Raw genomic sequence first — 576716 nt, 5'->3', positions numbered from 1 at the left:
ATAATGGACCGGGGGTAAAAGAATGTTAAGTCGACTACGTCGATACCCGTTCCAACCGTGGGTTGTCCTTGGGAGCATATCAGATGGGCAACCCTGGCATCTTGGAAATTTACCACCACGCAATCCCCTTCAAGAGATTTTTTCCCGTTTCCAATCCATCCCACCCTGCGTACACCAAGAATTATACCATCCACTCCCGGAGGCAAGGGCCTGTTGGCTTTCAGCCAGTGGATGACCTTATTCTTAAGTGCCTGATGGTTTTCCTGCTGGGTACTCCTGATAGGGGGGACTTTGGTGAGGATAGCAACATACGGGTGGCACTCAGGGGGGAGGTTAACTGGGGGACACTTTCGTCTGATATTCTGAGGAAAACCTGAAGGAGGAGGGTTTATAGGTGGGACAGGAATGGGTATAGCCTTAGGAGTTGATGCTATGCCGCCAGTTGTAACAGGTGAAGCGGCCCCAGGTTGCGAAGTTAGGCCCGTCCCTCCCTTCTGATGTTGCCTTAGGCCTTGAATAGGCGCCGAGGTTGTTACTACTGGGGGAGGGATAGCATGCACTTGGGCAGCATGGGTGGAGACATTCGGCCTTGTCTGCCTAGGGCCATCCTGAGGGGCAACCGAGGTGGTATTCCCAGAGACTGGCCGCTTGGGCGGCTGCAGCAGCTGTTCTCCTAAAGGGGGTCTAACTGGAACCTCTATCCTAGTGTTCTTATCTATCCTGTCTGTCTTATCCTCACTGAGCTTTGGCTGAAGTTTGAACAGGGTTTTCAGGGAAAAAAAATTATCCCTGGTTGCCTGTTCAAAGCAGTCAAGCCTATCCCCCAATCTCTTGACTTGGTCAGTAAGTGGTACCAAAAGAGACCTGACCAGCTTCTCGATCGACTCCAGAGAGGGACCCACATTGGCTAGGTCAGGCGCTGATGGGACCAGCAGGGAAGGTAATACTGTGTCAGCTACAATTGGAGCGGTAATGGGAATCCCTGAAGATACAGGTCCTACGGCGCCCGGGGGGGAAAGACCCCTCTGGGGCGGGTACCTGGCGTGCTTAGTAAGCGAGGGTGGACAGCCCTTTCGGATGTTAATTGCCCTTTTCCCCTTCTTTTTGTTAAGCCCCTGGGTAGATCGAATCTTAGGCGGAGGTTGTGGGTCAAGAGCAGGAGCATCAGAGCAATGTTGGGGCTGGATGCCAGTTGGACATGCTATGGAAGACTCGGTGCAGGGCTCTATAAGCACGGCACAAGGGCTGGTGGAGTGATTACAAGTCTGCGAGCTTTCTGCCCCATCTATACCACCCTCTAATGGCGCAATGTAAGAATCCCCAGGTAGATCCCCAGGCAAGAGTGCAGGGGAAATGGAGTTTTGTGCGGACAACACTATTGCTGGAGATGGGCTTTTGGAAGGAGGAAAGTCAAAAGAAAGGCGCCGTTCTGATATGGCGAGTTCATTGTCGATGACAGCCGCCACCCTAGTGAGGAATTTGTCCATAGAGCCGAACATAGTGCCCCCAGGGGCACTTTCACCGCCACCCCTCAAGGACTTACCGGAACGTGTTGACATGCTGGGTTCCGGCCCCACAGTAAAGCACCACGACCTGAGACCTGTGCGGTGGGTGTAAGGGGGGTGGCCCTGCCCTGCCTCCTCCTGCCCCGGACGGCCACAGACGGCCCGCCCTCTGCCCGGGCTCCGCCCGGCGTCGCCCGCGCGCGTCCCGCGACGCGGAGGTCAAGGCTCCGCTTTGTAGCGCCTCCGGGCGCGAAGACAGCGGGGACAGGAAGTCAGCGCAAAGCCCACTGGGAGCTGTAGTCTCCAGCCGCTCCTGGATGTTGTTTGCGGCGAGACCTACAGCGTTGGCAACCCAGGGGCAGAGGCAGAGTGCTGGCGTCTGTGCAGGTAGGCTGTGCGGCTTGAAAAGACCCCCGCTCCACCGAGGTCAAGGCTCCGCTTTGTAGCGCCTCCGGGCGCGAAGACAGCGGGGACAGGAAGTCAGCGCAAAGCCCACTGGGAGCTGTAGTCTCCAGCCGCTCCTGGATGTTGTTTGCGGCGAGACCTACAGCGTTGGCAACCCAGGGGCAGAGGCAGAGTGCTGGCGTCTGTGCAGGTAGGCTGTGCGGATTATTATATTAATATGCGACTTGTAGATTGGCGAGAAGAGGGACTAATTAGTCCTGAAGAATGCAGATACCTCATGGTGTCTGAGCCCACATTTCCATGTATTTACATACTACCTAAAATACATAAGGGCGGCGTTTTTCCACCGGGCCGCCCTATCATTTCAGGGGTTAATTCTCCGACTGAACGCCTCTCGGAATATGTCGACACCTTCATTCAACCTTTTGTACAGAATCTCCCGTCCTATATCAAGGACACACAGGATATTTTAGCTAAATTTGAAGAACTGACATGGGCTGAAAACATGATCTTCGTGACATTAGATGTCACGAGTCTTTACACTTGTATCAGAAAAGAATTTGGCATCAGAGCATTGGAGTTCTATCTTGGACAAAGGGCAGCAGGTTACATGGATCACAATGAGGTTCTCTTGGAGATGACTAATATCATTCTCTCCAAGAACTTCTTTTTGCATGATTCCATGTGGTACCAACAAATCCAGGGCACGGCAATGGGCTCCAGGTTTGCTCCAGCCTATGCCGGCCTCTTTATGGGGTGGTATGAGCGGGAGCATGCCTGGAGTCGCCATGCAGCAGAATGGTCAGAGCATGTTATTTTCTGGGGCAGGTACATTGATGACGTGATTATGTTATGGAATGGACCTGTCCCAGCGCTACTGACTTATTTTGAATATCTGAACAATAATCCCTACAATGTCAAGTTCACTATGGAGTATAGTGCTAGTGAAATAAATTTTCTGGACATTACATTCTTTGTGGAGAACAATAAGGTTAACAGTAAAACCTATAGGAAGGCCACTAGCTGTAATAGCACACTGCACTTTACGAGTGCGCACCCTCGACATATTGTGAATAACATCCCCTATGGGGAAATGGTCAGGATGCGCCGAAACTGCAGTACTCCCGATGCATTCTCAGAAAATATCAAGGAAACAACTAATCGATTTCAGAATAGGGGATATCCCCCACAAGTACTAAACAAGGCTTTGAAAAGAATCAACAATGTCCCTAGAGAGTCTACCTTAACTTCATCTAAAAAAAGTAAGGACAATTTTCCTGGTGTTGCACTCATCACCCCCTACACAGAAGAGAGCACAAGAATCTATAACACCTTGCGCAAACATTGGCATTTGCTTACCTCCATACCTAGCCTACAGGGGATCATACCAGATAAACCTAAGATCACTTACAAACGGAGTCCCAATTTAAGAAACATCCTCTGTCCTAGCTATATCACCCGAGAAAAAGGTGTGGATTGGCTCAGTAGTAAGCTAACAGGCTTTTATACTTGTAGAGGTTGCAATATGTGTGGCCTTGGTAAGGATAAAACAAAAGACTTCTGTTTCAATACCTCACATAGGCATAAAATCAATCATTACATCAATTGCAATACTCCCTACGTAGTGTACGTTTTGGGATGTCCATGTAATCAAATTTATGTGGGCAGCACAAAGAGGGCACTCAAAATCAGAGTACAGGAACATGTCAGGGCACATAGGAATGGTGACTTCAAATATGCAATGACACATCATATGCTAGAAAAACATCTACGCAGTGATACTATCTGGTTTATGGGTATAGATCATATCCCTATCAACCCCAGGGGAGGGGATAGACTATTAGCATTACGCAAGAAGGAAGCAATGTGGATATGTAGATTGAGGACACTGGAATTTGGCCACAATTTTGACAATGAATTACATCATTTTCTATCATAAGTTGACCACTTGCTCTGACTAGAAGTGCCTGCAACACTCACCTTCTTTGAAGTTGTTGCACTGTTATAATTACTGCCCATATGATGGTAAGGCTCTCTTCGGGATGTATGAAGTTCCATTGCTGGATTTTCTGTGTTACGAACTATTACCAGCAATGGGGCAATTTTGTAACACCTCAAATGTACAATACTGTTGCATTATACGCTATGGATATTATGAGAATGTGTTTCATGATAATTCATAGCAATATATGTTTGGATATTACTCTCTTCTTATTATTGTCCTTTACACTACCTTCATGTTGCAACCAGTTGATGTTTGAGTCCGGTTGTTTTGACATTGCGCTCTGTCTCTTTCTATGTGTACCCCAGATTTTATTTCCTTATTTTGTAGAGTTAGTTTTATGCACCCTGATAGTTTGATTCTCCCAGACAGCTCATATTTCTCACACCATATTCTTCATTCTTGAAAGTACAGGTGAGTTACTATTAAACACACCTTATTGTTTTTTGTTAGATCCTTCCTTCGGGTTATATAGCTCTGGCCTAATCAATTATATCATTTATCTAAGAGCACATGTGAATAATCATTCAATACCCCCACTGGCTTCTGATAAATTATTTCAAGTAGGATACCTGTGCTAAATAAAGACTGATTTCGTCTGGCTAACACGGCTTCTTTTATAAAAAATCTTGTTGGATATGTATACAGTTTATTAGAATTTTTAACAAGGGTGTATTTTGATACTCTTTTTATTGTATTGTGGATACTATCCCGATTTGTTACTGTGGAATTATAATTTAAGTTCCTTATTCCATGCTATATCAACACATGTAGACCTTTCAAACATGGCCGACACGTTTTCAATGTATGTCCCCACAACTATGACCTTCTTAGTACCACAGGGAACCGTCGGGCTGCCTTCTTACTTTATGAATAGTCCTCAGTAGATGCACCCTGTTCGTCGCAGTCTGCGTTAGGTTGTACTTGGCACATGAGTTACCTGATAGATTCCGAGGCATGATTCACTGCTTCGAAATGGCCGCTATCGAGGGTATGGACCTAGACCTTTCCATCATGGCCGCCACTGTCTTTAACGTTCGTGTATGCTTTATAGGCGTTTACACGTATAGCGCCGTTCCCGTAATCTTAGTTAATATTTCGAAATACAATGTATACATTGGGTGTATATTCAATTTATTCTTTCTGGTTCTATTAGGCTCCGGACATTCATACAGCTCATATCAATGTTCCCTTGAAGCTTTTGCGGTATGTTTACACCGCTCAAAGATGGCCGCCCTTTATTGGACATCTTGTGACTGATTTAACACGGCGGTCATCGGAGATATTCTAGCGGACCACCTTATATGCACAATGAACGGGCGGCTACACTGTTTTTCGTTCTTTAGGATGTTATTCAGATAGCAAAATATAGGAATTCCGATCTTGAATTAGTTTCTCCCATTAATATTACCATTAGACTAGTAGTTCCTTACTAGTTCAAAATGGCGGCCGTGTTATGCCGATATTCTTCAGTCTTTTTCCGCACAGGTGATTCCCATCACCTTATCGAGGCAGGTATATATACCAGTGCTGTTATGGCGGGTTACCATCAGGCGTTATACACACTGAGGGGACCTTTCGTTTGGGCGGCTATTTCCCGCTTTCTTTTTCTTCTCCGAGGTAAGTGCATGTTTAAATCGTTTTCCTTTATATATCTTTGCTCTTCTTCTTCTTCTAGTTTTTTCCTTCCATACTATTGGTTAAGGATAAGTTAAATTTTGGTTCAGGGCTCATTGTGCCTTGGGGGTCTATCCTCTTTCTTTCTTTTCTTCCTTAATTTGGGTAGCATGCTTTCCAGCATAGAGTAATGGTTGGGCTACCACTTTGGTACTAGTTCTTACCTGATGGATAGCGGGCAGCTAATAAAAATCCCCATTCATCATGAACATCTGGGACTGTTTGGTTACACTTTGAATACATTTGGTCTTGGGTGCATGTAGTTGAATGTTGATTATACAATAGATAGCCTGTTGCCATATCCTTCTTCTTCTCATTGGATGTGCTTGGATATTTTAGAACTACGGAGGTGGAACCACGAATATACTTCTTTTGATGGCAGGATATCCGCTACAAGGGGCACTTGGTCATCCATAGGTACATTTTTGTTATTTGACGTTACCTTCTAGTGTCACTTTAATGTCATACAATAGGACTAATATTAAAAAGGTCTCTGTTTTTTCTTTTCTCAGATTATAGTGCACATCGAATATTTGGTGCACCGGATATTTATTTACGTGTGAAGAATTGAATGTTTAATCATTTTATCCTCTAGACTTGGATACTATATTTATAGGCAAGTTGGGCATACATCCCTCTTCACCTTTTTTGTGTTACCTCACTTGGGTCAAGTTTATCAATCCTAGATTAAATCACATATTGGTGCACGGACCATTTTTTATCCAGAAATTGAATCCTCATAGGACTCCACCTATCAGACTATCTTGATCAAAAACCAGAATATTATGTAACAAGCCTCTTCAATTTTTATCTTTTATCATAGTATTTGGTACCAAGATCCCGTGTATACATGATCCTTCATGATTGAACCATCTCTTGAACATCCATATGGATACTGACCATTTTGTAAGTGGCATATCATCCCTGTTGATGTTGATTCATTTTCATGGATTTCTCTGGGACGATAGAATAGTTTATACGCTTGTTCGGTTCTTTCCCCTCTTGATCCCCAGTTCCCCTATTTTTCCGTGTCTGATGTTCGCATATGTGGTTTTCTCACCAGATTCAGATTCTTTATTAATATTCATCCTTTTTATTGATTTTGGTTTCAGTATTGGAAACAGGGATTGACAGAGCGGTCTGCCACACAGCTGGTTCCGACATCACTTTCTGGTTTTGACATCATATTCTGGACATTGAATTTTCTATTGGTAGGTGCATTTCTCCGTCCTTGGACCCCATAGATTTGGGGTACCTATAGGCACCTTTGTTATTAGATTTTGCATTTTCTTTTTAAATATGAAGAGAGGTTTATGTCTTATCCATAAACAAATTGCACATCATATATTGTTAATGTATATTCTTACCCTCAAAACTAAGAGTTCCCAATGGATGTATTTTCTCCTTTTTTTTTTAAATAACAAAAACACAAAAACAATTTTTGTTTATACAATGTTAACTTGGGGTATCGATTACTGGCTAGACGCCAGGAATGCAGCAATGCAAAGGCACTTGTCTGAAAAGTACAGATTTACTGTATAGTGTAGATTCACTTTGTTTTAATGTATGGGACCATTGTATACTCGGCTGGGTGCTGCAATGTACCATCTTTTAATTGTATGTGTATTTTTCTTGTCTTTTTGTAAACACAGCCCTGAAGAAGTCCCGGCTGGGACGAAACGCGTCGGCTGTTCTATTATCACTTTGTTGAAAAATAAATCATCTTAAACAAAACGGACTTGCTGAACATTTATATTTACTAAGTGACTATTGAAAAACTGTTTGTTTTATGGTGCACCTGTGCTTTTGATTAAAGCAAGTTTCACTTACATAAGGAACAGCTGCTGAGGTTTGCCTCAGGCATATAGATAACAGTAAGGTGCCAATTCCTCATGCATAAAACCAGGAAAGCATTGAACGCAACCGTGTATGCTTCCCTCACAAACATAACCTGTATGAGGGGGTCACAATGGGTGGAGCGCCTTCACCCTCAGAATTGGCAGCAGCATGGGCTGCAGATCAGCAAGCTGCCTTCAGTCACACCCTGCAAGTGCAGCATAGGCACTAGCAAGTTGTCTACGCCTTTATACAGAAAACAGGCACCAAATTGGCATCAGTAGTGCAAGCTCCTCCCTGCCCCAACAGGTTTGAAAGCCACAAGGGCGTAACACAGGCCCGCGCATTGCGGGGGGGGGCGCGATCCATGGCCCCCTCCGCACAACCAGCAGGCACTTCACATTGTGCTGGCTTACATTACGCCCACCGTAGATACTTCTCTGCGGCCTCTTTTACAAATTAAATGGTGCGCGGCTCGCACGTCTCCGAGTCTGTGTGGTCCTCACCCTTTTAAGGTGAGACTGACTGGTAATCGTCATGCGCATCGCGCAAGTAAAACCGTCATGGACATTGGGCAATTAAAAGTGTGCGTGAGGAGGTGAGGTATCCCCAAGACTACTGAGAGGTACTGTGCCATAATTTAATTATTGCTAGCCCCTGGCTAGCCTTGCCCTGTCTTCTGCCACCCGTTCGTGCCTGCCACTGAATCTGCAGGCCAGGCATCAGGTGAGTGTCGGAGGAGTGAGGAACCTCAGAGGGTGGGGTGGGATGCACCATGGGGATCGAAACGTAATATAGGTCTCGAAGCAGCCCTGTGTTCCAGCCTCTAGGGGGCCCATCAGCGCTGTAGCACACACATAGACAGCACTTCACTTCTCTCTGAATTGGTTGCACCAGTGAGTTGCCTCATAGCAGTCCTTCCTCACATTAAATGGTGCATGTGGTGGGTGCATGTGACCCGAGATCCCAAGCCCAGCAGCAAGGGGGTTGAAGTTGATTGTCTGGAGGCCAGAGACAATTTGCATATTTTTATTTGCATATTTACATACCTTTGTAAACTAGTTACCGAGGCTTCGTTTTTTTCTGGTTCCAGTAACCCCTGAGCCCCACTCTGCCTTTTCCTTACATTTGAAATTCACAGTTACTGCTGTAGTGTGAGAATGCATTTCATGTAAAGGAATATAAAGTAGGGTTGCCAAAAGAAAAAGGCCAGCAATTTGTTGTTTAAAGAGCCTGGAAAGACCTCGTGTTGACACTAAATAGTGTTATAAATCAAAAAGTATGTATTCATTTGTAATGTGTGTTTTCTGTCTTTATTCCCTTTAATTATCAGTCCTGGATCATTCAGGCAGCCCTAGAACACAACTAAAAGTGCTTTCTATTTATATTTGCTGTTCGAACTATGCACAGATAAGTGCTGGAAATACTGCTTTAGGTGACTGATTATTTTTGTACCATCTGGGACATCAAAATAATGAGGTGGCAACCCTAATCATAACACTGGAAGTATGTTGCAGGATCGGAGGTGCGTGGCTTGGCCGGCTGCATGATGGCCGCACTAAGTGGGTTCTGCCGGCCAAGCTAAACATCCAACAACATCCTGTATGCTGACAGCACCACAAACCTGTTTTCCTGACAAAGCACCGCCTGAGGAGTCCATCAGTGTCCATCAGCGACCCGCGGTGTTCGAGTTCTGAGGCTCGTCTGCTGAGCTGGGCCTAATCCCCTGAGGTGGGCCCTGCCCGCCTCCCTGATGCCTGCATCCCGGCTGGCCGCCTGCGGGACCTTCACTGCTGTGAGGACGTCGGTGTGCTCCCCGATTCCTGCCCCGGTGAGTGCCGCTGCAGCTGTGGGGGCTCGTTGCGAGGTTGGGAGTCCGTGTGCGATTCTGCCCGGCCCTTCCATGGTTGCATCACCGCATTGCTCCTCGGCTGCTGCGCTTCCTAGCGGCCGCTGGAGCCCGGGCCTGGGGTTGGGCGCGGTGGGCCCCCGCACATCCCCGCCGCAGTCTGTTGAGCGCTGCTGGGAACTACCAGGAGGAGCTGTGGGGGGCGCCAGGCGAGTGACTGCGCCCCGGCCGTCTCCCTCATCGGCCTGATGTGACCAGGCGTCGCCGCTCCTCGGCTTCAGAACTAGGCCGCACATCCTTCTCCACTTCAGCTCCGGATCGCGGGCCCCGGCGGCAGCCAATGTACGCATTGCACTTTGCACTGCTAGCACGTGATGATGATCTGAAGGCGATTATGTTGGACGTTAAATCTACGGTCACTGGAATCGCAGCCCAATTTTCCGCATATCTGGATTCGGTCTAGGCCCGGTTGGAATCCCACGACAACCGCCTCCTTCACACGGAGTACCGGATCTCGGACGTGTAGGATGCAGCCACTCGAGATCATCAGAAATTGCTGCAGATGGACAAAATACTGGATGTCATTCGTAACAAAAATGACAATTTGGAGGCGCGCTCCCGCCAAAGCAACCTCAGCATCACGGGCGTGCCAGAATCTAACAATATTTCGCATATGGAGGACTTCGTTGAACAGCTTGTCTAGGAATTGTTTGGGGACATTCTCTCTACAGTCCTCATTGTTGAGCGCGCTCACCGCTCTTTTGGTCCACGTCCAGGTCCTGGTCTTCCTCTATGTCCCATTATTGCTAAAATCTTAAACTTCAGAAATCGAGACGCGATCCTACGAACTGCACACGACAAGGGCAAAATCACCCATCAGAGTAACTCGCTCTCTTTTTATCCGGATTTTACAATGGCAGTACAGGCCCCTCGCCATGAATTTCTCCCAGCGAAGCAAATTCTCCAAAAACACAATGTTGTTTACTCACTGGCCTACCCAGCATAGCTGAGAGTCCGACAGGGCGCTAAGACACTCATGTTTCCTAATCCCAGAGATGCCCTTGCATGTGCCAAGAAACTTGATAACTCCTTTCGTAAATCACCCCCCGGCTCTCAGCTAGCTGCATCTGACCACCTCAGTGACAATGACTGATTTTGTTGCGCCTCTTTGGTGAATGTTTCCCTGTTTGCTGTCGGCTACATCCATAGCTTGGCCACCCTGCTTCACTGCGGGGGTGTACGCTGAGCCCTGCCATGCCATCAGAGGATGAGTACCTTCCTTATTTTTGCTTTCCTTCTTCCTAGTTGTGGTTTTCTGGGGTGGGTAGGGGTGGTATCTCAGCCTGATTGGGGGGGTTGGAGTGGGTGTGGAGGTGGTGGGTCCTCGGGTACTGTTTATTGGTTTGCTAAGGGGGGGGGGGGGTTTGTCAGGTGGGGGTTCTGTTGGGACACTGTCGCCTGCACTCAATTGGTTTTTCATTTTCCAGATCCTGGTTTCCAGATCATTGATTGTGCGGTAATCGGGTGGGTTCGGGGTGGTGGGTTTGTCCATAACTTTTAGATGATCTTGTTGTTATTTTCTTGTACTTATTTTAAGCTATCAAATAGATTGCATCACTGTATCGCTAACCATACTTACCGCAGTGAGTTTGTGCACTACTCCCTCCTCTTCCCGATTAGCACTGCCTCTCCCACCCTCTTGCGCTCATTGTGCCTTGGCAGCTACCCCTATGACTTGACCTTCTGGTGCTGCAGGCTGACTGATTGTTCCATTCTCATTTATTGGCGTTCGCCCTGCTCCCCATTTGGTCTGCTCCTTATCGCCATAGTGCTCCCTCTGGCTTCCACCGCTGCCTGGCCTCCTGCTGTGCGTTCCTTTCCACTTAACTACAGTACGACATGACCGATACCGTTTGCTGGACTTGGAACATCCGTGGTCTTAATGACCACCGGAAAGCCAGGCTCATCCACTCACATTTGCAACGGCACAAGGTAGACATTTGCCTCTTGCTGGAGACCCACTTGTTGCCAGGGACCTCCTCCAGACTGCAATCGCATTACTGAGGTTAATCGCATTCTTAATTTTATTCCTCTTACTCTCTGGGGTGTCCATTTTGATATGTAGGGGGCTCCTCTGGCAAACTATTCAGGGTCTTACTGACCCCGGCGGACAGTATGTGATACTGCATGGCTCCCTATTGTCACAGCCCATGGCTCCCTATTGTCACAGCCCATGATAATTGCTGCAGTGTACGGCCCCAACTCGGATGTTCCCGATCTCTTCCCTCATATCTGGCACCTAATCTCTTCCCTGGGCCCAGCGGCCAAATCAATGGGGTTGTGATTTCAATGTTGCCCTTTCTGCTGTCTTGGACCGCTCTGGCCCCCATTCCTTTCACCCCTGTGCCACGTCCCTCCTTCAGTCTATACTCGCGGACAATTCGCTATATGATGTCTGGCGTCACATGTGGCCCGATGCCCGTGATGGCACTTGCGTCACTGGAGCTAGGGGCTGCTGGTCCGGCATTGATTTATGGATCGCCTCACCGGATGTTGTCACTTGGCTCACCTCCGCCACTCATATCGCAGTCCAAATCTGTCTCAGTCTTCCTCAGTCCCCACAGCACGCTTTAACCTGGCGGCTCCCTCCGAACGCCCTCTGTGATTCCGTCTTCTGTGAAGTGATCCAAACGGCGATTACCAACTATTTCGATCTTAATGTCGGTTCTGTGTATTTTGCGCCCATCCTGTGGGAAGGCTTCAAAACAGTAATACTAGGCGAGTGTATCTCCAAGCAAGCCAGAGTCCTTCAGTCCATCCGCTCCGCATTGGCTAAGCTGGAGTCCGAAATTAAGGCTTTGGATGCCGCTCAGGCGGCCCACCCCGGGCCTGGGACTCTCGCACATTTACGGGAAAGGCACACTGAATTTGCTAAAGAGGCTGGTAGGGATCTCGCTTTCCCTAGTAGAGAGGCCCGTGCTTGTCGCTTCGGTGAGGGGGATCAGCCGGGAAAGACCTTGGCCAACCTACTGCGCCTCCCTTGTGCTGCGTTGTATGTCGTGGCTCTCCAAGATGGTGGTCCCCCTAAAACCACATACCCCTGACGAAATCAAGACTCGTTTTATGGACTAATATTCACAACTTTACACCACCGGCTCCCCTCCCTCGCGTGAGGCCTTTAAACAATATTTTCATACCGTTGAGTTAGTTTGTCTGGAAGACTATTATTGTAAATATTTGGATGTGCCCTTTACTAAGGAAGAGATTCTCACTGCCATAAATAGTCTACCTAGTGACAAGCCCCCGGTCTCGATGGCCTTCCCGCCTCCTTTTAGAAGACTTTCGCCACGCTCCTGGAGCCACACATTGCTGCCATGTATAACGATTCCTTTGACAATGGCCTCTTCCCGCAATCTCTCTGCGAGGCGATAACGCTACTCCTTAAGCCAGACAAACCAGATGACTGCCGCGATTCCTACCCCCCTCTCTTATTAATATTGACAATAAGATTTTTGCTAAGTTACTTGCCTCCTGCCTTCTTTCCCTCATGCACCTCATTGCTCTCCCCGATCAGTCTGGTTTCATACCTTGCCGGGCCACCTCGCACAACCTCAGGACTAACTTCTCGGTCCTTCATCAAATTAATCCCAGCCTCCCCGCTGTGGCCCGCTACTAGATGCCACCAAGGAGTTCCATACACTGGAATGGCCTTACTTATTTTTTCTGTTACCTAGTCTTGAATTTAGTAATATCTTTGTGCGCAAGATATCTCTCCTCTCCACTCGCCCCTCTGCCTGACTTCGTATCAATGGTCAGATATCAGATCCCATTTCCATTGAGCGTGGCACTCAGCAGGGATGCCTGCTATCCCCCATGCTATTTGCCATCGCAATGGAACCTCTTGCGGCCAGACTCCGGCAACACTATGTTGAAACCTGAGTCGGGTCGGGGACAATCGATATTTGCCCGGCGGTATTGCCTCTGTGACCCTCTAGTTATTTAATCAATGAAGAGGCAGGCGCTGGAGACTGGAAAGCAGGAAACAAGGTTTTTATTCTCTCCGGAGGAGAACACAACGAAACGGACAGAAGGTATCGTTCTGAGGTGCTCTAACTTACGTTTGAGGCCTGGCCCCTTATATACAGTGTTTGTGGTTTTTATTACAGTTTACATACATATGACAAAGCTTTGATATACGGAAAGACATTCCCGGAATCCCCCTTTGGGCCCGTTCCCACACATATCTACAGTAGAAGTCCCCACCCTGGTCACAGCAGGTGATGACTATCGCGCAGCTGGATATTCCGCCGATTCATGGAATGTGGGGGTCGATCGGATCTCATGGGGAGGGAGCTTTGATCAACCCGGGGATCCTTTGATGGGGGAAGCTTTCTATTGTACGGGGAGGGGCATGGAATGGTATCGGCAGAGCTGGGTGTCGGCCTGGGAACGGGGAAGACAAACGGGCACACGGGGAAAAAGGGGGTTTGCATCTAAGGGCCGGAGATCATGAAAGGGAAGAAGGGAGGTGTCGCGCTGGGAACAGGATGAGGGCCCGGGGCAGAGCAGCGCCGAAGAGGGGTTTATGATTCAAGGCAGGTGCAAGCAGGGGGGGTGGTCAGCGTGCAGGCTTTAGTGAAGGCGAGGGGCTATGTCAGGGGCCAGCGGCATGCAAAGGGTTCGTTTTGATCGAGGCATCTTAAAATGGCGGGTGCGCACGACAAAAGTGTGGCATCAGGGGAAGAGGCAAGATGGCGCAGATAATGTTCACCAAAACGTACTAATTTTCAACAGTCCTCCCTTTAACATATTCAAGACATCTTGCTGGTTCATTTTCTACTCGGTTCTATTGTGGTGGGCATGAGAAAGAAAACGGTAGGAACCCTAGATAAAAAGAGTTGTAAACAATACATTTTAACATTTCTAGTTTTTAGGAGGTGGACCTATTTGATAAACTTTGATCAATTTGTTTAGCAGGAAAGTCATAGGGATGCAATACAAAAACGATTCTGTAGCGAGAGCAGCAAGTACATTTCATAACGTGGACTGGCAGGTTATTACATATATCAGATTCGGATTGGAGCATGATCAATACAATGGCGGCTGGGAGAGAAATGAAGCCTAGCAGAAACGGCGATTGAGGATGTCAAATGTTCGAAGTTTCTTGGTTGCCTTTCGTTGGCGCTGTGGCGCACCGGCGGTGGAGCTACAAGTCCGGCTCTATTCTAAGTTCTGCGTTGCAGGGCACGACCCTTTCCTCGCGTTTCTGGTCGGAAAGGTCCCTTTCGCCCTGTGTCCTTTGAGGTGATTGTCAGAAAGTTCAGATGGAAGAAGAGCGTACAAAACAGTCCATAGGGTAGGTCGGAGGAAAAAGGGGGATGGAGCAAGGCCAAATTAGGAACAAACTAGGGGAACGAGAGACTTCAGATAGGCGGGCGTGTGACCGAATTCAGAGAGCGGGGACTTGTCGGCCAACACTGGACATCGAGCAGGGGCATCAGGTCGGCCCTTTCTTCTCATGTTGTCGAAAACAGTGCCTCGTCCTGCAGCTCTTTTCTGTCGTGGTCTCGCCTTGGCTAATGTCGCAGGTGTTCCTTAGTCTGCAGTCAGGCCTCGTGCTCCCACATCCGGTCCTTCTCTCCTCCAACAGCAGTGCCCTTAAACAAGTTTGAAAAGACAGTCTTTAGAGAATTTGCAGATGAAGATAATCAAAAAGTCTATTTCTCTCCCAGCTCCAGGCAAAGAATGAAAATGCCCGTTATATTAGTGTTCACAACTGGCATATGAATGACCGGTGACGGGCCTGTTGGATTTACTATGACTTTCCTTCACAATTATTTATTACAGTCACGACAGTTCATCTGATGGTGGCTCACCTTCGTGAGACGAACCTGGCAAAGATATGCCGTTCTCTAGAGTTTTATATTTACAAAGGGTACTGTGAGTTGTCAACATGGTACTACACAGGCATTTTGCTGAGAGACGAACATGGCTAAACATTTCTTTTCTATCGATGCATCCAGCTTTTCAACTACTACGGGGTTCGTTTCGATGATTTCTTTACCTTGGACTAGTCTGTTAACCTTGTAAAACATCATTCTGGATCCTACGTAACCTTTTTCAGCCCGATTACTTAATTAGAAAGAACAGGGGTTTTATGGGAGACAACCAGGGACATAGGAAACTTGTGGTAAGGGCATAAATCGACCCATCTCTCACAACCGGAAATGAGGGGTAGTTTCACAACTCCAGTTTTTGGGCGTCTGATACAGGGGATGTAACAGGGGTGATCATTTTTCCTGCTTGGGTATTGCGACAATTCGGGGTGGGGAGGGTCGCGTATTCTGCGGTCCTAACTTATACCATAGGAGCCGTTGACATGTAGTTCCCTTATTACGGGCCAGATTAGGGAACCTCTGTCGTTTTACCTGTCCTTTCCCTTACGGCCCAACCTCGGTTCATTGACTTCTAGCGGAAAAGGAGAGGTAATGACGCGGTCTCGGGGTGATTGTATTAAAGACAAGTTTTTGTGCAAATACTGACGGTATTTGAAGCCAATTAGGTGGTGCGCTAGGGGTGGCAGTCTGCCAATTTCGGGGCTAATCGCTCGGAAGAGTGGGAGTGCAAAAATAGAGGGAGAGAGCGAGAGAGAGAGAGAGAGAGAGAGAGAGGGAGAGAGAGAGAGAGAGAGAGAGAGAGAGAGAGAGAGAGAGAGAGAGAGAGAGAGAGAGAGAGAGAGAGAGAGAGAGAGAGAGAGAGAGAGAGGGGGTGCAACGGCAGGCTAAATAGTACACGTGCAACAGAGAGGGTGGCCGTGTATTCAAGAAAGGCTATTTAGTGCGTTACACAGTAAAGGACATTCACGGGTCTGCATTAGAATCTTGTCATCATGCAGTTTGAGCATTAGACAGGGTAGAGGGGACGCGCCTTGAGAAAAGGAGAGAAGAAAGGAGGTACCATTTTGTCGCACTTTCTCGCACTCTCGGTCCTTCGACCAGTTGGGTCAGCGCCTCGGTCACACACACACATTCTCTCAGTTTCGCATCATACGTGACATGGGTTCATTCGTCCGGTCTGGTTTAAGGGTGATCCCTTTTTATCAGGTCATACTAATTTTATTGGTATGTTCGATACGTGAGTAGTTAGTAGGCGTGCTTAGGCACCACCTTGCAGCGCTAGTCTGCTTCGTATATTAGATACGGCCAGGCTTCAGGTCTTCGCCACACCTCGGCTGTAATCTCTGATGTAACCTGCAGAGGGAGGGAAAAAAAAGGGGGGGGTGGGGGAGACAGCATTCGCGCATATTCAGATACACGGATTCATAAGTCCTTTACTTACCTCTTACTCGTCTTTCCTCCTCGGGGCAGGGTCCCGGGGGTATGGTTTCTGGGGTCGGGAGGGGAGAGGGGCAGTGTGCCCTTATAGGTCGTGTACGGGGAAAACGTAAAAAGGAAACCAGAGGTGCCTAGTGCGAGGTATCTAGTCAAAAGATGTATCTCACTATCGGGATCCTTAAACCTCCTTCAACGCTGTGGCGTTCTAAGGTTCTTCGGTTCTTGGGTCAGCTCCGTTCCCTAATACCTTGGAACGTCGTACTTTATAACATTTACATCATTTCATTTCACCCTTCTTTTGCATTCCCTCTTTTACACCGTTCGTTTTACCCATCCTTGGGAGTCAAGGTCTTCCTCCACGCGAGAGTTCATGAGTCAGTCGCGTACTTTGAAGGCAGAGTGTCGTGTTGTCGATCCGATCCGTCCTCCAGGGCTGGGCAACCATCTTCTTTCAACCTTAAAGAGAGAGCAGAGTAGGGTGCACAGAAAAGAACTTTCCCACCGATCCCACATTTTTAAAATAAAGCATGCAATACCCGTCCATAGTTTCAAAAAAACTTTATTTTGCAAAATCATTTCAGCACGTGGATTATGGGGGTGTGGTCGTATTTGGCCGGTCGTGGCAATGGCTAAAGTGCGTACAGTGGGGGGGGTGTCGTTTGCAGCAATAAGAACATCGGAAAGTTTTATTCATTCATTTGTAAGAAACTAAAACGTCTATTAATTGGCTGGGGGTTCGGGGGCATTTATTTTCATAATTTAGAAGCATAATCATAATAGTTGCAATCAGATTTCCTATATGTATACCGTATGTGTGCGTCATAGATGAGGTTATACATCAGCTATAAAAAAATATAATACATTGTACATTTGTAATCAACATTTTTAACGGGATCCTTTTACAATGTTCGTCGAGCGAGCTCTCCTTGTCCTTTCTAGCCAAGTGTACGAAGGATCATATAAGTCTTAGAACATCAAGTTTGTATTAGTGCGAAGGAACACCACGAGGTGTTCGTAAGTTCCGATTGATACCAGCGCCATCTTGGGCGGGGCCGGCTCAGTCCGGAAGCAGCATCAGGGGGAAATGTTTCCCATTACTGGCAGTTGGACCAGAGTCCTTTTCGGTAGTTCTAGAATTCATGCTAACAGAGGGAGTGGCAATGTCACGTTTATTTCGTTGGCGATCAAGGCAGCCGTCCCTTACCGGAAACCTGCAGAGGCCGAAGGTTCCGCCGGGGACTTTTGTAGGGTCTCCAAGGCTGCGGAGATGCTGTCGGAGATGGGGGCTCGTGCCCCTGTGGGCAAATGTCCGAGTTATATTGCTGGTCAAAGTTACTCTAGTGGCCGGGGCCCGCCTTCCAGCGGACCCAGACGCCATTTTGAGGCCCTACAGGGGCCACTCTCGTCGAGTTTGCAAGAGCGGAAGAGATCCTTCGGAGTGAAAGGAAGAGGTCCCTGTTGTGTGAAAGCGGGACGTTCAGCTGGGGTGCAGCTGTGATGCCCCCACCTGGGGGGGGCGAGGGAGACTCGTTCGCGCCGTCTCCTTCTCCCGGTGCACTCCATGCTGTTCTTTTTCATCGCCCCGCATGAAGGTCTCTCCACATCCGGTGTTCCCCAAGTCTTGTGCTCAGTGCTGTGGGAGTATGGCCACCTGTGGCGCGCATTCGGCGCGGCACGAGTATCAGTGCAGTCATTGCAGGTTCGGTGTTCCCAAAATATGGCCACCATTGCACGTTCGGTGCTGCGCAAGTACTGGGGTGCCACCATGGTGTGTTCGGTGCTGTGGAAGTATTGGCACCATCGCCTGACTGGGGGTGTTCGGCGTCGGGCCGGGGGCTGGGAGACCTCCTATCGGTGGAGGTGGGAGAGGCTCGTCCGCGTCGCCTCTCCCTCCCAGCCCAACTTGGACAAATTGTTGTGGAGGTACGTGCAGGACATCCCGCCGTCCAGAGCTGCTGCGGCTGTTACGGAAGGGAAAAGGAAGAGGTGCCTCGTTCTTCTCTGGACATGTGGCGGGACTACTTAAGTCTATCCAGGCCCGTTGCGGCTGGCTGAGGAGACATGTGGCGGGACTACCTACAACTGCCCAGGCTGCTGGCTCCTGCCTCTCCTCCGGCTCCCCCATACGTTAAGATTTCCTGACCAAGAGTTGGCAGCGGGGCCCGCCTTATATGGGTTGTCGCTGGTTGGGCGTAGCCGTAACCCTGCCCTACCTTGGAAGGTTCCAGAATGGGGGGGGTGAATGTTCTGTTTGACTTTCATTTTCTACAGTTTTACCGTTATTATTCCTTGTTTGTTGTGCTAAATTAAAAGTTCAAGTTCATCAATGGTCTACGGATTTTGTTTTGCCATTTCTTTCTTTCCAGGTTGCTTTTATGTTAAGTTTCTGCTAACAGAGGTCGAGTAACACGGAAACACGTGTAGAGGGATGACGCAGATTCGTACATTACATACACACAAACTCAGACGGGGGACAGTACAAGTATGACATACAAAGACCCAAGACGAATATAAAACAGTTATTGGTCATGATTATCTCTTTCCGTCTGTGAATTTTAAAGCGAGGCTGGGTTCCTGTCTTGACGTTGCCCGACCTAGGAGAACTTGAGCATGCCGCTGAAATTGTCCTGGCGAAATCTGTGCCATCGGGCATAATCAAACGTGGTGGTTCTATCTGGTCTGCCTATGTAAGTCGGGTTCTTCTTTGTCTCGCGCTTTTTCTCGTACTGCCGGTCTGTCGTTCCTGTCGGCCCTTTGCCTTTACTCACGCTCAGTAGAGTCGGGCATTGGGCTTTCCAGTGTCCGACATATCTACAAAAAGCGCATTGGTCTGGCCCTAAGTCTGGTCGTCTTTTGCATAGTGTCGGGGGATAAGTTGTGGGTAGCGGTGTCCTGGGGTTGTCCTGTCGGTATATTTCTCTACTTGGTTTGTCCTCGTCTTTTCTCTGTCGTTGCATAGCCTCTCTGCGCCGCATACCGAGACTGTCGAGCATAATAGGCGTTGTCTTATTATTTCGAAGGGCTATTTCTAACGTTTCTATTTTATCAAGGTCAAAGGATCCTGCCAGTGGCCACTGTTTGTCTTGACTTTCTTTGGTATACCTGTGCCACAATTTATTATAGGCTATGGTAACTAATCCATAGTTTATGAACATGTCCTTATTAGGGGTGCCTTCTAGTGGAGCTATATGGTCCACCTCTAATACACGGTCCGGGCTGAACCAATTATCAATCAATGGGGAGAAGACAGACATGACGGCTCGTAACGAGGGACTAATAAGTCAGCAGTGCCTATCTTATCACTAGGTGCAAAGACTAGACAGAATATTCCTATTCTACGTTGTTTGCAGGCAGTGAATACCTCATGAACAAAAATAAAAAAGAGTAACCAAGAACGCGGAACAATCAAGCAATTAATAAATAAATAAATAGGATAGAAAAAGGACAATGGGGAGAGTAAGTAGGGCGCAAAAGTCTGCGTCCTCTACCCTTTCACTAACCGCAAAGAGGAAGCTGTTGTTTCCGGTTTGCAGACAGAGAATCTCCAGAAGACAATCTGTGAACAGTAGTTCGGGGTTAAAGAACCCAGTTAATCAGTGAGGGAGTGGGGAGTCTCCTCAAAAACCGTTGAGAAATAATAGAGTCAGTGGGGGAGAAAGATAGGCGCGACGGTTACGTTACCTATCCTTCACCGTTTGCAAAAGAGAAGGAGCCTACTGTTTCTCCGTGTGCAGACAGTGAATCTCCAATTAGGTCAAACAAAGAGTAATACTAGTATTTTATAAATAATCAAGCAATCAAACAATCAAGCAATCATTTCGCAACTTGTCGTGATTACACGACCTTACCCGGACCATGTGGACAGTTTCTCGTCTTCCGAATCCAGCGCCCGTTCGTCCTCTTTTTCTCGTATTTCTCACGGCACTCCTAATGGTTCCCAGTCAGGACCGTAGATCACTCGAGAGAGGTCTGTTCGGAACTAGTGAAGTTCGGATGATCGGCTGCCAGACGAGGGTCTATTGGGCAAGAGCTCTCCCGATCGTTGCAGTCGTTCACTCTGTCGTCGGGACCTCTCCCACTGGATCCACGAGTCGCTGATGGGCCCCACGCTTGGGACGCCAATTGTTGAAACCTGAGTCGGGTCGGGGACAATCGATATTTGCCCGGCGGTATTGCCTCTGTGACCCTCTAGTTATTTAATCAATGAAGAGGCAGGCGCTGGAGACTGGAAAGCAGGAAACAAGGTTTTTATTCTCTCCGGAGGAGAACACAACGAAACGGACAGAAGGTATCGTTCTGAGGTGCTCTAACTTACGTTTGAGGCCTGGCCCCTTATATACAGTGTTTGTGGTTTTTATTACAGTTTACATACATATGACAAAGCTTTGATATACGGAAAGACATTCCCGGAATCCCCCTTTGGGCCCGTTCCCACACATATCTACAGTAGAAGTCCCCACCCTGGTCACAGCAGGTGATGACTATCGCGCAGCTGGATATTCCGCCGATTCATGGAATGTGGGGGTCGATCGGATCTCATGGGGAGGGGGCTTTGATCAACCCGGGGATCCTTTGATGGGGGAAGCTTTCTATTGTACGGGGAGGGGCAAGGAATGGTATCGGCAGAGCTGGGTGTCGGCCTGGGAACGGGGAAGACAAACGGGCACACGGGGAAAAAGGGGGTTTGCATCTAAGGGCCGGAGATCATGAAAGGGAAGAAGGGAGGTGTCGCGCTGGGAACAGGATGAGGGCCCGGGGCAGAGCAGCGCCGAAGAGGGGTTTATGATTCAAGGCAGGTGCAAGCAGGGGGGGGTGGTCAGCGTGCAGGCTTTAGTGAAGGCGAGGGGCTATGTCAGGGGCCAGCGGCATGCAAAGGGTTCGTTTTGATCGGGGCATCTTAAAATGTCGGGTGCGCACGACAAAAGTGTGGCATCAGGGGAAGAGGCAAGATGGCGCAGATAATGTTCACCAAAACGTACTAATTTTCAACAACTACACTCAGAAGGGCATAGGTTTTTCAGCCCGCTCCCTCCTGGTCTCCATGTATGCTGATGACATTACAATGTATGTCCGCCACCCCTCTCGTTCGAGAGATAATATGATTTGGTGGACTGTCCGGCATACAGGTGAATTGGAGCAAGTCAGTGCTGTTCCCTCTTACTGATGCAACCACAACATTCATGCCGGATTTCCCCTTTGTTTGGGCCTCGGGCCCCACGCGCTATCTCGGTATCTGGCTGAGTAGGGACCAAGATGACCTCTGGAGGGCCAACTTTGGGCGAGCGGTGGACTGCTAGAGTCTAAAATACCTCATTGGAACAGGCTCCCACTGTCCTTGGTTGGCCGTATAGCCATTGCCAAGAGGGTGGTCCCCCCCGAAATTCCTCAATCTTTTTTTAAATATCCCCATTCTTCTCACTGCCCATTTTTTTCGTAAACTTCGTTCCTTGATTATTTCGCTCATCTGGGCCGGCAAACAGCCCAGGATCACGTACGACGTCCTCACTCTCCCCATGGTGGCGGGCGGTATGGGCGCTCCCAATTTTAAGCTTCATGCCTTAAGTGCCCAGGCCAGTTTTTTACACTTCTGTATTCACCCCTCTCCTTATCAGCCACATGTGGCGGTTGAGGCCGACATCGCCAAACCCTGGCCGTTGACCACCGCTCTGTTTGCCCGGCGAGTCGCCCGCGTGCTGAGGTAGACAAGGCCGAGATCCTGCGCTGGGCCTGGTCCGGAATGCGCCGTCTCTCCAATGTTCCAACGTTATCGGCTAACGCCATGCCGATTATACGCCATCCTGCCTTCCCTCCTCTCCAGCCAACCGGTATGTCTAAACACGCTACCTGCTTGGTGGTGACGACGTTGGTGGATCTTTATCCCGACGACATGTTCTACTCTCTCCCTCCTTCCTCTGGTCCAATGGAGACATTGCTTTTTTTATCAGCTGCAAGCTATTTGCAAGGAGTTGCATTCAACTTTATTTATACATCCCCCACCTCTTGTAAGTTGGTGACTAAATCATATGCCCTCGGGGCGAGGACTTGGGCATTGATATTGCTCAGGCGTACTGGCTTTACTGCTGCAACTAGACTAAGAAACGTTCACCTAATTATTGGCTTTGTTTTATACATTTTAAATATCTGCATAGGCTATACCGTACTCCTGTTCAGCTTCATAAACTGGGACTCATACCTAACGATAGGTGCATGCGCTGCACTGCCCCTGCTGCGGATTTTACTCATCTAGCCTGGTTGTGCTCTAAGGTGTCGGATTCTGGCTGGAGGTATGCGCTGTCATCTCTGAGATTATCTCTGCACTGGTACAGCCGGACCCGCCGTTGTGCCTGCTGGGTTTTGTCAAATTTTGCCCGGACTCCTCCCGACGCCTGATCGCAATGCTGCTCACCCTAGCTAGGCGTAGGGTGGCCATGTGCTGGGGTCGCAGACTGGAGCGTCAACTCTCTTATTGGCTTGAAGACGCTTCAAGATGTCAGACCTTGTTATCCGAATTCTGGGACCTACTGCCTGCGCAATCCCATCCAATAGACATATGGGGCCCCCTAGTGACATACCTTCACTCCTGACCTCATCAGGGCCATGCTGCCTTAAAAGAAAAATGAAAATCAAGGTAAAAAACACACTTACCTTTATTGCGGCATCCCCGGGCTGTCCTCCTCCGCCTCGCCGCGGTCCCTCCTGCAGAATCCCCTACGTCAGACGTACGTCATGGTAGGACTGCGCATGTGCGCACAGTCCTACCCACAACGGACATCAGATGTAGGGGTTTCAGTTTGCAGAAGAGACCACAGTGAGGAGGAGAAGGACTGCCCTGAGACGCCGCGATAATGGAAAGTATGTGTAATTACCTTAATTTTAATTTAAAAATATTTATTGGGGGGGGGTGGAAGCACGTAGCTGAGCGGAGTTTTTGCCCAACTCCGTGGAGATTCGCATAGATCCACTACACCAGCTCCACCTGGGCTTAGCTATAGTGAGATGAGGTGCATTGTTGGTGAATGGTGGTGAGGGAATTAATGGAGGAGGAAATGGGGAAGGGGGTGCCAAAACAGACTGTTGCACCATGTGCGACCAGTAGTAGTGCCAGCCCTGGTTGGGAGTTGTTGTCCCCTCTGGTCTAGTTGAGCCCCTGGTTTCAATCTCCCAGCCAACTCAGGACTTTCGTGCTCGCTTCTCTGATTTGTTATCTGAATCTTAGGTTGGGGATGGCCACGGAGGAAGCAAGGGGCAAAGCCAATCTGTGAATGGGTACAGGTGTGCCACCCTCAGTGCCACACCCATTTGATCTCCATAGTATAGATATGTCTATCTCTGGACATTATATGGTACTTCCTGCATTTTGAACCATGAGTGAAAGCTCACGAAGTTGAATATTGAATTAGATTTTTTTAAGCACACTGCTATGCTAATACAGATTTGTCAACCATGTTGAAAATAACAAGTTGCTCGAGACCAAAATGTATATTTTTGGGTGACAACAGTGTGTATAATGTGAGGGCACATAAGTCTCTTACTCCTTTAGTATTGGTGGTAATTATTCACTAAATTTGCTCATATCCATTTTTGAAGATCAGGGATTCATCTTCACAATAACCTCTCTGTGGAAAAAAGGATGTCTCCGTAACTCTACATAACCAACCCTTTAATACAGTTTGCTTTAATCCCTTCTAACATTCTATTACATTCATCGGCAAAGTGATCGGAATCTTACTTTTCCCTTTAACAACTAACCACGTTGTGAACATCCTAAAACACTTCAATATAGACTTTCTCAGACGGAGAACTGTTATATGGGAATGGAGTGTATTGGAAAAAACATGTGTGCACATATTTTAAAAGCAAGCTCACAACTAGCTACTATTTGTTTGAAATCATTTGCCGCTTGAGCAGATTTGGATGCTTCTAACTAAAATGTACATGCCTTTGCTTTTCCAAGTTGCAAACCAACACGAGGGGCTGAAAGACATATTTTCAAATGATTTAGGTGTGCTGGTTTTGGTGCCCCTTTGCCTGCAGGACTGTCTCTGGCCACCATGTTACTTCCATTTACATGCCCACCATTTCGTGATGGGCTGCTATCTTCCCTCACACTTCCTCTCATGCGCAGTAAATTCTCAGCTGTTGTTCCATGCCAGGGCCCAGGCCTGATTGTTAGTGCTCTGCCACGTATCAGAGCCATGTCCATGAGATCACCTCTAGCCAGGGCCTCCTTTACCTTCCCCAGGTCACAATTGCTGCCTCTTAAGCTGCCATTACTGGATGGGAGATTGTGCTCCCATTAAAGGCAGATGCCATCCAGAGACGTTTTAAGGCATAGGCAAAGTGGGCTTGGGCACCTTCTTGCACAAAAAAAAGGGGCATTGTTTGACTGGACGGGTTTGATGTTTATGCTGCTAAATTGTTTTTGCTTTACCAGGCACTTTATATAATATGTATGCCTTCTTGCACAAACAAAAGGGGACTACGTTTTACTAAATAGGTTTGATTTAGGTATGCTGCTGCTTGCTGTACTTGTTATTGTTTTACCAGTCACTTTGAAATATTTGCACCTTTGAGCACAAACCAAAAGGGCATTAGTTGACTAATGAGGTTTGATTTGTGTATGTTACCTGCTGTACTTGTTACTGTTGTGCAAGTCACTTTGAAATATTTGAGCCTTCAAAAAGGGAATTAGTCTAAACTGGTTTGGGTATTGTATGGTGCTGTAGTTGTTATTGTTTACCAGTTGCTTTGAAATATATGTGCCTTTATGCACACACCAAACGGGAATTGTTTGACTAACCTAGCATCATTTTTGCATACTGCTGGACTTGTTTTTATCATGCACTTTGAAAGTATTTTCATCTTGATGCAGGGAAAGTTGGAATGTTTTACAAAACATGCTTGATTTTTGTATATTGCTGGACTGGTGATTGCTTCATTATGCACTTTGGAAGCATTTGCACTTTTCTTTTGCTTTACCAACTACAGTTTGTATAGATTCTGTCATTAGTTACTTGCTGATATGGTTTGTTTTTATTCTATATGTGGTGTTATTTATGGTGTTGCACTTGTCTGTAATATGTGTGCCTTAAATCTTGTATCTCGCATTCTTCACACTACAGAAATTATAAATTCAGACAAATATCTGCATCAATGTTCTGAAGCATACAAACAGTTTTCATCTTCAGCCTCGTTTGCCTGCCTGTTTTGTAATGCTAACTAATAAAGACATGATGGTAGAAATTGAAATAGCTAGCTCAGGTCACTGTATTATCATTCACAACCCTTGCAAGTGTATGGCATGCAGATAATACACCAGTCTATTTCTCTTGACTTTCGCAGGATTCTGAGTTATATATTGTGTACTTCTCATGTATATTGTCAGTTGAGTTTGTATGGAATTGCAGGTTTTGGCTTGTCTTTAAAAGTTATTGTCCATTAATGTCAAGTCTAGTTCAGACCCTTCCTAGTTGTTCTTTGTTCTTCAGCCACAGGCAGTTCCTGAGACAATAAGATCGCTCCTTGCCATTGTTGTGATTGCTGCCTCAGTAAAATTAATCTGCTTTTGACAGGATTATTACAAATGACGTAGCTTATATGTTAAGAGTGTTTCCCACTTTCTCATTAGAACTTTGAGTCAAGACACTATAGAGGTATTTCATTAAATGTTGGAGGTTTCAAATCCAAATATACCAGATTTTTGGGTGGTGGGGAAAAGTGGTGGGTGTTGGGCCGGGCCCCTGTGGGGAGGGGGCTCCTCCATGTGCTTTGCAGGGGGGCCCCCTCAAGTTTTGTTACGCCACTGAGTACAGGAGCAAGAACCTGCAGTTGTCCCACCTACCATTGCCTACCCTTCTCACCTGTATACCCTCCCAGCAAACTCCGTAGAAGCACCAAAGAATATGGAAACAATATAGTTCTAATGGATGATGTCCATTTAAGAAGAATGCCAGTGGGCCTAAAGCCAAAGGAGGTAATATGATAGCTGCAAACCGAGGGCCCAATCCATAAAGATAAATTGAGACAAAAGTCTAATTTTATGACTAGTGGTACTCACAAAGGGCATTTACGAGTAGTAAAGATAGAAGTTTGTCTCAGTTAAGCTTAAGTTTTGGTCTTAAGTTTAACTGAGATCAAAAAGTTCAACTTAAGACCAAAAGTTAAGTTTAACTGCGACAAACTGAGACAAAAGTCTAATTTTACTGCTAGTAAATGCCCTTTGTGAACACCGAAAGTCACAAAGTTTCCTGCTAATAAATGCCCTTTGTGAATACCGAAAGTCGTAAAGTTAGACTTTCGTCTCAGCTTACCTTTGTGAATCGGGCCCCATAATGGTATCTCAAACAGAACTACTTCTATATATCATCCTGAAGGTAATGGTACATCTTTATCTCTAGAAAGCTACAGAACTGAAGTTTGAGCAAAGTCGGATTCCTCATCCATTTTCAAACAAATATTTCATGATGAAATATTACGAAAACACAAGCAGGCAGAGGGAACAACTAAAGGCAGCGCACATGCACGTGCTGCAGCCCAACTCTTTACACAAAGGCAGATCTCCAGTATGATAATGGCAGCATTTAACCTGTTTCAGAAGCTCCCTGATATATTAAATAAAGAGACAGAGCATATTCTGGAGTTTATTTAATCTTCTCATGCCTTTTGAGAGGGCACAGCCCACTGTCCGAGCTGCCAGCCGCACAATGCCACAACATCCCAAAGCATCATAAGAGAACTCATGGAACGTCAGCATGTGCTGCCTAACTGCAGACTCCACACTTCTTCCCCATTACAGTGACAACAGAAATACTACAACACTGCATAATATAGGTTCATAACATACAATAAAATAAACGTCCGCTCAAGTATTTACACACAAAAAACAACACAAATGATGCTTAAGATAAGTTCAAATATATAGTGCATCATTCGCAAATATATTCTTGCATTTTATTTTGGATAGTTATGTACCTGCCAAATCTGCTTTTTCCCATATGGTATCGCCTGTGAAGGAGTTGCAGAAATGGTGTTTCTACTACTGACATACCCACTCGCACTGTTTGTGTCGCTATAATCAAACCATGCACATTGCGAATAAATGCATATTTTAGCACTTGCACTTAATTAACGACCAGCATATTTCTTATAGATGCTACGCTAGAGTACATATAGTCTCAACAATTTATTTATGCCTGTGGGTGAGTATACTCCGATTATTTATGAATTGCAATGTGCTTATAACAATTTAGTATTTTACATTTTGGGCATTGCACAACTCATTTGACACTGATATTATCAATTACACATTTTTCTTAAACATGTACAAATTGTATATACATATATTACATATATCTATTTTCTTTTTTATCCTTCCTGTCATCCTGATTTTTAATATACTATATATTGCAATTGTTTCTATTGTACTTTGATGGTTTTACAACCGAATAAAAGGGCTCATTATGATGGCATAATGACCGCCACCGCCAGGCCGACGGTGGCGATCGTTACGCCATCGCAATGAGAATTACCCACCACCATATTAGGATGGCGGTGGGTATCCCGGCAGGCACAAAGTCCATCCGCCTCTTCTCCGCCAGTGGCAATCGTTACGATTGCCTGCCGGGCGGAGCTTGACCACTAATATGGTGCAGGCACTGTTCGCCATATTAGGATGTGGATGATGTATAGGTCTTTCCATGGCTGGCGGGGATTGGCTTTGGAGGTCCCGTTGCGGGCCCCCTCTGGGGGAGAGGGTGCAATGGGGGTACCCATGGTACCAGTTCCCTGTACCAAGTGGCAGGCACTGCGTGGTGCCTGTCACTTGGTGCAGGGAAATGCTGTGCATGCTCTTTTACCATTGTGGGCGGTGCTGCAGCCAGCAGCACCGTCCGCAATGGTAAAAGGTCTGGATGTGCCTGTCAGTATGGCCGTGTATCCTAATTGGGCTAGTGGGACAGCCGCACGTCAGGCAGGCTGTCCCATCGCCGTTATGATGGCGGGCAGACTGATGTGCGCCCTCCATCATAATGAGCCCCAAAATTTTGACTGACTTCCCCACTCAACTCCACATTCCTGTTATCCACTTCTCCATAAGCCGTTCCTGCCATTTCCACCTTCAACTTCTAACCGATCGAAATTCGTTTCCCGTGATCTAAAGACTTTCCGACTTTGTACAAGGACAGGTGACTAGCATGCCGCACTTTACCATCACTTAATAACGCGTTTAAAGTAACATTGCATACAATTTGCATTACAATCAATGGTGCAGAAAACTTGTGAAACCCTTTTGATATATTTTCAAATTTTTTCATTCTCACTGAATCTCCCATTTGAATTTCCACTTTCCTCACACCATTGTGTATCGATTTAATTCTGTATGAATTTCCCGATTCATTCCCTTATATAGGTACAATTCACATTGCCCTTATATAGGCATAGAAATCCAGTCCTTATTTAGGCATAATCCATGCTACCCAAATACAGGCATGGCTACTTACATCCGTTCATCCATGTCACGACTTCCTGGAAAACCAGACTCTTAAGCCTTTAGGACTTCCCCTTGCTTGGATAATAATTTCTCCAAGAACTCATTTATTAAGCATTAACATCTATCCCTTAGGGGTTCATTCATGACGTTCATGTGCCCAACTTTTACGTCAATACTGGCATTCCTAAATCCCTTCAAGGTAAAAATATACCTTCACTTGCTATGGCAAGGCACGGTCGGCTACCTACTTGCATGACGTGGCTCGCCACAGCAAGTCCCGAAGGAATTCATCTGCAAACTGACGCACTGACCAGACGCTGTCATCCTCCCTGCCAAGAATCCAGCTCCAGTGTTTCTGACTCCCCTTGCGGGGTGTTGGAGAATCCAGTCCTGGGAAAGAGACACCAACCTCTCTCATTCTAAGGTATGGAGCTGATTAGAACCTAGAGAAACCTTTGACAATTCTTGCAAAGCGAAACTAAGCTAAACTTATTCTAAAACAGCACCTACTTCTCCCCTCGTACTAGACTTAGGTTAGGTACACTTGAGTAGGATTATTTTGGAAGCACCAGTTGAGTATTTTAGCCTGTGTTATTTATGTATGTATTTTTATATATGTCATAGCTACAGATCATGCTATTACAGTATTATTTCATATTACTGTTTACGCTGTACTCATTATACTTCGCATTCTGTCTTACGATTGTAGCAGTTCATATCTCTTACATGAGAAATAAGACTGTTCAAGAAACCCCTTTTTTATTGAAACGCCCCGTCTATCTATTTCTCTGCAACTCTGTAGAAACGAAGCATGCACGATTGACTGAGTGAAATAGTTATCTTAGTTTCCACGACTCTGAAGATATTGTTCCGAGTTTAAGGGAAACAAAGTTGTCATGTTTATGCGGTTGTCAGAGACTAATCCCTTCTTGTTCATTCAAGAAAGTTTAGCCTGACCTCTGAGTTAGCTGGCACTCGCACAATTAAGTTTAATGTACTCGATAGAGACATACTGACCTCAGTCCTATGTCAAAACTATAGTGTATATTATTCCAATGCGCAGAGCCTATTAGGGATATAGGAACTACACTACATGGCGCCCAATGGTTTGGTAAGACACTAATTTAACGCTAGATACTGAAGTAACTCAGTCGTGCTTTTCTCAGAAGCCCCTTTACTCATAATACTCCAATAGATGTCTGGAGTGGGTAAGGGATAAATATCCGCCATAGCCGAGTAGGACGAAAAATCCTTTGTATTAGCTTTTTGGTTTGTTCAACATTGAAGGATACAGTGTTCCAAAATATTGTACACCTTATCTTTGTTCCCTTGAAACTTGCTCTGCAACTTTCATTAAAATGGATGACGAGGTTAACACCGGAACCGGTGGAGCTGCAGCTGACCGAGCCGAAATAGCTTTAAACTACACAGGTTTCGGAGGAGCCACGCGCCGGTCGAAGATGGCCGCGTGAGAGCTCAGCTCCGTCGACCCCTTCCTCCAGCTTTAATATCCTGACATTAATCCTGGCATCCCACCCTACTGCCTGATCGCGGATTCAAAGCGACGCTCTTCACTGTGCTCCCGGGCCCTCTGCGAAGTCGGGGGCCGAAGATACGCCGACCGGCGGCTGGTGACCTGCAAGCTGCCCGAGCTGGGGGCTCGAGTGTGCGCTGTACCCGGCGCGGAAGTTGTGAACACCGGGCCGAAAAACGGAAATTGCCGATCCAGCCCCGGAACTGGTTTGCTGGCGGCCGGCGGCTCCAAGAAGTGAAGCAGACGACCGGAGGAGGACTGGGACTCACCAGTGGGACCCCCTGCCTTGCATCGGAGGCCTGGCCTGCTCGACCATGCGGGACACTGGGGGAGGATACGCAACTTCGCGTTCTGCGCGAAACAGGAGGGCTGCGTCGGGGGTGCCCTGGACCGGACACTGGAGGTAGAGTGAGACCTTGATTAGCGGTGGAGACAGAATTCCCACTGCAGCCTCGGCACACCGCGGGCCTGTCGGGTCGGCCCCCCGGGGTCGGAGGGGTCAGGCTGTGCTGTCCCACCCACGAAGGGGGCCCGTACTGCTATCAAGTCGGACTGTGCAGGTGTGGAATGTGGAGGGCCCCGAACATGCCGAGGTGGATACTGGGGGTCGGCTGGCAGCGGCCGCTGTGCCTAGACATCGAGGAGAGACTGTTGGGGCGCTCGGGCGGCGGGGCCCGGTGATAGATCCCTCCCGTTGAGGCTGGTCCCTGGAGTGACGGTGGGATGGTGGCACCCCTGCTGTGGCGAGGCATCCTACGGGGTGATGATTGCAGAGGAGCAAGCATATGCCCTTAACGTTACTGTGCAAGTGGACATTGCTCATGTGCCCCCGCACACTGCGTCTTAGACATTGTTGGCAGGAGGCCGCGTGCGCCTGTCGGCGTCAAGACGACCGTTGTGAGGCTCTCAGGGTGTGTGGGCCTGAGTGTATTACCGACTCAGCCCTACACATCGCTGACCATTGAAAGGGAACCCTGGTGAGTCCTTTAGTTCAGGGTTGCTGGTCATATGTTTGGTGGGCGTGCCATCACCCTGTAGAGAAACCTTCATTGGGGCCTGAGACACTGGAGAAACTGCCCGCATCCCTACCCGGTGACTGTGGTGTGTGGACGCTTGCTGGCCTTGTATACCTGGGTTTCGGCGGGGCTACTTCTGGGCCTGTTGCCGCCACTGCTCGCGCGGTGGGCCCTGTGACCCCTGAGACTCCAAGTGTATTAGTGGGATCCGTGTGTTGGAGCGGCAAGTGGCTGAGGGCCCGATGGCGACCAGACCTGAGACGGATAAGCACCTGCCCATGTCCTCCAAGGGGTGGAAACAAATCCACAAACAAATTAGACCGCTACACGATGCCCAATGCTTCCCCTACAGATTTGAAACAGGCTCAATCAGCAGGGGGGGGCTCTCTGTTCTCTTCCGTAGAACCAACGCTCACCGACGTTATGGCAGCCATCAATGGGGTCCAGTCATCTCTGGGACAGAAAATGGAGATATTGGACAATAAATTGGACTCTGTCACTATAGATGTTAATTTGATACGGGCAGACCAAACGAAGGCGAATGAAGTTAAATTGCTCGATATTAAGACTGCTAGCCTAATCGACGATATGGCATTGCTGCAGTAGGAGGTGCGTGATCTCAAGACCTCTCGGGATCTGACGAATCGGAAGGTCGACGAATACGAGGGGAGGGCCAGGTGTAATAACATACGCATCCTCGGAGTGCCTGAGAAATCAGAGGGACCAGCCCCGGACCTGTTCATTAAAGATATTATCCTCAATCACCTAAAGCTCAAGGGACTGGGAAACTTCTTTACCATCGAGCGCGCACATCGGGTGCCAGGGGGGCGGCCCAGGCCAGGGCCCACCGACCGATGATTGCGAGGGTGCTGAACTTCCGAGACAGGGATGCGATCCTGCAGGCGGCTCGCACAGGGGCCCCCTTGCGGTATGAGAACACCATGCCTTCCTTTTTCCCCGACTTCACCCAGATGGTGCAGAAACAACAGTCGAGTTTTCTCCCAGTGAAGAAGAAACTTAGGGACTAAAGTATGCCATGATGTTCCCGGCTCGCCCACAGGTGGAAATCGAAGCGAGGGCCTGGTTTTTCAACAACCCAGAGGTTGCTTCGGACTGGTTAGACAGCAGACACTCGGACGGACCAGGGGGGTGAGACTGCGGCAGAGGAGGCGGACTGCAGGAGCAGAAATAAAAGAGGTCATAAGAACTTTCATACTGTTTTGATCTGTCAGGTAGTGGGGTAGATCCGCAGCCAGTTTTCTTGCCAGATTCTGTTGACTATAAGACCGTTGTGGGTGGTCCCGGGATCCGGGGAGGTGTTCTTGGGGCTGAGGGGGGGTGGGGCGCTGGCCTTCCTCCTGATTACTACCTTCAGTTAGTTCGTAGGTTAAATGTTGGACGACAGGCACACTGCTAGTTGGGGATGGGTGTTGGCCATGTGCAGGGGTACAGGGAAGGGGGGCGGGGTTTGGGGTCTATGGGGTTTTTTGGTCTTGAGATTTTATTGTCTATAGGATCGTTTGCAATGTGTTTTTCTCTTTTTTTCTTTTTTCACATCAGGGGACAATGCTGTGACTGCACTGCTTCCATACCAGTTCAATGTCAAATGTTAGACGGGGATCGAGGATAAATGTGCTTAGTTGGAATGTGAACGGCCTTGGGGACAAAATTAAGAGGGGAATGGTCAGTCAGTTGGTCAGACGCCCTCCCCAGGCGTAGTGCTGTTACAGGAGCCACATCTCATTGGCAATCGTTGTATGGCCCTACACTGAGGGGGTTATAAATTGGCAGCACACGTGGGAATTACCATGGGGTTGAGACGGGTTGGTGTCTTGGTGAAAAAATCTTTTCCCTTAACAATTTAGGCCACATGGTCTGATCAGCGAGGTCGGTACATTGGCATATCGGGGCAGTGGGAGGGGATGACGGTCACCTTCGTTTCCATCTATGTCCAGCCCAGCCTCCAATCCGACACTCTCCGCGACCTGGGTTCTATCTTCCTGACTTTACCATTGTGCCTCCTTGTGATGGGGGGGGGACTTTAATGCGGTGGTGGACGGGGAGGTAGACCGGCACCCAGCCCGAGCTCTGAGACCGGCGCAGAGGTGGCTTCCCTATTTCTTAGAAACATCGGGGCTAGTGGACGGTTGGAGGGTACCCAATCCGAGTGAGGTGCATTACACGCATGTGTCCGCCGCACACCATAGCCTGTCTAGGATAGACTACGTGCTGGTGCCAGCTGCTCAGGCGAATGTGGTTCGGGAGGCTCGACACCTGGGGAGGGGCATCTCAGACCACTCTCCAGTTTGGCTCCGGATGGAGTTCGACAAGTTTGATGTAGGTAGGGTTACCCCTATTAGCGCATGGCACCTGAGGGACCCCACCACTAGAAAGAAATTGTTATGGTCTCTGACAGGTACTTCCAGGAGAATGCGGGCACAGTGGACTCTGCTCAGATTCTGTGGGAGGCTTATAAAACCGTCATTCGGGGGAGGCTTTATCCTTGGTTGCGGGGAATAAAAAGGAACGGCAGGCGGAAATGGAGAGGGCGGAGGAGGAAGTGACGAGGTTGGAATCGGAGGTATCTACGGCAGTGACCCCGGAGGGGCTACACGGCTAAAATTACGACAGGATGAGTATAAGGTTCTTGCTAGGGACAAGGCTAGAGCGCAGAATGATGAGACTCAGAGTAGGGTGAAAGAACACGGAGAAAAAGCCGGAAAACTGATAGCGTGGCTTGAAAAGGGAGAGTGGGCATCGCGGCTTGTTTCAGAACTACAGGGGGAGAATTCCAGTACACTTACAGACCCACAGGCCGTAGCAGATAGGTTCGCGGAATACTATAGTGGGGTATATACCTCGGCTCGGGTGTATACGGAGGCGGATAACAGCGAAACAATAAGACATCCAAATGCCCACGCTATCAGACGACAACCGGGAGTATTTGGAATCCCCACTCACGGATGGCGAGGTGGCGAAGGCCATCATGTGAGTAAACTCCGGGAAAGCCACGTGGCCCAAACGGAATCCCTATAGAACTGTATAAACTGAGGACCAACAAGCTTGCTCCATTTCTTCGCTCCATGTTTACAGAATGCAGAGAGGAGGGACAGCTCCCGTATAACCAGCGGGTGGCAAACATAGTGGTCATCCATAAAGCGGGTAAGCCCAAGACGCTTTGTTCGCCGTACAGACCGATCTCGTTGCTGAACACTGAGCCTAAAGTGCTGGCGAAGCTGCTGGTGACGAGACTGGCTAAAGTCATCACCACCTTGATACACCCGGATCAGTCCGGCTTCATGCCGCATCGGAATACGGCTCTTAATTTGCATCAGTTACATGGGGTGCTGAGCAGGACCCCGACGGTCCAGGAACCAGCGGTACTGGGATCTTTGGATGCCACCATGGCGTTTGATAGGGTTGAGTGGCCATACCTATTTGCAGTACTGGGAAGCTGGGTTTTGGTCCAGAGTTTGTGAATTGGGTACGCCTCCTGTATGCGCAGCACTTGGCCAGAGTTGTAGTGAACAATCGGAAGTCCTCTGACTTTCTCCTTGGCAAGTATGTCCCCGCTCCTATTTGCCTTGGCCTTAGAGCCCTTGGTGGCGTGAGTATGGTGGGACCGTGAGATCCGCGGCCTACGATGGACGTTGGAATGGGAAGATAAAATTTCATTATACACTGACGATATCCTGCTTTACCTTACCAACCCAAGGGGATCGCTTATGTGTTTCCTAGACATGCTTGCCATTTTTGGGAGGTACTCTGGCTTTGCTATAAACTGGTCAAAGTCCATGCTTTTCATTCTTAGGGGCAACCCACTGGTTGTACCGCAGACCTGCCCGATACAAATTGAGCCGATAGGGTTTAGGTACCTCGGCATTTATGTTACACTTGACTCGAAACTACTATATGCCTATAATCTTGGCCCCCCTCTGACTCGATTTAAAGGGGATGTGTCACGCTGGAAGGCGCTTCCGCTCTCCCTTCTGGGTAGGGTGGTGCTTTTTAAGTTGATGGCCCTTCCCCAGTTTTTATATGCACTCCAGAACACAATGGACTCTGTACCCGCATCCTACTTCAGGGAGGTAGAGGCCCTCCGGAGGCAGCTTCTTTGGGACGGTAAGCCCTGCATAGTGTTCTCTAAACTCACTCTCCCCTGGTAAGACGGGGGATAGGACTGCCGGACTTACGAAAATACTACTGGGCCTCCCAGCTGGCAGGGGTGAATCATGCTATAAACGGGCCCCCTAGGGACCCGGGGTATGCTATGGACCGCTGGCAGGTACCAGGCGGCGACTTCACTTGAGCGCTTTATGCTAGACCTTGTCGGTTTCCCCTTGCAGGACTAACGGCACATGCCGTTCAGGTGTGGCACACGGCAAATAGACACCTCAAGTGGGAGGGAAGGCTCACACTTGCCACCCCGTTGTGATGCTCGGAGAAGTTGGGGAGCCTATGGAAGTCTAAGGGGTTTGACAAGTGGGACCTCATTGGGATTACACAGATCAAAGATATTTGGGGGAAAGACACAGTCCACACATTCAGTTCACTTAAGCAACAGTACCCCCTTCACGACGGCGAACACTACCGTTACCTTCCGATTAGACATGCCCACCTTGCAAACATCCCCAAGGACACGTTAATTCCCGACGACTCCCCTCTCAAAGACCGAGTGCTGGAGGGCCACCTCCCTGAGAAGACCATTTCATTAATATACAAGAAGCTTATTAACCATATGGAGGACCCGCTGGTTCTTCTAAGAACGCACTGGATTGAGGATTGGATAGAGTTGGATGATGAGGACTGGCGGGAGGCGGTCTCCTCTCCACGGGTGGTAGTGATACAGATGAGGCTTAGGTTAGTACAACTAAAGATTCTCCATAGGTTGTAGGTTACAGGGCCCTGTCTGGTCTGTATGGGTCGCTCAGAGGGTGGGGAATGTAGGAGGAGGTGTGGGGAGCTTGGAACGTTCATGCATATATTGTGGCACTGTACTGGGGTGCAGGCATACTGGGAGAAGATCCATGATCTGCTATAAGATGTCCTGGGGGTGGAGATGCAGCCGGAGGCACGCAGGTGCATCTTGAACGTTTGGGAACCGACGGATCTGAATGCATATAGGAAGCAATGGGTAACGTTGGCATGCATGATAGCTAAGCGTAATATTGCCCAGTTATGGGGAGCCAGCCAGCCGCCCAAGTCGAGAAGTGGGAGGAGGACCTGGATTAGTGCATGTTCAGGGAGAGGTCGGTATACGTGGCTAGGGGGTGTCCTGATAAATGGGGGAAGGTCTGGGTGGCTTGGAATCATTACTCAGAGATGTTTGTGTGCCCACAATGTGTCCAGAGGAAGTGTAGGGGCATGTGTCCCCTTGATCCATTACCTACATTTTGTATCTATTATTTTGAATGTATGGAAATGTATTTACGGAACTTGCAAGAGCTGCTAATGTCACCTGATGTTTTTCTTTGTCGTTTAGTTAATAAAAAGATTTTTTTTTAAAACAACAAAAAACTATACAGGTTTCCAAGGAACCGACAAGAATGCTCTAATCATCCCTCTAAATTTAAGGAGAGCCATCACTCTTAAACTTATAAAACATGGCCTAACATCAAGAGATGGTAGGGCAGTTTTTGTGATAGAGGCACATGAATATCACCAGACAGAGGTATTCTATTCATGGATAGTATTCCCAGAATCAAATCTAGTAACACATATGTTTCACTTCTACAAAGAAGATGATCCTCCAGAGAAATATATCCCTTTCGAGGATATTGAAATTCCACTCACATACCAAGAGCATGAGCTCTGGTTTAAAGGCGCCCTAAAACATTTAAATCACATTACCAGGCTCGGTCCACTAGGTAGACCAGGAGCAACATGGTTAGCCTTAGCCGGCTACACACCTGACCCTGACATTGAATCAATGTCAGACGAGCAATTACTTAGTAATATACAAAGTTTTATAGAATTATACAGTTAAAACCACAACTGTCTGAAAGTCCTGCAAAGGCCTTTACTAAGAATACTCCTACATCTTCTAAAAAGAAGTGGGAGAATAGCAAACAAACTTCCAAAGACAAGCGTTCTCATTCCCAAGGGTAGGTCTCCTCAAAAGGAGCCCTCTGAAAGGAGGTATAACCTCAGGAATAGGGATAATTTGAGAAAACCTGACCGGTATCAAGATACTGATACACATTCCTCTCGTACCTTTCAGATATCGTTACAGACATCCGAAAGAAGAGGACGGTCAGAGAACAAGGAAGAACGCGTGAAGTCCAAAGACGATCAACACATTCAGAAAAGTAAACCAAAACCTCAATTCACCAAAAAGAAGGTAGCAGGTCTAAAAAGCAGACATGCCGAGGATCTTAAGGACACAACTCAAGAACAGAGAATGGGCTCAGACAATGTTGGACAGCGCAGCAGAAGTAACAATAGCTTGCCAGAACATGAAGGGACATCTGGAGACAGTGGACTTGAATGAAGACATTGAAGTTGAAACTGCAGACACCAGGGTTAGTTCTCCACATAGGTTATATGAAATAACACTCCGGATGGAGGGAGACATACCAAGAAAAGGGAAAGCACTCTTTTGGGAGTGTCTTTCAAAAGGCTATGGTATACGTCTAGCAGAACAAGACTGGCCACCAGAATTTGTCAGAGAGTGCCCACATGGCGAAGTCATCATTATGCCAGCCTTCTCTAACTATATTCCAGTACACTTAAAATATACTTATGCCAGGAAATGGGCACTCTACATTATATAAAAATCATATAGGATGGGATGAGGACTCACCTCACCACAAAATCCAATTAAAAAATCAACCAACTGCACAAAGGCAGTACCCAGTTAAGCAAGAAGCTACAAAACAGGTCGTGGAGATTTTATATCAACTTGGGGTGATAGAAACATGCACCTCATCAATGAACAATTCTTTGCTTCCTGTATCCAAACAAGACAATACATATCGTCTAGTTTTGGATTACAGACATCGAAACTCTTGTTGCAAAACATTTGCAGTGCAAAATGCACACAGTACAGCATTAATGAATAACATTGTGCGTAAAAAATATAAAACCACATTAGACATATCAAATGGTTTCTTTTGTCAAAATATTGCACCAGAAAGCAGATATTTGACTACTTTCTCAATCATGGGGACACAGCGTCACTTCTGTCATCTCCCTCAAGGATTTAAGAATAGTCCTGGTTTATTCTCAGCAAGAGTAACATAGCTACTACAAACTTATTATGACAAGGAATTGTCATATGTCGATGATATTTATCTGACAGACGATGACCTGGACAGGCACTTGAACAGACTGAACACCATTATACTGGGCTTCGCCTCTGAAGGGTACAAACTAAATTTTAAGAAATCAAGAATCGCCCATCTCAATGTCCTTTTTCTAGGATATGAACTATCAAGTGAAGGCAAAAGCCTGGCAGCCAACTTTTTAGGAAAATGTGCGCTGCTCCAACCTTCAAAAGTGCGGAAGAATTTACAATCGATTCTAGGTTTCCTGAATTTTGGATGAACTTGCATTCTAAACTACGCAGAAAGGGTTAAACCTTTCTACGAATTAATCAAACCTGATTTTAAACGTATTCATTGGAAAAAAGAACAAACAGAAATTTGGCGTTCACTCCAAACAGACATGTTAGCAACTAAACATTTACAAACACGTGTAAACGTACGCAACTTAGTGATCCGAATCATTCAGGGTCAATGCGGATTCACCTATTTAACTTGTATTGAAGGTGAAAAAGTACCAATTGCATACAAATCACATTTTTACACACAAGCAGAAATGAAATTCACCTCCACAGAAAATGCAATACTAACAAGAATGTCCTCTGCCTACTGAAATTCTGCCTCCAGACCAGTATCAATGTATAATTTATACTGACGGATCTGCACAACCCGCTACGGGGGTAAGCAGGCTTACAGTGCAGCATGCGCAATCGTTAAAGGTCGTTTGTGAGATGGCAAATTCAGACCTATGGTCACAAAAACGCAATCTGTAGGAGATTGTACAGCTCAGCGAGCTGAACTACAAGCATTCAAAATGGCCCTTGAAAATATGGATTGCGAATTCCCCACACTCATAGTGTGCGATTCGTTCTATTGTGCACAATCATATAATGAATATTTACAGAATTGGCTTCAAAACGGTTTCAAAGATGCAAAAGGTGGCACAATCAAGCATAAAACGCTTTGGGAACAAATAGTTCAGTTGCAAGACAAACTACAAAACCCTCATGTGATACACAAGCTGAGTCATCAACGTGATGGCGTTCACGTAGAAGGGAATTCATTGGCTGATAAAGCCACGAAGGGGGCTGTGCAATCTGCTTCCGTAGCTTCAATTACTCATTCAAAAACAAAAATAGACAGTGAAATAATACTGGCTGTCAATGCTACAAGCAAAGGCAGCGGTGCAGTGTTACATAAAGGGTTTCCACTCCAATACTCATATATAATTGATACAAACACTGTTCTGTTTGCTCGAATCCCTGGAGTGGTGGACAGGGTAATTCCAAACATGGAACATAGATTAGGACTAATCCTAGCAGCATATGAAGGGCTCGCCTCTGCTCATGCAGGTGTTTCAGCCACAGTAACGTTATTAAAACAAAGATACTGGTGGCCCGGCATTAGGAAACAGACCAGAAACTATGTTTTATATTGTGAAATATGCCAGAAGATGAAAGTCTCAACTGTGAAATGTCCTGCGCTGACGCCCCTGTTAATTTCAGATAAACCATTAGCTTGCGTTTACCTGAACCACTGCGGTCCCTTACAAAGGGATGGTAACTATAAGTATATTATGCTAGCACTGGATTTGTGTTCTAGGTTCCTTTGGATGTGGCCTGAGCGCTCGGCTGATGCTCGAACTGTTATAAAAGATTTGCGAGTCTTTATCGGCACATACGCAATAGCCACGCTACATTCTGACCAGGGTCCTGTGTTTAGCTCTTGAGCTTACAAAGAGGCCATGGTCAGTTTGGGCTTTGCATTGCGGTACTCTAGTCCATTCCATCCTGAGGGAAATACGGGTGTGGAAAGAAAAAATCGGGACATAAAGCGGTCTATAACAGCTAACGTATTAGGTTCGGGTGACGGGTGGGTCAAACATCTAATAAGTGTCCAACGTAGTCTTAACAACTTGCCAAGAAGTTCTCTGGGGGTTATCACTCCACATGAGGTCCTGTTTGGGACAAGAATGAGGGTCTCGGACCTTGATTGTCACACATCAGTGGTGGAATATAAGAAATTTGATATCAAAGATCCTTTTACTGTTTTACAGGACTTAAATGAACTAAGAACGAAACAAAGCAACATGTTCCTGAAGCCAACCACCACTGGGAAAAAAACAACCGTCCCAGCAAGGCCTGTCTGGATCCCAAAGCTTGGTGATCTAGTCAGAGAAAAGATCGTGGACAAGAAGGAATTTGGGCCTTCTTACAGACAACCAGTACCTGTCCTAGCAATCCACGGAACAAGAACAGTGATACTACTGCCCCTTGCTGGAAAAAAGAAGAACAGGTTTGTGTGCATCGACCTGATCAAACCACACTATGTGGCTGATACTAAACAATAGACCAAGTGGTCTGCGAAGGGGGGCAGACGCGCTCCTCTAGCTGCAATCCAAGAGGTTCAAACTGAGCTACTCATCACCATTGAGGAATCTGCAGTAAGAAGAGAAGAACTAAGCAAAAAAGCTATAGAACTCGTTCCTCTTGAGACCCAAGTAACAGTTCGTCCTGAAGCACCTGTCTACAATTAAATAACAAGTGATTAAGTGGTTCCAGCGATTTCAACAAATCCGGATGCAATTCCAACCATTGACAGAACTGCCTCGGGCTATTTCATTAACTTTGATACTTTTTCTGAGGACCCCAGCGAACCTGAAACGGCACCAGCCAACAGAACATTCATTGAACAAGCAATATACTTTTTTCATCAACTGGAAAGAACTTATCTGGTTTCACCATGGATTGAATTATGGATTGTGTTGGGAATATTTTTTCTTCTACTTTGGTTAACTCTAGTAATAACTCTGGGTATGCTGATAAAAGGAAGATATGTCAAAATGGACACAGGAAGTAAGAAAGTCAACTTACTCCTCAAACCACACAAAGCATCCCATCGTGAACAAAGAGACTTCTCAGCAGTGAACATCACAGCCGTTCCTATACCCGATGGTATAGCTTGGAACAAAACAGAATATGATATTTTTGCCCAGTCGGAGCTGTTGAGGATTCCACACTTCTTTAAGATTTCATTAAGTGACTTTATTACCTCTAGTAACTTTTCTGATGATTTGGACTTTGAGACTGTTAATAATATGATGTCTGATCTAGAGATGTAATCGGACTATGAACAAATGTATTGCTATAATCACTATGGTCATCATTTCTTGCACAGATCTTCAATGCCTAGAAATGTATATATGTATAACCAATGGGAACATTGTCCTACACCTCCAAAGGGTAGCTCAAAGACTTTTGCTATGAAGTTTCCATATTTTCCAAGGTTCAATGTATCCAATGCAGAAACATTTTACTTTAAAAATGTGAACAGAACAGTAATGAAAATTATGTTGACTAATACAAAACAGATTTATTCTGCAGCAACAAAAACTGTCTGAGGTTCAAAAGATTGGCAAGTGCATGGGGTAGAAGCTTCGTTTAGAGCCTGGATCATCCCTGAGCAAATTATGTCTTTGAATGACGCTATCTAACAAACGTCTTGCCTTGGATTAGCCAAGATAAAGGACATGAACAAACTGTCCATACCTACACCTACACCTGAGAGTAATAACACTTCAGAGGGGGAGGTCGACGTAAATACTATTTTTCATCACAACAGTTCAGATCCAGATAGGATCAAATGGTTGCTCTGGCCCATAGACACAAATAACTGTCACAATCGATTCCTGAACAAAACTCAAGGTTTCAAAGTCAATGGGCCAGACCCAAGATATGTTCAAAGACAGCATCCTGGGGTAATAACAACATACAGTGTAGGGAAGCTATGCCTTGATTGGCTAAAGAAAGCTACACTACAGGATGTAAAGCAACACTTATCTTTACTTAAAAATGGCGCAGACCTGTGGGCATTCTTGTTAGGACCAAGAAAACCGCGTCAAAAACGTTTCATATATGCCAGTATATGTGCTGCATATAACGAAATATGGAAGATTATGCAAGCAGAGACTGCAGAACGAATACGAGAAATTGATTGTATTAATTTAGAGAAATCTCTCTGTAGTTGACAATGGGTTAGCGACTCTGTCGTCCAGGATATATTCATTGGACAGCATTGTGTCTTCTGCCATAAATATCATGGAACAAGACTTGGTCATGTTGCAACATGGTCAGTCTCAGCTACGTTCTATCATGCTATTAGGTTGGACGCTCCAAAACTTGTGTTCAGGCTATGTGCCTTGGCGTTTAATCAATACTACGTCACTGTTTTCAGAATTCAATCTCACTGATAAACAGATCAAATTGGCACAAAGGGGAGCAGACTATACAGTGCTGAGCATTGAAAAACTGGAAAGATTACCATTTACAGTGGCAGAAATGGATAATACATGGAACAATCACTCTGCCTGTTACAATTTTCCATTTTCAGTATTGCCTAAAACACATACCAGCAGGCAAATATGAAAGGTTGGGTAAAGAATACATCAAGACATCCTGGGATTTACCATACACACACAGATGTTGGAGTAGGGGACGTGAAGTGTTTCTTAGCGGTTCAAACCGTGAAAACGCACTAAGCGGTTCTCTCCTTTGCCAGGGTATTAATTTACACGGAGCCTACGATGGTTCCTCTAACAACTTATCCTGTCACTTGCAAAGTTCACCAGCTGCAGTGATTGATCCAATTTTTGGACAACTTTCAAATGGAAGTTACCTCATGTTGAACGATCACAGCTGCTGTGGCACGTTGCCAGGTATTCCATGTCTAGTAACAGTGTCAGCCAGGGTCACTAGCTATATGCAAGTATTGTTTCCATACACCAAGACAGTCAGGGAGTCACCACTTTGGCCTTCACTGAAAATCTCTTCTATACAAATTGATACTCTAAGCAAAATGAAAGCCATTCTTTTGCAAAAAACTGTGCCACTGACCTCGGCCAAAGAAACCTATGATCCACAAATTGCAAGGACTTCTGCCGAGATACATGCCCTTTTGAATACAAACTGCCCTATCGTATCTTAATCATGTCTGATACAAGCAGGATTGTACATGTATTTAAGACCGTGTTTTCCGGACTGTTAGCACCTTTTCAAGCAGTCCTCAGAATAATTCCAAACTTTGTGCACTCTGTGTTTGGCGGACTGCCCCTCCTTTTGGGACTCGTTGCAGGGATAATATTTTTGCTCCTACTGCTGTGATATGGCAAGCCAAATCACCAGCAACACCCAGTTCTCCATGGAGACAACTCTACTGGCGATGAAGTGTCGTGAGTGCATTGTCCAATTTCTGGGGTTACCTCGTCTACGAGAATTAAGATTGCATCTTACCTGTTCTACTCTGCCTGTTATGCGGTGAAGAATGCGTGCTAGACATCTGTCTAACACTCCCATCAGTCATGCCAACGGATGTTTCTACTTTGCTGGACCCCGTAACGGCCCATGATCTGTGTTGTACCCAGCGGCTACCAATTCTGATGATGGCATCCATTGAGATCTCATAGACGCAAATTGCTTCTGCTGAGGTACGAGAAACGACAAGTGCGCAGGTTACATCCGGTACGAACATTGCTGATGCGACCAATGCTGAAGATGATAGCTCACATCTATGAGCCGGTTAATCTTCTAAACGAGGTAATCCAACTTGCACCTACAATGGTAGATGACTTTTTGTCTACAGACATAGAAGATTTAATGTTTTCTCCAAGCCCTAACACTGACTTTTGATTTTGGCACACAGTGTTCTGAGAAAGTTTGAATTTGAAAACAAGGCACTAACTCTGAAACTTTTTCCTATGAATATTTTTTTTTCCAAATTTGTATTTTTCATTTTTTTGGCACAAGTAATCTGCTTATAGTATAACTATTCATAGAGAACAAGAATTCTTTGAACACTTCCAGAGACAACATATGACCTTGTCCATGAACAAACAATTTTATGTAATTTGGCATGAAATGGTTTCGGCCCTTTTTTCTTCTGTATTTACGAGCCATTTCATAAATGTATATTTTCATGACTCATTAATTTAGCATTCAAATGTGAATATATGCTTAGAATGGAACGTTGCTTTAATATGTACAGCACCAATGCATTGTTTTAGGCTTACTACCAGTTCTAATTAAGCATGGGCGAAATATGCAAAATCGCTGTCCGCGATATCGTGCGAAAGCGAATTCGCTATCCGCATAATTCGTGCGAAATTGCGAATTTTGGTTTTTTGCGTGTTCGCTGGTTTTTATGCGTGTTCGCGGGGCTTTGTGCATGTTCGCGAGCCGCTAGCACGGCAAAGTTACCCATGCGGTCGTGTATGGGCACAGCACCCTCTGGTTCACCACTGCCACTCTCTGGTTCACCACTGTCACTCTCTGGTTCACCACTGTCACCTTCTGGTTCACCCCTGTCACCCTCTGGTTCACCACTGCCACCCTCTGGTTAATCACTGCCAACCTCTGGTTGATCACAGCACCCTCTGGTTCACCACTGACACCCTCTGGTTCACCCCTGCCACCCTCAGGTTCAGCACTCACCACTGCCACCCTCTGGTTCATCACTACCACCCTCTGGTTTGCCACTGCCACCCTCTGGATCATCACTTTCCCCCTCTGGTTCATCACTGCCACCCTCTGGTTGATCACAGCACCCTCTGGTTCACCAGTGCCACCCTCTGGTTCATCACTGCCACCCTCTGGTTCACCACTGCCACCCTCTGGTTCATCGCACCCTCTGGTTCACCCCTGTCAACCTCTGGTTCATCACTGTCACCCTCTGGTTTGCCACTGCCACCCTCTGGATCATCACTGTCCCCCTCTGGTTCATCACTGCCACCCTCTGGTTCATCACTGCCACCCTCTGGTTCATCACAGCACCCTCTGGTTCACCCCTGCCACCCTCAGGTTCAGCACTCACCACTGCCACCCTCTGGTTCATCACTGTCACCCTCTGGTTTGCCACTGCCACCCTCTGGATCTTCACTGTCCCCCTCTGGTTCATCACTGCCACCCTCTGGTTCATCACAGCACCCTCTAGTTCACTAGTGCCACCCTCTGGTTTATCACTGCCACCCTCTGGTTCACCACTGCCACCCTCCGGTTCATCACTGCCACCCTCTGGTTTGCCACTGCCACCCTCTGGATCATCACTGCCACCCTCTGGTTCATCACTGCCACCCTCTGGTTCATCACAGCACCCTCTGGTTCACCACTGACACCCTCTGGTTCACCCTTGCACCCTCAGGTTCAGCACTCACCACTGCCACCCTCTGGTTCATCACTGCCACCCTCTGGTTTGCCACTGCCACCCTCTGGATCATCACTGTCCCCATCTGGTTCATCACTGCCACCCACTGGTTCATCACAGCACCCTCTAGTTCACTAGTGCCACCCTCTGGTTCATCACTGCCACCCTCTGGTTCACCACTGCCACCCTCTGGTTCATCACTGCCACCCTCTGGTTAATCGCACCCTCTGGTACACCCCTGTCACCCTCTGGTTCATCACTGCCACCCTCTGGTTCATCACAGCACCCTCTGGTTCAGCACTCACCACTGCCACCCTCTGGTTCATCACTGCCACCCTCTGGTTTGCCACTGCCACCCTCTGGATCATCACTGTCCCCCTCTGGTTCATCACTGCCACCCTCTGGTTCATCACAGCACCCTCTGGTTCACCAGTGCCACCCTCTTGCTCATCACTGCCACCCTCTGGTTCACCACTGCCACCCTCTTGTTCATCACTGCCACCCTCTGGTTCACCCCTGTCACCCTCTGGTTCATCACTGCCACCCTCTGGTTTGCCACTGCCACCCTCTGGATCATCACTGTCCCCCTCTGGTTCATCACTGCCACCCTCTGGTTCACCACTGTCACCCTCTGGTTCATCACTGCCACCCTCTGGTTTGCCACTGCCACCCTCTGGATCATCACTGTCCCCCTCTGGTCCATCACTGCCACCCTCTGGTTGATCACAGGAGCCTCTGGTTCATCACTGCCACCCTCTGGTTCATCACTGCCACTCTCTGTTTCACCACTGCCACTCTCTGGTTCACCACTGTCACTCTCTGGTTCACCACTGTCACCTTCTGGTTCACCTCTGTCACCCTCTGGTTCACCGCTGCCACCCTCTGGTTCATCACTGCCAACCTCTGGTTCATCACAGCACCCTCTGGTTCACCACTGACACCCTCTGGTTCACCCCTGCCACCCTCAGGTTCAGCACTCACCACTGCCACCCTCTGGTTCATCACTATCACCCTCTGGTTTGCCACTGCCACCCTCTGGATCATCACTTTCCCCCTCTGGTTCATCACTGCCACCCTCTGGTTGATCACAGCACCCTCTGGTTCACCAGTGCCACCCTCTGGTTCATCACTGCCACCCTCTGGTTCACCACTGCCACCCTCTGGTTCATCGCACCCTCTGGTTCACCCCTGTCACCCTCTGGTTCATCACTGTCACCCTCTGGTTTGCCACTGCCACCCTCTGGATCATCACTGTCCCCCTCTGGTTCATCACTGCCACCCTCTGGTTCATCACTGCCACCCTCTGGTTCATCACTGCCACCCTCTGGTTCATCACAGCACCCTCTGGTTCAACCCAGCCACCCCCAGGTTCAGCACTCACCGCTGCCACCCTCTGGTTCATCACTGTCACCCTCTGGTTTGCCACTGCCACCCTCTGGATCATCACTGTCCCCCTCTGGTTCATCACTGCCACCCTCTGGTTCATCACTGCCACCCTCTGGTTCATCACAGCACCCGCTGGTTCACCCCTGCCACCCTCAGGTTCAGCACTCACCACTGCCACCCTCTGGTTCATCACTGCCACCCTCTGGTTCATCACTGCCACCCTCTGGTTTGCCACTGACACCCTCTGGAGCATCACTGCCACCCTCTGGTTCATCACTGCCACCCTCTGGTTCATCACAGCACCCTCTGGTTCACCACTGCCACCCTCAGGTTCAGCACTCACCACTGCCACCCTCTGGTTCATCACTGCCATGGTTCATCACTGCCACCCTCTGGTTTGCCACTGTCCCCCTCTGGTTCATCACTGCCACCCTCTGGTTCATCACTGCCACCCTCTGGTTCATCACAGCACCCTCTGGTTCACCCTTGCCACCCTCAGGTTCAGCACTCACCACTGCCACCCTCTGGTTCATCACTGCCACCCTCTGGTTTGCCACTGCCACCCTCTGGATCATCACTGTCCCCATATGATTCATCACTGCCACCCTCTGGTTCATCACAGCACCCTCTAGTTCACTAGTGCCACCCTCTGGTTCATCACTGCCACCCTCTGGTTCACCACTGCCACCCTCTGGTTCATCACTGCCACCCTCTGGTTCAGCGCACCCTCTGGTACACCCCTGTCACCCTCTGGTTCATCACTGCCACCCTCTGGTTCATCACAGCACCCTCTGGTTCAGCACTCACCACTGCCACCCTCTGGTTCATCACTGCCACCCTCTGGTTTGCCACTGCCACCCTCTGGATCATCACTGTCCCCCTCTGGTTCATCACTGCCACCCTCTGGTTCATCACAGCACCCTCTGGTTCACCAGTGCCACCCTCTTGTTCATCACTGCCACCCTCTGGTTCACCAGTGCCACCTTCTTGTTCATCACTGCCACCCTCTGGTTCACCACTGCCACCCTCTTGTTCATCACTGCCACCCTCTGGTTCATCGCACCCTCTGGTTTACCCCTGTCACCCTCTGGTTCATCACTGCCACCCTCTGGTTTGCCACTGCCACCCTCTGGATCATCACTGTCCCCCTCTGGTTCATCACTGCCACCTTCTGGTTCACCACTGTCACCCTCTGGTTCATCACTGCCACTCTCTGGTTTGCCACTGCCACCCTCTGGATCATCACTGTCCCCCTCTGGTTCATCACTGCCACCCTCTGGTTGATCACAGCAGCCTCTGGTTCATCACTGCCACCCTCTGGTTCATCACTGCCACCCTCTGTTTCACCACTGCCACCCTCTGGTTCATCACTGCCACCCTCTGGTTCATCACTGCCACCCTCTGGTTTGCCACTACCACCCTCTGGATGATCATCACTGTACCCCTCTGGTTCATCACTGCCACCCTCTGGTTCATCACAGCACCCTCTGGTTCACCACTGACACCCTCTGGTTCACCCTTGCCACCCTCAGGTTCAGCACTCACCACTGCCACCCTCTGGTTTGCCACTGCCACCCTCTGGATCATCACTGTCCCCATCTGGTTCATCACTGCCACCCTCTGGTTCATCACAGCACCCTCTAGTTCACCAGTGCCACCCTCTGGTTCATCACTGCCACCCTCTGGTTCACCACTGCCACCCTCTGGTTCATCACTGCCACCCTCTGGTTCATCGCACCCTCTGGTTCACCCTTGTCACCCTCTGGTTCATCACTGCCACCCTCTGGTTCATCACAGCACCCTCTGGTTCACCACTGACACCCTCTGGTTCACCCCTGCCACCGTCAGGTTCAGCACTCACCACTGCCACCCTCTGGTTCACCACTGCCACCCTCTGGATCATCACTGTCCCCCTCTGGTTAATCACTGCCACCCTCTGGTTCCTCACAGCACCCTCTGGTTCACCAGTGCCACCCTCTGGTTCACCACTGCCACCCTCTGGTTCATCACTGCCACCCTCTGGTTCATCGCACCCTCTGGTTCACCCCTGCCACCCTCTTGTTCATCACTGCCACCCTCTGGTTCATCACTGCCACCCTCTGGTTCATCACTGCCACCCTCTGGTTCATCACTGCCACCCTCTGGTTCATTAGTGCCACCCTCTGGTTCGCCACTGCCACCCTCAGGATCATCAAAGCCACCCTCTGGTTCATCACTGCTACCCTGTGGTTCATCTCAGCACCCTGTGGTTCACCACTGCCACCCTCTGGTTCATCACAGCACCCTCTGGTTCACCACTGTCACCCTCTGATTCACCACTGTCACCCTCTGGTTCACCACTACCACCCTCTGGTTCATCACTGTCCCTCTCTGGTTCATCACTGCCACCCTCTGGTTCATCACAGCACCCTCTGGTTCACCAGTGCCACCCTCTGGTTCATCACAGCACCCTCTGGTTCACCCCTGCTGCCACCCTCTGGTTCAGCACTCACCACTGCCACCCTCTGGTTCATCACAGCACCCTATGGTTCACCAGTGCCACCCTCTGGTTCATCATAGCACCCTCTGGTTCACCCCCTGCTGCCACCCTCTAGTTCATCACAACACCCTCTGGTTCACCACTGCCACCCTCTGGATCATCACTGTCCCCCTCTGGTTCGTCACTGCCACCCTCTGGTTCATCACATCACCCTCTGGTTCACCAGTGCCACCCTCTGGATCACCACTACCACCCTCTTGAATGAATGAATGAATGAATGAATGAATGAATGAATGAATGAATGAATGAATGAAAAATAAATTTATAGAGCGCATGATCACCAGCGGCTTCTTGGCGCTTAGGGACTGACTAGCAGAGAGCAATGCAGGAGAGGGTTTAATCAAACGCCTGTACAATGCTCTTGTTCACCACTGTAGATTATGGGGGGAAAGCACACCTGCCCAGCCTCAACTGAGATGAATTAATTTGGGGCTGGTTAATGTGTCACTGAATTTGTGCTTCAAGTCTGGCACCTGCTTCCTTAAGTGCTTCCTGTTGCAGTTATTTTTTTTACAGGAGCATTGTGCCATACTTGTAACTATTCTCTGGCCCTGCTTTGAGGGTCAGAGCAGGGTCAGAGAATAGTTGCAAGTAGGCAACTGAACTCTGGAGGGGCCCCTCAGGAAGCTCTACAGGGAATGGTTACAAATTAGCTTGAACTTTTGCACCTGCTAAGTGCTTTCAGTTTTCCAAAATTCGTTTTTCTGCCATTTCGCGAGATTCGCGGGGCGCGAATTCGTGCAAAATCGAACTTGCAATCCGCAAATTCGTGCGAATTTGCTGATTTCTTTTTTTTTGCGTGTTCGTGCGTTTTTTTGCTTATTCGCGGACCGCTTGCAGCGCACCGACCCCGAGGTTGCCCATGCGGTCGTGTATGGGCGCGGCCATCTTGTTTGCGTGACGTGTTTCCGTTTCCGGGCGCTAGTTGCATGCTCGCGTCGTATGCGGCGCGCGATTATGTGTTCGTGGGCGTTTTTGCGTGCTCGCGGGGGAAATATCGCACGAACTTACCCACGTGGTCCTCTATGGGCGCGGCCATCTTGTTTTTCATTCACTGCTATGGTTTTGGGCATGCTACCTTTCTATCCATCCTACATCTTTGTAATCCTATGTTTTTCTGAACTTTTTAGGTTGAGGGACCTATAAGCTGCGAAGCAGCTTCCGGTCCGGAGATTTAATGTTACTTAGTAGGGCTTCAGAACCCGCCTCCCTGCTCTGTCTCTCCACAATTGGCTGGCTTCCTAAACGGAGGCCAGCCATTGGAGGAGAGAGCCGTCCCTCCAAAGAAGCCCCGTCTTTTTCGGATTTGGGGGCGTAAGTTTTGCTGTTCTTTAGACAGTGACGTCGTCTGTCACTCAGCACAGCAAAATACGCCCCCGAATCCGAAAAATTTCGGAAGCTTATGGCCGCCATTTTTCTGCTCAGTAAGATGAGGTAGGTCGCCTGCTCCCGCTGTTCGTAGCTCCCGCCCCCTCCCGCTGTTCGTGGCTCCCGCTGTCCCCCCTCCCGCCCCCTCCCGCTGTTCGTGGCTCCCGCTGTCCCCCCTCCCGCCCAGCCCGCCCCCTCCCGCTGTTCGTGGCTCCCGCTGTCCCCCCTCCCGCACCCTCCCGCTGTTCGTGGCTCCCGCTGTCCTCCCTCCCGCCCCCCTCCCGCTGTTTGTGGCTCCCGCTGTCCCCCCTCCCGCTGTTTGTGGGTCCCGCTGTCCTCCCTTCCGCCCCCTCCCGCTGTCCGTGTCCTCTGTAGCTCTGGCTGCCTCGTGAGTTGCACTGTGGGGGCGGCGGCAGCAGCTGAAGGGGGAGGCTGAGACCCACACGAAGCACTCCAGGCCGGGGCTCAGGGACCGAAGCAAGCATGGACCACTACGACACTCAGACCAACGACTACATGCACCCGGAGGACGACCGGGACCTCCTGCTGGACCCCGCCTGGGAGAAGCAGCAGCGGAAGGTGAGCTCAGGTGGGGGCTGCGGTGTGTGGGGCCGGGGAGTGCACTCACAGATGGCCTCGCAGACCTCCGCCTTTCATCATTGCGCCTCTCGGGTAGGAGTGGGTCTGTTTTCCACGCTGGCTGCGGGGGAGAGCGCTGCTAATGCAGAGAAAGTATTTCCTTTTCTGCCCCTTCCTCGTCCCCCGCAGGTCGGTGTGGCAAGAGCAGCAGTGAATGAGTCAATCGCCGCTTCCTTTTCGCTGGTTGTGTGCTCTGGACAGCGTGTGGATTTTTTATTTTTGTTTACATCCACCCGGAGGACGACTGGGACCGGGACCTCCTGCTGGACCCCGCCTGGGAGAAGCAGCAGCAGAAGGTGAGCTCAGGTGGGGGCTGCGGTGTGTGGGGCCGGGGAGTGCACTCGGCCACTGATCTTAATCTGTAATAGCTCAGGGTTGCCGACAGCATATTGCCACCCCTATTATAGAAGCTCTGTAAAGTTAGCAAATAACCCCTTTAAATAGTTCACCAAGCGTTGTCAACCCAAAGGTATGTAAAAGTTTCTTTATAACGTTGTCCTTTGTGTGAGTGAATAAAGGGTTGTCTGCGATAGGCAGTAAGGGAGAATAAAACATCAAAATTAAACTTTGCATTAACAAATTACCATACCTATGTAACATTTCTATTCGATTAGGTAAATATTATCACAAGAGCCATAAAAAAAGGAAAAGCGTATTCAGACAGCTCAAGCTCCAACTGTGAGAAAATATCTATTCGATGACGAGGGAAGGTGGTAGGTGGGATGTGAATGGTCATTTTTGCTTCATTTATCATTTAAATTGCTGAAAATTCCAGGCAACGTTATCGTCCTGCAAATATCTTGTATTCTTGGTACATAACTCAACCTAATAGTCTTTTTTGTCACCTCTGAAAGGTTGAAAGGCTGCGCCATACCTCAAGATTACCAAGTTTCACATGTATTGTATCAACGGCTAGCAAAACCCTGCCTGCTGCCTGCCCTCGTCACAGAATGCATTGGCCCATTTAAATGCTGCTTTAATATGAGGAATGGTCGATAAAAGGGATCCAGTTAAAAGGTGTTTCTTGCACACATTATGAAGAGGGCCGCTGTGCAGCTGAAAGTGATAGAATCTTAGAAGGTGCTGTGAAGGGACTGCGACCTGGGAGAGGAACAATACTATATGCTGGCCCCTACTCCGCAAAATGGAGATATGCATGAACAGTCACACAGACTGGCCTAGGGAATGGGTTAGCCCTGCTGGTCACGTGGTCCAGAAAAATACGAGAAAAATCACACATATGTTGAAAATACACAGATCCAGAGTCCAGAACAGAGGCATCCTGAGTCAAATAGAAAAATAAATAGAACAAACAGATCGATAGGCTGATGGCCAGAACCAGAGATGCAGAAAGATAGATGGAAATACAATGGAGTGAGGCTAGGTGGAATAGAGAGGACAGATTGATGGAGAAGCAGCAACATCAGCTACACAAAAGAACAGACAAAGCCAGAATATGAGATAAACACGGATGCAGTGATCCACATAGATAACAGACCGCGAGAGACTCGGAGAACAACAGTCAGACAGACAGACAGACAGGTAGAGACAGATGGGCGAGTTTCTTACACCAGTAAGAAACGTGTAAATTCAGCCAGTCCTACACCTTCATTTTATGCACAGTTTGAAAACCTCAACTGAAATTATTTTGAGGAAAAGGTCTGCGCACAATAAACACTTGATAGGTCAATTTAAAGTTTACAGCCTTTACCGGATTATGCATCAGCAATCATGCATCACTACCTCAATCATCCCTCTCCATCACTACCTCAGTCTTTCACTACCTCACTCTCTCGGTCTCTCACTACCTCACTCTCTATCTACCTCACGCTCTCTCACTACCTCACTCTCTCTCTATCTCACTACCTCACTCTCTCTCTGCTAATGCAATAGGTCTCGCATATGCAAGCAATTAAGCTATTGCCAATATAAATGACAATGCCATTTATTTAGGGATACAAAAAAAAAAATAATGAGCAATGCCAGTAGCTCTACCTATAATATTGCCGAGACCATTGCATTGTAAATGCTTGTTTTGTTTTTTTTTTGCTTATTATCTCTCTTTTCAATTTCCTACATCTATATTTTGTGTTTTTTTTTAACTTTTTGTTACTTTATTACCTACTTTATTTCTTTCGCTCTCTCTCTTATTTTTTTTCACACCTATTCTTCTTTCCTTCTTCTTGTGCCCAGGACCATGGCTAAGGGAGGCGACAAGGGCAAGGGGAAGGGCCCAGCACCCCGTACCCGGCTCCCTTGCAGGCGTTTGAGGGGGGAGGAAGTCCAGGCCATGGAGATCTTCTCTGCGGTGGAGGTGGCCGCCTTGATGGTTTTTGTCCAAGTCCACCTCCCTAAGACCGTGGCAGCAGGTGGGCGGATTGCTTCCGGTTACGGCCTCCAGGAGCGTTGCCAGCTGTGGGAGAAGGTGTGCCGGCGCATGTATAAGGAGTCTGGGGTCCGGTGCACCTACCAGCAAGTGACGCACCGGTGGAGTGACATCTTGGACCGGGAGCATGACATGCTCGACCTGCTCGGTGTGGAGATACCTGGCCTTGGTAAGTAGCTTTTTAATAACTACTTTTTTTCCTTCTGCTCTGTTATATTGCTAATCTATTTTTTTCCTGAAGAGTACGAATGCTGCTGATTCGATTACATTGCAGGTAAATTAATGTTTAAATAGCTTCTGTCATTCCAGGTGCTCGCCTGGTTATTGGCGTTGCTACTATGCTTACTTGTTTGCAACTTTTTTGTCATTTGAGAGCATTACTGCGTAATGCTAGAGACAGTAGACTCAAGTCTTGTCCTTCTTTGTACTCCTGCTGCTGCCACTTTGAAGAGATAGTGGTTAATTGATACGTTGAGTATATTATTTATTACTTGTTATAGGACCTTTGTTAGTGGTCTGCAATCCTGATGACGGACTGTGTCTGTCACGCGACGTCTCATGCTGCTGAGTGATGGCAGTCGTAGTAGAACCTTTTTGTTGTTGATGTAGTTAGTGAATTACATAACTTTCCTAGACGGTCTGCGAATCCTGCAATACTGTACTACTATCCTCCTAGTTGACCAGGTCAGATGCAATTGATGTTAATTTGTTTCCCCGACATAATTTTAGATTGAGTACAAAGAAATCAAATATTTCCCAAAAAACAATCATCCATGTTGTGTTTATTTATTTCATGATCACCAGGACCTCCCAGGAGCAAGGGCAAGGCGCCGGCGGCGACAGAGACTCCGGTGGCAGAAGGTGGAGAGGCTCAGTCCCTTGCAGGCTCTTCTGCTGACCCCAGTAAGTTGTTCTATTGTTATATTAATACTTATACTTCCCTAACTTTTACAGCTCCTGTTCATTACAAACTGGTTCCTAATAATTCTATGTTTTGCAAAATAGTCTTTGATCTTCTTCTAATGTAGACTACTTTCTACATTCTTATCCTGCCTCTACCATCACTCTCTGTGCTACTACTATTTACAATTATGAGCCGGTCTGTGTAGGTAGCTAAGCTTGCCCATTCGGCAAACGGTGTGAAACAAAACTCTGATACAGCAATAGCATTAGGCACTGAGTGCAGTCCTCTGGGTTGCCCTTGCTGTCTATTCCAGTCTTCTTAATGTAAGTGCTTTGACAATTTCCAACAACTAAATGTCATTGTTTACACCAAGTAAAAGGAAGCAGTTGCCTTTTTGATTTGAGAGGAGCTCATCCCATACCGCTAGTGTTTCAGGGACTATTCTGCACACAAAAAAGTATGGACAAGATAAATAGGACATTGTTGATGATAGGTGCAGTTTGACTTTCGACATACCTCAGTCCTAACAGAAGTTGAACCCCCAATCCCCTGACCGACTATCTAGAATGTCTGACCAATGATTTTACGACCCAGAAGAACAGAAGAAGACTACCTCCGAGTCCCGGCCTATCTGAGTCACTGAAACATGACTGCCAAGTGCAGTAGTTCAAACCTTTCCGCTCACTCACTCGTAAACAAAAACCACACAGTGTTTGTACGTTTTAAAGTTTTATTTTCAATTAAGAAATTAAAACATTATTTCTTTATTTTTAATAGCGTAGTATTCTGATGGATGAAGATGACGTTAAAGTTTAAACAACATTCCCATGAATGAAATTAGTATGACTCAAACTTAATAATAGTTAACAGACACATGAAATTATTAGAATAACTGTGCGGGAGCCCCCACCTTCTTTAAAGTACTTAAGTACTGCTGGTGATGACTCAGTAGTAGTTGGTGAATCGTCTGGCAGAAGGGCAATGGAATCTTCTTTCTGTAATGAGAAAAATGGTGCACGTTAAGCAAGCATTCATCAGTTGTCATAAAAAGAAGTGTAGCATTTAATGGAATAAGCATATAAAAGGTTAACACCCTCCCCAAAACCGTTACTTTTTTTGAATCCCAGTAATAAAAAATGTGTTATGTAACATTTTCTTCCATTACGAGACAAAATAGGGGGTTGTGTATGGCATCTGAAAATATAACATGTTTTTCCTAGACGTCACAACATCTGATGCGGCACAGATGACCACCAGTGCCGGAGCCAGCAGTGCAGAGGGGTCCACTCTGGATGCTGCGGCTCCAACAGGAGGAGCTGGGGGGGAAGACTCAGCAGCGGCAGACGGTGGTAAGTTATTATACTCCTTACTTATTGAATTTTTTTTTAGTAGGCTCGCAAAGGAGTGTATGATGTACTGTACAGTAGTACACAGTACACTAGTATAAGTACACTGTACTGTCAAGAACATTTACTAATTTAGAACTACTTTTTGGGCTATCACTGAGAAGACAGTCAACCTTGACTTTTAATAGCATTAGCGGCGGTACTTCTCTGGTAACCAATGGCCCCCTCTATTTCACTTCAACTCAGCTGGCAAATTTTTATTGTGAAGCCAAGTCATATCAGATGTAGTTTAGGGATGTGAAGAACAAAAAGTTAAAGAAGGGGGAAACGAAGGACGAGCGAGTCTTAATATTTATGACTGTAAACAATGGTTTTGTTGAATGCAATTCAACATAAGAAAGAAGACGACGGTTTCCAAAATATAATGAAAAGGGTGTTAGTTGGTTGTTGACAAAAATAAATGTTGGTACATTTGAGACATTAATAAGAATCATAGACGTACTTTGGAAGCCTGGATGTTATCTTCTTTATCCTCCTCGTCGATAGCAGAGGTGTATGATGTAGTAGAGCAGACGCTGAGTGGATGAAGTATGGCCAGTGGCAGTGCCACCCCTATAGAAAAGTAAGACATTCCTATCCCCACCTGCATGTACTGCTTAAAGTACTGCGAGTCTGCATCATTATGGCCTGTGTCTGTATTTCTTGGGTGAAAGTTGAGTGAGCTGCCATTATGGCGGCTACCACAAGTTCACGTACCAGTAATTTCTTTTGCAAAACAAGAGAAAAAAAGTAAAAAAGGCATTTTTTTAGTACTCTCTGACTATGTATGTAGTAGTGAGTACACCTGTAGTGCTGCTAGTGGAATTCCTGAAACTCACAGTGTCACAGGCTTACAAAGACGGCGGAAAGATACATGCCAAAATGTTATACTGTGTTTGCTACTTGCTGGTGTTACTGAGTGTCAACCTTCCGTTGAATTATTTTGACTTTATGTTAAAGACTATTGGCTACAGTACTTTTCTTTCTTTCTTCATAGATGCTACTCCCAAAAAGCTCACCCGTAAGGAGATGGCTGTCCGGGCCAGGGCCCGTAAGCTGGAGGCTATTTGTGGCAAGTATCGGCGGTTGTGGGCTCGGGAGCATGAGGAGACCTCAACATCTACATCCTCCTCCCCTGCCCCCGGGTCCACCAGCCAGAAGCCTCCAGCCAAACGGAGCCGTGGCCCGACAGCCTCCCGCCGCCGCCGCACAGCAGCAACAACCTCAGCACCCCCCCCCCCCAGATCCTGGATCGTTCGTGTGCGCCGACTACGCAAAAGAGTGGACTACCTGGAGCGGTTGGCCGAAAAACATCAGCGCCAGCTCCGGGACCACCGCAAAGAGCAGCGGGACATGAAGCAACAGCTTTCCAAACTACGCCACCGGAGGAAGTGACTGTCCCTTGCCCCTTTTTTAAAGACTGTTGGGGGTGGGAATTGGGTGTTTGGGAAAGGGGACTTTTGGACTTTTGGACATTGGTTGGGGTTAGGCAGGGGGGTGAGTTGGGTTAATTTATTTCATTTTTTGACTACCTCAATATATTTCTTAATAATTATTTTTCATACCAAAACATAGTATAGGCGTTCATATTATTTTGTGTGGGGGTGGGCGGTGGTTACTGGACGTTTGGTTTCTTCCAACTTACCAGCATGAATGAAACATCTAGTCCTGAAATGTACCAAAGTGCCAGTAACCGAGTTAGTGAATTCAGTAGCCCTACTAGTACTTTACTAGTAGTACTGGCAATCTCTGCTCTCCTCCCAGTCTTAGCCCATTATTCTACCTCTCCAAAATGCATATCTTACCTCTGATTCGTGTTTGAGAATCGGGGTAGCCCCAGGGCTGGCTGCATTGCAAATGGTGATTAAGGTTGGTTGTTGACTTGAATCCTCGACGGATGCAATATCATTGTTGTGCTGGTAGCAGTAGTGGTACACACTTGCATTATCACCATATGAAAAAAAGAGGAAATTAAACATTGAGTGGCCTGAGCGTAGCATTAGAAACAGTACAATAGATAGTACGGCACAGAACAGTGCCCTAAATTGTAGCCTAAGCAGTGCCAACGTAAGGTAAGCATTAAGCATTAGATTGTTCACGTCGTGTAGGAGGAGGATGTTCTTATCAATCCACGATGGCGCACATGAACTTTTGGTTGCTTTGACCTTATCCTCCCCAGCAAGTGTGTGGAATTTATTGTTGTTGTCAGTCACACCTCAATGAAATACCACACAGCCCGGGGGAAGAGGGTTAGGGTTTGAAAATTGGATGGGAATGGGGTTTTTTGGGAAAGTTTGGTAGAGAGGAAAAAAAACACAGCATGGACAGTCAAACAACAAATGAAGAGAAACAAATCTTTGGATTTGAAGATATTGATAAATCTTTAAAGGGACATAAAGGAAGTGCACTACTGCATGCCAGAAGTTGTTTACTCAATGGATGGTTAGCTTACTGAAAAGTAGTACTACTACTTACTGCAACTTACTAGTAACTACGAAGAAACAAGTTGACAGTACAGGGCTGCAGTCATTACGCAATTTCACTTGCCTCTCTGCCCTCAGAGAATAAACACTTAGAACATTAAATTAGTGTTAAACATAGCAAAGACGTATCAAATAGCTGGAGGGATGAATTTGAAGCAGAGATCAAACAAACGCACAGAGTCACACTTGTAGAAGTAAGTTCAAGTTCACAAGAATATCATTTAAAAGATAAGGAGAATTTTGGATACTGTTACTGTTTTTTGTAGTTGTCCCGTTGAATTTGTGAAGTTGATGCATCCAGCCATTCCTCTTATTCGCGTTACTCCTTCATTCCATCGGATGCTCCGTCGATCAATCTTGGTGACCAGACACACTGACTGTCCACTGCCTATCTGATGCGGATTTGCGGATCGCTAATTGTAAGCCTGAGTAGTACATCGATGGCACAGGGTAAAAGCCTGCCTGTAATTGATGATGGAAAAACACAACAGTAAGTGTTAACCACATCGCTGCGTGCAAGATTCCCCTCCTGTGCTGGACCACAATTAAAACGGGTGTGGTCATGACGAGCTCAGCTCGTCATGAGCACACGAGCACCGTGCCTCATGACGAGCTGAGCTCGTCATGAGCATGGAAGGGGTTAAAGACACCTCGGAGAAAAAAATATATAAGGCACGCTGTGTAGTGCAAAAATTATACTGTCACTTTCAGAGATGACAATCCCCAAAATCTAGAACACCCCACATTACCCTCCCAAAAACGTGCAGAATACTGCTGCTACCTCGCAGAGGCCTAATTTCAAATCGTGCCCAAACACACTCTGAAAGTATGCCCAAAACCCCCCTTTCCCAACATGGATTTTCTCCAAACCAATTGCAATCAAAATTAGACATTCCAACAAGTGTTCCAAGACCCCACCCAGTCGTAAAAATCTAGAACCCCCGCCCAAACACATGCAATACAATACTGCTAACCCTAACGAGCCCTAAGTTAAGAATAGTGGCAAAAGCTTTCTTTAACTAGGCCAAATCCCCCCTTTCCCACCGTGGATTTTCTTCAAACCACTTGCAACCAAAATTACACATTCCCACGAGTGCTCTAAGACCCCAGAATCCAGTTGCAAAAATCTAGAACACCCTCAAACACATGCAATACTGCTGCTAACCCTAACGAGCCCTAAGTTAAAAAAAGTGCCAAAACGCTTTTCAGCATGGATTTTCTCCAAACCACTTTTATCCTGTATTAGACCTTCCCAGCAATGCCCCAAGACCCGCCAACCCACCCGCAAAAAAGCAGAACACCCCCAAACAGACAAAAGGCAAAAATGGAAAATCTCATATTTTGAATATTTTCGGCCTTCTTTCAATTCTGTCCAAATGCGCTGTGCAGCTAAGCCATAACTCCCGTTTTCCACCATGGATTTCTTGAAAAACAAATGCAATCAAAATTAGACTGTGCCAGCAGTGCTCCCAGACCCCAAAACCCACCCCCAAACACCAGGAACCCCCCCAAACAGCACCCCAAAGACCAGCAAGTGAGCAAAAACGCAAAAACGTTTTCACCCCTGAACACTTTTATCCGGTATTAGACATTCCCAGCAATGCCCCCAGACCCGTCAATCCAGGCGGAAACAAGTAGAAGACCCCCAAACAGCCAAAAAGCAAAAATACAAAAATGGGAACTAAGAAATTTTCAGGCAAATTTCCAAAATCACTACGCGCGCGCTCTGCAGCTAGGCCCTAACTCCCCTTTGCCACCATGTATTTGCTTCAAACCTCTTGCAATCAAAAGTATCCATACCGAAGAGGGGTGCAGGGAGACGCCAGCACCAGTCCGCATCCAGGGCGTCCCACAGTCAGCCGCTCCGCATTTGTCACACTGCTCACCCGGCACTCGGCGGGGAATGGGCCGCTGCCTCGGAAGTCCAAAATGGCGGGCGCCGCTCAGGATACGCTGCCCGCTCGCTCCAGAGATCGCCCCCAAGGCACCGCTCACAGGAATCAGCTGTTGGGCACTCAGCCACGGCGTGTCCACCCCTCAATGGCGCTTAGGGGAGCGGGTAGATGTCGCCCCGCGACAGCCGCACTGCTCTCCCGGCAATCAGCGAGCCGCCGCCGCAGGGCTCCAAAATGGCGGGCTCTGCTCGCGCTGTGCTGTCCGCCCGCACTGTTTATGACTGAGTTAACGATGAAATGAGCTTTTAACCACTTCCATGCTAATGACAAGGTCAGCTCGTCATGCAGTACACTGGGGCTGTGCTTATGACGAGCTGACCTTGTCATGAACAATGCATATCTGGAGATTTCAGCACCCAGCGGGAATTGCCTTAGCAGGCAAGGTGTTAAGGATAGTTGGGAAGTTTTCTAAAAGGAATTTTTGTTTTGTTTTTTGTCATAAACAGTCTTCAAAGAAAAAGAATAATCCAGCCCTGATGAGAGTTCGGTAATTCATAAACCCAGAACTCGAAACGCGTCAGCTATGTGGGATTTAAGTCCTTGATAAGTCTTTGAACACTTAGAGCATTAGAATTATTCATTCTCTAAGTTTAAAAAGTTTCTTCAGTTGTTTAAGTAATTTTTCACAACTTGATGAGATCAATTTTGTATATATCAACTGTTTTGTGACATACTAATTGTTGTGTAATGTATATATGTATTGAACTTCATTGTGTGTTTAAATGTATTGCAAGTATATGTGTAGTCTTATGCATAATATGACACAATTGATTTGTTGTTGGACTGTCTTTGTATTAATGTGATATTTTGTTTAGTAGATGATGTGTTCTTTTTGTGATTAAAAACACAATCCTTTAAAAAAAAAATGATTTAAAATAAAAAGGCAAAATTCATTGCCAAGATAAACATATTAATTTTTGTTTATCTTATTTCTTATCAGAAATACGATTCAAATAAATTGAGGTCAGGGTAAATTTTTCTAGTTTTTTGATATTGAGGCCCTACCTACCCTCTATCCCTCAGGGCCAAACCCCTTTTGCTCGTAAAATACAGTACATGGACAAAGCACTGGGAGGAGCCTGCTGGACAGGAACAGGAAGTTGGAGACTCTGGGGCACTTCCTTCCTCCCATCCCACCCCAAAAAATGGACTCCTGCACCAAAAAGTGCAGCCAAATGTCAATCTGAGGAGTTATTCTGATCAAAATCATCATTTTCACAAGGTTATGCTTCCTGCGGTGGATTTCTTGTGCAGAATTGCAATTTTTGCAATTTCGGGAACGCGAACTGTTCAAACCTCCCGCCGGAAGTCAGCTGCGCGCCGTCGCGGGCATTTATGACGTGCACGCGTTGTCAAACTCTCGCCGTGCAAGATGGCAAGCCGCGATGACGTAATTGCGTTCGAAAAACTCTCGCGCAATCACGCAGCAAGATCGAAAATGGCGCAGCACACGCAAAACCGGGAGAAAAACAACTCGGCAGGCTCAGAGTCAACGCCGCGCGCGCGATACTGTATTTTTCAAGCACGACCAAGCAAAATAATTCGTAGCTTGCGAATTTGCGGATTATTGGGCAATTTCGCGCGATTCGCGGATCGCGAAATTGTCAAAAATCCGCAAATTCGCCCGCGAAACGGATTTTACGCCCACGCTTAGTTCTAATGCATTTCTTAATGTGTTTTGGACATGTTTTTAGCACTTCATGTATAGATATATTTTAGATATGTTAACATGTTTAGAACTTAGTAACGTCGTACATAAGAAAGTGGAGTGGGTGTTGTGTACCGATTTAAATTACGTAGGAATTTCCCGATTCATGCCCTTATATATGTACAAATCACATTGCCCTTATATAGGCATAGAAATCCAGTCCTTATTTAGGCATAATCCTTGCCACCCAAATACAGGCATGGCTACTTACATCCATTCATCTACGTCACAACGAGTTCCTGACTCTTAAGCCTTTAAGACTTCCCCTTGCTTGGATATTGATTTCTCCAAGAACTCATTTATTATGCATGAACATCTATTCCTTAGCAGTGGTGTAACAAAACTTGTGGGGGCCCGCTGCAACATACATGAAGGAGCCCCCCACCGGGCTCAATCTGGAGCTCTCAGGCCAGGGTACTGTGCTGAGAAGGGAGCTGCAGGGGCCTATGTCATGCCACTGGGATGTTGGGTTGAACGAATAGCTTGTGATGCTCCTACACTGGGGGACTGATCCTCAAGTGATAAGAGGAGGGGGCAGGTTCTGGCCAAAATAAGAATTATGATGAAAGCAGTGCTTTGTTTTAGGCGGTGGGGAAAAATTTGCTGCACGCAGCCGCTCTGTAATGGGCGATCACTAACTTCTTTTGCCATTTATATCCTAGCTGGCAAAAAGGTAACAGAATTTGACTGCAATGTTTGAAAAGGTCTTGTGTTTAAATAAGTCAAGACATATTGAAACATTGCCATTTTAATAGAATAATTGTGACATATCTGAGGAGGCCCAATGAATTTTATTTCTTTACTGGGGTGGGGTGGGGTGCAGGATTAAAAAGTTTGAAGACCGCTATCCTACAGTGTATTGGCTGGGCGAGCTCTTGCTCGCCCTGCAAGCATACGCTTGGCCTGTTATGAAATAGCAGTGGGAGTGGTGGTTGTTCATTTCGTGGTACAGATTCCCTTTTGGATGTTGTTTACAAACTAGCCCAGGGTGTGTCTGGAGCGGTGCCATTAAAGTAAATGATCAGGGACGCGGCTGGTCTATAGCGACAATGAAAGATCGGTGTGTCACTTATCTCTGCAACTGCTGTTGGCCATTGGGATAGGCAGGCTGGGGCTTACGGAAGGTGCAACCAGGTTGTAGCATGTTGTTGTTTTTATTACTATTGCTTTTTTCAGACCTGCATGAGTCCAGTCTTCACTCATTTTATCTACGTGGACCCAAGAGAGAAGCAAGGGCGTTTACTGTCAGCCATATTGTGTACTGGCAGGAGATTGAGGAATTGAAGAAAAGAAACCTGCAGCAGGATTTTACCAATGGCCCACAAAAGCAAGCAAGTCGGCTCCCCTTGAATCAAGCATTTTGCTTTGCTGGCCCTCCCTACCACGATCCCTGTCCTGCCAGCCTCCAACAGCAGTGCCAGACTGAGCCGCCCGCACTGCCACTGCAGCCAGCACAGACTATAGAGGAACACTCCTTCTGAGCTCACCCAGTGTAGCTACACCACATCTCGAATCTGCCCCTCTCCCCCTCATATTATCATGCAAATTAAAGTAAGTTTTATTACGTTTATTGTGTGAAATAATTTGTTCCTGATATAAAGGAGTCTGCAGGGCTTGACTAAAGGAAGGTTTTGAACTTACATGTTATTTTCAGAACTGTCCGAGCTCGAAAAGGACAGTTCTGCACTCAACTTTTCAAGACCCTAAAAATTCCAACACAAACAAGGCCTACTGTGTATACGTGGGCAAGCCACTGTGATGTCTCTAAGTGGGTACAGCGGTTGTCCCGATCATTTTACATTGATCTACCAGGTTCGAATCCAGGCCTCAACTAAGCATTCTGTTTTTCCTGGAAAATATCCCTTTGTTCTGCGAGTGTTAAGCACGCATATGTCATTGGGCAAGGTTTGCACAATATAAAACTGCAGAAAATGTAGATTCCATCTGTCACCTATGCTATAATCTCATTCTCCAAGAATTAAGGGCAAAGCATTAATTAACTTTTGAAGTCAGATAATATACTTGAATTGTACAGTGTGAAACAGAAAAATCTGGGATGAATCCCGGCTTCCCTGCTTCACAAAATGTTGTGATCCTAGGCAAATACTTTTTCATGGAGCCTCCTTTTAGTTCTTTATCACACACGAGAAGCACTTTGAAATACTCCCCTACAATGTTTCCCCAACTATAATAAGAGTCTAGTCCAACAAATGGGTATGCTTCACCTCTGACTTGCTTTTAAGTGTACTGAGCGCTCAGACCCGATTACTGTGCTGAGGGGGCCCCCTGCAGCTGGGCCCTGGGTCATGCGGGGGCCTGTGTTACGCCCCTGGCTGTATCGCCGACAGAGCCCAGCAAGACAACTCCACAAAATAAGCTATTGTATTTCCAAACCAGAGATTAGGAAGCACAGGACAGAAACCACCACCAGGGCAGCCTTCTCAGGTATGCACCAAGGATATCGACCAACACACCCACTGGCATCACACCCCTCCTTACTCTCCTTGAATTCAGAAAAAAATTAAGACAAATCACTTTGCAGAACATATCACCCTCCTCTTGGGTCCCCACTTTCTCTCAAACCAAAAGGAACCCTTTTATATTGGTAGCACTATTTAACACAGAAAGAAAAGAGAGTATTACAGAGGACCAAAAACACGGACAGAAAATGGGGAGATGCTGATATACACAATGTAGCGTGAGAAAGTATGTGGAGAATCTTTTAAAGAATATGCACTTTAATTAAGATGCAGATGACGTTGATATCAGACTGCAGATCTATGTGGGGGGTGTAGAAATGCACTTTAATGCAAGGAGACCCTACTGGCTCACAGTTTCCCTTTAACGCACGATGAGGATGGACTTCTATGCTGACTAAACTTTATCAATTACTTGAGAAAAGATTTCCATAAAGAGTCTGCACTTGAACATGAACAAAGGCCAGACTAAAAGACTTATTTTAATTTATTGCAGTTACTTAAAACCATTTGCAATGTATCACACTTTAAAAGAACAAGGGATAACTCCATTCTTTCTATAAGAAGACATAAAACAGTATAAAAGTTGAAAAGAATCATTGAGTCTAAAAGGGTCTGATCACCGCGGTGTAACTTCTCTTTTGCTTAACGGGAGTCTTTTTGTAAAGTTGCCAGATTCATCCGCTTTCTCCAGTTTAGAGCGAACTTCCTGCATGTATCTCCTGATTCTGGCAAGATCCGTTGTTGCTGTACAGGCGAATAACGCTGTAACTGCTTCTTTTGTCGTTCGCACGCCTTTGCGTAACCATATAGGTTTTAGTAGCTCCCGCCGGGATTGTAGGAAGCCTGTGCAACAGCACATCAAATGTAGCAGTGATTCCGTTTTAAAGTCACATATTCTACATTGAATTTTGTTTTCCAAGGTTTTCCAACCCGGATTTAGCTCTTTTTTTGGGAGTGATACCAATCTAGCCCACTGGATATTTTTTAGGGCTTTTCTCCTGAGTGCTTGATTAAGATAGGGCTGGATTTTGTGTTCCTTATATGTTGCTATCACTCCTGATTGACATCTTCCTTTTCCCAAATTTGTTAAGTCGCTTTCTCTTGACAATTGATAACAATGTTTGTTAATTGCCTTTTTAACAATTGGATAAGTTATGCCTTTCTGGCACCAGTTTTGTATTGCCAGGCCCAAAACTTGTACGGCTTCCTTCAGATAGGCCTGCCATGGGATAGATGGACCATCGTAAATGGGTTTCAGCCTGCACTTCAAGCTCCCTTCTGGCGCTCTAAGAACAGAAAAGTAGTATTTTGCATACCCTCCTAGGCATTCTTTGCTCTGGTGCACCAGGCCAAATTCTAAGCGAATCCCGCTGTTACGTGTGTATTTCGGTAGTTTAAAAACACGTTTGTATGCACGACAATGTGCTTTATCCATCATTAGGCTCATTTTCCCTGGGAAGACCTGATGGGCATATCCCGCCACTGCCCTTATTTTTGCTTGTAGTACCTTTCTGATTGGAGTGGTAGTGGGGCTCTGCATTTTCTCTTGTAATTTGCACAAGGCATAAATTGTTGATTCCACCTTGGATTCCATTTTATGTAAGTGCATGTTAGCTTTTCCTGTGTCGCTCAACCAACACCCAAGATAGTTGTAAAACTTTGAGACTGTTATTACTTCCTTTCCCACTTGCCATCTTAGGAGTGTTTTTCTTTTGCAATTCCTAAAGATCACAACTTTGGTCTTTTCTGCGTTTATCTTTAGTTCGTTTTTTAGATTGTAGTTGTTTAGAGCATTAAGGGCCTTTTGTAAGCCCATTTTCGTGGGGTGCATCACCACAAGGTCATCCGCATATTGTAGGATATGAATTTTGCTGCCCCCAATTTTTGGGACTGATAGGTTTGCGCTTTGTATCGTCTTGCCCAGGTCTGCTGTATATAGATTAAAAAGGGCTGGGGCGAGTACACATCCCTGTTTTAAGCCCCGATTTTTAACGCACTTTGTTGTTGTGATGTTATTTACCAATTTAACTCTAATCCAAGTATTACTATAAAGAGATATAATAGCATTAAGGAGGTCAGAAGGAATTTGCCAGTTGCGCAATTTAGACCAAAGCTTATTGCGAGGTACTCCATCAAATGCAGCTGAATAATCTATGAAGCACGCATAGACTGTTTTTTTCCCCTACAGTTAGCTTGCTGACCCAAATAGGATATTGCCATAATGTTGTCAATCGTCGAACAGCCTTTGCTGAACCCTGTTTGATAGAAAGGGAGGATATCATTTTCTTCGACCCATCTATTTAATTCTGTCAGCAGGGTATTTGTATAGGCTTTCCCTTCGATGTCCAAAAGGGCTATTAATCTATAATTTTTTGGATCTGTGTTATCGCCTTTCTTGAACATGGGTTGTAGGATTGACCCGTGCCATGTGTCTGGCACCTTGCCATATATTCTGCATTCGGCGAATAGTCCAGATAGGACTCTACCCCAATACTTTGGATCCTCCTTGAACATCGCAGCCGGGAGACCATTGGGTCCTGGTGCCCCATCTTTCCTCATCTTTTTTATCACTTTTCCACAGCCCTTACTTCCTGATCTTTAAGCATGGCTATGTCTGTGGAGTTTAAGTATTCTGTGTTGTTTTGAGTGCTCTCAGTGTGCTCTGTGGCGCTTACATGTTTAGTGCAATCTTCCTTGTTCATGTATGTTGCCTCTACGTGTCTTACCCATGCATCAGTGTGAACAGCATTACTCCGGACTACCTTGTTGTTGTCCAGCTTTGCTATATATTGCCAGAGTTGTCGTTGTTTATGAGGTTTTGATAATTCATGGATTTTAATCCACTCTTCTTCAAGCCTAGTTTGTTTGATTGTCCAGAGCAATTGTTTCTGTTCTTTGTGCATTTTGCTGTACTGGTCCCATGTATTTTTCGAGCCAGCGATCTTATGTGCTCTTTTTGCCCCTCTTAGATTACGAGTAATGACCTCCAATTGACTGTTGTTATCCGTAGGTTTTGAGGTCTTTTTCTCATTAGAGTTGGGCTCACCTGCCTTCAGACATGTTTTCAAGTTGTTTGTCCACTTTGTCCAATTTTCCCTGTTTGGCCCGGCACCAGGGTTGTTGCCTGTTTGCTCTTCTTTTTCTTTCCAATATTTCAGAGCTGTCACCTGATGCGAGTTTTATTCGCCTCACCAGGGCGTGTTCTTTGGCGCCATTGGATTGGGAGACCGTTGTAAATCGTTCCCGTTCTTCTGTAGTGACATTAAGTTCTAATAGGAGTAATGCATGATCGCTTGTGTCATCCGTTTTTATTTTGAAATCTGTAATTTTGGAAGCTACCTGATAGCATAGGAAAATATAGTCGATTGTGGAGCTGTTCTTAAATGTAGCTAGAACATGAACAAAGGCTTCTAAACGTATTGCACTTTAACACTGGTTAAAGCTGCACATGTCTAAGACTGCACTTTCAAACGACTTATGGCTGTTTTTCAGACTACGTTCTGTAAAATTGCAGAAGCTTGTACAGACTACGATCCAGTCGTGCTGGAAAAATCTACAGAGTGGGTGTGCTGCCATCAGTGTTACGTCTCTGAAGTCAATGATACTGTGAAAAAGCCAAGCGCCACACAAAAAAACAAGTATTACTAATGAGCCATAGCCATTCAACAGTAGAGTGGGAAGGGTGTGGTATGTTGTCGCTGGTGCATTTTAAAGCACAATGTCACAAATATATTATTAAAATTTATGGATGGCACATTTTCCATTGAAACGGCCACAAAATTCCCACTGGTATGCAGTCTTCCACACAAACAAAGGATAATGGGTGGGTTTAAGCAAATATCTATCACTATCCAAATAACTAACGTATCCACCACTTAAATTACTTTCATATTTCCTTATACTAATTCAGCAGTAATTCTTTATGCGTTCCAGAGTAGCATGCTACTCGCCAAAAAGCGGATTGACGCATAGTATGGGGTAGTAAACGCTATATAAATGCAATTATAATTTGCACATTAAGTATTTGAGTGGCTTAAATCTCAATGAAATATTTGTTTCCATCACACTTCCAAATTCCGAACAAATGTACTCCATTTGTGCTTTACTGCTGAAACATTTTGAAATATTTGTACATGTTCATTTACATAAATTGTATTATTGTTTTTAGAAAAATCTGATATCCTACAGACTTTCCTTTCACACCACCTGTTGCCCAGCAACATCTGTCAGATGGTTCACATTATAAAAGCATCTAATGTTGCCAGTCAGAGAAAGAAAATTGAATACTGACGTCCGTAATAAAAGTGTAACAAACTATTTTTGCTGGTAAACAGACAGAGTACGATTTGTGACATTCTGCAACACTCGGCAGCTAATGACTTCAATGAGGCGCCAATGGTAGACCCTAGATTCTTAAGAAACTGCTAAACAACACACAGCAGAAAAAACTTCTACTGGGAAATGTGTAAAATCGGGTTTCCCACAGGCCGGATCATTTCTCAAACGCAAAACCCCACAGACCAATCCTGCCTAGGCTGGGACGCAGACTCACCTGACCCGAGTGCTGTGCCTGGCCTGGTCTGGTCTGGTCTGAAGCTTTAGGTAGGTGCGGGCGGCCGGGCAGCAGCAGACAAGAGAAGGCACTGGCAGGGCAACTGAGCAAGGCTAGTCAGGCAGCGCCCAGGGCTGGTAATAATGTATATTATGGCCGGTGACGGACCTCGGACGGACCTTCACAGCATAGCGTGGCGGCTGGGTCTGACCTGGGATCAGGTCTTGGCTCACGCGCACTTTTAATTGCGTGCTCTGCATTACCAGTATTCAAGTACATTGGTCATGACACCAGACCCTGTCTCACCCTGAAAACCAAGCAGGGGCGTCGCAGAGACAGCTGCGCGCCACGTGCACCCACTAACCATTTAGCCTCAAAGGCCCGGCCGGGCCAGCGCACCATTAATTATTAAAGAGGCTCGCCCGGGGCCCACTTGTGCGCACTACAGAACACTTCAGTTGCGTACCAATGAATTATTAAGAAGAAGAGCGGAGCCTCTGAGGCCTAGCCGGGGCCCAGGCGTGCCTGCTGTGTGTGGTGTGCTGCTGTGCACTATTTAATTTATTGAGGCCGGCCGGGTGTGCAGTGCGCACTATTAAAATTATGATAAATAAAGTGAGTGAGGGGGCCCCTGGAGCGCGGGCCCGGACTGATGGAGAAACCTTTGGTAATTCTTGGCAAAACTAAACTAAACTAAACTTATTCTAAAACAGCACCTACTTCTCCCCTCATACTAGACAGGTTAGGTACACTTGGGTAGGATTATTTTAGAAGCACCAGTTGAGTATTTTAGCCTGTGTTATTTATGTATGTATTTTTATATATGTCATAGCTACAGATCATGCTATTACAGTATTGTTTCATATTACTGTTTACGCTGTACGCATTATACTTTGGATTCTGTCTTACGATTGTAGCAGTTCATATATCTTGCATGAGATATAAGACTGTACAATAAAACCCTTTTGTATTAAAACGCCCGTCTATCTATTTCTCTGCAACTCTATAGAAACGAAGCATGCACGATTGACTGAGTGGAATAGTTATCTATTGTTTCCACGACTCTGAAGATATTGTTCCGATTCTAAGGGAAACAAAGTTGTCATATTTATGCGGTTGTCAGAAACTAATCCCTTCTTGTTCATTCGAGAACGTTTCTAGTGACCTCTGAGTTAGCTGGCACACACACAATTAAGTTTAATGTACTCAATAGAGACATACTGACCACAGTCCTATGTCAAAACTATAGTGTATATTATTCCAATGCGCAGAGCCTATTAGGGATATAGGAACTACACAACAATGCACCTTATCATATCTAGGTTTGTACTCCGTCTGTGGACAAATTATCCTTCCTTTAATATCGTCTGGAGACCAACACACCACCCTGGCCTTGCAAATTCACCCAATGCTGTCCTTGGTTAAAGAGGTCCTACCTCTCATCAATACAAATAGACTGTGTCCAGTACTTTCACTCAATGCTATCCTTTATGCTCAGAACATTTTCTTGATTTTCTTTTCCCAATTCAAACTATTGCTTTTCGCCAATTCAATGAGTCATTTGATGACCCTATTAAAGCGCTCCACGCTACCATTACCTTTGAGATGATATATAGAAGTAGTTCTGTGTTTGATGCCATTTCTGTTTACGAATTGATGGAAGACATCGGCTAAGAACTACCTACCATTATAACTTACTGTTTTAGGTAGCCCTCCACCCTAAAAGACTTCCTACATAAACTTTAAAACACTTAAGGCATCAACCCAAAGCACAATTTTCACTTCAGGCGACATAAAAAAAGAATGAATATGACTCATTATATCGAATACCAATACCACGCGTGCCATTACAACGCGGGTATTACTACGCAATGTCAATGACATACCATTACATCGCAAACTTTTGCCACAACTATACCTGTACCACTCATGCCATTACAAAGCAAAGGCATGCGTGGTAAAGGTAAACTCATGGTAAAAGTTTGAAAGGTAATTGACTCTACCCTGCCCTAAACCCTAATGTAGTACCCCTGCACGACCCTCCCCAACCCTCAGATCCTCCCCAGCCCTCAGCCCTACATTTACACTACCCTGCACATCCCCCTGACACTACCCGAAACCCTAAAACACTACCCCCAGCATGGCCCTCCCCCACCCCCAGTCCGGTCCCTGCACTCGAACACTACCCTTCACGACCCCCAGACACTACCCTAAACCCTAAAACACTACCCTACACTACACAAACGCAGCAACAGTACCCTAAACCCTAAAATACTACCCTCAGCAGGACCCTCCCCCGCCCCCATTCCGGTCCCTACTCTCAAACACTACCCTGCATGACCACCCGTCACTACCCTAAACCCTAAAACACTACCCTACACTACACAAACGCAGCAACAGTACCCTAAACCCTAAAACACTACCCCCAGCAGGACCCTTCCCTGCCCCCATTCCGGTCCCTACACTCATACACTACCCTGCATGACCACCCGTCACTACCCTAAACCCTAAAACACCACCCTACACTTAGGCTGTCCAGAAATCGTTTAAAACCCTGCACATCCCCCTGACACTTCCCTAAACCCTAAAACACTAACCTACACTGCACAAACACCACAACACTACCCTAAACCCTAAAATACTACCCCCAGCATGACCCTCCCCCGCCTCCAGTCCGGTCCCTGCACTCGAACACTACCCTTCACGACCCCCCGGCACTACCCTATAACACTACCCTACACTACACAAACGCAGCAACAGTACCCTAAACCCTAAAACACTACCCCCAGCAGGACCCTCCCCCGCCCCCATTCCGGTCCCTGCATTCAAACACTACCCTGCATGCCCACCCGTCACTACCCTAAACCCTAAAACACCACCCTACAGTAAGGCTGTCCAGAAATCATTTAAAACCGAAAGTGCCCGACAGTACCCTACCGGATGAAAATCAGCTGACCCGGTTTAAACCGAGTGTCACTGATTTTCATAGTTGTTGCACCACTTGGCCACTTGATGGAGCTAAAGCATTACAAGCCAAACTGCAAAATGATGTGCCTTCCTCAGTTAAAGGTCAGGAGAACTAGCTTCCTCTCAACAGTGACTTAATTATATTTATGGCATAATATACCGGGGCTCCTACGGCTCAAAATCCCTCAATGCGTAATACTTACCTAAAACAGAGAGATATTATTTGGGACAAACGCAAGGCGTGCTAATGCAGTGAAATGGAAACTTTGCAAGCCAACCGACAACCCACATGGAATATATTATTCCAGGAATAAGGCGGCCATTTACAGTTTGTTCTCTGCAGCCTTCAGATTTTATCAGCAGTGGCCTGCCTGGGCTGGCAGTGTTTAAAATCCCATTGTTCAACACCATGTTCCCTAAGTGGCCGCAATTAGTAATAGAAACTGTGGTGCAGAATCTAAACGCAAATTCAAGTGCTGACCTATTCCCGAAAAATGGCCCGGTTACTTAAACGCACGCTGCTAACACCTGTGTGTGACATGCATATCAGAGGGTGGAATTCCGGCGGCCTTTCATCGTTCTGAGGTCGTCAAGTTGAATACCATTACAGTGGGCAATATGGACACGAGTTAATTACAGGAATGTATTCATTACAGAATTTACAACAAAACTAAAGAAAACATGCCACACTACTACTTTCTATGTTGCTGTACAGGGCCAAACTGTAAGCAATGATGGAATATCGCAGTTGTGGCTTACTGGCACTGTCCTATTAATGTAATTCCCGGCTATAGCACTAACAGAAAAGATGTAATATTAAACAGCATACCAGGGGAAAAGCAGTGGGCAAATAAGAAAGTATAAATGAAATGACAAATAATCACAAATATTAAGTGCTTGCGGGGAAATATTACATGATGAGCCAAAGCAGAATTACAGTTTGAAAAGCAAAATCTCAAATTCCAATTCAATAATTAAAAATGCAAAAACAAAATGGGAAAATGAAACCGGGAGCTAGAAAAGAAAGAGTATATTGAAAGGTATACGTTATTTAAGAATAAGAAAGAACAAATAAAGCAAATGTGCAATTTAAAAAACAATAAAGAAAATAAAAAAGCACAACCGTAAATAAAAAAGCAAAGTGTGTACAGTAACTACAAAAAGACGACAGAAGGTGCATAGGTAGGAAATTAAAAGACGTTTAATAGTCAAACAAAATTGATCCATGTTCACTAGGCAAAGAGGTACGCAGTGATACACTCTTTGGCAATTCTTTTTGAGTGTGATAAGAACAGCTCTCATGGGAAGCCAATGGATCTCTCGCTACACATGCTCCCCTAACTCAATACCTGGTATTAGCACTCTCAATTAGAGGTAAGAGGTGGAATGAAGGCCGGCATCCCTTGTATCCACACTGCCATTGGCCTGCCTGTGGTGGCCTGGCGCGGAGGTGCCAGGGGAAAACACTGCTTCTGGGCCGATCCGGCACATGGGGCACCAAAGGACCAGAGCAACACCAGGCCCCCTGCCTGGCTCACGTGGGGGGAGAGGAGCTGTTGTGGTCTGCCGTCTGTCTTACTGCGGTACTGAGTACTTCACAGGTCTTTAAAAAGACCATTTACTTAACAAGGCTTTGCTGTTCATTCACCCCTTTTAGAGCCCCTGCAGCTACACTCTGTGCTGATTTTTACTCTGTCGGGCTCTGTCTGTGAGAGAGTGCTTGGTGGTAAGAGTGAGAGGATGGTGGAGCTGGGCCCGTTGATAAAAGGGGTGTCTCTTTTACTAGGAATTCATCCTTATCAGTTGTAGTTCTAACTTTCATATCTGTTTCTTTAACACATTACGTGGGAACGGCGGCATAATTACACATCACTGGGAGTTTAATCATCTAAGAGGTATTTCCACATTATATTTGAGAACTACCTTTGCCTACATTCCTGACTGTGTTAACATTTCTTTAGAAATGCTGAAGATTGTACAGATTACAGGAAGCCACAGTGCAAAAAACAACACATCTCCTAGGAGATGGAGCACATCTAAATAATTGCAGAAAAAACAGGTGTTGTCTTAATGGTATTGTTGTGAACGCCCCAATCAAGCAGCTTAAGCGGGGGCTGCCACTGAGACTGGTGTACTTCTGAACTGAGTCACAATAACACTTTAATTATTCACATGGAGGCCTCTCCCGTCCACATAGAAAGGCTAAGTAATGACAAGGAATACCATGGGAGCGGGGTGTGGGTCGTTGACTGACCTGTAGAGCAAAGGAGGAAATAGAGAGAGAGATATGATGGATTGATGAATATGTGAGACAACCCAGAGCGAGGGGGAAACTGAAAAAATTTGCATGAGAGAAATGTAAGAAAGGATGATAGACAAAGATGGCTATTAATAGTAAAGAAAGAACTGGAGGAAAGATAAGGGATGGACAGTGAAAAAAAATTGAAAGTTAAGGGGAGGGTGTTGGGGTGGCTTCAGTGTACTGGAGAGGTTGTCAGAAGCAGGATAGGAAATGCCGGCTAATTACACTAGGTGCTCCAAGGACTTCTGTTCCTCGACTCGAACGTGTCTGGCTTGGGACGGGTCTCCTCTGACTTCTCCAGGGTAGAGCACCTCTCTTGAAGTCACTCAAGCCTTGGTGGACAGGTCTCAGGTGCACCAAAATTACTCCGGAATCCATAGGAACATTTGTGGAAGCAGTTCCATAACTCATAGTCCTTTGAGAAGTGAGTGTTGTTTTGTATATAATTTTTAACAGGCTCCTACGCGCCCCAGCCTTTCAGGCTTACAGGACGCCTCCATTCAGGGCAATGCCATTTAATATTTGTAAAATTTGGGAGACTAGGTGGTGGGGGTAGTTTATGCAGGTAGACCCATTGTTTTATGTTACCCCACTGGCCTATCACACCCTGGGGAAGGAGCTGGTGTTCTAACCATTCAAGATCCCATGCATATCCATGTCTCCCCGGAAATAACCGTATTTGCATGCTTCCTGTCAGTAGTGGAAGTGAGGCTTAGAAATACTCCCAGATAATCAGAAGGTGGTTCACTTTATCAAAAACGGCCTTCAAATATTTGGGGAATGTGTACTTTGTTGCACTTTGCCACAGTCTCAACAAGCAGAGAGCGTGAAAACGACGAAATGTTCCTTGTTTTTCTTCAGCTGTCTGTTCCTTCTTTCCCTTCACAGAGTAGAAGAGAGCCTTGTTTCCCTTTCAGACTGGGGCAGCCGAAAGTGGACATTAACATGGCAGGAACGGTTATTTTTTGACACTAATTATAGCTACTGATTTGGTGAAATTAAAAAAGCTTGGGGATGTAGTTACCAATAAATCCTCCCTACTTTAACCTCTGGAACTAGTCATCATATACACCTGTTGTACCTATTTGCAACTACCGTAACAATGTCACTCAGGAATTTCTTTTTGCGTGTACAGTTTCACATCACTACCACACATTGCGTTCTGCCCCCACTCATCCTAGCTCTAACCCTTCCTCTCTAGATACCTTTCTGCATGCCTACTATCTTTTTGAACAGGCCCACATGCTAGGCTCTATTGGAGCCTGCTCCTAACAAAAGCTACTCACCTGATGTGAAAAAAGTACACTCTCTTGCATACTTAGATTTTTACAGGACAACATGACTGCTGTATTGGACATAATCAAACAACTAGAGTTTGAAAACACCCTTGTCTACCAAGTGTTCAGCATAATTGGTTTAGATGTAAAACATCTCCTCGAGAGTAGGCTAGGCGACACTTTTAGTGACTTTGGCACTGCAGCATCTTCCCTGTTAGAGTGCTTGCCAGTTGGTAAGCAAAGTAGTGTTGAGGACCAATTCAGGAAATTTTATTTTACAATGCATGAGTAATGGATAACAATGATGCATAGAAATGTCCCTTCACCAATCATGGCATTTGAAGTCAATGAAGTCTCACTGTGGTGCTCTTCCGTAAAGGGGAATTTTCTCCAGACTTTGAAAAGTACAGCTTCATTTTTGACCGCTTTAATACCTCTGAGGGCATAGGCACCCAGTTCAACGTATAGAAGTAGAACCTGTCACAGAGAATGTCAACTTTCAGGTGCACCAGTATTGGCATGGAAAGCTACTTCAGTGGCCAGAGTTGGCAAATTGTGTACTGACTAGTTTGACGTTGCCAGTCTCAAGTGCCAATGTCGAGAGGGCCTTTTCACAAATAAAAGTTTACATGAGAAGGAAAGAGAGAGCGCGAATGACCAAAAACTCACTGAAGAAATATTGTATGGTGTACTTCAATAAGTTCCACATGTAAAATTAATTTGGACCTCATATACACTATACGTACACTGTCTATATACCATGCATCAATGAAGAAAGCAAGCAATAATAACAGCAAAGTGTTCCATAAACACCAGTAAAACACTTTTTCAGTTGTTTTTTATGGCGCGAAAATGAGTAACCACTGAAAAGCACTGTTTTTTTGAGGTACTGAAATCACTGGAAAACAATGAAAAAATACCACCGTTAGTTACCAAAAATAAAAACTGAAAACAGGAAAGCCTACCTACACTACATGAACACCACAACACTACCCTAAACCCTAAAACACTACCCCCAGCATGACTCTCCGCCGCCCCCAGTCCGGTACTACACTGAAACACTACCCTGCACGACCGCCGACATTACCCTCAACCCTAAAACACTACCCCCAGCACGATCCTCCCCTGCCCCCAGTCCAGTCCCAACACTGAAACACTACCCCCAGCACAACCCTCCTCCTAACCCCAATCCCACTTATCTCTCTCTCTCCTCGAGGTTCCTCTCTCCCGGTTCCAGCGTCGTCTGAGGGGCGGTGCACGTCGTTGTGAGGAAACGGAAGAGCCTCAGTTTCCTCACAACGATGTGCATAGCCATTCCATCGCATGCATTGTAAAAGCGCACGCGATGTAATGGTATGCGTAGTAATGGTTAAGCGTTGTTACATTGCATGCGTTGTAACGCATGCAATGTAATGACTTGCGGTGAAACAGCAGCATTGTAATGGCTGTTCACCAAAAATAATCATACATCACCAGGGTAAACTTGACATCACCTCCACTATTTTAAAGAGGCACAATGACATCACTTCCAACTCTTTCCCAAGGCATGTGAGGAGATTCAATAGTGTACAAAGGTGGCCTAAGGTTGACTTGAGTCTTATCTAAGCCTGGGCAGAGTTCGCAGAGGTCCGAAAGCGGCGAAGTGCGTTAGGGTCATAGGGTTAACCTTTTTTTTCACTGCTGGTTGTTTGTCCTACGCTGCAAAGTCATCGCGAACGGCACCATGCACAGCACAAGAAGGAGCTGCTTTTTAAAAGTGAGCGGTGGTGAGCATACGCGACCACTCGCATTGAGAAATCTCAACTCCTGTGTTGAGAAATCTCCCCGGGAGGTTGCTTTTCATCACTGATGATCGCCAACTAGACGTTTACAAGCGCAGGTGAGAAAAAATCTCACCCGGAGGGGTATTTTCCCAGCTCAAACTCGCCAACTTGTCCTTGACAAGCGTGAACGAGGAAAAAAAGTCAACGGAACGCAAACATTCCAAACACTCACACACAACCCTTTCTACTACCTTATCTAAACCAAGCCACCATTATGATTTCCTAACTCTGCGTTTGGTTTTTACTATTCTCAGATGCCCCCCGTGACACTAGCTCACAACCATACTCTGTAATGATATTGGGAGAACAAGTTTTTTTCTCAACTGTCTATTCTCCACAGATAATTCATTCCTTACCTCTCAAAAATAATATATACTGCAAGGTCCAAAACTGTGCCATTTTCCTGTCTCCTTTATTTATACCTTGCAACACTCCACCTTCCAGGGCAGCAACACAACACTCATCCCGTTCTAAACTCAACTGTTCCTTGTTGAGAAGAGGCCTTCTACTTAAAAAATCTGGCACCAGATCCGTAACTCCTGGTACATATTGTACATCATAGCTGTTTTCCAAAAAGTTGTAAAGACAGTCAGGCAGGCCTGGCAAAGCATTTATCAATCCTTGGGTAGTAAAGGCTTTTGTTAGTAGTTTGTGATCACAACATACTAACATTTGCCCTACATAAGCTGTTGGAAATTGTTCAAACCCCATACACACACAAATGCCTCTCTTTCAATAACCGAGTACTCCATGGGGTTAAAAGCATGGGAGGCAAATACTATATCCACGTAATCACTTTTCTCATCTAGTTGGGATAAAATGACACCTAACCCTTTACCACTGACATTGTCGTTATTACACTTTTGCACTTAGGATCAAATCCTTGTTATGATGGTCGTTTGTGTATGTCTATTTTGATGACATTCGAGTGTCTATTCAAATGTATAAACTATTCTTCAATAATTTATGAATGTGATAAATTTTTCCTGAACAGGTATTCGCAAACTTGGAACAGGGTTCTGCTAGACCAAGAAAGGCACGCTGATCGACTTCGTTCTGAGGTACTGCAGCTAAACTAATGGATCCTACAAAATCCTTCTTTGCTAAAATGCTTAGTAACTTATTTCATGCCCCCAAACTTGCATTTGGCATATTCTGCCCCCAACCCATTCTTCTTAAGGATTTTCAGCTCTTCAACTAATGTCTGTCTTGTCTTCCTCCATAATCAAAATGTCGTCCTTGCAAATATGTTACCTGTTTGACATCTCCAAATTGCATATACATAAGTTTCTGGAACAGGGCTTTTTCTGATGCTACATCAAATGCTACCCTGACAAATTGGAATCACCCAACAGGTGTTATACAACATGTCAAATGTATAGTGTCAAGGCCTATGCTGCCACGAAATCTATATCAATCTGATGCGAAGCAAGGCCCACCTATACACTTAAATATCCTTATTCAAATTCCTTAAGTTAACACAAAATCTTACCATGCTGTTGGCCTTGCGATCTACTACTAAGGTAGTCAACCACTCGGAGGACTCCACTTCCTCAATAATACTGCTTCTGAGGCAGTGCAGCTAAACTAATGGCTCCTACAAAATCCTTCTTTGCTAAAATGATTAGTAGCTTATTTCATGCCCCCAAACTTGTATTTGGCATATTCTGCCGTCAACCCATTTTTCTTAAGGATTTTCAACGCTTCAACTAATGTCTGTCTTGTCTTCCCCCATAATCAAAATGTCATCCTGGAAAATATGTTACCTGTTTGACATCTCTAAATTGCATATACATAAGTGTCTGGAACAGGGCTTCTTCTGATGCTATATCAAATGCTACCCTGACAAACTGGAATCACCCAACAGGTGTTATAAAAGTTGTCAAATGTTTACTGTCAAGGCCTATGCTGCCACGAAAGGGACACCTATACACTTAAATATCCTTATTCAAATTACTTAAGTTAACACAAAATCTTACCATGCTGTTGGCCTTGTGATCTACTACCAAGGTAGTCAACCACTCGGAGGATTCCACTCCCTCAACAATACTGCTTCCTTAAGTTTCTCCAATTCTGCTACAACTATATCTTTAAAGCCTAAAGAATATTCCTCACTTTATGCACACAAGGCTGTGCTGATTCCTTCAGAATTATTCTGTGCCTGAAGCCATTTAATAGTCCTATTTTCCCAGAGAAGACACTCAGAAATCATTTGACAATGGTATCTGTCTCTTGTTGTTCTAGTGGTTCAGAATTTACTAATAAAACAGGTTCCGGGCTGGGATCTTACAACATCCGCAGGCCTCCTTAATCCCACCATCTAAGTACCGATGGTCCCTTTTTGGCAACATACAACCTACACCTTGCTCTCCTGGCTCTCTTTAAATGAAACTCTTTAAATTATAATTGAAGTTCTCTGAATCCTAATAGTTCTACTGGTTCTTCTTTAAAACTTTGTAGTCTGTAGTGTCTTGTGAGTTAGGGATGACGGGACCCTTTTGGTTCCTGATGGACTCCGTAGAACAGTGGTGAAGTGCTTGGGTTGAAGAACATAGAAACTTTCTCAGGGGTCTCACTGATACTTGGTCCTTTCAAACCAATAACGAAGAAATTGGCACAGAAGCTGAAATATAAAAAGAATGCATTTATTCACCTCAGATGAGGAAGACTACGTCACACAGAAGCCTTAGCAACTGAATGAGGCAGTCTAAGGAGTACAGAAAACTGGGGCCTTATATATGCTTAGGGTTACAGCATAAGACCAAGGGGCAGTCCTGACACATGTAAGCATGCAAAATGCCTAATATGGGCATACAAGATCTGCTTGCTCAACAAAGTGGGAGGGGAGTTACTTCTACATACAGCAGCAAAATTAACCTGACAGTTGTAAAGGAAGAGCAGGTGCATTCTACTAGCTAGGCCCTTCTGAGCATGTGCAAGGCTCTGAAGAGGGAAACTGAAACAACGACACAACTGCCAGTACTGGACTAACTTAATTCCTATTTACCAAAGATCTGTTATGAACAAAACATATCCGTCTGTTGTAACTTACGTCACTAGTTATTTTTAGTCATTTTTTCACTAGTCAAAATATTTTTCATTTTGTTTCGAACCCCCTATCGCGGGGTTCTCCTCAGGACCAACAAGACTTCTTATAAATCCTGTGAATGATGTCTCGTGGGACGGGTGTGGATTTTTTTCAAATTATCTTATAAGCATAGTGCGTTTGCTTGGGGTGCCCGGTCTTGGCGTTGTGATCGCTTAGCCGGGCTTGATGCTTAAAAAGGCGTGTCCTTCATTCGGCAACCAGATTCCAAACCTCCTTGTCGAGTACACTGTGTCTTTCTCTTGCAGCGTCTCTGGCACGATCAATGCAGCGAATTGACGATCCTTCCAACAAGCCCTTCTGTCTGAATCATGAAGAGGGAAACAGCATATGGCGAGCACATGGCTAACTAAAATGACTGCCAAAATACTATTTAACAGATAGTCCTTTTAGCATGAGTTAAAGATATTCCTATGATCCAGAAGGAACACAGAAAATATTTGCACATTAATTTCCATAAATTTATCAATATCCTAATTTATTGCTAGGTGGGCATTCTCCATTCTAAACATTTCATTAAGCGGGTATATGTAAGGTATAAGCAGGAATACAAAGGGAACAAAGCATCGGGTCATAATTAACATACAGATAGCAGGAGAAAGTAATGACCACTATTACAAACAGAATTATCATTTTTCTAGTCCTAAGCAAATCATAAAACCGTCTAGTAAAAACATTTTCAGGGCTACTTGTCCATTTTCCATTTATGAGGGCTAGAACATCAATTATATTTGGAACCAGGAGGACCACACAGGGCCATAATAATTAGGACAAAGAGCTGCAAAGGGCTGCTCCTCCTCAAAATGGGACATCCAAAGGGGTACATTATTGACAAAAAGAACACGTCCTTGGGGAAATTGAAGCAGCTGTACAACCAAGCCAGAGGGGAGTCTTCTCCCTGTGTCCGTTTGAGCCTCACAGGCGGGCTCTTGTTGTTTCCACGGTGGAGCTGCACAACTCGCAACTCTAGAATCACAGCCCAGTTTTAAGCGAAAAAAATCTCTTCTTTCAGGATAGGGCAGTCACCCACCAGGGCAAATGCTCTTAGCGATCCAGTCTAGTGTCTCAGGCAGTGCACCAGTTTTCTTCACTTCAATCTAACAGGCACCAGAGACACAGCACCTGTACCCTGAACTCAAGTCCTTCCCTAACTACTGTATTGCTCTGCTGGCGCACTGCTCATTCGTTGGGGCCACACATTGCATCCAGTGTACCCAGGTATCTCTTGACCAACAAACAAAGGAGCAAACTTGTATTCACTTTGGGACCAGGATTCAGAGGCCTGATGCTAGGATCTCTGAAGCAACCCTTGTTTCAAAAGGGGTCGCCTCAAGCAAAGCCACCTCGCCATTCTGGTTGATCTGTGACTCTCAGCTGGGCATCAAACTTGATTCACAATTTCTCCTTTCTGGTTTGTGACCCCGTCTTTCGCCCAAGACAGTGGCAGGGGTACACACTTCATTCCAGGGCTTCCGCTTTCACTGAGGTCCTAGTTGCCAGCAATGCCTGTGCTGGTTACCTTCACCTTGGCTTCAAGCTGGACTGGTGCTGACGCTGACTCCCCAAGCTGAAACTGATGTCAGGGCCCCTCTGGCAATGGTTGTAAGGCAGCAAATATCTATTGGTGGACAGAACAAAAGGTCTTTAGACAAGGCACAGAAACAGTCTATCAACAGAGAGGATGCTCTCAGAATACTTCCTAGTCTTGGGACGCCCCATATATTAGCAAGGCACCCAAGAACACTTTCATCTATCTATGAGAGAGTAAAAGAAACAACATCCTGGATCTATTGGCAAGTATAAAGGGAACTCTTTGGTGAACTGACAAGAGTAATACATCACCCAATCCCAAGCAGCCAAGGAAGTCTGTTCATTTTCTAAATTGTGAGGAAAAGAGAAAAACAACACAGACATACCCTAAATCCTTACATTGGTGTATTCCTGTGTACTAATCTGAAAACCCTCAAAAAAAGGAAATGTTCTACACTTTTGCTCATAAACTTTACATTAGTTGTATAGGACTGCAGACACTTTTAAAATTATTTCTTCTTAATAAAAGCACCTACATTGTACGCTTAGGACCATGCTCTCATGTTATAGGAGCAACAGGAAAATCTAAAACTGCTAATTTAACAGGGTTTCTTATCTATAAAACAACATTTCCTTCAAAACATTTTTTTCTAAGGATCACATGGGCATCTTCCCTGTGTTCTACTTTTCATGATCCAAACTATGCAACATCAGCTCTAATAAGGACTGTCTGTTTGTTTACACAGACTAGCTAATAAAAAACTAGCAATGCCCTTGCAAAACTATGTAGCATGAGAATAACATACAATAATGGTGTTATCACCTAAGAATCGAAATTTGCCTAGCTTAGTAACGGTAAGTTTCAATTCTATTAAGGACACGGAGGCGAGGATTATGCTTTTCCTTCTTCGCTGTTTATTACAAATACAAAACACAGCAGCCCAGAAAAGCACTGAAATTAGAAAAAATGACCGAATAGACTCCAACACGGAGATCTAGTAACATGTAGTAATCAAAACAAGGAAAAAACTACATTTCCCATCAAGTCCGTGAGTAACCACAACAATAGTCCTTTCACAGTGTCCACCGCACGAAGATAGGGCGTCTCTCTTGTGTTCCCTTCCTCTTTCTTCGCGCGAGTCACGCCGACACATCAACGGTCCTGCTTCGAATCTTCATTACCTAGTGGAGTAAACAACACACCAGCGTAAGCGTTTGTAAAGCCACTAGGACGGGTAGCAAACAACAACAATGGCAAGTACCCACAAAAAATGCAGTAATACCAGACATACCAAGAATAATAAAGTGTTTACTTACAGCCATACGGGTGGGATCTCCTCCGAAGGACCGGGAGGGATAATCCTCGCCTCCGTGTCCTTAATAGAATTGAAACTTACCGTTACTAAGCTAGGCAAATTTCGATTCTATGTCAGGACCGGAGGCTTCAGATTATGCTTGTTCAAAGCTTACTGAGCACCAAATGCGCAACATCCACCACTGGTTTAAAATAAAACCGTTTAAAGGTGGAATCTGAGGACCAATCTGCAGCTCGCATCAAATCCTCCAAACGCGCACCCAGCGAGAAAGCCTTCGAGGCCATGGCCCCCCTGGCCGAATGAGCGCCAAACATCTTAGTGTCAATGCCAGCTTCCTGCAACACCCACCGCACCCATCTGGCTATGGTGGGGGAAGAGACCGCCTTGTGTGGCTTACGCAGGGCTATAAGCAACTGTCTCTCGCCCGGAGGGCGAAGCTCAAGGGTGACATCCTCGTATGTCTTAAGGCAATGAACCACGCAGAGTTTGGGTACCTCCTCGAATGCTGGGTAAGAAATCGACCGCGTCGCAGACTTTGTACGACGACCCACAGTAAAAGTCACCCCTTCCGGTGAAAAAATCCTAGCAGAAACGTCAAGAGCCCTGACATCCGAAACTCTACGGCACGATACCAAGCATAGGAGCATAGCCAATTTTGCGGATAACTCCTTCAGGGAAAGATACCTGTTATGTTGCCAGGAAAGAAAAAGATTCAGAACCACATTCACATCCCATAGAACCGAATAGCGTGGCTCCGGGGGCAGGGACAGCCTCACTCCCCGCAGGAGTCTACAAACAAGAGGATGCTCCCCCACAGGAGCCCCGTCCACCGGCTCGTGAGCCGCTGAAATCGCTGACCTGATCGCATTAATGGTGCGGTATGCTAAACCTTCCACCGCCAGGTCTGCCAAGAAATTCAAGATGGGAACAACTCCTGCGACCAAGGGATCCAGGTTTCGTCGAAGACACCAACGAACCCACCTGGTCCAAGCGGAGCGGTACCTCTTTGCAGTACTCCCGGCCCAGGCCTTGGACAACAGGTTGTGAGCCGAGTCCGAAAGGCCCGGGAGCGACCAGCGTCTCCGGAAAGCCGCCATGCCATGAGGCGGAGAGAGTCTCGCAGCACGAGGTGGTGAGGCTCCCCGTTCGGATTGAGAAGGAGATGAGGGAGACGGGGGAGTAGGATTGGAGAATCCCAGGAAAGTTCCAGAAGAACCGGAAACCAGACTTGAGACCTCCAAAACGGGGTCACCAAGATCACCTCTGCCTTCTGGCGGCGGAGTTGGGCCGCCGTGCGCAGAACCATCGAGAAGGGGGGAAACGCATACGGCTTCCCCCGACTCCAATCCTGGAGGAACGCATCTGTGGCTTCCGCCAGCGGATCCGGCCTCCAACTGTAAAAGCGATGTAACTGGAAATCCAGACGGGACGCAAACAGGTCCACCGAGAGTGGACCCCACAGGTTGTTCAACCATTGGAACACCGCGGTGTCCAACTTCCACAGACTGGAATCTCGCAGATACCTCGAGTGCCAGTCCGCAACTTGATTGTCCCGGCCCGGAAGGTATTCCGCCGTCACCGAGACCCGATGGGATAGACAATAGTCCCAAAACTCCGTTGCTAGGTCCGCCAGAGCTCGGGACCGAGGACCGCCCAGATGGTTCACATAACGAACCGCTGATACATTGTCCATCCGCAGAAGGACACACGATTTCGCCATGTCCTTGGTCCAACAGCGGATTGCGAAGGAGCCCGCCAGCAGCTCCAAGCAATTGATGTGGAGACCTTGTTCCTCGGAAGACCAGACGCCGCCTGTAGAAAAATCTCCACAGCGGGCGCCCCAACCGGACCTGCTGGCGTCCGATTCGATGACTAGATCCGGAACGGAGCCGAAAATCGCCCGGCCGTTCCATGCTTCCATATGGGAGAGCCACCAGGCCATCTCTCCTTTTACTTCCCGTGAGAGCGGGACCAGCTGGTCGTAGGACAGACCCTTCCTGAGATGGTGCGCCTTGAGGCGTTGAAGGGCACGATAATGCAGGGGCCCCGGGAAGATTGCCTGGATGGAGGAGGAGAGAAGTCCTACCACTCTGGCAATCTGCCGCAGGGAGGTGTGAGACTTCGAAATCGTTTGCTTCAGTACATGCCGTATTTTGGCCATCTTCCGCGAGGGAAGGCTGAGCGAGGCCTGTACTGAGTTCACTACGAAACCTAAGAAGGTCATCGTCTGTGAAGGTGAAAGAACCGACTTGTCCTCGTTGATGACGAACCCCAGACCTTGCAACAAGGAAATTGTGCGATTGAGCTGGAGAAGCAGTTTGCTTGGACACTGGTCCATCAGCAGGATGTCGTCCAAATAGACCACCATCCGGATCCCCTGACATCGCAGGGTTTCTATCGCCGGATGTAGCAACTTGGTGAAGCACCAAGGAGCCGACGAAAGCCCGAATGGAAGGGCGGTGAATTCGTAGACTTTGTCCCTCCAGAGAAACTGAAGGAACCGTCGATGGGGAGGATGGATGGGTACGACTAGATACGCATCCTTGAGGTCCAACCGGACCATCCAGTCGTCCGGGAGTAGAACGTCCCGGAGCAGATGGATTCCCTCCATCTTGAAATGGTGGTAAACTAGCCACCCGTTGAAATCCCTGAGGTTGATCACGGGTCTCTGTCCCCCGTCCGTCTTTTCCACTAGGAAAACGTTGCTGAGGAAGCCGAAGGGATGGCGTACTGCATGGCAGATGGCTCCCTTGCGTAATAAGGCCGAGATTTCCTCGTCGATCAAGGTGGCATCCGCCTGTGAAAACACAATGGGGTGTGGCGCCCTCAGCTGACAAGGCTGATCGTAGAACTCTATGTGGAATCCCTGCACCGTCTGCAGCACCCATGCATCCGAAGTAATCGCCGCCCAAGCGTTCAGAAAACCCGCCAGGCGACCCCCAATGCGCACCTGACTCGCAGGTATTACACTCACCATGGGAACTGTTGCCACCGGCGTCGTTCCGGAAACCACCTCCGCGCCCCTTGAAGCGCTGGCCTCTCGTCGGGTAAAAGTTGGTGTAGTTCGCCGACGTGTTGTACTGGCCTCTGCCGGAGCCTTGCCCTCTGTTGGGTAAACTTTGGCCTCCACGGCCGGTCGCGTGGCCCCTACCGCGACCGGCCCCTCGGGAAAAACGCTGGTGAAACACCCTCTTGATGTTGGACTGGGCCCTATCTAGGGAGGTAAACGTATTGACGAACTTGCCCAGCTCCTTGATAAAAGGGTCCCCAAACAAGCCGCCCTGCGCCACCGCGCCCGCCTCCGAAGAGGCCAGATCCCCTAACTTGGGGTCAAGTTTAATCAGTAGGGATCGGCGACGCTCCGTCGAGAGGGCGCAGTTGGCGTTCCCCAGGAAGATGACCACCCTCTGCGCCCAACTCGAGAGCACGTCTGGGGAAATGGGATTGCCAGAAACCTTGGCCTCCTCGGCCATATCCAGTATCTTGGTAATGGGACCTATGGCGTCAAGCAGCTTATCCTGACAGGAACGCCAGGAACGGTCAATCCCCTTATGGGGGTCTTTGACAAATTTCGCCATGAATGTGGCCATCTTGCCATCCAATTCAGGTGTCATGGCGACCTTCCCTTCCAGGGTAGGGCGGGGACACTCGCCCCTCAGACAACTCCGTGCCTCCTTCTCGAGTGGTTTGCGTAGGCGCGCCGCCACAAACTTCGCGACCTTGTCCCCAGGCACCCAAGCGGCCGATCGCGGATGAACAATCTCATCCGGATCCAGCATGCCCGAGCTATCCTGTGGTAACTCCGCCGCAGAGCCGGACGGCCGCCACGATCTCACCGACTCGTCGTCGTCGTCGTCCGTATCCACCGGAGAGAGCCCTCCCGGGGAGGAAGGGGCTGTCGCAGTCTGGCCCGAAGGACCCGGAGCCGGGGCCGGCGCAGGGGTAGGATCTATCGCCTTTGCCAGAAAAGCATCCCGCAGGCGCTCAAAGGCCCCCCTATCCACCCCCTGAGGGGCCCCAGCAGCCTCCCTGCAAGCCTTCTTAGGAGCAGGGGGTGTCCCCTCCGAGGACGCAGAATTGCCTCCAGGGGGCCCCAAGGGCGCTTGACCTAGCTTTGCGCATTCCTCTACAATGCGCGCCGAGAGCCTGTCCTCCATGGGACCTACTATCTCCTGCACGCACCTATAAATGGAGCTGTCGACAGCTCCATAGAAATCATCATCATTAAGATATTGGTGGGACTCTTCCTCTCCACGTAGTACCCGTCAGCCATGACCACCAACCCTGGTCTCGCAAGGATAGGCACAAATGGTGATAGGCAAGGGTTAGGAGTTCGTGGGCAACACAGTACCCGGGTATGGGGCAGCCAGAGGCTAACAGATGAGGTGGCTGGGGACCAGACCTATCGAGGCAGCACCCGCCTCCAAGCGCGCCGACCCTCACAAGGACCGGGTCGATGCCGCCCCCCCTGCGCGCTTACAGCAAGGCTCTTCAGAGCGGGCCCCTAACTAGGGATGTAGCGTGTCAACGCAGTGAAAACCGCTATGGTGCCGTTGAGATACAGCCCGCAGGCGTACAAAGCGGTAACCCGCCTTACAGACCCCGTCCGGGGCGTCAGAAATGCTATTGTGGGACAATACAGCCCGAAAAACGGGCGTCCGGGTGAGGCGGCAAAGGCGAGGCTCCGGCGCAGCTCCTTCTCCTCAGCGCGGCCCCCTTCCGTGAGAGGAACCGCGCGGAGGAGAACGAGACGCGAGGGCTCCCCCTAGCGGCCGAATCAGGGCCGCGAACCAGACGGGGACATCGCGTGAGGGGCGAAAGCGTCCCCGCGATGATAACAGGGGCTCTGTAGGGAAAAAAGCTGCACAATAAAACAACAGAGTCCCCCAAACAGCCACGCAAGCGTGGAACAGCAAAAAGAAACCCAAAGCATACAATTTAACCCTCAACCCAGTAAACCAGGCAAGAGAAAAGAGCAAGGGACTTAACTGGCTGCGAAGCAGCGAAGAAAGAGGAAGGGAACACAAGAGAGACGCCCTATCTTCGTGCGGTGGACACTGTGAAAGGACTATTGTTGTGGTTACTCACGGACTTGATGGGAAATGTAGTTTTTTCCTTGTTTTGATTACTACATGTTACTAGATCTCCGTGTTGGAGTCTATTCGGTCATTTTTTCTAATTTCAGTGCTTTTCTGGGCTGCTGTGTTTTGTATTTGTAATAAACAGCGAAGAAGGAAAAGCATAATCTGAAGCCTCCGGTCCTGACATAGAATTGTAGAACAAAAACTACCCACATCTAGTTCCTCTTAAATCAAAATAAGGGAACAACAATCTAGACTACTGATCCTGTCATAATTTCATCAAACAGGATGGTCAGTAACATAACATATATTCTTATTCATTTTTATTAATGTTAACAATGTTTAAAACAGTATTACTGAATAGCCAATTAAATGTCTCATTGCTATTTCACAGACAACTTAGACAGGCTAAAAAAAGAATTGAGAAAAAGAGAGAGCAACATACATTTTACCTAGCCTTAATTTGTAGAGGAGATAGCCTCCTTCCCCCTTTTTGACAGTAGGAAACCTGAAACAGGTTTCTCTTCTGTCAACACTATCAACCCCTATTTGTAGCAATTGGGCATAAACAAAGTCATATGAGGTACATAGCACTTTTGAGAGAGCTATAAAAAAAAACATGAATACCCAAACCTCAATCCTTTTAGCAAATGTACAAGTGAAACATGAGGGCGAATGAATTCAAACTAAATTTCATTGCCTCAGCTTTTTCAATCCTCAGACTAAAAGCATTAGTGCTGTATATATATAGCAAAACGTTCTGTTAATCAAAAGTTCACATATACCATTATATAGTTTTCTATCATATGAGTACAGAAAGTGCTTGCTTTTGCAAACAAAAAAATAAAACTTCTCCTTCTCTCCCCTGTCGTCCTTCAAAAAGTTTCAGAGGTCAAAATGTCAAAGCAGACCTTGCTCTGGAAGCCTTGCCAGGCTCCTAAATATAGAACTGACTTTTAACACTTCCCGGCTGTCCTATTTTGTGTGCAATGGTTTCCATGTGGCTTGCCCAATTCAAAGACACCCCTTTTTGTCAGTTTAATAACTTCTGCTGGTTTTATAATTTTTTCAATTATAAGCAGTGTGCAATATACTTGTCTAACCATATAAAAGTCAGCTATTTGTATTATACCTAAATGTATGCATTTACTGAAGCATAAGGCATTTTAAAAGCTGCTCTGAATTGCAGAATTTGTTTTTAATTAAGTGAATTTTCCCCAATTTTGACTTTGATATTTGGGGCACTTAAAATGAATATCCTATTTTTTTTTTTGCATAATAGTCATCCTCAGAATGTTCTCTACAAATTCCAGAGATTTGACATCAGAAATATCATATATACCCTTATAAAAATGAGTTTTTCAGCCTGTGATATTTCATACGCAAATTTCCTCATCATGCGGTACAACACAACTTAAATTTAATGTTGATGCTAGGAGGTCACAGTATGAGTATTAAGCTTTATAAATATTAAAAAAACAAATTTAAAAGCACTTATTTTTTTAATAATCTTTTCATACTTTTGTTTTCTAATACAACCAATCATTTTTGATAATTCCACATATGAAAAGCAAGCTGCATCCCTTGCCTATCATATTTAGATACATTCATTCATAAGCCTAAGCACAAAAGCCTAACTTGAAACATGAAACATTTTACGCCACTTTTTAAAAGGACAATTATTTAACATCAGAACCACAAATATGCTTATAAAAAAGGCTTTAAAAAAGGAAATCCTTACTTTAAATATTTTCCTGTTATCCAAATTAATGAACCTGATTTTTGTAACTTTTTAAAACAGCAGTCTGAAATGCAGGGTTTTACACCATGTTTCCACTTAGCTGAGCCAACAGCCCTGTCTCTCCGTGGCCTACAATCAAAACAACAGCTGCTGCTCAGAGGCAGTTAAAACACAGCTGTTGGAAAGCTTTTTTTAGTGTTGAAATGTAAGCACGGTGACAGTCTATTTAAAACTAAGGCATTTTAATGCATGTGCTTTAATATGTGTTTTAGTTCAGCAAAAATGGACTCAGATGATGTGTTTGCCTGTTTATATCTAACACAATGTATCTAAGGAAAATGTTGTAACATTTTATAATTGTTTATTTATTCAAAACACAAAATTTCGTTTTTGAGGCCTATTTTATTCCTATTCAATGTGAATTCTAATTTTATCTTTTAAGCATTGGCAGTTTGTACATGTGCATAGTTTGATAGTAACATGCAGTTATTTAGCATATCATATGGTTCATTTCTGGATTTTTATTTAATTTTTATTTAATATAAATTAAATGACTTTTTGCATAACAGACTGATGACAGCAAGAGAACACAAACAAACACATTGAGCTCATTCCAGACATATACAGAAGGGGTCATACACTCAGAACACATGATACAGCGCTCTTAAGGCTAGCAATCCTTACACAAAGAGCGTAATCGCTATTTACTCAAAGAAGTATCACTAATGGGAAAACCACAAACCACATAGACATTTAAACACATGATTAACCCACAGATCAACACTTAGGACAGAAACAAAGGACAGCCCACAGACTGTACTTAAACCAAACCATTTGTAAATACTAGTTGTAAGTCATATTTACAAGAAGAGCTTCTTAATAGTATTCCAAAAGACTGCAAAAAACATCCCAACAGATTGTTTTATTTTCAAGTAGCCAAAATACACTCAATTCACTAGCTTTGGCTGGCACAACACCCAAAAAATCGCTCTGCATATCGCCATTTATAAAAGTGCGCAGAAAAGGATAATTGTTTGTATTATTGTCATATTTTAATTCCATGGGGATACAGAATCACCAAGGAAGAAATATGTTTTTTATACCTAAACCTATTTAGGTATTCCCTCAGGGGAGCCGGCTCATTCACTTCACATCTCACTATGGTACCTCCAAAAAGCAACACATTCTTTGATGTGTGCTTGAAACAGGCATGCCAAAAATATTGCAACATATGCAAATATTATAATCAAAGTAGCACTTACTGTACTCTTGTACTATGTGCCGTTCAAATCAATTCAAAACAGAGAAAAGTCTCCTCATTACCTCCTACATAAATTGCAATTTATATATTACATACATACAAAAACAAATATTGGCCAATCATACACATCAAAAGCCACAGTAAGTGGTACTAAACTACCTTACCAATCCAAGGCATCAAAAACCAACAGCAAGTGCCGCAGAACGACTCTTACCAATCAAATGGTGTCCAAATTCTAACTGCCAAGTTCTGAATGACTTAACGGTTGTATTTTTGTTTTAGAATACTCACGCCAAAAAGGTTCTCAGTCAGGAGTGGTAAACATCATGTGGAGAATCAAAATCAGGAAGATCAGAAATATACTGGGCTGCAGAGACAGAGAATCCCCAGAATCTCTGTGCACAGAGTACCTCCTTAGTAGAGTCCTGTCCTGTCCCCCTCAGTAGATTTCTGTCTCCTGACAAGATCACTCCCTTAGATAGCCACTTCTCTGATGAGGTCCAGGTTGGAGTGCCATTTGAAGAACATAGAAACCTTCTCAGGGGTCTTACTGATACTTGGTCCTTTCAACCCAACAAAGAAGATATTGGCACAGAAGCTGAAATATAAAAAGATTGCATTTATTCACCTCAGATGTGGAAGACTATGTTACACAAAAGCCTTAGCAACTGAATGAGGCAGTCTAAGGAGTACAGAAAACTGGGGCCTTATATATGCTTAGGGTTACATAGTTAGCATAAGACCAAGGGGCAGTCCTGACACATGTAAGCATGCATAATGCCTAATATGGGCATACAAGATCTGCTTGCTCAACAAAGTGGGAGGAGAGTTACTTCTCCATACAGCAGCAAAAATAGCCTGACAGTTGTAAAGGAAGAGCAGGTGCATTCTACTAGCTAGGCCCTTCTGAGCATGTGCAAGGCTCTGAAGAGGGAAACAGCACATGGCAAGCACATGGCTAACTAAAATGGCTGCCAAAATACAAAATGGCTTTCAGCTCATGCTAACCAATCCCTGCAATATTTAACAGGGTGTGGGTGATAACATTCCTGATGTAGAATATCCCGTTAACGGTTACACGCTGAGGAACAAAGACGTGTAATGCCAAGCTCCATGTGTGGGATGATCATTTACATATATACTTGCTGGGGAGGATAGTACAACTGGCGACGAGATAGGGGATTACATAAACCCACCACCCGAAGAACTGTAAGTGTTCTTCCGGAGAGTTTGTCTAGCAAACAACTCGTGAATTCCATGTGTGTCTCCGTCGAAGTCAATATTGATGGTTGGCGTATGTGGAGTCAAAGCACCACTCCAGCCAGTATAAGGCATGTGAAGATGGGGAAGACCTTATAAAAAGTTTGTTTGTCGTCGGCAAGAAATTTGCTGGTAAAGTCGAGACACGAGATACTGCACCACATCCTCATTCATACAGTATGACAATGCTAAAGACAGCGACAACCAAGTAAAGGGAAGCGCTAAAGGGAGTGATAGTCATGTCCAAGGAAGTGGTAAAAGCAGAAACATTTCTGACGCAAAGAAACGCTAAAGGCAGTAGAAACCAGATGCAATGGAATGAGGTGAGAGGGGTGAAGATCCTGTGCAAGAAACAAAACTGCTATTCACCTCCACCAAAGAAGAAGATAGTGCCTCACAACCTGAGAGTGGGCGCGATGACCCAAATGTTAGCAGATGGCTAGTGCTTGACAAAGGAGCTGGTCCAAGTAGGCAGCATATGCTGCTGGTGTGGGCTCTGCTCCCTACCGCAGAAAGTTCCACCGGTTATGATCCTGCTGCATTCCTAAAACCACTGCCTCACTTCGTGTGGCGGGGTATCAAGAACAGAAGGTAGACCAGATTGTTTTAACAAGGGTTTTATTTTTCCCAATACCCTTCTCTGTCTACTGGTCAGTCTTTCCTTGGCGAAGGTTGCGGAATCCGTCTTGTCTCCGGGGGTGGAAGCCTCAGGGAAGGGTATACCAAGCTCTGCGTCTCTTTCTGACAGCTGGTTCCCAGGGTCGGTTGGTCCGGGACGAAAGCCACAACCCAAAATAAAAGGAAATAAAGAAAAGAAATCAGGATACTCGTCCTATGTTCTGGTTCCTAAACCAGGGACCGGGGGGGGGTGAGGAAAAGATACAGCTCCCGTACACTACGTGACAACACACGACGGAAGCGAGGGTCGGTGCTCGAGTGCTTGTGAGGTGAAGAACAGGTAGTATTTACAAAAGGGGGGGATATATACAAGGAGCAACAAGTGGTGGTGAGGAATTGGTGTTTTACGAGGTCGGGTGACTTTTCCTCCCTACCCAGCCCGCCACTTTGCTCCATACCTCTTCCAGCCACGCTCCTCCACCGGGAACGTGGCAGGGCGCCTCATGGGGTCGTTGGCCTTCTGGCGTCTCTGCTCCGCTCTCTCGCTCCTTTCTTCTCTCCTCGCCGTCTGTATCTTGCTCCACGCTCTGGTCTCTCGCTCTTGCTCTCGCTCTCCACTCCAACACCTCCTCCTCACGGGAAACGCCGTCCGTCTCCTTCCGGGAATTCCCTTCTTTTGTCGGTCCGTGCATGGTGACGTCATTTGCGGGAGGAGTCTCGTTTTGTACGAAACTTCAATTAAAGAGATCCGCACTTGGTTCTTCGTCGACGTTGCAGTAAGCTTGTTTTTGTGGAAGCCTTGTGTCCTGCTGAAAGGGGACAAGAGGGGGTAAGCCCGGTGTTGCTGCCCACCATTCTCGCGCGTCTTCTACTTCTTCAGGATGCCGTCCCACCCCGACACACTTCGATACTGCCAAAAAGTAGAATATTGGCAAAAGATGGACTGCCTGCATTGAATCCGATGATTTCATAGATGCCCTGGAAGAAGCAAATGACAAAAAGAACATTAAATATCTAAAGAATTTGGCAGGTGAAGGAGTAAAAGAAGTAACAAAGGAAATACCACACGGTGATAAAGTGATGTACTGTCAGATCAAAGAGCCACTAAACACAAAGTTTAATCTAATGCCAAATGTCGACTACGAAAGGTATATTTTCAGTCATGAAAGGCAGAACTGTGGTAAAATGGTAGATCAGTTTGTGGAAAGACTTGATTCACTCATCAAACATTGTAAATTCAATGAGTTCAATGATGAAGAGATTATGCGTCTAGGAGTAATAGGTGGTTGTCTCTCTGATTCCTTCAGATGCTGAATCCTAATCCTGAAATAGACATTTAGATTGGAGCGAGTACTCATGGCTGCTAGAGAGGAAGGAAGAAAGAGCTGACTGACAAGCAGCTAACATGGAGGCTGGAACGGTCCAAAATGAATCCGTGCAGAGTGTGAAAAGTAAGCCGAAACACAAGGCCATGTAGCAATATCTCCAAAGAAAAAGAAGTTGTGTTTTCAATGTGTATTTTCCTTTCCACATGAAAGTAAATGTCTCACTATTGAAAAGCTATGCAAAGGCTGTGGGAAAGAGAAACATTTTGTAAAGGTTTGCAAAGCAAGGGAAAGATCAAGTGTGTCATGTCGAGAAAACAAAAAGGATGCCAGAGTGTTCCAGAGATGAGTCTGAACACACCCACAAGGCTAAGTGGCAACATCAGTTGAGGCAAGTAGAAACTGAAAGATGTCATTTGTCATCCAAGTCCTCATCTAAAGGTTTGTAACTGTCATTGTCAAACGACAGTGAGGAAAATGAGTGTGTGATGTTAATGTCAACCACTGGACAATGTGCGCTTGTAGGATAGCCTCTTGTAGGCAAGAGTACCAGTCGAAGCGAGATCTACAAGTGAAAGTGTGAAATTCATATGGACACTGTCCCAAAATCACACTAGAGGTGAATGGGTGCTCCATACCTTTTATCATAGACAAGTTGATAAACACTATGCCAGCGGACATGTACAATGAACTGTCTCCAGTGCCCTGTTTAACCGCGGGAATAAAAGGTCCCTGCGACAGAGTTGCTACTTGATTTTACAAACCTTTAGTTTCAAATTTAATAGTAGCAGGGGTAAGATAGGTGCACCGGCTGGCAAAAGCAGGCAGTTTGTAGTCCCAGGTCAGGGCAACATGCCTCCTTCATGACTAGTATATCTTCTGGCTTGCCTAAGGACCTTTATCCGCCCTATATTATATCTCCTGCATCCAAAGTAAATAACCCTGTGTCGAACAACATAGTGAACCTATCTCTAGCTCAAGCACATGTACCTAAGCCGTTGATAATGGCTTTGCTCCTCACTTTACTCAAAAAACTATCTGCAGATCCCGGCTTATTTAAATTTAGACCTACATTTCTTCTTCCTTATTCAGCTAAGATACTGGAAAAATCTGTAAATTGTCATCTCGATGAATATCTTGAAAACAATATCATTATAGATCCCTCACAGTCACAGTCACAGTGCACAGGACACAGTCACTGCTACTAACAGTCACTGATGGCATGCTCTTGGATATTAGAGAGGAGACTTTATCCACCCCGCCCATCCCTTGACTTCCCATTTTCAGATGTGTGCTGTCAATTAAAATATTTGGTGCCTCACTGTCCATGCAAAATTGTAGGTAGTCCTACTTCTTTATCATTGGCATCTCCCAGTCATTGACTTTAAATATCTGATCCCATTTATCATTGTTGTGTAATATTCAATTGCTATTCATGTTTGCAATTCCTTTCTAATGTAGTTTACATGTTACTTCAAGTTATTTCTTGAGACATTGTTATGAGCTCATGTACAACTATCCTGAAATTCAGATTGGAACTAGAATGGTTTGTTGTGGTCCAGACTTGGGTGTCGGCAGTGGCGTGTTACAATACAATACAAAGGCATTTGTACAGCGCACAGCTGCTCCTGAAGGAGCATCCCGACCTAACAGCAGTGCTGCCCTAAAGAAACGGAAGGGAGCCTTTTCTAAAGATCTTTTTGCCTTGTTGGCAGGTGGTAGAAAATGTTCCAAAATTAAATGCTTTGCATGTACACCTACAATAATTTGCAAAATGCAAATGTATTTAGGGTGTGATATTCACATTAGAGTAACCATATTAAACGTAGGCCTCAATTTAAAATGGTGGATGTGCAGTTGCCAGCTTTCTTTCTTTTTTTTTGTTTAATAAAGCTTTATTAAAGTGAAATACAAATGTAGAGAATTATCTATTACTTAGAATGGAAACCCAGGTTATGAAATATAATTTTAACAAGGAAGGCAGAAATAAATAATACTTAAATACAAAAGAAGAAATTGTACCATAAACTTATTGAGATAATATCACATACTGCACTTATAATATCATATTTTTGTGTATTTTGTATTTTAAGACAAAAGGAAAGAAGAAGGAAGAAAACAGAAGACAATAGAAAAGAGTAGAAAAGAATATGTACTACATATCTGTACATGTATCACATAATACATCTTGTATCATATAATAACTTATTACATATAGTAACTTCATGTCGTATAGCAACGTATCTCATACAATAACAATGGCAAATAACTATATATGATATTAAATAATAGTACCAAAAAAAATTATGGGCGCTGGAAACCTTGGCAAGATTAGGCTTTTTGTTGAAGTAACCAATAAGCGGAGACCAAAAGAGGTCTTTATTTATCATTTGTAATGTAGATGTAGCTGATGCTGTATCAAGCTTATGATGGGAACAAAGAAGATTCCACCAACTAGTAACATTGATATTCTTTGCATTTTTCCAATTTGTTGTAATGACTTGAAAAGCAATAGCGAGTGACAGATCCAGAGATTTTCCTAATTTAGAGAGTACTGGCCAGGAGCGTGAAGAACTTCCCAGAAAAACACGGTTGATATCAAAGGGGAAATCAATAGAACAAATAGTGGAAATAGTTTTACAACCTGCAACCAAAAAGCAGCGGTTGGTGGGCAGTGAAAAAACATATGTAAATATGTGCCAGGAAGGGTTTTACAAGATTAACACATATTCGAATAATTTGGGTTATATTTTTGCAAAGAAAGTGGGCTACTATATAGCCTATTATAAAAGTAATAAAGGGGTTTTGTAGTGCTAGCATTAGGCAAAGTGTGGTGTATTTTTCCCCCAAATGAAACCCCAAATCCTTAAAGATAAAGAATGTTGAAGATCAGATTCCCACAATGCCTTAATTTTAGACTTGGGACGGGAAGGGGTAATGTTATGCAAATATTTATAAATGTATATGAAGCTTTAAGTGATGACGAGAGTACAATTGGAACAGGAGATGAGGAACTTATATGAGATTGTGAGTGTGGAGATGGCTTGCAAAAGCGCATCTTTGATAGACTCATATTTTATGGCATTCATAGAAGGATTTCGAAAAAAGTAAGAGGAGTCATATCACACAACAATTGTTTTATTTGAATTATACCCTTCAGAACCCAGTGTTTCTAACAAATAGGTTGATTCAAAATTTTGAAAGATTTATTATGCCATATAGAGGATTGCAGAAATTCTTGTACTGGGGATAAGTGCCTTGTGAGAATACGAGAAGATACCAAACTAGAATATTTAATAGGTGGAGCAGAAAAGGTTCGAGGAGAATTCGGAAAAAAAAGATAAAGCATAAAAAGGAAAAGGTGACACAAATGAGTCCTCCAATCTACGCCAAATACTGTAAGGTGAAGAATCAGTGTCCCTCATACATGGTAGAACCTGTTTTAAAACAAAGGCATTATGGTATTGCTGAAAATTTGGAAAACGTACGTCCCAACTCTTTGGTTTTACAGAGAGATGCTAAAGAGATGCACGCTTTATTACCATTCCATAAAAACATAGTAATAGATTTATTTCACAACTAAAAGAATGTTAAAGGTAATTTGATAGGCAACATGGGCAGGTAAAAATAAATGACAGTTAAAAACATCATCTTTATAGTGGCCAACCCTCCCCACCAAGACAAATGCAATGGGGACCATTTCTCCATCATTTGAAGGATCTAATGATGCATATCCTCGACGTTTATCTGAATTGTCTTTGCCATGGAAGTAGAATATTTAATTGCCAAACACTTGATGACGTGGAGACCATTTAAGGAGAGTGCCATCAAACATATCTCTCAGACAATACTTATTAAGAGGGAGAGGTTCCGATTTTTAAAAGTTCCATTTATATCCAGAAAAACTAGAATACAATGATAAAAGATCGGTAGAGGCCGGGATTGATGTTTCTGGTTCAGAAACATAAAGGATCCCATCATCTGCGTATCCTGAGAACTTAATTTCAGTAGCTTTGTGTCAAAAGTCACGAAATGACGATTAATTTCATAATGTGTGCAAACAGGGTTCTACGGATAAAATAAAAAGCAAAGGGGATCTCTTTCTGGTACCCCGTAAAAGGGGAAAATATGAAGACTGGGAACCATTTAAAAAAAAAAAAAAACAGACGTCATCGGGGAGGAATATAATATAGCTATATACTTGAGAAAGGTTAGACTAAAACCATGTAATTTTAGAGCCCACATCATAAACTTCCAATTGAAACGATCAAAAGCCTTTTCGGCATCCAAAGGTAAGGCAGCCATAGGTATATTGGCAGAAGAAGCCATATATCGAATATACAGGAACAATCTAGAATTGTCAGTCCTGTGTCTACCCTTGACAAATCCAGTCTGCTCAAATCCAACCATATCGGAAATTAGAGGAGAAATCCTAATTGAATAAATCTTGGCGAAAAGCTTGCAATCTAAATAGGTATATAATAGGCACATAAGGATGGGTCTTTATCCTTTTTTGGGTTTTGGGATCAAACAGATCATAGCCTCCATAGTACTGTGAGAGAAAAGACTGATATAAAGTAAGTAAGTGCGGAAGTAAAAGTTGTGAAAAACAGTAGTAGAATTCAACATAAAAGGCGTCCAAACACGGTGCTTTATCTTTGGGTAGAAAAGGGGGTGGTGATGGACGGAGCATCTGAACCAATCAAACACTCACACCCAGTCAATAGATCTGGGTTTAATCCATCACCGTTCTTTAGCCCACTCTGCCACCCCAGTTCAGACATGGCCATATGCAAATCAGCCACTGGATTCATGCAAGCCGGGCTGAAGACAGCTGAAATGCCAGAAACCGGTCCTCGGAAGCTTGTTTCCGGTCCAGGGAAGGCATGGCTTGGCAGTTTGGGCTGGACTGTTCCCATGAGGCACAGGGTCAGACTGATTTGCATATGCCCATGTCTGAACTGGGGTGGTAGAGTGGGCTAAAGAACGGTGATGGATTAAACCCAAATCTGTTGACTGGGTGTGAGTGTTTGATTGGTTCAGATGCTCCGTCCATCACCACCCCCTTTTGTACCACTTAAATTTGGGTAGAGCATTAAGAGCAGATTTTAGTTCAAATATTGAATTAGCCTCCTCTAGAAAAGAAAGATCCTGCATCTGTTGCTCTCTTGGTGGGAGAGAGTGAAAATAGGTATTATTATTATTATTATTATTTATACATTTATAGAGCGCAAAACAGCTACCCACAAAGGGTTTCCCGGCGCATTCATGAGATGGTACTTTGATGCTGCAGTACAATTGTTGCTTAGATGTTAAAGAGCCAGGTCTTTAAGGCTTTCCTAAAGCTCATATAATTAGCCTCATTTTTGGCTGTGATAGGCATAGAGTTCCACAATGTGGGTCCCAAAAAGGAGAAGGATTTTCCACCCATGCGTGACAGTTTAACTTTGGGAGTCACAAAGTTCTTCACTGTGGCAGATCGCAGAGCATGCGAAGGGCAGTATGGGTGAACCAAAGCTTGGAGGTATTTGGGGGCTTTTTTGTGACAATTTTGTGCATGATGCAAAGTGATTTAAACTTAATGCGATTTTCAATTTTTAGCCAATGAAGATCTCGGATGTACTTGGAAGTAGGAGTAGTACTGGGGATTTTACATACCAACCTAACTGCTGCATTTTAGACTGTCTGTAGTCTAAGAATCGTGGCTTTCTTTGCCCCAAGATATAATACATTTCCATAATCAAGCCTAGAAGTAATCAAGGCATTGATTACAGTCTTCTTGGTTGATTCTGGCAGCATCCAACAGATCTTCTTTAGCCATTTTAAAATAGCAAAACATGTAGCAGACGTTTTAACTGCTTGTTGATGCATAGTCAGAGAGTCATCAATGATGATGCCCAAATTGCGTGCCTGTATCACTGGAACCGGAAGCAGGCCCATTTCTGGTGGCCAATGTTGAGGGCCCCATAGTTCCTTGTTCTTTCCCAAGACCATCACTTCGGTTTTCTCACCGTTTAATTTGAGAAAATGTTCTTGCATCCATCCTGCAATTTTCATCAGCCCATATTTAAGTGTGGGAGGGTTGTCATTATTTCCTGAGGAAAGTGAAAAAAGCAGCTGAGAGTCGTCAGCATAAGAGGGATCTAGTGCCTCATCAGCGGGGAAGTGGTCAGGTGTATAAAGATTTGTATAAAAATCGTAAAGCACTTAAAAATGTCATTGTTTTTAAAATGAGCAAACCTGTTTTCATCCATAATCTTAACTATTTTAAACTTTTGAGATTTAACTTTCAGATAGTTGGCAAGTAATTTGCCCACCTTATTGCGTCCACCATAAAACTTGGAATTAATTTTGAACAGCATACTGGCAGCCTCCTCATTTGACCTTTTATTAAACTTGTATTTAGTGTTCATTAAACATTGTAACACAGTATCATTCTTGGTAGTGAAAAAATCATGTTCCAATTGCTTAATGGACTGAAGCAGAAATGAGGATGCTTTATTAGCCTTTTTCTTTTTAGTCAAGACGAAATTAATTATATGACCTCGGGCAGAAGCTTTGCAAGCATCCCAAACAACATAAAATGGAATATCCGATGTGATGTTATGCAAAAAATATTCTTGTAAAAAACATTCAAAATTCTGTACAAAATCTTTATCCTTCAATAGGCTATTATTGAAGCGCTTTCTGTTGGGCTCCGGAATCTCGGGTAATAAATCCAAATCTATTAAAACCGGTGCATGATCTGAAATTAATATTGACCCAATTTCAGCATATGTAAGTGTAGCAACTACAGGGGGTGAAAGAAATAAATTAATCAATTCTGGATTGGGATTTATGTGTTGTGAAAAAAAGGTATATTCCAAAGTGTCCGGAGAGTACAATCTCCAAGCATCAACTAATCTTCTAGAGTGCATAAAACGTGTAAATGTTTTTTTTTAGGAACATACTTAACATGAGACTTTCTATCTAGAAAAGAGTCAACAATTCCATTAAGGTCACCACCAACTATTACATTTGCATTTGAACAGGAGTGTAAAACAACTGACATTTGTTCCCAGAATTGTACATCTATACCTGTGGGACCATACATATTCAGTTTAGAAATGGGTGTGTGATGAATGGTGACATGAAGTAGAACCCATCGACCCTACACATCTCTTTCCTCTTTCTCAATTACCAAGGAAAGTGACTTGGGAACCAGAATAATAACCCAATGTTTATGGTCAAGGGCTGGAGAACAGAAAATGTGGCCAACCAAATTTCTGCTCAATGAGTTTACATCTTTGTTGAGTATGTGCATTTCCAGCAATAGAGCAATATTACATTTAAGCCAAGCTAAATGGGTCAGAACTTGCTGTTTTTTATAGGATTACGCAAGCCCTTGACATTCCAAGAAATACCCATAAAGGAGTTTACCATTGTAGTCCTTTAACATATATACTAAACCAATATATCTAGAGAAGAAAACCAGAGCAACAAACCTTCTGAATACATATAACACATGAAATGATCTAACCATGATAATCAATGAAGAACTGTGATACATAATGAGACCAAAGAAAAGTATAAAGAAAAAGATACAAGAAAGAAAAGAAAAAGAGGAAAAAAATGAAAACAAGGAAAGAAACAGTAACTAGGATAGAGACAGTGAAGATGACAAAAAGCCAAGGAGCTTTAGTCATGAGGAAAGTAAAACACATCCAGTGTGAAAAGAATATGATGAAGGGATGGAGAAGCGCAAAAGCAAAGATGGACCCCAGGCAAAAATATATTTGGATTGAATAGCAACAACGTCGGAGACAATCATTATAATTGAAAAGAAAACAGAGAACATGAAGAGAAATGAGCTCATTTCAACAAATCATGTGACTAAGATTAATAAGACAACAAGACAAATAAATCAACAAAAGAAGTGCATAATACAGAAATAATCAATAAAAACAACTTACCAAACAATAGGATAATATAGAAACAGTAGGTGTAGAAAGGGAGGAATTCGGGAGACAACTCATCAAAGGAGGGAGTCCAGAGTAGACAACAGACAACTGCAAAGAGGAATAAATAAATAGCAAGCTTAAAAACCTAGACCAATGAGCTAAAAACAACAATCATAAAAAAACACCATTATAAGTTGAACATGCTACCATTAGTAACAGCATATTTAAAGTTTTGCTGAAAGAACTGTATATCCAGTATATTTTAGCTGACAAGAATTGAGTACTATGCCATAAGTGGCATGTCAGCTAACATTAAACTGTCACTATGAGAGCGGCAAATAAACATTAAAGTTTGGTTTCCACAGCTTTCCTGTTGCCATTTTACCCTGGGAGCCACATGTACATCAGCGCGACACGGCACATAAGCTGGCATTGACGCGCTCTGAAGCGTACAAAATGGCGGCCACAGCCACTGATTCTGAAGCACTCGACGTGGGGGAGCAACAACCAGGTAAATGGCTTAAAAGTAGCGAACAAAAAGAAAAATACCTTCTCTCCCAGCGTTCGCGCACCAGTTCAACTATGGCATAAGCATTTTCAGGGGACGCCGCCACCCGTACCAAAGAAAGGTCTCCGACGCCAAGTGGAGCTTCGATGTCCTGCTATCTTAAGAGCAATTCAGCCTCACCCCCCACCGCCCCCCCACCCCACCCCCGCCATCTTTCTTTCTTGACGTTTCTTTTCCTTCTTCTCATAACAGGAGGAAAGCTGTACAAGACAATGTTAATTGAATGTATCTTTTGCTTTAATTCTCTTGTGAATGTTTATCTTTTTTTATTCCGTAACCAAGATATTCAACTGAATCCAAAATAAATGTAACATTTATCATGACCAACCGTCATATTATATTCTATTACATCTTTTTCGTAGATCAAAAATGTCAGCTTGTACCCCTATACATTACTGTGAATTTGTTTTTGAAAACCTTCACTGTGGTCCAGGCCAAAAGGTAAGAACAAATAATATATGCTACAAACGGTGTGATGAAAGTTCTTAATTGATGATTTTTAGGTTGTGCCTGAGACAGTGCATGCACTGCCACTTGTGAGACATGTTGTTAGCTTAGGTTCAGAGCCTCCCCATTGCTTACCATCAGTTGGCATCATGTACCACTCTCATTTGCATGCACCAATCCCTCCCTCCTCAACCAACCACCCACCCACCCGCCATAACCTAAGCAGTAATAGAGTAGCTATTTTAAAACACAACACATCAATTCCACACACATATCAACCAAATAGCCCCAAGACCTCATCAGTCACTCTTGGGTTTTGTAGTCAACAGTATATTGCATTCTGGAATCTTCCAAGACTAACCTTGCAATGTTATAAGCATACCACAAACCCCAGAATGCAACATGGTGGTGGTTATAATTCCTCGACTGGCAGGATGTCTTAGACGAGACTGTACAGCTATGCACAGTAATAGTCAGAAAAAATAGTCAGTAATAGTCAGGAAACATTTACAGACTTGAAGCACACCCCTTGAGTATCCTGAGTATGCCACAAAGTACCTATGGGGACACCTATTCCTGACCACTGCACTGCACATGTGTTGCACCAGACACACCTTTTGCAGTAAGAGTATGTCTATGCGGTGTCTGGTTGCGGAAGCTAGTATGTGAAGTGTTTTTCTCACGTCTTTGACTCCCCTCATGTTCCAAGCCATTAGAGTATGTCTATGCAGTGTCTGGTTGTGTAAGCTAGTACTTTAAGTGTTTTTCTCGCATCATTGAGTCCCCTCACATTCCAAGCCATCAGTGTAATGCTCTTGCACATAGTCGCATGGCATGCTTGTTAGGACTGAGTGGCAATCTTTGTCTCCTTCCATATCGGTTTGGCTATATAAAAGACTAAATGACAAATGTTCTTTATTTTCATCGCTCGCCCACTCATGCTGATCCCTAACTGTCCAGTAAATATCTATTCTTCCCCCCATACCCCACAAGAAATTCTTACTCAACTACGGATCCTCCCTCCCATACATGCATATTAACAAGCTATACTGCTTTGGTGTCAGCCTGAGAGGCAATACTTGGTGCCAAGTGCCTCCTCTCCTATAATCTAGTCCCCTTACTAAACTGTGCGTCTGCACATGGCTGCAGCCCGCTGGGGGCAGTTGGGCATCAACAGCCAAGTTGGCAATGGAGGGCTATTGTATATCCCGGGAAGAGCATTAATCGAGAGTTATCCTTTAGCAGTAGAGCCGCTTGACACTCTGCCCTCAAGACGCATCCCAATCTTAGTATGGAGGATCCGGACTACTTATGGGTGCATCGGAGTGATAGAGATCGCAGGTCACCCGGCCAATAATGTTCACCATACACGTGCCAGGCCCATATTTTTCCAATTTATCATATACATTAATCGGGTGACCTAACAACTCTACTACCAGTAACCCTGGTTCCTTCCTATTTATATCTATTGTACCCGACTTACCAATCCACCGTTACGGGTACCTATGACCATAATGGATCAGGGAGCTAGCTGCAAAAGAAAAGCAGGCAAAATACAAATATCGACTTTATTTCTCTTTATATTCATCAAATAACCACAGACTACTGGGAAGTTTTAGAAGTTTATCTTAGAAATCAGTTTCTGAGTGTATACATTTTACAAACGAGAAGGCAATCTATAATCAGAATAATGAAGAACACATAACCATATAAAGAAAAACTAAGGCAACCATTTATGAGTCTATAAGAAAATTATAACAATTCGATCTACTAAATAGATTTTAGAAAATGGATCACGAACTAGACTTTTACTGTTTAGAAAATACTGCAAGGTACAGTTTGGAAATCCTATACATCTATAGGAGGGGAAAAATGGAACCCGCTATAGTTCTAGCATCATTACGTCAAAATCAGATTGCAGGAGAAAATTATATACCACATTTATGATTCATAAACAGTATGGAGAGAATGTGTTCTAAAAAGTAGGGAAACATAGGAACATGCTAAGGAAAAATATACTGTGTGATTTTTATAGTAGGTTGCGGAAAGCATGGAAAATTAACGTATGCAAACAAATGTCTTTATTAAAGCAAAGACAGGAAAATAGAAGTTGCAGTATAGAGTTTTCGCACTATATTTACCTAGAAAGGTGTGCAGACCAACCCTGGCCACGGATCAGTCAAGGACAGGAAATACCCCAAGGAAGGACAGTCATCTGTGGGACAGCAGGTGCAGATTGGACACCCCAGGACAGGACAGGAAAACCAGATTAGGATCAGGACAGGACCACCAAGGCACGACCAGCACCCGCAGTTCGGAAGCAACACCTGCGCTCCACCCTCTCTGCAGCTATCAGTCAGAACCCCGATTGGGTTAGCGAACTCCCCAGCAAAGTGCTCCGCCAGCACTTAAGGTTTAGTAAAACCTTAGAGTCTATGGTTAAATTCGGACAGAGTGCTCCGCAGCGCTCTGTATTCAGTCACCTATTGAGTGCGTTGGGTCAGTGACAGGTCAGCTATTCAGACAAGTCGGACAATTTCTCTAGCTAAACCTAGGCTAGTTATACTGTTTTCGGGTCAGTGTACCACCCCCCAAATGTTGCAAGTGTCAGAATCCCCAATTTCGATTGGTTCCCAAGTAGGATAGGTCAACACACCAATCAGAACAAACTTCTACAAGCCTAAATTACCATTTTCTGAGACCGCCTAGCAGGTTTGGGGTTCTCACGATAGAAATAACAGAATACAATAAGGATTAACAATTGTATTGAGTTAGGAACGATTCAGCTCCATCTTGCTGGGTCAGAGGTTGTGTTCACAGGAGCCTCTTGACTAGGCTGCCAGCTGGCTGAGTTCCACTGCTCAAGGTTGACTTCTCCCTAGCTGTGCGACATGCGCAGTAGGGACCTTCAACATGGTTCACGTCTCACTCAAAACCCCCAATATCGCGGTACATGAAAAGTAAGCGAAAACAAATTAAAACATAGAAATAAATGAATTCACCATATACCATGAAGAGCTACTTTATACTTCTCAAATCAGAAAAATATACTATTGCATTATAGTTAGTGCAACAGACAATAACACAAGAGCATCTGCACGAGCTTCACCTCATTATAACATGGACAGCCATTTTTAGATGCAAGCACGCATGCGCACATTTTCCCACCAGAACTGCAACTACGTCACGTCACGTGAGTGTGACTAACGCATGCGCAGAAGCAAACCCTCAAGCGGCGGCCATTTTAGGGACACGAGTTATTCGTATTAGTAAACACATAGGCAAGCATCACTAAGATACATGCATATCCAAATAAAAGGAAATTAGTAAAACGTACAGATTAAATTATAGTATTATAATGTGATTTGAGGTTCTTGATTTAAGCAAGTCACGTAATATGCGAAAACTTGCTTCATCAATCCCCTCTTTGATGATATTTACTATCATCACAAACTAATGGAACCAGATGCCAACTTCTCTCACACTTTGTGCATTTCAATCTCTTCCAACAGACGATTCAATTTCTCTTTCACATCTTTGTTAGGGTGAGAATTGTTCACCCTTTTGTAAATTTGATTATTCAAGTCTTCCAATTCAAGTTCATCCACACTCCGTTTCACACCTCTCTTATTCACAGCGTATTTCTTTGTGTGTTTGCGGCATTTGCAACAGACAAATATGAGAAATATGATGAAACCTATCACTCCAATTAGCATCAGTACCTTAAACAATAAACCTTTACCTAAATTAGCAAACCAATGACCTACAGCGGAGAGACCATCAGTAAGTCTCTTCCAGGCACTATCAACCTCCAGTGGTTTAAGTTCCTTTTCCAAATTAGTAATGTTCTTTACGTACTTTTTGATTTGTACACTTTTGTCCGGTATGTAAGTGCAACAATGTTGCGCTTTCAACATCCGGCAGACTCCGCCCTCTTTTGCTAATAAGGTGTCAAGCGCAAGTCTGTTCTGCAAAACCATTGATCTGATCGCAACCATTTCGGTATTGACCAGCAGGAATCCATGAGCTGTGTCAGTAGACAACACATCCACTATTGTGGACAATTTGCAAATTCTGTGTGTGTTCAGAACCACTCCCACTCCAGGTATCAGTGCACTAAAATACTACCCATTATTTCACCTACGCTTTCTCTTTTACTACGCACTAAGCCATTAGTGTTTTCATTGCTTCCAGCAATTTCCTTCACATGGTATATTTTCGGGAAGACAATGCCAAAGTAGCAGCTTCCATACCAGTGATTCGGCAATTTGAAATAAGCCTTGTTTCCACATATATAATAAATTCCGGGAAACACAGGTTCTGACCCATTTTTGAAACCCCAACCTCCAATTACCTTGTAATTATGCTCACATTGACTGTAACCAATGAAAATGTTATTATAATAACTAGTCTTCTCGCGGTGAAGACAGAGTTTCCCTTTTCTTTCGAAATCCAGCAACAAAGCAGGACCACTCCCACCATTTGAGGTGCTTTCCATGTTTTCAGCCCATTTAGGAGTTCTTTGTCTTTTATCATTTGCCTTTCTTTGGAAACTCTCCCTTCTTTTCTCTGCCATGTTTAAAAACATTTTTTCTTGTTCATGTAATGAACAGGTCAAGTTATCTCTGTGTGCTTCATTTAAGTCTATGGTACCTATAGTCAGAAAATATTCTCCTATATAACGTGTAACGTTACTTTTAGTATGTACAGGATTCAGATTTCCACGTATTGGAAGCTCAGAAAATATCACATCAGAGTTAGAGTAGTAGTACTGTAACGGTCCTCTTTTATAAAACAAGCTAGCTAAAATGCTACAGGAAATTCCATAGGTCAAAGGTAGGTGATGATAAGTCACGCCTTCAGCTACAGAAGTAGGTAGCTTCATGCAGACATAGCAGTCTTCTATTTTCATAGTTTCTACATAGTGCACTAAAAGATTAGCGAATACATTTAACTGTGTTTGGTTTTTAACTCCATGATAGTGTAGTCCTTCCTCATCTGATGCTTCTAAGTCTCGTTTTGTTTGTCTGAGTGCTTTTTCACGTCTTTCTACACTTGGTGTTGTCAGTTATTCAGTGTCAGTGGTCACAGTCTGTGTAGGGTCAATATTACTATTTTTGCTCACCATATAAGGAATGAAAACTGTTAGTCCTATCCAAATTATTAACACTATAGCTATACTACATATACATACTTTGCAGCATGTTTTGCAACAACTGCGTCTAGGCCTTCCATTCACATTTGAATCAGACATTTTCGTTCAGAAGAAGATTTTTCAACCCCTCTTTGTAACTTTGCACAGGTAGCTTACCCTGCGCAACTTCAGGTTGGTTCGTCTTCTTCGGCAGAAAAATCAGCTGTCTGTTCTTCGTCACTTTCGTCAGTTATATCAAGATCCTCAAACTCTTCCAAGATTAAATATGTCCATTCAGGATCTTGGTATTTTTCGTTCAGTCTTTTTATTCGGTCACTCCTCCTTTGTGAACTTTCTCCAACTTGCTCTGCAATACGAGGACTTTTCCTTCTTTCTACAAGTTTCTCCTCTACTGTTTTTATTCTCAGTCTCAGTCTCTTAATATATCTTGGTTCGATATGTTTCTTTTTCTTGAGTCTTTTAGTTGGCACTGTGATTTGGCTGTCTTCTAATGCTCTTTTATTTTCGTTTGTTTGTGGCACTTCTGCTTTTGTTTCTTCCCTTCCTGTCTGACTAGTTCCAGGTCTTATTTCTATTTCTTCTGCCTGGTTACTAAGCTGGCCTTGTTCAGTTGTATTCTGATTTTGACTTTCGAGCGTCTCTGTTTCTGTGTCCTGAACACGTTCTTCTAGTTCTACCTGATCCTGTTCAAGCCCTTCGATCCCTTGATTTTCTTCTGCTTGAACCTTTTCACTATTTCTTGTCTGTCCCTTTTCAATTTCAGGGGTTTGTGGAGGTGTGTCAATCACTTGCTCTGTCCCTGTCTGACCTTCTTCTTCCTCAGACTTGACGTGAATCTCAATAATCTGAGGATCTTCGCCTGTGCCTATCTCTTCCTCTCTATCCCATTCTCTATCTGCATAGGTTTGACTTCTTGTTCTGATTGGGTCATTAGTCTGGTCGATTATGGGTATCCAATCATCTTGACTGGTGATCGGTTGTTAGTCATCAGCTACTTCAGGACCAACGTCTGCAGACCCCTCAGCTGGACAACCTTCAGCGTCAGTTTTCTCGTCTGGAATCACCTTCTGTGTATGGCTGGCATGGATCCACTTTGGAACGCCGGCACACTTCACCGCTGTCGTGGTCACCAGTATTACTTGGTGTTGTTTTCCCCACCTCGGTGCAAGGCAACTCGAACGAGTATGTTTCTTGAGTATAACCCAGTCGCCAGGAACCAATTTGTGGACTGGAGTTGTTGGATTGGCGACGGCGTCTTCCCCAATCTGGCGAGAGATAGAACGCACTTGGTCACCCAGTTGCTTGCAGTACTCAAGTACCAAATCATCAGAAATGTTTATCAGTTTATGTCCTGGTACCCATGCTTGTCTCATCACTCTTCCCATCAGGATTTCATGAGGGCTCAGGCCTGTTTTTCGGTCTGGAATACTTCTGAGTCCCATCAGAACAAGAGGTAAATCATTTATCCAGTTCATGCCCGTAGAGTCACACATTTTTCCTAACCTTGATTTTATAGTGCCATTTATTTGTTCCACCACTCCAGAAGCCTCTGGACGATATGCACAGTGCAGTTTTTGTGTGATCTTAAATGCTTTACAGAGCTGATCGATTACCTCATTCTGAAAATGTTTTCCTCTATCTGATTCAATTGTGACTGGAACCAAGTCAAGTGGAAGGAGAGGAGGTGGTCATGCTGGCCGAAATTCAGGATATTTGAGCAGGAATTACAATTGAAGCCACATCGCTGCGGGGAACTTACCTGCCGGACGCCTTCCTGCTCCTGGGGCCCTGACGCTGTAGGTCTCGCCGCTGCCGCGTTTCCACTCCTCGCGGCTGGTGGCGGCTGTAGACTACAGCTCCCAGAGGGCAGTGCGACCACTTCCGGCCACTTCCTGCCGCTGCGCGCCCGGAGGCACTACTTAAACTGGACGCTCCCTCCGCGTCGCGGGACGCGCGCGGGCGTCGCCGGGCTGAGCCCGGGCAGAGGGCGGGCCGTCTGTGGCCGTCCGGGGACGACCAGGGTCGGGACGGGCCACCCCCCTTATTTCTACTTGTGAGTACATTCAAGTGGTATAGAGCGATTTTATTTTCATTTTTACTTATTCATCATTGACTGTCTCCTGATTCACCACCCACCATGTCCATTCAATCCACCCTACCGGACAACTATCTGTTGAAGGTAGTTAACAGAATCAATACGGACAGGAGGAAATCCTTAGGGAAAAGTACTCTGCAAGACTCCCCATTGGTCGCACCACTGGATCTTAACAATGTGGATACTAGTATACCCAGTGATAACATTACAGTGATTGAGGTGGATAACACAGTAGACCCTATTGAGGCAGCCACCAATGCGACTACTGTGGAAGATGATTTGGGTGACACTTGTGAGGGTACCCCTCAACAATCATTGAGGGCCATAAGATTAATGAGAGCCTGTAGGAAAACGGCTCCTAAAAGGGGAAACCATCACTCTGGCAGAAAACACAAAAAGGACTTAACTCACAAGAATAATACAGAGGAAATAGGGACACTAATCAAAGAAAGCTGTGTCTCGATGGACCCAGATCAACTAGACATATTGATAGACACTATTGATAACAAATTTAAAAGGATAATTGAGCCATTGCTTGTAAAAATTGAGGGTTTGTGTGGTGAAGTTCTAAGATTAAGGGACGCGGTTGACCAGCACTCTGTCATCATGGATAAAACCGTGTCAACGATTAAAGAGATAACACCTCCAATCTTAGTATCAACACAGGAAAGGGCCACACCACGAAACATAAATAGTCCCCCTGCTAATGTTACCATTGGGAAGCAACTCCCCAAAGAACGACCTGTAGCGACACCCACTGTGAATCAGGATAAGGGTATTCCATCTCAGCAGCAGCAGAAAGCAGGAACATCTAGTGATGGACAGGTTAATTCGAACCAAGCTGTAAGATCAACTTCAACTTCAAAAGGGGAGAAGAATGGTTTAGCACCAGCTGTGACAATCCCTGCAGTTGTTACAGGGGGAACAAATAGGGGTTCAGTAAGAACAAACAAACGCCCAGTAGACCTTCCACCTGAATGCGTACCATTTGTTGTAGTTCTAACTAATGCCCCTCCCATCACACAGGCCCCTTATACACAGGAGTCAGCGGATTCATTAAAAAATAAAGCTGTCTCTTGGTTAAGTCGACACTGTGGTTATCCAGTCGGATACTCTGACCAGATTATCTCTATCAGAAGAGTCAACTGGATAGGGAACACCAGAAAAATCTGTGGGGGTGACTGCGTGATTATTAACTTTAAACATCCGCAACACGTTGCGACGGTTCTACTTAGAGCGGCCTCAATCACGCAGTCAGAGACAGAGGTCGTTGCAAGGCCATTGGGATTTTTCTACAACCATTTAAATAGGTTGCAATCAGCAAATAGTTGGGAGGGGCCCCCGAATAACATTAATTCTAACTCTATTGCTAATAGATCAGGGCCAAATACTTTTTGTTTTAGTCCCCAGGATGGCCCATCTGTTATGCCCATGCATATGCATATGCCGAACCCTGTTTATGGTGGAAATAGATTTATAACATATGCGTCTAATTCCCCATCAACATGCAATAGTGTCATGTCACCAGTTAATGGGATGTTTTACCAAGTCCCAACACAGAATAGGTTTCAGTCACTGAGTTTCCTGGATCAAAATGATTGACTTAAGAGTAACTTAGTCCCAGAGATGGATGATACTGGTGTGTCTCATTTTTCTGTAATTGATATGATTAACACTGTAAATATGAATTGTTTGCCTAAAGGGGGTGCAGAGGAGCATTTACAGTTTATCATAGAGCCTTTTAATGTAAATGAAAACGTGTCCGAAATTTTCGATGAAATGCCTAATGTTAGCCAAGAAAGGGCCAAGGCAACATTTTATATTGCTAGCTGGAACATTGCAGGTTTGAGGGCCAAAGAAGAAGTGTTGGGTTGGAAAGATTTTATTGGTTTATTTGATATTATCTGTTTACAGGAAACATGGTGTAGAGAATATAAGGGGAGTGATGGCTTTGTTTCCTATGAACTTCCCGCATTGGCCTCACTTCATGGCAGATCTAGAGGAGGTCTGCTAGTTTTGATTTCAGTGAAGTTACCTGTAGTAGTAAAAAAGTATGTAAAAGTGGGGGCCTATTCTCAAATCCTCTGGCTCGCACAAGACGCAGGTAGAAATATTTTGTTGATTAATTTTTATAACAATATATTTGATGCTACCAGGCACACAGTTATAAATGAATTACACAAAGCAGTATGTAATCTGGTAGAAAATTTTAATGGTGTTTTTAAATTTATTTTTGTGGGGGATTTTAATGTTTCAACTTGCCCCCTATCATCCCAGAATCTATGTGGTGTCTATAATCATTCAGGGGATGAAGAAGTTCATTTTCCTCACCATTTGTATGGGGAAACCCTGAATAACTTTTTGATTGATTATGACATAGAAATCATGGAAAATAAAAAGAATGACCAGGAAGAAAGTATTCCAACTTTCAAAGGGAGGGGGGCTAATACGGTAATAGAATTTATTGGATGTCGACCAACCTAATTCCCATGTGCGCCGAGGTCAAGGTGGTTGATATAATGTTGAGCGACCATAATTGTCTTACCACTGAAGTTAAAATTTGGAAACCTACCACCACTCCTAACGGGGGTTCAATTGTAAATATTGAACCACATAGAACTAATGGAGTAAGGTTGAGGTGGAAGGGAGAAAAAGCGAACGAAATATCTAATTCTATCATCTCTTGTTGTTTGATGGAAATTTCGGCTATTCTCGAACAGGGGGAGACAATTGCTGCCAGTATCGACCACTTTGATAGTATTAATCTAATTATTAGCAAGAAGTTTACTAAAGGTGTCGGGCACTCGGATAGACAAAATAGGGGCTGGTTTGACCACGCATGTTCCAATGCCCGGAGAGATCTGAAAATAGCGTTAGCAGCCAAACCTAGAGATAAGGTTTTAGTGATCCAATTAAGGCAGGATTTTAAGTTGGTCCTTAAGCGCAGAAAGGTTGAGCTACAGCAGGAAGCTTGGGACAATTTAAGCCAAGCAGCAAAACAGAGGAACTGTAACCTGTTCTGGTCTACGGTAAATAGTCCATTCCTCAAGGACGAGGTGGCCCCAGTGCTCACCTCTAATGTGAGCATGGAGTCATGGATCGTACATTTTTCAACTATATTTGATTCTGACAACAGTTTAGCCTCACAAAGTAAAGGATGGCCTATAGTTGCGCTAAATATCACAGTAGAGGAAGTTATGGTCAGCATAAGTGCTAGTAAGGTATGCACAAGGGGGTATACCCATGTATAGTCACTGGGACCTGGGTTGTAAGTATGCTAGAAGGAAGGGGTCCCAGTGTATCAAGGGAACTAATTAAACAATTGAAACACAATTATTCAAAAGACAAATGTTTTCAGATCCGCACGGTTTAATTCACAGTGGGATATAGTATCATATACAAATAGTAGAATGCAATAAACTGTATTAACGTCATACAGTGCCCCAAGGTGGGAGAAGGAACGTGATCGTGAGGATAACGTGAAGTGAAGGGATTAGGTGACAGTAAAATCAGTTGTTTAAGCATATATACGTGACACCAATGCGGTGGCAACAACTTGTATATCACATAATAATAACTTGTTCAAACACAGGCATACTACACCAGGTACAGCATATATACAATATTGGTGTGTAGTTGCCACAATAAAAAACAAACAGTCGACGTTTCGACCCTCTTGAGGTTGCAGGATCGTTTTAACCTTGCTGTGGGGTCTTCATCAGGACCAGGGGGGTGGGGGCAAAGGACCTAATGGGGGTACAATAATTCCAGATTAGAGGGTAGTAATCAACCTCTGAATTTACACATAGGTAGAGACACAATTATGCTTGGGTCGAGACAAAAAATTACCGAGTTATGTCATTAGTTGAGAAATAATGATTACACATGCAGTTAAACCGGATGCATAAATGGGCCTGGAGATGGGGAACAGTGCGAGCCGCTACACAAGCATTTACCGACAGTAGCACCCCAAATGAGACGATCCAACATGTCTTAAGGACATGTATGTATGTACCCATGCAGTTAAACGGACTTAGTAATTGTGAAACAATGTGCGCCGCTACAAAGGCATTAGCAGACAGCGATGCCACAGGATTGAATGCAAAGGAGTTGGTTTGAGACAGTCAGACATGTCATAAGGACCTGTATGTATGGACGACGGTCGGCGTAAATCACTAACGTTTGGATTCAGCCACAGGGAATATGGCAAGGGGCAATGTGCATTATAGTGGCCTACTGTAGATGCCACGCGTGTTGGAGCTGTCGGGTTAATTTAACTGGGAACATAGTCTATATTTTAAACAGAGGAGAATAGCTAATGGCTGGACACAGCCCTCTCCAAAACGCTTACCGCAAGTCAGCGTGTTACTTGGCTCACAGGCGGCGGATCAAATGGTTTAAAAACAAGTAGATGAATCCCGCATCTGGAAAAAGAGCGAGCAATATAGTAATCATCACTAAACTAGGGTCCGACATCGGCTGGTTGGGAGAGCCAATGCAGCCACATTGCAAATACAGCCAACTGGTGAATAATTACATTAAAGGTGGAAAGACCGGGCAGCTTACCAGTTAGCGGCGGTACACAAGTTGTCAATGAACGGAAAAGTACAGTCGTCAATTGCAGGCTTAATGCTCTACGGGATGGGTCTGTGGGATATAAAAATATAATAAACTAAATTAAATAATTAAGGCCGGTACCAGCTATCAGGGAGGAGCAGCGGGGCGGCTAGGCGGAAAGCGTCCCACGCGTAAATTAAATCGGGCGGCTTACCGATTTGGGCGGTAACTGAATATGTCAGTGATCGGTAATATCCAAAGTCGGCGATTTCAGGCTGATTAGTATGCGAGATGAGTCTGTGGGATATAAAAAGGGAAGAATGATAAATCATACTGGTATCAGAGGGGAACGGGAGCGGGCTTTCAGTGAAAAGTGACTTACTCGGTAAATTGTTCTCTGTGGCTCCGTGAGCGAGATGCGGTGCGAATGCCGCGTTTCCTGGTTAGATATGGGAGTCATGGAAACAGGTCATGTGGTGGCAGCTGGGGAGAGTAGAGCTAGTAAGAAGACTAACCGGTCAGGCACGTTCGCGGTGACATAGGGCTAGAAGGCAGATGTTATCGAATGGTCAACATTGTAACAGATTACAAAATGAGAGGAAGAAAACCAATTGTAATTAATCAATTGCAGAGTATGCATATACACATATAAACGAAAGCTCAACATTTGACGTTATAACAGGAGGGCAACACGTAAATATCTTCAACGTCTAGTGTGAAGTAACCTCGTGACAGTTGCTGTAATAAACGGAGCGTACCTCTCAGACATGAGGGTAAAGGCTCTGTTTGTACGTGAACAGATGTTGCATTTGATCAGCAATAAATGTCAATAAAATGGCTAAAGCGTGGACACAACATGGAAGGTAGAGCAAAACAGATAGCTTGTAGGAGGGAATCAGATTAATTAGGGTAATGTGGCCAATTGGGAGAATGAACTATCGGATTCATTAAGGCCAGTTTCAATGGAGTTGAAAAAGTACATCCACTTTATTTCTCGTATGTTGAGAATGTTAGAAATGTTGCCTCCACGTGGTCCCAGTGTAACTTTTTCAATGACCAGCCATCGTAGGCTTTCAGGTGGGTGGTTGCTCAATTTGAAGTGTTCCACCAGTGGTGCCCCTTCAACCTCACAACGAATGCGACTCATGTGTTGCAGTATGCGTACCTTAATTTTCTGTTGGGTCTGCCCAATGTAGATCTTCTGGCATGGACATAGAATGGCATAAATGACGTTGCTGGAGTTGCAATTGCTGAAGCATTTCAATTTCACAGTTAGATGAAGATAAGTGAAGTCTTTGGTCTGTATCGTCAAATCACAGGCCTTGCAGTGGCCGCATTTGGAGTGACCTATTACAGGTGGTAAGTTCCACAGAGTGTTGATCGTGGGCTGACTTTCAGGGGATAGGAATGAATTTACGACATGATCCCTGATGCATTTGGCTTTCTTGAATGCATGAAGTGGAGTAAGGGGTTGTTTAATGTCATCGGAAACCAAATGCCAGTGTTTGTTGATAATTTTTTTGATGCTGTTGCTCTTGGTGCTGAACGTCGTGACACAGACAATGCGGTTTTCTTGCTGTTCCATTCTGTTTTTGGGTACAAGTAGTTCCTCTCGGGGGTAGAACCAAGCCCGTTTGCGAGCCTTTTTAATCAAACGTCTAGGATAGCCACGGCTTAGTAGACGGTTGGATAGATCCTGAGACTCAGAGAAATAGTCATCCTTGGTGGAGCAGTTGCGGCGTATCCTGAGGAATTGCCCGAAGGGCAGGTTATCCCTAAGGGCACGTGGATGATGGCTGGTGTAGGCCAATAAGGAGTTCCTCTCAGCTTGTTTACGAAACAATTTGGTGCAGAGTCTACCAGATTCATGATATATTGTGACATCCAAAAAGTCGATAGAGTTGCTGTCTGATGAGATGGTGAATTTGACATGCTGGGATTGCTCATTGAGCCATGTGAAGAAAATGTTCAATTGGTCTTGGTTACCATTCCATATCAACAGGATGTCGTCGATATACCTTACCCAAAGGCCGACTTGGTCTCTGAATGGGTTATGTTGGCTGAGAACCGTGTCCGCTTCGAATGCTGCCATATATAGTATAGCTACGTCAGGTGCAAATGGAGCCCCCATCGCCACTCCAGAGGTTTGCAGGTAGAAGTTGGTATCAAATAGAAAAAAAATTCGGGTCATCGCGATTTTGAGTAGGGCTACAATGAACTCAGATGGCACTTGAACAGGTGCTGGACGTGTCTGAAGGCAGCGGTCAATGGCCGTCAAGGCTTCCTCTTGGGGGATGCAGGTATAGAGGGAGACGACGTCACAGGTGGCTAGTATTTGCTGAGATGGATCATATGGTATACCTTCAGTTATATTGATGGTGTGCATCGTATCTCTGAGGTAGGATGGAGTGGCCTCTGCTAGTGGTTTAATGAAAAAGTCAATATACTTTCCCAATGGTTCCAAGATGGATCCGCAACCTGACACGATGGGCCGACCCGGTGGATTAGTCATGCTTTTGTGGAGTTTGGGTAGGGTATAAATGGTTGCCAGGCGTGGGTGTTTATTGTTGAGAAAAAGGAATTCATTCTCCGACAGGAAACCAAGATCCAATCCCTCTTGTGTAATCTCTAGGATCTCAGTAGCAATGGATCTGGTAGGGTCCGATCTTAGTACTTGGTAACAACTGGTGTCTTGTAATTGGCGTAGAATTTCAGTTTTATACGCAGATTGATCCTGGATCACAATCGCCCCGCCCTTGTCGGCCGGCTTGATGACGACTTGGGTATTCTTAGCCAGTGTCTGTAGTGCAGTTCTCTGGGATCTGCTGATGTTGTATCGAACAAAGGTTTTGTCTTGTAGGGCCCGTTGTACATCACGCCAGACCACCGTTTCATAGGCTAGGATTTGGTTGGACATCGTGCTGGCATAAGGGACAAATGTGGAAGGCGGTCGTAGGCCTGTTACAGATGTTTTTGACTGTGTGTCGGAGTTGCGAAAAAAGTACTTTAATCGGATTTTCCGAAAGAATTTGATTAGTTCCGTTCTTACCAAGAAGTGGTCAGGGTTGTATGTAGGGACATATGATAGTCCCTTACTGAGTACTTGAACTTCTGTGTCACTGAGTTGTTGCTTCGAGATATTGACAATGGGATTCAATATTCCTTCCGGCTCGAATGGGTCTACCAACGGTACGTCTTGTTGCGAGTTGTCCTCTCGCCGTGAGGTTCTGGTTGAAATTGAACTTGTTTGGACGGTTGTCCTTGGCCTCCACTCCAGTTGGTTTGTTGCTGCTGGGAGCCACGTTGGTTCTGACCTCGGGCCATGAATTGCCTCTTCCTCGTGGGGGTCGCCAAGATCCACGGCCTTGTCCTAAAAAAGGAGGGAATAACTGAGGAGGATAATTGTAGTCAAAATACGGGTATTGGTGACTTGGGCCTGCAGAGTCCGGCTCTCCCTCAGCCTACGATGGCTGGTCATTGAAAAAGTTACACTGGGACCACGTGGAGGCAACATTTCTAACATTCTCAACATACGAGAAATAAAGTGGATGTACTTTTTCAACTCCATTGAAACTGGCCTTAATGAATCCGATAGTTCATTCTCCCAATTGGCCACATTACCCTAATTAATCTGATTCCCTCCTACAAGCTATCTGTTTTGCTCTACCTTCCATGTTGTGTCCACGCTTTAGCCATTTTATTGACATTTATTGCTGATCAAATGCAACATCTGTTCACGTACAAACAGAGCCTTTACCCTCATGTCTGAGAGGTACGCTCCGTTTATTACAGCAACTGTCACGAGGTTACTTCACACTAGACGTTGAAGATATTTACGTGTTGCCCTCCTGTTATAACGTCAAATGTTGAGCTTTCGTTTATATGTGTATATGCATACTCTGCAATTGATTAATTACAATTGGTTTTCTTCCTCTCATTTTGTAATCTGTTACAATGTTGACCATTCGATAACATCTGCCTTCTAGCCCTATGTCACCGCGAACGTGCCTGACCGGTTAGTCTTCTTACTAGCTCTACTCTCCCCAGCTGCCACCACATGACCTGTTTCCATGACTCCCATATCTAACCAGGAAACGCGGCATTCGCACCGCATCTCGCTCACGGAGCCACAGAGAACAATTTACCGAGTAAGTCACTTTTCACTGAAAGCCCGCTCCCGTTCCCCTCTGATACCAGTATGATTTATCATTCTTCCCTTTTTATATCCCACAGACTCATCTCGCATACTAATCAGCCTGAAATCGCCGACTTTGGATATTACCGATCACTGACATATTCAGTTACCGCCCAAATCGGTAAGCCGCCCGATTTAATTTACGCGTGGGACGCTTTCCGCCTAGCCGCCCCGCTGCTCCTCCCTGATAGCTGGTACCGGCCTTAATTATTTAATTTAGTTTATTATATTTTTATATCCCACAGACCCATCCCGTAGAGCATTAAGCCTGCAATTGACGACTGTACTTTTCCGTTCATTGACAACTTGTGTACCGCCGCTAACTGGTAAGCTGCCCGGTCTTTCCACCTTTAATGTAATTATTCACCAGTTGGCTGTATTTGCAATGTGGCTGCATTGGCTCTCCCAACCAGCCGATGTCGGACCCTAGTTTAGTGATGATTACTATATTGCTCGCTCTTTTTCCAGATGCGGGATTCATCTACTTGTTTTTAAACCATTTGATCCGCCGCCTGTGAGCCAAGTAACACGCTGACTTGCGGTAAGCGTTTTGGAGAGGGCTGTGTCCAGCCATTAGCTATTCTCCTCTGTTTAAAATATAGACTATGTTCCCAGTTAAATTAACCCGACAGCTCCAACACGCGTGGCATCTACAGTAGGCCACTATAATGCACATTGCCCCTTGCCATATTCCCTGTGGCTGAATCCAAACGTTAGTGATTTACGCCGACCGTCGTCCATACATACAGGTCCTTATGACATGTCTGACTGTCTCAAACCAACTCCTTTGCATTCAATCCTGTGGCATCGCTGTCTGCTAATGCCTTTGTAGCGGCGCACATTGTTTCACAATTACTAAGTCCGTTTAACTGCATGGGTACATACATACATGTCCTTAAGACATGTTGGATCGTCTCATTTGGGGTGCTACTGTCGGTAAATGCTTGTGTAGCGGCTCGCACTGTTCCCCATCTCCAGGCCCATTTATGCATCCGGTTTAACTGCATGTGTAATCATTATTTCTCAACTAATGACATAACTCGGTCATTTTTTGTCTCGACCCAAGCATAATTGTGTCTCTACCTATGTGTAAATTCAGAGGTTGATTACTACCCTCTAATCTGGAATTATTGTACCCCCATTAGGTCCTTTGCCCCCACCCCCCTGGTCCTGATGAAGACCCCACAGCAAGGTTAAAACGATCCTGCAACCTCAAGAGGGTCGAAACGTCGACTGTTTGTTTTTTATTGTGGCAACTACACACCAATATTGTATATATGCTGTACCTGGTGTAGTATGCCTGTGTTTGAACAAGTTATTATTATGTGATATACAAGTTGTTGCCACCGCATTGGTGTCACGTATATATGCTTAAACAACTGATTTTACTGTCACCTAATCCCTTCACTTCACGTTATCCTCACGATCACGTTCCTTCTCCCACCTTGGGGCACTGTATGACGTTAATACAGTTTATTGCATTCTACTATTTGTATATGATACTATATCCCACTGTGAATTAAACCGTGCGGATCTGAAAACATTTGTCTTTTGAATAATTGTGTTTCAATTGTTTAATTAGTTCCCTTGATACACTGGGACCCCTTCCTTCTAGCATAAGTGCTAGTAAGGGAGGGAAGGCCCAAGGACCCGATGGGGTACCTATAGATGTATATAAGACCGCCCCGGAGATCTGGGGCCCCCTACTAGCTAAGATCTTTAATGCAGCTGTCTGCTCAAAAATACCATCTACTTGGGCAGAATCAATCATAATCCCCATCTATAAGAAGGGAGATCGGAGTGAAGCAAAAAACTACCGACCAATATCCCTACTGGACTCATCAGTAAAAGTAATGAGTCGTGTTCTATTAGCCAGATTAGAGGAATGGGCAGAGACGAATGAGATTTTAACCAATAGTCAGTTTGGGTTCAGAAAAGGACGTGGTACTATCGAGCAGTGCTTAAATTTGGAACTTTTGGTCGGGAAATACACACAGGCAAAAAAAGGGTCATTGTATTTATGCTTTGCCGACCTAAGCAGTGCTTTTGACATGGTAGATCACACCTTATTGTGGGCTAAATTGCTCGATATGGGTGCCCCGGGCTGTATAGTTTATTTTTTAGCTCGCCTGTATGAAAAACTCAGTACTAGTGTCCGGTATGGGGCGAATGGGGAATGCACAAGCAAGTTTAGGATCGGGAGGGGAATCAGGCAGGGGTGTGTTTTAGCACCCCTACTTTTTACCCTCTTCATTAATGAAGTGGACTCGATCCTGCAAACAGTCACGGCAGACGCCCCTAGAGTTAAAAATCTCAACATCCCTGTGTTACTCTATGCGGACGACGCCGTGCTACTGTCCAGGACTCCCCTGGGTCTCCAACGGTTGATGGACAAGTTTGTCCAGTTCATCAATAACAGAAAACTGGTGATAAATAGGTCAAAAACCTATGTGATGGAATGTTCAGGCCAAGCTAAGATAAAAACGAAGGTTAACTCTTGTTACTTTATTGAGGGTGAACAGGTTTCAAAAGTAGACAATTTCTGCTATTTGGGGATTAATTTTGCAAAAAATGGTAGCTGGAATACTGAACACAAAGTGGTTAAAACAAAGATGATTAGAAGTGCAAATGGGGTTTTTGTATTCGCTAAGAAACTGGGAAATAGACGCATAGCTGACATGCTAAAAATTTACCAATCAAAATGTCTATCTGCGGCCCTTTACGGGGCGGGAATTTGGGGGGTGACTTCTGCCAGGTGCCTACAGGTAGAGGAGAACAATTTTTTAAAAAGGCTCCTGTGTCTACCCAAATCTACTTCCAATATCCTGGTTCATAAAGAAACAGGGTCCCACTTTCTGAATGATTTAATCATGCTAAGACCCCTATTATTGTGGCGATCTGTTTGGTTGAATGAAGGCACCTCTCTGAACAGAGCTATCATTGAGAATTGTCTCACTTTGGACCAGCACCAGAAGATTCCCTGGATTCAATATATTAATGACAATTTTCAAAAGGTTTTCGGATACAATGTGATCAATGATCGGCAGTGTGCATCTGATAATTCCAAATCAAATATGAAAATTATGTTTTTGAATTTCTGTATTGAGAGGCGTGTGCAGGAAGAATCTAATCTCTCTACCTGCAAGTTGTACAATGGCTTGAACGAGTTTATTGGATCTCATCCTTATTTGACACAGGTGACCAGAGCTTCACATCAGTATGTACTTACTAGAATGAGGATGGGAATTGTACATCACCTGGTTGCATGTCCAAACATAAAATTACGTCCTTCGGGACCATGTGCCTGTGATAACAAGTCAGAACAGAGCACTACGCACTTTCTTTTTTCATGCCATTTGTATAGTGAATTGCGGAAATTCTATTTAAAGCCCATCCTAAAAAGATTTGGTGTAAGAACAATTATAGAATCTATGAAACTGCTTTTTAATATGCATCACCCGGACATTTGCTTTTTTACGGCCACTTTCCTACTCAAGGCAATTGGTGTTAGGAAACGTATGTGTTTTATTAATGAATTTTAATTTATTTATTCCAACCTGCACTGGATAATTATAATATCATGTATATATGTGTTTTTCTTTGTTTTTCTTTTTTAATGAAATGTTTGTTTTCATAACTGTATGTGCTTTTATGGACATGTATTTTATTGTTCCGAATAAAGCTTTATGAAATGAATGAAATGAATGACTGGAACCCCGAACCTAGGTATTAATTCTCGCAGTAGAAATTTGGCTACGGTTAGGGCGTCATTCTTTTTGGCAGGGTAGGCTTCCACCCATTTTGAAAACAGGCAGACAATGACAAGGACATATCTCTTTCCCTCACAGCGAGGCATGGTGATGAAATCAGCCTGTATTCTTATAAAGGGACCCCCTGATTTCCCAATTTTTCCAAATTCAACTACGGTTCTTTTCCCAGCATTGAATTGCTGACGTTAAGCACCTCTGGCAGAGCGACTCTGCTACCTTCCTGAACTTCGGATTGTACCATGTTTGTTGGAAAACCAGAACCATGGCGTCCCTACCAGTGTGTGAATCTCCATGTATCAGTCTGGCCATAGAAGCAAGCAGATGTCTAGGCAACACAGGCATACCATTTGGGCCCACAATGACACCATCCTCACTTCTCGGTCGACAACCAAGTTTCTTCCATTTCTCTTTCTCTTTTGCTGGCACCGCATGCTGCCAATCTCTCAACTCTTCCCGGGTAGGCACCTCTTCAAACACCGCAGCTGTTTCCATGTCCCCCCAGTTTAATATTTACAGACATGCGATTTCTGGCACAATGCTGAGCCACTTCATCCGCAAATCGGTTTCCCAAAGTTATAGGGTCAATGCCAGATTTATGAGCAGCACATTTGACCACTGCCAATTCTTTTGGTAATTGAATTGCTTCCAGTAAATCTTGTACAACTTTTCCATTTCTGATGGGAGTACCTGAAGAAGTCAGAAACTCCCTCTGTAGCCACAATTGGCCGAAGTCATGCACAACCCCATAACAGTACTGACTGTCAGTATATACTGTTATTCTTTTGTTTTTCCCAATTTTACAGGCTCTTATCAATGCAATCAATTTGGCTACTTGTGCAGACTTTACTCCAAATAAACAGGAAGCTTCTTTAATTTCATTTATAGAGACTACAGCATAAGCAGCACTTAGGCCTACAAGTTCGTGTCTCATACATGAGCCATCCACGAACAGTTCCTCATCTTCCACAGGCAAAGGCATTTCCTTAATGTCTGGGCGGGGTTTAGTACTGAATTCTGTCAGATCTATGCAGTCATGCTCGTCCTCTCCCTCGGCTTCCATCATCATTGAGTCAGGGAGCAGGGTAGCTGGGTTCAGGATATTACACCGAGTAATGACTACATTCGCAGCACCCACGAGAATCCTCTCGTATTTAGTCAGTCGACTAGGGGTGAGATACTGGGTCTTAGTTCTGGTCAATAAAATTACAACTGCATGGGGAACATACACAGTTACAGGATGTCCCATGACAATAGATTCACTCTGTTCTAGACTCGTGCAAGTTGCAGCTACTGCTTTCAGACATCCGGGTAATCCAGCAGCCACTGGATCCAAAGTGGCAGAAAAATATGCCACTGGACGTCTAGTCAACCCATGCTCCTGAGTTAGGACTGACAGTGCACAATTATCTCGTGTGTCACAAAATAGTGCAAATTCTTTAGAATAGTCAGGCATCCCTAAAGCAGGTGCTGTACACAGACATTCTCGTAATTTAGTGAATGCTGTTATGCCCTCATCATCCCATTCCACTGGGTCTTTTGCTCCTTTCTTTGTCATTTTTATCAAAGGTTTTGCCAGGACTGCAAATCCCACAATCCATTGCCTGCAGTAACCTACCACTCCAAGGAACATTCTGATTTCTTTCTGAGTACGGGGTAACTGCATGTTCCGAATTATTCTGACTCTCTCAGAAGTGACTTTTCTGATGCCTTTTTCTATTTGGTGCCACAGATATTTCACTGACTTTGTACAGAACTGCAATTTGTCTGGGGACACTTTATGTCCTTTTTCACCTAGGTGATTCAGTAAAGCAATGGTGTCAACAACACAATCTCTATGACTTTTAGACGCCACCAAAAGGTCATCTATATATTGCACCAAAACAGATTTTCCTGGTAACACTAAAGATTCAAGGCACTTTTTTAGAATCTGATTAAAGATAGAGGGACATTCGGTGTACCCTTGAGGGACCCGATTCCAAACGTACACGTGACTGTCGAAAGCAAATGAGAAAAGAAATTTGCTGTCTGGATGCAATGGAATCGAAAAGAATGCATGACATAGGTCTATCACGGTGAACCACTCAGCATCCCAGGGAATCTGATACAGAATCACTGCTGGGTTTGGAACAATAGGACAACAAGGAACCACTATTTTGTTTACCTTTCTCAGGTCCTGCACTACCCGGTACTTGCCACTAGGTTTCTTGATTCCAATTATGGGCGAGTTACACGGACTACTCATCACTTCTTGTATGATGTTTGCTTCTAGCAGTCTTTTTATTTCAATGGCAACTCCTGCTCTCACTTCTGCACTCATTTTGTATGGCCTGGTATTGGGATAAACTGCATTTTCTTTCATGGCTATTTGTATTGGGTCTACATTTGCCATTAATCCTACATCCTTTCCTGTAAAGTCCCATACTTCTGGTTTCACTGTCTTTTGGAGTTCTTCAGGTAAGTCCTGTATAGTCATTTGTTTAATTTCTGAGTCTGGTCTAATTAACATTAATTTGTATATGCCATCCTCGTCTGGGGTTTGAATTTCGACGCCTTTTGGTGTGCAAAAGATGGTGCAGTTCATTTTGCACAACAAATCACGTCCCAGTAAGTTTACTGGACTGGTATCACAAACTACAAATCTATGCATTTCTTTGAAATTCCCTATAGTGATCTCCATGGGCTCAGTAACTGGGGTACTAATCAATTGATTAGATACACCCACTACTTGGATTGCTTCTCCCGAGAGGGGTAGGTTTGGAACGTCCGCTGTTCTCACAGTAGAACGGGTAGCACCAGTGTCCAATAGAAAGGTGACATCATTTCCATCAACCTTTCCTTCAATGTATGGCCCTGACTGGTCTACCGGCAAGGAGGCGCCAAGAACACACTCCTTGTCCTCCCCTCTCAGGCCCCGTCAGTATTGGTCGTCACAGAAAAAAGTATCATTCAACAAAAACTGCGAAGTTGCTGCATTTCTATTCTCATTGCCTCCCCAGATCTCTATGTCATCACCCTGTGGTGATTTTCCTTTATAATTTGGTTTTGGCGCTCGGGGCAATTGACTTGCTTTTACCTGATGCTGAGTCTTTCTTGGTTTTTCATTCTGCGTCTGTGGAGTTAAATCAGGGGTTTGGGTATTATCATGCTGTAAATATGGACACTCGTCTCTCCAGTGCCCCATTTCTCCGCACTGGTGGCAGGGAAATTTCTTTTTAGCTTCCTCTCTGCTCATTTTTACCTTAGGCTTCCCCCCACCCCCAGGGCCTTGATTTTGGGCATTCTTATTCATTTTATTCATTTGCTTTTCCTGTTGTTCTGCTAGCTTCACTTGTGCCCACATGACCTTTTCCTTTAGTGCCTTTCGCTTATCTGCCATCTCGTCCTCACAGTACTTTGCGTACCGTAAGACCTCATCCATTTTCTTAGACTGCCAACAAATCTTATTGTCTTTGATCCACTGGCAAATTTCGGGTCTTAAACCGTTTACAAACCTGTAAATGAAGTGGGTCATATCCTTCATCTCGATGTTATCTATACCACTGTAAGTTTTGAACACCTGTAACAGTCTTTCATAAAAGGAGTGCACAGACTCATCCCTTTCCTGCGTGGTTCTATCTATTTTGGTCCAATCAGTTTCCTTCGCAGGCACCTTCTTTTTCAGATGTAACATGACCTGGTCATATTTTCTCATTACCTCATCAGAGGGAGCACCTGTTACAGGGTCCCTATCATACTCTTTGTTGGGCCAATCAATGGCAACCTTGCATTCGGTCCATAAATCCACAGGAACCACAATGTCGAAAAACCCATCCAGGTCTTTCCACAAGCACTTTTACAAACCTTTCCACCTGCCTGTACCAGTCCACAGGCTTTTCTCGTAATTTTGGAAAGTCATTGGTAAAGGACACAATATCCTGTCTGGACCATGGAACGTGCACGTACTTTCCACCTGGCACTTCACGCATAGGGTATAACTGCTCAGGTTTGTCAGCTTCCTTTAGAACGAACTCAGAAGACGTCTGTTTAGATCTGGCCTCATCTTTCTTCTTTGCCCATCTGGCTTTCCACTTTTCTACATCTTCCCATTTTTGCAACACAGTCAATAATTCTTTAACCTGCGCCCTTTTCCCTGACACATTCATATTTTCCAGATCCTTGTCTGAAAAATCAGCTCTATAGGGTTTCTGCAGTGGCTTTGATTTTGAAATATCGATTCCCATACTAGCTGCAGTGTCTGTTAATTTTTCATGGAGCACTCTGGTGTTTCGGGTAAAACTCTTGCAGATGAACAGCAACTCTTCTTCAGAATAGGTATTTAATCTGTCTAAGCCTACATTTCCTGCCATTAGCTCTTCCATTTCTATTCTTAGCTTGAAAATATCTAAAGGTTTCGACTGAGGAGTTTGTTTTTCTAACTCTCGACTCCATCTTTCAATTTCTTCAGGAGTCACCAATGTGACACTCTTGGTACCCGAAGTCGATTCCATTTGAATCTCCCTCGTGTTGAAAGGATTATGTCTTTTTTGTAACCTTTTTCCTGCACCCCTAATGGGCAGATCCATTAGTGAGACCTCGGACTCACATTCACTGGTCTGGTCATCCACAATTAAGGGTTCCGGTCTTGGCTGTGCTACAACTGGAGTAATAACTGGAGTCTTCGGACTTCCCTGTCTATCCCCATACAGCGGAACCACTGGTCCAATGGTTACCGGGATTGTCAAGGCTTCAGGACTTGTATTTAACTGAGAGATTTTCTGAATTATTTCGGCTCTCTGCTTAGCTAGAGCCTCTCGTTCCCTGTCCTCCAGTATCCTGTCTAAAGAATTGTCATGTAATACCTGCGGGGTCAAAGTTGGGGCATAACTCGGGGCAGTGGGATGTGTCTCACTTGGTCCTTCCCCGTAATTAGGTTTTGGGAACAAACTTCCTGTGCCTAGGGATCTTGGTTCCTCCTCAGACGGAGGTCTTGAGAACGGAATTCCTGACGTTGAAGGCCTTGCCTCGCCTTCGTAGGGAAGTCTAGAGCAAAAGTCTCTTTCTCTTGTATATCTTGACTCCCCACTAAATGGTGTTCTTTGACAGATATCTCTAGCACCTAGAGGTCCCAAACCCTCATTATACGGAGGTATTTGACAACCCTCTCCTACACTTACTGCTCTGACCTCTTCCCGGGGAGGAGGTCTCCGAGAATTATCCCCTTCACTAGAGGGTCTGTGTCCTTCATTATAAGGAGGCGGACTTCTCATAAACATGTCATCTAATAATTCATCATCCGACTCCCCAATGGGCACCCAATGTTTGCATTTTTCTGTTCTCTTCTCTCCTGCAGGAGGACCACCCATTGACATCATTGGAAACAGCCCTTCTACGATCATATTCTGTCTCCACTGTTTCATCTTTTTGTCTCTGGTCTCTTGCTTTAATTTCGGATAAAATTTTGTTAACCCTTTATCCATTCGGGGCTTGTCCCTCTCAAAAGCTTCGATCTCCCATTCCTCTAAAGCTTCGTACTGCGTTAATCTAGGTCTGGGATGTAAGTCATTCATTCGGGTTCTCAAATTAAATAGAATCCTGCCATTGAATGTACCTTCTAACGGAAAAGCCAAAATTCCGTAGTCCTTGGTGTATTCCGCCCAGTTTTCCAACCATACACACGAGTGGTACCCTTTATCAAACATCATGAAAGATGCGGGAGTATTAGGTGGCGGAATGACAACACCTTCTCTGGTTTTAATCGGCTTGTCCTTTTTAAAATAATTCTTAACTTTGTTTACAAGGGATAGTTTTCTCTTATTTCCGTACATAATGTCGGTTTTATGCCCTTTCCACTGATCGTTCTCAAACCCTAAATGTCGTGGATCAGGTCTAGTATGCGGTCTATACGAGTGCCACATACGATTTCTGCTAGTGACTCTGTTTACAAATCACTTCCAATCCAAGTGCGTTTTTTATTTTTGTGCAACCAATGAAGTGCACGGTTTCAAATAATGTCAACCAATGGGTGCGCGGCCTTTCGCGAGACAGGTTCTCACGCTTCGGCACTCACCCCTCCTTTACAATTCCAGCTCCGCTACACACCTGCTGCGTCTACCAATCCCAGCGCGGCACAGAGTGACGTCAGAGCAGCCCCGCAACTGACTCCCTCCCTCACAAGGTAACGGAAACTTAATTTCTCTCTAAAAGTGCAAGTGCTTTGTTATTTTACAAACGAATACACATTCGCCACGGTACCCAAGTGTCTAGACAGCAAAGATTTGTTTCACTGCAAGTAAACTACTTGCATTTACTTTTCACTCACTACGGATAGATCTCTTCTGCCTACCCTTCACTCAAGCATTAGGAACCTGCTACTTCTTTGACTCATCCACTTCTTTCCGGGTTATATATAGAGCCTAAAGTTTCACCAGCGAACCCCTTTGCTATCACCCAAGCTCCGACGAACCTGCTACTCCTTCCGATGTGACCCTTACTAGGTTTTTCTCACAATAGAAGTTTTGCCAGCGATCTCGTCGCTATCATTTATTCAAACATACATTCAGAAAAAAAAAACCTACTTAGTGCTTCCAGTTCTGCCTAACCTGCACTAACTTTCCTTAGGCCAGTGACCTCAACGCGAAGTGGATTCTCTTCACCACTCGCTATTCAATTCCCCGGGGATTCCCAACAAACATATAAACACTTTACTAACGAGTGGATTAATACATATATCAGTACAATAATGAGAAAAACAATTTAAAACATTTCATAATTTTTCAAAGCAAACATTTCACGTGATTGATCAGGCCACAGAAATTGTTTACCCTTGTAGCAGCAAGAATATTAGCAGCATCCAACCTATCTGGCTTAACTAGTCCTACCTAACTTTAACTAGTCCCTAACCATAACTCTGCTACCAGAAAATTACTGATAGAGATCGCAGGTCACCCGGCCAATAATTTTCACCATAGACGTGCCAGGCCCATATTTTTCCAATTTATCATATACATTAATCGGGTGACCTAACAACTCTACTACCAGTAACCCTGGTTCCTTCCTATTTATTTCTATTGTACCCGACTTACCAATCCACCGTTACGGGTACCTATGACCACAATGGATCAGGGAGCTAGCTGCAAAAGAAAAGCCGGCAAAATACAAATACCGACTTTATTTCTCTTTATATTCATCAAATAACCACAGACTACTGGGAAGTTTTAGAAGTTTATCCTAGAAATCAGTTTCTGAGTGTATACATTTTACAAACGAGAAGGCAATCTATAATCAGAATAATGAAGAACACATAACCATATAAAGAAAAACTAAGGCAACCATTTATGAGTCTATAAGAAAATTATAACAATTCGATCTACTAAATAGATTTTAGAAAATGGATCACGAACTAGACTTTTACTGTTTAGAAAATACTGCAAGGTACAGTTTGGAAATCCTATACATCTATAGGAGGGGAAAAATGGAACACGCTATAGTTCTAGCATCATTACGTCAAAATCAGATTGCAGGAGAAAATTATATACCACATTTATGATTCATAAACAGTATGGAGAGAATGTGTTCTAAAAGGTAGGGAAACATAGGAACATGCTAAGGAAAAATATACTGTGTGATTTTTATAGTAGGTTGCGGAAAGCATGGAAAATTAACGTATGCAAAGAAATGTCTTTATTAAAGCAAAGACAGGAAAATAGAAGTTTTCGCACTATATTTACCTAGAAAGGTGTGCAGACCAACCCTGGCCACGGATCAGTCAAGGACAGGAAATACTCCAAGGAAGGACAGTCATCTATGGGACAGCAGGTGCAGATTGGACACCCCAGGACAGGACAGGAAAACCAGATTAGGATCAGGACAGGACCACCAAGGCACGACCAGCACCCGCAGTTCGGAAGCAATGCCTGCGCTCCACCCTCTCTGCAGCTATCAGTAAGAACCCCGATTGGGTTAGCGAACTCCCCAGCAAAGTGCTCCGCCAGCACTTAAGGTTTAGTAAAACCTTAGAGTCTATGGTTAAATTCGGACAGAGTGCTCCGCAGCGCTCTGTATTCAGTCACCTATTGAGTGCGTTGGGTCAGTGACAGGTCAGCTATTCAGACAAGTCAGACAATTTCTCTAGCTAAACCTAGGCTAGTTATACTGTTTTCGGGTCAGTGTACCACCCCCCAAATGTTGCAAGTGCCAGAATCCCCAATTTCGATTGGTTCCCAAGTAGGATAGGTCAACACACCAATCAGAACAAACTTCTACAAGCCTAAATTACCATTTTCTGAGACCGCCTAGCAGGTTTGGGGTTCTCACGATAGAAATAACAGAATACAATAAGGAATAACAATTGTATCGAGTTAGGAACGATTCAGCTCCATCTTGCTGGGTCAGAGGTTGTGTTCACAGGAGCCTCTTGACTAGGCTGCCAGCTGGAGTTCCACTGCTCAAGGTTGACTTCTCCCTAGCTGCGCGACATGCGCAGTAGGGACCTTCAAGATGGTTCACGTCTCACTCAAAACCCCCAATATCGCGGTACATGAAAAGTAAGCGAAAACAAATTAAAACATAGAAATAAATGAGTTCACCATATACCATGAAGAGCTACTTTATACTTCTCAAATCAGAAAAATATACTATTGCATTATAGTTAGTGCAACAGACAATAACACGAGAGCATCTGCACGAGCTTCACCTCATTAGAACACGGACAGCCATTTTTAGATGCAAGCACGCATGCGCACATTTTCCCACCAGAACTGCAACTACGTCACGTCACGTGAGTGTGACTAACGCATGCTCAGAAGCAAACCCTCAAGCGGCGGCCATTTTAGGGACACGAGTTATTCGTATTAGTAAACACATAGGCAAGCATCACTAAGATACATGCATATCCAAATAAAAGGAAATTAGTAAAACGTACAGATTAAATTATAGGATTATAATGTGATTCGAGGTTCTTGATTTAAGCAAGTCGCGTAATATGCGAAAACTTGCTTCATCAGGAGCACCAGGAGGGGGACGGTGGAACAGCACCAGGTGAGTCCTCTCAATTATAAAAAATGCAGAGAGGGTTGCCACCGGCGTGAATTGCCGGATCTGGGCTTCAAGGAAAGTTACAGCATCTGAACCCTCTGCACCCTTGGACATGCCAACTATCCAGACATTATTGCAGTGGGAGCGCACCTCAGCAGCTTCAGCTATATGTTTCGGGATCTGGATTCTCTCCTTAAGGGTTTGGAGCTGTAGGTAAATTCTTTTGGAGCGGGTTGTAGATTGACGAATGTTTTTTCTCTTTGGGAGATTCTGTCCGCCAGTTTACAATGGCCATCCCGGAGGAGGTTAATGCCTATGGTTATAGCATCAATTTTGATTGTAGAAGCGTTTTCGAGGTTTGATTTGCTATCAGAATTTGATTTAGTTTATTGTGTTCTGGAGGTGGGCTCATGTGAGGAATTGGGATTGTGGCGCGCCGGGGTACCAGAATTGGTCTGTCTGGTGTGGCCCATAATCAGGTAAAGAGGGTGAATTATTAGGCGCGAGCCCACAGTGAGAACGTAAGAGGGTATCAGAGTGGCACTCAGGGAATGCCTCAGGTCAGCTTCAGATCTGCTTGCCAGAACCTATCAGATGGTCTTGGGGGGCAGCATGAGCAGTCAGAGCCAAGAGGTGGACCTCAACTGAACTAAACAGTTCAGAGCATGTAGGAGGCCAATCCAGTAATGATCATGGGTGCTAAGGCAGTTGTGCACCCGCTTGCTCTCCCAGATGGCCAGTAAGGAGGTGAAGAAGCCCAAGCAGTCTGAGCTAGCTCTGGGATAACAGGTGCAACCATTCTGGGGCTCATATAACTCTATTGATGGTGGGGAGCACTTAAATTCAAAATGAAAAAGCAGGGTAGGAGATGTGGGGCATCTATATGGGTGGAATTCTCAGGAAGTAGCACTCAGTTCATCGGCTCCCCTCCCATCTTATGACTGCTGTGGCAAGTCTCTGAAGAGGGTAGTCAGTGGTAGTTGATCTTGATAGGTGCCTCAGGGCCAAGGCGCAGTAATCGGGAGAAGCCCCATTCCCTGGCTTGGTGGAGCCTTTGATGGAGCAAGGTTTCATATGAAAGAGACTTGCTCGTACGTAATCCTATCATATAACATGTAATACTGTAACCAACATGTTCGTAAATACTATTGTTGCATTACAAATCTTATACAGAATCTAGGGGAAGCTTGCCTATGTGTATTACTAACCATTAACTCGAGAGACTTAAAACGAATGGCGAAAACGCTGGAATTTTCTACTCATGCGTCTACTGCATCTACGTAGTATGACGTCCTTTGCTTTTGGTGGGAAACTTTGCAGGTGTGCAATAGCTATTACAATGGCCGCTTGAAACTCACAAGTTAATGCACAAGCTATGCTTAAACTAAACCTCTCACGTTTTATTAACTTGCTAATGCGAAAGATTAAATAAATTAATGGGATTAGTGTAGAAATAAGTAGTATACAGTGAATTCATTTATTTTTGTATTCTAACATGTCTTTCTCTGACTTTTTTAATAGTTCGTATTTGGGCCTGGAGGGTGACTGAAATCCCTAGCCCACCTGACTTGTGCTCAAGTGCATCCAAACCTGTCCGGAATCAATTGAAACTCAGCCAAAGTTGCTCTAGCAAGAAGCACTTGGGAACCTCACCTCTTGACCCGAAGAGGGGAAGGAAAGAAGTCAAAATTTGTATACAATGTATTGATCCTAATGTGAAATGCGGGTGGGAATAAAGCTTGGGAAAGTAAATTAAGGGGCGGGAACATTGAAGAATGAACTAAAGAAAAAGCATTACATTAGTATGGTGTGATGACCTCTTCCCATCTCCTTGCCCAATAGGAAGTAGGGGGTTTCACGATATTGAAACATTGCGGGTGGTACATACACATAGACTAGTATACCTAAGGTAGGCTTAGTCAGTTAGATGTCACAGACTCTGTCACAGACCCATCACCGACGCAGAGGATGGCTGATGCCAAAGAGGTCAGAGACGCTGTCCGAGCACTCTGATAGAAGACTCGAGAGAGAGAGAGAAAAGAGATGGAGATACTGCCAGAGAAGAATCCGATCATCTAGAATGGGAACGCCACAGAAAATTGAGGAGGCACATTCGAGGAAGGGGAAAAATCGAAGAGAGTAGTGCCAGAGAGGGGTGCGACGCTGGTGTTGCATCTAGAAGAGGTCACCTATCCTGTCCTGAACCTGTCCAGATCCTTTTTGGCTCCTGACTATCCATGGGGTCCTTGTCCAGCTCCTTGGCCAGGGGTTGGTCCTCACACCAATTTTGGTATATATAAGTTTGTGTAGTATGTCCTTGTACTGCTCTCTGTTTCCTCCCTTTCTAGGTACTGTCATCATGAGATTTTAACCAAGGCTTATTTTTTGTCCTATTATTGATTATTTTCTTCAAGAAATTGGTGTATGACATGTATTGGTATTTGACTCACAAAATTATTGATTAGATAAAACTTTTAAAACTCTCTCGAGTCTTTAGTTATTTGAAGAAAAGGTTTAATGTCATTTCTACCTATTCTACTAACAACCAGATCCACTGATCAGACGAAATCAAGATCCAAGGTGATAGGGTCGGTAAGAATTGGTAAAGGTAAATTCATCACGCAGGAATATCAATATTGATTGCAGCGGTAAATTACTGTCTTATGTGTGAATGTTTATGGGCCCAGGTGAGTATGGTAGTTTGTGAGTAACCCAAGCGGGTAAACCCGCTGCATCACCTTCTAGTGCCACAGGTCTTCAAGTTTCTACAGGCCCGGAGGGAGGAGCAGTGCAATCTCCTGACTGGAAGGCCAGGCCTCCAGGCAGATAACAAATGGCCCGCATAATGTCCTCCATGAGGGGGGGCGGGGAGACTGCCTAGGGACGTTCTCTTGCACTCCAGAAATCACCACTGAGGCGCAGTGAACGCCACAGAGGGCCCCTGCTCACCGCTGCACCCAGAAGGGGGGGCACAACCGCCCGCAGCGATCTGCGCCTGCTTCTCTGGTCTGATGGGAGCTTTGGGAAGAGTGGCTTGTGTGACTCACGTTCCTCCCGGGGGGGTCAGCGAGCCAGCGGGAGCTCGCCGAAGAGATGAGGAATCGAGGGGAACAAGTACATGCCCACAGAAGAGTACGGCATCCCAATGGGAGGCGGAACCCCCATTAATGTTAGTTCCAGAGGCCAGAGAAAGAATGCAGCCTATGTTGCTCAAGGGTCCTGGATCCTCCGGAGGCGTGGGAGTGGAAGATCCTTTCCCAAACAGGTCATAATGTCCGTTTTTGCAGTATTACCTTTTATAAGGTTATTCCATATCCACGTGTTTATGACGCAAAAGCAGTCATCAAGTTTTGAATTGAAGTGGTCTTCTGGCTATATATTTTTTTGAAGATTTGGGTGTCATCTACATAGTTGTAACGGTAAATGGTTTGTTAAGGGGATTAGGTAGATGTTGAATAATAGAGGGGATATATTGGACCCCTGTGGGACGCAACAGAGTTGTGTGTGAGGAGCTGATGTAAAAGGTGGTGGACAAATAACACTTTGTCTTTGAGATGATAAGTAATCCATGTTACAGCATTTTACGGACTACAGGATAATGGAATCTTTGTAGTAGCATGTGGTGGTTGACAGTGTCAAATGCAGTTGCTAAATCCAGAAGCAACAAGGCAGCTACTCCATTCATCGCAGCTTTGAGTATCAGATCACCTCCAATGGATATGATGGCTCACTCCATGCCTCTGCCTTGGCGTAGGCCAGACTGTTGGTCTGAAAATAATCATCATCTTCTGTAAAGTTTGAGTTAAGTAAACACTACTCTCAATTTGTATTCCTAAGAACTGTCCATTTGATATGATCCTGTAGTTTTCTGGATCGGTTGGGTTGAACTATTTCTTTTTAAGGAGAGAGATAATGTAGGAGGTTTTAAGCATAGGTGGGAATGAACCTAGCACCACTGACTTGTTGAGTAGGCTTCCGGCTCACTCCCTTTGCCAAGTTGTTTGAAGAATATGTTTAAAATGTTTTGTCTGTGCTGGATCTGAAGGTGATCCTGATGGTCTGGCTGCTATGAAAATATTGAGGAAATCTTTTTGTGGCAGGGTATTGAAAGTATGCATTAATGGATGATTAGTGTTGTCTCTTTCTATTGGTGGTTAGCTCGTATTTTTTGTGGTCTTGTCTACATTCTCCTTAATGTAATGTTCAATCTTTTTTTAGATCTATTCATTGGCGATTTTATCACAAACGTCTTGTGATAGTGGTGTTTTTGTGTTTTGGAACTCTGGATAGTGGAATTCTGTTAAGTATGTCCACAGACAGAGGTGCTAGATAATTCAGTTACAGGAGCAGATGTCTGTGTTCATGATTTTTTTTAGGTGATAAGGTGATTCAACTAATGAGTGGTAGCTAGCCCAGGAAGTCTGCTTAAACAATCTTGTTAAATAATTGAATTGTTTTGTTATAAGAAGGGAGATGTTGCATCCTGAAATGTGTAATAGGTATTCGTGTTTGTAATAACTTTCTGATGTGGTTTACATTTTATGTCGAGGTATATCTCAAGACATGAGGTTGTGTACAATTACTCTGACACTCTCATTGGAATCTGAAGTTTGTTTTGGTTCAGACCTGAATGTTGGTGGTTGCTCGTTATGTAGGCTCAATCATTTCATTGCACATAAAGATTTATAAATGCTTGAACCCAAAATGCTAGAGTCTACTGGAAGAAAAAGATATGTAGACGATACAATGGAATGTGAAATAGGGCAATCCCATTAAATTTAATGAAGAACAAACAATTTCATAGCTGCCAAGTTCCCAGATACAGGCTTAACTAGTTAGGCCAGTTCTGTTTTTTTTATTCTACAGATGCCAGAATTCTAAAAAGAAGAAAAACGACCGGAGTATCTAATTACGCATGGACCTGGGTAACATAGCAGCTATGCATTTTTGAAGGTTAATGCAGGTTTGCTAAGAGAGGTAGACCATGGAGACATGCTGCTTATTAGATATGGCCTACGCAGCACGCATGAACTGCGTTGGAGACCTTTAGCCGTCGTTCAGCTCTTTTTCGAAGCACATACTCGTGCTTGTGGTGGCATACACCGCGCAGAAGTGCGCAGGGGCGCGCCACAAGCACGAGTATGTGCTTCAAAAAAGAGCAGACTGCTCTCCCCAGCGCGCTCGCGTGCACATCACTCGCGGGTGCACCCATCTGCCTCTCTCTCCCGCTGCAGCCTGCATGCCTTTTTTTTCTAAACCTTCAGCGTGAGGCGCGCGCGCTTGTTTCAACATGTATGCAATACTATTTTTCACTTCCATTCTTAGCGATGTTGAAGATGTTCTATAGTGAGGTGCAGATACACTTGTCCCAGTGGCACAATAATATTCAGTGCTTGTTGCAATTTTGTCAGTCTGCAACTTTTTGTACAGGTTTTCACTCTACTTAAGAATATCGTTTATGGTTATTGGCCGTAGTCGGCACACAACATGGAAGCTATGTTCAATTGCTACATTTTCCCACCCATCCACCTGGGGTATTGCACCGAATCATTGCATATCTTTGTTACATTCTAGTTAAGCGTGAGATGTTGACACGTATTTGTTTCTATTTCTCACGATGTACAGTGGTTTGCATATGTTTGTGTGTTTACAAAAACCTTTCCTCTGATTTACTAGCTTCCTTATTGTATCCCCCTTTTTTCTGCTGTTCACCCCTTGTTTGCTTTGCTTCACCCGTATGAACCACATCCTCCTAATATGGTGCCTGCATTTGCCATTTGACATTATGCATTGAACTTTTAGTCCGTCATCCACGACGGTACTACATTATCGCGTCTTGCTCATAACCGTCGCGCACACACTGCCGCCGTTTAGTCCGAGCCATTATCCGCGTTTCAGTAAGTAAATCTACTAACATCTTCTGTTATTTCCGTAAACACGCTGCACGGCACGTTTGCAAAATGCATGTAACCAGTATTTCATGTCGCATTTTGATATGTTAGGCATATATGTACCTACATTTGCATTCATCTGTGATCACAGAGTATTCACATGGGGGCCATACACAGGCGGACACACGCCGTGAGGGCAACGGCCAGCTTCAACTTACCTGTCCCTGCGAGTGGGTTGCCACAGCTCCAGTCCAGCGCCGCGTGGGCAGCGGCAGCAGCCTCTTCCTCTCGCCAGACCGGGAGCAGGTATTAGCGGGAAAACTACACATCCCAGCTGCCCCGGGGCCCGGCGCTCCATCGGTGAAGCGAGCACTGCGCCCGGAGGCGCTACAAAGCAGCAGCCCCGCTGAGTGTGCTTTGGGGGCCAGACACAGGCGGACACACGCCGTGAGGGCAACGGCCAGCTTCAACTTACCTGTCCCTGCGAGTGGGTTGCCACAGCTCCAGTCCAGCGCCGCGTGGGCGGCGGCAGCAGCCTCTTCCTCTCGCCAGACCGGGAGCGGGTATTAGCGGGAAAACTACACATCCCAGCTGCCCCGGGGCCCGGCGCTCCATCGGTGAAGCGAGCCCTGCGCCCGGAGGCGCTACAAAGCAGCAGCCCCGCTGAGTGTGTTTTGGGGGCCAGACACAGGCGGACACACGCCGTGAGGGCAATGGCCAGCTTCAACTTACCTGTCCCTGCGAGTGGGTTGCCACAGCTCCAGTCCAGCGCCGCGTGGGCAGCGGCAGCAGCCTCTTCCTCTCGCCAGACCGGGACCGGGTGTTAGCGGGAAAACTACACATCCCAGCTGCCCCGGGGCCCGGCGCTCCATCGGTGATGCGAGCACTGCGCCCGGAGGCGCTACAAAGCAGCAGCCCCGCTGAGTGTGCTTTGGGGGCCAGACACAGGCGGACACACGCCGTGAGGGCAACGGCCAGCTTCAACTTACCTGTCCCTGCGAGTGGGTTGCCACAGCTCCAGTCCAGCGCCGCGTGGGCAGCGGCAGCAGCCTCTTCCTCTCGCCAGACTGGGACCGGGTGTTAGCGGGAAAACTACACATCCCAGCTGCCCCGGTGCCCGGCGCTCCATCGGTGACGCGAGCACTACGCCCGGAGGCGCTATAAAGCAGCAGCGCCACTGAGTGTGCTTTGGGGGCCAGACACAGGCGGACACACGCCGTGAGGGCAACCGCCAGCTTCAACTTACCTGTCCCTGCGAGTGGGTTGCCACAGCTCCAGTCCAGCGCCGCGTGGGCAGCGGCAGCAGCCTCTTCCTCTCACCAGACCGGGACCGGGTGTTAGCGGGAAAACTACACATCCCAGCTGTCCCGGGGCCCGGCGCTCCATCGATGATGCGAACACTGCGCCCGGAGGTGCTACAAAGCAGCAGGCCCTCCAACTGCCCCGCGGGACACGCGCGGGCGGCGCCGGGCTGAGCCCGTGCAGAGGGCGGGCTGTCTGTGGCCATCAGAGGCTGACCGAGGCTGGGCTGGGCCACGGACTTTGGATTTTCCTGCCCCCACATACTTCAAAACCTGTGAGACTCTGCATGCTATGTATTGTGTATTACCACATGTGCATTCTTAGTCGTAGTAATTTCAAGCAGAGCTCGCTTTTGCAATAGTTACGGTGCTTTTAAAAATATTGTTCCGTAATTGTCATCCTGAAATACTACATTGTCCAAACTCAGATCAGCTAAAACCCCTCTTGCGATGAGTACAATGGACAACTACTTGGTCAAAGTAGTAAGTAAAATCAACAAAGAAAGGCGCCTCTCATTAAACCGGATAAGCCCTCCGGCTTCACCTACAAGCCTGCATGTCCTCCCAGACACTCCTACCCTAGATCATAGTTGCACTGAAGGCCCCCAAATAATTACTGGTAATGAAACACCTGTACCCCCCGAGCAGAGCCTGGTAGAGCTGGATAACCCCCTGGACATTTCATTACAACCTTCCCCGACATCTTCGCCGGTATCCTCCCCGGTACGAAGAGCAGTAAGGCCCTCAGGAAGTTACCTGCTAAGCGGGGGAATAGGAAATCCAAAAAAGCTGGGACTACACCTATAAGCACAGGGGGAGTAAATGAGACCTCAACTCAGGCTGAGATGACTAACTTGAACTCTGACCAAATTGTGCTGCTGGCCAGTATTATTGAATCTAAATTAGAACTTATGATCAAACCTCTTGTGGCAAAATTGGATGAGGTAACAAAAGAAGTAACTAGACTGGGCGGCCTTTTGAATTCTCATTTAACCTTGACCAAAGCAAATAAGAGTATAAAGGTCGGCAATAATGTAAACAAGGATGCCGCTGCCCCCTGTAGTGGGGGAATAGGATCACACATACTGTACAAACTGTACTAGCCACTCAACCACCCCCTGTTCCAGCTACTCAACCACCCCCTTACGACTCCTAGCAACCAACTCACTATAGCAGGGGGAAACAACGAGGGGAGGAGCGAAGCAAAGAGAAGATCCTCAGTCAATCTTCCCCCAGATTGCGCTCCATACATAGTTGTACTTACAAATGTAATGTGGACTCCCTTCTTACTGAGTCTCGGCCTGAAACCCACGACTCCTTGAAAAATAAATCACTATCATGGCTGAATAGGAATTGTGGGTTCCCACTTGCTTTCTCAAATGATATAATATCTACCCGTAGAGTTGGTTGGATAGGAAATTCTAGGAAAAATAGCAGGGGGGATTGTATTATTGTTAATTTTAAGTATCCGCAGCATGTTCCCACAGTCCTACTTAGAGCGGCTTCCCTATCAGTTGCCGATAACATTGTATGTGCACGCCCTCTTGGTTTCTTCTACAATCATCTTAATAACACCATATACTCACATACTGACCAGCCCAAGCCATTTTCATCCCTACCTAGGCGTGGTTTTGTTACTCCGCCTCCTCAATTTGGAAATCAACCTCCAAATAGTCTGTTTGAAAAGCTTTATTGAATTAAATAAAACAATGTAAAACATCAGTACAACAGCATAAATAAAGAGCAGCAGGAAACAAAATAATTATGGAGAATAATGTGCCATCATAACAAGAAAAGCCCCAAAGGGGGAAAACACTATACAAATGAAAAAATGCTTTTATAACTTTTCATTTTGTGGGGGGAAGAAAGAGAGAGAGAGGGAAAGAAGAAGGAAAAAAAGGGGGAGGGAAGGGGAACAGCATAAAAAAATAAATGGTAAACAGAGTAAAGAGGTAAAAGATAGTATAAGTACATAATATTAGTAATAACAGTAATACTAATAATAACATTAACAGGTGATCATGAGGCACTTTTAGATAAAAAGTCTGTTAAAGGGGACCAAAGTAAATCACGTTTAATCAACATTGGAATGGAAGAGGCGCATGCACGGTCTAATCTGTGATGATGGCAGAGTAAATTCCACCAGGCATTATAAACCACATTTTTGGTATCTTTCCAGATAGTTGTTATGATTTGAAAAGCGATAGCAATACAAAGATCAATAAATTTACGAATATGAAGCGGGACATCTCAAACTGGGGCCAAACCACCCAGAAATACAGAAGAAAGAAGAAAAGGAACATTAGTGGATAAAATCTTGTTAAGTGTAGACCAGATGCGGGACCACATAAGTTGGACCTAAGGACAAAGAAAGAACATGTGAACCAAATTACCAGAAGTACATGAACAAGACCAACACGTCTTAGCATCTAACAATTTAAATTTAAACAAGTCACAGGGAGTATAAAATAATCTATTATAAAAAAAGTAAAGGGTTTGTGTGGTACTAGCGGACCGAGAGGTGGAATGAAGTTTGGACCAAATAGAGTCCCAGGTAAGTGAGGGAAAAGTTTGATTAAGGTCCGATTCCCAGATAAGTTCGAGGTTAGTTTTAGGCCTATCAGTAGGTGAGGGAGAAAGTAATCTATAAATAGCAGAGGCCTTGAGGGGAGCCTGAAAGTTTGGTGGAGAGGCAAGGAGGGGAGGTGAAGAGGGTGAAGGGATGTGTTGCAAGATAATAGCGGATAGTTTAGGTAGAAGTTCGTGAAAATTTGCGCAGTATTTGTTAGAGATACCAAAGCAGTCACGAAGTGCTGAAAAGGTTAATAAGGAATTGTTAGAAATGAGTTATCTATAAGTGAGAATTCCTTTGTCGATCCATTCCTTCCAAAAGAGCGCCCGATTGCGTAGTTTAAGAGATTTATTATACCAAAGTGGGGTATTCAAATGAAGAGTAGATGGGACAGAGAATGAGCGAAAAAGGGCAAGTGTTAAAGCTTTGGAGTGTTTAAAAATAGGTTAAAGCAGCTTAGGAGGTGGTTGAGTGAGATTGGAGGCAAGAAGAAAGGAGAAGGGGTGAAGTTGAGCCAATTCCAGAGAGCTCCAAGCCGTAGTAGGAGGAGATGAGGTTTCGAGAAGGAAAGGCCAAATTTGCTTGAGAGAAAAAGCAGAGTGAAAGCGTGAGATGTTGGGGAAGTTAACACCACCAAGATGTTTAGGTTGTTGAAGACGGAGAAGAGAGACTCTAGCCTTACGCTTATTCCACAGGAATTTGGAAAAAAGACTATTGATAGACTTGAAAAAGAAATTGGGGAGAGAGATAGGAAGCATGGAATGACAGAAGTTCACGATAGGAAGGAGCATCATTTTAATAGTGGAAAGACGAACCCACCAGTAAAGAAAAAGAGGGGACCAACGTTCTATAAGAGAAGAGAGCTTTTTGAGTATATCGGAATGATTAATTCTGATAGTTTCTCTAATGGTGTTAGCATATAAGACACCAAGGCATTTAATAGAGCCAGAATTCCATTGGAAACCGGAGCCATGAAACATGTGAGGAAGGCAAAATTTATTGAGGGGAAGGACTTCTGTTTTATCAATATTTAATTTATAACCAGAAACTAAGGAGTAATCATGTAGTAAAGAAAAGAAAGCAGGAAGAGCAACAGCAGGGTTGGAAATGTAAAGCAGAATATCGTCAGCGTAAGCAGTAAACTTAATCTCCACATCTTTATCAAGAAAGCCAGAATAGGAAGGGGATTGACGAATTTTCTCAAGGAAAGGTTCGAGAGCCAAAATAAAGAGGAGGGGGGAGAGTGGACAGCCTTGTCTGGTACCTCTATGAAGGGGAAAATAATCAGATTGCATACCATTAATCCATATAGAAGTAGAAGGAGCAGAATAAAGCAAATGAACTAATTTAAGAAAAGTGGGACTGAAACCGTGCTAGCGCAGGGCACCAAACATAAAATCCCAGTTGACCCGGTCAAATGCCTTCTCGGCGTCTAGAGTAATGGCCGCCAAAGGACTATCCATTTTAGCAGAGAGATGAATGATATTGAGAAGGGTCCTAGAATTGTCTGTAATGGATCTTCCCTTAACAAAGCCGGATTGATGAATGTTGACCAAATCGGGGATGGTGGAATTAATCCGTAGAGCCAGAAGTTTCGCATATAATTTACAATCAGTATTAATTAGGGAGATGGGTCGATAGTTTTTACACAGGGAAGGGCCCTTATCTTTTTTGGGGAGAAGAACAAGCATAGCTTACGTGAAAGAGCCTTTGGAAGTACCAGAGGAGAGAAAGTGGTTAATTAGCTGGAGCAAATGAGGAATCAGTACAGATTTAAATTGTAGAAAGAAACTAACAGTAAAGCCGTCAGGGCCAGGTGTCTTATCTTTGGGGAGAAGAGAGAGGGCAGCAAGAATTTCTTTTTCTGAAATCGGGGCATCAAGAGAAGAGAAGAGAAATCCACCAAAGGAGTAGGAGGTTTAGGGACAGAAATAAAGAAAGAATCTAATTGCTCTACTGAAGGGGAAGACTCAGGGGTATAAAGAGAAGAATAAAATTGAACAAAGCAATCCAGAATTTTGGCATCAGAAGTTTGGGACGAGCCTTGTGAATCTTTAATCAAGACTATTTTAGCTTTCTGTTTCTTAATTTTGAGGTAATTTGCCAGAGCCCTACCAGCTTTATTGTGACCACCATATATCTTCGCATTAAATTGAAGAAGCTGATTGGAGGCCGATTCCCAAGAATGTTTATTAAATTGCATTTTAGCATTATTGAGAGAGGATAAAGAATCCGGAGAGTTGGAAGTGTAATAAAGATGCTCAAGTTCTTTGATGCGTGTTAGATAGGAAGAAGCCTGGAAAAGCGCTTTCCTTTTTTTACGTGACACAAAATCAATAATACAACCCCGAGCAGTGGCCTTAAAAGCATCCCAGAGAAAATGAAAGTCAGAGGAAGAGTGTGAGTTAGTAGTGAAAAAGTCATCCATGAAGTGAGTGAAATGTTCAATGAAAGTGGGATCAAGTAAAAGGGAGTTGTTAAAGCGCCATCTGCGGGCCTGAGGCAAGGGAGAGGGGTAGTCCATATCTAAAATAACCGGGGCATGATCTGAGATGAGGATAGAGCCTATTTCTGAGTTGGTCATAAATTGGAAAGCATGGTGGGAGAGAAAAATATAATCAATACGGGAGAGGGAATTATGCACAGGAGAAAAAAGGAAAATTCCAGAGAGTCGGGTGGGACAACCGCCATGAGTCTATAAGGCCTCTGGAGGAGATGGATCTATGGAAGGACTTTTGCATTTTATTGGGAATGTAACGAGCTTGTGATTTGCGGTCCAAAAAGGGGTCCATCAATTGATTACAATCCCCCCCAACAATCAAATCTTCATTAGCATTAGAAGAGAGAAGGGAGGAGAAATCATTCCAAAAGGAAGAATCAATGCCATTCGGACCATAGACATTACAAAGAGAGAGATGAACATCATTAACAGTACAATCAAGGAGCAACCATCTACCATTAGTATCAACAGTTTCATTTAGAATTTGAACAGACAATGCTTTATAAAATAAAATAACAAAACCATTTTTGTGATTAATAGCAGGAGAGCAGAAAACATCCCCAACCCATTGTCTACGTAACAACGATAACTCCTGTGTAGAAAGATGTGTTTCTTGTAAAAAGGCAATTTGACATTTTAAACGAGCAAGATGAGATAAAACACATTGTTTCTTGATAGGGTTGTGAAGACCCTTAACATTCCAGGAAATGAGTCGAAAACCTTTCATAGGAGGAGATTAAGGGAAAAGGAGAAAGAGAGAGTAATACAGGTAAAAAGAGAGAATATATAGAGAGATTGGCAAGGAGAGATGGGGACAAGCCAAATATAGTAAAAAGAGGAACGATGGAAATAGTAAAGAAACCCAAGTAGAGAGAGCGAAATAAAAAGGAGCAATGTAATCATGGCAAGGTGAGATGAGAAGAAGTGAAGATATATAAATGGAGGAGAAAAAGAAGAAATGATTAATACCTCAGTGCCAAAAGGAAGGTGGAAAGAAGAGCACGAGTAAGGTAGGTAGAGTAGAAAAAACCGAAAAAGGCAAAGAAGGAAGGGGAATGAGAAGAAAGTAAAGCAAGAGGGAGAAAAGAGGGAGCCTAAAGCAACCCAAAAGAAGACAGCGAAAAGGAGGACAGCAAAAAGAACCAAGGTGGTTCTAGCCATACAGAACATGTAACAGAAAAAAAAAACAATGAGGTGAGAGCGGGAGCAGCAATAAAAGACGACCAATAAAAAAGAGTACGTCGAAAACACAGTCCAAGGAACAACAGAGAAAAAACCAGAGGAGAGAGGAAAAAATGCAAGGAGAACCTGGGACCGAGCACGACAAAGAACAAATGAAGGAGACTTACCAAACGGATATGCAGGAAAAAACAGCATACTGGGATGACGGAGACGAAATAAAACAATACAATGCAGAGGAAGACTTTCGAAACATCAGGTAACGCACCTAAGAAGTAATAGAAACAAAAAAGTGGGGTGATGTGAGGAGAAACAACAGATCATAACAGACAATTAAAGAAACACAGAGAGGAAACAAACAAATAAATAAAATATATAAAAAAAATTAAGAGCTGCTTTGTTCCATGGAGTCATCTCTGTGGGAGTGGATGAATCTGCGGAGATCAGCCGGGTCTTCGAAAGTGTAGGACCGTTCCTTGTATGTTACCTTGAAAAAGCAAGGATGAATCAAACCGTATCCAGCGTTCATGGTTCGAAGCGTAGGCCGCAGATCCAGGAATTCTTTACGACGCGCTGCAGTCTATTTGGAGACATCCTGAGAGAAAAAAAGTTTATGGCCGGACCATAACAGTTGCCTGTGTTGTTTGGCTGAGTGAAGAATAGTCATGAGGTCGGAGTAGAGGAGAAAGTAGGCGATGATACCACGGGGTTTCGATGAAGTGGAAGACGTTTTGGGACCAAGACGGTGCGCTCGTTGAATGTTGACATCCACATGTTTCGGCAGCCAAGTAGCGGTAAAACTTGTGTCTTTAGGAATAAGATGATGTCCGACCCTTCAGACTTTTCCGGAACACCATAAATACGAAGGTTGTTGCGTCTATTACGATTTTCCAAATCCTCAGACGTCTTCTTGAGGACCTGAATCTCCTTGGTGAGGGTATCCACTTTGGCAACAACATCTTGTGCGTCACTGATTTTCTGCTCAACTTCAGTAACTCGTTTATCAAGGTTGGACCACTTATCATCCAGTCTTTGCAATGTAGCAGTGGTGTCCGCAATAAAAGGGCGGATTAATTTGAGTTCCTCCATTAAATCCTCATGGGTAACGGGAAGAGGAGATTTGGAGGGAGACGGTGGGTCCTTCTTGAGGCGTTTGCCCACAGGAACAGAGTCTTTACGTGAAGCGGAAGCAACATTAGAGGCCTTAGAAACATGTCTGTGCTCCATGATGTGAAAGGCTGAGACAGGATCAGCGTGAAGAAAAAAAAAAAAGAAAAAGAAAAAGAGCGAAGGAACGTGATGAAAGGCTGATAAGTCTCTGAAGAAACACACAGAAACTATGAAAAATGGAGACCACAGTCAAGAAAAGTCGAACTGGATGTCAACAGAGTGCAAAAATGAAGAAATGATGCGTGCGGAGGAGGCAGGAAAGCAACAGCGAACAGCCAAATCGAAGGTTGAGGAGAGAAAAAACGGAGGCAAAGGTCCAGCGATCAAATGAGAAGCAAAAATGACTCAAAGCGCCATATTAAATGTCAAATAACCGTGGAAGCGCTACAAAGTTGAAGAAGCACAGCCAGGAGACAAGAAGCATCAAGAAGATACAAAAATAGAGCCATTGGAGAAAAATTATCGAGAAACAATGAAGAGAAAAAAACAAAATGGCGGCCGTTTCCGAGGAGAAAGCATTTATGCAAATTCTAGCCTCAAAAAACATATAAGGCGTACAAGGCGAAACATACCCATGTGTGGAGGGGCAGTTCTGACGCACAAAATAGCCGTTTTCGGCAGGAAACGCTGCCCAGAAGCGGTCCCTTCGTGTGGAAAGCGCCGCCGAAATAGCGGAGCTCAGGGGGGAGCGGCCATCTTGTTTGCCGCGTCGCGCGCCCTCTCACCGCCTAATAGTCTGGACCCATACTGTTACAGGTTGTCCAGGCCATATAACCAATTTGACCAACCCCTCCCACTGGTCAATCGATACACCCCTCTAGCATCTCTGGAGGAAAACGATTGACAGTCAATTGATTCGAGGACTGATGTACAGCCACTATACCCTAATTCTAGGATTATGACATGGAACATTGCTGGCATTAAGGCTAAAGCAGGGAATGACACCTGGATTAACTCACTAAAAACCTACGACATTATAGCGTTTCAAGAGACCTGGGACCAGACAAACAGTTTTTCCCTGGATGGGTATAGACATTTTTGTATTCCAGCAATTAGCAGTGTGGCAGGTAGAGCTAAGGGAGGCCTATTAAGTTTATTTAAACTTGACTTAAAGGGCACATTAACTCAGTGTAATTCAGGATGCCAGAACTGTTTAATTGTTGAACTATCCCCTCCTGATACCCCCAAGATTTTATTTATTAACTCTTATAATTCATGCGCCTATGAGTGCACCGGTCTTAATCTGGACCTACTGGAGAAATTTCTGTCAGTCTATAGTACTAATGTGAATACTTTTGAAATAATATTTTTAGGGGACTTTAACATCCATCCCTGTAACCTACCGTGTGCCAGTATTGAAGAAGAAGGCCCCCCCATATTCTTCATCTATGCATTTTGAACATTCTAAACGGGGGGAAGCCCTTGAAAACTTTCTGGCGAGATGGAACCTTTACGAGTATGGCTGCGGGGAAGGTGGTTCTAGGTCCCCTACATTTAAAGGTACAGACGATGGCACTATCATTGACTATATTTTTATGTCTTCTTTTATGTTATGTAAAATTTTAAGGTATAAGACTGAGGTTTCGGTCTTCAGTGACCACAATCCGGTGTTAATAGAGATAAAGTCCGTTGACCTATTATCCCTGAAAACTGTGACTCACAAGGGTGGTCTAAATGTGGTTGTAAAAGACCAAGGACGTAGGCTAAAATGGTCAAACATAGTCCCTGAAACTTTTTTGCAGGAAGTACTGGATAAGGTCGAGGACGATGTGGCCATATGCCTAGAGAAGCAGGCTCAAAACACACATGTGGTCACTGCCTTTGATAACATCTGTAGACAAATTAACCAAAGTTTACTTGCTGGCCCTAGACAGAAGAGAGATTATGGTAAAAGATGGTTTAATAAGAGATGTTCTAGGGCACATGGAGTTTTACTTAAGGCTTTGAAGGCTGCCCCTAAAGATCAAGCTCAAATAGCCAGCTTAAGGTCTGCCTATAAGAAAGCTATTCTAGAAAGGAAAAATGAGCTGAAAGAAGAGGCCTGGTCACAATTACTTGCTCCTGAGACCCTAAGAAATAGTGGGCAGTTCTGGAAAATTGTAAACCAACCGTTATTCTCAGGTGAGGAGAATACCTCCCTTGAGTCTAATATCCCAGATGAGGGCTGGATAACTCATTTTGGGAAAATATATTCTACCCCAGGCCCCGAAAATCAAATGGTTAATACCCTTTTTAGATCTGAAGGGCCCCATGTGATTTTTGAGGACATAGAGGTAGAAAGAGCAATTAAACTGACCCTAAAAAATAAAGCTCCAGGCCCGACGGGGTCCCCGCAGATGTTTTTAAATGTGCGCCAAAATTCTGGTCTAAGATTTTGTTTAGTGCTTTTAACGCTCTAAACCAAAACAACATACCTGTCTCCTGGAAGAAATCCATAATGATCCCAGTTTTTAAGAAGGGAGACAGGCAGGACCCCTCTTGTTATAGGCCTATTTCTTTAATAGATTCCTCGGTCAAAATTATGGGACGGGTTATCTTGCACAAACTAACAGATTGGGTCAACAACAGAGGGGTCCTGTCCAACTTGCAATATGGGTTTAGAACGAAAAGGAGCACATTAGACCAATGCCTTAATTTGCAACTGTTACTGGACAAATATACCAAGGCCAAGGAGGGGTCAATGTATCTGGAATTCATGGACCTCTCATCGGCATTTGACCTTGTAAACCGGACAAAGTTATGGAAAATTTTACTTAACATGGGTCTTGATCGGGCCTTAGTTAACCTTTTGGCGGACTTACATTCTGGCCTACTGGCTTCCGTCAGGGTTACTGCTGAGGGGCGCTGCACCAGCCATTTTAACTCGGAAAGGGGGGTCAGGCAAGGGTGCATCCTGGCCTCCCTTCTTTTTACGGTATACATCAATGCCCTAGAACCTGCACTAAAGGAGGCTACTCTCGACATACAGCGTATAGGGGAACTTGGTATTCCAGTTCTCCTCTACGCGGATGACGCTGTCCTTCTCTCACGGACATGGGTTGGACTACAACGGCTGTTAGATGTCTTTGGGAACTTTATGGGATCCCTGGATCTTAAAATAAATGTAAAGAAGTCCCAAATCATGATTATGGGGAGGTGCTCTAGGAAGAAGCAATCTAAAACTTTCTTTTGCTGCAAAGAAGAACTCTGCAGAGTGCCCACATTCCCTTACCTGGGGATTACTTTTGATGAGAGAGGGAATTGGGGACCGCAGCTTAAAAATAGAAACATCTCCTTTGCAAGAACTACTTCTGCACTCCAGGGCTTCACAAAAAAACTCGGGGCAAGGCCAATAGTAGCACTAATAAAGATTTATAAAGCGAAATTCCTCGGAGTAGCCACATACGGTAGTTCAATATGGGGCTACAGTGCCCCAGATTGTCTACAGGTGACCGAAAATAAATTGATGAGAACTGTCCTATCAGTGCCACAGTCCACCCCCTCATATACCATTCATTCTGAACTGGGGGCAGGCTTCATTTCTGACATGATAAGAATGGCTCCTTTAATATGCTGGATGAAGTCCTGGTTAAACCAGGAAATCTCCTTGAACCACATTATCATGAAAGATTGTCTCCTACTAGATAATTACGGTAAGATTCAGTGGCTGACATACATCAAAAACAGTCTTTTTAAACTAGGGAGACCGGAGCTTTTCTCCTCACCAGAGTCAATAAGACCGAAGGACATCGCACTAATCAAGGTAGCAATGGCACAATTGTTGTCTCTGGAGAGAGAGGAACTTGAACTTAAAGAACTCATTGTAAGGGCCAATCTCATTATAACCAGCTCACCTGGACCTGAAATCTACCTTAATGTGGTTAACCGTCCCTACCATAGGTTTCTTTTAACTCGCTTTCGTTTTAATTTGATCCACCTGAATTTAGGTCAGTTTCCCAATTGGAGTACCCCTGAAAATGCAACGCCGTGTTCCTGTGACAACTTCTCCACTCAGAACACAATGCACTTTCTGATATTCTGTGGTCACTACACGGATTTAAGGATGAAATTTCTGGTCCCAATACTCAAGGAGGCTGGGTTCCTGCAGGTCAAGCCTGCTCTCTTGTACTTGCAATTATTACAGACCCCGAGGACCATTTTCCACGTTGCCAGTTTTCTAGTGGGTGCTGTTAGGATTGGGAATAGGAAAATTATTAATTGTACCTAAATGAATTTGGTCGTAAATCTGTATGACGTTTGTATTGTTAAAACTGATAGTGAGGGTAATCAAATTGGTTAATGTTTTTATTCTATTTATTGTGCTTTTATCTTACGAAACTTTTATTTTATAAAAATGTGTGTGAAATTTTTAACTGGTTTAATATTTTGCTCTTACTGTGTATAAATAATGTATTTAATGTATGCTCTGTATAGTACCATTGTCTTTTTATGATATTGATTTATCGAAATAAAGTATTCTGACTGACTGACTGACACATGATGTATGCATCAGCATAGCTGCCAAGGTTTCAGATTGCCATGTGTGACATTTAAAAAATTTGAGTGAAATTATGAGTGACATTTTAATGACTATGAGTGACACTTTCTCGCGAGAAAAAATCATGCAATTAAGGCGAGGGAAACTTATAAATATCCGAAATTACAGCCAACTGAGCAACAAGAAACTCCAAGAACTTCTTGAAACTGTTGCAGAGCACCGGCAAAGGAAGGAGACTAATCCTATTGTTCCCTCCTGTAACCGTCGTGGATGATCATGAAGCGCAGGCTGAACCGAAAGCAACCGGGCTGGCCACCTGTTGTTGTGCTGGTAGGGGCTGGTGACATCACTGGGGCTCAGCTCTGCCTCTCCTCAGCTTGCCTTGTAATGATCACGAGGCAGCCGGGCCATTGCTTAGCAACAAGATGGGGACCCCTGGCCTGGGCCTCGAGTCTGAGTCTCATGTTGTGGCAGGTCTCTCGGACCGTCCAGGCCCCAACTCAACAGGATGTGTGAGCAGAGTGGAGCCACACTGAAGTCAACAACACAGGTCTCTGTCGGTGTGACTCAGTGTGTTTCGGGCAGGCCACTTCACAAATCAGAAAAAAAGACACTGTGACGAACACTGAGAGTGTAAATGTCCATGCACTGACCCGACTTCGGACTTGATAATACCCACTATTCACAGCCCTAGATGACACTCAGAGCAGCTGCTGTGATAACACGTGCTGCAGTGGTATTGTATCATACTGACAACCATGTACAGCTCTGCTGATTTACCTCTGTCCTGACCTGACTGACACCCATGAACAGCTTTGCCAATCTACCTCTGTCCTAACCTGAAGCCTCCTTCAGTGCTGTACCGTACTGAAACCCACGTGCAGCTCTGCCAATATACCTCAGCCCTAACCTGAAGCTTTCTGCGTTTCTGTACCATACTGACACCCATGTACAGCTCTGCTGATCTACCTCTGTCCTGACCTGACTGACACCCATGAACAGCTTTGCCAATCTACCTCTGCCCTGATCTGAAGCCTCCTACAGTGCTGTACCGTACTGAGAGTAATTCGCCGCTCTGTTGATCTACCTCTGTCCTAACCTGAAGCCTCCTTCAGTGCTGTACCGTACTGAAACCCACGTGCAGCTCTGCCAATCTACCTCAGCCCTAACCTGAAGCTTTCTGCGTTGCTGTACCATACTGACACCCATGTACAGCTATGCTGATCTACCTCTGTCCTGACCTGACTGACACCCATGAACAGCTTTGCCAATCTACCTCTGTCCTGATCTGATGCCTCCTGCAGTGCTGTACCGTACTGACACCCACGCACAGCTCTACCGATCTACCTTTAGCCTATTCTGAAGCCTCCTCCTTCATCCTGTACTGACACCCATTTTCAACTCTAACAATCTGCCTCTGTCATAACCTGAAACTTCCTGCAGTGCTGTACCGTACTAAAACCGAAGTACAGCTCTGCCAATCTACCTCTGTCCTAACCTAAAACCTCCAGCAGTGTTGTACTGACACCCATGTACAGCTCTGCCAATGTAAACTGCGTCCTGGCCTGACTGACACCCATGTACAGCTCCGACATCTACCTCTGCACTAACCTGAAGCCCCCTGCGGTTTTGTACTGTACTGACACTCATGCACAGCTCTGCCAGTCTACCCTTATCCTGAAGCCTCTTGCAGTTCTGTACTGAACTCACACCCGTGTACAGTCTGCCTCTGTACTCCAAGCCCAACTCAATGTTCATCCGTTCGGTTCGAACCTACCGCCAGTGCCCCTAATTTAGGTCAGACTAAAACAGGGCCAGCAGGCTCTCTGACTCCGGAAGGATGATCAGACAGAGCAGCCCTGCAGATCGATGCTTTTTATTATGTGAAATTATTGTTTCACTGCATCATGTCATGTTAGTAAAGGTCACGGTGGTGCTACGGCCAGGCAAGTAGAATACCTGACGCAGTGCTCTTCGTAGAAGGTCCAAGGGGATGGGCTGTAATAATGCTGAAGGCTCAGTGCTTACCTCTCTGCGTAGGTACTGCTGTGTGACAGTGAGTGTCTCACCTTCTGGCTGGCCTACCGGTACCCAATTTCTTTGAAAACTACTGTTCCTACTACATTCGCAGCCTAGGCTTTCTGCATTTATTTTTAAATAAACGCATGTCACGGGAGGTAAGCGGCTACATAGAAGTTAACAAACAGCTCTGAGCTCTTGCTGCTGAGTGGCACTTTTCTCTTAACATGGTTGTTACCTCCTACATTTTGTTTGCTGTCACACTTGCACCAGACAGTTCCACCATTGCCTACGACGTAACGTTACGTTTGTTCTTGTGTTTGAGTGTCTGCCATTTATTGCACTATTATAGGCTCTAGTCTACTTGTTACTAACTTTGCACGCTTTTATAACTTACTTGCACGCATCGCATCATCATGCCACTTTCCTGTAATGCAGCGTTTGTGCTATCTCGTTTGCTCACGATTGTCCCTTATGCCTCATGTAACACGTGTGCTTAAGCTTTTTGTGTAATTAATTTGCCTCATAACTAGTTTCTCCTCAGTACTACAGAGTTGTTGTCTCTGTTGTTGAAGCGCTCTCTGACACCCGGGGTAAGTTCTCTGTGTGACGCAGCGCTGCAAAGTGCATAACATAAAAAATAAATAAAACAGTGACAGTCAGTGACTGACACACTTACTAAGTGACTTGCTCAGCTGCTGCCGTGCCCACCCAGCCACGATGTGGTTCAACACTGGCCACTCTGACAAGTCTGCCTGCCAGCTGTGCCTGCTGCTTCATCCCGACGGACACTGTCACTCCTCGGCCGCGGCCCCCGTCACCCCCGAGCCCGGGCAACGCTCCGCAGTCCTCGGACCTCGGGCCCGGCTGATGCGTTTCATCAAATATGAATTTGTGTCGTGTGGTGGTCAGAACTTACTGGAAACCTCAACTGGGCAGCACTTTGGTGGGTAAATAAAGTATTTCTTCTTCATCCCAGAAATTATTTCGAAGCACTTTTTTGTACCTTTTTTCATCTGAGGCTGAGCCACCATAGGAGCAGCATCAGCACACAGAGTTGTCACTAAAAGTGGCAATTTCAACGACAAAACATGAATTCCTGTCTAATGCTCATCTGTGATCCAGGCACAGGATTTCAGAAATATGCATACTCCGATATCCGTCACCCCCGAGCACGGGCCACGCTCCACAGTCCTCCGACCTCGGGCCTGGGCGCAGCTTGGCCAGAGCAGCAGTGAGTCTGTCGCCGCCGCCGGGGCGCTCTGCTGACCTGAGGAGCTCAGCTGCCAGAGGTGGGCCTGAGGCAAGTTGCGAGCTGCAGTGTCAAAGCGCTGCGGGGCGCCGCGCACGGCCATGATGGCACTCAGAGAGACATGAGCGTCTCGTGCCGCGCAGCCTGCACTTGCGCTAATCGGCACATCCGGATTAATCCCGGCCCCCTGGTGTGGTGATTGACAGCTGAGTATTACGACTCAGAGGGCAGCCCGGCCCCCATGCAGCAGACTAGGACAGAGTCTGAGTAGCCGCGCCGGCGCCGCCTGCACCATTTGTTTGCGCATACAGTTTCCGGGCAACATGAACTTAGTGGACAGCACAGGCAGCTGCTGGCAGAGAGACTAGATACATTGTAGCGCGCCGCTGAGCGCTGCAGCACAGTCTCTCAGTTAACTCAGTAAAATAGTGGCAGTATCACCTCGACCCGCTTGCTCGCCTGAGCCTGAGATCTGTGCTTATGTTGTGCCTAATATATACGCTCTGAAATTGTTATTTTAAAATATTATTGCCTGCAACACGAAATACTTTTAAATCATGTATTTGAAACCTAATTGACTGCATACACTCGCACACACTAGCTGAACGCTTATATTGTGTTACCAGCCTCATTGCAGGTCGCTACCTTGCGCTTCCTCCAGTGCCCTGATTCAGAAAGGGTGGGAGGACACCACTTCCTGTTGGCCACCGCTTAGCGGTTAGCGCTCTAGCGGTTGAGTTGCTCGGGGCTATTTAGCCCTCGCCTCCTTCCGTACGCGCAGCGGGAGCGCGCAGCGGAGCCGAAGAGTAGCCAAAGAGTGGCCCGTCTGCGCCCGTCCGCGACTGTACGGGGCTAGGGGCCACTTACTCTGCCCTTTTCAATATGGAACATTCAAAAGGCTCCCGGATCAGGTACACCACTCAAACATTATTAGATCTACAACCTCAGGGGGTACAGAGTTGTGTCCGCGATTATTGGCCATGTCCAGAGGGGCCCTTTTCCTGTGCTACATGTAGGTTTCAGGCAACACCAACAACTATTATCGCCGGGTGCATTAGGGAAAACATACCAGTGGCCAAAGGCTGGAAAAGCTTTCTCCTCAACATTCGATCATTGCCGAAACACCACTCCGAGATATGGGACCTTATCAATAGTCTCACACCAGAGGTTTGCTTCCTAACGGAAACATGGTTAAAGCCACACACCACCCCGTCTATCACTCTGGGGATCCCGATGGGATATAAAATCTTAAGACAGGACCGTCCTGATAAAATTGGTGGTGGAATCGCCATTATACATAAGAAAATCTTAAAATATCTGTAATAGAGCAGATCAGTCAATCTTCAATGGAAGTTATGATTTTTAAAATCAAGATAGGACCTAAGGAACACTGGAAAGGTGCCCTGGTGTACCGCCCCCCTGGACCCAATGCTGGCTTTACTCTGTCCTTAACAGAACTGCTAGCACAACACATGAAAGCCAGAGAGAACTTCATTTTACTTGGAGACTTTAATTTTCATGTAGATATCCTGGAACAATAAAACAACATCCATCGTTGTTGTGTTTTTTTGTATAGGACTTCCTGGTTTCAATTAACATGACCAAATGTATGTCCGCTTCACTAATGTTTTTAATGGAGTTAGAACTACCCCTCTATTAAAATAATTTTCTGATCTTGGGAGTAGTCCACACTCCTTTTAGATTCACTTTTTCAAGCACCTGTGGTTACCATATCACTTTTCTATGCTAGAACCCAATGAAGACAACTGGCATCCGACTTCTAGTTGGTGCCTGAGGGTTCTTTTTTATCACCCTTAACTGCACTACTTTCTGTTTCCTTTTCGCCTACTTATTCCTCCTTTTGTTGAGGTGGCAGAAATGACTTTACTGCTCTTAGTTTTTCATTTATGTTTATGTCGCTCTTTTGTTGGTTTTCATTGATATCCTGGAACACTCTGAAACAAAGACTCTATTGGTCGATCTTGCCCTCTTAGGTCTTAACCTACAGAATAGTGGACCCACTCAAAGAGGTGGCCATACTCTGGATTTAATTTTCGCTAACTTTTCTACGTTACATTGCCACCCCCATAAACTTGTAAACTGGTCAGACCATAGCATGTTAGAATGTTCTTTCATGGGCTTGGACTGACCTAATAAACCTCCTATTGCCCTGACTATCAAGCGACGATCTTGGCATAAGATTACTTCGGATGCATTCGAGAAAGTCTGGAAAGAGCCAGTAATATTAGACTCAGATGATGCGGAGTCAGCTCTGTCCAAACTCAATGCCGCCCTCTCTGATACAATTAACCTTCTGGCCCCACAAAAAATAACTAAACATCCCCCGGTGGTCAAGAGAGAGATATGATATACCGATTCGCTAAAATTAGAAAAACAAGGGTGTAGGAAATTGGAAAAACTCTGGAGAAAAACTCACACCAGCGACAGTAAGGCAAACTACCTAAAGGCCATGTCCATCTACTATAAAAACATCAAGAAAGCAAGAAAGAATAGTCTTACATCACAATTAGCTGAAGCTGGCAACTCTACTAGAGAGCTGTATAAAATCTTGCAGACTTTTACAAAACCATTGGCATGTGAAAGTCCAGATGAATTTTCCCAAATTCTGTGTAATAATATCTCCCTATTTTTTTAGGACAAAATTGAAACCATTTACAAGAAAATTACTTCAGCTAAATGCCCTAAGGACACTGAGGCCCCCCAGTATAATCCACTTTGAGACACAAGGGGACACCCTACTTGCTTTTCCTGAAGCCAGCCATAGGGATCACTAATAAATAATATGAAAACGGGTTCTCCCCTAGATCTGATCCCAGCCAAACTGACTGCCACACTGAGCAAGACACTTTGTCCAATGATTCTTAAGATTCTGAACCTCTCCTTTAAAGAGGGGCAACTTCCTCAACAATGGAAGGAGGCAGTTGTGAATCCCATACGGAAAAATTCGGCACTGCCATGGACAGAACTTTCCAACCTCCGTCCCATCTCCTTGCTGCCTTTCCTGAGCAAGCTGGCCGAGAAGCATGTAAACATCCATGTTTCCAGTTTCATAGAGGCGACAGGGGGTCTGGACCCTTCACAATCTGGGTTCAGGCCCAACTACAGCACTGAATCTGCACTCCTCTCCGTGACCGATAACATCAAGATGTCACAGGATAGAGGAGGGTCGATGATTCTGGTGCTGTTAGACCTGTCTGCCGCCTTTGATACTGTGTCTCATGACATTCTTCTTGGCCGTTTGCAGAAGATGGGTATTGGAGGTGTGGCACTGTCCTGGCTAGAGAGCTTCCTCTCCGGCCGCTCACAATCTGTCAGCTTGGGCCCCTATCGCTCCACCTCTAGGTTGCTCACTAAAGGGGTGCCACAGGGCTCATGCCTAAGCCCCACATTATTTAATGTGTACGTGGCCCCCCTTGCTGAGATTGTGAGAGAGTATGGGTTCACACCGGTGTCATACGCCGATGACACCCAACTCCTCTTCCCTTTCCACTCTCTTACTTCTGGCGTTAAGAACAACTTTGCCGAGGGCATTTTGAGCAGTGTCCAACTGGATGGCTTCCAACTGCCTCCAGTGCAATGTCGGGAAGACCGAGGTAATGCTTTTTGGGAAAGCCAGTATACTCTGGTCTCCCGACTGGTGGCCCTTAGATCTAGGACCTGTACCCTGCCCAAAGCCGTCAGTCAAAAACCTGGGAGTGAAGCTCGACCAGAATCTAACCCTAAAGGAGCATGCAAATTTTATTACAGGAGCATGTTTTCGTACAATTGGTCTGTTGAGGCGAGTCTTCCCTCTTCTACCTGACATCTACAGAAAGACCCTAGTACAGGCTTTGGTTTTAAGCCGGTTAGATTACTGCAACGGCCTTTTAATATCAGCTAATGAGGATGCATTGAACCGATTGCAGGTGGTCCAAAACACGGCGGCTAGATTAATTCTTAATGCCCCCTTAAGAACTCCGTCTAAACCCCTCCTGAGGGAGCTCCATTGGCTACCAATACGGCAACATATTAAATTTAAAATTTGTTGTACAGTGCATAAATGCCTCTTTGGAGATGGCCCCAAATATCTTGCTCAAAAATTTCATTTATACAAACCGGATCGTCTTCTACGATCAAGCAACCAACTTCTACCGGAAACTCCATTCATTAAGAAGACCAGATATCATTTATAGGACCGACTCTGTGGAACAAACTTCCTATCAGTCTTAGACAAATCACCAACCACCTCTCCTTTAGGAAAACCTTAAAAACACTTCTGTTTCAAGAAATATAATTCCTCTATAGCTTTCCCGCAGAAGCACTGAAGTCTGTTATCCACGGCGAACAAAACGCGGAGATACCCCTTACGAGGTCGAGTCCTGCGCGATACAAGAAATTAAATAAATAAATAACTGTTTAGGCACTCGGGCAGCTGGCAGCACCTCTCTCAGAACACTGAGAGCCCGGGCACAGGAGCGCCGCTGGCGAGCCTGGCACAAGTCGAAATGCGTGACAATGCATTTCAGTGCGGTGATGCGGATCACCGCACTGAAATGCGTGAGCGTCACACCTGTTGCGTGACGCTTGGCAGGACTGCATCAGTAAACAAGCATTGGCATAGCCAAAAGGTCTTGCCTTTGGGACTTTATAAGTATTTAACTATGCAGCACAAGATCCTTGGTGCAACATCAACTGTTGCATGGCTAAACACTTATAATGTCCCAAAGGCGAGACATATTGGCTATGCCAATGCTTGTTAAGAATGTGAAAATCATAGAGAGGACTCCATGCTAACATTTTAGAAGAGGAAAAAGAGTGATTCTAATAAAATAATCGGGAGAATGTATTTCCCCGAATGACTACTATTTAAATAGAGGCAATTTCAGACGGGAGACGGCCAAAATTAAGCCATTTGTTTTACTTAAACAAGCATTTGCAATGCAATAGGTCTCGCATTTACTCGAGTTTGAGCTATTGACATTGCAAATGACAATGCCTTTTATTTTACTTTTCGTTTTTAAAATGTAAATAAAAGGCATTGTCCTTTGCAATGTCAATAGCTCAGACTCGCATAAATGCGAGACCTATTGCATTGCAAATGCTTATGTTGAGAAGGGAGAGGAATGGAGCGTTGGGCTTCACGAGAAAAGTGGAGCGGGAAATAAATAAATAAAGTGAGCGGGATGCCTAAAGCGTGCGCCGCGCATATTAAAGTAAAGTAAAAAGTGGAGGGGGAAATAAATAAATACAAGCCGATCACCTTGCAGACCGCAGATGTTATCGGCAAGCCTGTTCCGTTCTGTTTCCATTGCATCTAACATTGAAACCACAACCAGAAGGAGGTGTGCTCGCGAGAGGCTGCGGAGCACGCGCACACGTTCCAGCCAGCGACGGAGGCGTGGCGCGCACCGCCTCCCTGTGCCGTGTCGCGCACCATGGATCTCGTCCCCTTTTGCTATTCCCAGTGTGCGGGGGGCCTGTTTCTTACGCTGGGGGCCTGCAACCGCAGCTCTCAGCGATGTTGGCGGAGGCTGGCGGGGATGCGCCCCCGGTCTGGGGGAAGCTGCCGGTTTTGCTGCCACTCTCGCTCCTTCCCAGGTCAAACAGGATTACTTTAGAAGCCATCCTAGAGTCATTCGATGGTCATCCAACTACATTAGAAGTCATTTTCACACCATCAGACATCATCAAGCTCTTGAAGTCATCAGCAAAGCTGAGAAGCTAAGCCTGATGATTTGCGGATGACTTGAAAATGAGTACCCGATGACTTTAATAGGTGTCATTATTCGTAATGATTTAAGGATGACTTGAAAATCAGTATCTGATGACTTCAGAAGGTGTCGTTTTTCCTGATGATTTAAGGGTGACTTGAAAATGACTATCCGATAACTTTACGAGATGAGATGTTCCTGATGACTTTGGGATGAATTGAAAATAAGTATCTGATTACTTCAAAGGTATTATTGTGTTTTCTATTAGATGTTTTTGCTTCTGGTGATTTTAACAGGAATTGCTTGTCTATTTACAGAGCCTGTCCACCCCTTTTTTTTCAGTTTTCCTAGAAAAATACAAACTGTTGGATGATTGCCAGATTAATTGCGGATAAACGCAAAACGACGTCTACGTTTTCTATTATACACAACTGAGCATACAATGTGCTTTACCAAACTGTGCATAAGTCATAGGTTATTTTTTAACACATTTTTTTATGTTTGTCACTTTCTCTTTGTACAAAACATGTAAAATAAGTATCCACTGTAAAAGGATCAATGCCTAACATTAATAAAGATGAACATTGGCCATTGTATGCATAGTCAATGTAGTTAAGGGACAATGAAGTATGAAAATTTGTCGCAGGATAGACTAAATAACGTAACAGAAATAAATGCTGCACATTATGCAATCACTGGAGGCATATTATGCAGCCAAATCTTTATTTATCCATGTGATATTTATTGATTTGCACCGCAAAATAATACACAAGATGACAGAAACAAGCATTCATCAAACAAATAAACAAATTATTAAATATTTCAATGAATTCACAAACAAATGCAAATTTTTTTTACTTTTAATGGGAAGGTTGAAGCTTTTCTAAACTCAATTGAGACCAGCCATTAGGCATACTATATTGTATTTGATGTACTTGCACTGCTTCACAAAATCAATGTGAGGATACCAAATGAATTATTTGCTGCACATTTATAAAAATGTTTTGATATTTCAGTTGTACATTTTGCTTCTATATTGATATGCACTTTATTATTTGGCCAACAATTCTGTGTTTTATGAGCAGTCTAGGACTCCTGCGTAGGTGTTGCGGACCCCTAGGTGTCCTTGGAGCACAGGTTAAGAATGCTTATCAAGATGATTTCTAATCAAATGTGCTATAAAAAGAGACGTGCATTTAGGAGAATTTTCTATCATGATTTGCCTTAATCTATTTCAAATCGATTTGGCATTTCACTTACAAATGATTCATTTTCTACCTGAATGTAAAAACAGGCACATTTTATCATTGATAGCCTGATAGCTGTGATGTTGTTATCTACTACTACCAGACGAACTGGTTCCCTGATGTCATAGTATTCACACTTAAGTGGAACCATGAGAGCTAGGTTAACAGACACGTCTGCCTGCTTACACTGAATAAATCTAGTGACTCTGCCATAAGCAAACACTCCAACCTTTCACCCAACATGCAGTCTTACTCTTTTCTATCCTTCTGTCTGTCCGCCTCTGCAGTGGCCGCCCACCCTGCTCCTTTGATGCCCCCTTTCTCTATGACCCTGAAGTCCCCCTTCCCTCCTTCCTTCATTGCACGTCTTCCTTTCCGTGGTACTGTCTCTCCCTCACCTGTCATTGTATCTGTCGCTCTGTCCTGGTTCAACACATTGATTTGTCCACATGTACCAAGACAAATTAAAAGCTGTCTTCAAAAAGCAATGGAATCTGCATATTATTATTTCGTGAGCCGAATAGAAATAGGGTTTTTTTTGGGCATGAAATACTCATTTCAACGAAACTGTTCATGAATGCTTCTTAAACAAAGTTAATAGTTTTGTCGATGCAAATTTTAGTCAGCCTAATTGCCCTACTTAACTCTGCCTGTCCCGCACCCGATATTAAAATATATTTTAACTTCTTGACTGTCTTGGCCTCATTGACCCTGGAACAGAAAATTTGGCATTAAAGGCAGTGGAGTTCATAGCATTACGGTCCAACATTATTATTGCATGCATGTCTACTAACACTGTGGAGTAACTGGCGTTAACATGGTTTCTGCTATTCAGGGGCGTTTTCACAGGTCCCTGCAGCAGAAGGGGGCCCAATATTTCTGGGGCCCCCAATCCTTCAGGTGTTTACATTCAGCCCAAGGTCCATGAATATCTGCGAGACATGGGAGACACATGGGGCAAGTTAGAAGCAGAAGGGTATGCAGTTCCTAGCAAACACTTTAGGTAGACATGCAATTGGTGTGTAGTAGGTCACACATTAAGGGCAGGAGGAAATTTTGAAAAAAAGACCCTCACAGCTCGGTGGCTGTCAAGGGCGCCGATCGGGTATTGCAGCGCTGACCCGATTAGGAGCAGAACCGATGATGAAGTAAGACACCCCACTGTTGGGGGGGGGGGAGGGTGAAGGTCTCTTTTCCGAAAGGAGGAAATTTCCTCCTGCCCTTAGTGTGTGACCTACTACACACTAATTGCAAGTCTACCTACAGTGTTCGCTAGGAACTGCATACCCTTCTGCTTCTAATTACTTCTGGGCATGTATGCTGGACCTGGATAAATATTGCCCATAGTCCTACTTTTTGTTAAATAGACACATGGGATACTCATCACATTCTGCAAGAGGGCATCACTTTGCGTTACGCCACTTAGTTTACTCCAGCTGTTAAATTGTGTTAATTACCAGGAGATGTAATGTTATTAACATTACAGCTCCCGTAAATTACACAACACTTATAAAGCATCAGCATCGTTCTAATGAAGGATAAAAATTTCAGCATCATTCAGCACCACCACAGCATCCCTCAGCACTGCCACAGCATCGCTCAGCACCACCACAGGATCACTCAGCACCACCACAGAATCACTCAGCACTACCACAGCATGACTCAGCACCACCACAGCATGACTCAGCACCACCACAGCATGACTCAGCACCACCGCAGCATGACTCAGCACCACCACAGCATGACTCAGCGCCACCACAGCATGACTCAGCGCCACCACAGCATCACTCAGCGCCACCACAGCATCACTCAGCGCCACCACAGCATCACTCAGGGATACCACAGCATCACTCAGCACCCCCACAGCATCACTCAGCACCCCCACAGCATCACTCGGTGCCCCCACAGCATCACTCGGTGCCACCACAGCATCACTCAGCGCCACCACAGCATCACTCAGCGCCACCACAGCATCACTCAGCGCCACCACAGCATCACTCAGCATCGCCTGTGCACTAGTACACCACCACATCATTATCACTCAGCAAGACCGGAGTATTATTCAGCATCACCTCAGCATCGTCTCCGCACCAGTCACCAGCACCTCAGCACCACCTCAGGCTGCTCTCGGAATCTGGCATCTGTTGATTCTCCCCTTGCGTCTGTCCGCTGCTAGTTTTATAATACAGGCACTAGTTCCCAACCTGCACCCTCGGATTGGTTATGCCCCCTCAAAAAAAGCTTTAACAAAGAACCATTGGAATAGGTAGAAACAAGTTGCCAGCATTGCAAGAACAAAAGAAAACGGAGGATTTTTTTTTATTGTAAATACTTCTTTTAATATGGTTGTTCAGTTGTGCATAATGCCTTCTTGGTCATATATAAAGTAACAAAAATGCTTCCGACACTTTTTTATTAAAACTTTTCAGCATGCTGCACAGCAGCCACACTTCTCTACAGCACAGCTTATAGACCTTGGCGAAGTCAATAGCTCTGGCTAAACACTTATAAGGCCCCTAAGGCGGGACCTATTGGCTATGCCAGTGCTTGTTTAACCGCATGCGTGCGGGCGGAATTCCGCTCGCACGCTGAGATTTTTAAAACCGCACTTTACATGACGAGCTGGGCTCGTCATGAGCGTGCGAGGAGGCTACCTCATGACGAGCCCAGCTCGTCATGAGCGTGGAAGGGGTTAAGGTGTGCCCAGAGCAATTCAGGAAAATGTGCCTCATATATAATGCAGCACCAGTTGTAAAACATATTTGGAATGGAGATAATAAAAGAGGCATCCCTTTATTACATGAAGTCTATAAAGATAGGTAGGCTTGTTTTAGGCTTGGTGCAATATTTTCTTTTTTATGCAAATTATTGTACACTAGTTGAAGAATACATTGTTAGGAATATGTTGTTCCTGTGCTTTCATTCATGGCAAGTATCATTTGTTGGTGAATAATAGTTTATTTAGAGATGCTAAATCTTCTCTTCCTAAATAAACGTTGTATTTTTTAAAGCTTGATTGATGGTCCTGTCTATTTCTTTTGGCATTACAATGGCAAATTAGTGAAGGAAGAATGCATACATTACAACATTTTAGAAGACGAAAGAGGGTGATTTAAAAAGAAAAAATTGGGAGAATGTATTTCACACGTACATGTCTATTGAAGGAGAGGTATTGGCTTAAAAAATCAGACGTCTCCCTCCAGAACCATGTTTATTGGCATGCAGGAGAATGTCTAATGTTTCCTTCGTCGATGCTGCCAGCACGATCTCAATTTTTGTGACTCTAACACTATTGAGTATTTGTGAGAACCAAATTCTAATAAAGTTGGGGAATTAAAGTTTTTTTTACAAGCAGAAAAAAGAGCCAACTTAATTCTGAAAACAAATTAGAATTGTGTGTTTATGGGATCTGACACTTGTGCATTGCCACAATTTGGAGGTATCGATGAAGCTGAGCTAAACATTAAGGGGGGCGGGGGGTGAGGGGGACTACTTTTGTCCTCTTTCAATTTCAAGTTCTTCAACCCGGAAGTTAGCCTCAACCGGAAGTGGGTCTTAAAGCAAGAAAGACCAGCGAGGCGAGGGGAAATGAAGTGCTGCCGTGCGGAGCCACCTACTATTGATTACCGATGCCGTGTATGTGTGTTAGCAGGAGCGTGGAAGGGAGCTGCATTGCTGAACCTTGTCCGTATTTGTTTTTAGTAGTGTTTTTTATGGCTTCCCACCTTTACACTATGGGCTTCTTCCTCAACTTCGCTTTCAATGGCGGGAGACTGCAATCATGCCGGCTGAAGAATGAGGCGCCAAAGGTGATGCGAGAGGCTGACTCTCAATCAGCGTCACATCACTGCAGTGAAACAGAGAGTGGGCAAGTATACATCAGGTAGTATTGGCGAAATGTACTACTAACCTGACTTTACTTCCCATCTCTCTGTGTCACTGCGGCAGATTCCAAGATGTCCGGTAAGAAAATGTTTGGTCTGCCAGTGGAGGAAACACGGGAGTCCAAGCCTCCCAGCTGGTGAATACTTACAAGGCCTAGTTATGGTGCGAAGCGGGGTGGGATATTAATGCAAGGTCCGTCTTGTATTTGCATTGTAACCTTTGTACCAGTGCAGCGAGTCATTCATGGGTGAAAACAACAGGGAGTTCAGTACAGATTTGACCTTTGCCCTCTGGTTTTATGGACGAGGTAACAATTCAGGTTAAGGAGAAAACGATCGTACTTTAAGCACATGGGCACATGGGAGGCTGCTCCGAAATATACGTGCAATGTTAATAGGAATATTTTGAAAACGAGCACACTATTTCTAGCGTTACATAAACTAAGGTTAATTTGAATACAAGAAAAGCCTGCATTATGCGGCTGCCAGACAGTATAATCGTGAATCAGATCATGCTCTGTGCAGCGTATGTTCACACTTTTCGCCGAGATTAGGGCAACACTATGCGTCTGAAATTCAGCAATGTCCACAAACATTTTGCGCGACCTTGACCCAAAGGTATTGGAGCGCTACGCATGGGTAATAGACACAAATACATCACTCCATATTATTTTTGGTAGGCACCGAGTTTAGTGATTTAACTAGAATCACGGAATGGTGTGCACATGCCAAAACTCGAACCTGCGTTTTCCCAGCGCAGAAAGTCGGCATCTCTAGCCGTTAGTCTACAACTTCTACCACGAGGACTAACCCATTTTCAAAATTCTGTAAAACGAACCCGTAGTTATTGCATATTCATCTTATGCAAGTAAAAACCATTGCCAAAGTCGATAGTCCTTGCATGTTGTAGGTGTAATATTACTTGTTGTATCCTATATCTGGCTGCAATGACAGAAGAAACATGCAAGTCGGGTGTCACACTTAGCTAAGCACATGTAGCAATATGGGTTGCAATTTTTGATAGTATTACTTCATTATTTTGACATCTGTGTATATGTTAACTGTCTGGTGCAAATGTTTCACCTCATTACTTTCAAATTAATACTAAAATCCATCAATAAGTAAAGTAAAGGGGACTAGACAGTATTTGTTACAGGCTTTATACTGTGCCGCAATGCGCACTGCTCTCCTTTTGGTAACTTTGATCCTTTTGAGCTAGAACTAACTTTTTTTTTTATCTGCAGCATATGATGGATTATGTGGCAAATTACGTGGAAAACACAGCAGTTGTATAATATCATAATATGCGTAGCCCTGTATATAAGTTACATAAATGTAGGACCTGTCATCAATGCCATGACAATATGCTGTTTGAAGAGAGAGCTTCATAAATGTGCCAAATCTTATGTTGGAAACTTCTGCATAATGTTGTAAGTATACCAACGCTGCTTTATGATTTGATTTCTACCCTTCACGATGGTCTTGACAGCCTCCAGGGCCATTGCCAGAGCATGGCAGAAATAAATTACGCACCAGGCTTAATAATTATGCGGCGAGAAAAGGGAAAATATTCAGCGGAATGCTGCACATTTTGTGATATTACTTCATTCTTTTATAATTTTTTACACATGCTAATTCCGCGTGAGCACATATTTCACCTCTTTAGTACCCATTTAAATACCAAATGCAGCAAAAAGCAACAGAAAGATGACCATTCAATTATTTGCCAAGGGCTTGTCACTTTGCAAGAACACATTTTGCCATGTTTTTAGTAAAGTTTGATCTGTTTGAGCAAGAAATGTGTTTTTTGTTTACCTCTTCAGAGCACTTCCACTCTACTCTGCGCCACTCTGCATCACTCTATTACATTCTAAGCAACCGTCTACGTTTCTTCTTGTTTAAGCACTCTGTGTGACTGCATGGTTACTATCTGTCTCACTGTTGAGCTTTTCTACTATTCTCCCTTCACTCTCTGCTCTGTCTGCAATTTTTCTTTTGTTTGGCTTTACCCTCTCTAGCTGCATTTCATTATTCTCCTTCCCAGGTTTCCCTTCCGCTCTCCTTTATCGTTTTTCCCTGTCTTCTCTTTCTTTACTCCTCTTCACACTTTTTATTCTCACTATTTTCTAGCCCATTTTTGCACTCCTAATCTCAGCTTTCCCAGTTCTCTTCACATTCTTTTTCTAACATATTTATCTTTTCCTTCATACTTCTCTATCCTTATTTCCCCTTTTGTTTTTCCTTCTTGCATATATCTATCATGGTTTCCACCTGTGTGCTTCCTTTCTTCTTCGTCACTATTTTTCCCTACTCCTATACCTTTCAAAGTGTTTGCACATTGCAATCCAGGCCTAGTACATTAATACGACGATAGTCCATGCACTGTGGGGGTAACTTCAACATTTTATATACTACTATCATCAGAACTGTTTGTTCAGGACTCACTTGCCCAGCCCAATTCTCACTTGGACCCCTGGCAAACAGCAGCATGCACTCTTATCCAGACAGTGCAAATAGCTACTAAAAGTGACCCCAAATTGGCCCACTACCCCAGATCTCTTCCCTTGGGCCACTCGATCACTAAATTGTAGGCCTCCCCTTGCATAGTAACGAAACTTGGAATCACTCTCCTACGGTGATGCTACTCCCTTACGATGGTCTCTTCTATGCCACAAAGTGACATGACTGGGTTTGAACAATTTAAAATATTAAACAAGCAATGGCAAAGCCAAAAGGTCTGGCATTGATCACCAGCCTTTTGGCTTTGTCACTGTTCACCACATGGGGGGTTGGTTATAGAGGAAAACGGCCCTCCAAGACACATCAAACTCCAGTGATACATATACTGTTCAGTACCAGAGGAGTATCAAAGGAGGAAGGAAGAAGATTGGAGCCTGCGGCGAGAGCACAAGAAACCTGTATTAATACAAGCAGAAGTGAGAAGCTTAGAAGGTGAGAATAACTACTTAAAAGGTGAGTGAGACTGATCATTTAAAACCAGACCACCGCTGTCTACGCTATATCACTGTACTTTAAACCACTGCACTGTACACCACTGCTTTCTATATCACTCTACGGTCAGTGCTCCTTACACCACTGCATCTACGCCATCTGCGTTGAACTACTGCACTTTACCCCACTATATTCTACAACATTCTACTCTGACGCTTTGTATTCCACCTCTCACTTGCATAGATGATGAGCAGCTTTGCGTTTACCAATGTGATGTCTTTTAAAACTTTACTGAATGGTAGCACAGTTAAAAGGCATACACGAAAATTAGTTGGCAGTTTTGAATTTGTAGTGAAACCTGGTTTTGATATATTCGAGGAAACAAATGCAGCATTCTCTAAAATATATAGTGGTTCATTTACAGTATATAAGGTGACTTGCTTCATTTTTCACTCTTACCATATTTGTTCTCTTAGACTCTGACAGTATTCCTGTAATACTAATAGTTTATGTTTGAGAAACCGTGATTCCTGAAAAAGGAAACTGGTTAAAGGATAGATTAATGCTAATATATATTTTTGATGCTTACCGTCTGATTTTGTTCTCATAATCCGTATATATGTCAAATCTCCATCCACAACCACTGCTTTTTATTTTTTTACACTATGTATACATAATGACGTGTATGATAATTCGATGTGTTGTTATATGCAGACTGATCTGCAGCACCGGCTGAAGGGTTCAAATGGCCCTCCTGTGTACCAATTGCCCCAGTTCTGTACAGAGCATTGCACAAGGATCAGCTAGCAACAATCATTCAGGTGAAAGTTATTGTATTGTTTGCATAAAAAAGTAATATAAATGGTATGTTTGTTTTGAGCCTTAAAACCGCTTGGCGTATGTTATCCCCTAGCAAATCAGACTGTAAAAGGATTCCATCTTTGCCGTTTTGTATTTTTTTCTCTCTCTCTCTCTCCTCTCTCCCTCTCCACTCTTCCAATCACTTGTTTCCAAAGGAGCAAGTCTTTCCTGGTCTCATGAAAAGGACTTAAATCTGTGTTAGAAGGAACGGCAGTGATGGTACACTGTGTTCCCAGCTTTATATCAAACTATGCCTGGTAGACCGTGACATATAAGCTGTATGAAGGCTTCTATTTGCCATATAATACCAGTTCCAGAGCAGTTCCTTTTTTTCTAGGCAGGCGTGATGCAAGGACAGTTTAATATCAAATCTCACTCGGTGCTCATCTTGAAGAAGCCATATCTTGAGGCTGTGACTGTTTATCCTCTGTATGCACAGGTGTCATTTGTTGACCTCAATTGCTGGTTCTGGAAAAGCATTTTATTGGGTTTCGCTTTTCTACTTCTGTACTTTAGCCCGTCTTTCTTCTTTTCTGCTATGAGCTCTATAGTTCAAAATTCAGCGAGGCCGTGTCTAAAAATGCTACCATGTAAAACTGGCATCATATGGGCAGAGGTAAGAGTCTCCACTTTCCTCTTCACTTGCAAACAGAACAAAAATGAAAGAGCACATTACCCTATGGACATTATTATGTCGCTGTCTACCAGACAGCACCGCTGCCTGCTTTGCTTGAGACATCTTGGACATTCAGAAAGTTGACCTTGGAATGCATTCTGCCCGTTGCTTACCATTGGCTTTGTGGTTTCTAACTCACATTTGCTGGCTTTATTTGCTTTAGACTGGCCAGCTAGAGTTTGTCCCGCCAGTTGCCCAAACCCTGTTTACTGTCTGTATTCTTGCACAAACTCGCTTTCTGCACACAGGCCCTTAAATCTTGTTCTTATATTGTCACATTTGCTGTGTAGTCTACAGAGGTCAAGTGCCAGGCTGTGTCTTCCAGGGATCTTAGTGTTTATTTATTTTTTCTGTGACTTCAAAGTGAGAGGATTTATTTGACAATCATCCGGGCTACTGGGGTTTCTTTGAAGAACGCTGTATGATGTTCGTTTTTTTTTTTTTTTTTTTATACACGAAAATTGAACTGTGCTGACAATCATATTAACACAATGGGTGATTACATTTCCACACATTGTTTGTGCTCTGTATATGTTTATCAGTGAACTGTGAGTGCAAATGTAATTGTAATTTAAATTGAAAATGTGTCGTCTGTAATGGCAGTACTCTAACATATGCATTCTCCACGTTACCCCACCCTACTCTGCACCACTCCATTCCACTGTACTCTACTCTGTACTACTTCACACTATGCCAATCCACTCCAAACTGCGTCATTGCACTCTTCTCTGCATTTCTCCTCTCTACTCTATACCACTCCACTCTATGCCACTGCACTCTACTCCATATTACTCTACTATGCACCACTGCACTCTTCGCCACTGCACTACACCCTACTCTGCGCCACTTCACTCTGTAACCCTACTCTACAACACTGCACTCTTATGCCAAAGCACTCTACACCACTTTACTTACAACCAAAGCACTCTACGCCAATCTACTCTGCACCAAATCACTCAACTGCATTGCACTCTACGCCACTCTGCTCTGCGTCACTGCACTCTTTGCCACTCTGTTCCACTCTGCATCACTGCACTTTGAGCCACTCTGCTCTACTCTGCACAACTGTACCCTACGCCACTGCTCTATGTGCCAATGCTGCACTAAACAACAGTATGCTCTGTACCACTGCACTCTCTGCTACTCTGCTCCACTTCACTCTACTCCAGTCCACTCTACTCTGAAACAGTCTACTCTGCCACTGCTGTCTACGGCACTCTATTCCACTGTTCGCCACTCCACTACACTCTATGCTAGTGCACTCTACACCACTTTACTCAAAACCAATACACTCTATGCCACTGTAGTCTGCGGCAATCAACTCCACTGCACTCAACCTTATGCCACTCTACTCTAAGCAAAGGCATTCCACACCAATTAACTGTACACCACTTTACTCAAAACCAATGCACCCTAAGCCACTTCCTATGCCAACTACGTTGCACCACTGCACCTTACATCACTGCACTCTATGCCACTGTATCTGCGCCACCCTACTGCAATCTACACCATCGCTATCTACGCTATGTCACTGTACTTTAAACCACTGCACTGTACACCACTGCTTTCTACATCACTCTACTGTCCGTGCTCCTTACACCACTGCATCTACGCCAACTGCTTTGAACTACTGCACTTTATGCCACTATATTCTACAACATTCTACTCTGTGACTGCACTCATAGATCTTGTACTCTACAAACCTGTTCTCTGGAACTTGACTCTGCATGACTGCACTCTACGCCACTGCACTCCTCCGTGCACCACTCGGCTCTATGCCACTTCAATCATCGCCACTACTCGACTCTGAATCACCCCACTCTATGCCATTGCATTTTACGCCACTGCAATTTACTCTGCACCGCTCTACTCTATGCCACTGCACTCTACACTACGGCAAAGCACTCTACACAACTTTACTCAAAATCAATGCACTATATGCCAATCTACTCTGCACCACTATTTTATGCCACTTCACTCCATGCCACTCTCAGACACTGCACTTTGTGATGTTCTACCTCATTACACTCTGCACCACTGACACTCTACTCTATGCTACTCCACAACACTCTTCTCAGTGTAATTCTATGACGCTAAGCAATTTCCTCTTTGCCACTCTACTCCACTCTATTCTATGGCAATCGACTCCACTCTGACACTCTACTCCTCTGTATGCCACTCTACTCTACAACACTCTACTCCACTCTATAAAATACACTCTACATCACTCCACGACACTCTATGCCCCTCCACTGTATGAAACTCTACTGAGCTCTGACACTACGCTCAACTCAACTATATGTCCATCCACTCCACGACACTCCACAACACTGACCTCTACTCCACTCCTCTCCATGACACTTAACTCTTCCATAACACTCTACTCCGCTGCACTTTATGACATTCCATTCCAACACCCTCTCCTTTACTGTACTAACCTTTAGCATGCCGAACATCAGACACCCTGGTGTTCACCATTGCTAAAACATATTGTAAAAGTCAATAGCTCTTGCATTGGAGAGACCTATTGGCATTGCCAATGCTTGTGTAGCAACTGCCACATTATGACCTTTCACTCATTAAGTTCAGAGGGAGATATTTTCTTTTGTTATCTATAATCCTATAAATGACTTAATTGTGCATGTGCTCCTCTTGCACCTACAGTTCACTCATGAACCCAAAATCCTATACTATCTTATCATGCTGGCTGTAAATACATTTGTTGATTTTTGTTTTTGGCAGGCCATCTAATAGAAGCAAGTTATTTATCTATGCTCTTATCAATTTTCAGAGTTTATGAAACCTGTGTACAAGCCCAACAGCTGGCAATCTCCAAACAACAGATCCATGAAGAAAAAGCTTGCCATAAAAATGCTATTAGAGGCGAATTACAGAAAATGCTGAACCTGAAAACATATAGCAATGTTGCTTGTTTTCACTGACTACTTTTATTTTTGCATATCTTTAATATTGTCTTGCATGGTGTCCTGGATTCCTGTGGGGTGAAGTATGTGTTTTAACTTAATAAAATTAAGTGTCAATACGTCATTCAAGTCCATTTTATTTCAAACGGCATGTCACTAAGTTAAAAAAACATACGGCCAGATGTAGGAAGGCTATTACCGGTCGGTAACAGCCGAAATCGGCCGTTACCGTCCGGTAATAGGCATTTCTGATGTAGGTGGCAAATTTACCGATTCGTTAAATACCGAATCGGTATTGAATCGGTAAATGACATGTAGGAAGCACTTTAAAGAGTGCTCCTTTGCTTTAAGGATTCGTTATTTACCGCCAACTATTAGTTGGTGGTAAATAACGAATACCTTTTTAAAATGCAAATTTGTGCATTTTCAACTGTGCCATGTGGCAGACATGCATGCCCTTAGGCATGTATGTGTGCCACATGTGCACACTAGCATTATTCAGGGGTGCAACAGGGTGTCAAAGTGACACCCTGCCACCCATGACCCTTTGCCTATTTTACCGAATCGGTATTTACCGATTCGGTAATTGACATTCATTCCTATGGGCCTTCAGGTCCATAGGAATGAATGGCAATTACCGAATCGGTAAATACCGAATCTTAACGATTCGGTAATTTTTACCGAATAATTACCTACATAGGATTTACAGATTCTAAAATACCGAATCAGTAAAATTCGGTATTTTAGAAACGGTAAATCCTTTTTACCTACATCTAGCCCATAGTATATTAAACTGTACCTTAAATTCAAGACCCTATTGGTATTGGTGAACGTCACAAGATGCACGGCTGCTTTTAAATACAAACTATATGACATTTTGCTGGCATCTACTTTTCACACATGTTCATATCACTGTCCACCTTTTACGGTGAAGATGCACAAAATCATATGCTAAATAAAAAGCATTGCTTGATCTGATTACTGGTTATATTTGAAATAGCTGTATTGTACACACAATGAACATTTGTTACACCCAAACACAATTGCTGGTTTTAAAAGGCGGTGGTGCTTCTACAAGTTAATACTTACAAGTTTGTTTTTGTAAATTCCTCCTGATGGACCCTGGATGGGCAATGTGTCAATCGTAGAAAGTACTCCTGTCAGAGAACCCTCAAGGTGATCCAAACCTAACTTAATATTCAGTCACTTGGAAATAATCTCCAACTATCCATCCATTTTCATGGAATCATTGAGATTCATCACACAGTTGTCATTAAATCATTCAAAAGTATTCCATAATATTTTGGAAGATGGTAGAAAATAATGAAGTAACCAAGGGCATTTTAAAGTTGATATTAAAAATATAGACTAGTTCACAATCATTTTAAGTTATCTAAATGTAATACTCTAGTAATACACAGCCATCCTGAAGTTGTTCCGAATCATCCTGAAATCATCCAGGGGTAATTCACACTCATCCTGAAGTTGTCAATTAGTATTCCTTGAGTAGTAAATGATCATCACGCATTTTTAATTAACGTAATCAGGAAACCATCCTAGAGTAGTTTTTGTGATTACAGTAAGAAGTCATCCCATTTAAATAATTTCCCCTGTGGGCAGACTTCAGGATGGCCTGGGATGACTTTCCCAGATAATTGCTGGCTGAAGTCATCGAATGACTTCAGAATCACTCCAGGATGATCTTCCTTTTTGACTTGGGTTCCCCTGAAGGTATGGCCGATCTCCCGATGCATGGGGCGGGGGGTGTGTCTGTGCAGGGGGGGAAGGTAGGGGGCAGCGGCATGTGTATGCGTGCGTGTCTGTATGTGTGTGTGTGTGTGTGGTGGGGGGGCTGCAGCGTGTGCCTGTGTAATCTGTGTGCAGGGGTGTGGGGGCTGCCTGTGTGCGCATGGAAATATGAGGCACGGCGACGTGCGCGCCCACGAGATCAAATCTCCGGCAGGAGAAGCTCGTAACAGTCTGCTGTCCACATTCCCCCAGAAGTGACAACATAAGTTGTCTCGCCCTAGACAGCAAAAAGCTTCGCTTTTTGCTTTCGTCTAGGCGAGACCTAAAAATCGTGTCTCCCGTCGGAAGTCTGGTACAGAAGTGATCCGATCCTATATCCGAAATCCCTCCTTCACACTCTATAAAGAGACTAAGGGGGAAAACATGCATTTTTTTTAGCATTTTAATAAAAAACAAACATAGTAAAGAAGACACAGTCAACTAGTTATACAATCTTTTTAGAATCCATTTCAAATCCAATTATGTTTTTTACCTTAATGCGTCAATTTTCTTCATTACAGAATAGCTCTTTTTTACCTATTAACGTTAGTACGGGAGCGGTTTCCCATTCCACGGCACCTCTAACGTTCTTGCTCGAAGGTAGACGTATTTTAAGATGGTGCTGACTTATCCATATCTGAATCAATTGTCTGCCCCCTTTCTGTGATGAACGTTTTTTATTTCTTTTAACCAAAACCCGACAGTAACACGACTTAACTACTTGTTCAAGATGGCCGCCACCTTGAAACTGCGGCGTGAAGTGTCAAAGTGTTCGTTGTAACCCGAACGTCTTCACTTTAAACGAGTTCGAACGAAACTACAGTAAATGACGTTTGAGAACGTAATGCCGTTGGTTTATTACTGTTCTGCTTATTTTTACTTCGGATCGGAAGAGTCATTTTCAGCCGGGGCATCGTCTCCACACGTGTGAGCTGAGGGCAACGCAGAAATGTCGAGAGTGGTGAGGGTCTACAGAACCCTTAGGAATAACTGGAAGAAAAGCACAGTGGGCTTTTCCCTGCTTATATACGGAGGACACTGGCTTTATGGGAAGTACTGGTAGGTGTTCCCTGCCTTGGAGCCCATCTGAAGGGTTTGCATGCCATTTTAGAGTAGTCACCTTTTCCTTAAAAAAATTACTGCCCATGTGTTTACTTTCTTGCTGATCTGGTAGCGAAAACTAATTTCTGTAAAATTCTCCATATTCTATTGTATATGCCAATTATCCCTTTATTTGCTTTAGTGCTCGGTTAGAATAATGCAGGCAGCTGTGAAATGATTTTTAAGTGAGTTTCGTCCTGTATTTGCTCTTTTAGGTTTACATTTAAAAGGGGAAAACATACTGGTGTTCACGGCTCTTCACATTTGTTTTTTAATGGCATGGGGTTAACATTAATGTTCAGGTGGCCATCCTATATTGCCTTTCTGTGCGGCTTCCATTGCCAATGTCTTGCCCATTTCGTACATGGTAGTATTTTGCTAACCCACGTGACTGTAGTAATGTGTTTTGTTCCAATAGCACTGTTTAGTGAGTGTTTCCTCTCCCATTCTGTGATTAGTAAAGCATGTAACACACCACCCAGCTCTGCAAGCTTCCAACTCGTCCTCCCGCCGTTCCTATTTGTTGTCAAACATCAACATCAAGACCTTTTTGATGTGAGAATGGTCGCAGTTTATTAAACCCTTTTTAGCCATACTGGCCATTAAAGGCCTGCTCCAGCGTTCAAGGTGCAAGCCGGACAACGGAACGGGACTTTAATGCCGGTATAGCCCAGCTATGGAGGGCTAGAAGGCTATTAGAACATTCTGCCACTAGAGAGCAGAATGTTCTAAAAAATAAAACAAAGTCCTCACAGAGGCCAAGGGGATTGAAACCCAAGCTTGTTTGAAGTCCAGTCCGGGCTCCAATGCCGAGGGATGTCCGCGCCCCAGGATCCAGGACAGAGAGTATCCCAACTGTCCTGTTCTTGTCCCCCTTGCAGTGCCTTGACGTACGAGAGCCAGCCAGCTAGAAACACTCTGCACCCAAGCTGCCTGGGTCTAGTGAAACTGACTGCTTTCCCGTGCTCCCAGGACCATCACGATCTAAGCCCCCTTAGCAGCTCCCAGACTTTCAAGTGCCGCCCTCACCTTCCTTCTTTTCTACCATGTAGTGTGCAAGGCTACCAAATCGGCCAGCACCTCTGCATCCAGACTAACCAGGGCAGATACGACCGATCTGCTGGTGAAACTTTGGTCCTTGTCCCCCTACCAAACACAACCGAAAGGGGTCCCACGGATACGTAGTTCAAGTATATGCAGGGGCGCAACTAGGTCTTCATTTCGGGGGGGGCTAACATGGCAAAAGAAGGGCCTGGCTAATGTTAATCAATGGGGCGGAGCTAAAATGGCAGATAATCAGGATCGGTTAATGCCCCCTCACACCTTAAAACCCATACCCGCCCTGAACTCTAAAATTACCCCCGGCACCCCAAAACCCATACCCATCCTGATCCCTAAAATTATCCCCCCTGGCACCCCAAAACCCATACTCACCCCACACCCTAAAATTACCCCCTGGCACCCCAAAACCCATTACCACCCTGAACCCTAAAATCACCCCCCTGGAGCCCCAAAGCCCATACCCGCCCTGAACCCTTAAATTACCCCTGGCACCCCAAAACCCATACCCACCCTGAACCCTAAAATGACCCCTGGCACCCCAAAACCCATACCCGCAGTGATCCCTAAAATTACGCCCTTGCCCCCCAAAACCCATACTCACCCTGAATCTTAAAATTACCCCTGACACACCAAAACACATACCCACGCTGAACCCTAACATTAACCCCCTCACACCCTAAAACCCATACCCGCCCTGAACCCTAAAATTACCCCTGGCACCCCAAAACCCATACCGATCCCTAAAATTATCCACCCGGCACCCCAAGACCCATACCCACCCCACACCCTAAAATTACCCCCTGGCACCCCAAAACCCATTACCATCCTGAACCCTAAAATCACCCCCTGGCACACCAAAACCCATACCCACCCTGAACCCTAAAATGACCTCTGGCACCCCAAAACCCATACCCGCAGTGATCCCTAAAATTACACCCTTGCCCCCCAAAACCCATACTCACCCTGAATCTTAAAATGACCCCTGACACACCAAAACACATACCCACGCTGAACCCTAACATTAACCCCCTCACACCCTAAAACCCATACCCGCCCTGAACCCTAAAATTACCCCTGGCACCCCAAAACCCATACCGATCCCTAAAATTATCCCCCCGGCACCCCAAGACCCATACCCACCCCACACCCTAAAATTACCCCCTGGCACCCCAAAACCCATTACCACCCTGAATCCTAAAATCACCCCCCTGAAGCCCCAAAACCCATACCCGCCCTGAACCCTAAATTTACCCCTGGCACCCCAAAACCCATTCCCATGCTGAACCATAAATTCCCCCGGCACCCCATAACCCATACCCAACCTGAACCCTAAAATTGCCCCCTGACACTCCAAAACCCATTACCACCCTGAACCCTAAAATCACCCCCCTGGAGCCCCAAAACCCATACCCACGCTGAACCCTAAAATGAATCCCATGGCACCCCAAAACCCACACCCACCCTGAACCCTAAAAGTATCCCCCCCTGGCACCCCAAAACCCATACCCACCCCACACCCTAAAATTACCCCCTGGCACCCCAGAAACCATACCCATGCTGAACCATAAATTCCCTCATTGCCCTCCAAAACCCATACCCACCCTGAACCTTAAAATGACCCCAGGCACCCCAAAACCCATACCCATGCAGAACCATAAATTCCCCTCTGGCACCCCATAACCACCCTGAACCCTAAAATAGCCCCCTAACATCCCAAAACCCACACCTGCCCTAAACCCTAAAATTACCCCTGGCACTATAAAACACATACCCACGCTGAACCCTAAAATTAATCCCATGGCACCCCAAAACCCACACCCACCCTGAACCCTAAAAGTATCCCCCCCACCCCTGGCACCCCAAAACCCATACCCACCCCACACCCTAAAATTACCCTCTGGCACCCAAAAACCCATACCCATGCTGAACCATAAATTCCCCCGGCACCCCATAACCCATACCCACCCTGAACCCTAAAATTGCCCGCTGACACCTCAAAACCCACACCTTCCCTGAACCCTAAAATTACCCCTGGCACACCAAAACACATACCCACGCTGAACCCTAAAATGACCCCTGGCACCCCAAAATCCATACCCACCCTAAACCTAAAATTGCCCCCTGGAACCCCAAAACCCATACCCGCTCAGAACCCTAAAATTAAACCCTGGCACCCCAATTTGTAACCCACCATGAACCATAAAATTACTCACTGGCTCCCTAAAACCCACACCCACTCTGAACTCTAAAGTTACCCACTAGCACCCCCAAAAGGTAATGATGTGCTGAAAAATGCATTAAAGTTACTGGAACTTACATAAAAAACTTCTGACTGCTCCTCTGATACTATACTGTGGAGTCGGGCTGATCAGCAGCACTGCGTCCTGGCATCCAGCCCCTCGAAGGTCTCAGAGTAGATAGGTCTCCTGGATTCTCCTTGCCTGGGTCCCCTCTGCTTCTTCGCTGCTGCCCTTGGATGCGAAAATAGAAAGATCCATGGCCCTGTTCACCATTTATCTGGTGAGCAGTGCGGTGGATGTGAATTCCATCCAAGTGCACAGACAGCAGGGTGAAAGGGATGGCAGTGCAGGTGATGCTTTTCCTTTGAAAATTAATTTCTCTTGGTGTCTTAGCCCAGGGTTTGCTGTCTGTGCACTTGTATGGAATACACATCCTTACAAGTGCACAGACAGCACACCCTGGGCTATGACGCCAGCAGAAATTCCCATACAAAAGAAAAGCGTCACCTGCACTGGCCATGCCTTCCTCCCTGCTGTGCACTTCACACCCCATGCTTATAACCCATCAAGTGCTTAGGTGAATCCCTGCCTTCAGGCAAGGATTTCACCTCTGCGCCACTCTAAAGGAAAACAAGAGGTCAGGGCAGGGGAGTTCACTCGAGGAAACTGTTCAGAGGCTGGCTGTCTGCTCGGGCTGCTGGGCCTCTCAGAATGCATAATAAAAATCACATTCTCGGCTCCGATGCGCAGCGTTAGTTAATGATTTCAGTGCGTGTCATCTTAGCCCGGGCAGAGGAGGCGACGGGGGGGGCTGAAGCCCGGTGAGCCCAATGGGTGTTGCGCGCCTGAGTATATGTATGCAGTGTATTTATTTTCTCCCACAGGAAAGCATTACGCAAAGATGCACTGTTGGTTAACATTGCTAAAACTGTAAAAAAATAAGACTATCCCGAAAGAGTACTTACCTATTTATGAAGCTCTTGGTATCAAAATATATATAAAAATACCTGTTATTTTTCTAAATTGGTGTGGATCTCCTTTGTGACTGTGTGCATCAAATTATTGACTCTCTGTGTGAAACAAATGTCTAACACTGCTCTCTGATAACCCTAAGGCTACTTGACCACTCTACCCTAGATAGAGCGCCATGGGATTGCTAGAGCAATCCCTTGTCTACTTTTAAGGGATACCTAGACTCTTTACACAGCATACTTCTTTTTTAATATGCTATATAAAGAGCCAGCTTCCTAAACATAGCAGGTTGCTTCGTTACGGATTTGAATTGTTTCAACATTGCGCTGCATTGCTCTGTGTCTGGTGCGCCCAGAAAAAGGAAATTGTCCAGGTAATGCAGTTTTCCTCCTTCGGGGCGCCTTTTTTCCAATGCCCGTTTTAGGAACATGCTAAAAGTTTTAAAGTACTGCGACAACAAATGATAGACAGAATGCTGAATATATCAAACATTCTCCCCCAGTCAAGAAATCTAGGTAATCCATCATTCTTTTGCACACTACGCCACTCCAGTTTGGACCCAGCCATATGCAAATCGGTCTTGACCCTGCTCCTCATGTGGGCAGTCCAGCCCGAACTGACAAGCAAGGTCCTCCCTGGACCAGAAACAAGCATCCTGGGACCAGTTTCAGGTATATCACCCCTTATCACCCAGGCTAGCTTGAATCCATTGACACAGCGAGCAAAGGACCCAAGTCTGGGCATACCTATCCCACTAAGGACAAAAAATGCTGCGGCAACAAATGATGGACGGAATGCTGAATGAATCAAACTTTCACCCCCAGTCAAGAGATTTGGGTTAAATCTATTGTCTTTTGCTCACCACGCCACCCCAGTTTGAACATAGCCATAGCAGGTCAGTCTTGACCCTGCTCCTCATGGGAACCATCTAGCCTGAACTATCAAGCTGGGTCCTCCCAGAAATAAGTTTCCTGTTCAGGGAGGACCTGGCTCTTCAGTTCAGGCTGGACTCTTCCCATGAAGAGCAGGGTCAAGACTGAGTTCTCATTGGTGTTATATGCTCAGGCAGTGGCATTATTGCCTTGGCTCCTTAGGTCTCCATGTTTATTTATTCCACTTGGTGCGCTCCCTGGTGCCCTTTATTCTGTTCCTGTGAACGTGCGATGCCCCTGAAATGTCAGGACTGCTTGAGCTTTGTAGGTGAGGGGGGGGAGTTTGTAGCACCTGTTATGACGCGCTCTCACTGTTTGTGATGCTCGGCGCACCCCAAAGGACACCGTAATGCTAGCTTTGGAGAGTGAGGGCCGGGGGGTTGTTGTTCTCTCAGCACGCAGCCCTATGACTGCAGTGCCCCCCTGGGCTCCCTGCCACCGGCCTCCCTGTGTGTCTTTGCGCTACTGCAAGGGCTGTTCAACAATGGTCCTTGTTCAAGCTGCGTTGCCTTGTTGGGTACTCCGCCCTGCCGACACCATCTGACTCTTGCCGCCGCCTCCTCAGCTGTGCGCCGATGCTGGTGTTCCCATGCTGTGCTTACTCGCTGGCAACCTCTCTTCCTTCGCTGCAGACATTGGATCCCTTGCAATGTGGTGTGGCGACACCGCTCCGTCGCACACCCCATCTCGACCACTCCTCCTCAACCGCCAATGCTGGGTCTCTCATAGTCCAGTGTGGCGCCCCCGCTCCTTCACACGCCACCTTGCAACTCCTTCACCATCGCTGCTGGATCCTGCGATATGATGGCATAACTCCTGGAGTCGACAATTTTGCAGGCCACATTTCCCCCATCGCCTTTTGGCTGCATTTTTAGCCCGCCCCCTTTTTTTATTGGGGCATTCAAAAATCTACTGTTGCCTTGAAGTACTACAGCTACTGGGCCCTTTGTTGCTGTCCACAGGGGGTGTGTGGGAGGGGGAGTTCGCCGCCGTCCCTCCAAGGTCGGTTCCCACTTCCCGGTCCACTTTGTGCCTGTTTCTTGGAATGTTTTTTTTTGTCTGCTTATTCTATCATGTGGCCCTTCCTGATTATGCTCCATATAGTCATTGGCTACCATGCCAGTTCTGTGCCCTGACTTTTAATAGAGATGACCCCTATGGCCCAGAGAAGAATAAGCATCTTTGCATTTTCACTTTCCTGCGATACGTTAAGCATGTGCAGAGATACTTAAGCAACAGATACCCTTCTAGCATGTAGCCACATTTAAAAGCTGTTGACTTGGCCCTTTTTGCATGGTTATTCCTGAACTTTATGCTTTCCTCCTGTATTTTGTCTAACCTGTTTTTGTTGGTTTTATGACTCTGGGCACTTTACCACTGCTGATCAGTGCTAAAGTGCATATGCTCTCCCTATTGTAAATTGATGAATGGATTAGTGACTCCATGATTGGCTTATTTGATTTACGGTCAGACCCTAGTACAGTGCACTGTGGGTGCCCAGGGCTGGTAAATCAAATGCTGCTGGTGGGCTTGCAGCACTGGTTGTGCCACCCACAGAAGCAGCCTGTAAAGTGTGTCTCCGTCTGTGTGCAGTCTGGCACTCGCCGGTCCCTTAACCTTCCCTTTTCTGCATATTAGTCACCACTTTGGTACGCCCAAGGGCAGGGTGCATTGTAGCTAAAAGGTAGGACATGCTCTGGTGTGTGTGGCATGTCCTACTAGTGAATTACAGCCATTTTCGTTTTTTACTATTGCAAGGCTACCTGTTTCCCATAGGCCAGAATGGGCAGTTTGATTATAACATCTTATAATCCTAACTGACTCAGGGAATTAGGTAGACATTCGAGTTTAGTATGCCTGAACTCAGAATGATAAAATACATCTTTTAGTGAAGTTGGTTTTAACATTCTGTGTTTGAAAATACCACTTTTAGGAAGTAGGTATTTCCTTGCTTCTGCTAGGTTGTGTATTACTTTTCTGGAATTTGAGTGACAGGGGCTGCGGGATTCCATGAGTCAGGTTAAGTCAGCACAGGGCTGAATAGAGCTATCTGCATATAGATGGGTGAGTTGCACCTGGGACCTGAATAGGGCTGGGCCTGCCTTCCATTATGCTGGCTCCACCTCCTGTGGTGCGTCTGATGTCCCTGGCCCATGCTGTCAAAGGAAAGAAGGAGCCTTGTCAACAAAGTGCTCCAGGACTGCACAGAACTGGTTTGGACTCGGTACAGGACCCTCTGCCTTCAGAGGACAAAGGATTTGCTAGTATAAATATGGGGACCCAGAATTTTAGATCACTTTAAGGAAACAAGAAGAACCTTTGCCGAGGAGAGGAACCAGAGAAAAACTGAAGGAGGAGACTATCCCTAAGCTGAGTGCTGTTTGGGGTATTGGCCTGCAGTAGTTGCCTGACTGCCAAAGAAAGGAGAAAGGAACTTTGTGCTACTTTCATCAACTTCTAAAGGATCTCCAAGGACATGCAAATTGAGTTTGCCTCCTGGGGAAGACTCGGGGATAACAGACTTCACCAACCAGCTCCCCTGAGCTCTTTTGAAGTGCCTGCTGTTGTGCTGGGCCTTCTGAGGAACTTCGTGTTGCAAGGAGCTGGAAGCGCAACTCACGAAGAAGAAGCATGATGCAGCCGCTGTTGTTGCATCATTGAAGAAGGGTGTTGCCGCTGTTGCATCGCATTGCAGAAGAGCCTCGCACTGCCGGAGAAGAGTGTCACAGCAGACGCCGTCGCATCACCGGAGAAGCATGTCGCCGCCGCAACCGCTGTCATCGCATCACTGAAGAAGGGTGCCGCCGCTGCTGCATCGCATCGTATCAACGAAGTGTAGGAGAGTAGGGTCTGCTTCCTATGGTCACCCCCACTTTTTGCTTTGCTTTACTGTTTTTCGACTTGGATGTGGCTGTGGGCCTGCTAATCAGACCCACAGCCCAGATGCACTCTCTCTAAATTCACACCATGTACTCTAGGTACAACCACAATTGGGAATTGGTTCACCTTATCAGCCCCTGTAGAAGTGTACCCTAGGTACTCAGGGCATAGGTGTAACCAAGGCCTACCAGGGGCTGCATCATGTATTATGCCACCCCTAGCTGGACACTCAAACTGACACAACTGGCTGATCACTCAGCTGGGGCAAGGTCGTGTAATCACCCCTTGCTTAGATAATAGTATTCCTATATCTACCCTTATATATAGACACACAGTAACCTATAAGTCACTCCTATGGCAGGCCTTGACAATCCTGAAGGCAGAGTGCTTGGTTATGTGTGAGATGGTGCTCTAGCATGAGCTGAGCCTGTCTGCAGCTTTCGGAACCATGTCCTTATAGCTGTTCTATGATATTGCCATACCATATACTCTTAAGTGCATTATAATCCTCGCGGTTGAATGCTAACTTTGGTTTGGCTTTATCTAAACATGTCGTGTAAGGTGTCATACGCTTTGGAATACTACCCCCTCGCCAATTCTGGCGACGGGGGTAGCATTCCACCCTTCTGGAGGGAGAAGACATGTTAGTGCTGACTATCCCGGTTAAAGTTAACCAGAGGCCCAGCGTCACAAAATGGACTCTGCTGCCACAGACACAAGTCTGACCTCCTGCTGCTGGGAGTCCTTCCAGTCATGGAGGTTTGGACAATAGGTTTTCTGCCTGGAGAGGTGCGAGCACCACCCCATACAGGACTTTGTGTATTGGGACAGGGAGGGCTGAATAGAATGAGACACTGCCTGAGGCACACTAGGTGCTCCATGCATACCCCAGTTCAAACCGGTTGCTGGGGCACTCCAGCCCCAGCTCTGGCACGAAACTGGACAAAGGAAAGGGGGTGTAACCACCCCCTTCCTGGTCCCACCCATAGGAGGGACCTAGAAAGTAATCCAGCCCCTTTTAGTTGTATAAAGGTAGGAGTGGAGTCCTAGGACTTTAGATTTGATCCTGAACTGAAACCTGAAACAAAACTCTGGACCTTTGACGTTCTGCTGAAGCTGAAGACTGAAGAATCTCCCTTGTGGCCAAGGAGTGACCACCCTGGGCAACCAGGCACCATCCAGCAAATCAACGGCTTGCTTTGTCGACGTTCCCGCCGGAACCTGAGCACAGAGCCTGACAAGACCCATACTTCCAGACCTCTCTGACCCTCTCTTCACGTCTGCAGCATAGCTGAGATCCGTGGACGCGACAAGACACGTGGGACCGGACAGCTTAAAAAGCCTGCAACTTGCTAACTGTGCAGCTCCTGAGGTATCCTCGAAGCTGTGCACTGGAGATTGAGAAGCCCCAAATCCGATCTCCACCTGCAGCGAAGATCAGCCCTCCACACTCCACGAGTTCTGCGTGGGGCCCTTCTGCTTGTGTTCTGCTCGACGCGTTGTCCGGTTGCTGGCCCGTTGGCTAGTAGCCTCTGTGACGACAATCCTTTTGAACCAACTCGCTGGTCTGGTTGCTCCAGACTGGCCCTTGCCTCCCTGCAAAGGTGAGGCACCTCAGACCTTGCTGGTCTGCACCAGAAGCCTTCTTTGAATCCTGCATGGGTTGCCTTTGCCAAGGCTTGTTGACTCCAATCCGGCAGTCGACCACTCCATCTGCGAGAACAGCTCCCCTCCAGCACCTGGTCGTCCTCGACGCCTCCTGGTCCGCGAGGCTGAAGAGACAAGCTTCAAGACAGCACCTGATTGCTCCTCGACGTCGTCTGGTTCCACCCTGGTACCACCCGGTCACTGGCTAGTGACCCAGACTCTGTCCCCTCTGCTTTCAGGTCCTCTTCATCCTCGATTCACCCTTGGATCCACCCGGACATCTTCCACCTGGTCGCCTGCAGCATCTTTCTTCACAGGCTCCATAGACTTCTACGGCGAAACCCGACACATCTTCACACCTATGCACCCGCTTCCTGTGGGTGAGGTAACGCGAGTACTTCGGTGCTCCCAAGGCTATTGACTATCCAAGTGTCTAGGTCTTTAGTTGTTTCCTTCTAGCTAAACCGGAAGTGTCCTAAATCCTTCTTTATTTAACTTCTAAGTTCCCATTGACTTTACATTGACTCTCGCGTGTGGGTAAAGACTCTGCATGCGCCGCCTGTGGGCCTCCTACTTCTAAACTAAGGTTCAGATAGTGTAGACCCAGCGATTCCCTAGGCCTTTCCTTTTCTCGTGACATGGTACTTATACCACTTTCTTAATATATGGTTTGCTTCGCCCCTAGGGCCTAACTGTAAATTGTGCAACTTAACTTATCCTGACTAAGTAACTTGTTATGTGCTTTGGCCTCTGACTTATAAAGAGTTCAGAGGAGTGTGTTACTAAATACATACATATATATTTTATATATATATATCCTGTGTGGTGTCCTTTCATTTGATATTCAAGGGGTTACATATGGTAAAACAGCTGGCTTTACACGCCCTCAAGAGTCTTTTAGCCTAAGACTGTTCTGTCCACGCTACCACTAGGATAGCTAGTCTATAAGGTTGACTTACAACCATCACCATAAGGGTTGTTTGGACTGGTGCAAGGTGTTCACTAGAATAGTGAACATCATATACCAGGCCAACTTCTCACACGAAGCACCTCGCATCATCAGAGAAGAGTGTCGCTGTCGCATCACCGGAGAACCTTGTTGCAGGGCCTGTCGCGGCTCAGAATATTTGTTGAGGTGCTGCGGCCGTCTGGTGTAAACGCTTCTTTGTCGCATCAAGAAGACTCCATTTTGTTTCATTGCACCGGATTTTCATCGCATCACGGCGCTTAGGGTCGCATCCCCACGGAAGCATGGTAAGAAACTGATGCACCACCTCCCCATGCAGAGAAGAACCGACACCGCCCCCGTCCCCTACACAGCAGTAGGGAACCAACGCATCACCTCCCCATGCAGAGAAGAACCGACGCCGTCCCCGTAACCTACGCAGCAGTAGGGAACCGACGCATCACCGTTCTTGAGTGTAAGGAACCAACGCATAACCTTCCCTGCAACACTTTCGCTGTATAGCGTTTCGCATCCAAAGGTACATTGAACTTAAAGTGTTGCATTTACCAGTTAAAGAGAACTAAGCTATTTCTACCATTTTTAAAGTACAGTATTGTGAATTTTTGTTGTTTGTGGTCTTGTGTTAGGTTTATATAAAAATACTTACTTTTATACTACAACCTGTGTGGTGTCCATCTGTAGTGTTGTCACTGGGTTACTGTATGTGTTCACAAATGCTTTACACACTGCCTCTGAGATAAGCCTGTCTGCTCGTGCCAAGCTACCAAGGGGGTGAGCATGGGTTATTTTAGGAGTGTACCCCCTTACCCTGACTAGACGCACAGGTCCATATTTGGTCTAAGGGTACCTACCTCTGCCAACGAGAGACCCCAAATCTAACAAAAGCCATTTATCTTGGGGGCTGTGAATTACTGAGCGTATTTCATTCCTTGACAACTCCTCTAAATCAGTCGCCTAGTTTCATTAAAAGATAAACATCTTACTGTACATTAAGTTTATCAAGCATGATCACTTTGTCATATTGAAGTGGCTATCTCTTGAATGCCTACTAAATTTAGCCTTGACTGCTGCATTCCCTTCCCATGGGGAGTAGCCTTGTTATTCAGCTGGAATTGCATAATATCTTAAGCTGTGGGAAACCAGTGGTAAATAACAATATCCATAAAGGATACTGAACGGTATCCATACTCCCCCAGTATCCAGAGAAAATACAGTGTCATGCCCTGCCTTAGTTGCAGATGTTAGCAACAGGGCTTCAAGTAAGCCGGGTCTCAGACCCGTTAGTAATTAGAAAAGGACATTGTCGGGTCTCTATCGGGCCCTAAGTTTATGTCCTTGCTAGCAAAACACTGATACATTTCTGAACAATTATTTCACATATTTACCAATCTAGGAATGCAATATTGAATAATCTGTTACCAGGATGTTTTTTTATTTTTTCATGTAGCATATTACTATTGTATAGAGATTACTTTGAAGAAGGTTCCTGCAACAGCCCCACTACTAAATTTGGTCTAATGGATAGGTTTTAGCCATGGAACTCTGATACGTGATATCTGTTCCTGGCTTTACCACTGTACCAAAAGATGCTGGGGATAAACACTGCATTGAAGAGCCAAGTGGGGGTCCCAGCGAAGTGGCATTTTTGTCCCATGGGTGCAGTCACTCGGCGTTGCCATCAGAGCTATCCCTACCCAAGTTGAGGTGTAGTAGGTGAGCTAAAACCATGGATCCTGGAATCAGGTGGTTACTCCTGGCTTTCCCATCTTTCAAAATGATGTGCTTGTGGATTGAAAGTACTTGGAATGATTCTAAATTGTGACAATAAGTTTGTAAAACTGGAATGGATCTTGGGCTCATCACGTTCTTGCTATATCTTTGTCCACCTATTTACATTTGTGAGAACTTTGAAACAGGTTTACTTCAGAAAGGAAATTAGAACCAAGAGTATATTCAGGCGATTGACACCTCTGCATGGTTTTATTCCCACATGTTTGTAATTTCGTATTTTTGTGGCTGATTGAGGATTATCTGACCGGTAATGGTCACCAGAACAGCCGTTCTACCTGAGTAATAAAAAAGGACAATAAACTATTTAGTCTCAAGTGTTATGTTTGCTCTTACATTATGGCTACAGTAGAGATGTGGTGAAATATCAAACCACCAACACATCCCAGAAGGACTGAAAATAGATTGCAATGATTCCTGAAATCTCTACATTTCTTTTTCCTTTTCTATAGATCATACATTTCTAATGCCTGCCTGCAATGTCCTACAGGCTCCCCTGCTGGCCAGATACTTTTCACTGCAGAAGCTCACACTACGATTTATGAGAATTGCTAACTTAAATTGTGGAGGAATTTTTGGTGATTACAGCCATTCCTAAGCACTTACCATGTAAGCACATGTTACCCATTAATAGGGATAGTGCACACTCACTGGGCCTTCGGTTGATCTCACATTACCAGACTGATAACCTGCTCTGAGCGCAGCAAATCCCTGTGAACATATTGTCCTGTAGGAAGAGCAAAGTGGGGCATTGAGTGTTCTGCATCAGCTCCGTGTTGTACACAGTACACCCAAAATGTTAGACATGCCTGCAAAAATCTTGATACTTAGCTGTCTTATCACAGAGCAGCTGAAAAATGCTCAAAGTCTGTATCCTTAACAAATGTATATAGCTTCTCAATGAAAGTTCCTCCTGCAAATCCCAAGTTACAATCTCGTACTTCTCTTATTCAGCCTTTGTCCTCTGACTGAGTACTTACCAGAGAAGAGGACAGTTCTGTCTCCTTCCTCCTCCATCGATCTCATCTGAAGGGATGGAGGAATAGAGGAACTTTGAGAGGAACCCACACTCATTTACATTGGTCCATTTGTGTTAATATGTTTTTTAAAGATGATACAATTTTCTGAGAATTCAATCCACAATAAAATGCCATGTTTCTGTTTGAATGTGTTAAATTTGCATTAAGAGATTGTCTATTCTTTCCTATGTCAGTGATAACCTGCTGAGGAGAGCAGCATGCGAAGAAGCACAGGTGAGCAAACCCTTGTATGCTGATCAGTTTGTATTCTTTTGAGATTGTGTTGAACTAGGAGATGTGCAATATTGACACAGTCTGATCTTCCATTGTAGTATTTTGTGAAATATGTCCGATGTGATAAACGCAATTAGCAAGCTTCCCTTCAACAAAGCGCCGGGTCTGGACTAACTACTTACTGGGGGACCTCTTTTGGGGGGAACCAAAATTATGGAGTCCTTACTTATGGGTCTTATTTAATGCTATTATGAATGGCATGGAGCTCCCTGATTCCTGGATTGAAGCAGACATTGTTCCATTTCTTAAGAAGGGCTCACACCTTCTACCCACTAATTATAGGCCGATCACTTTGATCAACGTTACCCAGAAACTGTTTGCACGGGTACTTCTTGTTCCCCTTGTGAGGATGGAAGAACAAGACATCTTGAGCCTCTACCAAGCCGGATTCATTAAAAACACCCCTACTGTTGACCAGATATTTAAACTCCAACTTCTCCTCTGAAAAACGGTGACAATAAAGGGTGGCAGCCTCTAGCTAATATTTGTGGATCTGAAGTTGGCTTTAGATCTCGTGCCCAAGGCCAAACTATGGGGTGTACTTAGAGATCTGGGGATTTCCCCTTACCTCCTCAGCATTTGGATGAGATTGCATGCAGGTAAACTTGCCCAAGTGAGATATGGAAAATGTGGTGAATTAACTCCCCGCTTTCCGGTCAGCCAAGGGGTACGGCAGGGGTGCATGTTCGCACCTACCTTATTTTGTTTATTCATTAATGCACTGGTTGACCAAACTCGGGAAGGTCAAGGATAATGATGCCCCCTAGATAGCGTTTGGTAAGGTTCCAGCAATGATGTTTGCTGACAACACTCTTTTACATTCAAAGTTGCCTATGGGAATCCGGCGGATTCTCAATTGCTTTGTTACATGCTGTAAAACCAGGGGGTTGGAGATTAATACACAGAAGACCACATTTATAGTGTTAAATCCTACCAACAAGTCTCGCTCTAACCCCAGTTTGAGTGGCACTATGCTTAAGAGTATTTAGGTGTCACTGTGAGAAGTTGGCCTGGTAGGGGATGTTTCCAATTCTGGAACCACCTACTACCTGACCAAACAATCCCTTATGGTGTCTGGTTGTAAGTCAACCTTATTAGACAAGCTATCCTAGGGGTAGCATGGACTAAGCAGCCTAAAGGCTTAACTTAAGAGGTCGTGTTAAGCGAGCTGTTTTACCACATACAATCCTGTAATACCAAATGAAAGGACACCACACAAGTATATATTATAAAAATATATGTGTTTATTACTAAAAACAATCCCCAGTATTCTTTATGAATAAAGGGGCACAAGCGTTAAATCAAAAGCACTGTTTAAACATACAAGTTGCACAATTATGGATGAGGGCGGGTGGCCACTCAAACCATATACTAAACAAGTGGTATAAGAGAGGCCACTCGAACAGTGGTTAGGCCTAGGGCCTAGGGAATCGCTGGGAGCAGTCAGGACAAGCAATGCTGAAGTCGGGAATGGCCCTCGGGATTCGGGAGATGTGCGGAAAGCGCACGCATGCACCAATGTTAACCAATGGTGCGTAAAAGTCAAAGAGTTAAAGTTTAAGGACACTTCCGCTGAACCTAGAGGAACAAAACTTAACACACAGACCCTAGAGGTGTGCACCAGTGTGGGAACACCGGCGGAGCAAAGTTACCTCACCCACAGGAAGTGGGTGCACAGGGTCGAAGTGGCGTCGGGTTTTGACACGCAGGCTCTTGGTGCTTGGAGCTGAAAGGGCTGCAGGCAGGTTGAAGATGAAGTGTCCGGTGGAGTCCAAGGGTGGACTCAAGTTGTAGAGTACCTGAAAGCAGAGGGGACAGAGTCTGGGTCACTCAGCAGTGACCAGGGTGGAACCAGGACGGAACCAGGCAATGTCGGGCGCAATCAGGTGGTCGTCGAGGAGCTTCTCTCCGCTGTCACGTGGGCTCTGGGGCATCTGCGACGTCCAGGAGCAGGTCACGATCTGTCCCACGCAGGCTCTCACCGTCGGTGCAGTCGGCTTCAAGTTTGGAGCAAACAAGCCTTGGTAAGAGCAATCCACGCAGGATCGGAAGATTGCTTCTCACTCGGACCAGGAAGGTCAGAGTCGGGGCTCCTTTTCAGGGGAGCTGGTGTGGATCTGGAGCAACCAGATTCACGAGTCTTCTTAGGTAGTTCGTCGGCACAGGGACCACTAGCCAGCTGGCAAGTGACCGGGCCAACGCGTTGAGCCAAATAGTGCCAAAGGGCCCCACGCAGCACTCGTCGAGTGTGGAGGGCTGAACTTCGGCTCAGGAGTAGCTCAGGGTGGGGGCTTCTCAAACCCCGGTGCACAGCTTCGAGGGTCACTCGTGGGCTGCACGGTCAGCGTCTCGTGGTCAATTCAAGATGGCGTGCCCCACGCTTCCGGTCGCCTCCACGGGTCTCAGCTCTGCAGGGACTGTGGATCGGGCTGTTGGAAGGCAGGCAAGCTTGATCTCGTCGATCTCAGTCGCTCGAGTTCCGGCGGGAACTGCAACTAAGTAGACGTCGAGGGCTGGATGGTGCCTGCTGCTGCAGGGTGGTCACTCCTTGACCACAAGGGAGATTCTTCGGGCTTCCACGTTGAGATGGAGGTCCAAGGGTCCAGAGTTTCGTTTCAAATGTTTCTTCCAGGAAATCTGATGTGCATTGGCACTGCTCCCACTCTTATTCCAATCTGGGGGGCGTGATTACCTGCTAGGTCCCCTCCTATGGGTGGGACCCAGGAAGTGGGTGGATACACCCCCTTCCTTTGATCCAGGCCGCCCTGGCACGAGGGCTGGAGTGCCCCAGAACCGGTTTGGCCGGATTATGCAAGGGGCAGCCTTGTGCGCCCCAGGCAGTGTCTGGTTTCTTTCAAACCTCCCTGCTACAATACACTATCTCCTGTCTGGAGGGCGGTGACACCCTCCTGTGACAGGAAACCCTTTGTCCAGGACCCATTTGGTCGAGTTTCGGTCAACTGCAGGGGTCCAGACATTTGTCTGTGGCAGAGGCATCCATTTTGTGGATCTTAAGGTCTTTGGAGAAATTAACCGCATTTAGTAAAGGAACATGTCTTACCCCTCTAGAGGGGTGGAATGCCATCCCCGTCGCCAGAACTGGCGAGGGGATGGTATTCCAAAGCGTATGACACCTTACACGACATGTTTTGATAAAGCCAAACCAAAGTTGCTAAATAACCGCGAGGATTATAAGGCACTTAATAGTATATGGTATGGCATTATCCTGAAACAGCTTAGGGATTTGTTCCCGACGGCTGCAGACAGGCTCAGCTCATGCTAGAGCTCCATCTCACATAAAACCATGCACCCAGCCTCCAGGATTGGTGAGGCCTGACTATAGGATTGGCTCACAGGTTTACATGTGTCCAGATATAGGTTTAGACATAGATATACTATATCTAAGCAAGGGGTGTGTACACCACCTTACCCCAGCTGAGTGATCAGCCAGTTGTGTCAATTTAAGAACCAGCCAGGGGTGGCAAAAGATATGCTGCAGCCCCTGGTAGGCCTTAGTGGCCCCTATGCCCTGTGCACCTATAGTGCATTCTACAGGGGCTGACAAGGAGTCCATTTCCAATTGGTATGTGCCTATAGCACATGTGTCATTAATTTAGTGAGAGAACAGCAGGCTGGGGGTCTGATCAGCAGGCCCACAGCCTCAGTAGTCGAAAACCAGTGAAGCAAAAAGCAAAAATTTGGGGTGACCGTAGGATAGCAGACCCTACTCTCCTACACAACCCCCCCCCAAACGCAGGGACATTAAACTAACCTTGACCAGATAAGTCTTCATGTTCTAAGTGGAAGTACCTGGAGAGACCATCTGCATTACCATGGTCAGTCCCTGGGCGGTGCTCCACTGTAAAGTCCATCCCCTGTAGGGAAATGGACCACCTGAGCAGTTTGGGATTTTCACCCTTCATCTGATTAAGCCATAAGAGGGGCTTATGGTCTGTCTGCACCAGGAAGTGAGTTCCAAACAAGTAGGACCTCAACTTCTTTAATGCCCAAACCACAGCAAAGGCCTCCCTCTCAATGGCTGACCAACGTTTCTCTCTGGGAGTCAGCCTTCTGCTAATGAAAGCAATAGGCTGGTCTTGACCATCTTGATTAAGTTGTGAGAGCACAGCTCCCACCCCCAACTCAGAAGCATCTGTCTGAACAATGAACTGTTTGGAGTAGTCAGGACTCTTTAGGATAGGTGCAGAGCACATGGCCTTCTTCAGGTCTTCAAATGCCTTCTGACAGCTAACTGTCCACTGAACCTTTTTTGGCATCTTCTTGGATGTCAAGTCATTTAATGGTGTCACTATAGACCCATAGTTCTTCACAAACTTCCTGTAATACCCAGTCAGGCCCAAGAAGGCTCTGACTTGTGTCTGGGTAACTGGAGGAGCCCAGTCCTGTATGGCCTGGATTTTGCTTTCCAGTGGCTGAACCTGGCCTCCACCTACTAGGTGGCCCAGGTATACAACCTTACTCTGCCCTATCTGGCACTTAGTGGCCTTGATAGTTAGGCCTGCCTTTTGCAGGGCCTCCAAAACTTTCTTCAGGTGGATCAGGTGATCCTCCCAGGTGGAGCTAAAGACAGCAATATCATCTAGATAAGCTGCACAAAAGTCATCCAACCCAGTAAGGACTTGGTTCACCAACCTTTGGAAAGTGGCAGGTGCATTCTTCAAACCAAAGGGCATTACCACAAACTGATAATGTCCACTAGGGGTAGAGAATGCTGTTTTGGCTTTTGACTCCTCAGCTAGTCTGATTTGCCAGTAGCCAGCTGTCAGATCAAATGTGCTCAGAAACTTGGCAGAAGCCAATCTGTCAATGAGCTCATCTGCTCTTGGAATGGGGTGAGCATCTGTCCTAGTGACAGCATTGAGACCCCTGTAATCCACGCAAAACCTCATTTCTCTCTTTCCATCTTGGGTATGAGGTTTTGGCACCAGGACTACTGGGCTGGCCCATGGGCTCTCTGATGGCTCAATCACTCCAAGCTCCAACATCTTTTGCACCTCAGCCTTGATGCAATCCCTGACATGATCAGGTTGCCTGTAGATCTTATTCTTGACAGGCAGACTGTCACCAGTGTCCACAACATGGGTACACCAGTCAGTCTGGCTGGGTGTGAGTGAAAACATTTGCCTGTGAGCCTGCAAAACTTGTCTGCAGTCCCTCTGTTGTTGGTCAGTGAGGCTGCCTGCCAAGGCTACTCCATCAACTGAACCATCATCAGGGTTCTGAGAAAGCAGGTCTGGGAGAGGGTCACTCTCTTCCTCCTGTTCCCCATCTGTGGCCATGAGCAAGCTCATGTCCTCCCTGTCCACAAATGCTTTCAAGCGATTCACATGGATTACCCTGTGAGGGCTCCTGGGTGTTCCAAAGTCTACCAAGTAGGTGACTTCCCCCTTCTTCTCAATAATAGGATAGGGTCCACTCCATTTGTCTTGGAGTGCTGCTGGAGCCACTGGCTCCAGTACCCATACCTTCTGTCCTGGTTGGAACTCTACCAGCACAGCCTTTTGGTCATGCCAAGCTTTCTGTAATTCTTGGCTGGCCTCCAGGTTTTTGGATGCTCTTTCCATGTACTCAGCCATCCTGGAGCGGAGACCAAGTACATAGTCCACTATGTCTAGTTTGGGCTTTTTGAGAGGTAACTCCCATCCTTCCTTCACCAAACACAATGGACCTCTCACAGGGTGGCCAAACAAAAGTTCAAAAGGGCTGTAGCCAACCCCCTTCTGTGGGACCTCTCTGTAAGCAAAGAGCAGGCAGGGTAAAAGAATGTCCCATTTCCGCCTGAGCTTCTCTGGTAATCCTTTTATCATGCCTTTAAGGGTCTTGTTAAATCTCTCCACAAGCCCATTGCATTGTGGATGATATGGGGTGGTAAACTTATAGTTTACTCCACATTCCTTCCACATTGCTTTCAGATAGCTGGACATAAAATTCGTCCCTCTATCTGATAGTACCTCCTTAGGAAAGCCCACTCTTGAGAAAACTGCAATGAGGGCTTTTGCCACCACAGGTGCTGTGGTGGTCCTTAGGGGAATAGCCTCTGGATACCTGGTGGCATGATCCACTACCACCAGTATGAATCTGTTCCCAGATGCTGTTTGGGGGTCCATTGGACCCACAATATCAATTCCAACTCTCTCAAAGGGGACCCCCACCACATGTAGTGGTATTAGGGGGGCCTTTGTTGTGCCACCTGACTTACCACTGGCTTGGCAAGTGACACAGGAGCGACAAAACTCCTTGACATCCTCTGACATGTGAGGCCAGTGAAAGTGTGGAACAAGCCTGTCCCACGTCTTGTTCTGGCCTAAGTGTCCTGCAAGGGGAATATCATGGGCCAAGGTAAGAAGGAACCCCCTAAACTGCAGAGGTATGACCAACCTCCTGGTCATGCCAGGCTTGGGGTCTCTAGCCTCTGAGTAAAGGAGTCCCTCATCCCAATACACAGTATGGGTACCTTTGGCATCCCCAGCAGCCTCAGCAGCAGCCTGCTGTCTGAGGGGTTCAAGGGAAGGGCAATCTAATTGAGCCTGCCTCAGGTCTGCCCTTGAGGGTCCCCCTGTCCCCAGAAACTCAACCTGGTCAGGTTCAAGCTCCTCAGAGACAGTCTCCTCTTGGACTGCAGAATCAGTTTCCTCTGAAACTTGATCCTCAACCTGGGGCAAGGTGGAAGGCTGGGCCTTTCCTCTCTTGCTCCTTCTCTTGGGTTGTGGCTGGTCTATTGTCTCAAGATCCACCACTGGTTCAGGAAGGCACTTCTTAGCCTGAGCCCTTGTCATGGCAAGGACATGCTCTGAAATCCCTAGCATTTCTGCATGAGTCCTGTACTCCACTTCTGACCATGCTGAGCTTTCAAGGTCATTGCCTAACAGACAGTCTACTGGTAGGTCTGCACTCACCACAACTTTCTTTAGGCCATCAACCCCTCCCCAGGAGAAGTTCACAACTGCCACACTATGGGAGGTAGTGGAGTTGCTGGCGTTGGTTACTAGGTAGCTCTCTCCTAGTACAATCTGTCCAGGGTCCACAAAGTCAGGTGTCACCATGGTGACACTGGCACATGTGTCCCTGTATGCTTGAGCCAGTTTCTCATTAATTAAGGGAGTCTGCCTGTATTTGCCCAGGTTAGTGGGGCTTACTGCAGTGGGCAACTCAATGTCCACATCATACAGGAGAACTGCCTGTGTAGGGACTCTGACTAGGCCAGATCCTACTTCAATACCCAGGGGCAACCCAGCTACACCCTTGGACTGTGTTCCACCACTGCTTACTGTACTTTGGGTTGCAGTTGCTTTAGGAGCTGTAGTGGTGGGAACTGGATTTGCCTTGGTGCACTCACTGCCCCAGTGTGAAACTGATTTGCAGGTATTACACCAAGGTGTCTTTGGACCTTTGTTCTTCTTCTTCTTGTTACCATTTTGGGAACCACCCTCCTTACTATTAGTTTGGGGGCCTGAAGACTTCTGGTCTTTTTCTTTATCTTTCTGATTCTGATTACCACCCTTCTGGTCTGTTTTCATCTGGTCACCACCTTGGTTCTGGGGTTTCTGCTTAATCCTTGTTCTGACCCATTTGTCTGCCTTCTTTCCCAATTCTTGGGGAGAGGTCAGATCAGAGTCAATAAGGTATTGATGCAACAGCTGGTTTGTACAGTTATTAAGGATCTGTTCTCTCATCATAAGATTGTACAATCCTGTATAGTCTGAAACTTTACTTCCCTGCAACCAACCCTCCAAAGCCTTAGTGGCACACTCCACAAAATCAGTCCAGTCTTGAGTCTGTGCTTTTTGGGTGTCTCTGAACAACAACCTGTATTGCTCAGTGGTTAGGCCACACCCTTCAATAAGAGCACTCTTCAAAACAGAGTAGTTTTTGGCATCCTCAGGTCTAACTGTGAGGAGCCTGTCTCTCCCTTTCTCAGAAAAGGAGTACCACAAAATTGCAGCCCACTGATTCTCAGGAACCTGCTGTACCATGCAGGCTCTCTCAAGAGCAGTCATCCATTTGTGGATGTCATCCCCTTCTTTAAAGGGGGGCACAATTTTGGTCAGGTTTCTATTATCATAGGCCCTGTCTTTTTCTCTTGGAAAATTGCTGCCACCAGTGACATCTAAGCCACTTAATTTCTGCTCTCTTGCCAAGGCAAGTTTAGCTTGAGCTAAGGTAAGCTTAGCTTGACTCAGGGCTACCTCCTCTCTCTCTATCTGGAGTCTGACAGCCCTCATTCTAGCCCTATGCTCAGCTTTCTGAGAAGCACTCATGCCTCTCTCTGATTCTCTGGAGGCACTAGAAATATGAGAGTCCCCTGAGGGAGATCTCACTCTTCTGTTGCCTGGGAGAATCACATGTTGGGTTCTGGGGAGGTGCTGGCCCTCTCCATTCCCCAGTAGGTCCAAGTTGGCCTGGCTAAGCCTACCAACTGGAACCTGGCTACCCTGATCCTGTACTTCTAAGTCCTCAACATCTGAGTCCTCATCATCCTCCTCTTCAGGGGGATCAACTACAGGGGGGTTCTCTCCATTTCCTGTGTCTAGGGAAGCTGCTTTTGCCTTCTCTAAGTCATCCTGTTCTAGGATTTCCACCAGGATTAGGCAGGTGGGGCTTCTGCCCCTTTTTAACCCTCTTGCTTTGCACAAGGCAATCAAGTCTCTGCGGGTTAGTTTGTCATATCCAAAAGTTGCCTGGGTAGGGTCAACTGTCACAGGAGCAGACCCTGAGGCTTTTCCTGTGTCAGACATGGTTACTAGTGAGGTGTAAGTGGTGCACTTACCTACACTAAGTGTTTTCCTACTGTACCTTGCTAGTTAGTTGTAGTCAGGGTGTGCTAATCCCTTCAACCTACAACTACTAAGTTCAGTAGAACTTAATATGCTAAGCTTTTGATTTATATGTACCTATAGGTACTTGATGTGATCTTTCAATTTGATATAAAGATTGCAATGGTAAAACAACAGCAAGCTCAAATCCGCACCGCTGCTCACCAATGTGAGAAGTTGGCCTGGTAGGGGATGTTTCCAATTCTGGAACCACCTACTACCTGACCAAACAATCCCTTATGGTGTCTGGTTGTAAGTCAACCTTATTAGACAAGCTATCCTAGGGGTAGCATGGACTAAGCAGCCTAAAGGCTTAACTTAAGAGGTCGTGTTAAGCGAGCTGTTTTACCACATACAATCCTGTAATACCAAATGAAAGGACACCACACAAGTATATATTATAAAAATATATGTGTTTATTACTAAAAACAATCCCCAGTATTCTTTATGAATAAAGGGGCACAAGCGTTAAATCAAAAGCACTGTTTAAACATACAAGTTGCACAATTATGGATGAGGGCGGGTGGCCACTCAAACCATATACTAAACAAGTGGTATAAGAGAGGCCACTCGAACAGTGGTTAGGCCTAGGGCCTAGGGAATCGCTGGGAGCAGTCAGGACAAGCAATGCTGAAGTCGGGAATGGCCCTCGGGATTCGGGAGATGTGCGGAAAGCGCACGCATGCACCAATGTTAACCAATGGTGCGTAAAAGTCAAAGAGTTAAAGTTTAAGGACACTTCCGCTGAACCTAGAGGAACAAAACTTAACACACAGACCCTAGAGGTGTGCACCAGTGTGGGAACACCGGCGGAGCAAAGTTACCTCACCCACAGGAAGTGGGTGCACAGGGTCGAAGTGGCGTCGGGTTTTGACACGCAGGCTCTTGGTGCTTGGAGCTGAAAGGGCTGCAGGCAGGTTGAAGATGAAGTGTCCGGTGGAGTCCAAGGGTGGACTCAAGTTGTAGAGTACCTGAAAGCAGAGGGGACAGAGTCTGGGTCACTCAGCAGTGACCAGGGTGGAACCAGGACGGAACCAGGCAATGTCGGGCGCAATCAGGTGGTCGTCGAGGAGCTTCTCTCCGCTGTCACGTGGGCTCTGGGGCATCTGCGACGTCCAGGAGCAGGTCACGATCTGTCCCACGCAGGCTCTCACCGTCGGTGCAGTCGGCTTCAAGTTTGGAGCAAACAAGCCTTGGTAAGAGCAATCCACGCAGGATCGGAAGATTGCTTCTCACTCGGACCAGGAAGGTCAGAGTCGGGGCTCCTTTTCAGGGGAGCTGGTGTGGATCTGGAGCAACCAGATTCACGAGTCTTCTTAGGTAGTTCGTCGGCACAGGGACCACTAGCCAGCTGGCAAGTGACCGGGCCAACGCGTTGAGCCAAATAGTGCCAAAGGGCCCCACGCAGCACTCGTCGAGTGTGGAGGGCTGAACTTCGGCTCAGGAGTAGCTCAGGGTGGGGGCTTCTCAAACCCCGGTGCACAGCTTCGAGGGTCACTCGTGGGCTGCACGGTCAGCGTCTCGTGGTCAATTCAAGATGGCGTGCCCCACGCTTCCGGTCGCCTCCACGGGTCTCAGCTCTGCAGGGACTGTGGATCGGGCTGTTGGAAGGCAGGCAAGCTTGATCTCGTCGATCTCAGTCGCTCGAGTTCCGGCGGGAACTGCAACTAAGTAGACGTCGAGGGCTGGATGGTGCCTGCTGCTGCAGGGTGGTCACTCCTTGACCACAAGGGAGATTCTTCGGGCTTCCACGTTGAGATGGAGGTCCAAGGGTCCAGAGTTTCGTTTCAAATGTTTCTTCCAGGAAATCTGATGTGCATTGGCACTGCTCCCACTCTTATTCCAATCTGGGGGGCGTGATTACCTGCTAGGTCCCCTCCTATGGGTGGGACCCAGGAAGTGGGTGGATACACCCCCTTCCTTTGATCCAGGCCGCCCTGGCACGAGGGCTGGAGTGCCCCAGAACCGGTTTGGCTGGATTATGCAAGGGGCAGCCTTGTGCGCCCCAGGCAGTGTCTGGTTTCTTTCAAACCTCCCTGCTACAATACACTATCTCCTGTCTGGAGGGCGATGACACCCTCCTGTGACAGGAAACCCTTTGTCCAGGACCCATTTGGTCGAGTTTCGGTCAACTGCAGGGGTCCAGACATTTGTCTGTGGCAGAGGCATCCATTTTGTGGATCTTAAGGTCTTTGGAGAAATTAACCGCATTTAGTAAAGGAACATGTCTTACCCCTCTAGAGGGGTGGAATGCCATCCCCGTCGCCAGAACTGGCGAGGGGATGGTATTCCAAAGCGTATGACACCTTACACGACATGTTTTGATAAAGCCAAACCAAAGTTGCTAAATAACCGCGAGGATTATAAGGCACTTAATAGTATATGGTATGGCATTATCCTGAAACAGCTTAGGGATTTGTTCCCGACGGCTGCAGACAGGCTCAGCTCATGCTAGAGCTCCATCTCACATAAAACCATGCACCCAGCCTCCAGGATTGGTGAGGCCTGACTATAGGAGTGGCTCACAGGTTTACATGTGTCCAGATATAGGTTTAGACATAGATATACTATATCTAAGCAAGGGGTGTGTACACCACCTTACCCCAGCTGAGTGATCAGCCAGTTGTGTCAATTTAAGAACCAGCCAGGGGTGGCAAAAGATATGCTGCAGCCCCTGGTAGGCCTTAGTGGCCCCTATGCCCTGTGCACCTATAGTGCATTCTACAGGGGCTGACAAGGAGTCCATTTCCAATTGGTATGTGCCTATAGCACATGTGTCATTAATTTAGTGAGAGAACAGCAGGCTGGGGGTCTGATCAGCAGGCCCACAGCCTCAGTAGTCGAAAACCAGTGAAGCAAAAAGCAAAAATTTGGGGTGACCATAGGATAGCAGACCCTACTCTCCTACAGTCACCTTGACTGAAAACCTAGAGTGGGGGCCGAACATGGCTAAAGCAAGCCTTAAGCTTACTCAGACCGTTGGAGGACTTTAAAAAATGCACAGAACATCCATCCACAAACCAGCCGGGCCAATAGCTGAGATTTACAAAGTTCAAGCAAGGGGTGCTGCATTATATAGGGCAGAACTATGGGTGCATTGTACCGCTATTAGCCTGAATAAGTTAGAGAATAATTTTATGAGGCAGTTGTTAGGTCTCCCCTCCCCCCCCCACCACCCCCCCTCACCTCTCTACGCCTGGATCTGGGCATTAGGCCCATTGGGGAAGAGATTGGCCTTAGGCCCGTAACTTTCTGGCATAGATTGTGGGTGTCCGCAGAACTGGCCGTCTATCAGTCAGAGCTCAAAGAGCTATTGAGTTTCCCGGGTATCTGCAAGATACCTTGGTTTGCATATTTAAAGGATGTTTGCAACAGGCTGGGCAAAGCAGGCTTATGGAGTAAACCTGAAGAAACGTGTCCTTTAATCTCACAGTCAGAATTGGTTAAATCTTTCAGGAGGCATACACTTGCCGACATCAAGGAAGGATTGTCCTACAGCCGTTTGACAGCTGAATTCCTAAAAATTAAGGAAGAGTACATCGTGGAATCTTTCCTGGATGATGTTCCGCCAATCCTGGCGAAGCAATTATATGTACAGTTCAGATTTGGGATTCTACCACTTCAAGCCTTTTCGAATAAATGGTCCAAAACGCTATCTGGAGGGTGTCCAGCCCGAAATCATGAGGAAGAGACCGATTTACAGGTCTTTTTTTTCTACCCTGGTTACAAATTACCTAGACAACGCTGGCTTATCCAACTCTGCAGGAACGTAGGCTTCGTACATTGTGCTGAGGCATTTGGAGTCCTAAAGTACGATCCATGCCTCTATTGTCTTTGCCGTATCTCGTTTCTTAACTTTAATGTGGCGTGTACGTTGGATTTTTGTAAACCAGCCATCACGGCCCTAGGATTTTGGTGGTGGTAGATGTGGTGGTGGACGTGGTGATGGTGGTGGACCTGGTGATGGTGGTGGATGTGGTGATGGTGGTGGACGTGGTGGTGGACGTGGTGGTGGTGGTGGTGGACGTGGTGGTGGTGGTGGTGGACGTGGTGGTGGTGGACGTGGTGGTGGTGGTGGACGTGGTGGTGGTGGTGGTGGACGTGGTGGTGGTGGTGGACGTGGTGGTGGTGGTGGACGTGGTGGTGGTGGTGGACGAGGTGGTGGTGGTGGACGACATGGTGGTGGTGGACGACATGGTGGTGGTGGACGACATGGTGGCGGACGTGGTGGTGGCGGACGTGGTGGTGGTGGACGTGGTGGTGGTGGACGTGGTGGTGGTGGACGTGGTGCTGGCGGCGGACGTGGTGGTGGCGGACGTGGTGGTGGCAGTGGACGTGGTGGCGGTGGACGTGGTGGTGGTGGACGTGGTGGTGGCGGTGGACGTGGTGGTGGGTGGTGGTGGTGATGGACATGGTGGTGAACATGGTGGTGGTGGTGGACGTGGTGATGGTGGACGTGGTGGTGGGTGGTGGTGGTGATGGACATGGTGGTGAACGTGGTGGTGGACGTGGTGGTGGTGGACGTGGTGATGGGTGGACGTGGTGGTGGACTTGGTGTACGTGGTGGTGGTGTACGTGATGGTGGTGGTGTACGTGGTGGTGAACGTGGTGGTGGTGGTGGACATGGTGGTGGACGTGGTGGTGGTGGTGGACGTGGTGGTGGTGGACGTGGTGGACACATCGCTCTGGTTGATGTTTGGGAGGTGGGTGGGGTGTTCTGTGCAGAAAGGCATTGCAGCGCTCTAGTAAATAAATAAAACAAGCACAGTACTCAAAAGTGAAAGCGACCGCGTTTGGAGCTGAAAGTGCATGCTGTGCTTAATGAGTCATGACTAGGGAGGAAAGCCGTGATCGCTCCCACGGATCCTAGGCCAGGGCAGAGAGAAGGCGGGACATACATCCGCCTTTGGCCAATTGCGTGCTGTCTTTCTTAGAAAGATGCATGCAAAGGCCTATAGCGGGTGAAGAATTCCAAAGCACATGCACAAGCTTGTGTTCCAAAGTTTAAAGCCCTTACTAAATGTCTTGCAGAGCATCGCACGCGCACTGACTCAGGTGAGACCTAAAAAGGGATCACTTCAATCATTGCCAGCATTATTTTAATGTGTCCAGCAGCCTTTAATGCCATTCATTATCATCATAGATGAGTATCCTTTTACCTGGGACGTGGTGCCCAATAGAATTTCGAAATCAGAGTGAGGTATGGAGATCTACATCTGAAATTCATCAACCTTTACAATTACTTTCCCCTCAGTGCTGTTGTTACTGCATTTTTTTTACATTCCCTCATCTATCTTAAAGCATCACAGTAGACAGGTGCTTCACAAACTTCATAGAATCGCAGCCTAATGTTTAGACTAACCAACTTTTGCGACCTACCTAGCTTTAATGGACACGAGGAATGGGGGATTGTTTTTAAATGTAATGTTAGACCTGCTTTCAAAATGCGGTGAATTACCAAAATAAATTCTTGCGTTCCTCTGTAACAGCAATTGGTTGTAAATTTTACATCCTTGACTATCCCCCTCAATATGTCTTCATCTGACTGTCCATAAAAGAGGCAACTAGTGAACTTCACTGAAACTGGACCATTTTTCAGAGTGGGTTGCTGGCCGATAGACTCTGTCCACTAAAATCACAAGGATTCAGAAAAATCTTCGTGTTGATACCAGTGATTTTAGCAAAACTGAAAACCAGGTTTGCGCCGAGTATGGTGTATATATCAATTTTATATAGCAAATACACTACCCAAGTTCATTGGATAACTTCAAATGAGCACCAGTTTACATTACATAAGCTCAGATTCGTTTTATTTTAAGCATGGGATTTAAATGATTTTCCCAGAGCGAACTCCGGGACTCAAACCTAGTACCCCAGATTCAAAGTTGACAGCTCCTGCCTTTAGGCCACATTTATATTTCTTAATTTATGAGTTAAATGTCATACACAAGTGGGATGATTGTGTTTGATTACAAACATTGAGCATATTCTCTATTGAAATGGCTTCGTGAAGTGAAAAACACTGCAGCAAAATATTTTGGGACGTTCGCCTTGAGTCTTGCTTGGGAATACTTGCAAGGGTTTAAAAAAAAAAAATCAACTCCAGCACCTTTGTGTCAGTGGTGCTGGGAACAATCTTCACAGCGCAAGTTCTGACATCAATGAGAAGTCACTGAAGTTGTAAGGATTGTGAAAAATCCTAGCTTCACACAAAGTGTAGCAAATGCATTCAGCAGGAGAGTGATAAGGTTGTAGTTTTTAGCTGCATTTTCGAGCCCACTGTCATAAATATTTTACTAACGCATCGTGCAGTAGCATACTGTCACTTACAGACTGCAGATTTTCCATTGATATGGCCACAAAATTTGCACAGAGAGTTTTACAGCTAAAACTATATAGCTCATAATAGGTAATGTGTGGTAACCGGCTTTCTGTGATAATTTATCAGTTGCTCACGCTCAAGTAAATGTGTCTGGTTTGTTTTTATTCTTTTAAAATGTATTGTTTCCATCACACTTCAGAATTGCAAAAAACGTACTTCATATTTGCTTTGCAAACTGCTTCTATATTCTGAAATATGTGTACTTGTTATTTACAGGTATTTAAATTATGTGGTCACAAAACAAATGCATCCCACAGCCTTTCCTTTGACGCTCCATTTATCCCAGCAAGATTGTAACACAGTTCACTTTAAAAACTCCTCTCACTTTGCAGTCAGAGAAAGAAAACCAACCCTATGTTAAAAAAACATAAGCAGACATTTGTCATAAGACACAGCCTGATGTTTGACATCTGTCTTTGAAAAATACCAAAAATGACCAGATAAATACAAAATGTAAAGGCATCTTGCTTTATTGCTCTTTTGCGACCCACCAGAAATCGCCTCTTGGCCCACCAGTAGATTGCGACCCACAGTTTGGGAAACGCTGCAGTAGATCCGTAATTTGCAGCAAACTAAAAACATATACAGGGGGGCAATAGCCTTCTTTATTCAAACCACCTGATGACATGACTTTAAACCAAATATTTTGTTAGCGGGAACTCTGACTCTTCTTTTCAATTGGATCAACAATGTTCATGTACTTGCGTGGCCAAGTCCATGATCTCACCGCCCTGGTATAATTTACCACATCTTTCTCCCCTGTCCTCTATTTCTGAAAATGGCTGTCCCCGTTCTATGGAAATTTCCCCAATAATAGAAATACCAAAGGTTTTCATAATCTAATGCCCACACATCAGTCAAAGTAGAGTGAAAAGTAAATTGTGCAGGACAGTGCCATTCTATTTGCTATACCTACAGTAGCACAGAGTTTAGATTGGGTTTTTGTGTCAGACAAAGACAATTAAAGGATGTTGAAATCGAGTGTCTGGAGTGTAGTGGACAAGTGTTCCCAAGATTCAGTGCGGTATGCTAATTTATCATCTATTGGATGCAATGCAGTGTGGACCCTATTTTGCAGTGTAGTAGTTAATATCTCTAGGATCCAATTTTCTAGCTTTCTCAGGTGCAGTGTTGTTTGTTGGCATCCGTGGGGTGACGTTTGGTGGGTTAATGTTCACAGCATGCATGCCGGGTCGTAGTTTATTTTCCCTGGTATGCTGTGCTTTGTGATTGGCTATTACTCCTATGCTGCAATGCTGCAGCAAGGTAGATTAAGTGCCCCCTTTGATGCAGTACAGTGGGTTAGTATCATGTGCACTCTGGTACAGTAGTGTATCCAGGGTGAATTGCATTGTGACATGTTTGTGTCTGAGGAGAGAGTGGGGTGGATTATTGTCCCTACATATTGTGCAGTTTGGCAGGATATCGTCTTTGGAATGCATTGTGGTGTGATGGATTAATACCTCTAGAATGCATGCACTGAAATAGGTTAGTGCCCCTAGAACACTCTGCCCTAGGTCAGTGGCCCTAGATGTAGTGTGTTGTGGAGGGTTAGTGGTTTTAAAGGAGCAGTGAAGTAGATTAGTGTCCCTCTGATTCAGCACTGTCTGGTGGATTAGTATCTTTATGATTAACTGCAGTGTGGTGGTTTAGTGTCTGCAGGATGCTATCACCTGTGGTAGTTCGTGTCCCTAAAAGGAAGTGATGTATATGTGATGAAATATGTTTTGAACACTTGAGAGCTAGTCAAAATAAAATGACTAGAAATGTAGATCTTGTCAGTGAGAGTACATTCACTTTGTTGGCCTGGCTTTAAGGTTGGAGCCCATACTCCAGCTTACATTATTGTGCTGTTGTAGCCTGTGGTGGGCTTTGTGTTTGGTGACTGGTTTACATTTTATTGTGCATGTGTAGCTGGTAACCTGCAATGTAAGGCTGCACTATGGAAATGATAGTGCTGTAGCCTTTGATATGGTTGAGAGCTACATTTCGTGTGCAGTTGTAGCCCTTATATATAGCTCATAAGGTAAGACTATATACTGCATTGTGCCTGCACGGCTGCACCAAGTGTTACACCGTCTTTAGAGTTTTTTATATGACATGGGCTGTTCTTTGGTTTACATTGCAGTGGTGTGAGCTTCCAGTGTGGGCTATTCCTTGGTTTACTTTGGTTTAAATTGTACTGTAGCCTATGATGTGAGCTGTGTGGATATTGTAGGTAACGTTGTGTTGCATGGCTGTAGCCCTTGCATGCAGTCTGTGAGGCAGTGCTATTTACAATAAGGCTGTACTCTGCATTAAACTGTATTGTCAGATTTGACTTATGTGGGCGGTCAGGCTGTCCCCTGGATTTCGTTGCGTTATAAGTCAGAGTTTGTGACCTCCGCTGACCTGTGCTTTTAATGGTTGTAAGTTGTGAGATGGAGTAGGAAAATGCTGTTAAGCTTGCCATTGGATCGTTGTAGTTGTGCATTAGGATGTCGGGCACATCTCGACCACATTTTTATTTTAATTGTGACTAGTGACCTGGGATGTTACCATTAACAGTGAAAATCCATTGTACCTCTGATATTCAAGACATTGTTTTTGTTTGCACCTCTCCATGGGTGAGAAGTTTGACAAACCACAAAGTGTATTTATATAGTGAAGATGTAGTGAAGAGGCAGATTATGTAAAGTGGAATCATTTAAGGAAAAAACTATGCTGGGAGACTAGGATAGAAAGCAGCATTGGTGTGGAACAAAACAAGGGCAGGATTATGGTGCATCTTGTGTTTGGAACAAGTGAGCCCCATTCCTCCAGTGCCATATTCATGCATCCGATTTAATTCTTCTGGTTCAGTGGGGTGTTCTGACTCTGTTTTGTGCCAATGGCACATTGCAATTTCAGGGCCCCATCAGACGTACTAATATACTTCTCACCAAGTAGCCCACTAGTAGTAAACCAGCCTCTGTGGTGAAGGTCACAGCCTTTATTTCTGCTCACTGTAAACTACAAGTTGTTGTGCTATGTTATGCGCAGCTTTTAGGATGTTTCTACTAAGTTTATGGTGCCATAGGTAAAGTGGCTCATGGTTATGGGGTTGTCCAGTCACCTATTTCCAGCTATAGGCAGTGGAGGGAGGGAGGCAGGGAGTTCTAGGAAAAAGGAAATGTTTAACAGATCCATGAGAACTAGTTAACTAATCAAGTATAGTATTACATAGAGGAAACTAGTGATGAGGTCCTCCAAAAAAAGATTTTCAATTCCTAGGAAAGAAAGTTTGTCCGTGAAGTAATCTACATGCCAGAAAGAGTGATGAGTTATTTGAAAGAAAATATGATGTAACTTCCCAGTGCCTTTGACTGTCTTCAAAGGAGCAAGCTGGGCAAGGTGCAAAATGTATAGGTTGTTTTGCGATTTAGTAGTTGCATATGCAACTACTTAAATTGTTCTATGAACGTATTTAATACAGTTATGTGTTGTTACGAGGTTGTAGCGTATTACCATCCCATTCACATGAGGAGGGAGCGGATGCTGAGGGGGAAGCGAGGGGTGTATGCCTGGTTGGAGTAATTGCCGGCAGATCTTGTCTATTCCTCTGGCTCCCTCCTGGGAGAGGGGGGGGTCTCACTTCAGATGGAGGGTTTCTGGTCCACCCCCAAACTGAAAGTAACCATGTGGAGTTGCCTTTTACTGCCAGGCAATCGGACATCTGTATGCAACAATATACTGTTCAAGTAACCCAGAGCTTGCACCTTGTTCCACATTTGACTAATAGGGTGTCTGCACTTGCTGATGTTATGATACATTTTTGTTAACTTTTCAGGTGTTTGGCAGCCAGCAAATCCCTCCAAATGTACATGTGCAAAAAGCAACAGTATTTCTGAACCCAGCAGCCTGCAAGGGGTAAGTAATGCTGGACGCCACTAAGATCACGCCTTAATTCCAGGTGCATTTTGTAAGCAGACTTTGTTTCAGCTAACTTCTCTCCCTCCTTCCCTGTGTCTTCCAAGTCTATGGAAATGTATTTTGTGATTAAATGTCAGCAAGCTTGCTAAGCATGTGAAGTGTGGATTTTCTTTATGGAACTTATAACTCACCCATTGATCTCCTTAAAGAGTCAGGGTTGTACCTAAAGAGTTAACTTTTTGAGCGCTGCTTCAGCTAATCTTCATTGAGATGTTTTGTGGCTCTTGTTTAACACAGCCACTTGGTTTTTGCAACACATGATTCCCATAAATGAAGACAATTTTAATTTCAGAGCTTTTTTTGTATAATTACACACCAGCGAAGCAAGACAATGCAACTGGAAAACGTGCAAGGAGACAGCATCTAAAAAATGGCATGAAATGGGTTCAAAATAACATTTATAACCCCAGAACACTACATGTTGAAAACCTGAGGAGACCCTAGAAAGGGGAGTAATAAGGAGCAGAGAAAATACTTTCATTGATAACAAACCTCCTTTCTCCCACACCAGTAATAACAAAACCCTCAGACCATCTTTACCGAAGCTCCCACACCAGTAATAACAAAACCCTCAGACCATCTTTACTGAAGCTTCCCTCCCATCAGCACCTTGAGGATACCACCAGTAGTATCACCATTAGGACTCCGGTATACAAATACTTAAAATTGCCCAGGAAGGCTGTGGTGGACTCTGGTTGGTAAACATTATATTACTTCTGTTGGGATAGAAAATACTCTCACATGTTGACAAATGTGCACCCTTTCGCTGGGTTCCCCTGCTGCAATGATGTCTGGATCCCTGCAGCCGATTATTGATGTCCTGGGCGAACCCGGATCATACGTGTGCTCCATGACATAAGCCTGTCTCACAAATTGTGGTCTTTGTGGTCAAACCGTTACCCTCATAGTGGTGAAAGGCTACTGCCTTTTCCAGGAGTTAAGTAGCAGAAGTGCAGTGGTGACCGCTTAATCTGTAGTGATCAGTAGAACTGAAAGGGCCTTTTTACCTGTGTCACTGGAGTAAGGCCCTGTCGTGTAAAGTACCACTGCTTGGTGCTTAACTCGCCCTTGACCTACTTCAAGTTAGTATGTAGTGCTGTGCAACACCCATGTTGTTGCATAAGTGTGCTGTGTTTGTGTGCCTCTGAATGGCACCAACACGTAAGTCTATGGGTTCCCATTTGGGAGACCGAGAGCTGACTGGAGGAGGTAGAGGAATCCCCACAGACAGATTTGTGGAATGTTGCATTCCGGAGTGCCGTGTGGAACAGGTACACTTCAAAGGGTGCCCTTTGTTTCAGGTAGAGGTCATTGGAAAGGGGCCTGGGCACATCTCAGGAAGAAGATGGGGCTGAGAAGTGAATCTTAAAGAGAAGTGAATCTTAAGGAGTCAGCCCTGGTGTAACCTTTTGATGCACATATCACCATGGCTGACATCCAGGTGTGAACTCCCATGGCCTGTGTGGTGGGGTATTGGATTTGGGGCTGCTCCTGCTATGACAGACTGTTTTCTGCAGGCAGGGTCGGACAAATGAATGGTCACTTCGAAAGGACCACATCCCCAATACATACGTCAAAGACTCGTCCCCTAAATCTTATTTTCGATCTTTAAAGGACATCAGAATGGGAGATCAAGGTCCTCACAATTGTCCGCTGCAAAACAGCCAGACTGCATGCCAAGGAGGAGACGCTCCGCAAAACTTCTGCCTATTACCAGGACTGGGATCTAAGGTCTGCTAGTCTCCCAGCCGGGTGAGGGGACATCACCCAGGGAATTCCAAGACCACTTTCATCCTTGTGCCTGGAGCACCAGTGGTGGCTTGCTTGCCAAGACCAGTGTGCCCTGTCAGAAGGAGGAGAATGCTTGGAGGGAGCGAAGTCCAGCAGTGTATCCTGGTGAGTGGATTCCCTTAACGAGGTGTGAAAATACGGCTGCTGCACCGATCTGGTAGTCTCATGTGTGCAGATGCAAGTCAGTGACCTTGAATGCCAGAGAGGGGGCCGCCCTGAAGTTAGCTATGCTTGCACCTATAGGGCGGCAACCGGTGTGCGGAGTAAAGTTGGCAAACTGCACGCTAGGGGGGGCCTTTGTGAAGATTGCATGACCTCGGTGGTGATCGGGCTGTAGCTGTATGCTATGACGAGGAAGTTACTGACATGCCAATCAGGCCTTTCCCATGTGCGGAATAAGATCGGTGAAGCAGTCTGCCAGAGATAGCCACTGTGAAGTACAAGGAATATTGCCTGGTTTTTCCTTAATCGAGAGGAGAGGACGCTGTGGTGACCTGTGACTGAGGATGGGAACCTGAACGATCGCCCCTAACAACCCCCCTCCCCCACCTGTGAGAAGGATCATAGGTAATGACTGTTTCACCAGAGAAAGTGGCATGGATGCTCAGCTGCTACCCCTGGAGAGCCACGAGTGCTACTTTGTCAGCAGCTACTGCAGACCTCCGCGACATCCCATAGTGGCATGCTCCCAGGGACTTCGATAGCTCAACCCCTGAAGGAGTGGGTAACTCTGATCAGCGGGGGGAGTTGGGGGGGTGTAATTTGTTCTGCTACATAGAGCTTCGGACCCTGAAATACTTTGGAAGTTTCGGAATACGACTGGTGACATTTGGACCACTACTGGAGCTTCACCTCTGTGTCGCCTATAGTGAATGAGGAATAACCACAACCATTGGCATACGTGAATTGGGCCTCGGGGATGTACCGATCGAATTCTAGAGCCCTGACCTCAAGGAGTGTATTATTTGTGAATGCTGTATTTTTACTTTGTGTTCGCATATAAATATTCCTTTCATTAAAGCAAGTATTTGACTGGACAATCATTTACTGCTACTATTGAACATATTTTGAGTTGTAAGCCTGTCTTCAACCCTTCCCCCCTGCTTCTACCTTCCCCCGATAGGCCTTGGCCTGCTCGACCCATGCTACTGCTGCGAGGGAAGTGCTGAAGGGGTACTTGGCCCAGTTGCTAAGGACCCATAATAAGTCAGGCAGTGGAACATCAGGAGTAAAAGGCCTCAACCCCCACGGTTGTGCCCAGTAGCTTCTGCTTGCCCCGTGGCCCTTTGAAAGGGGTTCTGACAACTTAGGATGCTTCTCCACTGTACCAGGAAGCCCAGCGATGCTGTCTATTTCTTTCGCCGAAATCACCAGCATTGCACTTTTCCTATTGCAGAGTACCAAGACTCAGAGGTGGAAAAAACTGAGGGCTAGCATCTCTCATCTCTACCACTTTCTTATGCTGCACTGTACGTAAGACTTTCTTCTCCAGTTTGCAGACCTTCACGCAAGCATCACTCTTCCAGCCTTGAAGGAGTTGTCAGTATGGTTGTTTAACATAAGGCTGTATGCAGGTCATACCAGGTGATGCAACCTTTTAAAATGCGTCCCCATAAAATCCACGTATCCTCTCCATCAACCAAAGATTTATTTAGGACCTGAAGTGGAACCTCAATGCTTAAAGAAACACCCCTCTAAAAGATCAAGTAGTTAAGGCTGTGACTGTAACTTAATGAGGAATGCTGTCGCATTTGATTTGAAGGTGATCACGTCCTGCACAGAAGAGTTAAAGTTAAACACTTGGCTCTCCAGTTCCCATATATCATCCTGTTCTTGCTCTACAGCATGCACTTTGCCAGTGAGATCTTTTAATTTCTGCTTGTCCTCTTTCCTTGCTCATTTTGTTTTGCTGGACTTCACTGGCAAGTTGTCATGCAGGGCATTTATGACCACAAATGAGGTTTCTCGCCACCTGAAAATATTGTGTATTCAAGGCTGCCCTATGTCCTTTTCAAGAAGCACTGGCTGTTCTTCAGAACAACTCTTCCTAGTGCTTATAATCTTCATGATGCAGTACTGTTGAAAGGCAGTTAGAAAGGACACAAACTCCCACCAGACTTGCTCTGTAGGGAACAGTAGTAGAGCCAGCGCGGGCCTGCATGAGCTCTACAGATTCTAGACCAGAGGTTGTCAAACCTTTTTGCTCTGAGCACCGCTACACAAAATGTGTTGAAGTCCGGCCCCAATCCAAAACTTTATGGAAAGACTTGGGGCATAGGGAGGGGCTAGGCTGAGCATAGGAGGGTGGGACTTAGGAGGAGTACTTTTTTAGTAGCTAAAATCCACACTAAATGTGACATTTATAAAAGAGCAAAAACATAAATGGTTAATTGAGCTAATTTACCTTCTACACTGACGATAGCTATGGTCCTGACTAGAACGCTGCCCCGCTGCTTCGTTCACCCCTTCCCACCAAGCCTGGCCATCGCTCCAATCTTGAAACAGACTATGTCCCTTTCTGAAAAAAAATAGCTCCCCATGTTGCCCACATCTTTGCAACAAGGGTCGCCTTAGCCACAATGCTGTGCCCATGTCTTTATTGTAAAGTAAGACCGTCATAATTGTGACTTCTGAGCTCCGGTGCCGCGGCACCTGCCTCAATTATGAGAACTACCGGCCTTGCAAAATGTAATCCTTTTCTGCCCCTTGTTAAGTCCCCATCCTCCTTTCTGCCATCTCTCTGAAGCCTAAGCTAAGCGTCTCCTCCGCTTCAGTGTTTACCTCTCTTGGGCTATTGGTTTGATACCCAAAGCAACACTGGCTCATCAAAAGTGCACTGAGCCCTGATACAAGCAAGGAATGATTATAAAACAGTTATAAAATGGGTTTAGTTGGCCCTCGCACCTCTCGGCCCGGTGCCACTGCACCTGCAGGTCCAGTGAAGCCTACTCCTCTTCCACTAAACTTGACCTTCACTCCTAGGCCCGAGGCACAAAACAGTCTTATCTACCCCATTGTGTCAAAAAAAGGGATCATACCCAAAGGTTGTCCCTCTATTGTTCGGGACCTGTTCCCTGCACAGCAAAGGAGATCTGGGCCCCAATGCTAACAGGGAAAATGGCTCCCCATCTCCCTCTGTGCTAGTAACGTATCTATAATTGGGGTGTAGTTGCCCCTCACACCATTGCCCCAGTGGCAATGCACCTACTGCACCAATGTTAGTGGTGGCCCTTTAAAAAAAACGGAGCCCACATTCTTCTTTAGGGCCTCTGCCTGACGAAGCAGTCTCTGTCCATTTGTAAACAAAACTATTAGATCCCACATAGTGCCCACCTCTCGGGGACATCTTGTTGATGCTATGTGTGGATGTTGCTCCTTTTCGCTTTCTCCTGGGCCATTATTCTTATGCCCTATGGATCTGGACACTTGGAGCTCTCACTAGGCGAAACCTAAAAATGACTAGAGAAAATTAAGTACTGTTCCTGGGCAAAAAGAAACAGTCACACATTGTGGAATGTAGGTCCAGTAGCACATCTTTTATTTAGATGTTTTTCTGCCATTGCTGAACAAAGACCAGTTCCAGAGTTGTTGAACAAGTTGTTTATTTCCAAAGTTGAAGCTCCAGGTAACCAAAGCTGTCCAACAGGGGAAGCCCACTTCTTAGACAGCTGGAATGGGAAGTGGTCTCTCAGACCTTCAAGGAAATAATGAAAGGAACAAAAATGTTACATTACATTAACTGTTAAAAGTGCTTGTTCAAATTCACTGGGTCACTGAGGAGCTGCTGTGTTAGTAAGCATAGGTAAATAACTACCTCCTGTGCATGAAAGCACTATGTAGTAAGGTGAAATAAAGGAGGTTTAAAGGGTTTGTATCCCCTAAACAGAGAAGGGTGCCCCGCAGTATATTGCAGACCGAATGGCTCACAATTACACTTTACTTCTGTACCAGAGAGAGTTGTAGATAGAGATTTACTGATACTGTAAAAGTTCCAATGTTTTATACTTTGCGAAGTGTCTAGTGTGTCATCGAGAATTTAGGAAATAAGTCCCTCTGTGGTGTAATAATCAAATAAAGTCAAAAGCCCTTGCTTGTGCACGGCACTAAAACAGGCTCTACATCTTTTTTTTTTATTATTATAAGTAGAGAGTAGTGTGCACAGCCAAAGGAGACCTCACCACTGTGTGTGATCTGTTAAAAAGCAGAGACGTTGCTTGTGTATGATGTAGCTCAGTCATTCACAGCATGACCCATTAACAATGACCTCATGTATGTATCATGTATTCATTTGACCACTATGAGGGTAGAAAAGCATGTCTCTTCTAGGATTCGCATAAGCAAATGAGAAGGCAGACTGCACTTCTAATATGAACACTAACAGAAAGAGGATTTCAGTTTAGAACACCTGCGTCCTGGGAATATGTGCAGAAAAAAAGGCTTGTGTGTCCAGGACATTGACCAAAAGATACACTAGTATGTTAGTTCAGGCTATGGAAACGGAATCTAAGGGGATACTGCAAGGGACTTAAGGATCCTGCAGTGAAACTACAGCTCTCACGTGACTGTATGAAGTGTAGCTCCTGAGGATCTTTACTGAGACTAGGGAGGGTGTAGCCACCCTCTGATACCGAGTGAAAAGCCTAATTCAATAGAATGTTGACCCCTAGAAACAGAGCTGAGCCCACTCAATCCATTGCTCTCAAATCATATTAATGACACTGTGCCTGGGGTAGTGGAAATGGCTACATGGTCACAGGAGGAGCTTGTTTGTACGAGGTTGACAGCCTACTTACACGAGTCCAAGGAGGTTGGAGACAGGAAACTGTGACACCTGTGTACGGTGCCCCTTAACCACCCCTGAGAGCAGGGATAAGGTAACAAGTCAAACAGGCTAGTAATGTCCCATCATGGGAGGCCACCTCTCTCTCTATTACTACTCACTGCGTAATTTCTCTCCTTTAGGAAAGCAAGGAATCTTTTTGAAAAAAATGCTGCTCCAATTTTACATTTGGCTGGTCTGGATGTGACAATTGTGAAGGTAAGAACGATAAGCCTCTGGCAACTTCATTTCAATCTCCAGTGCTCTGCCCAAATATCCACTACCTTACCATGCTCTGTTTAGATGTATTCTTATAAAAGGTTCATGTCGTGGTTTTCATTTCATAAAATAATCTGCCCAGGTGTATTAATGTCAGTGGAGATGCTATGCTAATTTCCTTAATTTCTGATTGAGTATCGGACTTCAAGTTGTTGGTTTATCTTGTTCTTTTTCTAAAAGATCAATCTATATGCCCTTTTTAGAACCCAGGTACTTTTTAAGCTGCTGCATTGCACTAAAACCATTTATAAAACTGTTTGCCTGGAAGTCCTTATCAAGTAGTTTTAAAGGTCTTTACAGGAGCAGTTTCCTTCCAGCAGTGGAATTCATTTGGGGATTGTTTTATGGTCAGTGGGTTTGATTGTCCTCCTGGATAATATCAGTTCATTCTGACTTACTTGAACTTTTTACTTTGACTCCATTCTATCCCAGTGAAAGACCTGTCTCTTTACTTTACCTTTGATCCCATCTTGAACTTTCTCTGTTGGTTTTGCAGTTGCTAGCCCTCTACTTGATATGACATTTGGATCTCTGTATCTTTCAGACAGATTATGAAGGGCAGGCAAAGAAGCTTCTAGAGCTACTGGAAATGACCGACCTCATCATAGTTGCTGGTGGAGATGGAACACTGCAAGAGGTGAGAGTATGAACCTGCAAGAGGTGAGAGTATGTACCTGATCATTATGGATATAAGTCTAGTGCGGCTGCAGACTTTAAAAGATAGTGGTGCATTGTGTTCTGTTATGTGTCTGTGGGCTACAGCAGTGACGGAGAATGCACATAACCCTTTCAAATTGCCCCGTTCTGTTTCCCTGTCAATAACGTGTTGGTTACATTACTGTTTGTTCTTCATCGTTGTAAAATCTTTACTGTCTTAGAAGAGGAAAATAAAGTATTACACTGTTAGGACAGAGTGAAAACTATTTACCTAGAAGGCAAGTGGAAACACAGATCTAAATGACACACACTTGCAGAAAGCCCCATGGTCGTATCAGAATGCTTCAGGGCTAGCATTGCCACTGCGCAATTTGGATAAGTTGTGAGTAAAACTTAAGATGAAGATGATCTTGTCTCTTATCCATATAGATGTAAATGGCAATGCCTTTTATTTATGTTTTGATTTTTGAAACCTAATAAAACGCATTGTCATTTACAATGCTAATAGATTAAAATCGAGTAAATGCGAGACCTATTGCATTGCAGATGCTTATTTTTATTTGAACTGCTGCCTGTGGGAGGACCTCACCAGTCCCATAAGCACTGCAGCGCAAACTTTTGTTTCGAAAGCAATCTCTGACATGCTGGTAGTTGCATTTAGGGGGGCCAGGCATTTCTATAGGGGTGCCCGGCCCCTTCAGGCCCCCTGTGGCTATGGCCTTGCACTCATCTGCTACTGGAGGCCCTCCGTGGCTAGTTTAGGCTCTGTTATGTGCATATCTGTTTATGGATTTGTTCCGTTATTGTTCTTCGGTCATCTCACAAGACACTCCCATCAAGAGCCGCATATTAATTTTGTTCCCAAAAGTTTCCCTAGTGAAAGTGATAGGAGCAATAATTTCATTCAGCTTATCAGAATGTTCGTTAGGAGCCATTTGTGTGTTCATATTTAGTGTGGCAGAGTCCCCACCAATCTTTCCTCCCTTAGATATTATCCTCCTGGAGTACCCTCTTTCAGTCTAGCATATTTTCCCAAGCCTGTTGCATGGGTATCTGAACGCTCCATCTGTGCCACCCACATAGGTGCTGCCATGCTAACGATGTGATAGGCTGTTACAAGTGCTTCAGCATATCGTAGGTGGGGCAGGGAAAGCAATCCAGAGTCTCCAGCACTATTTAGACAGCAGGATTGTTAATGGGCGTTTAGCTCCATGTCCTGAAAGCGCAGTGGCAACTCTTCCACCATCCCTGGCTTGCCCCAAATCTGAGCATTAACGTAGGAAGTTAAGTCTGCAAATATGGATGATGCTTGTGCTATGTATGGTGCCTCACCACATGAGAGTTCTAAAGGTCCTAATGCCTTTCAATTCTCTACATTGTCTTTGCTTTAGAAAGGAAAGTTGGCCAGCTCTTCCTTGCACGAGTCACCAGTGTTTTCCAAAAGAATACAAATGGGGTCAGGGAGAGACTACCCACCACCCACCTCACTTCTCTGCCTGCTGGTGTTTTGAGCATGGGTGGTAGTAATTTCAATCTTATGTCTGTGCGCCATTCACCATTTCAGGGTTTGCAGCACTCCACATCTTGTCAAACTGCTGCTACCTAAATTGGTGCTTACTGGTCCCTATGGAACCTCTCAGCCGCCATGTTGGGAAAGTCTTATTGTTCAGCGGAGCCATTCTCCACCTGGGTCCAGCCACCACTAGGAACTGTGCTGAGTCCACCCGTGCTCCACTGACACCAGCCGTTTCATTCATTCTGGGTCCCGTGGCTAAATGCGCGTATGCCCCGGGTGCTATCATGCTGTGCCGCGCCAGATGCATATTAAGAATCAACAAATGTATTATATCTCCTTTCTTAGTGAGGCGCCTTTAGCCTCCAACTCAGTTCCAGTGTTTTTCCTATGCTTCTCCATTGCTCCGCCAGTGCATATTCTTTTCATACTCAGATGACTGGCGTCTATAGCGGTCGACCGTGAGTGTTGCAAAAACACTCCTCGCTCCATGGCTCCTAGCCCTAATGACAATCATTGTTAGTCCTACCTTTATGGCAGCAGCTCTGATGGACAGAACACGTTTTAACAAAACAGAGCAAACCCTATTTATTTTATAACCCTGTATCCTAAACCACATAATAAAATTGATTTCTCTTCTTTCCCAGCGTTGTTAAGATTTCTGTGATATAAAAATCCATAAATGGTAATGTGTAAATATGTTCCTATATTGCCATCTCTGGGTTTTGGTGGTATTTGGAAACCGTTTGATATTCTGCCTCATGGTTTGATCAAACCAGAATCCCTCCCTCGATGGCAACAAAGGAATATAGGATCTGATTAAATGGTTAACATTATGTATCCTGAAGAAAATGAACACCCACACTTTCCACAAGTCGCCAATAGAAGATTGCAATGGTGGTCTAGCATTCTGACTCCAACCACTAAGCTTTCTCAACCACTGAACGGGAAAATAAATGTTGCCCAATAACATATGTTCACACATTTATTACTTCAATGCCAAGGAGCTGTTTGTAACAGACTAGAAAAAACATTGATTAATTCCTCACAGATTTTATTCTCACATCACTTTTGAGACGAAAACAACTGCGCCATAGGCCAGGCCTTGCACCCTACCCCTGCAGGCCATTCACAGTGGAGGTTGACAAGGAAGTGAATTATTTAATAAAAATAAAAAATAAAGAAATTCTTGGGGAAAAAACTAGTTAAAGACAAAGCCTGGGCGCAGTTTGCGGAGTTTTACTCTGCAGAACTCCGCCAAGTGGCAGAAAAACTAGGCCGCGATCCGCAGAGTTCCGCAAGCAGCAGAGTCTGTTAATTTGCTCGGTTCACACTGATTTTTAGCGCTGGGAGTTTATCCCACACTTTAAAATCAGGATCTGTTTGTCCTCTGTGACCTCCACTTATTCTGTTTGCAAATGTTATACTATACTGTGCCATGACACCCCTGTGGCCTTGTTCGCTACTTTGACTGAATCCCTCCACTGCCTTTTCAAGGAAGCAAACGATACAGATGAAGAAATTTATGCCTTTGATTCCTAGCTTCTAAGGCTCCATAGGGCGCATAGCCCCACAGTCTGTTAAATCTGTTTTTCGTTTGAGTTGTGATGTTTTTACCCCTTGTATCCTTCTTGATTTATAAACTGTAAAGCGCTCTGATACCCTCGGTGATCATGTTCGCGCTATAGAAAACGTTTTAAATACATAAACAGCACTATGTATCGTGCCAGAGAGCACTGCTGTTTTCTGCCGGCTCAAGTAGACATTCTACTCGAGCGGCATCTCCCTCAATGTCAATGGCAGATTTCTCAATGTGAGCAATCGCGACCTGCTGCAACTGCCCGCGGTGAGAAATCTCGCCGGTAGGAGGTCTAGAGCGTGATTTTTTTTTTTTGTGTGTGTGTTTTTGAGTGCTCGCCAACCTACTGATGGCAAGCTGCTTGAGAGAAAAAACTCCACTCCGCGTCACGTCGCTAAGTTTTTCGGAACTCTGCGCAGAGTGCGTTGTGTGCAGAACTCTGCCAATCGAAGCATAATTCTTCGCCCAACCCTATTAAAGACTGAGTTGTGGCTAATATCTGCAAAACCACTCAAATTCACCAGTTATGGATAGTAATACGCAATACACATGCCATAACCAGCGCTGAATGTCATGAAGAATACAGTACTTTGCCAACGTTACAGGAACTAAAGACACACGGAAAAGAAAAAAACTTGGTGGGTGTCTTGTTTTTTTAACATTCCTAATATTAACTGGCAAATTACAGTGCTTCTCAACGAGAACTATAACCTAGTTATGAGTATGCTCTTCTTTTAAGAGGTTTTCTGTGGATTGTTTACGTGGTCTCACACCCATGGCCACACCGCTGCCGCATGGTTTAGGAGGCTTGTGAGGACTTTTTGGGATAAATATACATATTTTATTAACTCTTCTGTATAATGATATTGTAACCAAATAAAATACAACCTTTAGTATAATGCCTTCTTTCACTCTTCCAGGAAGTGATGGTAGCCTTTCCCTGTATAATGATCACATGCAGACCACTGTTGAATTCTTGAGGAGGAGAGATGACAATAAATCTGGGAAACCCAGGTTTTTAAAAGTCTGTGTCCACTCTGTGTATCATTCTTTTGCTGAGTAATCTGCTGCATTTCTAAGGTTTGTTTGGTGGGTGTATACAGAGGTTTGCTGTTATTCTGCTAAATGCCTATACTGAGTGGGTGCAACCAACCCTGTTTCACCTGTATGTCAGATCATGTGATGATGGAATGGTATTGATGTGTACTAAAATCCTTTGTCCTGGCCTGTGTGATACTTCTTAATTTATTAAGGTGTTGGTGTAAAGCTACAAATATTTAATCTTTAAGTGATTTCAAGCATCGCTAATCATGATATGTTATTATTTCAGGTTGTAACAGGACTTCTTCGAAGAGCTGATCAGGTAAAATGTGCACTTTTATTTTTCCATTATGAGTAGCGGGAAAACAGCTAGTATTTATGACCCTCTCAGCTTCTCTGCCCTTGGAATTACCACAAAATTATGTATTTCCAGTGGTGCGGATCTACTCCAGATTCCATTTTTTGGGGAAAAAGCATATTGGATTACTGGATTACTGATCTACACGTTTCCCCCAGTATTTCCAGCAGCCAAAGTGTCTAGGTCACCTCCAGGGCCCTCGCCAGGAGGCCATTGCAGCTTGAACCACCCATTACTGCTACCAGCGACAGAACCTACACAACTACTAACGATAACACTACTGCAAGTGTGATAATTCAGACTACTTCAGGCTCCCAAAACTAAAAGAATGGTTTAGTGGAGGTTTAGTCGCTTTTAATTTTTTTGGGATTAATAAACAACTCTTGTTCTGCCCTTGCCTAAATTACACATACAGTGTCACCATGTGGCAGACTGTCATAAGTGCTGGTGTTCACAATTAAGTGCTGGTGCCGAGCACCGGAAACCTCTGGCTCAAATTAAGCACTGGTCTAGGTATAACATTTGAGAGCTGGTATGTTCCTATCTGTTGTTATCTTGGAAGTCTGGCTTGACTTTAGCTTACGTGGATGAATATACATGTCCCTGGAGGATTACACTTACTTAAATACAACGTGTCTTTAAAAATGATTTGTGTATGTGAAATCAATTTGCATGTTGATACAATACGTGCAGATGATGCATCGTTCCCGTGTATATTGATGAGTTCTCATTAAGTTCTCATTAAGTTCATCACAGCTAAGACTTCCACCAACGCTAATGATATTTTCCTTGGCGATTGTATTCTGCACTGGAACGATCCCAAGGATACACATGTCAATGCCATCAAAGACCTCTTGACTGATCAAGCCCTGACCCAAGCCTGCTCTCTCCCGACTCATTCAAAAGGGGTCACTCTTGACTGGATTATCTCCAAAGAATCATCAGCCAAACTCACCTCCATAGACCCATGTGACTGGTCTGACCACCACGCCATCACCTTCTTTCTACCTGGCACCCACAAGACCAGGGCACCGTAACCTGTGATTCCCAAATGCTGGATCAGAGACATTAAGAACCTGGACCGCAGGGAGCTCGAGCCTCCTTGAAAATCCGGCCTCCCCCCGCATATCACAACAGTCAGTGGCCTAAACGATCACTACTCTGCGACTATACTGAACATCTTAGGTGATCTAGCCCCACTAAACCTGAAAAGAACCCAAATCAAAGACAGAAAACCCCTGGTTCACAGGATCCCTCAACAATGAGAGGAGAGCCCTTCGGCAAGCTGAAAGAACCTGGAGTCAGCACCCCTCTGCCGCTCATCTAAAACTCCTAAGCCAAGCCAGAAATGTCTACAACAGGAATATATTCAATTCTAAAAAACTGAATTAGAGAATGCCGAGAACAGACCCCACAAGCTCTTCGAACTGGTCAAACACCAATCCAATAAACTGGCCAAATCATCGAAAGAAACCCCCAACCCTCTAATATCCTCAGAGGAATTCTCCTCTCTCTTCGCTGACAAAATGTCAGCCCTTGGCAACGAACTCCGCTCCATCACATACCTGCAACCCCTTCCTGACCCGCCTCCTTCTACCGCAACGCCCTCACAGGCTCCACCCAAAAATAATGCTCACTGGACTGACTTCGAAGTCTGTGATGAAGACTCAGTCTCCAAAATCCTTTCTACCCTAAACCCGAATAACCATTTTAATGACCCGCTCCCATCCAACTGCTTTGTTGCTGTTGCCCAAGCTATTATTCCAAGCTGGACTGCAATAATCAATGCCTCGCTCCGGCAGGGAATGATACCTGACTCGATAAGTCCTCCCCATTCTGAAAAAGCCGTCGCTGGATCTAGCCTCCCCTAACAACTTTCGACCCATATCCAACATCCCCCTCCTAGCCAAAGTCTTGGAGAAGTGTGAGCAACAGCAGCTAAGTCAACATATCAACAACTTCCACCTACTCGATGGCTTCCAATCCGGATTTCAACCTGGGCACAGCACTGAAACCACCATGCTCCACATCGTTGATGATGCCCTCCAAGCCTTTGACCAAGGCAAATGCTGTCTTCTAATCGTCCTGGACCTTTCCTCTGCCTTCAACACGGTCAACCATGAAAAACTACTTGAACGCCTCAAACTCAGGATGAGATTGGAGGGCACAGTTCTTGAATGGTTCAGGACCTTCCTCCAAAACCGATTACAGAGATTCCTAATCAACGGCAACCTATCAGCACCATCCCCGGTCACGGTTGGAGTCCCTCAAGGATCAACCCTTTCCCCCACCTTCTTCAACCTTTACCTAGAACCGCTCACCGAAGTACTACACACGGCTAACATCTCTTACAATATGTACGCTGACGACACTCAGATATACATCAAAACCACATCTCTTGAAGAGATTGTGTCCCTGAATGAAGCTCTGAAACTCACTGTCCAATGGCTCACATCCAATCAACTCAAACTAAACTCAAAGAAAACAGAATTTCTCCTTATCTCCCCTCCCAACACCAACCCCGAGATCCAATCATGGATTGAAGCTATCACAGCCTTAAATTGCCCACCGACAATCGTAGATTTGGCCAAATCTCTTGGAATTAACCTCGACAGCAACCTGAACATGCGGGGCCACCTTAATTCGATGGCCAAATCAGCCAGATTCCACCTGAGATACCGTAGGAAATTGAAACCCTTCCTCGATGCTCCCGACCTAAAAATGGCAGTCCAAACACTTGTCATTTCTAGATTGGAATATGGCTGTTCTACCCTCACTGGTCTACCCAAGATCTCCCTTGCACCTTTAAAAGCCTGCCTCAATGTGGCCTCCAGACTACTTACCGGCACAAGGAAATTCGAACATATTTCTCCACACTTAAAAGCTCTGAACTGACTTCCCCTTGAAGCAAGAATACAGCTCAAACTAGCATGCATCACACACAAGGCTTTATACGCTTACTCCCCTGCATACCTTGCACAGAAACTTGTGATCTCCGGAGGAATCAAAAACTCCTGGTCGGCCAGAGACCTCTTGCTCCAACCGGCACGCTTTTGGAGGAAAAAAACATACAATCTGGCCTTCTCCAGGGCTGCTCCAAGAATAAGAAACTCTCTCCCACCTGCCATCAGATGAATCCCCTCTCTGGCTCGCTTCAAAAAGGATGCCAAAACCTTCCTGATGGGTAAATTTCTCGCTTAACCTCAGCCTCATCCACCACTGTGGCCCTGATCTTTGGCTGCCTACTGCCTCCCTTCGGATTACCTAATCACCCCACCAAGAACTCTGGGAACTTATCTCGAGTAATTGTAAATGTAACCTGTAAATCTATTGTCTCGCTTTTAATAACCATGAATGTAATCTGTAAATACGTGCCCTCTCTCTCGGATGTATCCTGCCCCTCTCCCTTCTACCCGATCCTTTATCTGGTGATGCTGAGCCTGTCTATGCAATGCTTTGTTTTCCTGTAAAGCGCTCTGATACCCTAACGGGTCAAGTTTGCGCTCTATAAAACACAAAATACATAAATAAATACAATTAAAGGTTTTTCATGATTGACATTGCATTGCTGCAGCTCTAATTCCTCTTATTCTCTGTCAACTTAATAGTCATTATCCTTTAAGGCATTGCTCCTATCAGGTAATCAGCGAATTGTGTCCGAATGGTTAAAAGTTTTTTTTGTGTAGAGGGTTATCCAGTAATATACTGTCAGAACGCCTTTCAGAGGGCCACAGAACAAATAGGGATTCCTGTTCTGAGCCCACCGTGGGGGTTGAAGCCTTTGACTCCTGATATCCCAGGCCCTGACTGTAGGAAAGTAGGATCTTCCTAGCATGGTTATCCCCTCCCCTTTTTGCCTGGTGTCAGTGTGTTTAGACAGTAGTTTGTCGGGATCCTGCTAATGAGGACCCCAACAACTGTGTTCTCTTCCCTAAATTGGCTTTGATAAGTACTGTGGTACCTCCACAATTGGCTACTGGTGTACCCTTATAAGTCCCTAGTATATATAGGGCATATGTACACCAGGGGTCTCCCATGGGCTTCAGCATGTATTGTACCACCCATGGGAGTCCACTTAAACTCTGACTACAGGCCTGCCATTGTAAACTGTGTGGGATGGCGCTTGCACCCCTCACAACAGATAAAGGTATCCTTCTATCTGATGTCACTGCACTTAAAACCTATAAGTGACCCCTATGGTGGGCCCTTCAGTCCTGATGGCATGGTGCTTGGTTACAAGTTTGAGGGTGCCCCGGCATGAGCAGGACACCCTCACAAACCTCGGAGTCGATTCTCTAGGCTTTGGAAGTGTGGTCAGCCATTTTAAGGTATATAGTGGACATCAGTCATTACGGAATGTCTAACTATATGATGGCTGCACTGAATCTGGTAATGTTTGGTGTCAAACATGTTGGAAACATACCCCAACACGATCCCTTGTATGGGGCATCATTGGGGGATTCCCCCTCCCACCCTTTACTCCCAGTAATAGGTTTTCAGGGCCTGCCAGAAAGCTAGTGCTGTTGCCGACCACATAGACGATTCTGCCCTCCTGCTGCTTGTAGGAGAGTGGGGTCTGCAATCCCATGGCCACCCCAGATTTTTGCTTTTTGCTTCACTGGTTTACGACTTTCCCTGGCTGTGGGCCTGCCAATCAGACCCACAGCCCAGCTGTTCTCTCTCTAAATTGACAAGCATGTACCTTAGGTGCATTTACCAATTGGTACTGGGCCACCTTATCAGTCCCTGTACAGTATACCTTAGGTATCCAGGGCATAGGTGTACCCAGGGCCTACCAGGGGCTGCAGCATGTATTATGCCACCCCTGGCTGGCCACCCAAATCTGACACAACTGGCTGCACGACAGCTGGGGAAAGGTGGTGTAAACACCCTTTGCTTTAGATATAGTATTCCTATATCTAACCCTAAAATGGACACATATATTCCTATCAGTCACTACTATGACAGGCCTTATCAATCCTGAAGGCAGAGTGCTTGGATTTATGTGAGATGGTGCTCTGGCATGAGCTGAGCCCATTTGCAGCTTGCGGAACCAAGTCCTTATAGCTGTTCCATGATAACGCTATACCATATACTCTTAAGTGCATTATAATCCTCGCGGTTAAATGCTAACTTTGGCATAGCATTATCAAAACATGTCGAGTAAGGTGTCATACGAATTGGAATACTAACCCCTCGCCAATTCTGGCGACGGGGTTAGCATTCCACCCTTCTAGAGGGACACAACATGCCTGTAACTGTAAACCCCGGTTAAAGTTAACTCAAGCCTCAGCATCACAAAATGGATGCTGCCACCACAGACACACGTCTGACCTCCTGCTGCTGGGAGTCCTTCCAGCGAGGGTGGCTTGGACAAAGGGTTTCTTGCCTTGGGAGGTGATAGCACCACCCCAGACAGGATTTTGTGTATTAGGTAGGGCCAGGCTGAAAGGAATGAGACATGCCTGGGGCACACAAGGTGCCCTGTGCATACACCGGTTCCAACCAGTTGCTGGGGCACTCCAGCCCCAGCTCTGGCGGGAAACTGGACAAAGGAAAGGGGGTGTAGCCACCCCCCTTCCTGGTCCCACCCAGGGGAGGGACCTAGTCGTAGTGCAGCCCCCTTTAGCCGGATAAAGGTAGGAGCTGGTCCCATTCCAGATTAGATTAATCTTGACAACCTTCCACGAAGAAACTCTTGACCTTCGACCTCCTGATCCATCAGAAGACTGAGTCAGGGAGTGACCATCCTGCTTCGCAGGCACCATCAAGCTTCTGTGCAGTTTGCTGCAAAGTCCTTCCTCCCAGGAATCCGACGACCCAGCTCGACAAGACCCAGACCTCCTGACCTCTCTGACCTCTACCCACATCCACAGCACAGCTGAGACCCGTGGGTGCGACGAGCAACGTGGAGACGGCCATCTTGAAGAAACCTGCACAGCGCTTCCAGCACGACCCCGAGTGACCCTCGTGTAAGTGCATCAGGGTTTGAGAAGCCCTACACCGACGCAGCTCCTGCACCAAAGACCAGCCCCCCAGCATCCCTGTGATGTGCGTGGGGCCCTTTTGCCTGGTTGCTGCTTGTCCTGTTGTCTGGTCACTTGCCGGCTGGCTAGTGACCTCTGAGACGACGACCCAAAGAATTCGACTCTGCTAGTCTGGTCCCCCAGACTGGCCCTTGCTTCCTTGTAAAAGAGGAGCACCCCGGACCCTCCTGGTCCGCACCAGACGCCATCTTTGTTCCACCGCGTGGCTTGCATTAGCCAAGGCCTGTTGTCCAGATCGATGATCCGACACCGCCAACAGCAGCAGACTACGTGGGACAGCTCATGCCTCCAGCCTGGCCGTGAAGAGCAGCTCCTGGTCCTCGCAGCTACAGAGAGAAGCGACCCTTCCTTCACCTGAACGCGGCGACAGCTCCTGGTTCCAGCACCGTCACTGGCTAGTGACCAAGACTCTGTCCCCTTCCTTTTCAGGACTTCCATCTTCCTAGTTCCATCCTTGGAACCACCGGACTCCTCCATCTGGCTGCCTGCCAGCAACTTCTTGTTTCAGGCATCACCGGGAACAACAGCAAACCCGACGCAACTTCAACCCTATGCACCCGCAGCCTGTGGGTTAGGTAACTAAAGCTTCTAGGTCCTGAAGTCTGTGTCCACTATCCTAGTGTCCAGGTCCACTGTCGTTTTCCCTCCATCCAGCCGGGTTCGTCCGGAATCCGTAACATTGTAAACTGTAGGATCCATAGACGTTGGTACGCATCCCGCGGGAGAGTTCCCACTCTGCACGTGAGTCCCGTGGGCCTCCTGCTCCTTACTTACCTAGTTTGTAGCGTAGTCCCACCGATCCTCCAGCCTCTGGATCTCCTTACAGTATTTTCTTTCCTCGCATTCCATTGTTTTGAGTATATGGTTTGTCGTGCCCCTAAGGCACTTGTGTAAATATTGTGCGAACTCGTATTCCCTTTTTAGTATTGTCACGTGCTTAGCCCTCTGATCTCATAAAGAGTTCAGAGGTGTTGTTATAAATAAATAGACTGTTTATTTTTCATAACAACCTGTGTGGTGTCCTTTCATTTGGTATTCAAGGGGTTATACTATGGTAAAACAGCTGGCTTCACATGCCAAAAGAGATTAGCCTAAAAGACTGCTTTTGTCCACGCTACTAGGATAGCTGGTCTATACGGTTGACTTTACAACCAATCACCATAAGGGTTGTTTGGACTGATACAAGGTGATCACTAGAACTAGTGAGCATCATATGTCAGGCCAACTTCTCACACTGCTGAGCTGAGCTTGAGTAGGGGAAGGTAGAACAATATGTTTCCTGTCTCAGGGATGTGTGTCCACCTCCCAAACAAGACTTAGATGTATTGGGCTGGGGTGAGGGTGCTTTCCAGCACTGCCAGACTGCTTTGAAGGGCACATTTGGTGCCCTCCTTGCATACTCTGATTTGAGCCAGTTCATTAATCCTTGCCCCCGCTCCGGCATGAAACTGGACAGAGGACAGAGGAGTATCCTCCCCTCTGTCCAGCCCCTCCTCTGAAATTGATTCCTGATTCGTCCAACCTTTTCCATTAGGGTACTAAAGGGCTCCCCTGTGGGTGGGTCCTCAGATTTGTCGTTGAAAAAGACTCATCTCTGAAACCAAGACAATCTTCAGCAGTCTGGACACTTGGACTTTGTTGGACTTCGACTGGAACTGAAGCTGCATCAAGGAAGACTTGCTGCTCCTGGTCTTGCTGTGCTTCAAGTCTTCTGCGTCGTCCGTTTCTGTGCTTCATCCAGGTACTCCAGAAGGCCTGTGGGCATCAAGCAGTACAATAAACAATTGGTCACAGTAGCAACACTTAACAATAAGAAAGAAAGAAATAGTGGCATTCACAACACCAACATCTCAAATGTATCTTCACCTCATCACCAGCTTATTTAGGAAGCCCACGGAACGAAATACACTGCTCAAGGACAACAGCGACCATCCTAGAGCACTGAGGGATTCATTACCATACTCAGTTTTTGCGCATACAACGCAACTGCACACTTAAAGAAGATTATTTATCTGAAGCAAAGGTCCTCCGCTTCAAACTCACTACCAGAGATACCCTAAAAGACTGGTACGCAATGCTCTAAAAAGAGCATGGTACTGCCCCAGAGAATGCTTGAACCCACACCCAAAAAACAACTCAATCGCATTGTTTGTGTCACTACTTTCTCTCCATCATCACACAAACTACGCAAAAGCATACTAAAGCAATGGAGTGTCATCAATGCAGGGATACTAAACCTAGACAGACCCCTCTTGGCATTTAAATAAAGCAAAAACATCAAAGACCATCTAGTCAGGGCCTTACTACCATGTCCTTCCAATACAGGTACACTACACGAACACTGGGGTCTACCACGATTAACAGGACATGCAAAAAGAGGAAACTGCACTGTCTGTAGATTTACCTCTGACTGCAAAGAATGTGTGTTTGGTACCATCAAATGTGCACTCAGAGAGTTCTCCAACTGCAACACCAGCAATGTTATCTATGCCATCTTCTGCCCATGCGACAAGATCTACATAGGCCAAACAACACAAAAATTATGGATCAGGATCTGTTGGCACAGGAGCAGACTCCGCTGCAAAACACAAAACACAAAATGCCCCGTTGGTAGAACATTTCGAAACTCTTGATCACACTGAAGATGACATGCGCTGGACAATAGTGAGTGTGATAAAAATGCCCCCGAGAGGAGCTGACCTCTCCCAACTACTCATTAAAGAGGAATTTACATGGATTTTGAGGACGGGCAGCATCCACACAGGCCTTAACCAACTTGAAGACTGGACGACACTATTGTAACTCCATCCCGTTGCAGTCTTTCATGTCCAAACTCCAAATTTGTTTGAAAGATACCTTGAACATATGCAGATCTCTGGCAACTCTTTTCAATTGAGTACTCACATCAAGTCACTAAATATGTGCAACTGTAACGTCGCCGAATTTTTCACATAAGTCAGTGCACAGTTCTACAACCCCTATTAGTTTAACACCATCAGTCACATACTGGCAATTACTATGTAGAATTTGTCACTGCACCCTACCTCTATAAAATTGCTGACAGCTAGTCACTAGTTTAAATGAAACGGTGCTCATGTTATTGTGAAACTCACATGTATAATTTGTTATTTTAGATCCATTCAATATATATATTTAGATCCATTCAAATATATATATATATATATATATATATATATATCTATATATATATATATATATATATATATATATATATATATCCTCCACAAAGCAAAAAACAGTTCCAATTTTTGCTGTAATGAAAAGCACACTCGGAGCTCGTTGTAAAGCTAAAAATGCTTTATTTAGTGCATAGGTCCTCTCCCCCGTATCCCCTTCGACAGACGCATTTCGCCTTGCGGCTTTCTCAAAAAAAAAAACAAATATATATATATATTCACTTAAAAAAAACATAGGTTTCAGGCCTTATATAGTTAGGAATTAGCCTTTAAAAAAACCTTGCAAATTCACTTAAAAAACCATAGGTTTCAGGCCTTATATAGTTAGGAATTAGCATTTTAAACAGTCACTAACCCATGCATTTAGTAAGACACATTTAATCACTCACTCATACAGTCAGTCACACACCTACTAAATCTTTCATCCAGACACTTATACATCCACTCATTCTTCAATATGTAAAACATATTTAAACTTTACAGAAACACACAGTCACTGGATGATGTCATCAGTGATGTCATCAGTGATGTCAAATGAGATGTCATCAGTGATGTCATTTGAGATGTCATCAGTGATGTCACTGACCATGTCATGAATGATGTAATATGTGACCTCATCAGCAGTGGATTGCGGGTTCGCGAAATATAGTTAGTACAACTAACTATATATATACTAATATATATGTACTAACTATATTTTGCGCACCCGCAATCCACTGCTGATGATGTCCCATATTACATCATTCATGACATGGTCAGTGACATCACTGATGACATCTCAAATGACATCATCCAGTGAATGTGGTTTGCTTCGTTATTTAATTATGCATTATATATATAGCAATTTGCATTGAAGAATGAGTGGATATATAAAAATAAATATTTGGATGGAGGATTTAGTAGCAGTGTAATTGACTGTTTACTTGACCAATTTATAGTGTCTCACTAAATATAGTGGATAGTGACTAAACTGTGTGAATATCTGTATCACTTTGTCACTTGTTGTGTAAACTGGTTCTCCAGTTGGTTACTAGCTATGTGAAAGTCTATATTAGTTATTGATCAGTTAACTGAGTATTTGTATGGGAGAGTGAATGTGTGTCTGGTTCGGTGGGGGGGGGGTGTGACTGCCCAAAGATGTGTAAATAGTTGATTCACTAGATATATGAAGTTAAAACTACATGTTCTAACAGTTGTTTGGGTGAGTGAATATCTTTATGGGTGTGGTGATGAGCAAATATATTTCTCAATGGCACATGTCCAACAAACTAGAAAAATAAAAGGCAGTGTATGTGTCAGTTGTTGTATATAAATAAATATACATAAGACACAATGATTGTGTGAGTGACTGTATGGATAACTGTATACTTGTAATAATGATTTTATAATTCACTAAGTATAACTTACTATCTAAATGAATAGATGAAGTTGTGTTTGTATAAGTGTGTAGCTAAGTAAATATGTAAGTATGATCCATTGTTTGCATAAGTGAGTAGGATGACTTCATATGTGAATAGGATGTGTGCTGGTGTGTAATGTCGATATAGGTGTATAAGTATTTTTGATAGGGTTCTATTGTTCATTGACAGCATGTATGAGTGAATCTACAGGTAAGTGATTAGATGTGTGTATACATCTATGAATCACTGAGTGGGTTTTTAGATACTTGTATTGCTGTGACAATGGATTCAAATATGATACTCTGTATTTTACAAAGAGTGATGAAAGATTTTACTAGTGTATGAAAAGGTGTATGTGATTGTCACGTGGATGATGTCATCAGTGATGTCATTTGAGATGTCATCAGTGATGTCACTGACTATGTCATGAATGATGTAATATGTGACATCATCAGCAGTGGATTGCGGTTGCGCGAAATATAGTTAGTACAACTAACTATATAAGAGCAATTTCAATGGTTTTGTATGAGTGAAATGTCCAGCTAACTATAACACCCCTAAAACTTATATTTTTTTGAGTGAATTTAAAGGTTTTTTAAATGCTAATTCCTAACTATATAAGGCCTGAAACCTATGGTTTTTTCAGTGAATTTGCAAGGTTTTTTAAATGCTAATTCCTAACTATATAATGCCTAAAACCTATGGTTTTTTCAGTGAATTTCAAAGGTTTTTTTAATGCTAATTCCTAACTATATAAGACCTGAAAGCCCACCAGGAATCTCCAGTATGCGCCAGGGGACTGCATTGCAGAGAGGTGTAATGAAGCCACTCCCCTTTTTACACCTCTCTGCAACGCAGCCCCCTGGCGTATTTGCAGAGGGAGAACTAATTCCACTTGCATACTGGGGGTCCCTGGGGGCCAACTAGCCCACCAGGATCCTCCAGTATGCGCCAGGGGGCTGCATTGCAGAGAGGTGTAATGAGGCCACACCCTTTTTACACCTCTCTGCAACGCAGCCCACTGGCGCGTTTGCAGAGGGGGAACTAATTCCCCTTGCATACTGGGGGTCTCTGGGGGCCAACTAGCCCACCAGGATGTTGCTTTGCCCCGGAGGGCGGCAGTCCCCGGGGCAGTGTGGGGGTGATTGGGCACCCCCCACACTTCTTTATCACTATGCCCCACGATTTGGTCCCCCTGGGGGGTAATTTAAAAAAAAAACATACCGGGTTTAAAAAATATATATATTTGGCCTTGGGGGTCCTTGTGGGACCACCTTAGCAGGCCTAGGGGGTCAGGGTGTTTCTACCCTACCCCCTTTTTGTGTTCTACACATTTGTTTTTCTGCTTTCTTTTGCCTCAGTCTAATGAGCACAAGATGGCTGCCAACACTTCCTGGTTTGGAGTGTTGACAGCCAATAAGCATGCAGCTTTCTCGGAAAGGTACACGCACCGTCCGCATACCGTACGCGTACGTACGCGGACCCGTGCGCGCACCCCGCGATTTATTTTTTTTGCCTTAGGGGGTCCTAGTGGGACCCCCTGAGCAGGCCTAGGGGGTCAGGGTGCTTCTACCCTGCCCCCTTTTTGAGTTCTACACGTTTGTTTTTCTGCTTTCTTGTGCCTCAGTCTACCGAGGCACAAGATGGCTGCCAACAATTTCTGTTTTTGAGTGTTGACAGACATTGGCAGCCAATCAGCATGCAGCTCGCGCCCGCGAAGGTCCGCGCACGTATATATACATATATATATATTATAGTTAGCTGGACCTTTTACTCATACAAAACCATTGAACTTCCCCCGTTATAGTTAGTTGTACTCACTATAACTCGCGCGCCCGCAATCCACTGCTGATGATGTCACATATTACATCATTCATGACATGGTCAGTGACATCACTGATGACATCTCAAATGACATCACTGATGATATCACTGATGACATCATCCAGTGAATGTGGTTTGCTTTAATATTTAAATATGTATTATAAATACACTACTTTGCATTGAAGAATGAGTGGATATATAAATATAAATGTGTGGATGGTGGATTTAGTAACCGTGTCATTGATTGTTTCCTTGACTAATTTGTAGAGTCTCACTATATATAATGTGCAGTTACTAAACTGTGTGAAAGTCTTTATTGCTTTGTCTTAATTGCTATGTTAAAGACTATATTTGTTATTGGTTTCTTAACTGAGTATTTGTATAGGTAAATGAATGTCTATGTGGTTTGGTGGGGGATGTGTGATTGCTATAAAATGTGTGATTAGTTCATTCAGTAGGTATATGAGGTTAAGACTACATGTTATAACAGTTGTTTCAGTGAGTGTATATGTTTATGGGTGTGGTGGTGATGAAATATTTCTCTCAATGGTACATCTCCATTAAACTTGAAAAAAAAGGCAGTGTATGTGACAGTTATATCTAATTAAGTGTGTCTAAGACTTAATGATTGTATGAGTCACTATATGGATAACTGTATACTTGTAATAGTGATTTTATAGCACACTAAGTGTGAGTTACTATCTATATGAATAGATGAAGTGGTGTTTGTATAAGTGTGTAGGTGAGTAAATGTAAGTATAATCAATTGTTTGCATAAGTCAGAAGGATGTCTTTATAAGTGAATACAATGTGTGCTGGTGTGTAATGTTGAAATAGGCGTATAAGTATATTTGATAATGTTCTTTTAATTATTCACTGCATATAACACTGAATCTATAGGTAAGAGTTTAGATGTGTGTATAGTTCTATGAATAACTGAGTGGGTGTAGAAATTTCTATTGGTTTGTCAATGGTTTCAAATATGGCACTTTCTATTTTACAATGAGTGATGAAAGATTATACTAGTGTGTGATGAGGTGTATTTGTCACATGGATGATGTAATCAGTGATGTCATCAGTGATGTCATTTGAGATGCCATCAGTGATGTCATCAGTGATGTCACTGACCATGTCATGAATGATGCACTTTTTGTGACGTTCCGGTGGCACAGAAGACTGAGGGATATTTATCAGGCAGGACTAAGCCACTTTTTGTGGCGTAATCCTGCCTGATTAATATCAGTCCCTTTAACGTAGTGTCCTGCATTAAAGGGCTGTGCAATGGGTGTTGCTGGGGCGTTCCCAGCAGCATCCATGGACTTGAGTAATTTATAGCATCCTCAAAGTCAGTCTTTCAAAAATTCCAAAGTATAGGACATGATAATCCAAATCCAAATGTTTCTCAAGAAAAGTTATAAACCGTGTCCGTGGGTCATATCTGCCCAAATGCCGACATTCCGAACGATTGAAAATGACTTTTCTTGAGAAACATTTGGATTTGGATTATCATGTCCTATACTTTGGAATATATATATATATCCCGAGATGGTTCTCTCTTAAAGTCACGTATTATGTGCAACTAGCCAATCTTTCACTAAACAGTGTCATTCTATTGAATCTCAATGTTCACTTTCATCATCCACATGTTTTTCCGTTTACCAACTGTTCCATGCATGTATCCACCACCCTCACTCCTTAACTCTCCACTCCAAGATGGCTGCCCCGCGCCACTGGTCACATGACCCAGCCTAGACATCCAGCGTGTCAGCCCACAACCACCCTGTGACCCATTACGTCAGTCACATGATCCTCATATCCCCGCCTCACACACTCATCGGTCCCCTCGGATTTCATACACATGCCTCGCTAAGACCGCATCCAAGGTAAGCGCCTGCCTTGCGTCTCGTTTCACCAGTTATTCTGACCACAATAGAAATCCGGCACTACACAGTTACCACACTCTGGTCTCCCACGGTAAGTCTTCCCAAGCCGCATTTCTTCTCCCGACGATTTGCCATGTTAACCCAATACCCCCCACCAACCACCCCTCCATTTTTCTGCAGGTTAACACGCGTCATCTGCAATCCGGCTATTCTATCTTTTGCCTTGCAGCACAGGGCCCCACTTCAGGTATTGAGTTTCATGCTCTGAACGCACTTTTTTGATCGGCCTCACAACGTATTCCTTCACTGATATACGCACAGGCGCACTGATCAGACCATTATTTGGGCGAGATGCTTCTGGGCTTCATTGGCAGTTCACCTTATGCACAAGCTCTCCTTATGCATGGAATGACTTAATTGTAGACACTACTCCATCTCCTACACACAATCTCCACCAGTTATTGCTACTCATGCAAAATGCAATATAAAATGTTAAAAGTGGTATATGTGTTTTCTGCCTAATTAATCCCTGACTCACCACCCTATACGTTGTTCCTTTTTCCCCTTTCCTTTCCTTATTTATGTTCTCCTTATTTTAGTTAATTGTTAATGTACAGTAATTTGCAGGCAATTGTTTCAGGCACTTTATCTGATAGTCCTGATGATGATCCAATATCTTACTGGTAAAGATCGAAACGCAGTCGACATAGTTGTCAACCTTATTCACAGTGATTCTCGTGTTTGATATTGTGTAAAGGTGACCTCTCTAATTGTTGTTTCAAAGTCTATATACTACTTTATAGAAACAACCACAATCTGCCTGAGCCATTTTACTTTGTTTGTCTGTTTTACATGTGGGTCTAGAGATACAGGCTTGTATGCCACTGTCTCGCAATTCTGCTCTCTTTCTTAAACTATTTCGCATATTAAAACTGCCTCTATCCGGCTTGATAGTGGCAGAAATCTAGCACTGACTGGGTCTATATTTATTATATACACATTCCTCATTTTCTCAGGAATCACTGTCTCTTATAAAAAAAATAGTTCCCAAGATCCCTGACCTATCCTATTTGGGTTCCCTTGTTTTTGTTTACACACACTTATTTTCAAGGCATAAATCACTTCTTATAGACAACTCAGTTGTTCATAAATGCGGAACATGATTATATACGCAACATTGGTGCTGTGGTGTGGGAATAGGTAGGGGTGTTCTGGGTCAACGTGAGGGAGATTGAAAGGGGAGAGGTAACATGACATATATACATTAAATTTACATAGTGAAACCTGTTAAGCCTATAACAGGCCAAGTATTCCAGTGTATACACATAGCACTATAGAGACACTGATAATGAATTACAGTTGTCAGAGCTTGTATGAATGGTGTGTAGTAGTCAAACCACGTCGAATCAAGCTGTGAAGCATAGGGGACTGTTAGCTTACAGTCGTGCACTGAAGAAGGAAGGAGGAGGTTTGCCATTTGACTGCATGGGATCAGTTGACCCAGAGTCCCATTACGGATGTCCGTACGTGTACTCATGACTGTAACTTTCCTGCTGTCTATTTAGAGCATTTAGGAGCCCACTTACCTAGACTTCACAGTCTGATCCGACATGCTGTTTGACTGACTGGGTGCTCTGTCGCACTGTCCTAATGAAGACCCAACACTAATGACTGAACCACCTAGAACATTTTAGGGGCTTCCCTGGGACCATGCGGCCTTGTATCTGGTGGGGGAGAGTGGGGGTGTAGGTTATCTGGTGGGGGAGAGTGGGGGTGTAGGTTATCTTCCATCTGTGGGCATAGTACAATCTAGATGAGGTGAAGGTAGAATTGGGCCACAGTGTGCTATCAGTTAGCCTGCTGGGTATCAGTTGCACCACATTATGTTGTTGACTTTGTATGTGTGCGATTGCTTTCTGTACGGACCTGCCTAATATCTGTTGCATCGCGTATCAGTGCGGAGTGAGTGAGTGAGCGTGTGTGTGTGGGAGTGACCGTCTGTGGACCACCTGTGATTCACGACACTGGCCGGTGGTGTTGCTTTACACTGTGATTTCTTGCCAGAAGAACACTGTCTGACATTGGTTTTACCTGTGCGGTTCAGCCCACGGGGCTGCTAAAGAGTGGTAGAATTCATTGTATGTACATATTACTGACAGCCGGGGTGTACCCTTCAATTGTGTTGTATTGAATTATAAGAATTACGAGGGTAGGCCTGGAGTTGACAACGTGTCGCACCGAATAAGGGTGCGGGGTATGGGGGGCGGGGGTGTTAGAATAGGATCTGTTCCAAGTGGGCATATTATTGATGTCATTTCAGCACTACTAGTAACATTTCCAAGTGTGATTTATCCCCCGAAATACATGATTTTTATATTGTGTTGATTATTGTGTGTGTTGAATACAAACGTTATTTACATACATCAGGTGTGAAGTCTCTTTTGTGACGCTCAGAATATTTATTGTGAGTGAGTGCTGTGCCAAGGCTTTACGCAATGCCTCTGTGATGAGCCTGACTGCTCAATGCCTAGCTACCCACGGGTGAGCGCAGGTTATACAATGAGTATAATCACCCACCCTTGACAAGAGTGGTACGTTCTGCCTGGCTAGGACATTGCCCCAGCCAACCAGAAAGTGCCTGTTCAACACATGGTACTAATGATATTGTTTTAATTACCATGTTCTAGGTTTCGTCCCTATTTATGAATGTTGATGTTGGCCCAAGGCGGCTTATTAACAGAAAACCGGTTCTAATGTACTGAAATACCTTCGGGTGAGACGTTCCTATAGCTACTTCAGTGGTTATTGGAAGTGTCAGTCTTTGAAAGACATCTCTAGTCGGCCATTTGTGGGCCACATCAGTTTTTATGTTTCGCCTGGCGATCCGCTGCGCAGGCGAAATCTTATGTTGGAACAGTATGTGCCTTTGTCCCGCCTCTCACTTCCATTGGCTAGCTCCATAAATGGAGGCTAGCCATTGGAAAAGAGATCTGTCCGTCATTAACATAGCAGTTTCGTGGGCGTTCCGGCGATTTTTACGCATCCCGCCCCTTTGTTGCCGTCATGCAGCGCTGGGTGTTGTCTTATTTTTTTTTCCCAGGATGTTTGCGGTCGACATTTTTTTCGAGAAGCTAGGGCGGGCGGGTGGGTCCACGTAATGCTCCTTTCTCGTCAGGAACCTCCTGCAGCCTCTCCCTGCCCGGCCAGAGCCGAGGACATGCAGCCGCGGCATTTCTCCCCGTCCCTTCCACCCCCCCTCCCAGTCCGATGCCTTCTCTTTAAATACCATTCTGTGTCTACTCCACTCCTGTGCGGAAGAGCACAAGGCGATCAGATACGCCGATGAGTTCATCTCGTGAATCACGAGACTGTTGCGAAATGGAGCCGGCCTTGTCACACTTCCCGCCAAACGGCCACTGTGTTCTTGGCTGGAGGCTCTGGTTTACGCACCACGGCGAAACAAAAACGGCGACAAACGGCGAACCACGCGGGCAGCCGCTCTAGGCATGCCAGGACCTCCCTTCGGCACAGACCAGCGGGGCACAGCAGGAGGGAGCTGCTGCCGGACGTCATGTCATGCAAACAGCGCTCGTCCACCCACTTGCTCTCAATAGGGTTCCATTAAAGACCTTGTGAGCCCTTAAAGTACCTCAGCGGAACATGTAGCACCCCCATTAAAAACCTCCCCTCCCTCCATCTTCCTCACACCTCCGCCCGTCTCAAGGCAACGACTCCCCTGTCCCCCTCGCCCAATAAACAGCTCATTTACTTTCCGCCAACGATCAAGCAGATTTAGGGCCGGCCCTGCATCAAGCAGTAGTCTACAGCGAACTCCGCGGGTGACCGTGGGTTTAATAAGTAGCATTTCAAATATAAATGCTGCCAAAAAGTGAGGGTGTGCTGCACATAAAATACGTGTGCCTCTGCATTCTAGTCAAGTCATTTGCCAATTGCAAGCGTCAACCAAACGTACTTCTAAACAATCGCCCGCCCGCTAATTAAGGCAGAACACTGGGCTGGCTAAGGGACCGGTGTGGCGAGGATGCCAGGCAACCTATGAGCTCACAGGTTCTGTCAGATGCTTTGGAGAGGGGAAACTGACTGCCGTGTACTAAGCACCGGGTCCAGGCTGAGTAGCAATTTAAAACGAAAAGTGTAAACCGGTCCTTATCGGGGACCTATAATAAGATGGACCAGATTTTCAGAAGCAAAATCCGAGACAGGCCAGACATACAAGTAGGACTAAAGTCTTTAGTCTAACTTCTATATGTGGCCTATCCCGTTTTTTGGAGGGGTTTTTTGCGCATCCTTGTGTAAATGTGTGAGCATACACACACCAGCGTGTAAATAAATGTGTGTATGTGTATACACACACAATTACTACCCTATGTTTACATATTGCAATAGCAGACCCTCCACCCTCCTCCTCCCCGCTCTCTTTTGCGAACATGCAGTAACCTCCTCCTTTGATGCCTGGCAGAAACATGGATTATTATTTCAGACTTCAGAGGCGCCCCAAAAGAAAGCATACTTTAAATGTAGGTTTACAGGGTGACATGACCTTTATACAGGGACAAGTATTTAAAATCAACAGAAGTGCCGCGACACCGGGACAGACCTTTGAAAACTGAGACTGCCTGAGGAAATCCGGTACGTCTGGTCATCCTACCTATAATCATGTTCTTAACTTTACAGACTAAACACTAGTTAATTCCTGAACAATTAATACAAACACGTTCAGGTAATACAAGTCCGTTGTTTAGTTTCCTAAGAATGTTAGTTATTTCTTTGATGTTGTGTTTGTGTAGTGTTTATGTGATGCATCATTACTCTTGTATGGTGAATACTTTGAAATGAGTCGTATCCATACGTTTATAATGGGTAGCGATCGAGAGCTCTAGAGTGGAGGCCGAAAGCAGTGCAAGTTTCTCACAGTGCCTGTCAGTGGGTCAAAAAAGTGTTAAGAACAAAGGCTCTTCCAATCCTTGGCCTCTCTGCTGAGCGCACAGGGCAATGGTCATATGTGCCTGTTGGAACTACATTCTTTGCAAATGTGTGTGAAGGAAGTATACAGTGGCCAACATATTGACAAAGGGAAAGTAAAGGAAAATGCATTACTTGCAGGTGAGATAAGTAATAAGTTCCTTCTTTAATATGTGAAAACGTGTTGTTGCTCAGCAGCACAGTGTTTCCAAACGTAAGCAAGTATGTGTGTCTAAGAAGTCAACGTGAGATGTGGCATTCGGTAGGATGCGTCCACGGGAGGCACACAGTCCTTCTTTCGTTTCCATGGTCAGAAGAAACCGCATCAGTCAGCACTGAAACTGGTGACGCCTTTGTACTGTATCGCTCTTCCAATCGGTTTACGTCATCAGCAGGCGGCGTCGGCCGGAGCCAGGACTCCCGATGACTGTTTCCGCAATGGAATCGAACAGGGACGAAGCAGAGCGCTGTATTGCCATAGCGTTAACTGCCATCCAGAACGGGCATCAAGACAAGGCGCTGCGTTTCCTAGAGAAGGCTGAGCGGTTGTTTCCAACCAAGAAGGCTCGCGGTGAGTGAGAACGGGGGTCCAGAGGGTCTGTGCTGGCCTAGCCTTTGCACCATCTCCTCGTACAGCTGTTACAAGTACAGCACTTGCCTCCCTGCCTGGAGGATCTCACCTATCCATCCCCTCGCACCCCCTTGCTGTGCCCCTTACCCTCCATTTGGCCTGTCCCACTTTTCTACTGCCTGACTCTGATCTGCACCACCTTACCCGTCGATTTTCTTCCCGTATCACTGCCCCCTCCTGCCTGTCCAATCCCCACACACCGCATTGCATTGTGTCCTCCCAACACCTCTGCTGCTCCTTGTACCAGCCTCACTCTTGTCTATACACCCCTCCTTCTCCATATCACCCCTCCTTCTCCATATCACCCCTCCTTCTCACCCTGCTTATGTGTCTGCATCCACCATCTCTGTACTGTTCACCTTCCTGCCTTACCACCTCCCCTCCGGCTTCACTCCCTGTACATGGCCAGCTACCTCTAGCACCCTCCTGGTGGTCTGGTCCACCTCCGTGCCCGTTTCACTCTGCTCGCACTGCCACCCACACTCCTGTGCCACCACCCTCTTTCCAGTCTGTGCCATTTATATTTTCTCTTTACCACCCTCCTGGCAGTACCTCCACCTCTAGTGCTCGTGCCAGCCTTCATACCTACTATAAACCCCTGTCTCTTACTTGTGCCACCCTTCATTCGCACTATAAGCCTACCTGTTACTTGTGCCACAATTCTTGGCCATATGACCCTGCTCTACCGTGTCTGTTCCACCCTGCAACCTGTCAATCCACCCAGCCATCATTCCCTTTGTGACCTTGCACCCATCCCTTCTACCAATTTTCAACACTCGACCGCACTATTCGCTACACCACTGCCACCCTCTGCCATGACCCCTTTAGCCCCTCCTCCCTTTTAAAGATGTTCACATTGTTTGTATTTGTTTGCACCCTCATGTTGTCACAACTGCGCCCACCTGTCAGTTCACCCTCTGCAGGGAGACCCAGCTCTGTTAAAGTTCAGCACAGATGAAGATAATTAATCTTAATTTCGAAGGACGGAGTTCTGTGACGTCGCCTTCATGAAAACATATCTAGCTATAAGTTGGAGTGAGGAAATCCCAGTTTCTCTTTAGAATATATGCATATTTCGTGAGCCCCTGGCTACTTTAGGTGGAGTTTTACCTTTACATGCAGTTTTGCAGTGCCCCCAGCCGCTGAAAAGTGTCGGACTTTTGGGTTAGGGAAGTTGCAGAGTGATTCATATAGCCTGCTCGTGTGTTCTTGAATGAATCCTTTTTAACAAAAAAGAAATCCTTTCTTTTTTGTTAAAATTGTTGATACCCAGTCCTTTCTGGTCCCTGGGAAACTCTCTACCTTTTGAGCTTGAATGAATCCTTGTCTCAATCCTTGCTCTCATCCGTTTTATTTTTAATTTATGTGTGTTGTGCAAAGGTTCCGTAAAATTGCTACATAAACTGTTTTCATGTCTTCAAATCTTGACTAAGGAAAAAAAAATTGCCAATTACTGGGTGTTGCAACAGTGAATGTGTGCAAGCTCTGTTGGTACTTGCATTAGTCACAGAAAGTTATTTTTGTCTCCTGAACTAAGTGAGCAAGTCATCCAGATGCCTTTGGGTATGAAATGGGCAATGATGAGGTTTTTTTTTCCAAAATGATTTAACATGTTCAGAAGGCAGGAAGGTCGGAAAGATGACTTTGCTCCTTTTGAGTGCGCTGTAGAAAAGTTTTGGCCTTTTTATTAGTTTTTGGGTTGCTCGCTTAATTTATAAATCCCTGGTATCACTTTCTTTAGTAGGGAATGGTGGTCACTGAAATGAGGATAAGTGTAAGGCATTAATGTCTATTATGCATGTTTATGGTTTATAAAGCTCTTGGTCTACAGCTGGGTTAAACCACAAGGCAGGCAGCCGAGTGGTTTGTATGTATTATAAGTTTATTTGAGGACAGTTTAAACCGCTTTATTTTTTTTTTTAACAGGGAAATTTTTATTGAAAATGTAAGCAAAAAAGTGTGCCATTTGATTTTTTTGTGTGTGTGTAGTGTGGGGCTCTGTGTGTAGTGTGGGGCTCTGTGTGTAGTGTGGGGCTCTGTGTGTAGTGTGGGGCTCTGTGTGTGTGTGGGGCTCTGTGTGTGTGTGTGTGGGGCTCTGTGTGTGTGTGTGGGGCTCTGTGTGTGTGTGTGGGGCTCTGTGTGTGTGTGTGTGTGGGGGGCTCTGTGTGTGGGGGGCTCTGTGTGTGTGTGTGGGGGGGGGCTCTGTGTGTGTGTGTGTGGGGGGGCTCTGTGTGTGTGTGGGGGGGGGGCAAGGGAGACGATGACCCTGTCCACCTGACAATCTCACAGGTCCACAAAAAGTTGCTTGTGCTTGCTGTCCTGCCCCCCCCTCGTTGCTTGTGCTTGCTGTCCTGCCCCCCCGTTGCTTGTGCTTGCTGTCCTACCCCCCTCGCTGTCCTCCCCCTCGTTGCTTGTGCTTGCTCCCCTGCCCCCGTTGCTTGTGCTCGCTGTCCTGCCCCTGCTTGTGCTTGCTCCCCTGCCCTCTGTTGCTCGTGCTTGCTGTCCTCCCCCCTCAGTGATCGTTCCCCTGTCCCCTGTTGCTTGTGCTCGCTGTCCTGCCCCCCTTGCTGTCCTGCCGTTACTTGTGCTTGCTCCCATGCACCCTCGTTACTCGTACTTTCTGTCCTCTCCCCCCCCCCCTCCTCATTTCTTGTTATAGTCTGACTTGATAGCTCAGCTTGAGCTTACTCCAGTATTGGAACTTTCATAGATTCCCATAGCTTGTATCATTCCCCGTCGTATGAATGGGAGCCACGGTAATAATATATATATATATATATATATATGTATATATATATGTGTATATATATATATATGTATATATATATATATATATATATATATATATATATATATATATATATAAATGTATGTTTCATAGATTCCCATAGCTTGTATCATTCCCCGTCGTCTGAATGGGAGCCTCGGTAATAAAATATATATATATATATATATCTATATATGTATGTATGTGTATATGTATGTGTATATATATGTGTATATGTATATATGTTTATATATGTGTATATATGTGTATATATATATATATATGTATGTATATATATGTATGTATGTGTATATATATGTATTACCTACTGGCGGTCGCCAGTAGGTATATATAGTTAGGATTTTTTCTCTATGGGATTTTTGAAAATTCTATGTCTAATAACTTTGGCGTTTGTGGACGGAATTGGCTGAAATTTTCAGGAAAATGGAACATTTTGTTTCTGAGCAGCCCCTGAAAATTTGGGGGGGGGTTCGTCAAGGGGGGGCCGAGAAAAAAGGGGGGTCCCAAAACGCGTTTTTCCCATGTTAATTTCCATAGGGCGGTTGGCCTCACTTTTAGCCCGAACGGCTGAATGGATTTGCACGAAACTTGGCAAAATTGTAGGGACTGTTAGCCCGATGTGCCTTTGCTAGGTCTCAATATATGTGCTCCAGTGGATTTTGAGAAATTAACGTTCAAAAAAAGATATATATCTGTGACAGCGTCCCGGGTAGCGCTCCGGTTCGCGTACTTGACGCGTAACGGAACTTCGAGAAGCGAAGCTGATTGGCTCTCCGGTGTCTGTCAACATTCTTAACAGTCCGGAGTGGCCGCCATCTTGTCTCTCGGTAGGATCGAGAGACAAGAGGAGGCCAAAACAAAGGGGGAAATGACCATAAGGGGGCATAGTAGATCCTCCCTGACCCCCTAGGTTTGATGTGGAGGCTTTAAAAGGGCCCCGCGGGGCAAAAAAAAAAAAAAAAAAAAAAAAAATCGTTTTTTTTCGTGGGGTGCGCCCGGTACGCGTAACGGAAAGCGGACTGGGAAGCGTACTACAAGGAAACAAGAATGATTGACTTTTAACTTATTGTATGTTTATAGACTTTTTTTTTTTTCTTTTTCTGATGAGTGACGTCTCGGCCTATCTCCACGGGATGCAGTCCCTACCATCTCGGCGTTTAAGCCCAGGGGGACCGGTAGTGTGGGAGAGATAACGTCTGTTAACGTTCGATTCGAAGGAAATCAGGAAGTGTTGAAAAACATTGTCTGCGCCATCTTGCCTTTTTTCAAATGCCACACTTTTGTCGTGCACAGCAGCCATTTTAGATGCCTTGACCAGACCCACTCTCTGCACGCTGTCGATCCTTAGCATCGCTCCCCACCCTCGCAAGCATCTCCCCCAGGCACTGGTCACCCCCGCTCTCTGTCTTATGCATGGGCAATAAACCTCCCCCCATCTGCGCTGCTCTTCCTTGAGAATCACACCCTGTGCCCGCCCGACACCTCCCTTTCGCCATATTCACTACCGCACCCTCTGACATTCCTCTTCCTCTGTGTCCGATTGTCCAGGCCGGTCCCAGGCTATCACCTAGCCTTGCAGATGTAGTTTATGGCCCCAGCTGTAAAGAATCACCCCTCTTCAAAGGAGTTACAGTAGATCAAGGCCCCCACCCGATGAGATCCGTCACACCACACGCGTTCCTACTATGTGAAAACCATCCTGTATTGTGATTGGGGAGGGGACCGAGCCTGAAGCGGAAGATTCCAGGGATGCCTCTTTGTACATCAAAGTTTTTACAATTATGTGTCACATTAAAAATATATAGCACTCCAACAAAGTAGTAGGATTATAAAACTTTAATAACTTATAAATATATACAACGCAACAAAAACAGTAAATACATTTAAAAAAAATTTTGAAAAAAGAAGCAACAATGGTCAGTAGCTGTGTTTTGTGCGAATAGTCCCAAGGCAGCACAACGTGCTGAGTTCTGGACGGCACCCAGGTGATGTTACCTGGGTGCCGCACTGGTTTTTGGTATCCTACAATGCAGCTCCGAAAAACGGCGTGGGGCGTCCCGGGGGTTTGCGGGGGGAGGCCTCGTCAGTAGCGGTCTGTTGTGCGAATAGTCCCAAGGCAGCAGAACGCGCTGAGATGTGGATGGCACCCAGGTGATGTCCAGTAAGTTGCCGCACTGGTTTTGGTATCCTACAATGCTGCTCCGAATAACGGCGTGGGGCGCCCCGGGGGGGGGGGGGGTGAGGCGGCGTGAACGGGCCTCCCCAGGTGGAGGGTCGTCTGCTGTAGTGGGGCGCCCCTTTACCGTTTCAGTTGCCATTCCGCCCGCTTTTGGTACACTGTGCCAAAATCCGCCATTCAGCTGAGTTGCGCCCACTCTTGCGGTGCAGCGATAGGCGGCTGCCACAGGACTCTCAAAATGGCGGCAGGCTCTTTCCTTTTTGGGCGTGGTCCACTGAAATGGCCCTGGGACACCTTGGAACTCGGACGCTTGTCTGCTAGGTCTTGGACCCCATTCTCGAAAGCGTCCCCTCAGCCTTGAAGATTCTACAAAAGTCTTGGGGGCCCCCGACTCCTGCAGGCTTCCGGTGGGGAGCGGCTGCCATGATTGCTCGCGGAATGACCACGACGGAGCCACGAGATGGTGGTGCTTTCATGCTGACGCCAGCTTCAGTCTGAAACATCCAGAAACAAGGTGGGGCTTTCATCGTTTGGGGAAAAAAAATGTTTTAATCCAATGAAAAGTGTTATTTTTAGGTCATATGATCAAGCCTTCCATCATTAGGAAACCAAAAGTAAAATGAACCAATGAAAAGTTTTATAAACAAGTCACATGACCTGGTATGCGGCATAGGGCTATAAAAAGCGTAGAAAATCCGTTGGCACGTGAGGCGGCGTCAGTAGCGGACCGATGTGCGAATAGGCCGAAGGCAGCACAACGCGCCAAGATCCGGATGGCACCGAGGTGGTGTCCAGCAAGTTGCTGCACTGGTGTGGCCATCCTACAATGCTGTGCCGAAAGTCGGCGTGGGGCGCCCCGTTGGCCTGTGAGTTCGCGTCAGTCAGTGGGGGCTGTTTGAGGATCTGACTGCATTGGAAAGCAATGTGATGCTGTGCGTCGCCCCCAAGATGGAGGTTCCTCGGCTGCAGTGGGGCGCCCCTTGGTGTTTCACTCGCTATGCAGCTGAGTTGCGTGCGCACTTGCGGCGAATAGGCCGAAGGCAGCACAACGCGCCGAGATCTGGATGGCACCGAGGTGGTGTCCAGCAAGTTGCCGCACTGGTGTGGCCATCCTACAATGCAGCGCCGAAAGTCGGCGTGGGGTGCACCGTTGGCCTGTGAGGTGGCGTCAGTAGCGGACCGATGTGTGAATAGGCCGGAACCAGCACAAGGCGCCAAGATCCGGATGGCACCGAGGTGGTGTCATAGTTGAGAGTTCTGAGCAGCGCTTGTAACACTGTCTGAAGCTTATTTGCACCTGCTGCAGCTTCACTATTGCCCTGGTGTGGCCTAAGATTGCCCATGACATAGGCGGCCGCCTCCCGGGGTCCGGCGGAACTTTTTTCCTTTTCCTTTGTGCATCTTGTCCCACAATCCGTTTGACCTGAAGACACGACCAGGTCCCTGAATGTGTGCAGGGGGACGCTATTGATTGAATCAAAATGGCGGCTTCACACAAAGCTGACTCAAGCGTTGCTGCTGATGCTATACAGACAAAAACTGGTTTTCAGTTTGTACATTCTTCAGGATTTTTCCATCCAAGGCTGGTTGAGAGTTTGTAGAACAATGGCTTCAGATTTTCAACATACTACTCTTCAACATTCTTCCTAAATGTAACAATGTGAGAGTCACTAGGAGAACGGTGTAGTGAGGGCCACAAACGGCTGTTTATCTTTCCTTTCAAAATTCTGCCAACAATATTTTCGGAATGGAAGACACCACAAGGCGCTGAGATTCGGTTGGCACCGAGGTGGTGTCCAGCAAGTTGCCGCACTGGTGTGGCCATCCTACAATGCTGCGCCGAAAGTCGGCGTGGGGTGCCCGAAGGGGGGGGGGAGGCGGCGCAAACGAGCCTCTCCCGCTTCTCCATGTGGAGGCACTTCATCTGCAGTGGGGCGCCGAGATCCGGATGGCACCGAGGTGGTGTCTAGCAAGTTGCCGCACTGGTGTGGCCATCCTACAATGCTGCGCCGAAAGACGGCGTGGGGTGCCCGAAGGGGGGGGGAGGCGGCGCAAACGAGCCTCTCCCGCCTCTCCAGGTTGAGGCACTTCATCTGCAGTGGAGCGCCGTCTAGCTGAGTTTCGCCCGCTCTTGCTGCTACAGCGACAGGCGGCTGCAACAGGACTCTCAAAATGGCGGCCTGTTCTTTGGATTTGGGCCTGGTCCACTAAAATGGCCCTGGGACACCTTAGAACTCGAATTTTTTTTCCTTTCCTCTACATGCAAAAAAGGTAAATGCCCGGTACGTTACCTTCCTCATCTGCCACGATGTACTCTCCAGAAGAACCGAAAAAAAATATAGTTATGGTAATTATACCATGCATCGTCATATTGAGAGGTGGCACCGATTAATTATAGTGCTGCTCAAAAGAGAGATTTGGAGGACAACCCCCGACCTGCCAGTACATTCACCAAAGAAGTGGCAATGACAGCATGAGAGGCAAGGGAAACGGTCCCAAATATTCAGAAGAACTTTGGAAAGATTAAAATGACATGTTTAGATTGTGGCAAATTAATTTCATGTGGACAGATGAGTGTTACTCTAATAAATACAGCATATGAACATCATCATAGTCGATGGTTGGTAGAGACATTTTGACTATATCCTGGACCTGCCCGTCCTCGCCCAAAATGGCGCCGGAATAAATGGGACTCGTAACTCCTTGTTGTGTACTGGTTGCACAACCTTGATATCACGAGATACGTATGCAGTTTTGAAGCACATGGCGGGCGGGGACGAGAATTGATTGAATATTTCGACATCCCTGTTGATATTAAGTTCTGATGTGTTATTGATTACTGTACTATTGAAAGTTCGAATTAACGTCACCCATGGTACTTGCCCGCAAATGTATATCTAGATAATTTTATTGTAACTGGCCCTGTCGTATTTTAATTATAAAATGTACGTCCACCGATTCCGCAACTGTTAGACATCTTAGTTCTTGCAACCTAATGGCCCGCCCGTTACGTTCCTCTACAGTGTAAATGTCTCCTCATCATATACGATTACAGTTTGCTCCGTGGCCGGCCCACGTGGTTATAGGCCCGTATTTGTATACTGACATTTTCACAATAAAGGTTTTTAAAAGAAAACATGGTAGTAGTATTTACATTGGTAAAGTTTTTAATAATAGTCACTGTTTTCGAATCAGTAAAAGGAAAGTGAAATAAAGCAGTCCAATTACATGAAGGGTAAAAGGTATAATACGCAGGAACGCAGTAAAGATAAATGGTCAAGGGCTGTTGTGTTTTCTACTCCTGCAACATAAAGTGATCGATAAGAATCTGATATTCAGGCGTATCGGCGACTAAGACAGCAGGCCGAGCATCTTTTGCTCAACGGCTCCGTCATGGGACGAAGAAACGCCCTTTTTCTCGAAAAAGGAATATATTTTACTTGCAGGACAGTTGTAAATTTTCCGGGAAAGTACATTAGCTTGGAACATTATAACATATATGTTTAAGAAAAAATAATGTTCGAAAGTAATAAAAAGTGTAATTTTTAGGTCATATGACCAAGCCTTTCATCATTAGAATAAGAAAAGTAAAATGAACCAATGAAAAGTTTTATTAACAAGTCACATGACCTGTTATGCTTACGTTACGCGCTGCGCGCCGCGCCCCGGATCGCTTCCGGGAAGCTGCGCTTCGCGCACCGGAGCACTTCCGGATGCGCTAACGCGGCGCGTCATATGACGCATTACGCGACAACGCAGGTCCAGAATATAGTCAAAATGTCTCCACCAACCAGCGGTCGGAACACAACCCCTTTCAGCAGGCTAAATAGTTCTGTTAAATGACAACAGAAGGGACAGGCAACAAGAACCATCAGTCAAAGAGGGGAGGGCAAGTTCTTCTCTACCGGGTCACGTTGGGGCGGTACCGGAACTGATCGAATTGGTAGTCTACAGTGTTTCTGGATGTTTCAGACTGAAGCTGGCGTCAGCATGAGAGCACCACCATCTCGTAGCTCCGTCGTGGCCATTCCACGAGCAATCATGGCAGCCGCTCCCCACCAGAAGCCTGCGGGAGTCGGGGGGCCCCCAAGACTTTTGTAGAATCTTCAAGGCTGAGGGGACGCTTTCGAGAATGGAGCCCAAGCCCTAGCAGACAAGCGTCCGAGTTCCAAGGTGTCGCAGGGCCATTTTACTGGACCACGCCCAAATCTGAAGAGCCGGCCGCCATTTTGAGAGTCCTGTGGCAGCCGCCTATCGCTGCACCGCAAGAGCGGGAGCAACTCAACTACATGGTGAGCGAGACGCTGTAGTCGCAAGAGCGGGCGGTAAACAGCTGAATAGCGGAAGAGGCACAGTGTAGCAAAAGCGGGCGGAATGGCAAGTGAAACGGTAAAGGGGCGCCCCACTACAGCGTGTCTTTAGGTCAAACGGATTGTGGGACAAGGTCAAGAATGGAAGAGTCACCAAAAGGCAAAAAGTTCCGCTTGACCCCGGGAGCCGGCCACCTATGTCGGGGGCGATCTCAGGCCACACCAGGGCAACACGACTTGGGGAGGGGGCCGGAGCCAAGCGCCCCTTCCGAGTCCGCGCCATCACACCGTCCCTCGGGGGCCTCCGTCAAGCGGTTCAGGGAGGCACCGCATCACATTGTTTTCAAATGCAGTCACGTCCTCAAACAGCCCCCACTTACATTGAGAATAGTGGAGCTGTAGCAGGTGCAAATAAGCTTCAGACAGTCTAACAAGCACTCCTCAAAACTTTGAACTATCAGAGTGCATGAGTTTCATGCTCGATCGATTGAGCTAGCCGGATCGGGCAACAAAAAGTATAAAATAGTTATGTAAATAGTTGATTTAATAAAATGTTTTACCCTGTTACTTTGCTGGTGTGTTGTATATATTTGTAATATTTGCATAGAGTTTATCGTTATTTTGGGCGGGGTGGGTGGCGGAGCCGAGCTGTCTTGCAGCCATCATGGTGTGGAGCTCAGTTCATCTCACTAGTTTCGTATTTCTCATGAGGGGTTGTTCCTAATGTTTCTATTTTAGCGAGGTCAAAAAGAGATCCCATTAGTGGCCTACTGATTTTGCTTGATTCCTTTTGTTTTTTTACACGATTTTTCACTATCTGCAAAGACTAAACAGAGTATTGCGACTCTGTGCTTGTTTGTAAATAGAGAATGAACCAAAGAGAACCAATTCTAAAACAGTAAATGCTTGGATAACAATCAATCAAATGGAGAGAGAAGCAGGCACGACGGATTACAACGGGGGCAAAGGCCTGCGTTAACTACCCTTCACTATCTGCAAAGAGAGAGTACTCCTAATAGAAATGAGGGGGGGGGGGCAGCATTCAAAGCAGATCAGTGTGCATAAACACGAAAATATTTGTACTTACCACGTACTTGACATTCGACAGCTTTTGATATTTGCTATTAAAAAACCATTGAAATTCACTGAAAAAACCATAGGTTATAGACCATATATAGTTAGGAATTAGCATTTACAAAACCTTGAAAATTCACTGAAAAAACCATAGGTTATAGACCATATATAGTTAGGAATTAGCATTTACAAAACCTTATTTTACTCACACAAAACCATTGAAATTCCATATATAGTTAGTTGCACTAACTATATATCGCGCACCCGCAATCCACTGCTGATGATGTCACATATTACATCATTCATGACATGGTCAGTGACATCACTGATGACATCACTGATGACAACATCCAGTGACTGTATGTTTCTGTAAAGTTAAAATATGTCTTACATATTGAAGAATGAGTGGATGTATAAGTGTTTGGATGAAGGATTTAGTAGGTGCATGACTGACTGTATAAGTGAGTGATTAAATGTGTCTCACTGAGTGCATGGGTTAGTGACTAAACTGTTTTAAATTGTGCATCATTGTGTCTGTTGTTCTGTAATCTGATGCATGTGTTGATCATTAGCTATATGACTAACTATATGGGTTATTGCTTGGTTGCCCAAGTATTTGTATGGGAGACTGAGTGTGTGTGTGGGTGTCTGGGAGGTGTATGACTCTGTGCATAGATGTGTGAGCAGTTGATTCACTAGATGTATGGGTTCAAAAGTGCATGTGGAAACAGCTGTATGGGCGGTTGACTGTGTGCATGAGTGTATTGGTGAGTGAATGGATATCTCAGTGCTACATGTCAAAGTAAGTACATATGTAAAACACAGTACATGTGAGAGTTGACAAATATAAATAACTGTGCATAAGAGCCAGTGAATGTGTGAGTGGCTGTATGGATCATTGTGAACTTGTATCAGGGATTGTATAACAGAGTAAATATGTGTTAGTATATGTTTCAATAAGTAAGGTGTGTATAACTATATAGTTGAGGAAATGGAGGTGTGATTGATTCTTTGCAAGACTGACTAGGTGTGTGAGTAACTCCATGGATGAGTGACAGTCTGTGAGTGTCTGTTTACACTGAGTGTATCTAAGGTTATATTAGAGTCTGAAGAGGTTCATCGTATCATCACATGAATGATGTCATCAGTGATGTGATCAGTAATGTCAAATGAGATGTCATCAGTGATGTCATCAGTGATGTCATTTGAGATGTCATCAGTGATGTCATCAGTGATGTCACTGATCATGTCATGAATGATGTAATATGTGACATCATCAGCAGTGGATTGCGGGTGCGCGATATATAGTTAGTGCAACTAACTATATATGGAATTTCAATGGTTTTGTGTGAGTAAAATAAGGTTTTGTAAATGCTAATTCCTAACTATATATGGTCTATAACCTATGGTTTTTTCAGTGAATTTTCAAGGTTTTGTAAATGCTAATTCCTAACTATATATGGTCTATAACCTATGGTTTTTTCAGTGAATATATATATATGTATGTATATATATATGTATATATATATATGTATGTATGTGTATATATGTATATATATATATATATATATATATATATATATATATATATATATATATATATATATATATATATATATATATATATATATATATATATATATATATATATATATATATATTGTAAGCAAAGGCCTTGCAGCTTGGGAGATCACTCGACAGCGCTCATGTGTGATGCAGCCTCCCTCCTTACTTCACATAATTTTTTGTTTTTGCCCAATGTGTTTCAAGGTAGAAACCTCTTCTTCTGGGGCCTGGGCCTGTGAAAGAAAAACATCTGAGTCTCGCATACCATTTCCGGTTTTATTTCATTCTTGCACCTCCCTCCAATGATGTATGGCACAGTTCAAGGCATTATGGTGCATGATGGGACATTTAGTTCTCAGTGCGAGAGTCAGATGGTAATTCAATGTTTTTTCACCTTTTTAGTTCATATTGTTACCTTAGTAGGTTGTTTTTCATTCAGGCAGGCTTAATTAGCATATTCAGCGCCGTGCTCAGCAGGTTTAAAGGGTTTAATCCTGAAGCCTCACTTAGCTGGCTTTCCTTGTCTCTGCCAGCTAACGATGGAGCATCTCCCCACGGTCAGGCGCCGTGTAAAATATTGTAAGCAAAGGCCTTGCAGCTTGGGAGATCACTCGACAGCGCTCATGTGTGATGCAGCCTCCCTCCTTACTTCACATAATTTTTCGTTTTTGCCCAACGCGTTTCAAAGGTAGAAACCTCTTCTTCTGGGGCCTGGGGCTGTGAAAGAAAAACATCTGAGTCTCGCATACCATTTCCGGTTTTATTTCATTCTTGCACCTCCCTCCAATGATGTATGGCACAGTTCAAGGCATTATGGTGCATGATGGGACATTTAGTTCTCAGTGCGAGAGTCAGATGGTAATTCAATGTTTTTTCACCTTTTTAGTTCATATTGTTACCTTAGTAGGTTGTTTTTCATTCAGGCAGGCTTAATTAGCATATTCAGCGCCGTGCTCAGCAGGTTTAAAGGGTTTAATCCTGAAGCCTCACTTAGCTGGCTTTCCTTGTCTCTGCCAGCTAACGATGGTGCATCTCCCCACGGTCAGGCGCCGTGTAAAATATTGTAAGCAAAGGCCTTGCAGCTTGGGAGATCACTCGACAGCGCTCATGTGTGATGCAGCCTCCCTCCTTACTTCACATAATTTTTAGTTTTTGCCCAACGCGTTTCAAGGTAGAAACCTCTTCTCCTGGGGCTGTGAAAGAAAAACATCTGAGTCTCGCATACCATTTCTGATAGATACATCTGCCGTGTGGATTCCTCACCTTGTGAATATCCCCCTTGCGTCAGCAACGTTCGGAATTTTTTCTTCGTAGCACGCCGGCGTGGACGACGTCTGACGTCACCGACTCCTTATTAGGCCCACGTCGGCGTGATGACGTCAGTTCCCTTTTTTCCGCGTCTTCGACGCTAACGGTTTTCGGGATCTTCTCGATACTTAGTATCTGGCTATTATTTAATCGTTACTGTTTCTCCTTTGCGATTTATTTCTTCATCGAGGATGTTGTCGAGGAAAACAGGATTTAAACAATGTGGGTCTTGTGCCCGCATGATGTCAATCACCAACCCACATAGCGATTGTTTGTGGTGTCTGGGTTCAGACCACGACGTTAAGAACTGTTGATCTTGTTTTAAGATGAACCCAAAGGCGCTTCGAGAGCGTGAAGCAAAACTACTTCTCGCGAAGGTAAAGGGAAGAGATGCTGGGAGATCTTCGAGGTCGACGTCGAGACGCTCGAAATCGAAGCAAAGGTCTCGATCGAAGTCGAGGTCCAGAGCGGAGTCGAGATCCAAAGCGAGGTCGAGGTCCAGAGAGAGATCAAGATCGAGATCCAAGTCGACTTCGGGTCACGCTTCGAGCTCCTCGAAGAGGAAGCACAAGAGGAGAAAGCACAGCTCAAAGCATCATTCGGAGAAGGAATCTTCAGATTCGAAGAAGAAGTCTCGCAAACACCATAAGGACTTCGTTTCTCCTTCTCCTGCTCAGTCCATCGGAGGTTCCCCGACTCCGGAACCGGATCTGGTATCTTTACATTCTTCGGAACATGAGGAGGAAGAAGAGGTAGTTCCTAAAACTCCGGCTCCGATGGAGACTCCTGTGGACCAAGAGGGTCAGAATGAACCTGTGTCGGATCGACCTCCTTTAGAGCATCCGGTAGGTTCGTACCCTCCCTTTCCTAGTCCTGGTCAGGATCCCTCGCATTTTCTCAATGCGATGTTTGGAGTGTATTCCAGAGCGATGTACCCCGCTGGAGCACCTGTTGGTCCAATGGGTCCATTATCATACAATTTGGGCATTCCTCAGTCGTACGCCCCAGCTCCATTTATGCCTTTTATGCCGGCGCCTCTTACACCTTGGCTCGGTACGGCGCCGCCGAGGTCTTCGACTCCGCATGCGGCTTCGCCGACTCCGGATCGACCTCGTAGTTTGGATCGAGGTTCCACACCTGTCCGTGAGTCTCGTCCTCCGGCTGCCCCGACTCCTCGCTCGACGTCGAATCCGGCTCCGTCGGAGTCGTTACCGGATCCGTCGACTTCGGTTCGACTGGAGTGGTCGAGACGAAGGGCCTAGCGTCTTCTGGAAGAAAGGGGAGGTGAAGATTCAGATGTGGAAGAGGGTGAACTTCTTGATCATGATGATGACTTTGAAGACCTACGTGATGCTAGTGGTCTGGAGCTCTCTCCTGAGTGGGGTTTACCTTCAGCTTCTGATGCTCCTTCTAGGGACGTGGCACCCTATCACGTCGTTATTAGGAAGGCTGCAGATCTTCTCAACTTGAAACTGCCCACGGTTGAGTACAAGCCCAACATCCTTACTGAAGTTTTGCACTCTCCCTCTTCTATTGTTGAACCTACGTTGCCGTTCACTGATGCCTTATCAGATCCAATAAAAGAGATCTGGAAGAGACCATTGTCTGCTCCTGCGGTTTCAAGATCTATTGCAAGGCGCTACAGGGTGGCTCCTGGTGACCCTGAGTTTCTCTCTTCGCACCGCTCTCCTGAAAGTCTTGTGGTGCAGGCGGCATGTTCTAACAGGGCTGCAGGCTCTTTCCCTCAAGTACCAGCGGACAAAGACTCAAAAAAGTTGGATCAGTCTGCAAAGAAGACTTTCTCTTCAGGGAGCATGGCTCTTAAATCCGCTAATGCTACTTGCCTTTTAGGAAGGTATGTCCATGCATTGATGGATTCTGTGAAGCAGTTATCATCTAAGCTTCCTGAGGAAGATAGAAAGAACTTTAATGAGGTGGTCTCAGACACTCAGGCTGCTGCACGCATGGTTATTCAGAGTGGCATGGACACAGTTGATTCTGTTGCCAGGATTATGGGCTCTTCTATTGCGACCAGGAGGGCCGCGTGGTTAAAATCCTCTGATTTCTCTGCGGATGTGCAATCTACGTTGCTGGACTTGCCTTTTGAAGGGACTGGCCTTTTTGGTAAAAAGGCGGATGTCGCCTTGGAAAGGTTTAAAGATAGTCGTGCTACTGCAAGATCTTTGGGTCTCCAGATGAGAGGGTCGACAACTAGAAAGTTTAGAGGCTTTGGTAGATCCTCTTTTCGTCCCTTCAGACAAGGCCAACAACAACAGCAGCAACAGCACAACCCTCTGTATAAGTCCTATAGAGGTAGACAGAAGGGTCGTGGACGTGGGCGTCAAGTCTCCTCTTCCTCCACTTCCTCCAATAATACCCAACCCCCACCCGCATCAGCAAAGCAGCCCTAGATCCACCATTCTGGATCATGTGGGGCCAGTAGGGGGTCGGCTTACTCATTTTCTACGAGATTGGGAATCGGTTACATCAGATCTTTGGGTTCTCAATCTCGTGGAAAATGGGTATGCACTTCCTTTTCAGGAGTTCCCTCCCAATTACCCTCCTTGCCAAGGTTATTGTTCGGAGGACCACCTGCTGCTCCTGCAGGAAGAAGTCCAGGCTCTGTTCCGAAAGGGTGCAATAGAGGTGGTTCCAGAGCAGGAGAGGGGTCAAGGGTGCTATTCCCGGTATTTCTTGATACCCAAGAAGGATGGCAGGCTTCGGCCAATCCTGGATCTCAGGATTTTGAACCTCTATCTCAAACAGGAGAAGTTCAAAATGCTCACCCTTGCTCAGGTTCTTCAAGCGCTGATGGAAGAAGACTGGATGGTGTCGATCGACTTGCAGGATGCGTATTTTCACATCCCCATTCTGAAGTCGCACAGAAAGTATCTCCGTTTTACGGTGGGATCGCAGCACTACCAATTTGCGGTCCTTCCGTTTGGGCTTACTACTGCGCCTCGAGTTTTCACCAAGGTGATGGCAGCGGTGGCTGCGCATCTCAGGAGATCGGTAATACCTGTGTTCCCCTATCTGGACAACTGGCTGATCAAAGCGGAGTCGCCGGAGAAGGTGCTCCATCATCTGCAGGAGACAACTCAGTTGTTGCACAGGTTGGGTTTTTCGATAAACGTACCCAAGTCTCACCTGGTGCCCTCCCAGCGCAACCTGTTCATAGGTGCGGTACTGGACACTACTGTATGTCGTGCATTCCCTCCACCTCAAAGGATTCACGACATACAGGAGATGATTCCTTTATTCTACAATGGAGCGGTCGTTCCAGTCCTGAAGGTCCTTCGTCTGCTCGGTCTGATGGCTTCTTGCATTCTGTTGGTCAGTCATGCACGCTGGCACATGAGGGCACTCCAGTGGTGCCTCCGCAGGCAGTGGTATCAACACAACGGAGATCTCAGGGAGTCAGTGAGGATCTCCAGAGAAGCTGCAGCGGATCTGTCTTGGTGGGGCGTGGAAGGCAATCTGTCTCAAGGAAAGCCTTTTCAACTGCCTCCATCAGTGGCCACAGTGATAACGGATGCATCCACTCTCGGGTGGGGTGCTCATCTGGGAGACCTGGAGGTCAAGGGCCTTTGGTCTCCAGAAGAAAGGTTGCTTCACATCAACCTTCTGGAATTGCGGGCGATACGTTTGGCGCTCAAGGCCTTCCTCCCTTCCCTTCGCGGTCGGTCGGTTAAAGTCCTGACGGACAACACGACCGCGATGTGGTACATCAACAAGCAGGAAGGAATGGGGTCACAGTGTCTCTGCAGAGAGGCTCTGCGTCTCTGGTCCTGGGTTCAGGGCCATCAGATTTGTCTGATGGCAAATCATCTGGCCGGGGTTCTGAACGTTCGTGCGGACAGTCTCAGTCGGCAGTTCTCTGCCGACCACGAGTGGAGGCTTCACCCGGAGGTGGTTCACGACATCTTGTAGTGTAGTTCCTATCTTCCCAATAGGCTCTGCGCATTGGAATAATACCTACAGCAGTAAAGGCCTAGGCCAGACGTTAACTAGGTCTACTACTGTCGATACTAGACTTAAGTTTTGGGTTTGCCAGCGTAGCTCAGAGTTCGCTAGAAACTTTCTCGAATGTTCAAGGAGGAATTAACTTCCCTGATTAGACAAGAAGGGATTTAGTGTCTGACAACCATAGAACATGACAACTTTGCTCTCCCCTAATCAAGAGTCAATCTCGAGAGTCGTGTGAACAAAAGGCAAATTATTTTACTCAGTCAGTACGTGCATTCTTAGTCTCATCAGAATGTAGAGAAAAGGAAGAGACGGGCGTGTTCAATAAAAGATGTTATTTATTGATCAGTCTCTTTTCTCATACAAGAGAAATGGATCGATATTATTGCGATACTTATAGTTAAGTAAAGTGCATACATTAAAAGCAATAGTATAAAGTAATACTGTAAAAACATTGATATGGTTTCTAAGCCATAAGATGTTTTAAAATGAATAAAATATATTTACATACACATATATATTTGACTAAAAGTACTCAACTGGTGTTTCTAAATACGCCTACCCCGTGTACCTGACCTAAGTCTAATACGTGGGCGGGAATAGAAAGTTACAGTTTAAGTTAAGTTTGTTTTTGCCAAGTGAATAACTAAAGAATTCTCTGTGAGGGGTTATTCAGTTCTGTACCTGGAATTTAGGATGAATGAGGAATGGTATCTCTCTCTCTGGTCTCGATATTCCAGGCTGCCTGCGAGGGCTACCCGGAAACACCGGTGCTGGATTCTCGGCAGGAGAAAGCAGCGCGTCTCTCAGCGCGTCAGGAAGGCGGGGCTGCTGCCAGCGGGGTCTGCTCTTGGCTTCGGCAAGTGTGGCTGCTCCGTCTCGTCACCACGCGTGTGTTTGCATATGGCAAGATCGGTAATATTTATACCTTTAAGGTGCCGAGATTGACGTAAGGATGGACATAGATACGTCAATAAAGATGTCATACGATTTGCTCGTTAGCACATTCTTTTACTAAAGTTCTCGGTGAAATCAAAACAATGGCCGCAGGGTTTTGCCCAGGTTGTCATAGGTTTGATTTGTTATGAGAACTCCGTATGCCTTATCAGGGGCTGGAGGAATATCGCTTGTCTAATTAGATCGCAAGCGTTATGACCTAATCAGATAACACGTTCCTGTGCCGTAGTGTGACTGCGTCAGATAACGGTATCTGCATCATGGGGAATTTCTGCCTCATGGGCTGACTGCTAGTTAACTTGTTGGTTTGTTTAACTAGAATAGGGTCAGGAATAGGGGGATCGATTCAGAACCGATAGGAATACATGACACCCACTCCACGCTAACTATGGACATATTTACTAATCTAGGCATAGTATAACATAGTACAACATACTATAGAGTAGTGTGTATACCTTACCACCCCAAAATACATAAATGCATTTTGAAATTTTCAAATATACTGAAAAAATTGCAGACATATATATTGTATGCACTCAAGCTGTAGAAAAATGCCAAAGTAACTGCATTTGTATACATTATTGCTTATTTGGTATATGAGAATTACACATGAAATGGTTTCTGACAGAAAAAAGTTTCGAGACCATTCCATCACATAATAAAATATCTTTACGAACATGCCAGCGGGCAGCTAATGTCTATAAGCTATCTAAAATTTAGAAACCTTAGTTCTCTAAGAATAGTTCTTACTTTAAGCAGAAGATAGTGTCCCGAAAAATATGCAAAAATATTTGGGGCTGCTGGAAAAACTGCTGTCCGTGAACTGGAGCGAAAATGTTCATGTGACATTATTTTTAAAGTTGAAGGCCGAATTCAGGGAACGCCGTGTGCGAGCTTGCTCAAAAGTCTCTATTTCTGTTCGGGTGAGAACATCATATCATTTAGGCTTTCGAAAAAACTGTCAACAGCTTCCTGGGAAAGTTCCACTAACTCGGAAATAGGTGTGATCATGCATTCTTGCGCATGATTGTCTCCATTGACATTCTGATTTGCATTACTGACAGAAGGTCGTACCTGTTCGATGCTGCTTTCATCTTGAACTTCACTACCCATCAATCGTAGTGGTGAAGCTTCCACGAATGCCGTCATCAGGATTGGTAGCCTTTGAGGGCAGCACAAAGCATGAACCTTGATCGGGCTCAACAATGTTTCTGCATCCATCGGCGCATCCGATTGTAGCGTCAGACAGGTGTCTAACACGCATTCTTCTCCGCATAGCAGACACCTCAATACAGGTAAAACACATCTTTGCCACATTGGTCGAAATGATAGAAACCAAGTCATGTTCAGGTCTCTAAGCCGGGAGAGTCCCAGGATTTTTGATATCCGGTCCCGGTATCCAATGGCTAGGATTGTTTCTTCCCTTGTCGCGAGAGTTTTGTCTGTGACATGGGTTGCCATAACGAAAAATAAGGACTAAGAATAGGATTCCTGCAATTAGTCCCAGGATCAGGGGAAGTCCGCCAAAAATCGAATGGACGAAATCTGGAAAAATACCCAGTATGGCTTTGAATCGTGTTAATGCCATCGAAAATACTGTCTTAAATACCCCTGAGATCCCATTGGTATCAGAAATATTTAAGATTTCACTTAGGATTTCCGCGAAATGTACGGGGGAATTTGTTGATAATAATGTATGTATCTCTGCAGTCGTCCTTGCGACTTGTAGATCATACGTTTCTTTTGATGACGAGAGCCTGGTAGGCGTCTGAAGAAGGACTGTTTTCATTCTGCTTAAAGTATCTATTCGAATAGAAGTAATTTTCAAATCGGGCCATGCCCTTGCCTCCCTGTCTGGGAAGGAGCTGGGGAACAATGAGCGTCCACAGCACTTGACCTTCGCAGTAGTAGTTACTAGATAAGGAGTCCCGGGCATAAGACTACAACATCTGCGGTCTACAATAAGAATGTAACTCCCATTATAGAGTCTTTGAAAGAATGGTTCTATTTCTGTTGCAGGTGCGCCTTGCTGGTGACATGAAAGGTTGTATGAATTCCCTTCACAGGCTCCATGCAAACTAATTCCGTTACACAGAAGTGTGCCACTTAGTGACATCGCACAATTGTTGCCACTAAGAAACACTTTCTGTCCTTTATTACTGACACATGCATGTGAATAGGGCAGGTTCCATGTTGTTTTAAGGTACCCCTTTCCTAATTTCTCGTACATGCCAGCCTGTATATATTTTTGGCAGTATTGAAACCTGAAGGTTGAAATTGGAATATTTATGATTCCGTGTATTATCCATTCACTGACAGGTCGTTCTGACATTGTCATTGGTAATCTTTCTAGTTTTTCAATGCTCAAGATTGTATAATTAGCACCCTTTTGCGCCATACCGATTTGTCTATCAGTAAGGTTAAAGATTTGGAATAGTGACGTTGTGTTGATTAAACGCCAAGGCACATAGCCTGAACGCAGATTTTGTAACGCCCAGCCAAGCTGTACAATAGAACGCAATTGTGACTGACCGTGTTGTAATAGCAGTAAGTCTTGCGATAATATATCGATTGCTGACGACACAATGCTGTCCAAAGAAAAAATTCTGGAGGACAGAGTCATTAACCCATTGTCCACTACAGAAAGTGATTTTTCCAAATTAATACGGTCAATTTCCCGTATTCTCTCTGCTGTTTCAATTTGAGTAACCTTCCAGGCCTCATTGTATGCTGCATATACAGAGGCTGCTATGAAACGCTTTTGACGCTGTTTGCGTGGTCCCAAAGTGAAATCACGCAAGTCAGCACCATCAGTAAGTAAAGTTAGGTGTTGCTTAATTTCTGCCAGTGTGGAAGTTTGTAGCCATTGAAGGCATAATTTGCCCACACTGTAGGTGGTAATTATCCCTGGGTGATGTCTTTGGGGATATCTAGGGTCTGGCCTGGTCATTTTGAATCCCTGTGTTTTGTTCAGGAATCTGTCTTGACAGTTATTAGTATCTGTGGGCCAGATCAACCACTGTTTCCAATCAGGATGTGTTCTGTTTTGGTTTAATATATGGTTTACGTCTATCTCTTCATCTGTATCAGAGTTATTGCTAAACATTATTGGCTTTGGAATAGACGGTTTATTTAAATCTTTGATTTTGGCTAAGCCAAGACAGGTGGTCTGTTGAACAGTGTCATTTAAAAATATCATTTGTTCTGGGATCATGCAGGCTCTAAACAAAGCTTCTATACCCTGTACTTGCCATTCTTTTGTACCCCAAACACTTTTCAATTCAACATTTTTGTCCCAATAATCAAATCCAAAAGTATTCATTTGTTCAAAAAATGAGTCTGAATATAACAATTTTGTGTTGGTTATCATGGTTTTGGTTCCTGTCTTGTTTGACAATTTAAAATAAAATGCTTCAGCATAACATAACATAACATAACTTGTGTTAAAACCTGAAAAATATGAATATTTGTCGTAAACGGTTCTTGAGCTCCCTTTTGGAGGTGTTGCACAATGTTCCCATTGATTATAATTTAAAACATTTCTAGGTTGTGCAGATCTATGTAAAAAGTGGTTACCATAGTGGTTATAGCAATACATACTGTCATAATTTGTAGAACCCTGCAAATAATCATGTTTGGTAAATTTAGCAGACATTACTAAGTCAGACATCATGTTGTTAATGCTTTCAAAGTCCCAATCATCAGCAAATGAGTTTGGTTTTGCAAAGTCACTCAATGAGATCTTAATTTGGTGTGGATATTTCAGGATCTCGACCAGACCATAAATTTCATAGTCAGTGTTGTCCCAGGCTACCCCACCAGGTATCGGATTGGCTGTGAAGTTGGCTGAAGAAAGTTCTCTTTTCTCGACGTGTGAAGATGTGTGTGGTTTGAGGATCAAGTTGATTTTCTGACTTGCTGTGTCCATTTTAGCATATTTTCCCTCAATGAAGCGTCCCAAAGTAAGTACCATGATGAGCCAAAGTATGAGGATAAATGCACCAAAACCCACCCAAAATTCAATCCATGGAGAAATCAGATATGTTTCTTTTCAGTTGTTTCAAAAGTTCTTTAGCTTTGTCTTTAAAAGTTTTTGATGATGGCTGTGTCTTTGATTCGCTGAAGCCCTCAGAGGAATCATCGAAGTTAATGAAGTAGCCGGATGCAGTTCTGTCAATTGTTCCAATTGGTTCAGGATTACTGTTTCTTGCATTTTCAGTTGGTACTTCATTATAGATTGGTGTGTCTCTGCTAAATGTTTTTATTTGGGTTTTCAGAGGTCTTAGTTCTATTGCATTGTTGCATAGTCCTTGTTGTTCTTCTGTAGGCGTTTCGAATGTGATGAGCCTCTTCGTTAGGACCTCTGTACTGGTAGCAAACCTTGGTGTTCTGCTACTTATTGGGAGTCCACTTGGCCTACTGTTTGTTATCGGCCACATGTTGTGGTTTTACCAGGTCGATTGATACAACTCGGTTCTCCTTTTTACCAGCAAGTGGCGGTAGTACAACTGATCTTGTCCCGTTGACAGACAAGACAGGAACTGCTTTTCTGTAAGAAGGCCCAAATTCCTTCTTTACCGCGATCTTTTCCCTGACTAGATCCCCGACTTTTGGAATCCAGACAGGTCTTGCTGGGACAGGTGGTGGTTCTTCAGTGGTTGTTGGCTGTTGTTTCAACTTTATGTTGCTCAGGTCTTTTCTTGTTTTGTTTAAGTCCTGCAAAATAGCCAAACGGTCTTTGATATCAAAGCTTTTTTCTTTCACCACTGAAGTCTGACTATCAATGTCAGAGATCATCATCCTAGTTCCAAATAATAATTCGTACGCACTGAATCCCTTCAGAGATTTTCTTGGCAAGTTATTGAGACTACGTTGGACACTTATTAGATGTTTGACCCACCCAGCTCCCGAACCTAATACCTTTGCCGTTATAGATTGCTTTATGTCACGGTTTTTTCTTTCAACAATTCCGTTCCCCTCAGGGTGAAATGGACAAGAGTACCGCAATTGCACGCCCATGCTGACCATGGCCTCCTTATAAGCCCGAGAGCTAAAAGCAGGACCATTGTCCGAATGCAGCATGCCAATTGCGTATGTGCCGATAAAGACTCGCAAATCTTTTATAACAGTTCTGGCGTCAGCCGTTCGCTGGGGCCACATCCATATGAATCTCGTGCATGAATCCACTGCGACCAAGATATATTTATAGTTACCATCCCTTTGTAAGGGACCGCAGTGGTCTAGATAAACACAGGCTAATGGTTTATCCGAGATTAGAAGGGGCGTCTGCGCTGGACGTCTCACCGTTGATACTTTCATTTTTTGACATATTTCACATTCTAGAACATAGTTCCTTGTTTGTCTTCTCATTTGGGGCCACCAGTATCTCTGTTTTAATAATGATACTGTGGCTGAGACGCCAGCATGAATAGAAGCCAGCCCTTCATGTGCCGCTATTATTAGTCCTAACCTATGTTCCATGTTTGGAATTGCCCTATCCCCCACTCCAGGGATTCGAGCAAAAGGAACATTGTTTGCATCGGTTATGTATGAGTATTTTACTGGAAAGCCTTTAGGGAGTGGTTCTATCGAATCCTTTTCTGAAGCGCTGACAGCTTGTAATATTTCGCTGTCTATTTTTGTTTTTGACCGGGTGACGGCAGCTACGGAAGCCGTTTGCACAGCTGCCTTTGCGGCCTCATCAGCCAATGAATTCCCTGCAACGTGAACGCCATCACGTTGATGACTCAGTGTATGTATCACGTGAGTCTTTGGTAGTTCTTTTTGTAAAAGAACTACTTGTTCCCAGAGCATTTTATGCTTGATTGTTCCACCTTTCGCATCCTTGAAACCATTCTGAAGCCAGATCTGCAAGTATTCATTGTAAGATTGAACGCAATAATACGAATCGCACACTATGAGTGTGGGGAATTCTCGATCGGTATTTTCAAGCGCCATCTTGAATGCCAGTAGTTCAGCTCGCTGAGCTGTACAATCTCCTAAAGATTGTGTTTTAGTGATTGCTGGTTTAAATTTTCCTTCGTGCCAGCGACCTTTAACGATCGCGCACGCAGCACTGTAAGCTTGCTTACCCCCCACTGCGGGTTGTGCTGATCCGTCTGTATATATTATACAGCCGTAGTGATCTAGAGGCAGAATTTCGGTTGGCGGAGGACATTCAAATTCATATTGGAGAAATTCTTGTGTTTTTAAGTAAGGATCAAATTCGTACACCACGTCTGTTGCAGCAAGAGAATTAGCCCATTGTATCCATCTCGGATGGAGTGCTTTAGCATTTGGAATGCTTGCCTTTGTTACCGCCTCTAGGGCTGGTATTGGTGTCACGATTATTATTCGTTTACCTTGTGCCAGGGCTCGTTCTTTTGCTATAGCTGTCTGTGTTGCTGTAAGAATTTTTTCTGTTGGGCTAAATTTCATTTCAGCCTTAGTGTACAAGTGTGATTTGAATGCAATCGGTACCTTTTCTCCCTCATTAGAGGTCAGGTATGTGAATCCGCATCTCCCTGGGATGACTCGAATCACAAGATTGCGTGTGTTATCACGCGTTTCTAATTTTGTTTTAATTAGCATGTCTGTTTGTAAGGATCTCAAAATTTCTGTGTGTATTTGAGTCCAACTGGATCTTTTAAAATCTGGTTTAATTAGATCATAAAGGGGTTTTACCCTTTCTGCGTAATTTGCAATGTATGTTCTTCCGAAATTTAGGAAGCCTAGAATCGACTGTAGGTTTTTTAGTGTTCTAGGTGCTTGGAGTACGGCACATTTCTCTAGGAAATTGTCAGCCAGGCTTTTGCCTTCGCTTGATAATTCATATCCTAAGAACAGGACTGTCAGATGGGCAATTCTGGATTTTTTAAAGTTGAATTTGTAACCCTCTGCAGCGAACCCAAGTATTATGGTGTTCACTCTTTTCAAGTGAGTCTCCAAGTCATCATCTGTTAAGTAAATGTCATCGACATAAGATAATGCTTCATCATCATATAGTTGAAGTAATTCTGTTACTCTCGCTGAGAATACCCCCGGGCTGTTCTTGTACCCCTGGGCTAACCGACAGAATTGCTTTTGAGTGCCATTTACTGAGAATGCAGTTAAATATCTGCTCTCTGGTGCTATGTTTTGACAAAAGAATCCATTGGAGATGTCCAAGGTTGTTTTTTTTTTTTTGCGTACTATGTTATTCATTAGTGCAGCACTGTGTGAGTTTTGCACTGCAAAGGTTTTGCAACATGTGTTAAGGTGTCGGTAATCCAAAACTAGACGATATGAATTGTCTGGTTTGGAGACCGGAAACAAAGGATTGTTCATTTGTGAGGTGCAAGTTTCAATCACCCCCTGGTATTCTAGCTGATCTAGTATTTCATTTACCTGTTTTTTAGCTTCTTGCTTAATTGGGTACTGCCTTTGTGCAGTAGGTTGTGATTTTAACTGGATTTTGTGAGGAGGAGAGTCCTCATCCCATCCTACGTGATTTTTATATAAAGCAGGTGCTAGAGCCACTGCCCACTTTCTAGCAAGTGTGTATTTTTTATGAATTGGTATTTGATTTGAGAAGGCAGGCATAATTACTTCTTCGCCATGAGGGCACTCCCTGACAAACTCTGGTGGCCAGTCTTTTTCAGCTAGAAGGATATCATAGCCCTTGGAGAGATTATCCCAAAATAGTCCCCTTATTTTCCTAGTCTTATCACCCTCTATACGCAATGTTATCTCGTATATCTTGTGGGGTTTGCTAACCCTGGTGTCTGCAGTTTCCACTTGAAGATATTCATTCGAGTCCACTGTCTCCAGATGATTCATAAGGACTTTGCGAGCTATGCTCACTTCTGCTGCGCTGTCTAGCATTGTCTGAGCCCACTCTCCGTTTTTCAGTTGTGTCCTCAGTATTCTCGGCATTGTTAACTACCTTGATACTGGCTACCTTCTTTTTTGGAAATTGTAATTTCTTTTTTAGTTGAGCAGGTTCCTTGTCTTTGGACTTGGTGTGCTCTTCTCTTTGTTCTGATCGTCCTCTTCTTTCCGATTTCTGCGAGGAATTCTGAAAAGATTGAGAGGGACGTGTATCAATGTCTTGATATCTATCAGGTTTTTTAATATTATCCCTATTTCTAAGGTTATATCTTTTCCCAGAGGGGTCACTCTGAGGTGACCTGTGTCTTTGGTTCGGAGATTTTTCTCTTCGCCTAGGAGACCTTCCTCGGGACTGGAATTTCTTTTCTTTAGGATTGGATTGTTTGTTTCCATCCCAGTTCTTTTTTGGTGAATTATTATTAAAAAATATTTTTTCTGGACTTTCAGTCAGTTGTGGTTTTACTGGTATTCCACCTAAACTGTCTCTACCTAGTTCCTCATAGGATTTTTCTATGATTCTGGCAATTTCAGCTGGTTGGTCTGCTATAGCTGTCTCTTTTAACCTCTGGCGGATCGCCACGTTTGCTGCTTCACCTTTTATGTTGGCTAATAGTATAGCCGAGACCTGCTTGAAGTCTTTCAGTAATTTCATACCAAGAGTTAAAGCGGGTTCTGGACCGTATTCGTCTTGAATTTGTTTTAGCACATCTGGTATTACCGAAATGGATGGAACACCCTGCGTTTTTGTGTAGATGGAAGCAAAGACTGTACCCCAAGTGTCACAGTCCTCAATGTGTGGTGCGATTCCCATTGGAAGACAGATAGTCAGAATCCTGTGCTTTTCTAGCGGGGTGGTGTCAGGAAACACCGCCTCAATTTGGGTAATTTTCTGTGCCAACCAGAATGGTATTTGTTCCCGTTTAGCCGGTACTTTACCTAGGCAGGATTGGATGTTCTGTGGTGTAATTTTATTTGTGTTCCCCTGGTGAGGGGTCAGCTGTGGAAGTTTAATCGCTGGCTGAATTGTTGAAGTCCGCATCACATACTGAACTAATTGTCTATGAATTTTTAGTAATTGTTTTAGCTGTATTAACAGCTCTCCTGTAGACATCCCTTCGATGTCTGGGTGTGGTGTGTATCCGGCTAAGACCGGCCACGTTGCTCCTGGTCTACCTAAAGGACCGAGCCTGGTGATATGATTATTATGTTTTAGGGCGCCATCAAATAAGAGCAAATGCTCTTGGAATTTGAGTGGTACTTCCACCTCCTCGAAAGGAGTGTAAATGTCAGGTGGTACCTCTATTTTGTAATAGTGGAAGTACTTTGTTACAGCATTTGCTGCTGGAAAATGTATCCATGTATAGTATACCTCTGTCTGCCGATATTCGTGTGCCTCAATTACGAATATGACTGTGCCACCTCTAGGTGTCAGTCCATTTTCTATAAGTTTTAAGGTGTTAGATTTCCTTTTGGTGACCGGGATTAGTATTATCTCCGGGTCTGCTACTTGCATGGTAGCATCTATATGGAAAAAGTGGTCCTAGACACAGTTTATGAAAACAGAAACAATCAATGTAAGTGTTAATTATTCACACTAGGCAGTCAGATTTAATCTGAACAACAAAGGGAGATGTATTATTGATTAGTACTGCTATTAAATGCAAGAAACCCAACACAACAGTACCATAACAAATTATACTGCAGTTTATTTACATATTAATAAAATTGGCAATAAGAAATTAGGAAAGGTTGGTGCTCAAGTGATGAAAGGGAAAAATTTAGAGTACAGGATTCAGAATGGTTCAATGCAAGGAAAAGAAAATAAATTTACATTGCACATATATCAAGCCTACCCATACAGAGTATATACACACTATTATACAAGGGGACTGGGAAGATGGTATAGGCTTAAAATTAAAAAGGGGGCATAATCGTCGACGTTTCGACCCTGGCGCAATACGGGAAATTCGCGACCTCTGCTACGGGTCTTCTTCAGGACAGGTGGGGGACAGGGGAAAAGGGGAGCACCACGGAAGGAACGTGGCGGTGTCACAAGGCCAGATCAGTTGGGCGGTACACCTATGCCAGATAAATTCAATTGAAGGTCAAGAATGGTGAGTGTATCAGTGGACAAGCAGGCGATATCAATCGTGCCTGGTGAGGTCAACCGGCAGAGAGGTGACCAATTAATAGAGAGCGAGGAAAAATTTGGCTCTGAAGTAAGCAGACCTAGTATTCCTTCATAGGTCCCCGTGTATATAAATCCAATCGAAAAGAAGTTTGCAAGGGTAGTGGCTCGTAAATGCCGTCTGAATCCGACAGGACCCGCGTCTCACATCCGGGAAGGACCACGTGATGGTAGCATCAGCATCTGCGAGTTCAGTTGCTAATCTAACTGCCTCTCTTTCATCATCACTCTCTGCCATTTTACCGACAGGAAGCTTATTTTGTTTGTTTGCAGATCAGGTTTCTTATGGAAACAAGGATTAGATGCACAATATTTTGGAACCGTTTATCCTTCAACGTTGACTTAAACCAAGAACCATACATAGGAGTTCCCTCCTGCGAGGTCTGGCGGATATAACCTTTCACCCACTCCAGACGTCTTTGGAGTATTTGGGAAAAGGGGTCTGAGTGAGAAAGCACGACTGAGTTACTCTAAATGTCTTACGTTAGTTTTATCGCCCTTTCCAAACGCGTTGGGCGCCATGTAGTGTAGTTCCTATCTTCCCAATAGGCTCTGCGCATTGGAATAATACCTACAGCAGTAAAGGCCTAGGCCAGACGTTAACTAGGTCTACTACTGTCGATACTAGACTTAAGTTTTGGGTTTGCCAGCGTAGCTCAGAGTTTGCTAGAAACTTTCTCGAATGTTCAAGGAGGAATTAACTTCCCTGATTAGACAAGAAGGGATTTAGTTTCTGACAACCATAGAACAGGACAACTTTGCTCTCCCCTAATCAAGAGTCAATCTCGAGAGTCGTGTGAACAAAAGGCAAATTATTTTACTCAGTCAGTACGTGCATTCTTAGTCTCATCAGAATGTAGAGAAAAGGAAGAGACGGGCGTGTTCAATAAAAGATGTTATTTATTGATCAGTCTCTTTTCTCATACAAGAGAAATGGATCGATATTATTGCGATACTTATAGTTAAGTAAAGTGCATACATTAAAAGCAATAGTATAAAGTAATACTGTAAAAACATTGATATGGTTTCTAAGCCATAAGATGTTTTAAAATGAATAAAATATATTTACATACACATATACATTTGACTAAACGTACTCAACTGGTGTTTCTAAATACGCCTACCCCGTGTACCTGACCTAAGTCTAATACGTGGGCGGGAATAGAAAGTTACAGTTTAAGTTAAGTTTGTTTTTGCCAAGTGAATAACTAAAGAATTCTCTGTGAGGGGTTATTCAGTTCTGTACCTGGAATTTAGGATGAATGAGGAATGGTATCTCTCTCTCTGGTCTCGATATTCCAGGCTGCCTGCGAGGGCTACCCGGAAACGCCGGTGCTGGATTCTCGGCAGGAGAAAGCAGCGCGTCTCTCAGCGCGTCAGGAAGGCGGGGCTGCTGCCAGCGGGGTCTGCTCTGCTCTTGGCTTCGGCAAGTGTGGCTGCTCCGTCTCGTCACCACGCGTGTGTTTGCATATGGCAAGATCGGTAATATTTATACCTTTAAGGTGCCGAGATTGACGTAAGGATGGACATAGATACGTCAATAAAGATGTCATACGATTTGCTCGTTAGCACATTCTTTTACTAAAGTTCTCGGTGAAATCAAAACAATGGCCGCAGGGTTTTGCCCAGGTTGTCATAGGTTTAATTTGTTATGAGAACTCCGTATGCCTTATCAGGGGCTGGAGGAATATCGCTTGTCTAATTAGATCGCAAGTGTTATGACCTAATCAGATAACACGTTCCTGTGCCGTAGTGTGACTGCGTCAGATAACAGTATCTGCATCATGGGGAATTTCTGCCTCATGGGCTGACTGCTAGTTAACTTGTTGGTTTGTTTAACTAGAATAGGGTCAGGAATAGGGGGATCGATTCAGAACCGATAGGAATACATGACAATCTTTCAGATGTGGGGGGCTCCTCGGGTGGACCTGTTTGCCGCTCGCGAGAATGCTCACTGCCCGTCATTCTGCAGTCTCCAGTATCCGTTGCAAGGAGCCTTGGGGGACACGTTTCAGTTGAGTTGGGGAAATCAACTCCTTTATGCGTTTCCTCCCATACCCTTGATTCCTCGGGTTCTGAGGAAGATTCGCCAAGACCGGGCCCAAGTCATATTGATCGCCCCGGATTGGCCAAGAAGGGTGTGGTACACAGACCTTCTCCACCTCTCCTCTCACCCGCCGCTCCGTCTCCCTCACAGGGCAGACCTCCTCTCTCAGATGGAGGGGCAGGTTCTACACCCCCACCTCCAGACCTTACACCTTCGTGCCTGGAGATTGAACGGGGCAACTTGAGTTCTTTTTCTCTCCCTCACGATGTGGTGGATGTCATTCTTTCTGCCAGGCGTGACACCACTAAGTCCGTTTATTACTATAGGTGGTCTAAATTTGTTTCTTGGTGCAGGGAGAAGGATGTTGACCCTTTGAAGGCTCATTTATCTGACATTTTACAATTTGCTCTTTCTCTGGCGCAGCAAGGTTTTGCTGTGGCCACGGTCAAGGGGTATCTTTCGGCCTAATCGGCATTTCTCTGTTTGCCGGATCAGCCCTCTCTTTTTAAATCTCCGGTGGTTTTAAGGTTTTTGAGGGGTCTAACAAATATGTTCCCTCCTACTCCTTTTGTTGTTCCTCATTGGGATTTGAATCTTGTGCTGACCTTCTTAATGGTTTCTCCCTTCGAACCCTTGCACAAGTGTCCATTGAGGCTTCTTTCTTTTAAAACGATCTTCCTCGTTGCAATCACCTCGGCAAGGAGGGTAAGTGAGCTTCAGGCTCTTAGTTCCAAGCTCCCATTCCTGACCATTCATGCTGAAAGGATGGTTCTCAGGACCAGGGCTGCTTTTCTGCCTAAGGTGGTGACTCCCTTCCATCTTGGACAGTCCATTACCCTTCCTACCTTCTATCCTCCCCCTCACCCTTCTAAGGAGGAAGAGAGACTGCACCGTCTGGACCCTAAGAGGGCGGTGTCTTTCTATCTGGACAGGACTAAAGACTTCCGGGTGGACGACCAGCTGTTTGTTGGTTTTGCTGGCTGTCGGAAGGGTAGAGCGGTGCACAAGCGCACACTTTCCAGGTGGATAATCCTGTGCATCAAGATCTGCTACTCCCTTGCGGGTAAGGACCCTCCTGAGGGTATTAGAGCACATTCAACTAGAGCAAAGTCTGCGACATCTGCTTTGTCTAGAGGTGTACCTGTTGAGGACATTTGCAGAGCCGCGACTTGGGCCTCCCTCCACACTTTCGCGAAGCACTACTGCTTGGATACCGAGGTGAGGAGGGACGGCCACTTCGCGCGCTTTGTTCTCCAAGATTTCCTGCTGTGGGACTCTATTAACAAGGTGAGGAATCCACACGGCAGATGTATCTATCAGAAGAACAAGTTACTTACCTTCGGTAAAGCTTTTTCTGGTAGATACAATATCTGCCTGTGGATTCCTCACATGCCCACCCGCCTCCCCGTTGTCCACTCTGCTATACCTGGTTTTATTGTTTGTATATATTTTGGGTTTTGATACCTTTGCTATGCACTGTGTGCTATTATGGTTTGTATGTACTGTGTATATTGTATATATGCATATTTGCTGTCGTTGGTCCGTCCGTGTGCCTCGAAGGCACGGAAAAAAGGGCGGAACTGACGTCATCACGCCGACATGGGCCTAATAAGGAGTCGGTGACGTCAGACGGAGTCGCGCGCGATGCCGTGCTCCTATGACGTCGTCCATGCCGGCGTGCTACGAAGAAAAAATTCCGAACGTTGCTGACGCAAGGGGGATATTCACAAGGTGAGGAATCCACAGGCAGATATTGTATCTACCAGAAAAAGCGTTACCGAAGGTAAGTAACTTGTTCTTCCGGTTTTATTTCATTCTTGCACCTCCCTCCAATGATGTATGGCACAGTTCAAGGCATTATGGTGCATGATGGGACATTTAGTTCTCAGTGCGAGAGTCAGATGGTAATTCAATGTTTTTTCACCTTTTTAGTTCATATTGTTACCTTAGTAGGTTGTTTTTCATTCAGGCAGGCTTAATTAGCATATTCAGCGCCGTGCTCAGCAGGTTTAAAGGGTTTAATCCTGAAGCCTCACTTAGCTGGCTTTCCTTGTCTCTGCCAGCTAACGATGGTGCATCTCCCCACGGTCAGGCGCCGTGTAAAATATTGTAAGCAAAGGCCTTGCAGCTTGGGAGAAAAGGTGAAAAAACATTGAATTACCATCTGACTCTCGCACTGAGAACTAAATGTCCCATCATGCACCATAATGCCTTGAACTGCACCATACATCATTGGAGGGAGGTGCAAGAATGAAATAAAACCGGAAATGGTATGCGAGACTCAGATGTTTTTCTTTCACAGTCCCAGGCCCCAGAAGAATAGGTTTCTACCTTGAAACGCGTTGGGTAAAAACGAAAAATTATGTGAAGTAAGGAGGGAGGCTGCATCACACATGAGCGCCGTCGAGTGATCTCCCAAGCTGCAAGGCCTTTGCTTAATATATATATATATATATATATATATATATATGGTGCATGATGGGACATTTAGTTCTCAGTGCGAGAGTCAGATGGTAATTCAATGTTTTTTCACCTTTTTAGTTCATATTGTTACCTTAGTAGGTTGTTTTTCATTCAGGCAGGCTTAATTAGCATATTCAGCGCCGTGCTCAGCAGGTTTAAAGGGTTTAATCCTGAAGCCTCACTTAGCTGGCTTTCCTTGTCTCTGCCAGCTAACGATGGTGCATCTCCCCACGGTCAGGCGCCGTGTAAAATATTGTAAGCAAAGGCCTTGCAGCTTGGGAGAAAAGGTGAAAAAACATTGAATTACCATCTGACTCTCGCACTGAGAACTAAATGTCCCATCATGCACCATAATGCCTTGAACTGCACCATACATCATTGGAGGGAGGTGCAAGAATGAAATAAAACCGGAAATGGTATGCGAGACTCAGATGTTTTTCTTTCACAGTCCCATATATATATATATATATATATATATATATATATATGTATATATATATATATATATATATATATATATATATATATATATATATATATATATATATATATATATATATATATATATATATATACCAAAAGAGGTACAAAAGAGGAAAAATTAGGCCTAGGCCTTATACTATTTTGTAGCGTATAGGTGTCCTTTTGTAAAAAAGACCCAAATGTAGAGCACCAACCAATCCGAACAGCCTCACCCTGTGGAACCTTCCTGAGAAAGCTCAGAGCCTCAGATTTTCTACCGCACGTTGGTGATAGGGAGTCTCCATAGAGCTCTGCTCTAGTTTCTTTTGAGGTACTGTTTTCTACTAAATCTCTACAGGATTTCTTATCATCTTTATATAATGGCGGACAAGGAGAAGAAAAGCCTGTTCAGGCCTTGTGCCACATGTTCTAAAAAACGATTTTTTGCTGAGGACAAGCACAAGGATTGTATATACTGCTTATACCCAGATCATAAGGTGGCAGACTGTAAGATCTGCAGAACTTTTTCAACCAAGACCCTACGTGAGAGGCGTCTGCTGACATGGTTACAGAAGATGAAGTCGAGAGATAATATTATTTCCAGTGATGAAGAGGATGCTGCTTCAACTACGTCTTCGAAGAGGTCACTGAAGAGGGGTAGGTCATCTGCTTCAGTTTCTTTGGAACCCCCCTCGAAGGCTGTGTGTGGGACCTCTGACAGGTCTGGCAAGCCTGGGCCTGGCGAATCTCCTCACGGAAGTGAAAAGGAGAGGGAGAGGCCGATACCTGAGGTACCAAGATCAAAGAAAGTTGATGGCTCGGCTGGGCCATCCAATCAGGCTGATGATCTAAAACTTTGAGGAAGACAGCTGTAGAGGTTTCCTCAGTGGCTAAAGTTAAAGAAGCAAAGACTTTGTCGACGACATCGTCGTCGAGTTTACCACCAACGACGACATCTTCTTTACCGTCGACGAAGAAGAAGCTTCCGTCGACGACGAGAACTACACCGTCGACGAAGACGACGGCGACGGCGACAGCGTCGACGAAAGCGTAGACGATGACAACGTAGACGACGACCACGTCGACGACGACAACTTCGTCGTCGACGACAATTCCGTCGACGACGACAATTCCGTCGACGATGACAATCTCGTCGACGATGACTATCCCGTTGACGATGACTATCCCGTCGACGATGACTTAGACGACGACAAAGCCAATTCTGTCGCCGATGACCTCGATGACGCCACCGTCGACGAGGGAAGGGTCGACGTTAGTGAGGGCTGAGCACCCTAGAAAAAGACATATTACGCCGGATATGACTTCGCCAAGGAAGGTAGATCCATTACCTCCGGCCTTATTGTTTGACGAGGAAGAATATTCGGATGAGGAAGATGGTGAATTTGGGGATGCATATAGTCCATCACAATTGCACCTAAAGTTTCATGACTCTGAACCAGAGAATGAATATTTTTATAATCAACAACAACAACAGCAGCAGGATCGCGTACAATATCAGGATGTCCCGGACCAGCAGGGTTTGGTCTCAATGCCGTTAACTCTGCTTACGGCCTTACGAGCTATGTTGGAGGAATATCGTAGCAGGCAAGCGTCGCGCCCAGTGCCGGATCAGGCGCAGGAGCAATCTCAATTGTCGGCTGCTTGTTCTTCACGGCCCCAGCATGTAGAGGAGGCTGTAGAAGTTCCTCAGCGGGTAGAGCTTACCCAGGTTGACACTTCAGAGGACGATGAAGTAGATAATCAGGCTCAAGATCCTGATGTGGAATGGAATCAATATGTTATTCCAGATCCTGCATCCCCAATACCGGACCCAATTGACTCTCCTCCGGCGGACGTGGGAGGTTTTCATAACTTAATGGATAGAGCCACAGCACGTTTTAAGCTCACAATGCCGTCAACTTCCACGGATTGTTTTTTATATGATTTCAAGGAGTCATATCGCAAGGCTGTACGCTCCATTCCCATTGTGGAACATATATGGGAAGAGGGAAAGAAGGTGATGCAGGCGCCGGCTACGGTCATTCCAGTCCTTCCGCGCTTGGAAAAGAAATATAAAGCGCCGGATGACAGTCCAGCTTGCTTTGTTGGCCAACCGAGACCGGATTCGGTGATATCGCAAGCAGCTAAGCGAAAGTCACGCAATCCATCGGCTCCTCTAACAGCTCCACCGGACAGAGAAGGTAGACGATTGGATGACGCAGGGAAGCGTTTTTCGTCTATTGCTAGTTTGCTGGTCAGGGCTTCCAATGCCCTAGCGATCTTGGCACGATACGACCGTCAGATGTGGAGTGACGTCTCGCCATACTTAAACCAGCTCCCTGACGATCTTAAGGCTGAGGCCCAGAAACTCCTGGAGGAGGGACAACGTTCCTCATCGGAAATAATAGATTGCGCGATGGACATCGCTACCACTGCTTCCCGTGCTCTTGGTGGAGCAGCTGTTCTTAGACGTCAGGGTTGGTTGCGGGCGACCTGGTTTCGTCCAGAAGTCCAGAATAAAATCTTGGACTTACCCTTTGACGGTGACATGTTGTTTGGGAAACATGTTGATGATACTCTACAGGGGATAAAGAAGGACACGGAGACGGCTCGGTCCTTGGGCACATTGCAAAATAGGAAGACACCTTTCCGTGGAGCAAGAGGAAGAGGCTTCACATCGACAAGAGGTGGTTACCAACAACAACGTTATACTCAACAATCACAATCGTACAGGCCTCAGTACGGTAATCAGTACTATCAGCGTCAATCGCAAACGGAATCTTTCTCTCGCCAAAGCTCACGTGGACGACCGGGTCGTCAGGGCAGGGACGCCTCCAAGCGTCAATAGCGGCATCCTGACTCTGCCGACTGTTCCTCCGCCCCATGTATCACCGGTGGGCGGCAGGATCTCTCAACATCTGAGCAGCTGGGAACAGATAACATCGGATCAATGGGTATTGAACATCATCCGTCAGGGACACACATTGGAGTTCCAGGATTTTCCACCTTACAGAGCTCCCCACGCCACAAATACGAGACACTTACGCCTTCTGTAGTTAGAAGTTCAACAAATGCTTCAGAAAGGGGCGATCCAGCGTGTCCCTCTATCGCAAAGAGGCGAAGGCTTCTATTCCAGGTTTTTCCTGATTCAGAGAACCAAAGACAAGTGGCGTCCGATCCTGGACTTAAGGGAGCTCAACACCTATCTCGTGAAACTCTCATTTCGGATGATCTCACTCCAGGATATTTTCTGCCTCCTGAATCCAGGCGACTTTATGGCTACGTTAGACCTGGAAGATGCCTATTTCCATATCCCGATCCACCCAGCTCACAGACGTTTCCTTCGCTTCACAGTGGGCAAGAGTCACTTCCAGTTCATGGTGCTCCCATTCGGGTTGAGATCATCGCCGCGGATATTCACAAAGGTGCTGGCCCCAGTGGCAGCCTTTCTGAGAAGGCAGTCGCTAGAGCTTTTCCCGTACTTGGACGACTGGCTGCTAAAGGCACCAAGTTATCAAGCGGCTGCAGGAGCGGCTGCAGGAGCAGTTTGCGTCTCTTCGATCAGCTCGGCTTTCAGCTCAACCGAGAGAAATCTGTCCTTCGGCCGGCCAATTCGGTGAAATTCCTGGGCGCTCTTATCGATGCGCAGGCTTGCAAAGCTTACCCATCGGAAGAAAGAAAAGCAAAACTCATTTCTTCGGCCAGTCGACTGCGAAAGAGGCAGTCAGTGTCAGTCAGGATGTACAAGTCTCTTCTAGGGTCGATTTCCTCCTGTATTCAATTGATTCCGCACTGCAGGCTGCGGATGCGTCCCTTGCAAGAGCAACTAGACCTTCAGTGGAGGCAAGTGGACGGTTCTTTCAACGACAAAGTCAAGGTCACCCTACAGATGAAGCAGGCGGCGGCCTGGTGGATAGAAGGTTCTCACCTTTCGGTGGGTCTCAGTTTCATAATGCCTCTGGCCCCACACATCATTACAACAGATGCCTCCCTTCAGGGATGGGGAGCGGTCATGCAAGACCTCCAAGTCAGTGGGCATTGGACGCCGGTGGAGGGTTGTCTGCATATAAATGTTCTGGAGCTGAGAGCCATTCGGTTGGCTCTGTTAGCTTTCCTCCCAAGGATAAGGAACTCATCCATCCTAGTGCGTACGGACAACACCACGGCCATGCACTATGTCAACAAGCAGGGAGGCACAAGATCGTCACAACTGTCCAAGGAAGCTCAACTACTGTGGGAATGGGCGATTTCGCAGGGCATCTCGCTGGTGGCAGAGCATCTGCCAGGCGTAGACAACACAAAGGCGAATACTCGAAGTCGCCTAAGAGCGATTTCTCACGAGTGGGAATTGGACGATTCAGTGATCAAGGAGATCTTCGCTCAATGGGGGACACCATCGATCGACCTGTTCGCCACGCCGGCAAACAAGAAATGCCGGTATTATGCAAGCAGGGAACACCATCGGGGATCGCTGGGAAACGCGCTGTTGATGTCCTGGTCCGGCGCATTTGTTTACGCCTTTCCTCCGTTTCCCCTAATTCCTCAGGAAACTCAAGATGGACCGATGCAAGATGATTCTGATTGCTCCCGCCTGGGCTCGCCAGTTTTGGTTCACGGAGCTTCTCCTTCTGTCTCAAGACAATCCCATACATCTACGACCCAGCCAGTCTCTTCTGTCAATGTCCAACGGGCAAGTTCTCCACCCGAACCCGAACTCGCTTCAATTGGCAGCATGGCTCCTGAGCACAGAGAGTGCAGATATCTAGACATTTCTGACAAATGCAGAAACATCTTGGCGCGGGCGCGTAGCACGAATAGGACGTATAGAGCAAAGTGGAAGCGTTTCTACATATGGTGCCAGCGAGAAGGAGTGCACCCTTTTTAATCTGCTCCACATCAACTCTTGCCATATATCCTGTCATTAGCTCATGCAGGTCTTGCCCATTCTTCCATCAAGGTCCACTTGGCGGCAATCTCCAGATACAGAAGAACAAGATCAGGTCCTTCTCTTTTATCAACAAGAGTCATAAAGCAATTCTTAAAAGGACTGTTTAGAGTGTTTCCACCAATCCGACCACCACCTCCTGTATGACATCTAAATGTGGTCCTGGCCCAACTAATGAGGCCCCCGTTTGAACCAATTCATAAGTCTGACTTGAAATTCTTGTCATGGAACGTGGCTCTTCTCCTCGCTCTCACCTCTGCGAGGAGGGTGGTAGAGCTACAGTCTCTGACCATTAAAGAGCCCTTCTTGCAGTTCAAAAATGACACCTTGATCCTTAGAATGAACCCAAAGTGTATTCCTAAGGTTCCTACGGACTTTCACCTGAATGAACCAATTGTTCTGAATTCCTTTTTCCCTCGGCCTTCCACTCCGGCCGAAAGGGCCCTTCATTCTCTAGACGTCCAGAGATGTCTAAAATTCTATCTTCAACGCACGGCTGGGTTTAGGAAATCACCTCAGCTGTTTGTGGCTTTTGGGGCCCCTCGTAAGGGGTTTCCGTTATCAAAACAAGGGATCTCCAGATGGATATCTAGTGCGATCCGTTTCTGCCACCAGGCGGCGGGGAAGCCCCTGGAAGGACAGGTTAAAGCGCACTCCACGAGGTCTATCTCATCTTCAACGGCGCTGTTTGCAGGAGTATCGATTAAGGACATCTGCAGAGCGGCCACCTGGAGCAGTACTCATTCCTTCACAAGGCACTACTGCTTGGACTCCTCTGCTAAAGGGGATGCGGCTGTTGGTCAAGCGGTCCTGAGAAATCTCTTCCAGTGAGCGGTGAGCTTTCCTTTCTACCCTCCTTCCTTTCTTTCACATTTCGTTATTTATACTGTTGTTTAACTGTATTGTGATATTATGGTGAATTCATGACATATTATGTAAGGTTATTTGGATGTTATACACGAAATGTGCTAAGTACGCTACTGCTATCTATTCTGATACAACCTATGGGAATCTAAGAAACAAGTTACTTACCTGTAACTTTAGTTCTCCAGTATTGGTAACTTTCATAGATTCCCATGCGCCCACCCACCTCCCCTGGGAAAGCTCACCCCTTTTGGCATATGTCATTCGGGCTATACAACGGCTACGAAAATCTGAGGCTCTGAGCTTTCTCAGGAAGGTTCCACAGGGTGAGGCTGTTCTGATTGGTTGGTGCTCTACATTTGGGTCTTTTTTACAAAAGGACACCTATAGGCTACAAAATAGTATAAGGACTAGGCCTAATTTTTCCTCTTTTGTACCTCTTTTGGTTTATCTACATATATATATATATATATATATATATATATATATATATATATATATATATATATATATATTTTATTACCGAGGCTCCCATTCCGACGACGGGGAATGATGCAAGCTATGGGAATCTATGAAAGTTACCAATACTGGAGAACTAAAGTTACAGGTAAGTAACTTGTTTCTTCACTAGATGCGGTCTTTAGCTCCCTCCACATGTTGGAAGCCATTAACCTACATGGATGTTTAGGTCTGGCTTGACAGTGTAAGTCCAGCTTTCACCAGACAATTATGTGATAATCACAACATGTAGGGAGTTGTATTTACTAGATTTGACTGGACCGAAACTGTGTGCTTCCTGTTAAAGAGTGCTTTTATTGCAATCCTATTGGCTGTTTGAGGGTTTCCGTACCTAATACGGCTATCCCATTAAAACGTCATGACATGACGGGGAGTAAGAGAAACCCACAATTATAAAATTCCTTTGGCTGAGAACTATTTAACGTCAGGTTAATTGCTGTAGCGGCGCTTATCCTCTGTAATAAGACTTATACGACCAAACCGTGTGCTGTTAAAAAAAAAAAAAAGAGAACAGCAAGATAAACTGCGTGCGTCAAAATTATGTGACAGAGCCATGTCTCGGAATAAGAAGTGTAATAACTAGTCTGAAACGGTACCACGAGCTTTGGAAATACATTTGGCTTTGGCTTCATTGATTGCATTGTGATGCTTGAGCGCCACCTGCTGATCCGGCAATGAAATACTGTTAAACTGTGCAGCATAACTGTATGGCATACATCCTGGTGAAATGATAGACCTGGATTTCTTCACAGTGAATGTAATCAAATTTGCCAGGTGGCAGGTGCAGATTTGTATTGAGAATTTCATTGACAAAATATCAGAGAAAGACAATTATGAGTAATGGCAGCTCTTGAAAGGTTCAGATGAATTAAAATTTAAGAGGGAGACCCGAATGAGCATTTTATCGATTGATTGATCGTAGGATGGTGCAGAAGAGACCGCAAGTGATGAATATATAGACGGAGCCATTCCCTGCAAAATAATCAGAGAGACATCAATAAAATAACCAAATACAGGTGAATTACTTTATGAAATAGCTATTGTTTAAAACGATATCTAGCACTAGATTACCTATCAAAGCAAATTCTAGTGGTGCGGTGAAACAATGCTTTGAATACTAACCATGTTGTATTTTGGAGTGGGCGACACAATCAAGACATCAAGACCAATTGGGGCAACACGTGTAGAGCAAGTTATATTAATAAAAGAAAGAGAGAATCTACTAAGAGAAACTTGTGAGAAGTTGGTCTGATATGCAGTGCTCACTATTCTAGTGATCACTATGTATCAGTCCAAACAACCCTTATTGATGATTGGTTGTAAGTCAACCTTATAGACCAGCTATCCTAGTAGCATGGATACGAGCAGTCTAAGGCTAAGACTCTAGAGGGCGTGTTAAGCCAGCTGTTTTACCATCACATTACCCCTTGAACACCCAGTGAAAGGACACCACACAAGTTGTTATGAAAATAAACAGATATTTATTTATAACAAGACTACCCTGAACTCTTTATGAGTCAGGGAGCTAAGCACACAACAAAACTCTTAAGAAAATACTTTAAGTCGCACAATTTACACAAATGCCCGAGGGGCACGAAAAACCATATACTACAAAAGTGGAATGCGAATTACTAGCAGGTAAGTAACGATTCTCAGAGGCTTTAGGAACGCTAGGCCTACAATACTGAACACTCAGGTTAGGAGCAGGAGGCCTAGGGACGCCACGTGCAGAGTGGGAACTCTCACGCGTAAGGCGGGGAAAAGTCTATGGAAGCTAGAATTCACAAAGTTACTGTTCTCGGGCGAACCTGACTAGCTGGGACGAAAACGGGAGTGGATCCGAACACTTGGAGTGTTGGACTATGCTGGGGCACCGGGGTGCTGGATTTACCCAGCCCAGGGGCTGCGGCTGCATAGGGTTCAAGTTGCGTCGGAAACCCACGTTGACGGACCAGGAGCCTGAAGAAGAAGTTGCTGGCAGGCGGCCAGTGAAGAAAAGTTCGAAGAGATCCAATCCTGGATCAGGGAAGAAGAAGACCTGAAAGCAGAGGGGACCTAGTTCTGAATCACTAGCCAGTGATTAAGTGGGCACCAGGATGGCACCGGGCGAAGTCACCGCAGTCAGGTGAGTGGGCGCTGCTGGGCTCTGCAGTCTCTCGGACCAGGAGGCGTTGTCGGCGACCAGGATGGAGGTGCGAGCTGTCCCACGAAGGTTCTTGCTGTCGACGTCGCTGGACCCAGGATTGGGCAACAAGTCTTGGCAAATGCAAGGCCCACGCGGTGGACCTAAAATGGCGTCTTGAGTGGACCAGGAGGGTCCAGGGTGCTCCTCTTTTGGAGGGGAGCACGGGCTAGTCTGGAGCAACCAGACCAGCAGGGTTAGTTGTCGTGGAGCGGCGTGAGGGGGCCACTAGCCAACGGGCAAGTGACCTGGACAACGCGGTGAGCAGCAAAAAGCAGAAGGGCCCCACGCCGATCTCGTGGATGCAGGGGGGCTGGACTTCGGTGCTGGAGCTGCTCAGGGTCGGGGCTTCGTTTACCCCAAGGCACTCAGTCGAGGGTCACTCAGGCGTCGTGCTGGACAAGCGTCGTGCAGTTCTGAAGATGGCCGGTCCCTCGAGGTCTCGTCACACCCACGGATCACAGCTGGGCTGATGATGTAGGTTGAGGTCAGAGGTGCCAGGGAAGCCGGTTCTCGTCGTGCTGGAGCAGTCTTGATCCGAAGGAGAGACTGGCAACAAACCGCGATGCTTGGTTGGTGCCTGCTGCTGCAGGGTGACTACTCCTTAGTCACAAGGGAGAAATCTTAGGAAGAGTCTTGAGTTCCTTCTTGAAGAAAGTAGTTTCAGGATTCAAAGATGATCTGATTTGGAAGGGGGCCAGTTCCTACCTTTATCCTGCAAAAAGGGGCTGGCACGCGACTAAGTCCTGCCCTATGGGTGGGACTAGGAGGGGGGTGGTTACACCCCTCTCCTTTGGCGGGCTTTCCCCAGGCCAGGGGCTGGAGTGCCCCTGGAACTGGTTTCAGCCGGCCTATGCACAGTGAGCACCGGGGTGCCACTTGCAGTCACCTTCCTCTGAAGCCCTGCCTACCTAGGATACACAAAATCCTGTCTGGGACGGTGCTGGCACCGCCCCTGGCAGGAAACCCTTTGTCCTTGCCTCCTGCTCTGGGAGGACTCCCAGCAGCAGGAGGGCAGACTTGTGTCTCGGTGGCAGCATCCATTTTGTGGAGCTAAGGCTCTGTTTGACTTTAACCGGGGTTACAGGTTACATACATGTCGTGTCCCTCTAGAAGGGTGGAATGCTAACAACCGTCGCCAGAATTGGCGAGGGGTTAGTATTCTAATTCGTATGACACCTTACTCGACATGTTTTGATAAAGCGATACCAGAGTTGGCATATAACCGCGAGGATTATAATGCACTTAAGAGTATATGGTATGCGATATCATGGAAACGGCTAAGGGATGGATCCCGAAAGCCGTAGACAGGCTCAGCTCATGCCAGAGCACCATCTCACACGATTCCAAGCACTCTGCCTTCAGGATTGTTAAGGCCTGCCATAGGAGTGACTGATAGGATATCTGTGTGTCCATTTAGGTTTAGATATAGGAATACTATATCTACAGCAGAGGGTGAGTACACCACTCTGCCCCAGCTGTCAAGCAGCCAGTTGTGTCTGATTTAGTCAGCCCAGGGGTGGCATAATACATGCTGCAGCCCCTGGGAGACTCCTGGGTGCACCTCAGCCCTGGATACAGGGACTTGAGAGGGCCCAGTGCCAATTCAGTACCTGGGTACAATTTGGATTAGAGAGAACAGCTAGGCTGTGGGTCTGATTAGCAGGCCCACAGCCAGGGAAAGTCGTAAACCAGTGAAGCAAAAAGCAAAAATCTGGGTGATCATAGGATTGCAGACCCTACTCTCCTACATGACCCCCCCCCCAAACTTTGGGACAATAAACTAACCTTGACCAGGTGAGTCTTCTTGCTCTAAGTGGAAATACCTGGAGAGCCCATCAGCATTGCTGTGATCAGTACCAGGTCTATGCTCCACTGTAAAATCCATCCCCTGTAGGGAAATGGACCACCTAAGCAGTTTGGGGTTTTCACCCTTCATCTGATTTAGCCACAAGAGGGGCTTATGGTCGGTCTGAATGGTGAAGTGAGTACCAAACAAGTAGGCCCTCAGCTTCTTCAGGGCCCAAACCACAGCAAAGGCCTCCCTCTCAATAGCTGACCAATTTTTCTCTCTGGGGGTCAACCTCCTGCTAATGAAAGCAATAGGCTGGTCATTACCATCAAAATTCAGCTGAGACAGAACAGCTCCCACACCCAACTCAGAAGCCTCTGTTTGGACAATGAATGGCTTGGAGTAATCTGGACTCTTAAGGATAGGTGCTGTGCACATGGCCTGTTTTAGGTCATTGAATGCTTTCCGACAGCTTGCTGTCCACTGAACTTTCTTTGGCATCTTCTTGCTTGTCAGGTCATTAAGAGGGGTCACTATGGACCCATAATTTCTGACAAACTTCCTATAGTACCCAGTCAGGCCCAAGAAAGCTCGAACCTGAGTCTGGGTGATTGGAGGAGCCCAGTCCTTGATGGCCTGTATCTTACTCTCCAGTGGCTGAACCTGGCCTCCACCTACAAGGTGGCCCAGGTATACAACCTGTGTCTGCCCTATCTGGCACTTCGTGGCCTTGATAGTGAGACCTGCCTTTTGCAGGGCCTCTAACACTTTCCTCAGGTGGACCAGGTGATCCTCCCAGGTGGAGCTAAAGACAGCAATATCGTCAAGATATGCTGCACAGAAGTCATCCAGCCCAGTGAGGACTTGATTCACCAACCTTTGGAAGGTGGCAGGGGCATTCTTTAACCCAAAGGGCATTACCACAAACTGATAATGACCACCAGGGGTAGAGAATGCTGTCTTGGGCCTGGCTTCCTCAGCTAACCTGATTTGCCAATACCCAGCTGTCAGGTCAAATGTGCTTAAGTAGTTGGCAGAAGCCAATCTATCTATAAGTTCATCTGCCCTTGGTATTGGGTGGGCATCAGTCTTAGTGACTGCATTGAGGCCTCTGTAGTCTACGCAAAACCTCATCTCTCTCTTACCACCCTGGGTGTGAGGCTTTGGCACTAGAACTACTGGGCTAGCCCAAGGGCTATCTGAGGGCTCAATGACTCCCAACTCCAACATTTTCTGCACTTCTGTTTTGATGCAGTCTCTGACATGATCAGGCTGTCTGTAGATTTTACTCTTGACAGGCAGACTGTCTCCAGTGTCAACCTCATGGGTACACCAATCAGTTTGGCTGGGTGTCAGAGAGAACATATGTCTGAAGGATTGCAGAACTTGCCTGCAATCCTGTTGCTGATGTTCAGAGAGGCTGCCACAAAAGACAACACCATCTACTGATCCATCATCAGGATTCTGAGTGAGCAGGTCTGGGAGAGGGTCACTCTCTTCCTCCTGTCCCTCATCTGTGGCTATGAGCAAGCTCATGTCCTTCCTGTCGACATATGCCTTGAGCCTGTTCACATGGAGCACCCTGAGGGGGCTCCTGGGGGTTCCAAGGTCCACCAGGTAGGTGACCTCTCCCTTTTGCTCAATGATGGTGTGGGGCCCAGACCATTTGTCTTTGAGGGCTGCTGGTGCCACTGGCTCCAGTACCCACACCTTCTGCCCAGGCTGGTATACAGTCAGGACAGCCTTCTGGTCATGCCAAGCTTTTTGGAGTTCTTGGCTGGCCTCTAGGTTTTTGGATGCCTTCTCCATGTATTCGGCCATCCTGGAGCGGAGACCAAGTACATAGTCCACTATGTTGGTTGCAGGCTTTTTGAGAGGTCTCTCTCATCCTTCCTTCACCAAACACAGGGGTCCTCTTACAGGATGCCCATACAGAAGTTCAAAAGGGCTGTAGCCAACCCCCTTCTGTGGGACCTCTCTGTAAGCAAACAAGAGGCAGGGTATCAGGACATCCAATCTTCTCCTAAGAGGTTCAGGTAGTCCATGAATCATCCCTTTAAGGGTCCTGTTGAATCTCTCAACAAGCCCATTGCACTGTGGGTGATAGGGTGTGGTGAACTTGTAGTTAACACCACATTCCTTCCACATTGCAGTCAGATATCCTGACATGAAGTTTGCACCTCTGTCAGAAACAACCTCCTTAGGGAAGCCCACTCTGGAGAACACTCCAACTAGGGCCCTTGCCACTACAGGTGCTGTAGTGGTCCTAAGTGGAATAGCTTCAGGATACCTGGTGGCATGGTCCACCACCACCAGTATAAACGTGTGCCCTGATGCTGTCTGGGGTTCCATTGGACCAACAATGTCAATCCCCACTCTTTCAAAGGGGACCCCCACCACAGGTAGTGGTATGAGGGGGGCCTTTGTTGTGCCACCTGACTTACCACTGGCTTGGCAAGTGACACAGGAGCGACAAAACTCCTTGGTATTCTCATTCATGTGGGGCCAGTGAAAGTGTGAGACAAGCCTGTCCCAAGTCTTTGTCTGACCTAAGTGACCTGCAAGGGGAATCTCATGGGCCAAGGTGAGAAGGAAACCTCTCAGAGACAAGGGGATGACCAGCCTCCTGGTTGCACCAGGCTTGGGGTCTCTTGACTCAGAGTACAGGAGTCCATCTTCCCAGTATACCCTGTGGGAACTGTGGCATTCCCTGCAGCCTCAGCAGCAGCCTGCTGTCTGAGGGGTTCAAGGGAAGGGCAGTCTAACTGTGCCTTCCCCAGGTCTTCTCTGGAGGGTCCCCCTGAGCCCAGAAACTCAACTTGATCAAGTTCAAGTTCTTTAGGCTCAGTTTCCCTCAGCTCTCTCAGATCAGCCTCCTCAGAGACTTGATCCTCAACCTGGGGCAAGGGGGAAGGCAAAGCCTTACCCTTACTGCTCTTCTTCTTGGAAGGTGTCTGGTCCATTCTTCCAGGATCCAGCACCTGTTCAGTGGGGCATCTTCTGGCCTGTGACCTAGTCACAGCAAGCACATGTGCTGGCAAGCCTAACATTTCCATGTGAGTCCTCTGCTCCACTTCTGACCATAGTGATGACTCCAAATCATTGCCCAACAAACAATCAACTGGGAGGTCTGAACTGACTACAACTTTCTTTTGACCACTTACCCCTCCCCAGGAGAAAGCAACAATCGCCATACTATGACTGGTAGTGACGTTGCTGGCATTGGTCACCAGGAAATCTGTACCTGGCATGATCTGTCCAGGGTCCACAAAGTTAGGTGTCACCATGGTGACACTGGCACAAGTGTCCCTATAGGCCTGAGCCATTTTGCCATTTATTAAAGGTGTCTGCCTGTATTTGCCCAAAGTATTGGGACTTACATCAGGGGACATATCCATATCCCCTGTACAGACAAGGACAGCCTGAGTGAGTGTGCCAACTAAGTTGTCAGACTCCTCAGTTCCCAAGGTTAACCCAACTAATCCCTTGGGAGGTGCACTACCACTACTGACTGTACTAGGGGGTGCAGTTGCCTTAGGGGCTGTAGTGGTAGAGGTTTGCCCTCCTCTTTTGGTGCACTCACTAAACCAGTGAGACTTACTTTTACAGTACTGGCACCACCTTTTTGACTGGCCTTCTTGAGTCTTCTTTTTCTGCTGTGAAGCCTGACCCCCACCCTCTTTGGTTTGTTGGGGACCTGTTGAAGACTTCTGGTCATTTTGTTCACTCTTAGTATTACCCTTCTGGTCTGCTTTCTTCTGACCACCCTGGTTCTGGTTCTGGTTCTGCTTGATCCTTGTTCTGACCCATTTGTCTGCCTTCTTTCCCAATTCTTGGGGAGAGGTCAGATCTGAATCAACAAGGTGCTGGTGCAACAACTGGTTTTGACAATTATTTAAAATGTGTTCTCTCATCATCAGATTATACAATCCTGTGTAATCAGTAACCTTGCTACCCAGCAACCAGCCCTCCAAAGCCTTAGTGGCACTATCCAAAAAGTCAGACCAGTCCTGAGACTGAGTTTTCTGGGTGTCTCTGAACAGCAACCTGTGCTGCTCAGTGGTTAAACCAAACCCATCAACCAGTGTATTTTTCAGGACCTGGTAATCATTAGCATCCTCCACTCTTGTAGTGAGGAGCTTGTCTCTACCTTTACCATCAAAGGAGAGCCACAGTATAGCTGCCCACTGACTTTGGGGAATGCCCTGCACAGTGCAGGCCCTCTCCAAAGCAGCCATCCATTTCTGGATGTCATCCCCTTGCTTAAAGGGGGGCACTATTTTTGTCAGGTGTTTAGTGTCTAAACCCTTCTCTCTATCTCTTGGGAGATTGCTGCCACCAGTGGGAGCTAACCCACTCATCTGCTGCTCTCTAGCAAAGGCAAGCTTTTCTTTGGCCAGGGCAAGTTCTTCCCTTTCAATCCTCAGAGTAGCCTGTCTCATCCTAGCTTCATGCTCCATTCTCTGAGGGGAAGTCAATCTCCTCTGGGGAGAGTTCCTTCTCCTCTGAGAAGAGGCATTAGAGTGCAGAGATCTATTGGAGTCCCTAGAAAGAGATCTATCTCTCCTAACTCCAAGGTTAGGCCTACTTAGGGTCAGTACTGGGGGTCCCCCAGATCCTAGCCCAAGCAAGTCTATGTTGGCCCTAGTTAGCCTTCTGACTACCTCAAGACCTTTGTCTACCTCATCCCCAGAGAGTTCCTCAGGATCCTCCTCCTCAACTGCATTTACAGTGTTGTGGAGGTCTGGATCACCAAGGTGCCCTTCTAAGGCTGGCATATTCCCATCTCCCTGAGATGCTTTCCTAGCATCATAAGTCTCTAAGAGACCTAACAGAAAGGGAGTGGTGGGGTTAGACCCCTGTTTCAATTTCCTGGAGGTACACAAGTGTCTCAACTCCTGGAAATTGAGAGCTGCATATCTTGAGCTGACCTGTGGAGGGTCAATAACCACAAGGGGAGTCTCTGAAGACTCTCCATGGGTAGACATGCTTTTCTATTGAGGTGTAAGTGGTGCACTTACCTACACTATATGTTTACCTACTGATCCCTTGCTAGAGTTGTAGTTTAGGGTGTGCTAGGCCCTAGGAGCTACAACAGCTGGTTCAGTAGAACTCAGAGTATTCTAAGCTAAGTTATATGTACCTTTAGTACTTATGTGATCTTTCACAAGATATTCTTAGGATATGTGTGGTAAAACAACAGCAAGCTCAAATCCCAACCGCTGCTCACCAATGTGAGAAGTTGGCCTGATATGCAGTGCTCACTATTCTAGTGATCACTATGTATCAGTCCAAACAACCCTTATTGATGATTGGTTGTAAGTCAACCTTATAGACCAGCTATCCTAGTAGCATGGATACGAGCAGTCTAAGGCTAAGACTCTAGAGGGCGTGTTAAGCCAGCTGTTTTACCATCACATTACCCCTTGAACACCCAGTGAAAGGACACCACACAAGTTGTTATGAAAATAAACAGATATTTATTTATAACAAGACTACCCTGAACTCTTTATGAGTCAGGGAGCTAAGCACACAACAAAACTCTTAAGAAAATACTTTAAGTCGCACAATTTACACAAATGCCCGAGGGGCACGAAAAACCATATACTACAAAAGTGGAATGCGAATTACTAGCAGGTAAGTAACGATTCTCAGAGGCTTTAGGAACGCTAGGCCTACAATACTGAACACTCAGGTTAGGAGCAGGAGGCCTAGGGACGCCACATGCAGAGTGGGAACTCTCACGCGTAAGGCGGGCAAAAGTCTATGGAAGCTAGAATTCACAAAGTTACTGTTCTCGGGCGAACCCGACTAGCTGGGACGAAAACGGGAGTGGATCCGAACACTTGGAGTGTTGGACTATGCTGGGGCACCGGGGTGCTGGATTTACCTAGCCCAGGGGCTGCGGCTGCATAGGGTTCAAGTTGCGTCGGAAACCCACGTTGACGGACCAGGAGCCTGAAGAAGTTGTTGCTGGCAGGCGGCCAGTGAAGAAAAGTTCGAAGAGATCCAAGCCTGGATCAGGGAAGAAGAAGACCTGAAAGCAGAGGGGACCAAGTTCTGAATCACTAGCCAGTGATTAAGTGGGCACCAGGATGGCACCGGGCGAAGTCACCGCAGTCAGGTGAGTGGGCGCTGCTGGGCTCTGCAGTCTCTCGGACCAGGAGGCGTTGTCGGCGACCAGGATGGAGGTGCGAGCTGTCCCACGAAGGTTCTTGCTGTCGACGTCGCTGGACCCAGGATTGGGCAACAAGTCTTGGCAAATGCAAGGCCCACGCGGTGGACCTAAAATGGCGTCTTGAGTGGACCAGGAGAGTCCAGGGTGCTCCTCTTTTGGAGGGGAGCACGGGCTAGCCTGGAGCAACTAGACCAGCAGGGTTAGTTGTCGTGGAGCGTCGTGAGGGGGCCACTAGCCAACGGGCAAGTGACCTGGACAACGCGGTGAGCAGCAAAAAGCAGAAGGGCCCCACGCCGATCTCGTGGATGCAGGGGGGCTGGACTTCGGTGCTGGAGCTGCTCAGGGTCGGGGCTTCTCTTACCCCAAGGCACTCAGTCGAGGGTCACTCAGGCGTCGTGCTGGACAAGCGTTGTGCAGTTCTGAAGATGGCCGGTCCCTCGAGGTCTCGTCACACCCACGGATCACAGCTGGGCTGATGATGTAGGTTGAGGTCAGAGGTGCCAGGGAAGCCGGTTCTCGTCGTGCTGGAGCAGTCTTGATCCGAAGGAGAGACTGGCAACAAACCGCGATGCTTGGTTGGTGCCTGCTGCTGCAGGGTGACTACTCCTTAGTCACAAGGGAGAAATCTTAGGAAGAGTCTTGAGTTCCTTCTTGAAGAAAGTAGTTTCAGGATTCAAAGATGATCTGATTTGGAAGGGGGCCAGGTCCTACCTTTATCCTGCAAAAAGGGGCTGGCACGCGACTAAGTCCTGCCCTATGGGTGGGACTAGGAGGGGGGTGGTTACACCCCTCTCCTTTGGCGGGCTTTCCCCAGGCCAGGGGCTGGAGTGCCCCTGGAACTGGTTTCAGCCGGCCTATGCACAGTGAGCACCGGGGTGCCACTTGCAGTCACCTTCCTCTGAAGCCCTGCCTACCTAGGATACACAAAATCCTGTCTGGGACGGTGCTGGCACGGCCCCTGGCAGGAAACCCTTTGTCCTTGCCTCCTGCTCTGGGAGGACTCCCAGCAGCAGGAGGGCAGACTTGTGTCTCGGTGGCAGCATCCATTTTGTGGAGCTAAGGCTCTGTTTGACTTTAACCGGGGTTACAGGTTACATACATGTCGTGTCCCTCTAGAAGGGTGGAATGCTAACCCCGTCGCCAGAATTGGCGAGGGGTTAGTATTCCAATTCGTATGACACCTTACTCGACATGTTTTGATAAAGCGATACCAGAGTTGGCATATAACCGTGAGGATTATAATGCACTTAAGAGTATATGGTATGCGATATCATGGAAACGGCTAAGGGATGGATCCCGAAAGCCGTAGACAGGCTCAGCTCATGCCAGAGCACCATCTCACACGATTCCAAGCACTCTGCCTTCAGGATTGTTAAGGCCTGCCATAGGAGTGACTGATAGGATATCTGTGTGTCCATTTAGGTTTAGATATAGGAATACTATATCTACAGCAGAGGGTGAGTACACCACTCTGCCCCAGCTGTCAAGCAGCCAGTTGTGTCTGATTTAGTTAGTCAGCCCAGGGGTGGCATAATACATGCTGCAGCCCCTGGGAGACTCCTGGGTGCACCTCAGCCCTGGTTACAGGGACTTGAGAGGGCCCAGTGCCAATTCAGTACCTGGGTACAATTTGGATTAGAGAGAACAGCTAGGCTGTGGGTCTGATTAGCAGGCCCACAGCCAGGGAAAGTCGTAAACCAGTGAAGCAAAAAGCAAAAATCTGGGTGATCATAGGATTGCAGACCCTACTCTCCTACAAAACTGACTATCCATCTTGACATGCGTTAGATCTGACAGAAGGCCTTGATATGTTTGGGCAGGGCTGTGAACTCGCGAAAGGAACAGCTGTGCAGTTGATTGCACCGTGCTAATTTTCAGACGAGGCTTTATGTCCTTGGTCCAGCTCTTTCAAGGACAAACCTCTTCATTACAATTTATTGCTGACCGATATATAGTTAAAAGCCAACCTGCTGTCATTAATAGAGGCTGTTTATGTGGACACATCACTGGGTAGCGCCAGATGATATTTTCTGTGCTCCTGGAATAGTTTTACTTTTAAATCATTAAGAAGATTCCACAAAGGGCCCCCAAAGCATTGATTTACCCTTTAGTCCCAGGGACTTCTGACAAGCCTAAGAATAGAGATCACTGGTCACTGCGCTTGCCTTTTCTCCTTCAGCACCATTTACAGAACTAAAATTGTACCCCCTGTGTGTTGAAGACTAGAGCCCTCATCTAAGGTCTACAGTTCCCAAACCTCTTTCCCCTCGCCTATGGGCTCAGCTGTAAGGCCTGGCAGTGGTGATCGTCAGAACTTGGAATATATTCGAGCCTCTTACTGTAACAAGAACTCGCACTATCCCAGGTGAAAACAGAGGGCATGGACAGTCAAGGATCCAAAAGTGGCAGGACAACTTGAGGGGATTGCAGGTAAGTGCAAGATGATGGTAATTTAGGGTCGCCAAGAAGCCTTGGTAACCAGGAAGATACAGCAGAACCTAGGGAATAATTGAAGAACAGAGACTGACATGTAACAGAGATGAACGCCAGATGAAAAGCTGTCGGAGCAGAAGGAGATGATGGTGAAAAACTGTGGAGGACCAGGAGGAGTTCAAGATGAAACTTTTGAAGTTCAAGGTGTTCAGAAGTACAGCAGTAGTGGAGCTTCAGGACTGGAACCAAATATAGTGGAGATACTTCTTTTATAGTGTGCTTGTAGCTTGGGTATGTGCGGTGATCAGTGACATTCTGTGCATGTGCAGACACTTTTCACATGTTCTACAACTGCAGGTCCTGAACACCAGGTTGCAGCTTTAGGAACCCACTGGAACTCTTAATCTGACTGAACTGTCTAGACCAGGTGTGTCCAACCAGTCGATCACAAGCTACCAGTAGCTGGCCTGCAGCTCCCGGACTTGTATTTGCTAAAATCGTCTGAATGACGGTACGACGCGGGCTATTACCACGCGTACCGTTACAACGCGTGTTTTACAACGCAAGTCGTTACCACAACTTGCACTGTAGGGTGCGGACTTAGGAATAGTTTAATTTACTATTCCAACACCAGTCCCTGTGGATAGTAGGGAAGGTGTTGAAATAGTAAATTAACTATTCCTTGTCCTTGAGTGCCCTCCAGCGCAAGTCGTGGTTACGACTTGCGTTGTAAGAGACGCGTCGTAATGGTAGCGCGGGGTAACATCCGCGTCGTAAAGGATGTTCCCCTCTAAAATCATTAGAAGTTTATTTGAAAATATAAAGGTGTCACGTTTTCATTTTAATAGTGATTAAGCATTATTATATTTTGGAAGCAGGCCTTTTTTTAATTCAGGGACACACCGTGTGTCCATGCAGCAGCATCAAAATGCTCCAGGCTCTGGCTTGCTGCATGTGCAAGGCCGTAGAGACATGAACGGCATCCAAGCACTGGAGTCTTGTGAGAGGCCTGGGCCTGCGGCTGTGGGCGCCTGTTAGAAATGGGGTCTCTAGTTGGCATTGGCTGGCGCCACTGTCTAAATAGGGACACTTCGAGTAGCAGTGGCACGGCACCCAGAACATCTAAATCCAGCCACTATAAAAGATAGGGAGAGTAGAGAGGAAGGGAGACGCACGCCAATGATGCCAGGTCTAACACGCGTCCCCTCCAGCTGAAATGTGGGGAGAGCTAACCATCCCCTTGGGGGTTCTCCTTATTAAGTCGGAAAAATATGGACATACCGTCAGCATTGGGGTGTTCTGTACCAGGGCGGTGTTCCACTCTGAAATCCATACCCTGTAGCGAAATGGACCACCTCAACAACTTAGGAATCTCACCCCTCATCTGCATCAACCATCTAAGGGGCCTGTGGTCTGTCTGAACCCGGAAGTGAGTCCCAAACTAGTATGGTCTCAACTTCTTCAGCGCCCAGACCACAGCAAATGCCTCATGCTCAATTGCACTCCACCTCTATTCCTGGGGAGTAACCTCCGGCTTAGGAAGGCTACCAGTTGGTCCAGTCCCTCCTCATTGATCTGTAACAGAACAGCCCCTATACCATGCTCTGAGGTGTCTGTCTGGACAACAAATTCCTTTGGAAAGTCCGGCGCCTGAAGCACGGGTGCGGTGCACATGGCAGTCTTCAGGCCGTCAAAAGCTTTCCGACAGGTGTCAGTCCAGTTAGCCTTCTTGGACTGCTTCTTAGAAGTCTGCTCAGTCAAGGGTGCAACAATGTTGCCATATGCCTTGACAAACCTCCTGTAGTACCCCATGAGTCCTAAGAAGGCCCTCACCTGCGTCTGAGTCTTGGGGGGTTCCCCCGCCAGGATAGTTTCAATTTTGGGTGGCAGGGGTGCCACCTGGCCGCTCACCGCCTGGTGCCCCAAATACACTACAGAACCCTGCCGAATCTGGCACTTACTGGCTTTAATTGTGAGGCCTCCCTTCCGCAGTGCCATCAATACCTCCCAGAGGTGGCGCAGGTGGTCCTCCCAAGAGGAGCTAAACACTGCAATGTCATCCAGGTAGAGGGCACTGAAGTCTTCCAACCCAACTAACACCCTGTTGACCAACCTCTGAAAGGTGCCAGGGGCATTTTTCATTCCAAAGGGCATCACCCGGAACTAGTAATGCCCATCAGGTCTGGAGAATGATGACCTTTCCTTTGCTCCTTAGGTCAGGGCGATCTGCCAATACCCAGACTTCAAATCAAATGTGTTGTGGTATTTGGCAGCCCCCAACCAATCTACGAGCTTATCAGCTCCGGGGATGGGGTGCGCGTCAGTCTTTGTGACTGAATTGGGGCCCCGGGCTGCTAGAGGACTCAATCACCCCAAGGGCAAACATTTTGGTAACCTCGTCCTGGAGCGCCCCCTTCATGCTGCCAATGTGTCCGCTCTGGTAGGTCCCCCAGTTCAGCCACTTGTTCCCCTGTAGGTTCCTGGGCATACCCCTCAGGGTCTGCTCCCTCCGGGACGGTGGGAACCGCGAGGGCTGGTTTCCCGTGCCCCCTACCCCTTCTCTTAAAGGCAGGGGCCTGGGCCATAATTTCAGGCTCCTGGCCCTCCTGAACACCCTTCTGAGTTGCCATGGACCAAGTGGTTGCTCACGCCCACTCAGGGAGGCCCAAGATTTCCAAATGAGACTTCCTCTCCACCGTAGCCCATGGGGAGTTCTCTAGATCATTGCCCAACAGACAGTCTACAGGCATGGCAGGCCTCACAACCACTTGAAGAGTTCCTGACCCCCCTCGCCCCCCCACCCCCACTCGAAGGGAACCTGAGCCACCTCACACTGGCTCTCTGAGTTGTGTGCTTACACTACGGGACAGAACGCATGGGGGACAATCTGCTCTTTGGACACCAACCTGGAGCTGACAGCAGTCACACTAGCTCCTGCGTCCCTGAGAGCCTCCACCCTATGGCCAATGTCACCCCCTGCCGGTGGTACTTAGTGTTATTTGGCAGTGTGGGGTTAGGGACCTTCTCAAAGTCTCCTAGTGAGACAAGGGTTAACTCTACGGGATCCCACCCACCTTGGACCTCCATCTGCCCCACCCACCCCCTCCACCAGGGCTACACTGGCGGGATGGTGCACGGGGTGGTGCACGAGGGGGTGCATTGGGGTCCGACTGGGGATCATAATACCGGTGGCCCACTTGACCACACTTGAAACAAGTATGCAGTCCCCTCTGAACAGGCCTACCTGTCGGGGATACTGGCTTCTTCTCAGGGGGAGGCTGGGACACCACTGCTTGGTTCCCTGGGGAATTACTTTGGGGCCCCTTCTGGAACTCCCACGGCTTACCCTTGTCCCCCCCACTTCTCTGCTGGGGACCCAGCCCACCTTTGGCGAAGTCTCCCACAAAAGCTTTGCGGACCCGGGTGCTCACCCAGCGGTCGGCCTCGTCAGCAAGCTTCCTAGGGTTTGTCAGTTTGCCATCAATCAAGTGCTGGCGTAGCTCTGTAAAACAGTTACTAGAGAAATGCTCCCATGCAAAAAAATCTTATAACTGCTCAAAACTTTCCACTTTGCTACCTTTCACCCAGCGATCCATTGCTCTGCAGAAATAAGACACATATTCAACCCATGTGGTACCCTCTAACTTCTTACAGGTCGTAAACCTCTGCCTGTACATTTCTGGGGTCAAACCATAACTGGTCATCAAAGCTTCCTTCATATTGGCATACACAATCCTGCTCTCCTCAGGCAGGTCCAACAGGGTATCCCTACCACATTCACAAAGCGTACCCACAACCCCGCTCCCCAATCCTTCTCAGGGACCCGGTGGGACACCATTGCTATCTCCTATGCGGCAAACCATTGCCCAATATCCTCATTCTTAAAATCCTTAATAACATCTTTAGGAATATAAACTCTACTCTCAGGAGTTACTGAAGGTATGCTGCCACCAGAGGAGGAGGCTGTGACACTCCTCGCCCTGATCTCTATCTCCCTCAACATTCTCTCATGCTCCATTTTCATTTTCTCAAGTTCAATTGACAATCGATTCTTCTCAATGTCTAACTTCTTACTCTCAAGGTCCTTCTGACCTTCCAATTTAGCCATCTCCAAACTATGACTCCTATCTCTCTCCCTGTCCTCCAGCTCTTCTGGGGTCAGGCTCCTTTGGGATACACTAGTACCTGGATTGGAGGGTGTTCTTTCCCCACCCCCTCTACTGCATCATCCGGCTGCCCTCCAGCGTTCTCTTCCTCATCCCTGGCGGACTCTCTCGCTTTCCACCAGGCCTTTAGTGCCTTCTGGTACTTCTCCTTCCTAGAGAGACCTATCACAGGGACTGCAAATTGCTTACAAAATGACTTCAACTGTCTGGCAGTATAGGTATCTAATCTTCCTCCTCAAAGGTGACATCCTCTGAAGCATTGAACGTTGGCCTTCCTCTGCTAGCAGTACTCATGGCTGCTATCAATAAGTCACTACTAAGACAACGAAACAAACAATAAAAAAAAAATGTGTGGCTGCGCTTGGTCTACACTCACCTGTGGTGTTTACCAGTTATTGTACGTGGATCATAAAGGCAAGTCCTGATCCCACAGTTGCCACCAATGTTAGAAATGGGGGTCTCTAGTTGGCACTGGCTGGCGCCACTGTCCAAATAGGGACACTTCTTCCTAAGTCAGGGCAAGTGGGCTACCCCCTTTGATAACCCCTGCTCAACCCTGTGGTAACGTAGCACGAGCAGTTAGGCCTATCTCAGAGGCAGTGTGTGAAGCACCTCCGCGCCCAAGAGGCAACGAAGCCTGGATTGTTTGGCAGCCTCTTAGCCACCCCAAACTGATCTCTACTGATGAAGGATACTATCCAGAAACACGAGCCATGTCTCATGTCTAGAGACCTTTTACTAAGCACCTGCTTGCACCAACCTTGGTGTAATACTTACGAACTTTGTCCTGAATCGTGTGAACTGCATTTACCAGAATGCGAAGGGGTGACCCAGCTGAGAGGTCAGGAGTGTGCTCCCTCCCTGTTTCCTGTTTAGGGCTCCCGTGAGCCTCCATAGCTGACGAGCTATAGGCGAAGCACCTCCGCGCCCGAGAGGCAACGAAGCCTGGATTGTTTGGCAGCCTCTTGGTCACCCAAACTGATCTCTACTGATGAAGGATACTATCCAGAAACACGAGCCATGTCTCGTGTCTAGAGACACCTTTTACTAAGCACCTGCTTGCACCAACCTTGGTGTAATACTTACGAACTTTGTCCTGAATCGTGTGAACTGCATTTACCAGAATGCGAAGGGGTGACCCGGCTGAGAGGTCAGGAGTGTGCTCCCTCCCTGTTTCCGGCAGTGTGTGAAGCGTTTATGGCCACGTACAAAAAGGCAGTAATGACACCACAAAAGGACACAACTCGGGTAGGTATAGAAAAATAATATCCTTTTCTAACAGTTGAACTCAAAACTCCAACAACTACAATTCACGTCCACCCGTAGGGACTCAAAAAGACAACAACGTATTCACCCAAAGCGTGACACTGACTGAATTCAGAGCCGGGGCCTACACGACCCGTTGCGACCAGATACCTGTTGTTGGAAGGGAATACAGCACACAGATTCTGGAAGAATCGGAGACGGTGACAGGCGGATTCCCAGCGACGACAAGTCTTGGAGGCGGAGGTCCGCAGCGTGCACTCACAGTGGTTCGGGCACTCCGGGACAGGCGAGCGCTCCGGGGCAGCAGCACGCGGCTGCGTCGGCCCGGGCTGGTGGTGGCGATGACTTTTGTCATGCAGCTCCGTGGTGGACTCACAGCGGCAGCAGCTCTCCCTTAGCCGCGGTGGCCCACAGGACAAATCCCAAGGATGCAACGTTGTCAATGGTGCGGGCGCTCAGCGCCCACAGCTCCCTCTTAGCTGCGGCGGCTGCGTGGCAAATTACGAGGATGCAATGTTGTCAATGGGGCGGGCGCTCAGTGGCCACAGCTCTCTTAGCTGCCGCGGCCTGCGGGGTAAATTGCGAGGATGCAAAATAGCACAGGGTGTGGGCACTCAGCGGCTACAGCTCTCTCTGGACTGCGGCGGCCCACATGACAAATCACGATGATGCACAGTAGGAAAGGGTGTGGGCACTCAGTGGCTACAGCTCTCTCTTGGCTATGGCGGCCTATGGGACAAATAACAATGGTGCACAGTGGCAAAGGGTGTGGGCACTCAGCGGCTACAGCTCCCTCTTGGCTGCGACGGCCCACGGGACGATTTATGATGGTGCACAGTAGCAAAGGGTGTGCGCCCTCAGCGGCTACAGCTCTTTCCCAACTGCAGCGGCCCACACGGATCCAGCAAAACGTTTGAAGATACAGATTTAGGCGGGCTCTCAGCGATGGCAGCTCTCTTCTTAGCTGCAGTGGCCCACACAAGTTTAACAAAAAGGTTCAGAGTCAGGTGGGCGCTGAGCGCCGGCAGCTCTCTTAGCTGCAGTGGCCAGCACAGATTCAGCAAAAGTTTAGAAAGTCTTCATTTCGATTCAGGCGGGCTCTCCGTGGCGGCAGCCCTCTATTAGTTGCAGCGGCCCTCATGGTTTAGCAAAAGTTCAGAGGTGCCCAGTCTGCGGCCCTCACAGTAGAACTAGGGGCTCCGGATTACTCTACAGAGGCCTCACCTGCAAGCAGAACTCCTCGCACAGGAATTCCGATGGCTGACGGGGAAGTCGACAGGAGGCACTTCTGCCGGAGGCGCTCTCAATTTTAGGCCCTCGGGTAGTTTTTTTTGGCAAGCTTGATAGAAGTTGCAAAGTCCTTTCCTCTGTTCACTCGGACACAGTTTCGTCTTGAGATCCAGAAGGAACACACTTGGTCAAAGTTCCAGTGCAGCATTTTATACCTAAAAAGTCTTTGTTCTCTAAGGTTGCAAATCACGGACTCCGGTCAGAACCAGTTTGGTGTGGTCGGGGAGCACTTAGTTTACGAGGCAACATCCTGCCCTTTCAGAATGAGGGGGTCTGCTATCACACTCCCAGTGGGAGGTGGAGGTATCATTCACCTTGCCAGGCACGGCCCTGCTTGGATCAAAGAGTCACGCCTCCCCATGCTCTGAATACTGATCTCTCTCTCCAGCCAGGTCTGACCCAGCTGGCCCTGCTGCTCCAAAACCAGACGGACAATACACATACTCGCAACAGCCTACAGTAAAGCTTAGGCAAGAAACTACCACGTTTTCAGAAAATGTATTTCAAAACATGTAACATATAAACGGCACTTACTAAAAGGTGCCCCTCAAAGTCCTGAGCATATACATATCGAACTCGATGTTCCTATCCGGTTCCTAGGGCCCAAAAGGATGATAGAAAGCAATCTTTAACCGGGCCATCCTGGCCTATAAGAATGGATTGTTTCGCAGTAGCGACAGTGAAATGGAGGGTATCTCACTATTGAAACAGGCTACACCGATGTAGGTATTATAGTTATCCTTATTCATATATATATATATATATATATATATATATATATATATATATATATATATATATATATATATATATATATATATATATATATATATATATATATATATATATATATATATATATATATATATATATATATATATATATATATATATATATATATATATATATATATATATATATATATATATATATATATATATATATATATATATATATATATATTCGCCAGTAGGTATATATAGTTAGGATTGTTTTCCATAGGGAAATCGCAACATTCTATTGGGAATAACTTTGGCGCCGGTTGAGGAATCTTCCTGAAATTTTCCTTAACTTTGCCTCGCGGCACGCCGCTCCGCTCCTTCCCTGAAAGTTTGGGGGGGATTCGTTAAGCGGGGGCCGAGATAAAAGGGGGGTCCCAAAACGTGTTTTTCCCATGTTAATTTCCATAGGGCGGTTGGACTCACTTTTAGCCCGAACGGCTGAATGGTTTTCCACCAAACTTGGCAAAATTGTAGGGACTGGTAGCCCGATGTGCCTTTGCTATGTCTCAAGATATGTGCTCCAGTGGTTTTTACGAAAATTAACTTTGAAAAAATATATATTGGGCTATATATATGTTAGAGCCCAAATGTAGCCCAATGTAGCCCAAAGATGGCCACCAAAGACAAAAAAAACAAATGTAGCCCAAATATCAGCCAGATGTAGCCCAACTATAGCCCAATGACAGAATGTCCCAGAGTGTTCTAAAGAACAACTAGAGCGCTAACAGTCTTACTTATGACAAAAGTATGGCACACCTGAAGTCATCTTGATTGGAATAAAGTGTTAACACTTAAAACATTTAATTTGCAAAGGAACAAAATGAGGGGGTTCATTTTGCCATAGAAATTATGATTAGTGCTGAAGAAAGAAAAATTAGGGCACATTTTGAGTGACTTCTCAAATCCTCTTATATTTCATTAAAAAAAAATTCTGATATGCAGTCTCCCAAGATGGCCACCAGAGACAAAAGAGCCTGTGCTTAAAAACTCTGTTAGCAAAGCAGGCATTTGAGATTTAAAAAACGTTTTAATATATAAAAACGTTATCCGCTAATAGAATTAGCATTTAAAAAACCTTGCGAATTCAATGAAAAAACCATAGGTTTCAGGCCTTATATAGTTAGGAATTAGCATTTAAAAAACCTTGCGAATTCACTGAAAAAACCATAGGTTTCAGGCCTTGTATAGTTAGGAAATAGCATTTAAAAAACCTTTGAAATTCACTGAAAAAACCATAGGTTTCAGGCCTTATATAGTTAGGAATTAGCATTTAAAAAACCTTGCAAATTCACTGAAAAAACCATAGGTTTCAGGCCTTATATAGTTAGGAATTAGCATTTAAAAAAACCTTTGAAATTCACTGAAAAAACCATAGGTTTCAGGCCTTATATAGTTAGGAATTAGCATTTAAAAAACCTTGCAAATTCACTGAACAAACCATAGGTTTCAGGCCTTATATAGTTAGGAATTAGCATTTAAAAAACCTTTGAAATTCACTGAAAAAACCATAGGTTTCAGGAGTTATATAGTTAGGAATTAGCTTTTAAAAAACCTTTAAAATTCACTCAAAAAAACTATAAGTTTTAGTGGTGTTATAGTTAGCTGGACATTTTACTCATACAAAACCATTGAAATTGCTCCTATATAGTTAGTTGTACTAACTATATTTCGCGCACCCGCAATCCACTGCTGATGATGTCTTTTTAAAAAAAAAAAAAAAAATGTATTGAGTTTTTTTTGGTGGGCAGTGGTAAATTGCATATACAGCATATATAGCATACAGTACATATAACATAAGAAGGCACAATTATTCATAACAATAAGACTACAGAAAGAAGAAACACCCTAAAGAAAGAAAAAAGAAAAAGAAAAACTAAACAAAATACTCATATCCACGTTGCGATCGGTGACCATAATTTTTGGCCAAAGATCTTCCTTTTCCGACCCTTAAATTTGTAAACGGCATTCTCCAGCCTATAAGTATTTAATAGTTTAGATTGCCAATGATAAAACGTTGGCGAATCCGTGTCAAGCCAGCGGGAGGTTATGCAAGATCGTAATACTGCCATTGCAATAAATAGAAAACCTTCTTCAGCTGCCGATAACTCGGTAAGTTCCGTTTGAATTCCAAATATTATTAATACAGGTGATAAGATAATATTGACATTCAACACAATATTCAAAAATTCTTGAACTTCAAACACAAATTGCAAAAGTTTCGGGCAACTAAAGAGCATATGGTTTAAATCAGCTGCAAAAAGCTTGCAGCGGCTACATCCAGTCCCCTTTAGAGCTTTCCATTTTGCTAGTTTTGATGGTGTATAATACAGGTCAAAGACAGACATAAAATGCTGACTTTTAAGGGAACCATTAACTAGAACCCTATTACCCACCTCTAGAGCCCTAGAAATATCAATTCCCTCAATTCCCAGACTTCTTTGCCATTTCTCCACATAGAAATCTAAGTTATCTGGCATTCTGTTTAACATTAATTGATAAATTACACCGATTTTATTTTTCTTCCTACAGCTCTCCAAAACGTCAGACGTGTGCATTAAATCAGTGTGTAGTAAATTATTAGATTCCAAAAAACTGCGAATCTGCAGAAATTTAAAAAAATCGCCTCTAGTGAGGTCAAATTGCATCTGTAACTCAGCAAACGACACAAAAGATCCATCTTGATATAGCTGCCCAAGTAAACAAATCTGTAGACCGTGCCATCGGTGCATGACAGGATCAGAAAAAATCCCGGGTAGTAAAGGGTTCCCAAATAGTGGCGTATAGTAATTCAACTTAGATAGGAAATAAAATTTCTTATTAATTTGTTTCCATAGCTGGAATACAGATATCATAATCTTGAACTTGTTTTTTTTATAATAACTGGGTTCTGAGAATTTTACCAGACATTGACACACTTCAGTTCCCAACAACATTTCATATATAGATGGAATTAAAGATTCGTCTAAACTGTAATCTTGAAATAATAAGATTCCCATCAATTTGAGAGTAATAACCCAATAATAAAGTCGGAAACTAGGGATGCTTAAACCACCACGTACTCTCGGAAGAATACACCACTTGATGGATCTCCTGGTACGGCGATAACCCCATAAAAACCTAGATAAGGTTCGATCTATTTTACTAAAAACTGATGAGGAAAAAAGAAGTGGTATGGTGCGAAAAAAATAAAGAAACTTTGGAAGTATCAGCATTTTCACAACGTTTGTGCGGCCAACAAGGGATAGATGCAAATTATTCAGTCTCTCTAACGTCCTATTAGTAGAAACTAACAAAGGATCCATATTAAGCCGAACTATGTCCTCTACCTTCGCAGAAATTGTAACACCAAGATATGTAACTGTCGAAGCCAGAACGACACCACCTGGTCGACCAGTAGAGGAATGTAGTATTTGGTTTTTTGAGATATTGAGCTTGTATCCTGAGAGTCTACCAAACTCATGGGCCAGTTCTACAATTTGCGGTAGCGCTAAGACAACATCCGTAGTCACAATGGCGACGTCGTCTGCATAGGCAAGGATGTTGTGCTCAAACTGATACAATTTAACCGAAGGAATCCTTGTGTCTCGCATAAGTTTATTCAGGTATGGTTCTATGTATAGCGCAAAGAGTAGTGGAGAGCAAGGACAACCTTGTCTTGTTCCCCTGCTGATCGAGAAAGGGTAAGACATCTCCATGCCTATACGAATCATTGCCGTAGGGTTACAATACAGCACCTGACTAGCCGTAATAAATTCAAATGGAAAGCCCTTCCAAACCAGGACAGACCACAGGAACCCCCAGTCAACCCTATTGAAGGCTTTTTCAGCGTCCAACAGGATGACCCCGACAGGGGATTCCGTGGCCTGTGCCCAGTCTAACAAAGCAATAATGCGTCTAACATGATCTGTGGTATAAAACCTTATAAAAGGAGTTGAACGCTTGCAGTATCCCTACCCTGGTCTCTTGTAGTGCTCCCTCTAAATCTACAACTCCGACTATTTCATTTTGCATAGCTTTCTGTCTGAGCCGCCGAGCTAAAATCCTCCCCGTTTGCTCACTATATTCATAACACTCAGCCCTGTGCTGTTTATATTTAACCGCCACCTGATCCGTTATATAAGAATATAGAACAGACCTTTTAACAGTTAAAAGACGCTGAGCCTCGTCCGCACCCTGACCATTTCTGAGTGCCAAGACTAGATTTAATTCGGCATCCCGAATTTGAGCTAATTTATTCTTGAATTCAGCTTGTGTTTTCTTTCGTTTAAAATTGGAGTAACTAATAGTTTCGCCTCTAACAACAGATTTAAAAGTATCCCACACAACTTGGACTGAGGCTGTCTCATTGTTGTAGAGAAAAAAGTCCTTAATAATTTTGGCCATATATTGAAGGTACTCTTCATCAAGCAACAGAGTTCTTTGAAAGGACCATTGTGAGTTCAATTTAGGACTTTTAAAAGGGAGCCTTAGTTCCAGTATAACAGGATTGTGATCAGAAACCAGTTGTGGTAATAGCTCTATCTCCACATTCTCCATAAATGATGATGAAATAAAAAAATAGTCTAGGCGAACAAACTTCTGGTGGGGGAATGAAAAAAAGTATATCTAGAATCATTAGGTTGCAACCTATTCCACTCATCAAATAATCCGTTCTCTAGAGCTAGTTCTCTTAAAGCTCTATAAGTTCTAGTCTTACGACCAGTATATTTTAAATTAGATCTAATATTACAATTTGATTCGACATGGACATTTAAATCCCCGCACAAAATTATGGGTTGGGGCCAGGTTGACAATTCCGAGCTAACAGTATTAAATATTTCGCCTTCATCCAAATTAGGACCGTATAAACAACAGACAGTAAACTTATGGCCTTCCACAACTAGTTCTGCCAGACCCCATCTCCCCCATTTGTCCGCTAAAGTTCTAACACATTTACCAACTCCTTTTTTCATACAAATCGCGATACCTCTTTTAACCCCCGTTTGTTTAGAAGTTACTAGTAATTCAAGCCCCAGATTTCTCAAAAGCGTTCGCTTATCCCAAGGAATATGTGTCTCTTGTATACACAAAATATCAAGACATAGCAACTGAATCAATCTACGTAGAACTCCTACTTTTTTGGGGTCATTAAGGCCATTAATATTTAAAGTACCTATTTTGATCTTCCTATGCATTTATAACATAATTATGGGCCTAAAAAATTTAATCATTATTTCTTCTTTCCTGAATTCACAAAAGAATAAAGACAAAAAAGATCTCAGAGATGAAACAAATTTGTGCCAAAGAACCTGACCCCTAGCAACTACCACTGCCTTACACCCCCACCACCAAACCTGCCCCCCCACCCTCCTCCCACCGTGAACCCCACCCCCCACCCTCCCCAGTATATGAGGCACAGGAACATCCAGTTCCTGAGAAAAATGACGTGCCATGTCTCCACCCTTGAGACACCCCCCAGGAGAAAGGAGACCTAATTTTACGAGCACGTAAAGCGTCTAAGCGAGCATACATAGAAAAACATACATTTGAATGCAGCTTATTCGATCAGAAAAAGAAAAGTAATACATTACAATATTATATCATATATTATCATAAAGAGTCCAAATATTCTTTAGCTTTGACGTCTGAAAAAAAGAATCTACTCTGCCCCTTAAATATGATTTTCAATTTCGCGGGGTTTTGCAGAAATACGGTGGCACCTTTCTTCTGAAAGTCTGGGATGAGTTGGCGTAACTGCCACCGTTGAGTCACAGTAGCCTGACAATAGTCTGGACTCACAAAAAATTCACAATTCATACCTTCAGCCTTTTTATCAGGTCTGGCTAATGAAAAGATAGCTTCCCTGGCCAAAAAATTGTTAAAGGAGACCAGAATTGCCCTAGGATATCCTTCTTGCCCTTGACGCTGCTTTCTTATTACAAAAGGAAATCTGTGTGCTCGTTGCACTTCTTTGGACCAATCCCAAGTCGTCAGTTCTGGAAAAGCATCATTCAATAACCCGATAATGAACCCTCTGGCATCACCCCCCTCTTTTTTCTCGGGTACTCCTAAGAAGCGCAAATTGTTTCTACGAGCCTGGTTCTCCAAGCCGAATAGCTTGTAAGAAATATCGTCTTTATGAGCCTTAATGTTATCAAGTTCCTGTTTTTGTGCAAATGTCTCGTCTTCCAAAGCAGAAATTCTTACCTCTGCCTCCGTGACTCTATCGGCAGTTTCCGTACATAACTTAATGGCTTGGCGAACTGCGTTCTTAACTTTTGAACAAGTAGCCAGTGTACGCTGGTTCTCTGCTTTGCTTTCAGCGCGATGTTTCATCAAAATATTATAGATAGTGGTTAAAGTGATTTCCTTGGGATGATCATTGGGGGGCCCATCAGCAGGATCGGCATCCTCAGCTATAAGACTGACACCCTGAGTAGTAACCTCTAAATGTTTAGCCGAACTGCTTATCTCCTGGATTTTAGACGTGGATGGAGCATCTTCTACCAACTCAAGCGGGTTAGCTTTAGTCTTTTTACTCGCAGCCCGTTGAGAACTTCTCTTCTTACGTCTCCTTACTGTGGAGGCAGAAACATTTGGTAAATCTAGGCTGCCGCTTAATTCACGTTCACCTTCTATAGAGCTGCTCTCATTACTGCACTCAGCCCCATCCCTGCTAACATTAATACTGTCTTCTGAAGAAAAGTCAGATAGAGAATAGAAATTCTCAACAAGTTCCTGTGGCACTGAGTTTGCTGAGTCAGGAGTACCATCGGTAATCACTGGGGTGCACGTTTCTTCCCCTGTAGCTTGCAGGTCTGCCAACCCTACCGAATCACCAGCTCCCACAGCGCGGCAATTATTATTCAAAGAAGCCAGGTTTAAACCACTCGTTTGAGCAGCTTCATTTTTTTGTTTAGAGGATTGTTTCTCAAATAGTTCAGAGAGCGTCTTAAAAATAGAGCTTTTCCCTTTCACCCCCGCCATTTTTTCCGCAGCCTTCGGGGGGTATGCAATCCCCTTCTGAATGGTCTTACCCCTACCGGCAGCAGGCTTACCGGGGAGAGTCACCACCACCTTCACCGTCTCGTCGTTTACCACTGCTGATGATGTCACATATTAGATAATTCATGACATGGTCAGTGACATCACTGATGACATCTCAAATGACATCACTGATGACATCATCCACGTGACAATCACATACACCTTTTCATACACTATTACAATTTTTCATCACTCTTTGTAAAATACAGAGTATCATATTTAAATCCATTGTCACAGCAATACAAGTATCTAAAAATCCACTCAGTGATTCATAGATGTATACACACATCTAATCACTTACCTATGGATTCACTCATACATGCTGTCAATGAACAATAGAACACTATCAAAAATACTTATACATCTATATCGACATAAAACAACAGCACGCATCCTATTCACATATGAAGTCATCCTACTCACTTATGCAAACAATGGATAATACTTACATATTTACTTAGCAAAACACTTATACAAACACCACTTCTTCTATTCATTTAGATAGTAAGTCATACTTAGTGAATTATAAAATCATTATTACAAGTATACAGTTATCCATACAGTCACTCACGCAATCATTGTGTCTTATGTATACTTATTTATATACAACAACTGACACATACACTGCCTTTTATTTTTCTAGTTTGTTGGACCTGTACCATTGAGAAATATATTTGCTCATCACCACACCCATAAAGATATTCACTCACCCAAACAACTGTTAGAACATGTAGTTTTAACTTCATATATCTACTGAATCAACTATTCTCCAGTATTAGGGGTGTCTTTCATAGATTCACATGCCTGAATCATTCCCCGTCGTCGGAGTGGGAGTCCCACGGTATATTTAAAAGCAATAAATGCCATAAAACTTATAGCAAATATCAGAGATACCAAACCAGGAAGTAAAGTAGCACCAGCTACAGTAGAAAAAACTTCCACATTAGTGACTATCCTAGTCGTTATGTATTAGTCCAAACTGCGGCCAATCAGGCGACAGCACCCACCAGAATGTCCTCCCCAGAGGCTCAGGCTCTCAGATTTTCTACCGCACGTCGTGTGAAGGGAGTCTCCCTGAGCTCTGCTCAGTTTTCTTCTAAATTATTAGTTTCTTCAAGTTTCACAGATGTCTTCTTCAAAATCCCTGTTCAGGGCCTGTGATTCTTGTGGGAAGCCAAGACTTTTCAAGGAAGATCCCCACAAGAAATGTTTATATTGCCTTTATCCAGACCATAAGGCAAAAGAGTGCAAGATCTGCCGGACCTTCCCCCCTAAGACCATCAGGGATAGAGAAGGTCGTCTGCTCCTGTGGCTCTACAGACTCAAGGACAAGGATGACCCTTTGTCTGAGGTAGGAAGCTTTGCCTCTGGTTCTTCATCTCTTTCTACTAAGAGGAAGGCTGAAACAGAAGTTTCATCTCTAAGGGCGAAGGTGGCTAAGAAGGCTAAATCCTCTCAGGATGCGGGGCCTAGTACTTCAAGTAAAACTCTCCCTCCTACTATAGGGGATAGTACGCCCTCTAAAAAGTCTGGGAAAAATACAGTTCCCAAGAAATCTTCAAAATCTGCGCCTCCTCAGTTGCCACCATTGACAATTTCAACGTCAAACAAGCATTTGCAATGCAATAGGTCTCGCATTAGGAAAGTTTGAGCTATTGGTCTTGTAAATGACACATTTTTTATTTATGTGTTGGTTTTGAAAATAGCGAAATTAATAGCTTTGCCATTTGCAATGCCAATACTTTTATCGTTTGCAAATGTGACACCTATAGCATTTGTAATGCAACATGTTTTGTATTTATGTGACTTAGATGTATTGATATTACAAATAACAATGGCTTTTAATTTTTCTAAATAATTAATACTTAAATAAAAGTTATTGTAATTTATAATGGCAATAGCTTAAACTTTTGTAAATAACTTTTGTGAAGATTATGTTCAGTGTATTTTATTGTGACGAAAATCCAAGAACAGAAGTGAAATATTAACATCTTTTTATGACATTTGTAATACAGCTTGAAACATTGAGAGAAAATATTTGAACCAGTTGTTGTTGAATGGTTGCACAGATTGATGCTGTGTTGGCGCTCAGTGATGTTGTGGTGGCGACGAGTGATGCTGTGGCGTTCAGTGATGCTGTGGTGGCGCATAGTGATGTTGTGGTGCCCCTGAGTGATGCTGTGGTACCCCTGAGTGATGCTGTGGTGATGCAATAGATAGAGTGAGTGCGATAGATAGCTAGAGGGAGGGCGAAAGATAGCTAGAGGGAGGGCGATAGATGTAATGTAAAAATCACTTATATAGCGCAAAAACTGTCACCCTATGGGTATCCTGGCGCTTTTAGAAATGGTGATGGTCAGCACGTTACCAGCCCGTAATAGGCAGTGAAAGAACTAGTTTTCCATCGTAGGAAACAACCAGGTTTTCAGATTCTTTCTGAAACAGGTCCATGAACTGGCCTGTCTGATGGTCTGGGGCAGCTAGAGGGAGGGCGAAAGATAATTAGAGTGAGGGCGAAAGATAGATAGATAGCGTGAGGGCGATAGGTAGATAGCGTGAGGGCGATAGGTAGATAGCGTGAGGGCGATAGGTAGATAGCGTGAGGGCGATAGGTAGATAGCGTGAGGGCGATAGATAGAGTGAGGGCGATAGATAGATGTGTGTGGTTGTGTGTGTGTGTGGTTGGGTGTGTGGTTGGGTGTGTGGTTGGGTGTGTGGCTGTGTGTGTGGCTGTGTGTGTGGTTGGCTGTGCGTGTGCCTGAGCGTGTGCCTGAGCGTGTGCCTGAGCATGTGCCTGAGCGTGCGGTTGAGCGTGCGGTTGAGCGTGCGGTTGAGCGTGTGGTTGAGCGTGTGGTGAGCGTGTGGTTGAGCGTGTGGTTGAGCGTGTGGTTGTGCATGTGATTTTGCGTGTAGTTGTGCGTGTAGTTGTGCGTGTAGTTATGTTTGTGTGTGGGGTGATGTTTGTGTGTGGGGTGATGTTTGTGTGTGGAGTGATGTTTGTGTGGTTGTGTATGTGTGGTTGTGTATGTGTGGTTGTGTGTGTTTGTGTGGTTGTGTGTGCAGTTGTATGTGTGTGTGTGCGTGGTTGTATGTATGTGTGTGTGCGGTTACAGAAGGATGTATGTGGAAGAGAGCAGCAGATCAGCACAGCAGAAGAGAACAGGGAGTTAAAGAAGGAGGCGGGTGGAGAACAGCAGATTGGTACAGGAGAAGAGAACAGAACAGGGAGCTAGCGAGGGAGGCGGTGGAAGAGAGCAGCAGATCAGTACGGGAGAATAGAAGAGAACGGGGAATTAGAGAAGGAGGTGGGTGGAAGAGAGCAGCAGATCAGCACAGCAAAAGAGAACAGGGAGTTAAAGAAGGAGGCGGGTGGAAGAGAGCAGCAGATCCGCACAGGAGAAGAGAACAGGGAGTTAAAGAAGGAGGTGGGCTGGAAGAGAGCAGCAGATCTGCACGGTAAAAGAGAACAGTTAGTTAAAGAAGGAGGTGGGGTGGAAGAGAGCAGCAGATCAGCACTGGGAAAGAGAAGAGAACAGGGAGTTAGAGAAGGAGGCACGGTGGAAGAGAGCAGCATATCAGCACGAGAGAAGAGAAGAGAACAAGGAGTTAGAGAAGGAGGTGGGTGGAAGAGAGGAACAGATCAGCACAGCAGAAGAGAACAGGGAGTTAAAGAAGGAGGTGGGGTGGAAGAGAGCAGCAGATCAGCACAGGAGAAGAGAATAGAACAAGGAGTTGGAGAAGGAGGTGGGTGGAAGAGAGGAACAGATCAGCACAGCAGAAGAGAACAGGGAGTTAAAGAAGGAGGTGGGGTGGAAGAGAGCAGCAGATCAGCACAGGAGAAGAGAATAGAACAGGGAGTTAAAGAAGGATGTAGGGTGGAAGAGAGCAGCAGATCAGCACAGGAAAAGAGAACAGGGAGTTAAAGAAGGAGGCGGGTGGAAGAGACAGAAGATTCGCACAGGAGAAAAGAACAGAGTTAAAGAAGGAGGCGGTGTGGAAGAGAGCAGCAGATCAGCACAGGAGTAGAGAACAGGGAGTTAGAAAAGGAGGCGGGAGGAAGAGAACAGCAGATCAGCATGGGAGAAGAGAACAGGGAGTTAGAGAATCAGGTGGTGAAAGGAAACAGCAGATCAGCACAGGAGAAAAGAACAGAGTTAAAGAAGGAGGCGGGTGGAAGAGAGCAGCAGATCAGCACAGGTGAAGAGAACATGGATATAAAGAAAAAGGCGGGTGGAAGCGAGCAGCAGATCAGCTTGGGAGAAGAGAACAAGGAGTTGGAGAGGGAGGTGGGTGGAAGAGAGCAGCATAACAGCGCAGCAGAAGAGAACATAGAGTTAAAGAAGGAGGCGGGTGGAAGAGAGCAGCAGATCAGCACAGGAGAAGAGAACATGGATATAAAGAAGGAGGTGGGGTGGAAGAGAGCAGCAGTTCAGCACAGGAGAAGAGAACAGGGAGTTAAGGAAGGAAGCGGGTGGAAGAGAACAACATATTAGCACAGGAGAAGAGAACAGGGAGTTAGAGAAGGAGGCGGGGTGAAAGAGAACAGCAGATCAGAACAGGAGAAGAGAAGCGAACAGGGAGTTAAAGAAGGAGCTGGGGTGGACGAGAGCAGCAGATCGGCACAGGAGAAGATAATAGGGAGTTAAAGAAGGGGCGGGTGGAAGAGAGCAGATCAGCACAGGAGAACAGAACAGGGAGTTAAAGAAGGAGGCGGGTGGAAGAGAACAGCAGTTCAGCACAGGAGAAGAGAACAGGGAGTTAAGGAAGGAAGCGGGTGGAAGAGAACAACATATTAGCACAGGAGAAGAGAACAGGGAGTTAGAGAAGGAGGCGGGGTGAAAGAACAGCAGATCAGCACAGGAGAAGAGAAGCAAACAGGGAGTTAAAGAAGGAGTTGGGGTGGACGAGAGCAGCAGATCAGCACAGGAGAAGATAACAGGGAGTTACAGAAGGAGGCGGGTAGAAGAGAACAGCAGATCAGCACAGGAGAAGAGACAAGGGAGTTAAAGAAGGAGGTGGGGTGGATGAGAGCAGCAGATCAGCAAAAGAGAACAGAGAGTTAAAGAAGGAGGCGGTGGAAGAGAACAGCAGATCAGCACAGGAGAAGAGAAGAGGGAGTTAAAGAAGGAGGCGGGTAGAAGAGAACAGCAGATCAGCATAGGAGAAGAGACCAGGGAGTTAAAGAAGGAGGTGGGGTGGATGAGAGCAGCAGATCAGCACAGGAGAAGAGAACATGGAGTTAAAGAAGGAGGCGGCGTGGAAGAGAGCAGCAGATCAGCACAGGAGAAGAGAAGAGAAGAGGGAGTTAGAGAAGGAGGTGGGTGGAAGAGAGGGAGGGCGATAGATAGATAGAGGGAGGGTGGGCGATAGATAGAGGGAGGGCGATAGATAGAAGGAGGGCGATAGATAGAGGGAGGGCGATAGAGGGAGGGAGGGGGATAGATAGAAGGAGGGCTATCGATATAGAGGGAGGGCGATAGATAGAGTGAGGGAGGGCAATAGATAGAGGTAGGGCGATAGAGTGAGTGAGGGCGGTAGAGTGAGTGAGGGCAGTAAAGGGAGGGCGGTAGAGGGAGGGCGGTAGAGTGAGGGAGGGCGGTAGAGGGAGGTCGGTAGAGGGAGGGCAGTAGAGGGAGGGCGGTAGAGTGGTGATGATGTGTGAGAGGGTGAGGGTGTGTGAGGGTGTGTGAATGAGGGTGTGTGAGGGTGTGTGAGAGTGAGGGGGTGTGAGGGTGGGTGAGGGGGGTGAGAGGTGTGAGGGTGTGGGGGTGTGAGTGTGCGGGGTGTGTGTGGTGTGAGGGAGTGGGGGTGTGAGGGAGTGGGGGTGTGAGGGAGTTTGAGAGTGAGGGGATGTGAGGGTGAAGGTATGTGAGGGTGAGGGTGTGTGGGTGAGGGTATGTGAGGGTGAGGATGAGGGGGGTGAGGGGGTGAGAGGGTGAGTGAGGGTGAGAGGGTGTGTGAGGGTGAGGGGGTGAGTGAGGGTGAGAGGGCGGGTGAGGGTGAGAGGGCGGGTGTGGGTGAGTGAGGGGCTGTGAGGGTGAGAGGACGAGTGAGGGTGAGTGAGGGGCTGTGAGGGTGAGAGGACGGGTGAGGGTGAGGGGGGTGAGAGAGTGAGAGTGTGAGAGAGTGTGAGTGAGGGTGTGTGAGGGTAAGGGTGATGGGGTGTGAGGGTGAGGGGTGTGGGGTTGAGGGGGTGTGAGGGTATGTGAGGGTGAGGGTATGTGAGGGTGAGGGGGTGTGAGGGTGAGAGGGTGTGAGGTTGAGGGGGTGTGAGGGTATGTGAGGGTGAGGGGGTGTGAGGTTGAGGGGGTGTGAGGGTGAGGGGGTGTGAGGGTGAGGGGGTATGAGGGTGGGGTGTGTGAGGGTTGTGAGGGTGAGTGAGGGTGTGTGGGTGAGTGAGGGTGTGTGAATGTGAGGGGGCTGAGGGGGTGTGAGAGGGTGTGTGAGGGTGCTGAAGGGACGTGAAATAGCGTGTCCCATCTGTAATGTACTGGTCGGTGAAATAACGTGTTTTGCGAGTGCTGAAGGGGACCTTATAAGTGTTGAGTCACAGATATTGGCAACGTTTTTAAGGTATGTTGTAGAGCAACGTATCTGCTGTGTTCAGTACTGTAAAGTTTGTGTGCAAGTTGTGCTTAGTATAGTGACGTGAGGGCAGTGGCATGGTGTGGAATGTCATGGTGAGTTGTGATATGATGTGTAATGTTTTTAAAATTAAATACATTTTTTTGTTGTGTGTTATTTTTCTATATTTACTGCTCAATCAAATATTAACCTATGGACGGGCTGGAACATTGTGTATGGTATTTCCACCGAAAACAAAGTGAATGCTCTTTGTTGTACTTACTGTACTGCAAATGCTGGTAAATGAAAGCCAACGTGATTATCTATTTAGCAGTGAAACTTGTATGTGTTTGCGCATTACCTTGCAATCCGCACCTTCGTTTAGCTTGCAAATCCAGTAAGTGAGGAAGGGGTCGGGAGTAAAGACAGCAGGGACAATGGGCGGGAGTGAAGAGATCACAGACAACGGGTGGGGGCGGGAGTAAATAGGGCACGGACAACGGGCGGGGGGGAGGAAGTAAAGAGATCACGGACAACGGGTGGGGGGCGGGAGTAAAGACAGCAGGGACAATGGGAGGGAGGCAGGAGTAAAGAGATCACGGACAACGGGTCGGGGGCGGGAGTAAAGACAGCAGGGACAATGGGAGGGAGGCAGGAGTAAAGAGATCACGGACAACGGGTGGGGGGCGGGAGTAAAGACAGCAGGGACAATGGGAGGGAGGCAGGAGTAAAGAGATCACGGACAACGGGTGGGGGCGGGAGTAAAGACAGCAGGGACAATGGGCGGGAGTGAAGAGATCACGGACAGGTTTGTAAAGAGGGCACGGGCAACGGGCGGGAGTAAAGAGATCACAGACAACGGGTGGGGGCGGGAGTAAATAGGGCACGGACAACGGGCGGGGGAGGAAGTAAAGAGATCACGGACAACGGGTGGGGGGCGGGAGTAAAGACAGCAGGGACAATGGGAGGGAGGCAGGAGTAAAGATATCACGGACAACGGGTGGGGGCGGGAGTAAAGACAGCAGGGACAATGGGAGGGAGGCAGGAGTAAAGAGATCACGGACAACGGGTGGGGGGCGGGAGTAAAGACAGCAGGGACAATGGGAGGGAGGCAGGAGTAAAGAGATCACGGACAACGGGTGGGGGGCGAGAGTAAAGACAGCAGGGACAATGGGAGGGAGGCAGGAGTAAAGAGATCACGGACAACGGGTGGGGGCGGGAGTAAAGACAGCAGGGACAATGGGCGGGGGCGGGAGTGAAGAGATCACGGACAGGTTTGTAAAGAGGGCACGGGCAACGGGCGGGAGTAAAGAGATCACAGACAACGGGTGGGGGGCGGGAGTAAATAGGGCACGGACAACGGGTGGGGGTCAAGACTGATTTGCATAATGCTGGGTCTGAACTGAGGTGGCATGGGGAGCACAAGAACTATGGCTGTTTATGTCTCATGTGGGACCAGCAGAGATGTCCTTGTGTGATACGCAATCAGCAGTGACGTACATTGTCTATACATGATAAGTGGGGATGATTGCCGGCAGATTATAAACCGCCATGAAGGTCACGCTGGGTTGATGCACACTGGGCGTGGACGTACATGATGTAGACATTGTAAGTTTGGTTATCCATGGTTTAGGAACGCTTACATTGATGTATATGTATTGTTTATAGTTAAGGAGCATAGAGGTTTATGGTTTATTAATGGTCATACCCAGGTCCGGTAGCTCAGTGGACTAATGCGTCCCCTCCAGGAGTCTGTGTTTGGGCCAATGGCCAAAGGTCCACTCAACCTTTCATCCTTACAAGATTGATAAAATGAGTACCACTGAGTTGGATAACAAACGCACCTGTTATTTAGTGCCAAGATGTCCCAGGGGATGAATGCGTGATTGATAAATGTATGATATGCTACGGTATGTTATGGCATGTTATGTCATGTAATGTTATGCTATGTTATGTTCTCATGGAGGGAGGTGGTTTATGTAGACTTTAAATTAATTTCAACACTTTATATACTTTATACAATGTCAGCCTGGACGCCTGTCACTTACCTTTGTTGGTCCCGCCCATTTCAGCTGGAGGCTCAGCTCACACTCTGTATTTACTGTCTGTGCTAACATGCCATTCACATGACCTTCACATGAGCAAGGGTCCTTCCTGTCCTCTCCCTCCATCAGCACTGGCAGTGACAGTACCAGGTGCCACTGTTGTATTCGCAGCCCCGTCCCAGGGTCATGCTGCAGACCACGTGACGTGCACGGGCAACGGGCGGGGGTAAAGAGATCACGGACAACGGGTGGGGGGCGGGAGTAAATAGGGCACGGACAACGGGTGGGGTCGGTAGTAAAGACAGCAGGGACAATGGGAGGGAGGCGGGAGTAAAGAGATCACCGACAACGGGCGGGGGGAGGAAGTAAAGAGATCACGGACAACGGGTGGGGGGCGGGAGTAAAGACAGCAGGGACAACGAGTGGGGTCGGTAGTAAAGACAACAGGGACAATGGGAGGGAGGCGGGAGTAAAGAGATCACGGACAACGGGCGGGGGGAGGGAGTAAAGAGATCACGGACAACGGGTGGGGGGCGGGAGTAAAGACAGCAGGGACAATGGGAGGGAGGCGGGAGTGAAGAGATCACGGACAACGGGTGGGGGCGGGAGTAAAGACAGCAGGGACAATGGGAGGGAGGCGGGAGTGAAGAGATCACGGACAACGGGCGGGGGGCGGGAGTAAAGACTGCAGGGACAATGGGAGGGAGGCGGGAGTGAAGAGATCACGGACAACGGGCGGGGGGCGGGAGTAAAGAGATCACGGACAACGGGTGGGGGCGGGAGTAAAGACAGCAGGGACAATGGGAGGGAGGCGGGAGTGAAGAGATCACGGACAACGGGCGGGGGGCGGGAGTAAAGACAGCAGGGACAATGGGAGGGAGGCGGGAGTGAAGAGATCACGGACAACGGGCGGGGGGCGGGAGTAAAGAGATCACGGACAATGGGCGGGAGTAAAGAGATCACGGACAACGGGCGGGAGTAAAGACAGCAGGGACAATGGGAGGGAGGCGGGAGTGAAGAGATCACGGACAACGGGCGGGAGTGAAGAGATCACGGACAACGGGCGGGGGGCGGGAGTAAAGACAGCAGGGACAATGGGAGGGAGGCGGGAGTGAAGAGATCACGGACAACGGGAGGGAGGCGGGAGTAAAGAGATCACGGACAACGGGCGGGGGCGGGAGTAAAGACAGCAGGGACAATGGGAGGGAGGCGGGAGTGAAGAGATCACGGACAACGGGAGGGAGGCGGGAGTGAAGAGATCACAGACAACAGGCGGGGGCGGGAGTAAAGACAGCAGGGACAATGGGAGGGAGGCGGGAGTGAAGAGATCACGGACAACGGGCGGGGGGAGGGAGTAAAGAGATCACGGACAAGGGGGGAGGGAGTAAATAGGGCACGGACAACGTCGTATGGAAAACAAACGGAAGAGAAAGCACGCCTGTTCCTCTGGGAAAGGTGTTGTTGCAGCAGGCCTAGGCAAACACACCGCTCATCCACCAAGGCCTGGAAGACTTTGGGGCCGAGGTGACAAGGGAAGGGGTCAGAAAAAGCACAGAGCTGCTACTGCTCCAGCAACAGGAAGGAAACAACGGACATGCACTGGTAGCCGTGGGCTGTAACGGAGCCCCTAAAAACACAACTCTAACCACCCTAAGACCCCGGCCCATCATCGCTCAGTGCCTGCCTTCCCAGTGCGGCCCTGCTGAAGGGAGCGAGCGAAGGATAATGTCGTGAGAGTGCGAGCATGCGCCTCAGCTGTACGGGCGCACACTCAGTCACGCTGTGCGTGGTTCCGTGTACCGTGAGCGTGCACATTGGACGTCTAGGAAACTCGTCATCCGGGAAGCCAGCCGGAAGATTTGCGGTGCGTGATCATGGAGAGCCCCGCCTGTTGCCAAGCCTGAGCCGCTGACACACACCTGAGGAGGAAAGACCGGCCTGGAGAGCAGCGAGGGAGTCCTGAGTCAGCCCGGTGAGTAGGGGGGACGTGTTTTTTGGTGCATCAGGCTAGCGAGACAGAGATGGGCACTTGGAGTGTATGGACGTGCGTGTGTGACTGTGTGTGTGTGTGCGCATGAGTGGGGGGGGTCACCTGTGTGTGTGAGCGTGTGTGTATACTGTATGTGTGTGTGTGTGTGTGTGTGTGTGTGTGTGTGTGCGCGCGCGCCCGCGAATGAGAGGCATGGCTGACTGACTGAGATGTGCACGGCTCGGGAGGCGAGGCATGCGCGTCCACGAGGTGCAATCGGCGCTCGTGCCCCGGTCTGTGGTCCCTTCAGAGCTAGGTGGGCAGCAATAGGTCTTTCGCTAACGCGAGACCTAAAAAGGACTGTGTTTTCTCTCATGTGGCCACGTCTACTACCTGCACTATGACTTTCTCCTTACCAAAGCCTACTCTTGTCATGTCTTCAGCTTCATCGCCTACACTGGTTCATGTCCAGATCAGGCCTATCTCGTCGTCGACAATTGTCCCGTCGACGTCGGCCAAGGTACCGTCGACGAGTCTCTCGTCTACGTCTGTGATGTCGACGGTTGCATCCCCGTCGACGATGAAGTTGGTACCGTCGACGAAGCCTCCGACGTCGACGGCCCGTCCGTCGACGATAAAATCCTCGTCGATGACGAAATCCACGTCGACGAAGCCACCGTCGACGACCTCGACGGCGTCCCCGTCGACGATGCTACCGTCGACGACCTCGTCGACGAAGAGATCCTCGTCGACGACGAACACCGCGTCGACGAAGCTACCGTCGACGACCCCGTCGACGACCCCGTCGACGACGATACCGTCGACGAGACAACAGTTTCTACAGCAAACGGATGTTCCATCGACGCCGCCTCTATCAAGCTGCACTACTTTGCAAGTTTGGTCAGCGCACACAGCAGGGATTCCATTGCCATCTCCTGCAACTACGGCTACGCTGCTAAAGAAGAGAGCTCCTACGGAGACGATTTCTTCAACGCTTGTAGTGCCAGACAAACTCTTGGATTCCGATGAGGAAGGATCCTATGAGGATGAGAATTTTGGGGCAGCTAGAAGTCCATCTGACCTCCGGATTAAGGTGCAGGAGGATGTAGAGGACGAGATGGAGGACACTGAGCCCACTTCACATGCTGACAGGCCTGCTCCGGATAGGCAGTTGCCTGACGATTTGTTTCGCAATCTGCAGTACATGCTCAGTGACTACTACAGACGTTTCCCACCTTCAGAGTCTGGTGAATCTACAGTATCTACACCAAGACTTCAGACAGTGCCTCCACTATCTAAGCGGTTGCAACCATTGACTACTGTGCCGTTGGAGGACAGACGTCCAGCGTTAGCTGCGTCGGAAGGTTCAGCTCCTCAGCCACGGGAGGAAGAGTTCTCAGAACATGAAGAACAAGAGGAAGGAGAACTGGATAATGGGTCAGAATCGTCGGAGTATGAGGATTATAATGCAAACACGCCCTCTCCGGCACAACCTACTACATCTGAGTCACCACCTGTGGACATTGCCTCATTCCATAAGATCATGGATAGAGCAACGAGGAGGTTTATGATAACCATGGAGTCAAAGCAAGAGGATTGCTTCGTGTATGATTTCAAGACTACACCACAGAAACAAAGTTGGACCATTCCAATTATAGAGTTTATCTGGAAGGAAGGACTAAAGATCATGTCCAAACCAAATTCTTTACCAGCAGTGCTCCCAAGAGTAGATAAGAAGTATAGGGCGCCAAATACTTCTCCAGCATGCCTCATCGGACAAGCTAAAGCAGACTCTGTGGTAGCACAGGCAGCGCAGAAGAGATCTTCTAATCCTACGTCTCAAGTTTCTGTTCCTCCAGACAAGGATGGGAGGCGCCTTGATTCTATCGGGAAGAAAGTTTCTACTATTGCAGCTACGACCATCAGAGCCGCAAACTCCCTAGCCATTCTAGGACGATACGATAGGCAGATGTGGTCGGACATCTCGCCGTACATGGACAAGCTGCCCGAGCCAGATCGAACTGAAGCAAAGAAAATCCTTCAAGAAGGAGAGTGTGTCTCCTCGGAAATGATTGACGCTGCAGTGGACGTTGCTGCCACTGGATTTCGACAGCTAGCGGGTGCAGCTGTTCTCAGGAGGCAAGGATGGTTGAAAGCAACATCCTTCCGACAGGAGGTCCAATCCAGAATTATAGACATGCCATTTGATGGAGAATTCTTATTTGGAAAGCATGTTGATGAGTCGCTGGAGGCCATCAAAAAAGATACCGAAACAGCACATTCGCTGGGTACTCTGCAATACCGGAAGTCTTCCTTTCGTGGAGCAAAAGGAAGAGGGAATTTCTCTAATAGAGGAGGGTACAACCAACAGCGCTCCTATTCTTCCGCCCAGGGAAACCAAAGATTCCAGCCATATCGGCAGCAAACTTATGGGCAGAGAAGAGGCAATTTCTCTCAACCTCAAGGAAAATCTAATTATCGAGGAAGAGACAATAAGAAATGAGGTACGCATCCTGCCACCACTTTTTGCCAACCCGAACCAAATTGGAGGAAAAATATCCCAACATTACTTAAATTGGTCAAAAATTACCACAGACAAATGGGTCCTGGATGTGGTAGCCAGAGGACACATTTTGGAATTCGTGAAAACTCCCCCAAATTGCCCCCCAAGAGGACCCCCTCCAGCGCACCTCAAGGAGCTGTTCATACAGATCAACACCATGATCCGGAAGGGTGCAATCGAAAGAGTCCCTCATCATCAGAAAGGAAAAGGCTTCTACTCAAGGTTTTTCCTTATTCGCAAGAAGTCGGGAGAATGGCGTCCCATCCTCGACCTGCGTGCCCTAAACAAGTTCCTGAAGAAACTCACATTCAGGATGCTAACACTGCAAGAAATCCTCCAATTTCTTTCGGCGGGAGATTTTATGGCAACACTAGACCTTCAGGATGCATACTTCCACGTACCAATTTTTCCACGGCATCGGAAGTTTCTGAGGTTCAGAGTGGCTGGCAGGGACTTCCAGTTCAAAGTCCTTCCATTTGGACTGCGTTCAGCTCCCAGAGTGTTTACGAAGATAATGGCCCCAGTGGCTGCCCATCTTCGGTTGCAATCGATACAAATATATCCATATCTGGACGATTGCCTTATCAAGGCCAGTTCTTTCCACATGGCACAAGATCACGTTCAAACAACACTGGCACTGATGCAAGACCTGGGGTTCTCTGTAAACTTCGAAAAGTCACACCTCACGCCAGCAACAAGAAAGACTTTCTTGGGAGCGACACTGGACACCAAGCTCGCCCAAGTATTCATCTCAAACGAAAGACAGGACAAGATTCACCGATTCGCTGCGGCACTGTTATTAAAAAAGTGCGTTTCAGTGCGCATGTTCAAGTCCTTCATCGGGATGCTTTCTTCCTGCATTCTTCTCACCCCCAACTGTCGTCTTCGGATGAGGCCCTTGCAAGAAGAGCTCAGTCGTCAGTGGCTCCAGGTATCAGGATCCTTCGAGGATATCATCCATCTTACACCACGAATGCGACAATCGATACAATGGTGGACCCACCGATCCAACATACAAGTGGGATGCTCCTTCCTCACGGAAGTGCCCAGGTTCATCGTAACGACCGACGCATCAATGACAGGCTGGGGTGCACACCTCCAAGGCATGACGGTCAGCGGGAAATGGAACCAGATCCAAATAAGATGGCACATAAACAGGCTAGAGTTGCACGCCATATTTTCTGATAGATACATCTGCTGTGTGGATTCCTCACCTTGTGAATATCCCCCTTGCGTCAGCAACATTCGGAAATTCTTTTGTAGCTTCGCGCCGACGTGGATCCGGACGTCACAGAGGCACGACATCGCGCGCGACTCCGCTGACGTCACCGACGCCTACAATAGGCCCACGCCGGCGTGATGACATCAGTTCCCTTTTTTCCGCGTCGTCGACGCTAACGGTTTTCAGGGATCGTGTAGTAGCTTACAGTAACTTTGTTACTATTTTCGTATTATTGTGTCTATCTTCATTCTCTTCGGGATGTCGTCGAAGAAAACTGGATTTAAGGCCTGCGGTGAATGTGGCAAGACTATGTCTATCACCGATCCTCACGAATGTTGTGTCTGGTGTTTAAGCTCAGACCATGATGTCGAGGACTGTTCTTGTTGCAGGAAGATGACTCCGAAAGCCTTGAGAGAGAGGGAGGCAAAACTCCTCGTGGCTAAACTCAAGAGCAAGAAAACTAAAAAATCTTCGAAGTCTCGATCTCGTCGGTCGAAGTCGAGGTCGAGGTCTCGTTCGAGGTCACGCTCGGAGTCGTCTTCGGCTCACGCTTCGAATTTTTCGAAGAAGAAACACAGGAAGAGGAGCCATGAGTCACGTCATCACTCTGGGAAGGACTCTGGCTCGAGACCGAAGTCCCAGGTCAAGCTTATGAATAAAGAAGTGGAGATTTCGGAGTCGGAACATGAGGAGGCTTCGCATCCGGGTTCACCCGAACCTCAAGAACAGGTCCATTCCCCGATTGTATCCAATCCTTCTGGTCAGGAGGATGAAGGTGAGGAGCAGGGGGCTGGTGGAGCCGAGGTTCCGGTACCTGATGGTTCGTCGACTCCGGTTCCTGCACCCGAAGAAGAGGTCGACGTCGTGTCGACTCCACCTCCTCAGGAACATCCCAGAGGTCCATATCCTGAGTTTCCGACTCCAGGTCAGGATCCTTCTCAGTTCCTGAACGCCATGTTTGGTGTCTATTCCAGGGCAATGTTCCCGTCTGGTGCACCTGTTGGTCCCACGGGTCCTTTGGCCTTTAACTTAGGGGTTCCTCAGGCTTATGCCCCTGCACCCTTCATGCCTTTTATGCCGGCTCTACCACCGCATTGGCATTTTCCGACACCGCCGGTGTCGTCGACGCCGAAGCGCACGACGCCGGTGCCATCGACGCCGATCCCATCGAAGCCGATACCTGCGACTCCGAGGCAGGATTCTGCCCGACCTCGTGCGGATAGACCCCGTCCGACTTCGGGTTCGACGCCGGCACCGACCCCGTCGGAGTCGATTCCGGATCCATTGGCTTCGGTGGTGAAAGAAAGATCTCGGAGAAAGGCCCAGAGACTTCTGGAAGAAGAGAAATATGGGTATTCAGATACTGAAGAAGGAGAGTTGCAGGATTCTGAGGATCCGTTTGAGGATTTGTGTGAAGCCAGTGGGCTTGAACTATCGCCTGAATGGGAATTGGCTTCTGTATCAAATGTTCCATCAAAGGATGTGGTACCTTACCACACTGTTATTAAAAAAGCAGCGAGTTTACTGAACATTACTCTACCCACTGCTGATTATAAACCTAATATTTTAACTGAGGTGCTTCATTCACCCTCATCTGTGATTGAACCTATGTTGCCCTTCAACGAGGCCTTGTCTGAGCCTATCTATGAGGTCTGGAAAAAACCCTTATCTGCTCCTGCAGTTTCTAGAACAGTGGCGAGGAGATATAGAGCTGCACCGGAGGACCCTACATTTTTAACAACGCATCCTCTGCCTGAGAGTTTGGTGGTGCAGGCTGCCTGCTCAAAGAAATCTGCTGGTGCGTTTCCATAGGGGTTCCTGGGGATAAGGAATCCAGGAAGCAAGATCAAAGTGCCAAAAAGATTTTCTCATCAGCCAGTATGGCATTAAAATCAACCAATGCTACGTGCCTGATGGGAAGGTATATCCATGCTTTGATGGACTCTGTCAAGCAGTTGATTCCGAAGGTTCCTGAGAATGACAGGAAGGATTTTCAAGAAGTGGTTTCGGACACTCAAGCAGCTGCGAGGCAGGTCATCCAGAGTGGTCTGGACACCGCAGACTCGGTGGCAAGGATCATGGGCTCCTCCGTGGCCACCAGGAGGGCTGCCTGGCTCAAGTTATCAGAGTTCTCTGCAGACGTCCAGTCTGTCTTGATGGACTTGCCTTTCGATGGTTCAGGCTTATTTGGCAAGAAGGCTGATAATGCCTTGGAGCGTTTTAAGGACAGTAGAGCCACTGCAGAATCTTTGGGTCTTCAGTCCAGAGGTACTACCGGAAGACGTTTCAGAGGGTTTGGCCGATCTTCCTTTCGATCTTACAGATCATCCCAGCAGCAGCCTCAACAGCAGCAGAATACACTGTACAAGTCGTACAGGGGCAGACAAAGATCTCGCCCTAGAGGTCGTCAAGCTTCCTCCTCCTCCTCCTCTCCTTCCCAACCCCCGACCAACGCAGCAAAGCAGCCCTAGATCCGCCATTCCGGATCATGTGGGCCCAGTGGGGGGTCGGCTTACACATTTTCTACAAGATTGGGAATTAATAACATCGGATCTTTGGGTTCTCAATCTTGTAGAGAATGGGTATGCACTTCCTTTCCAGGAATTCCCTCCCAATTACCCTCCTTGCCAGGGTTATTGTTCGGAAGACCACCTGCTTCTCCTGCAGGAAGAAGTCCTGGCACTGTTCCGAAAAGGTGCGATAGAGGTGGTTCCAGAGCAGGAAAGGGGTCAGGGTGCTACTCCCGGTATTTCCTGATCCCCAAGAAAGATGGCAGGCTTCGGCCAATCCTGGACCTCAGGGTTTTGAACCTTTACCTGAAGCAGGAAAAGTTCAAAATGCTCACTCTTGCACAGGTTCTTCAAGCGCTGCTGGAAGAAGACTGGATGGTGTCGATCGACTTGCAGGATGCGTATTTTCATATTCCCATCTTGAAGTCGCACAGAAAGTATCTCCGTTTCACGGTTGGGTCACAGCACTACCAGTTTGTGGTCCTTCCGTTTGGTCTTACTACTGCACCTCGAGTCTTCACCAAGGTGATGGCAGTGGTGGCAGCTCATCTCAGGAGATCGGGGATTCATGTGTTCCCGTATCTAGACCACTGGCTGATCAAATTCGAGTCGCCGGAGAAGGTACTCCATCGTCTGCAAGGGACAACTCAGTTGTTACACAGGTTGGGTTTTTCGATAAATGTACCCAAGTCTCACCTGGTGCCCTCCCAGCGCAACCTGTTCATAGGTGCGGTACTGGACACTACTGTGTGTCGCGCATTCCCTCCTCCTCAAAGGATTCGCGACATACAGGAGATGATTCCTTTATTTTTCAATGGAGCGGTCGTTCCAGTCCTGAAGGTTCTTCGCCTGCTCGGTCTGATGGCTTCATGCATTCTGTTGGTCAACCATGCACGCTGGCACATGAGGGCACTCCAGTGGTGCCTCCGCAGGCAGTGGTATCAGCACAACGGAGATCTCAGGGAGTCAGTGAAGATCTCCAGAGAAACTGCGGCGGATCTATCTTGGTGGGGCGTGGAAGGCAATCTGTTTCAAGGGAAGCCTTTCCAACTGCCTCCATCGGTGGCCACGGTGATATCGGATGCATCCACTCTAGGGTGGGGTGCTCATCTGGGTGATCTGGAGGTCAAAGGTCTTTGGTCTCCAGAGGACAGGTTGCTTCACATCAACCTTCTAGAATTGCGGGCGATACGTTTGGCACTCAAGGCCTTCCTCCCTTCCCTTCGCGGTCAGTCAGTGCAAGTCCTGACGGACAACACGACCGCGATGTGGTACGTCAACAAGCAGGGAGGAGTAGGGTCGCAGTGTCTCTGCAAGGAGGCTCTGCGCCTCTGGTCCTGGGTTCAGGACCATCGGATTTGTCTGATGGCAAATCATCTGGCCGGAGTTCTGAACGTTCGTGCAGACAGTCTCAGTCGGCAGTTCTCTGCCGATCACGAGTGGAGGCTTCACCCAGGAGTAGTTCACGACATCTTTCGGATGTGGGGGACTCCTCGGGTGGACCTGTTCGCCACTCGCGAGAATGCTCACTGCCTGTCATTCTGCAGTCTCCAGTATCCGTTGCAAGGAGCCTTGGGGGACGCGTTTCAGTTGAGTTGGGGAAATCAACTCCTTTACGCGTTTCCTCCCATACCCTTGATTCCTCGGGTTCTGAGGAAGATTCGCCAAGACCGGGCCCAAGTCATTTTGATCGCCCCGGATTGGCCAAGAAGGGTGTGGTACTCAGACCTTCTCCACCTCTCCTCTCGCCCACCGCTCCGTCTCCCTCACAGGGCAGATCTCCTCTCTCAGATGGAGGGGCAGGTTCTACACCCCCACCTCCAGACCTTACACCTTCATGCCTGGAGATTGAGCGGGGCAACCTGATTTCTTTTTCTCTCCCTCACGATGTGGTGGATGTCATCTTGTCAGCCAGGCGTGACTCCACTAAGTCCATCTATTCTTATAGGTGGTCTAAATTTGTTGCTTGGTGCAGGGAGAAATCTATAGACCCTTTGAGGTTCCATTTATCTGATGTGCTCCAGTTTGCCCTTTCTTTGGCTCAGCAGGGGCTTGCTGTTGCCACGGTGAAGGGTTATCTTTCTGCGCTGTCGGCTTTTATCTGTTTGCCTGACCAGCCTTCTCTTTTTAAGTCTCCCATTGTTTTAAGGTTTTTGAAGGGCCTCACTAATAGGTTCCCTCCTACACCTTTTGTTGTGCCTCAGTGGGATTTGAATCTAGTTTTGACATTTTTGATGGGTGCTCCTTTTGAGCCTCTTCACAAATGTCACATGAGGTTTCTGACTTTCAAAACGTTTTTTCTCGTTGCAATCACCTCGGCAAGGAGGGTAAGTGAGCTTCAAGCTCTTAGTTCCAAGCCCCCATTCCTGACCATTCATGCTGAACGAATGGTTCTTAGGACCAGGGCTGCTTTTCTGCCAAAGGTGGTGACTCCTTTCCACCTTGGTCAATCCATTACCCTTCCTACCTTCTATCCTCCCCCTCACCCTTCCAAGGAGGAGGAGAGATTACACCGTCTTGACCCCAAGAGGGCGGTGTCTTTTTACTTGGACAGGACTAAAGACTGTCGAGTGGACGACCAGCTCTTCTTTGGCTTTGCTGGCTGCAAGAAGGGAAGAGCGGTCCATAAGAGGACTTTGTCGAGATGGATCGTCCTCTGCATTAAGATCTGCTACTCTTTGGCCGGTAAGGACCCGCCAGAGGGTATAAGGGCTCATTCAACTAGAGCTAAGTCTTCGACCTCAGCATTGGCTAGAGGTGTGCCTGTTGAGGATATTTGTAGAGCGGCAACTTGGTCTTCCCTCCACACTTTCGCGAAGCATTACTGCTTGGATTCCGAAGTGAGGAGGGAGGGTCACTTTGCGCGCTCTGTCCTTCAGGATTTCCTGGTTTAGAAGAGTGGACACCCTCCTCCGGGAGTGGGGACTGCTGTGGGACTCTATTCACAAGGTGAGGAATCCACACAGCAGATGTATCTATCAGAAGAACAAGTTACTTACCTTCGGTAACGCTTTTTCTGGTAGATACTATATCTGCCTGTGGATTCCTCACTGACCCACCCGCCTCCCCGTTGTCCACTCTTCTATGCCAGTTGTTTATATGATGTATTATTTTATGGTCAAGGGTTTGTCTATTTCAAATGTTTTATTGCATTTGCTTCACACTGTGTGTGTTACCTTGATTTCTATACTGCGTATACTGTGTATATGTTTACTGTCATCGGTCCGTCCGTGTGCCTCGAGGGCACGGAAAAAAGGGCGGAACTGATGTCATCACGCCGGCGTGGGCCTATTGTAGGCGTCGGTGACGTCTGCGGAGTCGCGCGCGATGTCGTGCCTCTGTGACGTCCGGATCCACGTCGGCGCGAAGCTACAAAAGAATTTCCGAATGTTGCTGACGCAAGGGGGATATTCACAAAGTGAGGAATCCACAGGCAGATATAGTATCTACCAGAAAAAGCGTTACCGAAGGTAAGTAACTTGTTCTGTAGCCCTGAAGTCCTTTCAAGCGACTCTACAAGGTGCCATAGTTTTAATACGGACAGACAACACCACCTGCATGCATTATCTGAACAAGCAGGGCGGCACAAAATCAGCCCGGTTGTCGCAACAAGCACAAGAGATCTGGAGTTGGGCCCTGACTCACAATATCCATCTGTCAGCGGTCCATGTTCCGGGAATCGCAAATGTGTTGGCGGACTCTCTCAGCAGGTCCGGGGGCTGCACTCACGAGTGGGAACTACATCTACCTTCTCTACATCGCATCTTTCAGATATAGGGGCATCCGGATCTGGACTTGTTTGCGACATACCAGAACCGGAAATGCCCATACTTTGCAAGCTGGGTTCCCCACAAGGAATCGTGCGGGGATGCCCTTTCGCTGAATTGGAATCAAATATTCGCCTACGCTTTTCCACCGATACCTCTGATCCCGAAAGTTATCAGGAAGATGAAGAGGCAGCCATGCCGGCTGATACTGATCGCTCCACGATGGCCCAGGCAATACTGGTTCACCGAGCTACTCCTTCTCTCGGAATGCAACCCTATCCAACTTCCACGCATTCCGAATCTTCTCTCTACCCAGCAGGGCAGGGTATACCATCCGAACCCGAACTCGCTGAAATTGTCAGCTTGGCTCCTCAGCACATGGAATTTGCACACCTGAACATTCCACAAGATTGCCAAGAGGTGCTGGCGAAAGCCAGAGCTCCATCCACGATCAAAACCTACAAACTGAAGTGGAAACGTTTCTGTGCATGGTGCCAATCTAATGATCTACATCCCATTCATGCAAAACCGGAGCAAATACTTCCTTTCTTTTTGCATTTGGCCAGATTGGGTTTGGCACATTCTACTCTTAAAGTCTTCCTGGCTGCCATTTCTAGATTTCGTCAAGATGGATCAAACTCTTTGTTCTCTGTAAGGATCATACAACAATTTTTCAAGGGGTTATTTCGTATGTTTCCGCCTGTCCGGAAACCCCCTCCGGCATGGCATCTGAATGTCGTACTAACTCAGCTCATGCGTCACCCTTTTGAGTCGATCCATAAGGTGGACCTAAAATTTCTGTCATGGAAAGTGTCGTTGTTACTAGCCTTAACATCTGCTAGAAGGGTAAGCGATATTCAAGCATTTACATCTAAAGCACCTTTCATCCAATTCACCACGGACTCAGTGGTACTGCGTACTAATCCAACGTACATGCCTAAAGTGCCTCTGGACTTTCATCTGAATGAGCCGGTTGTCCTCAAGACATTCTTTCCAGCCCCACAGTCTACGGCTGAAAGAGCACTACATTCATTAGACATTAGAAGATGCATTAAGTTTTATCTCTCCAGAACTTCTGGCATCCGCAAGACAGACCAACTGTTCGTGGCTTATGGGCGGCAACGCCGGGGCTGTGCAGTTTCAAAACAGACCATTGCTAGATGGGTCTCCTCTACGATTGGACTTTGTCATCAGCAGGCCGGTAGACCCTTACAGGCCTTGCCAAGAGCACATTCTACAAGGGCGGTTAGCTCTTCCACTGCCCTTTTTGCTGGTGTGCCTCTTCGACAGATCTGCAGAGCTGCTACATGGTCTAGCAGACACACCTTTACTAGACACTACTGTCTAGATTCAGCAGACGACGCAGATGCTTCGGTTGGAAGAGCAGTGCTGCGTAATCTTTTCAAATAAGGTGAGCCTCTGTTTCCTCCTCCTCCTATATGCTCTTTAGACGTTCTTTCAGATATTGTATAACTGGTATTCTGTTATATATATATATATATATGTATATATATATGCATTTGATACTCTGACGTCTACGAGCCTTATGTTAGGAGTACTGCTTACTATTCTGATTCAGGCATGTGAATCTATGAAAGACACCCCTAATACTGGAGAAGAACAATAGTTACTTACCTGTAAACAGGTGGTTCTCCAGTATTGGTGTCTTTCATAGATTCACATGCAACCCGCCCGCCTCCCCCCAGAGACTCACTCAGGCATTTTAGGGTTTCACTCCCGTGCGAGAAAATCTGAGAGCCTGAGCCTCTGGGGAGGACATTCTGGTGGGTGCTGTCGCCTGATTGGCCGCAGGTTGGACTAATACATAACGACTAGGATAGTCACTAATGTGGAAGTTTTTTCTACTGTAGCTGGTGCTACTTTACTTCCTGGTTTGTTATCTCTGATATTTGCTATAAGTTTTATGGCATTTATTGCTTTTATATATACCGTGGGACTCCCACTCCGACGACGGGGAATGATTCAGGCATGTGAATCTATGAAAGACACCAATACTGGAGAACCACCTGTTTACAGGTAAGTAACTATTGTTCTTCACACATCTTTGGACAGTCACACACCCCCACCGAACCACACACACTTTCACACTCCCATACAAATACTCAGTTAACTAATCAATAACCAATATAGACTTTCACATAGCTAGTAACCAACTGTCGAATCAGTTTACACAACAACTGACAAAGTGATACAGATATTCACACAGTTTAGTCACTATCTACTATATTTAGTGAGACATTATAAATTGGTCAAGTAAACAGTCAATTACACTGCTACTAAAGCCGCCATCCAAATATTTATTTATATATATCCACTCATTCTTCAATGCAAATTGCTATATATATAATGCATATTTAAATAACAAAGTAAACCACATTCACTGGATGATGTCATCAGTGATGTCATTTGAGATGTCATCAGTGATGTCACTTACCATTTCATGAATGATCTAATATGTGACATCATCAGCAGTGGATTGTGGGTGCGCGAAATATAGTTAGTACAACTAACTATATAGGAGCAATGTCTTTTTTTTTTTTTTTTTTTTTTTTTTTTTTTAAAAACCTTTATTGAACAATGAAAGCTCACAAATACTGGCCTACAACCCCACGGGCTGGCCAGAACAGAATGGTCGAATAACCAGCATACAAAAAGAAGATCAGCACAGGATATAACATCAGGAGCACTGGTGAAGCAATAAAAACCATCGAGCGTTCAGCAGGAGCAGGATAATAAAGGTTAATTTTCTAGCACGGGGAGGGGACCAAAGGAATAACGGGCCGTCTATGAGAATACAAGGGAGGGACCGCGGCAAGCCGCCATTTTATAAACACAACGTAAGAAAATGACTCCATATAATCAAATCTAGCAAAGGACAGAAACAGAATCAGACCATCAAAAAGCGACAGTGGCAACAGTCAATCGCGCTCACTCACCTCCGCCCCTACCCGAACAAAGAAGACGTGATCAAAAAGCCCCATCACAAAGACTATGTAATACGCACCCCAACAGAAAAGGGGGACCTCCATAAAGGAGGGAGGGAAAGAGGGAGAAAATGACAACAAAAGGAACACCCGCCAGACCATGCACCCCCAGGGGGAAAAACAGGACAATAAAACCGGCATGCGATGTAACAGAAACAGGATACCAGAATAGGCAGCGAACCACAATCAGCCACGCACCGGAAGAAGGACAGAAAACCCCCGGGGGAGACACGAGGTGACAGAGTCCCGAAAAAGTGAATACACAAGAGCCATAGAACAAAAAAAGGGGAAAATAAGGGGGGAAAAAGACCCCCCGACACGAACAGACCCCCCCACCCACCCCTAAGCCCACCCTGCACCCCTGCAGAAGGCTACGGCCTACCCCCCCCGCAGCGTGCCTGTCGCCCTAAATAGAACCCGAAATATAGTGGAGCAAGAAAAGTTGGAATTAAAGACAAAAAAGAAAAGGGGGGGGGGGGGAGGGAAGGGAAGGAAAGAAGGGAGTAAAGACATACAAACATACACACGGGGGAGGGCCAAAGACAGGAGTAAACGCACCCACCCACCCGCCCGGGTTAAAGGTCCAAGTCCTCGGGAAGCCAAAGAGTATCAGGCCAAAGTCCAGGAACACTAACCAATTACACAGAACCATATCAGGACACAGAGATCTTCCAAACCGTTCATGAGCTACCGCATATAAGAGTCAGTGTTCATCAGCCCTGACCCTTTTTATCCAAAGCAGTAAGGGTCCGATCCAACGAGGACCCCGCCAGAAAGAACAGAAGGCAGGCAGCAGGAGAGTCCAACGGGAGTCCAAAAAAGTCACAGGAAGAAAAGCACGGAAGATCCAGGAAAAGCACAGAATGTAGCAAACGATGCAGGCACAGTTCCAAGGATATATCCATACATATAGGAGCAATTTCAATGGTTTTGTATGAGTAAAATGTCCAGCTAACTATAACACCACTAAAACTTAGTTTTTTGAGTGAATTTTAAAGGTTTTTTAAAAGCTAATTCCTAACTATATAACTCCTGAAACCTATGGTTTTTTCAGTGAATATATATATATATCATTCGCGCTGTGGCACAGCACCCAGAACATCTAAATCCAGCCAATATAAAAGATAGGGAGAGGAGGGAGGGAGACCCACGCCAATGATGCCAGGCCCAACAGCGCCCATTATACATTACTGCCATTGGGCTGCAAAGAGCAAGGCCTTACACACATCCCAAAATGAAATAAAATGTTGCCTTCATCTAAATTGACCTGAAAAAAACACAATTTGTTCTTGATCTGCTTGCAGACTAGACTAAATAAAGCTTTTCCTTTTAAGGGACTGTATTTGGGCTGTATTATTTATGAGCTACTCCAGATTTTCAAAAGCTTTTAAGACCTTGCCATCTTTCTGATTGATCTTTCCTACTATTTCCATGGTGGAATTTCCCTTCCTAGACACGTGTTGCTTTGAAATGAGGCAATGGCCATCCATATGAGTTGGTGCTTTCACATTACTCAAGACCAGAGTGTCCGCACTTCCCAGTGCCTTTCTTAAGGGTGTGTCTTGCCTGATAGCAGGACAGGGTGTCGGAGAGCCAAGTATGTGCTCTAGCCAGTCATGACTTAATAAGCATGGGCATGGGAAGTGATGATAATCCAGCTTTCATTGATCTCTTGACTTTCCCAAAGGCTGTATTTTCCTGTATCAGAACTACTACCAATTACTTGCAGTACAGTGATAGTGACCGAGTGATTACCTCTGTATTAGAATATATTTTTATTTTTTTAAATGAGGGTAAAGTGAATGACCCAATTCCCTCCTTTTTCATGTGGCTGAAGGAGGTTCCTCTGTGCATTAGTTATAGTACATTATTATGTTACTCTTAGTGAAAAAATCCTATTGGAAAACAGACCTAAACAACTATTCGAAATAGTCAAACAATAAGTTAGTTGCCAAGCTAACCTCAAATCGGTAGATAATGGGTAATTGCCAAGTGAAGGGGTATTCTCCGCTTATTTCATGAAAAAGACAAGGAGGATTGAACCAGAATTGCAACTCTCCTCCCAATGTCTACCCTCACTGGCCATGCCCAGTCTCCTCCCAGTGTCACACTTGCTGTGTTCCCATCACATTGGCTATACTTCTAAAAATAATGCTACTTGGAGTGCCTTCAATATCTAGGACGAAACTGATATACTTAAAACATTAACATCAATAAAACCCTCCAACAATTGCAATGATCCTCTGCCTGCTTAGCTCTTCCATACGACTACTTTAGTCTAAAATGATCAATGCTTTCCTTTCCTTTCTCAAGGCATGATTCCCGTCACACCAATCCCCAAAAAAACAAATGCAGACTTGTCTGACCTCAACAATTTCCCTCCAATCACCAACATACCAACACTAGCTAAGTTACCCGAAAAATCCGTACACCTACAACTCTACAACAACATTGAGCAGTGTTATCTTCTTGACCATTGCCAATTAGGCTTCAGAATGGGATATAGCACTGAATTGGCTCTAACTGCCGAGGGTTCGCCGCTGGTGTGCCCCGGGCTCTGATTTCCTTTTTCCTCACTGTGATTTTGTTGTTTGCCTCCTGTATTTCTTGATTGCTATTTTTATTGTGTACTCGTATGCGATCCTTGTGTGCCCCTGCCCTCTGTGCCCCCCCCTGCTCCCCGCTTTCCGCCGCTGCTCTACCGCGGCCCGCCCCCTTTTTCCTTCTGTTCCCCTGCCCGCCCGCCCATTGGCCGCCCCGCTCCCGCCTCCCAGCTGCCCCACCCTCACACTTCGCCTTTTATGGAGGCCGCAGCGGGCGTGCCAAAGGCAAGCCCGTCGGGGCCCGACCGCGCCCAGCGCCAAGACCCCTTGACCCCGCGCAACGCCATACTGCACTACGACTCCAGCACCCTCCACGCACTCAACACCGGACGAGACCGCCCCTGCTACCGGGCCACTCCGAAGCGCACCCAAGGGCCCTTCCCCTGCCGGAGCTGCAGATTCACCAGCATCCAGCCCACCAAACCACCAACCGGAGAACCCAACCACCTCTGCTGCATCCATCTCCACACTAGCTCTACTCGCAAACACGCCATCGAACTCTGGGACCTCCTAGAATCCACCACCCCCGATGTCGCCTTCCTGACGGAGACCTGGTTGTCCGCCACCTCAGCACCAGACATCGCCATTGCCATCCCACAGGGCTGCAAGATCTCTTGCAGAGACTGCACCAACGGGGTAGGAGGGGGAATCGCCATCATCCACAAAGACACCATCAGAATCTCGACCAACACCGACGACACCCTCACCTCCGCTGAACACATGCACTTCCAGATCCACACCGACCCCAACACCACCCTCAGAGGAACACTCGTCTACAGACCTCCCGGACCTCGCCCACAGTTCAGCGACACCATCGCCGACCTCGTCAGCACCCACGCCCTCGCATCCACGGACTACATCCTCTTCGGGGATCTGAACTTCCACCTCGAGAACAACAACGACGCCAACTCCACCGCCCTGATCGACAACCTCGCCAACCTCTGACTCAAACAGCTCGTGACGGCACCCACCCACGCCGCCGGACACACGCTGGACCCCATCTTCTCCACCAGCCCCCACCCCTCCTTCAACCACACCACCGAACCCCACTGGACCGACCACAGATGCGTCCACTTCACCTTCAGGAAACCCACCACACACCACCGCACCCAACAGCTGCCATGCCGCTGCTGTGGCGAAATCACCAAGGACCAACTGACCACCACCCTCGCCCTGAGACCACCCGCCGACCCAGACACCGCCGCGACCAACCTCAAACAGTGGATCAACGACTCCGCCGACATCCTCACCCCTCTCAAGACCTCCTAAACCAACCACACGAACAAGAAAGCCGCCTGGTTCACCGAAGACCTCCGGATCTCCAAGCGCACCTGTCGAAAGCTGGAGAAGAAATGGCTCCACGACCGAACACCAGACAGCCACACAGCCCGCAAGAGCGCCACCCTCAGACACCCCCAACTGATCAGGACCGCCAAGAGGACCGCCTTCAAGGACCGCTTAGACAACAACGCACACAACACCAAAGAGCTCTTCAGCATCGTGAAAGAACTCTCCAACCCTAGCTCCATCACCAACGACATCCCACCATCACAAGACCTGTGCGACTCTCTGGCCGCCTTCTTTCACCGCAAGATCGCCGACATCCACGACAGCTTCAACTCCCGACACCCCCGCACCCACCTCCAAGTCCACCACCTCTGCGACCAACACCCACACCAGCCGCCTGACCGCCTGGTCCAACGTCCGCGACGAAGACACCATCAAAATCATGAACTCCATCCACTCCGGATCCCCATCTGACCCCTGCCCTCACCACATCTTCAACAAAGCCAGCACAACCATCGCGCCCCACCTCCGAAAAATAATCACCAGTTCCTTTGAGACCGCAACTTTCCCGGAAATCTGGAAGCACGCCGAGATGAACGCCCTTCTGAAGAAGTCCAAGGCGGACCCCAAGGACCTCAAGAACTTCCGGCCCATCTCCCTGCTCCCGTTCCTGGCAAAGGTGACAGAGAAGATTGTCAACAAACAGCTAACCCACTACCTCGAAGAAAAAACATCCTGGACCCTTCCCAATCCGGTTTTCGCAGCAACCACAGCACCGAGACCGCCCTCATTGCTGCCACCGACGACATCAGGATCCTCATGGGCAAATGAGAAACAGCCGCCCTCATCCTCCTGGACCTAAAAGCAGCCTCTGACACAGTCTGCCACCGCACCCTATCAGCACGCCTCCATGACCCTGGAATTCAAGAGAAGGCCCTGGCCTGGACCACATCCTTCCTCTCCGGCAGAACCCAGAGCGTCCGCCTCCCACCCTTCTGCTCGAAACCCACCGAGATCATCTGCAGCGTCCCACAGGGATCCTCCCTCAGCCCGACGCTGTTCAATATCTACATGGCACCGCTCGCCCACATCGCACGACAACATAACCTCAACATCATCTCCTACGCCGACGACACCCAGCGGATCATATCCCTCACCGAAGACCCTCACACCGCCAAAGCCAACCTCCACAGAGGAATGAAGGCCGTAGCCGACTGGATGAAGGACAGCAGAATGAAGCTGAACTCAGACAAGACGGAGGCCCTCATTCTCGGACCCACCCCATCAGTCTGGGCCGACTCTTGGTGGCCCACATCGCTAGGCACAGCCCTGGAACCCACAGACCACGCACGGAACCTGGGGGTCATCCTCGACTCCGGCCTCTCCATGTCCAGGCAAGTCAACGCCGTCTCCGCGTCCTGCTTCAACACCCTCCGCACGCTCCACAGGATCTTCAAATGGATCCCTCCCGACACCAGACAAACCGTCACCCAGGCCCTCATCACCAGCAGACTCGACTACAGGAACGCCCTCTATGCAGGAACAACTACCAAGCTCCTGAGACTACTCCAACGAATCCAGAACACGTCGGCACGACTGATCCTCGACGTCCCCCGCCGCAACCAAATCACACCCCACCTGAGAGGCTTGCACTGTCTCCCCATCGACAAGAGGATCACCTTCAAACTCCTCATCCACGCACACAAAGCCCTACACAACACCGGACCCACATACCTAAACAACCGTCTCAGCTTCCACACCCCCACCCGAAACCTCCGCTCAGCCAACCCTGCCCTCGCCACAGTTCCTCGCATCCGGAAAACCACCGCTGGCGGCAGATCCTTCTCCTACCTCGCTGCCAAGACCTGGAACGCTCTCCCCACCAGCCTACGACAGACTCAGGACCTGCTGGCCTTCAGGAAACTCCTCAAGACCTGGCTCTTCGATCAGTAGCGGCCCTCCTCCGAAGAGATCAAAACTTTAAACTGCACCCTACTGAAAATCCAACAATGGTTAAACCACAATCACCTTGTGCTCTGCACTCTCAAAACTGAAATCCTTTTGATCGCCCCCCACAACCACTCCTCCCACATAGAAGAATGGCTCAGACAACTCACAGCTCTCAACTGCACACCCCACATTATCCACTCTACTAGATCACTATCATATTGGGCAAATACCTAAATATGCAAGATCATGCCAGCGCAATCACCAAGAGAGACAATTATCAAATGAACCCATTAGGGAGAATTAAACCACTCTTGCCCTCAGCTGACTTTCAGTGTGCAGTCCAAGCCATAGTCTTATCCCGATTAGATTACAGGAGGGCTATTCTTGCAGGGTTACCTAAAGCAAGGCTGGTGCCACCAAGGGCCACACTGAACTCAGCTGCTAAGCTCTCATCGTGATGTAGAAGATTTGACCACATCACACCTGACCTAAAACAGCTGATATGGCTGCTGTTTGAAGCTAGGATCCAGTTAAGGATAGCCTGCATGACACACAAGTTCCTCCACCAAAATACTCCTGTCTACTTGGCCCAAAAACGTGAACTATCTGGTGCTGACTCTAGTGCTGAAACCACAGAAGTTCAACAAAAAGAAAACTCCTTCGGTCTTGCCTCAAGAATATGGAACGCATTACCTCCGGAAATCTAGACAAACCTCTTGACTACCTCCTAAAAAGAAGTAAACATGTTTCTTTTGAACAGATTCCTCCAATAGCACCCCTGAAGTCACCCAGCGTGGCCATTTTCCTGCTGACACCATTGCATCTTGATGTACCAGGACATTTGTATAAACTATGTCTGTTTTGGTGTTTGCTTATTCCTTTTCGCATTTTACCCGGCTTGTATGACTTCACTGCTATTTGTACAGCGCTCTGATACACTGATGGGTCATGTATGTGCTAAATAAAACTCTTCAAATAAATACATTTTTGTTACACTTGCATGACTGTCTCATTCACCACTCTTCCTGTTTGATTTCAGGCTGTCTTTAGCAGGATCCCCATTGGATTCATTCCCCTTGGAGCGACCAGCACTCTGAGCCACACATTGTACCCCCAGAATGACAATAAAGTCAAGTAAGAATTATTTGTTTGTATGCTGATCATAGGCTGCCAGTATCTGATGATGAGTAGGGTTGAGTAATGCAAGTGATGCACTTTACTGTTGTGTTTGCAGTTTGCGTGAAAGACTGGAGAGTCAAGTGTTTTACGTAGGAAAAGAAATTCAATTATGGCATCACAATACAAACATCTAAATTAAAGTAGTGGAGGTTACTTCTGAGCAGAAACAGAGTATTATGCAACTGACCCTCTTATGTTTAACTAACGTAATTTTTAACAAACAGTGCAGACAGTGGAGAGAGTGATATTTGTTAATGTACATTAGAGGCCAACTGGGGAGCCTTTCTCAAAAGACCACTCAACGTAATTGTGTGGGCACAACGTGATTCCTTTTATTACATAAATGTCAGTGAGATTCTTTCTTAAAATATAATTGACCATTCAGTAAAAGCTCATCTTTCCTAAATGAAAACACAGCTCAAATTAAGCAACTCTGATGTTTTTCTTCCTAAAGTTTGATGGACTGTTTCTTTAAAGAAGAGAATAAACGTTGTTAGCATGTGAGATGGTCTTATCAAAATAAGACGTGAATACAGACCAGATATTGATGAGGTCAACTCGAATAGCAAAAACAGCGTACTATGCACTAGAATTGTGTCTCCAAGAAATGAGTCCGTACTTGTTTCCCAGTGAATGATCAATTACTCTATGGAATCCAGCAAGAGTGCTTTAGCGTGCAAAGCCTCCACAGGCGTTTTTATGATCTGGTGATTGTATGGCTTCTCGTGTTAGGCTGTACATTATTTTTTTGATAAACAATTGTACTGGCTTTATATCCTTGAATAGACATAAAAACTTCTTGCTCTAGTATCATAGAATCAAGACGGTACATAACCAGATTACATTTTGGTTGAATATGTGAGATTCATTCATGCATTTTAGTCCCAGTCCATAATAATCCCACCATTTATAGTGTTTCTGGGAGCATCCTCTGGCGCTGTTAATGGGTACTTCCTGTTTTGTGCACCCCAAACCATATTCCTATGCCATGTGGTTGGTGAGAATGGTTCCAACAGCGTCCATCCACGAGCATTGTCTCTTTTTACCACTATCTTGGCCAAACCCACCATGCTGCCCACCCCCACCCCCTAAGACTACTACCCAGATCGTCCAAAATGCCCAACAGGGCCATCAAAGCCATCAATGTGATTAGAAGCCCATAGGAATTAGGGTCAGAGCCTCCCCAATCCGGTGGCAGTAGTCTGCAATCTTGGGGCACTGCCATACCATGTGAAAAGAAAATCTGCGCCCAGGCAGGTTCAACGGAAGCAGGCTGGGTTGAGGACTTTACGTGTGCGCCATAGGCGGTGGGGAGAGTGAGAGGTCGCATGCAGGTAATTCAGTTTGGATCAGCTGAAGGCGAGAGGATATTGCAAGCTAATGGAGGTCCATGCTAGCCTCCCTCCAGTCAACATCGTCAGAGGAGCCCACTCAGCCTCCCACTTCTGTCAAAGGGCCTCAAATCGCCTGGGACATTGATTACAAAGATACAATATACCTGAGATATGCCGCCTTTCCCCAAGGTTCCCATCAGTAACTTAGCTTGAATGGGTCATATTCAGACAAGTCCGTAACGTCCACCCTGCCAATAGAGCGAGTGGGTCTGCAGGTCTTTGAATGTGCACATGCTGCCCCATTGGTGTACATCTCCAAGGCTGGTAAAGCCAGTTCTGTCCCATTTAAGGAAACCTGTGTGTTGTGATGGAGGCACCGTCCCTGCCATAGTGGCGTTTGTTTTGTCAGTTTTTGGTCCCTCCTGATCGAGTGCACAGCCAAGCACCAGTTTATAAAGACCACTCTGGTGAAATCAGGGAGGCTGCGGGGAATAGGGTTGCCGTACACCAAGCCCATCAATTTGTCTATACCCAGGAGGGAGACCTCCACCTGGTATGTGACATTGCTGCATCCCCCACATAGCCAATCATTAATGAACAGGGTTTGTGAACCGCAGTATTAGAGCTGTAAGTCCGCCATGCCCATTCTCCCATCATAGACTGATTGACTGCATTTATCCAGAGCGATACACCCCGTATCGCCCTTACCAATGTGCGAAGCTTAGATGCCAGGTCCTTGAACCAGTGATTGGAAATCAGCCGTGGGAAGTTTGGAGGATGTAGAGGAATCGTGGGAGTATCATCTTTTTCAAGAGGGCCACTGTACTAAGCACAATAAGCGGCAGTTTCTCCCATTTGTGAAAATCAGCCTTAGCTTAGCCACGAGGTGAGAGAAAGTTAGATTCCATGTCAGACCTGGTTTGGGGGCCACGTAAATGCCCAGGTACAGGAAGCATAACCGTCTTATGGGAATAGATGCTTGCCACGAAGTGAGCTCATAATTTCCACGTAGTGGGATCAGCAAGGATTTACTCCTGTTCACTTTGAGGCCGGAAGCTTGTCCTTAGAGAGCTAGAAGTCGTAGAAAGTGAGACCTGAAGAGATGCAGGTGGGCTGGGAACAGGTGAGCATAATCTGCATATAGGGCTATTCTCTCCTCGGTCACTCCCATTTCCAGCCATGCATCTGTACGTCACATCTCTCCAGTCTAGGGAGATGTTCTGTGGCTAGCCGCACAGGAGTATGAAGAGGGCCATTGTGAGGCGAAGTAGGCAGGATGATGGCGGAGGAAGCCAGAGATCACTACTAAAGTGCATTGCCCATCTTGGCCATGCAGAGCATGCCTTTGGCTGTCCACTTTTAGGGATAGTTTTGGCAATTGTCTGATTTACGGACTTATCCTTGAAAAAAATAACATTTCTTATTCTAGAAATGGTACACTTATTCTAGGTATTTGATATAGTGCAAGCCTAGATCAAGGGAACTACCGAGCACTTTACAGAGGTGCTTGTTTTATTGAAGCTTGTGCATCTCACCTGTGCATGCTTGTTTTCTTATTTTAACCCAGTACAGTAGTGGACGTGTAGTGGCATTTTGTGAGGAAATGGGAGAGAACACTGTGTGCCAGGAGGGAAATATAAAGTACAATTAGGCTTCTGCTTCAAGTCTATATATATCGTTTATTAAAATACTTAATTTCTATAATCTACACATTTATCTGGGTTCCCCCTCGATCTCTCATATTTTGATGAAAGTAGCCACAAATTTTGCACCTTATGGAACATGGTGCACCCTTATAATGAGTGACATTTCGCCACTGTTTTGTAATGTTAGGTCATACTGAACTTTAACCTAAAACAGCAAGGTACATACTCTTTGGGGTTAATCAAAGTCTTTCTCTGTTATTCAGAATTATTCTTCAGAGAGATGTGCCTTAAAACAGCACCTCATGTGAAGACTGATTGATTTGTTCTAAGCCAGGAGTGTCAATTGTCTATGCAGACGGTCTGACTACAAGCCAGTTTTTAAGAATAACCATTGACTACGTGAGTGAGTTTGTTGTATGTCATGTTTCCAGCTGGAATGTATTCGAAGTGAATAGGCGCCGTCAAAAAGGTCCAACAGGTGAGCACATCCCGTGGAGTATTTGAAGATATTGAATATGGATGATGGATAGTTTTCCTCTGGATGTTATCCTTATTCCCAAACAGTGCAAATGCTCTTAAGCTACTGTTAATGTGATTGAGAAAGTAAAAATTAGATCCAAGTCGATTACAAGGATTTTTAAAGTTTCTCTTTATTTTGGGTGGGTCTCAAACTGTTCCAGGCAACGTGTTCCCTCAGGCAAAATATGCCAAGGGTTATTAGTCCACGTGAGTGAATACAATTATGTATTGCCTAATCATATGATTGATTGTACCTGGTAACATGTTTCTGGGAGGAAAAGTGTCACATGGCATGTATCCGTCCCTCGTGGACCTGTGTGAACTGCCATGCGGAAAACGTTTATTCATTTGAGGTTTATCGGAGTACGTGCCACTAGGTGTCCTAAATAGCTCATTAGTGTGTCTGATATTAACCTTCAAAGAGCAAAGTTACTCAGTAGGAGGTTATGTGCAAGGAAACCTTGACACCTTTTAATTGGTTGGGCCCATATGTGCTCGATGAGGGGGTTCTTGCTGTCCCCTGATATTCACTGAGTGTTGGCCATCCTGATCAAGCGCCAGGCGTGATGGTCTTCCCATGAATGTTAGATTCCTGGTTTAGAAGACAATGAGATCACTTTTAGAAGCCACTTTGCCAGCCAGTGAGGTAACACAAAGCTAAAGAGTGTCCCCTTTAAGTAGCTGCAACTTGAAGAAAAAAGCCTGAGGCATAAACAACTCCATAAAAGCCTGAGGCATAAACAACTCCATATAGGAGTTGCAGATGACAGTAGAACAGATATTTTAGCAGGGAAACCAACTTCCCTGAACGTGACCTGCACTTCCCTGAACCTGACCTGCACTTCCCTGAACCCTGACCTGCACAAGTAATGGGTCTTCACTCCCCCTTCGCTGTTAACCAAACACCCCATTGACTCTCTCAGGGTAGTTGAGCAGAATAGCCAAGAGCCACCTCGGAGGAGATGGCGTGGGCTTGTAATCACCATGTGTCAGTGGCTTTGTTAAACTTAGTGTGAGGATAGGAGATGCACTGCCTGTTCTATGCAGTTCTACGTGTATATTCTAGTTTATCAAAGGGTGCTGCCCCACTGCCTAGATCGACCCGACAGGCTGAAAATAATCAGTCAAACAGGAAAGAATACATGTGTGTGGGTGGCACTGTTCCTGGTATCAATAATTGCTTTTTTACAATTTTACATCAAAAGTAAATACAAGACATCAATTAATAAATTGTTCATTAATGTCTATGTTATAGACACAACATTAGAAGATGCAGATTTTTATTTGTTAATAAACAAATAGTATGCGAACATTATATCAAAGTGAAAACTTGCATCACACAAAATTTCTTGTATCACACAAAATGTTTCAAAAAACATAAATGCATAATCTTTTTATAAGACGGGTAGGTATCTTCCCATTGATGCCACATTTGTGAATAAGCCCTCTGCATTTAGGGACTCTGGAGCTCACTTCCTCAGGGGCATGTCTGTAAACAAACAAATATAAGTACCATGGTTTGTTTACATATGTACATGGAGGATTTTTACTCATCAACAAATGGTTAATATATCAAGGCGTCCGGAACCAATCACATAGTATGCAAAACAAGCTTAAGGTGAAAGGAAGTGCACCAAAAGATAAGTGAAAAAATGTTTGTGAAAAAATGCATCGCAAGCCTTTTAGGTGAAATGCCAACTAGAATATACACTTATAACTGCATAGAACAGGCAGTGCATCTCCTATCCTCACACTTAGTTTCAATTATTGACCATTTTTGGAGGTAGCATGCACAATAATTTTCATAAACACACGAGTAATAAAATGTTTTTTGACTTGATCTCAAACATTATAACAAATCGAGCTACAACTTTAGCATATACTAACGAGGAGGCATCAGATATATGTGCCCTCATACAAGAAGTCAAACTGACACTCATGGAGAATTCATCTCACAACAAATCAAACAATTAGAATATTTGACTCAAAGACAATTAAACCAGTGACTGCACGCATCTACCCTTGTGCAATACCATCGAGCTAAACGTATCCCTAGGGGACTTCGATGATCTATCAGACCAATGCTATTCAGACTGCACCTCAACCCTGCATTTATGGATAAATGGTTCTCTATTTTAAATAAATGCTCGCTGGATCTGATTTTATTAATTATTGAAAATTATCTAAAACAATACGAGAACTAGACGAGGAAATATTTGATTTAAAGAATGAATTGGAAAAGCGCGTTGATCACGAGATGTGGAAGGAAAACTTGGATGACATCAATCAGAAACATGACAACTACAACAAAGAATTACAGGAAGGCAAAATACGTAAATATCGTCACGACACCATAGATTATAAATTAAACGAGGTGTACACATGGGCAGACATTTACGCACGGAGGCGATTCAATCAACAAAAAACCAACACATCATCTGAAAAAAGCGTGGTTACTGACCAGGATACAGCTACCAACCGACCACTGATTGCCAAAGCTAATCTTCCAACTCCAGGACCATCCACACATTCCTGTTTGAACTGTTTGTTAAACTTAGGCCGCATAGAATGCACCCATAGAACCAGCCCCTAGTGGACGCTGTATTCCCAGCTGTAGAGCAAAAGCTCCAGTTTAGGGAGTTCTTGAAAAGTACTGTAAAACCTAGAGTGGTCCCAGTTCCTCTGACCCTGCAGACGTAGGGTCAGTGCCTTTTAAAACTTTCCTTGGGGCGGAGATGCTTCACTCCAGCAGCCCCTCCCCCATACTCTCCTTTTTTATTGGTGGTAGGGTTATGGGCCCTGTACTTCTGGGGACGCCACAAGCAGTAGAAAACTTTGAGTGATGAAAGCCCAGCAGGGCATTTTGGGGCTCTCCCATTAGCGCGAATACCAAATAGACGGCTCTGGCTGCATTTCTTTGTTATTGCTTCACCGTCTTCCTATTTTTTTCTCCTTTCTCTTTTTTCCTTCGGGTACCTGGTTGCACATGGCCCCTCCACATGGTCTTCTTTGCTGGCCAGCTCATGGAGCCCAGCCCGGCTGCCGGCTCTGTGCCCAGCCAGCAGTTTTCTTTGCTACCGTGGGAGCCAGTAGTGCTCACCTCTGCTCAATGGCTTCCCCCCCTGCCACCAGTCATGTGCATAGGGAGTTTGGCCAGGCTCACCACAGCTTAATTCTTGAATGTCGGGGTCCTGGTTTCTTCCTCCTCTTTTCAGGATGAGGCTGTGATAGCGCTCCCCCTCTGCCACTTGTGTCGGGGCCCTGAGATGGGGTCCCCGGGCCTCTTCTTTGCTTCTGGCGAGGGCACTATGGGGCTCCCCCGGGGCTCCCCAGTTCCTTCAATGGTGGGTGGCCCTGAGATGGAGTCCCAGCCCCCATAGACCTAAACCACCCTGGGTGTTGGGATTCCCTAGCCTCCAGAGCTCTGGGGGTGGCTCCAGAGGTCTGGACTCCTGCCTTTGTTCAGTGGGCCTGGGCTGCTGATTAGCAGATTAAGATTTCCTTCCCCACCGCTTCCTGCTCAGGGGCTGAGTGGGGGACTGGTAATGGCTCCCTTTTTGTGGGGAGGCCTTTGTTCCATCTGCTGGAGAGAGATTTAATTAACCAGCAGGATGACAAAATGTCTGGACTCTGATTCTGAGGTGAGCCAGAGAAATATGACAATTCTGGACAACCCATAAGATGCACATATAGCTTCTTGTGACTTATATAACCCTTATTGGCGCGCATGTTTCACCCCATTTTGATATCTTGATGAACTCTATAGGACAAAGGGAAGCAAAACTGCAGTCTAACAAAGTGTCACTACAGAAAAGACCGTAAACGACACTGACTTTCCCTATGAGTGTCCACTATTATTATAAGGCCCACCCCAGGTCAATATCTAACCGCGCAGAGTCATCTCTGCGCCAGGTTTTCCTATACGCAGTTACTGGGCTGAGTACAATGGTAGTCTCACATCGCAGTCCTCACTTATGTGCAGACAAGTTGCTGTGTAACAAGCCAATTGCCCCTTACCCTTGCTTCGTCACATCAGCCTCATCTTAGAAGGCGGACAGTGGCTGTAAACACCCGCCATCCATTTACTTTGTGTTTATCATGGGTGAGTCACCAGTTGTGGATCTCGCGCACAATAAAAAGTCCAAAACCAGGTGATTTGAAATTGAAAAATCCAGGCGGATTAAATAGACAGAACCCAATTGGTTACACAACCAGTGACAAAGTAACTACTAAGAAAGTAGAGGTAGAAGTTCTTGACTTACGGCCAGCAGGTCTTGAATTGCGTCCAGCGGTAAACAAATAGAAGATACTGGGTCAGGTAGCAGAAGCAGGGGCGTAACCGACACCTCCACACCCCTTGCAGTGCGGTGTGGCCCCCCGTCTTCACTGCATGAGGGGGGCCCTTCTCAGCTTGTCTGCGCTGTAAAGGTGTCTGTCTCTAAATCAGCTGCAGTGAGCAGCACACTCTGAGCTGACACAGTGCAGGCCCAGGACTGAAGAGAAACAAAATAGTTAACTTGTTTCTCTTTCAGACCTTGACCCTGTCACCAGGTAGGTCGCCCCCCCCTAGCCACCGCGTGGTCCTCCCCGTGCTGTGTGCTGTTGCCGTGCTCTGCCCGCGGTTGGTCCTTCGTTTTTCCTGATAAACTTGTGCCTGTGTTAGCCGTTTTCCCCCTCGTTCCCCTTTTGCCTTCTGTAACCCGTGATTGTGATTGTTAGTGGTAAGCGTTCCTCATTGGGTAGGTTGGCAACAATCATCAGTCCTGCTGCCCACGCACCACTTAACCGTGTACACTCTGTCACTACTGATGTACTAGTTCACATAGAAGGAGAGGTGGTGGGCCCTTCACCTTCAGCTTCAGCTCTTCTGGTTAATGCTGACCAGAACCCGGATGACACCCAGTCAAGTGGGGGGGATGATACCCAGAATAGCGGGGTAAACGATATTAGTTTAGAAAGTCTTCAATCATTGAACAATGATGTCTCAAATTTTCAAGTAGAGGTTAACACCTCAGGATCAGGACCGGTATCTCGTAAGAGAAAGCAAGATTTGAACCACCAGGGGGGGAGAGACCATAAGCTGCCTAAACTAAATGATCCATCCAGTATTGATGCTTCCGACCTTGAGCATCCCCTAGCTCCCCAATTACCCTCGGAATTTCCTAATGTGTTTTGCCCTTCCCTTAACTCCCTGGGGTCATCCAATCCCTGTCCAACATGCCTCAACAGTGATGAAATTCTATTGGTAAAAATGGAGGCCATGATTAAAACCCTCCTGCTCCCTGTTTTGGAGCGAACAAGGTTGATGACCCTTAAACTAGATGCTCTGGAGACCGTAGCGAGCACAAACTCTGGCTTACTACAAAAGTTAATTATCCCCAGTCCAGTGGGAGGGGTATCTACCCAGCCAGTAAGCAAAACAACATGTATAAACAATGCTTCCACTAGTAAAGCCCCCAATCCAGTACCGACAGGGGTAGCTATTAGCAAACCGTTAGCGGGGGGGAGGCCTAGAGCCAATCCTAGCATTCCAGCTGTAGGCACTTTGTCACAGGCTCTTAAGAAGAAGGTTAATGCTAAACCCGATCCAGATAAGTCTCAAGCATCCTGGTCGGATGATCGGGTAAAACCAACCCCTAGTACTCTATTACAACCACTCCTAAGGCAAAAAGCTCATCATTACACCGTCAAAACCCCAAATGTGGGGAAATTAAATAAGCACATTGCCCCCGCGCAGATTTACCCCCGGAGGCCACCCAATACACAATAGTGTTAACAGGTGTCACCCCGTTAAAAGATGGTACTAAGGAGTCATATGAGGACCTATGTAATAAGGTTATATTCTGGTTGAATAAAAATCGCCCTTTTGAGATAACGGGTTTTTTGGAACCCGTTTGGTGCCAGGGGATAACACCCGAAGACCTCTGAGTTCTCCCTGTTCCGGACCACAGAAACACGGAGTCTTCTAGTCGAGTCAGAGATCAAGTTTTATTGATAGCTACCAAGTAACAGGTGTCCTAGAAGCACGACAAACACGGGTCATGTGTTCTCAGGAGACTGTTTGTTTTTACAGAACCAGCCTTCTCCTTATATACAGAAATAATAGCTGCAAGCAAGAATTCTTGAGTTTATGATATGGCTATACACATATTTCTACAATAATACAAAAGAGCGAAGTCATGTAGGCAAGCCCGTATTTTAGATGTCCAATTCGTGATAGATTACCTAGCCAGGCCCGGAACTCCCATCAGATATTGGTGAAGCCCCAATAAAAGAAGGCACCTCCTAGTCATAAGACTGGCCATAAACAGGGAGCGTGGACAGGTGTGTATGTGTGTATTGATGCTATCGTGTTTGGCCACTGGGCGAGAAGCTGCCCAAACAGGTTTGGCTGGAGGCGATGGAGTCAGTTGGGACAGGTCAGGGGGGAGTCAGGGAAGGTGGACGTGTCCTTTTAGATCAAGCTCGACCTTTAATTGACTTATCATTAGGGCAAGACACAAGATGGATACCGTTTACAAAATGGAGTCTGAGGGGTCGGGACGGAAACTACGATTCAGGGGTGTTAGCATGTCTCGATCATGACGCAAATGCATAGGAATGATGCCCTAATCATTATCGGTTCGTCAACACCAAATTCGTCATGGTACGTTGATGTTTCGGGACACGGGTATCGGACCTCGATACCGGGACAACAGTAGGGTCCAGAATTTCAGAACCACACTTTGCCACCATCATCTCCTACTGAAATCCTTTTTGTAAGGAGAGTGGACTGGGTGGGATATGGTACTAAAGATTTGGAGGGTGATTGTATACTAATATCGTTTAAGGATCCTTGGGTGGTGGACACCATTCGAAGGGAAGCTAGGTTTGCTAAACAGGGAGACGTCCAAACTCTGGGGCTTGCTTATTTCTATCCTCAAAGACATAGCAATTTTCCATTAGGCCCCACTCACATAAGACCTCCAGTTAGGAGATACCCTATAGCAAGAACACCTTACCCCCAGCAGTATCCTTTACTTTTTAACCGCTTTGGGCCCCTTTCCGACCTCGAGGCTATAGACTGACTACATATACCGACTAGGAAGATTAAGCCTGTTGAGGACCGTGGGAATGTGCTAGCTATGCCAAGTCGGGGGGTTTTACCTCTCGTAAATCATGAAGAGTCAGGTCTGGGGGCACATGTAACTAAGGAATATGCTGCAGCAGTTGTCGAGGACCCTATAGAGGTCTTATTGGTGGGGGAAAGCTTGGATAATGCTGACAATAAGGAGAGTAGGGCAGGAAAAGGGAGTGAATTGTCAACCCCGGCTGTATCATTGCCAATGGTCCTCCACTCACTAGGTATTGCAGCCCTTCCACCCGAAACACTTAATATAATGTCATGGAACGATGCAGGGGTTAAGGGACGCATGCACTCTGAGGATTGGTTGGAGTTTGTTGACAAATTTGATGTTGTCTTACTACAGGAAACCTGGGCACCAGATCCAATTTATAGGGCAGGTTTTCTACACTTTTTTAAACCAGCTATTAGGGGTAGTAAGGGTCGAGCTTCAGGGGGGTTGGCGATTTGGGTGAAACAGGTATCGGGTTATCATCCAACTGAGATATTTGTAGAGAACCCAGACCTTTTGGTCATTAAATTGAGTAAGGATGGCCATCGGGACTTGACCATTATTAACATTTATGCACGAGGCCTACCTGGTGGTCGCTGCCCTGGTACCCTGGATGTATTGGACAAATACCTTGCTGGATTGGGTAGAGATAATTTTATTCTTCTAGCAGGAGATCTGAATTGCACTTTTGAGCCGCTCTATGTCGCCGGGGACAGTTGGGGGTCCACAGAGGACGCAGTTTGGAACATTCCGGATTTGATGACCAACAAAATTGTAAAAGCGACTGAGGCTGCCTTGAACTGGATGGCTCTATGTTTAACCTGGGGACTGAGGGCTGTAAATGGTCGCTCTTCATCGGATCTAGGTGCCAATTATACCTTCGACAATGGACTACGGAAAAGTCGGATAGACTACTACTTGTTAATGGAATTCTGGGCTTTGTTGGTAGATATGGAAGTGGTACCCCGTCCAGAAAGCGACCATAACCCGTTGACACTTAAGTTAAGGTTGCCGGGAATGGAAAGACTGAAGGAACCAGACACTTCACGGACAGGGGATGTGGCTTTGACTAATGACCGAAGGAGGCTAAAATGGTCTAGGTTAGTGGGGGATGAGACCATACAGGAGAGTATTGAGTCTGTTGTTTCCAAAACGTTAAATGAAATACTGCCCGAAGATCCAGGGTGGGGTAGCCCTGAGAGCACCATCATTGACCTCCATGAGTGCTGTTCAGCTTAAGCTTCTTCTTTCCCTACCATGCCAGAAAGGAACCGCTAAATTAAACTGCCCCCGCCAGAAATGGTATAATAAAAAGTGCAGGGAGGCTTATAGACATCTTGTTAAAGTGGTTAAGTCCCGGAACATGTGTGCTGTTAAGGGAGCAAGGGCGCATTACAAGAAAACACAGTGGGAAGCTAAACAGGAGTGGGAGGATACATACTGGTCCGATCTTCTGGATGCCTCTACCTCGAATAACCAGACTAAATTTTGGGAACTGATAAAATGGGGCAAGGATCCAGACTCCCGTACTCCTACAAACCATGTGTCCCCTGAAGCTTGGGTGAATCATTACTCGGCCCAATTTAGTGGCGATTGTTTTGAACCCCCCTCTATATTGGGTGAGGTGCCCTCGACACCTATATGTGGGGAGAAACTAATTTTCACAAAAACCGAGGTAGAGTTAGCTCTTGGCTTGATCCAGCGGGGGAAAGCACCAGGGATGGATCTAATCCCTGCTGACTTGTTTGAAGCTAACCCCGCCCTCTGGTTCCCGTACATAACCAAGGTTGCAAATGCAATAGCTAAAGGGGCTAGAATTCCCAAGTCATGGAAGGGGGCGGAGATCCTCCCAATTTATAAAAAAGGCGACAGGTCCAATCCGGGCAACTATCGCCCGATTGGTCTCATCGACTCCCTTCAAAAGGTCATTGCACAAATGGTTTTGGGCAGAGTTCAAGGTTGGATTGAACTAGAGGATATTTTGTCTCCCATGCAAGCAGGCTTCAGATCGGGCACGAGCACCATCGACCAGGTGTTTAGATTTTGTCTAATCTACTGGAAGGTGGTTTTGCTCGGCGGTGGAACCATCTTTGCCGCGTTTATTGATCTGAAGTCTGCATTCGATCTAGTGCCGAGGGATAAACTATGGTGTGTTTTGAGGGATTTAGGATTACCAATGGAACTACTGGATCTTATTGTTAGATTGCATGAGGATAATTATGCAAGGGTGAGGTGGGGAGGCCAGGGACAAGTGACGGAATCCTTTCCGGTGACTCAAGGAGTCCATCAGGGGTGTGTCCTGGCGCCAACACTCTTCTTGTTATTTATCGATCAAGTAGTTAAATTCTTCGCAGACACTCCCACTGATGCCCCTTCGCTCGCAGGGACAAGGTTCCCAATGCTCATTTTTGCCGATGACACTCTACTCCTCTCTAAAACACGCAGTGGCCTACAGCGGGCTTTGAACCGCTTCGAGGAGTTCTGTGTCATCAATGATCTCAAGGTGAATGTGGGCAAAACTAAGTTTATGGTCCTCACTAGGAGTCATTCTGTTCGGAGCACTGTAAGTATGAGTGGAGTCAACTTGGAACAAGTTGAGACCATGACTTACTTGGGGGTTACCCTGGACCGTCGCTTGCGATGGAAAGAGCACGTAGGTGCTCAACAGCTAAAATTTGCTCGACTAACTGGCTGCCTTTTGAGTGAGCAAAAGAGATCGATCACAAAACGGGTCACACCAGCGTTAAAGATTTATGATACTAAGATTAAGGCTGCAATCCTGTATGGTGCAGATCTCTGGGGATTCATGGATCTCTCAAGCCTATTTAAAATCCAGTGTACGTTTTTACGGAGCTTGGTAGGGTTACCCCAATCTTCTCCCTCTATACCCCTCTGCCATGACATGGGATGCAACCCAATTAATGAGATGGCAAGATTCAGATTGGTGGCCTTTTGGAGGCGCATATGGACCTCCCCTGACCTCACTCTTTTTGCAAAGGAATTGGCTGAAGTAAGGTCAATTGGGGGCTCCGGGAGAATTCCCTGGCTACAAACGGTAAAAATTATTCTGGTCGAAATGGGACTGGAACAGCTGTGGGTATCTCCGGGTACTAATGCCTTTCCCTCAAAACAGGAATTCAAGGCATTGTACTGGGCCTCGGTCCGTCAATCGTTGGCCACCGCCTCCAGCTCTGTTAGTCTAACGGGAAGGTTTCTGACCTTTAAGCTGGATCCCTCCCGTGAGACTTACTGGGATACTATCACCAGACCGCTGGACAAGAAACTTTACCACCAGTTTCGGGTAGGAGCCCTGCCACTGAATTCTTTTACTAAAAATTGGGTTAATGGAGCAACGGAACTCTGCAGTTGGTGCCCAGGCCATAAGGAAACTGAGGGTCATTTTTTGTTTGCTTGTCCGACCTACTTAGCGCCACGAACAAAATGGATAAAACCTCTGTTTCAACGCCTCCCTTTTAGAAGGTCTGCTGAGGCTATTTGGGTTTTAAAAACTAACACTTCTGAGGTGTTCGTGGTGAGCATAGCAAAATGTTTAGGGTGGGCTTGGGCCATCAGGGCAAAAAGCAAACAAAACCATTAATAGGGTTCTCCTATTTGTTAAATCAAAGTATAGCTGTTTTTCTTAAATGCAGGCTAATGTACATTGTATTAGGAATGGTTTTACTCTCTCCGTATTTTAAAAAATCCTTTTTTTAGTATTGACTGGTCAGGTTTGTCTTTGCATTTCTTGGTTGTTTAATAACTATTTTTAACTTTAAAAGGTGTTTTTAAGCTAACCCCCAAAGAATTAGGACAATAATACTGCTATTGTAAAACGCTATAATGGAATATTGTTCAGCTGTCTAAATGACTAAATGTTTAAATATGTATTAAATGTCGTCTTTTATGATTTTATCATCGAAATAAAGACTTTAAAACCTGAAACCTGAAAACCTGATTGTGATTGTTTTCTCCCCCTCGCTCCCCTTTGCCTTCTGTAAACCGTGATTGTGATTGTTTTCTCCCCCTCGCTCACCTTTGCCTTCTGTAAACCGTGATTGTGATTGTTTTCTCCCCCTCGCTCACCTTTGCCTTCTGTAAACCGTGATTGTGATTGTTTTCTCCCCCTCGTTCCCCTTTGCCTTCTGTAACCCGTGATTGTTTTCCCCTCGCTCCCCCTTGGCCTGCTGTGCCCCCCCACTTCCCGCCTCGCCCTCTGCTTCCCGCCGCTGCTCCCTGTGGCCCCGCCCCCGCCGTTCCCATCCGCCACCCGCTCCCGCCTCCCAGCTGCTCCTCCCTCCCTCAGCCCCTCATATGGAGGCCGCACGGCGAACGTGCAGCGTTCACGCGCAGCGGGCGCGCCGATTGTGCACCCGTCCGTGCCTGGCCCGTGCCCAACGCCAGGACCCCTGGCCCCCGAGGAGGCCAGCCCGCGCGACGAACTTACGACGCCGCCACCCTCAACGCACTCAACGACGGCCGGAACCCCGCCTGCTACCGAGCCTACCAGAAACGCACCCACAAACCCTTCGCCTGCCAAGCCTGCAAGTTCACCTGCCACCGGACCTGCACCGCACCCAAAAGGCCAGGCACCGGCAACAATCACCTCAAGTGCATCCTGCTTAACACCCGCTCCGTCCACAGACACGCCGTCGAACTCTGGAACCTGCTCGACTCAACATCACCAGACGTCGCCTTCCTCACGGAAACCTGGAGGAACGCCTCCTCAGCGCCCAACATCGCCATAGCCATCCCGGACGGATACAAGATCACCCGGAGGGACCGCGTCAACCAAACCGGAGGAGGCATCGCCATCGTCCACAGGAACACCATCCGCATCACGACCAACTCCGACGACTCCTTCAACGCCTCCGAGCACCTCCACTTCCAGATACACACCGACACCGAAGACATCGCAGACTTCATCAGCCCGCACGCCCTCCCCTCCGCTGACTACATCCTCCTAGGGGACCTCAACTTCCACCTGGAGAACAACACCGCCGCCCTGCTGGATAACCTCGCCAACCTCGGACTCAAGCAACTGGTGAACACCCCCACCCACTACGCCGGCCACACGCTTGACCCCGTCTTCTCCTCCAGCAAGCACATCTCCTTCAGCCACTCCACCGGACTTCAACGGACGGATCACAGCTGCGTCCACTTCAGCTTCAAAAGAACCACGACCCACCACCACCCCCAACAGGTTCCTCGCAGGAGCTGGAGCAAGATCACCGCCGACCAGCTCACCACCTCCCTCAGCCAGAACCCTCCCGCCATCGCAACGGACCCCAACGAAGCAGCCCGCACCTTCACACAGTGGCTCACCAACTGCGCCGACGACCTCGCACCACTGAAGAACCCTCCCAGCAGACCCGGCAGCAAGAAAGCCTCCTGGTTCACCAACGAACTCAAAACATCCAAGAAAAACTGCTGCACCCTTGAAAAAGCCTGGCGCCACGACCAGACCACAGAAAACATGACTGCCCTCAAGAACGCCACCCGCAAACACCACCAGCTGATCCGCACCACCAAAAGGGCAACATTCAAAGAACGACTGGACAACAACACCCACAACAGCAAGGAACTCTTCAGCATCGTCAAAGAGTTCTCCAACCCCAACGCCGGAAACAACGACATCACACCCGCGCAGGACCTCTGCGACTCACTCGCCACCTTCTTCCACCGCAAGATCGCCAACATACACAACAGCTTTGGCGCACAGACCACGCACCCAACCACCGAACCAACGCCCCCCACCACCACCCTCTGCAACTGGACCCCGGTCAGCACCGAAGACACCACCGCACGATGAACACCATCCACTCCGGATCACCAACCGACCCCTGCCCCCACCACGTCTTCAACAAGGCCGACTCCGTCATCGCACCCCAACTCCGGGACATCATCAACAGCTCCTTCAACACCGCCACCTTCCCGGAGAGCTAGAAGCACGCCGAGCTCAGCGCCCTCCTGAAGAAACCAACAGCGGACCCCACCGACCTCAAGAACTTCTGCACCATCTCGCTCCTCCTCTTTCCTACCAAAGTCATCGAGAAGACCGACAACAAACAGCTCGCCGCCTTCCTCGAGACAAACGGATCCCTCGACCCTTCGCAGTCCGGCTTCCGAGCCAACCACAGCACCGAAACCGCCCTAATCGCAGCCACCGACGACATCAGATCCCTGCTCGACAACGGGGAAACAGCGGCCCTCATCCTCTTGGACCTATCCGCGGCGTTCGACACTGTCTGCTCCCGCACCCTAGTACAGCGCCTCAGCAACATCGGGATCCAAGGCAAGGCTCTGGAGTGGATCATCTCGTTCCTCGCCGGAAGAACCCAGCGAGTCCGCCTCCCCCCATACAGATCCGAGGCCACCGAGGTCATCTGCGGCGTACCACAAGGATCCTCACTCAGCCCCACCCTCTTCAACGTCTACATGAGCCCCCTCGCAGCCATCGCACGCCAACACAACCTTAACATCATCTTCTACGCCGACGACACCCAGCTGATCCTCTCCCTCACCAACGACCCCGGCACCGCCAGAGCCAGCCTACACGAAGGAATCAAAGACGTCGCCGAGTGGATGAAGAACAGCCGCCTCAAACTGAACTCAGACAAAATGGAAGTCCTCATCCTGGGATCATCGCCCTCCTCCTGGGACGACTCCTGGTGGCCCCCTGCCCTGGGCACCAGCCCCAAGCCAACGGACCACGCACGAAACCTGGGCTTAATCCTGGACTCCTCCCTCTTGATGACCAGACAAGTCTTTTTTTTTTTTAAATCTTTTTATTGGCAGTGTATACAAACTTTCTCATGTCATGGTATTCTCATACATAAATGTTACGTTTCATACGAATAATCTCAGATCATTTCTTTGCATCAATGAGTCATTTTTCAGTTAACACAGTTCAAAACGTTCCCCGTAAAACATTCCCCTCCCACCCTGTGCACTTGGGGGCACAATTCAATAATCGCGTGTCATAATCCACTCTATTGGAGTATACTATTTGTAGTGTGTCTAATACAACTCCCTATGGGAACATATGTAAGCCTCTTGGACGTCGTGTCTACCCTGTGCACCTAGAGATAAGCATAATCTGCAGTCCACGTGCATGGCCCGTTCTAGCGGCAGTTAGCGCAGCTGTTCATGACACTCTACGGCCGGCCAAACACCACATCAGAGTCATCTGAGGTATCACCCCCTCCTGCCTCAAACGATCCCAGTAATGCGTTCCAGTCTAAGGATATGGGGGTCTTCCTGAGCCCTCTACGTTCCTCCCGTTGCAACGCCATGCTTTCGGCTTTCCCCCATGTCACCACCTCCGCCCTCCACATCTCCGGATCTGGTGGTCTAGGCGACTTCCACCTCATCGTTAAAGTGCGTTTCGCCAGTAGCAGGGCCAGATCAGTGAAGCGTGATCCCACACTCCTTCTTCGCTCTACAGGGCCCAGCCCCAGTAATGTGTATTCCAGTGTAGTGTAGGGTTTGGAGGGGACCAGTCTGGCTAAGGCAGTATGAACTGCTGTCCAGTAGTAACCCAGTTTTGGGCACTCCCAGAGCTTATGAATCAGATTTGCATTCTCCGCACCACATCGGGGGCATGTGTCTGGTGCGGTAGGGAACATTGCATGGATGCGGTGTGGGGTCAGATACGCTCTGTGCAGTATCATGAGTTGTATGAACTTGAATTTCGGGTTTCTCGATACTTTTTTCGGGAATGCAAGTATTCTGTCCCATTCCTTGCCCCTGAACGATCTCCCTATGTCTCCCTCCCATGTGTCTCGGAGAGTCCGTAATGAGATTGCTCTGCCCTCCCGTATTCCATGTGTTAACCATCTAGTGAGGTGGCTGCCCGTCCCCATAAGGTATTGCATTGTGAGCAGGGGGTTCGTGGGCGGCTCCGTCCCGTCTGGTGCCCACATGTTTGTGATATATTGGCGCACCCCTGCATACAGCAGGAATGAACCTCCTTGTGCGTGGTGCGTGGTACGAAAGTCCTCAAATGATAAGACCTTACCATCCGCGAACAAATCCCCGGTCTGCGTCACACCTGCTTCCCTCCATCCCAGAAGCCTTTGGTTCGAAAGTGGCCTCAGTCCCACCGGGAGTCCGAGTAGTGGAATCGTGGGGGCATAGGAGGTCGTGTGGGAGGTATATCTCACTGCCCTCCTCCAGTAAGCAATTGCAAGCCAGAGCAGAGGAGGAGTCGATCTGGGAATGTCCACTCCTGGCAGCAACAGGGTGTGCACTTTCCGCCTGTTCCAGTCTGCCTCAGAGACATTGATTTTGTGCAGGTTCCTCCCGGCCACCCAGTAGGCCAGCCATTGTAGTTGGCAGGCGAAGTTGTAAGCTTGCATATCCGGGACCCCCATACCACCCGCTGTAGTGGGGAGCTGCAGTTTGACTAAGCTAATCCGCCTCCTCCCTGTACCCCACACCAATTCAGTCAGCAGTGTATTCAGCAGTTTGAACGTGGATACGGGAATCAAGAAGGGCATGCTTGTGAAATAGTAAAGAAGACGGGGGAGTACTACCATCTTAGATATAGTCACCCTACCCGATACGGACAGTGGCAATGCTGTCCAAAATAGTACCTGCGACTTCAACGCCGCGATTGCTCTCCCTAGGTTGCCGTCCAGCATATCTTTCGCGGTTCTGTAGATCTGTATCCCAAGATAGCGGAAGGTTGTCTCCGCCATTTGGAAGGAGTGCGGTGCGAAGGGCAGGTGGGCCTCCGCCTCCGTCACCGAGAAATAGAACCCATAGGATTTCGGTTCGCTTATAGAGAGCCCTGATAATGTGCGGAAGCTTTAAAAAATGCTAGGGATAGGGTCCAGTCCCCCTCCCAGGTCTCTAATGTACAGGATAATATCATCAGCATAGGCCGATACTATGTTTGTCATTCCATCCCTACATATGCCCCTGTGTTGCGCTAATCCCCGGAGTTTGCAGAGCAGTGGCTCCAATGCAAGTATAAACAGCAGCGCGGACAGTGGGCATTCTTGTCTGGTACCCTTCGCGATATCAAGTTGTGGCGAAATGCACCCATTCGTACGGACCCGGGCTGTCGGTCGGGTGTACAGTAGTTTAACCCATGCGGCATATTCGGGAAGTATTCCGAATCGCGTAAGAGTTGCCAACATGTAATCCCATCTGATGGAGTCGAAGGCCTGTTTCAGGTCCAGGGAGATACATCCTTCCCTCTACAGTTCCTCCGGGCCCCTGAGCATTAGTTGGCTAAGTCTCCGTAGGTTCATGGCAGTACTCCTGCCCGGCACAAAGCCACACTGATCTGGGTGTATCAGTTTTGGGATATACTGCGCCAGTCTTGTTGCTAGAATCTTGCTCAATATTTTATAATCTGTGTTCAGTAATGATAACGGTCTGTAATTAGCTAAGTGCATGCCGTCCCTGCCTGGTTTCAGTAGTGACACTATCAGGGCCTGGAGTGATGTCTGCGGTAGTCCCTGTGCTTGTAACGCTTCACGGTACATCACAAGGAGGCGCGGGGCAAGGAGGTCAATAAAAGCTCCGTAAATTTCGGCTGGAAGGCCGTCCGTGCCCGGCGTCTTATTCCGCGGTAGTGCGCGTATGGCCTGTCGTATTTCCCCAAGCACAAGGGGGCGGGAGAGTTCCTCACTCTGTTGGGTAGTGAGGTTTGGCATGTCCAACCCCTCCATGAACTCCTCAAACGCAGCGTCTGCTAGCGGTTCGTGGGGGCTGTAGAGGGTCTCATAGTATGCCCGGAATGCGCTGTTAATACCTATTTGTGTGTCTGCTGCGGTCCGACCCTGATCTAGAACCTCCATAATAGGTAAATGCACTGGGTCATCCCGTACCATGCGAGCCAGTAGGGGCCCCGCCCTCTCAGCTTGTGCATGCTGCCTGCAGGTATATTCTCTGTAATCCAGGACACGCAATTCCTCTAGCAGTTCTGCATGCTGAATGTGCGCTTCCTGGAGTGGTGTGAATGGGACGTTCGTGCCAGCAGCCTCGCTCTCAAGTAAAGCCAGCCTTCCCTCTACTTCACGGAGTCTGTCCATCACAATATTTCGCATTCCCACTCGTGTGCTCATCGCTACCCCTCTAATGGAAACTTTAAAAGCGTCCCATTCCAATCGCCTGGAGCTCGCCGATCCAGCATTAGTGTCAAAGTTGGAGGTTTTAGCTTCTGCAAGGGTCGTGCGAAAGACCGTGTCTTCCAATAGGTCCGGCGAGAGGCGCCATGTAGGTATTGGAGTGGGAACCCTGCCCCATTGAAATGTAATCTCCACAGCAGGGTTGTGGTCAGGCAGAGTCTTACCCATGTGTTCCGCCAGAGTGACTTCCCCCAGCAGGGTTGTTGTGCAAAAGATATGATCTATTCTAGTGTGCAAGCCGTGAGGTGGGGAGTAAAAGGTGTATTCCCTACTTAGCAAGTGTTTACTTCTCCATGCATCTGCCAGTCCCCATCCCTTGGCCCATCTTGCCAGTGCATCTGCTTGTCTCCTGCTCTCTGTGGCCTGTAATGGTGGGTGAGACCTGTCCAACGTAATATCTAATACAGCATTGAAATCCCCACCTATGATTCAGCGATAATCTGCCCAGTCCGCTACTATGCTATTAATGCTAGTTAGGAAGTCTGACTGGCCAGAGTTCGGGGCATACACACTGCCTATTACCACTGGGGTACCATCCAACAACCCACGGACAAATGCATATCGACCCTCCGTATCCAGCCTCTTTTCCACCAGTTTAAATGGGACAGAGTTTCTCAGCCACACAGCCGCCACCCTCGAAAACACAGAGTAAGAAGTAGCAAACAATTGTCCTTTCCATTTTTTAAGCAGCTTCCCACCCTCCACAGTGTTCAAATGAGTTTCCTGGAGGCAGGCGATCTTAATGCTCCGTCGGTTGAGCTGTGCCATCAGCCTATGTCTCTTATGGACGGACCCTAGGCCCCGGACATTCCTGGTGCACATCTTGTATTCAGTAAGAGTCCCCATTTCGAGCCGTATCAAACAGTCAGTGGGCTCCGCGATAGTATCAGTGTAAATGTGTTCTGCCATGTCCCCAGTGCCAAGCGAACAACTAACTCCCCAACTCTCAGGTCCCCAATTAAAAACTCCGGGGTCCATCCAGACTTTATCGTCCAACGTGGACAACAGAGCAACCAGAACATGTCTATTCTGTGGGGAGAGGGGTCCACTCGCACCAGTCAAGAGCGTGGATGGCGTTACGCCCCGCCCTCGGCTAGTGTGACCCCATCCCCGATCGCCCCATGCGCAAAGTCATACATTACCAATCGGAGTCTTCTCACGCTGTGCTCAAAGGTCATTTGCCGTTTGCGCTGTTATCTTAAGGAAGAGAAGCAGGCTATCAGCCGAGCCCGATACCTCTGTTGGCGTGTTCGAGCGCGTGTCCGCCGTCGCGTTGTCTCTTGCATCATGCGCCGCCAGCGCGGCCTCCGTCAGGTGTTCGATCTGAACGGCTTTCCGAGATGTGTCCGGCTTCGCTCCCTGCTGTTGGAGGATCCCCCCGCGACCTGTGCGTTTATCTGACGATCTCCTCTCCTCTTGACGCGAGGGTCCTCCACCCTGTGCATCTTCAAATGGGTCTTGGGTAGACGGAGGGGTAACCGTTACTTCCAGCCATTCCGCCGCTTCCTCAGGAGAGTCAAAGAAGTACGATTTGTTGCCATGTATTACTTTGAGGCGGGCAGGGAACAGTAGAGCATACTTGAGTTGTCTGTCCCGTAGCTTGCGTTTCACCCCTAGGAACATTGATCTGGCCCTTTGTACTGCCGGGGTAAAGTCAGGATACACTGAGATGGTTTTGTCCTCATATTGCAGCGGTGCCTTCTCCTTCGCAGCTCTCAGCACGGAATCTCTGTCTTTGAAATGTAAGAGCCGCGCTATGAGCGGCCGCGGTGGTGCTCCCGGTTTAGGTGGCATCGCCGGCATCCTGTGCGCTCTTTCAACACTGTACAGAGGGGTAAGGTCCTGTGGGCCCACAAGCTGTTTCAACCAGTCCTCCACAAATTGAGTGGGGTTCCTCCCCTCGCTGCGCTCCGGAATTCCCAAAATTTGCACGTTGTTGCGGCGGTTGCGCCCTTCCGCGTCGTCCACCTTGTCCCACAACAACTTGATCTGTTTTTCCATGCTTTCCAGCTTCGTAGAGTGAATTGTTTGTTGCGGGATCAGGTCGTCTAGGGCTATCTTGTGCTCTGTGACTTTCTCTGCTAGTTTGGTATGGTCCGCTCGCAAGAGTGAGAGGCCTGTTTCCATATTGTCCATGCGTAGTTCCAGTGCTTCCCTGGACGCTTTAATTTCAGCCAAGATGAGGTCCTGCTTGGCTTCCTGGGTGTTCACGCCCGTCAGTGGCACGACCTGCACGTTAGAGGAGGCCAGGGGGTCTTCCGATCCCGTAGATTGCAGTTCCGCGTTGGTACCGGAATCTTGCGCCTTGGCCCTGTTCCTCCCCATGGCTAGTCGGTGGCGTTCGCGCGCTTCCCACGTGGCCGGTGGTGAGTATACACTGTGGTCGCCTGTGGGCCGCACACTCCGAAATCGCCGCCACCAGACACAGCGCCACCAGCGACCACAGGCAGGCGCTCCGTGTCTCTGCAGTAGGGTAGCCAGTACACGTGTACGGTAATATCACCTCCCGCAGGCAGCCATGCACCAGGATCTTCAGTCAGCCCAACTGGCGTTGCCGGCGTTTGCTAGGCACCTCACTGCGTCTCTGTGTGCCGAGGTAGGGTCTGTCGCCCTCGCAGGGTCTTCTGGTCGTGCCACGCGCGGCGCCCCAGACCGCCACCAGCTCCAGTGGATATGTGCTCCCACCGGCCGTTGGGTCGTCGTGGGCAGTATGCAGCGTATGCGCTTCCCTAGGACTATGTAGCGCTGGGAGTACGTGCAGGAGTAGCTCTGGCTCGCTCTCGTGTGGATCTCGGCTTCACTTGCGGAGCCGGAAACAAAATGGCGGGCGTAATGGCATCAGCTAGTTCCTCCGTACAGGTCCCTGTGGCAACCTCGCAATCTCAGGATCGGTTAGCGGGCCCCTGGTTCACTGTTCAAGTCCCGGGGTGAAGAGCCCTGCAACCTTGCCCCCAGCCCCACTCCCGAGATCAGCACCCAAGTGTGTGTGGTCACCTCCGCTATGGCACCGTTTCTGGCGCGCCGGCGCCGCTTCGGGAGACGCCCGGTGCGCTCCTCCTCGGACCGGGCTCGTACCTTCCCTATATGTCAGTCTTGATTCCGGAGGTCGGGTAGGTACGGCAGTCCTGCAGTGCCCGCGGGACGCAGGCTCTCCGTACGCTCAGCGCCGCTCCTCGTGGCCGTGCCCCGCAGGCAGGCGGGTGGACGTCTTCTACGCCTGCGGCGTAGCGCAGTTGCTGTGGGTCGCGGTCGGCAGGAAGGAGCTGGGCCTCGCAATCGCCAATCAAGCGTCGGCCCCGGAGGGGGTCCCAGCAACCAGCGGTCAGCGGCTCAGGCGATCCTCCGATTCTGCAGCAGGCCTGGGATAGTTTGGGCGATCGGGGGACAGCGGGAACAGGATAAATTGCTAGTATTACGGGCAGCGGACGGAGCTTCTCTAAAGCACGTCCGCCATGCTCAGCTCGTGGCCACGCCCCCCGATGACCAGACAAGTCAACGCCGTATCGTCATCGTGCTTCAACACCCTGCGCATGCTCCGTCGATCTTCCGATGGATCCCCACAGAAACCAGGAAGACAGTCACCCAGGCACTCGTCACCAGCCGACTTGACTACGGGAACACCTTCTACGCGGGAACCACTGCCAAACTACAGAAAAAGACTCCAGCGCATACAGAACGCCTCCGCACGACTCATCCTGGACATCCCTCGCTGCAGCCACATCTCTACCCACCTGAGAGACCTGCACTGGCTCCCTGTCAACAAGAGGATCACGTTCAGACTCCTCACCCACGCACACAAGGCTCTCCACGACATGGGCCCGAAGTACCTCAACAGCCGCCTCACTTTCTACACACCCACCCGCCAGCTACGATCGGCCAGCCTCGCCCTCGCCGCCGTACCACGCATTCGCAGAGCCACTGCTGGAGGAAGATCCTTCTCCTACCTGGCGGCCAAGACATGGAACTCCCTCCCCATCCACCTACGGCTGACCCAGGACCACCTCTCCTTCAGGAAACAACTCAAGACCTGGCTCTTCGAGCAGTAACGTACCCCTCCCCCAGCGCCTTGAGACCCTACTGGGTGAGTAGCGCGCTATACAAAAATTATTGATTGATTGATTGATTTCAGGCAGAATCTGTGAGGCCATTTTCAAGAATGAGGGGGGGGGTTCATCAGAGAGAGTGCTCATTTTAGTAGGGCAGAGGTAGTACCAGAATGACCAGGGCTGCAACATAGGTCCCTGCAGCGCAAGAGTGCCTCCAACCCTTCATGGGCCTCTAATCCTATAGGGGACCCCAATCTGCTGCCAGAGCATATCTGTAATGTGTGGGTGACTCAGGGGCCCTTGTTCATATTCTGCAGGGGGCCCCAGCATTTTACATTTGGTCACTGTTGGGGGGGGGGGGGATTCCCTCCCAGTAGCAGCCCTGAAGGCGAGTGGCACTGAGCTGCATATGCAATTCCTGTGAGGTCTGCAAATCAACGGGCCCCGAGGTAAGTAACTCCTAGCATGCCCTTGTCTCCACATGCACAGATAAACCCTCACGGGGGCTCATGACAGTATGATAAACATATGTACTAAGACTGGACTGAACTTGGATAGCTGCCCCCTTGACTGATTACAAATTGGGTACCCCTTCAACCTAATAAGATACTAAGGCTTCCCACATTAAAATGAGTCACAAATTTCTGCAACCTCAAACTTTGCATGGCCTTCTATCTGAACAAGAGGAGGGGAATTCAGCTTAAATCGAGGACATTAATCAAATAAGAATTGTCTTAACGGGAAAACATGGAAGACTGCATGTACTCGACAAGAGGTGGACTACTGCAGATGCACGGCTGCTGGTTTCTCTAACTTAGTAATAGAAAATGGACCCAGCTTTGAGGTGCTCTCTCTATCTAGTATTGAATAGTTGCGCTCGGGTCGCCTGTGCCCGTTAGCCTGCAGCTTCATCTGTTTTTGAGCTTCTTGCAAACAGACTCTGCCCAATCTCATTAATGTGCAGCAAGAATACAGAGGCCATCATGGATGTCGATTCACCAGCATGCCAGCGTTAGGGAGTGAGAGATTAAACTCTCTTTGACCCTAATATTATCACAGGAAATGACATCATATGACCTATGACCCTAATGTCCCAAGGAAGTGGTGTCACATGGCCTTAACCCTGAAGAAATCACAATAATTGACATCGCTGAAGTTCTGTAATAACTGCACAGCACAGAGAGCTCACCATTTTAGAAACCACCTGTATTACAATGCTGTCATGATCTTGAAAGTGGTGGGATGTAATACTTACCCTGAATCTCAGTGGGCTCAGGGTTGGAGGTGGAGATGAGGTGGGATGTACCTCCGACCGATAAAATAATTTAAAAACCGTGTGAAAGTAGTGTATTAAAAACCACACTTTCTATATAAATGTTCTTAAGAAACGATAGGCTTGAAGGGTACTTGTTCACATTCAAGTCCTTTCAAGGTGAGCCAAGTCAATGACACCTGACACTCGCTAGGTGTTCACCCCGTTATTTTCATAATTGGCTGTGGATGCCCCCTTTTGCTAAACAAATCCTTCTTTGTGTCAGGGTAAACTTTTTTTGTGGTGCCACTCATGCCATGGGTGCCCCCATGCCAAAAATTGCCTATACTATCACAGTGGCACAATTTTGATAGTGATGCCACCATATATTTTGACCTCTCACCCGGCTGTCCCAGTGCCGCTGGTGGTGCAGTTTTGGTACTCACCTGCCCCTTGGCGTTTGGCTCAGAAGACTGGAACTGTAAGGGTAATACTTCACCATGTAACCGCATTTTCCTACATATACCATTAAACTGCTCCAACATTGTTCAAAGAGTCGATTTTTTTGAAAGTGAAAAGTATTTCTATTTAAAAACATACTTCCCTTATTGCGAAGGTCCTGGTCCTAAAATAAAGTACAAACCAAACTTATTTGTCTAGAATTGGTGTGGATTTCCTTTTTCGAGTTGTGTCCATTATTGGTCAATGCTGTGCAATAAATGTCTTACACTCCCCTCTGTTGGGTCTAAGGCTGCTAGCCCGCACTACCACTAATAGAGCACTTTAGGTTTTACATTGAGCCCTGTACACTTTTGCGGAACCCCTACACTATGTGCACGGTACCCTACCTAGTGGCATACCATATACAGAGCCACCTTCCGAAAAATAAATGTATGTGTGTATGTAAATTGCCAGGTTTTACCATTGAAGGCTATCTGAGCTAATCAGGTATGGTTGATCTCTCCACCCAACATATCCCAAGGTTTCTTCCAATTGACTTTAGCAAAAGCTGTCATCATACAAGCGCTCCTTCTCAGGAATGGCACCCAGGATCTGGAATGCGCTCCCTCCTGAAATCAGGCTTATCTCCTCCACTGCACTCTTCAAGAAAGAGGTGAAAACCATCCTTCTGGCCAAGATCTCCTGAACTTTATAGGTGCAGGATTAGAGACTCTGCATTGCTCTGTATCTCTGTCCACCTGGTCCTTTGGCACTATACTCCTACTTGATGGGGGACATTATTACGCTACTCTCTTAATACCGACCAATATATGATACACTTTGGTATACTGATTCACTCTCCCGATGCCCCCTCTGTGTTCTCTCTACACTAAGTCATTGGTTTGTATATTGATATGCTTGATGTATGTTATTTTTATCCTACTATGTCCGTGACTATTATACTGCTTCCATTATCGCTGTTCACTCCTACGTCCCCTACCCTGTCATTGTGAAGCGCTCTGATATCTGTAAGGATCTTGTTCGCGCTATATAAAACTTTGAATAAATAAATAAATAAAAATATACCTTGGGTTCATCGTATGTCAGATTACCTCTAGTACGTCAGGGCCAGTATTTATCATGGTTCCCCCTTCTCATATGTTATGGTTTTCCTCCCTTATTCCAATAATGATCTCCAATTAGCTAGAACCAGCATTTTGCCATGGGTGTCCAATATGCCAAGAATTACCTGCAGCATGCCAGTACCAGTATTTTTCACAGGTGCCTGTCATGTAACAGTTGCCTCCAGTATGCCAGCAGTATTATTTTGTTCATGGGTGCCTTTATGAGCCAAGAATTACCTTCAGTATGTCAGGGCCAATGGCAGACCAGCAAGCTGAGCATCACATTCTCATTCACGCTTGCTTATATTCCCTTGCTCACCTTACGTAATTAATTCTCACTTGCACTCATTTATTCTCACTCACTAGCTTTCACTCACTCTAACTCATTCTCTCTTATTCTTACTCTGAGTCAATCATACTCACTTGCACTAACTGTCATTCTCATTCATTCTCACATAGTCTCACATAATCTTTCTCTCACTCACATTTACTGTAACTCTCACTCACTCATACTTTCTCACTTGCATTCACCCTTATTGTCCCTCATTCTGACTCACTTATACTTACACTGAGTTTCACTTAGTCACTGACTCTGCCACTTTAACTCATACATATATGCTCACACGTAGACACATTCCAAAATGCACACGCTCTCTTGCACCCAAGCACATTTTCACCCACAAACACGACCACTACATACATTTGAAATTGTTTTTACATAAGACATTTGCCACTGAAGGTCTTGTTCTAGCTCCTGGTGCTCCATTTGTTTATTACATTAATAGTAAATACTAAACTATCATTCACTAATAGTGTAATAAAAAATGTCTAAAAAACGAAGATGAGCATGACACCTATAAAGGCGAGCTGCCCATATCTTCTTGGCACTGATGTTGCTACCTCTGAGGCGAGGGTCACAAATGCAGTGCCATGAGTCTCAAGGGTCAACCCAGGGGTGCGACCCCCACATGAGATCTGTGGAGACCATGGGTACTGATGAGTATGGTATAATCAAAGGAGTAATCGTCGGGCAAAAGGAGACGTCTTTGTTGCACAATATGTGTTCTTGTTAAATGCCAAGTGCAAAAAGCAGCAAAGAAAGGCCTATCTCACAAGTGGTGTTACAGAAGCACAGCAAAAGTTGTTCTAAAGTTTGATTAGTACGTTCTGTGAAACCATTTGTGGGTAGATAGAATCCAGATAATAGCCCTCTAGAAATTTGTACGGTGGAACAAACAATTTTACAGAAACGAGGGTTGTATTGCAGGCCTCTGTAGATACAGCTAGCCCCCTATACAAATGAATGACGTTCTTAAAGTATAGGGCTATTTCCATTGCTGATAGCATCCTTTTAGACAGCAGTTACTTGTGTCAACTGTGACCATGATGGTTGTATAACCTTCAAATATTGATAATTGCGCAATGAAGTCGGCGAAAATTGTGTGCCACAGACCTGGAGCTATTGGTAATGTTTGCACCAACCCACTTCGCCTCAAATACGATGATTTATATTGTGCACAGGACACATATTAGGCCACAAATTGATCCCAATTTTGAGCCACTAGGTACCACCAAAAAAAGCGAGGGATGAGTCCTGAGGATTCTTATCACTATGACAAGCACTCAAAGCGTTGTGACATAAGTTAAGAACTGTATAAGAATATATACTTTCAGAACTTTTTCTCCTTTACAAATCATTCTTCGCACACAGTTCCTTAATACCTCCACTATCAACCAGCCGAGTTGCGTTTCAAACTTTACCCTGAAATGCGGAGGTCCGGTACAATAGTTGTTTAGGAAACAACATATGCTGATGACAAGTGGAACTACTGTGTGACTAGACATTGTATCCGCCAAAGTATTCTCTGATCCAGGAATGTAAGTGACAAGCCAAACTATACAAAAGACTAGGTCCCGTGGGCTTGGCAACTGTTCTTACATTGAAATGTCTGTATTACTTTGAAAGGTATCTGATTGATTCAAAAGGATGTTAAGCTCCTAAAAGCAAATGACGCTATTCAGTGCAAGCCTCCTTAATGGCCAACAACTGTTGATCGATAACTGAGTAGTAAGTATATTAAAATTCAAGAGGGAGTACAAGATAGGGTGTTTAAGATGTCTTCATGGGATTGCAGGAAAGCAGCTCCTGTGGCACTTTGAGGCATCAGAGAATACAATAAACATCTTTTTAGGGTATTGATGTTTGAGAATAGCTGTAGACTTTAAGGACCTCTTCAACACTTTCTAAAGGCATTTTCACCATTTTATCCAAGAGAACTCAAGGTTTAAGATGTTTCTTTTTGGAAATATGTGATATATTTACTGGTGTTAGAAATTGGGTGATCACTTGATAGGGGTGAGAAACCAACTCAAATAATAATCACAATCCTTGTCTGGTTGAACCACTAATGTCACGAATATACCTGAGCTCAACCCCCAGGTAGCTATGGCTCAGAGTAGATAGGCTTAACTTAGAGGCAATGTCTAGAGTATCCATGCAGTATTAAAACAGTAATAAAGTCAAAATGTCCTGGGAGCAGGTTCTCACCTTATTCACTCCCATGCTAATTACTGGCTGGCAGAAGGGAGAGAGCAAAATGCAGATTTAGCTTCCAGGGACTTCAGTTAGATCTTCTTTATGAAATATTTACTACAAATCTGATTTCACCAGTGTATTGGGTTTATATGAAATATTTCAAAAATTCCAGAAATTAAATTTGTAGCTATTTACTAGGTGGATATAATATTTATTAAACTTTATATTGTATTCCATTGCTTTCCTATGGAACAGCCAAACTTGCTGCAGTGAAAATGGCTTTGAGGTGCTAGGCACTGTAAGGGACATGTTAGCATTAGCCTTCATCTGTCCTACTTTTGAAATAGCATGCACCCTGTCTTAATGGGCAGTAAGGGTTACTTGTAGGCGACTTAAAATATTTAAAAGGAGAGTTTTAGGCTGTCAAATGGGTAGTTTGACAGGTTGAATTTGCAGATTAAGCCTGCACAGGCAAGCTTCTGGTAGCAGACCTGAAGTGATGTTTACATTGCGACTGTAGTGAATGGCAGAATAGGTGCTGCAGTCCACTTGTGACATTTAACTTCCAGGGCTTGGGTACACCATGGTATCATATACTAGGGACTTGTAAGCAAGTTAAATATGCCAATTAGGTGTATACCAGTTTCCTTATGTTGAAAGGGGGAGCACAAGCACTTTACCCCTGGTTAAGCTGGGGTAAAGTGCACAGAGTTCTATAGCCAACAAAAATAGGGTTCAGCAAAAAAATGGAGTGACCCTGCAGAAAGTTTAAATATCCAACGCTGTTTTAGTAGGAAACTTATTTATCAACTTCCTGTTAGAGAATAATTTTTGAAGCATCAACATATCTGGAATGTTCTACCATGGAAACTTCCTAGCACTCCCTTCCTCCCTTCTCTTCCCACACTCTAGGAAAAGAATGACCCCCCTTCCACCAATTACATGCTGAAGCCTAGTTGCTCTGTGCTGGATCTGCCAACTGCAAACTAAGTAACCCCCAGTGCACTCTTGTCCCCACAAGCCTTGCAGTGCCAACTCGTCACCACCACCCAAAAGTCTACTAACAATCTTAGGGCTCCCCCTGTAAGTCAAGCATGGCTTTCTGCTAGTGTGCTGGCTGTTCTGGAGCCTAGGTCAATTAATGACCGCAATAATACCGTGTCAAGCCAGTTTGACTATTCTCCATCGCCCCTGCTGGAGAAGCTGATACGCTCTTCTTCATCTACTTCAGTTTTGGCCGTTATCTGCCCTTCACTTTTGGCCGTATCTGCTACATGACCTGTCTTCAAACCTATGTCATTTAGTATTTTAACCATTCTTGTTTTTAAGCGCAAGTCCGGTTCTTCTCTTGATTCTCTACCACTGCAATCTTTTTCTCAGTCTATCCATATATCTCCTTTGTTCCTGATGATGCTTAATACATTTCTTGCTTTTGGAGTCGTGCCTTCAGACTTTAAAAGGAGCACTTTTGTCCTGCTTTCGGGGAAAAACCAAAGTTGGATGCCGTAACTCCAGGTGATTATCACCCAATTCATATAAAATCCACTGAAGCAAAAATACTTGAGGCCTATGTGGTTGAATCCATGTCCAGTCTGGATGGCATTCAGTCTGACTTTATTTCATGCTACTGAACAGACCAGAAATAGTACTAAATCAATCAACAAGTCTTCTAAAGTGCGGCTTGTCACCCCGGGGGGGTCTCCAGGCGCCTGGGAACTGCGAGCCAATGCTTCTTGAAATCTTCAAGCAATGGGGAGGTGCATAGACTGAGGTCATTCCAAGATCTGACAGTGAGGTAGGAGAAGGAACGATCACTGCAGCAGCTTTGTTGGATGCAGGCGATGTTTGCCAGGGCAAGGGTTAAGGAATGGAGCTCTCTGGCCTGTCGGTAAAACATCATGGATCTGGATTTGTGGGGGAACTTGTAAACATGTGTGGAGTTTGAAGTGGCATCTTTTCTGTACGGGGAGCTAGTGCAGAGCTTTGAGTTGAGTAGAGGTGCTAGTTCTTTTGGGGAGGTTGAGGATGAGGCTTTAGGAGCAGTTTGGTGGTTCCGACATAGAGGGCTTTGCCATAGTCAAGTCGGCTGGAGATAAGGGTGTTGATGACTGTGGGGATCCACCTGAAAATATTGCGGCGCATGTGGAGTGTGTGGAAGCAGACAGAGGCAACGGTGTTGATCTGATGTTTCATGGTTAGTTAGCTATCCAGGATAATTCTGAAGTTGTGCACTCGGTCGGTGGGGGTAGAATTATGCTATCCTGAGCTGCTCTCTGTGCGAGATTAGCTCTTGGATGGACAGGCATTTGGTAAGACCCTAACCCTTAACCATAATTAGATCGAGAATGTAGTGCCTGAGGAGGGCCTTCCATGTGCAATGTTTCCTTTTGGCCTCAAAACCTTCAAAAGAGTCCTACTCCATCTGCTGTGGTGAAGAGTTTGGAGGTCAATCTGGGGTCCAACCTTCAACTCTCAGCAAATTTTATCTGTCGTTACAACTTGTACTACGTTGTATTTTGTGCATTATAAGCAGTGGTCTTCTGAGAGCTGCAGATCGTTTATCAGTAATGTGATAGACTCCCATCTGAATTCTTGTAATTCAGTAGATATAAAGATGGTATCTGTCGTATCTGTACGTGTGACTGACTATAAACTCTTTTTCTGGGTGATCCATTTAATTATTTATTTTTTTAACTATAACAAACTTCATAAATGTGCCCTGTTGAGTGTATATGAATCCTAAAATAGTAATTTACAGACACATAAACTAGCTTCCTTTTTCTTTGAGCATCCACTTAACCATTAGAGTGGCTTTGGTTTGTTGTATGTTTTTTTGTAATTACAGATGCTCACTTTGATAAAGTCTCTTACACAGAGCCTACTACTTTGTTCAGTATGTGCCTCACCTGGATCAAAACCTTTTTAATCTGACCGTTCCCACATTGTTTTTTCAGGCAAATCGGAGATGCTACACTTGCCATCCTCAGAGGAGAGACGGTCGCTCTTGATGTACTTGAGATCAAGGTAAGCATATTATTCTTGTTTGCCCAGTAGGAAATGCATGAATGATTGAAATTGTTGAAGACCGAAATGTTGCATTTCAATAAGAAATGCTTTATGTAGCAGCAGTATTGTGGTATGTAAGATGCTCACAGATTTGTTGGGGTACATAGAGATAGTGATGTAATTAAAGAGATGGTGAACATTCAACAATAACATAACAATATATATATTTATCACATAAAAATAAATATACACCAGGGTAGAAAAATGTGTGGAGTTATTTAATTAATTTCTTGTAGGAGAGGTGTTCTTTTTGAGCAGTTTTGAATGTATTGAGTTGAAGGATAAAATACAGATCTGAAGGAAGAGTTCCTGTGTAGAAGACCTAATAAGTGAATGGATCAGAACCTTTATTCTACACATGGAGGTTTGGTTGTGTAGAAGAGTGTTTTGGGTGGGTTGACTGCAAGTTACGAGTGGGGGCGTATCTACTCATGATTTCTGACTGGTAATTTGGGGAGCAGCCATAAATGGATTTGAAAACTGCCATGAGTAGCTTGTAAAAAGCTGTCTCTAGTGGACAGCCAGCCAGCTTGAGGATGGTACTGAGAGGTAGGAACTTGTCCGAGAAGATTGTATAGGGTCTTTGTTGCAAAACTAAGAATTATTATTATTCAGTATTTGTAGAGCACATAGCATCCCAGCGCTAGCGATTAGACAGAGTGAGAGAATGTGATTACAGGATGGATTGTTGAAATAACCAGGTTTTAAGACGTTTAAGAAACGGGAAATGGGTGGGATTCAGCGTAAATGTATGGGGCAGGGTGTTCCAGAGTCTTGCCACGTTATAGGAAAAGGATCTTCTTCCTGCTTCTTACTCTCCTGATTTTGGGGATGACTGCAAAGTTAAGATTAGCCGATCGCAGGCATTTCTTGGGGCGATCAACAGTGATGAGAGGGCTGTTGATGGCAGGGCCAGTTCCCCACATGATCGTACGAGCCATGCAGAGAGCCTTGAATTTCACTAGATTGGTAGCCAATATAGGGTCTTCAGAGCTGGCTTAGCCGACTGAGTTTTTGGAATCCCGAGCAGCCCTGGTGGCACAGTTCTGTACGAATTGGAGTTTCCTTATCGTTGCTTTGGGATCTCCTAGGTAAAATGAGTTGCCGTAGTCCAGACACGATAGGACCAAGGCCTGTATCAGCATTCTTTTTGCAGCCATTGGAAGGAGTGTGGAGGACCTTCCGAAGTAGTCTTAATGTGCCAAAGCAGGTTTCTGTCACCCTCACTGCTTGATGGTCGATTTGAAAGAGTTGTCTAACCAGACGCCAAGACTTTTAATCTTTGGTTTTTTTTGGGGGGGGGGCGGGCAGGCACTTGGCCCATATCTGTTTGAGGTCCATGCTGGGGTTGTTACCTAGGAGCATAAGTTCTGTTTTTCCTGCAACTATGTACAGGGACTGAAAGGCCATAATGGTGCTACTAGTAGAATCTTACAGTGGAGTTTGACATTGTGAAATGTAATGATTGGCCAGCTTTTGTATATATTCGGTAGTTAAAAAAACAAGCTACGTAGTGTTGATTATGAAAGTTTCCAGGTCCCTCAAGGGTTTAAATCATACCACAACATTCTGTCTAGAAGTTGTGTTGTCAGGCTGTCTGGAAGAGAGAGAGGGGAAGGACTGGGTAGGATAGAGAGTTAATTAATGGTCCAGAAGGGAAATGCACTACTTCAGTTTTTTTAGCAATTAATATGAGTGGTTGTACTGCTATCCAGTAAAGAATGCCGCAATTATGTCTGAGATCCTTGTTGATGAGATCAGTAGTGAAGATGGGAAATGAAAGAAATGTGGTTCTCATGTGCAGAGTTATTATATTAGAAACTGAAGGAGGTGGTAATTTTACCGAGGGATGAATTGTAGAGGGAGGAAAGGAAGAGGCCGAGAACTGAGTCTTGTTGACACTTAAGGGAGAAGGTCTGGAGGTGGTAAACCAGGAGACCAAAAAGGAACAATCTGAAAGCTATTATTATTATTATTATTATTATTATTATACAAAATTTATAGCGCGCTCAGTTACCCAAGAGCATCCCGACGCGAAACAGAAGAAAGAGAAAAACCTCAGCTCAACGCTACACAGGAAACAAATGAGTCTTAAGAATTTTCCTGAAGAGAAGGATCTTGGACTCTGAACGGATCTTAAGGGGCAGGGAGTTCCATAAAGCCGCCACTTGCACCGAGAAACGCCTACCTCCAGAGCGAGCCTTCCTTACTCTAGCTGACTGCAGAAGATGTCCTTGATCCGAACGCAAGGGCTGTGTGGGCTTGTAAGGGCGTGCCATGGTGGAGAGAATGGGAGGGCCCTTACCATGTAGAATTTTGTGGGCCGTGCACAACGCTTTAAATTTCACCCGTTCCTTAACTGGGAGCCAGTGCAGCGTCTTCAGGGCCGGGGCAGCTGAATGTCTTCTGGGCACATCCAACAACAGTCTAGCGGCTGCATTTTGTACTTGTTGGAGAGTTTTAAAAGTCGCTTCGGGGGCACCGAGAAAAAACGCGTTTCCATAATCGAGCCTTGACAAGATTAAACCGCGAATCAGCAGCTTCCTTGCAGGATCAGGGAGCAAAGGCAACACCTTGCGAGCTGACCGCAGCAGCCCAAAACAGACCCCCGCGGTCTTCCTGGCATGGGTCCTAAAGGACAGATCTTCATCCAACCAAACTCCCAAGGTCTTGATCTCCTTCTTGGGAGATGGTGGATCACCCAGAGACCGGGGCCAACAGCTAGCAATAATGGAGGGACTAGATTTGCCTAGGAGCATCAGCTCAGTTTTTTCTCCATTGAGCTTTAGTGCAGAGTGAGACATCCAACGATGGACATTTACAAGGCAGTCATGCAGAACCTCGGGTTGTTCCCCCAGCTGGGTGAGGCCTACCACCAGCTGAGTATCATCAGCATAGCTGATAATCTTTACTCCTGAGGGGGCGACCACTCTTTCAAGAGGAGTCATGTATATATTAAATAAGGTAGGGCTCAAAGATGAGCCCTGCGGGACTCCACATTGAAGAGGGAAGAGGGTCGACTGCTCTGCTCCTTCCCAAATTTGGTAAAAGCAGTCGGAAAGGAAGGATTCCAACCATTTTAGGGCCGTCCCTGACTCCCCCACCTCTGACAGGCGTTGGAGGAGCACCTGATGACTTACGGTGTCAAAGGCAGCACTCAAGTCCAGGAGGATCACTGCCACTGACCCTCCTGTATCAAGAATGCTCCTTGCTTCCTCCACTACTGCCAGAAGGGCAGTGTCCGTCCCCTGACCGGGACGAAAGCCAGTCTGGGAGTCTCCCAACAAGTGATGTGACTCTAGATGACAGGAGAGCTGGTGGTTGACCAACTTCTCTGTAACTTTTGAGAAGCCGGGCAAAAGTGAGATAGGCCTGAAGTTGGCCAAATTAGAGGAATCCATTCCTGGTTTTTTCAGTAGTGCTTTCACCACTGCCTTTTTCCATCTCTGGGGCACTATGCCCTGAGAGAGTGAAAGATTAATTAGGTCAGTAAGCGGAGTGGACAGAGTGTTAGCTACTAGTTTAAGATATTTCATGGGGACAGGGTCACTAGGAGATCGACTCTTCATCTCTTTCAAAACTTTAATGACCTCCTCCTCAGAAAAAGGACCGAAGGAGGAGAGCTCATCAGGGCAAATTATTGGGCTAACATCTAAGTCCGGGGTCTGAGGGATTGCAGGCAGAGAGGACAGGATCTTCTCTATTTTAGAATGAAAGAAGAGAGCCAGTTCTTCACATTTTTCTTTAGGATTATCATATACAACTGGCGGGATTAGGGCCTTCAGAAGTTCCTTGAAGATTTTAAAGGATTCCCCTGGTAAGTTACTTGCCCTCTCGATCCTATCGCTGAAGAAGTTCCTTTTGGCATCCTTCAACGCGTTTTTATACTTCCTCATCTCTCTCTTATAATTTTCTCGCCTTTCTTTCGTCAACTCTCTCCTCCATGCACGTTCTAATCTTTTGCATGAGGTTCTGAGACCCCTAAGTTCGAGGGTGTACCAAGGAGCTGAGCCAATTCTTCTTTCCCTGACAGGTCTCCGTTTTTTTGGAATCAACACGTCCAAAGCATTAGTCAGCCAAATTCCCATATATTGATCAGCAATAATGGGATCAGCAACAGGGGGAGGACAGGTTCTTGCTAACTCTGCCTCCCAACTGTCCGCTGGCAGCTTCGACCAAAGTCGTTCTACTGTGTACTGTCTTGGTATAGGGTCTCTCTCCTTCTCCAGCTGCCATCTAAGCGGCACTAGATAATGGTCCGTCCAGGGGAGAGCCAACGGCTGGGATGCTTGCAGGTTCTTTGAATTGGCAAAAGCCACATCAAGCTGATGACCCCTGTTGTGGGTGACCCCAACATTAGCAAGATATAAATCAAGTGCACCCAATGTGGCTTGAAGGTCTCTCGCTACTATATCATCGGGGTCATCAAAATGTAAATTGAGATCCCCGAGAATTAAAAAGTTGGAAGAAGCGGCAGCCAATGGAATCACTGCCTCGATGAAGGAGTCTACAAAATTACCCAGCATAGCAGGAGGCCGATATACAAGGAGACCAGTAATGGAAACAGTAGAAGATATGCATAGGGAGAATTGACAGCCTTTAGAGTGGTTAATGCCGCAGTCTACCGCTTTGCATACGTATTTATCTCTGTATATAATAGCCAGTCCTCCCCCCCCCTCCCGTCCAGCCTATCCAAATGGAACATAAAATATCCCAAGGGTCCGGACCAGAACAAGAGGTCAGCCAGGTTTCCGTGAGGAACAAGGCGTCCAAACTGTGGTCTAAGAGGAGGGAGTTAATTTCCGAGGCATGACACGGTAGTGACCTGCAATTAAGCAGGGCCATAGAGAGCAGAGTCCGGTCCTTATCGGTACTAGCAGAACAGCACACATGACAGTGTGCAAACGGGGTACCTTCCACCCAGCAGTACCTACAGCTGGAATGTTTGGGCACACGTAACGACAGCAAAGACTCCCTAGGATAACTCAAAAAAGGGTTCATTTGCGTCACAGAGTTAGACAGGGTAACGTGCCCTGAGCCCGTCTGGGCCCGGACGGGCACAGACGGGCTTGACTCTGGCGAAACTCCGGCGATATTCCGGTGATGACGCTGCGTGATGACGCTGCGCGTCAGCATGATAGGCTTTATGTACGCCGAGCGCGTGAAGACTATCGCGCTAACCGCGCCACCGGCATTGTCCCCCCTCCCAAGATGGCCACACAACGAGACAGAGGGCAGGGACCCGCGAAATACGCGGTGATCTACCAATTAAAGTGGGGGTAAGGTGACAGGAGTGCAAGTCTGCGAGTGACGTTTGGTTAAAAACAAGGGAAAACAGGTAAATTATAAAAAACAATATGAGCGAAAACGGGGCTTTTAAAACGGATTAAATCAGGCAGCTTGCAGCAAAGTAGCTGTAAATGCGCAGGCTTTCCTAGCGTTCTGTTACAAGATGGTAAGAGTACTCACCTGCGAGACACCTGCCTTTATACACGCCGAGCGCGTGAAGACTATCGCGCTAACCGCGCCGCCGGCAGTGTCCCCCCTCCCAAGATGGCCACACAACGAGACAGAGGGCAGGGACCCGCGAAATACGCGGTGATCTACCAATTAAAGTGGGGGTAAGGTGACAGGAGTGCAAGTCTGCGAGTGACGTTTGGTTAAAAACAAGGGAAAACAGGTAAATTATAAAAAACAATATGAGCGAAAACGGGGCTTTTAAAAAGGATTAAATCAGGCAGCTTGCAGCAAAGTAGCTGTAAATGCGCAGGCTTTCCTAGCGTTCTGTTACAAGATGGTAAGCTATATGAAACCCAGCTCAGAACGAGCTGTTGATAGTAGGGTTCGGGTGGTCTATAGTGTAAGACACTGGCAAGAGAACGTGAACTAATGTAAGATGTAATAGTGGTGACTAGAGGTTATGAATTTGGACACATGAGAGCGATGTTGATCTTTAAAGAGCAAAGCTTGAAAGTCTGATTGAAAGAGTTCAAGTAGATTCTGAATAGTGAGAAAAAAGGAAAGGCAATTAAAGACTTATTGTTCCAGAATCTTTTTTAAAGAATGGCAGCAGAGAGATATTCTGGTCAGTGACAAAAACAGATGTATCAGTATTGTGTTTTTTGTAGAGAGAATACTACTGCTGCCTTGAAGCAAAGAAAGCCTCTGCAGTATTTAAGAAATTATTGAAAAGCTATATCACTCTGCAGAGGAGAGTGCCAAATGCAGGACAATCTAAGGATTGAAATGGTTGAATGATGGGCATATGGGGTTCAGAGATATTTTAATAGAAATATATTCAACTAGAGATGTGTGAGAAGGTGGGTTTATGAGCTTCGGTGAAGTCATAAACACTGGAATAATTACTCGCTACCTGCGTGAACCCAGAAGCACTTCAAATATGTACAATCCATTTTAAAATCCAATTGGGTGTTCATGTCCATCTGATTTCATTATGAAATGCACTGTGTGATAGCCTATCAGCGGCTTAATTTCTTTTTTCTGGGAGATTAGAATGAACCTGAATACAAAATTTGCATTGTAAATTTTTGTGTAGAAAAATGAAAATGAACAAAGAAGGGGAACTGAAAATGCAGCCTCCTAGGATTTCATTGTAAAGAGCCAAAAGTCGTGTTTAGACCTTTCCTATCAATTAACATCAGAAAATCTAGATTCCTGAAAGGAAATTCCCTCAAAATGCCTTCTCTTTTTCAGAAGTGCCCTTCTTGTGACTGGAAAAAGATGGTTTCAGATCCCCACAAGGTCTGTGTGGTGTCTCCTGAAGAATCATGTGGTGAAAATCGGCAACGTCTGTAGTATGATGGCAAAACGTACGCTCAAAGACAGAGAAGGCATCAGGCTGAGGGGGCATTATCAATGTGAAATTTGTGAAGGAATGCGAGCCGTCTTCCAAAAACACTGTCAGAAGCCTTACACCGATATGCTGTGCGTAAATGCGTAGCCAACCAAATATTTAGTGTAGCAGTAGCGTTAACAGAACTGGAAGCAACTGGATATTAACGTGACATATCCATAAGGACATCCTCATAGCTTACTTTAACTACTCTAAAACCAGAAACACAGTTGAAAACCATGAACTTGCTTTTTCTGGAAAATCTTTGTTCTGCCTGCACACAGAGGAGGAAATACAAAAGATCATTGCATCACCTTCCTCATCACAGAATCTGTGAGAGGTAATAAAGGTCAGCGAAAGAAACCCAGACACTGGTAAAGAAGTCTGCTAAACATTAACTTGGATGATATGACTTCCTTCTGTGACAACATCCTGCCCCCTCCTGTGGACATGTCTGATGTCCATGACCTTACAGACCACTATAATCTCTCCATGAAAAAAATGTTACTCAATTGCGCCTTTACGCTTAAAAGAATGTCCTCCACAATCTCTAAACCTTGGTACAATGTTAGTCTAAATACAGAAAGAAGAAATCTGAGACTAGCGGAAAAATTGTGGAGATCCTCTCCCTCCCTTGAGCATCTCTAACAGCTGAGATCTTTGAGAAATATATATAACAAACATATTCGATGCTCGACAGCTAGTTACTTCAGAATCCAACTAGAGCTAGCCAAAAACCAACTGGAAAAACTGCTTGAACTCATCAAGCTTCAATCAGTCAACCTAACCTTCCCTCTATGGAACTCTGTCCGCAGCCTAACTGTGAGGAATGTTCTGCCGCCTTCTGTGAAAAGACAACAAAGATCGAATTTGAACTGCAGTTAGCTTTGGAGAATCTACCGATCACACCACCTTTCACCCTCCCTCTCTCTCTAGGTTAGAGTGCCCCCTCTCGCTCTGGTTCTACCCCCCCCCCCCCCCCCCAAAGCAATGCTTCCTGGAGCCTGTTCAAAACTTTGGATGTTTGGATGAAAGCACCATTCTCAAAACTCTGGCTGTGCTGAAACCATCCAAACACTTCAGTGATCCATGCCATCAAACTTCTTCAATGAGATCAAATCATCCACTTTTTACGAAGAGAGTTAATGCCTCTCTATGTCAATTCTCGATTCTGGATTGCCTAAAGTCTGGGCAGATCACACCTCTTCTAAGAAAAAAAAGAACTGCCAATCACACTAACCTTTACAATTTTCGTCCAATTTCCAAAATTCCTACTCTGGCAAAACTCCTCGAACGGTGTCCACACCCAGCTATGCAGCCACATAGAACAATTCTGACTGCTAGACCAATTCCAATCTGGCTTCCGTCAGGGTCATAGTACTGAACCTGCTCTCACTCACTTTGTAGATGATGCAATAAGTATACTAGATCAAAATTAATCGAGCCTTTTGATCCTCCTCGACCTATCGTCTTTTGATACGGTTAACCATGACAGCCTAATCTACCTACTTGAACACAGGATGGGTCTATCGGGGTCTGTGCTAAACTGGTTCTGCTGATTTCAACACACTAGAACCCAAACTTTCAAGGTGAATCAGTCTGTCTAATCCCCCACCACTCACTCTGGGGGTGCCACAGGGGTCCACGCTGTCACCCACTCTCTTCAACTTGTCCATGGATCCTCTCAAACTATCCAACATCCACTATCACATGTATGCCGATGACATCCAACTGTACCTGAAAGCCTCCTCCCCAGAGGACATCCGGTCCCTAAATTCAGCTGTACAGAAAACGCAAAGTTGGCTGACCCTTAATTACCTGATATTAAACGCTCTCAAAACAGAATTCCTCTTAATCGCCCCATCCAGGCAGTCTACAGACATCGAAGAATGGATGCATCAACTAACTGCTTGCAACTGCATTCCAAACATAATTGATTCCAGGAGCTTATTGGGAATAATGCTAGATAAGCATCTGAACATGCAAAAGCACATTAATGCTCTCTCCAAGGAAGTGAGCTTCCAATTGAGCATCAGAAGGGAAATAAAACTGTTTCTACCCCACAACGACTTCAAGGCAGCGTTGCAAGCCCTAGTGATCTCTAAGAGTGGATATGGAAGTGCAACCCTCTATGGCCTTCCCATATTGAAGATGGCGCCACTTAGGGCCTCTCTCAACTCCGCTGCAAAGCTCATCACAGATTCAAAATGTAACAATCACATCACGCCTGAGCTGAAGTCACTAAATTGACTCCAATATGAAGCAAGGATGCATCTAAAAATTGCATGCATGATCCACAAAGCTTTACATTTCAACACCCCAATATACCTTGCACAAGAGCATGAGCTCTCTGATGGCTTTAGATCCTGTAGGTTCTCCAGCACCTTACCGCTCAAGCTACAGAAATTCTGTAAAAAGAAAACCTACTATCGAGCATTCTAGGGTATTGCACCGAGAATTTGGAATTCCCTGCCCCATGAAATCAGACTGACCCATTCCAGGTCTTCTTTCAAAAGGGAAGTTAAAGCGATACTGATGAAGACATTTCTGGCCTAGATTTCCAGCCCCCCAGGCACTCTGACTCGCTTGTCTATATCTGTCTGTAGTGAACTGTTATGATTGTATTTTGACCGGTTTGTTTACTGTTACTTCTTCCTGTACCTTCATGATTGCCAAACTGTAAAGCGCTCTGATACCCCTATGAGACATGTTCACGCTATATAAAACCTTTAAAATAAATACATCAGAAATGAGGCACAGACATTAAAAGCCCCACTCGGACCCCAAGAGCATCATCTGAATTGCCCCTTAAGGCTCATTCCTCAGACCCACACTCTTCGATACCTACATGACACCCCCTGGCCAACATCGTCAGAAGCCATAGACTGGACATCATATCCTATGCAGATGACACCCAGCTAATCCGGTCAGTGGTGAAAAAGAGAAAAATCGTACCACATACATTACTTAGAGGGCAGAGCTGTTTGAATAGCTCTCAAGGCCTTCCTCCCAACTCCAAAGGTATCCCTGACCTTTCAGATACAGACCTACAACACCACCACCACCATGCAATACATAAACGGGCAAGGATGCACCAGGTAATTTCCTCTGTCATTGCAAGCTCAGTCAGGGTCTGTCCAACAACCTAAACTTGACAGTTCACATTTCAAGTTTAGGCAGACTTTCTCAACAGAATCTACAAAGAGTCTCACAAATGGGTACTTGACAATTACTGAAAGATATTTTCCAAGAATTTGTACTTGACAAGTTCTGAAGGATATTTTCCAAGAATGGGACACCCCTGCACTAGATCTATTAACAACAAAAGAAAGCAAAACAAATGCAGAGACTTCACATCTAGATGTCCCTCGAATGGTGGAGGCCATTACTCTATCCTTTTCCACGGATCCCAATAATACCAGCGGTGATTCTGAAACTTTGTAGGTTTACCTCAAAGGTGATACTGATAGATCCAGATTGGCAAAGACAGTGATGGCAACCCAACATGTTACAAATGTCCACAAAACCACTCAAGGAGCTGCGGTACAAACCAGACCTACTAACAAGACTTCAGGGTCAAATTTGACACCCAACCCTTTCATCATTAAACGTGGCTGCATGGCTCCTGAGGTGGTCATCTGAATCTCCCACCAGCCTGAATGGACTCATGAAAGAGGTAAAACGCTTCTCAACAATGACATGGGGCCAGCAAAAAAGACACAATACAATCACAAGACAGGATTCTAGTCCGGAGCTTGAAGCGTGGCAGGCAGTGGGATTGGACACTTGGGGACACCTAGTTGTTGACTTGAAACTGTGCGACTTTGAAACCCTGATAGAAGATTATGGGATACCCCCAGGGACATTTCTGTTTCATGCAACATTGTCACAGCAATTTCTCCAGACACGGGGTAACGCGCATGGAACCCACCTTACTTTAGATCTCTCAAACTCTGCGAGCACATGGACGGGGCAAAAAGGTGATCACAATGATCTACAATTCCCTCAGGCCCGACTTGACACGTCTGTTGGCAGCATTACGTGAACACTGACAAGCAACGGACACAAGGCATAAACTGTTCTAAAATTATATCTACGAATGCCAGGCTGAAATACACGCAATTCAACTACCTCCACCACACGTATCTAACACGGCATAGGTTGGCACGCATGTACCCTACCTCTGCTGACATTTGCCGCAGATGCCTAGATACGGACACAACATTCTTCCATATGGTCTGGGCTTGCCCTCGACTCAGGAGCTTCTGGAAAGATGTAGCTGGGACATTGACAGACACCGCAGGCACCCTGGTAGCAGCCCAGGCCCCACATTTCCTGCTTGGTATAACGAAGCGCAATGCAGCCTATCTCCAAAATCAGTCTAGAAGTCTGCAAGGCCTTTGCTAGGGGAACATCTCTGATACCAATTGAGAAGTGTCTATGGGCATTCATGCTTTTCCATGCTGGTCTTTGGCCACATCCAGATCATATTTTCTTTCTTGCTGGAAGCAGAAGCTTATTCAGACTCTGCTCAATAGCAGCTTGGATGCTTTTCTAATAGTAACTTGTATGTAAAAGAAGTACTATTTTGATCTCACTTCTCTCCTTTGCATATGTGGGCAGATATTAATTGGAGGTGATCATTTATTTCATAAAGTTGTTTCTTTTTTTGCCTTATCATTGGAAAGATTGAAAGGGTAAAATAACATGCATACTTTAGTTATAATGAAAGATAAGTTCAACTTGATTTTCCTTTGTTTTAGGGAGAAAGTAACCCACCTGTGTATGCAATGACTGGCTTAAGATGGGGATCTTACCGAGACGCAGCAGACAAAGCCAGCAAGTATGTAACACAATTACAAAGAAGCGTCAAACTTAGAAATGCACATATGTGCACAGACTCAACTACGTATTTGACGTTGACTAGTGATATGCGTCCACTAAGACTGGATGACTCTCACCCAGAAAGGATGAAATAACAAAGCAGTGTGCTCCTGTGTTAGGGGTATGTCAAGGTAGAAAAGGGGAATGCTGAATGGAGAAGAACGGTAGCACAAACATTGTCGTTAATAGGTTTATTGGGAATCGGGGGTAATCTGTGAAACTCATTACCATATTAGGAGGTCCTGCATGTCAAGGTTATTATTTGTTGGCTGCAACGTTAATGGCTTATAGTATCCATATTTTAAAAGTTGCTAAAAGTAAGAATTAGGGTGCATTGATAGAGTGAACAGGTTGGTCTGCGCATAAAAAGCACATAAGATTTGGTGCACTTTTCCTAACCACATTTTTCATTTTTCAATTTGCTTTGTGCAGATATTGGTATCTTGGGCCTCTGAAAACCAAAGCTGCTCATCTGTTCAGCACATTGAGGGTAAGCTAAAATATTTGTCAAGAGGCAGCATTTATACCTTGTTCCAGCTACTACTCCAGTGCAAGAGTTTCTGAGCACTTCCTCTTCCCTCTGCATGTGGAGAAGTGTGGCTCACTGGTTAGAAGCGGCAGACCCTGAAGCAGAGGTCGGCCCGGGACCAGGGTTCAATTCCCGACGCGGCAGGGTCTTGGGTCAATGTCCGCGGACTCGATAATACTCGCTTAGGTGCCTACGCTAACCATGGGTCCCACTCTGCAACTCTGGGCAATAGCTTGCTTAATCTCCACAACGGCCCCTCAACGCCGGGGATGCCTGGCTTCACCTTGGGGTGCCCTCTCACAGGGAAAGCCAGGACGGGTTCCCCAGCGGTATACAGCGCCAGGACGCCACGTAACGAGGTAACAGTGCGCTTTACAAGTATACATACATACATACATGTCATTTTCGTTTACCCTGTTATTCTCTCGGTTTGTGCACTTTATAATACTACTGTGCTTTCTTCCCTTTTGTTTCTTCCTCGTATTTCCTTTTTTTTTTTTTACGGAGTTTTATATAGCGCGAACTTGACCCGAATCGGGTATCAGAGCGCTTTACATAGCACCAGTTGCATTACATAAGGGCACATTCATTTTTGTTAGGCACGGGGAGATTAAGTGATTTGCCCAGAAACACAGGATGCTCAGCGTTATTGCCGAGACTCGAACCCAGTTCCCCAGATTCGAGGTCGACCACCAGAGCCGTATTATTGTTTTGCTGACATTCGTTGTCATCTTTTATTTTGATCCTCTTTGTCATTTTTTTACCTTAATCCTCATTCTCTCAGTGCCATCGTTTCCCCTTCTTCTTATCTTTCTTCTTCGTTCCTGGTTGACTAATGATCCCGTTTTAGCTCATGTTCAGGATGGTACTGATAGTGAAAGTGTTATTGTAACGTATTAAGGCCAGTATGAAAGACTGGGTGATTCATGAACCACCCGCTCTGAGGAGAATGAATTGTCTGTGGCTGTCTAGGATGCAAATATGGCTGTACAGAAAAAGGTAAGAAGTATGCCCACGTGGGAATCCCAAAACCATTCTTAATTCCAGATAGGTTTTGTAATAGCAGTGCTTTTTTATGTTTGAAAAGTGGGTAATAGATGCCAGTAATTGTGTATGTGTGTGTTAGGGTTATAGATGTTTTGTGTATATATTTGTCTGGATAAGAGCAACCATAATCTTACACACACTAGAAGAAAAGAGAATGATACTCCTTTTTTCATGTGTAGAAAGTTACGGGCATTGCATACACTGGAGTTTGTGGGTATATGTGTAGTTTTTCAAGTGGAAAATTGTTGGGACGGGAGCGTTCCCTGCATGGTATATGGGCGTGTTCCTATGCCCCGACGGCTTGTATATCTGTTTTCTTGCCTCTTATTTTGGCCCTAGTGTCACACCAATCCAGCATTTTCTCAAAGGCCTAAGCATGTCCCTGGCTATGCATGGTCCTGCACCTTTGCTATGACCTGGAGGGCCTTACAAATGTGAACTCATAACTGGACAGCTGACGACTTTCCCTGTTCTGGTGTATAATACATACAGTGGTGGTGGCAGCATATTCTTTGAGATTGATAGTGTGATCTCACCTTTTTTCTGTGTTACTGTGAGTTTGGCCTACATGCCTCACTTATGTAAAGTTGTGTAAAGGTTCCCAGATATGTGTATGCCCAGAACCTTGCAGTGGCATTGCATGTATATGTTGAGTAGTATGTAGTGCATGTTTAGCATATGTGAAGTAGTAGAGCTTGAGTACAGATGGCACTTTGATCCATTCTGGATGCACCTGGCTTGGTATGCAAGAACTAATGCAAAAACAGTATGCCCAGATGTGGGCCTCGTGCTCATTGAGCATCTGGGATCAAGCTATATCTGACTGAAGCGCCCATAATAAGGGCAAAACGGGTCCAGGTAGCTTGTATTCCGGTTCAGGGAGGACCTGGCTTGTCAGTTTGGCTGGACTGTTTGCATTGGAGCAGGGTTAAGACTGATTTGCTCATGGCTGCGTCCAAACCGAGGTGGCATGGTAGGCAAAAAACAATGGACTGAGATGCAGTCCCAAGCGATTGCCAGTGGCTGACATTAATTCAAGCATTCCATCATCACCTTGTTGGTGCGGTGGACACCCTAAGCGCAACGAGTATACCCAGACATGGGTCCCGGGCTCACTCTGCCACTGGAATAAAGGTAAACCTGGCTGAAGAGCCTATTATAAGGGCAACATCAGTCCTAGTGTGCTTGTATTCCAGTTTACAGTTACCTGGCTTGGCAGTTTGGGCTATAATGTTATCATTGGAGCAGGGTCAAGGCTGATTTGCATATGACTGGGTCCAAACTGAGGTGGCATGGTGGGCAAAAAACTATGGGTTGGGATGCAGCGGAGTGATTGCCATTGGCTGAGATTGATTTAAGCATTCCTTCCTTCATCTTGTTGTTGTTCCAGGCTCGGTATGGCATAAGAAGTAGGATGAGAACAGTATCCCCAGAAAGTGTAGTACCTGCGTTCCTGTGGCTGAAGAGTGGTGACCCAGAAAAGGAGGATCAAGACAGGGCTACCTTTAGAAATTCCATGAGAACTTTTGATAGCAATGGGCTACTGATCAGTTCTTCCTGAGCGCACTGCTGTTAGGTCTGATGGTAGAAGTTTGGGGTGGATCTGCAGTGTCTGCTGTGCAAGGTGAGGAAGTTTCTAGGTCCACCCTTTTGTCTGTCACCGATTAAGACTTTGGAGAGGCTGATAACAGCCAGGTGCTGAAATCTCACACTTCATGTGCCTGTTTTGGGGGTGCTTTAGTCTAGATAAAGTTTGATGTGAAAAGCAGCACATTACACAAAGGATGTGTCCAGAGAGGAGTGTGAGAAGGACATTTGATAGATAACCACTCCAAACTGTTGTGAAGTTTGGGACGGTGGATCCAAATTCATTCTCTAGAAGTTGTGCATAAAAGTGGGACCCAAACCACCCTACTTTGCTCTAGTTCCAAGACCATGGAAGGTAGAGCTCCTCACAGTGATCTTAGGACTGCTTCATGACCAGGGCTGGTGTCTGCTTGACAGCCAGTCTCCTAGAGGTGAGGGGACATTACCTGAAGTATGTACTCTGCTGGAAAAGCTGAGGGCCAGCCTGAGTGTGTTGTAGCCTGTCGGGTTGCTGAGAGAGTGAAGGAGTCTTGCTGGTCCTGCAGGAGGAGAGACTGTCCAGGAGGAGAAGCCCTGCATCCTTGAGAATGTGGGACGTCCATAGGAAGCTGACTACCTGAGACCGTCTCACGAAGGGAAACTGTTTAAGCAACTGCATGTTGAAAACCGGTTGTGCTGCATCTGCCATGTTGACAATATTGCCTCCTACCATGGCTGACACTGTATGTATCGGCACGGCCAGGGCTGCATCTACCATAGTAACTCGCACAGTGTTAGAGGGGGCCTGGACATGCTTTGTGGATGAAATGAGCTGCAGTAGCCCACCCGTCCACTGCACCCCGGAGTTAGAACCTGGTGGCTGCCTAAACAGAGAGACGACCACACCTGGCCTATACATTGGCACCCAAGGCTGTCCTCGCTCACTGTGGAGCCAACCTCATGGAGGAGTATGTGCCTGTGGGATACCCTCTAGGGAAGCACCACAAACGACCGCTATACACACTACACTACCAGGGCTAGAATACTTGAAATACTTTAAACAATGTAAACTGAGCACGTATTTGACTTGCGGAAGATATTCCAGACTAAACATGTACTTAAGTCATGTACTTTTGCCGTAACTTCTGTTCTGGATCAGTCATGAAGGGGTCACTCACGGAGGGTTTAGCACAAGAGGGCTCAGTGAAAGTAGCTCCACCATAGAGAAGCGCCACCAGGAATACAGGCTTGAGTCCTCAGTTGAGGTAGTAGTTAGTATTTTTGCCTAATTGAGAAGTACTTTCTTTTCCTGAAAGACAAGCATTTAGTTTGACTTTGAAGTTAATGTGGCTTTTGCGTGATTGTTGAATTCTGAGCTGTGCACCCCCACGTTTACCTCTTTGAGAATCCTGTGACTGCTTGCGCTCATTACTCATGTAATGAAGTACGGAAAGGGACTGTACTTGGCTGAGCAGTAGTAAGAAGGGCCTCAGGAAACCAGTAGTAAACAACCGCAATCAACCACATTTGTGGCTCAGTAGAACCTGCTGGTTCTGTGCACCCTTTCCCTGAATGGGGTCCGACATAAATTATCTAAGTTAAAAGAAAACAAGAAGGAAAATATTGTCATATTGTGTTTACTATTAATGGCCTGACTGACCTCCGTTTCACAAGAGGACAACATACTTGGTCAATCAGAAGTAGTCCAAGAGTCAGCTTCAAACATTATGGATTTGGGACCTAAATTACAAATCTAGTTTGTAATTTTGTGTATAGGCTAGTAAAAAATGGACAATTAGAGATTCTTGTGGAGTAGTTGCTAGTGTTATACACCTGGAATAGATATTGAAACTAGATGTCCACGTTCAAATCCACAGTTCCTAGTTAACCTAATTGTTTGATTCTATTTTAAACACAGTATCACCCATAGTATCTATTGAGCAATATATAAATATGCACACTTTGACATTTACTTGCTTCCCGAGAATGCTGATCTACCTTCTGTGACCAAAGACATATACAATATTTTTTAGGCTTTACAACCAGTGATTAGCATTATCATGGCCTCGCCAGAAATTACATCATGTGACTTAATGTCCGATGAACATATCACAATAAATCACATTGGACTAAGATCAGAAGAATTGGCAGAAAGCACTTGGCGATGATGACTCAATGGAGTTAAATTACATGACACAAATGAGTAACTGTTGAATACTGTGGCCATCCTTGGCCTCACTAACACCTTCACCAGCGAACAGGATGTACTATTGTCTCAGTACCTTTAGTAGCTTCTGCAAGACCTGCATTTTAGGGCTTTCAGAGGAATGCTGCCATTTTCTCCCTTCCCAGAGATCTGCAGATCAGGCAGGTAGTCTCAAAGATTTCAGGCGCATCAGCTTAGAGTCCTGCAGAGCTCTCAAGTTTCCCAGGTCACATCTTCAGTTGCTCATCTAGTATAGATTTTACCTTTGCAATCTAGAACTTGCAGTCTAATTGAATTAACAGGGCTACAGGTCCAAGAATGTTATGTTATGTGAATTTGTAAAGCACGGCTAAACACCCGTGAGTTTATCCAGGCGCTGAATAGGGCAGGCCTGATGGGGAGGAGGAGATCATGTCTGTTTTGTCTGGAAGAGCCAAGTCTTGAGGTTCCTTAAGTCTCTGAGGTAGGTTCTGAGGCGTCTCTGGAGGTCGTTCCAGGTCTTGGCTGCGTGATATAGGAAGGAGCATCCTCCACCTCTCGTCTTCTTGATGTGAGGAAGGTGTGCTTTTACCTGGAATGCAGATCAAAGGTGTCTGGTGGTTGGTAAGCTGAACCGGTGTTTTAAAGAACTTTGTAGGCTTGGGTCAGTAGCCTGAACTTAAATGTTTCCTGGACTGGGAGCCACTGGAGATTGTTGAGGTGTGGAAAGATCTTGTTATTTTGTAGGACGTTCAGGTTGAGTCTGGCTGCGGCCTTCTGGATGGTTTGGAGTCGGCGTAGGACATGTCCTATGATTCCGATGTAGAGTTTGTTCCATAATGAAGTCTACTTTTGATAAGAGCCTGGGTGCCCATTTGACTGGTGTTCCATGGGATCCACTTGAAAATCTTGCATAGCATTCGCAAGATGTAGGAAGCATGAGACTGGGATGATCTGTTTGCTCATGGAGAGGTTGGTATCCAGGATGATCCCGAGGTTCTTGACATGGTCCGCAGGGATGGGTGGAGGGCCAAGTTCGGAGTCATCCCTTGGGGAGTGGTTGTTGCAGATGATTAGGACTTCAGTTTTGACTGTGTTGAGCTGGTTGCAGTTGTTTTTCATCCAAGAGCGAACAGAAGATGAGCTGTGTCAAATGCACATTAAATACCTAGAGTGGATAAGCGCCTCATAAATGCACCTAGAAAAATTGAGATTTCTGGGCTCAGTGTCAGGTTGTTGCTGCTACTGAGCCCAGTCTGACACATAGCATATAACATCATTGTAGCAGGTCAGCAGATTGTCTTCTGAAGCAGTGCTCTGTGCCGGATGCAGTGAGCGTCAAGTTGTGAGGTCTTCTCAGCTGTAAAGAAAAGGGTGCTTTGAGCCAAGACATAACTGTGCATCAGTAAGCAGTGCTTTATGGTAAAATTCTCAACTTTGCATCAGGATTTCCCTGGTGGTTCGCTACCAGGGAGGATTCAGTGTCCATAAGCATACTTAAGTTTTGCTGCAGAGGATGGACTCGCTGGCTTGACCTTGTCTTTGAGGCCCGGCTGATGTAAGCATGCATGACAGTGCTACTTTCAGTGGGCTGTGAGGCAGCTATATCTAATCCAGGAAGGTGTGCAGTGAGGGTTACTCTTGGATTTGGCTGGGTCTGAACTGGGGTGTTAAAGTGAGCTAAGGAACGATGATGCATTCAACTCAGATTAGTGACTGGTGGTGAGTTTCTGTAAAGATTCAGCAGTCCGTCCATCATCTCCTTATGTTTGCTTTGTTTCGCCCTAAGTTGGCAGGGTATGCCCAGACGTGGGTCTCTTGCTCACTTTGCCACTGGATTCAAGCTAGCCTGGCTGATGAGATACATTGGAGTTCTCTCTTTGTCTCAAGATGGCAGGACCTCGGATGCCATTTTCGCTGCCCAGTAGTGCAGGCTGCGCACTGAACAGCACGAGCCATAGGAACAGCAAACTTTGTCTATTGCACAGGGTTTCACCAAGCCCCCTGCACATTGCTTCACTCCTCCCCTATAAGCCCTTTGAGCCTTCACCACTCCCTGGAGTGGAAGCAGGCCCTGTTCCTCAAATTCAAGTAGGAGAGAGTTGAGCCCCATTTGTTTATATTTTTCTTAAGTCCATGCAGGCCCCGTGAAGATTAATTGCTGCTTCAGAGCAGCCTGGAAAAAAACTGTTACATGAATCATTCTAATCAGTAAGTCTGCAGAAGTAGGATAGGGTTGAGCCCCATTAATTTATATTTTTCTTAAGTCCACGCAGGTCCATGCAGGCCACGTGAAGATTAATTACTGCTTCAGAGCAGCCTGGAAAATAACTGTTACATGAATCATTCTAATCAGTAGTCTGCCGTAGAAGCTGTAGCCTACCTCCTAAATTTGCAAGTATGGATCTAAACCATACGGCTCTAAATGGATTTTAGAAGTCACTGAGCTAAGTTTACCAAAGACGGCATTGTTTCTAGTATACATTTCTCGAGTCTATCAAGGACACCTAGCCTGTACTATTGCATCAGTTTTCCCCAATTCAAAGATGGCTTTTTTTTAAAGAGTTTTATATAGCGCGAACTAGACCCGAACCGAATCAGGTATCAGAACGCTTTACATAGCACCAGTTACGTTACTTGAGGACACACTTTCATTTTAGGCACGGGGAGATTAAGTGATTTGCCTAGAATCACAGGAGGTTTTTGGCGTCGTTACCCAGATCCCCAGGTCCGAGGTCGAGCGCCTTAGCCGTTAGGCCAACCCCTCTCCCCGCTTAGTGTGATGTGAATGCCGGAAATGCAAAGGCAAATTTCAGACATCCATCCCTAAAAGCAAACCGTTTAATATTTGATCTAATTAAATGAACCAGACATTTGCAAAGCTAGTTATACACAAAACCATACAGAATAAGAAACAGATCCATGAAGAACTAAGATCTAAATACAAGATATTGATGCGTGCATGCCATAGTTTCGAATCTGACATAAGATTTTAATAAACAGCGAAGTGTAAATAATTACCCAAAAGGACAAAGAAAACTCTGAAAGGCATCTGATTATTGTTGAGTCCTAGATGTTGCTGACTAAGGTTTAAACGCCAGTCTTAACTTTAGTGGCCATGACTTGAACAATGTTTTAACCAAGTAGGACATCATGGGTTACTCCATACCAGGACTCGAAATCAGCTATGCAGCCTCTTGATGTTGCCTTTCCCTAAGGTAAGACACTTATCTCTGTGGAGGCTGTATTTGACATAGCAGTGGCGACAGTGGTTTAGGTTTTTAGGTCGAGGGACCGTCGTTTCTCACTGCGAAGCAGTGAGGGGCGGAGTCCCGAAGAATTAATGTTTTGGAGTTAGGGGCTTGGAACCCGCCTCTCTCCTCCATTGGCTGGCTTCCTAAACAGAGGCCAGCCATTTGAGGAGAAGGGCGTCACTCCTGCCAAGCCCCGTCTCTTTCGGATTCGGGGGCGTGTTTTTTTAGGTTCTTTCTACCTGTGACATCACCCGTCACTCAAACCTAAAAACACACGCCCCCGAATGCGAAAATTACCATGCTTTCTCCAAGGCATTTCTGCTTTGCCTCGGAGAAAGACGGTGGTGGTTTACAAAGCTGCTCTGCTCGTCCCCCCTTCCCTCCGCCCTCAGCTCTCCTTCGTCCTGCTCTGGCCCCCCCCCCCTTCCCTCCGCCTGCAGCTCCTTCGTTCTGCTCTGCCCCCCTTCCCTCCGCCTGCAGCTCCTTCGTCCTGCTCTGCCCCCCTTCCCTCCGCCTGCAGCTCCTTCGTCCTGCTCTGCCCCCTCTCTCTCCGCCCGCAGCTCCTTCGTCCTGCCTGCCCCCCCCCCCTTCCCTCCCCCCGCAGCTCCTTCGTCCTGCTCTGGCCCCCCCTTCCCTCCGCCCGCAGCTCTCCTTCGTCCCACTCTGCCTCCAGCTAGGGGGCAGGGGAGGCGGTGTAGGCTGGGTGAGTGTAAGGTGGAGTGTCACAGGTATTGTGTAGTAGGCTGGCTGAGTTTACAGTCTTAGATTGATACTCCGCAGGCGGTGAGCTGGTTTACTCCTGGGTTTCAGTGTATCAAGGTGTTTTATATTTTGCCTACAAGTAAAATGCTTCTCACCATGAGCGCATTTCCTCAATGTTTGGGTTTAAGAAATATGTTGGCACATTCTATTATTATTTTCATTCGCTGCTCCCACGCACGCACCAGCTGCTGGAAAAAAACAAGGTGGTATGCGAGAGGAGTCTGTACATATTAAAAACACAGTAGTACGTTCCTGAAAGACAATAGGCAGCTTCAGTTGTGGACACTAAATGGGGAGAAAAGGTCCAGGTCGTGGCATGCACCTCGGAGGACTTCCGAGTCCGGGTGTGCTCCTGTGGGTGGTGGTGTCCTGCGCCTAGCACGCACTAGTATCCCTAGAGGCGGAGGCGCTACTCTTTGCCCTATTACTTGTTCATCCCAATGGGCCTCCCTTGTAATGGCAAACAAGAAACGCCATCTTCTCGAAGGGTGTAATGGAATCCCGGTCTGCTTAATTAAAGGAGCGTTTCCGCTTCCATAAAACCGCGCTTAATTGCAAAGCAGCTCGTGCTCCACCAGAGGTGACAAAAGCCCCAAATGTACCTTTGCTCGTGTTATTCAAGGAGCAGCTCCTACCAGTCAATCCGAACAAATGGCACAATGAACCTTTTCTACTGCCCCCCTCAGCCCCCCCATACTACCCCGAGATGCCCTCGCCCCCCCATACTACCCCGAGATGCCCTCGCCCCCCCATACTACCCCGAGATGCCCTCGCCCCCCCCATACTACCCCGAGATGTGTCGCAATTTAGTACCAGAAATTAGCAACTTTGGTGATTTCGTTTGTAGAAGAATCTTATTACACAAGGCGTGTTTCTATTTGCGAATGAAAGAGGTAACATGTCTTATCAGTGTTAGATTATATACAGCTAGCTGTTCTGTTCTTTGGTGAATGCTTGTTTTAGTAGCCGTTCAGCCGGCTCATTATTGGCATATTTTATCTTAACGAACCAACTCGACCTCAGCAATGAGGGCGAAGCTTTGCAACAGGGGTGATAAAAGCGGGCGGGAAAGGGTTAAAGGGGCTTTGATGAAAAGCCGAGCTCCCAGAATGCATCATCGGTATGTGGCGGGGGGGGGGGTGAGTAAAAGTATGGTGGGGCAGAGTCATTTGTTCTTAGAAAGACCGGTTCCACTGACCCCTCACAGATAGGACAAGGGCCTGTTTATTCTCTCATTGTTTGGCCAACTCGGACCGAGTGTGACGGACTCCGCCCCAGCCCCACTGACCTGCATGGGACAGTATAGGCGCTGGCAGTAGGGGTGCGAAGACTGCCGCCGACCCCCAGGATTGCTATGCTGCAGTTCAGGACAAGAATGAGCAGGCAAGAGGGCTTTACAGTTTGATGTGATCTTGTGCGTTTGCAAGGCATTCAAGGTCAGGGGTCAAAAGGCTTCTGGAAAAGAGATATTGCTGTTAACTTTTCGTTCTGTGACTGCAAAGAGAGGATTTTGTAAAGTGACCTATGTGGGGTCAGGGAGTGTGAAAGAAAGGGTAGGTAGTAGGTTGGGATTTCTTTTCTAACACCCAGCAACATTTGAACAGCTGGAAATAAACTGTTCACATAATTAAAAATATGTCCGTATGAAGGAAAGCGCACAGGAGGCACGTTTTTAATTCTAAAGTGTGACGGAAACACCGTTTCTGATAGGTGCGAAAATGAGAAATATTCCCTGAAATTTGATAAACGTATAGATATTTCAGTAAAGCTGTATGTTGTGCAAAGTTATTGGGCATTTCAAAGCAAATGTGCAGTTTGTACATTCAGTGCGCTTCCACGCCATGCACAAGTGATATATGTGCAAATGTATGCTCTAAAATGCACCCACGGCTCATACCACACACTTACCACTCTGCTGCTGCAAGGGTCCTCCAGGGCCCAGCCAACACTCCCCCCCCCCCCCCCCCCCCACCACAAACCACAGGAAGCAGACCCTGCCCCTCCACCCCTGGCTCCTCAGGGCCCGGCCAAAACCCAGAAGCCTACGCATAACCATAGACAGCAGCAGCCCCTGCCCCCCTTCCCACCATAAACCATAGGTAGCAGCTCCTGCCCCTCCGCCACACCCCTGGCTCCTAAGGATCCGGCCAAAACCTGACATGCCACCGCACAGACAAATAACCTAAGCGCCGCTTGGTCCGCAGACTGTCATGACTGCTGTCCCATTACTCATCTCTCTGCACAAGCCCACCACGGTCACTGCTGCAGACCCCCCTCCCCCCCCCCACCACCACCACCCTACCCCCACGCGACAGCCCCACTCAAGAGGACCGTGCGGGCGGGGCAGCTGCTTCAGTTGGGGTGAGCCTGGAGCCAGTCACCTCCACGATCTCTTAAAGGGACCTTTGTCCGCAAACCAGCCGTGCCACGCATCGCTTGTCTTGTAAAGGGAGCTCTTTCTGAACACAGACCTACCAAGGAAGCTATGCTGTTGTTTTATTATAGCGCAGGCTTCACCCCTCCGAGTTTCACACCGTTGTACAAGATTTACTAATTACACATGTAAAACAACACAGAGAAACATGTCCAGAAAACGAGATAACGGGAAGGAGTTAGTGGAACAACTTCTCGGTGGTGCATAGAGCGTCTGAAACAAAAGGGCATTGCCAGCATTTGGTGCAAAAACTCCAGAAATGCACTCGCTGATCTTTAAAGCGGGAGCAGACAAAGCACAGCACGGAGACGATTTGAGGGGTAAAAGCAGCACAGCTAGCAGCAACGAACAATCGCACAGAAAGTCAAGAAAAAGCCCCATATTCAGAGTTAGCGAGAATGAAGGTGCTCTGGATCGCACTTGATAAATAAGTATACCGCAGGGTCCGTTATGCGATTAATAACACTTATGACAAGTTTATGGGGTATAACATGCTGATTTTAGTGCTTACTGCACCAAAATCGTAATGTGCGCTCAATACTTTATACTTTTACCCTGTTACACTCCGGCAGGTTTAACCTCACAAAATTTAAAGAAGGGGGGATATTTAACACACCCAGTGATTACTAGGATGAGTAAATAACACTCAACTCATAATTCCGACCACTACGCAAACACGAGTTTTCGCAGCGCTTGGAAAATAAAGGTGGCTAGTAAGCATTTTAAAGTATACAGCTTCACTGCCCTCATGAGGAAGTCTTCATTTCACCATTCACGTGAGTGTGTGTGTGGGGCCCTGTGTGGGTGTGTGTGTGTGTGGGAGGCTCGTTCTGTGTGTGTGTGTGGGGGGACTCTATGTGTGTGTGTGTGTGTGTGTGTGTGTGTGTGTGTTTGGGGAGGGCACTCTGTGCGTGTGTGTGTGCGCGCGCGTGTGTGTGCGTGTGTGTGTGTGTGTGGAGGGCACTCTGTGTGTGTGTGTGTGTGTGTGTGTGTGTGTGTGTGTGTGTGTGGGGGGGGGGGCTCTGTGTGTGTGTGAGGGGCTCTCTGTGTGTGTGTGTGTGTGTGTGTGTGTGTGTGTGGTGGGGGCTCTCTGCAGTGCAGTCTCAGAGCATGGGTCTCTCTGCTCACAACTGCAGTGCAGCCACAGAGCATGGGTCACCCTTGGCATTGTAAATGACAATGCAATTTATTTAACGATTAAGCTATTGGCAATGTAAATGACAATGCCATTTATTTACGATTTAAAAAAAAAATGTCATGAGCAATGCCAATAGCTCTACCTTTAATAATGCCGAGACCATTGCATTGTAAATGCTTGTTTTACATGGAAGCATCATTTGGGTACTTGTTGCCCACTACATCTATCTGCAGCTTTAGGCACAATGACCCTTTTTGACATTTTTGGAAACTTGTTAATGTAAATCCAGAATTGCAAATCCATCCTGGGTGGGTCTTGGACAGAAACTAACCAAACAAATAGACAAATGCAGATGACTTCTCGAGAAGGTAGTTGTACACTGGAAGGATTTAGAGCAAACCAAGAGGAAAGACTTGCGTTGGTACAAGGATAAGACAAAAACACCCAGAGCCCACAAACCAGATTTTTTGGATGGAGATAGAGGATATCTGTTCTCTGGGTATGTTTGAAATGGGTGTGGCAGGGAGAGAAGTGCCTCTAGATGCACAGTTTCATCCAGCTTGAGGAGAGTTGTATGTTTGAATAATTCGTAGAAGTTCTAAAACCACACCCACCACTAATACTTTGTGAAATCAACTTTTATCCAACTTGAAGTGTGCATTTCTTTCCAAATATGCTTCCTGCTTCTCTAAGTATAGGCTTCCCGCTAATTAGTCAGCATATTTAGGCAAATGCTAGGTATTAAATAATGTGTTTTACCTTGTTTTTTCTCTTTTGTCTACTGATGGGAAAGCTCTGGCATTGCTTCAAGGAACTTTAAAGGGTTTATAACTGAAAGAGGTGCAAGGGAAGCAACAATGACATTGTAAAGTTAAATAAGAGTAAGACAGTCTGAGTTTGAGAAACAGTGCAAACTAAAGACCTGTAAAAAATGATGATCTTTGAGTAGTTTCTAGAAATTGATAACAATAACGTTTTAAGCAGAGAGGAAAAATAGAGCAGCCTCCTTAAGGAAGACCTCTGAAAATCAAATAATCTGCCTCTAAACCTTTTGTATCTTGCCAGGTGAACTGAAAGGCAGTTTTTGGTAACAGACCTAAAGCATTTTGCTGCCTTAAATGTGATTATTTGTTTTACTGCCACCCAGTGAAACAGTTCGATATGTCAGTCTAGGAGCATGATGTATCAAAAGGCACCCTAAAGAAAGGGATCCCCTGTCTGCTTAGCAGGAGGGAAATCTGTGAATTACTTTGTGTCTATTTGTTCGGATACAATGTCATGAACTTCCCTTATCTGTGTAGGAATGGCCTCAGAAGCACCCTGCATCACTGAAGTACTTGGGTCCAACAGAACGGCCCCCAGAGGAGCCAGAGGTGAGACCTCAAAGACCTTCCCTGTACAGAAGAATTTGTCGACGTCTCTCTCTCTACTGGAATCCTCCCAAGGAAGGTAGGCAAACCCCTATAAGACTACCCACATTTTCATTTCCTCCTCCCATCTGTTACCATTTCTATGATTTACAGAAATTGGCATTACTTAAAGACATGTAAGTAAACAAATCGCATGCTAAAAATCATTGAAAATGGCAGTGTAGTTAGTTCTCAACTTCTAGAATATGGAAGGCATGCCAGGAAAAAATGAAGGGTGAAGAAACATGTACACTCAAATCACAGGATGTTTAACTTCATCTTTATTACCCAAAAAATGATGTGTCTGGCAATCTCTGGTGCTTTTGGAAGCTGGAAACTGAAAACTGACCCCTAAGCAAAAGTTACAACATAAATATTTGCTTGGTGGCCTTCTGTGGATAGAGTCAATAGCTAACATTCCCTTCACCTGCGGAATCCAATCCCACTCGTCTCTAAGACTGATCAGCAACAGAACCCACAAAGTAATTCCTCTTAATCTGAATTAACATTTATTCTTCTTATTTAATAAGAGAAAATCGTTTGACACAAATTACATTGAATCATATTGCAAAAAAGTCATAATGTACAATTTATCACAAATGGTTCACAAGATCTCCGACTCCATGTAGTCTTTCAACTGCATGATTCTTGTTAATAATAGTTCATAAGAAAACTGTGCATGTACAGCCAACCCGTTTTTCGGGGTAAGACCACCGCTTCCTCAGGGCTCTAAAATTGTCAGTTGTACATCATTAGTAAACAGCAATTAGAAGATCAACTGTGTCATCCCCTGTTGGATCTTCAGTTATTCCGTACTTTTGTGCTTTGAAAATTCAGAAACCAGGGATGATTATTTTTGAAGACTTAGCATACACCTATAAATGTGACTGGGTTTATTAGAATTTGTAGTGACTGGGAGCACATTCTTAGTGCCATGGTGTTGAATGAATAGATGTTGATATGACTAAATTTGGAGAATTGTCAGGAGCCGACCACAAGCTTTCGGGGCAGCGAACACCACCACCAGCCTGCCGCTACACTTGGGGACCTCATGCTGTGGTTCTCCCCTGCCGCAGTTGTCCATTACATCGAGAGGACGCCGCGGGGGGACTACAGCTCCCAGGCTGCTCGGCGCTCACTTCCGCCTGCCAGCGCGCCCGGAGGCGCTTGAAAAGGAACAGGCTCCCTCCGCGTCGCGGGACGTGCACGGGACTAGCCGGGCTAAGCCCGGGCAAAGGGTGGGCCGTCTGTGGCCGTCCGGGGCCGAAGGAGGCCGGGCAGGGCCACCCCCCCCTGGACTTCCTTATCAGTTCGATTCACTGTATATATTATACGCCACTAATTAGTAATAGGCGTCTTCATTTTAGTCGTTTGAATCAATCATCTGTATATGAGTAGCACTGTGTTTTTATATTGAGAAGGTTTAGTTTTATTTGGAGGTGTGTGGTATTTACTATCTGATTGTTCCATCACCTAAATATACCTACACTTACTGCGGAATAATGGGGAAGAATACTCCCATTCAATCACTCTCTAATGGGAAACAAAGGGTAGTTCCTAATCCCCCCCTTACCTAGTTTGACAGTAATAGATCGAATGTTACAAAAGACCATTGGGGTGGTCGCTTCCGCAATTGAAAGTACAGAAAGACGTTTCTCACTTTCATCTGGTACTCTTCCGCCTCCACTCAACACAAATATATCAATGCTAACTACTAATTGCCAGGATTCCATATTAGCTCCATCCTTTGTTGCTCTGCCTGGGGTCCATCCTATTATCCCAACAAATGAGCTATCTCTTGGGGTGCCCCTTGATGATACTGATTTTTTGCCTACGACACCGAGGCTATCTGTGACCCTGACAATATTCACCAGTAATCAGATAGGTGATCTTATTCCTCTAAATGAGGATATATTAGATAAGGAGGGACAAGGTACTTCTGGGAGTCCAATTTCCGTCCTAGACATTAATGATAGCCCCTGTGTGAGGTGTAGAGGGCAGAAGGCTAGACGTAAGCAAAAACATATCACTAGGGAAAGGCAACCCACTAGGAGTAGCAAAAGGAACACCAATAATAAACAAAAAAATGATGTTGAAAAGTTAAATCGGAGTAGAGTAAGTGAGGAGAATAATCAAATTGAAACTGTACCTCCACCAACTACTGTTAGGGACTCAATAAAAGAGGACGCTTTTTGGGTAAGAATGGAAACTCCCTTAATGACTTTCCTAGAACCTATCAACCTAAAGGTTAAGAATATAGAAACGAGGCTGGCCAGTATTGAGGGAAAGCTTGACAAGAAGCAGAGATCAATTGAGGAAAACGTAACTGTTAAATTACCTCAACTTAGTGCTACTTCCTCAAATGTAAATCCTAAAACTAGCACAACGGTCTTAGTAACTCATATTCCAGCTCCAGCTAAAGTTACTAATCCCAATCCAAAGCCTACTGGCCGACCAGAGCATAAAAATTCAAGAGGGGATATTGTATCTAATACCAACGGGCCATCTGCCTCAACCTTAGTAGCTTCTAATGCATCTTCTTATGTACCACCTCATCAAAATCGAAGAGCAGAGGATAAATTTGAGACAAGAGTAATTCCAAACCTACTCGATTTAAATTTGCCCCCAGAGGCAACACCATATACTGTGGTTTTAGCAAATGTCCCACCATTACCCCCCAACGCTTCTGAACACTGGTCGACCCTAAGAAATAAATCTCTTTATTTCTTATCTTCCAGGATTGGACTTAAAAATCACCTGTTCGATGAGTTCAAAATGGCTAGAAGAGTGAGATGGGTAGGCACCTCCAATAAAATTCTGAGGGGTGACTGTGTAGTTCTATCGTTCCGGTCCCCACAATTGGTCCATATTCTGCTCGAGAGAGTAGCCACAGGGATACTTGATTCACATTCTGTTAATATTCTTCCCCTTGGTTATTTTTATTCCCCGCCTCGACCAATTAGGTGTCTTGCTCCCCCCTGCCCACCTTTGAACCTGGAAGAACCATGGGGTAGAAGATATGGTATTCCAACATTTAATTATTATGATCCTCTTAGCGGTCTGGAAAATAATGATTGACTACAGCTAGATACCACTTCTTTTAGTGTGCCAGATATAGAGTTAGATCCTACTCTCTACTCCTGTAAAAGAGAAAATATAGGAGCAACTGGGGAGAAATTATTATGTCCAGTTCCAGCTATATCTGAGGATCTAGAACTTGCGGGGGATATTCTGATAGGGGGGGGAATGATCAAATGGTCCCCTTCTTACAAACTGACCCCACCATTGTGACTCCTGCTCTCCCGTCCATCCCCCTGAAAGACACATCGGTGTTTAAAATCTCATCATGGAATATCGCTGGTATTAGATCTAAAATCACTAATCCAATTTGGTGGGATTTTATTCAAACACAAGACTTGCTATGCTTCCAAGGAACCTGGAGTCTTGAACCTGTACAACTGAATGGTTATAGGACTTTTCATACTCCGGCCCTTGCTGTTTTGCATGGAAGAGCAAAGGGTGGTTTGAGTGTTTATTTGTCCAACAAGATAGATCTTGTAAGAGTTATTGAACCTGTCACCGATATTTACTTTCAGCTATTAGTACTTGTTTTGGTCTGTGATATTCTAATTGCTATTGCCAATCTATATAACAATATTCCTTCTGGTGATGTATTTACTGTTTTAAGTAAATTGAGCAAAGCATTGTTTAAACAGGAAAATATTTTTAAGCATAAATTGATGATAATTATGCTTGGGGATTTCAACTGTAACTTGTGTGATGTAACCCAGGATAATAGGTGTGACCTAGTACAGGATGACGGTGAAGGTCGGCTACATTTTAATCACTCCTCTTTAGGGGAACAGTTTAATAGTTTGCTACCTAAATTCGATCTGGGGTTTGCAAACGAACTGTGTATTTTACCCTCTGTTTCATCTTCAACATTTAATGGTAGGGGTTGCTCTACAATTATAGACTATGTTACTGTTTCCAACAAATATGCAGCTAGAATTCACTCTTTTAATGTCGCTGATATAGCACTGAGCGATCACTTTCCGCTCTGTGTGGCCGTCCTGCTATCTACTACATCCACTCTGATAAATGAAAAAGTAAGTGACAGTCTGGACATGAATTTAGCTATTGGTAGTGTTAACGGATATACGCTAAAATGGGCCATGGTGAATGGGACAGAGACAACTAAATTAGTGGTTGATAAATGCTTTTCAGAAATAATGACGTGCTTAAGGGCAGACTCACCCCCTGAAATTCTTCTTGTATCCTTCCTTTCAATCTCGAATGAAATTAAGGCTTCCCTCACGAGGCAAGTTCAGAATCAAAAAAAGGAGGGAGGCTGGTTTGACTCCAAGTGTAGTAGGGCTTATGCGCTCCTAAAGAAGGAGCTGCATAAAAAACCCAGATGTGCTGGGGAGGTTAGTAGATGTAGGGAGGAATACAAAACAGCAATTAAAGACATGAAGAATATTCTGAGGAATGAAGCTTGGGAAGCTCTTTATTCTGCTTCTATGAGGAATGATAGTGCGAGTTTTTGGAAACTTGTCAGAACTCCCTTCCTAAGGGAAGAGACTGGCCCGAAAATAGAAATTGCAATTCCTGAAGCGGATTGGGTCAAGCACTTCTCGAGAGTATATAAGGGTGAGGGACAAGTAGGATCTGTGACGCCTGTTTTTGATTATCCCCCTCTAGAAATCTACACTTTACTCTCGAGGAGGTTGAAAAAGCTCCGTGTAAAAGCCAATGCGGTAGGGCACCTGGCCCAGACGGTGTCCCCATAGATATATTTAAGACCACTTCTTCTCTGTGGGTACCCCTTCTGGTCCAGGTGCTTAACGCTAGTTGTCTTACAGATTTTCTGCCCACTTGGGTGGAATCTAATAGTTCCTATTTATAAAAAGGGGAATAGACACGACCCGGGCTGTTACAGACCCATTTCCCTTTTGAATTCTTTTACTAAAATCGCAGGCAGAGTAATCTTGGATCGGCTTTTGGAGTGGGCAGAGGAAAACTCTGTTCTTTCTGACCTTCAGTATGGCTTCCATTCTGGCCTGGGGACAGTGGAACAGGGATTGAATCTTTTAATGCTGGTCGGGAAATACACGAGGGCAAAACAGTGTAACTTGTTTTTGACCTTCGTTGATCTCTCAGCCGCTTTTGATTGTGTGGTCCATTCTAAGCTGTGGATATTATAAGAACAACTTGGGGTTGAAGATAATATTATTTATTATCTTAAACGTTTTTATAGCGACGCCTCAGCCGAGTTCGCTTTGGCCTAAAGGGAGAACGCACTGAAACAATTCCAAATAGGAGTGGGGTCAGGCAGGGCTGTGTCCTGGCCCCTTTCCTTTTTAATCTGTATATAAATGGATTGGAAGAAGCTCTGTGCAAAGATAGTTTGGATCCCCCATTTGTTGGTGGTCGTCCAATCCCAGCGCTTTTGTACGCGGACGACGCTGTACTTATGTCGCGTACTCAAGTGGGTTTACAGTGTGTGGTTGACAGCTTCTCCCGTTTTATGAATGAGCTGGGCCTTAAAGTCAATACATCAAAAACATTCGTTATGTATTGTGGCAGGCAGTGTAAACCTAAGAGGCCTATATCTATAGCAGGACAGAAGCTTGAATTTGCCAAACAGTTTTCTTACCTTGGGATACTTTTCTCTCAGAATGAAATGTGGTCACAAGCTGTGTTAGCAAAAAAACTTGAGCTGACCCGATCGACTGCTGCTCTCAAAATCTTTTCAAATAAGTTAGGGATTAGACCACCTGTAGACTTAATTAAAATTTACCAAGCTAAGTGTGTGGCTGGTGCTACATATGGTGGTGGGGTTTGGGGTTTTGCAAACCCCGCTCCCATTCAGACGGCTGAAAATTATTTTTTAAAGTATATCCTGCCGCTGCCTAAAACCTCTTCTAATTATAATTGCCATGCAGAACTGGGTGTTGTTTACATACCCGACTTAATTAAACTAGAACCCGTGCTATTATGGCACAGGCTCTGGACGCAAGATGCGACACACCTAAACAGAGATGTTCTGACAGACATTTTAAAATTAGAGGGAGCCAAACGGATACCATGGGTGAACTATGTTCATAACTTTTTAAAAGATATTGGGAGAGAGGATTATTTTTTGAATCCCACTAATGTTTCAGCTATCTCACGGAAAGATTTGAAGAAGCAGGGCCTAGCTTTTCTAGACTCTCAAAGAATTGCAATGGAGGTCATAAAACCATCTGTCCTGCAGCACCAAATGGTTTTAACGACTTTTAAAATTCAGCCCTATCTAATCTAAGTATCTAACAATTATGAGCGTTTTTTACTTTCACGCTTTAGATTTGGTATTTTTCACAGATTAGTTCGTTTTCCTATGAGTAATAATTGGACGCATGATTTACCTCCTTGCCCCTGTGACAATATCTCTCCCCAGAGTACTACCCATGTTTTTCTTTTCTGTAAATTTTATGACGTAATAAGAAAGAATGTTTTATTACCATTTTTAAGAGAATTAGGACACCGTCAGTGCCGTGTGGCTATGCTTAATATTCAATGTCGTGACAATCACTTATGTGTAGCAACAGCGACACTGTATCTAAAAAATGTGATTTGCAATAGGAAAGGTATGAGTATGACCATTCAAATGCACTTTGAATCCTATAGTTCTCTTGAGTTTGAATCCCTTGAAACTAATGAATTCCTGTATTATAACTATGTATTTTTTAATATTGTAATGAAATGTGCTTCTTTTTATCTGTACTTTTATGATTGCTTCTAACAATCGAATAAAGATATTTGATACTGATACTGACTAAATTTTACAATGTGTGTGTGGAGTGAACGGTAGCCAGTGATGAGCAGATCTCAACAGAAATCTTACTGGGGATGACACAGTTGACCATCTAGTTGCTGGTTAGTAATGCTGATGTACTATCAAAGACAATTTTAGTGCATTTCTAAAGCGGTTCAACTTGGTAGGCAGACTGCATATTCCAGAACCGGGTTGCTTCAACACAGAACAGAGATATATCCTTAAGAATCTTCTTAGTCTAAAATGATCTCAGTAGTCCAGCTTCTGCCAACCTCTGCGGTCCTATTTGAACTATATAGGTACGCAAGTTGTCTGCTGCAAATGATAGGTCTGTTTGTCAGTGGTATGATGAGCAGTGTGCAGGAATGTAAAATCTGCTCTCCTGGCAACCAGTAAACCCTTCTCAGGGCTGATGTTGCGTCCCCCCCTCCCATTTCACTGTTTCACAATGGGCTGTTTTAAAGGTATTAGAGTTTTTGGAGACTAAAGCAGAGAAAATACACTTGACACCACTAGAAGTGTTATGGTAGATAGGATAGAACCAAAAGTCTTCTGTTTTTGACAACTTTTCAATCTGCAGCGTGGTACACAATGCAATATCAAGAACCACCACCACCATGTTCTTCGCTATGGTAACTTGCTTGAGCTAAAGTCCCATTGTTTTTCTTCAGCATGCTATATTTCCATATATCTAGATCTGCATCACAAGATGCTAATCTTTTTTTTTTCTTCAGATTGTTTTATAAAAAGGTGTTTTAACCCATCCAATGTTTGATCTGTTGGAGGGATACAGTGTAAGATGTTGCTGTGGTAACCTTGTTGGGCTTGGGTTCAAATACGATCTAAGTTTAAGCTCTGCAGAGTCGGTTAGAAACTGTGTGTGATATTCAGTAGAGGTTGAACCCAACTGGTTATACCTCCACTAAATTCGCCTTGCAACTCCTTTACAGAATTTACTTGATATCAGACTAGGGCTGACACTTATAATCATCAAAGCAGATAATTGTTGATGGGTGGCCGGGTAGTTGACAGCGTTGATGCCCACCAAGACGGAATTAGTCCATGGTCCGACACCACCAGCTTCTTACAACTTATTCTGCCCCTTTACTAAATATATCAAGATTTAATTGCTGTTTTCTGTCCACCAGATAGATCATTTCTCAGATTCTACATATGGCTAGTTTGTTTCGACACTTTGGTGACTTGTTTCCCCTCAGTTAAATCACACTCTAACCTTGGCTAAGGAAGTGGTAAAGCATAGATAGGAAGACTGGTGTAAATACTGACATTTTCTAGTTGGATTTCTCATTCCCCACTCTATGTGCACGTTTGGATTCTGCTCTTGTGGTATAAATGTGCAGCATTTTAGCACCTCTTTAGTGTGTCCTGCAACTAGGCGTAGTTTTACACGTAACAGTATGGCTTAGTGGTAACAGGGTGAAATGTAAGTGGTATTGAGTGGATTTTAGAATCTAGATATGACTTTTTGCACTAACAATCGGAGGCTGCATAATACCATTTTGTCTATGGGTGCAATCAGGGCACTCTGATTCTTCAGTATGGAAATTGATGTTGCCTTCGTGCAACTTATTAAACCCAGTAAATAGCCACATTGAAATTGTCACTTATAAAGGGACTATATGAGTAGTCATGCCCATATATGTAAAGCTATTAAAAGTCTTGCCGCCCCAAACCCACTGCTTTAGCTTCACCAGCTTCTTGGTTACCACAGCAAGAGTAGAGGTCATATCCCTGGTGCTCTCCAACTCTGTGGTAGCTGGAGGGTAACTTGTGGTCCAGTTAGCCTTTTAAGCTCAATTAACAAGTGTCATTGAGTTTGTCAGTAATATTGAATAACATTGCTACTAGAGTGCGGTAAGGTAACAAGTGCCACGTAAGACAAACAATGTTTTGCAGACATTTAGGTTAAATGAAGTTATACAACAGAGCGGACCAATAAATTATGCTAGAATTGCTTAGAAAGCTCACTTGTGCTGCAAACTGACTGAGAGCTGCCGGTGACCCACATTTGATTCTCAGCAATGATGTGACCATTCCAAGGGACATTTCCGGGACGAGTGGACTAAGTAACTCACAGGAGCCCAGTAAGAACATTAACTAGTGGCGCTAACTTAGTAGATAAATTGGCTGGGAAAGAGTAGCTACTCATAAGATAACTTGGGGAGTTAAGGTACCTGTGGTGATGTATGTATCCAATAAGCATCAATTTAATATTTTTGCAGTATACCCCAGGTGATTAATGAAGTTGCTGCATAGAATTGTGTATAATCCGCTGTTAACTTGTTTGAATTTTCAAAATAGCTGAGAGTTATGGAGTACTGTGTGCAACATGCAGTTCACGGATTTCTATTCTAGTAAGGTAACTCAGTGGATTGAAGCAATGGAGGCGGATATCCTGTTGTAACCTATAGGTCACAAGTTCTTGTCCAGGTGAAATAGTGCACTGTTAAGCACCTACAAGGTAAAAGTTGACATTTTTGCAGGTTTCAACTTAAACAGTAGGCGTTCTAAATTAGTTTAATTGATTTGGGTACTAATGTAATTATTGCCTGCTATTAAGTGCCAAAATTCAGTTCTCCAGTATTAGGGTGTCTTTCATAGATTCACATGCTTGAATATTCCCCGTCGTCGGAGTGGGAGTCCCACGGTAAATAAGATAGCAATAATATACTAATAATATGTATATATAAAACATTAGAAAAACAGGCAGTAAATGCCTAGACATAATTCCTCATAGGAATACATGAATAGAGAAAAAACACTTGTAGCCTATTCCTGTCATTATGTTGGTCCAAACTGTAGCCAATCAGGCGCCAGCAGCCCTCCAGAACCTTCTCCTCAGAGCTCAGCACCTCAGATTTTCTACTGCACGTCGTGTGTAAGGGAGTCTACCTGAGCTCTGCTCAGTTTCTTCAGGTTTTCCTGTAATTTTCAGAATGTCTACAAAGAAATCTCTCTTCAGACCTTGCTCTTCTTGTGGAAAGCTGCGTCTTTATTCAGAAGATCCACACAGTAAGTGTATTTACTGTCTTTACCCCGACCATGATGTGGGAAAGTGTAAGTTCTGTAGAACTTTCTCCACAAAAACTCTAAAGGACAGGGAAGGCCGTCTTCTGTTATGGCTTCAGAGACTTAAGGACAAAGATGGGGTGCTTTCTGTTGCCGAAAGTTTAACATCTGGTCGTTCCCAAGCAGTGTCAAAACGTAGTAGTGTGCAGGAGTTGCCCTCACCTTTCATCAAGAGGAAGAAGATGTCCCTCTCTTTGGCCCCTGCGGTGTCCTCACCATTACCTACTATGTCCACGCCCACGAGACCTGGCTCTCAGGCATCTACTGCATCTTCTGCTCATGTTTTTGTGAAGAAACATGCTTCTGCGTCGATGGGAGCGTCGACAGTCGTTCCGACGACGAAATCTGCCGTCTCCGGATCGTCGACGACGTTTGCTTCTGGATCGCCGACGACCGTCTCGTCGACGTTTTCGTTGTCGACTAAGGTAACACTGAGTTTCAAGACTGTACCATCTGTCATTCCGATTGCATCGTCGTCGACGAAGAAGCCTCCCCCGTCGACGATGACTTAGATCACATTCGTCGACGGCCCCGTCGACGAAAAAGAAGTCATCTTCGTCGTCGACTTTGACGAAGGCAGCGTCGACGCCATTACCGTCGACGGCGGTACCGTGGACCATACCAGATTCTGCCAGTGTGGCTCCATCGGCAACTTCTTCAACGTTTGCCTCTCTGCCATTGTTGCCGTTGCCGTCCACTGGATCTGCCGATGTGGAATCTATTCACCGACGCCGCAAGGTGCCTGTGGACCAGATATCCATCACCAGTGATCCACAGCCTCCCTCGCCCTTGTTTGCCACAGACTCGGAGCAGGACTCAGAAGAAGATGTGCACGAGTCTTTTAGAGCAGCACGTAGTCCTTCTGATTTGGTCATCAAGTGCCGAGATTACAGTAACGATGATGAGGACCAATATTTCCAACATGAAACTACACCGGTTCAAGTTCCTACGGCGACGTTACCCTTGTCGCTCATCTCTAATCTCCAACATATGTTGGACGACTACAATAGATGTTTTCCGTCATCTCCATAAGTGCCTGCAGCCCCTTCCATTGTGCCGCCTGTTACTGTGCCGGCTCCGGCTCCTCTGGCACCTCTGCCTACTTCTGCTCCTCAAGTTCAAACATCTGTGCGGATACACACGACTGTGTATGCTGATGAAGAGGATGAAGGTTCTCCAGTCCGCGAAGATGGTGAGGTTCGAGATGATGATGATGCGGATATGGCGGAGTGGGATAACTACCAAGTTCAAACACCGTCCCCATCTTCGGTCACACCAGGGGATTCTCCTCCTGTAGATATTGCAAGTTTCCATCAGCTGATGGATAGGGCGGCCCAACGCTTCAAGTTGCCGAGAGTCCAAAGAGAGGAGGATTGTTTTCTCTGATTTTAAAAATCAGCCATTCAAACAGGTTCATACTGTACCCAATATTGACTTCATCTGGGCTGAAGGAGTGAAATTGATGCAGACCCCAAATACACTTCCGGCTCAGATGCCCAGGTTAGAAAAGAAATACAAAGCACCGGTCGGCACTCCAGCGTGCCTCCTTGGACATCCAAAACCCGATTCAGTGGTTACACAAGCAGCTCAGCGTCGGTCGCGGAATCCTGCTTCTGCTGTTACTGCCCCACCAGATCGCGAAGGTCGTCTCATGGATGCTATAGGCCGCAAGTTTTCCACGATGGCTTCCACCACTGTGAGAGCGGCCAATGCTTTGGCCATTTTGGGGCGTTACGACCGCCAGATGTGGGCAGACATGACAGCTTATGTGGCCTTGATCCTGGATGCTTCAAAGGTGGAAGCCTTGCAACATCTCCAAGAAGGAGAGAGAACATCGGAGGAGATAATTGATTGTGCCGTTGACATCGCCTGTACTGGTTTCCGGCAACTCGCTGGAGCGGCTGTTCTACGCAGGCAGAGTTGGTTGCGTTCTACATCTTTCCGACAAGAGGTGCAGGCAAAGATCCTGGATATGCCGTATGACGGCGAGTCTTTGTTTGGGGCTCATGTTGATGAAGTGTTGCAATCCATCAAAAAAGACACTGACACTGCTCGCTCTCTAAGAACTTTGCAGTTTCGGAAACAGCCCTTTCGGGGTGCACGTGGACGCGGCACCTCGTCTACTTTTCGAGGAGGAAACAATCAATACTGTTCCTACAACCAAGGCAACCAACGCTATTCTAACACCCAGCAGCAGTCTTCCCGACAGCAGACTATAAAAACCTACAGAGGGAGAGCTTCTTACAGAGGATCTGCTCCCAATCTACAATGACTTGCCTTTGCCCCAACAAGTTGGAGGTCGAATCTCCCTGTTCTGTTCTCGAAGGTCCTCCATCACCTCGGACGGTTGGGTTCTGGACATCGTAGAGAAAAGCCATGCTCTGGAGTTCATCAAACTTTCTCTGCCCACTCCACCTTCCGGCCCGCCACCATCACACATCAGGGAACTATTACATTAAGTTCGCCTTATGATACGGAAAGGTGCCGTCAAAGTGGTACCCAAGTCTCAAAGGGGGAAAGGATTTTATTCCCGTTTTTTCCTTGTCGTAAAGAAGACGCTGGATTGGCGACTGATATTGGATTTACGAGCACTCAACAAATATCTCAAGTGCCAATCCTTCCGCATGTTAACGCTGGTAGAGATCTTGCGACTGCTCTCAATGGGAGATTTCATGGCAACTATCGACCTCCAGGACGCCTACTTGAATGTCCCTATTCACCCGCGACATCAGAAGTATTTACGCTTCCGCGTGGGACGGAGGGATTTCCAATTCAGAGTACTACCTTTCGGCCTCCGTTCAGCCCCTCGTGTCTTTACGAAGGTGTTGGCTCCTGTGGTAGCTTATCTACGTCTTCAGGGGGTACAGATTTTTCCTTACCTGGACGACTGTCTGCTGAAATCACAGTCTCGTACACCGCTGCTTCAGGACACTCGCCTTTGTCAGGAAGTGTTTCGCTCCTGTAAAACCTGTCTGTTTCGGTCCGACTATTAAATTTCTAGGACTGGCGTCATCGTGCATTGCATTGATCCCAAATTGCAGACTACGGACACGACCCATTCAAGAGGAACTGGATGGACAGTGGCGTCAGGTCTCCGGTTCCTTCAACGACATAGTCTGTGTCACCACCCGCATGAGAGCGGCCCTCAAATGGTGGGCTCAGCCATCCAATCTTTCGACAGGGTCGTCGTTCCTTTCCATCACCCCAGAACTTACTCTGACGACGGACGCCTCGTTGGAAGGATGGGGTGCTCATCTTCTAGGCCTGTCCATAAAGGGCAAGTGGACCTTGCCTCAGAGAGCCTGGCACATTAACAGGCTGGAGCTGATGGCCATTTTTCTGGCGCTCAAGTCCTTTCATCTCTTGATCCAAGGAGAGTCAGTCCTTATTCAGACGGACAACACAACCAACATGCATTATATAAACAAGCAGGGCGGAACAAAGTCACCAATCTTGTCGCATCTGGCGCAGTCGATCTGGGACTGGGCTCTAAGTCACCAAGTCACTCTCACTGCAGTCCATCTACCAGGAGCTTCCAACATCCTAGCGGATTCACTCAGCAGGTCCAGGGCATCGACCCACGAGTGGGAGTTGCACCAACAATCGCTCAAGCTGATTTTTCGGAGATGGGGGCATCCACCCCACCGCTGGATCTCTTTGCCACACCACAGAACCGGAAATGCCCATCTTATGCAAGCTGGCATCCCCACCGAGGGTCACAGGGCAATGCCCTTTTGATGAATTGGTGCAATCTGTTTGCTTACGCTTTTCCTCCAATTCCTCTAGTGCCTCGGGTATTGTGGAAAATGCGGAGACAGCCTTGCCACATTCTTCTAATGGCCCCTAGGTGACCTCGTCAGGCGTGGTTTTCAGAGCTACTTCTTCTATCCCAGTGCGAGCCCATGCGTCTTCATCCTCGGGTGGACCTTCTCACGATGGACAAGGGTCAGATTTGCCATCCAGTCTACTCCTCTCTGAATTGGTCAGCTTGGAACCCGAGCACCTTGAATTTGCTCACCTAGGCATCCCGCCAGACTGTAGAGACATTCTCGCTCAGGCCAGAGCTCCGTCAACTGTTAAAACCTATAAACGTAAATGGAAGAGATTCTGCCATTGGTGCGCAGCTGTTGGGGTCCATCCCATTCATTCCACGCCTGCGCAGCTCCTTCCATTCTTTTTGCAACTTGCTCAATCTGGACTCTCGCATTCAACTTTGAGAGTTTTTCTGGCGGCAATTTCCCGCTTCCGCCAGGATGGCGTCACTTCACTCTGTTCTTCCAGGATAATACGCCAATTTTTCAAAGGATTATTTCGCAAATTTCCACCGATTCGGCGCCCTCCTCCTTCTTGGCACCTCAACATCGTGTTGTCTCAGCTTATGAAAGCACCTTTCGAACCAATACACAAGGCAGACATGAAATTTCTCACATGGAAGGTTGCTCTTCTCCTTGCGCTGACATCGTCTCGTCGCGTAAGTGATATCCATGCTTTCACCATAAATCCTCCATTTCTGCAGTTTCAACCTGACTGTGTAGTGCTTCGTACTAATCCCACCTTCCTGCCTAAGGTGCCTTCAGATTTCCACATCAACAAACCTGTTTTCTTGAAGACTTTCTTTGCTAATCCACAGTCTCCAGCGGAGCAGCGTCTCCACTCTTTGGACATTAAAAGATGTTTGAAGTTTTACATCAGCAGAACAGCCCCTTTCCGCAAAGCTGATCAACTGTTAATAGCTTATGGACGTTTTCACAAGGGGCGTCCAGTTACCAAACCTACAATTGCTCGTTTGGTTTCCTCGGCCATCGCTTTCTGCCATCAACAGGCAGGCAAGCCTCTGCAAACTTCAGTGAGGGCCCATTCCACCAGGGCGATGTCGTCTTCAACTGCCCTGTTCGCCGGTGTGCCGCTGCATCAGATCTGCAGAGCAGCCACATGGTCAAGCAGGCACACGTTTACGAAACACTACTGCCTGAGTGCCATCAACGAAGCAGACACTGCAGTGGGACAGGCTGTGCTTCGCAATCTTTTTCAGTAAGGTGAGCCTCTGTCTTCCCTCCTCCATTATGGTTTTTTCCTTATTACTGTATGTCTTGCATGACTATATACATATTGGTATTACAAATCAGTGCATGTGTATCATACTGGGAAGCTTTTCTTCGGATATTACTGCTTTCTATTCTATATTCAAGCATGTGAATCTATGAAAGACACCCTAATACTGGAGAAGAACAATTGTTACTTACCTGTAAACAGGTGGTTCTCCAGTATTGGTGTCTTTCATAGATTCACATGCGACCCACCCTCCTCCCCTCAGAGGCTCTCTTCTCTTCATAGACTCTGTGGTCACTCTTGTGCTACGAAAATCTGAGGTGCTGAGCTCTGAGGAGAAGATTCTGGAGGGCTGCTGGCGCCTGATTGGCTACAGTTTGGACCAACATAATGACAGGAATAGGCTACAAGTGTTTTCTCTCTATTCATGTATTCCTATGAGGAATTATGTCTAGGCATTTACTGCCTGTTTTTCTAATGTTTTATATATACATATTATTAGTATATTATTGCTATTTTATTTACCGTGGGACTCCCACTCCGACGACGGGGAATATTCAAGCATGTGAATCTATGAAAGACACCAATACTGGGGAACCACCAGTTTACAGGTAAGTAACAATTGTTCTTCAGTTTGTTTTGTATAGTATAGGAATATCCATCGTTATGATATTTGCATTGCAAGATATACAGAACATCATCTAAGGGACCATTTATAAAAAGCATGCTAACATGCTGTGAGAAGGTCTCTTTACAATTATTAGTAGGATACTGAAAGACAAGTTGTAAACCCAGGCCTTCGAAACAGCAGCAATTTGAGGGGAGAGAGACATCTCTGTATGAATTTGAATCCTACGATACAAAGTTTGAGGCCAAAGGGTAGTATGCCATAAATTAGGAGTAACCATCAGGAGCATCTCAGATTTTGTAGGGTTCAGTTTAAAGAAGTTAGCATTCATCCACCAGGGAACTGCCACTTGTACAAGGGGTAGATTACAAGACAGACATTCCCCACACACCCGGTTGTTCAATAAAAGCTGTGTCTAATCTGCGTACACTTACTGCAATCCATACAATAGATGAGTTAGAGGGGTTTTGACTCAGAACCACTTCCGATCGTCCTGAGTGGTAAGAAGCAATCTGCTCCAGTTTAGTACCCCGTAGGGATGGCTAAGTTAGTGGTAATCTGCTGAAAGTCTTAATGGTACTAGTGCTCTTCCATGCGCTGTAGGCTACAAAGGGTGAACTAGAGAAATGAATTCCACAAACTCCTATAGCTGGCCTGTTTTTGCTGTGTCCAGCATTTTAGCAGCGAGAGGGAGGAGTGAAATTCATTAAAAACAGACTTGCGCTTTAGAGCTAAAGGATATTTTTTTATAATACGAGCTGGATGATAGCAAATTTTTGTGGTTCAGAGATTAAAGTAGAGTGACTAGAGCAAATAATAGTGTGCAATACATTGTATCCAATCACCTCCCTCACCAAAATAAGCACTTTATTAAGGCAGGTATCCAGAATACACCCTGAGTGCTTACTGCTGGGTAAAAGCATAGAAAACTCCTTGGCAGATAGAGGAGAAAGGGAAGCCAACATGGGAATGCCTTCAAATGTTAAGGCAATCACCAGATGTTTGTTGATAGACTATGCTGTAGTATTGTCCATGAAGCCATTAACATTTTAAGAAAACTATCTGAAAGTGACTCTACCAGCTCTAATGTGTTTCTGATTATACATTGTACAGGATGAGGCTAGAAGAGCTATGGTCTTAATTTGTGCGGAGAATTGTGTATATTGGTGAGTTTCAAAAATAAATATTTTATTAGAAGCTTTAACAATGTGATGATATGTACAAGATCACCCGGAATAAGATTTTTGCACGATATAACCTATATATTCTATCAGACGAATTATTGCATCCAAAACTGAGTTTTCAGGTAGTATTTAAACAAGTGGAAGGATGATTTGAGTTTTCTTCTTCTGGTTAGTCCCCAACAGTAGTGATTAGAATTTGATATGCTAAGTCAGTAGCATCTATGGTGTTCCAAGAAGGGGTATGTACAACTCTGAACCTGGGAGACCTATCTTTGGATGTATCAAGAAAGGCCAATAATCTTAAATGGAATGAAACATGTCCAGACCAGGGTAAAAGTAAGCTGAATCTGTTGCACTTGAGAGAGAACTAAAACTGATCTAAAATATGGCCAGTTACATGAAAAGCAAAGCTATCATCGAAGTTGAAGGGCAATTTTTCCAGGTGATTACCTCTGCTCAGAGGTTCAAAGTTTCCAGTTTGAAATGTTCTGTGAATAATGAGGATATATTTTTCTTCTGTTTTCCCATGAACGCATTCGAATGCTTTCATGGAAAACGTTTTTTTTTTCTCAAACATACTTTATAGTGTCTATCCCCTTTACAATTTTCAGCAGAAATATGCAGATTATGACATTTCCTTTGATCGTTTATTCCCATTTATAATGAGCTGAGCAACAGAAACATGTTTACATAACATTGTTTAACTGTTTCCATTTACACCAACATCAAGAGTACCCCCTGCCCATCTGTTACTGTCGTAGTTTTCATTCCTCCCTACCCTTACCACTGAACGCTTGCCCAACAAAAATATAAACCTTCATCCATTAGTGGAGATCTCTCACCAACCTACATACGTATATTATCCAGTATCTAAAGGGTGTAAAATAGGGCGGGAAAGGGTGCAAATGAGTTGATGGTTCCTGAATATCATGCTGGGTGTTGTTTAGGGGCCACTCCAACCTGAACAACCCGATCCAGTCACTGGTCACCACCACCCAGTCAGCCATAGTTGTATTCCCAGGAGTGCCTTCAGCTCAGTTGTTACCATACCATCCTCCATTAATGGAGTCAGAATCGCATCCCATGCTGTTGTAAATTCCAATTTACCCCTCTCTCTTTTGCCTCCCAGAGCAGTAATAGACTTTCATAACTGGCACGGTTTAACTAATTGCAGTTTCCAAATTTCTTACCTTGAACCATCTATTGACTTCTATTTTAGCATTATCTGCCTTTTAGCTAACACCAAGGCAGTGTTTAGGAATTTAGTCACGAGTTTAGCTTTTTAGGGCAAGTGTATATGCCTAGTATGCATGCCTCCGGAGTATTCGTTATGTGCCTATCTCTGGTCTCGTTAATAAAGCCGATGATATCAATCCAATATACAACACTGGTGGGGCAAGCCCAGATTAGCTGATGTAAGTCCACCCCCAACACTCCACATCTAGGGCATTTAGCATGGGCACTCAGGAAATATTTATTAATTCTACACGCATTGAGATTAAGTACTGTGAAATTGACTCAGTTTAGATCATGCATTGTAGAAGATTGTGGGATAATTTTCCCACACGCTCATCCAGTCTGCTTTCCAAATTGGTCTGTGTAGATCATGTGCATATTTATCCCTGAGAGTGTCCAAGAGGGTATTGATTTGAGTTCTCAGGACCTGGTATAACGGTGTTCTGACTTTATACGTTTCTGAGGTAGTATATATTGTATGGCACCCCAAGTGTACATGAGGCTCACTCATTACAGCTTTCCATACGCCTCTGACCGCTACCTATACAGAGCTGTTTAGTAGAAACTGCCCGCAGATAACCCAAAGTCATTCAGTTATTCTTCATATTGCAAGGGCCCTCTATCTCTGAATAGGTCTTCAATTTTCTCAATACAACAGTCCACCCATGCACATATTCCCTTCCATAATCCCTTGTGCGTAATCTATTCAGGCAGTTCAATGGTGTATTTGGTGAGTAGGGGATTAAAGTTTGTGTTTTGTACAGGCTCCAGACCCAATAATGTTTAATTACTCTTAAAGGCCCCTGAACGTTAGTTTTTCCTATTGTGACCAAACAAGGAGTGGTGTTAGCAACTGAAGTGGTGAGCCACGGCAGTAGGTGTCCTTGGCCACACTTGTCTGTGCCACCACCCATCTCGTCAGCCATTTTAACTGTGCTGCTATATAATAAGTCTCAAATTTAGGGGCTTCAAGTATTACCCCCCTCTCTTTTGTTGGGAGCTGCAACTTAGACATTGCTACCCCATGCCTAACCGAACCCAATACTAGTTATGTGAGTAAATAGTCTGTGGCAAAACCGCATCCTGGGCACTGGTAGCAGAGCAAAGTAATGCAAAAGCCTGCATAACACAACAATCTGAGAAGTTGCCAACCTCCAAGCCAATCTGCTTCACTCAAAGTCTGTTGTTTATTGGCTATGGACCCGAAGGCTTCATAATGACCTTGCACAGTATTAGGTTGTTGCATATCCTTGCCTTCAATTGTGATGGTGGGAGGCTATTTACGTTAAGAAAGAGATTTTGAGTTTTTACTGGGTGACTGCGTCTGCCTTCTGTCTCAGCCAGGCTTTTCACATATGTTCTGTGCTGGTGAGTAGGGTGATTCTGAAGGTAAGCCTTGCCGGAGAGGGATCTTTTCCCTGCTGCATTTTGGGGGAGATACACAACAAGTGTCCCCTGCCCGTACTTCCATCATGAGCGCAGCACTACACCTGTTCCTTATCTCACATAGCACCCACGAGAAACTCCACACAGATGGCGAGCCAAAGATGAGAAGCTTTGTCTTGGAGGAGCTAAGGTGGAGAAATGTAGTTTTGATCTAGCATGCAGTTGCAGAAAAACAAACTAAAAGAAAAATCTACAGTCCGAAAAACAAAATTGCTAAATCAAGGAATATTGGTGTTCAAAATATCTACAATGCAACTGTGAATGTTTGTTTGTGTATGTGTTAGTGTGTTGGCTAGTTTTTCCCCTAGAACTGAACTTGACTTGACACACCGTAGGTTACCTGTAGGGCAGGCCCAGCTATCCATCTTTAGCCCTAACAATGATGTGTATACTCGTAACACAGTCTCCCTATTTTTCTGGTTATATCTCTTTCTCTGCACACCAAGAACCCTTTAGTTCCTGTTACATCGTTTACTCACGAGGCGATCATTAGTTGTATGCAATCCCACAGGTTTAAGATGACGGGAAACCAGAATTGGTATTGCTAATGCTGCAGTTGTGTTTCCATGTTATGGAAGCTTGCAGCGCTGCTGTTTTTGTGTTATTCATGCGTGTGTGTGCCTGTCTGGATAACCTGCACTCTTGCTGCCTTTGCTCTAACTTTTTTTTCTGTGAAGGATGCTTGTACTGCTTAAATGCAAACGGAGTCTGGTTTATTTGAAGGACGTTTGCACTGCTCCTGCTGCCTTTATTCTTCTATCATACAGGGCGAGAGAGCGGGAAACACGCAAGCCATGTCCTTCTACATACATCACAGGTCCCTGGGTTCTCATCCAGGGGATACTCCTCAATAGTCATAATCTATGAATAATCCCTGCACATGTGCGGGATCCCGGAGCATATAGAAAATACATATATAAACATATATATGCATATGTAAAAACATATACATGCAGTCTAAAATATTTCCAAAATGGCAACAATGCTGAAATTACATAGGTTTGCATAGTAGCACCTATACTCTCTAAACCCCTAAGGAAGAAAAAAAGAGCAGAAAACATTTGTCATACAATAATGCTTTATTGCCATATAAAAACCTGTAAATGCAGACATTTGCCAGTAGGCTGCAGTAGAGCATAAAGAAACAAAGAAAACTGACACCTTGCCTTTAAGGCATTAGAGTAGGGGTACCGTGCCTTTAAGACCTGTAGGCGAGCCCCTGCTCCCATGATGCACCACAGGTGGCAGTTAGGTCAGTTCTTTTTTCCGGCTCCTCCTGAGAGAATCCTGGAGCTTGAGCTCTACAGTTTTTTCTCTAATACTGATTTTGAAGAGATTTTTTCAGAAAATTCGACGTTTTCTGGTTTCTAAAGGCTTCTGCTGCTGGTTTTGTGGACTTCCGTATATTTTTTCCAGTCAGAATGCCAGCCTTATTCAGTAAATGTCCTTCCTGTGACAAGAAAATGGCACTGGCACATCCACACTTGGTGTGTATTGTGTGTCTTCCATCCTCACACAATCCTGACCAGTGCCACCATTGGCACAAGTTCTCCAGGCGAATTCTGTGTGACAGGGAACGCAATAAACGTCATTCTCTGCTGGAAAAGGACAAGAGTCATCAGGTGGGTGGCCATGGAGGCCCCAGGACATCATCTTCCAGCAAGCAACGTCAGAAGAGGCGACGTTCCACCTCTCCTGACCCTAGGAAGAGAAAGGGGCAAAAGATTCACCGTCGACGTCGAAGAGGCCCAGACACTCTTCAGGAACATCATCTCGACGTCGAGGATCTCCGCCGCATGCAAGTAAGTCGGCGTCAAGGCACCACACTTCGAGCTCGAAGGCTGTGGGTGCTGAGACCTAAGTCTCCGTCGATGTCAAGGCTTCAGTCGACGTCGAGACACTCTCCGCCACCTTCGAGCGGGTCAGCGTCGAGAGTAACAATGGCCATCATCTCGCCGCCGGAGGGCATGTCGCCGTCGAGAGGATCGTTGAGGTTCCATCACTCGACATCAAGAAGATCGTCATGGAGATTCGCCGTCGACACGACGTCATGGCAGATCACCGTCGACTCGACGTCATGGTAGATCACCGTCGACTCGACGCCGTAGCAGATCGACATCGAGGTCTCCAACTCGACGCCGAAGATCAATGTCGAGGTGCCCTCATCGCTGCAGGCAATCGACGTCAAGACCACTGAGACCTCATTCGACGCAGATGGTGACCCAGACCTCATCGCCGTCGAAGCACTCAACGTCGAAAGAAGAGGTCATAGGAATTGCGGAGTCCCCCCAACAGCCTGATCCCGGGTCTAGATCATCTTCTGGAGACCAGTCATCGTATCCAGGACTGCACACTGTGGAGATCTCACCAGAAGCATCCCCCAAACCTGCAGAGGGGAGGGCTCGCAGTCTGTCACCTCGCCGTCCGCAGGGTGCTGTGTCAGGTGGCCGCAATAGTCCGGACTCTGATTACTCCTGCACGTATTCATCATCCGGGCCCACTCCTCGGACAAGCACTCCGGCTGGACTCTCGAAGTCTCCCCCTAGGAGACCAAGATCGCCTCCCAGGCCAAGATCACCTCCCAGGCCAAGGGCGCCTTCCAGACCAAGATCGCCCTCTACACGTCGGTCTACATCCAGGGGTCGTCACAGCCGTCATCACGACAGGCCCCATAAGAGGAGGCGCACAAGATCACCTACATGGTCTTCCTCTACGCGATCTACGGTCCGGTAATACTCTCCAACCTTCTCCTCAACGCCTCCATCGCGGGTGTCGCCCATAGATGACATCTCGACCTTCACAGATGTTCTGGGTAGGGGTCCAAGAAACTCAACATCACTTTGCATACCCCGGTGGTTCCCACGTCTGTCATCTTTGACACTTTGCATCACCGGACAGCTGCTAGACCGCTGCTATCACTGGTGCCTGGTTCCTTGGAACCAGCTATGGCCAGCTTCCTCACCCCTGCAACGGTGGGTTCCGTGCCATCCAGAATCGCCAAAAAGTACAAGGCTCCAGCAGAGTTCCCCTTGTTTCTCAGGGCTGACCCACCAGCGGACTCTGTCATTGTTGCCGCAGCCATGACGTCACACTCCGCTTCTACCTCATTCTCTGTGCCTCCTGAGAAGGATAGCAAACAGATGGACTCATATGGGAGGAAAATGTGCAACACTTCAGCGTCATCAATGAAGGTTGCGAGTGCCTCTGCCCTTCTCAGGAGATATGACAGATCTCTATAGGACTCCCTCACACGTTTCACCGAGAAGTTTCCCAAAGAAGACCGGCAGGATTTCACTGAGATTCTACAGGAAGGTGGGCTAGTAGCCAATAAGGTAAAAAGTGCTGCAGCGAACGCTTCAGATCTCGCCGCTCATGGCTACTCCCATGGAGTCTTTTCCCGATGCTCGGCCTGGCTGCGCCTCGCAGGCCTCAAGCCTGAACCTCCCATTTGATGGCTCATCTCTGTTTGGGGCTCAAGCTGATGACGAGATGACCAAAATGAAGGCTGAGATGGACACTGTCAAGGCTGTTGGTCTGGAGAAGCGCAAGGAGTTCAAGAAACGTTTCCGTCAGGGCGACAAACGGCGTTTCAACAGCTCAATGGTCCTCCCAGAACCAACAAAGATCCCAGTTCCAACAAAGACGCCCTAGGAGAGGTAGAGGCAACAACAACAACAGACAACAGTCCACCTACAAGCAGCCTCCCAAGCCTTGGGTCGTTGCTTCCTCCGCAACCGTTCGCCACTCCGGTGGGAGGGAGTGTAGCTTGTCACCTGGAAGAATGGAAAGCCATAACAAGAGACAAATGACTGCTGGATATTGTGCAGCATGGTTACTTGCTGATGTTCAAGTCTCCTCCTCCGCAAGTTCCTCTGCAATTCAAGCGCCCTCCTCAAATCCAAAGTCAGCTTTTGAAAGACAAAGTATCTACCCTTCTCTCAAAGAAGGCCATAGATGAGGTCACTCCGATACGAAGAAATCAGGTAGTTTACTCCCGCTACTATGTAGTCCAAAAGCGGGGAGTAGCCAAAGAGTACAGACCTATCGCAACCTGCGCCTGCTGAACAGGTTTATCAGAAAGGAGAAATTTCGTATGCTAGCCCTGCACCAGATCTTTCTGCACCTTCACCAGGGAGACTGGATGTGTGCCATCGACCTGCAGGACGCTTACTTTCATATACCTGTCTCAGTAAAGCATCGCAAGTTTCTCAGGTTTCAGATAGCCCGTCACCACTACCAGTATCGGGTGCTTCCGTTCGGCCTCAAATCCACCCCACGGACATTCTCCAAGTGCATGGCGGTGGTGGCTGCCTTCCTCCGCAGACGGAAGATCTTCGTCTACCCCTAACTAGATGGCTGGCTCCTAAATAGCTCCACACCTGTTCTGCTTGAGAGCCATCTCTCTTACTGTCTCAACCTGATGCATTCTTTGGGGTTGCAAGTCAACTACAAGAAGTCGGTCCTCAACCCCAACCAACGAATACACTATCTGGGCGACTCCTTGGACTCCGTAGAGGCAAGCGTGTGTCCTTCGGAGGAGAGGTTGTCATCAATGCTTCTGAAGTGCCGCACCCTGCTCGACACCCAAAGTCCTACAGCCAGACAAGTGTCGTCACTACTGGGATCGATGGCCTCGTGCATCTACATTGTGCCCAATGCACGCCTTCACATCAGGCCTCTGCAGCAGGCACTCGAGGACCAATAATCTCAGAGGTCAGGCCACTGGGAAGATCGTGTCTCTCTCCATCAAGTTGCAGAGACTCCATCAGATGGTGGAAGAAACGTTCTCACCTGCTGCAAGGAGTTCCGTTACATCAGTCGCCTCCAACGCAGACAGTGGTCACGGATGCCTCACTGCACAGCAGCTGCAGGTACAAGGTCTCTGGTCCGAGATAGAAAGAAGCTATCATATCAACTTCTTGGAACTACGGGCTGTCTATCTGGCGCTCAAGTCCCTGTACCCGTCTCTGCACTCCAGCCACATTCAAGTTCAGACAGACAACACAACAACGATGTTCTATCTGAACAAACAAGGAGGCACCAGGTCACGAGTTCGGTCTCTGGAAGCTCAATCCATTTGGCGGTGGCTTTTGGCGAGAGGTCTCCATCGTCGCGGTTCACCTTCCAGGAATCCTGAATGTTCAGGCGGACGGCCTAAGCGGAGACTTCGTAGAAGCGCACGACTGGCTGCTCAACGAAGACGTCACGCAGGAGGTGTTTCGACAATGGGGAGTGCCAGAAATAGATCTGTTCGCAGACGCGGCAAACGCGAAACGCCCCGTCTTCGCGTCCAGATTCCCCCAGCAGGGATCACGGGGTAATGCACTTTTGATCGGCTGGTCTCAAACATTGCTGTACGCTTTTCCTCCACTGCCTCTGATCCCGGCGGTGATACAGAAATTCTACAGGACCAACACCAGGATGATCCTGATAGCACCGGAGGGGCCACGCCAGTGGTGGTACCCGGATCTCCTCCAGATGTCAGAGCTCCCCTCACCGGAGGCTGCCCTGCTGCCCAGACTTGCTTATCAAGGACGAGGGGAGTGTTTCACCCCAATCTCCCTTCCCTGCGATTGACGGCATGGCTCCTGAGGTCATCCAGTATGGCCACCTAGACCTCCCGGTGGACTGTATGGACATCCTGAGGAAAGCAAAGAGGCCCTCCACTAGAAAGTCTTATGCTTTCAAGTGGAAGAGATTTTACATTTGGTGTATGGACAAAGCTCTTGAACCGATTAAAGGTCAGGAGCAGGTGATACTCCCATACTTATTACATTTGGCAAGGTCAGGCCTGAAGTACCCCTCCATCAGGGTTCACTCAGCGGCAATAACAGCCTACAGGAAGTCTCCTTCCCAGACCTCATTCTTCCTCATGCCTGTGGTCAAAGATTTCTTAGAGGGGCTTAAGAAGGTTTTTCCACCAGTGAGGTCCCCCTCTTCTCCCTGGGAGCTTAACATCGTACTTACCAAGTTGATGGGTGCTCCTTTCGAGCATCTTTGCAGCACTTGACCTGGAAAGCTGCCTTTTTGGTAGCCATTACCTCAGCCCTCAGGGTGAGCGAGATCCAGACCCTGTGTTGCAAGGAACCTTACACAGTGTTTCATGCCAATAGAGTGGTGCTGAGAACACATCCAGGCTTCCTGCCCACGGTGGTCTCGGATTTCCATATGAATCAGACCATCACTCTACCTACTTTCTTTCCTCAACTAACCACTCCCCTGGAGACGTCTTTACACTCTAGATCTCCGGAGGATTTTGACATTTTACCTGGCTCGAACTCTTCCACTTAGGAAGTCGGACCGCTCTTTGTTAATTATGGCACAACTAACACCGGTCTGTCAGCTTCAAAAAGGTCTGTCTCGAGATGGATCGTCTCCTGTATAGCTCTGTCCTACCAATTAGCTAACAAAGCTTTACAGGGGAAACATCGTGCACATTCTACTAGAGGGAAAGCTTCTACAACAGCTCTTCTTCGCAACATTCCAATATCTGAGATTTGTAAAGCGGCTGCATGGCGTTCAGTACATACCTTTACCCGCCATTACTACCTAGATTCAGACGCACAGGCCGATGCCCAAGTGGGACAGGCCTCTTTAAAAGAATTTGTTTGCATAACTGCATTATAAATGTGATGTTGATTCATGTTTTTGCTGTTTACTTGATTGCTCGTCCGCGAGACTTTGGGTATGGGCTTGCTAATCTATTCATAGATTATGACTATTGATGAGTATCCCCTGGTTGAGAAGGATTAGTTACTTACCTGTAATCCTAGTTCTCATCCAGGGGTATACTCATCGGAGTCATAAGTGACCCACCCACCTCCCTGGACGAGCATTACTGCAAAGTCATGGTACGTTAATTACGGATTTACTCAGCTGTTTATACACCTCCAAAAAGAACTGACCTAACTGCCACCTGTGGTGCATCATGGGAGCAGGGATTCTCCTACAGGTCTTAAAGGCACAGTACCCCTACTCTAATGCCTTAAAGGTAAGGTGTCAGTTTTCTTTGTTTCTTTATACTCTACTGCAGCCTACTGGCAAATGCCTGCAATTACAGGTTTTTCTATGGCAATAAAGCATTGTTGTATGACAAATGTTTACTTCTCTCTTTTTCTTCCTTAGGGGCTGGGAGAGTATAGGTGCTACTATGCAAACCTATGTAATTTCAGCATTGTTGCCATTTGGAAATATTTTAGGCTGCATGTATATGTTTTCACATATGCATATATATGTTTATATATGTATTTTCTATAATCTCCGGGATCCCGCACATGGGCGGGGATTATTCATATATTGACTTTGATGAGTATACCCCTGGATGAGAACTAGGATTACAGGTAAGTAACTAATCCTTCCTGGCTGGAGGTACACTTATTCTGTCTCCAGATAAACATTTATTTGTCAATTGGCACCAGATACTCCAAGCTCGAATTTACTCTATTAGGAGGAGTGTTATATTTACCTCCACAATACATGCTAAAAGGGCCGTAGTATGAACCCAGTTGCAGCACTAAAGCTGAGGCAGAGACACCTACAATCCTAGTTTTCCCTGATAATGCTAACCCAACCAGTTTATGATATTGCATAAATATGTCATCCAGTTTGTTTCGTATAATGATAGGGACACCATGAACCTCAATGTACTCTAATCAGCAGTTTCTCTCTGCACAAAGCATGGTGATACCATCAGCCCTAAATACAGTAGTACATCAGGATACCGAGCAGAGTTGACCATTAAAGGTATTTGATCCAGGGTAAAGCCCCAACCGGGAGGTGAAGGCAATATCTTGCCGATGACACCCAGCTGGTGCTCCCTTTTAAATACCAATCGGCTGATTCCTTTAAGAATTTCAAGAGTTGCCTCAAGGATTTGGCAATTTGGATGAATAATAATAATTTTAAATTAAAAGCTGAAAAGACAGAAGTGATGTTCTTCGGGACCAACAAGCCTCCAGACTCGGATTTGTGGTGGCCGCAGAAACGGGGTTACCACCCACCCCAGCGGGCACTGTTAAAAATCTAGGAGTACAATGGGAGGCAGATCTGTCCTTTTCCTCTCAAATCCAGCAAGTAACATCCTCCTGCTTTGGAAATTTGAGGTACATGAAGACATTCTTACACTTCTTACCAAAAAACTGTTGTCGAACCGTAGTTCATGGAACGGTGACTTCCAGACTGGACTATGCGAATGGCCTCTAATTGGGCCTACCTGCTTACATGGTTAAGAGACTAGAAATGGTACAAAATGCGGCTGCGAGATTGATTAAACGCTTACCTATGCGTCAACACATCTCTCCACATATTAAGGACCTTCACTGGCTACCGGTGGCCAACAGAATTACATTTAAGGCCCTAACCTTAGTTTTTCGGTCATTCCATGGACTCTGCCCCAGATATCTGAAATAACGATTACGTGCCTACAAACAGACTCACCTATTGCTGTCCAATAATCCGAATCTGCTTGACACCCCACGAGTTAGTAAAGCACGATGGGGTGGCAGATCCTTTGCGGTGAGAGTGGCCAAGCTATGAAATTTCTATTCGGGAAGGCAGTGAAGACTTGGATTAATTCCGGTTGATGGCTGGTGTTTGACCACTTATTTCGCTGTCACTTGTTACAGCACCGGGACACCTCCTTTGGGAGGTAGCTGTATTATTATTATTATTATTTGTGTTTCCCAACATTAAGCTACACACCGTTGGTAAAAGACAAACCTAAGGGGACAGACCTAAAGGCAACTACATTATTCACCAGAAAGATGTGCAGATCCCTGGCATCGTGCATTACGCATGACGTAACAAGCTGATCAGATGCTGGTTTGCGAACGGATGTGCTTTGAGGATGGACGCACTACCATAAAAGCAGGTTGAAGCTTGGCCAACTCTCTTCTTCTGCGGCAGATAATGGTGCAATAGAAGGTCGGTGGAGGCACTCGTCCCTTAAAGTCATGAATGTCATTTAGGGGTCGTTTCTTTGCAGCCCTTTGTACTATCGTTGCAACCTCTTACAGTAGAGGTAGGTAAAGAGAAAGCAAAAGCAACCTGCAAGTATAGCCTTGCCTGCAACGTGCTTGCAAAACTGGAATGCACGTTTATTTGAGTGCCAATGAACACCTCAAATTTATGGAGACCTGTGGGTGCAGTGTAACAGTGGTGGCTCCTCTCCCTCTCAGTAAGAAGTTGAACTTTCTACTGTCTAATATCGAAGTGCAAAAGTAATAGGTTCATGCAGATGAGAGGTGAATTGGGGCAAATAGATGTGTTCTCACATATGAAAGGTTAACATACATGCACCTACGCAGCTGAGATGGGGCTAGCTACACGGTAAAAAAAGAGGTGCGTATTGTTGAGAGGCTAGGTCATTATCACATACTGTAGGGTTTTAACTTCAGTGAAGGCAAATCCAGTAATGCCATCAGAGTCAAAGATTACGCAGCCTCACTTTCTGTGATGTTATCAAGGTCAACTGTCATATGAAGTCACTTCCGGTGGTGTCATTTAGAAAGTCAAAAGGCATATGATGTTAGTTCTGCTACGCCTAGCATTTTGGTGAACCGATGTCCATGGAACAAGTCAGTCGCATCGGCCCAGAAAAAAAATTGAGACTATCACAGGGTGAATGGTGGTATACTTCTACATGTATGAAAGAAAATTTTGTATTCAAACAGAAACCAATAGAGTATCAAATTCAAGCTGGCCAAAGGGGGCTTACAAAGACCACATTATCGGATACCTGAATTATTGCTTGACACAATATATCATTGGACATAAAGACTTTGAAATCTATTGAGCACCATGATGTGTATATGTCATGCATAGGAGAGAGGATGTGGCGCTACGGACAGAGCTGCCTACTTTAGAACCGGGGATCCAGGTTCAAGTTTCGACGTTGGCACAACATCCTGTGATTCTGGGCAAATAACCTAAAAAAATGAGTAATGCATTAATGCAACTGGACGTTCATGTAAAGCACTCCAAGATCTTTGGGTCGAGTTCACACTATAAAAAACTGTAAAAAAAAATGCCACTATGTTACGTTTTGTTTATTGCAGCTTCACATACTTTATTATTGGGCAAAATACTCTACGATATAGGTTTGGCTGGCAAAGATTGATGTCATGTTTTTTACATGACCAAGACGGTATGTATGCATCCGATATCGGATGATTAAAAAAATGCTTGGCACACTGTACATCTGGATTAAAAAACTGTGCAAGTAAAGATGTGGTACGGATATTGTTTGTTTGGATAACTCAAGGCGTCTTATCTTTTGAAAAAACTTTAAATGCTATTCTAACAAAAAAAACTTAAAACTAAGAAATTCCCCAATGTGTTGCTTGCTTTGCATGCTTGTGTGTCACATTTTATGTTAATACATGTTTTGAACATGCCCAACATAGTACGCCTCAAAGTATGAGCAAATTACTAGTTTTATTAAAACTTAACGACGAGAATAACCCTGCATGGCACACCTCTACAAGTGTCTGGCCGTAGGGAGGTATGCAACAGACTATGAGCTAATGTCTTCTCTAATTAAATCTAACAACACTAACATGGACTAATTATCTAACTCTGCAAGTATGTGACTACAGGGAGGTGCCCATTCTCCCAGCCGATGAAGTGAGATCAATCCCAAGGAAGGGTAAGTTAGGAAATTTTAAGCAAGATCACACAGACTTATCACATCTGCTAAGTTTAGAAATGTGCAATGGACACATTCCACAGTAGGGTATTTCACGTAGTATGTTTTTGTAGTGATCACGTTAGGGTGTATTTGTTGTTGTTCTTCTATAAATTGAAGGTTTCAACAAAAGAAGTTTCTTTATATTTTATGTCATAGGTAATCCATTTTTCCAACAAAAACTGGTATGAGAGCCTTATGCCTCTAGTACATTGCATGAGAATCTTTCCAGTTAAGGTAGGGATCGCAAGAGCCGTGGAAGAAGGCTGATTGCCCATGTAAGTAAATAGACACGGCAAAAACATGTAAACAAGTAATTTTGAATGTATGAAATACTGTTTTCCGAAAACATGCCAGCTTTCGTTTTTAACCATCTCCAGGGTCCCCCAACAATAAAAGAGATATATTTTAAATAACGGTGGTTAAGTGTATTATCTGTGTGTGGGGGTAGGTGGCTGTTGGGATGGTGATTTATAACTGGTAATGTCCATACTCTACTGTCTGTGCAAGAGAAGCGTACATTGCTGATGCTGGTACTCTACCTGTTCTTTGTTTGCAAGAGAAGCTTTTGATGAAGACCATATAGTGACTGTTCAATGTAAGCGAGCAAAGTTTGCACTCTTGATGCCCATACAATACCTGTTCACTGTGGTTAATTTTTAAGCTTGAGTACACCTCTTCATCGTACAAAAGTCAATATGGTTGGCATTGTCAGTACTTTCCAAGTTTGCATGAATAATATGTACAGTTGCATTAGAATACATACACATAAGTTAGTGCATTTACCGAATTTTCTAATGCTATTGGTAGTTATTTAGCACCACCATCACCTAATTATGGATGCTTTGTCTTACCTGAGATGCATTTTCACCTTGGCTTTAGAGCTCACTTGGACTGTCTTATCTTTGTTACTTTGCAGAGGTGGTCCCTGAAATTGTTCCTGAGCCGTGGGAGGAAGCACAGTTGTCACCCATTGAGCTATCCATCACAACCCAGAATCAAAAGCTTGACCTCCTGGTAAGGAAGCACAGTAAATGGATGAGTTAGAACTATTCTGTACCCATCCGTAGTACAAGTCCCACTATCAATGGTTGTTTTCAAGTTTCACTTCTGCAGTCTACTCAAAAAGTTTCAGGTCATGTGTCCCTTTCTCCTGCACTGATCATATCCTATAGTCCCACATTCATGCCCTTATTACAAGTGGGCTGGAAATCCTGATCAGGGCAAAAAGGGGTTACTGCCTAAACTGGAATTACACGTTCTCAGACACATTTCCAGAGTGAAAAGCAGACTGAATTTATCCAGGAAAAAGGCTGAGAACAAGTAGAAAACCTGCAGAAAATGGTGGCAAACTCTTATCTCAACAGTAATTTCTTGTTCGAAGTATTGGCACTCAGAATACCATTAGAATTTCATACATCTGAAACACTAAACCCTGCAGTGTTTGCATTACCTTGTTTTTGGGAAAGGGTTGATTCCCAACTATTGAAACTACCTTAGTCGTAAGGCGGGCCTAAGAAGCTGGCACATACCAAGCCAACACACTACCCTAAGGATTGCAGTGCTATGAATTTTATAACATTTTCACAGTCAGACAGTAAGATGATCGGGACTTCCCGAGGACTAAGCACCTCATCTCGCATTATATCCAAAACTTCCGTAGGTACCATTTCTCCAGTATTGTATCTTTCATAGATTCACATGCATGAATCTTCAACATCGTCATGGTGGGAGTCCCCCAGTAACAGTACTAACACCTAAGCATTAGTAATCACACTGGGAACAATGGACATTGCTGGCCAATTCACATTGTTTTAATGCATCCAAATTTTAACCAATCAAAGTAGAGACCATGAAACATTCATCCCCAGCAGAGCCACCATACCTCACATTTCTTACCCCAGGTCATGTGTTAGGAAGTCTCCTGGAGCTCTGCTCTGTCACTGTGTTATTCTTGTCAACTTTGACCTCTCAACTCTTCAAACTATTCCTTGACCTTCAAGCAGCATCTGAGGTACAGTCTTGGGGATTAGTTCCCAGTTTTCATCGTGTGAGAGGGTTCTAAAAAAAGACTGTTCAGGCCTTGTAAATCCTGTTGGAAGTGAAGACGTTTTTGTAAGGACCCCAACAAGGAATATCTCTACTGCCTTTACCCTCACCATAAATCAAAGGAGTGCAAGCATTGTCACGCTTTCTCTGCCAAATCCCTAAAAGACTGGGAGGCTAGGCTCCTTCTCTAGCTCCAAAAGAAAGCTCAATCTGATTCTGAGGATGAGGAAAGGGGACACTCTTTCTCAATGAAGTGCAAAAATGAGGGATCCTCCTCATCTGATAAGGACTCCAAGAGGGCAAAATCCCATAGCAGGGGTAGCAGTACTGAGAGGGCTGTCAGTAAGAAACCTGCTGAGCCTTCACCATCTCACAGAAAGGCTTTCTTCACTTTCCTCAGTTCATGTAACACATTTTAAAGAACCCTCTGTGAAGAAAATAGGTCAGTTGATGAAGATCATTTCGACAACGAAGAATCGACAATGAGGAAAGTGTCAGCTCACCCATCTCCATCTATTCCGATGATGACCGTGGCGTCGCCTGCACGAATATCAACAGCAGCACTGTCTGCTTATTCCGCCCCATCTCAGGTGCTCCAGTCGAATAAACTTATATCGGGGCAAGACGAACCTGTCAACAGCCATAAAATAGACTGTTTTGATGGCACTTCCACACTTGATCTCTACAAGGGGTCACCTTCTGGAAATTCAAGAGTAAGGTGATGAGGGTCTATTTTGCCCAGCTAACAGCCCTATAACAACCTTATGTAAAATGCCAGTACACTGATGAAGAGGATGTTCATCAGGACACTTCCATATACCTAAAAGGTGAATTATTTTTTCGGGACAGGCGTCAGCTGTCTGTTCAGGGTTATGACACTTTTCAGGAACCTTGCTCATACGATGACCTGGAGGAAGACCAGCATTATGGGAAAGGGGGCACAGTTACTGTCCCGATATCTCTGGTCATTGTTCTTTTCCTTATGTTGAATGATTATTAGAAAACTTTTCCAAAAGAGAATGTCCCTGCACAGCATATTTCGACCTGCTCTGAACCACCAAAGATAGTACAATCCCTCCCATTACTATACAGGAATCTTTTGTGGATAGTGATGGGATCAGCAACTAGAGGAAGGTGAGATTCCTTCTGAGCCAGCAGATTATCATCTGAAATGGGATGATTATATGGTGCAATAGCTTCGCCTTCACCAACCCCGGCAGATTCACCTCCAGCGGATATTGGAGGTTTTCACGAGCTCCTCGAAAGAGCTATCCAGGTTTTTGACTTACCTTTCCCGGTCAAACAAACCGAGTTCTTCCTTTATGACTTTAGGGATTCAGCTCAATGCTCATTACGATCCATTCCCATAGTGGAGTATATTTAGCTGGAGGGGTTGAAGCTGATAAAGACCACAGCTTCAGTTGCTGCTGTTGTCCCTAAGTTGGACAAAAAGTCTAAAGTGCCAGACAACACGCTGACATGTCTAATCAGTCAGCTTCACCCTGGCTCCATCATAATGCAAGCAGCCCAACAGCGGTCTAGGAACTCTTCTACGCCTTGCTCTTCCCCTACGGATAAGGTAGTAAGAAGATTAGACAATATCAGGAAATGCTCTCCGCTATGGCGGCAACATCTAGAAGACCATCCAATGCACTGGCCATATTGGGAAGATATGACCGCCAGATTTGGTCTGATATGTCGGCATTTCTGGAATATCTCCTAGAGGATAAAAAGAAGGAAGCAAAAGCGATTCTTATGGAGAGTGAGAAGGCATCCTCAGAAATTATTGATGCTGTCATGAATATCTCTTCAACAGCATTCTGTCAGATGGCAGGGGCCGCTGTTCTACGACACCAAGGTTGGCTGAAGACAACTTTGTTCTGCCCAGAAGTGCAGGCAAAGATTCGTGACATGCCATTTAATGGCGAAAATCTTTTCAGAAAGAATATGAATGCTTTGCAGTCCATCAAATCAGACATGGATATTGCACGATCACTGGGCAATTTATATCAAAGACTCTTCCCGTCCTTTCGAGGAGGCAGAGAAAGAGGGCAATTTATGTCCAGAATACCTTACCAACAGAATGGGTACCAACCATATCCTCAACAAGAGTATCACTCACAATACTCCTCACAACAGCAATACAGAACAGCAGCAGCATCATCATACGCATGGCAACCCTCAGAAAGACGTCCTCCGGCTAGAGAAAAATCACAGGACACCTCTAGGCAGAAGTGATGCTTCCCAGGCACTGGTCACCTCCGCCCCATCTCAACATCAATTCGGAAATCCCTCGATCAAATTTTACAGTCAAAGGAAGAGCATTTCTCCGACAAATGGGTGTTAGGCATAATGCACCACAGTCACACCCTGGAATTTGTTCAGACTCGCAGAACAACCAATCGTCATCTGCCTCTGCTGAAGCAGGAAATGTGTTTGCTCCTCTCCAGGGTGCAATAGAGGAGGTTCAGTGGTTTCAACGCAATGCAGGTTTCTACTCCCAACTTCTTCCTCATCAAAAAGAAATCAGTAAAATGGGGACAGGTGATGTACTTGAAGCTCTGAAACAAACATTCAGGATACTATCCTTACAAGAGATCCTTCAACTCGTGAACACAGGGGATTCCATGACATCACTAGATCTACTATGTGCATACTTCCATATCCTCATACATGTAAAGTCGGATTTCTACAGTTCAAGGTGGCAGGGTGACATTACCAATTCAAAGAGCTTCCTTGTGGGCTTCGCCTGTCTCCCAGGGTCGTCACAAAATGCATGCCCTGGTGGCGGCCTTCTTGAGGGGAACTGGGCACTAGGTGTTTCTGTACCTGGTCTACTGGCTTATAAAGCTCAAAACCTGGATATTCCAATGTTCCAGGTAGCTGTATTTCTCTCTTATTTATGATGACCTCCTCTGTGCAGAATACTTGTCAAACCTCTCGACCCAGGACTCATCCAAAAAAATTCCAGGTTGACTTTGAGGTAAAACGAGGACTTTACTCTTCTATACTGTTAAATCCCAAAAGAGTTCAAAACTCTCACCAGTCCTAAACCATTCCCTCCATTAACATCCACACCTCCTACCACCACCACTACATACTTCTCCACCTGTGCCACAAGGCACTGACTCAAACATCAGACTGTCTACTATCCACAGGTCACCTCTGACAAGCCCATTAGGATCCATGGGAAGATAATGTGGTAGACCCACAATACTACCCAGATCTAGAGCCATATCCTGCCAAACAGTGCTATCCCTTCTAGATAATATTACTGTATATCATGCAACAATTCAAAGGTGGTGGAAGGGGGAACAAGGGAACCCTACTCACTGGGAGCCTGGGTGTAGAGATTAAGAAGGAAAACAATGGATCCTGTGGGATAATACAAAAAGACTCTTGATAGAAATAACGCACAATGGCAATATGGGGGGTGGACTGGGTGTCAAAAAAAGAAGCTGTCGACACACGTATCTGGTCTGATATTTCATTGCATTGTTTATGTAGACATAAGGAAAACTTAATACAATATACATACAAAAATATACACATAAATTAACAGGTGTTTTAGTGTCCCACTGAAATTATCATAGAACCTACGCTACTCTAGTGACATTACAGTGGAAAAAAGGAAAAAGCGTACCCCTACCTAAGAGAAGACTACTACAACACTATAGGAGTGCAGAACAGACAAAACACTTGGGGTAGATTCAGGAGGAACCAGCCTGTCACTTTTACTGAGTCCTCAGGGGGCTCTAGGGATTCAGACGCCCAACCAGGGCCCAGCCACCAAGACAGTCACTCTGGGCAGCCTTTTTTAGATCGAGGAGAAAGAGGAAAACCAAAACATGGTATCAATATTCAGGGGAACGTCAGACACGGAACAAACATTTCCAATGGGGTCCCCAGCCATATTGGGTATAGGGCCCCATAGAACAGAGAGTATTCCCATATTTAACCTGTCCCAACATGTTTAATCCTCATCGTAGATATCGCCCCTAAGTAAAGGGTTATCTTTTGTCATCACAGAACCCTCAAATTTCTTTAATCTCAAAACTGAAATGTACCAATTCTTCAGAAAGATAAGACTGAAACTATTCTTTATGGGCAAAGAGAATTACACACAAGACTCTGTCACAGGTCTGAGACTCCCATCAACCTTTTAACCTACCAATGGCATGATGCCACCCGAACTGCTGACATTTGAAAAACTTGTCCTGATGGGTATTGAGGGTATGAAAAATGACCACAAATACATTCCATACAATATCAGCATAGAAGAACGCATAGCACTGGATAATCTAAAAAACGACCAGTCAATAATTCTCAAACCTTTAGACCAGGGCGGCGGGGTTGTCATACAAAGTTGAGAGGATTTTGACACTGAAATTAGGAGCCAGATAAGAGAAGAAAGGCACTACAAAAAACTCAATATGAACCCTCTAGGAAGCATTAGAGAACAAATCCTCAGTGTCACCACCAAAGGATTAAATCTAGGCTTTGTCAGCAAGAAGGAATTTGAGTACCTCAATGCTGATCACCCAAGAACCTCTGTCTTGTACACGATCCCAAAAATACACAAGAGTACCACCAATCGTCCGGGGCGCCCAATACTCTTGGGTTGTGGTTCCATTCTTGAACCCATTGGAGAGTACATAGATTTCTTTATTAAGGACTTTGTTCCATTACAAGAATCATATGTCCGTGACTCAATGCACATGATAAACCTACCAGAGGGAAGACCTTACAACATAGAAGACGAAAGGCTAGCCACCCTCAACATTACCTTTGTACACTAACATACCGCAAAGAGAATGCATACAAGTCATTAAAGACCTCTTAGACACCAGACCCAGGCCCATACAAGAACCCTCCTCTTTCATTGTCGCACTCCTGCACATTGCTCTCACACACAACTACTTTGTATCAGAAGGCAGTTATTACCAGCAGTGCTCTGGTACCAGTATGGGAGCAATTTTTGCTCCCAATCTAGCTAACATATACATGGACTATGTGGAGCACAGATATGTCTTGAATAACATCAACATGCACCGCCCCCGTATCTCAAGCTGGAAGCGGTACATAGACGATATCTTCCTTATCTGGTCAGGAAGTTATTCTGAATTCAGAAACTTTGTCACGTACTTGAACTCAGTACAATCACACCTCACCTTTACTTTTACTATTCAAAAATCCACTGTAGCCTTCCTTGACTTAAATATCCAATTCGAGGAAGGTGGACTATACACTTCCTCGAGACGAACGGCTCCCTCGACCTCTCGCAGTCTGGCTTCCGGGCCAACCACAGCACCGAGACCGCCCTGATCGCAGCTACCGATGACATCCGAGCCCTGCTCGACAACGGAGAAACAGCGGCCCTCATCCTCATGGACCTCTCCGCGGCCTTCGACACGGTCTGCCACCGTACCCTAGTACAGCGCCTCAGCAACGTCGGAATCCAGGAGAAGGCACTGGAGTGGATCATCTCCTTCCTCGCCGGAAGGACACAGAGTCCGCCTTCCCCCATTCAGATCCGAGGCCACCAAAGTCATCTGCGGCGTTCCTCAAGGCTCCTCGCTCAGCCCAACACTCTTCAACGTCTACATGAGCCCCCTCGCAGCCATCGCACGCCAGCACAACCTCAACATCATCTCCTACGCCGACGACACCCAGCTGATCCTCTCCCTCACCAACGACCCCGCCACCGCCAAAGCCAACCTGCACGAAGGGATGACAGACGTAGCCAAATGGATGTCGAACAGCCGCCTGAGACTGAACTCGGACAAGACGGAAGTCCTCATCCTGGGATCCTCACCCTCCGCCTGGGACGACTCCTGGTGGCCCCCCGCCCTGGGCAGCGCACCCAAACCAACAGACCACGCACGCAACCTGGGCTTCATCCTGGACTCCTCCCTCTCCATGACCAGACAAGTCAACGCCGTCTCCTCGTCATGCTTCAACATCCTGCGCATGCTACGTAAGATCTTCCGATGGATCCCCACCGAGACCAGGAAGACGGTCACCCAGGCCCTTGTCACCAGCCGTCTGGACTACGGCAACTCCCTCTACGCCGGAACCACCGCCAAACTCCAGAAGAGACTCCAGCGGATCCAGAACACCTCAGCACGACTCATCCTGAACATCCCCCGCCGCAGCCACATCTCCGGACACCTGAGAGACCTGCACTGGCTCCCGGTCAACAAAAGAATCACCTTCCGGCTCCTCACCCACGCACACAAAGCCCTACACAACCAAGGCCCAGGATACCTCAACAGCCGCCTCAACTTCTACGCTCCCAAACGCCAGCTTCGATCGACCAGCCACGCCCTCGCCACCGTCCCCCGCATCCGAAGAGCCACCACAGGAGGAAGGTCCTTCTCCTACCTGGCCGCCAAGACTTGGAACTCCCTCCCGACCCACCTCCGCCTGACCCAGGACCACCTTGCCTTCAGGAAGCAGCTCAAGACCTGGCTGTTCGAGCAGTAGGGGACCCCCTCCCCCCCAGCGCCTTGAGACCCTCCGGGTGAGTAGTGCGCTATATAAATGCCTTGATTGATTGATTGATTGATTGATCTTTACATCGAAAACCCACTGAGCCCGACACACTTACTATAGTCCCCACCCAAGAGCGCTAAGAGACAACTTACCTTATGGTCAATTTTTGAGACTGCGGCGCAATTGCACCAAGAAGTTTGATTATATGAGAGAGGCTAACATACTGAGGAACAAACTACTATCCAGGGGCTATTCGAACAAACTAGTAAAAAATTCCCTCAAAAGAGTATGGTTTTGCCAAAGAGAAACACTGCGAACGCCCAAGGAGAAGTCTACAATAAGCAGACTTATCTGTGTCATTATGTTTGGTATACACACCAACAAGTTGCGCAAGTTGATTACAAAAAACTGGCATATTATCAAGAATATAGACCCAAGCATTGAGGTCCCAATGTTTGCTTTTAAAAGGGGCAGGAATGTGAAGGATCATCTCATTAGATCCTCTTTAGAAGTCCCAGCACAAACCACCAGATCACTGTAGGCAACATGGGGACTCCCGGAGGTCAAGGGCCATTACAAGTGCGGCAATTGTGTAGCATGCTCCTTCATTTCCAACACCAAGACATTTGAGCATTGAAATGCCAAACTGAACTTGGAATTTTTTGCCAATTGTAACACAAAAAATGTGATATACTGCATCACTTGTCCATGTAGATTGCCGTACATAGGCCAAACCCAACAGTCTATTAAGGCACGCATTGGACAGCACCACAGCAGGATCAGAAAGTCTGTTCCCAATGCCCTGCTGGTCAGCACACAGCAGATGAGATTAGATGGCTGGTCATCGATATGGTCCAAGTCCCTCCGAGAGGAGGAGACTTTTCACAAATCCTACAACAACTGGAATGTCGTTGGATTGAACGCACCAACTCAATCACAGAGGAGTTAAATTCGATAGAAGAACGGCGTGGATTTGTTACTACATTAAGTGTTTAACACCCCAGACCCTGGTCATTTGTCATATGTAGCCGTAGAACCAAGTGTTCTACACACTGGGATATACTAGGTGGGCCAGACAAAATCTGCAACATCACTGTGACACACGCCTCTGTACACATTAAGGTGTAGAGCACACACGCCTTCCCTAGGTTCGAGATGACAAGACTGCATTACACAAGATGCCATCACACCTTTGTGCATTTGAAATATTATAGAACACACATGCTCAAAAGATATATTGTATTCCTATTATCAGTCTATCTGGCCTATATTCAGATAACTAGCCTGTAAGTCAGCCTACACTACTTTCCTTGTGTCAGTCCACACAAATGACTAACCTTTTTTCATTGTCCAAATGAGCATTATATTTACGTTTCTTAGGAGTAGCTAGTATGTGTTTCATTTCTTAATCATCATTGTATCAGGGTACATTTTCTGTATGTTATACTAATTATTCATCCCCGTGTGTCCAGATTCCTTTCTGTTACAGTGTTCTTTGTGATATTATTCCACCAATCACGCATGCATATGTGTGACACCTTTTGCATCATTAGCATAAGCTTCCTTGTGAAACCACGTGTAAAATGTTAATCGATTCTAGGTGCATTCGCACACTATTCGCCGCAATCCAACAATGTGTTTGCTTCATGGTTCCATCAGTTCCCATCGAGACTGCAGGATGGCAAATACGAGCGTATTTGTACAATTCACACCGGATCACTATACTCTAGTTTTAGCCCACGGTCATTGTCATCAGCAAAGAACTTTATTGCAGCTTGTATTTTCAGGTTTCACAAAATACGTATTACATTGCTCCATGATAATGAATAGGGCACAGTACATGACTACATTCATGACAAGACTAGTCTGTTGTCCATTTCTATCCCCGGCACACAATAGACCACAGAGTCATGGAGCTCATCCGAGCTCTTCCCTCTACATTAAAGTCTTAAAACGGCCACGTTGACCCCCAGTACAAATACCGCGCGGTTTAAAACACAGTTTGTCATCGAACCTCAGGAGAAGATGTATCACAGATGGAGCGTGTAGAGAGCCCGCATTGCTACCACGCCTATCACAGGTATGCAAGCATGTCACCCGCTGTTATAATCCAACAACTCTGTGAGTTGAGACTGAAACGCACTCAGTATTCCCCCTCTTGTAGCGTCTGGTACATCCGCGAAAGTCCTTATCCAAAGGAGAAGGATTCATCCGGCAAATCCGACCACCGCTCTCACGCACTTAAAGCGCCAATGTGCGTTTTCTGGTAAGAATTACATTGCAGGTTTCCTCGTATTTCCCAGCGCACCATCCCGTGCCGAGACCAATCCTCTTTATACATAATTTCCTTGCAGTCCCCCGCATCTCCTGAACCACTGTTACATTGATACAACAGAGCCTTGGGGCCGGCTCTATCAGCACAAATACCTGCTTACTTCACCTTCACCTGGGGTAAGTGCTTGTACTAGGACGTGGTCGTCTTACATACACCTTATTTCTGCCCGTATTGTGAATCCTAAACTGTTCATTTTTTTCATCATTCCACAGCTCGCGGCTGGGACCCCTGTGAGTCTTTTATTTTTCACCAAAATATCACGGTGCCACCACTTCTCTCACTAGCAGTGCAGGCCCTCTTCAGGTATTTACACACTTAATGCCTTCTGACCAAACAGCTTCTCTTCTCTACTAGAAACATGTAAACCAGATGGCCCTTAGCTAATATAACCCCTCTACCCCCCATTATTTCCCACAGGTGTCCCCACACTGTTCAGTCCTGAGGAGACCCTACATCTCCAAAGGGTCGAAACGCCGTCGACAGTACAAAGAGGCAGACCACAAACAGTTTCCTATTGTCTAAATTGTTGATGACCAAATTGTACATACACTACGTGGTCGCCTCTTCTTGATGAAACAGATGAAAAATAGAAACCGTCTTTTTTGGAACGATCCTAACGACACAGTGGTCAACAGCTTCAAAGACTTCCTCAACGCCTTAGACCAATTGTGCAACAGCCCGACACACGACAAAGGCGCAATCCTGGACTTAATAATCGCTAAAAACTGATTCCACCCATCTAGAATCGATCCTCCCCTGTGACTGGTCTGACCATCACATCATCACCTTTTTCATCAATGAAACAATCAAGCTGACCTCTGCTCAATCCACAAAGCCTAAGGTATTGAAAAGGCACTGGAAAAAGCTCAACACAAATACCTTACCCGCCTCAAGCAAGAATTTACTTCTTCCCCCTGTTGGTGTTTCCAACGTAACTGACCTCACCAACCACTACCTAAACTCCATGACCTCAATAATTAACGAACTTGCACCCCTGCAACTAAAGAGAGTCTCCAGGAAAGACTCTAAACCCTGGTTCAACGGTCTACTTAACGAGGACAGACGCTCTCTCAGAACTGCTGAACGCAACTGGAGATCAACACCATCCGCCGAGCTACTCCTGACTCTAAAAAGAAAGAGAAATGCTTACTTTCGCAAGGTCAAACGCACTAAAGCAGACTTCTTTACCCAACAACTTAACCAATCAAGAAATCGACCCCAAAAACTTTTTGAATTAATTAAAACGCAATCTAAGGACCAACCCCAACGGCCACCTGAACTAACTCGCCCACAACCATCTTGTGATGACTTTTCTAACCACTTTAACCTAAAGACGGAAAACATCAAGAAAGATCTCCTCAAGGATCTAACTTCTCATTCTGACCCCCTCACCAAAGCGCCCCCCTTGCACCCAAACGCCTCTCAACAAATCACTTCAAAGTTTACCTTGAAAAACAACGCAACATGGTCTTACTTCCACCCCTATTCTGAAGAAGCAATAGGCAAATTTCTCAGTGCCCTAACGCCTTCCAACCACCTAACTGACCCACTCCCCGCAAATGCGGTCAAAGATCTTACCCCTTCACTACTACCCATATGGACCAAGATCATCAACAGCTCACTTCAACAAGGCTGCATCCCCGACTCCCTGAAGGTAGCACAAGTGTCTCCCATCTTCAAGAAACCGACACCTGACCCCACAGACCTCAACAACTACCGCCCAATATCCAATATTCCCACTCTGGCTAAACTTCTGGAAAAATGTGTTCACCACCAATTGACTAAACATATTGATCACTTCAAGCTGCTAAATAAGCACCAATCCGGCTTCCGCGCAAATCACAGTACAGAATCTGCCATGACACCCATCATTGATGATGCACTTCAACTACTCGATCATAACGAAGCATGCCTCCTCATCCTACTAGACCTCTCCTCAGCATTCGACACGGTCAAACACGAACACCTGATAGATCTGTTGAAACACAGAATGGGTCTCTCAGGACCAGTGCTGGACTGGTTTACCTCTTTTCTGCATAACCGGACTCAAAAATTTAAGGTCAACAACACACTGTCCAAACCAATGCCTGTTACGCTAGGAGTCCCACAAGGCTCCTCATTATCCCCTACTCTCGTCAATCTCTTCATGGAACCAGTCTCCGATTTGCTACAAACTTCCAACGTGCAATTCCACATGTATGCAGACGATACCCAACTCTACCTCAAGATCAACACCTTGGATGACATTAGACTGCTCAACAACACTTAAGACCACCCAAACATGGCTGGCAGTGAATTACCTCAAACTGAATGCTTTAAAAACGGAATTCCTCCTTATCGCCCCACCCGCCAAAGTCCCCACTATGCACAATCTGATAAAACACCTTACAGCACTCGATGTTCAACCAACCATTGTTGACTCGGCGAAATCACTTTGTACAATTCTGGACTGCAACCTCAATATGCAGAAGCATATTAGTAATGCAACGAAGGGAGCAAACTTTCAGATCAATACACTAAGGAAACTGAAGCCCTTCCTACCTCCCAATGACTTCAAGTTAGCGGTTCAGGCTCTAGTTCTACCGCGGCTGGACTATGAAAGTGTTGCATTATGTGGTCTCCCTAAAACCACCACAGCTCCTCTAAGAGCATCCACCAATGCAGCAGCGAGACTCATCACTGGCTCGAAAAAAAGGGCCCACATCTCCCCTGATCTAAAGTCTCTTAACTGGCTGCCATTTGAAGCCAGAATCCACCTGAAAATAGCTTGCATGACGCACAAGGCCCTACATCATAGTGCACCCAGCTATCTCACACAAAAACTCACAATATCAGGAGGATCAAGATCAACAAGAAGTTCGGAAAACCACAAAAATTCATTAAGGAAAAAAACTATAATTCCTCTTTTCAGGAATGGCACCCAGGATTTGGAATGCCCTACCACCACAAATAAGACTTAACCCCTCCTCATCCTCATTCAAACTGGAAGTAAAAGGCATCCTTATGGCGAAATTTACGTAAACATTGCCTCACATGACTGTTGAAGAACCCCTATTCCACCCTTTCTACCTACCAATCTAATGCCTGGCTTGTTATATGCAAAACTTTGGTCCATATATTTTGATGTTCTCATGTTCAATGTATTCCCATCATCCCTCAACACCGAGCCAGTTTCTGCACCTTATCTGATTTTGCCTTTTTATCTAGGATTTTCTGTGCCACCTTGCTCTATGGCCTTGTTTTACTTCTTGCACGTTTATTTTATTAAGCTTTTTGATGTTATTCTGACAGTCCTTTTAGTTCTATTTATGTCTTGACTATACACGCTTGTTGTAAAGCGCTCTGATACCCGCAAGGGTCTTGTCCGCGCTCTATAAAACTTTCAAAATAAATATGTCACTGTAATGTCACTAGAGTAGCGTAGGTTCTATGATTTCACTGGGACACTAAAACACCTGTTAATTTTGTGTATATTTTTGTATGTATATTGTATTAAGTTTTCCTTATGTCTATATAAACAATGCAATGAAATATAAGACCAGATACGTGTGTAGACAGCTTCTTTTTTTGACCCCCAGTCCACCCCCCCCCATATTGCCATTGTGTGTTATTTCTATCAAGAGTCTTTTTGTATTCTCCCACAGGAGCCGTTGTTTTCCTTCTTAATTGTAATTCAAAGGTGAGCACAATACCACCACTTAAAACTACATACTATAGAAGACAAGTTCAACTTTCTGGTCTCAAATAGAACACAGGCTCTACCACTGAGAGGAGATGGAGGAGCTGGTAAACCACCTAACAGATGCCCATCAAAAGAGGGGATAGGAGATGGGTGGTGATTGCTAGACTATTAGCAATGCTAATATTAGATGGGCCCTTGACCCTGCATACACAACTGATAGAGGTATCAGTTCAAGCATCCTCCTCCAGGAGCATACCTGACTTAAGGTGTCAGGGTTTAGGCCAACAGCACCTATCAAACATCTCTTTTGAAAGAGAGTATTGTTCGGCCCTCAGGTGGAGCAGATGCTCAAAAAAATAAAAAAGGACACGGACATTGCCAAGCCTAAGGGCACGCTACAATGCCCCAGTCCCAAATCTGCTTTTCATAAGCATTAAATTAGTGGAAGTCGCAAACAAGGAGTTTAGGCCAGACACCCCGTTACAACAATACCAGCAGTCTTTTCAGGACCTCCCAGGACCATAAGACTTTCCATAGAGGGGACTGTAAAGGGAATGGGTGTGGAATAGGCAGCAGTGGCTCTGCAGGGGCCACTTTGCTACAAAGCAGTGACTCCTTTTCCTTCTTTCGTCATCCCCCAACCACATTACACATGTCTGGGGAAGAGAGAGGCACTTCCTACCACAGTGCTAAAGCATCACGATGGTCAAAGTGAATCAGTGGATCGGTCCTCTCCGTTGTGAGAGAAGGGTACTACCTCAAATTCCACACAACCCCTCCAAACATCCCACCCCATCACCATATTGTAAGTTCAGACCACCTTCTGCAAGAAGAGGCTTAGGTGCTTCTCCAAAAAGGGTACAATAGAACCAGTACCTCCAAATAGACATGGCACAGGGGTGTATTGCCTTTACTTTTTAATTTCCAAAAAGGATGATTCCCTTCAACCAATTCTCGACCTCCAGCTATTGCACAAGCTCACACTTTCACATGGTCAATCAGCATGATGTCATCCCACTGCTATACCAAGGCGACTTCATGTTGGCGTGGATCTGAAAGAGACATACCTTCACATCCCCATTCACCAAGTGCACCACCAGTACCTTCTGTTCATTGTAAGTGGATAACGCTAATAGTTCAGGGTGTAACCCTTCGGAGTCACTGCAGCACCAAGGGTGTTTTATAAAATGCATATATGCGAAGTTGCTCGGAAATGCGATACCCATCTTCCCATACTTCGACGACTGGCTGATCAAGGGCAGCAGCAAATGACAATGCCTCGCCCACACTCCTACAGCAATGCCTCTTTTTCATAGCCACGGCAAATACAACCCTTTCTAGGCTTAATCCTAAATTGAATAACAGGCAAAGCATGTCCCAGCCATCAGAGGGTAATGGCATTTCAACAGCTGCTGCTTATTTTTTGAACACAGCGTTCAATTACTGTTCGCGCTGTCATGAATCTGTTGGGTGAATAATGGCTTCCTGCATAACAGTTGTACCATACGGCAGGTTGCACATGCATTCGCAGCCAGAATGGTTATCAAGGCAGTGGGCACGAGCAGAGGGACATTGGCAGAATATATGGTTGGCAACAGTCAGTGTTCAGCACTCCCTGCTTTGGTAGAACAGCAACAACCTGTTGCTCGACTGGCCCTTTCGAAACTATCTATCACATGTGGCCATCACCACCACATGGTGTGAGAAAGCTCACCTTCGCGAGGTAACTGTCCATGTCACCTGGACCCCGCTGCCACACCAGGGACACCAAACAAACTATCTGGAGTTGCAAGCAATAAGACTAGTCCTCAAAGTGTTCCTCCTAGTTTTGCCGGGGGAAAATAACAATCATAATAATAGACAATGTGTCAGCCATGTTCTACATCCAGAGGAAGAGATTTGACAATTGGCAGTCCAAAACCACATTCACCTGTTTCATAACAACTTTGCGGGCGAGCTTAGCAGAACACAAGTCCATGAGTGAGAACTCCAATTGCCCGTCCTACGCAGGTATTTTTAGCAGTTCAGTGCGCCAACAGTAAACCTTTGAGCCACTTCAAAAAATGTAAAATGCCAAAACTTTGCTACCAGGTACACACAAGTGCATGGGTAAAGCACAATGGATGAACTGGTCAGGGATATTGACCTACTCTTTTCCACCTCTTCCCCTCATCCCATATTTGCTGAGGTAAGTGTCAGTGATTCTTATCCTAAGGACGCCAGATTGCCCTTGGCGTGATAGGCATGGTACTCAATGCTTCTACAGATGCCAATCAGTTTTCGCACAAAGTTTTCATACATGCCAGATCTTCTCATTCCACATAAGGGTCAACTCAAACACCCAGACCCCAAATAGCTGAACCTTGCAATCTGGGACCTGTGTACCTAAAGTTTGGCCACCTCAATTTACATGGGGAATTCATGGTTATCTTGACGGAAACCAGAAATTCCTCTACTCAAGCCTGCCATGACAGTAACTGGAAACTGTACTTGCTGCATCTTCAAACACTTAGAATGTCTTAAGGTTTATGTGCATTTTATGTGGGCCAATCTTAACTCCCACATGTATAGATCAAGGTGTCTTGCCTACACTTCTATATGCTTCCCTTCAATACATTGTGCACTCTTCCATGTTCAAAATATCAGTCATTATGGCTATTATGGAAGGTCCAAAGACATCTCCAGCCCCTGTCTGGAACCAAATGTGGTCCTCGCATAACTCATGGGTCTTCCTTTTGAACCCCTACACTTGTGTCAAGCTCATTATTTATCTTAGGAGAGAACTTTCTTAATTTCTAAGATCCCACACATGGATGATCATAAATACATATGTTTCTGAGCGCAGACAAGCTTATTTTGGCAAATAGTTTTCTCTCGCTATAAAACTTAATACATTACTGGTTTGGAGCTTTTTTTTTAACACAATCCAACCTCCACTGTGGCCCATTCCTTTTGAGTTAATGTGTTCCAGGCTCTGTGATTATAAGTGTGCATCCATATAGCACATTGTATGTACTTGCCCTGCACTTTTGAAGGAAGGTAGTAGCCTTATCCGTATCCTTATTCCCCTCTATTTGTTACAAATTCAGACATGCTTCAAGCACATAGTTACTGCCTGATGGCAAATTCCCACATTTAAACTCCAGGTTGGTAAAATCCCTGAAATGTGCTGAACAAAAGCTCCAAGAAAAAGACAGCAAATGAACTTTTAATAATTGATGACTGTTTTATCTGTAAGTTGATTTGATCTTTTTACGAAAACTGATATTTTTTTGATTTTTATATTGTTTGATACTGGTACAGCTCCTTTTATGTTAATTGTGATGGTTTTCAATATCTTTGCAATAAAAAAAACATAGCGCTATCAGACAAATGCACACTGCACCCTGACTGGATACCAACTGGTATGTGATGAGACTGAACCACTGCTTAGCAGGCAGTACTTCTCTCTTCTGCGGCATTCACTGGATTTGGCGGGATCCTGGCAGTGTTTTCCCAGCTTCCACTCATTTCCTGTGTGATGCTGTGTAGCAGACAAAAGAGTGGGTGAGCTGACATGGCAGAGTGGGAATTTTCTGATGACATTCGACTTGGAGTGGTTATTGATGGATAGTCATAACTGTGCGCCAGAAAATTGAGGCATGGGTTTTGTGTGTTAGTTGACCTCATCGTGTTTTTAAACCTCTCACAGCGTACAGAAGACTCAATGATGATTTGCATTGAACCTGAGACCATCAGTAAAGCAGACTTCATAACTGTGGGGTGAGTGTCCGTGATCATAGCTTCCTTGTTAATAAGAACTTTTTTTCTCTACAGTGCATTTGGAGGCTTGTGAGTAACAGGGTGTTAATATTACTCAGTTCAGTTCCATATACTAACCTTTAGCATTTTTTTTTGATAATCAACTTTATTGAGTATATAAAAAACAGGAGCAAATTCATTGGTTGCAGCTCATAAATCAACACACTTAGCGGATCTGATTCAATAAAACACATAGGCAGGGACGGTCCACTCCAGTCCATCAACTCATCCTGTATTACAATGAAAGCGGAGCATAAAACAATCGATACAACTAGAATCATGGCGGCAACATATTGAACCACTTCCCCCATATTTTGTGGAATAATTCTGGGGAGCCTCTGGCCTCAAACAGGGCCTCCTCCTGTATGCCCCCCCTTCTCCACCTCTTCACGGTAGGTGCAGCAGTACCCGACCAGTGCATCGCTATGTCTCTTTTGGCCACAGCCACCGCCGGCCCCAAGAGGCGCTTGTCCATTCTGGAACCATCCAGGACGTCAAAGATCCCCACCAGCATCCGGAGTGGGTCATGGGGAACCTCCCACCCCAGGCCCTGTGTGAGTTCCCCCTCTACCCCCTTCCAGAACCTCAGTATCGCCGGGCAGAGCCAGACCGTGTGGAAAAAATCAGTGGGGGTGGAGCCGCATTTCGGGAACCTTTAGCATTTTGGAAGGCTGAGTTGTGATTTGAACCTGTGACCTGGCCATCAGTGTTTAACTCTTTAAGATATCTTGCCCTGATTACAAGTGAGGTGAAGCAGTATTACCAAATGGAATTCCACTCCTAATTCTGAGTGGGCTGGTGCTGTGGCACCCGATTGTCCTGGGTGTTGGAGCATTGGACCTGACTTTACTAGACTGTAAAATGGCATGATGGTTTAGCTGCTTCTGTAGCCAAGTCTCTTTCCTTGTATTTTTTGTTCTGGCCAGAAGGAGCAAACAGTACACCTTCCTGCTAGAACGTAGCTTCCATGATGCAAATCAGAGTGCTTTGCAAACCCAGACAGCAGTATTAAGTGCTGTATAAATAGTACAATACATAGCTTTGCAAAAGGAGTGGAAATTAATCTCCCCTGTTGAATTTGGAGTAGTGGCGATATCTTGCACCTACTCACCTACTTCCGATGTGTGCCAAATGTGGCACAATCTGGAGTTCTGCACATCTTTCTGCAAACCATACCAAGAGATTTGCCCCCTGTAGCATAATGCACATAATCCGAAGATGCAGGTCTTCCACCTCAGTTAGATGGACTCGGCCACAAATGGTTGCTTTAGAGGATTGATGGTGGGACAAATCAATTCATCTGGGGCCTGTAAAATATCAACCCTCTGAACCTTTTGAGAAGAATGGAACTTCAGAGATTTCCCCGGTCATGTGCAGATTTTGGCACTTCAGTCTTGTCCAAGACCTACAGGAACGCACTGGTCATAGCACCCTAGTATCGACTGGAAGAAGGTCACCTTCATTCTCATCGAAACTATCATGTTTCCCAAACTTTGGCCTTTAAAAAAATACTAGCCATTATTCTCCATAACATGTTTATTGAGAGGTGGTGGAGAAGCACAGTGGAGGAATGGATGTACAGGTTGAAGGATCCAGAGGTCCCTAGGTCCCTATGCCCAAAGCTGGGTAGTGAGCCAAAAGGATGATATTTTTCTCACTGAATCAGTCCTAAATACTAACTCAGACTTGGCAGTCCAAGAAATGTCCAAATGCCACAGCAAACTTCAATTTCTCCTCCAGCATGCAATGGACTATATAGGAAGCAAAGAAGGACCTCTTGTTCCATTTTTTTGTGAGTATTGATCTTATAGCCATTGATCACAAAGAGAGAATGGTATTAGAGATTAAAGAATCACAGAACTGGTGGCAAAAATGTGGCTCCTGCCTGTCGGAATCTTTTGACTTTTGTTTATGCCTACACCTGCTATAATCCAAGTTAGAATGAGGCATCCCGTTTCAAACTGCTGAGAATCCATCAACTGGATACTCTTTGCTTTAGAACAATTGGAGAGAAAGGTTGCTAAAAACTTCCAGAGCATCTTCTGGTCTTTCATAGATTGTTTTTGTGTGAGTGAGATTCCAAATGGCAGCAGAATTAAAGGAAAAACAATGCCCGATAGTAATTTCTGTACATTTTCTTTTCCACCATAACTTGGCCCATTAGCCACATTCAGTCCTAGTCTGCAGGTCCTAGACGCTCCTTCTGCCGAAAGTCCAATGACCTACAGCAAATAATGTTTCTGCTGGCTTACTCTCCTTGCATAGTTCATACTACTGAAAGGGGAGTTATTTGGCTTTTGTTTCTTTGAGCTTATCGATTACCTCCTTCCTATAATGAGAGAGGAGTAATTGGTAAGAACATTGGAAATCTACCCTTTTGTACTGGATATGGCAATAGGATCATCAGTGTAACATTCTCTCCCATAACATGGGACATATGCACACCCTTTTTCTGGAAAAACCCAACAAAGTTTAGAGAATAAGGAATTAGCTCCACCCCTTGGTTGTAAGCAGAGTCGAGGCCTCTATTTCTATTAAGATATATCCTTTCTGAGGACTGCCATGTTTCCTTTGCAATAAAGATTGATAAACATCATGCTGTCAGCAAGGGAGCGCTGGAATGGGGAACTGTTGATGGAAGCAGCAAGGCAATGCTGTGGTAAGGCCCAGACTGCTGGGAGGTCTGTGGCAACAGTAACATGAAGAATGGTGTTGGCAGCAGCAGGTATGCTGCTTGGTAAAGAGTGACGTTTGTGGTGTCAGCTAGGTGGATCATGGCTCACCCAGTGCGGCTCAACATAGAGAATCTTTTCTCAAGGTTTTGACCTCGAACCGAGCCTCTCTAGGTTTGGATCTTGAATCCGGTCTAGGTAAAGCAGCAACCCTGATAGAGCTGTGACTGGAGCCCAGAATGGCCTTCAAAGAGGCCTTGACAGTTGGCGCCTGCCACTGTTCCCAGAACCCCGTAATACAGAAAACACCTATAATGCCAGAGACTCTCGCTCTCCAGAGATCAGTCCTCCCCGCCGCGATCCTGAGAGTCCACTTACCCTGCCTTGGAACAAGAAGTTAACTCTGAAGCCAACCTTGAAGCAGGTCTTGGCTCCAAGCAATCCCATTCTTGAAGACAAAGGCAAGCAGCCTGTACTGCTTCAGTGAATTTATACAGACCCATTGCCAGGTCGGATCCTTGCAAAACTTTCTGTATTTGGGCCAGCCACTCGCAAAAGAAATGCCAATTTGGAGGCAATTTCAGCGAAATTTCGGGCTTAACCCATAGAAGAGATCCCACACCACCACAAGCACTGTTCACCACTCTCAGCACAGTCTATACTCCTGGACGGCTCATAGACTCAGACCATGAGGCACCTGCAGAACAGCCAGACCTATGTGAGGAGCCAATGTCCGCAAATAAGAGTGATCACCCCTGGCATGACTTTAATGGCAGACAACCCATCTTAGGAACCATATCAATTTAAACCATCCCTGCCCAATGACAACTGCATACCACTCAGTCATACAACAAATGGCAGACCACATTAAGGTCAAGCTCCATGTGCTGGAAGAGGAGGGGGGCTTCAAAATGCTTTTGAAGATTGAGTAGTCCATGCAGTTCATGCAAATGTTACAAGAACATGCTCAAATGCTCTATGGAGAATCTTGATGACTGAGACAAGGTACAAGTAGTCACTCCTAGGGAGGAGAAAAAATGGTGCATCACTTACTCCGTTGGCTTGGTCTGTAGATATGATCGGTATCAGTGGTTGGAAATGGAGGAGCTCATCAAGCATCTTCCAGATAAAAAGCCAGGCAATGTGATTTTTCAGGAGGGTCAAATAATTTCAAAAGCCAAAGTCAAATGCACCCTCAGTGCCGCTGATACTGCTTCCTGGGAAACGGACACCCACTGCATGGCTGGCGTCTAGATTCCAGCCTAAAGTGCAACAGCACCTCCCCGTCTTGCCTTTCGATAAGGAACAACTTTTTGGGCCATAAGTCTATTCTGCTTTTGAAAAAATAAAAAGTAAAGTGCTAAAGCTTTGACTTCAGATACCTAAATCCACAGACCATGGACAATGCATGATGAATTAACTATTCTCCAACTACCACTCGTTACATATAGAGTGGGAAAGATTCGTCAAACACCATCAAGGCACTATCGGGGCACACTATCTGTGGTACTCGCTCCTTCTGGATGGCAGAGGTGTGGTCTGCCTTGGGTAGTATTGCAGATAATTTGCAAGCATGGGTAGATATTGTATTGAGGGTCTTGTAATGTTGGCCCTGCTTGCAGCCTTCAATACTATTTATTATGGGTGCTCTGTATGGTCTCATAATAGATTATCTTGCTTCACTGCGGGTGCATTGCCCGCCCCCACCCCATGTACCGCAGGTGGCGCCTGTTCCTTAGCAGGCCCTGCAGAGATGTTTTTTATCTATCTGATCGATAAGCACATTGATTCATTGAGGTATACAAAACAGGAGCATTTCTGTATCTCTGATATCTAATCCAAGTGAGATGTTTGTTTATATGTATGTTTTTATAAAATGTGAATTAGAGGAAATTTAAACTGAGCAGTTTACAAGGTATAGGGTGGAACCTCACAGAACATTTTCAGTATCTACTACAAATACATGATTATTTAAAAGTGTATTCACTGTTGTCAAAATGTGCTTCTTGATGTGGACAGCCAAACGGTAAAATAGTTTTTCTGACCTATTCGCAGTCACATTCTGGAGTTAATTAAATTTTGGTTTTGGGGGTAAAACGATCTGTTCTAGACTTGAATTAATTTGCATGTTATCTCCTCAAATCACTGTAGAGTAATTGATGGACATATGGATTATTCCAATAGGAATGTGGGAGGGTAATGTGTGAGAGATGTGAATACAGTTCACCAATCGAGGACATGGGACTGCTCATGAAGATCGATGTTATGAGGAATTGATGCAATTGGCAGGAGAAAGCAGCAATCCAGAAATTATCACGGCTAAACAAAAAGTGCTATTTATGTGTATTTTGGATATTGCAGTCTACAGTTGAGCAGATCATAACACCAAGGCAGACCTTAACTATGTATTCAGCCATACTGGAGGACTCTGTGATGCAATAATGGCAGCAGGAGGTTGACTGTGTCCTGTCCTGAGGATGGAGGAGTGCATGCAGTTTCCTCTGCGGGTTTTCATAGCTATGCATTTGGCCTTTACTGCATGCCTAGCGGTTTGTGTGTCGTCAGACAGGACATCACCTTTAAGGTTTCTGACTGGGAAAGCTGAAAACCTTTCTTCTTTATGCTATGCATGGTAAAATAACTTATTTACTCCAGTATTGGAACTTTCATAGATTCCCATGCTTGTATCATTCCCCCGTCGTCGGAATGGGAACCTCGGTAAATAAAAAATAACATAGCAGTAGGTACAAAAGAGAAAGAAAGGCCTAGGCCTCCTCTCATTTTGTAGCATATCCACCTATTTTGTAAAAGAGCCCAAAAACATGTAACAACCAATCAGATTAGCCTCACCCCATAGAACCTTCCTGAGAGAGCCTTAGATTTTCTACCGCACGTTGTGCTAAGGGAGTCTCCACTGAGCTCTGCTCCGATTTCTCTACAACTTTTGGATTTCAACTTTATTCTTTTCAGGATGTCAGATAAGGAAAGGAAGGCTTTATTTAAGGCCTGTGCTTCTTGTTCTAAAAAAAAAAGGCTTTACATTGAGGACAAGCATAAGGACTGCATTTATTGCTTGTACCCTGATCACAAGGCCACTGATTGTAAGATCTGAAGGACCTTCTCTACTAAGACTCTGAGAGACAGGGAAGAACGGCTTTTGACCTGGTTACAGAAGATGAAGTCACGGAAAAAAAGTAATATCTAGTAACAGTTAAGATTCCACCTCAGCTACATCTTCAAGGAGATCTTAAAAGAGGGGTCGGTCTTCCCCTTCAACTTCGACTGAACCTCCTTCTAAGGCCTCTCAAAAGAACTCTGATAGGTCTGACAGGCCGAGTCCCAAAAAATCTCCTCATTGAGGTGTAAAGGAGAGGGAGGGACTTGTTCCTGAGGTATTTTCTTCTCAGAAGGTGAGCCATGGACCTTCTGCTGCCTCTCCACCGACTGAAAAGGCTCAAGAAACCAACATCTGCACCTCAGGAGCAAAAATCTGAGAAGAAAACCCGTTTGTCGACGACGACATCATCAGGAACGTCGACGACAGCATCTAAAATTCACCAGGGGTATATTGCAGCTCCTTCGAGGACGACTTCGTCGACGTTACAGGTTCCTATCACAGTGTCGTTGACGATGTTCACAACCTCAACGTCGACGAGAATGACGCTGACGTTGCTGTCGACGAAGACGACTTAGTCGATGACGATGTCAATGACAACGGCAACAATGGTACTGACATTGAGTTCGTCTTCGGTACTGTCGACGAGCATCCCATCGTCGACGACGGTCCTTTCTCCGACAATGATTCCTTCGTCGACGACATCGTCGACGACCACGCCGATGATACAAAAAGTCAAAATTTCTATCAAAAGACTCCAAATTATACCTGAAATGACGTCTCCGCGAAGGGTGACACCATTGCCTCCAGCATTGCTTTTGGACGGGGAATACTGAGAGGAGGAAGAAGGTCCTTATGAAGATGCGTATAGTCCATGCCAACTTCAGGTGAAATACCAGGACTCAGATTCTGATGATTATTACTTGGAACAACAACAATTCCCTCCACAGGATAGACCTCAAGAACAGTCACATCAGGGTATGGTGGCTATGCCGTCTTCACTTTAAAGTGACTTACAAATCATGTTGTTGGATTACAAGAGGATATTTCCATCTCAGGCCTCTGATCAACAATCCATGCAACCGCCACCATCACCTTTGTCTACTTCTGCTGCTACAGTGGCTCAACCTCCGCAGCAGGAACCATTGGAACATATCATCACAGGGCAGGTTGATGATGATGACTCATCAGATGATGACCGGAATGTGGAACAGGTCCCTAATCCGGATAGGGAATGGGATGAATATATCATTCCAGATCCCGCTTCACCATCACCTGGTCCTATAGATTATCCTCCAGCAGACATCGGAGGTTTCCATAATCTTATGGAGAGAGCTTCCAAGAGGTTCGCCCTTCCCATTCCTGTGGTACAGTCGGACTGTTTTCTTTATGATTTTAAGGAGCCTTATAGAAAATCCATCCGTTCTATCCCGATTGTGGAGCATGTATGGAGTGAGGGAATTAAAGTGATGCAGTCTCCAGTTACCGTCATCCCTCTTCTTTCGTGACTGGAGAAAAAATATAAGGCTCGTGACAATAGACCCGCCTGCCTGGTTGGTCAACCCAAGCCAGACTCTGTTATCTCTCAGGCGGCTCAAATAAAGTCAAAGAATCCATCGGCACCCCTTACCACCCCACCTGTTAAGGAGGGCAGGCACCTGGACAATGTGGGCAAGCGGTTTCCTCTATGTCCAGCCTCCTTGTTAGAGCTGCCAATGCACTTGCAATTTTGGGACGATATGATCGCGAAATGTGGTGCTACTTGTCTCCATTTATAGATCAACTGTCAGATAGTTCTAAGGCTGACGCGAAGAAGATCCTAGAGGAGGAAGAGCAGTCTTCCTCAGAAATTATCGATTGTGCGATGGACTTTGCCACAACTGCTTTTTGCGCATTGGCAGGGTCAGTTGTCCTAAGACGGCAAGGCTGGTACAAAATAAGATTTTGGATTTGCCATTTGATGGAGACATGCTTTTTGGCAGGCATATAGACGACGCTCTACAAGACATCAAAAAGGACACAGAAACGGCAAGGTCCTTGGGGACATTGCAATATCGCAAAGTTCCTTTCCGGGGAGCAAGAGGAAAAGGTTTTTCTACCTACAGAGGAGGATACCAACAACGCTACTCCTCCTATTCACAATCTTCGCAATCATACAATCCTCAGTACTCTCAACACCAAGGCCAGTCTGCGTCTTCTCTCGCCAACCTTCAACAGGTCGACAGGTACGTCAAGGGAGAGATACTACCTCTAAATGCCAATAGCGGCTTCCCGGCTCTGCCTACTGTTCCTTCACCCCTTGTACCATCAGTAGGGGGCAGGATATCACAATGTCTCCACAGCTGGAAGATCATAACATCAGATTGGTGGGTCCTCAATATCATCCGCTTTGGCCACACATTAGGATTTCAAAACTTCCCTCCATTCAGAGCCCCTCGCACCACCGAATCAAAACATCTACATCTTCTACGTCTCGAAGCTCGTCAACTGCTCATCAAGGGAGCGATAGAGCCAGTACCTCTATCTCAACGAGGAGAAAAGGTTCTATTCCAGGTTTTTCCTGGTTCGCAAGACGGAGGAAAAATGGCGCCCAATCTTAGACCTAAGGGAGGTCAACACCGATCGAATAAAACTAAAGTTTCGAATGGTATCTCTTCATAATATCTTGCGTCTTCTGAATCCAGGAGATTACATGGCGACTCTGGATCTCGAGGACGCATACTTCCATGTCCCTATCACCCAGCTCACAGGAGATTTTTACTCTTCACAGTAGCCAAGAGCCACTTTCAATTCAAGGTCCTGCCTTTCGGACTCCGATCCGCTCTGCGGATATTCACAAAGGTATTGGCCCCAGTTGCGGCATTTCTCAGAAAGCAGTCTTTACGGGTTTTTCCCTACCTGGATGATTGGTTGATAAAAGCGCCATCTTCTCAAGCAACTACAAGAGCAGTCAAAAGATGCATTCAGCTTTTCAGTCATCTACGTCTTCAACTCAACAAGGACAAGTCCAGGGCGGCCAAGTTTCTAGGATCCATTATGGATATGACTTGCTGCAAGGCTTTCTCATTGGAGGAAAGACAGAAAAAGCGGATTCTTTCTGCCCGTCAATTGCAAAAAAGACGATCTCTGTCAGTCCGTCTATACAAATCTCTCCTAGGATCGATTTCATCCTGCATACCCTTAATTCCGCATTGCAGACTTCGTATGTGCCCCTTGCAAGAACTGGACATGCAATTGCGCCAGTCAGAGGGCACGTTCAACTACAAAATACCACTCACTCCTCTTATGAAAGAGGTGGCCAATTGGTGGACGATCAAGGACAATATCTCAAAAGGTCTCACTTTCAGGGTTGCTCCAGCTCCTTCGATTCTGGCCACGGATGCCTCACTAGAAGGCTGGGGAGCCGTTTTGCAAGACCTCCAAGTAAGCAATCACTGGACAACCGGACAACGCACTCTCCACATCCATCTTCTGGAGCTTTGCAGGCTTTTCTTCCGAGAATTCGGAACTCCACCGTCCTGGTCGGTACGGACAACACGATGGCCATGCATTATGTGAACAAACAGGGTGGAACAAGATCTCAACTTATTTCAAAAGAGGCACAGGATATTTGGGAATGGGCAATTCTCCAAAACATCACTCTCTCAGCAGAGCATCTCCCAGGTACCCTCAACACGACAGCAGATACATTGAGTTGTCTGAAATCGGTCTGTCACGAGTGGGAACTCGATCAGGACACTCTCTACAGGATTTCCACACGTTGGGGCACTCCGTCCATAGACCGGTTTGCTACCCCAGAAAACAGGAAATGCCGGTTCTATACAAGCAGGGATCACCATCGCGGTTCGTTGGGGAATGCTCTTTCGATGGCCTGGACAGGAGCATTTGTTTACGCCTTTCCTCCAATTCCCCTGATACCAAGGCTACTCAGAAAACTCAAGACAGAACCCTGTAGAATGATTCTAATAGCGCCGGCGTGGCCCTTCCAAATCTGGTTAACAGAGCTTCTCCTGCTCTCTCAAGAACAGCCGGTTCACCTAAGTCCCATTGTAGTATAGTTCCTATATTCCCAATAGGCTCTGCGCATTGGAATAAAATATCCTATAGATGTGACGTAGGACTTATGTCTAATAGGTCTCTATCGAATACATTAGACTTAATTGTGAGTGCCAGCTAGCTCAGAGGTTACTAGAAACTTTCTCGAGTTCACAAGAAGGGATTTAGTTTCTGACAACTGCATAAACATGACAACTTTGTTTCCACAAGATAAAACTGATCTTCAGAGTCGTGGAAACAATAGATAGATATTTCACTCAGTCAATCGTGCATGCTTCGTTTCACCAGAGGTGCAGAGAAATAGAGAGACGGGTGTTTTCAATAAAAGGATTTATTGAACAGTCTTCTTTCTCAAGCATAAGAAATTAACTGCTACAATCGTAAAACTGGTTGCAAAATATAATGCATACAGTAAAAAGAGTAGGATAAAATAATACTGTAAGAGTATGGTATGGTTCCTAAACCATAGATAAATACATACATAAATAATAGAGGCTAAAAGTACTCAACTGGTGCTTCTAAAATACGCCTACCCCGATGTACCTAACCTAAGCTTAGTACGAGGGAAGAAGTAAGTGAGGTGTAGTATAGATGTAGTATTCTTTGCCAAGAATCTGTCCAAGATTTCTCTTATGGTCTAATCAGCTCCGTACCTTGATTTGGAATGAAGAAGGTCAGGCTCAGGACTCAATTTCCCCAACACCCCTCGAGGGTATCTTGGAAACACTGGAGCTGGATTTCTCGGCAGGAGAAAAGACAGCATCTCTCTCAGTGCGTCTGCTGGAGGGTCGGCTTCCTTCGGCACTTGCAGTAGCAGGGCGGGTCGGGCAAGTAGATAGTCGAACTGCTGCAAACCACTGTGTGTTTGCTATGGCAAGTGTGGGCATATTTATACCTTGAAGGTACCGAGTTTGACGTAAAGGTGGACATAATAACGTCATCAAAGAGTCTCAGTTCTTTGAAAACTCCATCAGTTCTTGGACAAGTCAGTTTTCGAGCAAGGGGAAGTCCCTAGCTGCTGAAGCAGAGTTTTCCAAGAAATCGTTGTAGATTTTCGGAACTAGTGGTAGTAACCCTGCCGTATTTGGACTGCATGAGCTATGTCTAAATATGGTTATGATTCTTATGCCTATATAAGGATATGGTGATTTATACCTATATAAGGGCATGAATCAGGAAAATTACAATAGGGTCCAAAAATGTTATCCATCTCTATTGACAATGTCCCAGGGCCAGGTGGTGCATCTAGATCTGAGCTCTCTTCAATTGACAGCGTGGCTCCTGAGCACCGAGAATTCCAGAGTTTAAAGATCCTTCAGGAGTGTAAAGCAAATTTAACTCAAGCCTGTGCACCAAGTTCAAATAAGCCCTATCGAGCAAAATGGAAACGTTTCTGCTTATGGTGCCACTGAGAAAACCTTCATCCGTTCTCTTCTGCTCATCATCAGATATTGCCATACATTCTATCTCTGGCCAAGTCAGGCCTTGCACATTCCTCCGTCCGGTACACCTGGTGGCCATCTCTAGATTCAGGCGGACAGCCTCTGGTCCTTCTCTCTGGTCTGCAAGGATTGTAAAACTGTTCCTGAAAGGACTCTTTAGGGTTTCCCCCCCAGTTCGCCCTCCGCCTCCAATGTGGCAAATCAATTTGGTTCTGGCTCATCTCATGAGACCTCCTTTTGAGCCTGTTCATAGAGCGGATCTTTAATTTCTGTCATGAAAAGTGGCCCTCCTCTTAGCCTTGGCGTCGGCTAGGTGGGTTGGGGAACTTCAAGCTCTCACCATTATGAAACCTTTTTTACAGTTCAAAAACAACACTCTAATTCTAAGAACAAATCCGAAATTTATTCCAAAGGTCCCTTCGGATTTCCATTTGAATGAACCTGTTCTAAAATCTTTTTTGACTAAATCATGTAAGAGTCCATCTAGCACTCAATTTCAAAGTAAATCAAAAAATGTCTTCAGTTATTGGTTGTGCAACTTCCACCAAGTGTTTTGTCTTGGAACACTGTATCACAATATGTAAATTTGGAGACAGCGGAAACTACCACTGGCTGATGGTGGTGTGCACTATTATACTCGAACCAGGTTGGTTCTAATCTCAGGTTGCATAGAAAAGATACTTCTTTCAAAACTCATCTCAATTTCAATCATTGATTTTAATTAATTTCATCATTGTTTGTACTTCATCTTCAATGTAAATCCATTACTGTGGCGACCTCAAATATTTACATTTTACATCTACCCGATGCATTTCGGGTCCAGGATGACCCTTCCTCAGGGGTCTGTATGGAAAAAACCAAGGAAATACAATCAGCCTCATGCTCATATGTTTAACATGTTTGGTGGTTGCTATCAACTTGGCAGAATCACGCAATTGCATTCTTCACGCTACTGCTGCAGCAAAACTATCTAACTCTTAATCCTATCCACGCTGCCTGAAACAAACTCTATTGTAAAAACACCCTTCTCGTCAGGCATGACGACTTGTCATCTGATGACCCTAACGTTTAGCTATTTACTCATGTTGCCGTAATGTGAGGGCTCTGTTAGTGACTCGTATACTCCAAACTTTCTGTAACAAAATCAGATATTCTAACTTCCTGACCAAAAAATACTTGCGTTTACACGTTAAACTCAAAGCATTATTCGGAGACTTACAGAAAGTGTCAAGCATTCCGCGCCTCAGACTGTCTGCCAATCAGTTTGTCGAAGACGCGCTACGTTGATCTCTCTAAGTTATAAACAATCTGATTGGATTATGTTGCGGTCACATGATCGCGATGTGGTACGATGAACCATTACCCAAAACGAACTTTATTGACTATAATTCTGTCTAAAGATAACGCTTTTTTTTTTGTTTTGTTTTTTGGATTCTAAAGATTTATTTGTATTCTTCAGCATACCAGTACCCCTCTACGCGTTTCAATCTTTACAAAGATCTTGTTCACGAGGCTAGTAGTTACACACGAATAACATTCAACCGTTTTTTAAAAGGAAAACACATTGGTCGCATTCATTTGCATCATTTCCTTTTTCCTACATACGGGCATTGTGGTTGCTGTAGTCCCTTTAGATGTTATAATCTTTTGAGCTGAAGATAAGTATCACCTAGTGTAAAATTAAATTATGTATAAACCTATTATTTACCAACCCTTTCTCATCATGTTATCTTTATATATTTAGATTTTCTCCATTTTAAGTACTCTGCTGTTTTGTTTTCAATTAGTTCAAAGGAAACTTTTTTTCTCTTCAAAAAAACTTTATCTACACTTTTTTATGTGCATCTTTTTAATACCATTGGTGTCTCAGTATATTGTTGTGTTCTTATTGACCTGAGGCTAACACATTTAAGCTATTATATCTAATGTTACCTAACTATTTTATTTAAATTTAACACTTTTTTTACCCTCCAGTTGGTATTTAGCCTACATCTTTATGTTACGCGCGCTATTTTCACTTATTAAATATAGTATAAAGCAACATTCCACGTTGTTCTAAATTTCTCTCTTCCTTATTTCTAACCCTCCAGTGGGTTGGTCTATTTCCTAATTATTGTTTCTTGTTCATTTAACAACATAGTATTATTTAATTATCACACAACTCATGTTTAAATCCATATGATTCTAGTTGATATTTCAATTATAAATCTTAATTCTTACGTGAAAAATTAATTAATTTTGTGCACAGCTCTTTAACCCAATATCTAATTTTATCCCACAAAAATGAAATCTCAATTAAAACCTAAGGATATTTTTAGTGAGGAACAAACATCTTATCCAGAATATACATGATATATAGTCCATATTTACAGGTGCGAGTACAGTTCTTCATCCTGATTAAGGCCTGTCGGCGTTAGAGAGCGAAAGTTCAAAATATGTTTTGATTCTTTTTGCCTTAAACCTTTTTCACGATCTCCACTCCTCGGATGTTTTGCCACTGCTTCCACTGCATAAAAGGTTAGATCTTTCCAATTGCCTCCATGTTCCTTTTCCATGTGTTTTGCCACTGCGTTTCCTCTGTCGTTGTTGACTGTGGCTCGTACATGTTCAAGGATTCGTTTTTTAAGTTCACATTTGGTACTCCCTTCGTATTTTAATGTGCAGGGACATTCTATAATGTAAATTACATATTGACTTTTACAGTTTATTAATTGCTGTATTTTCCACGTTCGCTTATTGGCCATTTGAATCTCCTTAGTATTTTTTGCAATTGCACATACTTTACAATTCGTACATTTGTAAAAGCCTTGCGGTTTTATCCACGTCTCCTGCTTTTTTTAGGGATAAAATGGCTGTCGGTCAGTTGGTCTTTTAAATTTACAGTTCTTCGATATGTAATTTCTGGATGATCTCCTATTAGCCCTGCCCCTGTTGGGTCTAAATGCAAAATGTGCCAATTTTTTCGAATGATTTTTAAAATTTGCTTATTCTCTGTGGAATGAGTGGTTATTAATCGTATTTTTTGATCTTTTACATTTGAAGGCATTTTTTTCTTTCAATAATTCTTCTCTGGGGATTTTTTCAGTTCTTTCGATTGAGGCCTGAACGATTCATGAGTTGTACTTTCTTTTTTTGAATCTCTCCGTTGCTAGTTGGCAATTTCTTTTCCAATCTTCCTCTTGTGAACAGATTCTTTTGATCCTGAGAAAGTCCCCATATGGGATGTTCCGAAATAAACTTGGTTGGTGGAAACTCTCTGCCTATAATACAGCATTTGTTGCTGTGCTTTTTCGATGTAAGGTGGTCTGAACTTTGTTTTCTTGAATGTAAATTTCGGTATCCAGAAATATTACACGTTCTTGACTAATGTTGTAAGTAAATTTCAATCCTGACTCAGTATTGTTCAAAATTTCAAAATATTCCTGGAATTCTTCATTGGTGCCATTCCAAATTAACAGCAAATCATCTATATACCGCAGCCATAATACGGTTTTGTTTACATGATTTTCATTTTCTAGGCTTACGGTATTTTCCTAGTGGCCCATGGTAAGACAGGCGTACGAAGGACTAAATGCAAAGCCCATCGCTGTTCCTTTCACTTGGCGGAACAAGTCTTCCCCAAATAAAAAGACATTTTGTTCTAGGCAGATAGTAATCATTCCTATGAGCATTTTATTATGATCTACAAGTTGAATATTTCTGTCTTCGAGAAAATATTTGCATGCTTGCAGCCCAAAGGTATTTTTAATGTTTGTGTATAACAATACCACATCCATGGTTATCAGTTTGTATGTCTCTACCCATGGTATTTCTTGGATGTGGCTCAATAGGTCTCCGGTATCTTGTAATTATGATGTCAATTTTTTTATATACGGTAGTAAGTATACATCCAGATTGTTGGCCATATTTTCTAATAATGCTCCTTTTGCTGATATGATTGGTCTGCCTGGTGGTCTAGTGGGATGTCTATGGATTTCTTTTTTTTTTTATATTTATTATTTTCAATGTTGCACACACTTTATACATTATACATTGTTCAGCATTAATACTTCATAGATATACAAACATTTCATTACACCTTTCCACAAACATTATTTGTATTTCTTACTTTACCACTAATAAACGTTAAGCCCTTCTTGGGTCTACATGCGGCCCAAATCCTTCTTTCCACCTACTTATGGGTTGCCATATTCTTAAACCTAGTGTCCTTCCCCTTTTCCCTTTCCGTGCATAAATATTCTTCTCCATATTATATGCATTCAACAGATTAGCCAGCCAGGTTTGTAGTGTCGGTGGATTTTTGTCAAGCCATGCCCTTGCTAAGGTCAATCTGTATACTGACATTGCCACGAACAGGAATTCCTGCTGTGTATCGGCTCCTTCCATACCCAGACCTAAGATTATCCGAGCTGGGCTAAGTTTGATTTGAATACCCAATGATCTGTCTAGAAATCCCTCGATGTCTCTAACTAGTGTATGTAGTTGAGGGCAGGTAGCAAATATGTGAATAATATCAACTTCGCTAGCGTTGCATCGGGGACAGTTTGTGCCCATGGTCCCACCCCATTTAGCTATCTTAGATGGGGTTATGGTATAATGAATACAGAGTTTTATAATGTTGTGACTGCATGGAGGATGAACACAATATAGTACGACCTAGGTCCAGTGATTTCTTGAGCCACCCTACTTCCACGTTAAGTTTTTCCGCCCATTTATTACCCACTTTTCCTAAATCATCAGTTTTCCCTTTAACCAAACAGGCATAAAAAGACCTAATGGTGCGATCCCCTAATAGTCTAATTTTTTCCAATGTCTCATTCCTACTTACTCCATCTGTCCCCCCTGTTTTATTATTTAAAAAACTCCTGACCTGGAGATACTTGAAAAAGCCTCTATTATCGATACCATACTTAGTTCTTAGATCTGTGAACTGTACCATCCCCTCTGCCTCAAATAAGTCCCCTATCTGGACAATACCATTATTTACCCATTCTAACATTACTTCATCTGCAAAGATTGCTTGAGGAAATGACCTGTTTTTATAGAGTCTAATATATCTATTGTATTTCCCCAGTTTACTTCTTTTCAAGAAGGTAATCCAAATCTTAACAGCTGCGGAGAGTGTCTTAAACCTAGTTCTTTTAAAGTAGCCAAAATCGATACAATTTAAAAAACAATTTCCCGCCTCTGTCCCTAACACCGTAGCATATACTTTCGTAGACAGGTTATTAACTCTTTGATCCAGATCTGTTCCTCCTATTAACCCTTGCATATATTGTAGGGCAGCTGCCATGTAGTATAACCTGAAGTCCGGAGCTCCCCACCCCCCCTTTCTCTTGGGAGTGTGATGTATCTGTATGCCCTACGCGTCTTCCCATGTGCCCAGATGAATCTATTGCATGTTGCCTCTAGTGTATTAAACCATCTGTTCTCGAAGAATAAAGGGATCGATCTAAAAAAATAAAGTAATTTGGGGAGAATCAGCATCTTAATAACGTTGGTACAGCCCATCAACGATAGGTGTAAGTTGTTCATCCTTGTTAGATCCTATTTTATTCTTGTCATCAGTGGAGCCATATTTATCTCTACCACCATATCAAGATTTGCTGATATTGCCACCCCCAAGTACACGGCTGAACCAACTACTCTAACGTCGTTACACACTGAATATCTATTTTCAACAATCTGTGTCTTGGATTTATTCAGTTTGTATCCCGAGATTTGACCGAAACATTCTGCCTTTGCTTCAATCTCCCTAATGGCGGCGGAGGGGTTAGGTGTCAAAATGGCGACGTCATCCGCATACGCAAGAGTTTTTATTGCACAGCCATTTATGTTCATCGGGGCAATTTGTGGATTCTGTTCCAGCCTGCGCAGATAGGGATCCAAGTATAGTGCAAACAGGAGGGGGGATGACGGGCAGCCCTGCCTAGTCCCTCTACAAATCTTGACTGCTACAGAGTATCCCCTATTGACCCTAATCTTAGCCATTGGGTTGATATACAAGGTCTGTATGGCCTTGATGAAGCCCTCCCCTATTCCATTCCACCTCATGGCTGACCATAGGTATCCCCATGAGACCCTGTCAAATGTCTTCTCTGCATCTAGAATCAGCGCTGCCATAGGGTCTCCTAGGGTACCTGCTGCATCAAACATGGTAATGACCTGCCTGATGTGCTGTGTTGTTCCTTTTCCTGGGATAAGCCCATGCTGGGAGGGACTAACCAAACCCTCAACCACTCCTGCTAATCTTTTAGCTAGTATCTTTGAGTAGACCTTGACATCGGCGTTCATCAACGTAATTGGGCGGTACGAGCTTGGTTCAGTTGTGGGTTTACCTTTCTTTGGTATTACGATGATGTCGGCTGCATTCCAGGACTCGGGGACGAATTCACCCTTTTGTGCCATTGCCATGATATTAAACATGTCCCCTATGATCACTGTTTGGAATATTTTAAAGAATTCCACCGGGATCTGGTCCGGCCCCGCTGCCTGCCCCGAGGGAAGACTGCCAAGAGCAGTGACCAGTTACTCTAGCCGGAATCCAGCATCTAACTCCTCCTTTTCAATTGCGGAGAGCACCGATGGAGGTGCCTCGCTCAAATATTTTTCTATCTCTTCCGTGCTGGCTTATATATCTGAGGCGTAGAGATCTGTATAGAATTGTTTAAAGACCTCCCTTACCTGTCCTACCTCTGTTACCATATTTCCTTGGATATCGGTGATTTCTTTAATATCTGCTGCTGCTACTCTCTGCCTAGTCCGCACAGCTAGAATATGTCCCACCCTTTCACTGAGCTCATATGCGTTCTCCCTATTAGCCATACATTTCTCGGCCGTCTTTTGGGCAACTCCTTCCAGGGCATCTGCTCTAAGCGATATTAGCTTAAGGATGTTTTGTTCTATTGGGACGTGTTGTGAAATAGCTACTGCTAATTCTTCTTCGGCCCTCAATAGATTTTGTCGTATTTCTTCTATCTTCCGTTTCTCTTTTTTTTGTGCAGACAATACAAAGCTTAACGTCTCCCCTCTAACACCAGCCTTAAAGGCGTCCCACACTATCCCTGGGGGTGCTGTCCCTCTATTTATATCCCAGAAGTCCTTGATCCATTTTGTCATGTACACCCGGTATCCATTATCTTGCAGCAGCGCCCTATCAAAAGTCCATTGCACCTCTTTTTTATGTGAGTGCCCTAGTCTTATCGTCAGAACCAATGGGCTATGATCAGAGATTTTTCGGGGTTGTTTTTCAATTTTTGATTCAGCAATTAAATTATTTGAAATTAAAAAGTAATCAAGTCTGACCAACACCTGGTGAGGAGCGGAGAAGAAAGTGCTACCATCTAAATTCGGGTGCCATTTTACCCAAGGATCTTCCAGTGAGTTATGTGTTGCCATATCCGACAGTGCCCTAAACATTTTCTTTTTCCTGCCTAGATATTGTGAGCCTGGCTGCAAGAATGAGCTGATTGGGTCGTGTAAATTAAAATCACCACAACATACAATTGGCTCAGGCCATTGTGCCAATTCCACACCCAGGTACTGAAATACAGCTGGATCATCCTCTGTCAATCCATATATTGTAACTAAGGTGAACGTCTCCCCCTTAAAGGCTATCTCGGTCAGCACCCACCTTCCCCATTTATCTTCACTTTTCCTCTTTATAATTGTGTCACTGCTCCTTCCCAGCACAGCCACACCTCTAGTTTTGGTCCCTTGATTTGATTTTGCCATAACTTCGAACCCTAATTGGCCCAACAGGTGTGCGTTGGTACCCTCTATGTGGGTCTCTTGTAGACAAACCAAATCAACGTGCAGTGTTCTAAGTAGTCCTGCTACCTTAAACCTCTTTTTTTGCTCATTGAGCCCACATACATTTATCGAGGCTATTCTACATGCCATATAGCTTTAGTACTTTTGACCCTATGCTGATATTTGTCTGTTTTATCTTTGCTTTGCTGTATATCTTGTGTTCTTTTCCCTACCCTAACTTGTAATGCCAACAAAAAAACACCATATCCTTGTGCAATATTTCTGCCCTTTCCCCTCTGTTCCCCTCCCACCCCTGCTATCCACCCCTTCCTCACACCCCGTGTCCTATCCTCTCTTTTCTCTCCCCCACCCACCTCCCCCCTCCTCAATGAGACGTCCTGGGTACAACATTCCCAGGTGTGGTTGTCAGTTAGGGCAGTACTTGTCAGACGTGCCCCGTGACCCGGAATCAAAGAAATGTATTCCCTACATTTCTATGATATGTACATAGAAACCTCTGCTTTACAAAGTAATTAGGGCCTCTGCCTTACAGTATAAGTTCTGCTTAATATCTACTTATTTTGCTTGCATGTGGGGGTTATGTCCTGAGTTTTGATTTGTTGTTGTTTGTTTATTCATTCAAAGAGCTTTCAGGACTTTTGCTATTTGCCAGCTTTTTGATTAGAATTCCCCCCGATTTCGTTCAGGTAGGATTCTGCTTGCACTTCACTGGTAAAGGTTTTAGTTGTGCCTTTATAGATTATTTTTAATCTTGCTGGATTTTGAAGAAATATCTTTGCTCCCTTTTGTTCGAATGGAGTAATCAGCTGCCTCATCCTCCACCGGCGTTCTACAGTCGCGTGAGCAAAATCTGGGCGCACGAAGAAGGCAAAGTCGTTGAATTCCTTCTTCCTTGGGGGCCTCGCAATATCATAAATGGCTTCTCTTGGCCTAAAATGACCTATGTTGACCAGCATAGCTCTAGGATACTGTGCTGGATTCTGGCTACGTTTGGGGAGTGCCAGGGGGAAGCGATGTGCCCGTTGAAGTTCAATGTTCATATCCCAGCTTTCAAGCTCCGGAAAGGCTGTCTTTACCAGGTTGATCATATACCCCCTTGGGTCATCTCCCTCAACTCCTTCGGGAATACCTAGGAAACGAAGATTGTTCCTCCTGCCTCTGTTCTCTAAATCTTCGACTTTTTGCATCAGACCCCTGATAACTCCTTCGTGTTCTGCCCCTTGCTTCTGGAGTTTACTGAAGTCAGTCTCTAAGTTTTCAGTGCGAGACTCTACAGAGGCCATTCTGTTTGATATTTCTGAACATGTTTGGTCTACTTTTTTAACGGATCCTCGCAGTTCCTGGATAGCAGCATGATTCCTGTTACTATCATTCTTAACGTCTCTGTGAAAGTGCTTGATTGAATTTAGAACTTCGCTTAAAGAGGGCTCCCTCATATTTTGCATATCACAACCCTCTTCATTTGGCGATTGACTACTTTTCTGTGGCTCTTGCCAATGTTGGCTATGTGATTGTTGTTCTCTTGATTCCCTTGCACGGCCACTCCTATGTTTGCCATATTTGTCATGCTCCGTATTACCTCCGGGATCTGTGGTTTCTTCGCCGGTTGATAGGCGGTGCCTTCTATGTCTTGTTCTTCTTTTTCCCCATTCCTCTTTAAAGATAACGCTTTTCAATATTCATATGTTCTGGGATAAATCTTGTCACTCAATATCTGTACTATAAACAATACAAAATACAGTAAACAAATTATGTGACCAACCTGATCAAATGGTATTCTCCAAGTAATGTTCAGTGTAAGAGTCACTAAAACATGGTGTGAAAAAATAATAAAAAAACAAATCGAACAACAATGTCCATCGAATGTCCTTTTTCTTGAGCTGAAATCAAAACGTGTCGGCCATTTTGGATCACAGTCTGCAGGGATTGCTAAGATCATGAGAAAACATTGGGCGCTCATCACACAGGAACCTGATCTTCATCCACTTTTTGCCAATCAAATAACATTCGCATACAATAGATCAAAAAACATTAAAGAATTGCTCAAAAGACAAAATAAGCAAAAGGCAACAAGTTATAAAGGAATGCAGAGATGCGAAAATTGCATACATTGCAACAATGTGATGGTGGGTCAAACGTTTACACACCCAATATCTGGAAAAAAGATTACATTGTTACATTCCAGCACTTGCGACACTAAAAATGTGATTTACGACATCAGATGTCCTTGTGGAAAATTGTACATAGCACAAACTGAGCGGAAAATCAAAATAAGAATTACAGAACAGAAGAGTAATATCCGACAAAAGAATTTGAAATCTACAATAACAGCACACTGGTTAGAAACAGGACACAACATCGCACAACTACGTTTTACCATACTTGAGGTGATAAAACAACATCCAGATAAAGACAATCATAAACAAAGATTAAGATCTGAGTACTTTTGGATTCAAAAAATGGGTAGTCTTCAACCAAATGGGCTGAATGACAGGATAGAATTATCCTGCTTTTTATGAACATAATTTAGGAAAGCCTGAATGAAATTCCTGCTTGCAACTATTTGAGTATACAACCCCAATCCAAAATGGCCGACACGTTTTGATTTCAGCTCAAGAAAAAGGACATTCGATGGACATTGTTGTTCGATTTGTTTTTTTATTATTTTTTCACACCATGTTTTAGTGACTCTTACACTGAACATTACTTGGAGAATACCATTTGATCAGGTTGGTTACATAATTTGTTTACTGTATTTTGTATTGTTTATAGTACAGATATTGAGTGACAAGATTTATCCCAGAACACATGAATATTGAAAAGCGTAATCTTTAGACAGAATTATAGTCAATAAAGTTCGTTTTGGGTAATGGTTCATTGTACCACATCGCGATCGTGTGACCGCAACATAATCCAATCAGATTGTTTATAACTTAGAGAGATCAACGTAGCGTGTCTTCGACAAACTGATTGGCAGACAGTCTGAGGCGCGTAATGCTTGACACTTTCTGTAAGTCTCCGAATAATGCTTTGAGTTTATCGTGTAAACGCAAGTATTTTTTGGTCAGGAAGTTAGAATATCTGATTTTTGTTACAGAAAGTTTGGAGTATACGAGTCACTAACAGAGCCCGCACATTACGGCAACATGAGTAAATAGCTAAACGTTAAGGTCATCAGATGACAAGTCGTCATGCCTGACGAGAAGGGTGTTTTTACAATAGAGTTTGTTTCAGGCAGCATGGATAGGATTGAGAGTTAGATAGTTTTGCTGCAGCAGTAGCGTTAAGAATGCAATTGCATGATTTTGCCAAGTTGATAGCAACCACCAAACATGTTAAACATACGAGTATGAGGCTGATTGTATTTCCTTGGTTTTTTCCATACAGACCCCTGAGGAAGGGTCACCCTGGACCCGAAATGCATCGGGTAGATGTGAAATGTAAATATTTGAAGTCGCCACAGTAATGGATTTACATTGAAGATGAAGTACAAACAATGATAAGCACGTACCATACTCCAAATCCCACGGTCACAGTCTGTTAGACAGGGACTGAAAAGCCTTCATTGGCTGCCGGTGAGACAGAGAGTGGCCTTCAAGGCTCTGTGTATCACTCATCGAGCTTTTTGGAGGACTGGATCAGCAATCAACACCAGCCTTGTCACCCCCTATCACCCCAACAGGAATCTCCGGTCCTCCGGTGCTTTTCTGGCAGTGGTACCCAGAGTAAAGAGAGCTAGGTCGGGGGGCAGGATGTTCTCACTGAACGCCGCCAAGTTGTGGAATGCACTCCCCGTTGATCTTCGATCCACACCCGACCTACTCCCTTTTCGCAGGAAACTGAAAACCATACTATTTAGGAAGCCCTTTTAGTTCTCCCTGTGTTTCGCCTCATCTCTGTCAAAACTTAGCGCTTGGACGCCCCTGGGCAGCAACCGCGCTTAATAAATCGATAAATAATAATAAATAATAATAATTAAAATCAATGATTGAAATTGAGATGAGTTTTGAAAGAAGTATCTTTTCTATGCAACCTGAGACTAGAACCAACCTGGTTCGAGTATAATAGTGCACACCACCATCAGCCAGTGGTAGTTTCCGCTGTCTCCAAATTTACATATCGTGATACAGTGTTCCAAGACAAAACACTTGGTGGAAGTTGCACAACCAATAACTGAAGACATTTTTTGATTTACTTTGAAATTGAGTGCTAGATGGACTCTTACATGATTTAGTCAAAATATAGTCTACCCCCCATCTGAGCACCACAGAGAAAAAGATGAATCTTGAAGATATAGCACAAATAACATCTAACAAGGCAGAGACCTTAGCCTACACCCCGGAGGAAGCTGAACAAATTTATGGTTTGATCAAGGAAACCAGAGCTTTCAGCCCACAGTTAAGCACGGTGAATCAATTATTAAAACAATTGGAATATGTGGGTAAACGCGAAATAAATCAACGACTGCACGCAACAACCTTAATACACTATCATAGAAACAAACGCATCCCCAGGGGATTAAGAATAGCCTTGTAGCCCATGTTGTGCAGGAACAACAAGGCTTTCCTAAATAAATGGTATCAAATTTTGAACAAATGTAGTTTGGATCTAATTTTGCTGATAGTGGAAGAGCTGTCAAAGGAACTAAAAGCAGTAGAAGAAGAACTTGAAAGTATCAAGCATGAACTAAACAAACATGATGATTTAACAGCCACACTTGAAGAGATAAACAGGAAATTGGAAAAATATGCAAAGGAGATTGAGGACAGAAAGATCAAGAAATATAGAAGAGACACTATAGATTACAAGCTGGAGGAAGTCTATAGTTGGGCAGAAGTATATAACCAGAGGAAATGGCAACAACCAACAACTAACGTAAGTTCGTCACAAGAGAGTATGGTATCAGACTCAGACACCACACAAAGTAGGAGACCATTAGCGAAAGGCACACAAATGGGACGAAAAGATCAACAAGATAAAGCGTCTTTTTTAGAGATCAGCCCGGCGGCAAACAATGCTCCTTCGACAAGTTTAATCACAGGAGAACCCCCAAAACAAGGAGGGGAAAAAGAAAAAGTACAAGCAAAAGAAACGGAGGCGGAACGAGAGCTGAGATCGAAGAAAAAGAAGCCGACCTCGTCATAAATATATCTGATAGACAATTGACGGAAGCTCAAATGAAAGTATTGAATAAAGGTTTCACTTTTGTTCCAGTGTTCAAATCAAACGCTCAAGAAACAGAAATATCAGTCTTTAAATTTCTACGAAACTTACGACTAAAGAACTTCTTCAATAATCTTCCACCTAATAAAAGACCAAAAACTGATTCAAAAGAATTCAGACCAAAAAGTACTTTCTGTGCCCCTACTTCACACAAAACTATAGATGCATACGAAAGAGTCATCACGTCTGAAATAAAGAAGATCAACTATTCAAGTGGCACCACCAGTAACTTTTCAAGAAAAGAATGGCAAACCCTACAATCTTTGAAGGACATGACAGATATAACTATTGTGAAAGCGGACAAAGGGGGAGCAATAGTGGTGATGAATACGACATTCTAGAATGAGAGCGTACGCACTCATCTACAAGACATCAATACATACCATAAGTTGGATCAAGATCCCACTGATATGTTTGCAGTTACACTTAAGACGATTTTGGATAAAGCACTTGAAATGAAGTGGATTACTCTGAAAACATATCAATTTTTGAATATCAAACATCCAAGGGGACCTCAGTTTTATATGCTCACAAAAAATCATAAAGATGCAAATAAACCACCGTTCAGACCAATTGTGTCCGCATGTGGATCATTATCAGAACCACTAGGTCAATACCTAGATTTATGTATTTATTTATTTATTTATGTGATTTGTTGAGCGCGAACAATTGCCCAAGGGCGTCTCGGCGCTATGAATGAGGGCAGGATGAAAGGGAATGTGAGTTACTGGTTAAAAAGCCATGTTTTTATTTTCCTCCTAAAAGCAGTCAGAGTGGGAGCAGACCGAGTGTCTAAATCAAGGGAGTTCCAGAGTGTTGCCGTCGAAACGTAAAAACTGCGATCACCCCAGGCCACCGTTCTGGTGCGGGGAACCGTCATGATGAAATTGTTCATTGATCGGAGTGATCGATTAGGAACATGGAATTTGAAATGGTCAATGAGAAAACGTGGGCCTTGTTTGTGCGTGGCTTTATAGGCGATACAGAGCGCCTTAAACTTTATCCTATGTTTGACTGAGAGCCAATGGTATTTTTTTATGGTCTCGGCAATAGGTTTGAATTTAGGGGTGTTCGAAAGCAGTCTGGCCGTGGCGTTCTGTATATACTGCAGTTTTTTGATGACCTTTTCTTGGGCATTGACCAGGAGTCCGTTGCAATAGTCCACTGAGGACATAATGAATGAGGTGATCAGTGTTTTTCCAGAGTTGGGGGGAAGGAAAGGGAGAATCTTTTTAATTGCTTTCAATTTAAAAAATGATGAGGAAGCAATGGAATTAACGTGGGACGAGAAATTGAGTTTGTTATCTAAGAGAACTCCTAGGTTTTTACCTTAGTAGATGGAAGGGGGGGACCTAGAATCGTGCGCCACCATGTATCAGACCAAGTGGGAGTGAGCTTGCCAAAGGTCATGACCTCAGTTTTATTGGAGTTTAATTTGAGGCAGTTTTCCAACATCCAATTACTGATGGCCATCATACCTTGCTGAAAGTTGGCTGCTGTTTTCTCTCCATTCTCCTTGATGGTAAGAACTAACTGGGTGTCATCAGCATAGGATGTTAGGCTCATCCCCCAATCTTTGATTACCCTTGCCAAATCAGTGACATAGATATTAAATAGGGTTGGACTGAGGGATGAGCCTTGAGGGACACCACAGGGTAGGGCCAGTTGTTCTGATAGGAAAGTGTCTAGCTGGACTGTCTGGGTGCGGCCAGCTAAAAAAGATCTCAAAAGGTCTTTTGCTTTGGTCTGAATGCCTATGGCATTGACACGGTCGATGTTATGATCGACCGTGTCAAAGGCCGCTGTGAGGTCAAGAAGAATGAGTACTGCCGCACCTCCCTGGTCAAGGGCTTTTCTTATTTCATCGGTGGATTTGATGAGCGCGGTCTCCGCTCTGGGTGGAAGTGTTTTGTTGTGCCTGGGAGCCTCTGACTGCTTGCCTGTTTTCAGTTTCATTTCTGCCCTCCATTTTGGTGTTGTGATATCCCCTGGCCCGCCTCCACGATCCCGCCTCCCAGCTGACCCTCCCACACACGAAGAATAGACCCTCCTCAGCCCGAGCCTAGCTGTGACCGCCTGGATTCCATCCTGAACGGTCGCTCCCCCACGCTCCCTTGCTCAATTCATTTGCAGCACTTACACCGCAGCTGAAGCCCCTTGCACCCGCGACCTCCAGACTGCGCCTGGTATTGTAGCGCCAAACAGAATAATCGCGCTTTGTAGCTCTTGATTGTGCAGCGCTTTGGATACTTATTTGTCAGTCATTTGCTTAGCGCTTTGTATTTACCGCTCGAACATCATTGCTGTGTTGCGCTTTGGAGGCTGGTTGTCTTGTGAATAGCGCTCTGGGTGGAAGTGTTTTGTTGTGCCTGGGAGCCTTTGACTGCTTGCCTGTTTTCAGTTTCATTTCTGCCCTCCATTTTGGTGTTGTGATATCCCCTGGCCCGCCTCCACGATCCCGCCTCCCAGCTGACCCTCCCACGCTCCGCCCCCTCCACTCTCCATTTATGGCAGATGGTCCCACGCGCAGCGTCCACGCCGAAGGTGCGCCAAAGGTAAGCCCGTCTACGCCCGTCCGCGCCGAGACCGCGCCTAGCGCCAGACCCCCTGGTTCCCGCAATGCCCAGCACACTCGCATCACTTACAATGCCACCACCCTCCTAGCTCTTAACCCCGGCCGCTCTCCCAACTGCGTCCAAGCCGCTCCTGGACACACCCATGGACCCTTCTCTTGCAACTCCTGCAAGTTCGACGGCACCAAAACCAACTCCTCATCCACCTCCACCAAACAGAGACCTGACACCAACCACCTAAAATGCATCCTGCTCAACACCCGCTCGGTCCACAGACACGCCATCGACCTCTGGAATCTACTAGACACCATCTCACCGGACGTCGCCTTCCTAACAGAAACATGGATGAATGCCTCTTCAGCCCCAGACATCACCATTGCCATCCCGGAAGGATACAAGATCATCCGTAAGGACCGCACCGACCAAACTGGAGGAGGCATCGCTATCGTCCATAAGAACTCCATCCGCATCTCAACCAGCTCAGACGTCAACCTTGCCAGCGCCGAACACCTCCACTTCCAGATCCACACCGACCCCAAGACCACACTCAGAGGCACCCTCCTCTACCGGCCTCCAGGACCCCGTGCACAATTCAGTGACGACATCACTGACTTTATTACCCCACACGCCCTCCCCTCCGAGGACTACATTCTATTGGGAGACCTCAATTTTCACCTGGAAAAGAGCAACGACAGCAACACCACCACCCTTCTGGACAATCTCGCCAACCTCGGACTCAAACAACTTGTCACTACCCCCACCCACATGGCAGGTCACACACTCGACCCTATCTTCACCTCCAGCATACATATCTCATTCAGTCACACCACAACTCTTCATTGGACGGACCACAGCTGCGTTCACTTTATCTACAATAAGACCACAATCCACAACCATCCTCAACCCACCCTGCGAAGAAACTGGAACAAAATCACCATCGACCAGATCTCCTCATCGCTTCTTCTAAACCCCCCCGCCCACTCCTCAAACCCCGACCAAGCAGCCATTAACCTCACCCAATGGCTATCCAACAGCGCCGACATCCTAGCACCGCTGAAAAAACGTCAAACCAAACCAGGCAGCAAAAACGCCTCCTGGTTCAACGATGATCTTAAGAAATCGAAGAAACTCTGTCGCTCCCTCGAGAAGGCCTGGAAAAAAGACCCAAACACCAACACCAGGGACGCCTTCAAAAACGCCACCCGCATACACCACCAACTAATCCGGTCTGCCAAGAAAGCCGCATTCAAAGACCGACTAGATAACAACGCCCACAACAGCAAGGAATTATTCAACATCGTCAAAGAATTTACCAACCCATCAGCCAACTCCAACGACATCACCCCCTCCCAAGCCCTCTGCGACTCCCTAGCTTCCTTCTTCCACAACAAAATCGCAGATATCCACAACAGCTTCGACAACCAACCCGGAGACCAACCCACCCAACCTTCAGCAGGACCTTCACCCCCCTTGAACATCCTTAACGACTGGAACCCAATCTCCACTGAGGACACCATCCGCCTGATGAACTCCATCCACTCAGGATCCCCAACTGACCCATGCCCTCACCACATCTTCAACAAAGCAGACTCCATCATAGCACCACACCTCCGAGACGTCATCAACTGCTCACTCAACTCCGCCACCTTCCCGGATAGCTGGAAACACGCCGAACTCAGCGCCCTTCTGAAAAAACCCACAGCTGACCCCACCGAACTCAAAAACTACCGCCCCATCTCGCTTCTTCCATTCCCGGCCAAAGTCATCGAGAAAGCTGTCAACAACCAGCTCGCCACCTTCCTCGAAACCAACAAATCCCTCGACTCCTCACAGTCCGGCTTCAGAGCCAAACACAGCACTGAGACCGCACTTATCGCAGCAACAGACGACATTCGAACTCTACTGGACAATGGAGACACAGTCGCCCTCATCCTCCTCGACCTTTCCGCTGCCTTCGACACAGTCTGTCCCAGCACCCTTCTACAGCGCCTCAGAAACATCGGAATCCAAGGAAAAGCACTGGAATGGATCACCTCATTCCTCACCGGAAGAACCCAGAGAGTGCGCCTCCCACCATTTAAGTCAGAGGCCTCTGAAGTCATCTGCGGCGTGCCACAAGGATCGTCACTCAGCCCCACCCTCTTCAACGTATACATGAGCCCCCTTGCGGCCATCGCTCGCCAACACAATCTCAACATCATCTCCTACGCGGACGACACTCAACTGATCCTCTCACTCACCAAAGACCCTAACACCTCCAAAACCAACTTACACGAAGGAATGAAAGAAGTAGCCGAGTGGATGAAGCACAGCCGTCTGAAACTGAACTCAGACAAAACAGAAGTGCTCATCTTAGGCACCTCCCCCTCCGCCTGGGATGACTCTTGGTGGCCAGAGGCCCTTGGAAAAGCACCCATCCCGACGGACCACGCACGGAACCTGGGCGTCATCCTGGACTCCTCACTCTCAATGACCAGACAAGTCAACGCCGTTTCATCATCTTGCTTCAACATTCTTCGCATGCTCAAAAAAACATTTCGCTGGATCCCCACCGAAACTAGAAAAACGGTCACCCACGCACTAGTCACGAGCCGCCTGGACTACGGAAACACCCTATACGCCGGTACCACCGCAAAACTCCAGAAAAAACTCCAACGGATCCAGAACGCTTCAGCCAGGCTCATACTAGACATCCCGCATAAAGAACACATCTCTGGTCACCTGAAAAACCTCCACTGGCTCCCCGTAAATAAGAAGATTACTTTCCGCCTCCTAACCCACGCACACAAAGCACTTTACGAACTCGGACCCGAATGCCTCAACACACGACTGTCCTTCTACACCCCCTCCCGTCAACTACGATCCTCCAACCAAGCCCTCGCCACTGTACCCCGCATCAACAAAACCACCATGGGAGGTAGATCCTTCTCCTACCTAGCAGCTAAAACTTGGAACTCACTTCCCACTCACCTTCGCCTTACTCAAAACCACCTAGCATTCAGAAAGCAACTTAAAACCTGGATATTCGACAAGTAATTCCACACCCTTCCTCAAGCGCCTTGAGACCCTATGGGTATGTAGTGCGCTATATAAATCTCTTGACTTGACTTGACTTGACTTGACTTGATTTGCGGAAGCCAAATTGACTGTCATCTAATAAAGAATATTGTTCTAAGTATTGAAAGATTTGAGAGTTCATGAGTTTTTCGACTATTTTTGCTGGATATGGCAAACTGGCTATAGGTCGATAATTGTTCGTGTCTTCTGCATCAAGATGGGGCTTTTTGAGTAGGGGTTTGAGAAGCGTGTCCTTCCAGATTGCAGGGTAGATACCCGAGCTAAACATGGTGTTAAAAATGTTTGCAGGTTGAAGTGCAATAATGTCCGAGATGGGAAGGAGGGTTGAGGCAGGACAGGGATCTTTGGCTGATCCTGATTTGATGGAATTCGTGGCCTCGATGACTTGGGTAGGATTTGTGTCGGAAAACTGTGAGAAAATTGGATGATTGGTGGGGACGGCATTTGGACCGGTGTCTGTGTGGGTTTCCTGTGTGAAATTAGTATAGATGTTATTAACCTTATTGAAGAAAAAGGATTGGTTTTTACAACCACTAGTGCAAAAATGGAGTACACATATAAAGGACACCACCTCATATTTGAACATGTTGGCAACATTAAACATTCCAGCAAATGAAGAAATATGGCTTTGTTCAATTGATGTGACCGCACTGTACACCTCGATCCCTCATAGTGAGGGTATAGAAGCGATGGAATGGTGTTTACTAGAGAACAAGGTTACTGGAGTAGAGAAAGTACTTATGCTGGAACTTCTACAGTTTGCGTTACTCCACAGCTAGTTCAATTGGGAAAATGATTTCTATGAACAATGCAGTGGTACATCCATGGGGTTTGCGGGGGCGCCTTCCTACGCAAACACCTTCATGGCTAAGTTTGAAAATGATCACATAATTCATGATTCCAACTGGACAACTGGCTTGATGGTATTCAAGAGATACATATGATGATGATTGATGATATCTTTATAATATGGAAAGGAAAAAAGAAAATCTAATAAAGAACATTCAGAGTTTGAATTCAATACATGAACGCATCAAATTCACATATCAAATGTATCAAAATGAATTGGCATTTCTTGATGTCAAAATCCACATTGAGCATGGCAGAATAAACACAAGTGTGTACACTAAAGAAACGGACAGGAACAGTGGCTTACACTATAAGAGCTTTCACCACTATTCTCTCAAAAAACATCTACCGCTGTCTCAACTTATCCGACAAAAAAGGAGAACGTCTGACCCAAACAATCTACTCACCACTTTCAACAAACAGATCCATAAATATCTACTACGGTGTTACCCAGAAGCTTTACTTGAGGAATCCAAAACAAAAGTTATGAGTATGAACAGAGAGCTTCTACTTAAGACTAAAGAAAAAACTGAAACTAAACTGACAGTGTGTGTCTTGAAACACTCCACACAGTCTGCACGGATTGCTAAGATCATGAGAAAACATTGGGCGCTCATCACACAGGAACCTGATCTTCAACCACTTTTTGCCAATCAAATACCATTCGCATACAATAGATCAAAAAACATTAAAGAATTGCTCAAAAGACAAAATAAGCAAAAGGCAACAAGTTATAAAGAAATGCAGAGATACGAAAATTGCATACATTGCAACAATGTGATGGTGGGTCAAACGTTTACACACCCAATGACTGGAAAAAAGATTGCATTGTTACATTCCAGCACTTGCGACACTAACAATTTGATTTTTATGGCATCAAATGTCATTGCGGAAAATTGTACATAGGACAAACTGAGCGGAAAATCAAAATAAGAATTACAGAACATAAGAGTAATATCCAACAAAAGAATTTGAAATCTACAATAACAGCACACTGGTTAGAAACAGGACACAACATCGCACAACTAAGTTTTACCATACTTGAGGTGATAAAACAACATCCAGATAAAGACAATCATAAACAAAGATTAAGATCCGAGTACTTTTGGATTCAAAAAATGGGTAGTCTTCAACCAAATGGACTGAATGACAGGATAGAATTATCCTGCTTTTTATGAACATAATTTAGGAAAGCCTGAATGAAATTCCTGCTTGCAACTATTTGAGTATACAACCCCAATCCAAAATGGCCGACACGTTTTGATTTCAGCTCAAGAAAGAGGACATTCGATGGACATTGTTGTTCGATTTGTTTTTTTATTATTTTTTCACACCATGTTTTAGTGACTCTTACACTGAACATTACTTGGAGAATACCATTTGATCAGGTTGGTCACATAATTTGTTTACTGTATTTTGTATTGTTTATAGTACAGATATTGAGTGACAAGATTTATCCCAGAACATATGAATATTGAAAAGCGTTATCTTTAGACAGAATTATTGTCAATAAAGTTCGTTTTGGGTAATGGTTCATCGTACCACATCGCGATCATGTGACCGCAACATAATCCAATCAGATTGTTTATAACTTAGAGAGATCAACGTAGCGTGTCTTCGACAAACTGATTGGCAGACAGTCTGAGGCGCGGAATGCTTGACACTTTCTGTAAGTCTCCGAATAATGCTTTGAGTTTATCGTGTAAACGCAAGTATTTTTTGGTCAGGAAGTTAGAATATCTGATTTTGTTACAGAAAGTTTGGAGTATACGAGTCACTAACAGAGCCCGCATGTGAGAAGTTGGCCTGATGTGCAGTGTTCACTATTCTAGTGATCACTATATATCAGTCCAAACAACCCTTATTGATGATTGGTTGTAAGTCAACCTTATAGACCAGCTATCCTAGTAGCGTGGATACGAGCAGTCTAAGGCTAAGACTCTAGAGGGCGTGTTAAGCCAGCTGTTTTACCATCACATTACCCCTTGAACACCCAGTGAAAGGACACCACACAAGTGTTATGAAAATAAACAGTGTATTTATTAGAATCACAACAACCCTGTACTCTTTATGAGGACAGGATGCTAGGCACACAACAAACCTCTTACGAAAATACTTAAGTTAGCACGTTATACACAAATGCCCGAGGGGCACGAAAAACCATATACTTAAAAAGTGGAATGCGAAATTACTAGCAGGTAAGTAACAGTTCTAATAGGCTTTGGAATCGCTAGGACTGGACTAGGGAATCGTTAGATTACTACTAGGAGACCTAGGGGACTCGGGTGCAGAGTGTGCACTCTCACGCGGGATGCGGGACAAAGTCTATGGAGGCTAGTAAAGGCAAAGTTAGTGTTCACGGGCGAACCCGACCTGGTAGGAAGAAAACGACAGTGGATCCTGACCCTAGGGTAGTGAGGCTATGCTGGGACACCGAAGTGCCGAAGTTACCTAGCCCAGGGGCTGCAGCTGCATAGGTCTGAAAAGACGTCGGGGATCTCGTTGCCGGACCAGGAGCCTGGAAGGAAGAAGTTGCTGGCAGGCGACCAGTGAAGAAAAGTTCGATGGATCCAAGCCTGGATCAAGGAAGAAGAAAACCTGAAAGCAGAGGGGACCAAGTTCTTGAATCACTAGCCAGTGATTAAGTGGGCACCAGGATGGCACCGGGCGAAGTCACCGCAGTCAGGTGAGTGGGCGCTGCTGGGCTCTGCAGTCTCTCGGACCAGGAGGCGTTGTCGGCGACCAGGATGGAGGTGCGAGCTGTCCCACGAAGGTTCTTGCTGTCGACGTCGCTGGACCCAGGATTGGGCAACAAGTCTTGGCAAATGCAAGGCCCACGCGGTGGACCTAAAATGGCGTCTTGGGCGGACCAGGAGGGTCCAGGGTACTTCTCCGATGGAGGGAAGCAAGGGCCAGTCTGGAGCAACCAGACTAGCAGCAGAAATGTCGTCGGGCGTCGTCAGGAAGGCCACAAGCCAGCGGGCTAGTAGCCAAACAACGCGGTGAGCAGTAAAAAGCAGAAGGGCCCCACGCAGATCGTGGAGATGCTGGGGGGCTGCTCTTCGGTGCTGGAGCTGCTCAGGGTGGGGGCTTCTCGGACCCCAAAGCACTCACCAGGAATTCACTCGGCGGGCTTGTTGTTCAGAAGTCGTGCAGTCTTGAAGATGGCCGGTCCCTCGAGGTCTCGTCACACCCACGAATCTCAGCGTGACTGATGATGTAGGTAGAGGTCAGAGGTGCCAGGGCAGCCGGTTCTCGTCGAGCTGGGCAGTCGGATTCCGGAGGAAGGACTTGCAGCAGACCGCAGTGTTCTGTAGATGGTGCCTGCGGATGCAGGGTGACTACTCCTTAGTCACAAGGGAGAAATCTTAGGAAGAAGTCTTGAGTTCCTTTCGTGGAAAGTAGTTTCAGGATTCAAAGATGATCTGATTTGGAAGGGGGCCAGTTCCTACCTTTATCCTGTAAAAAGGGGCTGGCACGCGACTAAGTCCTGCCCTAGGGGTGGGACTAGGAGGGGGGTGGTTACACCCACTTCCTTGGCGGGCTTTTCCCCAGCACAGGGTCTGGAGTGACCCTGGAACTGGTTCCAGCCAGCCTATGCACAGTGAGCACCGGGGTGCCACGTGCAGTCACCTTCCTCTAAAGCCCTGCCTACCTACAATACACAAAATCCTGTCTGGGACGGTGCTGGCACCGCCCCTGGCAGGAAACCCTTTGTCCTTATCTCCTGCTCTGGGAGGACTCCCAGCAGCAGGAGGGCAGACTTGTGTCTCGGTGGCAGCATCCATTTTGTGGAGCTGAGGCTCTGTTTGACTTTAACCGGGGTTAGGGGTTACATACATGTCGTGTCCCTCTAGAAGGGTGGAATGCTAACCCCGTCGCCAGAATTGGCGAGGGGTTAGTATTCCAATTCGTATGACACCTTACTCGACATGTTTTGATAAAGCGATACCAGAGTTGGCATATAACCGCGAGGATTATAATGCACTTAAGAGTATATGGTATGCGATATCATGGAAACGGCTAAGGGATGGATCCCGAAAGCCGCAGACAGGCTCAGCTCATGCCAGAGCACCATCTCACACGATTCCAAGCACTCTGCCTTCAGGATTGTTAAGGCCTGCCATAGGAGTGACTGATAGGAGATCTGTGTGTCCATTTTAGGGTTAGATATAGGTATACTATATCTAAAGCAAAGGGTGATTACACCACCTTGCCCCAGCTGTCAAGCAGCCAGTTGTGTCAGATTTGGATGGCCAGCCAGGGGTGGCATAATACATGCTGCAGCCCCTGGTAGGCCCTGGGTACACCTATGCCCTGGGTACCTAAGGTACACTGTACAGGGACTGATAAGGTGACTCAGTATCCAATTTAGATATGTACCTAAGGTACATGGAATCCATTTTACAGAGAGAGCAGTGGGCCTGAGGTCCTGAATAGCAGGGCCTCAGGTCAACTAAGTCAGAAAACCAGCAAAACACCAGGCAAAAAGTTGGGGGCAACCATAGTCAGGGTTCTACCTTCCTACATAACCCCCCCCCAAACGAAAGGAGATAAGGCTATCCTTGTCCAGGTAAGCCTATATTGCCTAAGTGGCCATTTAAGGAAGTACCAGCACTGGCATGGTTACCCCCTATGTCATGGTCCACTAAGCAATCCCTCACCCTAAGGGTGTCTGAGGGTCTCCACCATAGGGAATCTCTACCTGTGGTGTGTTTTGTCAAAGAAAAAGGCTGGTGCTGAAATGGAGTACTGAAGTGAGGCTCCACTAACTTTGGGCTCAGCTTCCTCCAATCATTATCCACCATAGAGGCCTTTCTTTCCAAGACTGAGTTGTTTTGGGCTCTCAGGGTCAACCTCTGGCTACCTACAGCTGGAGGTTGGGTCCCTCTGTTTGGCTTACTGGAGGGACAGTTCAGGTCTGGGGCCCTCAGGTCCCAAGTTTGGCTGTGCCCAACAGTGTCCATCTGTGGGAGGTCCCTAACTAATTTTAAGGGGGATCCCTCAGGAGTGTGTCTTATTTTCACTTGGCTAGGTCTACTAGCTTCAGTGCCCTTAATCTGCTGATTGGGAAATTCTTTTGGACAGGGGGCCCCTTGGGGTCCAACACTGGCCTCCCTGACCTCTACAGCCCTGGGCTGACTGAGGCAGGGTAGAGAGGGGCAGGTTACCTGCTCCAGACTGGGTCCCACCTTGGAAGGGTCCACTGACATCAGGGGTTCTGCCAGGCTAGGCCTGACTACCTCTGTGGCAGTTGCTTCACAAGGGGTCAGATCAGTTCCCTGAGGAGGCTGATCTGTTCCTAAAGTCTGGTGGGAGGGAGATTTCTCTTCCTCCTCAATGCTCTCTGTCTGAGTGGAGTGATCCATAGTTTCAGGCTTCACAACACTATCATCTGTCTGAGTTTGAGCTGTGGCCATCACAACTCTCCCAACCTTTTCAGGAGAGGGCTCGGTTTGGGTGTGGGCTGTTACCATGACAGCCTTGACAACCTGTTCTGGGAAGGAAGTTGTCTGAGATTGGGTTGTGACTGGCACAACCCTCCTGACCTGTTCAGGGAGGATATCTTGGACTGGGGCTGTGGCTATCACTGCCCCACTAACCTTACCATGGATGTTTACCATTCTAGAATGGGTTTCTTGCTCTACTTCAGCCCAGGCTGAGAGCTCTAAATCATTCCCCAGTAGGCAATCTACAGGCAAGTTTGGTGACACTGCCACTCTCTTGTGGCCAGTGACACCTCCCCAGCTGAGATTGACCACTGCCATGGGATGATCTCTCTGTACTCCATCAATATTGGTCACCTGGTATGTGGCACCAGGTAAAAGTTGCCTTGAGGGGACTAGACTCTCAGTCACCATAGTGATGCTAGCCCCTGTATCTCTATAGGCCTCAACTTTTATACCATTGATGAGGGGCTCCTGTCTGTACTTGCCCAAAGTGTTGGGACAAGTTGTGAAGTTGGCAAACCCCATGCCAGTCTCACAGACAAGAGTATCTAAGTTTGGGGACCTGGTTAGGCCAGAGTCCCCAGGAACTCCCGAAGTAAATGCACCCAAATTCTTGGGGGCACTCCCACCACCTGGGGGATTACTACTAGTAGTAACAGGAGGTTTGGGAATGTTACTTGGGGGTAGGTTTTCCTTATTGTTATTCTTTGGGCAACTGCTGTCAGTTTTTAAATGACCCACCTGTTTACAGGGATAACAATAAGGTTTCTTCTGGTTGTTGGAAGGATTCTGGGACCCACCCCCCTCAGAGGATTTTTGGGGCCCTGATGTGGTTTGATCTGGAGATTTATTCCCACCCTTCTCTTGAGGCTTGGTTGATTCCTTTTTCTGGTCACCACCTTGGTTCTTGGGCCTAATCCTGGTTCTGACCCATTTGTCTGCCCTCTTACCCAATTCTTGTGGAGAGGTCAGATCAGAGTCTACCAGGTGCTGGTGTAATAACTGGTTCTGACAATTATTTAAGACTTGCTCTCTCATAATAAGATTATACAATCCTGTGAAGTCAGTAACCTTGCTACCCAGTAGCCAGCCTTCCAAAGCCTTAGTGGCACAATCAACAAAGTCAGACCAGTCCTGAGACTGAGTTTTCTGGGTGTCTCTGAACAGCAACCTGTACTGCTCAGTGGTTAAACCAAACCCATCAACCAGTGCATTTTTCAGGACCTGGTAATTGTTAGCATCCTCAACTCTAGTAGTGAGGAGCTTATCTCTACCTTTGCCATCAAAGGAGAGCCACAGTATAGCCGCCCACTGACTCTGGGGAATGCCCTGCACAGTGCAGGCCCTCTCCAAAGCAGCCATCCATTTCTGGATGTCATCCCCTTGCTTAAAGGGGGCACTATTTTAGTCAGGTGTTTAGTATCTAAACCCTTCTCTCTATCTCTTGGGAGATTGCTGCCACCAGTGGGAGCTAACCCACACATCTGCTGCTCTCTAGCAAAGGCAAGCTTCTCTTTGGCCAGGGCAAGTTCTTCCCTTTCAATCCTCAGTTTAGCTTGTCTCATCCTTGCTTCATGCTCTCTTCTCTGAGGGGAAGTCAATCTCCTCTGGGGAGAGTTCCTTCTCCCCTGAGAAGAGGCATTAGAGTGCAGAGATCTAATGGAGTCCCTAGAAAGAGATCTATCTCTCCTAACTCCAAGGTTAGGCCCACTTCGGGTTAGTACTGGGGGTCCCCCAGATCCTAGCCCAAGTAAGTCTAAGTTGGCCCTGGTTAGCCTTCTGACTACCTCAAGACCTTTGTCTACCTCATCCCCAGAGAGTTCCTCTTGATCCTCCTCCTCAACTGCAGTAGCAATGTTGGGGAGATCTGGATCCCCAGAGGTTCCCTCTAAGGCTGGCATGTTCTCATGTAACTGAGAAAGCTTTCTGGCATCATATGTCTCTAAGAGACCTATCAGAAAGGGAATGGTGGGGTTAGACCCCTGCTTCAGTTTTCTGGAGACACAGATCTGTCTCATCTCCTGGAAACTGAGAGCTGCATATCTTGAAGTGACCTGTGGAGGGTCAACACTGACCAGGGGAGTCTCAGTAGAATCTCCCTGGGTAGACATGCTTTTCTAGTGAGGTGTAAGTGGTGCACTTACCTACACTATATGTTTGCCTACTGATCCCTTGCTAGAGTTGTAGTTTAGGGTGTGCTAGGCCCTAGGAGCTACAACAGCTGGTTCAGTAGAACTCAGAGTATTCTAAGCTAAGTTATATGTACCTTTAGTACTTATGTGATCTTTCACAAGATATTCTTAGGGCATGTGTGGTAAAACAACAGCAAGCTCAAATCCCAACCGCTGCCCACCAATGTGAGAAGTTGGCCTGATGTGCAGTGTTCACTATTCTAGTGATCACTATATATCAGTCCAAACAACCCTTATTGATGATTGGTTGTAAGTCAACCTTATAGACCAGCTATCCTAGTAGCGTGGATACGAGCAGTCTAAGGCTAAGACTCTAGAGGGCGTGTTAAGCCAGCTGTTTTACCATCACATTACCCCTTGAACACCCAGTGAAAGGACACCACACAAGTGTTATGAAAATAAACAGTGTATTTATTAGAATCACAACAACCCTGTACTCTTTATGAGGACAGGATGCTAGGCACACAACAAAACTCTTACGAAAATACTTAAGTTAGCACGTTATACACAAATGCCCGAGGGGCACGAAAAACCATATACTTAAAAAGTGGAATGCGAAATGACTAGCAGGTAAGTAACAGTTCTAATAGGCTTTGGAATCGCTAGGACTGGACTAGGGAATCGTTAGATTACTACTAGGAGACCTAGGGGACTCGGGTGCAGAGTGTGCACTCTCACGCGGGATGCGGGACAAAGTCTATGGAGGCTAGTAAAGGCAAAGTTAGTGTTCACGGGCGAACCCGACCTGGTAGGAAGAAAACGACAGTGGATCCTGACCCTAGGGTAGTGAGGCTATGCTGGGACACCGAAGTGCCGAAGTTACCTAGCCCAGGGGCTGCAGCTGCATAGGTCTGAAAAGACGTCGGGGATCTCGTTGCCGGACCAGGAGCCTGGAAGGAAGAAGTTGCTGGCAGGCGACCAGTGAAGAAAAGTTCGATGGATCCAAGCCTGGATCAAGGAAGAAGAAAACCTGAAAGCAGAGGGGACCAAGTTCTTGAATCACTAGCCAGTGATTAAGTGGGCACCAGGATGGCACCGGGCGAAGTCACCGCAGTCAGGTGAGTGGGCGCTGCTGGGCTCTGCAGTCTCTCGGACCAGGAGGCATTGTCGGCGACCAGGATGGAGGTGCGAGCTGTCCCACGAAGGTTCTTGCTGTCGACGTCGCTGGACCCAGGATTGGGCAACAAGTCTTGGCAAATGCAAGGCCCACGCGGTGGACCTAAAATGGCGTCTTGGGCGGACCAGGAGGGTCCAGGGTACTTCTCCGATGGAGGGAAGCAAGGGCCAGTCTGGAGCAACCAGACTAGCAGCAGAAATGTCGTCGGGCGTCGTCAGGAAGGCCACAAGCCAGCGGGCTAGTAGCCAAACAACGCGGTGAGCAGTAAAAAGCAGAAGGGCCCCACGCAGATCGTGGAGATGCTGGGGGGCTGCTCTTCGGTGCTGGAGCTGCTCAGGGTGGGGGCTTCTCGGACCCCAAAGCACTCACCAGGAATTCACTCGGCGGGCTTGTTGTTCAGAAGTCGTGCAGTCTTGAAGATGGCCGGTCCCTCGAGGTCTCGTCACACCCACGAATCTCAGCGTGACTGATGATGTAGGTAGAGGTCAGAGGTGCCAGGGCAGCCGGTTCTCGTCGAGCTGGGCAGTCGGATTCCGGAGGAAGGACTTGCAGCAGACCGCAGTGTTCTGTAGATGGTGCCTGCGGATGCAGGGTGACTACTCCTTAGTCACAAGGGAGAAATCTTAGGAAGAAGTCTTGAGTTCCTTTCGTGGAAAGTAGTTTCAGGATTCAAAGATGATCTGATTTGGAAGGGGGCCAGTTCCTACCTTTATCCTGTAAAAAGGGGCTGGCACGCGACTAAGTCCTGCCCTAGGGGTGGGACTAGGAGGGGGGTGGTTACACCCACTTCCTTGGCGGGCTTTTCCCCAGCACAGGGTCTGGAGTGACCCTGGAACTGGTTCCAGCCAGCCTATGCACAGTGAGCACCGGGGTGCCACGTGCAGTCACCTTCCTCTAAAGCCCTGCCTACCTACAATACACAAAATCCTGTCTGGGACGGTGCTGGCAGGAAACCCTTTGTCCTTATCTCCTGCTCTGGGAGGACTCCCAGCAGCAGGAGGGCAGACTTGTGTCTCGGTGGCAGCATCCATTTTGTGGAGCTGAGGCTCTGTTTGACTTTAACCGGGGTTAGGGGTTACATACATGTCGTGTCCCTCTAGAAGGGTGGAATGCTAACCCCGTCGCCAGAATTGGCGAGGGGTTAGTATTCCAATTCGTATGACACCTTACTCGACATGTTTTGATAAAGCGATACCAGAGTTGGCATATAACCGCGAGGATTATAATGCACTTAAGAGTATATGGTATGCGATATCATGGAAACGGCTAAGGGATGGATCCCGAAAGCCGCAGACAGGCTCAGCTCATGCCAGAGCACCATCTCACACGATTCCAAGCACTCTGCCTTCAGGATTGTTAAGGCCTGCCATAGGAGTGACTGATAGGAGATCTGTGTGTCCATTTTAGGGTTAGATATAGGTATACTATATCTAAAGCAAAGGGTGATTACACCACCTTGCCCCAGCTGTCAAGCAGCCAGTTGTGTCAGATTTGGATGGCCAGCCAGGGGTGGCATAATACATGCTGCAGCCCCTGGTAGGCCCTGGGTACACCTATGCCCTGGGTACCTAAGGTACACTGTACAGGGACTGATAAGGTGACTCAGTATCCAATTTAGATATGTACCTAAGGTACATGGAATCCATTTTACAGAGAGAGCAGTGGGCCTGAGGTCCTGAATAGCAGGGCCTCAGGTCAACTAAGTCAGAAAACCAGCAAAACACCAGGCAAAAAGTTGGGGGCAACCATAGTCAGGGTTCTACCTTCCTACACCGCACATCACGGCAACATGAGTAAATAGCTAAACGTTAAGGTCATCAGATGACAGGTCGTCATGCCTGACGAGAAGGGTGTTTTTACAATAGAGTTTGTTTCAGGCAGCGTGGATAGGATTGAGAGTTAGATAGTTTTGCTGCAGCAGTAGCGTTAAGAATGCAATTGCGTGATTTTGCCAAGTTGATAGCAACCACCAAACATGTTAAACATATGAGTATGAGGCTGATTGTATTTCCTTGGTTTTTTCCATACAGACCCCTGAGGAAGGGTCACCCTGGACCCGAAATGCATCGGGTAAATGTAAAATGTAATAATTTTAAGTCGCCACAGTAATGGATTTACATTGAAGATGAAGTACAAACAATGATGAAATTAATTAAAATCAATGATTGAAATTGAGATGAGTTTTGAAAGAAGTATCTTTTCTATGCAACCTGAGATTAGAACCAACCTGGTTCGAGTATAATAGTGCACACCACCATCAGCCAGTGGTAGTTTCCGCTGTCTCCAAATTTACATATCGTGATACAGTGTTCCAAGACAAAACACTTGGTGGAAGTTGCACAACCAATAACTGAAGACATTTTTTGATTTACTTTGAAATTGAGTGCTAGATGGACTCTTACATGATTTAGTCAAAATATAGTCTACCCCCCATCTGAGCACCACAGAGAAAAAGATGAATCTTGAAGATATAGCACAAATAACACCATCAGCCAGTGGTAGTTTCCGCTGTCTCCAAATTTACATACTAAAATCTTTTTTCCCTCGACCTACGACTCCAGCAGAAAGGTCTCTTCATTCCTTGGATATCCAGAGGTGTCTAAAATGTTATCTGGTTGCAGGGAGCCTTTGCAGCATGCTATCTGAATGACTGTATTCCTTGTATGTATTGTTTTTCCTTGTTGCAGAAACTATAATAAAATACTTTAAACCTAAAATGTTATCTGGAGCGCTCAAAACATTTCAGGAAATCTTCACAACTCTTTGTTGCTTTTAGTGCAACTTGGAAAGGTTTTCCCCTTTCAAAACAAGGAATCCTTCGTTGGATTTCTAGTACAATTCGCTATTGCCAACAAGCGGCAGGTAAGCCACTAGGACGTGTACGAGCTCACTCCACAAGATTAGTTTCATCATCTGCTGCTCTCTTCGCTGGAGTTCCTATTAAAGATATTTGTAGGGCAGCTACATGGAGTAGTGCCCACACTTTCTCAAAGCACTACTGCTTTGACTCTTCCACAAGGAGTGAGGCGGCAGTGGGGCAAGCAGTCCTGAGGAACCTCTTGCAATGAGCGGTGAGCTTTCCCTTCTACCCCTCCTTCCTATTATTGCACATTTTGTATCTGATAATGTTTACTGACTACTGTTTCAATGTCTGTTGACTTCTTATGAAAGTATGGATACAGAGTTAGTTCAGTTTTTATGTCACAAAATGTGCATTTTTAGGTCTCGCACTGGCGAAAGCGCTCGAAGCGCGTTCTCGCCGCGAGACCTATAGTCAGCGACTCTGCTTAGAAGTTCAAGGAGACAAGAGATGGGAACGCACAGCATGCCGGAATCGGATCAGGTCGCGCGCGCGTTCACCATCTCCTGTCTCCCTTGAAATCACACACAGAGAGACACACGCACGCGCACACACGAGCACACATACATACACGCACGCACACACACGCACACAACTCCTGAATCCCCAGCTCTCCTTGCACCCCCTCCAGTGTCAGCCAGCCATGCGCCAACTGCCAACAGCTACTCTCTCCCCGCATTCCTTACCGTTGTTCCGCCATGCTTCAGCATGATGCCCTGCAGCGTGTCCCCAGAGCTCACAGGGTGCTAGGTGTACTTCTCAGCCCAGGCGGCCGCCGTCACACTGTCCGTGCTGCCTTAGGAGCGGGCCAGGCTCAAGGACAGTTCAGCCTCCAATTCAGACTCGGAGCTCGGCGTGTCTTCTCCGGCGATCCCCAGGTTGCGCTGGGACAGCCAATGTGCACGCTCATGGTGACGGCGTCTCGTGTGCTCCCACGCGCTTTCAGTTTCGCGCGCTGAAACAATGCCCCCGCTGCACTCCCGACGACTCCGTGGGCTGAATATTTTACAGTACCTGGTTTTTTATGTGGGATGGTCTACATTGCAGGCCAGAGCCTCATTAGTAAGGACTTTGACGAGATATACTACGATTTGGAGTATTGAAGATTATCGGTAAATAATAAGAGCGTTTGCCAACATTTCCTCCATCTTTACATATTTTTTTCTATCTTTACTTCCATCTCTTTTTCCCGTTTCCCAGTTGTCTTTGTTCCAACTCCTTTTACTGTATTTGCTTCTTATCCCACCTTTCCTTCCATATTAATCACTTACCTCGGAGGCCGTAGCCACAGAGACCGTTTTTTTCTGCCAGGGTAGAGAATAATATTTTTAATAGCGTGCCATTTTGCACCCTATTTAATATTTAAGGATGTCTTGTTTTGCTACATTTATTTTTGAGATGGCCATTGAGGTTTCATAAGTGCAATCATTAATGTTTATATCTTGCCTATTATTTACAACAAGGGGTGGTGATGGACAAAGTCTCTGAATTAAGCAACCCCTTGTTGTAAATAATTTTGTCCACCCTAAGCGTGGAAGGGTATACTCAGACATGAGTCCCTTGCTCATTGCACCATCAGGATTCAAGCAAGCCGGGCCGAAGACGGCTGTAATGCCAGAAACCGGTCCCCGGAAGCTTGTTTCCTTCCCAGTGTAAGAATTGGCTTTTGTAGTTTGGTTTGCCCTGTTCCCATCATGCACTGGGACAGGAACAGACTAATTTGCATACAGCCAGGTTCTGAAACTGGGATGGTGCAATGAGCTAAAAAACGGTGTTGGATCTAGCCCTGATCTCTTGACTGGGTGAGAGTATTCTGCTTAATTCAGAGACTCTGTCCCTCACCACCCCTTGTTGTAAATATATCTTGCCTATAGCATTGGTGTTCGCTGCTGATAAAACACTGCTGTCCTGCCATTATAACATTGACGATAAAATAGTACCTACAAATACAGTGCTGCTGTTGGTGTAGTGGCACGCGGTTAGGAAAGACGTCGCAAAACCATCTAATTTCTGGTTGTCCTTTGAGAGGTGAAATACGGGTCACTCAACCTCTGCCCCGTCAAAATGAAATGGAGCTAGAAAGTATATTGATACTGTGTCTCATAAAATACTTCTAAGCCGTTTGCAGGGAGTGGGCATTGGAGGACAGGCTCTGTCCTGGCTGGAGAGTTTCCTCACCGGGCGATCACAATCTGTCAGCTTGGGCCCCTATCGTTCCACCTCAAGGGTGCTCACGAAGGGGGTGCCACAGGGCTCATGCCTAAGCCCCATATTGTTTAATGTGTACGTGGCCCCCCTTGCTGAGATTGTAAGGAAGTACGGATTCACACCGTGTCTTACGCTGACGACACCCAACTTCTCTACCCTTTCCATTCTCTTAACTCGAATGTTAGGGAAAATTTTGCTGAGGGCAGTGTCAAATTGGATGGCTTCCAACTGCCTCCAATGCAATGTCGGGAAGACGGAGGTAATGCTCTTTGGGAAAGCCACCATACTCTGGTCTCCCGACTGGTGGCCTCAGGACTTGGGACCAGTACCCTGCCCAAAGTTGACCGTGAAAAACCTGGGTGTGAAGTTAAATCAAAATCTAACCTTAAAGGAGCATGCAAATGTAATCTCGGGAGCATGTTTCCGCACCATTGGCCTGCTAAGGCGAGTTTTTCCCCTCCTGCCCGACACGTACAGAAAGACCCTTGTACAAGCCCTGGTTTTAAGCCGGTTGGATTATTGTAACGGGCTCCTGATATTAGCTAACGAGGATGCGTTAAACCGGCTACAGGTGGTCCAAAATACTGCGGCAAGACTGATCCTGAATGGTCCCGCAAGAACCCCCTCCAAGCCCCTACTGAGAAAACTCCACTGGCTACCGATACGGCAACGTATCAAGTTTAAAATCTGTTGCACTGTTCATAAATGCCTTTTTGGAGGTGGCCCCAAATACCTGGCCCAACAATTCCAGCTCTATAAACCGGATCGCCTTCTTCGATCAAGCAACCAACTGCTACTAAAATCTCCGTTCATTAAGAAGACCAGACAAGGTGGCCGTGCCCTCTCTCTTGTGGGGCCGACCTTGTGGAACAATCTGCCCCTTAGCCTCAGACAAAACACCAACCACATATCCTTCAGGAAAATGCTTAAAACAACTCTGGTCCTGGAAGACTAATGGCCTTTAGCTCATCCACATAGGTACGAACTTTTCCATCCTGGCGTGCAAAGCGCGGAGATACCCCATTGGGGTCGATTCTGGCGCGATATAAGAAACTAAATAAATAAATAAATAAATAAAGCATTACGGATCTGCACGCATTTCTCGACTCACCCTGTTTTTTGGCAACAGTCAGTGTTCCGGAAGATTTATTGGGACCTGGGTGCCCCAGTGGTGTTTTTTGCGCGCTCTGCACACCTCGGGGTCCAGCGGAAGCCGCATGGAGAGGCCGAGAGCACGTGCAGGGCCTGCAGCCGCTGCTGCGGTCAGGTCTGTGGGGGGAAGGGCCGGCGCAGAAGAAGGGGCCTTTGATGGAGCCTGTGGTGACAGCACAGGCGAGGCAGCAGGTTACAGTGTGGGGGAGGGTGTCACAGAGATAGGTTATCTAACTTCCTCAGCCAGTAACCCTACAGGGGCTGGACCCCAGGCTTCAGAGTCCCGTACTACACACCACAGGCTCTACCACAAATCTGCTCTAGGCGCCTGCCTTTCAACATAACATGACAAGGCAGGGTGCACATTCACATCCTAGGTGTGCTTGGCACCAAACAGATGTTTACTGATTCCTATCTCAATTGTACTCATTTCATTGACCGTTGAAGGATGAAAGGATGAAAGCAGCCAGGGGCATTCCAACCTGTGACTCTATGTCTGTCTATTATCTCGGGCTGGGACAAGTAGTCCATGCCTACCCAGGTGAAAATCACTCACTTTTTGTAAGTGCTTCAAACGGGACTGCACTGGACTTGCAGGTTAAACAGCAATGGCGTGGGTTTCTTGAGGTGTGTGTGGGGGCGGGGTGGTGGGGGGAGAGGAGGGATGGGGGATAGATGAGAAGTCAGCAGGGCACGAGAGATGTTGTCAAATGTTCACAAGTACCACAGGACTACCCTGCAACGCTCCGACAAAAGACAGGGAATACAAGTTTCAATAATATTGTAATTACAAAAACAGAAAGAGTCAGACGACAGTATCTGCAAAGAAATCTACCTTTCCAAGAATAAGTTTACAAAATATGTATGAAATTGCAACATACATCTTAGTGATGGTTAATTTTTTTGTGGTGTGAGGATATTAATGATATTTGATACTTATAAAAAGCAAATTGAATGTAAAGTGACAAAATAAGTATTGCATCGTGATATTTACTCACTTGCAAGACATGGGACGGGACTGAAACTCCTATTGGGTATCTCAGCCTAAGAACCTATCTGAGATTGGTAAAATGAGAATCATTGGACCGATTACTTGAACTCTTAGAGTATGATTCTCAGAATGGAAAAGATCCTTTACCCCGCATTTCTTACTCCGCAAAAACTTTTACAACGCAAGGTTTTACACCACAAACTGTTACAACGCATTCCCCAAGTAACGCCCCCCGGAAGTTAGAATAGTAATTGCGTTGTAATGGAGTGCGTTGTAAAGCCCTGCATTGTAAAAGATTCTGCGTAGTAAAAACTGCGGGGTAAAAGCATGCAGAGTAAATGCATACGGGGTAAATGCATGCGGGGTAACGTCATACAACCCACAGAACTAACAAACCTTTGAATACGTTTATACTTTAGAGTAAGTTTACTACTTTTGGGTATTCACAAACTCTGAGTGTAAGTTACTACTAAAAAAAACAAGCATTTGCAATGCAATAGGTCTCGCATTTGCGAGAGTTTGAGCTATTGGCATTGTAAATGACCATGCGTTTTATTTAGGCGTTCGAAAACCTGCAAGCTGTGCCTAAACAAGCACTTTGTACTTCTAGTCCTTGCTTATGAGAAGCAAGGCCGGCAGTCTCCTTTACTGAAAGCTTTGCTTCTTGTAAGCAAGGACTATAAATACAAAGTGCGTGTTTATTCGCCGCTTGTAGGTTTTCAAAACAAATGAATAAAAGGCATTGTCATTTACAATGCCAATAGCTCCAACTTTAACAAATGCGAGACCTATTGCATTGCAAATGCTTGTTGTTTATTGCTAGCTACTCTGATACAAGCTATGGGAATCTATGAAAGTTAAAATACTGGAGTAAGAAAACAAGTTACTTACCTGTAACTTTGGTTCTCCAGTATTGGTAACTTTCATAGATTCCCATGTTCCCACCCTCCTCCTCCGGGAAAGCTCAGCCTTCAGCGATTGTGGTTACGGTTACACAACGGCTACGAAAATCTGAGGCTCTAAGGCTCTCTCAGGAAGGTTCTATGCGGTGAGGCTAATCTGATTGGTTGTTACATGTTTTTGGGCTCTTTTACAAAAAGAGGTGGCTATGCTACAAAATTAGAGGAGGCCTAGGCCTTTCTTTCTCTTTTGTACCTACTGCTATGTTATTTTTTATTTACCGAGGCTCCCATTCCGACGACGGGGAATGATACAAGAATGAGAATCTATAAAAGTTACCAATTCTGGAAAACCAACGTCACAGGTAAGTAACTTATTTTCTTATTGCATAATTCAAATATCCTTACTCTTCAATTCTCATTTGTCGGAAGTGGCCACCTTGATGAAGACAAATTTTCTTTCCCCAATTTCTTTTTTTTTTTTTTTTTTTTATGTTCAAACTGCGTTTATTGGATATTACAGACAGTACACAGCTTTCTGCGCCTACAACCCGGAGGCCGGCAGCATAACATGCATCTGGATAATAGAAATAGAATAGAAAGAACACAGCTGTGAAAACCGACATCCCTGGGGCTCGGTAGCGTCAAGTCTACAGTAGACAAGGTATGATCTATAGCTAGTGTACAAGAATAGGGCTTCCGGATGCACTGCAGCAGAACAGGGTTTTGCAGGGTTCTTGCACTTAAGGTTGGTGAAACAGTTTACAACTTTAGAACAAAACGGTGGGGGATGCACGGTCACACCCAGGCAGATATACCCAGGACATATTGATGGCAGCAATGAGCAAGAGTCTTCTAATGGAGTGTGGTGACACATGAACGGTACAGCGGTATCTGTTCATCTGAAGGCTAAAATACTATATGGAACCCCAGCGGGCAGTGGCAGGTCCGAGTATAGAGGTGTGTGGAAACGTCAGGTCAGGGGGGAGGCGCATGTCGAACAGGGATCTAACAACAATACCCGGGACTGTAATAACAGTAGGTAATCTACTTGAGAGTGGTGTGCAGATATGTAGTTAGAGGGGCAACATGTGGAACAGTATGCTAGTGAGAGAGATCAGTGACGCCCCTCCCATCTGTGGATTGCAGTCGGGAACCCCCGTCGCCTCTGAGTTAGTTAATCACCCATGGTCCCTTCCGCAGGACCATCTTCGTCTTCTGTCTGGGCCAGTAGATAACCGACTAGCGGGCCCCAGATATCTTTGGGTCGGCTAGAGATCGGCAGCAGTTCTGCAAAAGTGTGGTGCTGTTCCTGACAATATGTCTAGTCCGTCAGCCACCCCTTAAACTTGGGTGCTCTGCCCCTACCCCAGCGACACGCCACCCGACGTTTTGCCAAGAGCAAGGACACCTCCACAAATTTCCTGTTGGCTGTCGAAACGTGGACCGTATGTCCGAGTAAGGCAATGATGGGCTCCGCAGCAATGGTTTCCGCGGTCATCACTGTAAGTGCGTCCATCACTTGTTGCCAGTATAAACGAATAGGGGGGCATTCCCAAGCCAGGTGCAGGAAGTCCGCATGTTCAGCGCGGCAGCGCTCGCACCTATCATTGTCGGTCAGCTGAAATCGGTGTTTCTTCACTGGGGTATAATACAACCGATGTAAGAATTTATAGTGTATTAACTTGAACCTGCTACTGGCTGATATCCGGGCCGTTAGGGCACAGCAGTTTCGCCAGTGGTCATCAGTGAGGTCCATATCTAGCTCAGCGCTCCATCGCGCCCGAGCTCCTGCTACGGGTAGCGTGGTAGCAGGTCTGAGCTGACGATAGAACCCAGCAACCAAGTGTTTCCCTTCCTGCGAGCATAATAGAAAGTGGAGGGGGGGGAAGGCCTCTGGTTCCGTGGGGAACTCGGGTAAGATGTCCCTTATGCCCTGACGGAGGCGCAGGTAGTAAAAGACATCAAGCGGGGTATAGGCAGAGGAGGCAAAGAAGACTTCAGCAGTTTTAAATGTGCCATTTACAAAGAGCTCGCCCCAAGAGGTAAGCCGCAGTCGTTCACAGAGGAGCCGAAAGCCTCGCTCTTGTAGGAGGGGAAGTGAAGGGTGGAACGTCAACGGTAGTTTGGGGGAGTATGGCAGGGGGCAGGACAATCTCTTCGCCATGCGGCGCCACGCATCCAGGGTGCAGGAATCCGAAGTATTTGGTGTCTGTATCAGTGCCTCCGGACAGAGTATCAAGCCATTGAGGGGGATAGGGTGTACAATCCAGTCCTCCACCGCCAGTTGAGGCATGAAGGGCGTCTGGACTAGCCAGTGGTATGCATATTGCGCTTGTGCGCATAGATAATAGGCCTCGAAGTCGGGGACATCGAAGCCGCCAACCTCATAGGGTAAGATGAAAGTGGACCACTTCAGCCTTGGGTTCTTGCCTCCCCAGAATAAACGACAGAGCTCAGACCGTAAAGATTTGAAGAAGAATGCCCCCGGAAAATACGGGATATTAAGGAAAAGATATAAAAACTGTGGTAGGACCACCATCTTAATAAGGGATGCTCGGCCGGCCATAGAGAGCGGAAGTGCAATCCAACGGTCAACCATGGCTGCAAGTTTAGTAATGGCCACCCCGTAATTAGCACGAATCGTTTCGTCTTTATCGCGTGAAAGTTAGATGCCTAGGTATCGAAGATCTGACCTACACCAAGCAATTGGGTAGTCAAGGGGAAAATCGGCCACCGCTTCGGTCAGGGGAAAGAATTGCGATTTGGACCAATTTATGCATATCCCAGACATTCTGCCAAAAACTACAAATTCTCGTAGTAAAGGATTTAGGTGGAGATCCGGGTGTTTAACATAGAGGGTGATGTCATCTGCATATAAGGACACATCTATTTGGCGCTGCAAACACTGTACAGCGCCCGCCCGATGTAGCTGACGTATTCGGCAGGCCAGGGGTTCGACTGCGATGGCAAAAAGGAGAGGGGATAGAGGGCACCCCTGACGAGTGCCTCTGGTAATGGTGATAGAGTGGGATAGTCGACCATTAATAAGGATTTTCGCGGTAGGGTGCGTGTAGAGTAGTTGAATCCAGGAGATGAAAAGCCTGGGAAACCCCATACGAGTCAGAACAGAGAACAGGTAAGGCCACTCGACAGAGTCAAATGCCTTGGTGGCATCAAGGAAGACGGCCGCCACTGGTAGGGCAGGGTGAACCGTGCGAAGTAGGGAGAAGAGAGTGCGTAGGTTGTGCGAAGTAGGGCGACCGGGGACAAATCCAGCCTGGTCGGGAAGCACAATCCTAGTCATGAGTAGGGACAGTCGAGTGGCCAGGACCTTCGCCAGAATTTTAACGTCACAGTTCAGTAGGGAAAGAGGGCGGTACGAACCACAAGAGCCAGGGTCTTTGCCCGGTTTCAAAAGCGAGGTAATGACTACCTCTCGCATGGAGCTCGGAAGAATGCCATCTGCCAACGATTCCTCGTATACCTCTCGGAGGACAGGAGCCATGGTGTCAATGTAGGCCTTGTAGAACTCCGCGGGAAGGCCGTCTAAGCCAGGTGCCTTACCATTTTGTAGCGACATGATGGCATCCCGTATCTCGTCAGTTTCAAAGGGAGCAGCCAGGAATGCCCTATCACTATCACTAAGCCAGCACAGAGCTATGTCTCCAAGAAATTCAGGGTAGGGCACGTCTGCCGTTGTAGCAGTAGTGTATAGTGCATGATAGTGAGATGTGAATGCATCAAGGAGTGCATCTGTGTCTCTAATGACGTGATCTTGGTCAACTGTGAGCTCTAGTATAATGTTATGATCTCGTGGGGGCCGTGTGAGAACCGCAAGTGCCTTCCCTGGTCTGTCTCCCTCGCAGTATTTTCTGGCCTGCCAATGCTTCCCCCGAAATTTCGCCTCCCTATCAGCTTCTTCCTCGTATTTTGACAGCTTATCCCTGAATTCCGCTTGCAGTTCAGGGCTATTGTTTGTAGTCATGCGGAGCTCTAGCGCTCGCAATTCCTTATGTAACACGTGAATACTATTTCTGATGTCGCGCAGCACCCCAAAGCTCTTTGATATAAGGTACCCCCTTATGGTGACCTTGAAGGCCTCCCAGATGCACTCGACTGAATCCACAGACCCCCTGTTCCTGGGAAAGAAGGCGGCGATTTCCTCACCCAATTCCGCCCGGAATAGGCTATCTAACAATGCTGCCGGTTGTAATCTCCAGCCTGGCCTCGGGCTATCCCACCCAGGAATACGAGTGTGCAGAAGTACAGGGCTGTGGTCAGAGTATGTTCTTGGCAGGTGTGAGACCCCCAGGACCTCCGAGGTGACCCCTTTAGATATGAGGAAGTAGTCCAGTCGTGCCCATGTGCCTGTGTGCGAGGTGAAGTGTGTGCCTTCCCTCTGGGACGTATGTAAGTGTCTCCATATGTCTACCAAGTTACCCTCAGCCATAATACCCACTAGAGCCTCCCTGGCTCCCGGTTTATAATGAGGCGCTCTGTCCAATCGGTCCAAGTGAGGTGCAAGTGCCAGGTTAAAGTCACCCCCCCCATATGACATGGCGGGAACCTACATCCAGGACTTTCCCCCAGAGAGTAGTGAAAAAAGACGGCATGTCTGAGTTGGGGGCATAACAGTTTATAAATGTGACAGTGTTGTGACCCATGCGTCCCCACAGCAGAGCATAACGTCCCTCATTGTCCAGCAGTTCTCCGTATTTATGGAAAGGCACAGTTCGTCTAAGCAGGATCGTCACACCCCGAGCATAGGTAGAGTAAGAGGAGAAAACTCGGAGACTAGCCCAGTTACTAGCAAACTTAGCTTTAGTCTTTGGCGACAAGTGAGTCTCTTGTAGCATAGCAACGTGGACATTATGTCTATTAAGATAGGCAATCACATCATGTTGGACAGGCCCCACGAAGGGCTCGCTCCCTCCCCGCATGACAGGGCCCAGACACCGGCTCTCCGGGGGCTACCCGCAGAAGCAACCCGCAACCCGTCCCCTCCGGGACGCCTGCTCCCGGATATCTCTGTGTCACGGGCCCGGGCCCCCGGCAGCCCCATTGCCCGGCCCAGCCGCCATCTTGGACACTGCACCACGCGGCCGCGTGGCCTCAGCTCGACCCCAACCCTGGGCCCGGCCAGGCCCCGCCATCCCGGCACCACCATCCATCCAGGAGGTGAACGGACCACTTGGCAGGCTAATGGGAGAAAGAAGTGTCGATGGCTCTCCCCCCGCCAGGTGCCGATCGCCCCCAGCCTCCCCGGATGCTGGCTCCACCCCCCTGCTGGGTGTCTGGACTCCCTCATCCCGGACCTCCCGACCTCCCAGTGCGAGGGTCCGGACATCAAAGGGCGCCAGACCTATAACCGAGGAGCCCCAGAGCAGGAAGGCAGTTGTATCCTGGAGTCGAGAGACACCGAGAAGAACTCATCCTTGACGGACTGCTGGCGCTGCCGCAGCCCTGCCTTGTGAACTATCGTCCTGCCTGCTGGCGCTGCCGCGGCCTTCTGCAACCTTCATCCTCGTGGGACCTGCTGGCGCTGCCGCGGCCCGTTGTAACTTCCATCCTCGTGGGACCTGCTGGCGCTGCCGCGGCCCGGTGTAACCGTCATCCTCGTTGGGACCTGCTGGCGCTGCCGCGGCCCATTGCCACCTACGACCTCTTCGGGACCTGCTGGCGCTGCCGCCGTCCGACCACCGAGCTCGAGGATTGTGAGCTACCGCCGTTCCACCTCAGTACCCGTAGGTACCAAGACTGTCCCGCTACCCCCTTCCCCTGCTAGAGACTAGAATTGAGAGGATCATCGTGTCCTGATCTCCTTGTATCGTACTACCTTACTTCAAGAACTGCCTATAAAAGGTGTTAATCTGATCTTCGTGTGGTGTCCATCTGTGGGGGGGGAAGTTACTTGTCTGTACGATCGCTGGAGACGGCCCTCACCGGAGGCCTCTCCCCTTGTGCTCAGCCGACCCTCCAGGTCCCCGTCTAACACATCTCTACATTTCTTAGCATTATTAAGACCTCTAACATTCCACGACAGGCAGTTCAATTGTGTGTCAGACCCTGAGCCCTCCACCGGCATCCATACAGCTTTGCATCCCAAACCCAACAATGTTGAGATAATAGATAGAGTACCGTTCATTGTATATGGTAAACTGTAGTAATTTGTGACTCTGTTACTTGTCGCGTGTGCAAACCTTGGTCCCCCAAACAATCCCATCCCCCCTCCCACTACTGCATCCCAATCATGCCAGCAGCCACCAGTCCCCACCCTTTTTCCCCCTCCCACCTCCCTCCGTACCCACAACTTAGTCTGTCCAACAACGTACATGGGGAACACCCGATAGGGAAACATCTCTAAGGGCGCACAGCCACTACTCCCGCCAGCCGACCTCCAGATCTGTACCGCCCTTGATGGAGGTCGGGGCATGGAGAGTGGTCCTTGGAATATCTTACCAACGGTGAGTGTAAGTAGACCAGTTCAGTAGTTCAGGGTTCGCGTCACTCAGCAGCCCAGGGCAGGGGCCATCAGCTTCAGTGCAGGGTAGCAAATAAGAAGGCCATGATTGGAATTCTCATTGCTCCTCCGCACCCGGGGGAGGGTCATCTTCGTCTGGATCCTCTTCCGCATTGCGACCGTCTCGCTGTGTCCTCCTAAAGACCTTCAGGAAGTCCTCGACTTTTTGAGGATTAGTAAAGATGCGGTGTTTCCCTCCGTGAGTGACTCGTAACCTCGCCGGGTATAGGAGTGCGTATTCCAGCTGAGCTTCCCGTAATTTCTTTTTGACAGGGAGAAATTTCCTTCCTCCTCTCTTCTTGCACTAAGGGGGTAAAATCAGGGTAAATGGAAAATTGCACTCCATTGTATTGTAGAGTTTGCTGAGTTCGGGCCGCACACAGTGCAGCGTCTCGGTCACGATAGTTCAATAATTTAGCAATAATCGGTCTGGGTGGCAGGCCAGCCTTGGGGACGGGGGCCAATGATCGGTGTGCACGCTCCACGATAAATTGCGGTGAGAAGGCTTCCTCTCCAATTGAGCTCTTAAGGAGTTTTTCGATGTAAAGCTCCATATTACCCGTGTTTGTGGACTCCGGAACGCCCGTGACGCGTATGTTGTTGCGCCGGCTGCGGGCTTCCAAATCTTCATTTTTGGCCGCTATTATTCGGAGCAAGTTATCCATGCGGGCTAGCTGTGTGGTATGGGACGCGGTAATGTCGTCGTTATCCGATATTCGCTGCTCCGTGACGGTGATGCGCTCCTCATGGCGGTCAACTTTGTGGACTAGGGCATCCAGTCTGGCGGTCATACCATCCACCTTCTCTACCACTGTGGCGAATCCCTGCCGCATTTCTAGGAACAGTCGAGGCAGATCAATGTCCCTGGCTGGGGAAGAGGCGGTCGATGGGGCGTCATCATTGGACTGCGACGCAGCAGTCGCCGGCTTTGAAGACTTTTTGACGCCATCAAAACTGATTTTGGCTTGGCGGTGTTGGACAGGCCACATGAAGGGCTCGCTCCCTCCCCGCAGGACAGGGCCCGGGCCACCGTCAGCACCATTGCCCGGCCCAGCCGCCATCTTGGACACGGCACCACGCGGCCGTGCGGCCTCAGCCCGACCCCAACCCTGGGCCTGACCAGGCCCCGACATCCCGGCACCACCCTCCACCCAGGAGGTGAACGGCCCACTTGGCAGGTCAATGGGAGTACGAAGTGTCGATGGCTCTCCCCCGCCAGGTGCCGAGCACCCCCAGCCTCCTCGGGCGCTGGCTCCACCCCCCTGCTGGGTGTCTGGACTCCCTCATCCCAGACCTCCCGACCTCCAAGAGCGAGGGTCCGGACATCAAAGAGTGCCAGACCTATAACTGAGGCAGCCCCAGGACAGGAAGGCAGTTGTATCCTGGAGTCGAGAGACCCAAGAAGAACTCATCCGTAACTGGCCTGCTGGCGCTGCCGCGGCCCTCTGCCTCGTGAAACCATCGTCTTGGCCTGCTGGCGCTGCCGCGGCCCTCTGCCTCGTGAAACCATCGTCTTGGCCTGCTGGCGCTGCCGCGGCCCTCTGCCTCGTGAAACCATCGTCTTGGCCTGCTGGCGCTGCCGCGGCCCTCTGCCTCGTGAAACCATCGTCTTGGCCTGCTGGCGCTGCCGCGGCCCTCTGCCTCGTGAAACCATCGTCTTGGCCTGCTGGCGCTGCCGCGGCCCTCTGCCTCGTGAATCCATCGACTTGGCCGGCTGGCGCTGCCGCGGCCCTCTGCTTTGTGAGACTATCATCTTGGCCTGCTGGCGCCGCCGCGGCCCGATCCACAGACACTCCAGCTCGAGGATTGTGAGCTCGCCTCTTAACGCCACCTGTACCGATCCGGTACCAAGACTGTCCCGCTACCCCCTTTTCCCTACAGAGACTAGAAGTGAGAGGACCCCCGGGTCCGAGATATCCTGTATCGCTGATATCCTTGCCTTAAGAAACCTTACATAAAGCATTGAACTCGACTTGGTGTGGTGCCTGTTTGTGGGGAGGGAGGTAACTTGTCTGTACGATCGCCGGAGACGGTCCCACTCGGGGATCTCTCCCCCAGTATCCGGCCGACCCTCAGGGTCCCCGTCTAACATTGGTGGCCAGCGACGGGATCCGAACCTACGCATAATCGTACAGAAAGTCACCCGACCCACGACACACAACCACCATGACAACAGAAAGCGGAACAACGGAGAAATTCCAGATGGAAAAATTGGAAGACTACAACCACCGAGAACTGAAGCAATATTGCATGGAACTTGGTCTCCCAACCACGGGTCTGAGTACGAAGGAAGACTTCAAACGAGCCCTAGAAGCCTGGGCGGAAACGGGTACGGCCGTACCCCGAACACAAACAACCGAAACGAGCCCCGCACCAACTAAAGAAAGAGCGGGTCTCTCCCTGGAAGAGATCCGAGAAAGAGAAAAAACCAGACTCCACGAATTAGAACTAGCCCGACTTCGCTTGGATGGAGAACTCAAGCTGGCAGAACAAAAAATAACCCTGGAACACTTACGGCTCAGAGAAGAGCGAGAAGACAAGCAAAGACAGAGGGAGCTAGAGGAAAAGAAACTAGAGTACGAACATGAGCGCAATCTCAAAGCACTGGAGATCCGGAAACAGGATAAAGACCTCGGGCTCCCCGAACGACCGACCCCGTCTGCCTCGACCGAACCCAAGGTTCACATCCCCAAAGATGTCATCCGGGAATACCACAAGAACGATGATATACAGCAGTGGTTTAAAGCCTATGAGGTGGCAATGACCTCCCACCGGATTCCCCGAAGCGATTGGGGAGCCGGATTATGGGGGAGGTTTGTCAACGAAGGGCGGGACGCCCTGCTGCAACTCCCGGACCAGCTGATGACCTCCTACGACCACATGAAGGCCGCCCTCCTCACTCGATACGGGCTCACACCTGAGATGTACCGCCAACGGTTCCGCGACTGCAAACGGATTCCGGGTACAACTTGGGTGGAGTACGTGAACTTTTTTAGCCGAGCCTTCGAGGGGTGGATCAAGGGCAACAAGGTAACCACCTACGAACAACTCTTTGACCTTATCGTATGGGAACACCTGTCGAACAACTGCTTCGTGGAGCTCCGGCAACACCTCCTGGACAGTAAGCTAACCGACCCTCGACAACTCGCCGTCGAAGCCGACCGGTGGGAAAGCACCCGAGTTGGCCGGAACGCACCCAGCGAATTATCCAGATCGTATCGCCCCCGAGGGGGAGGAGGGAGTCAGGGTCGGGGGAGAGACCCCGGCCCCTCGTCACCCCCCAGAAACCCCTCGACCCCGGTTGGCCGAGGAAGCCCTGCCGTCCGGGCCGGTTTCCGGGCCAACATTACGTGCCACAGGTGCCAGCGACCCGGCCACTACGCCAGTGATCCCAACTGCCCAAAGAATCCGAACACTACCCCCCGCCAAGTTGCAGCGGCGGCCCTAGGGGAAGAACTAATCCCGGAGGACCAAGAAGAGTACGAGGCCGATCCCTCTGAATGGGCACCCGCCGCCATGGCACTGGTCTGCTTAGGGGAGAGAGACATGATTCCGCGGGCCCCCCTTCCCGCCAACACACAGAAGTACGGTCAATGGGTCAACATTAATGGCCGCCGGGCGGAAGCCCTCCGCGACACCGGGGCCAGTGTAACGGCGGTCCGACGCCACCTCGTCACTCCAGACCAAATCTTGCCGAACATTCTTTGCCCTGTCCGATCAGCCGACAACTCTGAAAGCCTATGCCACATGGCCTGCGTCCCCTTCGAGTGGGGGGGAGTAACAGGGATGTTAAAAGTAACTGTCCGCGATGATGCCCCCGTGGACTGCCTCCTAGGAAACGATCTTGAAAGCTCTCCCTGGGCAGCTGTCGAGCGGAGGGAGCACCTGGGGATGCTTGGCCTCCCCGAATGGGTCTGCGTCACGACCCGGTCCATGACTGCCCGCGCGGTCCCCAGCCCGGAAGAGCCCGAGTGGCCAGAACCTCCTCCCGCGCTCATCCCAGAGGAGGCCGCCCCAGAAGCCAGTCCATTGACCCAAACCGAAGAAGGATCCGACCAGCTTCGGGACGTCCCTGACCTGGCACACTGGCGGCAGGAGGGAGGCCCCACGCAGGAACAATTCCGGGCCGAACAGAAAACTTGTCCCTCTCTCGAAGGACTCCGGCAGCAAGCCCTGGCCCAGAGCACCGGGGATACCTCGGGGGCCCACTGGATCTACTGGGACCAAGACCTGCTCTACAGCGAGCAGAAAGTTGCAGAACTAGGGGCCGGTCGGGTGCTGGTGGTGCCCCTTCGCTTCCGAGACTTCCTCCTGAACTTAGCCCACGATGTCCCCCTTGCCGGACACCTGGGGCAGGATAAAACCTACGACCGCCTGGTGACCCATTTTTTCTGGCCCCACATGCGGAAGGATGTCACCAACCACTGCAAGGCCTGCCCCACCTGCCAGGCCAGCGGAAAAAGTGGCCGAAAAATCAAAGCACCGTTACAACCCTTTCCTGTCGTCACCACCCCGTTTGAACGAGTGGGAATAGACATTGTGGGGCCCCTCGACCCGCGAACAGCCCAAGGACATCGGTTCATCCTGGTCCTTGTAGACCACGCCACCCGCTATCCCGAGGCCATCCCTCTTCGGACTGTGACGGCCCCCGTGGTGGGCCGGGCCCTGATGGGGATCTTCTCCCGGGTGGGGTTCCCCCGGGAGGTCGTCAGTGACAGGGGCACAAACTTTATCTCCAGATATATGAAGTCCCTCTGGCAGCAATGCGGGGTCACCTACAAGTTCACGACCCCCTATCACCCGCAAGGAAACGGACTGGTCGAGAGATTCAACCGCACCCTCAAGGGGATGATTAGGGGTCTAGAAGAACCCCTTCGACGCCAGTGGGACGTGCTACTTCCATGCCTCCTGTTTGCCTATCGGGAGGTCCCGCAGAAGTCCCTCGGCTTCAGCCCATTTGAACTCCTGTACGGGCACCCCGTCCGGGGCCCCCTCAGCCTAGTCAAGGAAGGTTGGGAGCAGCCTCCCCAGAAAACTCCCCCGGACATCTACAGGTATCTCCTGGCTCTCCGCAACCAGACCCGGCGGTTCCGAGACACCGCCAAAGCCAACCTCGAGGCCAGTCAGGAGGACATGAAGAGGTGGTACGATCAGCACACGTCCTCCATTGAGTTCGAACCTGGACAACAGGTCTGGGTGATGTCCCCGGTTGAGCCCTGTGCACTCCAAGACAGATGGTCCGGGCCCTTCAAGGTAATCGAACGCAAGGGGCCCGTCACCTATTTAATCGACATGGAGACTGCCCGGAACCCCCTACGGGTCCTCCATGCCAACAGGCTCAAACCCCATTTTGTGCGATCCGAACTCAGCCTCCTGATGGCTACCGATACTGGGACAGAAGAAGACTCCGAACCCCTTCCGGACTTACTGAGGGCCCTCAAGCAGGATGGCTCAGTGGAAGGGGTCCAGCTCTCCGAGGCCCTGTCCCCGGAGCAACGCCAAGACTGCCAAACGCTCCTGAGGCAGTTCGCCTCCCTGTTCTCCCTCACCCCCGGAGTCACCCCCTGGTGCCTCCACGATGTGGACACCGGGGACAGCCCTCCTATTCGACACCGAGCGTACCGCGTACCAGACCGGGTACGAGCCTGCATCCAGACAGAGGTGTCCAAAATGCTGACCCTAGGAGTGATCGAACCCTCAGACAGTCCCTGGGCGAGCCCAGTCGTCCTGGTTCCCAAGGCAGCTGCCCCGGGCGTTGCCCCTGAGCTCCGGTTCTGCGTGGACTATCGGGGGCTGAATGCAGTTACCCGGACCGACGCTCATCCCATCCCCCGGGCAGACAAGCTCATTGACCGGATGGGGGCCGCCCGCTACCTGAGCATCTTCGACCTAACAGCGGGCTACTGGCAGATCGGCCTCACCCCTAGGGCCCAAGAACGATCCGCCTTCTCTACCCCAGACGGGCACTACCACTTTAAAGTCATGCCCTTCGGCATGAAAAACGCCCCGGCAACGTTCCAACGGCTGGTAAACCAGGTACTGGCGGGCCTGGAAGACTTCAGCGCCGCCTACCTGGACGACATTGCTGTGTACAGCCACCAGTGGACCGACCACCTCCGCCACCTGCGGGAGGTTCTACACGCCCTCCAGCAAGCCGGGCTCACCATCAAAGCCAGCAAGTGCCAGGTTGGCCAAGGGTCCGTGACCTACCTAGGACACCAAGTGGGAAGCGGGCTGGTGGCCCCTCTCCAACTCAAGATCGCTGCCATCCAGGCCTGGCAACCCCCTACGATCCAAACGGAGGTCCGAGCCTTCCTGGGGCTCACCGGATACTACCGGCGGTTCGTGAAGGACTATGGCAGCATCGTGGGGCCCCTCACGGAGCTCACCTCCAAAAAGAGCCCCAAAACCGTCAACTGGACCCCGGCCTGCCAATCGGCCTTCGAAAAGCTAAAGACCGCCATGTGCACGGCCCCCGTGCTCCAGGCTCCCGACTACAGCCGGGAGTTCATTGTGCAGACGGACGCCTCCGATCATGGTGTGGGGGCCGTCCTCTCCCAACTCAACGCCGAAGGGGTCGACCATCCGGTGGTCTTCATCAGCCGACGCCTCTTGCCCCGAGAACAGCGCTGGAGCACCATTGAGAGAGAGGCCTTCGCCGTTGTCTGGGCACTCAAGAAGCTCCGGCCCTACCTCTTCGGCACCCACTTCCGGGTGCAAACAGACCACCGACCCCTGCAATGGCTGATGCAAATGCGGGGGGAGAACCCGAAGCTGCTACGTTGGTCCATCTCCCTGCAGGGGATGGACTTCACTGTGGAACATCGACCCGGCCAAGACCACGCCAACGCGGATGGCCTGTCCCGCTTTTTCCGCCTCGACGAGGAAAGTTCCCAAGAAGATGGGTGACTCTCCCCGTCTTCAGCTGGGGGGGACGCATGTTGGACAGGCCACATGAAGGGCTCGCTCCCTCCCCGCAGGACAGGGCCCGGGCCACCGTCAGCACCATTGCCCGGCCCAGCCGCCATCTTGGACACGGCACCACGCGGCCGTGCGGCCTCAGCCCGACCCCAACCCTGGGCCTGACCAGGCCCCGACATCCCGGCACCACCCTCCACCCAGGAGGTGAACGGCCCACTTGGCAGGTCAATGGGAGTACGAAGTGTCGATGGCTCTCCCCCGCCAGGTGCCGAGCACCCCCAGCCTCCTCGGGCGCTGGCTCCACCCCCCTGCTGGGTGTCTGGACTCCCTCATCCCAGACCTCCCGACCTCCAAGAGCGAGGGTCCGGACATCAAAGAGTGCCAGACCTATAACTGAGGCAGCCCCAGGACAGGAAGGCAGTTGTATCCTGGAGTCGAGAGACCCAAGAAGAACTCATCCGTAACTGGCCTGCTGGCGCTGCCGCGGCCCTCTGCCTCGTGAAACCATCGTCTTGGCCTGCTGGCGCTGCCGCGGCCCTCTGCCTCGTGAAACCATCGTCTTGGCCTGCTGGCGCTGCCGCGGCCCTCTGCCTCGTGAAACCATCGTCTTGGCCTGCTGGCGCTGCCGCGGCCCTCTGCCTCGTGAAACCATCGTCTTGGCCTGCTGGCGCTGCCGCGGCCCTCTGCCTCGTGAATCCATCGACTTGGCCGGCTGGCGCTGCCGCGGCCCTCTGCTTTGTGAGACTATCATCTTGGCCTGCTGGCGCCGCCGCGGCCCGATCCACAGACACTCCAGCTCGAGGATTGTGAGCTCGCCTCTTAACGCCACCTGTACCGATCCGGTACCAAGACTGTCCCGCTACCCCCTTTTCCCTACAGAGACTAGAAGTGAGAGGACCCCCGGGTCCGAGATATCCTGTATCGCTGATATCCTTGCCTTAAGAAACCTTACATAAAGCATTGAACTCGACTTGGTGTGGTGCCTGTTTGTGGGGAGGGAGGTAACTTGTCTGTACGATCGCCGGAGACGGTCCCACTCGGGGATCTCTCCCCCAGTATCCGGCCGACCCTCAGGGTCCCCGTCTAACAGGCGGTTATCAGTTTGCCCCATTCTGGCCTCCAATCGTGTCCCCACCACACCAGTGATCCAGTAGCCTGAGGGCGTGGGGGGGGGTCTCCGTCCAGAGGCAGTCGGTCGCGATCCACGGGGCCGCAGCGTCAGGTCTCCCAGCGCCCACTGTACAGGCTACAGAGGGGGCGGGCCTCCCAGCGCTCCGGTCCACCTCTCCAAGGCGATAATGTGGGGTGCACAGTGACAGGATATTAGGCCCCCACGAAGGGATTTCCACTCATGTGTAGGCCTGACGTAGGTTGGTGCGCAAAAAGGCTCGGGTCACCCACCTAAGGATGTGTCCACCCTCTGTATCAATAAGGGCCGCTCAGTCCCTGTCGTAGCTCCCCGATCCCATTAGGCGTCAGCACAGGAGGGCCAGATAATCGCCACAGCTCCGGGAGGCCCGCGGTACCCCCCGCGCTGCGGGGAAGGCTGTAGTGGATAGCGGTAATGGCCGTCCGCGCTCCAGGCTCGCGCCCCCGCAGCAGTCCGCCCAGAAGGGGGGGAGAGCACGCTCAGGCCAAGGATGTCAGTTCCTCACCGTGTGTGCAGTCGCGGCGAGCGCTCCAGCCAGCCAGCACCGCCGGGTATTTCCAGACGCACCCTCGCCAGTCACAGCGTCACTTCGCAGGTCTTCAGCGCCCCCTCAGCCGGGCAATGAAGGCGTCAGTTCCCGCCAGCCCCAGATGTCGCAAGCATCCAGGCAGTCTCGGAGAGGCAGGCCGGTAGGTCGGAAGTGCACTCCCGGGCACAGGGGCAGGAATTAGCTTCACAACGGTGCGGGAGCCGGTCCGATCCGACCCCCGGGGCAAGATCACCAATTGGGCCCGTCGCCTCGTGGCGAGCCTCGTGCTCGTGCAGGTCTCTGCAGCCGGACACCGCAAGGGGTATGCTCCGAGGGCCCAGCCGGTTAACCCTCCATCGACCAGAGCGGTGGCTCCTTTTGTTCGAGGTACCTGAGTTTCTGATCGAGAGTCCGGGATTACCGACTGCAGCAGGTGGTAAGTTATTTTTATAGATATTTCACCGTTGGCAGCAGATAATTGCAGGATTATTTTCCAAGGAACGGGAGCTGCTGTGCTAGGCAGCCATTCCGTTTGCGCGCCCTCTAGAGCCCCCTCTTTCCCCAATTTTAGGAAAAATTCAGCAGATATTCTTGGGTTCTGAGAGCTGCATGAGGCGAGTTAATGAGATTGTGAACTCATACTAATTAATGTATGCGTTAACTCTTATTGATCCAAATGTGCAACCTACTTTGGTCTACTTCACTTTTGACTACAGTCTGAAGAAGCAAGCTCAAATTACTGACCCCCGACAAAAAACAGACACAGTCCACCGTCCAACACCATTACCCTACAAGCATTGGTCCATGTTTTTTGTGTACTCGCACTGGTACTTTGCAGGGGAGCTGTATGTTTCTAGAAGTGGGCCCAGTTCCGTACCATTAGAATGATGGATGGAAATAAATGGATGGATAGATGAATGATTGAATCTGTTTTAACCATTGGTAATTCTCCCAGGGATTCGCTTTAGATTTTGTATGACAATGGCAGATGTTGACACTCTGCCATCTGCTGATAATGGTGTCCATTCTGTTCAAAGACAACTGCGTAGACCTCACCTCTGAGGTACAGACAGAATGTAACCATGTATAATCAAAACTTTGGGCCTACTAGCTTTAGGGGTCCAAGTCTGACCATCTTCATTATTGCAAGGGAAGGAACCTCACTCTTTTGGGATCAGAATTCTTCTCTGTAACAATCATTTGAATTTAGGAGGATATTACCCAGAACACTACTTTGCGATAAGATGTTGCCTACGTAAACTCCACCAGACATCAATCCAAGATTAAACAGTTCTTAATTGGTGCTTAGTAAGGGATCTTAGGACGTTAACAAATCATTTTGCCTTTGTTTCCTTTTTGGCAAGGTCAACCATGCTTTACTTAGTAGAGACATAAAGATATTTCAAACTGATATAAGTGAGAGTGTGTGTGTGAATGTGTGTCTATATGTATGTATAGAGGAGGCTGTGTCTGATGGCACAAGAGTAACGCCTTTTCTACATAGTGGCAGTAGTAGCATGCAACAAATCAATAAAACAAATTGCTTAAATGAAAGAGGTAATGGAGACAGCAGTAGGTCTTTTCTAACACACTGCAAAATTAATTTTGGGATGTCGAAATGAATATCCATCACTTAAAGAATGCAGTGACATTGAAAAGGACAGTGTTTATAATACTCATCTGTCCACATGAGAACATCGTGACCTATAGACCTTTCCATGTCCTACTTTGCCCTCATGATGAGGGCTTGATTTCCAGTGACCGTACGAAGAAGTAAAAGGGCATGATAAGCTCACTTTTATTGTATGGAATCTCCACCAAAACCATAAAAGTAGAAGATTGGGCAAGTGCTTATCGTGCATAATGTTTATTTAACCCAAGGTATATCTTGAACTTGAGTACTTGTTCCCAAGGCTAACCGCTCTGTTGTCCCTTTTCTATTGAGCAGCAGTCAGAGAATGGCCAAGCATCATCTGTGTCCTGAAGGGAGTCAGGTTCTGCAGGCCAGTCAGTGCATCCTGCAGCTTCCGGAGGTGAGTGAAACTTGGATGCGCCAGGTTCAATAGACACCTTCACCCTGTCCATTCCCATCACTTATAAATATCTGCTTCACACTCCACTCTGCTGGTATCACTTCTTCACTCCCAGCCTGACTTTACCTGTCATTATTGCTTAACTATCCGGTGGATGACTAGCTAAGGACTGTGCAGATCCAGAAAAAGGATCACCGCCTGATGATAGCCGTCTTACTGATTATAGCATCTCTGAAAGGCTGTCCTCTAATCAATCGCATTTCTTGCTCGTTGATCAATGATTGCATGCCTTGGTTATAAAAATTGTGGTGTTCTTTCTGAAGCCGAATGCATAACTTTTGAGATAGTTTTTTCTGTGGATTACATTATCATGCAGGGTAAGTTTGCTCACTCACCCTTGGTTTTTAGCACTTTAAAGCTGGCCACCGGCCAGCTGGTCAGCATGCTCTAGGTATCAGTGAAGAGTGGTTTCTGGGTGGGATATTTGCTCTAACTTATCTTTTTTTCTCCCAACAGGGCACGGAAGGTTTCTTCAGCATTGATGCTGAGGAATACGATGCCATGTCAGTGGAGGTTCAGCTTCTGCCCCGCAAGCTCCATTTCCTCTGTGACCCCAAGATAAAGCAAGAATATCTCCAGCGCAATCAGACCTCTTCGGAAGGCGAACTATCACAGGTGGCTCCTCAGATCTGAGAAAAGCCATTCAGGGTCACCGTATTCCCAGTGTCTTCTGGCACCGACATGGCTGTGTATGCAAGTGATTCCTTCTAGCCGAGGTGAATCCCACAGACGTCAGTGAATGCTTATTTTCTCTAATGGTTTAGATATTGACCACTTGTGGTGCACAGTCCAAGTACAGTTTGGACAACAGCTCCCTCTGCACTGCTTTTCCTCTGAGTGACTGCAGTTCCTGCACAATGGAATTAGCAACCTTAATTTGTTACTAACTGACTTCAGTGCCAATGACAAGCCTCCGTCCTCCCTGAAATATAAAACCGTAAAACAAGTCTTTTTACCTGTGTTGGTCATTGATAAACCACAAAAGCATCCAGCACCTATTTTCCAAGGCACTGTCTGGTGCAAGAAAGTGCACACTTGTGGGATTTGAATTGTCATGTTTGGTACGCATCAAAATATCAATAGTTTTATTAAATTGATTTGTATTAAATTGGAGAGGAGGTGGTTAGCCATATTATAGAGTTTCTTATTTTATAGTACAAGTAATTCGTGTAGCAGAGGAAATACATCTCTGGCCAGGAAAATCCGGGCGGAGCCGGATGGAGCTTATGGGTGTACAATCTTCTTAAGCTTCTGCTCAGTATAAAAAGGAGACATTTCACCATATCGATATACCTACATCCATTATATATCTTTTAAGGAAATTGATAAGTGAATCCAATAAAGGTAAAGGCAACTTTGAAACCAGGGATGGCGCAATGACAGGAGTGAGTCAGACGTAACAAGTGGAAGCTTTGATGTATCTGGGATTACCAAGTGGCTAGAAGATGGCAGTTCAAAATTATATGAAAGATCTTGTCAAATGGTGGAAGGAAAAAATCATAGTTGAAGTGAGCAGACACTTTAGGATGTCAGCCAGTAACAGGATGAACTAAACGAATCTGCAGATAGTGTGCCCATGAACATCACAACTGTTTACCCCGTGGTGCTCCTGTTGTGTTTTTGAGTCAAAAAGATCTGCCTAGCCCACGGCACTAAAAGACTGTCTTACATAAGTTAGCCAGGGGATAGATGAAACACTATCCAGCTTCATAATGTCTTATATGATGAGCTGATTTAACTGTACAGAATTCCTTTTCCATATTGATATCCATAATAGTAGAGGGGCCATTTTAATGGAGTTGGTTAAATAGGGCAAGCCTAATTCTTTGTTGGATGTAAAATTGGAGCATGACCCAGTGAGGGACAGTAACCTTTTTGCAAATGTATCTCTATACTCTGTAGTGTCTCTACTTGTACTATGCCCCAAATTGCTGTCCCATAGGTAGCTACGGATATCGTTTTCGCGAAATAGATTTCCAACATTTCTTGAATTTGTTTATTTCCTACATTTTTAGTGAACTTAAAAACGGCAGCTATGCTTTTAGACATGAGATTAGCTCTATTTCTCACCATCTCATTCCATTTCAGTTTACTGTCAAATAACACGCCACAATACATAAAATGATCTACTCTTTCCAGCTTTCTTCCATCTATTTGGAACCTCGGTGTTCTTTTCTGATTGCTACCCACAGCCATAACAAAGGACGTTGATTTATTGCCATTTAGGCTAAGGTCCCCCATATAAGACCGAAAAGCAGCCTTCTTAATGCGGTGAAAGGCGCTCCCTATCCAAGAAACGAAGACAAACTCAAGTCATTCTTGGGATTGATGGAATATGTGGCAAAGTATATTAACAACTTTTCATCCAAGTGTGAACCGGTGCCAGAACTTTTAAAGAAGAACAATGAGTTTCAATGGGAGGAGCAACACAAATGTGTAGTGGATGCTCTCAAAAAAGTGCTATTGAGTTCGCTGGCTTTAGGGAAATTTGAACCTCTTAATAAAAACATCCTCACTACAGACGCGTCTAACAGAGGGTTAGGGGCCACCCTGTCTCCAAGAAACGGGAAGGAAGAGAGGATAATTGCCTTCGCGTCCCGCTGTCTTACAAACGCAGAGAATAACTACTCTGTTATTGAAAAGGTGACTCTGACGTGCTTCTGGGCAGTAAAGCATTTCAAATTCTTCCTGTGGGGGCTGAAATTCACCATTCTTACGGACCACAAGCCCTCTTCAGGTATTTACACGCTTAATGCCTTCTACCAAACAACTTCTCTTCTCTACTGGAAACATCTAAACCGGATGACCCATAGCCAATATTACCGCCCCCCCTATTATTTCCCACAGGTGTCCCACACTGTTCAGTCCTGAGGAGACTCTACATCTCCAAAGGGTCGAAACGCAGTCGACAGTACAAAGAGCCAAACCACAAACAACAGTTTCCTATTGTCTAAATTGTTGATGACCAAATTGTACATACACTACATGGTCACCTCTTCTTGATGAAACAAATGAAAAATAGAAACTGTCTTTTTTATATGCCACTAATGTCACTATAGTAGTGTAAGTTCTATGATCATTTCACTGGGACACCTGTTAATTTATGTGTATATTTTTGTATGTATATTGTATTAAGTTTTCCTTATGTCTATATAAACAATGCAATGAAATATCAGACCAGATACGTGTGTTGACAGCTTCTTTTTTTGACACCCAGTCCACCCCCATATTGCCATTGTGCGTTATTTCTATCAAGAGTATTTTTGTATTATCCCACAGGAGCTGTTGTTTTCCTTCTTAATCGTAATTCAAAGGTGAGCACAATACCACCACTTAAAACTACATACTATAGAAGACAAGTTCAACTTTCTGGTCTCAAATAGAACACAGGTATGAGCTCTACCACTGAGAGGAGATGGAGGAGCTGGTAAAACACCTAACAGATGCCCATCAAAAGAGGGGATAGGAGATGGGTGGTGATGGCTAGACTATTAGCAATGCTAATATTAGATGGGCCCTTGACCCTGCATACACAACTGATAGAGGTATCAGTTCAAGCATCCTCCTCCAGGAGCATGCCTGACTTAAGGTGTCAGGGTTTAGGCTAACAGCACCTATCAAACATCTCTTTTGAAAGAGAGTATTGTTCGGTCCTCAGGTCGAGCAGATGCTCAAAAAAATAAACAAGCATTTACAATGCAATGGTTTCGCCTTTGGAAAAGTTAGAGTTATTGGCATTGTAAATGACAAAATTTGTATTTGTGTTGGTTTTGAAAACAGATAAATAAATGGCATTGTCATTTACATTGCCATTAGCTTAATCTCTGCAGTCACTCTGCACTCTCTAGCACTCCCTACTCACTCTGCTCTCTCTAGCACTCCCTAATCACTCTGCACTCTCTAGCACTCCCTAGCACTCCCTAATCACTCTGCACTCGCTAGCACTCCCTACTCACTCTGCACTCTCTAGCACTCCTTAGCACTCCCTACTCACTCTGTACTCTCTAGCACTCCCTACTCACTCTGCACTCTCTAGCACTCCCTACTCACTCTGCACTCCCTATGCACTCTGCACTCCCTCTGCACTCCCTATGCACTCTGCACTCCCTCTGCACTCCCTCTGCACTCCTTATGCACTCCTTATGCACTCTGCACTCCCTCTGCACTCCCTATGCACTCTGCACTACCTCTGCAATCCCTCTGCACTCCCTATGCACTCCCTATGCACTCTGCAATCCCTATGCACTCTGCACTCCCTATGCACTCTGCACTCCCTATGCACTCTGCACTCCCTATGCACTCTGCACTCCCTATGCACTCTCCACTCTCCACTCCCTGTGCACTCTCCACTCTCTATGCACTCTGCACTCCCTATGCACTCTCCACTCCCTATGCACTCTCCACTCTGCACTCCCTATGCACTCTGCACTCCCTATGCACTCTCCACTCTGCACTCCCTATGCACTCTCCACTCTGCACTCCCTATGCACTCTCCACTCTGCACTCCCTATGCACTCTCCACTCTGCACTCCCTATGCACTCTCCACTCTGCACTCCCTATGCACTCTGCACTCCCCACTCTGCACTCCCTATGCACTCTGCACTCTGCACTCCCTATGCACTCTGCACTCCCTATTGTTAGACGGAGACCTGGAGGGTCGGCCGAGCACAGTGGTCGCACAGACAGGTAACTTCCCCCCCACAGATGGACACCACACAAAGATCAGGGTAACACCTTTTATAGGCACTTCTGGTAGTAGAGTGGTACGATACAAGGCGATCAGGACACGATGATCCTCTCAATTCTAGTCTCTAGTAAGGGAAGGGGGTAGCGGGACAGTCTTGGTACCCACGGGTACGGAGGTGTAACGGTGATAGCTCACAATCCTCGAGCTCGGTGTTCGGATGGGTCAGACCGCGGCAGCGCCGGCAGGTCCCGAAGAGGTCGTAGGTGGCAACGGGCCGCGGCAGCGCCAGCAGGTCCCAACGAGGATGAAGGTTACAACGGGCCGCGGCAGCGCCAGCAGGTCCCACGAGAATGCAGGTTGCAACGGGCCGCGGCAGCGCCAGCAGGTCCCACGAGGATGAAGGTTACAACGGGCCGCGGCAGCGCCAGCGGGTCCCACGAGGATGAAGGTTGCAGAGGGCCGCGGCAGCGCCAGCAGGTCCCACGAGGATGAAGGTTGCAGAGGGCCGCGGCAGCGCCAGCAGGTCCCACGAGGATGAAGGTTGCAGAGGGCCGCGGCAGCGCCAGCAGGCAGGACAATAGTTCACAAGGCAGGGCTGTGGCAGCGCCAGCAGTCCGTCAAGGATGAGTTCGTCGCGGTGTCTCTTGACTCCAGGATACAACTGCCTTCCTGTCCTGGGGCGGCCTCAGTTATAGGTCTGGCGCCCTTTGATGTCCGGACCCTCGCTCTTGGAGGTCGGGAGGTCTGGGATGAGGGAGTCCAGACACCCAGCAGGGGGGTGGAGCCAGCGCCCGAGGAGGCTGGGGGTGCTCGGCACCTGGCGGGGGAGAGCCATCGACACTTCTTACTCCCATTGACCTGCCAAGTGGTCCGTTCACCTCCTGGGTGGAGGGTGGTGCCGGGATGTCGGGGCCTGGCCAGGCCCAGGGTTGGGGTCGGGCTGAGGCCGCGCGCGGCCGCGTGGTGCCGTGTCCAAGATGGCGGCTGGGCCGGGCAATGGTGCTGATGGTGGCCCGGGCCCTGTCCTGCGGGGAGGGAGCGAGCCCTTCATGTGGCCTGTCCAACATGCGTCCCCCCCCAGCTGAAGGCGGGGAGAGTCACCCATCTTCTTGGGGACTTTCCTCGTCGAGGCGGAAAAAGCGGGACAGGCCATCCGCGTTGGCGTGGTCTTGGCCAGGACGATGCTCCACAGTGAAGTCCATCCCCTGCAGGGAGATGGACCATCGCAATAGTTTGGGGTTCTCCCCCCGCATCTGCATGAGCCATTGCAGGGGCCGATGATCTGTCTGTACCCGGAAATGGGTTCCGAAGAGGTACGGCCGGAGCTTCTTGAGGGCCCATACCACTGCGAAGGCCTCTCGCTCAATGGTGCTCCAGCGCTGTTCTCGGGGCAGTAGGCGTCTGCTGATGAAGGCCACGGGTTGGTCCACTCCTTCGGGGTTCAGTTGGGAGAGGACGGCCCCAATACCATGGTCGGAGGCATCGGTCTGCACAATGAACTCGCGGCTGTAGTCGGGGGCCTGGAGCACCGGAGCGGTGCACATGGCGGCCTTCAGCGTCTCGAAGGCCGCGTGACAGTCGGGAGTCCAGTTGACTCGTTTTGGGTTGTTCTTAGACGTGAGTTCCGTGAGGGGCCCCACAATGCTGCCATAGTCCCTCACAAACCGCCGGTAGTATCCGGTGAGCCCCAGGAAGGCTCGGACCTCTGTTTGTGTTTCGGGGGGTTGCCAGGACTGGATGGCAGCTACCTTGAGTTGGAGGGGGGCCACCAGACCGCTCCCCACTTGGTGTCCGAGGTAGGTCACGGACCCCTGGCCGATTTGGCACTTGCTGGCCTTTATGGTGAGGCCGGCCTGTTGGAGGGCCTGCAGGACCTCTCTGAGGTGGTGGAGGTGGTCTGTCCAGTGGCGGCTGTATACCGCGATGTCGTCCAGGTAGGCGGCGCTGAATTCTTCGAGGCCCGCCAATACCTGGTTCACCAGTCTTTGAAAAGTGGCTGGAGCGTTCTTCATGCCGAAGGGCATCACTCTGAAATGGTAGTGCCCGTCCGGGGTGGAGAAAGCGGAACGTTCTTGGGCCCTGGGGGTGAGGCCGATCTGCCAGTAGCCCGCTGTCAGGTCAAAGATGCTTAGGTAGCGGGCTGCCCCCATGCGGTCGACTAGTTCATCTGCTCGGGGGATAGGGTGAGCGTCGGTTCGGGTGACCGCGTTCAGCCCCCGATAGTCGATGCAGAATCGGAGCTCCGGCGTGGTGCCCGGTGCCGCGGCCTTGGGGACCAGGACGACCGGGCTGGCCCAGGGACTGTCCGAAGGCTCGATGACCCCGAGGGCTAGCATCTTGGAGACTTCTTCTTGGATGCATGTACGTACCCGATCCGGTACTCGGTACGCCCGGTGTCGGACAGGAGGACTGTCCCCCGTGTCCACGTCGTGCAGGCACCAGGAGGTGACTCCGGGTGCGAGGGAGAACAGGTTTGCGAACGGCAGCAGGAGGGCCCGGCAATCTTGACGCTGCTCTGGGGTCAGGGCCTCGGAGAGTCGGACCCCGTCCACCGAGCCATCTCTTTCCCGAGTCCTCAGTAGGTCAGGGAGGGGCTCGGAGTCTCCTTCTGTGCCACTGTCGGGGGACTCCAGGTCGATGAGATAGGTGACGGGACTCCTGCGCTCGATCACCTTGAAGGGCCCCGTCCATTTGTCTTGCAAGGCACACGGTTCGATGGGGGACATCACCCATACCTGCTGACCCGGTTCAAACTCGATGGAGGAGGCATGTTGGTCGTACCACTTCTTCATGTCCTCCTGACTGGCCTCCAGATTGGCTTTAGCGATCTCCCTGAATTTCCGGGTCTGATTTCGGAGGGTCAGGAGGTATTTGTAGACGTCCGGAGGGGTTTTTAGGGGGGCCATTTCCCATTGCTCCTTCACTAGGCTGAGAGGCCCGCGAACGGGGTGTCCGTACAGGAGTTCGAAGGGGCTGAAGCCGAGGGACTTCTGGGGGACTTCTCGGTAGGCGAAGAGGAGGCACGGTAGTAGCACGTCCCACTGGCGGCGTAGGGGTTCTTCCAGCCCCATGATCATCCCCTTGAGGGTGCGGTTGAACCGCTCGACCAGTCCGTTCCCCTGGGGGTGATAGGGGGTGGTGAAGCGGTAAGTGACTCCGCACTGCTGCCAGAGGGATTTCATATACTTTGAAATAAAGTTCGTACCCCTGTCGCTGACGACTTCCCGGGGGAAGCCCACTCGAGAGAAGATCCCCATCAAGGCTCGACCCACTACTGGGGCTGTTATAGTACGGAGGGGGACCGCCTCAGGATAGCGGGTGGCGTGGTCCACCAGGACCAGGATGAAGCGATGCCCCTGTGCTGTTCGGGGGTCCAGGGGCCCCACAATGTCTATTCCCACCCTTTCGAACGGGGTGGTCACCACGGGGAATGGTTGTAGGGGTGCCTTGAGTTTGCGGCCGCTCTTCCCGCTGGCCTGGCAGGTCGGGCAGGACCGGCAATGGTTGGAGACGTCATTTCTCATTTTGGGCCAAAAAAAGTGAGTCACCAGGCGGTGGTAGGTCTTGTCTTGGCCCAGGTGCCCGGCCAGGGGGACATCATGGGCTAGGTTCAACAGGAAGTCTCTGTAGTGGAGGGGCACCACCAGCACTCGCCCGGCCCCCAGTTCTGCGATTTTCTGCTCGCTGTACAAGAGATCATTGTCCCAATAAACCCAGTGGGCCCCGGTGGTGTCTCCTTGGCTCTGGGCGAGCGCTTGCTGTCGCAATCCCTCGAGGGAGGGGCAGGTCTTTTGCTCCTGCCGGAATTGTTCCTGGGTGGGCCCCCCTTCTTGACGCCACTGAGCCAGGTCGGGAAGCTCGGGGGGCTGTGTGGACCCCTCTGTGGTGGGGTCCGGGTGGTCGGTCTGGAGGAAGTCTTCTTCTGGGGTGATCGAGGGCGGAGGTGCTGCCCATTCTGGTTCTTCTGGTCTAGGGATGGTGCGGGTGGCCATGGACCGGGTGGTTACGCACGCCCAGTCCGGGAGACCCAACATCCCCAGATGCTCTCTTCTTTCTACAGCGGCCCACGGGGAGCTCTCGAGATCGTTCCCCAGGAGGCAGTCCACGGGGGCATCGTCGCGGACAGTTACTTTCAGCATGCCGGACACTCCTCCCCATTCGAAGGGGACGCAGGCCATCCGACACAGGCTCTCCGAGTTATCTGCCGATCGGACGGGGCAAAGTACGTTTGGTAGGATTTGTTCTGGGGTCACCAGGTGACAACGGACGGCCGTCACACTGGCCCCGGTGTCACGCAGGGCCTCGGCCTTGCGCCCATTGATGCTCACCCATTGGCTGTACTTCCGAGTGTTGGCGGGCAGGGGAGTCCGCGGGACCATGTCTCTTCCTCCCAGGCATGCCAGGGTCATGGCGGCGGGTTCCCACTCGAACTGCTCCGACTCATAGGTCTCCGTGTCTTCGGAGACTTGTTCTTCTCCCAGGGCGGCGGCCGCCATCTGGCGGGGCCCGGGGACCTGGTTCTTCGGGCAGGTTTGGTCACTGGCATAGTGGCCGACTCGCTGGCATCGATGACACGTCACGTTAGCTCGGAACCCCGGGCGCATCGGGGGGTTTCCCCGGCCTGCTGGGGCCGGGGTGGCGTTAGTGGGCGCGGCCGGGACGGCGTCTCTGCCCCGGCCCGGGCCTCCTCCTCCTCCTCGGGGACGATGATGACCTTGGTTGGTTCTGTTCTGCTCATTCGGCCCACTCCGGGCCACTCGGGTGCTCTCCCACCGGTCAGCCTCGGTGGCGAGCTGCCGGGGTTCAGTCAATTTACTGTCGAGGAGGTGCTGCCTGAGCTCGACGAAGCAGTTGTTGGAGAGGTGCTACCACACAATGAGATTGAAGAGTTGTTCGTAAGTGGTTACGTTGTTACCCTTGATCCACCCCTCGAAGGCTCGGCTGAAATAGTTCACGTATTCCAACCACGTTGTACCTGGGATCCGGGTGCAGTTGCGGAACCTCTGGCGGTACATTTCGGGTGTAAGCCCATATCGACTGAGGAGGGCGGCCTTCATGTGGTCATAGGACGTCATTTGATGGTCCGGAAGCTGCAGCAGGGCATCACGACCCTCGTTGACGAATCTCCCCCATAGACCGGCTCCCCAGTCACTTCGAGCGACCCGGTGGGCGGTCATGGCAATCTCATAGGCCTTGAACCACTGCTGTATGTCGTCGTTCCGGTGATATTCTCGGACCACATCCTTGGGGATGTGGACCTTCTGCTCGGTAGGACCCGGGGAGTGCGGTTGCTCGGGCACCCCTAGGTTTTTGTTCAGTTTGCGTATTTCTATCTCCGCTAGTTTGCACTCGTGCTCGTATGCCAGTCTTTTTTCTTCGCGGTCTCTCTGTCTCTGTTTTTCCTCTCGCTCTTCTCTGAGCCGTAAGTGTTCTAAGTTTATTTTTTGTTCCGCCAGTTTCAATTCTCCGTCTAATCTGAGTCGTGCCAAGTCTAACTCGTGTAATCTATTTTTTTCCCGCTCTTGGATCTCTTCACGGGAAGGGCCTGTTCTCCGTTCCTCCGTCCGGGTGGTGTTGACTTCCGGGGCTGCGGGGTCCCGGGGGGTTGCGGTATTTGTCTCTGTCCAGGCCTCTAGGGCGTTTTTGAAGTCTTCTTTTGTGCTTAGCCCGGTGGTAGCAATGCCTAAGTCCATGCAAAATTGTTTGAGCTCTCGGTGGTTGTATTCTTCCAGCTTTTCCATCTGGAACTTCTCCGCCGATCCGCTCTCTTTGGTCGTCATTGTGGTTTTAGTCGTAGGGTGAGTTACTGTCTGTACGGTACGCGTTGGTTCGGATCGCGCCGCTAGCCACCAATGTTAGACGGAGACCCGGAGGGTCGGCCGAGCACAGTGGTCGCACAGACAGGTAACTTCCCCCCCACAGATGGACACCACACAAAGATCAGGGTAACACCTTTTATAGGCACTTCTGGTAGTAGAGTGGTACGATACAAGGCGATCAGGACACGATGATCCTCTCAATTCTAGTCTCTAGTAAGGGAAGGGGGTAGCGGGACAGTCTTGGTACCCACGGGTACGGAGGTGTAACGGTGATAGCTCACAATCCTCGAGCTCGGTGTTCGGATGGGTCAGACCGCGGCAGCGCCGGCAGGTCCCGAAGAGGTCGTAGGTGGCAACGGGCCGCGGCAGCGCCAGCAGGTCCCAACGAGGATGAAGGTTACAACGGGCCGCGGCAGCGCCAGCAGGTCCCACGAGAATGCAGGTTGCAACGGGCCGCGGCAGCGCCAGCAGGTCCCACGAGGATGAAGGTTACAACGGGCCGCGGCAGCGCCAGCGGGTCCCACGAGGATGAAGGTTGCAGAGGGCCGCGGCAGCGCCAGCAGGTCCCACGAGGATGAAGGTTGCAGAGGGCCGCGGCAGTGCCAGCAGGTCCCACGAGGATGAAGGTTGCAGAGGGCCGCGGCAGCGCCAGCAGGCAGGACAATAGTTCACAAGGCAGGGCTGTGGCAGCGCCAGCAGTCCGTCAAGGATGAGTTCGTCACTGTGTCTCTTGACTCCAGGATACAACTGCCTTCCTGTCCTGGGGCGGCCTCAGTTATAGGTCTGGCGCCCTTTGATGTCCGGACCCTCGCTCTTGGAGGTCGGGAGGTCTGGGATGAGGGAGTCCAGACACCCAGCAGGGGGGTGGAGCCAGCGCCCGAGGAGGCTGGGGGTGCTCGGCACCTGGCGGGGGAGAGCCATCGACACTTCTTACTCCCATTGACCTGCCAAGTGGTCCGTTCACCTCCTGGGTGGAGGGTGGTGCCGGGATGTCGGGGCCTGGCCAGGCCCAGGGTTGGGGTCGGGCTGAGGCCGCGCGGCCGCGTGGTGCCGTGTCCAAGATGGCGGCTGGGCCGGGCAATGGTGCTGACGGTGGCCCGGGCCCTGTCCTGCGGGGAGGGAGCGAGCCCTTCATGTGGCCTGTCCAACACCTATGCACTCTGCACTCCCTATGCACTCTCCACTCTGCACTCCCTATGCACTCTGCACTCCCTATGCACTCTGCACTCTCCACTCCCTATGCACTCTCCACTCCCTATGCACTCTCCACTCCCTATGCACTCTCCACTCCCTATGCACTCTCCACTCCCATTGCACTCTCCACTCCCATTGCACTCTCCACTCCCATTGCACTCTCCACTCCCTATATACTCTCCACTCCCTATGCACTCTGCACTCCCTATGCACTCTCCACTCCCTATGCACTCTCCACTCCCTATGCACTCTCCACTCCCTATGCACTATCCACTCTGCACTCTCTATGCACTCTGCACTCCCTATGCACTCTGCACTCCCTATGCACTCTCCACTCCCTATGCACTCTCCACTCCCTATGCACTCTCCACTCCCTATGCACTCTCCACTCCCTATGCACTCTCCACTCCCTATGCACTCTCCACTCTCCACTCCCTATGCACTCTCCACTCTGCACTCCCTATGCACTCTCCACTCCCTATGCACTCTCCACTCCCTATGCACTCTGCACTCTCCACTCCCTATGCACTCTCCACTCTGCACTCCCTATGCACTCTCCACTCTGCACTCCCTATGCACTCTCCACTCCCTATGCACTCCCTATGCACTCTCCACTCACTATGCACTCTCCACTCTCCACTCCCTATGCACTCTCCACTCCCTATGCACTCTCCACACCCTATGCGCACTCCACTCTCCACTCCCTATGCACTCTCCACTCCCTATGCACTCTACACTCCCTATGCACTCCCTATGCACTCTCCACTCCCTATGCACTCTCCACTCCCTATGCACTCTCCACTCCCTATGCACTCTACACTCCCTATGCACTCTCCACTTCCTATGCACTCTCCACTCTGCACTCCACTCTGCACTCCCTATGCACTCTCCACTCTGCACTCCCTATGCACTCTGCACTCTCCACTCCCTATGCACTCTGCACTCCCTATGCACTCTCCACTCTCCACTCACTATGCACTCTCCACTCCCTATGCACTCTCCACTCTGCACTCCCTATGCACTCTCCACTCTCTATGCACTGTCCACTCTCTATGCACTCTCCACTCTCTATGCACTCTCCACTCTCTATGCACTCTCCACTCTCTATGCACTCTCCACTCTCTATGCACTCTGCACTCCCTATGCACTCCCTGTGCACTCTCCACTCTCCACTCCCTATGCACTCTCCACTCTCCACTCTGCACTCCCTATGCACTCTGCACTCCCTATGCACTCTCCACTCTGCACTCCCTATGCTCTCTGCACTCCCTATGCACTCTCCACTCCCTATGCACTCTCCACTCCCTGTGCACTCTCCACGCTGCACTCCCTATGCACTCTGCACTCCCTATGCACTCTTCACTCTGCACTCCCTATGCACTCTCCACTCTGCACTCCCTATGCACTCTCCACTCTGCACTCCCTATGCACTCTGCACTCCCCACTCTGCACTCCCTATGCACTCTCCACTCTGCACTCCCTATGCACTCTCCACTCTGCACTCCCTATGCACTCTGCACTCCCTATGCACTCTGCACTCTCCACTCCCTATGCACTCTCCACTCCCTATGCACTCTCCACTCCCTATGCACTCTCCACTCCCATTGCACTCTCCACTCCCTATGCACTCTCCACTCCCTATGCACTCTCCACTCCCTATGCACTCTCCACTCCCTATGCACTCTCCACTCCCTATGCACTCTCCACTCCCTATGCACTTTCCATGCACTCTCCACTCTCCATGCACTATCCACTCTGCACTCTCTATGCACTCTCCACTCCCTATGCACTCTCCACTCCCTATGCACTCTCCACTCCCTATGCACTCTCCACTCCCTATGCACTCTCCACTCCCTATGCACTCTCCACTCCCTATGCACTCTCCACTCTGCACTCCCTATGCACTCTCCACTCCCTATGCACTCTCCACTCCCTATGCACTCTCCACTCTGCACTCCCTATGCACTCTCCACTCTGCACTCCCTATGCACTCTCCACTCTGCACTCCCTATGCACTCTGCACTCTCCATTCCCTATGCACTCTCCACTCCCTATGCACTCTCCACTCCCTATGCACTCTCCACTCCCTATGCACTCTCCACTCCCTATGCACTCTCCACTCCCTATGCACTCTCCACTCCCTATGCACTCTCCACTCCCCACTCCCTATCCACTCTCCACTCCCTATGCACTCTCCATGCACTCTCCACTCCCTATGCACTATCCACTCTCCACTCTCTATGCACTCTCCACTCCCTATGCACTCTCCACTCCCTATGCACTCTCCACTCCCTATGCACTCTCCACTCCCTATGCACTCTCCACTCTGCACTCCCTATGCACTCTCCACTCCCTATGCACTCTCCACTCTGCACTCCCTATGCACTCTCCACTCTGCACTCCCTATGCACTCTCCACTCTGCACTCCCTATGCACTCTCCACTCTGCACTCTCCACTCTGCACTCCCTATGCACTCTCCACTCTGCACTCCCTATGCACTCTCCACTCTGCACTCCCTATGCACTCTCCACTCCTTATGCACTTCCCACTCTCCACTCCCTATGCACTCTCCACTCTCCACTCCCTCTGCACTCTGCACTCCCTATGCACTCTGCACTCCCTATGCACTCTCCACTCCCTATGCACTCTGCACTCTCCACTCCCTATGCACTCTGCACTCTCCACTCCCTATGCACTCTCCACGCTCCACTCCCTATGCACTCTCCACTCTCCACACCCTATGCACTCTCCACTCTCCACTCCCTATGCACTCTCCACTCTCCACTCCCTATGCACTCTCCACTCCCTATGCACTCTCCACTCCCTATGCACTCTCCACTCCCTATGCACTCTCCACTCCCTATGCACTCTCCACTCCCTATGCACTCTCCACTCCCTATGCACTCTCCACTCCCTATGCACTCTCCACTCCCTATGCACTCTCCACTCCCTATGCACTCTCCACTCCCTATGCACTCTCCACTCCCTATGCACTCTGCACTCCCTATGCACTCTCCACTCTGCACTCCCTATGCACTTTCCACTCTCCACTCCCTATGCACTCTGCACTCCCTATGCACTCTGCACTCTCCACTCTCCACTCCATATGCACTCTCCACTCCCTCTGCACTCTCCACTCCCTCTGCACTCTCCACTCTCCACTCCCTCTGCACTCTCCACTCTCCAATCCCTATGCACTCTCCACGCTCCACTCCCTATGCACTCTCCACTCTCCACACCCTATGCACTCTCCACTCTCCACTCCCTATGCACTCTCCACTCCCTATGCACTCTCCACTCCCTATGCACTCTCCACTCCCTATGCACTCTCCACTCCCTATGCACTCCACTCCCTATGCACTCTCCACTCCCTATGCACTCTCCACTCCCTATGCACTCTCCACTCCCTATGCACTCTCCACTCCCTATGCACTCTCCACTCCCTATGCACTCTCCACTCCCTATGCACTCTGCACTCCCTATGCACTCTCCACTCTGCACTCCCTATGCACTTTCCACTCCCTATGCACTCTGCACTCCCTATGCACTCTGCACTCTCCACTCTCCACTCCATATGCACTCTCCACTCCATATGCACTCTCCACTCCCTCTGCACTCTCCACTCCCTCTGCACTCTCCACTCTCCACTCCCTCTGCACTCTCCACTCTCCACTCCCTATGCACTCTCCACTCTTCACTCCCTATGCACTCTCCACTCTCCACTCCCTATGCACTCTCCACTCTCTATGCACTTTGCACTCTCCACTCTCTATGCACTCTGCACTCTCCACTCCCTATGCACTCTGCACTCTCCACTCCCTATGCACTCTCCACTCCCTATGCACTCTCCACTCTCCACTCCCTATGCACTCTCCACTCTCTATGCACTCTCCACTCTCCACTCCCTATGCACTCTCCACTCCCTATGCACTCTCCACTCCCTATGCACTCTCCACTCCCTATGCACTCTCCACTCTCCACTCCCTATGCACTCTCCACTCCCTATGCACTCTCCACTCTCTATGCACTCTCCACTCTCCCCTCCCTATGCACTCTCCACTCCCTATGCACTCTCCACTCTCCACTCCCTATGCACTCTCCACTCCCTATGCACTCTCCACTCTCTATGCACTCTCCACTCCCTATGCACTCTCCACTCCCTATGCACTCTCCACTCCCTATGCACTCTCCACTCCCTATGCACTCTCCACTCCCTATGCACTCTCCACTCCCTATGCACTCTCCACTCTCCACTCCCTATGCACTCTCCACTCTCTATGCACTCTCCACTCCCTATGCACTCTCCACTCCCTATGCACTCTCCACTCCCTATGCACTCTCCACTCTCCACTCCCTATGCACTCTCCACTCTCTATGCACTCTCCACTCTCTATGCACTCTCCACTCTCTATGCACTCTCCACTCCCTATGCACTCTCCACTCCCTATGCACTCTCCACTCTCCACTCCCTATGCACTCTCCACTCCCTATGCACTCTCCACTCTCCACTCCCTATGCACTCTCCACTCTCTATGCACTCTCCACTCTCTATGCACTCTCCACTCTCTATGCACTCTCCACTCCCTATGCACTCTCCACTCTCCACTCCCTATGCACTCTCCACTCTCCACTCCCTATGCACTCTCCACTCCCTATGCACTCTCCACTCCCTATGCACTCTCCACTCTCCACTCCCTATGCACTCTCCACTCCCTATGCACTCTCCACTCCCTATGCACTCTCCACTCCCTATGCACTCTCCACTCCCTATGCACTCTCCACTCTCCACTCCCTATGCACTCTCCACTCTCCACTCCCTATGCACTCTCCACTCCCTATGCACTCTCCACTCCCTATGCACTCTCCACTCCCTATGCACTCTCCACTCCCTATGCACTCTCCACTCCCTATGCACTCTCCACTCTCCACTCCCTATGCACTCTCCACTCTCCACTCCCTATGCACTCTCCACTCCCTATGCACTCTCCACTCCCTATGCACTCTCCACTCCCTATGCACTCTCCACTCTCTATGCACTCTCCACTCCCTATGCACTCTCCACTCTCCACTCCCTATGCACTCTCCCCTCCCTATGCACTCTCCACTCCCTATGCACTCTCCACTCTCTATGCACTCTCCACTCCCTATGCACTCTCCACTCTCCGCTTCCTATGCACTCTCCCCTCCCTATGCACTCTCCACTCCCTATGCACTCCCTATGCACTCTCCACTCTCCACTCCCTATGCACTCTCCACTCCCTATGCACTCTCCACTCCCTATGCACTCTCCACTCCCTATGCACTCTCCACTTCCTATGCACTCTCCACTCTGCACTCCCTATGCACTCTCCACTCTGCACTCCCTATGCACTCTGCACTCTCCACTCCCTATGCACTCTGCACTCCCTATGCACTCTCCACTCCCTATGCACTCTCCACTCTCCACTCACTATGCACTCTCCACTCCCTATGCACTCTCCACTCTGCACTCCCTATGCACTCTCCACTCTCTATGCACTCTCCACTCTCTATGCACTCTCCACTCTCTATGCACTCTCCACTCTCTATGCACTCTCCACTCTCTATGCACTCTGCACTCCCTATGCACTCCCTGTGCACTCTCCACTCCCTATGCACTCTCCACTCCCTATGCACTCTCCACTCTCCACTCTGCACTCCCTATGCACTCTGCACTCCCTATGCACTCTCCACTCTGCACTCCCTATGCACTCTGCACTCCCTATGCACTCCCTATGCACTCTCCACTCCCTATGCACTCTCCACTCCCTGTGCACTCTCCACGCTGCACTCCCTATGCACTCTGCACTCCCTATGCACTCTCCACTCTGCACTCCCTATGCACTCTCCACTCTGCACTCCCTATGCACTCTCCACTCTGCACTCCCTATGCACTCTGCACTCCCCACTCTGCACTCCCTATGCACTCTCCACTCTGCACTCCCTATGCACTCTCCACTCTGCACTCCCTGTGCACTCTGCACTCTCCACTCCCTATGCACTCTCCACTCCCTATGCACTCTCCACTCCCTATGCACTCTCCACTCCCATTGCACTCTCCACTCCCTATGCACTCTCCACTCCCTATGCACTCTCCACTCCCTATGCACTCTCCACACCCTATGCACTCTCCACTCCCTATGCACTCTCCACTCCCTATGCACTCTCCACTCCCTATGCACTCTCCACTCCCTATGCACTTTCCATGCACTCTCCACTCTCCATGCACTCTCCACTCCCTATGCACTATCCACTCTGCACTCTCTATGCACTCTCCACTCCCTATGCACTCTCCACTCCCTATGCACTCTCCACTCCCTATGCACTCTCCACTCCCTATGCACTCTCCACTCCCTATGCACTCTCCACTCCCTATGCACTCTCCACTCTGCACTCCCTATGCACTCTCCACTCCCTATGCACTCTCCACTCTGCACTCCCTATGCACTCTCCACTCTGCACTTCCTATGCACTCTCCACTCTGCACTCCCTATGCACTCTCCACTCTGCACTCCCTATGCACTCTGCACTCTCCATTCCCTATGCACTCTCCACTCCCTATGCACTCTCCACTCCCTATGCACTCTCCACTCCCTATGCACTCTCCACTCCCTATGCACTCTCCACTCCCCACTCCCTATGCACTCTCCACTCCCTATGCACTCTCCATGCACTCTCCACTCCCTATGCACTATCCACTCTGCACTCTCTATGCACTCTCCACTCCCTATGCACTCTCCACTCCCTATACACTCTCCACTCCCTATGCACTCTCCACTCCCTATGCACTCTCCACTCCCTATGCACTCTCCACTCCCTATGCACTCTCCACTCTGCACTCCCTATGCACTCTCCACTCTGCACTCCCTATGCACTCTCCACTCTGCACTCTCCACTCTGCACTCCCTATGCACTCTCCACTCTGCACTCCCTATGCACTCTCCACTCTGCTCTCCCTATGCACTCCCTATGCACTCTCCACTCCTTGTGCACTTCCCACTCTCCACTCCCTATGCACTCTCCACTCTCCACTCCCTCTGCACTCTGCACTCCCTATGCACTCTGCACTCCCTATGCACTCTCCACTCCCTATGCACTCTGCACTCTCCACTCCCTATGCACTCTGCACTCTCCACTCCCTATGCACTCTGCACTCTCCACTCCCTATGCACTCTCCACGCTCCACTCCCTATGCACTCTCCACTCTCCACACCCTATGCACTCTCCACTCTCCACTCCCTATGCACTCTCCACTCTCCACTCCCTATGCACTCTCCACTCCCTATGCACTCTCCACTCCCTATGCACTCTCCACTCCCTATGCACTCTCCACTCCCTATGCACTCCACTCCCTATGCACTCTCCACTCTCCACTCCCTATGCACTCTCCACTCCCTATGCACTCTCCACTCCCTATGCACTCTCCACTCCCTATGCACTCTCCACTCCCTATGCACTCTCCACTCCCTATGCACTCTGCACTCCCTATGCACTTTCCACTCTCCACTCCCTATGCACTCTGCACTCCCTATGCACTCTGCACTCTCCACTCCCTATGCACTCTCCACTCCCTCTGCACTCTCCACTCCCTCTGCACTCTCCACTCTCCACTCCCTCTGCACTCTCCACTCTCCACTCCCTATGCACTCTCCACTCTTCACTCCCTATGCACTCTCCACTCTCCACTCCCTATGCACTCTCCACTCTCTATGCACTTTGCACTCTCCACTCTCTATGCACTCTGCACTCTCCACTCCCTATGCACTCTCCACTCCCTATGCACTCTCCACTCCCTATGCACTCTCCACTCTCCACTCCCTATGCACTCTCCACTCTCTATGCACTCTCCACTCTCTATGCACTCTCCACTCTCCACTCCCTATGCACTCTCCACTCCCTATGCACTCTCCACTCTCCACTCCCTATGCACTCTCCACTCCCTATGCACTCTCCACTCTCCACTCCCTATGCACTCTCCACTCCCTATGCACTCTCCACTCCCTATGCACTCTCCACTCTCTATGCACTCTCCACTCTCCCCTCCCTATGCACTCTCCACTCCCTATTCACTCCCTATGCACTCTCCACTCTCCACTCCCTATGCACTCTCCACTCCCTATGCACTCTCCACTCCCTATGCACTCTCCACTCTCTATGCACTCTCCACTCCCTATGCAATCTCCACTCCCTATGCACTCTCCACTCCCTATGCACTCTCCACTCCCTATGCACTCTCCACTCCCTATGCACTCTCCACTCTCCACTCCCTATGCACTCTCCACTCTCCACTCCCTATGCACTCTCCACTCTCCACTCCCTATGCACTCTCCACTCCCTATGCACTCTCCACTCTCTATGCACTCTCCACTCTCTATGCACTCTTCACTCCCTATGCACTCTCCACTCTCCACTCCCTATGCACTCTCCACTCCCTATGCACTCTCCACTCTCCACTCCCTATGCACTCTCCACTCCCTATGCACTCTCCACTCTCCACTCCCTATGCACTCTCCACTCCCTATGCACTCTCCACTCCCTATGCACTCTCCACTCCCTATGCACTCTCCACTCTCCACTCCCTATGCACTCTCCACTCTCCACTCCCTATGCACTCTCCACTCTCCACTCCCTATGCACTCTCCACTCCCTATGCACTCTCCACTCTCCACTCCCTATGCACTCTCCACTCCCTATGCACTCTCCACTCCCTATGCACTCTCCACTCTCTATGCACTCTCCACTCCCTATGCACTCTCCACTCCCTATGCACTCTCCACTCCCTATGCACTCTCCACTCCCTATGCACTCTCCACTCCCTATGCACTCTCCACTCCCTATGCACTCTCCACTCTCTATGCACTCTCCACTCTCTATGCACTCTCCACTCCCTATGCACTCTCCACTCTCCGCTTCCTATGCACTCTCCGCTCCCTATGCACTCACCGCTCCCTACGCACTCTCCACTCCCTATGCACTCTCCACTCCCTATGCACTCTCCACTCCCTATGCACTCTCCACTCCCTATGCACTCTCCACTCCCTATGCACTCTCCACTCCCTATGCACTCTCCACTCTGCACTCTCCACTCTCCACTCCCTATGCACTCTCCACTCCCTATGCACTCTCCACTCCCTATGCACTCTCCACTCCCTATGCACTCTCCACTCCCTATGCACTCTCCACTCTCCACTCCCTATGCACTCTCCACTCTCCACTCCCTATGCACTCTCCACTCCCTATGCACTCTCCACTCCCTATGCACTCTCCACTCCCTATGCACTCTCCACTCTCCACTCCCTATGCACTCTCCACTCTGCACTCCCTCTGCACTCTCCACTCCCTATCCACTCTCCACTCCCTATCCACTCTCCCCTCTCCACTCCTTGTTTCACTCAAAAGAGGACTAGGTACACGAGCCTACAACGGGTTAATAATTAAAGGGGATCAAACAGGTTACGTCTGTTAACAGTATTCACCCGAACCACAAATTAACTCCATGTAGAATTACAGATGACTGGTGGGCACAAATTCTTTCATAAAATGCAAATGATTCACGGGAAAAACATATACGAATCAATTCAAACGTAAACTCAAATAATCTTAACCAAGCCGACCCGATTTTATGCAGTGCATTACGTTACGGGAATGGAGGCTGAAAGCAATTCACCTGGACTTCGGTCGGCCGCGGAATGGCCAAAACAAACCTCAACGAGCAAAAAAAATAAACCCCGCCCACGGCCGCGATGACGACATCGCAGAGGCGGAGAGCGAAAAAATCTCGGGAACGCCCACGAATCTGGTCCGGCCATGACGGACAGATCTCTGTTCCAATGGCTAGCCTCCATTTATGGAGCTAGCCAATGGAACAGAGGGCTGGACTAAGCCCTACACTGTAGGGACATAAGATTTCTCCTGGGCGGAGCTAGGAGCTCCGACGCCAGGCGAAACCTAAAAAGGACACTGACATTGCCAAGCCTAAGGGCACGCTACAATGCCCCGGTCTCAAATCTGCTTTTCATAAGCATTAAATTAGTGGAAGTCGCAAACAAGGAGTTTAGGCCAAACACCCCGTATCAACAATACCAGCAGTCTTTTCAGGACCTCCCAGGACCATAAGACTTTCCATAGAGGGGACTGTAAAGGGAATTGGTGTGGAAAAGGCAGCAGTGGCTCTGCAAGGGCCGCTTTGCTACAAAGCAGTGACTCCTTTTCCTTCTTTCGCCATCCCCCAACCACATTACACATGTCTGGGGAAGAGAGAGGCACTTCCTACCACAGTGCTAAAGCATCACGTTGGTCAAAGTGAATCAGTGGGTCGGTCCTCTCCGTTGTGAGAGAAGGGTACTACCTAAAATTCCACACAACCCCTCCAAACATCCCACCCCATCACCATATTGTAAGTTCAGACCACCTTCTGCAAGAAGAGGCTTAGGTGTTTCTCCAAAAAGGGCACAATAGAACCAGTACCTTCAAATAGACATGGCACAGGGGTGTATTGCCTTTACTTTTTAATTTCCAAAAAGGATGGTTCCCTTCAACCAATCATCGACCTCCGGCTATTGCACAAGCTCACACTTTCACATGGTCACTATGCATGTCATCCCACTACTATGCCAAGGTGAATTCATGTCGGCGCTTGATCTGAAAGACACATACCTTCACATCCCCATTCACCAAGTGCACCACCAGTACCTTCTGTTCATTGTAAGTGGATAACGCTAATAGTTCAGGGTGTAACCCTTCGGAGTCACTGCAGCACCAAGGTGTTAGACGGGGACCCTGAGGGTCGGCCGGATACTGAGGGAGAGATCCCCGAGGGGGACCGTCTCCGGTGATCGTACAGACAAGTTACCTCCCTCCCCACAAATAGGCACCACACCAGGTCGAGTTCAATACTTTATATAAGGTTCGTAAGGCAAGGATATCAGCGATACAGGATATCTCGGACCCGGGGGTCCTCTCACTTCTAGTCTCTGTAAGGAAAGGGGGTAGCGGGACAATCTTGGTACCGGGTCGGTACAGGTGGTGGTAAGAGGCGAGCTCACAATCCTCGAGCTGGAGAGTCTGCGAGTTGGGCCGCGGCAGCGCCAGCAGGCCGAGATGATGGTTTCACGAGGCAGAGGGCCGCGGCAGCGCCAGCAGGCCAAGACAATGGTTTCACGAGGCAGAGGGCCGCGGCAGCGCCAGCAGGCCAAGACGATGGTTTCACGAGGCAGAGGGCCGCGGCAGCGCCAGCAGGCCAAGACGATGGTTTCACGAGGCAGAGGGCCGCGGCAGCGCCAGCAGGCCAAGACGATGGTTTCACGAGGCAGAGGGCCGCGGCAGCGCCAGCAGGCCAAGACGATGGTTTCACGAGGCAGAGGGCCGCGGCAGCGCCAGCAGGCCAAGACGATGGTTTCACGAGGCAGAGGGCCGCGGCAGCGCCAGCAGGCCAGTCACGGATGAGTTCTTCTCGGGTCTCTCGACTCCAGGATACAACTGCCTTCCTGGTCTGGCCCTGCCCCAGTTATAGGTCTGGTCCCCTTTGATGTCCGGACCCTCGCGCCTGGGGGCCAGGAGGTCCGGGATGAGGGAGTCCAGACACCCAGCAGGGGGGTGGAGCCAGCGCCCAGGGCGGCCGGGGGTGATCGACACCTGGCGGAGGAGAGCCGTTGACGATTCCTTCTCCCATTGACTCGCCAAGTGGTCACTCTGCCTCCTGGGGGGAGGTTGGTGCCTCGATGTCGGGGCCGGCCAGGCCCAGGGTTAGGGTCGAGTTGAGGCCACGCGGCCTCGTGCTGCAGTGCCCCAAGATGGCGGCTGGGCCGAGGCCGTGGTGTGGATGGTGACCCGGGCCAGCTGGGTCCGGAGCTGGTGTCTTGTGGTGGAGGGATTGCAGTGTACTTCGGATGGTCGTCGGGGACTCTGGCTGGGGATGCAGGGAGAGCCAGGGTCCAGGTCCCATTGCGGGGAGGGGGGACAGCCCGACCATGCGGCCTGTCCAACATGCGTCCCCCCCAGCTGAAGGCGGGGAGAGTCAGCCATCTTCCTGGGGACTCTCCTCGCTGAGGCGGAAAAAGCGTGACAGGCCGTCGGCGTTGGCGTGGTCCTGGCCTGGACGATGTTCCACCGTGAAGTCCATCCCCTGCAGGGAGATGGACCAGCGCAACAGCTTCGGGTTCTCCCCCCGCATTTGCATCAACCATTGCAGGGGTCGGTGGTCTGTTTGCACCCGGAAGTGGGTGCCGAAGAGGTATGGCCGGAGCTTCTTGAGTGCCCAGACTACGGCGAAGGCCTCCCTCTCAATGGTGCTCCAGCGCTGTTCTCGGGGCAGTAGGCGTCTGCTGATGAAGGCCACTGGTTGGTCGACCCCTTCGGCGTTGAGTTGGGAGAGGACGGCCCCCACACCCTGATCGGAGGCGTCCGTCTGCACAATGAATTCCCGGCTGTAGTCGGGAGCCTGGAGCACGGGGGCCGTGCACATGGCGGCCTTTAGTTTCTCGAAGGCCGATTGGCAGTCCGGGGTCCAGTTGACGGTTTTGGGGCCCTTCTTGGAGGTGAGCTCTGTGAGGGGCCCCACGATGCTGCCATAGTCCTTCACGAACCGCCGGTAGTATCCGGTGAGCCCCAGGAAGGCCCGGACCTCCGTTTGGGTCGTAGGGTGTTGCCAGGCCTGGATGGCAGCAATCTTGAGTTGGAGAGGGGCCACCAGCCCGCTTCCCACTTGGTGTCCCAGGTAGGTCACGGACCCTTGGCCAACCTGGCACTTGCTGGCCTTGATGGTGAGCCCGGCTTGCTGGAGGGCGTGTAGAACCTCCCGCAGGTGGCGGAGGTGGTCGGTCCACTGGTGGCTGTACACAGCAATGTCGTCCAGGTAGGCGGCGCTGAAGTCTTCCAGGCCCGCCAGTACCTGGTTTACCAGCCGTTGGAACGTTGCCGGGGCGTTTTTCATGCCGAAGGGCATTACTTTAAAGTGGTAGTGCCCGTCCGGGGTAGAGAAGGCGGATCGTTCTTGGGCCCTAGGGGTGAGGCCGATCTGCCAGTAGCCCGCTGTTAGGTCGAAGATGCTCAGGTAGCGGGCGGCCCCCATCCGGTCAATTAGCTCGTCTGCCCGGGGGATGGGATGAGCGTCGGTCCTGGTAACTGCATTCAGCCCCCGATAGTCCACGCAGAACCGGAGCTCAGGGGCAACGCCCGGGGCGGCCGCCTTGGGAACCAGGACGACTGGGCTCGCCCAGGGGCTGTCTGAGGGTTCGATCACTCCCAGGGTCAGCATTTTGGACACCTCGGTCTGGATGCAGGCGCGCACCCGGTCTGGTACGCCCGGTGTCGAATAGGAGGGCTGTCCCCGGTGTCCACATCGTGCAGGCACCAGGGGGTGACTCCGGGGGTGAGGGAGAACAGGGAGGCGAACCGCCTCAGGAGCGTTTGGCAGTCTTGGCGTTGCTCCGGGGACAGGGCCTCGGAGAGCTGGACCCCTTCCACTGAGCCATCCTGCTCGAGGGCCCTCAGTAAGTCCGGAAGGGGTTCGGAGTCTTCTTCTGTCCCATTATCTGTAGCCATCAGGAGGCTGAGTTCGGATCGCACAAAATGGGGTTTGAGCCTGTTGGCATGGAGGACCCGTAGGGGGTTCCGGGCAGTCTCCATGTCGATTAAATAGGTGACGGGCCCCTTGCGTTCGATCACCTTGAAGGGCCCGGACCATCTGTCTTGGAGTGCACAGGGTTCAACCGGGGACATCACCCAGACCTGTTGTCCCGGTTCGAACTCGATGGAGGACGCGTGCTGATCGTACCACCTCTTCATGTCCTCCTGACTGGCCTCGAGATTGGCTTTGGCGGTGTCTCGGAACCGCCGGGTCTGGTTGCGGAGAGCCAGGAGATACCTGTAGATGTCCGGGGGAGTTTTCTGGGGAGGCTGCTCCCAACCTTCCTTGACTAGGCTGAGGGGGCCCCGGACGGGGTGCCCGTACAGGAGTTCAAATGGGCTGAAGCCGAGGGATTTCTGCGGGACCTCCCGATAGGCAAACAGGAGGCATGGAAGTAGCACGTCCCACTGGCGTCGAAGGGGTTCTTCTAGGCCCATAATCATTCCTTTGAGGGTGCGGTTGAACCTCTCGACCAGTCCGTTTCCTTGCGGGTGATAGGGGGTCGTGAATTTGTAGGTGACCCCGCATTGTTGCCAGAGAGACTTCATATATCTGGAGATAAAGTTCGTGCCCCTGTCACTGACGACCTCCCGGGGGAACCCCACCCGGGAGAAGATCCCCATCAGAGCTCGGCCCACCACGGGGGCCGTCACAGTCCGAAGAGGGATGGCCTCGGGATAGCGGGTGGCGTGGTCTACTAGGACCAGGATGAACCGGTGTCCTTGGGCTGTTCGAGGGTCGAGGGGCCCCACAATGTCTATTCCCACTCGTTCAAACGGGGTGGTGACGACAGGAAAGGGTTGTAAAGGTGCTTTGATCTTTCGGCCACTTTTTCCGCTGGCCTGGCAGGTGGGGCAGGCCTTGCAGTGGTTGGTGACATCCTTTCGCATTTGGGGCCAGAAAAAATGGGTCACCAGGCGGTCGTAGGTTTTATCCTGTCCCAGGTGTCCGGCAAGGGGGACATCGTGGGCTAAGTTCAGGAGGAAGTCTCGGAAGCGAAGGGGCACCACCAGCACCCGACTGGCTCCTAGTTCTGCAACTTTCTGCTCGCTGTAGAGCAGGTCTTGGTCCCAGTAGATCCAGTGGGCCCCCGAGGTATCCCCGGTGCTCTGGGCCAGGGCTTGCTGCCGGAGTCCTTCGAGAGAGGGACATGTTTTCTGTTCGGCCCGGAATTGTTCCTGAGTGGGGCCTCCCTCCTGCCGCCATTGTGCCAGGTCAAGGACGTCCCGAAGCTGGTCGGATCCTTCTTCTGTTTGGGTCGAGGGACTGGCTTCTGGGGCGGCCTCCTCTGGGATGAGCGCGGGAGGAGGTTCCGGCCACTCGGGCTCTTCTAGACTGGGGACCGCGCGGGCGGTCATGGACCGGGTCGTGACGCAAACCCATTCGGGGAGGCCGAGCATCCCCAGGTGTTCCCTCCGTTCGACAGCTGCCCAGGGAGAGCTTTCGAGGTCGTTTCCTAGGAGGCAATCCACGGGGGCATCATCGCGGACAGTTACCTTTAACATCCCCGTTACTCCTCCCCACTCGAAGGGGACGCAGGCCATGTGGCATAGGCTTTCGGAATTGTCTGCTGAGCGGACAGGGCAAAGAATGTTCGGCAGGATTTGGTCTGGAGTGACGAGGTGGCGTCGGACCGCCGTTACACTGGCCCCGGTGTCGCGGAGGGCTTCCGCCCGGCGGCCGTTAATGTTGACCCATTGACTGTACTTCTGCGTGTTGGCGGGAAGGGGAGCCCGCGGAATCATCTCTCTCTCCCCTAAGCAGACCAGTGCCATGGCGGCGGGTGCCCATTCAGAGGGGTCGGTCTCGTACTCTTCTTGGTCTTCCGGGATTAGTTCTTCCCCTAGGGCGGCCGCTGCGACCTGGCGGGGGGTAGTGTTCGGGTTCTTTGGGCAGTTGGGATCACTGGCGTAGTGGCCGGGTCGCTGGCATCTGTGGCACGTAACGTTGGCCCGGAAACCGGCCCGGATGGCAGGGCTTCCTCGGCCGACCGGGGTCGAGGGGTTGCTGGGGGGTGACGAGGGGCCGGGGTCTCTCCCCCGACCCTGGCCTCCTCCTCCTCCTCGGGGGCGATGGGGCCCTGGGTACGGTCTGGATGATTCGCTGGGTCCGTTCCGGCCAACTCGGGTGCTTTCCCACCGGTCGGCTTCGGCGGCGAGTTGTCGAGGTTCGGTTAGCTTACTGTCCAAGAGGTGTTGCCGGAGCTCCACGAAGCAGTTGTTCGACAGGTGCTCCCATACGATAAGGTCAAAGAGTTGTTCGTAGGTGGTCACTTTGTTGCCCTTGATCCACCCCTCGAAGGCTCGGCTAAAGAAGTTCACGTACTCCACCCAGGTTGTACCCGGAATCCGTTTGCAGTCGCGGAACCGTTGGCGGTACATCTCAGGTGTGAGCCCGTATCGAGTGAGGAGGGCGGCCTTCATGTGGTCGTAGGATGTCATCAGATGGTCCGGGAGTTGCAGCAGGGCGTCCCGCCCTTCGTTGACAAACCTCCCCCATAACCCGGCTCCCCAGTCGCTTCGGGGAATCCGGTGGGAGGTCATGGCCACCTCATAGGCTTTAAACCACTGCTGTATATCATCGTTCTTGTGGTATTCCCGGATGACATCTTTGGGGATGTGAACCTTGGGCTCGGTAGAGGCAGACAGGGTCGGTCGTTCGGGGAGCCCGAGGTCTTTATTCTGTTTCTGGATCTCCAGTTCTTTGAGATTGCGCTCATGTTCGTACGCTAGTTTCTTTTCCTCTAGCTCTCTCTGTCTTTGCTTCTCTTCTCGCTCCTCTCGGAGCCGTAAGTGTTCCAGAGTTATTTTTTGTTCCGCCAGCTTGAGTTCCCCATCCAAGCGAAGTCGGGCTAGTTCTAACTCGTGGAGTCGGCTTTTTTCTCTTTCTCGGATCTCTTCCAGGGAGAGACCCGCTCTTCTTTCTTCAGTTGGTGCGGGGCTCGTCTCGGTTGTTCGTGTTCGGGGTACGGCCGTACCCGTTTCTGCCCAAGCTTCTAGGGCTCGTTTGAAGTCTTCCTTTGTGCTAAGACCTGTGGTTGGAAGGCCAAGTTCTATGCAATATTGCTTCAGTTCTCGGTGGTTGTATTCTTCCAATTTTTCCATCTGGAATTTCTCCATTGTTCCGCTCTCTGTTGTCATGGTGGTCGTGTGCCGTGGGTCGAGTGACTTTCTGTACGATTATGCGTAGGTTCGGATCCCGGCGCTGCCACCAATGTTAGACGGGGACCCTGAGGGTCGGCCGGATACTGAGGGAGAGATCCCCGAGGGGGACCGTCTCCGGTGATCGTACAGACAAGTTACCTCCCTCCCCACAAATAGGCACCACACCAGGTCGAGTTCAATACTTTATATAAGGTTCGTAAGGCAAGGATATCAGCGATACAGGATATCTCGGACCCGGGGGTCCTCTCACTTCTAGTCTCTGTAAGGAAAGGGGGTAGCGGGACAGTCTTGGTACCGGGTCGGTACAGGTGGTGGTAAGAGGCGAGCTCACAATCCTCGAGCTGGAGAGTCTGCGAGTTGGGCCGCGGCAGCGCCAGCAGGCCGAGATGATGGTTTCACGAGGCAGAGGGCCGCGGCAGCGCCAGCAGGCCAAGACGATGGTTTCACGAGGCAGAGGGCCGCGGCAGCGCCAGCAGGCCAAGACGATGGTTTCACGAGGCAGAGGGCCGCGGCAGCGCCAGCAGGCCAAGACGATGGTTTCACGAGGCAGAGGGCCGCGGCAGCGCCAGCAGGCCAAGACGATGGTTTCACGAGGCAGAGGGCCGCGGCAGCGCCAGCAGGCCAAGACGATGGTTTCACGAGGCAGAGGGCCGCGGCAGCGCCAGCAGGCCAAGACGATGGTTTCACGAGGCAGAGGGCCGCGGCAGCGCCAGCAGGCCAGTCACGGATGAGTTCTTCTCGGGTCTCTCGACTCCAGGATACAACTGCCTTCCTGGTCTGGCCCTGCCCCAGTTATAGGTCTGGTCCCCTTTGATGTCCGGACCCTCGCGCCTGGGGGCCAGGAGGTCCGGGATGAGGGAGTCCAGACACCCAGCAGGGGGGTGGAGCCAGCGCCCAGGGCGGCCGGGGGTGATCGACACCTGGCGGAGGAGAGCCGTTGACGATTCCTTCTCCCATTGACTCGCCAAGTGGTCACTCTGCCTCCTGGGGGGAGGTTGGTGCCTCGATGTCGGGGCCGGCCAGGCCCAGGGTTAGGGTCGAGTTGAGGCCACGCGGCCTCGTGCTGCAGTGCCCCAAGATGGCGGCTGGGCCGAGGCCGTGGTGTGGATGGTGACCCGGGCCAGCTGGGTCCGGAGCTGGTGTCTTGTGGTGGAGGGATTGCAGTGTACTTCGGATGGTCGTCGGGGACTCTGGCTGGGGATGCAGGGAGAGCCAGGGTCCAGGTCCCATTGCGGGGAGGGGGGACAGCCCGACCATGCGGCCTGTCCAACACAAGGGTGTTTATAAAATGCCTAGCAGCGAAGTTGCTCGGAAATGCCATACACATCTTCCCATACTTCGACAACCGGCTGATCAAGGGCAGCAGCAAATGACAATGCCTAGCCCACACTCCTACAGCAATGCCACGTTTTCATAGCCACAGCAAATACAACCCTGCCTAAGCTTAATCCTAAATTGAATAACAGGCAAAGAATGTCCCAGCCATCAGAGGGTAATGGCATTTCAACAGATGCTGCTTCTTTTTCGAACACAGCGTTCAATTACTGTTCGCGCTGTCATGAATCTGTTGGGTGAATGATGGCTTCCTGCATAACAGTTGTACCATACGGCAGGTTGCACATGCATTCGCAGCCAGAATGGTTATCAAGGCAGTGGGCACGAGCAGAAGGGCATTGGCAGGATCTATGGTTGCAACAGTCAATGTTCAGCACTCCCTGCTTTGGTAGAACAGCAACAACCTGTTGCTCGACTGGCCCTTTCAAGACTATCTATCACATGTGGCCATCACCACCACAAGGTGTGGGAAAGCTCACCTTGCGAGGTAACTGTCCATGTCACCTGTACCCCTCTGCCACACCAGGAACACCACACAAACAATATGGAGTTGCAAGCAATAAGACTAGTCCTCAAAGTGTTCCTCCTAGTTTTGCAGGGGGAAAACAACAATCATAAAAACAGACAATGTAACAGCCATGTTCTACATCCAGAGGAAGACATTTGACAATTGGCAGTCCAAAACCACATTCACCTGTGAATAACGACTTTGTGGGCCAGCTTAGCAGAACACAACAGTCCATGAGTGAGAACTCCAATCGTCCGTCCTACGCAGGTATATTTAGCAGTTCAGTGCGCCAACAGTAAACTTTTGAGCCACTTCAAAAAATGTAAAATGCCAAAACTTCGCTACCAGGTACACACAAGTGCATGGGTGAAGCACAATGGTTGAACTGGTCAGGGATATTGACCTACTCTTTTCCACCTCTTCCCCTCATCCCATATTTGCTGAGGTAAGTGTCAGTGATTCTTATCCTAAGGACGCCAGATTGCCCTTGGCGTGATAGGCATGGTACTCAATGCTTCTACAGATGCCAATCAGTTTTCGCACAAAGTTTTCATACATGCCAGATCTTCTCATTCCACATAAGGGTCAACTCAAACACCCAGACCCCAAATAGCTGAACCTTGCAATCTGGGACCTGTGTACCTAAAGTTTGGCCACCTCAATTTACATGGGGAATTCATGGTTATCTTGACGGAAACCAGAAATTCCTCTACTCAAGCCTGCCATGACAGTAACTGGAAACTGTACTTGCTGCATCTTCAAACACTTAGAATGTCTTAAGGTTTATGTGCATTTTATGTGGGCCAATCTTACCTCCCACATGTATAGATCAAGGTGTCTTGCCTACACTTCTATATGCTTCCCTTCAATACATTGTGCACTCTTCCATGTTCAAAATATCAGTCATTATGGCTATTATGGAAGGTCCAAAGACATCTCCAGCCCCTGTCTGGAACCAAATGTGGTCCTCGCATAACTCATGGGTCTTCCTTTTGAACCCCTACACTTGTGTCAAGCTCATTATTTATCTTAGGAGAGAACTTTCTTAATTTCTAAGATCCCACACATGGATGATCATAAATACATATGTTTCTGAGCGCAGACAAGCTTATTTTGGCAAATAGTTTTCTCTCGCTATAAAACTTAATACATTACTGGTTTGGAGTTTTTTTTTTTAACAAAATCCAACCTCCACTGTGTCCCATGCCTTTTGAGTTAATGTGTTCCAGGCTCTGTGATTATAAGTGTGCATCCATATAGCACATTGTATGTACTTGCCCTGCACTTTTGAAGGAAGGTAGTAGCCTTATCCGTATCCTTATTCCCCTCTATTTGTTACAAATTCAGACATGCTTCAAGCACATAGTTACTGCCTGATGGCAAATTCCCACATTTAAACTCCAGGTTGGTAAAATCCCTGAAATGTGCTGAACAAAAGCTCCAAGAAAAAGACAGCAAATGAACGTTTAATAATTGATGACTGTTTTATCTGTAAGTTGATTTGATCTTTTTATTAAAACAGATATCTTTTCGATTTTTTTTATTGTTTGATACTAGTACAGCTCCTTTTATGTTAATTGTGATGGTTTTCAATAACTTTGCAATAAAAAAACATAGCGCTATCAGACAAATGCACACTGCACCCTGACTGGATACCAACTGGTATGTGATGAGACTGAACCACTGCTTAGCAGGCAGTACTTCTCTCTTCTGCGGCATTCACTGGATTTGGCGGGATCCTGGCAGTGTTTTCCCAGCTTCCACTCATTTCCTGTGTGATGCTGTGTAGCAGACAAAAGAGTGGGTGAGCTGACATGGCAGAGTGGGAATTTTCTGATGACATTCGACTTGGAGTGGTTATTGATGGATAGTCATAACTGTGCGCCAGAAAATTGAGGCATGGGTTTTGTGTGTTAGTTGACCTCATCGTGTTTTTAAACCTCTCACAGCGTACAGAAGACTCAATGATGATTTGCATTGAACCTGAGACCATCAGTAAAGCAGACTTCATAACTGTGGGGTGAGTGTCCGTGATCATAGCTTCCTTGTTAATAAGAACTTTTTTCTCAACAGTGCATTTGGAGGCGTGTGAGTAACGGTGTTATTAATACTCAGTTCAGTTCTATATACTAACCTTTAGCATTATGGAAGGCTGAGTTGTAATTTGAACCTGTGACCTGCCCATCAGTGTTTAACCCTTTAAGATATCTTGCCCTGATTACGAGTGAGGTGAAGCAGTATTACCAAATGGAATTCCACTCCTAATTCTGAGTGGGCTGGTGCTGTGGCACCCGATTGTCCTGGGTGTTGGAGCACTGGACCTGACTTTACTAGACTGTAAAATGGCATGAGGGTTTAGCTGCTTCTGTAGCCAAGTCTCTTTCCTTGTATTTTTTGTTCTGGCCAGAAGGAGCAAACAGTACACCTTTCTGCTAGAACGTAGCTTCCATGATGCAAATCAGAGTGCTTTGCAAACCCAGACAGCAGTATTAAGTGCTGTATAAATAGTACAATACATAGCTTTGCAATAGGAATGGAAATGAATCATCTCAGTTGAACGTGGATTTGGAGTAGTGGCGATGTCTTGCACCTACTTCCGATGTGTGCCAAATGTGGCACAATCTGGAGTTCTACACATCTTTCTGCAAACCATGCCAAGAGATTTGCCCTCTGTAGCATAAGGCACATAAACTGAAAATGCAGGGCTTCCACCTCAGTTAGATGGACTCGGCCACAAATGGTGGCTTTAGAGGATTGATGGTGGGACAAATCAATTCATCTGGGGCCTGTAAAATGTCAACCCTCTAAACCTTTTGAGAAGAATGGAACTTGAGAGATTTCCCCGGTCATGTGCAGATTTTGGCACGTCAGTCCAGTCCAGTACCTACAGGAAAGCACTGGTCATACCACCGTAGTATCGACTGGAAGAAGGTCACCTTTATTCCCATCGAAACTATCATGTTTCCCAAACTGTGGCCTTTAAAAAAATATTAGCCATTACTCTACATAACATGTTTCTTGTGAGGTGGCGGAGAAGCATAGTGGAGGAATGGATGTACAGGTTGAAGAATCCAGAGGTCCCTAGGGTCCCTATGCCCAAAGCTGGGTAGTGAGCCGAAAGGATGATATTTTTCTCACTGAATCATTCTTAAAAACTAACTCACAGACTTGGCAGTCCAAGAAGTGTCCAAATGCCACAGCAAGCTTCAATTTCTCCTCCAGCGTGCGATGCACTGTAGAGGAAGCAAAGAAGGACCTCTTGTTCCATTTTTTTGTGAGTATTGATCTTGTAGCCATTGATCACAAAGAGAGAGTGGGATTAGAGTCTAAAGAATCACAGAACTGGTGGCAAAAATGTGTCTCCTGCCTGTCGGAATCTTTTGACTTTTGTTTATGCCTACACCTGCTATAATCCAAGTTAGAATGAGGCATCCCGTGTCAAACTGCTGAGAATCCATGACCCGGATACTCTTTGCTTTAGAACAATTGGAGAGAAAGGTTGCTAAAAACTTCCAGAGCATCTTCTGGTCTTTCATAGATTGTTTTTGTGTGAGTGAGATTCCAAATGGCAGCAGAATTAAAGGAAAAACAATGCCCGATAGTAATTTCTGTAGATTCTTTTTTGCACCATAACTTGCCATTAGCCACTTTTAGTCCTAGTCTGCAGGTCCTAGACGCTCCTTCTGCCGAAACCCCAATCACCTACAGCAAATGCTGTTTCTGCTGGCTTACTCTCCTTGCATAGTTCATACTACTGAAAGGGGAATTATTTGGCTTGTGTTTCTTTGAGCTTATCGATTAACTCCTTCCTATAATGAGAGAGGAGTTAAATGGTAAGAACATGGGAAATCTACCCTTTTGTACTTGATGTGGCAATAGGATCATCAGTGTAACATTCTCTCCCCCATAACGTGGGACATATACACACCCCTTTTCTGGAAAAACCCAACAAAGTTGAGAGAATAAGGAATTAGCTCCACCCCTCGGTTGTAAGCAGAGTCGAGGCTTCTATTTCTATTAAGATATATCCTTTCTGAGGACTGCCATGTTTCCTTTGCAATAAAGATTGATAAACATCATGCTGTCAGCAGGGGAGCGCTGGAATGGGGAACTGCTGATGGAAGCAGCAAGGCAATTCTTTGGTAAGGCCCATATTGCTGGGAGGTCTAGGGCGACAGTAACATGAAGAATGGTGTGACAGCAGCAGGTATGCTGCTTGGTAAAGAGTGACATTTGTGGTGTCAGCTAGGTGGATCATGGCTCACCCAGTGCGGCTCAACATAGAGAATCTTTTCTCAAGGTTTCGACCTCGAACCGAGCCTCTCTAGGTTTGGATCTTGAATCCGGTCTAGGTAAAGCAGCAACCCTGATAGAGCTGTGACTGGAGCCCAGAATGGCCTTCAAAGAGGCCTTGACAGTTGGCGCCTGCCACTGTTCCCAGAACCCCGTAATCCAGAAAACACCTATAATGCCAGAGACTCTCGCTCTCCAGAGATCAGTCCTCAAAGGTGCCATCCTGAGAGTCCACTTACCCTGCCTTGGAACACGAAGTTGTCTCTGAAGCCAACCTTGAAGCAGGTCTTGGCTCCAAGCAATCCCATTCTTGAAGACAAAGGCAAGCAGCCTGTATACTGCTTCAGTGAATGTATACAGGCCCATTGTCAGGTCAGATCCTTGCTCAACTTTCTGTATTTGGGCCAGCCACTCGCAAAAGAAATGCCGATTGAACGCAATTTCAGCAGAACTTCAGGCTTAACCCATAGAAGAGATCCCACACCACCACAAGCACTGTCATCTTCATGTTCACCACTCTCAGCGCAGTCTATAGTCCTGGACGGCTCATAGACTCAGACCATGAGGCACCTGCAGATCAACTAGAACTATGTAAGGAGCCAATATCCGCAGATAAGAGTGATCACCCCTGGCATGACTTTAATGGCAGACAACCCATCTTAGGAACCATATCAATTTAAACCATCCCTGCCCAATGACACCTGCATACTACGCAGTCATCCAACAAATGGCATACCACATTAAGATCAAGCTCCATGTGCTGGAAGAGGAGGGGGGCTTCAAAATGCTTTTGAAGATTGAGTAGTCCATGCAGTTCATGCAAATGTTACAAGAACATGCTCAAATGCTCTATGGAGAACCTTAAGGACTGATGCAAGGTACAAGTAGTCACTCCTAGGGAGGAGAAAAAATGGTGCATCACTTACTCCGTTGGCTTGTTCTGTAGATATGATCGGTATCAGTGGATGGAAATGGAGGAGCTCATCAAGCATCTTCCAGATAAAAAGCCAGGCAATGTGATTGTTCAGGAGGGTCAAATAATTTTAAAAGCCAAAATCAAATGCACCCTCAATGCCGCTGATACTGCTTCCTGGGAAGCGGACACCCACTGCATGGCTGGCGTCTAGATTCCAGCCTAAAGTGCAACAGCACCTCCCCGACTTCCCTTTCGATAAGGAACAACTTTTTGGGCCACAAGTCTATTCTGCTTTTGAAAAAATAAAACGTAAAGTGCTAAAGCTTTGACTTCAGATACCTAAATCCACAGACCGTGGGCAATGCATTATGAATGAAGTATTCTCCAACTACCACTCTTTACATATAGAGTGGGAAAGATTCGTCAAACACAATCAAGGCACTATCGGGGCACACTATCTGTTGTACTAGCTCCTTCTGGTAGGCAGAGGTGTGGTCTGCCTTGGGTAGTATTGCAGATAATTTGCAAGCATGGGCAGATATTGTATTGAGGGTCTTGTAATGTTGGCCCTGCTTGCAGCCTTCAATGCTATTTAATATGGGTGCTCTGTATGGTCTCATAATAGATTATCTTGCTTCACTGCGGGTGCATTGCCCGCCCCACCCCATGTGCTGCAGGTGGTTTCCACTCCTTAGAGGGCCCTGCAGAGATGTTTTTTATCTATCGGATCGATGAGCACATTGATTCATTGAGGTATAAATCCTTAGGACAGGTGCACTTCTATATCTCTGATATCTAATCCAATTGAGATGTTTGTTTATATGTATGTTTTTTTAAAATGTGAATTAGAGGAAATCTAAACTGAGCAGTTTACCAGGTATAGGGTGGAACCTCACAGGACATTTTCAGTATCTACTAAAAATACATGATTATTTAATAATGTATTCACTGTTGTCAAAATGTGCTTCTTGATGTGGACAGCCAAACGGTAAAATAGTTTTTCTGACCTATTTGCAGTCACATTCTGGAGTTAATTACATTTTGGTTTTGGGGGTAAAACGATCTGTTCTAGACTTTAATTCATTTTCATGTTACATCCTCAAATCACTGAAGAGTAATTGCTGGACATATGGATTATTCCAACATGAATGTGGGAGGGGAATGTGTTTGAGATGCGAATACAGTTCACCAATCTCCGGCATGGGACTGCTCATGAAGATCGATGTTATGAGGAATTGATGCAGTTGGCAGGAGAAAGCAGCAATTAAATTAAATTGAGGACGCTCACGGCACCAAATAAAATTATGTTTAGCAAGTGTACCCCATTTGAAATCCTGAGAACTGCATTTCTTTTCATTGCTTTCTGGGATTTTGAACACTCCGCTTTAAGAAATTAATACACACTTGCAGATCAGAGTTTATAGGTGTCCTGAAAGCTTGTGCTAAGAAGTACTGTGCCCATTCGTATTTGTCGAGAACCAAAAGGGGATAGGTCCATAAACACGTAGTGGGGGCTAGATCTTGTATTTAAATTGCAAAAACACACAGTGCCCACACCACAATTACTCATTCAATATTCAAGAAGGGTAAGAAACCAGTTTATTGTAACCACCCTTAGACAGCATTACTCAGTGTCTATCATTTTATGCTTTTTTTCAAATTCTCAAAAAATCTTAACAGAATAAAGGACTACGTATTAGAATATTTACAAGACTAAATACACTTTGTACATACATCAAAAGACAAACATTATTTACACACTAAATAACGTTTCTGCATCACACATGACAAAAAATTATAATTACATCGCAACCAACAAATATTACAATAAAAAACATGAAGAAAAATGATTTCAAGGGGGTATAAGCAACTTAATAGCTTGTAAACGCTTAAATACTGGACCAGCCGGTCCTAGTGTCGTGAAGTTGACAATTTATTCCACCCAAGAAAGACTGCAGTCTTTCTTGGGTGGAATAAATTGTCAACTTCACGACATAAGTTAGCCAGGGGATAGATGAAACACGATCCAGCTTCATAATGTCTTTTATGATGAGCTGATTTAACTGTACAGAATTCCTTTTCCATATTGATATCCATAATAGTAGAGGGGCCATTTTAATGATGTCGCTTAAATAGGGCAAGCCTAATTCTTTGTGGGAAGTAAAATTGTAGCATGACCCAGTGAGGTGCAATAACCTTTTTAGGTCTCGCCTATTATATCCCACTGGGATAAATAGGCGAGATTATAGTAATCGGAAAAAAAGTCTACCTAGCGTGCGGATCGCGTATAGTTCAAGTGAGCTATGCGCGTGCACAGAGCCAGCGGCATCACACACCACCATTTGTCTGTGCCTCGGCATCAGACTTCAAAGGCTGCCGCTTCCCAGCCCCCCCACACGTGCACATCGCACACCACCATTTGTCTGAGCCTTCAAAGGAATGCGCTCCCGCTCCCCTGCCCCACCTTGCCCCCCCCCCCGCCACAGCAATGCCAAGAGCTAGGGTTCTTTTGCATCCATTTGGCGGGGAAGCCGTGTTTTTTTGGGCATTCTCTGCACCTTTCTCGGTTTTTTTTCTGGACGAAAGTGAAAGCCTACCGTGCTTGTTTACAGTAGCCTTGCTCCTCAAATGCTGTTGCTGTGTTGCCATCTCTCTAGGGACAATCAGCTTGAAAACACTTGACTTGCTAGCTGCAATGCTACATCCGCTATGCTTTGCCTCTAGACACGGTGATCCCTCGCAGACTGTGCTGACTCTGCCCCTCCTGATTCTGAAACTGACCAACGCAGTCACGACACAGTCTCTTCTCTCTGTCCTATGATGTCTGCCCTGCCATCATTTACGTCGGACCCTCACACACCCTCACCCTCACACCGCCTTACCCTCACACACCCTCACACCCTCTCACCCTCACACACCCTCACTCACCCTCACCCACCCTCACACTCCCTCACTCCCTCACCCTCACCTCCTCACCCTCACACCCCCTCACTCTCACACCCCATCACCCTCACACCCCCTCATCCTCACCCTCACACACCCTCAACCTCACACATCCTCACTCACCCTCACACACCCTCACTCACCCTCACACCCCCTCACTCCCCCTCACTCACCCTCACACCCCCTCACCCTCTGACCCTCACACCCCCTCACCCCATACTCCCTCACTAACCCTCACCCCCCTCACCATCGCACACCCTCACACACCTTCACTCACCCTCACACACCCACACCCTCACACCCTCACACCCCCTCACCCCCACACCCTCACACAACCTCACACACCCTCACCCTCACACCCCCTCACCTTCACACCCTCACACACACACCCTCACAGCATAACAAAACATAGCATAGCATAACAAAACAAAGCACAGCACAGCATAGCATAACAAAACAAAACATAGCAAAACAAAACATAGCATAGCAAAACACAACAAAGCATAACAAAACAAACAAAACAGAGCATAGCATACCAAAACATAGCATAACAAAACAAAGCATAGCATAACATAATAAAGCATAGCAAAACAAAACATAGCAGAACAAAACATAGCATACCATAACATAAATCAAAGTATAGCATAACAAAACAGCATAACAAAACATAGCAAAACACAACAAATCATAGCATAGCATAACAAAACACAACAAAACATAGCATACATAACAAAACAGCATTGCAAACCATAGCAAAACATAGCATAGCATAACAAAACACAACAAAACATAGCATAGCATAACAAAACACAACATAGCATACCATAACAAAACAAAGCTTAGCATAGCATAACAAAACATAGCATAGCAAAACAAAGCATAGCATAATAAAACACAACAAAACATAGCATAGCATAACAAAACATAGCATAGCATAACAAAGCATAGCAAAACACAACATAACATAGCATAACAAAGCATAGGATAGCAAAACTAAACATAGCATAGCATAACAAAGCAAAGGATAGGATAGCAATACAAAACATAGCATAGCATAACAAAACATAGCATAACATAACAAAACAGCATAACAAAACACAACACATAGCATAACAAAACATAGCAAAACACAACAAAGCATAGCATAGCTTAACAAAACACAACAAAACATAGCATAGCAAAACAAAACATATAATAGCATAGCAAAACATTGCATACCAAACACAACAAAACATAGCATAGCATAACAAAACATAGCATAGCAAAACAAAGCATAGCATAATAACACACAACAAAACATAGCATAACAAAACATAGCATAGCATAACAAAGCATCGCATAGCAAAACATAGCATAGCATAACAAAGCATAGCATAGCATAACAAAGCATAGCATAGCAAAACACAACAAAACATAGCATAGCATAACAAAACAAAGCATAGGATAGCAAAACTAAACAGCATAACATAACAAAACAAAGCATAGGATAGCAAAACAAAACAGCATAGCATAACAAAACAGCATAACATAACAAAACATAGCATAACAAAACACAAAACATAGCATAACAAAACACAACACATAGCATAACAAAACATAGCAAAACAAAACATAGCATAGCTTAACAAAACACAACAAAACATAGCATAGCAAAACAAAACATATAATAGCATAGCAAAACATAGCATACCAAACACAACAAAACATAGCATAGCACAACAAAACATAGCATAGCAAAACAAAGCATAGCATAATAAAACACAACAAAGCATAGCATAACAAAACATAGCATAGCATAACAAAGCACAGCATAGCAAAACGTAGCATAACAAAACAGCATAGCATAACAAAACACAGCATAGCATTACATAACAAATCAAAGCATAGGATAGCAAAACATAGCATAGCATAACAAAACAAATCATAGGATAGCAAAACAAAACATAGCATAGCATACAGCATCACTCTGCACCACCACAGCATCCCTCAGGGGCACCACAACATCACTATGTCAAGTCAAGTCAAGTCAAGTCAAATAATTTATATAGCGCGCTACATACCCAGAGGGTCTCAAGGCGCTTGAGGAAGGGTGGGGAATTACTTGTCGAATATCCAAGTTTTAAGTTGCTTTCTGAATGCTAGGTGGTTCTGAGTGAGGCGAAGGTGAATGGGAAGTGAGTTCCAGGTTTTAGCTGCCAGGTAGGAGAAGGATCTTCCTCCCATGGTGGTTTTGTTGATGCGTGGTACAGCGGCAAGGGCTAGGTAGGAGGAGCGTAGCTGGCGGGAGGGGGTGTAGAAGGAAAGTCGTGTGTTGAGGCATTCGGGTCCAAGTTCGTAAAGTGCTTTGTGTGCGTGGGTTAGGAGGCGGAATGTTATTCTCTTATTGACGGGGAGCCAGTGGAGGTTTTTCAGGTGGCTAGAGATGTGGTCTTTACGCGGGATGTCTAGTATGAGTCTGGCTGATGCGTTCTGGATGCGTTGGAGTTTTTTCTGAACTTTTGCGGTGGTACCGGCGTATAGGGTGTTACCGTAGTCCAGGCGGCTCGTGATCAGTGCATGGGTGACCGTTTTTCTAGTTTCGGTGGGGATCCAGCGAAATGTTTTTTTGAGCATGCGAAGAATGTTGAAGCAAGATGATGAAACGGCGTTGACTTGTCTATTCATCGAGAGTGAGGAGTCCAGGATGACGCCCAGGTTCCGTGCGTGGTTCGTCGGGATGGGTGCTTTTCCAAGGGCCTCTGGCCACCAAGAGTCATCCCAGGCGGAGGGGGAGGTACCTAAGATAAGGACTTCTGTTTTGTCTGAGTTCAGTTTCAGACGGCTATGTTTCATCCATTCGGCTACTTCTTTCATTCCTTCATGTAGGTTGGTTTTGGCGGTGTTTGGTTCTTTGGTGAGTGAGAGGATCAGTTGAGTGTCATCAGCGTAGGAGATGATGTTGAGGTTGTGTTGGCGTGCGATGGTCGCGAGGGGGCTCATGTATACGTTGAAGAGGGTGGGGCTGAGTGGAGATCCTTGTGGCACTCCGCAGATGACTTCAGTGGCCTCTGACTTGAATGGTGGAAGGCGGACTCTCTGGGTTCTTCCGGTGAGGAACGAGGTGATCCATTGCAGTGCTTTTCCTTGGATTCCGATGTTTCTGAGGCGTTGTAGGAGGGTGCTATGACAGACTGTGTCGAAGGCTGCGGAAAGGTCAAGGAGGATGAGGGCGACTGTGTCTCCATTGTCCAGTAGAGTTCGAATGTCGTCTGTTGCTGCGATGAGTGCGGTCTCAGTGCTGTGTTTTGCTCGGAAGCCGGACTGTGAGGAGTCGAGGGATTTGTTGGTTTCGAGGAAGGCGGCGAGCTGGTTGTTGATAGCTTTCTCGATGACTTTGGCCGGGAATGGTAGGAGCGAGATGGGGCGGTAGTTTTTGAGTTCGGTGGGGTCAGCTGTGGGTTTTTTCAGAAGGGCGCTGAGTTCGGCGTGTTTCCAGCTTTCCGGGAAGGTGGCGGAGTTGAGGGAGCAGTTGATGACGTCTCGGAGGTGTGGTGCTATGATGGAGTCTGCTTTGTTGAAGATATGGTGAGGGCATGGGTCTGTAGGGGATCCTGAGTGAATGGAATTCATCAGGTGGATGGTGTCCTCAGTGGAGATAGTGTTCCAGTCATTAAGGATGTTCAAGGGGGGTGAGGGTACGGCAGAAGGTTGGGAGGGTTGGTCTCCGGGATGGTTGTCGAAGCTGTTGTGGATGTCTGCGATTTTGGTGTGGAAGAATGAGGCTAGGGAGTCGCAAAGGGTTTGAGAGGGGGTGATGTCGTTGGAGTTGGCTGAGGGGTTGGTAAATTCTTTGACTATGTTGAATAATTCCTTGCTGTTGTGGGCGTTGTTGTCTAGTCGGTCTTTAAGTGCAGCTTTCTTGGCAGTCCGGATCAGTTGGTGGTGTGTGCGGGTGGCGTTTTTGAAGGCGTCCTTGGTGCTGGTGTTTGGGTCTTTTTTCCAGGCCATCTCAAGGGAGCGACAGAGTTTCTTGGATTTCTTAAGATCATCGGTGAACCAGGGAGCATTTTTGCTGCCTAGTTTGATTTGACGTTTCTTCAAAGGTGCTAGGTTGTCGGCGCTGTTGGTTAGCCATTGAGTGAGGTTAACGGCTGCTTGGTTGGGGTTCGCATCACTGAACACCCAGCATCACTCGTTTGCCATCACAACATCACTGACACACCCAGCATCAATCTGTGCAACCATTCAATTCAATTCAAAACAAGCTTTATTTGGTTGGAACAAACAACCATAAAAGCACAATATATAACATGTGACGGTTTAAAATTAATAAAATCGACAAACGTGATAAAAAGACATACAGTTAATTATTTTCCAATATGTGTCATACATTGCATTGGTTCTCTAAGTGTAAACTATAAGCACATAGAAGCTTTACATAATTAGAGTTGATAAGAACACCAGGACTTCGCGAAGTGCAGTTTAAAGTGCATAATTGTATCATAACTCCAGATGTAAACAATAAACACATAGCGGCGTAACATGGTTATAAAAACGGAGTGTAGTTTAAAGTGCATAGATTGTATTATAACTCCAGATGTAAACAATAGACTCATAGCAGCGTAACATGGTTATAAAAACGAAGGATCGGAACACATGGGCTTAAAGTACAATATCTACAGTGCAAGGTGCAGGGGGGTAAAATTTACATTCAAACAGCATACTCTTTCTGGTTTTAATTGCGCTTAAGATATATGTGGCAGTATAAAAACAAATATCTGGTTCTTTAAGTGCAAAAAGTAGGGTCATAGCAGCATTAATGGTATTAGTTTCATATTTCTTAAACAAAGGTTTGAGGTATACAATCCTAAGGGACAGAAATAGGTCACATAAAAACAGAAGTGCATCGTGCTCTGTTTGGTAATCCCATCGCAGAGGCAGGGGGAAACAGGGTACTATTTCATCGTAGGAAACGCAACTAGATGGTGCAAAAGACCTAGCCTCAATCTTGTTAATACATAACGGTGGGAAGATCTTGTGATGAATGAAAGATAGGCTTGAAAACCCACCGTATCTATGTATTGATGGTAAAACTGATACGTGGTTTGTTTCCTTGTTTTTTCCCTCCTACATACATTCTTATGGGACAAGAAAGTGCTTTTTAGCTCCTGTTTTGACATGGCTGGAGTTACATTATGCAATCCCGAAATAGATTGATCAAAAATGACCCCGTGAGGTTTAGTTAAATAATTTAGCCAAGGTATCTTCATGTAACTTTCCATGCGTAGACAATCATTTATAATGGATTTAGTAAAAATAGTCTCCTATTTTAGCCATAGTGATCTCCATAACTGGAGTGGTCTCAAGGCTACTAAATCCCTCAGATAGTTAAGACCGACCTCGCAATGGGTACGTTCTGAGGAGGCTGAGGCCGGGAGGCATAAAAGCTTCTTTAAAAAGGAGTTCTCTTCCACCTGTATAAGATTTGTATCCCCCAAAGCCCAGCCCCGTAAAGTGCTACAGATGTGCATCTCGCTTTATATATCTCAATCATATCTTTAATATGGCGGTCCCCTGGCTTGGTAGAAAATTTAAAAACACTGTATATGCTCTTCCTCAATTTGGCCTTAACCTGGATTGTTTCGTAATTCCATTTCTCATCCGAAGAAAAGGAAATACCCAAATAACAAAAGTTATCCACGTTTTGTATTTTGTTACCCTCTATAAAAAAAGGTTTCTGACATTTTGGTTTCGGACCGCAAGCCATTGTAAAGGTTTTTGTTTTATTAATCAGCATCTTCCTCTTTTTAATAAAAGCTGCAAAACCATCTATTAACCTCTGAAGGCCAATCTGTGTTCTAGATAAAAGCTCGGCATCGTCCGCGTAAAGCGGGACTGGCACTTCCTAGCCCTCCACAATTGGGGAGTTCGCCTGTATCTTCTTAAGTATAGCATCAACTTCATTAATAAATAAAGTAAAAAGCAATGGGGCAAGAACATAGCCTTGGCGGATGCAGCGTTTTATATTAAAATTGGGGGTACATTCACCCTTCTGGCCATAGTGAACTTTGGTTGATAGGTTGATAGTGAACTTCTGGCCATAGTGAACTTTGGTAGCCTTGGCGGATGCAGCGTTTTATATTAAAATTGGGGGTACATTCACCCTTCTGGCCATAGTGAACTTTGGTTGATAGGTTTTCGTACAACCTGGCCAGGAAATAAATAATAGGTTCAGGGGCCCCAAGATTGAGTAAAACGGGCCATAAAACTCCATGATCTATCAAATCAAATGCACTACTTAAATCCACAAAACATATAAAAAGCCGACCCTGTTTGACTTTAGTGTATTTACCAATTAAAAGCTCCAAATGAATACACTGTTCCAACGTGCCTAACCCTTATCTAAAACCGTATTGCACCTGTGCCATAATATCACTATCCAAAACCCACTCCTCCAGTCTTAATAATAGGACTCTACTCATAATTTTTACTGAGGAGTCGAGTAGAGAGATCGGACGGTAATTTTTTGCTTCAGATTTATTGCCTTTTTTATAAATGTGAATTTATATTTAGATTCCCCCATGAGGGCGGACAAACCTCAGTTACAGCTGCATTAAAAACTCTAGTAAGTATGGGTCCCCACAATTCCGGTATGGATTTGTATACATCAATGGGTACACCATCAGCACCTGGTGCTTTCCCCCTTTACTATTTCCTATACCTATCATGACTTCATCCAGGGTTATATCAAGGGGGATAATAGGCCAATTGAGTTGAGTATTTAAATCTAACGAGGATGTACAGCTAGGATTAAAGATACTGGAGAAATAGGCCACCCATACCTCACAGCGGTCAAAAGTTCTGGGACAGATTCAGTTTTAAGTAAATTAGAATTCACTGTATCCCAGAAAAACGTATTCTTTGTGGTTTCAGCTGCGAGCGCAAGGTTGTCCCACTCCTCTTGTTGAAGCTCCTTCTTCCTATGTTTTAAATTAAACTTATATTCTACTCTAAGCGCGTGGACAGCTGTACTGTCCCTTGGTTTATTCGTAAGTGCTAATTTCAGGCGGTTCAGAGAGGTAGTACAAAAGTGGCCTGAATGTGTTTCCTAGATGACGCCAGGGTCAGTAGTTGAGTGATACAAGCATTGATCTTAAGGAAGTTGGACAGGATCTTGTATGGTTCAGTCCCAACTAATAAGCTGTCGTCTATTTCGATGCCACACGCCTATACAATTTTTTTTTACATTTCACAGGAGTTGGCGCCTCTCCATTTTATTCTAGTACCATTGCGGCGTGACGGAATGATGTTATTCATGGCAGTACCTGATTCGGCTGACTTGCGCCTCCATATAAGCATGCGCATTGTAATCGAATTATGGTCACTCATAGACAAATCAACAACCTGCGGGGTGGAACATAGATTTGCAATATTAGCAGAGACTATAACATGGTCAATACAACTATGTGCAGACCTTCCTGTAAAAGTTGGAATCTCCTGTCCGCTCCTATCCTTAGCACATTGCAGAATATCCAAATCAAATTCAGTCAGTAATGCATTCAGGGTATTACCATAAATAGTATGTGGAAAATGTAAAAAATCATTGCCCTCTTCGTTTTGGTACCCACACACTATGCAACCATTGAACAACACCTGGTTCAAATATGTTCTCTCAATGTTTCAAGCTTTATTACAAATGTAACAAAAAGATGTTAATATTTCACTTCTGTTCTTGGATTTTCGTCACAATAAAATACACTGAACATAATCTTCACAAAAGTTATTTACAAAACTTTAAGCTATTGCCATTATAAATTACAATAACTTTTGTTTAAGTATTAATTATTGAAAAATAATTAAAAGCCATTGTTATTTGTAATATCAATACATGTAAGTCACGTAAATACAACACATATTGCATTACAAATGCTATAGGTGTCACATTTGCGAAAGTTATAACTACTGGCATTGTAAATGACAAAGTTATTAATTTCTCTATTTTCAAAAACAAAACATAAAAAAAAATGTCATTTAGAATACCAATAGCTCAAACTTTCCTAATGTGAGACCTATTGCATTGCAAATGCTTGTTGCAAATGTATCTTCTGTACTCTGTAGTGTCTCCACTTGTACTATGCCCCAAATTGCTGCCCCATAGGTAGCTACGGATATCGTTTTCGCGAAATAGGTTTCCAACATTTCTTGAATTTGTTTATTTCCTACATTTTTAGCGAACTTAAAAACGGCAGCTATACTTTTAGACATGAGATTAGCTCTATTTCTCACCATCTCATTCCATTTCAGTTTACTGTCAAATAACACGCCACAATACATAAAATGATTTACTCTTTCCAGCTTTCTTCCATCTATTTGGAACCTCAGTGTTCTTTTCTGATTGCTACCCACAGCCATAACAAAGGACTTTGATTTATTGCCATATAGGCTAAGGTACACCATATAAGCAGAATAAGTTCCTAACGAGGTTTGTAAGGCCATTGGGGTTCTGCCCAATAGAACCACATCATCTAAGGTCCGCCATATAAGCCGAATAAGTTCCTATTGAGATTTGTAAGGCCATTGGGGTTCTGCCCAATAGGACCGCATCGTCTGCATATAGCATAATAGGCAATGGTAACATTCCGGCAAATAGTACATCTTTACATCTTTCAGTGAGAACCTAATTTAGCTTAGTAGTATACAATGAAAATAAAAATGGTGCAAGAACACAGCCCTGTCCAATGCCCTTTTCAATTTTAAAGGGCTTTAACATTCCCCTTGTTTCCCATAGCGGATCACCGCCCCAGCCTCTGTATAGAGCTATCTTATCAATATAATTCTTGAGGGATCCACACCCATTATTTCCATGATGGATCACAGTTTGCTGTGGGACACACAATCGTAGGCCGATGACAGATCCATGAAGGCCATATCAAATTGAGCTTTCTTTACAAAGGCATGTTTGGTCGTTATTAGAACTAAATTAAGACACTGGCCCAGCGTCCCTAAAGCCATATTGTATCTCAGCAAGGACATTATTTTCGATCGCCCATTCCTTCATCCTGTTAAGTAATAGTCTGCCCATTCATTTGGCTGTACTATTGTTGTAATCTTACCTTGTTCATAATGGTACCTTTCGCACCCCCCCCCCTTCCTTTTCTGTTCCTTGGTTTCTCCCCCTGGGAGCTGACAATAGAATGTTGACACCTGAGTTCAGTTGTGGAGAGTAGATGGCCAAATAAACAGGACTTGGTGTGCTTCTGGGCATTGAAGCATTTTAAATTCTTCTTGTGGGGGCTGAACTTCACCAATCATACGGACGGCAAGCTTCTCACTTCTACCTTCACGGTGACGAGCATGATTGATCAGGGAATGTCAATGTTATTTATCCTAAGTGTGATGTATCCTTGAATGACAATACTGTAACCATGTATGCTGACTCATGTTCCCCTTTCACTTTGTTAAACAAGAAAGATTTTAAATGCTGTAGAGTAAATGGCGGGAACACCTTACAGAATGCTGACATTTCACCCACAGCCGACAACAGAGAGCCTATTCCCCTACTAGGTATGAAGGAGATGTGTATCAAATTCAAGGGCAGGAATACATACGATAAGGTATACATTGTGGAGTTGGGATCCAACCTGTTGGGGTGGCAGCCTAAGAAGGAACTGGGCATCCTCCTGGATCCCAACAAGGAACAGCAAGTGCTACTCCTCACAAATGGAAGCATTTGTGAGTAGTTACCGAGTCTTTTTTGTGAAGAGCTGGGCTTATTGCATGATTTCCAACATAAGATAAAACTCAAGACCCATGCTAAACCGGTAGTACATTAACTACACCTGTGCCACAACAAATGAGAGATCCTCTGGAGAAAGAGCTTAACAAACTTTGCAAAATGGGAATCATACAACCGGTGGAATGTTCTGAATGGGTGTCGCCAGTTGTGATCGCCGCCAATTCCAACAGTGAAGGCATCCGTCTGTGTGTAGATTTGAGGAGCCTCAATGAGAGTATCTGGATCGAGAGACCCCCACTGCCTAACATAAACGAGATGCTCAGCACCAAGTCCCAAGCTAAATATTTCAGTGTAATCGACTAATCAATGGCCTATCATCAGGTGGAAATTGCAGAAAACACAGTTGATGGACAGAATGTAGAACAATGTCATACATTGACCCCAGTACAAGGATCTGGGCCTAAAACCATTGTTTCTTTGCATTCCACACCACCCTGGGTTAGACACTGGCTATATGCAAATCAGCTCTGACCCTGTGCCGCATGGGAACAGTCCAGTCCGAACTACCAAGCCATGTCTTTCCCAGACCGGAATCAAGCATCCAAGGACCGGTTTCTGGCTATCAGCCTTCATCAGCCTGGATAGCTTGACTCCAGTGGTGTGGAGAGCCTGGGACTCACGTCTGAGCATGCCCAGCCCACTCTGGGTGAAAATTGCAAAAAACACAGTTGATGGACAGAATGTAGAACAATGTCAACCATTCACCCCAGTACAAGGATCTGGGCCTAAATCCTTTGTTTTTTTGCACTCCACACCACCCTGGGTTAGACACTGGCTATATGCAAATCAGCTCTGACCCTGTGCCTCATGTGAACAGTCCAGTCCGAACTACCAAGCCATCTCTTTCCCAGACCGGAATCAAGCATCCAAGGACCGGTTTCTGGCTATCAGCCTTCATCAGCCTGGATAGCTTGACTCCAGTGGTGTGGAGAGCCTGGGACTCACGTCTGAGCATACCCAGCCCACTCGGGGTGAAAATTGCAAAAAACACAGTTGATGGACAGAATGTAGAACAATGTCATACATTCACCCCAGTACAAGGATCTGGGCCTAAATCCATCGTTTTTTTGCACTCCACACCACCCTGGGTTAGACACTGTCTATATGCAAATCAGCTCTGACCCTGTGCCTCATAGGAACAGTCCAGACCGAACTACCAAGCCATGTCTTTCCCAGACCGGAATCAAGCATCCAAGGACCGGTTTCTGGCTATCAGCCTTCATCAGCCATGTCTGAACTGGGGTGGCAGAGTGGACTAAAGAACGGTGATGAATTAAACCCAGATCTGTTGACTGGGTGTGAGTGTTTGATTGGTTCTGATGCTCCGTCCATCACCACCCCCTTTTGCACCGCTATCATCAGGTGGACCTTCACCCAGAATCCAGGCCACTCAGTACATTCATAACCCTTGAGGGTGCATACATGTTCAGGAGAATGCCGTTTGGATTTGCATCCGCGGCTGCTGTGTTCCAGACGGCCATGCAGCAAATATTGGAAGGAGTTAACTGCACTATATGTTTCCAGGACGACATCTTGGTGTATGATCGCAACATGGAGGACAATGACAATACACTTAGACTTGTGTTCAAAAGGCTCATGGATTCAGGGTTGACAGTACAGAAGAACAAGTACAAAATAGGAGTGACGACTGTCGACTACCTGGGGCATACTATTTCCGAGGAAGGGTTTAGACCGAAAAGCAGCCTTCTCAATGCAGTGAAAGATGCTCCCTATTGAAGAAACAAAGAGGAACTCAAGTCATTCTTGGGATTGATGGAATATATGGCAAAGTATATTAACAACTTTTCATCCAAGTGTGAACCGGTGCCAGAACTTTTAAAGAAGAACAAGGAGTTTCAATGGGAGGAGCAACACAAATGTGTAGTGGATGCTCTCAAAGAAGAGCTATTGAGTTCGCTGGCTTTAGGGACATTTGAACCTCTTGATAAAACCATCCTTACTACAGACACGTCTAACAAAGGGTTAGGGGCCAGCCTGTCTCAAAGAAATGGGAAGGAAGAGAGGATAATTGCCTTCGCGTCCTGCTGTCTTACAAACGCAGAGAAGAACTACTCTGTAATTGAAAAGGAGACCCTGGCGTGCTTCTGGGCAGTAAAGCATTTTAAATTCTTCCCGTGGGGGCTGAACTTTACTTCTATCTTCACTTCTGAAGGGCATGGAGAATTGCACTCCACGCATAGGAAGGTGGATTCTGGGTTTAGAGAACTATAATTTCAAGGTGAAATACGTTCCTGGAGAGGATAAAGAGATCGCAGACTTTCTATCCAGAACACCCTTAGATGTGGAACATCCTGAGGAAATGCTGGACAGCCCCATCATGACGATGGACAACCCCGCCATCGCAGAGGAGGAATGGAACAAATACATGGAGGAAGACAAGAAGATGGTCAGACTAAAGGTTGTACTGAGAGAAGGATGGCCTAGCAAATGCAGCGTTCTATAACCAGAACTCCGAGACTACTGGGAGGTCAGGAATGAGTTTAGCATAATTAAGGACGGAGTCTATCGTCAGATCAGAGTAATACCACCAGAGGGCCTCAGAAGAAGAATAATAGAGCGGGCACATGAAGGACATTAAGGATGGAGTCTAACCAAGAGCAGAATACGCACAAGCTTTTGGTTCCCCAGGATGGACGCCATGGCGGAACAGCTAGTGAAAGACTGCGTCAGTTGTGCTAGAAATCATAAAACAGAGTCATTACAAAAGGCGCCCCTGTCCCCAGTTGCTGTACCTCTCAAACCATGGAAAAAACTGGCCATGGACATAATTGGGCCCATGGACAACCTAGGAGAGGTTCATGTTGGTCTTAACCAACTACACCTCCCATTGGATTACCCAGAAATGTGTTCATTGTGTAAACACCCACATGGTACTAGAATTCCTCAAAAATGTCTTCTCAAGGGAAGGTATACCTTCAGTCTTGGTCACAGACAATTGGGTACAGTTTATGTCGCAAACAATGAAAGATTTCCTAGAAAACTTGAGCATCAAACATGAAATGACGGCCCTGTATTGTGCAAAAGTAACGGCCTAGTCGAAAGGACAAACAGACTGATTTAGGAACACATCCAACTGGCCATTGCCAACGGTCACGAGCTAAAGACATCGCTACGCGACTGTCTGGTGGCATATCACATCACGCCCAACCAGGTAACAGGATTCCTCCTTTTTGTCTCACTCAGGGGGAGGGAACCATGCACCAAATTTAACCCTAGTTGTTTTGGAGGAGGTAGGGCTGTGAACACAAACCATGAGGAGGTGGGGAGGAAGGTTGAACTGCACCAAGCTAAGTACAAGGAATGGCACGACGAAAAGCATGGGGTCAAAGCTCCCATGTGAAAAGTAGGCAATGTGGTGCAGATCAAGAGATGTGTGAAAGAACTCCACAGCCAAAGTAAGTTCTATTCCCTTTGTCGCATTGTAAAGGCTTTCAACAATGTAGTGAAACTCGACAATGGCCAATGATGGAGTTGCGACAAAGTTGTTAAGTCCCACATGTTTAAATGATTGGGGATCTTTAATGTTTACGTTACGTTGTATAGGGAGGGAGGTGTGTTGTAATCTTACATTGTTCATAATGGTACCTTCCGACCCCCCTTCCTTTTCTGTTCCTTGGTTTCTCCCCTGGGAGCTGGCAATAGAATGTTGACACCTGAATTCAGTTGTGGAGAGTGGATGGCCAAAAAAACAGGACTTCTGTACATTCTGGTTCCTGTCATTTTTGCGTCATTTTTCAACAACTATCTATTAGAGCGATTTAGCAATAATTTACAGGATTTGAGCCATCGCCCTTCTTATAGATTGGAATTATTAAAGCTTGCTTCCGGTATAACAATGGGCCTATTTTGGCTATTGCATTAATATGGTCAGGAGGGGTACCCAACAGTGGCTTATTGTCGAGGAAGATATCCAGCGGGACTCCGTCTGGGCCTGCAGCTTTCAAGGTAGCGAATTGTGACAGAGCAAGATCTATTTTTTTAACGGTGAATACTAAGGCAGAGCTGTCACAACCGGGTGTTTCTAAAACCTCCAGATTACTGTTTTCCTGCTTTTGGAATATATTCTGAGAGTGTGTTAACCATGTACCCTCATCTATATGAAGGTCCAGAGAGGGCTCACCCTCTTCCCGTAGGAAGGGAGAATTAACCCCTTTCCAGAAAGCCTTGCTATCATAGCCGATCGAGGCGTGCCTTAACTTCTCCCAGGGCTCTACTTCTAGCTGCTTTTTCCTATTTTCCCTAATTGTGTTATATATGGTTCTGATATTCCTAATAAGGTCTTTATTTCTCTGTCGCATTTGTAGCGCTTTACAGAGGTTAGCTGAGGCTTGAGGGCAATTCTTCCCAAACCACCAGCTGGGGAGGGGATAATTCTGTGACATTGGGCAAGTTAATTGGCATCTAATGTCATATAAGATCTTACCAAATGCCTTGCTTACCTTACTTTCATTTCTTTGTGGATCTAAACATAGGGAGAACTCCAAATAATTAGAGGACACAATTCTCGACTTTCTCCCATTTTAAAATATATCTATTTTTTCTAGATAAGGTCGTTTTGGGTACACCATTGTCCCATGTTTTCTTAGGGACACTCCAGCGACAAGTATATATGATTATAGCATGATCACTAACCTCTGTCATCTTAACCTTGAGCTTTTTAAGATTACTACTAAGATTGCCAGATGTGATTCTATAATCAATAGTTGAGGAGGATCCTGCCTGGTATAAAGTAGAGTCCATTACACCCTTTGAGATGTTTATTGTGTTTGATTATAATTGCTAGGTCCCAGGACATCAAAATGCTGTTTAAAGCATTGCCATAAGTTAAATGGTTAAAATAACACATTTTGGCCCACATGCATCATTATCGGCTTTTGCGAGTTCTAAATTGCGAAAAATAACGATTCGCAATTTAGAAATCGCAAAAGCCTATGCATGAATATTTTTGCTTTTTTTTTGCAATTCGGTAAAAATCGCTATTTTTACCGATTTGCAAAAAAAATGCAAATTTTCAATTGCGAATTCACAATTCCCATTCATTCCTATGGGCCAAAATGCCCATAGGAATGAATGGGAATTGCAAATTCACAATGTGCAATTGCAATTCATCAACGCATTTCAAGGGTGGAGAGGGGGGTCAAAATGACCCCCCCTTGCACCCATGAAATGTACTTTTCAGCATAAGTTACATACACACATGTCCTAAGGACATGTGTGTCTGTAGCTTAACAGTTTAAAAAATGCATTTTTGTGCATTTTTAAACAATTTCGCAAATTACCACGAAGTTGAACTTCGTGGTAATTTGCACTTCCAATTTTAAAAATCGCACATTTTTCTGTAATGATGCATAGCATTTAAGAAATCGCACAATTGCGATTTCTTATATGCTAACGCAATTTTAGAAATCGTAAAAAAGATGCGACTTCTAAAATGGCATGATGCATCCCAACCAGCACTTTTGCATTCGCAAACGGACGATTTTAAGGAATCGCACCGTTTGCGACTACAAAAATGCTTGATGCATGTGGGCCTTTATCCCCATTTTTGATCTGTTACTTCACATAATTATGGATCAGTTCTCATGCAACTATATATAATAAAATCACCCACCCAGATGATATGTAGGGGTTTGGTATGGTAATAGATACAATCTTTCATGGATCTTTCTAAACCTTCACCCATGATGCTGGGTTAGCAAAATTGTTATTATAATAATTTATTATCATTAAATCTTCCCTACTTCATCCTTTGCCACTAAGATATGAAAATTGGGTGCGTTAGTCCGGAAAGATTCCTTATCAAATGTAATGGTGTTCGCTATTAGTGCTAAAATTCCTCCTCTTGTTCTACCCATTCTAGAATGAAGTGCTGGGGTTAAAAAAGAGTGATAGTCATTTAGGTAAAGGGCGCCCAACTCCTAGGTTTCTTGTATATGTATAATTAAAACATTTAGCAGCTCTTTATGCCAATCCGCGCTATTCTTTTTATTGTTAAAGTCTGCTATATTCCATGAGAGGAGTAAATAATCATCGTCGCCTATCATAGGCAGATTTTCCCCGAGATAATTGGGAACCAATTTGCACCGTGGATTGTCAGTGCTCTGAGCTATGGGTTCTGTTTTATTTGTCCCTGCTAAATTATCTACTGTGTTAAAGCCTGTATGCTCCATATTATTTAAAGGGTGCAATGGCTTACTGGGGGAAATGAGTCAATCACAGCTGTCCATGTTCTCCAATAAAGAGAACCTTTTTGAGATAGATATACCTGGATTTTCCCTCCAAGTTACACAGTTTGTATTTCTATTTTCCTCATTTGGTAACCCTAATTCTACGCATAAATGAAAGATGGTTGTAAAAACCCAATGGTACGGATTATATCTGAGAAGTCAGTGAAGGAGCTGCTGGTAATTGCATTAACAAATCCTGTACCAATCGTGGGCTATCAAAGTTAAGTATGACAGTCATTCTCAATCGTTTTTGGAGCAGGTCAAACCCAAGCAATTCTTCTGGCCATAATCAAATGATCTTGTATGAGGCCACCCGCTCTGGTAAATTTCTAAAGCCAATGCCGAGCTTTGTCCATTAGTTGAAGCGTGGATTATTTTTGATTTGTTCTTAAAATCGTGAACATTTAGCAGTGTTAGGACGAGAGGGCATGCTTCAAGTGGTATATTCAAGAAATGGGGCTTTTTTTCCAGGAATAGATGTTTGTGGGCAATGTAGGTTGTGCCTAGTTAATCCATTCTCAGGGGCTTTATTATCTATATGCCCTACTCGCTGCATTCTGTGACTTGAGCTATTAACTAGGGTTCCCGGAGCCCCTGTAATTGGAATTGATAAATGTTGAACTCATTGACTAAGAGAGACAGGGTCAATACTTCTTTGACATCTTTGTGACTTGTTTTGTACACAAGTTACGAAAGTAGGGGTTCTGTTATCTTTAAATTGAGGATTAATATCAGAACCCCCTTCTTTCAGCTAGCTAATAACTCCTTAACTGCAAAGTCAATGGCATCTAGGCGTGACAAAATGGGTTGTGATAGCAGCGTTAGTCGGCGCAGAATCCTGAGGGTGAACTTAGGTGTTCGGTATTGTCAGGGTTGACTTGACCTTTCTGGCTATTTTAACGTCATTAGGTGGTAAAACTTTAGAGGGACCTCTTTTCCTTTTATCAATAAAGTCATTAACGGGGGGAACTGTGTGACCTAGTATCCTAGTATAGACTGAGAGGGAGCGGACAAACCAGGAGGGGTAGCATTACAAACAACCTCTAGAGTTGGCGACGTTTGTGCCTCGGACCCAGCAATCATTTCCGTGAGGCAATCTCCTTTGCTATAACAGTGGTCACTTTAGCTAAGAAAGAATCTAGAGATGTTATAGTTACCTCCTCATAGGGCGCATGGTTTACCTTCTTCTTGCCCATTTTAATCCAATGTTTGTTGTGCAGACGTTAGAGGTGGGCCCAGCCAGCATCCGACGGGCATTGCCGGGTCCGCCCTTTGTCCAGGCACTGTCCCTGTCCGTACCTGTGCCTTGGGAGCATGGCACGCTTTTAGGAGCGTTAGGCAGGATCCGGGGCTGACGGGAGCTGTTGTCTCCCCAGCAGAGCAGCGCAAGACTCCAGCGCACGGCTTTACTCCCCCCAAGAATCAGGAACAACAGGGAAGCGGGTATTGTCATTAATTGATTGGAATTTGATTTATAACCTTCACATTTTCTGATACAGGAGTGGTGATGATTAGAAAGGAACCCAGTTGACAAATATCATATTTAAAGTATGAAGTCAATAACCCAGTGTAAGTTATTGGCCAGTGCCATGGTGAGCATTCAAAAGGGGAGTAAATTACATCTTGACAGTGAATTAAAATGTTTAAGACAACAGATGTTCATAAGAATTTATATCTGCGACTCTCAGTATTTAATACAGCTTTGGACAAAAATAAAACCCTAATTGGATCCCCCAGAAAAACTTAGGGGACGATTCTGATGCGGTTGGAAGTGGCTCCGACCAACAACCGTATCAGAATCGGCTGTCAGATTCCTTTCTGACCGAACAATCTTGATGGGGTCGGTCGGAACGAAATCCGAACCAGATTTCTGAATGGCTGTCAACGGGCTTGGAGAACCAAGCTGCCATTCGGAAATACTCCATCAATCTTTCGGGGGGCTCTTTCCGGGGAGGGAGTACAATGGAGGATTCCCACAGCCTTTCTGTGCTGGCCTTTCCGACACCGAAAGGTTGTGGGAATCCCACTTTGGGGGCCCCCCCGCAGGGCACCCATGGGTGCAAGTCCGCCGAATGGCCCCGTACCCAGGTGCCTGCCACTGGGTGCAGGGATGAACTGCACCTCGTATCTTTACCATGATAGCATGCATTCTGCTCCCATGGTAAAGATAGGATTGCGACCGAACAGTGTTCGGTCGCATCCTACTTCCTGGGTTGGGACCGATGACAGGAGGTCGTTCGGTTCCAGTTCCCAACTGATGTCGGATGGACTCCAGTCCGTCCAACATCGGAATCGCCCCCTCAGTCTTCATTTCCTGATTTAGTGCTCCTCTTTCCAGCACCCCGCCTCATAAAGGCTCGTGGGATAACCAGGACTGCGTACAGTTTGCAGTATCTGACCTGTACATATGTTGTGTGCCCTGTTGGTTTTCTTTGGAGCATTTATAACATTATGATGATTTTGCCGCATCAAATGTCTTTTGTGTGTAATGAGGGTTTGTTGGGCTATGGTGATTGAACATGCCCTGGAGAATATTTCTCTGTGTATATGCTTCCTCATAGCCCGCATACATTATTTTTTTCAGAAAGGGAGGATGTTTTAATTGTCCCTTTTTTTCCTCTCTCTCCCTTTGCAGGCCGCATTATGGCTATCTGGGGTAATTCCCATACTAGGCCTCAGGAATTTTGACTGGAGTCTTCAGGGCTGACTGTCACTTTGAAGTTGTCAGTAATAGGTAATGGAGTTGATCTTATGGTCATATTAGGATTTTGTGTATTACCCTTCATTGTCTATAGAAATCTTTATAATATGGTTACTTTGTCCTTTTAATTCTTTTAGATTTACTTACTCTGAGCAAGAAATATTTCCCTAGATGCCAAGTCAAGTCAAGTCATAGAATTTATATAGCGCACTACATACCCAGAGGGTCTCAAGGCGCTTAGGGAGGGGAGGAGGATTACTTGTCAAATATCCACGTTTTAAGTTGCTTTCTGAATGCTAGGTGGTTCTGGGTAAGGCGAAGGTAAGTGGGAAGTGAGTTCCATGTTTTAGCTGTCAGGTATGAGAAGGATCTACCTCCCATGGTGGTCTTGTTGATGCGAGGTACAGTGGCGAGGGCTTGGCTGGAAGATCGTAGTTGGCGGGGGGGGGTGTAGAAGGACAGTCGTGAGTTGAGGCATTCTGGTCCGATTTCGTAAAGTGCTTTGTGTGCGTGGGTTAGAAGTCGGAAAGTGATCCTCTTATTGACAGGTAGCCAGTGGAGGTTTTTCAGGTGACCAGAGATGTGTTCGTTGCGCGGGATGTCTAATATGATCCTGGCTGAGGCGTTTTGGATTCGTTGGAGTTTTTTCTGGAGTTTAGCGGTAGTACCTGCGTAGAGGGTGTTTCCGTAGTCCAGTCGGCTCGTGACCAGAGCATGGGTGACTGTTTTTCTGGTTTCGGTGGGGATCCAGCGAAATGTTTTTTTGAGCATGCGAAGAATGTTGAAGCAGGATGAGGAGACGGCGCTGACTTGTCTGTTCATTGAAAGTGAAGAATCCAGGATAACGCCTAGGTTCCGTGCGTGGTCTGTCGGGATGGGTGCTTTTCCCAGGGCTTCCGGCCACCAAGAGTCGTCCCATGCAGAAGGGGATGTACCTAAGATGAGGACTTCTGTTTTATCTGAGTTCAGTTTCAGACGGCTATGTTTCATCCATTCGGCAACTTCTTTCATTCCTTCGTGTAGGCTAGTTTTGGCAGTGCTGGGGTCATTGGTGAGTGAAAGGATCAGTTGAGTGTCATCCGCGTAGGAGATGATGTTGAGGTTGTGTTGGCGGGCGATGGCCGCGAGGGGGCTCATGTATACGTTGAAGAGGGTGGGACTGATTGAGGATCCTTGTGGTACGCCACAGATGACTTCAGTGGCCTCGGACTTGAATGGTGGAAGGCGGACTCTCTGGGATCTTCCGGTGAGGAATGAGGTGATCCATTCAAGTGCTTTTCCTTGTATTCCGATGTTTCTGAGGCGTTGTAAAAGGGTGCTGTGGCAGACTGTGTCGAAGGCTGCAGAGAGGTCGAGGAGGATGAGGGCGACTGTGTCTCCATTGTCCAGTAGAGTTCGAATGTCGTCTGTTGCTGCGATGAGGGCGGTCTCAGTGCTGTGTTTTGCTCGGAAGCCAGACTGTGAGGAGTCGAGGGATTTGTTGGCTTCGAGGAAAGCGGCGAGCTGGTTGTTGACAGCTTTCTCGATGACTTTGGCCGGGAAAGGAAGGAGCGAGATGGGGCGGTAATTTTTGAGTTCGGTAGGGTCCGCTGTGGGTTTTTTCAGAAGGGCGCTGAGTTCAGCGTGTTTCCAGCTTTCCGGGAAGGTGGCGGAGTTGAAGGAGCAGTTGATGACGTCTCGGAGGTGCGGTGCAATAATGGAGTCTGCTTTGTTAAAGATGTGGTGAGGACATGGATCTGTGGGGGATCCTGAGTGGATGGAGTTCATCAGGCGGATGGTGTCCTCAGTGGAGATTGGGTTCCAGTCGTTAAGGGTGTTCAAGGGGGGTGAATGTTCAGCATATGGTTGGGTGGGTTGGTCTCCGGGTTGGTTGTCGAAGCTGTTGTGGATGTCTGCAATTTTGTTGTGGAAGAATAAAGCCAGGGAGTCGCAGAGGGCTTGAGAGGGGGTGATGTCGTTGGAGTTGGCCGAGGGGTTGGTAAATTCCTTGACGATGTTGAAAAGTTCCTTGCTGTTGTGGGCGTTGTTGTCTAGTCGATCCTTGAATGCTGTTTTCTTGGCCTTTCGGATTAGTTGGTGGTGTATGCGGGTGGCGTTTTTGAAGGCGTCCTTGGTGCTAGTGGTTGGGTCTTTTTTTCAGGCCTTTTCAAGGGAGCGGCAGAGTTTCTTGGACTTCTTAAGATCATCGTTGAACCATGAGGCCTTCTTGCTGCCAGGTTTGCTTTGACGTTTTTTCAGTGGTGCTAGGATGTCGGCGCTGTTGGATAACCAGAGGGTGAAGTTGGTGGCGGCTTGGTCTGGGTTAGAAGAGTGGGCTGGGGTGTTTAGAAGGAGCGATGAGGAGATCTGGTCGATGGTGATTTTGTTCCAGTTTCTTTGCAGAGTTGGTTGGGGGTGGTTGATGGGTTTCGGCTTGTTGTAGGTAAAGTGAACGCAGCTGTGGTCAGTCCAAAGGAGAGCCGTAGTGTGGCTGAAGGTGACGTGATTGCTGGAGGTGAAGATAGGGTCGAGAGTATGACCTGCTATGTGGGTGGGGGAGGTGACCAGTTGTTTAAGTCCGAGGTTGGCGAGGTTGTCCAAGAGGGTGGTGGTGTTGCGGTCGTTGTTCTTTTCAAGGTGAAAGTTGAGGTCTCCTAGAAGGATGTACTCTTTGGAGGGGAGCGCGTGTGGAGTGATGAAGTCCGTGATGTCTTCACTGAATTTTGCGCGGGGTCCTGGTGGTCTGTAAAGGAGGGTGCCTCTGAGTGTGGTCTTGGGGTCGGTGTGGATCTGGAAGTGAAGGTGTTCAGAGTTGGCGAGATTGACGTCAGAGCTGGTTGAGATGTGGATTGATTTTTTATGGACGATAGCGATTCCTCCTCCTGTGTGGCCGGTACGGTCCTTGCGAATGATCTTATAGTCTTCCGGGATGGCAATGGTGATGTCTGGGGCGGAGGAAGCGTTCATCCATGTTTCTGTTAGGAAGGCGACGTCTGGAGAGATGGTGTCTAGTAGATTCCATAGGTCAATGGCGTGCCTGTGGACCGATCGGGTGTTGAGCAGGATGCATTGTAGGTGATTGGGGTCGGGAATCTGAGGTGTGAGCGTAGCGGAGGTGGTGACGGTACCGATGAATTTGCAGGAATTGCAGGAAAAGGGTCCATGGGTGTGTCCAGGAGTGGCTAGGACGCAGTTGGGGGCGCGACCGGGGTTGAGGGCTAGGAGGGTGGTGGCATCGTAGGTAATGCGGGAGGGCTGGGCAGCGCGAGGGGCAGGGGGTCTGGCGCTGGGCGCGGTCCAGGCGCGGACGGGCGTAGACGGGCTTACCTTTGGCGCACCTTCGGCGCGGATTGGGCGCGAACGCTGCGCGTGAACGCTGCGCGCGGGAAGAACTGTCATATATGGATAGTGGAGGGGGAGGGGCGAGGGCGGCTCAGCTGGGAGGCGGGGCGGGCACACGAGGAGGACAACAACAAACAAAATGGAGGCGGAGGGGGGAGCACAGCGGAGCGCTATAGGCAAACGCGCTAACAATGTTAAAAGCAGCACAATGAAATAACCAAAGCGCAAATGAGGCAAAGCGGTAACCAAGCACACAGCAGGCGAAATGAAATGCAAGTTTTACAAAGTAATGCAGCGCTACGATACCAGATGTCTGCAGGGACACTGGGAGCGACCACTCAGCCCGTGAGGAGGAGCGAGTCACGGCGTCTTCAGGGAGAGGAGCGCTATTTCTGGTCAGTGGGAGGGCATGCCATGCATTTTCTGGGTGCTATTTTCAGACTTCGACTGAGATGGATACCAGGTTCACCACTTTTGAATTTTAGGTGGTTCTCATGTTTAAGTACAATATTATAAAATTATGTGTCAGCTCAAGATCTAATAGTGAAACTCAGTATTCATTGAAGTATATGTGTATTTTTCTTTCTCTTTGGCCATCGAGAGCGTGAACTTGCCTTTCTCTAAAAAGCGACTTGGTCAAGAAATATCTTTAAAAACTTCTTTAAATTACGTCAAAATAGATTAGTAACTGATGCATGAATCTTTTCTCATCCACTATGTTTTGTCTATGCATTGAGGGTCTCTTTGTAACTATAACCTTTTACTTAATCAGATCTAATTGAATATTACCGATAGAGGATTTTCCTTGGATCCCTGTACATGGATTGTGATTCTGACTATATTTGGAGTCCCATTGCTTTTTGAGTTAGAGGTATTATTACCTTTGTTGATTTTATATTTATCTCTTCTTGTGAAAACTTTAGGTGATTGGTTAAGTTTTGTTTATTCTGCTCCCATCCAGATTACGCTATTGTCCAAATTACTTACAGTTTGGTTGCTTCAAAAATACAAACAAACCTGAACTCGGATACTCTGTCGTTTGAGAGGGTTATTTCCCTGAGATGGTGAGTTTCTGTTTGTATACTCTTATGTGGGTGCCTCTGGATTGGTATCTTTAGACATAACTTGTCTGATTGGCCTAGTTAGTTTTTCATAATTTTTCATTACTTATTTAATCTTGGGACTGAATATTGGGCTAATCAGCCCTTTTTTTCTGACTAGTGATGGATTGCTCAGACGACACTATAATAATTTTCTTCTCTGGTGTTCTGTTTTTCTTGTGATTGTGAATATCTATTGAGGTAATACGATTAAAAATTATGTGTGTTAATGATACTGATGCAAGAGTACATGTTTTAGTACAATTCAAACTTTTTAGACTGTCTCTATTACTTTTCTTATGAGCTCTATGTATATTCATATTATAGTGGTATAGTCGTATTTTAAATGTTGTATCGATTTTTAATGCTGTGCATTTTTTTGTATTATTTATGGTTGTTCTATATTTTTCTACTTGTTATATATTTTTGTCCACTTCTTTCAGCCCTAATGAAGTTCTCAAGGAGAACGAAACGTGTTGGCTGAAAATCCCTGTTTTTCTGTGAACTGTTTTTTCTATCATCAATGTAGAAATTTTTGCAAATTACTGGAGAAAATTCCTGGACATTACTTTTATCCCTGCACTCACCATTCAAGAATTATTCTATGATCTGGAAAACCGTGGCACCATAGGGCACTTGGTGTCTGGGATTGTAGCGCGGGTTCAATTGATTAAAATAGGAAACTGGTATAGAAGTGCAGGGAGGGTAGTCCACCATCTTGTGTGTTTCCCTTGTTACCTCATTAACTTTGTTTGTCTTTGACAATGTACTGTGCTCTGCTGCCCTTTGGCTAGGCTAGCGCTATAGAAATTTCATAGAAAGTAGCATCTAGACTCAATTCCACCGATTATGGACCAAGGTATCTCCCACAAGAGGCATACTAACACTGGTCCACTGAACAACTTCTACTTGACCAGAGAGAGTGGAATTTGAGCTACCTAGCCCTCATAGCACCATTTTGTCATTGCAGTTTAATCCCTAAGACCCTTTTGGGGAAAAGACACATCAAGGCTAAATTTCTTAGCCTATAGGAATCAACAAGAGAGGAAGGAAAAATAACTCAGGAGCACTCCTAGTCCCCTCGTATTATATCATGAAATCAACAGAGGAGTGTACAATCAAAGTAAGAGAAGAGCAAGCATGTTGAAAGTCAGAGTGAGAATCTACTGTGGAGAAAGACCCATTAGGTTTCTAGAAAAGCCCTCACTCACCAACCTAGTTGGTGACATGCTTCATCATTGGGCCCCACCAGGAGTGGCCGAATGCAACCCTAGTGTGCTGTGACGCCAGTTTCCTGCGGAGCTGGTAATTGGTGTTCAGTAAAGAGTGAATTGTGAGTTTAAAAATATCTAGACCGTGTCAAACAAATTAATTTATTAGTTTTGCTAATCAGATCAGGTTCAAGTCCCAATGGGGTATTATGAAAGGAGATGGAGGAACGAGGTGAGTAATGCCCTAAAATAACCTATTTTCAGTAGGGGACTTGAACAAAGATGGCTGATCTAATAGCCGAAGGAAAGCAAAGATGGCTGCCAGATAGGCTTTAAGAGTGCCCCGGGCTGACCCCTGCTGGGCTAAAGAAAGTATATACAAAAGAACCTGTGATAGAGGGGTAGAAAAGGGATCCACAGCCTTTGCTGTGCACCATGCCACAAATGTATTCCATCGACAAGGCGTATATTGTTTTAGTGGAGGGACTCCTGGCTGCCAAGATGACATTACAGACTTCGGGTGGAAGGTCAAAAGCTGTCAACTGTCGCCGCTCAATCTCCACGCAAGGAGATGGAGGCTGGACAGGTTTGGGTTAAGAACCCTCCCCTGATGCTAAGACAGAAGATCCTCCCACCACAGAGGCAGTCTGAGTGGAGGTTCGATGACCATGCTCGGGAGCTCTGGGTACCAGACTCTTTGTGCCCAGTCCGGAGCCACAAGAATAACTTGGGCCTGGTCACGCTTGATCTTCTTCAGCACTCTGGGCAGAAGTGGTACAGGTAGGGAGGCATACAGGAGGCCGCAGTTCCACTTGCGATGAAAAGCGTCACGAGGAGTGCCGCCTTGGAAAACTCCAACGTACAGAATTGCTGACATTGTGCGTTCTCTTCAGTGGCAAACAGATCTAACCAAGGCTCTCCCCACCGCTAAAAGAGACCTTGCATCACCTCCGAGTGAAGACGGCACTCGTGATCTACCAGGCATCTGCAGCTGAGTTCGTCCGCCCTGGAGTTCAGAGAACTTGCCAAGTGTTCAACCACCAGGGTCATGCCCTGATGTTCGATCCATGTCCAGAGATGAAGGGCCTCTTTACGAAGGGTCCATGACCCCACGAGCCCTGTTTATTGCAGTACCACATGGCGGTAGTGTTGTCCGTGAACACCTGAACCACTTTCCCCTTGAGAGACGGAAGTAATGCCTTCAGTGACATGCGGATCAGCCAGCGCTCCAGAAGGTTGGACTGTGCCGGAGACCAGACGCCTCTGAACTCCACCTCTCCCAGATGGCCGCCCCATCCCAAGAGTGACATATCCGTCACTACCGTGACATCTCATTGAGGAAGGGAGAGGGATCTGCCTCAGACCCGAGCTTGGTTTGTTGCCCACCACTGCAGCTGGTGTGCAGTTCCCTCCAAGATCTGGATGTAGTCAGACAGATTCCCCTGATACTGCACCCACTGAAACATTCAGGTCCCACTGCAGAGCCCGCATATGCCACCTGTGTATGATCCACCAGCAGGATGCAGGAGGCCATGAGGCCTAGCAGCCTTAGGGTCATTGTCACCGAAACCCTGGATAGAGGCTGAAACATCGGTTTCATAGCCCGAATATCCCTGACTCGCTGCTTGGGAGGATAGACCCGAAACTGCACTGTGTCCAAAGCTGTCTCGATGAAAGGGAGCATCTGAGAGGGAATCAGGTCAGGTTTGACTTCGGCACATTGATGGTGAACCCCAGCGAATGCAGGAGGTCCGCCGTAGTCTGGAGGGGGAGATGATAGCCTAGAGTGAGCCCGCCTTAAACATCCAGTCATCGAGATAGGGAAGAATGGTACCCCTGATCTGCTCAGATGAGCTGCGACCACAGCCATCACTTTCGTGAACAACCAAGGGGCACTGGTAAGGCCAAAAGTGAGCACCGTGAACTGAAAATACTCGTGGCCTACTGTTAACAGCAGGAAGCGTCTGTGGACCGGCAGGATGGGGATGTGAAAATAGGCATCCTGCAAATTCAGCGCCACCATCCAGTCTCCAAGGTCGACGGCAGACGGGACCTGAGCCAAGGTTAACATTTTGAACTTCTTCCGGACAAAGCGGTTGAGGGTCCTCAGGTCTAGAATAGGACGCAGGCCTTTGTCTTTCCTGGGCACCCAGGAGGTAGCGAGAATAGCAACCACAACCTACTTCTGGCATAGGAACACTTTTGATAGCTCCCTTGGT

At 46.5% G+C, this 576716-nt stretch overlaps 1 protein-coding gene and 1 long non-coding RNA gene across 2 annotated transcripts; both read left to right on the top strand.

The window, feature by feature from the left end:
* Window positions 1-166105: 166105 nt before the first annotated feature.
* Window positions 166106-173972, top strand: LOC144803342 (uncharacterized). The gene is made up of 2 exons (XR_013605500.1): window positions 166106-170208; window positions 173716-173972. It is a non-coding gene; the product is annotated as an uncharacterized LOC144803342 (long non-coding RNA).
* Window positions 173973-176344: 2372 nt separating this feature from the next.
* AGK (acylglycerol kinase) lies at window positions 176345-514817 on the top strand. Its single transcript, XM_078671853.1, has 15 exons — window positions 176345-176695; window positions 190439-190478; window positions 209563-209642; window positions 216459-216534; window positions 217139-217231; window positions 221674-221706; window positions 338852-338946; window positions 372098-372167; window positions 383826-383905; window positions 384379-384436; window positions 398163-398310; window positions 429327-429424; window positions 446660-446730; window positions 511491-511575; window positions 512092-514817. Exons 1-15 carry the CDS (start codon window positions 176586-176588, stop codon window positions 512266-512268), a joined length of 1314 nt encoding a protein of 437 aa, XP_078527979.1. The 5' UTR covers window positions 176345-176585; the 3' UTR covers window positions 512269-514817.
* The last annotated feature ends 61899 nt before the right edge of the window (window positions 514818-576716 follow it).

This window comes from Lissotriton helveticus, chromosome 1_1 (genome assembly GCF_964261635.1).
Source record: "Lissotriton helveticus chromosome 1_1, aLisHel1.1, whole genome shotgun sequence".
NCBI lineage: Eukaryota > Metazoa > Chordata > Amphibia > Caudata > Salamandridae > Lissotriton > Lissotriton helveticus.
The sequence above is the reverse complement of the archived record's forward strand: the minus strand, read 5'-3'. Positions and strand labels throughout refer to the sequence as shown.

Bases quoted from the DNA above. Each gene is read 5' to 3' on its own strand.
- AGK (XM_078671853.1), top strand. From the start codon at position 176,586: ATGTCGAGAGTGGTGAGGGTCTACAGAACCCTTAGGAATAACTGGAAG. The intron at 216,535-217,138 runs GTAAGAACGATA...TGTATCTTTCAG, and splicing joins TGGATGTGACAATTGTGAAG to ACAGATTATGAAGGGCAGGC. The intron at 383,906-384,378 runs GTATGTAACACA...TGCTTTGTGCAG, and splicing joins GCAGCAGACAAAGCCAGCAA to ATATTGGTATCTTGGGCCTC.